This window comes from Homo sapiens, chromosome 6 (assembly GCF_000001405.40).
Source record: "Homo sapiens chromosome 6, GRCh38.p14 Primary Assembly".
NCBI classification, from domain to species: Eukaryota; Metazoa; Chordata; class Mammalia; order Primates; family Hominidae; genus Homo; species Homo sapiens.
In genome coordinates, this window is record NC_000006.12 from 24160368 (window position 1) to 24737083 (window position 576716).

The following is a 576716-nucleotide window of genomic DNA, read 5'->3' on the forward strand; positions in this document are numbered from 1 at the left end:
AAAAAAAAAATACATGCCTGATTGAAACCCTGGCAGTATGGAAAATACAGGAAAGTTCTCAATGTTAACAATTATTTTTAAAATTATATGAAAACTACTGGAATGACATTCTATAAATATGGAAAACCTGATGCCAATTTTTGTAGAATACTTGAGAAAATTCAAAACATGAACAAAATGTAATATGACTCATAAATGTACTGTGTTTATCAATGGCTCATTATTAAAGAGGGTCTCTGGACTATGGATTTTCACTGCTTTTGCAAGAGAACACTGAGGTGGGAATTCTGTACATGAGCAATAGTACAGGAGTTTAACAGGTAGTGTTGTTGTGTTGAATCATTGTGTGAATTTAAATGTACTTCTTTGAGACGAAGTTTTGGTCTTGTTGCCTAGGCTGGAGTGCAATGGCGTGATCTCAGCTCACTGAAACCTCCACCTCCCAAGTTCAAGTGATTATCCTGCCTCAGCCTCCCGAGTAGCTGGGATTACAGGCGCCCACCAGCACGCCCGGCTAATTTTTTGTATTTTTAGTAGAGATGCAGTTTCACCATGTTCGTCAGGCTGTTCTCGAACTCCTGACCTCAGGTGATCCACCCATCTCGGCCTCCCAAAGTGCTGAGATTTCAAACATGAGCCACTGCGCCTGGCCTTAACTGTACTTCTTATATATAGGTAGGTTCAATTTTTATATAGTTAATTGTTCTGTGATTAATAGGCCATTGAAAAAATGAGTCTTTGTTAATTGTTGGGATTTTTTTTACTCACCTTTGTGACAGGTTCTGGATATCCTTACCCATTTTATATATTCCATCTGTTATTATAACAAAAACTTCTCAATTTGGGTGTATAAAACTTTCTTTGCTAATAAAGAGTTGGTGTTGGCCGGGCGCGGTGGCTCACGCCTATAATCCCAGCACTTTGGGAGGCCGAGGTGGGTGGATCACCTGAGGTAAGGAGTTCAAGACCAACCTGGCCAACACGGTGAAACCCCGTCTCTACTAAAAATAAAAATAAATTAAAAATTTTAAAAACTAGCTGGGAGTGGTGGTGAGCGCCTGTAATTCCAGCTACTCAGGAGGCTGAGGCAGAAGAATTACTTGAACTCAGGAGACAGAGGTTGCAGTGAGCCGACATGATGCCACTGCAATCCAGCCTCAGCAACAGAGTGAGACTCCGTCTCAAAATAAAAAATAAAAAAAAAAAGAGTTGGTGTCAATTTTTAAGTACGTAAAGTTTCTCATGAAGTATAGTTTCATGTGAATTATTACTTTCATACGTTGCCCTTTACTCTTTGTCATTATTTCTGGCTGTTATTTGATATTTTACTTTGAATTAAGGACAGAGAACTGTGATAGGAGAATATGTTGTGTCTAACCTGAGGAAGAAAGCATACACTCTCACCATCAAATGTAATACTAGTTGTGGGTTTTTAATAAATACCTTAACACAGGTTTTTTAAAGTGAGAAAAAAAGAATATAAGACCCCTCCCTAACATAGGTTCCCTCATGCAAGTCAGTTTATGAATGGGGAATTAGAAACAGCCTACTCTCCTAGGCTCCTAGAAACAGCATGGAAACAAGACTTCTTGCTATCCACCCTAGCATCTTGCTAGTTACAAAAAAAAAAAATCAATATAAAGTCAAATCCAATTCTATAACATGCAGGTCTCAAACATATACTACCCAAGTAGTTTGGGACTCCAAAATCAAAAGAATAGACATAGTATTGGTCTAAGAACCATGAAAGCTCTAGGACATTGGCAAAACGAAATGTGAAACCTCCCCAGAAAGACTTCTACAACCCAGAGTATAAACGTGTCATGCAAGCAAAGAATCCAAAGATAAGCTCACAATGAAAAATGTGCAGGCCATACAAGGAAAGGAATCCTGATGAGAGAAGCTCAGCAGACACAACAGATGGGAAAATAGGCACTCAAGGGAACAAATATAATTTGCAAAATTGTGGGTATCTATAACTGAATATTTACATATGTTCAAAATTATTAAAATCATAAAAGAAGGCATAGAAAATGTAATGAAAGAACAAGATCTCTGAACAGACAAAAAAGAAAAAGAAAACCAAATTTGAGAAAACCAAATAGAGCTTCTAAAAATGAAAACCATAATCATTAATCTTAAAAACAAAATGAAAGAAAAAAACAGCAGATTGGATGCAGCTAAAGAAAGATTTAAGGAACTGAAGAAAGATCTGAAATTACCCATAACCCAGAATAAAGATATAAATGAATAAAAATATAAAAGAAAGACTGAGACTTGGAAAATGAATTAAATATCCTGTATGTATCTAAAAAGAGAGGAAGGGGAGAAAAATTGAAATAAGATTGAGGTAATACTTGAAATGATAGTATCTGAGAATTTTCCAGAATTAGGAGAGAGAAAATATGAAAAATAGAAATAGCAAAATAGAATGAAGTCAAAATATATGTAAATTGAATTAACTTCCTATATAAAAGACAATGATTCATAGATTAATTTTTTTAAATCCAGTTATTTGCCATTTACAAGAGATACTCTTATAATGGTACAGAAAGGTTGAAAGAGAATGAAAAACGTTATGGCTATTCTCACACTAACTGAAAAGCGCTGTCACAGTAGTAATGATATCCAAAGAAAAAACATAGCCCTTTAGCAAGATCACAAAATTTGTCTAGCCCATTGAAATGCAAACTGCTTCTGATTCTCCTTCCTAACACGAACTGAGAAGAACGCCTATGCCAGATCAATAGCCACATAAAACGAACAGAGGCTGTGTTCCTCTTTTCTAATAAAGATACTGCATCTGACACAAGCTTTTGTAATTGAGGCTACTACTTTGTTAAGTGATGGTAGTACATTATCATCACCATGGTCCATTCAGTTCTTGCTGCAGCCGGACTAGTAAATTAAAAGGGATGTAACAGGGACTACTACCTTTGCATCCTTTAAATATTTGAGGATAGCACTAATACCTCCCATTCCCTCAATATGTAATATTTTATTTTACTGGCCTGGGAGGGGGCATTTCAGGGGCTTCTACTCAGCCTTTTCTGCTGTAATACCTCTTATTCTATGATTCATAGGTCCTTCCAGTAGAAGACAGCTTAAAATTATAAAACAGAATAAAACCTATAGTTCATAGGGACTAATGTGTGAAAAGTCTGTCAACAGCTAAAAATGGTGATTCTGATTATACATTTGGGACTGAAGGTCCCAATGTCACAGACCACTTGTTGGGTCTGTGAATGCAGAGGACCCACTGTGCTATGGCCTTTGGTAAGGACTCTATTTATTACCTCTCATATGTCCTACTGTAATAGAGGAGACCAGGTGTTATTTTGGGTCTTCAATAATCAGTGTCACCTTGGAATCCAACAGTGCTCAAAAAAGCTGTGCATTTCCCTTATGTCAGTGTATAGATTATCCAAGGAATTGGCTTGTAGGTCACTTTGGGGAAGGACACGGGGAATTACTAAACTGCTCATGCCAGGGTGTTTCTGAGTCCTCCTCATGAGGACCCAGCTTCTTCAGCTGATGGGTGCTGACTAAAAAATAGCTCACGATGAAACCCAGCCAAAGGATTTTCACTGTTTATTGGAACAGCTGACCTCAGCCTTCTGCTCAACCATTCTTTACTCCACTTGATAATATATATTAAGCACACCCATAATAGCTGCCCATACATCTTGACTTTAGAAACAACATATCCTGTTGACCATCTTTACAGATCCTGCAAGTCAAGGCCTTCTGGCTGTCATTCCAATATTGCTGCCCATAATAATTCCCACCTTGTTTCTGATGGTTAAGTGCTATTCTGGGACCCCCGTTATCTTTATTGCTGCTAGAGAACCCAGTTTTCCAATGACATCTCCTACTTTCCACCCTTGCCTACAAAAGTATAGCCACCACTGAGCTTCTCTAAAATGCTGGTGTTCACCAGCACACTGATCACCTTGACAAATGTTGTGCCTGCAAGCTCTCCTAACATTCTCTGTTTTATATAGAAGACTCATTCTGGCATGCTCATATCAATGTGCCTTTTGATCCCCTCCTCCATAGTCTGCCATCACAGTCTGGAATCTCTACTTCATGTAATTGGAACCTGTGCTTTTTGCAATCCTCCAAGAGTCATGCCAGCAGCACACGAGATGTCTTTCAGGACCCTTGCTGGGGGTGTTAAATCTTGTGTCACCAGGGCATGGCTCCAAATTTACAAACTCTTCCTCATCCAGTTATATATTCTTCCTCTAATTGATCCAACTGCCTAAGAATTAACTCTAGGCATGCCACCCTGCTTCTTGCAGGAGAGTAAGCATTGTCTAGTAAGTGGGCTCTGCTCCCATTTGAGGCCCCTGCATAGACTTCAGGTAACGAGGGGCCTCTACCTTCCAACAAAGGAGAACGGGTCATTTCCACACATGCAAAGGTTCAGAGGAAACTGGAGGAGGTTCAAAGTTCTCAAGTGCATGTACCCTGATTGTCCCACACCAAGTCCTGAGGTTCTAATCCTTCCCCATTAAGGACTTGACATTGGGGAAACTTGCCTAGGCTGAGAATTCAGTATCTCTTATTAAGTCCTAGTTCTGATCTTCAGCTCTATCTGCTTTTGAATGTGGGAGAAAGGTATTCTTTTAAGTGTTACCAGTGAAGTCCTCTGAATTTCACACTTGGCTTTGAATTGTTGATTAATAGATTTCAGTCTGTCATTTCTTTTTCAATCCTTAAAGTGTGCTTAGTGAAAGCAACCTAATTCCATAATATGCCTTAGAGTTACTATTTCTCCACCTACCTCCTGTGAAAGAAAAATAAAATCTCAGGACCCCAAACTCACTATGCCAAAGGGAAAGTTAAGCTTGGGAACTGAGTCACACCAAAAAAAAAACAAACAACAACAACAAAAAACTGCTTTCCTTTTGTTCCCAGATAGCTGTAATTTCACATGCTTACTTTATGTAAAATATAGATTTACTGAGTGTGAGACAAATGCCTAATTGACTTTTTCCCCTACTCTCTTTTTCATCGCAAGTAAAATGTAGATTCACTGAGTGCTACTCAAAGGCTCACAAGACTATAATCACTTGCCTTATGCTTACCCTCCCTCCCTTTTTTCTTCCCCTCCTGCTTGCTCTTTCCTCTTAAATACCGAAATTTGCAAAATCCTTTATGGAAAAAACACCAGTCACAGTAACTTTTGTTTCTATTCCCAGGCATGTCCCCAACCTTAGCAAAATAAACCTCTAAGCGACTGAGATCTGTCTCAGTCCCTTTTTGGAATACACTCCAAACTCCACAGGCATTGCACTAGCTAGTGCATCCCTTTCAACCTATATACTGTCCCAGTTTGCCACAGATGAAAATCTTCGCAATCACACTGCTACAACCTGCCAGAGACTATCAAAACTCGATTTACCTCCAGTGATGAGATATCCATTGCTGTCAGGCCAGCAAGTTATCCATTCCCAGAATTCCATCCTGAAAATCTATTTCCAAAGCCTAAGCTATTCTGATACCCTTTCTTAGGTTGGGCCCCCTAGATGCAGAACCTGAGATGGGGATTCTTCTATGATTTATTGAAGGATGGTTCATAAGAGGAGTGGGAGAAGCAGGACAGGGTCGAGGGGAAAGTAAAGCAAGATGTGGCCCAAGATGCAGACTGAAAGTATTGCAAGATGTAGTTGAAAAGTACCAGCAGCCTGATCCCACCTTGAGGCAAAGGGATGCAGAGTGTGCAACTCTGATGCACACACTGCATCAGAGTTAGTCCCACCTTGAGGCAAAAGGATGACATCTTTCCTTCCTTTTAGGTCTGTTGTTGACTGCAAGCTATTAATGCAAGAAGGGAACCTCCTGGCCAAGGCAGCTTCTGTTTGACTGCGGGCAATTCTCTGAAGCAAGTAAACAGTCACTCGAGGGTGATGAAAAAGCATCCCTAGGTGTGGTTGTGGCATCTTGGTCACCTATGTGCCACCTGCCAGTGCAAGGATTTGTCATAGTTATAGTGACCGTGCTAAAGTTAAAGAACACCCATAGCATTTGACGGGTGGACACACCAGCCAAGTGAAATGGGATCTGGGTAGAGCACTCACTGCACGCATTTACCTGTGAGTCTACGAACAAACAGAAAATTACAAAACCTATTTAAAGCCAAATGACCATAAAAGAATAATTTACATCAAAATCTGAGGTTATAGCTAATATGATACACACTAGCAAATTTATAGCCTCAAAAGCATGTTAGAAATGAATAAAGCCAAAATGTAATTAGAAAGGCATTCAACTTAAGGAATTATAGAAAACACACAGAAAGCAGAAGAAAGGAAATATTTGTGATAAGAGCAATAAGGAAATAGAAAAAAATAAACAGTACAGAGGATCAAAAATGTATTGCTTTAAAAAACATTAATAAAAACAAATATCTGGCAATATTGAAGAAATAGAAAAGCAGATGTAAACAATATTGGAAATGGAAAAAGAGAACATTATTACATTTAGGCAAAAGTTTTTAAAAGTTCTAAAAATACTATAAATAACTTTTGGCAAATAAATTTGAAAATATGAAAGAAATTAACAATTTTTTAAAGAAATATAGATTGCCAATTCAATAAACAGAAAACCTGAATAGACAGGTAACCAGAAAAGAAATTCAATTTTAAAAAAGAAAAACCACTTTAATCATACACACACACACACACAATACCAAGCTGAGGCAGTTTTATAAGTAATGAAACACTCAAGAAAGAGATGACTCAAACCTACGAATGTTTTAGTGAGTAGGAAAGAATGGAAAGCCCTCTTCCTTATTTTATGAAGCTAACTCAACCTTACTACTATAACCAGAAAAGAGGATGTATGAAAACAATCAAAATAGATCAATTCTATTTACAAACAGGTATAAAAATTCTAAATATTAGCAAATCAAATCCAGAAACATGTAAAAATTATATATATAACCAATTATTGTCTTAAGAATGTGAGAACAGTTTAACATTAGAGAAAAAAGTAATGTAATTTACAACATTTAAAAAACTAAAGGAGAAACATAAGAATCCTAATGGATACAGAGTTTTATAAAATTCATAGTTCATAAACTCCTTCAGAGTTTTCAAATAAAATAACTCTTAGAAAACTAGGAGCAAATTGATATAAGGCATCTACCAGAAACATAAGCAAACATCACACTTAATATTAAATACTAGAAGCATTCCCTTAATGTTAGGACAAAAATATCTGCCATTGCTGCTTCCATCCAATATGTGCTAGTGGTTATAGCTTGTTCAATAGGAAAAAAAGTAGCTATTTTAAGGATTGAAACAGGAAAAAACAAATGTTACTTTTGCAGATAATATTACAGTCTTCATTAAAGTCCTACAGAAACTACAAACCACTTCTAAGAAGTTCAGGGCCGGGCATGGTGGCTCACGCCTGTAATCCCAGCACTTTGGGAGGCTGAGGCGGGCAGATCACAAGGTCAAGAGATCGAGACGATCCTGGCTAACATGGTGTAACCCCGTCTCTACTAAAAATACAAAAATTAGCCAGGCATGGTGGCAGGCGCCTGTAGTCCCAGCTACTCAGGAGGCTGAGGCAGGAGAATTGCTTGAACCTGGGAAGCGGAGGTGGCAGTGAGCCGAGATTGCACCACTGCACTCCACCCTGGTGACAAAGCAAGACTCCAGTACAAAAAAAAAAAAAAAAGTTCAGTAAGGTACCGAATACAAGATTCACTTATAGAAATCAACAACATGTTGAACAGAAATTTTCAAGAGACAAGAACATTTAAGTTGGAAGTAACTACGGGATATACAACTGAGTGCTGTATACATGGATCTGCAGCTCCCAGGGAGAAGCCCGACCGGGAGATGCAGATTTGGAAGTCGAAAGCACATAGGTAGCTGTTAAGATCATGACTGTGAATGAGATTGCTCAGGGAGATCTTAGGGATTGAAAGAATTAAGAGAAGCCACTAAATTAGCAGCCAGAAATTAAAAGAGAACTAGGACAATCCTAATAGTTATCTGTAGCCAAAAAGAATATAGTGTAACCAATGGGAGTTGCTTCATCTAGTTTTGAACTTAATGTATATTTGTCTTTGCATTTTTAAAATGATTCTGTTACTACTAAAGCAATGAATTTGTTAAATCAACCAAAAGTGAAATAAGTGTAGGATATCCTGTATCATTTCTCTTTTTAATGAAGGACTGAATTTGATTATGAGGGCATTTGAGAATCCTATACAAGGCTTTAATAGACTAGAGTCCCACTAGGGGGAGAAAAAACACTTGGAGACCTGCAGGAAAGCTGTTTATTTTCATAAATAAGTATTTTACAACAAAATGCATGCTAGCAATTTTGCAATACCTTGTAGAAATTACATTGTTGGTGGTAGAAAGTTTCTAATGTCAATTAACCACGTAGTCTAAAGAGATTTGACTCTGGCAATTTAGATGCCTCATTTGTTGTGGAGGCTTTTTTTTTTTTTTAACTCATATGGAATAACAAAGATAAACTGATCATGTGCACAAGAAATATATTAATGTACTCTTAGTCATGGGATTCAATCACACATTTGTTATTATATATCAATAAATCAAAATGCTTGTGCTTAACTGTTTTGGTTTCTCAAACATGCATAGAGAAAATAGCAAAACTATTTAATTAAAAATAGAATGAAAGCAGTGAATATCCACAAACTAAAGCAAGATGTTTTTGGAAAATTGTAAATTGATTCCTATAGACATATGTACACAAAATGCATGTAATATGTGTAATCTATTCTGTTTTAAAATATACCTTTATAATAAAAATTCTGCACCTATGTTTCATAAAAGAAATAATGGTGACTTTTGAATATACCTAAAATTTTTATCAAATAAATATCATGCATGTGAAACTGTAAAAAAATTTCTTTACATAATGAAGCTGAATATCCATGCCAAACAGAAACAGACGTATCTTTTAATGTGCTGAATTTCTACATGATTTTAAGTCAAAAATGTTTCTAGTGTTTGTGAAAAAAATGCCATAAAAAGGATTAATACATGAAATATTAGCAACACAACATCCTAAACAAGCAATAAACCATCTAAACACATTTTGATTATATAAAATGTAGGTCTCCTTGCTCAAAAGATAGAGTGAACTTCAGTCATTTTAGAGCGTGCAATGATACAGAAAAACCTAAATGCTCATAATTGATCAAAATACAAATAATTTTCCTTAAAGAGACATTCTTTTTTTTTTTTTTTTTGAGACGGAGTCTCGCTCTGTCGCCCAGGCTGGAGTGCAGTGGCGCGATCTCGGCTCACAGCAAGCTCCGCCTCCTGGCTTCACGCCATTCTCCTGCCTCAGCCTCTTGAGTAGCTGGGACTACAGGCACCCGCCACCACGCCTGGCTAATTTTTTTGTATTTGTAGTAGAGACGGGGTTTCACCATGTTAGCCAGGATGGTCTCGATCTCCTGACCTCGTGATCCACCCGCCTCAGCCTCCCAACGTGCTGGGATTACAGGTGTGAACCACCGTGCTGGCCTTCAATCTAATCTTTACTTACATCAACAATCACCCATTATCATTGTACCCATTAAAGATTTAAGGCACAAGAAAAAACACTGAAGCAAAAGACAAAACAGGCTTTCTCGAAAATTCTCCTAAGAATGACTACAATCATTCCCTCTTTCCATATGTCATTGCATTCGTGACAATAAATGAAACAAACTATATCGTTCAAGCTGATGAAACTACAGAGAATTCATCTGGTCCCATTCTTAGAGTAAAGCTGAAGTCGTTGTTGGCGTTAAGTCAACAGAGCTCCACTGGTTACACCTCCTCATTTTATAAATGCCTTATGGTAATCCAGGCATTTTTAAAAACTGTCCTAACTCCCCATCTCCTACAGGATGTTATGCCTCTTCAAAAAACAGTATCTTTTTCCTTATCAACATAAGGGAACACTCTTGTATTCCCCATTCATGTCACTCAAACTTCATGGGAGGAAATATACAAATTTCATGTAGGGAGAACAAAAATCAGTCCCATCTAAATGTCCCGATATGTTTTAAAGAGGAAAAATCTTGTGGTATTTACAAAAATGATATTTAATGACAAAGAACTGTATGTGTTCATCATCTTAGAGTAACAGACTAACCTTTTAAAAATGGTTTCATTCCTGAAGAATGCCAAAATGCTTCCGCACTGAACCTGAACATTATATAAACTAATGGACCAATAAGTCAGTCTTTCATTCTATTTGTGATACCCCGGCTAACTGGTATGAAAAAGAGTCCTGACACATCTATGTAAATCACACATGCACACACATGGTCACAAACAGTAATAACAGAATCTGTATTGGTATAAAAGAATCTACACCTGAAATGTATCGTGCTTAAGGTTGATGGAAAAGAACCATGCTCTGTAGTTACTTCAGGAAAACAAGATATGTCTTGGTTTCTGTTTTGGTTTATGTGATATATCACATTTTAAAAACCGGATTTGTTTCAACACCTCCCTAGAATACATTTTTCATTGACATGCTGGTTTCTTATTTGGAGAAGAATTTTAAATCTCTTAAAGTCTTAGGAAATCAAGATTTAAAGCACCATAATATATATCATTTCTTAGCATTTCCTCTCACGTTTTAACTCATTGCTTCTCTCAACTTCACCCAAAAGAGCCTTGTTTTATTAATAACGCTGTGCCTCAGGAGGCCTTTTTAATGTTTTAAAGTGTGTGAGTGCATCTGTATAAGTATTTGATACATATCTATGTCTACATGCTATATTTCTCTTCAGATTGGCCACAGTTTCCATGTGATGCTTTCTGTTGATGAATTAATCTACTTTTTAAACTTTGCTTTTGCAAGGTTTGTTGAACAAAAAATGAAAGAAAGCTTCCTGTTGTCTTGCGGCCACTAATTTAAATGCACAGATTTTTTTCTAGGTGAATGAACTTTATCCTTTGTGTATAAGGTAGGTCATTCAATGACAATGTTTAGGATGTTAGTTTATGAGCTATAAATTGGAAGAGTTGGCAGGAATAATACCATATTAATATGGGTTCACAACTGTGAGCCTAGAGATATCTCACTCTGAACCACGTATGTATGGGATAGTTCTGTCTTCACACACCACATAGCAAGAATTCACACCTTTACAATAAAACAGGAGGCATGATAGCATCACACTTTTCCTATGAGTGTGGCAACCTAACATTCCCCCAAAAACATATAGGAAAAATGTCTTAAAAAAATAAAGTCATCCTAAGGTCATAGAGAAGAATAAGAAGTAAAAAGTTATTTTATGGTCATAGTATCGTATTTTATAAGTCAATGGGCACTCAATAGCTATTTTAACAGAAGTTAACCCAGGTAAAACACCCTTAGCCTCAAAATGACTTTTGTCAAAATCTTCTTTATTTGCTCTGTAAAACTCTTAATGCCCCAATTTTACTAACAAACCATTTGTTTACAAGTGTCTTAAAATCCAGATAAGTTTAACAAAGTGGTTTCATAAAACTATAAAAACTATGTATATAGCATCACAAAGAATTAACATATTAAAGCATTATATTGGTTATCACATAAAAGCATCATAAGTTTTTCGTAGCACTCTCTCTAGAAAACAGTACATGAAGCCAAACCAAGATCTTGTCTGTCCACTCACATAAAAGGTCCCAGGTCTGTCAATGAGTTTCATTTAATTTGGAGAGCCAGTCTGCCACGGAGACCACCATTCTCCACAGAGAAAACTGCCACATTTGTGAGGTGAATGAACTTTCAGCATTTATGTTAAAGTCATCTCTGAAGTGACATCCACAATTTTAATTCCAAGTGAATGGTTTTTTCCTTGGCTAGGCACCTTTTTTTAGTAACATGTTTGCAAAGTGTCTTAAAGTGATAAGTCGTTATTCATCCCCTCAAAGTAGGTCACAATTGTATCTTGTCAACAAGTGGTAAAATATGCACACACAAGGGATGAATATGTCCCCATTTTTAAGTTTTTTTGGTACAGTTATTGTGGCTTATTACCCCCTTGAAGTATATTTAAAATACCAAACGTTATTATTCATGTAAAATATCAATGTTGTGCTTCATTAAAATGACGCTTAAGGTGTTTCCTAAAACCTAAGTTTCATAATATAATGAATAAAAGGACAGGAAAAAAAGAAATATTTTTATTAGAGGAGGAAAAGAGAAAGAGAAACTCTCCATTGAAGAAACAAAAGAGAATCACCTTGATAATTAGTTATAATTTCTTACATTTAATCAGTTATTTTTAGAAACTATTTGAAATCATTAACTCCAGACCCAGTAATAGTGCACAAATTTAATATTAAAAGACCAACTGGGACCGGGTGCTGTGGCTCACACCTGTAATCCCAGCATTTTGGGATGCAAAGGCGGGCGGATCACCTGAGGTCAGGAGTTTGAGACCAGCCTGGCCAACATGGTGAAACATCTGTCTCTACAAAAAATACAAAAATTAGCCAGGTGTGGTGGCAGATGCCTGTAATCCCAGCTACTCGGGAGGCTCAGGTGCTTGAACCCAGGAGGCAGAGGTTGCAGTAAGCCAAGATCATGCCACTGCACCCAGCCTGGGCGACAAGAGCAAGACTTCATCTCAAAAAATAATAATAATAATAATAATAATAATAATAAAGATCAATTGGTCTATTTGCCTACCAACCCAAGATTGTTGCTTATAGCCCACAGTGCTTTATATCATCCCATTTGAAAAAGTAACGCTAGTAGAAAGCACAATTTAGATTTTACACCAGAAACATAGTACCCTGTTTCTAATTCATGCTCCCAGATCACTATATCCTTGTGTCATTATCTCTTCCAAATACTGTTACATTATCTCTCTGTTTACACTTCTGATCTGTGGAAAATACCAAAATCATATTAAGAAAAAACACATCTATTTTCTATAGTATTATTAAGTGCTTTATATAACTGCCAACTCTTTATTCCAAATGAAACCTGGAAGAGAAAAAATGTTTTAAACTTGTAATTGTGAATTTTAGAAAAGCACTAGAAGTTAAAATTTCAAGCTTACAACTTCCACATAATTAAAAATATATCCTTTAAGAAAAATATATTATTTCTATATTTATGGAAGAACATCTCTTAAGAATTCATAAAAAGGACGAAATTATGTTTTAATTATGTTTTTATGTTTTCCCCATACATACCTCACAAGGCAACTATAAATCAATTTAGTCAGTCCATGAAGTTGTGATTCAGGAATTGGTTTCATTATAATAACTTCTAAAGTTTTACAATTTCTATCAGATGCCTTCTAATTACAAAGAAATCTGCTTGAAATTCTAACTATATCATGCTAGGAAAAATAAATATTTGCTGATATCCCTAGGGCAAAAACATAGTAAAACAGTCTTAATAGAAATAAGGCAAAAAACAAGTTAAATTGAGCAGTCACAAACTCTTCATATAGTCTACTTTTTTCTTCCTAATACACTTTTATTTTTGTTGAAAACTATTTGAAAATAATTTAATCTTTGGAATAGCCAATATCAGGTTCTCTAATAACATAAGGGAGAAGAGAGAGATACTATTGGTAAAGATAGACTGGATCAGTGAAAATCCACAGGATTTCCATTATCTGCAAACCATACATCCAGGCTTTATAATATAACTGGGTGCTCCTTTACAATTCCTTCCTGAGTGTGCGCCATTGGAGCCACAAGCATGCAAGCCTGAAAGCATTTAAGTGACGGCATGGCGATACTAGTCACTAACACTCTGAACCAATGCTTCCTCCCACCAAAATGAACGCCTTGCTCTGTCTTTGTAGTTCAAAGGTGGATTTTGGCTAAGGAGGAAGAAAGAAAGGCATGTTAACAAGTCATGGACACATTTTGATCTACTGCCATCTCCAAATTATGTCTGAAAGTAAATCGCAATCTGTTCATTCAAGAGTTTATTGCTTTAAGAAAATAGTACATGCTTTCCTATTACCAGTTCTTTAAAATTCTACGCCTTCCTAGAGAAAAATTATTTAGAATAAACTGCCTTCTAAACTTATAATAAAGCGTACAATAAGAGTGATCCTATTTTTCATCCTTTACAAGTGGCAATTGTCTTCCAGTGCAAATTCTCCTCTGTCCGTCTTATTTAATATTTCTATATGACTTTTAAAACACATGCAATAAAAGTAAGTAATTATCCTTTAGTAGCCATTTAAAGTTATCTGGTCTTTCCACTAGGCTTCTAATGTTATAATTCGTAGGTAGTATTCGACCATAGTGTCACATTATATTCAGCAATAACTATGTGCTTATCTTTCAAGTATGATAACCCTTCATTTTTCTTGCGATCCATATACTCTCTTTTTAAAAATGTTCTAAGCCACGGCAGCATAGTCCTTGTTTTGTTGGTTGTTTTCATTTTCTTCTGGACTGGTAATTTTTACTTCTGGCCTTGGTGGTCTTTGAGGGTCTACATCAGCCTAGAAGAAAATAGATCAAAACAAAGGTATTCAGCTGTTTGGTTCACAAAGGTAATGACATTTATAAAGAAAAAATTACTCAAGATTCTATTTAATTATATAAATATTTAACTAAAAAGAGTTCCTGGGGTTCCCTTTGTTTTTTTGTCTATCATTACCCAGTGGACATACTGTTTTCTCAACACTTGTACAAAAGTCCTTTTGGGGTTCATAATCTACTAGTGCTTGAAAGGCCCTGACTCATTTTGTATGCTGCAGGCTTTATTTTTCTCATTTTTTCTTGATTTCTCTTTGAGCTTTTCTTCAATTTAGTTATACTTTTCAGTTTAGCATTTTCAGAGACAAAGGAAGAAAAAATTCAGGGACATTCTCCTAATTTTAGTTTCCTCCTAGAATTCACAAATTCGTTGTGAATATGGTACCAAGTACCATCAAGTAGCAAGTAGATAAGAAAAAGACAGAAAATCAAAATGTGGAGGCAGCATTTCTCCAACAACAACTATTGCTCCTGCCACTTGGGTTTTTCCTGTTAATAATGACATTGTCTCATGTACAACTCACCTTTCCCCGACTACACTGAAAACTGAGTGGGTGAGATTAGAACCAGCAGGTTTGCAAAGTCTGCTCTATGAAATCCTAGAGGCTCCACAGCCCCCACAAGGGCACCCAGTCTGGGGGACAGAGTAGCTCCAGGTTCCCCAAACCACACAGGCCATGACTGATGCTTTGAAGAAATTATATATATATATGACTGGTGCCGTGTCTTATTTCACACTGTTCCTTTGTGAAATGTCTCAAATGGTATCTTGAATATAGTACAAGTTCAATCTCAATAAATGTCAATTGTTTCTTGTAAATTCTCTGTATTTCCTGGTATTTTCCTACAATCATATCTCGCTTTGTACAAGAATTGTTACATGGAACAAAATGTTACACGGTGAACAGAATTTCTAGTCATTTTATTAGTAGACAGTCCTTCTGTAAAAGTTAACTATTCATTTTTAACTTACAATTCACATAAATTTGGTTTCTCATATATTTCGGTATGCTTAAAATATACCTATACTAATATGTTAGGGAGAACAAGATAAAATATATCATTGTTATAAGTAAGAGATGAGTCAAATAAGATTAAATCTCTTTGTGAGTAACTGCTCTGTTACTAATCCCTAATTAGGCCGGGCATGGTGGCACGTGGCTGTAATCTCATCACTTTGAGAGGTCAAGGCAAGAGGATCGCTTGAGTCCAGGAGTTAAAAACCAGCCTGTGCAACACAGGGAGGGAGACTTCCTCCATATTAAAAAATATGTATATATGGCCTGGCATGGTGGCACCTGTGGGCCCAGCTATCACAGGAGGATGAAGTGGGAGGATCACTTGAGCCCGGGAGGTCAAAGCTGCAGTGAGCTGTGATCACGCCACTGAACTCCAGCCTGGGTAGCAGAGTGAGACCTTGTCACAAAAAAAAAGTCCCTAATTAGATGTTGTCTCAAAAAAAAAAATCACAAACTAGGCACTTCCTTATTTGAATTCCCAAGAATTTAGATTCACTCTCATTACATACCACAGGTCAATGCCAAATTACATAACCTTGATCTTGACGGATGCCCAATTCCTATCAAAAGCCTATTTTTCCCCTTTAAAAAAATATTCATTTGTCATAATTGGCAAATAAAAATTGTATGTTTATAGCATACAAAATGATGTTTTGAAATATGTATCCATTGTGAAATGGCTTGAGTTAATTAACATACACCTTACCTCACATACTTATCTTTTGTGGTGAGAACCCTTCAAATCTGCTCTGTTAGTGATTTTCAAGTATACAATACATTGTTATTATACGTTAGACACCTTACTGTACAATAGATCTCTTGAACTTATTCCTCCTTTCTCGCAGAAATTTTGTATCATTTGACCAACATCTCTCCAACCCTGTACTCAGTCCCTGGTAACCACCATTCTACCTTCTACTTCTATGAGTTTAACTGTTTTTAGATTACACATATAAGTGAGATCATATGGTATGTGTCTTTCTTTGGTTGGCTAATTTCACTTAACATAATGTCCTCCAGGTTTATTCATGTCATTGCAAATTACAGGATTATTTTTTAAAGTTATATTTATGGAAGATGGAAGGACAGGCAATCCATTCATTTCTGTAAAATCTATTTATGTGATATGTTGAATTAAGCTAGACCACTGGAAAAAAATCATGTTGGATCTTACTATCTAGTCCCACACAGAATTACACTTTGATTTCATTTTGTAAGCTTTCATCAAAAGCTACTACAACAAAGAGTTGTATGAAACCTACTATTACAGGTGCCATATAAATGACGCTGAGGACTATGTAGAACTAATATGGGGAATTTCTTATAGAATAGGACTATGATTATCTCACCTTGAGAAAAGATAAGAGACATGCTGAGCATTTTCATTTAGATGTTAAGAACATTTTGAATAACTCATATAGTGGATTGCAGATAACTTCGTACTGTTACTGAAACCTGGCCACCAGAACATTTTGCATTTTGCCACCGCTAAACTTGCTTTCCCTAAGCAAGATAAATCAGATGCATCAATAATAAATAATCAAGTAGACCTCAGTGATCATAGTGGGTATTAGGAATGAGTAGTCCAAGGCCCACTTCAGCAGTTACAGCCTTGAGGGAGGTGGACCTTGAACTGACGGATAGACAGGAAGGGATGGGATAAGCAGATGGTGAGAATGTTATGGAGAACATCCTGCCTCTTATGCTGTGAGACTCAACTTGAGCCTGGCAGCAACAGGATCATATTGTCCCGTGGAAGAATGCCAGGACTGATGAGTATCCAACTCCAGGATCAGACATAGAAGAACAGGCTAGGAAAAGAGAGATTTCACCAGATATTACTTTTTCTGTTCTCTTATTTTCACCACATATTTCTTTATCCTCTCTGTATAATAAATAGAACTGTATACTACCCAAGTGCCTAATGTGTTGAATGCTTAATTTGATTAATCTATTTAAAGTAGAAAAAAGCAAACTAACTTCAGTACTTCTAGAGATCAAAGAAATCACTCATAATAGAGAAAGTATTCCTTATTTCATGTCTAGGTCTCACTGGTCTTGATATTCTTTTTTGGTTTCTACCTTCTCTGGTCTTAACTTATTCTTACTTTTTTATATTTCTTTCTTGGATTATGTATGTTCTTAGAAGGCTCTGTACATTTTCTTGTAAAATTAGGCAGGAGGTAAGTAGATGGATGGGTCAATGGCTAAATGTATGAATGGCAGAAGGGCAGACACAAACTGTCAGGTCAATGGCAGTATTGTTAAATGGTTGAAATAACTAGTAAGTAAAGGGATTAAATGGTATTGGATCTTTCCTACTCAACCACAAGTGGTTTCAATACAAGTCCTAAACACTTGATTAATTCTCTGAATGCACGCATGTACACACACACATATTCATGCATTCACATAAGCAAGCAAAAGCAATAGAAATACCTCATCTTGTCCACTGCCAGCTCCTTGAGACTTTCTTTCCTTGTCTAGGACCAGTTGAAGCTCATTATTAACCTGCTGCAGCTCCTCACCATTCTCCTCATCGGTGCCTCCATTTACACGAGCAGGGCGTGCCTGCTGCTCACTGTGATCCAGAATCTCCTCGACTTGCTCAGGGGCATCTGTAGCCTCCCTACCTCCTTCCTCTTCAAGGTCACCATTCATTCCTGAAAAGTCTTCTTTCTGTTCTGCATCCTTGTTTGCCTTCTCTCCATCTTCTTCCTCGTCTACTATTTCTGCTGGCCTCTGATGGATCAAAAGGAATAATGGATAAAAGTAAGAAGCATAACAGAACATTTCCACTGCACATCATAGTAATGTAATACTTATATTACAGTCAAGTAAAACATTCTTACATTTGCATAGTACTTTACAGTATAGAACGCACTTACGTTTACTGAGTACCTACCACATGCCACATGTTACAAGCATTCCCTCATTTAATCCTCACAACAATCCTTTGAAATTGTTATCATTCCCATTTTGCAGATGAGAAAACTAAACAGGTGGAGCCCAAGATCCCACAGAAAGAGCCAGAGTTTGAACTAGGCCTGTGACTCCAGAACCAGTGCTTGTAACCCCCATGGCAGATAGAAAGCCAAACCGCAAGGTCCTTGGCCACTGTCTAGTGAAGCACCTGGCCCAGAGGAAGAGGTTTAAAAAAAAAAAGTCTTTGTGGAAAGATTGTCATCCTCAAGGCTAAGGATGAGGGCAATGGCACCAGGCTGTGAATTCATGTTTTCTGACGTGGAATGTAGACAGCTTTCCCCACAATGCCTAAGGAAGCTGACAGCTTCTCTCTAAACACAATAACTGATTTTCCTGCAGATCTAAGGTCAAGAAACTATATGTCCTCTCTGTAAGAATAATAAATGCTGAGGGCCAGGCACAGTGGTCACACTTGTAATCCTAGCACTTTGGGAGGCCGAGGCGGGCAGATCATGAGGTCAGGAGATCGAGACCATCCTGGCTAACATGGTGAAACCCCATCTCTACTAAAAATACAAAAAAATTAGCTGGGCATGGTGGTGCACACCTGTAGTCCCAGCTACTCGGGAGGCTGAGGCAGGAGAATGGCGTGAACCCAGGAGGCAGAGCTTGCAGTGAGCCGAGATCGCGCCACTGCACTCCAGCCTGGGTGACAGAGCAAGACACCATCTCAAAAAAAAAAAAAAAAAAAAAAAAAAAAAGAATAAATACTAAAGTATTTCATAAACCTTAATCAAGCATTTCACTGTTCTACTGTTATTTTGATACACATAAATCTGCTTCAAGAGGGAACAGGAGGCCAGGCACGGTGGCTTATGCCTGTAATCCCAGCACTTTGGGAGGCCGAGGCGGGCAGATCACGAGGTCAGGAGATTGAGACCATCCTGGCTAACACGGTGAAACCCCATCTCTACTAAAAATACAAAAAATTAGCCAGGCGTGGTGGTGGGCACCTGTGGTCCCAGCTACTCAGGAGGCTGAGGCAGGAGAATTGCATGAACCCGGGAGGCAGAGCTTGCAGTGAGCCCAGATAGTGCTACTGTACTCCAGCCTGGGCGACAGAGCAAGACTCCATCTCAAAAAAAAAAAAAAAAAACAAGGGGTGGGGGAGGGAACAGGAGGCCAGCTTTCAGAGCCAAGACTTTGGAGAAAAACCCAGGTTCAAGTCCTGACCAGGCACTTACTGGCTGTTACCTAACTTTGGTGAGTTTCAGATTCCCCATTTGTAAAATGGGAACGTAACAAAACTTCCATGAAGATTAAAGAAAAGTTATATAAAGTGTCATAGTTTCTGGCACATCACAGATCCTAAAAAACATGGAAATCCCTTCCCATTTGTTACAATACATTCTCTCCTGGAGCCACCATATTTCTTCAATGCTATCAATAAAATAACACGGTTTTTTTGTTGTTTTTTGGTTTTTTTTGAGACAGAGTCTTGCTCTGTCGCCCTGGCTGGAGTGCAGTGGTGCGATCTCTGCTCACTGCAAGCCCCGCTTCCCCGGTTCATGCCATTCTCCTGCCTCAGCCCCCCGAGTAGCTGGGACTACAGGCGCCCGCCACCACGCCCGGCTAAATTTTTTGTGTGTTTTTTAGTGGAGACGGGGTTTCACCATGTTAGCCAGGATGGTCTCGATCTCCTGACCTTGTGATCCACCTGCCTCAGCCTCCCAAAGTGCTGGGATTACAGGCATGAGCCACCATGCCCGGCCCAGGGTTTTTTTTAATGATAGGGTAGAATGATTTATTTGGTGTTAAGATCTCATTATTGCCTCTTTCTAGCTACCTGACATTGGACAGGTCACTTAATTCTCCTTCCCTGTAAAATGAGAGTTTGGAACCCAGTTAGCCCTGACCCCCCTTTCCAACTCTAGAAGCCCATCTCTTCTAACTGACCAAACAACTGACCAAACTTTTTGTCATTACAAAAGTTAACATAATGCTTTCAGTTTTGGAAGTAAGGAAGGAAATGAAGGGGACAAGACTAAAAGTTCAGAAAAAAATTCCACACATTATTTTTAAGAAGAAAGAGTTGGAACTAGTAATAATTCTTATCTTCTGTCAAAAATAAAGTCTCAGATTTAATTACATGATACCAAATGTGTATTTTTTAAATGAAGGAAAAAACTAGTTGTTCTTAGATACTGAAAAAACCACAATGTTTGTCATTATGCAGATTAAAAGACACCGTGAGCCTAGGCTGTTCAAATTTTATTCGGATGCTTAAGGTCAAATAGCGGAGAGTCCTAACTATCCCTCAGCATGTCGTCAGGGTGGGTCCCTCACAAAGGCAGAATGATGGACAGAAACTCAGGTCCAGAGGGGAATGGATCTGCCAGCTGGTGCTAAAAGGCAAAAGATTTATGAACATAACTCACAATGCTTGGTAAGAAGTTTCTGGTGTTTAATGTATGTGACCTAAATGACTGAAAGTGAGAAAAGTCTCCAATCTCTAACAAAGAGAATAACATTTCCAATCTGCCCCACCAGACCCATCTCACCCTCTCCTCAAAGAGAACAAGCTAAGTAAGGCACTGAGATACAGACACTTGAGGTGATAAGGAGAGGAGGGCTTGGCAAGGGAAAGATGGGTGTTGTCATTATAAAAACAGAACGGAGGAGAATACATCACACATGAAAATGAGTTGCATTTCTATACACTAACAATGAACAATCTGGAAGGAGATTACAGAAACAATTTCATTTACAATAGCATCAAAAGGAATAAAACACTTAGGAGTTAGCCAGTGAGGTGAAAGACTTGTGCAATGAAAAATACAAAACATTGCCAAAAGAAAATTTAAAAGACATAAATAAATGGAAATATGTCCCATGTTAATGTATTAGAATACTTAATATCATTAAGAGGTCAATATTATCCAAAGTGATCTACAGATTCAATGCAATCCCTGTTGTTTTTTACGGAAATAGAAAAACCCATCCTATAAGTCATATGGAATCTCAAGGGACCCTGAGTGGCCAAAACAACTTTGAAAAAGGACAAAGATGGAGAATTCCCACTTCTTTATTTCAAAGCTTACTGCAAAGCTACAATAACCAAAACCAGAGTGGTCCTGGAATTAAGACAGATATATAGACCAATGGAATAGAACAGAGAGTCCAGAAATAAACCTTCACATATACGGTCAAATGGTTCTGATAAGGGTGCCAACACCATTCAGTAGGGAAAGGACAGTCTTTCAACAAATTGTGCTGGGAAAATTGGATATCTACATGCAAAAGAATGAAGTTGTATCCTTACCTAACATATGTACAAAAAATAGCTTCAAATGAATGAAAGACCTAAATGTAAAACCTAAAACTATATAACTCTTAGAGGAAAACATAAGGCAAAAGCTTTTTGGCATTGGACTTGGTGGTAATTTCTTACATATGACACTAAAGACACAGGCAACAAAAAAATACATAAATGGGACTTCATAAAAATTTTAAAATTTTGTACATCAAAAGACAATACCAACAGAGTAAAAAGGCAACCCATAGAATGGGAGGCAATATTTGCAAATCATTTATCTGATAAAGGCTTGATATCTAGAATATATAGGGAACACCTAAAACTCAACAACAAAAAGTCTCATTCAAAAATGTGCGAAGTACTTGAATAGACATTTCTGCAAAGAAGATATACAAATGGCCAATAATCACATGAAAAGATTGTCAACTTACTAATAATTAGGGAAATACAAATTAAAACTGCAATAAGATACTACCTAACACCCATTATGATGACAAGAAAAAAAAAAAAAAACAGAAGAAAACAAGCGTTGACAAGGATGTGGAGAAACTGGAACTCCTGGGCATTTTGGGGGATGCAAAATGCTACAGCCACCTGAAAAACAGTATGGTCATTCCTCAAAAAGTTCAAAATAGAATTACCATATGATCTAGCAACTCCACCCTCTGGGTAAATACCCAAAAGAACTGAAAGCAAGGACTTGAAGAGATATTTGTACACCCAAGTTTATAGGAGAATTATTCACAATAGCTTAAAATGTGGAAGCAACCCAAGTGTTCATCAAAAGATGAGTGGATAATCAAAATGCAGTATATCCATACAATGGAGTATCATTCAGCCTTACAAAGAAAGAAAATTCTGATGCAAAATGCATGAAACAGAGATATTATGCTAAGTGAAATAAGCCAGTCACACAAAAAGACAAATACTGTATGATTCTACATGTGAGGTATGTAGTCAGAATCATAGAGCAGAGAGTAGAATGCTGATTGCCAGGTTGAGGGAGGGCGAAATGGGGAGTTCTTGTTTAATGGGTATGGAGTTTCAGTTTTGCAAGACGAAAAGAGGTTTGGACCTGGTTGGTGGTGGTGGTTACACAACATTATGAATGTGTTTCATACCACTGAACTGTATGTACACTTAAAACTGGTTAAGATGGTAAATATGCCATTATGAGTATATTACCACAAAAAGAAATAAAATGGAGCAGAGGAAATGTACTGAGCCAAAGATTACATTCTGCATCGCTGAAGAGCAAGGATTTCTAGGGAGTTCAGGAAAGGAGCCCACACCAGGAAGTCGAGAGTTTTCCTTTACCAAGACACTAAGGCAGAGAGGGGACTTCCAAGGGGGAAGAAGGTATAATAAACCAGCTCAGAGAAAACATGGCGGATGGTTCCCCACGAACAAGTCAGAAGAAGCCAGGAAAAGCCCTGTGGACCCTTGGCCCAGAGACAAGTTTCCTTCCATGGACTCTGCAGAATAACATACATGGTCATTGTGGGACCCTGAGAGACACATAAGGGACTCTCACGCCTTATGACTTCAGTGATTGGGCCAAGGGCACCCATCTGTGTTAAGCAGTACTGAGAGTTCCCGGCATTCGGAGATAAATACCACTGTCTCCGAGATCAAAGAGCGCAGAGCAGAGCACAATAGGCAGGAAAGATGCGTAAACAAATCACATTACAATGTGGAATGAGGCGAGAAGCAGTTAAGGGCATGTGTCGGGAAAGGAGTGGGTTGTTTGGCCATAGAGACTTCTACAACTCTGTGTCTACAGTGTTTGCAGGTAGTGACAGGTGAGAAAGGCGGGGCAAATGGAAGTGCAAAGGCTGAGCACCGCTCTGTGCCAAACATCACACGCAGCATTTCATGCAACTCTCACAATAGCCCTATGAGTTGTTTCTTATACCCATTAGACAAAGAGAGTAAATGAGAAATCGCATCACACTTCCCACATCACAGGGCAAGTGACCAAGTAGGGCTAGGGTGTAAACAAAAGGCAGTCTTGTCCCAAAGTCCTAGTATCTTTCCTTAAATTAATAACCAAACAAGTCGCTACAATAAGGACACTCACGTGTACTTTCAATGGCCAGAACATATGAGATCTGCAGTAGGCAACATTACTTTTACTGTTTAAAGAATTACTGACCTGAGGCTGGGCATGGTGGCTCACGCTTGTAATCCTAGCACTTTGGAGGCTGAGGCAGGAGGATTAACTGAGCTCGGGAGTTCAAGACCACCCTGGGGACAACATGATGAAACCCCGTCTCTACTAAAATACAAAAAATTAGCCGGGCTTGGTGGTGCATATCTGTAATCCCAGCCACTCAGGAGGCTGAGGCAGAATTGCTTGAACCCAGGAGATGGAGGTTGCAGTGAGCTGAGATTGCACCACTGCACTCCAGCCTGGGCCACAGAGAGAGACTCTGTCTCAAAAAATAAAAATAAAAAAAAAAGAATTACTGACCTGAAAACAAAATATTTTGGGAATTTCTATCACTGACTTTTGGTGTGATCTAGGAAAGAAACATTATTATAAGAATTGTCTAGCAGAGTACCTGAAGCAGTATATAACAAAACTCCCGAAATACTGCAGTACTAATGGCCAATAGGAACAGATTTCTTTTTAAATTACCTCTGAAAATTGGATAATTATACATCACTCTCCTAGAAATGGTTTTGATCCTTACTGTGCCTAAACTTGCCCTATTATTCAGAACAACTTTGTTTTAGTTTTAAAGAGAAGTTGTGTAGCATTTAATAAAATAACAAAAAACTCATAATTTACTGTAACTTTTTAGGATTCTGGATATGGTCCTCGCCTCTCTGAGAACATATTACCAGTGCTTGCTGAAGTATGTTAAGACAATCACACCTAAATAAGAAAATGTCTATTTTCCTCTTCTGACATCTGGATTTATACCTAAAAATGGCAAAATAATAACATATTAGTATTTAGTTTTGTATTTCTCAGCCTTACCTCTTTCTTTATCCAGAATTCCCAAACACTTATACATTTTTTTCTCCTTTTAATGCAAACGGCTGGTATATACCCTAATTTCTTTCTAGGAAAGAAGACAACTGGCCCTAAATTCAGGCCCTGTCTCATAGTCATTATTACCACCAGTACTAACAAGCAGTATTATGCTTTCATCCCATTATTTCTATTAGACTTTCCCGGCACAGCTATTTTAGTAGTCATCAAATGAAGCCACATCTGGTTAGTTCAACTTTAAGAAATGCAAGATTATCGTGTTGAAATGCCAATTTGATCAATTTAAATAAGACGGTAACATTAGTTAAAAGGCTTATAAACCTTTAAAATATCCTGAGTCTGGAACAAAATTTATTATTACAACGACACTACAATTCAGGGCAAAAAAATAAAAATGCTGCTATGACAGATCTGTAATGAATAAATGAAAAGCAATGTGCTTTTTGGTGTAATCTCCTTTGAAGCAGACATTAAATTATTAAAGATGTTTCCAGTGTACACATCAATCAAATCATCCCCAGAAGGAACACCGGGTTTTACACCCATCCATACACATACACACACACACACACACACACACACACACACACACACATATACACACAGATAAAATCTATACCATGGTGACAGTCTGCAAAGAAGGAAAAGGGCACTCCCTCTATGTAACTATTCTTTAGGATAAAAAAGAAATACAAGAGGCAAAGGAGGAACAAGTTGCACCCTTCCTCCATCCCCTTCACTCCTCTCTCACTGTGCTGTAGCAAAACTACTGAAGAGGAATCTGGTACCACTCACACAAACTCAGAGCTATCACCAGCCCTGGGAACTTGTAGTCCATTAAGACTGTTGGGTCTGATTCATATGGACTAATCATCCTCACTCTCAGTTATGTTTATTCTTTGCTTCCAAGTTCTTTGGCATCCATTTTTCACAACACATTTACCATCCAATAGCTTTTTGTTGTTTCCAAACTGCTAGCTATTAATACTTGCAGAAGTAATACGAATGTACAAACAAGACATACTAAACAAGGATAATTTCCATAAATTAGTATACGCGCTTAAGCAACAAATGACTCTATCTTCCATTGGAATGACAGGTTGGCAGTAGCCAGTTATGGATGTAATATGTAATGCCAAACATTTAGGTAGCATATTGTGCTTCTTAGAGCACTTTCACATGCAGTTTCTCATTTTATCTTCCCAACCTGTGGGCAGATGTGATTATTATTTCCATTGTATAGAATGGGAAATTGAGCCAGAGACATAAAGCAAGTTGCCAAAGGTTACATGGCCAGTAGATGAAAATATCTTTCATCAGCATCACAAACACACATACCTGCGTGCACATGCGTGCATGTGCGCACACACACACTTCTTATTGAAGAACAGTGGTCCCCTCAGTAGCTGAAAAACTGGTCGCCATGGTAACAAGGCACGTGGCTAAGGCCAACCTCTAATCTATAACCAATGGATAATGAGGCAGAGGGGCTGCTGGGCTGAGCTGGGAGCCATGTCTCTGCTTTTCTCCCCGCTCTACTCATCACTGATCATGTTTCTTACGGACTCAAACTTGAAAAGCTGACTCTACTCCCTGAATATTATCCATCTGTTAAGCAGCATCAAATTAGAGACAAACCCCATCTTCTCACTTTTGGGGGCTGAACTGTACCCTCCCTCACAATTATTATGTCGAAGTCTTAACCCCAGTACCTCATAAAGTGACTGTATTTGGAGGCAATTTAAGTTAAAATTAGGTCATGAGGGTGGCCCTAATCCAATCTGACTCATGTCAAGCCAAGAGAAGCCTGAGAACAAACCAACCCTGCCAACACCTTGATCTCAGACTTTGGGCCTCCAGAGCTGTGAGAAAATAAATGTCTGCTGTTTAAGTCCCCTAGTCTGCAGTGTTTTGTTATGGCAGCCCTAGCAAACTAATATACTAATACCTTCCCTCCCCAGCCCCACACATGCTCATACTAATACTCTTTCACCTCCCTTCCCAACACCCTCACTCTCCCATCCCTCCTCTATTTCCTTAAAAAAATAGGGAAGTTGGGTTCCTCAACAATGGAAAGAGGGATGGCTGGATGTGGCAGGGAAAGAAGGCCAAACCCAGACCTTCCCAGACATAAGTTTGGAGTGGGGAGAGTCCTCTGTGGAAGAAACTGAAAAGAGCCCTGGGCCACGGGCGGTGCCATCCTATTACTCATGCTGTTCCTTATACCTTCATCCAGGATGCCCTTCCTTCCCCATGGGTAGAACCACCTTCTCCAGAAAGCCTTCCTGCTCCCTCAGGTGGCCGTCACTCCTCACCTGTGCCCTCCTAATACTTGCTAAGATACCTCTAGTACATTCTAACCACACTGTGCAGTTATTCTCTATTTATGTGCAAAAAAAATAGTGAACATAAATTGCTATTGAGTAGATACCCCCAAAATATTTGGAATGATTATAGAATAACGGGGAAATATCAGCCCTGGCACTATGGAGGTCTTCTGGAAGTTTCTTGAAGTAAGGGCTTTTTGTTATTCATCTTTGTTCCCAACACCACTGACTCTGGATATTCGTCTTAAATAAGACACAAATGTGCCTCCCACAGATAAAAGTCAGCCTCATATGTGCCTTCAGGAAGGCACTGATGATAAGGCTCACACTTATCCAGAGCTTGCCAGGTACCCAGTGCTATGGCCTAAGCACGTCATATGCATAATCATATTTACACTAACCTCACAACAATTATTTAAGAAAAACACGATGATGATCCTAATTTGCAGATAAGGAAACTGAAGCACAGGGAATTAGGTAAACTTGTCCAAAATTCTCCAAGTAGTGACAAAAGGATTTGAATTCTTTGACCATTGGATTGTAATAACTATTTTCCTAAGATAAAGTACAGAGCAAAGACATATTTATGTTAAATTCAATGTATGTTCAAGAGTTACTTCCAGCCTAGTGGCTCCAAGACCAGTGCCTCACTGTCACCTGGGGACCTTGTCAAATGCAAAGTGTGAGTCATGAGTTCAGAGCCTCTGCATCTCTCTCAGCTCCTGTGATGCTGACAATGCTGGTCCCCAAATGACACTGTGCACAGTAGGGCTGTAAATCACATATAATGCAATATGCTCATGAATATGCCACTTAAAAAATCATTTTGGGTTAACAGTTCTCACTGTAATAGTGCCCTGAAATCATGCCTCTTTAAATGAAGGTGGTGTTTTTATCTTAAAAGTTACCAATTTACTGAAAGTTGGAAGACAATGGAAGGACTGACTGTTGACAAAATGATTTCTGGCCATAAAGACAGTTCTACAAGATTTATTCTAATTACATCACCATGCCACTGTTTAAGAGTCAATGTCATAAAAATAAACCCATCACTGCAAAAGCAATAAATCAGAAAGGTTTTTTTATATTTTATATTTTTATATTTTATGCTCAAAGTCTTCATCTCCCTGACATTTACGTCAATTTTCAGTCAATTTTGTGATGAAAATTTTTAAGAGAACCTGTTTTCAGATAGAAATTGTTTCTCTAAGGAGTACATACATCTTGAAATTTCAGGACTAGCTCATGCCTATGAGTAATTGTGGAATGCTATACTCTTTATAAAGCACAATTCTTCTGTTTCGCCGGAGGCAAAAAAGGGTATTCATTATACTCTATCTTAAATCCCCATTAAACTGATGTACATAATAGTATAAACAATGATCGCAGAAGTCATTTAAACCTAGATGATTCCAGCCTCACAGCCTCTCTGGCACGCATCCAGAATGCAACTAGATTAACGGGCATGTTACACATATTAAAAATATATGTACGATTACAGACAATATGTACCCTTAAACAGAGAGGTTTTTATAAGACAGGACTTCTACCTTTAAAAAACACATTATTAATTATAAGTAATTGCTCGTAATATTTATTATTAGAAAAGCTGTACCAGCTTTTCTCCTCGACACCAGCGTTGGCATTTTGAGTGTATTTTGCCTGAGTTTGCCTCCATGTGTATCTTGCTATTTATTTTGTAACTGACATTCTGAGAAAATGGTTGATTTGTATGGGAAGACAGAAAAGGTCTGGTAGTTGTTTCCTCTGGCTACATCCTAGCAGGGATGGGGCTCAGGGGAAATCGTTAAGTATTCAGGTTTTCTAGAGAATATGCATGCAGTTACTAAGGTTAACTCAGGATTCCTGAGTGGTAAGGGGAAAGAAGATGGAATATGAAAATTATATGGAAATAAGCCACAAAATACTGAAAGCATCAATTACTTGGAAGGTATTTCCACAGGCAGATGGGGCTGCCCAAATGACTTACACTTTAAACTCATATCACACCTCTGACAGTAACAGCAGCAACAAAAATTAAAAACGGGGAAAGCCATCTAAAGAGAGACCACAGCTCATGTCCAGCCCACTTTAGCAGTAAATGTGATATTTCTTATATTTACATCAGAATTCCTGAGGGATATTATTTTAATGTTTAAGGCATATACTATCATAAATAACAGCACAAATTAGAATTTTTTAGTGAAGATATCCTGTCTCACCACCCAACCCTCCTCCTCATTGCCACCCATTAGTTCTCTCTCCCTAAAATAACCTAGACCTAGAAACTGGAGATCAATAAAAATGAAAAAGACTACCTTAGATGTCCATTTTTTCCATGTAACATTTATGAAGTTTCAAATTTGGGAAAGTGTGTGGATTTGTTACAGGTTTTGGGGTAGAAGATATTTCTGTGGATTTTATGGCAGCATTCAGGCATAGATGTTGAAAATACAGAAGTTATCGTACTTGTTTTTATTATTTCTGTTCCCATGGAAACTAAAATCATCTCCTATCCAAGTTGAATGAGGTGTTTTGAAATAATCAGTTTCAATTTTTTATGATGGCAAAGTACCACTTCTTGCTTTCAGCTTTCAGAGGCTTACTTTCACCGAAAAAAAAAAAAAAGGTTTAGATATGATTTGAAGCCACAAAGACCTACAAAAAGGGTGGTTATATTCAGAGACATGACCCTGTAAGTACAGAAGAAGAGTGAAGCTGTGGCCAGTCACCTGGAAGCTGTCTCACCCGGGTCCCTTTAAGCCCCACCAGTTCCTGTGACACCCAAATGAGAATATATGATAAACTGAAAACATACTTAGATGGCATGAATATATTTAATCATCAATAAAAAAAATTCTCATTGTTCAATTCCCACCTATGAGTGAGAACATGCGATGTTTGGTTTTTCGTCCTTGTGGGGTTGGGGGAGAGGGGGAGGGATAGCATTAGGAGATATACCTAATGTAAATGATGAGTTAATGGGTGCAGCACACCAACATGGCACATGTATACGTATGTAACAAACCTGCACGTTGTGCACATGTACCCTAGAACTTAAAGTATAATAAAAATATATTTAAAAAAAGAAAAAAGTTCCCCATTAAATTTTCTCAAGTTAGAAGTAAATGTTGATTTTCTTTCATTTATATCAGAAATCCCTGATGGCTACATTTTAATGTTTAACACCATTTCTATCATTTAAATACAAGTCTACAAACGTGACGCCACAAAAAGCCTTACTGACAATGCATAGATAAATTAAGAACTCTGATCATTCTCATTCTAACCCTTCCAGCCATGAGCAATGTTTGTTAATGCCTAATGTGAATATGATTCAATAAGAGTATATGACTTGAAAATAATGATAAATATACCATTTACACATAATCCCTTTTAGTTCAGAGACAGCAGTGAAGGTTGAGTGGCCCTCAGAATATGTTGCCATTTATGGGCTAATTAGAAGCCCCTCATCTTCTCACTTCTCTTCTTTAAGATGTACAGGGAGAGGACCAAACTGGAAGACAGGACCGCTGTGCTAATTCTACTACCAACGGATCATGTCTCTGAGGGAAAATGGCTTTCTCCACTGTGGGGTTTTGTTTCTTCAATGGCAAAATAAGAAGCTTAGGTCAGGTTCCCTTCTGGTTCTAAATATTTTATAATTGTTTAGTAAATGCATTTCATTGAAGTCGATTTGGGGAACCTGTCACAGAAAACAGCCTCCTTTATCTTTCCGCATATTTTATCGTATATGGAAAAGCAAGACAAGAAGTTCTTCATCTTACTTAACTTTCACAAGAGGAGCTGCAGGTAGCTGCTAATTCTCCATTAGTTGGGGGTAGAGTCAATGATGAGACCAAGTCAGAACATGGAGAATAAAACTAGGGCAACAGGCATATTTGGTTTTTAAACCTATTTCTGGTTACAGCCTCTAAGCTGCAGTTTCTTTAAAATCACATTATATTATGTATGTGTAGACCAATGGTCACAAGTTCAAATGATCCCAGGGACAGGTCAAAAAACATAAATTTATAATTGAAAACAGATGATAGGCATAGGGAGTGCTACAGCCTGTGGAAGTCTGAAGAACACATGGCCTGCTAAAGAGATACAGATGTTGTTAGCCCGGTGCCAGCCAAAGAAGATTCCCTCATAGAAAATCTGCCCACAGGCTACCATCCCTATTGCGGATTCTAGGAAAACAGCTCTGATGGATCATTATGAAAGTGGTTTCTGGTTGAACACAGCAGATTGAATAAATGGGAGTTTTTTCTTAGCTCCCTTCTGATGCTCCTCTGAAGCATCAGTTAAGACAACTTTAAAATGATGAACCCATAAGGACACAGAAGAGTGGAAAGGGAATATCAACCACAAAATTTGGGAGAGTAAAGCAAATGGATGTGGGGCAAATGGATGGATGACAGCAGACCTGAGGAAGCTAAAATGTGAGACTGCAGAAAGGGAAGCCAAGAAGCAAGCCTTTGCGTGCTTAAAAACCTAAAGAAGGCTTGGGGATGGAGGCACCATCTGCCTCTGAAATAAGGGGGATAGATAACTGTGGCTAAAAATAGGTAGATTGGCTCAGAGTCTTTAAAAGAAGCAAATAGATCCCCTGAGATCACCTCCCTTGAGAAATATGGGAGGTTTATTATCTGGAGATGTTGAACCTTAGGGAAACGACTCAAGTATAGCTCAGAACAAGGGGACTATACTGAAACAGAGAATAAATCTCTTGATCCATGCCTCTTTCTCACAGTCAGATCCCAAAATGTTGACAGCTAGGTTCTTATCAACAAGGCAAAAGACTGAAAGATTCCTCTCAAAGGATATAGACCCCAAAAGAGCAATACTTACAGATACTGAAACTTGGAGGAGGCCTGCCAATGAAATGGCCAAAACGAATCACCCTACAGGACACCTCCCCTACCTATGCACACAGTGTGTCCTTAATACCTCACTCTCAAATCTAACCAGACAGCCAAGAAACGACTCTGACATGGATACAGAGATCAAAACATAGAGACAAAGAAAACAAAAAAGAACCTCAGAAGAAAAAAACATAGTGCAGGAAAGGAAAGTGTAAAATAATAGAACATCAATCCTCAGAGAAGAGGGAAGATATCACATTTATAAAACAAGAACAGGATGCTAAAAAAGGAACATTCAGAGAATGTGAAAGAGCTCTTAGATGTTAAAAATAAAATGACTAGGAAATAATCAAAGGAAGATAAAAGTTGAGGCTTTTATTTTTTTTCAGTGAGAAAGTTAAAAATCCACAGAGATGAAAAGTAGGAGAGACAATTAGATAATCACTTGGGGAGGTCCTATATTCAAATACCTGGACTTCTGGAAACAGTAGGGAAAGGAAGAGAAGAAAATTATCAAAGAAACAATTTTTTTCCAAAACTGAAAGCACATATTTTAAGAATTAAAAAGCCCATTGAGTATCCAGTCCAATAAGCAAAAAGGCCCATACCAAGACACATAATTGGAAATTTCCAGAACACCAGGAACAAAGAAAATAGTCTAAAAGCCTTCAGAGAAAGGAAAAAGGGTTACATTTAAAGAAACAGAATGCCAAACTTCTCAACTACCATTCTGAATGGAAAGGAAAATTGAAGAATCCCCTCACAATTCTGAGAGAAATTATATCAAACCTAGAATTGTATACTTCACCATACTTACAGTCAAGTTTGATTAGAGAAAAAAAAAAGATATTTTCAGACATGCAAAGTCTCAGAAAAATGTGTCTCCCATGAAGCTTTTCTCTGAAGGCAACTAGAGGTGAGTTCCACAAAAATTGAAGGTGTAACCAAGATAGAGGAAGACATAGAATCCAAAAAAAGAAGAGAACCATCCACCAAGGAAGCAAAGGAAATTCTCAAAATAATGGTGAAGAAAAATACCAGGATAACTCTGAAAAGCAGATCTAGAGAACAACTTACCAGCTTGAGGCAGCTGACTGGAGGGATTGAGAAAAAAATAAAATGAAGATTTCAGTATCACTGAATGTATGTGAATGTATCAAGAGGACAGTAAGTTCTTGCAGAGTTTGGAGATGGCTTAGTAACAGGTACATATAAAACAAAGCAAGTGAAAAAATAGGTAATTATTAACCTAGGCAACAGGGAAAAAGGGTTACCCAAGAAAGGAAATGTAACTAGAGTACACCTAAATGGTTCAACTAAGAATAACATTTACATAGTAGAAATAATGTATAGATATTAACCAAAAGTATTACAAAATTATAGTGGAAAGAAAAAAGAAAGGGAAAGGTATCTGTATGTGTTTGTATGTATGTGGCCCTATTTTTGATAGGGGGAACGAGTTTGGGAAAAAATCTAAATAATCATCTTCCATAGTAATTACATAAAAAGTTAATAAATCAAGATAAATACAAAGCAAGATAAATCCAGAATGTTAATAAATCAAAACAAAATCAAAATTTATTTTATCAAATTTGAGATACCACCCAATGAAAGGGATCTCCATTCTTTTATGTCATCTAAAATAAAAGAATTTTTTAAATTAAAGTTTAATTAAAATCATTTTTAAAATAATTTTAAATTAAACTATGAGATGCCATCACTTGTAAGAACCAAGCACCTCAGATGTATTAAAATGGGAGAGGGGATTAGGAATATAGCAGTACTCCATGAGAAATAGCTAAACTAGTTCAAATCAGGTAACTGTATGAAACAGGAACTGTGGTGAGGAGGGGTGTGGCAAATGGCTGCTATTTTGTTACAATCTTTGTTGAACTGATTGACTTTTAAAAACTTGTACAATTCTGATTAAAAATAAATTTTAAATAAATAAGAAAATAGTATATATCACAACCTCCAGTTTAAAAAAATTATTTTACTGTTTTAATGTTCATGATGCTGGGTTAAATGCTATTTAATGAAACTACTTAGCATAAAAACATTTTTCAATTCTCATTATTTTATTAGTCAAAATCAACTACAAATAGGAAAAGCAATAAAACAAACCAAAATCACTCCAAAGTTACTATCTCCATCTTCCACTCGGTTCTGTCAAATTAAACAAACTCTAAAAATACAATTGTGTATTTGGTTATTTCATAGTTACTGGTCTGTGTTTCTGAGATGGTGAATTCTCTTGCCTGATCCTTTATTACTAGGGGCAGTTTACTTAATTAAAATGGAGCAGACTCATTTCTTACTTCCTTAGCTTGGAAAAGCACCATCATATAAATGGGGCGTATTGACATAGGGTCATCAGTGCCAGAGCAATCACAGGCATCTGCTAATCAGGCACTTGTTCCACTGCTGACAGCCAACCCCAGATTGACTTGGAACATGCATACACAAAACAGGTTAGTTTTGAAAGAGTATCTTAGGCTTATTAGACCTAAACTCACCTCTGAGAAAACACGTTTGTTCTGGCCTCCCTAAATGCATGCAAGAATGTGAACATTCTTCTGTCTTTCCATGGGTTTGGAAGTACTACCAGGTCCATCATCATTAATTTGTCTGTAACTAATGAAAAGAGTCTGGACCTTGGGGCAGAGCTCAGACTCTTTCTTAGCTGGAATTAGTCCACAATGCGTAACATACACATGCAAATACCCCTGTATGTGCACACACAAACATGCATGCTAGATGGTACCAGGAGAGGCTATCAAGGACTATGGAAGGTCTGAAGCTGCACTCTGCTAGCAAGAGACAAGTTAGCATGCCACAGTTTCATGGGTGCTGGCAGGAAACATGAGACCAATGAGTCAGTGACAAAGGACTTTATTGCTCACGCAATAGCAGTAGCCAAAATAGCATTTGCACCCAAGACCCAATTCCCACAATGAGAAGGGGGCTAGTTATGCACACATTAGTTTGCATTTTAGGAGAAGAACCTCAAGCTTAGGGAACCCAAACTCTTTTTTTCAAATATTGTTATTATAGTAAAATACATATTACATAAAATTTACCATTTTAACCACTCTTAAGTGTACAAATCAATGGGATTAAATCTTTCACAATGGGAAGTAAACTTGCCTGACCTTTGCACCATAGGGAGACATTGTCTTTATCATACTGGACAATAAAGAAACCCAGCCTTTGTCCCAGAACAGAGTTTCCCAATCTCAGCTCTACTGACATTCTGGGCTGCAGAATTTTTTGTTGTGAAGACTGTCATGTGCATTACAAGATAATTAGGAGCAGCCCTGGCCACCACCTTCTAGATGCCCATAGCACTCCCCCAGTTGTTACACCAAAAGTGGTCCCAGAAATCACCATATATCCCTTTGGAGGCAAAATCACCACAAGTTGAGAATGATTGTTCTGGAAGACATCACTCTCTCTGTCTTCCAAGGCCATTCACTATACAAACATACCTAAAGAGATGGTCCAGAACAAAGGCCAGCAGTGCCTCTGCTCACAAGATGGGCAGAATCACAACAGACCCATGGAGAATTGCCTCCCAATGAAAGCAAAGACTTCTAAAACTTAATCTGCTTCTCAAGAATGGATAAATAACTTGGCCAATTTGCACAAGATACTTACATATAGACATATACACACACACAGGCACATACAACTTCCTTCTTCAAGGCCCTCTGACTAAAATTACAACACAGATCATTTAGATGACAGGAAAACAGTCCAAAGACATTAACTAGCTAATGGCCTTAGAGAGAGTGTATTTAAGTATCTTTTCTAGCTAAGACAAGTAGTATACCATGACTATATTTCCTTTCTTAATTAGGATTTTTTTTTTCCTTTCTGGGTTAATAATTGGCTTTTTTTTTTTATGCAATACTCTCTCCTCAGATCACTTGTCTGCCTTTAAGTTGGATAGACAGCATTTAAGTCCCATTTCCTCTAATTAACATGGTACAGCCTTGAGCAAATAATTTCACCTCATGAGCTCACTTCCTTTGTGTATTTATAGATAGGTAGATAGATAAGTAGGTAGATAGAATAAGACTGATAAGACTTATCCAGTTTCTTTTTTGAGACAGAGTCTCGCTGTGTCACCCACACTACAGTGAGGTGGCATGATCTCTGCTCACTGCAACCTCCGCCTCCCAGATTCCAGCAGTTCTCATGCCTCAGCCTCCCGATTATCTGGAATTACAGGTGCCTGTCACCACACCTGGTTAATTTTTTGTATTTTCAGTAGAGACCAGGTTTCACCGTGTTGGCCAGGCTGGTCTCGAACACTCCTGACTTTAGGTGATCCAGACCACCTCAGCCTCCCAGAATGCTGGGATTACAGGCATGAGCTACCACACCCAGCTCCAATAAGACCTATCTGACAGGGTTGTTTTCATAATTAAACGAAAGAAATAAAAATCCTTAGTCCAGTGCCTGGCACTCAGTAGTTACTTAATCAATGGTAGCTATTGTTTAATGCAGATCACCATTGTGGGCTGTTGCAGAGTTGGTCTTACTATAATGAAACTAATGGGCTTTCAACGAATTTCTCCACACTTTTAGTTTTCCATATTTATAATATAGCTGCTTAGGATGTAAACGTCAGCAGACCATAGAGAATGGCTGTAACCTGACTTCATAAGCACCTCGTATCGAACAAATAAACTAGGCAATCCCAATGTTATGACCAAGAGAGTCCAAGAAGAAAGTACCTTTGGTTACCTGGCTTTGGTTTCTTCAAGCACATACCAATTTGTTGATATTGCCCAGCTTTTACCAATCTGTTTCTCAGTATCTCCTGCATACCTGCATTTTGATAAGCTAGCACTCACAAGTTAAATAAGAAATCAAGCCCTGCAGATGCATCCAAGGCTGTTCGAGCATTATCAGAGATCAATTTTCCCTCCCAACTCCCCTTCCTGAGGATCATCGAATGTCAAAGTAAAGAAATATCTCACAGATTTGCAAGTTGTTAAATAAGTGATTAACAGAGAGATTTCTCCTTTGCTAATAAGGCTATGATTTTCTCTTAATATTTGACATTTTGACTTTGGAATATAAATTAGTCTTGGTTTCTGCAGCTATCAGGTGTTGTATATACATGATGATCACTCTTCTTTGTCTTAAAATATACTATTTAATTATGGCTTCACAGAAGACTTAAAGTTTCACTTTCCCTCAGGAAAAAATACCTATAACTGGAGTTTATGAAAAATTATTAGTTATAGCTAATCCTGGATAATAAATTGGATTTTTGAAATCTGCGTGATTTTTACCACGTTAGGCTTTTCATCAGGAAGACGACACTTGCAGAAAATGCCTGTGGAATCATCAAGCAGCAATTTCACTGCTGCACTGTTAAGACAAATACAATTGAGAAGATCATCTATGGAATTTGTCAGATGGTGAAATCTGCTTTTAGAAAAAAAATATCATATAGTAGTCAGAGGACAAGTGGTAGTTCCTAGTGACTTCTCCCCTTTCCTGAGTCTGGGATTATCATTTCCCCCTCCTCACCTAAACTCCAATCCTCCACTTAGAATTGTAAGGAAGCTTGATGTATTATATTAAAAAGCATAGCTGACTTTTATTTCTTCCATCATTTAGAGAAAATTAACACTACTTAGTCCATTCTATAAGCACATGTGAGTACGTATATACTCACACACACACACAACTCCTAGAAGTACAGTGTTCTACTGGCCTAAGAAAGAAAATCAATACACACAAAGCAAATATTTGACTTACATTTATACAGGCAATTCCTTTATGAAAAACAAATTCCAACCAAAACAATCTCAAGGACCCTAAAGGCAAGAATATACTGGCATTTTAAAAAAATGCTTTTCTGAAGATGGCCAAATAGGAACAGCTCTGGTTTGCAGCTCCCAGTGAGATCAACACAGAAGGCCAGTGATTTCTGCATTCCCAACTGAGGTACCCGGCTCATCTCATTGGGACTGGTTAGACAGTGGGTGCAGCCCACAGAAGGCGAGCTGAAGCAGGGTGGGGGGCACTGCCTCACTCAGGAAGCACAAGGGGTTGGGGAACTCACTCCCCTAGCCAAGGGAAGCCCTGAGGGACTGTGTCACGAGGAATGGTGCATTCCAGCCCGGATGCTACATTTTCCCCACAGTCTTTGTGACCCGCAGACCAGGAGATTCCCTCAGGTGCCTACACCACCAAGGCCCTGGGTTTCAAGCACAAAACTGGGCAGCCATTTTGGGCAGACACCAAGCTAGCTACAGTTTTTTTTTTTTCATACCCCAGTGGTGCCTGGAATGCCAGTGAGAATGAACCGTTCACTCCCCTGGAAAGGGGGCTGAAGCCAGGGAGCCAAGTGGTCTAGCTCAGTGGATCCCACCCCCATGGAGCCCCAGCAAGCTAAGATCTACTGGCTTGAAATTCTCACTGCAAGCACAGCAGTCTGAAGTCGACCTGGGACACTCAAGCTTGGTGGGGGGAGGGATGTCTGCCATTACTAAGGCTTGAGTAGGTGGTTTTCCCCTCACAGTGTAAACGAAGCCACGGGGAGCTTCGAACTGGGTGGAGCCCACTGTAGCTCCTCAAAGCCACTGGAGCCAGACTGCCTCTCTAGATTCCTCCTCTCTGGGTAGGGCATCTCAGAAAGAGAGGCAGCAGCTCCAGTCAGGGGCTCATAGATAAAACTCCCATCTCCCTGGGACAGAGCACCTGCGGGAAGCAGCGGCTGTGGGCACAACTTCAGCAGACTTAAACATTCCTGCCTGCTGGCTCTGAAGAGAGCAGTGGATCTCCCAGAACAGCGCTCGAGCTCTGCTAAGGGATGGACTGCCTCCTGAAGTGGGTCCCTGACCCCTGTGCCTCCTGACTGGGAGAAAATTCACAGGATGGGTCAACAGACACCTCATAACAGGAGAGCTCTGGTTGGCATCTGGTGGGTGCCCCTTTGGGACAAAGCTTCCAGAGGAAGGAACAGGCAGCAATCTTTGCTGTTCTGCAGCCTCTGCTGGTGATACCCAGGCAAACAGAGTCTGGGGTGGACCTCCAGCAAACTCCAGCAGACCTGCAGCAGAGGGGCCTGACTGTTACAAGAAAAACTAACAAACAGAAAGGAATAACATCAACACCAACAAAAAGGACATCCACACAAAAACCCCATCAGAAGGTCAGCAACATCAAAGACCAAAGGTAGATAAATCCACAAAGATGACAATAAACCAGTAAAAAAGGCTGAAAATTCCAAAAACCAGAAAGCCTTTTCTCCTCCAAAGGATCACAACTCCTCACCAGCAAGGGAACAAAACTGGATGGAGAATGAGTTTGATGAATTGACAGAAGCAGGCTTCAGAAGGTGGGTAATAACAAACTCCTCCAAGCTAAAGGAGCATGTTCTAACCCAATGCAAGGAAGCTAATAAGCTTGAAAAAAGGTTAGAGGAATTGCTAACTAGAATAGCCAGTTTGGATAAGAACATAAATGACCTGATGGAGCTGAAAAACACAGCAAAAGAACTTCGTGAAACATACGCAAGTATCAATAGCTGAAATGATCAAGTGGAAGAAAGGATATCAGAGATTGAAGGTCAACTTACTGAAATAAAGCGTGAAGACAAGATTAGAGAAAAAATAATGAAAAGGAACAAAGCCTCCAGAAAATATGGGACTATGTGAAAAGACCAAACCTACAACTGATTGGAGTCCCTAAAAGTGATAGGGAGAATGAAACCAAGTTAGAAAACACTCTTCAGGATGTTATCCAGCAGAACCTCCCCAAACTAGCAAGGCAAGCCAACATTCAAATTCAGGAAATACAGAGAACACCACAAAGATGATCCTCAAAAAGAGTAACCCCAAGACACATAATTGTCAGATTCACCAAGGTTGAAATGAAGGAAAAAATGTTAAGGGCAGCCAGAGAGAAAGGTGGGGTGATCCACAACGGGAAGTCCATCAGACCAGCAGTGAATCTCTCTGCAGAAACCCTACAAGCCAGAAGAGTGGGGGCCAATATTCAACATTCTTAAAGAAAAGAATTTTCAACCCAGATTTTCATATCCAGGCAAACTAAGCTTCATAAGCGAAGGAGAAATAAAATCCTTTACAGGCGAGTAAATCCTGAGAGACTTTTGTCACCACCAAGCCTGCCTTACAAGAGGTCCTGAAGGAAGCACTAAATATGGGAAAGAAAAACCAGTACCAGCCACTGAAAAACATACCAAATTGTAAAGACCATCGACACTAAGAAGAAACTAACGGGCAAAATAACCAGCTAGCATCATAATGACAGGATAAAATTCACACATAACAATATTAACCTTAAATGTAAACGGGCTAAACGCCCCAATTAAAAGACACAGACTGCCAATTGGATAAAGAGTCAAGACCCATCGGTGTGCTGTATTCAGGAGACTCATCTCATGTGCAAAGACACACATAGGCTCAAAATAAAGGGATGGAGGAATATTTACCAAGCAAATGGAAAGAAAAAAAGAAAAAAAAAAACCAGGGGTTGCAATCCTAGTCTCTGATAAAATAGACTTTAAGCCAACAAAGAACAAAAAAGACAAAGAAGGCCATTACATAATTGTAAAGGGATCAATTCAACAAGAACAGCTATCCTAAATATATATGAACCCAATACAGGAGCACCAAGATTCATAAAGCAAGTTTTTAGGGACCCACAAAAAGACTTAGACTCCCACACAAAATTAGTGGGAGACTTTAACACCCCGCTATCAATATAAGACAGATCAACGAGACAGAACATTAACAAGGATATTCAGGACTTGAACTCAGCTCAACCAAGCAGACCTAATAGACATCAACAGAATCCACCACCCCAAATCAACAGAATATACATTCTTCTCAGCACCACATCACACTTATTCTAAAATTGACCACTTAATTGGAAGTAAAACACTCCTCAGCAAATGCAAAATAATGGAAATCATAATCAACAGTCTCTCACACCATAGTACAATCAAATTAGAACTCAGAATTAAGGAACTCATGAAAAACCACACAAGTACATGGAAACTGAACAACCTGCTCCTGAATGACTACTGGTACATAACGAAATGAAGGCAGAAATAAATAAGCAATTTGAAACCAATGAGAACAAACACACAATGTACCAGAATCTCTGAGACACAGCTAAAGCAGTGTTTAGAGGGAAATTTGTAGCACTAAATGCCCACAGGAGAAAGCAGAAAAGATCTAAAATCTATATCCTAACATCACAATTAAAAGAACTAGAGAAGCAAGAGCAAACAGATTCAAAAGCTAGCAGAAGACAAGAAATAACTAAGATCCAAGCAGAACTGAAGTAGATAGAGACACGAAAAACCCTTCAAAAAATCAATGCATCCAGGAGCTGGTTTTTTGAAAAGATTAACAAAATAGACCACTAGCCAGACTAATAAGAGAGAAGAATCAAATAGATGCAATAAAAATAGATAAAGGGGAGATCACCACTGATCCCACAGAAATACAAATTACCATCAGAGAATACTATGAACACCTCTATGCAAATAAACTAGAAAATCTAGAAGAAATGGATAAATTCATGGACACATACACCCTCCCAAGACTAAACCAGGAAGCCAAATCCCTGAATAGACCGATGATAAATTCTGAAATTGAGGCAGTAATAGCCTGCCAGCCAAAAAAAAAGCCCAGAACCAGGCAGATTCACAGCTGAATTCTACCAGACATATAAAAAGGAGCTGGTACCATTCCTTCTGAAGCTATTCCAAACAATAGAAAAAGAAGGACTCCTCCCTAATTCATTTTATGAGGCCAGCATCATCCTGATACCAAAACCTGGCAGAGACACAACAGAAGAACATTTCAGGCCAATATACCTGATGAATATTGACACCAAAATCCTCAATAAAATACTGGCAAACCGAATCCAGAAGCACATCAAAAAGCTTATCAGCCACGATCAAGTCGGCTTCATCCCTGGGATGGAAGCCTGGTTCAACATACACAAATCAATAAACGTAATCCATCACATAAACAGAACCAATGACAAAAACCACATGATTATCTCAATAGATGCAGAAAAGGCCTTTGATAAAATTCAACACTCTTTCATGCTAAAAATTCTCAATAAATAAGGTATTGATGGAATATATCTCAAAATAGTAAGAGCTATTTATGACAAACCCACAGCCAATATCATACTGAATGGGCAAAAGCTGGAAGCATTCCCTTTGAAAACTGGCACAGATCAAGGATGCCATCTCTAATCACTCCTATTTAACATAGTATTAGAAGTTCTGGCCAGGGCAATCAGGCAAGAGAAAGAAAGGGTATTCAAATAGAAATAGGAAGAGAGGAAGTCAAATTGTCTGTCTTTGTGGATGACATGATTGTATATCTAGAAAACTCCAAGATCTCAGCCCAAAATCTCCTTAAGCTGATAAGTAACTTCAGCAAAGTCTCAGGATACAAAATCAGTGTGCAAAAATCACAAGCATTCCTATACACCAGTAATAGACAAACAGAGAGCCAAATCATGAGTGAACTCCCATTCACAATTGCTACAAAGAGAATAAAATACCTAGGAATACAACTTACAAGAGATGTGAAGGCCCTCTTCAAGGGGAAGGACAAACCACTGCCCAAGCAAATAAGAGAGGACACAAACAAATGGAAAAACATTCCATTCTTGTGGATAGGAAGAATTGATATTGTGAAAATGGCCATACTGCCCAAAGTAAGGTATAGATTCAATGCTATCCCCATCAAGCTACCATTGACTTTCTTCACAAAATTGGAAAAAACTACTTTAAAGTTCATATGGGACCAAAAAAGAGCCCATATAGCCAAGACAATTCTAAGCAAAAGGAACAAAGCTGGAGGCATCATGCTACCTGACTTCAAACTATACTACAAGGCTACAGTAACCAAAACAGCATGATGCTGGTACCAAAACAGATATATAGACCAACTGAGCAGCACAGAGTTCTCAGAAATAACATCGCACATCTACAACCATCTGATCTTTGACAAACCTGACAAAAACAAGCAATGGGGAAAGGATTCCCTATGTAATAAATGGCGTTGGGAAAACTGGCTAGCCACATGCAGAAAACTGGAACTGGACCCCTTTCTTACATCTTATAGAAAAATTAACTTAAGATGGATTAAAGACTTAAATGTAAGACCTAAAACCATAAAAACCCTAGAAGAAAACCTAGGCAATACCATTCAGGACATAGGCATGGGAAAAGACTTCATATGAATAAAACACCAAAAGCAATGGCAACAAAAGCCGAAATTGACAAATGGGATCTAATTAAACTGAAGAGCTTCTGCACAGCAAAAGAAACTATCATCAGAGTGAACAGGCAACCTACAGAATGGGAGAAGATTTTTGCAATCTATTCATCTGACAGGGCTAATATTCAGAATCTACAAGGAACTTAAAAAAATTTACAAGAAAAAAAACAAACAAACCCATCAAAAAGTGGGCAAAGGATATGAGCAGACACTTCTCAAAAGAAGACACTTATGCAGCCAACAAACATAAGAAAAAACGCTCATCATCACTGGTCATTAGAAAAATGTAAATCAAAACTACAATGCGATACCATCTCATGCCACTTAGAATGGCAATCATTAATAAGTCAGGAGGCAACAGATGCTGGAGAGGATGTGGAGAAATAGCAACACTTTTACACTGTTGGTGGGAGTGTAAATTAGTTCAACATTGTGGAAGACAATGTGGCGATACCTCAAGGATCTAGAGCCAGAAATACCCTTTGACCCAGCAATCTCATTACTGGGTATATACCTGAAGGATAGTAAACCAATCTACTATAAAGACACATGCACACTTATGTGTACTGCAGCGCTATTCACAATAGCAAAGACTTGGAACCAACCCAAATGCCCATCAATGATAGACTGGATAAAGAAAATATGGAACATATACACCACGGAATACTATGCAGCCATAAAAAAGGATGTGTTCGTGTCTTTTGCAGGGACATGAATGAAGCTGGAAACCATCATTCTCAGCAAACTAACACAGGAACAGAAAACCAAACACTACACATTCTCACTCATAAGTGGGAGCTGAACAATGAAAACACATGGACACAGAGAGGTGAACATCATACACTGGGGCCTGTCAGGGTTTGGGGAGCTAGGGGAGGGACAGCATTAGGAGAAATGCCTAATGTAAATGATGGGTTGATGAGTGCAGCAAACCACCATGGCACCTCTGTAACAAACCTGCACGTTCTGCACATGTATGCCAGAACTTAAAGTATAATTTTTTAAAAATGCTTTTCTAAGTGGGTAAGTACTTTTATTCCAGATGAAAATCCCAAACCAATACTCTTTTTTATATCAAACTTTATCACTTTATCTCATACCTAATCCCATCCCATCTTGCTCTTCAATGCTCTTTATTAAGGAAATACCATTTGCTGTTATTTAAAAAGACTTGGTCTAAATGGCTATTCTTCACAGGAATACTAGGAGAAAGAATGGTGTTTTGTTATGTTTTTAAGGTTGATCAGCCACATAGTACCTTAGAGGGTTTAATTCATACAGGTATAGGAACAATTTGTAGGAGATAACACAAAACTTGGAAAAAAAACACTATAATTGTCTTACACATATTTTTTAAGGCATGGAGATTACCTGATCGACTGGAACCTCAACCTGAGTATCTTCATCTTCTTGGACTTCTGCTGCCCCCCGTGTTTCAGACCTCTCTGCTCCAGCTTTGAAAATGCCTTCATCTATTGAGACAAACACACAGTGAAAATCAAAATCCAATTGTGACATCGTGTGGCTGAATGCTGGAATTACAATCAAATGCTTATTTTTAATAGACATTTGGATTCCCTTTTTAGTTGATAGTATTTTTGTGCACCCCCTCCTCCGACCACCACACCACCCCCAGTTGTTCCACATTTTCATTGAGAAAACATTCAGTGGTCAAAACAAGGCTGACCCAGCAGGGTAAAGTTCTGTCGAAGCTCCTGTTCACCCTTTGGCTACTGATTTACTAACATAGCCCTTTGTACAGGCATTGAGATGAGAAGAAATTCACAAGTATCATCCCAGTTCTCCCCTCCTATTCACAAAACAGTGAAAATGCTTGCTGCTTTAAAATACTACTTTTAGAAATTTACCTTTCCCAAGAGAATGCTATGCATTCAATATAACGTATTGGAATAATTCTCTCTATTCAGAGTATTATAAAAAATGTTTTTACTGCAGCCAAATCATAGAGTTGACTTTCCATATCTCACCAAAAAATCAGTATCATTTATTCTGCAGATCTCCACAAGATTTTCACAACCTATGACTTTAAATCCTTAACTATCAAATGTAAACTCAATCTCTGACTTTAGGTTAAGCTCCTTCAACTTGCTTTCCTCTGGAAAGCAATAATAGCTGTTTTTCATATTTGAAGTAGTTTTAATGTCTCCCCTCAGCCTTCTCTTCTTCAGGCCAAGTAATCAAAGAATTGCAGAACCATTTGTCATTCTGTCCATCTACTTGCCTCAAGACAGGTTTAGTGCTTTGGCCATTCTCACAGATGTTTTCTCTGTCCAATTTTTAAGGCTCTCCAGGGATGGCGATTTTACCTCCTTCTCTGGTAATCTATTACAATATTTGATTACCCCTACAGTCTAGAAAATATATTTTTATCTTTTGCCTTAAAACCCCCTTTATTTCTCTAATGGAAGCTTATTTCCCAGAGCATAATTATTTAACCTATTTTATCTAATAATCTTTCGTATTGCTAAAGCTATGAAGTCACTCTTAATTAAATGTAAAATATATTTTTACACTTGTTGAGGACCAATTATATGCAAGGCAGGATGTGAACCCAGGAGACAGCCTAAGATATGAATGAAATGTGGACTGTTCTCTCAAGTTGCTTCCAGTCCAATGAGGAGACAGAGATAAACATACTTCCAATAAGGTGAATGATGAGGAAGGGCAATAGCAGAGTATTATGGAAGCTGAAAATATACAGCCCAGTGAGGAAGGAATGAAGGAAAGAAGGAAGGAAGGAAACAGGAAGGGAGGAAAAGAGTGAAGAAAAATAGGTATGTTTGACATTCATTTCTACCTTCTGAAATTACCTTGAAAAACAACCATCATAGTCAGATGCTAAACTCAGTAGACTACAGTTATGACCTATGCACATGACTTTTTGGATGACATTTTGTGTCCAAATGTTGCACTTGCTTACTAAGAGACTACAAAGGCAGGCCTATAGATACAAAAGGAATACAGTCTTAATACTCACATTCAATGAAATGTTTAACTGTATCCAAGCGGAGCTACGAATGGTTTGCAGATGTGTTTTAGAATAAGCATTTTACCAGAAAAGAAGAATACAATCGATAACAACAAATAAAATAAAATTGAAAGGGCACTGGAATGGAAAATGACAACCATAAGGATATAAACAGCAAAGAGACAAATCAGCAAAGCTCAACGCTGTGCACAGTGACACAAAGAGAATATAAATACTTTTTTTAAATGGTTGCCTCAGGTGTGGAGGGAGGATGTGTTTATCAGTGAACCAAAATGTTTAAGCCATTGCCATTAACAGCACAGAGCAAGAAATGAAGATCAGAAAGGAATTCATAAGAATAAACAGTGATCAAAAAAAGGCAGAACAGCTAGAAAGGCCTTTGTGATAGGCCTACTAGAATTTTCATTTTTACCATAAACATTATATAAAATTAAAGGCAGAATATTAATTTTTCGAGAAAACTATTTTAAATAGTATTTTTGATTATAAATTGTTTATATGCATTTTAGAAAACTTGGAAGGTGAAAAAATAAATATGTTTAATCTCATGACCCAGAGACAGCCATCACTAATATTTTGACAATTCTTTCCTTCCCTCCCTCACTCCATCTATCTTTCTCTCTCTCTCTCTCTCTCTCTCTCTCTCTCAGACACACACACACACACAGACACATGCACTCGTAAAACTGGGATCTTATTGTACATATAATTTTTAAAATCATTTCTTTAAAACCATATCATGAGCATTTCTCATGTCACTAAATGTTACTTGAAAACATAATAAATAGCTGCATGTTGCAGTACCATGCTTTAATTAATGGACAATAATGAATAGTGCAAAATAGGAATTTTTAATGAATAGATACTATTCATCTGATTGATGGGTAAATATGCACTAAGATCTACTGCATAATAGTCACTCTGGAAAATATGAAAGCGCTGCTGGTGAGGGTTTTGTATCCCATGGAGACCATCACAGAGACATGCGATGTTTACTCTTCCACATTCATACCCTGTAGCTCCTTTCCTATCTTAGGAGTTTGTTTTCCAAGAATAAGCATGGTGCACTGCAAAGAGTAAGTCCTCAGTTAATATTTATTAGATGTAAGACAAAAGACAAGCCCCGGTTTAATCTCTTTCTCACACGTTGATTCCCCTCCTGCTGTATACACCCCCTACACCCACGTGTCCTCACCCACCCTGCTCAGTATTAAATTCTCTCTTCCAAAATTATCTCATGGGCATCCTGATTTTGATACAATTAATTCAAAAGAATCCTTGGCCTCTTCTTTGAATGCTTCTTCTACTTCATTTTAAAGGAAATCTAACCAACCCTGTATGTCACCATCTGAGTAACTTCAACACCATGTGATGAGCCACTCTACACCCTTAAATACCCTGACTCTTCAACTCCATTGACATCCCCTCAATTTCACCTTGATTTCGATCATTTTCATCAAATGGAGCGATTTCAGTCACAGCCCATGTGCAGTTAGGACCAAAGAACCTGCAGGTCACGGACCCGCTATGCTTTTTCATGTCTCACCCTATGCCTTCCATGTCTAGTTTGCCACTTCTACCCTGTCCCTGGGTGGTGGCCCAACAGCAGACTTACTCATGGCTCAAATCTTACTCAGCTGTCAATGTTTCATGAAAATCTCCTCTGATCTTATCCTGTAACCCCACAACAAAACAGAACCAACAGCTCCCTCCTCTGTGCTACTTTTTTTTTTTTTTTTTTTTTTTTTGAGATGGAGTCTCACTCTGTTGCCCAGGCTGGAGTGCAGTGGCGCAATCTCCGCTCACCGCAAGCTCCGCCTCCCAGGTTCACACCATTCTCCTGCCTCAGCCTCCCAAGTAGCTGGGATTACAGGCATGTGCCACCACACCTGGCTAATTTTGTATTTTTAGTAGAGACAAGCGTTTCTCCATGGTGGTTAGGCTGGTCTCGAACTCCAACCTCAGGTGATCCACCCTCCTCAGCCTCCCAAAGTGCTGGGATTACAGGCATGAGCCACTGTGCTCAGCCCCTCTGCACTACTTTTTCCTCCCACATACTGCGTTTATTCATGATCACACTTACTTTAATCAATTTCTTTTACCAATTCTGCCCCCTTCCCTGCTAGACCACAAGCTCCTTTAGGCATAGACCACAATTTTTGTCCTGTGCCTAGCACAATGTCAGCCTCCTAACAGGTTTTGACATGTTCTTTAAACTGAACTAACAATACAAAGCATTATATAAACACCAAATTTTTGGCATTGTCTGCAAGTATTATTTGTAATACAATCTGTATTCATATACACTTCATCCAGGGCCAAGATCCGTGGGCCAATGTGAGTGTTCAAAAGTAAATTAGGCCTTAAATTAGAAAATTAAAATCATTTGATGCCAAAGAATTGCCAACAAGGCCAAAATACAATGGAAAAGAATCCGAATGATATAATAAGAATATGTTTCCCCTCTGTCGATGCCATCGTAAAAAGCAACTGAAGACACATTTCATGGACAAAGTCAAAGATAAAACATTGAAAATTTAAAACACCTGCTTGCAAGTATAGATTCCATGAGAAATTTCCAAAAGTATTACCCTTTTTATCAAGGGCAACATTATTTGAGCACTTCAAAACCTTACCATATTCCCTTTATTACTACTAATTTAAACTTGCACAGTAAATTTGTGGATTTAGACCATGACAGCGTTATTATGTGCCATGGTTGTCTAGTTATTGCTACAGCAACATCAGCTATTCTACCACGACTCATGAAGGGTGAGTGACAACTAGGGCTGAGGTGTTTTGTCCCCAATGAGACACAGAAGCAGTTTTAGTGTCACTTGGGATTTTCATAAAAACAGGAACTTAGTGTTACTACATACTAATGTCAACAGGTAAGTGATCCTTTTTGCCACACACTGCCCACCTGTGAACTTTTTAGTGTGCCAATAATAGTTCTGCACACATTCAGGAGTTCTGAGTCCCCTTTTACTGAGCATTAGTATAATTTTCAACTGCTCATGAAACGTCTTGAGTTTTAGCAATTTTGCTTCCTCTAAAACTAATTGGGCACAGCAAGTATAATAACAGAATGCCTGTGTATCATATAAAAGTAACTCTTCTCTAGGTAGTAAAAGTGAGCTCTTGGGAAAAGTAATAATGGGATGGCGCATCATCTCAGAATGCAGAGCACCTGGTGCTTAGCTGTCTAGAGTCACGGTCTCATCCTCACCCCCACACTTTCCCCAGCTCTTTCTAATCTATCTTCTATAACAGCACCCCAGAGAGATTATTCTTGTCAAAATTATCAATGACCATCATTACAATATTTATTATCTCATTTACTTGATCTTTTAGCAGCTTTTAATGCAGCAGTATCAGGGTGTGTGTGTGTGTGTGTGTGTGTGTGTGTGTGTGTCTGTCTGTCTGTCTGTCTGCCTGCCTGCCTGTCTGTCTTCACCCTCCTGGTTTTACCAGAAGTTTCTCCTAAGTCTCCTTGGCCAATCCATCCTCCTCTGTTCAACTTCTAAATATTGGCCCACCTCAGAGCTGCATTGTGGATCAGGTTCTCTATCTACACACTTTCTAGATTAATCTCATTTGAGTACCATCAATGTGCCAGTGATTCTCTAATACGTATATTCAGCCTTGACCTCTTTATAGATCCCAAAACATATATATCTATCTAACTGTCTAACTTGACACTTCACCTTGGATGTCCAATAGGCACCTCAACCTTAACATGGTCAAAACACAACTCTGGTTCCCCACCCTAAACTGCTCATCCCCCAGATTCCCCAACCCAGGAAATGGCACCACTTCTCAATCCCAAAATCTGGGAATTATCTTTATTTCCTCCTGGCCTCAGTTTCTATATCCATTCCATTGTCAATCTTCTCAATTCAATCTCCTTTTAAAATGTATCTCAAATATATTCATTTATTTCTATCTCCACTCCCAACTTGGTCTCATCACCATTATCTGTTGGATGGGCTGTTAAAACAGCTTACAAACTAGTGTCCCTCTTCTTCCACTCTTGCTAGCTCATAATCATCCTCCATACAATAGCCAAGTGCTCTTAATAGATCATTTAAAAAGTGTTTAATTCCACAGCTTAGAAACTCTCCAACATTGTTCCATCACATATACAATCCAAGTTCCTTACTATGGCTTACAGAGATGTGATCTGGCACTTAACTCCTCCTCAAACTGCATTTCGTATCTTTTTCCTTGCACATTAAACTCAAGCTCCACTGACCTTCATTCTGTTTCTCACTAGAAAACTCTCTCCTGCCTCATGGCTTTGTTCTTCACAGAGTCTCTGCCTAAAAAGTTCTTTCCCCATTTTCACACCGTCAGCCAGATCTCAGGAAACCCTCCTTGTTCCAATTCCAGTAGCCACTCATTCATTCATAGTGCCCTGGTTTAATTCTCTGCCTTGCACTTACTGTGTTTGTCAGTTTCCACCAAAGTGTAAGCTCCAAGAGATCAGGCAGTTTGTCCGTATTTTTCACTGTTCCATCCCCAGCACTAAAACATATTTGCTGTATTGAAGTAGAATGTAAGGAGCCAACAACTTAGCCACTAGCCCAGTGCATTAATTCTTCATGTTCTTACAGGGTGTTGCCCCAATCTGGCTACACTTGGCAGTATAGCATTTGGATGGAGGGTAGAGAGGAGAACAAAGGGAACTGACGAGAAAGAAGACAGATTGAGGTACAACCTACAAAGGGATCAACAAATTACGTTATTGGTGGTAGGTAGAATAATGCCCCCCACCCCCAAGATGTCCACATCCTGATCGTAAGAAACTGTGAGCATGTTACATGACATGGCAAAGAGGAATTACGGTTGCAGATGGAATTAAGGTTGCTAAGCAGCTGACCTTGAGATGGGAAGAGAATTGTGGCTTATTCATGTGAACTCAATATAATCACAAGGGTCCTTGTGAGTGAAAAAGAGGAAGGAGGCCCAGAGTGGGACTGATACAGTGCAAACAAGACTTGAGCCACCCTTGCTGGCTTTGAAGATGGAAAGGCCACAAGTCAAGGAATGCAGGCAGCCTGTAGAAACTGGAAAAACCATGGACATGAATCCTTGCCTAGAGCCTCCAGAAGGAACACAGACCTGATGACAGCTTGGTTGTAACCCAGTAAGGCCCATTTTGGAATTCTGACCTCCAGAACTGTAAGATAATAAATCTGTGTTGTTTTAAGGCACCATGTTTGCGGTGATTTGTCACAACAGCCATAGGAAAATGATACAACATGTGTCTAGAAATTATGTGCATGAGGAGGGGTCCCCAACTCCCAGGGCCACGGACTGGAAGTGGTCTGTGGCCTGTTAGGAACTGGGCTGTACAGCAGGAGGTGAGCGGCAGGTGAGTGAGAATTGCCACCTGAGCTCCACCCTCCCATCAGATCAGCAGCAGCATTAGATTCTCATAGGAGCACAAACCGTATTGTGAACTGCACATGCAAGGGATCTAGGGTGCACGCTCCTTACGAGAGTCTAACTAATGTCTCATGATCTGAGGTGGAACAGTTTCATCCTGGAACCATCCCCCGACGCCCCTGAATAAACTGCCTTCCACAAAACTGGTCCCTGGTGCAATAAATGTTGGGAAGCGTTCTTCTGGAAAGAACATCTGCAGTGGCCACCACAGATCCACTTTCTGAGTCCTGCAGATACCTGCTGGGCAAAAACAGGCCTTTCAGATACCCTCTGCTCCTCCTGCCAAAAAGACAGTGGTCAGAAAACCCTCCTTTGAGCCTCCTGCCTTTTGTTTTCTTTCCCTAACTGTAAATACTTCTCTTTCTCATTCTCCTACCAGGTGCAAAACACTACCACCAACCCCAGACACCCACACATCTTCCAGAGGAAAGTGATTCTATTTTTTTAAGTCTTACCCTGCCCTAAAAACCTTTGTAGTAAAAGCCATTTGCTAACAAACTAAAAAGCAAGGATAAATTTGATACACAATACTGCTCTCATTCAATTACTACGTGAAGGATCAAATTCAATGCTTGAATGCACACTACACCCAAATTCAGCTCTCATCTTTTTTTCTTTGAACGTGAACAGACATTTTAGTGTATATTACACGGTAAAGCCATAACAAACACTCTAGTAAAAATAAAAGTGCTCCTCAATTATTTTTCACTTATCCCTTATGAATTTTATTGCTTACAAAATGAAAGCAGAGCTGCTGAGGTAGGGAAGTCATATCACCACTGTACTGTTCATAATAAATAGGAATCTGCTTCCCCTACTGAAACATGAAATAAATGCTTTGTGTGTTTTTAGCTTTTCTGCAACTAGGACAGCTGAAATGAAAGCATTTCCTTGTTTCAATTTATCAGTACTTCAGTTTAACAATATTACAATTATTTAACATTCTCAAATTTTAAAAGTTACCCAATAATTAATGATACTTTCAAGTAAAGATAATCAGAATTTAAGCCTACCATTCTTGCTTTCTCACCAAAATTACTAAAAACTATTCTTAAATGGTATCATAATCCATATTTTAATATATTTAGTGTTTGAAACTGATTGAGATTTATGAGGATGAGTAAGAAGAAAACTAATATCATAATGTCCAGTTCTAAATACTTTATAAAAATCTTAGTTATCTATTAACTAGAAGCTCTTTTACTACGATTTATCACTAAGACTGCCTATCATAATAAAAATGTTGAATGAACTTTAAAACAAAGTGTTAATTTTTAAAAGTAGCTCTTTAAAACCAGCATGGTACTGGCAAAAAATGTGGGGAACAAGGAGTTTATGACATTCAATATATAAAATAATATCCTAAGAAGAAAAAAAAGTCAATCCATTTATAAGGCAATACTCTTTATGTGTCACCTCAGTCACCAGAGGCAAAATTAAAATTAAAATTGGTAAGAAGGTGATATAAAAATAATTTTCATTAGCTTAGTCTGATGTGAACTACATTCACATGTGAAATATATTGAATTTTTATACAACTTTTTACAGATATAGATTGTTGTCATCACAGCATCTTGTTGAAAATTAAAGAAAGCATTTCCAGAAAGGTGACCCAGTAGGATAGGGTCTTTATGAAGCTTAGCAAGTAATGAGGTAGAGAGGAAGGGCAGGTTCACATGTAATAACACTTCCTTATGAAAGGGTATTAGCCAACTCTCCTGGGATCCCTGTCACAACTTATATAATACCCCTCTTTGCATCACCTTTCTGGATTAAATATAAAAAAATCATCATAAGGAAGACTGAAAAACTAATCAAATGAGAGCTAATGTTCTGAGTGCCTCTAATTGAATACAATGATACAACCCAAATGTCCAAATTTTTTTAATCACTAATCTTCTCCACATGTCTTATTATGTCCCATCAGCTCAAATGGAAGCTCTTTACAGAAACAAGAATATCACAAGTCATATTTTTCTCTGGCAATTTTTAATAACACATAAAAATAATTTTATCCGCACATTTATATGGGCTAAGTATTCTTAACTGTAGTTTGAAATATTTGGCTTCTTTCTATTCTCCAACTCCCATTTCAGGGTATTAAATCTCATCTGTTATGCAATTGATGTATACATTTGACTATTAACTGTTTGCATAGAATTGATTTTAATCACCACAGTTATTTAACCTTAACTTTAAATAGGTGTAGCAAAATATTCTAAGTGTAGACAGAAAACAAAAGTAGGATTATTATCATTGATTTCCCAGATCACAGGTAATTTTGTTCTTATTCCTACACTTCTGTTATTTTTAGATACAGATATTTCAGATTCTCATGAAAATCAGAAATATTCAGAGTACAAAGAATAAAGCACATTATTTACAATATGTATAATAATGCTTATTTCCTAACCTATATAAATTATGATACAATTTCTAAAGTCTATATCTGATAAGTGGGACTGAAAATAATTAAGTACCTCTGAGTAGGTTTACCTAAACCAACAAGTGTATATATAGCTTTAATTCTTCATTTCTAATTTTGCATCCTTATAAAAATTACACTGCAAATTAGTTTTAGTTCATCAGAATAATTGAATTGTTCCTTTTTCCACCCCAGTGACTTGCAGTTACTTATTTGGCCTAAAATTGACAATTTCTCTTCTTAATTCTGGTTAGTCCAACTTCCTCCAAATGACCTTGTATCAGAAGAGTTAGCCATACTTCTATACGCTAGATTTATCATCATAACAAATGAAGTATCTGCCTGTAACAAAAACACATAGTACTGTTTTAAATTCCTTTAAAATTCTGTGTTCACTACTTCCTTATTATGCAATGTTTACTGAGCTTCCTCATGCTCCCACATGTGCTAGACACCAGCCACAGAAAGATGAACAAGGCACTGACCTCAGGATACGTATTATCTACCGGGGGGTCACATGGAAAAATCAACTGCACAGAATACGCATAGCATGCAAGTCTATGTAAGCTGTTAAGACAGTGCATAAAGTAGGAAAGAAAAAAAATGGGGAGAGGAGAACAAAGAAGGCTGTGAGAGACGGAAGCTACAAATCAAAAGACAAGACAAATTAGTCATTAAGGAGCAAAGGAAGGCACTCTGGACAGAAGAATCAGCATATGCAAAGGCTTGGAGGCATTGCAGGTTGTATTCCAAGAACTGCAGGCAGATCCGTGTGGCTGCAGCAAGGCTGTAGGGATAAGGAGTGGCTGGGTATAAGGCTGTCTGATGTGACCAAGAATTTGAACTTGATCATGAAGATAATGAAGAGCAACTAAGGGACTTTAAGCATGGAGTGGGGTGCATGGGGCTGAGGGAGCGTCCTGGAAACAGAGTTGCCTGGACAGAAGCAGGTGAAGATTCATGACAGGCTGTGTGGAGGGGGAGATCATGGAAAGTGTTATCACCCACAGCCACCTAGGACTGATATTGCTGAGGTGGAGATATCATGGCAGAGTGAGACCAGGCAAGACTGTAGAAAAGAATGCCTGAAACTGGGTCAGACTGAAGCCACCAAAGGCAATACATATTAAAATTGGAGATCAGTGAGGCTGGTAGCCAGGAGATTTCAAAGCAATGAAATGGGAAACAAAGCATGCCATGATGGGTCAGGACGCTCCGAAGCATAGGAGTCTGCATCAGCACCACTCCCGGCTGAGGGGGCGGCACTGCTTGGTGGAATCTCAGCACTGCTCTGCACACCGCAGGTCCTGGATGAAGGCAATGCCAGGATTAACAGAATGCAACAAGAGACATTGAATACTTGTATTGGCAGGACTCCGTGACTGCCAGGATGTGAGAGTTGAGGGAAACAGAAGAGCTGAAGAAGGACTCTCAGGTTTATGGCTTGGTTGTCTACATCGTTAACAGTGTTATTCATCAAGACTGGCCAGACGACAGAAGGAAGGGGATGGGGGTGGTTAGAAAGGAGGTGATGGGGTCTGATTTTGATATATTGGTTTGGGCCTCCTGTTAAGCATACTGATAGAAATGTCCAGCAAGTGGCTAGAAATGTAAGTCTGTTAATTAGAATAAAGTTCCAAGATAAAGATGTAGACTTGGGAACAGTCAGAATACCATTGATAAAGTCATGGGTTTCAGAACTTGGGGTGAAAATAGAAAATGGTTAGGGACAGAGTTCTAGGAAACAACATTTAAGGGATGGGCAGAAGAGAAACTCACAAAGATCGAAAAGAAATAGTAAAAGGTAACAGGAAAAAAAAAAGAGTAGGCTGTCAAGGAAGATGCGGGAAAGTGGAAGTCAACACCAAAGGAATAATCAGTATTAAAGTGTCCCGCCATTTGGGGATCCCCTTGATCTGGTCACCTAAGTAACAGTAATTATAGTACAGTATGAAAATCAGATTACACGGGGTTGTGGTATAAGAAAAGAGGTGAATTAGTGAAGACAAGCAGTACAGACGACTCTTTCAAGATGATTGGCTGTGAAGTAAAGAGAGACCATAGTCTTGTCAACCTAATTCAGAGGCCTGAGGCCATCAAGACAGTCAGGGATGAAAGGGGATTAAATCCCATCTCTTCTGACTCCTGCCTTTATCACAGATGTCAGCACCATAAAGCTTTTGCTAAACCTCTGTCTCTAATGCACAAGCATGTCTCATGAAATGCAAACATTTGTACAGAAATTTAAACAATTCCCATTCACTCATGGCCAAGTTAAACCGATAGAGATCATCTTCATTTGACAATATCAATGTAACCAGAATTGTACTTCATGAATATACCATTCTTGCTATGCAGATATTTATTAGAGTTTGAACCTTAGCTAAAATACCAAAACAAGTTACAACATAGAAATCCATTGCAGGAGGTCAGGGGCTGCGAGGAAGTAGAAGAAAGTGAGAAACCTGCAGAGCAGCACACATCCAGGCAACAAGATACCTTCTACTTGCACGCCTGAATGAAAGCATTCAATTTACTATAATCACTAACAATCATTTCAGACAGAGACATAAAAAACTCCTTAGCTTCAGAAGGCTTCCTAAAAATTCATACAAAGAATCTTAAAAAAAAAATAGCCAAAGAGAAATCAGGATTGTGAATTTTCTAAATCTATCTTCAGTTGATAAACCTAAGATAGAAGACTGAAATCATTCTCTAAATATTTACTTCCAAATTATATATAAATATATACTTAAAGGATTAAATACCTAGCTCAAATATGAAAATCAAAATGGACTGGATATGTGTTTTCAAAAGTTATTGATCCCAATTATTACCGAGTAACATCTCTAATAATCCAAGGCTCCAACATTCACTTTCAACTACTACCAATAATATGTTTCTACTATAAGTATAAAGCAAGTATCAACCACTTTCAAAGCCAATCTAACTCTCAGACAAGTGCTAGTGATTCTGTAAACTGTGGTTCTCACTCAAGGTAAAGTGGTTTACGGTGTAAATGTGCAAATCAGTGCAAATCAGTCATCCTGAATAAAGGGATTGGATTTTTTTCACCTAATCTAAATTGGCACAGGTAATAGGCCTGAATTGCTCATTAAATCTGAGTGAGGGTGTTTTCAATTTAACTGTTCTAGAATTTTACAGATTAATGTGCTTTGACTTGCTTTAAACAAAGTGAGATCTCTTGAATCTTAGCATTTAAGGTGTTTATATTTGCTCCATAGTAATGTTTGAAGAGGATGATAAATTTTTATCAGAGTCGATACCTTGCTCAAGATATAATAACTTTAACTGGTGGTTAATCTTCCATCTTAACATAAAATAGAAGTTATAATGTACTCAGTTTAGCATATCTGTTCTGACTATGCATAAAGTCTGCAATTCAAGGAACTGCTGCCAATAAAAGGCAGATAAAAACAAATTTTCCGTAAGATACATTTCCCTGCAATATCTATCATGTTCCAAATTTTATTTAAACAGCCTAACATAAGCCCTTTTAAGCAATTCTATTGGACTCCATTTTAAGATGATGACCTAACACAAATATGCCTATATCAGCAATTGACACAAACACAACTTTTGTACTCAGATACAAAATGACTATATGTTAATTTAGTGCCCAATTTGAGAGAATCAAACATGAAATATCAAATCAATGGGAAAAGAGATCTCAGTAGCCTCAATTAATGATAGGAAATATTCAAATGAGCCATAAAATAGTACTATTTATTACAAAATTATCAAGGAAGAAGATTCAAAATAGATCAAAACAAACCAGCCAGCATTTTTTTCACTTGGATTAAGGTTGCTCCAACAACAGATATTGATTGAGCATCCACCAGATTCTGTGTTCTTTTCATGTCATGACTTGTAGATTTGTTCTCTATCTATAATAAAAATGTATGTATGCTGTATTTTAGAAAAGATAAAATACATACCATTTTATCTGTCAGTTTTGTTTTGCTTTTTTTCTGATACAGGGTCTCACTCTGTCACCAGGGCTTGAGTGCAGTGGCACAGTCATAGCTCACTGCAGTCTTGACCTCCTGCCTCCATCCTCCCACCTCAGCCTCCTGAATAGCTGGGACTACGGGCATGCATCATCACACCTGACTAATTTCTTTTGCTTTTTGTAGAGATGAGGTCTCCCTACATTGCCCAGGCTGGTCCTGAACTCCTGGGCTCGAGTAATCTGCTTACCTCAACCTCCCAAAGTGCCGGGATTAAGGCCTGAGCTACTGCATCCGGCCTATTTTAAAAATAAATAAAAATAAACCTTTGGGGAAAAAAAGAAAAGATAGAAAATATTCCTCTCAAGCATTTTAACCTATGATTGGGGTTCATCAAATAATTTCATTTGAAAAGGAATAATTCTGGCTTCTTAAGTTCAACAGATGGTATCTTCCAGATATCCTTGCTTCTTTCTTAACTGATAACTATGAAATACTAATGATCTACTTGTTTTAATCTGGGAGGAGGAACAGAAATAAAAGTAGTCTTTTATTGGATTTCTTATTGAACTATAATTTTTAAAATATTTCCATTGTATTAAGTGCAGTTGAATTAACTTTTATTTTGTTGTTATATTTTATATACTTCCAGACACAAGAAAACGCAGATGTTGGTAAACTTAAGAAAATATCTGTTTTAGGATAAGTGGGAATGCTGATATAGTCAAGAAACATTTTTTTATTCAACATTTACCTACAGCAAGATATAAGTTAATAATGATGATGATGATTAATACTTAGAGGATATTTATTGTATAATGAACACCACTTTAAGCATATTACATGTATTTAATAATTTAGTTCCCATAACAACTTTATGAACTACTAGAACCTGCATTTTACACGAGAAACGGAGATATTTTCAAGTTCACAGGCAGCAAGTGGTAGAAGCAGGACTCTAATACAGCAGCCTGACACACAGTCCATGCGTTTCATGAATTTACCAGTGTTTTCTAATCTGCCAACCATGACCCATTAGTAGATGGTAACATCAGTTTAACGGGGTGCAACTAGTGGGGTTATTTTTAATAAAATAGAAGACAACAGAAAATCAAATGCAGTACCCGGGTTGGCTGTGTGGGTATACGACCTGTGCGGTCACACAGGGCCCTGCTCTGAAGGGCCCTACCCATTGATTTAATGCTCCACTATCACCAACCACGTTAAAATTCTTAATCATTTTATCCTTGAACTTGTGTGCTTTGTAAGTGAAGTTCAATGAAAAACTGGAGCAGGCTCATGAGAAGACATGGGTGCAATATGTGTGTGTTTGTGGTTACCAAGCAAGCGTGTTAGGTCAGCATCTGAACAAGGGGTGAAGGAGTACAGAGGGTGCTCACAGCCCCTAGAGGCCACACTTTCTATCAAAACCAGAACTTGCTTCCGAGGAGGAAAGGAGACAATGGCATTCTAAGAAATAAAGATGACCAAGGATAATTCTGTCCTGTTCTTTCTTAATTATATCAGCCAACCTCTTACACTGAAAATGACAAAAGAGAAGGAAAGTGAAATATAAGGCTACCCATCGCTCCTTTTCTTCAGTCCTTACTCAACAGTAAGCCTAAGGTAAAGAGGGTTGGTAGAATGTATACCTATCAAGAAGTAAAATAAAAACAGTTGAGTTAGCTTTGTACAGTATTTCCATTCTTCTAATAAGAACAAGATGCATATGCAGGTACAAAATAAGAAATACCAATTGTGTAATTTCATTAATTTCATGCTCTTAAGTTTTGCACTTAAAATTGGCATTGCACAATAAAAATAGTAAAATTAGTATTAATAATGGACATTTTTAATTTTTATTTACTCAGAATGACAGTAAGTAGCAAACAAATTAACAACAACAAAAAAACAAATCCATGACAGGTCAAGAAGCGGAGAAGAAATGGAAAAAGACATATGTAACTACTTTTAGCAGCATTCTTCCCTACTTTTTGAACATGAGGTCCTACATCTTCATTTTGCTCTGGACCCCACAAATTATGCAGTCAGCCCTGGAAGGGTAACTGTCATTTCACAAAATTTTTATTTCATGAAACAAATACAGTATATGTGAGTATTCTGGATCAGGATGTAAATTTTTATCATATTATGTATGGGTCACAGTCAGAAAGCTGAAAAACCACTTCACTACTACATTAGTCTGTTTTCATACTGCTATGAAGAACTGCCTGAGACTAGGTAATTTATAAAGAAGAAAAGAGGTTTAATTTACTCAGAGGTCTGCACAGCTGGGGAGGCCTCAGAAAACTTACAATCACGGCAGAAAGCGAAGGGGAAGCAAGTCACATCTTACATGGCGGCAGGAGAGAGACAGAGAGCAAGAGAGCGAGAGCGAGAGAGTGAGCGAGCGAGCGAGAGAGTGAGCGAGCGAGCGAGAGCACATGCAGGGGAAATGGTCACTTTTAAATGATAAGATCTCATTAGAACTCCCTCACTATCATGAGAACAGCATGCAGGAACTGCCCCTATGATCCACTCACCTCGTGGGGATGACAATTTTAGAAGAGATTTGGGTGGGGACACAGAGCCAAGCCATATCATCCACACTGGAGAAAACAAAAGGGGTACAGACCTTCTCTCTTCATCATCCTAAAGGATAATTCACTTAAGAGGGCACCTTGATTACCTGAGTTTTAGCTCCTTGTTATGTTCTGTGTCATAACTAAACTCCTCTGCCCAACTTCTAAGACCGTCAGAATTTGGCCTCACTTCAGCCTTAACAACACGTCCCACAGCTCTGCAACTAGACCCCTCAACCCCAAAGGGACTCGTGATGTCTGCTCACTTGCCTGTCCTCCTCTTCTCTGTCCCCAGAGCTCCTTCTCACCTCTGCACTCATACAATCTCCTCACAGCCATGTTTTTCCCTTCAAGACACAACGTGATGGCCACCTCCCCAGAAGTCTTCCACATCTCTGAAGTTTTTACACTTATTCTCTGTACCCTAACAGTACCACATGACAGACAATTTAGATGTTGCTACAGAGAGGAGACGACACTGTTTCATATCCACTTCCCCCAAAGCTCTTCACACACAACATGGTCAGGTTACATACAGCACTCCATATGGAGCTAGGACAGGGAAAGCAACCTAGTTTTGTTTTTGTTTTTAGGATGTCTACTACGTGCTAAGTCCTTGCCTCACAATTACCTGTGAAGTGGATATTTTTAGCCTACTTTATGGATAAGGAACTTGAAGTTTAAATAACATGCCTAAGGCGGCATAGGCAGGAAGTGTTTGAGCCAGGGGTAAGGCCCAAGTTTCTCCCTCCATGATGCCTTTTATTACACCCATCGTTATCTACAGAACCTTGGAGGAAGCATCACCACTGTTAAGGCACTCAACTGCTAAGTACACCAACTAGACCAAATCTGAACACATGTTTTAAGAGTCATAGGGGAAAGCTATGTTACTTTGAACTTTTAGGCTGCTTCTGAAGTCATGGATGAGAAGAAGCAAATTCGAAAGTTAAAAATGGAAATAGTAGGTCTGGGTGGAGAGATGGCAGGGGCAAATGAGGGTGAGTAACTTTGAGCTCATCTGGGGAAAAGGTGAGAAAAAGACAAGAGAATATTCTTTACAATAAATCACAACTGTAGGGCAGTGTACAAATTAAACTTTGGAGGAACAAGAGAGAAGAGAGCCATTAATTTACAAAGGGAAACTCAGGCATAGAATATAAGGTGTGATGAGTTTGAGTCTAGCGGGCGCCTTGAAGAGACTTTGGAGAAAGAAAAAAGCTTCATGTTTTTTGCTTAATGAAAGAACAGTCAAGAACTTTACCTGTGAGCTTTTCTTTAAAAACTGCAAACTATTATTGAATGTTCTAACCATCTTTTAGGATAATTTTTTTCCAGATGAAGTCAAATTATATTCTTTTTTCCTAACTTAGGGTTTAGCTGTTGGAATCCTTCTGTAAAAGGCATAATTGCCAAAATAACCACAGGTTTAATACCTGATTATATCAGAAATCTCAGTGGAAATAAAAATGTTAATGTGGGATATGGGTATAACATGCACTAATACACAGTATGAGAACATCTGTAACTTTGTTTTTATTCTTAGCTCAAAAGTTAAAAGCAAGGGGTTTAATTTCAGGGTAAAGAAAGTGAAAAACCATCTGTTTTCCTTAGATGTTCCTAAAGCTTATGTATATTATTTCTCGTTAAAAATAAGAACATACTAAAAAGTTGAGCTACAGATATAACAATAGCATATCCATAAGGCAATAGAATACGCTACAATACAAAATAAAAACAAGAATTGAATAACTGTTTAAACAGCGAAGTTACAAAGTTCTATTATTAAAGCCATTATTATTTCCAATCATATTTGCTTATTTGAATATATTTTCCTTTTTTAAGCAGTATATTTCCTTTTTCAGCAAATAGCTGAACTTTTAAGAAAAAAAGACTGATTAAAGTGTATACTCTTATATGGGTATGTGTGTATAAAAAACCTGATTTTCTCCTTTTCAAAAAGTCAGTGGCCAAATGAATTTAGCACACAATAATGAATTCCACAGCTGGGTTTAAATGGAACATGGCAAACCTATATCAGAAAACTTTTGGAAAAAGCTATTAAGATGAAGCTCATAATATCATTGAAACTGTGCCTGCCTGAATTGACTTCATTATGAATACAATTCTAAGAATATTCACACAGTCCAATTTTACATTTAAATGTATGACACATTGTTCTTAAGTACATTTTAAGCTGCACATTTTAGAACTAGATGATGAAACCACGTGCAATTTTATGGTGTGGTCACAAAGGACACCTAGGAGAGGCTGACATTTCTGTACACGAGTGAGTGAGGCTAACTCTACGCAAACATGAAGAGCGCTTTGTGGTTCCTGCTTCAAATGGCATCCAGAAAGTCATATTTTGTGTATCGAGCACTCTCTCTCACTTTCCCAGTTTATCTATTTTGTGAGACTCATGCAGGTTGCAACAATTTTACTTTAACTTTGGAAAGGCCTTTGAATTGCTGGAGGTGGTACACTCTAGCAAATGAATAACTGAATAAATGCATAAATGATAGATAATCCCCAAAAGAAAATTCTACATTAAGTAAACAATCCATGTAAATTTTTTTGCATATCCGACTTACCTCTTTGAATTTCTTAGCTTATCAGAATAAGCCATAAATGGCATTGGATAAGGATCATGCCAACCAGTCTTTATAAATTACCATGTGTCTGAGGATCTGCAGCTAACAACAGTTGCCACTTTGGCCAGTGTAACCACCAAAATGGTACTTACAAAGAAAAGTACAATTGATGCAGAGAGCAGATGTCTATGACCATTACATATCTGAAAGGGCTTAACAGTTCAAACTGTTCTTAAACTTCAGTGTGCCGAGCTTTCCCATCAATGGGAAATAAAAGTGAAAGTTTCTATTTCTAATGACCTTGACCTCATCCTTGGTCTTTCTCTTAACACTGAGGATTGTGACAATCTGGATCAACTGCAGATGCCCACCAGGCGCACAGATTCCCGCCAACCCTCTCAAGACAGAAAAAAAAAAGGAAGATTCAGGAAAGTTTTCTCCCTGACAGTCAGAGGTGGTGTAAAACTGGCATCACCAGAGTTCACCGGGAATGGGCTCTCTATCCAGCTTTGCAGTTTATAAACACTTTCATCAGTTCATTCGTTCATTCATTAATTCATTCATTCATCCATTCATTCATTCAGCTGTTCATTCTCTGAGCACCAACTCTGTACCAACCACTGCCACTGCTTCTTAGACTCTAAAGATACAAAGAACCAGAGCCCTGCGCTTCAAAAGGAAATGGCTATGTATGCAACTGGGCACACTATGTGTTCTCATGGTCTAATAGACATCTGCCAGGGGTACAATGGTGCACAGAGGACAGAGCTGTTAAACACCTAAGATGAAGAGCTTACTAATATGATCTGCTCAGTGCTCTTTAACTGAAGCACTTGGTGAGCGTGTGTGTGCATGTGGTGTGTACATGCATGTATATGTACACACACATATGTGGTGTGCACTGGTGCTCAAAACTCAAAACTGGGGTGGCAGAAGCCGGAAGGTAAAAGGCTTTGTAAGCCCCCTCTCAGGAATGTTGCCCAAGGATGAGAGGGAACCACTATGGAAGATGAGCTCACAATGACCTTCAAGCATTCCTTTCTCCAGGAAGCCCACCCTGGCCTCCCAGTCTGCTCTCAGCTACCAGCTCCCTCTTCTGTGATCCCACAGCATGCTGGATCTGCCTCTATCATAGGTAGCACTTACCACCCAGACTATACAGACTGATTAACTCCTCTACGAATGCCCTGACTCACTTAAATTCTAAATATTACTTTAAAAGAGCCTTAAAGAGGAAGTTTTAAGGGAAGGGACCACGTCTTATTCATCTTTATATCCTTAGCATCTAACAGAGTTATGCAACCAATTAAAAACATAATAAATGTGTGGGTGCGTGTTTCCATCAGATTGGTGCTTTAGAAATACTCCTCTCAGAGCCATGTAAGAGCCAGCATAAAGAGCAATGAGAATGAAGAGGTTTAAGTCTACTCCCAAGTCCCCTCCTCCAATTTGGGGGTCCCTCCCATACCCAGATTTTTATAAGTGGTTGCTAGGTCTAAGTCCCAGAAAAAAAATGTGAAATTGCATAACTGCTGTGGGACTCTGGGTGCTTTTTTTAAATTTCAAGAATGGAACTAAAGGTACCATTTCAGTTAGATATACGATGATAATGAAGCTGTCAGAAGTAACTCCTGAGCACCTGCAACATGTTCAACAATTTGTTAGGTGCAATCCATCTAGGAGAAGCAGTAGACACAAATAAACACATCTTCTCCTGACCAGAAAAACATGCAGTTAAACTTGATACACACACACACACACAAATATGTGTGCATATCTGCATATACATACTGAACGTAGATATGAAGATGGATAGAAAGCTCACAAAAGAACACTAAAAACTGAATATTAGCCTGTGACTATAAATCAGTCAACCATGCTCAATGTACTAACCATCTCCCCTTCCTAAGCAGTCCTCAACACCAGGCAGTCAGATTGTTTTAACTCTTCACTTAAATGGTATGAAATTTCTAATGTCAGCAAGCCTATGATTTACTTACATTTTATATATTACATTAAAACAACTCTTAGAAAGTTTTCACACACACACAGACACACACAAATATAATGTCCTGAGACTATAGCTCTTTGATAGGTCTGAAATTATTTTTTGTTTTTTAATTTGACTACCTAATTCAGCCTAAATGAATTATTCCCAAAAAATCATAGCAACTGATTTATTTTAAAAATCATGTGCTTCCATTAATATCAGAACAGTAAAAACAGTCAGCATATTATAACAAAATCTAATACAGCAATTATTCACTACTACACACCATTGTGAACCATTTACATCTAATATTTTAGCCTACAAGTCTGTCTCCTACCACTTTCTCTTGCTTGCGTCCTTATCAAAAATCAGTCAGCAAATATTTATTCCTTACTATATGTGTGATCAGCATTATGTAAGGATAAAAGATGTCTAAAACATAATACTTGCCCACAGTGGATTTATATTTTAATCGGAAATAAACATCCATTGATTCATAAACTTCCACAGAAACCTATGCCTCAAATCTCCAAGATTCAGGTATTGTGGTAACATTTTGGATGCAAAGATTAACAAAAGACACAGTCCCTGGCCTCAAATAGATCATCTTCCTAATACATAATAATTTACATAATAGATGCCACAATAAAGGTGTGTACAAAGTGCTAATAGTACCATAAGAAAAGAATGATTCTTTCTAAGGGCTCAATGAAGTTTTCCCAGAGAAACTGAAATCTGACCAGGCTCCCACAAGGCTTTCACAAGCTGTGTGGTCACTACTATGGCTGGACCATCCCCTATGTGAGCATGAGGGATGAAAACTGGAGCAGACTATGGCAAGACTTGCATCCAAAAGAGACAGGCTCCACTCTTGTCAACAAGAAGCCACCAAAATTTCTAAGAATGATAGGACTGTGATCCTATCTGTGTTTCAGAACAATAATTTGTGACAGTGTCAAGAATAAATTAAAGGAGAACAAAAGTGGAGGCAGACAACCCCTTAAGCAGGAATGCTCATGGGCAGAGAGAATATGATCTAGGGTAATGGCAGCAGAGTCAAGAGGTGGAAACTGATTCCACAGCTATGTTGGAAATAGACCGAACAGTATCCTGTGGGAGGTAGCAAGGAAGAAACACAAGCCAAAAGGTGACTCCGAGGTTTCTCACTTAGGCATCTGAGTAGAATATACAGGGAAGATATAATTAACAATGATCCACAAAGAATGAATTTGATTTAAAATCTCTTAAGTTTGAAAATCCTGTGACATCAGTTCACATACTCGGGAGGCAGCCAGGATGTCAGAGTAGTGTTCTGGGAGATTTGGAGTGTAGAGATACCGAAGAGAAACTGCTTGTGATATAAATCTTAGAACATGACACAAAGATACACAGAGAAGGGGATTGATCTTTCTTCTCCGACTGAGAAAGAACAAAAAGATGGAAAAGCAGCAGACGGGAGTATGACAAAAACTAAAGGAAGGGCATTTGAGAAGATGGCAGTGTACCCACAAAATATCAGCATCATGTACTGAGTTAATTAGGCATTAAATAACAGAGGTGCCTTTTTGAGAACTTCTGGATGAGATGCCAGTTTTGTGACTCAGTAAGTAAATGTGAAAGGTTAAGATCAGAGAGGGTGAAAATTACAAAGTCTTCCCAGGGAATTTGTACTCCCACTGGGCCCTTCTATGTGGTCTGTAGAAAAGAGAGATGGGAGAACAGGACATTCCAGGTAGGAATTAGAAATAAGAACAAACCACTGAAGAAGCAGGGATTATCAAGAAATCTAACTAAAGAGACCCATCTTCTGAGATGAATGTTGAGGAATGAGAGACGAAGCCAGACCCGTCAAAAGAGTTACACTGTGGAGCACCCTGAGGGTTAATCAGAGACCCTGGACAGATCTGAGACAGGCCATAGCCATGCCCACAGGTCCTATCTGCCAGGTGTTCCCTGCTCCTAGAAATAACCGACCACAGCAGCCCCAAATTATTCCTGGCAACTCTTTCCACACTAGCCCCTGAACTGCTAACTGGCTGGGAATGACAGAATCCACCTGCTGGTTTTGCTAGCAGCACATGATGCAAACAACAACCGTCTGCCCGTTTATCAGCTGACCCTGCCTGACCAATATTCACAATGACTGTCTCCCGATTAATCTGGTAAACAGAAGGGGGCAGGTCAAAGATGTCCAGGGGCTTACCTCTCAGAACATTCCAATTAACCTATCAGGACAGGAAGGAAGAGATTAAAGACCTAACTTTCTCACTGCTTTCAAGTTGCTGGAAGATGGTGATTCTCCTACTTGCTGGTTCTATCTTAAAAGCCTGCCACCTCCTTCCTTCTCTTCTGCAGTTTGTGCAAAATTACTCTTGTTTTAATTCATAGGTGGAAAGTTGGCAAGCTTCAATAATTTTCTTTCACAATTTCTACCAAACACACATAGCAGCAGATGAGGTGTGAATTATCAGTATCTTAAATAACTGAAGCTAATGAACAAAAAGAGTTTAGCTCTTAAACAATTAGGTATAAATCAGCTCTGGCTTCTTTTTGGAATCTGGAAGGCTCTTCTTACTGCAGACAAGAGCAAAAGGTTACAGCAAATTTGTAGAAATGTCTGCACCCAGCTTGCAGAAATTTACTCATTGGTTTTTTAAATGAAGGCACTGTTTACAGCATTAATTGGAGATTTTAAGCAGCAGGTGGTAGGATTTCATTTTATTTTGTAAAGTTAAGTCTAACGGTTGTCAAATGGCCTGGGTCGAAGTGAATTATTTTGAGTTTTTTCTCAAGCTCTCTGAAATGAAGCTTTTACTGCCTGCCAAGTAATGGCCTTCTTTTGCCATGTAAATGTGGGATCAATCTAGTTTTAAACAGAAAGATTTTTCTAATGCATTTTTGGTATTTTTCAAGCTGTGATACAGCTGATAGGAGTTCTGATAAAATGTGAATTACAGGAAATTCATATTTATAAGCATTTCCAAGTCATTTTAGAGCAGTGACTTTTAAACATCTGCTAATGAAGAATCCTGAAAGCAGCACTGTGTACTAACTTCGAATATTTCCTACCTCTGTTTCTTTCCTTAACCCAGGCTCTGATGGAATAATCACATCTTGGGTCTTGCCATCCTGAGTCTGGTTTTGTGAGCTCGTGGTCACTGTCCACAAAGAGGATGTGACTCAGAGTGGAGAGGAGAGGTGGGAGTCATAGGTCATAATCTCTTGAGGGGGCTGGTTGCCTAGTAGTTCTAGTTCTGTTGTGGCCACTGCTAGATTTCACAATCATACACTTCTGAAGTGCTTTCTGGTTCTGTTTTTGGCTTTTAATTTTCCCCCAAAGAATACCAGAAATCATAGCACTGCTAAGTAGATGCGTTGTGAAAACATATAGACAGGTCTCCCCTTGCTCTTTCTGTATTGGTTTCCTACAGCTACTGTTATAAGTTACCACAGACTTGGTGGCTGAAAACAACACACATTTATTGTCTTACAGTTCTGGAGGCCAGAGTCTGAGGCACATCTCACTGGGCTAAAATCAAGGTGTTGGCAGGACTATGTTCCTTCTGGAGGCTCTAGGGCAGAATCTGTGACCTTGTCTTTTCCTGTTGTAGAAGCCATCTTCACTCCTTGGCTCATGGCCCCCATCCATCCTTAGAGCCGGCCATGGCTCGTGGTCGAGTCTTTTTTACATTATCTCTCTGCTTCTAACTCTTCTACCTCCCTGTCTCACATTTAAAGGACCTTATGATTACATTGGACCCACCACAGTAATTCAGGATCATCTCCCTATTCCAAGGTCAGCTGATTAGCAACCTTAATTCCCCCTTGCCGTGTAACATTTATCCACAGATCCTGGTTTGAGTGAGAATCTTTGGGGGCCGTTATTTTGCTTGCCACATTCCCATGAAATCTTTCAGGAAAAAAAATGCAAAAAATTTTCATGGTAGACATTATCAAAGTAAACTAGCCAGTCAAATAGAAAAGCTGATTTCATCTGAGGGAGCTGCCCCTTCAGAATGCTCAAATTCTAATGACTTTTTAAAAATCCTCAACACTTATGATCCTGTCTTCACTGAGCCCATAAATGGAGATACACTGTAAATGTTTATGCTTACATTATTTTATACTCACTTCCTTCAGCACCAAACAACAGGAAGGATGAGTTCCATGTCCACACTTAGATCTGACTGATCTCAGGAGTGTAGAAGTCAGAGGGTGCCTATCCCAAACTCCCACCACTGGCCCCACCACTTCCCCTTTGAGAGACCCATGGTTTGGCCACTGGCTTCCTTCTGACCCACCCAGCCTGCTCTTGGCCACACAGTCCTTCCCCGGACCACAAAATGTCCAGAAATCCTCTTCCAACCTCTAAGTCCCAAAAGTAAACAGCTCTTGCCAGAGTTTTCTAAGGGATTTTACCATTAGGAAAACTTAAAACATAAAGTTTTTAAAAATCTTATTTTAATTCAACAATGTTTACTGAGCATCATGTTAAAGACACTTTTCTAAGCACTGGGAATGCAGAAGTGAACAAAACAAGCCAAAATCACTGGTCTCATATGACTTACATTTGGGAAGGAGGCGGCCAATGGAGAGTGACAAGGAACAGGATTATTATCATGTAAGTGCCATGAAGTGCTAGAAAGAGGGTCTAATTCTCAATACAGTAGTAATTGAAAACAACAACCCTTAAATAAAGACTCGAGAGCCAGGTGTGGTGGCTCAAGCCTATAATCCCAGCATTTTGGGAGGCTGAGGTGGGTGAATCACTTGAGCGCAGGAGTTCAAGACCAGCCTGGGCAACACAGTGAGACCCCGCCACTACAAAAAAATAAATATAATTAGCTGAGTGTGGTGGCGCACACCTCTGGTCCCAGCTACTTGATAGGCTGAGGTGCAAGGATTGCTTGAGCCCGGGAGTTCGAGGCTGCAGTGAGCTAGGATTGTGCCACTGTACTCCAGCCTGGGCAATAAAGCAATACTCTGTCTCAAAACAAAACAAAACAAAACATAACAAAAACTCGAAAAGCTTGAGGATTGGATATCAGAGGGGAGACTGTTCCAGACAGAGGGAATGCCAGTGCAAAGGCCCTGAGGTAGAAGCAAACACAGAAAAATTACTAAGTATTAGGGATTTATAGCTTTTTCACTAAAAGAACTAGTCCTGGAATTCATTTAAATGCAAAAGTACTAGCTCCTTATCCTTTTAAAAATTATCTTCTACCACTATCTTCATTTTCTGTCTTAAGGCTCTACCTAGCCCATTTAAATCACCAAAGAGTCTGCATAGGCCATGCTCCACTCAATAACAATAAGGGACAAAGCAGAGTCCTAAGAGAAACTGGAAAGAGTCACTACTGAAGGGCAAAAATGCACAGAAAAGGAGGCTTATGGAAGGCCCACGTTGTCTGCCCCATGGCCTGCCTTCCATCCAGGCAGAATTCCAAATGCAGAAATGGGAGCGATGAGAAGAGATGTTGCTGGGTGCCAGGTCCCTTTCCTCCCACATTCCCTTCTCAGCATCGCTGTTGTCAGACCTTTCCTTATTTCTGCATCTATGTCCAGGTTTGCTGTGTGTCTCCCTCAGGAGAATGTTCACGCCCTGAGAGCAAAGATCTTGCCTGACCTGCTCACCCCCATCACCAAGAGGACTCTGGCCCCATCTAGGCCCTGGGTACCATTATATGCAGGATGTGCTTTCTGAGACCCAGGCCAGGAGCTCTGGTTGCAGGAGACCCATGAAGAAGGAAAAGGTATCAGGCCAGAAGCTGACTCTTTCTCTGGAAAAATTACTGCACTTTCTACATATAACAAGTTTGCTTTTAAAAGGATATACACCTGTTTCTGGACACAGTCCTTTCCAGCCAGCTCAGACCTGGGTTGTGTTGGGACAAAGAACAATCCTCCCCTCCCCCATCCTCCACCACTATCACCACGTGCCTGCCTTTTGTCAATACTTAGGAAACCTTTATCTGAAGGGAGTGCTATCCTCTCCTCACTCAAAGGGAAAATGGTGAAGAGGGGGAGGGAAGGAATAGCAGGAGACATTAAAAAAAACAGAACTGTAATTATTTATGTGATGAAAAGGTTGTTCTCAGGATGCTGTGCAGAGACACGATGTGATGGAACTATTCCCATCACATTAATAATAATAATAAAAAGGCCTTCACCTCCCATGACAAGAAGCTGCAAATCTAAATAATTTTATCTTCTCCTCTGAATATTTCCCAGGATACAACAGTAGCTCTCAGGCAGAGAGAAATTATTCACTGAGCACATTAAAATACTCCCTTTCAAAAATGACTTCAAGATAATATTTGTTGCATGACTTTAGTAATTTCATATATATATACACACACACACACACACACACACATACACACATACATACATATAACTAAAATGCTCAATTTTGTTGATGGAGTAGTTTAAACTTTATACAGCAATTTAATCGAATATAACAGATATAAAAAGATATATGGTTATGCCATGTCTGAAATATCAGGAATATCCATGCACTCAAGCAATGTTTTTAAAGATTTATTCACATAAAGTGCCATAAAATTGACGTACATCTCAATTAACCAGGCACAGAAATATTTTAACTATAGCATAATAAATACTAGTTCACTAAGTTTTCAAACACCTAAGGAATGAAAGTTTATACATCCCCTACAAACAGAAGGACATTCTCTCGTTTAAATGAGCACACTGCTGTCACTGTGTTTCAGAACTCTGTCTTACTTGCAAGTTCGCAAAGTCAACTCAATCAGCATGTTCAGGCACTAAACAAACTCACCAATACTAAAGTGTAAGCCAGGAGGCCATCAAAATTAATTAGATCATTATATTTTAGAGCCTCAGAGGACTTGAGAAAGTAAATGGTTCAACCCTTTCATTTTACAATTGAGAACAGAATTGTTGAACAATTTGCCCAAGGCATGACTAGACCCATATTTTTCACTTACACCAGCCATGCTCTTTAATTTACAATAGGCTATATCTGGTTGATAGACAAAATATTATTTTGATGGGTTGAACAAGGGAAATCAAATTTATAACATTGCTTTAGTGAACATGGAGCTCTCTATAGCTTGACACAGTGCCTTCCAGAAGGTCAGTGCTCAATAAATAATGGATAAAGGTGAGTGAATGAATTAATGAATGAATGGGGTTCTTGAAAAAAAAAAAATACTTGTTTCATGCTGTACTTCCTTCTGGCCATAGGAAAAGCTAGCCAACTTTCCTTTCCATATCTTCCTAGGAACAACCTGGCAAAAAAAACAACCTGGGTAAAAACATCTTTCCTTTTCTGAAGCATGATAGGCAATGGCCATTTAGGGCAGCACTCAATGGTTTTCCCAAAGCTGAGTTATTTGTTTTCTATGTTTAATATGTTTTCAAGGGGACACAAACTCTGTGAGGTGTCCTATCTGATGACAATGGCGATCAGACTTCATCACAAAGTTCTAATAAAATAGTCTGTCCTCTTCCCAACAATATATAATTTTTAAGTTTAGGTATACTGTTAGGTTCATTTCCAGAATAGTCCTACTGGCTTCACAAATAGCTCAACACAAAATCAAAGGAGGCTCTGTTTCTTGGACTTTTGTCTGATTACAAAATAAATAATCTATACTTCTTACCTGTGGCCTCTATCTATTCATATTATGTGGCGTGGTTACTTTTTATTTGCTTAAATCACTACTGTTTCATCAAAATGCCCAACACTTATCATCTGTACTATTCTTGTTGATACTTTACCCCTTAATGTATTTTAATGTTACCTATTTTGTATACATTATCGTCATCCCCCAATGAGATTATAAATTGCTTAGTGTCAGAAGCAATTTCTTAAAATATCACAGAGTAGTCAATAAATCCATGTTATTTTAACCCAGGTTTAATTGTTTGACGCTACTGGGAAAAAATAGCCATGTAAAAGTGTTCTCCAGTGAGGCAGTTTAATTAGAAATTCACTCTTTTTAAAATTGTCTGTATGCATTTAGGAAAGAACACAGTAATGGAAAGGAGCCAAAAAGAAGTTCAGTTAGAAGCTCTTAATGATGAAATAATTTATATAATTGCTAGTTTGATAGATGAAGAAAACATCAAACATATATAATATTTGCATTTCAACATAATGGCTAGCAGACTCACTAATCTACATATCTTTGTATATAGGATGGTGAAATTTAGTTAGGGAAATGTGATGATTATGTGCATTTAAGTAAGTTCATTCAATGATTATTTTACTCAACAAACATTTACTGAGTATCTACTAAATGCCAGCTTAAATGCAAATTATACCAAAATGAGTGAACTGTGGACCCTGCCTTTAACTAGCTCATGATCTTGTGAGAGATGCACATAAAATGCAGATAGATTATGCACAATGACATAAAGATAAACACTAATAAGCCAGACTTGTAAGGAAGCAGGAGGCCAACTATAGAAGAAGGTTCAAGGAATATCCTAGGGAAAGGTCACACCTAAGCTGACTCTTAAAAACAAGTAAGCTTTGACAAAAAGAAGTTGGTTGGCCGTATGAGGAAGGAGAATTTTAAAGGAGACCATAAAAAAAAAAAAAATCGCACGGGGCACAGAGGAAATTACAAGCCATTGAATGTAGTGAGCGATCAAGCCCAGCTTAGGAAGTGCTGGAAGATGATACAAAAGAGTCAGAACATAAACTTGAGTGCAAAGTTGAAGATAATGGGCTTTGTCCCGTGGGCAACAGGAAGCCAATGGCGGGTTTGCAGCATGTGAACCACACAGTCAGATTTTGTTTGGACAGATAACGTTGGGAACGAGTGCAGAACAAAACTCAGAAGGCAAAGCCCAGAAGAAAGGGCACCTGTTAGGAGGTTATTGCTGCCTGTGGAGAAAAAAAGGAGAACCTAAACAAGGGTGGCGGTAGAGAGGTGGAAATCAGAGAAGTTTCCAAATATTTAGTAAGTAAAATCACAGGACTTGATGAAAAATTGTGAGTATGTACTAAAAGGAAGGGGAACATTAAGATTGTGTCTAGATTTCAGGCATAAGTAGATAATGATATCAAGCGATATAGACAGTTTTAGAGTAGAAGACAGTTTAGTTTTAGGGATGTTGGGTACAAGTCTTTGGACCCCAAAAAATGTACACCACTGTCCAAGTGTCAATTTTAAGAAGGGCCTCTCTCATGGACCCCTATTTATTTCAATAAGCTTATAAAAATAATTAGATACCACATAGATAGCACACTTGCCAAACACCCAGATTATGGGAGGATAGAAATGATAACAAATAAATACTTAATAACAAAATCAAGGCCCAAAATGATCCTGACAAACTGAAATATGGATGAACAAAATTCAATTTAATAGGATAACATGAAAAATTCTGCATTATGGGATAAAAAGATATGATTTGACAGCTGGTCATGCAGAAATAAATGAGAATTTTAGTAGCACTTAATTTAGCTATATTACATCTAAAAACTTGAATTTTACTCATAAGAATGTGTAATACATTTTTAACAACATATCTTTCAGATTGAGGGGGGCCACAGAACACTGAGTTCTCTCAAAATGTTTCAGCAGTCATCACAGTGAATGGGGGAGATAAGACATGGACAGATGGGCCTTATTCCTTGTCCTGCAAACTCCCTGCAAGCAGGAAAGATCCTCTTTTACTTATTATACAAAGTGGACTTTGCATAAAATTTCCTTCAAGGAAAGGGTTCCATAGATGTAAAAGTTCTCAGCAAAATACTAACAAACCAAATCCAGCAGCACATCAAAAGGTTAATTCACCACAATCAAGTAGGCTTTATTCCTGGGATGCAAGTTTGATTCAACATACACAAATCAATAAATATGATGTACCACATAAACAGAATTAAGAACAAAAAACCATATGATCATCTCAATAGATAAAATAAAAGCTTTTGATCAAAATCCAACATCCCTTCATAATAAAAAGTCTCAAAAAACTAGGCATCAAAGAAACATACCTCAAAATAACTAGCGCCATTTATGACAAACCCACAAGCCAACATCATGCTGAACAGACAAAAGCTGGAAGCATTCCCCTTGAGAAATGGAACAAGACAAGCCTGCCCACTCTCACCTCTACAAAAGCACTGTACAAAAATCAGTAGCATTTCTACACACCAATAATGTACAAGCTGAGAGCCAAATCAAGAACATAATCCCATTTACAATAGCCATACGCAAAAATAAAACACCTAAGAATACATATAACCAAGAAGGTGAAAGATTTCTACAAGGAGAACTACACTGCTGAAAGAAATCATAGATGACACAAATGGAAAAACATTCCATGCTCATGAATTAGAAGAGCCAATGTCATTAAAATGGTCACAATGCCCAAAGCAATTTAGACTCAATGCCATTTCTGTCTGACATCATTTTTCATAGAATTAGGAAAAAAAAAATTCTAAAATTCATATGAACCAAAATGGAACCCAAATAGCCAAAGCAATCCTAAGAAAAAGAACAAACCTGAAGGTGTCATACTACCTGACTTCAAACTATACTAAAAGGCTAAAGTAACCCAAACAGCATGGCACTGGTACAAAAACAGACCAATGGAACAGATAGAGAACCCAAAAATAAAGCTGCACACCTATAGCCATCTGATCTTTGACAAAATCAGCAAAAATAAGCAATGGGGAAAGAACTCCCTATTCGACACATGGTGCTGGGAAAGCTGGCTTTTACCATATACAAGAATTAACCCAAAATGATTAAAGATTTAAATGTAAAATCTCAAACTGCAAGAATCCTAGAAGACGACCTAGGAAACAGTATTCTGGACATTGGCCTTGGCAAAGAATTTATGGCTAAATCCTCAAAAGCAATTGAAACATAAACAAAACTTGACAAGTGGGACCTAATTAAACTAAAGAGCTTCTGCACACCAAAGAAACTATCAACAGAGTAAACAGACAAGCTACAGAATAGAATATCTGCAAACTATGCATCCAAATGAAAGCCTAACATCTTGAATTATAAGGAACTTAAATCAACAAGAAAAAAAAACAAACAACCCCATTAAGAAGTGGACAAAAGGCCAAGTGCAGTGGCTCACACCTGTAACCCCAGCACTTTGGGAGGTTGAGGCGGGTGGATCACCTGAGGTCAGGAGTTCAAGACCAGCCTGCCCAATATGGTAAAACCCCATCTCTACTAAAAATATAAAAATTAGCTGGGCATGGTGGCAGGCACCTGTAATCTGGCCACTTGGGGGGCTGAGGCATGAGAATCGCTTGAATCTGGGAGGCGGAGGTTGTAGTGAGCCAAGATTGCACAATTGCACTCCAGCCTGGGCTACAAGAGCAAAGCTCTGACTCAAAAAAAAAAAGAAGAAGTGGACAAAGGACATGAATAGACACTCACCAAAACAAACTATATAAGCAGCCAATATGCATATGAAAAATGCCCATCATCACTAATCATTAGAGAAATGCCATCAAAACCACAATGAGATAACTGTCTCACTCTAGTCAGAATGGCTATCATGAAAAGGTAAAAAAAAAAAATCAGGCCCTAATTGAGAGCAGAGGGTGGAAGGAGGGACAGAATCAGAAAAAAAATACCTGTTGCGTACTATGCTTATTAGCTAGGTGATGAAATAATCTGTACACCAAACCCCCGTGACACTTGGTTTACCTACATAACAAACCTGCACATGTACCCTTAAACCTAAAAGTTATAACTTTAAAAATGCAAAATAAATTGCAAAAACAAAAGTCAAAAAATAACACACGTTGTGAGGTTGTGGAAAAAAGGGAATGTTTATACGCTGTTGGTGGGAATGTAAATTAGTTCAGCAACTTTGGAAAGCAGTTGGGAGATTTCTCAAAGGACTAAAAATAGAACTATAATTGAAACCAGTAATCCCATTACTGGGTAGATAACAAAAGGAAAATAAATCCTTCTATCGAAATGACATATGTACTTGTATGTTCATTGCAGGACTATTCACAATAGCAAAGACATGGAATCAACCTAGGTGTCTATCAATGGTGGATTGGGTAAAGAAAATGTAGTACATATAACCCCTGGAAAACAATGCAGCCATAAAAAAGAATGAAATCATGTCCTCTGCAGCAACATGGATGGAGCTGGAAGCCATTATCCTAAGCAAACTAATACCAAAACAGAAAACCATAAACCACTTATTCTCACATATAAGTGGGAGCTGAACATTGAGTATGCATAGACATAAAGATGGGAACAACAGACACTGAGCACTGTAAGAGAAGAGAAGGAGGGAGGAGAGCAAGGGTTGAAAAACTACCTATTGGGTACTATACTTACTACCCAAGTGATGGTTCAGATGTACCCCAAACCATAGCATCAACACAATATACCCCTGTAATAAACCTGCACATGTGCACCTGAATCTAAAATAAAAGGTTTTTTTTTTTTAAAGAAAGAAGGGAAGGGGAAGGGGAAAGGGAAGGGAGGAAAGGAGGAAGGGATGCAGGGAGGAATGGAGGGAGGAATGGAGGGAGGGAGGGGAGGGGGAGGGGAGGGAGTTCCACTTCTAAAACCACTGATTGTGATCCTGGGGTGTAATCATCCCTGCACAAGTCAAACCACATCTTGGACACTTGTGTTTCATTCCATGCATCTCACATTACTATTATTTTTTGAGATGGAGTCTTGTTCTGTTGCCCAGGCTGGAGTGTGGTGGCACGATCTTGGCTCACTGCAACCTCCGCCTCCCGGGTTCAAGCGATTATCATGCCTCAGCCTCCCAAGTAGCTATAATTACAGGTATGCACCACCATGCCCAGCTAATTTGTATATTTTTAGTAGAGATGGGGTTTCACCATGTTGGCCAGGCTGGTCTCAAACTCCTAACCTCAGGTGATCCGCCCACCTCAGCCTCCCAAAGTGCTGGGATTACAGGTGTGAGCCACTGCACCAGGCCCGAACACCCAAAAGTTTATAGTTAGGCTATAACCAGAAGTCAGGGATCCAGAAATCCTTCTCGCAGAGGAATGACTGAAAGAATCAGGATGTTTTCACTGGAGAAAGACCAAAATGAGCATCAATATCTGTCTTCAAATACCTAAAGGATTATCAGATGGAAGAGACATGTCCTCCACGCAGTTCTGCAGATAGCCCCATCAGGAGCAAAGGGTGAAGATTACAGGGAATAGATTATAGGGCAACACAAGAAGGGGCTGGTTCATTTTCAGAGCAATAGAAAGGGCTGTCCTGTGAGAACATGAGCTGCCTCAAGGTGTGCAAGCAACTCTGCCTACTATAGGAGAGAGTATTAGCTTTAAAAGCTTTGTTGTACAATTCTAGAGTATATGACATGCGTAATCTAACGATATTGTCATTCAGTGCCTTATCTGTGGTAGGTTGCCATACTTCCCAAAATTTATTCATTCAACAAGTGTCAAGCATTCATATCATAACAAGAGTATTTTCAAACATGAATAAGGCATAGTCCTAGCCCTCAAGCACCTCACAGTCCAGTCAGGGAGGCAGATTTGTAACACATTATCAGAGTATGTGTAATAAGTACAATGGAGGCAAAGACAAACTTCGGTATCAACCCAGAGGAAGAACACCAGGAGTGGCATTCCCTTTGGACCAAAAGGAAGAAGGACAGGATACCGTCCTTCTCCTGCTGGACCCAAGGTCCTCATAGAAACACACTTCCTTCTGGCACCATCATCTTATTTTCCATCAAAGGTGGACCACCTAGATCAGAGCCTCTTCTCATTTTACTTTATATATCTGATTCACTCTGTGATAGGCACAAACTGGGATAGTTGACCGGCTCAAAGCCAATTCACTTTCTTCTGGTAACAAGCACTGCCCCTGTAACACCGAGGCAGGCATGTGACCCAGCTAATTAGGAATGATTTCCCTGCCACATTAGGTCCAGGAGTGGGCACATGATATTAAGCTGGATCAGTCAGAATCCTTTCCTGTGATTTTTTTCAATCTAAAGCTAAAAGGGAAAGTTCTCTTTACTCTCATGTTCCCAGGCTAAAAGGAAATAATCCAGGAGCTGCCTACAGCTATGTTCCTCTCAAATGAGGGAAGTTTATATAAATAAAGAAGAATGAAGCCAAGGGTCTAGAAGAATTAGAGCTGGATAATGCAAAAAGAATTTTGTGGGTGTCTGTGTCCCTCATTCGAGTTTTTGACGTCTCTGGCTTTGATCTGGTTTTTGACACTCTTTCTTCAATTCTGTAAATTATCTTTTTCAATATTGAAAATCACTTGGAAGAAAACATACATATAATAATATCATTCTGTAAAACAAAACTTGGAAAATATCACACCAATCCAAGCTGGTGTGAGATGTACAAAGATAAAAGAAATTATATGTTTCCATTTGCTCAACTAAGAGCCAACAAGGAGGCAGGCAATGTAATATAGTTAAAATATATATTAAACTCACATCTAGCATTATCTGTAAGGTTAAAAGTAAATATATTTTGAACACTGAGATTAACCAATTAGAAAATCATAAACAACTAGTGTAGCTACTGACTCTACAATAGGTACCAGCTGAAAATCAGCCCTGATTATTTGTTAGATTAGTTTAATTTACCCTAAAAATTAATTATCATCCTTGAATCCTCGGTGGCTTTAAAGAGGTGCATCAGAAAGGAAGAAGAGGCTGGAGTATTAATTGAACACTGAGTTTATTCCAGTTTTTCTGATTACAAGCATCATGCAATTTATCTCCTGCTAACTGAACTGCAGAGTTTTTCCATGGTGTTTTTAACCTAAAATTGAAATTGGTAGACTATTACAAAACATTTGGTCAACAAGGTAAGAATAGGTCTATTCAGCCATATTGCTTTTCAAAGCTGTTTCCACCAGTTAATTTACTTTATGGGCCTAGGTGGTAGAAAATCATTAATGTTATTATTTTGATTACTAGGCATTTTAGAATACATGATTTACAGACTAGGGGACTAGTCAATTTCAAAATCAAAGTAATACAAAAGGGCTAATCAGTGCTCTGTCATCACAGACTGGATCAATAGTACACATTTAATAGCATCACGCTGTGGTCAGAAACAAGAGGTAGCACACACAGAGAAGTAACAGATAAAGCTGGGTAAGACAGCAAATCAATCCCTTAGATGGCTGAGAGTTTAGGCTATCGTAACACTTCTGCTGCCCAAAAGCAGTGGGGCAACTGCGTTTCAATTAAAAGAATGGGAAGAAAATTGAGTATTATAACAAGATAATGGGCTCCTGGCTTGTGCACAACTATTTGTGTAAAGTCAGAATGTCTGTTCACAAAGTGTCTGATACTGATATCAAGGCAATCAGGAACAATGGAAGTAATTTGTGCAGGCTTCCTCGGGTAAAGTCATTTTTTGTTGGTTGTAGGATTCAAGAATTTGTCATTCCCTGCAGTAGAATACAGGCGGAAGTTTTACCTTTGGCTTATAAAGCCCATGACCTTCAGCCACCTGGGGTTAGATATAGAGCTTCATTACAGCTATGCACAGTGTACTATTAACCTAGGTAAACATGTAAAGGAAAAACAATGGCCTTTGTGTTTTACTCTGTAGTTCTCTACAGGCATTTTCAAAACTGTGACCAAAAAAGCTAGAAAGAATGGTGAGTTTTACACTTTTACATTGCTGCATTTTCTACATGGAGCCTCCAGGAGCACAGGACATTTTACACAAATATATTTCACATAATCACGCACTCCTAAAACATGACTATGTTTCAATATTAGGTCTCTTTTGCATGCCACAGTAAAAGGTCCAATCACTCGTTTTCCTAGTATTGTTACAGGAAGGTTTTAACAAAGAATTAAAAATTAAAATATTTGAAGAGAAAATAAGCAGTGACTCATTTTTTAAATACATATATCCTCTAGAATTTTAAGATCATTTCTAAAGTATTCTCCAACTACACAAAACTCTAGGTTGAAAAAAACCACTATTTTTCCATATTCATGAAAAGTTTACTAGAGAGAATATTCTAATGGCTTTTGGCAGTGTTTTAAAAGACTCACAAAGCATTTAGAGAGTAATCTCAAAAGATCTTATTTAGATAAGCCACCTTCCCCAAAGTCCTTCAAACCTGTGATGGTTTACTGTATGTCTTTCCATATTTTAATTGTTTATCCCTAAAGACAGTAGAATATATGAATAGAATATATGAGTGTACTTCATATTTTACTGGCTTTTCAAATGGAAAATACAATATTCTCAAAAAGAAATCAGGCCAGGTGTCGTGGCTCATGCCTATAATTCCAGCACTTTGGGAGGCTGAGGTGGAAGGATCACTTGAGCCCAGGAATTTGAGACCAGCCTGGGCAACATAGCAAGACCCCATCTCTACCAATTTTTTTTAAAACATTAGCCTGCTGTGGTGGTGCATGCCTGTAGTCCCAGCTACCTAGGAGGCAGAGGCAGGAGAATCACTTGAGCCAGGAAGTTGAGGCTGTCATGAGCTATGATTGCACCACTGCACTCCAGCCTAGGTGACAGAGTAAGACCCTCTCTCAAAAAGTAGTCATAATAAATCATCTAAATAATAAACAATTAATTTACTATTATTTAGTGGCACCTGCATTATCTAAGAAGTAAAATCCAATCTCCCTAGACAGGTCATCAGGGCCCTTTGAGCTCTGTGTTTGGCCCCCTTTGATAGCCTCGTGTTATTTCAGCCCATCGCCTGCACTGACTGGCCAGCCCTCCACTCACCACGCCTGCTCATGCCTCCAGCCTAGGTGCATGTAGGTTCCCTGCCTGAAACATCTTCCCTCTGTCTACCTGGAGAAGGTTTATTTCAGCATTCACTCCACTGGCACCTTCGCTGTGAAGTCTTCCCCCCACCTCTCCGTGTCCTCCCACTCCACCCACCGCCAGCCTCTGTGAGAGTATTTACCACAGCACAGATGCCCATATCTAATTCTTCACAGGAGACTGAGCTTGCCGAGGACAGACTGTCACAGAGCACAGGTATAGGCAGGTAGTCAATAAATGCTGAATGAAGACAGGAAGAAAGATGGTTGGGCATGGTGGCTCACGCCTGTAATTCCAGCACCTTGGGAGGCCAAGACGGGCGGATCACTTCAGGCCAGGAGTTCGAGAACAGCCTGGCCAACATAACAAAACCCCATCTCTACTAGAAATACAAAAATTAGCCAGGCGTGGTGGCATGCACCTGTAATCCCAGCTACATAGGAGGCTGAGGCAGGAGAATTGCTTGAAACCAAGAGGCACAAGTTGCAGTGAGCCGAGATCATGCCGATATGCTCCAGCCTGGGAAACAGAGCAAGATCTCATCTCAAAAAAAAAAAGAAAAGGAAAGAAGACACGAACAAAGGAAAAAAGGAAGGAATATATCCCCCTGAGAAGGCACTGGAGACTGCCAGTCAAGACAGCTTGGGAGTCCACCCTCTGAGGTATTTCATCTGTCCAAACACACCAGTGAGACACAAAACAGAAGAGAAAAATTTAAAGGACACTGCCAGACTCAAACAAGCTAAACCTGTCAGTAATCTAAAGCAGAACAGAGAAACAAAATGGTGATCAGAGCTGAAACCCTGGGCTTACAAACATGTTGTCTGGAAAAGGCAAAGATGCAGGAAACCCCTGACCTGCAGATAACAGAGTCTTACTCTCACATGGGATGGATGCCAAAGTCAGGCTGGACATGAGGTTGCACACCTCTGGACAGTCAGACAGAGCACATTTAATCCAGGCTCTGCCACCTGCTAGCCATGTGATTCTGGGTAAAGTACCACATCTGTCTGTGCCTCATGTGGAAGATGAGGCTAAAAGAGTCTTACCTCATGGGGTCATTAGGACTCAATGATTTAATGTGTTTAAAATGCTCGGAATAACACCTGCCATCTTATGAGTGTTAGCTATTGTTATTATTATTATGGCTCTCATTTTTAATAGAATAACAAAACCCCTCTTACCTATTGCTTCAGGATGGCAGCTTATATGGAGCTGAGAGGCTAGTTTGGAAGGAAGGCCCAGACATGACCTGTGCTCACAAGTTGAATTAAATTGTCCCTGGCTACATGGCTGATTGTGCCAACCTTTGGAAATCCTATAGGGCAGGATCCCCATACTCTGAGCTAAGTGTGGTTCTGGCCTTCAGGATCAGACAAGCAAACAGAGGCAACCCCAAACCACAGGAATGGGAATGGGGGTTGAGTGAACAGGGAAGAGAGATAGGGAGAGAGATGAACAAACATGAGGGTCTACAGATAAAACACATTATGTCTCTTTACCATCTGATCTGCTTCACGATTTTGGTTAATATTTCCTGCTAGTCCCAATGCCTGTTTTTCATTTCAGAATTTAAATCTTCAATGCACATTAATAAGGTTTATTAAGTAGCATCCAGCTAAAGACTACTCACCTCCTAACCAACATACACACTACCACCCAAAAGATCTCTAAACAGACAAGCAGTTTCTGTGTTAGAAGCAAACAGTTGCCATGAACAGAAAATTCTCAATCTAGAAGGTAAAATCCAGAAGACTTCAAAATAAATAGACTATGCAGCGACTCATACTTAAAAATCTACTTCTAAAGGAAAGTTAAGAAATAGTGACCTTCCGGGTTTGCTTCTAACAGTTCAAATGAAAATAGGACTATAAAACGATATGGAACCAAGAAGCCTAATCAAAAGATTTTTCTTCAAAAAAGTATGTGATTCATTTCAAAATACATCAGGGATGGTGGGAAAAGGACAGAAAACGTACCCACTGCAAAATTACCTGAGATGGGTAGAAATCACCCTGACCTTTCAACCACAAGGGAAGCTCACACAGCTGCCTCTGGGGCCTAAGACTCTCCTTCATTTGATCTGGCTGGGTAAATGTCACGGTGTTCAGTGAGAAAAACAAATTCTGCATCTGGAAGGCAAGGGAAGAACTGCCCTTGGGCAAGAACATGCAGTTGGTCTCCACCACCTCCCAGACCTGCTCTCTGTGCTTTCTCCTACTTTTCCTCTCCATTCCCCACCTTAAAGGCCACTGCCCTTTGTCTCCCTCCCCTAGAGCTTGTCAGCTCCCCCGGGGTGCCCAAGCCTGACTTTCCCTGGCAGTGGTCTGTGTTCCACAACATTCTTTCCTCCACGTGAAAACTCTGACAAAATTTCTCAATGCAAATCTTATGTAGCTGAAATGTAAAGTAGCATAATGGATTGAGGTGACACAGACCCTCTCCTGCTACAAATACCCAGAAATGCAAACAAAATGTGAACTCAAGATTTTTATGTGGCTGGACGTGGTGGCTCACATCTGTAATCCCAGCACATTGGGAGGCCGAGGTGGGCACATCACTCAAAGCCAGGAGTTCAAGACCAGCCTGACCAACATGGTGAAACCCTGACTCTCCTAAAAATACAAAAATTAGCTGGGTGTGGTGGTTGCTCCTGTAATCCCAGCTACTCAGGTGGTTGAGGCATGAGAATCACTTGAACCCGGGAGATAGAGGTTGCAGTGAGCTGAGATCATGCCACTGCACTCCAGCCTTGGCGACAGAGGGAAACTCCATCTCAGAAAGTTTTATTCATAGCTGAGCTCAAAAGAAAGGGCAATCTCAGTGCTTCAAGAGGAAATGGACAGAAACTTAGGTTCGAGCGGCTGGGAGCTAGGATTTTAAGGTCCACAAGTGGAGTGTTGGAACCCAGATCCCAGCATAAAACCGGGACCATTCCAGGGGTTCCAAATGCCTGAAAAATGCCAGCTGTCCACTAGACCAGAAAGTAGAAAGAAAGCTTGGCATCTCTCTGGAGTCTTTGAGAAATCAAAACTTCAACCATGTACTGTGAGAAAGGCTGTAAGATCTGTTTATACTAGTCAAGTGGTCAAGAAAACTCCAGCCAAGACATTAACCATAAAACTGGTCCCAAGCCAGAAAGTTCCCATGGCCTCACCTGAAGCAAATGAAAAATACTCTGAAGGGATGTTACCTTACCCTAGACACACAAGACTGTCTTAGCAAAACAAACAAGACTTTCAGTTGAAGATTAGATTTACATATGATGTGCAGACACAACAAAGAGAATTAGCATTTAGAGAACAGTAGAAAGAACAATTTTAAAAGAGATTACTAAAAAGTGCATCAAAATGATTAGAGAGATCAAAGACAACAGAAACAATACTGAAAGAAAACAACAGTATAAACAAAAACTGGCAAATTTGAAAAAGGGTCAACTAGAACTACTAGAAATGAAAAATATTGTCATTGAAATTAAAAATTCAATGGAAGGACTAAATACCAAATGGACAGATTAAATAGCTAATCCCAGCTGTAGAGAATATTATTAGTGATCTGAGAGGATAGATTTTTTATTTATTTTTATTTTTATTTATTTATTTTTTTGAGACAGAGCCTCACTCTGTTGCCCAGGCTGGAGTGCACTGGCACACTGCAACCTCCACCTCCTGGGTTCAAGGGATTACAGGTATAAGCCACCGCGCCCGGCCTGGAGGATACATTTAAGAAAATCACCAAAAGGCAACAGACAAAAGAGATAAAAACAAACAAACAAATAAACATGAGAGATCAAATCCCATCAAGCCGAATTCTGCAAGCTGAATATTTTTCCATAAGATAGGTATAAATCATGAAATGATATACTATGTTTACTCTTCAAGGGTTATTTTTATTTTTAAAAAATGTCTATTATTCCAAATGACTAGATCTTTAGTGGTAAAATTTTAGAGAAAATAAAATAAATTCCCCAATCCATTTAAATTGTACGCCATCTTAGATGGTATTCACTTAATGAACCTCATTGTAAGATCTGTTTTAGATAAAGACAAGTCTTTTTCTTTTTCTTTTTTTTTTTTTTTTTTTTTTTTTGAGATGGAGTCTCGCTCTGTCACCTAGGCTGGAGTTCAGTGGCGTGATCTCAGCTCACTACAACCACTGCCTCCCAGGTTCAAGCGATTCTCCTGCCTCAGCCTCCGGAGTAGCTGGGATTACAGGCGTCAGCCACAACGCCCAGCTACTTTTTGTATTTTTAGTAGAGACAGGGTTTCACCATGTTGGCCAGGTTGGTCTTGAACTCCTGACCTCAGGTGATCTGCCCGCCTCAACCTCCCAAAGTGCTGGGATTACAGGCATGAGCCACCGTGCCTGGCCCTGATAATGACATGTCTTAACTTGGTAAATGGGAAAGACAGAGGGTTGTTGTTTTAATTAACTCTTGTGTTTCTAATATCCACATACGAGCTTCCTCTTGTTTTGCTTCATGAAGCATATATAACTAAGTAAAGAAGAACTGTTGTGAAATGAGTCCCATTTTCTCACTACTTTTCATTGTAAAATCAGAAGTATATACCCACAGAAAAAGGTAACCCCAAAAGAGATGAAAACATCCTGTAAAGCAGTTTGCTAAGACTCAGGCTGGTCTTAACATATATAAAGGGAGACAACTACTGCTATGTTTTGAGGAATCCCCAAAGACCACATGAAAATATCTCCAGCCAGTACCCACCACTTGGAATTCCAGTAAAGTTATCCAATCAAAGGACTGCTTGAGCCCAGGAGTTTGAGGCTGCAGTGTAGCGGTTAAGGTAGTTTGATTTAAGCATCTGGGGACTGAGCTATGATCATGCTACTGCACTTCAGCCTCAGTGATAGAGCAAGACCTTGTTTTCTTGGATATATATATACATATTTAACTATTTTTATATATATATATAAAATCACAGCAAATACCCATAACTTGGGGGAAGACTTAATTAAAAGACATTATTATTTGGAACTTAGTGCAACTGAACTTACTGTAGGCTTTTCAACATGTAATTGTATTGGGAGGGTAAGGAACAAGAAATGGTTTGAGGGCCCTAGTCATCTAGAGATGGAGTACACTGAAGATAGGGTAGGCTAAGAAGGGAAGAACATATTGAGAATAAGAAATACTCCAAACAAACTTTCTGAATAAAACACCATTCAGTCACTCACAGATATATGCCGAGCTCCTTTCAATTCAAATAAGGATTGGTTATATATCTTTATCACGCACATGAAGAAACGTTGAAAGGGGAGCAGTTTGGAATATGGGTATAGCAACAGAGTATGGAGGCAGAGCACTATATTTTGAAACTATGTTTCTTCATAGCTGTGTACTCTTAAAAATGTTCTTGGCCATGTGTGGTGGCTCACGCCTTTAATTCCAGCACTTTGGGAGGCTGAAGCGGGTGGATCACCTGAGGTCAGGAGTTCAAGATCAGCCTGGCCAACATGGTGAAACCCTGTCTCTACTAAAAATACAAAAAATTAGCTGGGTATGGTGGCGGATGCCTGTAATCCCAGCTTCTCAGGAGGCTGAGGCAGGAGAATCACTTGAACACGGGAGGCAGAAGTTGCAGTGAGCCAAGATTGCACCATTGCACTCCAGCCTGGGCAACAAGAACAAAACTCCATCTCAAAAATATTAAAAAACAAAAATAAAAAAAGAATGTTCTAACGTTCTTTAACTGCTCTTCAGCTCAGTTTCTGCATCTGTAGATTGGAATAAAATACCTAAAATTGTTGTGGGCATTAAATGAAAATATGCTGTGAAGTTCTTAGTAGACAGCCACCAACAAATGTAGCCACCATTATTACCACAGGACACCATACGGTGCAGTGCGGGGGAGCAGTTGTTTCAAACACTAACTTCTTCACTTACCAGATCTAGACCTTCACATACAAGTTACATGGTCTGAACCTCTTCAAGCCCCGATTCCTTGTCTGTAAAACTGAGATAGTAGCTGCTTCATGGCACTGTTAAGAAAATTAAATTATACAACATGCACAAAGAACTCAATATACTGCCTGGCACACAGGATGTCCTTAATCAGTGGTAGTATTAGTATTGGTAGTATTAGTATTAGTATCATTAGTATCATTTTGTGGCACAATTTCCTGAAGACCAGTTTTGCTGGCAGGATATACGTGGTTAAGCAAAGGTAAGACCTTTGGAATAGTAAGATACTAAGAGGCGAATTTAATTTGTAATTCCCTCGAGGGCAGAAACATCTGTTTACTACATGCCACGTACTCCACCTGTTAATTGATGACTTACCCAGATGAAAAAATGCACTGACCTACCTCATATAAAACATACAACAAATAAAAATGACTATAAACATTTTCAAAATATTAACTCCTGCATAAATATTAAATTAAAAATGGAGCTCAATAGGGAATCACTAATAAGATGTTTGAAAATATAAAGCATCTGTTTTCACATTATGCCAATTAACCTAATGCCCTTATTCCTTTAAAACCATAACTACCAATTACCAATGCCCCATCCATCCATCCAGTGAGCAGCTTTAGTTTCTTTTTTGCATTTAATAATTTTAGGTATTTGTTTTCTAAATGAAATACCAAGTGTCAGGTGACCATAATTTCCAAGGTTCCTTCTACTTTGATTTCTGTTATTCTTATTTAATATATTAAAACTCTTAAAAATAAGCCGCTCATTCTAAAGTGACTCACTTAATACCTGATGACTCCCTAAACAAAGGAATTAGAGTGAAAGGCTCTGCTTTATAATTCTATTTTAAAAGTTAATGTGAGCTGATTGTTTTTAATACTTCCATAATTAAAAATATACTACAATCATAGCTCTGTGGAGATGGGTTTGACTTGCTGAAACCCATTTAACTAGTATTAATTGCTAAAATTCTATTTGGGAATCTGATAGTTTGAGTCCCATGTAAGAAGACAAGTCTCTATTCACTGATACCTTTTTAAAATTCAATTGAAAAATTCAATACACTTTCTCTTCTAACATTTTAAAATAGCAAAGCCCCAGCTTTGCTCACAGCTGTGCTGCTATGATATACAGTAATGTAGCTTTTGATAATTTCAGAAGTTTCAAGATAAGGCAGCGATGCATTGGTTGCACAAAACGCCTATATTTAGGTTTCTATCTCCTTATACTCTTATGTGTATTTTATCTAAGCCTAATCCAACCGACAGTGTTAAATTAAAAAATAAAAACATTAAGAGATGGGGAGTAAAGACAGATTTAGTTGTAATCATTGTGAATTATTTTGAAAACCACATCTCCTAACAGCATTTCTCAGGAATATCATACCCTCAGCACTGTGTTTGGGGATAGTAGATCCTCTACAAAGCCTTGTCGAGTGAGTGTGGTCCCTCCCTGACTCCATTCCTCTTTATAATAGCCATATTGAAGAAGCAATATTATTTGAGTTGTAAATTTAAAGTTAAAGCTTTTCTTCACTGTTTCAGAAGGGAATCACTGATTGTAGTCTAATAGAATGAAATATATTGCTCACTTTAAGAATGGCTGCCAGGTAGCAATGACTGAACATAGTAATGGACTCATCAATTAGGCACTGACGAGAGCAGTATGAGCTTTCAGCACAATTGCAATTTGAGAGGTTTAATTAGTAGGCTCAAGTCCTTTTTGATTTTTTACCCGGGTCCCGGCAGCCTCCCTCCCCCATCCTCTGATCCTTCTCATCATCTCTCACTGGACTGAGTCAGAGGTAGGCAGTGAGTGGTAGAAGACAATTGGCAAGAGCCTCCAGGCAAGTTGGAATCTATCAAACCAGAGGTGAGTACAAATCGGTAACCTAAAAGCACCAGGCTAAAATCACATGTCAACACCAGGTTGCAGGGCCAAAGGAGAAGAGAATGGGGCCAAAAATAAGCAGAAGGTGGCCTGGGTGCTCCGCCTGTCATAGGCTCTCATCTGTGGCCAGTAATCACGGCTGGCTAAAACAGAGCACTAGGGTGGGCCTGCTGTGCTTAAACGACAAGGATCCTACAGAGGTAAAAATGTTGCAAATGTTATACACTTCTTCCTTATGGCAATGAAAAATATGTTCTGAACATACATATATTCTAAGCATTCAATTTCTAAAAGCATGTTGTCCCTTCTAGTGCTATAAGGCAAAAGTTACTGATGGTAACATTATAATATACACAATCTGCATGCACAAATATATTTATAAAATATGTGAACAATTCTAAAAGACAGACTGCTTTAGAAGAACAGAAATAATACAAATTATTCTGCAAAGTGTCATTTTCCAACTTATATCCTAATCCTTACACCTACCCTATTAATTCAAGAAAAAAAAAACAGAAAATATAAATCATACCCCTAAAGCACTCCTACACCAGGCACCAAAATTACATAGCATGATGATGCAAAATTATGGCACTTTCAAACAGCATTTGAGAGTGTGTCACAAGCGATGAAAAATGTAATTTATTTCTACTGACAGATATTAATTGCTCTGTGTTAGAAAATTTTTGAACCATTACTGATAAGCAAAAATGGTAACATAAACGCCTTGAAAACAACTGCAAGGAAAGAGGTATAGTCTAATCATAAAACCTCCCATAGCATAAGGAAAGGCAATTTCTCAAACAGGACATCTATTATTAAAATTTGTAAATTGTTGCTATGACACAGTAGGAAGAAGCTTAGATGTGAAGTCGCTTCCAGCAGGTCTAAAGTGTTATTAATCTCCAATAGCACTGGCTAATTGGAGTTTAGAATTCTCTCCTGTTTCCTAGCAAATCGCCTTGGTTGAGGCAAAACTGGACAGTTTCAGGGAAACCTTCAAAACAGGAGGATACATGAAGAATAGCTTACTCCTTTAAAAGTGAACCCCAAATGGCGCAAATGAATTTCACTTGCGGTTTGAGAGCTTGCTGTGCTTTTCCTTATTAGTGCCATTATTATTGTTAATCGATTTTGGTCTGTTACTTTAGAGATTATAAGTTTGGACAGCAATGTTAGGTTACCTTGGCTTCCACAGCTGGTATGGCTAGCCCTAATTCCTCACAAACCTCCTGAAATTCTGCTATCTCAGAGAGAACTCTGCGGGAGCCCTTCCATACACCATCTTGACACCTCCTGACACCTGTGCTCTTTTCAGTTGCAAAGTCTGCCTAAGCTAAATCTCACCTCTGCACCATGGCTTCAGCTCTCTGGTCTTGAGCACATTCTGACACCTGTGTCTGAATTCTGCTCTGCCTCCCTGTGTCTCTATTTCTATCCACAGCACTGTTGGTCTCTTAAAAACCTAGGATGGATTTCTTAAGCATTATAAGTAAATCAACTCCCTTCTCCTGATTCTGTATGCATCTGTTATCTTTCTATGCACATTATAATCTCAAATCACATAATTTTTCCAGGATTTTACTGGACTCTTTCCAATTATATTCTGTATACAACCATCAGATAATTTTCCCAAAAATGTTACATTCACCACATCAAATCCCTGTGCACATATTCATCATCTCCAATGCCTTGCCTCTGTAGCTGCAGAATGCTGTCTAAATGTAATAGCTTGGCATTTAAGGCTCCTTATGACCTAGTCCCAGCCTACCTCTATGGACCAGGCCACTACAGCTTTGCACACTAACATCGTCCTCTCCAGCCAAAGTAATTTATGAAATACAAACACAAAGTAGTTAAGCTTTCCTGCCTCTGGATTTTTATTCTGGCAAATTCCCTATTTCCCATCTTTTGATTTCAGACCAAATACCAAGTTCCCTACAAAGCCATTCCAGCCCATAGTGACTGTCCCTTCTTCTACCCTACAACACACATATAGTTCATATTATATACTTCCTTGTACTACTGTTAAATCTGTATATTTAACTATACTATAATTTCCAGCCAGATCACAAGCCCCTTGAGTGAACAATGTCAGGAATTTCTAAAGTCCCACAACATGTGCTAATGAATGCCTGCTGATGGAGCTGATTGGCTCCTTTAACAAATAAGGTCTAAAGGACACAAAGACCATGCTGACCTGCTGAGCAAAGCCACAGAACAAAAGGGAAAAAGGGCGATGATTGAAACCAGAATTTTAAGGGGAAGACAGCCAAATGAAATCATGTGAAAACATGTATGGATCAAAAAGATGCTAGATCAAAAGAGGAAGCTCTGGTAAAAGCAAGCAAGAGGGCAAAGAGATTTAATGAGCAAGAAAGTAGAAAGAGAATGGTGAGGGGAGGATGAGCCTAGAGCCATCTCAAAGCCAAAGTACAAAATCAAAGAAATCTGACCTAATTGACAAATACACTGACACAGCACTCAGCAGTGATAACACAAAAACATTCTTCAAGTACCTCTGGAATTGTTACCAAATTTCACCCTATGCTGAGCCATAATGCAAGTCTCAACAATACAAAGAGACTAAAATTATTTATGTTCACTCACCACAGTGGAATTAAGCTAGAAATCAACAACAAAAGGAACACCAGAAAATGTCAAACTGTTTTGAAATTAAGTAAGGCCATTCTAAATAACCCGGGGTCAAAGAAAAAAATGACATGGGAAATTTCAAAACATTTTACATAAATAATGAAAATAAGACAAATCAAAACATGTTGGATGCAGCTAAAGCTGTGATAAGAGGGAAATTCGTGGGCTTAAATATAATATTAGGAAAAAAACAAGGGCTAAAAATTGATGCTCTATCCATTTCCAGAAGATAGAAAAAGAGTAAGTTAAACTCAAAGAAAGCTGAAGAAAGGAAATAAATATAAGGGTAGAGATTAAATGAAAAATAAAACGAATGTACAATAGAGAAAAATCTAAGTCAAAAGCTAAACTAATTATAAAAAAAGAAAGCATAAAATACTAATGTGAGAATAAAAATAGTACATTATTATAGATCCTACAGGCATTTTCTTTTAAAAGAAGATATAAGGAATACCTTTACACAAATAAATTTTAAAATTTAAGTGAAATGAACTTTACCAACATAATGTATCAAAACTGATGCTGGAAAAAATGTAAATACAGTCATGGATCACTTAACAGGGATCTGATCTGAGAAATGCATTGTTAGGCAACTTCATTGTTGTGTCAATATCACTGAGTGCACTTACACAAACTTAGAAGGAATAGCCTATTACACACCTAGGGTGTGTGCTATAGCCTATTGCTCCTACACTACAAACCTATACAGCATGCTACTATACTGAGTACTGTAGGCAACTATAACACAATGGTAACTACTTGTGCTTCTAAACATAGAAAAAGTACAGTAAAAAAAAATGGTATAAAAGATTTAAAATGGTTATCTATATAGAGCATTTACCATGAATGGAGCTTGCAGGACTAGAAGTTGCTCTGGGTGAGTCAGTGAGTCAGTGGTGAGTGAAGGTGAAGTCCTAGGACATTACTGTAGACTTTATAAATGCTGTATACTTAGGCTACACTAAATTTATTAAAATCACTTGTTTCTTCAATCATAAATTAACCTCAGCTTACTGTAACTTTATATTAAAACTTTTTAATTTTTTAACTTGACTCTTTCATAACAAAGCACAAACACATTGTACAGCTGTACAAAAATCTTTTCTTTATATTCCTATTCTATAAGCTTTTTCTATTTAAGTTTTGTTTAATTTTTAAACCTTTTCGTTAAAAACTAAGACACAAACACACACATTAGCCGAGGCCTACACAAGGGCTGGATCATCAACATCACTGTCCCAGTGGAAGGTCTTCAGAGGCAATAATGCAACTGGAGCTATCATCTCCTATGATAATAATGCCCTCTTTTGGATACCTCCTGAAACACCTACCTGAGACTGTTCTACCTATAACTTTTATAAGTAGGAATACAGTCTAAAATAACAATAAAAATATAGCATAGTAAATAAACAAGTAATAGAGTTATCTATTATAATTTTCAAGTATTAGGTACTATTCTTAATTATTTGTGCTTTTATATGACTGGCAGCACAATAAATTTGTTTATTGTTTATACAATCACCACAAACACATGACTAATGACTAATGCATTGTGCTATGACATTATGATGGCTACAACATCACTAGGCCATAGAAATTTTTCATCTCCATTGTAATCTTATTGGGCCACTGTCATATATGTGATCATTAACCAAAAGATTGTTATGTAGCACATGGCTGCATAGTACATCCCAAACTTAACAATGATTTTATTTATAATTTTTTTACAATGAAGTGAAAGTGACAGGCATTCAGTGCACTCCTCAACTTGATAGGCTAAGTCAGACCTGAAATTAAAACCATCACGTAACAAAAACTCCAGGTCTAAATGGCTACATCAGTCAGATATCAAAAAAATAAAATATCACAGCCAATTTATTCCAGAAATGCAAGGTTAGTTTGATATCCCAAAAATCAATGTAATTCATACTATAAAAAAAAATCATTTTGACAGATACAGAAAGGGCATTAATACTCAATATTTTAAAGATTGATCTATAGATTTAATTCAGTCCCAATCATAATCCCAGCAAGTGTTTTGGAGGAAATTGGGAAATTAGGAAGTTGATTCTAAAATGTATATGAAATAAAAAGGACCAGAATAAAGAAAGAAATCTTAAAGAAGAACTGAATATGCTGAAGGATTTATACCACCTGGTATCAAGACATAAGGATGATAAAGCTAAAATAATTAAGGCAGTGCAGTACAAAGATAGACAACAGACCAAGGGAAAGGTATAGAGAGAACAGAAACTGATTCACATATACATAAATATCTAAGTTAAGACGAAGGTGACACCACAATGCAGAGGGAGTATTGTGGCATTTTCAACAAATTGTACAGCATCAACTAGATATTCACATGGAGAAAAACTAATCTTGACTTCACACCATGCATAAAAACCAATTCCAGACAGATTGTAACTTTAACAGTAGAAGGTAAAATAAGTTTATATCCAAGTCATAGCACTGAAAAAAAAAAAAGGAAAACAAGCTTCCAGAAGAAAACATAGGAAAAACATTAATCCTAAAGGAAAAGTTAATAAATTATACTTTGTTAAGATTAAAGACTTCTGTCCTACACAAAAAAGTCATTCAGAAAGTGATGACAAGCCACAGAATGGAAAAAGATATTTTTGATACATATATTCAATAAAGGAATCACAAATAAAGAACTCTTACAAATCAATATGAAAAAGGCAAACAATACAACAGAAAAATGGACATGAGACTTGAATAGGAGCTTTACTAAAAAGCACCTCGGAATGGCCAAAAGATACATGAAAAAGTATTCAAATTCTCATTATTCATCAGGAAATGGAAATTAAAACCACAGTGAGATGCCACTACTCATCTGCTAGAATGAGTATTGGTGAGGCTGTACAGCAACTTGAATTTTCATACATGGCTTTCAGGAGTGTGAACTAGTATGACCTCTTTGGAACAGTGTTTGTCAGTATCTACTGAAGATGAAATATGCAAATCATGTGGCCCAGCAATTCAACAGAAATACACATGCTGACTAGAGGAAAATCGAAAGAACATTTATAATAGCACTACTCAATCAAGCCCCAAACTGGAAACAAGACAAAACTCCATCAACTGGGGACTGCACAAAGTAGGATACAGTCATACATGGAATCCCATGCTGCTATATAAGAATAACAAACTATTGTTATGGTCAACAAAATAGAAGAATAACTTCCAGTAAAAGAAACCAAGCATAAAAGGTTACAACATAGTATGTGGTTTTATTTTTAAAAGTTTAAAACAAGAAAAACTAGTTTATGAAGATAGAAGTCAGAATCAAGGTTTTCTTCCTGGGGTGATATCTAGACTAAAGATGCAGAGGGAGGGGCTTCTCAGATGCTGGACATTTTTTTTTTTTTTTTTATCTGACTGTTGATTACATTAGGTCTATTTCATCTGTGGACATTCATAAAAATACTTATGATTTAAGCACTCTTTTGTATGTACATTATATATCAACAAAAAGCTCATTTTTATGTTATTTTCTTAAAATTTTTAATTTTTCTAATTTTATTCTTTACAGAGGTAGTCAAGTTAAAAAGCTTATTTTTTAAATGTGCCCCTGTTGCGTGTGTGTGTGTCCGTGTAAACAGCTGGATGCTCAGATGAGAAGACTCTCCAAATGCTGGGTATTTCTGCTAGTTGGAGCCAAACAGAATACAGCACATGAAAAAAATAAACATGTAAAAGAAACATTCATCAGAAAGCTAACAATTGTCCCTTTATAAAAACGTGTTTGGGAGGCCACTATTTAAAGTTATGCCCCATCATATAATGTGAGAAATTAGAAATGTAAATAACCTTTAGTCCAAAGTGGCTTTTAAATCCTCTAATAATGGAAAATCCGATATCATGTAGACAGCACTACACCAAGAATAATTTTACATTATAAATTGAGGAAAATTCATCAACTCAGTTTGCTTTTAATAGCTTCCATTTTTTACTGGCATCTTCCTAAGGCTGTTATCTTGGCAGCACAGTGCACCAGTTCTGGGGCCACTCAACCACGTTGACTTTTTAATAAAATTATAACAAGATTAATTTTTCAGTTTTCTCTACACAGAGCCATATATTGCACCTAAGCTCTAATATTGATTTCTTAAGTCAAATAAATGGTCTTTTCTCTAACCTATTACTTCTCCTTGCATTTAAATAAAATGCCTCTGCTTACACAGATATATATCTACTTTGCCTCAACATTGTGGCAGAGGCCTTGTTAATCTCTGTGCCACTGGAAAATACTTGATTAGCAAATCTGATTTAATCAAGTTAACCTTAAGAAATATCATCATAAATAACTGGAATGCCTAACCTTCAAATAAAAACATGGCAAAAAGTACACAATGTGTGAAAAAATTCAGTCATTCTCTCATCAAGCTCTTCAGAGAGCTTTGTGTTATAAACCAAGCCAGATGATGGGCTCACAAAGATGAAAAAGACAATAATAAGCAGGAGTCCTGGCTCTCAAAGAGTTCACGCACCAGTGGAGAGAAAGGGCATGAAAACAACCTGTTCAATTACAACACCTGCTGTTGTAATACACCTGCTGTAAAGTTGTGTCCCACTAGGAGGCAGAGCAAAGAAAAAGCTCAACTCTGGGAGTCTCAGAACAGATCTTATAGAAGAGATGATGCCACTGTTAGTCTTAAAGAGAATAAAGTTATGGGTATTCTAGACAGCTGCAAAGAGACATACAAAAGACACGCGATCGAGAAACTCTAAAATGTTTTATATGTAGGGAGGCTTGTGGAAGACGCCTGAAGTTGGGGAAAAAAAAAAAAGGCCATGAAAGTGACAAGCTTCTAAAGAAATTTCATCAGAAAAGTTTTGTGTTTTTAGAGCACTCTGGCAGAGCTGTGATGTACAGATAGGGAGGGAGCTTGGAGACCATCTGGAAAAAAGGCTGCAGTAGTCTGCATTAAAAATAAGGAGCTTAAATCAAGGATGGTCAGGAAGGACCAGATTCAAGAGACTCTGAGAAAGTAGAATCAATGAAAATTAGCTCTGATTGAGTGTGAAGAATGAGGCATGGAAAAATCTAGGATGACTCTAAAGTTAACTGGATTAAAGTGGTGTAAGAGGAGACACGGAGGGGATTAGAAAGGAATCAGGCATGGACTGCTAACCTCCTGAAGTAGTGTGTTCAGAGTGGGTTCCTTCGGGTGGGTTCGTGGTCTCGCTGACTTCAAAAATGACGCCACTGACCTTCACAGTGAGTATTACAGCTCCTAAAGGTGGTGCGGACCCAAAGAGGGAGCAGCAGCAAGATTTATTGTGAAGAGCAAAAGAAAAACCCTTCCACAGCGTGCAAGTGGACCCAAGTGGGTTGCTGCTGCTGGCTGGGGGCGGGGGGTGGCCAGCTTTTATTCCCTTATTTGTCCCCGCCCACATCCTGCTGATTGATCCATTTTACAGAGCACTGATTGGTCCACTTTACAAACATCTAGCTAGCCACAGAGAGCTGATTGGTGCACTTTTACAGAGTGCTAATTGGCGCATTTTACAAACCTCTGGCTAGCCACAGAGCACTGATTGGTGCATTTTACAATCCTAGCTACAGAGTGCTGCTGATTGGTGCATTTTGCAATCCTCTTGTAAGACAGAAAAGTTCTCCAAGTCCCCACCCGACCCAGAAGTCCAGCTGGCTTCACCTCTCCGTAGCACCACAATATGGAAACTACTGTCAACAAATGTGAACCTCAGAGAGCCAATCCTTCAAGTTGAATCCTGAGTCACTCACTGGGTCTAAATTTAAAATAGAGCCAAGTAGCCCTTTGCTGACTAGAGGTCACACACATAACTCTGAGCCCTCAGAAAATCCACATTTCTGTTCAACTTTGGGACTCTCAGAGTCACTTGAACCAACCAATCAGAGCTCACCTGCCTCAACCAATCAGGGCTCAGCTGTACCAATCAATAGGAGCTAAGCAAGTTTGAATCCTTCATTTGCATAAATGAACCTGGGCAGGAACTTGTGCTATAAAACCTGAACCCTCCCTTTGTTCTCTAGAACACATCTTCATTGTGCACTAAAGGCTGCAATCTCCTTGGTTTGCAAACTGTTCACAGGAATAGTCTTTCCTCGAAATTCCTTTTCAGAGAACTTTTGTTCATATTATGAACTCCTCTCCTCTTCCCCCTTTCCACTAGCGTGGGTCACACTCAGATTTCTAGCTGGGTGATATCCAAAGATACAAGACATGTGAAAAAAAAACAGCATGTAGGGGGAATCCAAAGCTCGGAGAATTTTTTAATTTGTGCATGTAGGATGTACGTGACAAATCAAGGTAAAAATTTCAAGTAGTCAGAAATATGGGCCTTAATGTAAGAAGAAATTTGTTTCCAGGCTCAGATCTATAAAGAGGCCGTTGAGAATGTGTCAAGGGCCTTTTAGTGAGGGATACATAATTACGAAAAATGAAAGTTTTGTTGTTTACTAAGTGATGGTCTTTAGAGTAAATAGTGATATTCGCAGTCACCATTATGATTTTTAGAAGAGTGCATGGCCACTTTTAAGCTAATGTGAAAAAGTATATGAAAATAACATTATAAGGTTAAACTAGCACGGAAACATCAAAAAGAAAACAAAAACAGCAATTCTCTATTGTCCAAGAAGCAAATTTCTGAACAATCTCTCCCCTTCCCTGTTCATATTAAATTAAATTGTTTTTCCAATTTGAAGGATTAATTAACATTTAACTACTCTTGGTTTAAAATGCATTAGAGATTTAAATGCTGAAACTGGTCCTGGTTTTATTTTCTTCTTTTTTTCAAAATTCTATGCCTAGAACTTTCTCTCTCAAATAAATATCAATTCCCAGTCTCAGCAGTCAGATTTAACCTCTCTCCCCTGTGCTCTCAAAGCCTTGCTTGGTTACTCTATTCTGCTACTTGTAATATCCTACCTTGACTTAGAAACACTTCTGAGTCTCCAACTCAGTAAGTTTCATGAGAAGAAAACAAACCACAGTGTTTTCCCATTTTTATGCCTCTCCTCTCAGTACTCACCATGTTGACAATAAAATTCAGTGGAGCTTAGGAGTAAAGAGAGTAACCTAGAGGCTAACTGGTGTTAAAGAGAATTGATGCTTAAGGTTATTTTTAGTTTTTTAAATTTTTATTAGAATAAGAAATGATTCTGTCTGCCCAACTAACTTTTTTCTTCCCTCTCTCCTTCTACTCCTTTCTAATCCTACTGATCTTCCTTAAACTTTTTCATCATCTTCCAAGAAACTTCAGCTTTTGGCTTCAGACCAGAGTGGCAACTGAGTCTTGGGAGGGGGAGGACACAAAGCTATAAGGGACAGCTAACTAGGAAAGCATGAATTATTAATGGGTTGCCGGTTCCCACCTCTCATCTCTAGGCTCTCTCATTTCTGGTACTAAAGTTCCTCATCTCTGACTTGGAGACCAGTCCAGACTAATTCGTATCTCCTTACATAGATACTGCCTCTTTTGGCACTTTCTACTTTACAAAAGTGTTTTCTCAGTCATAATGTTTCATTATTATAAAAATGCTAAATAACCATCATCATGCTTCTAAATTATAACCTCAGGGTGAATGCAGGAATAAAGTCTAAAGAGAATTTGATTATTCTCCCAACTAATTTCTAAAAATTAAACAGGCAGCTTGCCTCACAGTTGAACAGCTGCCTTATATCCATCTAGCTACTAAAGAAGCTTTATTTCTCTGTCCCTTCTGTCTGAGGCTTGCTCAGAAAATAAAAATTTCTAAGATGTGAACTCATCCATCTAAAAGTTATAGAGTGCTGTACTAATTAGGTCTGGAACTCTGTTTTAACTAGCAAACCTTACCAAATTGAAAATATAATAAATCTCAACCATGCTGGGATAAAAAGTGCCAGAGAAAATATGGAGACCATTTGTCAATGATGGTGCTCAATGGTTCAAGTTTTTGTCCTGGGAGGCTACTCTTCTTGACTCCCAGAACAATGACAGCCCACACTGCTTATTCCAATATTGGATTGAATTATTGAGAACTCTGGTACCAATGTGGGGTAAATGACAGAATTCTTTTATTTAAGAGAAACAGTCATTGTTCCCTTTTGCTCCTAATACATTCTTTGTCTAGTCTGACATGGGAACTGTCTATGCTTTTAATTGAATCTTTTAAACAATTCTGCAGTTACAGAAGAATAGTAATTCATTTTAAGATTGCAAAATTTTCACCTCATACAAAAAGAGCAATTTTAGAATTCTCAGCTAACATCTTCTCCATATCCTTCATTAAGTACATTTTAAATCCATTTTCTTGCTTTTTTTTTTTTTTTGGTGTTCAACTACTCTGCAGAATGTCTCTACCTTTGTTTCTGATCTGAGATGTCAGTGCTTTTTTTTGTTGCTACTAATGTTATGCACATAAGGTTTGTAACTTCTTAGCCCAAGCCAAAGTTCTATGGCAGCTTTGGTGGACAGTTCTCATATGGTTTGAGGTCTTTCTACCTCAAGTTCCTGAGTTTCTCTGCCTGAATCTCTTCTCTGGCCAGAGAAGCATGTTCAGCCTGAGTATGGGATGGGCTGGAGTGCCAGGGAGGTAATTCTCCAAGTAAAACCCTCAAGCAACAAAGGGCAGTAATTGGGAGACAGACATCCCAGTTTCCTTGATCCTGCATGGGACAATTCTAAGGTGTGTTTCATGGGCTCTGAGAGGGTCCCAGCAGGACTGAGTGCAGTTGCCCACAGGAGTAACTTTTTCAATAATATCCTTCCTTATTGACTTTTCTCATCCTTATGTCTTACCTGCCCCTAATTTCCGAGGTCAATTCCCAAATGAATTACTTGCACCCAAGTCCTTTTCTCAGCTCGTCATCTACTAAGCATAGCTTTTGGTGAAACCCAAATTAAGATAAACAGGCATCAGATATCTTAACAGCTGCAATGAACATAAACAATCAATGAAGTAGCCCATTCAAAATTCCAGTTGAAAAGTATCTCCAACCAAAAATTCTATGTCAGGAAATGAGGTGGAGCAAGACGACCAAATAAAACCCTCCAGCAATCACTGTCCACCCCCCAACAGGAATGCCAAATTGAACAGCTATCCACACGAGAAAGCCCCTTCATAAAAAACAAATATCAGGTAAGCAATCACAGTGCCTGGTTTTAACAGCGTATCAAGGAGAAAGGCACTGAAGATGGTAGGAAAGACAGTCTTGAATTGCCTACACCACCCCACCCCCGTCCCCCAGCAGCAGCCTCGTGACACCGAGAGAGAATCTGTGTGCTTAGGGGAGGGAGAGCACAGTAATTGTGAGACTTTGCATTGTAACTCACTGCTGCCTTGTCACAGCAGAAAGCAACATGGGGCAGAATTCAGCCAGTGCCCATGGAGGGAACATTTAGACCAGCCCCAGCCAGAGGGAAACTGTCCCATCCTAGCAGTCAGAACCTGAGTTCAAACTAGCCCCATCACTGAGGGCTAAAGTGCCAGAGCACTTAAATAAACTTGATAAACTTAAATAAACTTGAAAGACAGTCTAGGCCACAAAGAGTGCAACTCCTGGGAAAGCCCTGGTGCTGCGCTGCCCTTGGAGCCAGTGGACTTGGGGTGCACACAAATTAGTGAGACACCAGCCAGGGTGGCTAAGGGAGTGCTTGTGCCACCCCTCCCCCAACCCCAAGCAGTACAGCTCGCAGCTTTGGGAGAGATTCCTTCTTTCTGCTACAGGAGAGGAGGAGGAGGAGTAAAGAAGACTGTCTTGCAACTTGTACACCAGCTCAGCCACAGTAGGATAGGGTGCCAGGCAGAGCCCTGATGCACTCATCCAGGCCCTAGCTCCCAGATGACATTTCCAGACACACCCAGGGCCAGAAGGGAACCCACCTTGGGCCAGCAGGGAGAAAAGCTTATTGCCTTGAAGGGAAGGACATGGGTCTGGCTGGGTTCACCAACTGCTGACTGAACAGCCCCTGGGCCTTGGGTGAACATCAGCAATAGCCAGGCAGTGGTCACTGTGGGCCTTAGGCAAGACCCAGTGTTGCCCTGGCTTTAGGTCTGATCCAGTGCAGTCCCAGTGGTGGTGGCCATATGGGCTCTTGTGTCACCCCTGCCCCAGGATCCAGGGAGCTCAGTATGGAGAGAGACTCCATTTGTTTGCAGGAAGGCAAGAGAAGGGGAAAAGAGTCTCTGCCTGGTAATGCAGGGAATTCTCTTGGATCTTACCCCAGATCACCAAGACAGTGCTTCCACGCATCTGCCAAGAGTCACAGCATTACTCGGCTTGAGGTGCCCCCTAATGCAGATGCAGCTGCAGTAACCAAAGACTTAGATTACAACACACAACACACTTGGAATACCTAGAAAGCCTTCTCAAGAAAGATGGGTACAAACAAGCCAAGACTGTGAAGACCACAACAAATATCTAACCGTTCAATGCTCGGACATCAACAAACATCCAAAGCATCGAGACCATCCCGAGAAACATGACCTCACCAAATAAACTAAATAAGGCACCAGTGACAATCCCAGAGTGATACAGATACTTGACCTTTCAGAGAATTCAAAATACCTGTTTTGAGCAAGCCCAATGAAATTCAAGATAACAGAGGAGGAAGTCAGAATCCTATGAGATAAATTTAACAAGACTGAAATTTTTAAATCAAGCATAAATTCTAGAGCTGAAAACTTCATTTGACATACTGAAGAAGGCATCAAAGTCGCTCAATAGCAGAAATGATCAAGCAGAAAAAAAATAATTAGCTTGAAGACAAGTTATTCGAAAATACACCCTCAGAGGAGACAAACAAAAAAGAATTTAAAAAGAATGAAACAAATTTACAAGAACTAGACAATAGCCGCTAAAGGGCAAATCTAAGAGTTATTGGCCTTAAAGAAGAGGGAGAGAGAGAAACAGGAGTAGAAAGTTTACTCAAAGACTAATAACAGAGAAATTCCCAAACTTAAAGAAAGATATCAATATTCACGTACAAGAGGGTTATAGAACACCAAGCAGATTTAACCCAAATAAGACAACCTCAAGACATTTAATAATCCAACTCCCAAAGGTCAAGGATAAAGAAAATGTCCTAAAAGCAGCAAGAGAAAAGAAACAGCAAATACATACAAAGAAGCTCAAATACATCTGGTAGCAGATTTCTCATTGCCAACCTGACAGACCAAGAGAGAGTGGCATGACATATTTAAAGTGAAGAAAAAAAAACTTTTATCCTAGAAAAGTATATCCAGCAAAAGTATCTTTCAAACATGAAGGAGAAATGCTTTCCCAGACAAACAAAAGCTGAGGGATTTTATCAATACCAGACCTATCTTACAAGAAATGCTAAACGTAGTTCTTCAATCAGAAAGAAAAGGACATTAATAAGCATTAAGCAATCACCTGAAGGTACAAAATTCACTGGTAATAGTAAGTAGGCAAACACAGAATATTATACCACTGTAATTGTGATGTGTAAACTGGTAATATCTTCAGTTGAAATATTAAAATGTGAACCTATTAAAAATAACTACAAAAACTTTTCAAGACAGTATAACAAATTATAAATAGAAATAATATGTTTAAAAGTTGGATGAGGTTAAACTGTAGAGTTTTTATTAATTTTCTCTTTCCTTGTTTGTTTTTGCAATTAGTGCTAAGTTGTCATTTGTTTAAAATAATCGGTTTTATAAGATAGTATTTGCAAGCCTCATGGTAACCTCAAGTCAAAAAAAAACTACAACAGATATACAAAAAAACAAAAAGCAATAAATTAAAACATACCACCAGAGAAAATTGTCTTCACTAAAAGGAAGACAGAAGAGAAGAGAAGATCCAAAACAACCAGAAAACAACAAAATGGCAAGAGTAAGCCCTTACGTATCAATAATAAGATTAAATGTAAACAGATTAAACTCTACTATCAATAGACAAAGAGTGGCCGAATGGATTAAAAAAAAAAAGAGACCTGACAATCTGTTACCTACAAGAAACACACTTCACCTATAAAGACACACACAAACTGAAAATAAAGGGATACAAAAAGATATTCCATGCAGATGGAAACCATAAAAGAGCAAAAATAGCTATACTTATATCAGACAAAATGGAATTCAAGACAAAAACTCTAAAGAGAGGCCAAGTGTGATGGCTCACACCTGTAATCCCAGCACTGTGGGAGACCAAGGTGGGCAGATCACTTGAGCCCAGGAGTTCAAGACCAGCCTGGGCAACATAGTGAAACCTCATCTCTACAACAAAAAAGAAAAAAAGAAAACTATAAAGGGAGACAGAGAAGGTCATTATATAATGATAAAGGGGTTAATTCAGCAAGAGGATGTAAGAATTGAAAATACATACTCATCCAATACTGAAGCACCCAGATATAAAAAGCAAATATTATTAAAGAGAGCAATAGACCCCAATACAGTAATAGCTGAAGACTTCAACACCCCCACTTTCATTATTGGACATATCATCCAGACAGAAAATTAACAAAGAAACACTGGACTTATTATGCACAACAGACTAAATGGACCTAATAGACATATACAGCTTTATCCAACAGCTGCAGAACACACGTTCTTCTCACCACATGGATCATTCTCAAGGATAGATCATATGTTAGATCACAAAACAAGTTTTAAAAAAACTCAAAAAAAATTGAAAACATATCAAGTATCTTCTCTGACACAATGAAATAAAACTAGAAATCAGTAACAAGAACTCTGGAAACTGTACAAGTACATGGAAACTAAATAATATGCTCCTAAATGACCAATGGGTCAATGGGTAAATCAAGAAGAAAATTAAGGAATTTCTGCAAACAAATGAAAATGGAAACATGACATAAAATGTATGGGATATAGCGAAGGCAGTACTAAGAGGAAAGTTGATAGATGTAAGTGCCTACATCAAAAAAGTAAAAAAAAAAAAATTCATATACCATAATGATGTATCTTAACTAGAAAAGCAAGAGCAAACCCAATCCAAAATTAAAAGAAATAACAACAGAGCAGAAATAAATGAAATTGAAACAAAAAATACAAAAGATCAATGAAATAAATAGTGGAAAAAAAAATAAAATTGACAAATTTTTAGCCAGACTAATAAAAAAAGACCAATGCAACAGAACAGAGAACCCAGAAATAAATCCATACACCTACAATAAATTCATTTTTGACAAAGGTGACAAGAACATACACTGGGGAAAGGACAGTCTCTTCAATAAATGGTGCTGGGAAAACTGGATATCCATATGCAAAAGAATGAAATTGGACCCCGATATCTCACCATATACAAAAATAAAATCAAAATGGATTAAAGATTTAAATTTAAAACCTCAAACTATGAAGCCACTACAAGAAAACATTGGGGAAACTCCCAGGACATTGGTCTGGGCAAAGATTTCTTGAGTAATACCCCATAAGCACAAGATTATGGGATCACATAAAGTTAAAAAGCTTCTACACAGCAAAGGAAACAAAGTGAAGAGACAACCCACAGAATAGAAGAAAATATTTGCAAACTACCCATCTGACAAGGAATTAATAATCAGAATATATAAGGAGCTAAAACAACTCAATAGGGAAAAAATCTAATACTCTAATTTAAAAATGGGCAAAACACCTGAATAGACATCTCTCAAAAGATGACACAGAAATAGCAAAAAAGTATATAAAAAGATGCTCAACATTATTGATCATTAGAGAAAAGCAAATGAACACTACAATTGAGACATCATCTCAACCCAGTTATTTTATTCGGAAGACAGACAATAAGGGATGCTGGCAAAGATGTAGAGAAAAGGGAATACTTGTATACTGTTGATGGGAATGTAAATTAGCATAGCAGAACAGTATGGAGGTTCCTCAAAAAACTAAAAATAGAACTACCATATGATCCAGTAATCCCACTGCTAGGGATATACCCAAAAGAAAGGAAATCAGTATATCAAAGAGATATCTGCACTCCATGTTTATTGCAGCACTATTCACAGTAGACATGATTTGGGAGAAAGCTACGTGCTCATCAACAGATGAATGAATAAAGAAAACGTGGTATAGACACACCCAGAGTATTATCAACCCATAAAAAAAGAATGAGATACTGTCATTTCCATCAACATGGATGGAACTGGAGGTCATTATGTTAAGTGAAATAATCCAGGCACAAAGACAAACTTTGCATGTTCTCATTCATTTGTGGAAGCTAAAAAGTAAAACAATTAAACTCACGAAGATACAGAGTAGAATGGTGGTGACCAGAGGCTGGGAAGGGTAGTGAGGGTGAGGAGTGGAGATGGTTAATGGGTACAAAAATATAGTTAGATACAATGAATAAGAGCTTTTGTTTGTCAACAGGGTGATTATAGTAAACAATAATTTATTGTACATTATTAAATAACTAAAAGGGTATAATTGGAGTGTTTGTAACAAAAAGAAATGATAAATGCTTGAGGTTATAGATACCCCATTTACTCTAACGTGATTATTATGAATTATATGCCTGTATCGAAATATCTCATGTATCCCATAAATATATATACCTACTATGTGCCCATGAAAATTAAAAATAAAACAAAACAAAAATTCTATGTCCATCCAAACTGAAAGTTAAATGTAAAAGTATGAAAATATTTTCAGACTTGCTGGGTCTCAAAAAATAATGACCATTTCTCTAGCCATTCTCCAGAAATTACTGGAGGATATGTCCTGCCAAAATGGAGTCAACCAAGAAATAAGTATACAAAAGCCCCTGGAAATGGGATCTCCACAGAAAAGACACAAAAGCAATTTTCATAATGACAGTAAGGGAAAATGCAAGATAACATCTGTGCCACAAGCCAAGAGAACAACCTTTGCAGGCTGGAACCAAAGGTCTGAGGACTCCACAAGGGAACCCTTGCACTGTACACTTAAAGTGCTCAGTCTAGTCCCTGGCACAGAGTAAGCACCCAGAAAATGTCCACTGTCCATGCTAGCTACTGATCTGATCAGAATCACACAAAAAGATGTCTGACTTAATTTTCATCAGAAATTCCCCAAGCCCTACAATGATCAGGTAATGTGTGGAAGCAGTATGCCTATTTGAGTACCCCAACGCTTCTCAAGTTGTGCTCTAAAGAACAATAATCCCACCAGATGCTCCTCAGTAATAGGGATCCAAAGCAAGTAAAAGCGTGGAATACGTCCATACTAAAGGCTCTGAGAAATCCTGTAGCAGAGACAATGACTTAACTTTGTATCATCCAACATTTCCCAAATTTGTAGTTGAACATGAAACTCATTACCAGAAGCATATATTAAAAGTACATGAAATTGGCCAGGCGCGGTGACTCACGCCTGTAATTCCGGCACTTTGGGAGGCTGAGGCAGATGGATCAGCTGAGATCAGAAGTTCGAGACCAGCCTAGCCAACATGGCGAAGTCCCATCTCTACTAAAAATACAAAAATTAGCTGGATGTGGTGGCGCATGCCTGTAATCCCAGCTACTCAGGAAGCTAAGGCACGATAATTGCTTGAACCTGGGAGGCAGAGGTTGCAGTAAGCTGAGATCAGGCCATTGCACTACAGCCTGGGTGACAGAGTCAGACTCTGTCTCAAAAGAAACAAACAAACATACAAAAAGTGCGTGAAACTACTGCTCAATGGAACCCAACTTAGGAAATGACAGTAAACGCCCTGGGTAAGAGCCTTCAGCTTAACACCATCCAGAAGCTCTTGTCGCCCAGGTTGGAATACAGTGGTGCAATCTCAGCTCACTGCAACCCCTGCCTCCTGGGTTCAAGCAATTCTCATGCCTTAGCCTCCCAAGTAGCTGAGACTACAGGCATGCGACACTATGCCCGGCTAATTTTTGTATTTTTAGTAGAGACAGGGTTTCACCATGCTGGCCAGGCTGGTCTTGAACCCCCGACCTCAGGTGATCCACCCATCTCGGCCTCCCAAAGTGCTGGGATTACAGGCATGAGCCACTGTGCCAGGCCACTTTATTATGTAATTTTAAAGGAAATAAAATCTTGCCCAGTTTCAAAGAAACAATTTGGTATTATCATCCAATTGTATAAAATAAGAATAAATGGGTAGCTTTAAACCTACAAAGCTCAAAGGTATTTTACAGATATTTTATCTTTATCTCCACTGTGATAGCACACTGCATGGTGATTTGCAATAAAGGTTATATCTTATTTTGAAAATAACTAGGGCAATAGAGAAGAATAAAAATAGAGTTCATATACAAAATAGGCCACAGACTACAAAGGAGTCCCAGGGTATCACATAAGTGAGGAAATACTCCTTCCCTGTCTCATAGTGCCAAGCAGTATTTAGTAATTGTCCCAGACATTGGACTAAATACATTTAAGTAGAAATGGCCTATGTTCTTTAGTAGTGTGCTGGTACTTTCTATAAGGACAAAATTAATACAGAGGTCTAAGAAATGACTCAATACCCAGAAGGAAAAAATGTCAATGCTTGCAACATAATTTGGCATTTAGGGATAGTGAATAAAGTCTGGTCATTGAAAGGGAAAAGGTAAATTGCATCTACTTAACCAAGGAAAATTTATTGATAAAGATATAATTATGACTATTGGAAGAAAATGTGTAAGTACTGAGCAATTAGAACAAAGAAGAGAAAATGAAATACTCTGGTGATTAGCAAGGGGTGGAGTACATGGTAGGGACTCAATAAATGTTCACTGAAAAATGAAAGTAGTGACCTAGGAAAGGGGATGGGGTTCCTAAGTCTAGAAAGTCATGAAACATGGGGAAGGAAATTCAGACACAGAGAAAGGCTTGGGTTGCAGAGCTTAAGTCCTAGAATGTTTAAGTAACTGTTTTAAAAAAGGGGATTTGATCATTTGATACAGAAACTAGAGGTCAGCCCCCAAAATATCTACCTTCTTCAAGGTCCCTAAACCCTAGAAAAGAGGGTCTAAATGCTGAAGGCAGTCCCCAGCTAAGATGTGTCAAAATAGAGAAGACCCATTATTACATCAGACTGCTAAAGAGAAAAACGGCTTGTTAGTAATGACTAACTCCGACCACCTAGAAAATAGAAGGGATGAAAATCAATCATCCCCATTTAAAAAGTTAATATGAAATAGTGGAGAGTAGAAGAAGAAACAAACAGGAACTCCCCAAAATCTCCCAGCTAAGCTTCAGGGTCTGCTGTGATACATCAACATTTTTATCACTGAAGGAAGACAGGTCAAAACACACACACGAGAGCTTCCCTCACTTGTCCCTCCACCTCCCCTTTCAAACAGTCACACAGGCACATCCACCTCTTAACCAGCAGCTATGTGTCAGTCTGGCAATTTCCAGAAATCACTAACCATTGATAGATCTTTGACTCTGGGCAAACTGGTTTCTCCTCTTTTCCCCCTCATTCACTAAGCTAGGAAAATGCTGTTTATCCATTCTAAGTATTTGTAAATGAAGCTTACAAAATATCAGATTAGAATGCACCATCAAGATGTTCTAAAGCATGGGTATCAGGAGTGTGCCATTACTCAATGCTTACAGTTTGCAGCCTTTAATTTCAATTGTCACCATAATATAGGTATAATTGACCTACATGCACACACACACATATATATCAACAAATACTGACCCTGTGCTGACTACTCTGTGCGGAATGCTCTGAACATTTATCTGTGTCCTTTACATGTGACCTATGGTCCAGGATCTGCTGATATTCTAAAGGACCGGGCCCTTTCCAGGTTTTATATCACCCCAGGCCTGACAAGGAAAACAGGGAGTTGAAGAGGGAGAAAGGGTAATAAACCCTATGGCTACATCTTCCTCCTCCCTCCACCCTGTCACCCTCTATGATAGGCATCTCACCAACATTCATGACATCAGACACCTCCCTAACCAAGCCCCCATGTGGCCCTTCCTCAGATTCCAGGATGAAATGCTCAGAGTGACCCAATTTCAGCTTCTTTCAGAAAAGCAGATAAATCATGCTTCAGTCTTTGGTATGCCAGAAACTCACCACTGGGGCGGATGCATATTTTATCTGTAGTAAGCTACAGAAAGGTTCAGACCTGGCAGGGCACAGTGGCTTACACCTGTAATCCCAGCACATTGGGAGGCCAAGGCAGGCAGATCACTTGAGCTTAGGAGTTTGAGACCAGCCTGGGCAACATGGTGAAACCCCGTCTCTATAAAAATACAAAAATTAGCCTTGTGTGGTGGCACCTGCCTGTAGTCCCAGCTACGTGGGAGGATCACTTGAGCCCAGGAGGTCAAGGCTGCAGTGAGCCAAGATGGTGCCACTGTACTCCAGCCTGGGTGACAGAGTGAGACACTCCCTCAAAAAAAAAAAAAAAAAAGAGAGAGAGAGAGAGAAAGAAAGAAAAAAAAGAAAAAAAGAGAAAGGTTCAACCTGACCTTGCAGGCAGCAGAATTAAGAAAAGGCTGTGAAACTTGTCAGAGCCCCTGGTAAGGCAAGAAGCAAAGAGGCCCTGCTTAGAAGTAATGGGTAGCATCTATGAAAAGGGAGGCAGGCAAGCCAAACTCTGGAGCTGGGGAAGAAATAAAGATGTGACAATCCCAAACTAATCCTCCTGCAGAGGATCACGCTAATAGAAGAACCTCCGCCCACACCTCAGTGTCCCCACCCGAGTAACTCCAGGTCTGGCTCCTCCAGCTCTGCATTCCTCTCAGACCCAAACCCAGATGGATCCCTGACCTGGAGGCTCTGGCCTACACCAGTAATTCAACAGAGGGCAGTTCTGCATCCTACGACAGCAGGGTAACATGAGTTCTTGGCATTCTAAAGTGGAGCTCCTCATTTGTTTTCCCACTGGAAACACCATTGTACACAGTGGGCAACCTACACAGCATCGGCAGCACAATGCAATAATTAAGATGAATTATGGCTTACATAGAATTTTATGGGGCGCTTGTATGGAAAATGTGATCTGAGTATCAAAATACCTATTTAAAATGAATTTCCGGAATGAAATCTTCCAAAGTTTTGAAAATACCTCTGTAATTCAACACCTCACAAATTTTTCCTTTTGAAAACAAAAAGCGTCTTCAAACTCAACCCTGGGCTACATGAAAAAATAACCCCCAAAAGAATTTACTGCAGAAGTCTCAACCCTATATCAGCTATGAAAGAATGCTTCCCTCATGGCTTCTCTCTATATAGTGAACAAAGTGTTTAAGAGGGCAGGATATAAAAAGAATCCTTTTCGAAAAAGGGCTAGTATTTTACTCCACTCAAATTGAGCCATACGTCTTACTAGTATTCAGCCCACTTTTAATTTTTCAGTCTCTCAGTACTAAAGTAGATAGCAAAGTACACATTTTGAAACTAACTTTTATTAATAGAGTTTAAATTCACAATAAACCTCAAGAAAATTACTAAGACCTCTCGCTGTACTAGAAATTTGTGGCACAATATATCATTCCAATAAGTGGATCATGAAGGTGTGAAAAAATGCTGATCTTAAGAATTTTTATCATACTAGTACTTGATGTATAAAATCTGACCCATATATCCCACAGTACACATTGCCATTGAGATGGGAAGTTGTGATCCACCAAGGGATAGAAAACCTGTATTTCCCTGTCATTGATTCCAGAATTTACAAGGAACTCAAAGAATTCAACAACAAAAAATAATGACAGCCCCATTAAAAAGTGGGCAAAGGACATCAATAGACATTTTTCAAAAGAAGACATAAAAATGGCCAACAAGCATTTGAAAAAATGCTCAATGTCACTAATCATCACAGAAATGCAAATTAAAACCACAGTGAGATATCAGCTTACACCAGTCAGAATGGCTGTTCTGAAAAAGTCAAAAAACAACAGATGTTAGCAAGGATGCAGAGAAAGGGCAATACCAATACACTGTGGGTGGGAATGTACATTAGTACAGTCTCCATGGAAAACAGCATGCAGATTCCTCAAAGACTGAAAATAGAATTTTCATTCTATCCAACAATTTCATTACTGGATATCAAAAGAAAACAAATCATTATACCAAAAAGACACCTGCACTTGTATTTTTATCACAGCACTATTCACAACAGCAAAGATATGGAATCAACCTAAGTGTCCATCAATGGATAACTGGAAAAAGAAAATGTGTGTATAAAGACATACACACACACACACACACACACACTTTGTGGGTATGTGTATATAGATGTAGATATACACATACATATAAACACACACAGTAAAATACTATTCAGTCATAAAAATGAAATCATGTCTTTTGCAGCAATGTGGATGGGACTGGAGGCCATTATCCTAACAAATAACTCAGAAATGTAAAGTCAAATGGCACAAGTTCTTACATATTAGTGAGAGCTAAATAATGCGTACACATGAGAGAGGGTAGAATGACAGACACTGGAGACTCGGAAAGGCGGAAGGGTGGGAGCAGGAAGAGGTATGAGAAATTACATCATGGGGACAATTTACATTATTCAAGTTATGGTTACACTAAAAGCCTGGACTTCACCATGACACAATACATCCATGTAACAAAATTGCACTTGTATCCCTTAAATTTACACAAATTAAGAAAAAAAGAAAACCTGTATTTCTGGTATAGGGTGAATGTGGTGGCAAGAGACACCAATGAATCATAAATCTTACCTTAGCTTATTAAACAACACTAGTGTGCCACTTGGTGATGTCACCTTGGTGCCTTCTTACATATTTGCTTCCCAGATTTGATATCCCTTAGGAGGTAACACGTGAGAGAGCACATTTTCCTCATGTGCTTCCGGTTTTGTCTTCAGAGTCTCTTGTTACTGGGAACCATGCAAGTGCCTGGGTTGATTCATGGCTGAACCAAAGAAGCTCAAGTTTCAATGCCTCATAACTCTGAGGATGAATTGCAGTAACGCTTCATGCTTGGGGCGATGCAGGCAAACCATGTGCAGGTTGTAGCTATTAAGAAATTCAAGAGCATGACTGCTCAAGGGCAGTCACCCAACAAGGTCATAATATTCAGACATCCTTCTGCCGGCACCACACCTGCTCCCAATCAGTCATCAGGAGTCTAAAAATCACAAGTTTCATGGAAACTATCACAGAACCACACTGGGAATAAACCAGGATTTGCATCAAGAAGAATACTGGCCCATGTGTGGGCACACAGGCGTGCCCACTCACCCAAAGTGAAAGAGAGCCACATCCATCAAAAGAATACAACTCTTATTTTTGCCTTTTTAATGCTTTGCCTTGAAAACGTACTTACAATTATCAATACAATGTAAGTCAAAGAGACCAGGCCATTTTCTCTGCAGCCCTTTCAATATTCCTACAGAGACCTAAATTCACTATACTTCTTGCGTTCACAAGGGTTCTAAAAGCACTACATTTTTTCATGTACCAAATATTAACAATACCAATTGATATGATCAATCATCCAAAATGCTATTTCAAAACAATCATCGTTACTGTTTTGGTCATAGTGGAGAATATAGCTAGTTGCCAGCCTCTAAAGCATATCTCAAGGCACTGCAACTCAAGTGGAAAGTGTAACAAAAACATGTGCTGGCCAGTTAAGCTGGTATTTAAATGCAACACTAAAAATGCATTTCACACCCAACTTCATCAATCACCAACCAATCCTACTTTGCATCTTGGCTACCAAAAGAAAATGAGATTTGTTTCCCTGAAGAAATATGTCACTGCTCTGCTTGAATTATTAAGCTTTACTATTACAGGGAGAAACAGAGTCAAAAAAAAAAAAAAAAAAAAAAAAGAAGAAAAGAAAAGAAAAAAGGAACAAAATTAGACCCAGGTTGCCATCTACAGACTGATAGAAGCATTGCACATTCATACAGCATTTGGTAACTGAATCAGTAAATATCAGATATTTTTAAAAAATAACGAAAAAATATGTGACTACAATTTTAATTATTAAAAAATCAAGATAACCTATGAAGTCTCTTTTTTTCTAATTCAAATGAAAATACTATATAGGTAAAGAACACTAGATCAAACATTTGCACAAGTTAACATATGCTAGAAAATAATCATAGCTATTCACCCTAACCCTAAAATTTATCACTTTGAAATAAAACTAAATAGCTTATTTAATATCAAATTTAAAATACATTGTAAGTAGAAAAAGCCATGTAAATTTTATCTCTAAAACCAAATTTTTGCATTTTTTTACATTATTATGAGTTCTTACACCCTTCACTTTCATTTTGCTTCAAATTCTTATTGCTTTTACCTTTATGAGGAATAAGAGCCCTCTTGAAACATGAGTATTCAAAAGCACGTACTTGGTTCTAATTACTAAAATATATGACATTAAAGTAAAAAGCAACTTCAATAATAAATGAATATGAAGGCTGAATTAAAGAGAGAAATGGAGAGGGACTTTTGATATTATAATCTGGAAAATTTCTGTAGTCAAAGACATCTGCAGGGAGATCCCATTAAGAACCAAATTGCTCAATTTTCAGTAGTATGGACTTAAGCTAATATGCTTAAAGTTATCAAGTGATGGTTTAATCTAGTGAACTGCACAAAATCCTTTTTCATTTTTCCTGGAAAAAAATTGTCTTTGGAAGCCAAGATTCATTTTCCAGGTTATATGTTCTTTCTATCCAAATGAAAAGATACAAAATGCTTCTAGATCAGTGGTACAAGCCAGTTAGTGAAGGAAAAAAAAATTCATTCCCTAAAACCTTCCTTTAAAAGACACCAGCAGCGTTTCCTGTAACAATGAGATCCAGCAATTTAAAACCTATAATCTGCACATTATAAAACCACATTGGAAAATATAGACTTAAAATGGGCTACTGTCTAAAACAACTGCAAAATTCTCTAAAGAAAAAAATAAAAGAACAGGAAGGCTTATACCTTTTCTTTTCAAAATACTATTTGCTTCAATAATAAACACTTTTTTTTATCTTCATGCCCACCAACACAAATGTTGTTAAAAACTACTGTGAATTTCTACAAAAGCAAAAATGCCAATAATTCAATTTTTTTTTTTTTTTTTTTTTTAGGCAGGGTCTAATTCTGTCACCCAGGCTGGAGTGCAGTGACACGATCATGGCTCACTGCAGCCTCAGCCGCCTGGGCTCAAGTGTTCCTCCCACCTTAGCCTCTCAAGTAGCTAGGACTACAGGTGCATGCCACTGTGCCCCACTAATTTTTTTTATTTGTTTTGTAGAAACGGGTTTTGGCTATGTTGCCCAGGCTGGTCTCAAACTCAAGCAATCCGACTACCCACCTTGGCCTCTCAAAGTGCTGGGATCACAAGCGTGAGCCACTGTACCAGCCAATAATTCAACTTTTTAATGAAGGTTACTTTCCTATGAACAAGGGATATGTTAATACAGCCTCTTGTGTTCTCAAGTTTTTACAAATGAGATAACCTGAAAAGATGATCATTCTCTTTCTTCCAGGTGACAACTACTTAATTTAAAGACTTTTTAAAAATATACTGGAAGTAAGGATTGGGATTTTCATAGGCTAACAAGAACCTCACAGAAAAGAAGCAAATAACATCTTATAAAAGGCTTTTAACAAAAAAAAAAAAATGAAAAGTTTAAGGTGGATCCTGTTTCATGATGGGTATTAAAGTATTACAGAATTAACTATTTTTAAACTTCCATCATTCATTCACTCAACATAATTATTAAGTGCCTCAGACCTGTGCCAGTTGTTGGAAATAAGAAAAAACTAGTAGGACATAGCCCAAGGCTTTGGGGGCCTCACAATCTAGTATCTATTAATTTTTTAAAGCCTCTCTTATTTTTAGTGTTCAAGGTAGGGTATGTTCTTAGGGCTAATTTCTTTTCTTTGATTCTTGTCACACAATAGGCACTCGGTAAATATTTGTTGACTGTATTTCACCCTAGCCTCCTTGTTTGCTACTCACGGGAAAGGACTGTACAAATTTCAAGATAATCAAAACTTTAAAAAGAAATCTTCATAAGAACCCACATTTTTCAGATAGATAATAGAGCTAAAGAAAAAAAAAAAGTTAAATGAGCTGCCCAAGGTCAATGGCAGAGCTGGGACGAGAATCTAGGACTCCTGACTTCCAGCTAGTCTCGATCATTTAGGTCTTTGATGATTTAGACCCCTCCACTTCTCTGTGCAACTGGTTCACCCATTTCGCCTGTTCTTTTAACCTAGCCTCACGTGTCTTTGTTCTGACTCTTTAATCATTTGTGCAGCTTCCTCTAAACTCTCACAGGAGTTCAAACTGTCTCCTCAGCTGTGAAGCTCATATTAGCTCTAATTCTAATGTAACTCTTCATATCGACTTTGAAATAAGCTGGAGCTCCCAGGTGGAAGGTAAGGCTTTGCCCATTAATCTGAAACCTGATCCCATCAGTCCTCTTCCTGGAACCCCTCACAGTCCCACGGGTGGGGTGTGGTGGGGTGGGGTGTGTGAGGGGATCTCAGGGCAAGAGGAGCAGGAGTCATTCCACTGGTCTGCTTCCCAGCCAGCCATTCCCACCCCAGCGTCACTCCACTCTGAGAACACACTGGGAATAAAACCAAAAGTCGCCCCTCTTACAAAACCCTAACATCAAAGTTAACAATTTTCATTACATACTTCCTTAGTCTACCACACTTTTATCTCATACCAGTGAAATCTTGGACTAATGCAATTTTTTATTTTTATTTTATACCATCTCTCACCTGCTAGTGCAAGATGAAACTACATCTAATTTTGCTGAATAGGTTATTGTTTACTGATAAAATGTTATGTCTATTTAGTGTTCTCTTGGTTATCAGTATAATTAACAAAATGACTTTTCAGTAAAGATGATCTTTGACTAATAAATCATAATGAATGTGGGCAAGGGTTACAGACACACAAATAAGAGACCAATATCATAGTAGTTGTAGGTAAAAATATTAATCAAGCAATATCAGTGGGAGCAGAGGATGAAAAAAACATACTTTTAAAATAAGACTACCACAAAATATATTTGATCTCAAAATAAGTGTCCTCATGGCACAACATCTAATTACAAATAAAAACCAAGCATAAAAACAGCAGCATCTCTCATATACAAATACAATTTTCTTTGAAAACTCTCATATATGAAAATAAGGAATATCTTCTGTGGGCCCAGAGAAACAATGGATCTATTTAAGAATTAAAATTGTATCACAGCCTTAAGATAATAATAACACACTTACCACTATTTGGAATGGTTTCTTGTGAATTCTTTAATTTTACATTTTGTTTCAATTTCGTCAGTTTTTCTGAATTCACGTCTTCTTTTTTCCCTTTCCTCTTCAGGGGCTGAGGAGATGAGTTGTCACTGGATCCAACTGTTGACTTAGAGTGGCGATCATTTCCCTAAATGGCAAAGTATTAGACCCTTATTATTAGCTAATGAACTCTCAAAAACATTCCCAGTAAATACATGTCATTAACTACTGGTAAGCAGGGCAGGGGCAGGGAGGTGTATTGTCCTGGTTCTGCAACTGTCTATCTTTATACATTAACTCCAAATGTATCTTCCTGGAGGCAAAAGGGTCTAGGAGAGGAAGGAGGATAAAAATAATAGCTAACAATCATTGGGTTCTTAATATGTACCAGGTATTCTATAAAATTGTATTCACTCAATCCTCATGCTAGCCCTAGTTACTAGCTCACTAGCCTCATGCTAGTGAGATAGACACTACTATTACCACGTCACTGTAGAGATCAGCAAGTGGGGTTTAGAGGATAAATCTTGTGTAAGATCCTGTAGCCAGTCAGGGGCAGAGCAGCTGCCTCCAAAACCACTGTAAATCCACTGCCTTAACAATCCTCTCACTCCTGCACCTTTCTGCAGAACCAGCCAGTGTCTATTGGATGAGAAATGGTGACTTCCCCTACAGTGATCAATTAATCTACAAATACCTTCGTAACAAGTTGTCGCTATGGGTGTATAGATGTCATCCTACAAGCAGCCATACACTCTGCTTGTAGAAATTCTCCAATATTAACGAGTCTGTTGGTGACCACCATGGTCTCTAAGAATCGCAAATCCAGAGCCACACACAGACTCAAGAGGCTCACGACCACATGTCCCCACTTGTTCCTGAGGGAGCTGCGCAGCTGCTTGCCCCTACTCCCACAAGGCAGCCTGGGTGATCACACCTTCCATGGTTATCTCTGGTCCCCATGTGTCTCTCACAATGAAGACCCTGTGGCTGCCAAAAGTGGGCTCCTCCACACAAAAGGGAGGTTGAGTTTCGGTGGCTTTTATCACTGGCCCAGTACAGCTCCTGGGGAGCCACATAGCAGCCACTACATTGGGGGCTACTGCAAGGAACAGCTGTGCTGATACTGAGCCACTGCTACAGCAAGAAACTCCCTCTTGCCAGGCATGGTAGCTCCAGCCTGTAGTCCCAGCTACCTAGGAGGCAGAGGTGGGAGGATCATTTGAGGTCAGGAGTTTGAGGCCAGCCTAAGCATAGTCCCAGCTACCTAGGGGGCAAAGGTGGGAGGATCACTGGAGGTCAGGAGTTTGAGGCCAGACTAAGCAACATAGCAGGACCCTCCATCTCTAAAATTAACAATTAAAAAAATCAGCCTGGCGTGCTGGTACATGCCTGTAGCCCCAGCTACTCAAGAGGCTGACACAGGAGGATCACTTGAACCCATGAGTTTGAGATTGCAGTGTGCTGTGATCACACCACTGTACTCCAGCCTGGGCAACAAAGTGAGACCCCATCTCTAACAAAAAGAAAAAAGAGAAAAAGAACAAGAAACTCCCTTACTAAGGCAGCCTTGGCTCTCAGATGCTCAGGTGCTAAACTTACCTGAGAGTATGTGGTGAGAGGCTGCAGGTAGTGGAAAGAATGCAAGTTTTAGAAACCCCAGATACATGGCTGAGAGCTACTGCTCTGCCACTGAACACAGGGACCATGCCTTAACTAACTCTTAATTTCTCTAAGCCTCAGTTTCCTCATCATTTGAGTGGAGTTAATGTACTTGCCTTTAGGTCTAGCATGAGGATGCAATGATAAGGCTTATGGAGTGACTAGTACAGTGCGTGATGTATGGTGTTTGTTTAATAAGTATTAGAATGCTGTCTTCAAGAGCAGAGAGTTAATATTTTTCTTAAAAATCATATCAAACTCACACCGTATTGAGTGTAATCTTTATGCAACATCTGTACTATGCTTGTGTCTGAAAGTAAATGTAGTAATATTAAATAAACAAATCTGCCTAGAAAACTATTATAACTGTTCATTTTAAGCATTTATATATTCAGTCATCCAGAAGCATTTAAATGGATTTAGCCATCATCCAATTAGGAATGGAAAAATTCACAGCCTTACAAATGAAGTTATTTATGCTATTTTGTCATAGCCTACAAGTAAATGAATTATGCATAGGTTTATTAACAGTATGAAAACTTGTCCAAATCTATAACACTTTTTGTGTAATTTAATTTCCTATTCCAACTGCAATTTAAACATACAGTTTCCATTTAATTATTATGGTCACTGCAACCAGGGGTTTTTTTTTTTTTTCTTTTCTTTGAGGATTCTTTCTTGAGAAACTTAAGCTCTGCCATAAACTGTCTGGCAGAAGAAATATACGATTATAGCAGAAGTTCCAAAAGCATCAGCCAAGTCTCATAGTCCCTTTTATTCTCAATGGAGTCTTTCATCCCAAGATTTTAAAATTTTATTTATTTTTTTTTAGATGGAATCTCACTCTGTCATCCAGGCTGGAGTAAAGTGGTGCAATCTCGGCTCACTGCAACCTCCGCCACCTAGGTTCAAGAGATTCTCCTACCTCAGCCTCCCAAGTAGCTGGGATTATAGGTGCACACCACCACACCCAGGTAAATTTTTTTGAATTTTTAGTAGAGACAGGGTTTCACCATGTTGACCAGGCTGATCTTGAACTCCTGACCTCAGGTGATCCACCCACCTCAGCCTCCCAAAGTGCTGGGATTTACATGTGTGAGCCACTGCACATGGTCGATTTTAAAAATTTAAAAGCTTTAGATGAGAAGATCAACCTTTCACACGCCGTTAGCAAGCTTACTAGAATGTTCTGAGATGCTGTTGAACTTGCAAGGACTGGAATGGAACCCAATGAATGGGAAACCCTGTAGCTCAGCAGGATCATTTTCTGCAGTTCTCTGGGGAAAGCATTACTCACAAAGGGGCACGACAAGGGAGACGCAGAAGCCCCACTCTGGAGTGCGTGTCTTTCTAAGTCACCACTCTTGTTTATGAATAGACAGGAAAGTTCCGATTTATCAAATTTCTGATAAAGACACTCGAAAAAGGGTAATTTTGGAGTATCAAGAAAGACTAATTGATTCAAATCACTACATAATGCATAGATTTTGCAGTTGACACTCATGCATTCAATTATTGAGTAATAACTACTTTCCAGGAACTTTGTGAGTAAAAAGTAAACTAAACTAAGACAGGAAAGAATTGTTTTGTAATTAGAAAATTTAAAATAATTGAAATGCTTTTTTTTTTTTTAAAGATAGGCTCTTGCTATGTTCCCCAGGCTGGCCTCAAATTCCTGGACTCAAGCAATCCTCCTACCTCAGCCTCCTCAATAGCTGGGATTACAAGCATGTGTCACTGCACCCAGCTAAATGCTTTTAAGAAAAAAAAAAAAAAAAAAAAAAGGAGGGTGAAGGGGGAGAAGAGAAAAAAGTTGATTCATCTAAAGTGTTCATGTGAAAATACATAATACACTATATATATAAATTATATACACATATAATTCATATATTTGTTTTACACAATTACATAAATTATACATAGTTAGAGAGGGGAAAGGACAAAGGGAGAGAGGGAGCTTTTTCTTTCTGTAAGGCTTCCACATGTGACTTGTAACTCAAATACATAGATAGTCATTGCTATTGGCAGAGCATAAGAGATAGGGGAGTTTTGCTATCTCATACAGCTATCCCAGAAATAAAACGATATCACTGGGTGTCCCTTACATGCTACATATACATTAACACAAATACTTAACAAATTTATAGATAAGTATTATTATCACCATTTTATAGATAAATAAATTAACTTTCTAAGGGTCTGATTTTTCTACTACACTGAAACTTTCTAATGTCCAAAGCACTAAAAACTCCTATTACATAGTATGGTTCCCTAAAACAGCCATCCCAGAAGTAACAAATTATGGCTTTTTCTCAAAGTGGAAGAAATCAAGAAGCAGCCTAATTTGACAGGGTGTCCTATGCAAAAACTAGACCCCTTGAGATACTCCAACCACTGTCCTGCCCTTTGTCTCACATGCATATCAGTATATCCAAAAGGAATACCAAATCTCTGGCTCAAACAAACAAAAAGCCTAAAACAGCCTCCAATCATCCCTCACTCTACCAAGATTGGGATATTTTTTGTTTTGTTTTTTTTTGAGACTCTCACCCTACTGCCCAGGCTAGAGTGCAGTGGTGCTATCTTGGCTCACTGCAACCTCCGCCTCCCAGGTTCAAGTGATTCTCTTGCCTCAGCCTCCTGATTAGCTGGGATTACAGGCACCCGCCACCACACCTGGCTAATTTTTGTATTTTTAGTAGAGAAGGGGTTTCACCATGTTGGCCAGGCTGCTCTCAAACTCCTGACCTCAAATGATCCTCCCCACTTGGCATCCCAAAGTGCTGGGATTACAGGCGTGAGCCACCACACCTGGCCAAGATTGGGATACTTCTTAAACAGTTCCCTAGGCTCTTTCCAACTAGATCCAACCAACTCAGGTTTTTTTCATTAGCATAAAAACTCATTTCCAGTCCCCATGAAAATGTGCCAAAAACATATAGACCAAAAAACATCAAATTTAAAATAATTTCGTGAGAGGTTTGCCTCAGTGAGCAGCCTTCACGATGTATTTCATGGGTGCACCCAGAGACATTATAAGCTGGGGGTGGGGGGTAGGGACTAGACGGGGACTGCACCTGACATTTCTCTCATCTGCATATCTGGTGATGACAAGAGTAAGAAGCCCTTTTACCTATACCAGCCTCAGTTTCCCCCATGGCAAAATGGAGTTTTGGAGTATAAGGAATTCATCTTAATATGTGTATAACTTGCTTCACAGTGACATTGTGATACTTGAATAATAACGAAATTTTTTTGTCAAAACCGTAGAAATCATAATATTTGATCCTGTAAACTACTGACCATAAGATGTATAAGCCAAATGGTAATAAGGACAACAAAAGATCATTTAGTCGTTGGCTTTCACTTTCAAATACTTTCCTAATTTTTTCGTCTTTTCCGATAGAGGGTGCTATGATTCTACATGGTGTCACCTTGTCACTAGAAAACAGCCTTCTGCAGATGGGTTTATTCTTCAAGCTCAGCGAATTTAAGATAATTTATTTACATCTTCCTTTTGTTTTTAAGGCTAGAATCACAACTTAAAATTTTTCTCAACATGCTAATTTCTGTGACTCCCGCAGCACTGAGGCTATAAAAGGAATGACTTCTGGTCTGTCTTGCTTTGCACAAGGCATTCCCCAGGCTCCCTGACCAACTCAGTTACGCACCAGCAGGGGTCCCTGTGTACACTATGGCAGCTGCTTTCTCTCTTTCTCTCTCAAGCTCTACCAGTCCCTCATCCACACTCCCTTCTATATGCAAAAGAGCAATTCCTAGAAAGCCATGTAGGGAAAAATAAATTTCTAAAACTCTAGTTCTGTGTCCCCTTTGATTTGCATCATGAATTTAGGGTGCTTTCCCCATGGATTTTGCAGTGGTTCCTACAGCCAGAAGCTAAGCTCTCCCCACACAGTCCCCTTCACTCACACCCCTCCTCGCAGTGCCAGGCAGCTAATGATCTATAAAATGCATGCATTCTCCTGGGAACCAATTCATTAAAGGAAAGGAGTAAATTAATCCTGTTAAAAATCGAGCTTGTGACTTTGGATTTACTGGCATAGGAAGTTCTGTGTGGCTCAATGCCAAACATTCACACACTGCCTAAGCCGAGTTTGTGAGAACCTACCAGGCACTGGGCACTGTGCCAGGGGTTATTCTCCTCTACTCAAACGTGACCTCCTGAAAGAGGCCTTTCCAACCACCCAGCTGAAATAGCACCCTCTCTCACTTCCTCTTCCCATGTCTTCATGTATTTTTATTCATGTTTATCCCTGGTGTATATCACACGTATTGTGCATTTGTTTCTGGAATGTAACCTCCGTGCATTTAGTACTTCAGAATCTCTGGGCCCTGAAGCACCAGAACAGTCCCAGGACATCATATGAACTCAATAAATAGTTGTTGGATCAGCGAATCAGTCAATGACAATATACTCAAAGAAGAGTTATAATAGATGTCCGCCCCCACTGCGGCCACCTAGCGGACTCACCTATATCACATACCTGTACGTGTCCCACTGCCTCCTGCTTCTATTCTTGCCCCAAACCATTTCTCTAGAGATACCACAGCCAGAATGAGCACTTAAAAATGTAAAGCAGGCCAGGCGTGGTGGCTCACGCCTCTCATCCCAACACTTTGAGAGGCCGAGGCAGGTGGATCATGAGGTCAGGAGTTCAAGACCAGCCTTGCCAAGATGGTGAAACCCCGTCTCTACTAAAAAAAAAAATACAAAAATTAGCCAGGCATGGTGGCGGGCGCCTGTAATCCCAGCTACTCGGGAGGCTGAGGCAGGGAATTGCTTGAACCCGTGGGGCAGAGGTTGCAGTGAGCCGAGATCATGCCACTGCACTCCAGCCTGGGCAACAGAGTGAGACTCTGTCTCAAAAAAAAAAAAAAAAAAATTTTTTTTGAAGCAAATTATATCACTCCCTCCCTATAACCCTCAAATGGCACCCCATCAAGAAATAAAATCCAAACTCTTTGCATGCCTATATGATTGAGCCCTGCCTGCCTCTCCGATTTCATTCACGGCCTTCTTTCTGCCCTCCTCACATGCCAGGCTCTTTAGCAAGGGCCTGTGTGACTTTGTTTCCTCTGCCTTGGATGCTCTTCTTCCCCGGCCTCATCCCTGGCACAATTGGCTGTGTTAGATATCATTAAGGTCTCAGTTTCAGACAATTTTATATAAATCAATGCCCTGCTACATTTTATTTTCCCCATAGCATTTATCACCATTTGAAACTATTTGTACATTTGTTTACTAGTTGATCGTCTGTCTACTCCCATTCATCCCATCCATACCCTCCCCCCCACACACACATACATGCACACACACACACTAGAATGAAAGCACCATAAATCTAAGTCCTCATCTATCTACCACTATACGCTCAGTGCCTACAGTTCCTGGCACTTAGTAGGAGCTCAGTGAGTATGTTTGGAATGGATGACGGATGGAGTGGATGAATACAGGGTGCTACGGGAACACTGTGGAAAGAGGGACAAACTCTGCTATCATTTTATTTTTCTAAGTCATAGCATGGAACTACGTTTGACAACTTTGCTTTCTATGGGATGCAAATATACCTTATAACTGAGTCTTTGCTTAACGTCACTTCCTCCATGAGGCCTCCCCTGACACACCTATCTAAATGTGTTTTTCTTTTATTGTCTTTCATATTACTGTGCACTTTTCTTTCATTTTTATACTTCATAAGTATCCATTGATTAATGGAATCGCTTGTTTCACTTTTGTCTACTCAAGTAGACCACGAGTATCAGAGAGAGCATCAGATCTTTGCGCTCATTGCTGTATCCCTGGGGCTTACTACTGTGCCATACACCTGGAAAATTCAATCATCAGATGAATTGATGTGATGACATTGATGTATCACAGTATTCACAGCACAGTCTAAAAAACTTACAAATGAGCAAGAAATAAAAATTGCATGTGTGTACCTACACATGCATTTTAAAGCAGGAAATGCTCTACACATTTTTAATTAAAATTTTAGTTTTTCAAATTTCAGAATACTAAACATATCATTCCAAAGTTCAGTCACTGTGAATACAAAGAGTTGGGTCATGACTTTGGTCCTGACATCGACTTTCCCTGTGACTTGGGATCAATTTATTGATCAATTTATTCAATTACAATCGGTCTCTGTAATCATTCCTCTAGCTGCACTGTGAGAATTAATAAGCTAATATCTATACAGTACACAGAAGGGATTCTGCTACAAAGTCCTAAAGAAAAACAAAAAAAGCAAAATACAATTTCCAATCCCTAAATTCATGAGTTTTATTTAGCTTTATAGTTGCTCTGATATTGTTTTCACCTCCTGAAATATTCTTCTCACTCCTCTTTGACCCCGCACCTGTGAAGTTAGGTTGCCTCAAGCCTGGGCCCTCTGTAATTCTCACCGCACCATCTTCCTCTAGGAGCCCCTCATCCATTCTCTCACTTGGCAGCACCAGTGAGACCTGCTCTGTTCAAGCTGTGCTGGGTGATGAAGTACCACAGTGATGCTACGTCTGCTGTTCAACTAGGACCATTACATGGTTGTTCAAATCTACAACTCAGGCCAGGTGCGGTGGCTCACACATGTAATCCTAACACTTTGCGAGGCCAAGGCAGGCCGATCGCTGGAGCCCAGGACTTTGAGAACAGCCTGGGCAACAAGGTGAAACTCTGTCTCCACAAAAAACACAAAAATTAGCCAGGCATGGTGGCACATGCCTGGAGTCCCAGCTACTCAGGAGACTGAGGTGAGAGGATCGCTTGAGCCTGGGAGGTCAAGGCTACAGTAAACCATGATCATGCCACTGTACACCACCCTGGGTGACAGAGTGAGACCCTGTCTCAAAAAAAAAAAAAAAACCACCTGCAACTGCAGCTTCAGTCCTGATGTCCTTGGCAGGCCTCAGCTCTGCCATTTACAACTGCTTGCAGCACACTTTCAACTAAGTTTCCTGATGATACTTCCAACTCAACATGTTTGAAATTACGTAGGTCATTCTTTGCCCTGGCTGCCTTCTTCTTGGCCATAGAACTACCATTTTCTCAAATTCCAAGCTTAAAAACCTCAGTTATCTTTGGCCCCAATTTCTCCATTAACCCCTTGTATCCAATCATCACACAAATCCTTTGTTCCTTGGTTTCTTCCAGAATAATCATCACTTCCTGCTGCCTCTACCACCTCCCCAGTCTAGGCTCCTTTCCCCTCATACCAAGATAGTTGCAACTGCCTTACAACCATCGACTTATCTATGGCTTCTCACCACGTGAAGTCTTCCTCCATGTAAAAGATCTGATGCTCCCAAAATGGACTCAGATTAATATTCTCACCTCTCAGAAGCCCTTGTGGGCTGCCCTCTATTCAAGGACAAACACTAGACTCTTCATTCTGCTATTCAAGGTCATGTAATAACTGTCACCACCTACCATGTCAGGCACATCAGCCCCCACACCAAAAAGGACCATCTGTTCCAGTCAGCCTAAGGGACTCATTGTCCCGGGGCTCGGGAGCAGGAGCTCTGAGCTGGCTGTGTGGATGCAATTCCTCCCCTCCTCCCCTGCCATTTGCTCAGTAGGAGCCTTTGTTTGTATTGTATTGTATTTTATGTTATTTTGTTTCATTTTTTTGAGACAGGGTCTCACTCTGTTGCCCAGGCTGAAGTGCAGTGGGGCAATCTCTGCTCACTGCAACCTCTGCCTTCAATGGGAGCCTTTGAACCTGTCACTTCTACTCTGTGTACTTCCTTTTTTCATTCCTTTTTAAATGTAGATGACAAAGATGCCTGCCTTGTGGGGTGAGGTTAAATAAATCACTACTGTAAAGAGCTTGGCATAGTGTTGAGCCCACAAGGGCCCGGTAAATGTCAGCCAGCGTGACTGCTTCTTCGCATGCCCACGTCTGCCCCAACCATCTCACCCTCCCTTGGATCTGAAGGTCCTCTCCCCTCATCTACCTTTTTCTGAATTTTAAACAGTTTCAAAGGCAGAGCTCAAATTCAACTTCCTCTGTGGACTGCTGCCATTGTACATTCAGTCCTTCCCTCCCTCTCATGGTCACCAATCTCTAGATATTTGATGTTTAGCATTAGCTTGTTTGTTGCCTTTTTAAGCTATCTTCTTTATTTCAAGTAGATTGTAAGTTGCTTGAGGGCAAGAGCTCTATTGATTTTTATTTTATTTTTGTCATAATAGTATAAGAGTCTCAGCTAATGAGTTCTTAATATCTGTTATGCTGAGTTCGGCACTACTTATGTACACAAAATTATTTGTCTTTCTTTCAAGAATTTCACATGATATAACCAAAAAAAAGGAGGGATCTAAATCATTAGGAGACAATATCATTGCCTAGAAATCATTTACTTTACAAAATACCAAAATAAGAATGTTGCTTAATTAATTCAGGGTGTGGGTGGAAGATGTCAAATCAGTTCTGATCACAACTTGTCGGGCAATTCAACCAAAAGGGAAGAAAGAGAAGCCTCAGCCAGGAAGAACTGCCAAGGCAACGCTCTGGCATGACATGGAGCTCACCCCATCAGGGAGCGCAGACTGAAAACACAAGAAGGTTAGGAAATTACCTACTAAATGCTGTCGTTACTCCCACAGAGTAGGTATTTAATAAATGTTTGCTGAATTAACAAACCATGAATAAATGATAAATGGAAAAGATTCAGATGGCAAACTAAATACCTAGAACAATTCTCAATCTTTTCAAGGAATATTAATGAGGATTATACCCCTTTTCTCAGCGAAACTTCCCTTTTAGTCTTCGTTAAAGATAGAAACCAAGACTGGATGATCATTGATGTGACCTACTACAATGGTTCTTACAGTTTAAAGTATTATTGCCAAGATTTTAAGTGCAATATAAATTATGTCAGGTGTATATACAAGGAAAAAATTTTAAAATACATATTCTAAAAAATGTTAGCTCTGTTTAGGACCATAAGTGTAACATTAAAGTTCTAGTGCTGTTTCACATAATTGGTTATACACCACGAAGCGGCTAAGTTTTATCTCTTGGAACTTAATTGAAGCCCAAAGGACAGTCTCTTTGTATCATATAAAAATATAGAACATCAACGAGGAAAGCATCTGATACTTACACTCCCTTTAGACTTTCTGGATCCTACAATAGGAGGTAGTGAAGAAGCTTTCTGACTGTGGAAACAAATTGCAATTTAGAAATCTGAATGTTGTTTACAAATAATGTACAATGCAAGATAATTATCATCCCCACCTGGAAGTCAACTGTTTACTGCTGTGTTTCACAAAAGGTAGATAACATACACTTTAACACATACTTTCCCAATTTCACAAAGATCATAACATTTCCAAATTCCATCCCAAAAGATTTGTAATGTTTTCCTGTATAATATTTTAATCAATGCTTACAAGTAAACTTTTAGTATCACCTGAAATTTGTATAGCATTTTTATCCAGATCCCAAAGTGTCCTATTTGCATTTCAAAAAATCATTTCCAAATGTGAATAATGATTTTTCCAGACTGAGTTAAAAACAAATTTCCTTCGTTTCTATGATGTCTTCTATGTCTACCTCTGATAGGAGAGCAGAGGTAAAACACTGGCATTTGCATTCAGGTAGTTTTTAAACAAGTCGTCCTCACCAAAAAGTTAAAAATTATTTTAGGCTGTAAGAATAAGTTGTTTTGTTGATATCTGTATTATTAGGAAAAGACCCATCTTGAAACCCAACTGAATCTCTCCAAAAATAGAAGGACACATATATAAAAAAAATTCTTATTAATTGTATGAGAAAGGCCAACGTGAGTTACAGTTTTCTTATTACCATCAGGTACACACTGTTGATCACAGCAGGTTAACCTAGGGCTGCTTAGCAAAGATGGCTAAAGATTTGATTTCATGGATGGGTAAGGTTGGTTAGCGATAAGTCAGCTGGTAAATAATTCAAAGGTGCTAGAAAACCATGTGCTCTTGCATAGTTCAAACACCACCCCTGAAATTCCACTTCATCTATTACTTATTTAGAAGCTCTTGGCCAGCCTCTCCATCAAGTTACACAAATTGTGAATTAATTGCAAACACACTGGTGATATTCTGCTCTACTTCTGCGGACGACAACCAAAAAAAATTTTTTTTTGCAATGGCAAGGTGGCCACAGAATCTCTGGGAAAAGCAACAGAGATGGATCCCTGGGCACCATGAGCAAGCCGAGAGATCCTGCAGCATGGGCCAGAGCTCTTCTTTTTTTTTTTTTTTTTTTTTTTTTTTTTTTTTTTTTTTTGAGACGGAGTCTCGCTCTGTCGCCCAGGCTGGAGTGCAGTGGCGGGATCTCAGCTCACTGCAAGCTCCGCCTCCCGGGTTCACGCCATTCTCCTGCCTCAGCCTCCCAAGTAGCTGGGACTACAGGCGCCCGCCACTACGCCCGGCTAATTTTTTGTATTTTTAGTAGAGACGGGGTTTCACCGTTTTAGCCGGGATGGTCTCGATCTCCTGACCTCGTGATCCGCCCGCCTCGGCCTCCCAGAGTGCTGGGATTACAGGCGTGAGCCACCGCGCCCGGCCCAGAGCTCTTCTTGAGTGACTCCGCAGTGTATCTCCTAGGCTGAAATAAAGCATCTTTCACAAATATATGACATTTCATGGAGAAAAACTGTTTACGGTATATTGTAATTAAAAATATAATCCTTAAAATTTTACATGAATTAACTGTACACCCATCCTCTCTATTTGCATAAGTGGGATTATGTTGTTTTTATATTTTACAGTTATTATTAAAACAAGTATAAAATATTATGAGTTTTTTAACACTCTTGGATGTTTCTATCCAAACCAACTGAAAAGTTATTTGGTCTAGCAACTATTAAGACACAAAAACTTCTAATAATGTTTGCTGTAGAGAAGCTCATTGCCCTGTATCTTCTTCACAATAATAAATTTTTGCATTTACTTATAAATTTCATGCATGCTAAAAAAAAACCATGTAGTCTTTCATAACTTCCCAGAAATTATATTTTTGTTCAATAGCTTTCAGTCTCCCATCATGGCAATAAAAACAAAGATCAATGTATACCATATATGCTTTCCATTCTAAGTAATAAATAAGATTATCAATTACATAAAATATAATGGTGGTCAGCAAAAGACCCAATGCTATTTCAAGTGGTAACTAAAGCATGAGGAGTGGTAAGGAGTAAGACTTACCCAAAAGGCCTTCTCATCGTTGACTTGTCAAAAAGTAACTCACTGTAAGGCAGTTTCTTAAACTTATCTCTGCCAACAGCCACATAAAACTGCCCATTCTCCAACTCTGCTCCACTCTCAACAAGTTTTCCTTCTAAAGTATAAAGCCTGTCGAAAATATGAACACCAACAATTAGAATTTTAACCAACATTTAAAGAATTGCTTAAGATTACAAAGTATTCTGGATGTCAAAAAAATTAAAATTACATAGTAAATAAAAACATTCTGTACTTAATTTAGCTCATTTGTTACTATCCTCATTATTGCATTATAGATGCCTCAAAGTTATCAGATTCCACTAAATACTAATGTTATAATGCAGATACAATGACTATCTTGCTGTACAGGGTTTCACCCCAGTGAGTCTGATGATCTGGCATAAGGATCCCTATTGCTGCCATATTAAAATTTTAGAGGAGAAAAATTAACTTGTACAGATCACAGTGCTTTAAATAAAGCTCTGTTTCCATTGAACATTGATTCTTCTATTTATATTTTGTTAATACTTTTTTTTTTTTTTTTTTTTTTTTTTGAGACGGAGTCTCGCTCTGTCGCCCAGGCTGGAGTGCAGTGGCAGGATCTCGGCTCACTGCAAGCTCCGCCTCCCGGGTTCATGCCATTCTCCTGCCTCAGCCTCCCAAGTAGCTGGGACTACAGGCGCCCGCCACTACGCCCGGCTAATTTTTTGTATTTTTAGTAGAGACCGGGTTTCACCGTTTTAGCCGGGATGGTCTCGATCTCCTGACCTCGTGATCCGCCCGCCTCGGCCTCCCAAAGTGCTGGGATTACAGGCATGAGCCACCGCGCCCGGCCTTGTTAATACTTTTAAATTTTATTTTCTTAGCATATTCATCAGGCTGGCAAGCTTCTGACCACATTCTGTGTAAGAACAGCCCTCAACCAAAATATTACATACAAACACACAGAGAACCGGGTCAGGAACAATGGGGTGAGAGGGCAGGAGGTAAAAGAACCCATTGCCAGTGTTAATGATGCAGAACTGCATAGCATTTGTGCTTCTTTCTTTTTTTTTGCCGTCCCTACTAAGCAAAACAAGAGTGAACATTATATCTTCCCAGAATCGAGCAGTTTCACAGTAACCTTCCTTTACTGTAAAACTGCTGCTACGAGCTACAATTAATATGTTACTTATTAAAAGAACAGTCATAATTTTACCAGATGATTTTAAATGTCCACAAAAATTTTTTTAAAGAACAGGAAAATAAGTATTAGAAAACTAAACCAGAAAGACAGTGCATATTTTTTAAGGTTATAAGCAAGAGCTATTAATAAATGGAAGGATTTCAGTATCATCAAAAAGCTTTCTGTCTTCCTATATTACATAATAAGATTAAATGTCATTTACAGACGCAAAAAAAAAAACCCATTGACCTGTCAGCTTGTTTCCTGATGACATAAATGGCCATATCATACAGAACCATGAAATACAATGAAAATAGCCACCAATAGCCACCAACATTCCTGAAATGTATTTGTGTTTTTAGTTAGTATACAGATGGTAAAGTCTCTTTCTTTATAACATTGTACCTCTACTCCTAACAAGTCTAAATATCAACACTTAACCCAGAATTCTATGTTTTTTGCCTTAACTTAAGCTGGACATGGTGGCCTATGCCTATAGTTCCAGCTACTTGGAAGGCTAAGGCAAGAGGATCGCTTGAGCCCAGGAGTTCAAGACCAGCCTGGGCAACATAGTAAGACGCTATCTCAAAAAACACTTGACCAGGGTTTCTGAATACTGGCATTATTGACATTTTGGACCAGATAATTCTTTGCTGGAAAGGTGAGTAGGCTGCCCTGTACATTGTAAGATGTTTATTAGCAGCACCTTTGGCCTCCACCCACTAAACAGTAGCAGTAGCCACCCCATCCCCAGTTGGGACTACCAAAAATGGTTTCAGGCACTGCCAAATGTCCCCAAGGGGCAAAATCATACCTGCTTGAGAGCCAATGGCCTATATCCAAGCACTATTTTTCTACTTTTCTTCAAAATAGTTATATCTCAATCAGTAGTAATTTCATAGCTAGAAATTAAAAACCAGCATAGCTGTGGACTCTGGAAACAGCCAAGATTTGACTTGTTTCCTCTGCAGGTAAGTAAAACGCAGTGAATAAATTCTTTTTGTTAATAGAGACAAGGTTTTGCTATGTTGCCCAGGTTGGTCTCGAACTCCTGGGCTCAAGTGATCCTCCCAAGGTGCTGGGATTACAGACGTGAGCCACCACACCTGGCCCAGCACTGAATAAATTCTAATTCATGATTTTAGCCTTCTTTTATATAACTGTTGTTGCTCTACTTTCTTCTTTTGCTACAAACACAAGAAACATAAAAAGCAAGTTCAGTAAATTTTTATGGGATGCTTTTTATATATGAATATACTGATGCATAGGGAGGGGCCAACCATAAGATTTATTAACGTTAAAGGAAAACGGTCATATCCCAAGAGAGCAGCAACCAAATCTCTCATATCTGCCATTACATTAAGAATTTCACCTATCCTAAATATATACGCACCCAACACAGGAGCACCCAGATTCATAAAGCAAGTTCTTAGAAATCCACAAAGAGACTTAGACTCCCACATAATAGTGGGAAACTTCAACACTCCACTGACAGTATTAGATAGATCATAAAAGCAGAAAATTAGCAAAGATATTCAGGACCTGAACTCAACCTTGGACAAAATGGATGTGATAAACCTCTATGGAACTCTCTATCCCAAAACAGAATATACATTTTTCTTATTGCCACATGGCACATACCCTAAAATTAACCACAAAACCAAACATAAAACAATCCTCAGAAAATGTAAAAGAATCAAAATCATACCAAACACACCCTCAGATCGCAGCACAATAAAAATAGAAACCAAGACTTTAAAAATTGCTCAAAACCATGCAATTACATGGAAATTAAAAAACTTGCTCCTGAGTGACTTTGGGGTAAATAATAAAATTAAGGCAGAAATCAAGAAGTTCTTTGAAACTGAGAACAAAAATACAACATACCAGAATCTCTGAGACATAGCTAAGGCTGTGTTAAGAGGAAAATTTATAGCACTAAATGCCCACATCAAAAAGTTGCCTGGGCATGGTGTCTTATGCCTATAATCCCAGCACTTGGGAGGCTGAGCCGGGCAGATTGTCTGAGCTCAGGAGTTTGAGGCCAGCCTGGGCAACATAGTGAAACCCCGTCTCTACAAAAAATACAAAAAAATTAGCTGGGTATGGTGGCACACTCCTGTAGTTCCAGCTGCTTGGCTGAGGTGGGAGGATCGCTTGAGCCCAGGAGGTTGAGGCTGCAATGAACAGAGATCATGCCACTGCACTTTAGCCTGGGCAACAGAGTGAGACCCTGTCTCCAAAAAAAAAGTTAGAAAGATCTCAAATGAACAACCTAATAACACAACTAAAAGAACTAAAGCAGCAAGAACAAACCAACTCCAGAGCTAGCAGAAGACAAGAAATAACCAAAATCAGAGGTGAACTGAAGGAGATCGAGACATGAAAAACTATTCAAAAGATCAATGGATCCAGGAGTTGGTTTTTAAAAAAAAATTAATAAGATACATAGGCCACCGGCTGAATTAATAAAGGAGAAAAGAGAGAAGATCCAAATGAACACAATTAGGAACGACAAATGGGATGTTACCACTGACCCTACAGAAATAAAAATAACCATCAGAAACTACTATGAACACCTCTATGCACACACTAGAAAACCTGAAAGGGATGGATAAATTCCTGGACACATACACCCTCCCAAGACTGAACCAGGAAGAAATTTATTCCCTGAATAAACCAATAACAAACTCTTAAAATTGAATCCGTAATGAATAGCCTACCGATCAAAAAAAGCCTCGGACCAGACAGATTCACAGTCGAATTCTACCAGATGTACAAAATGTGGTACCATTTCTAGTGAAACTATTCCAAAAAATTGAGGAGGAGGAACTCCTCCTCAACTTGTTCTATGAGGCCAGCATCATCCTGATACCCAAACCTGGCAGAGACACAACAAAAAAGAAAGCTTCACGCCAAGTTTGTTGTCCTTGATGAACATCAATACAAAAGTCCTCAACAAAATACTTGCAAACTGAATCCAGCAGTACCTCAAAAAGCTAATCCACCATGATCAAATAGGCTTTATCCCTGGGATGCAAGGTTCATTCAACATATGCAAATCAATAAACGTGATTCACCACATAAACAGAACTTAAAACAAAAACCATATGATTATCTCAATAGATGCAGAAAAGGCTTTCGATAAAATTCAACATCCCTTCAAGTTAAAAACTCTCAATAAACTAGGTATTGAAGGAACATAAAATAATAAGAGCCATCTATGAGAAACCCACAGCTAACATCACACGGAATGGGCAAAAACTGGAAGCATTCCCCTTGAAAACCAGCAGAAGAAAGAGATGCCTTCTCTCGCCACTCCTATTCAACATAGTATTGGAAGCCCTTCCTAGGGCAGTCATCAGGCAAGACAAAGAATTAAAGGGCATCCAAATAGGAAAAGATGAAGTCCAAACTATCCCTGTTTGCAGATGACATGATTCTATATCTAGAAAATCTCACAGTCTCGGCCCAAAAGCTCTTTCAGCTGAGAAATAACTTCAGAAAAGTTTCAGGATACAAAATCAATGTACAAAAATCAGTAGCATTCCTATACTCCAACAACACCCAAGCTGAGCACCATATCAGGAGCACATTTTCATAATTGGCACAAAAAATAAAATAAAATATCTAGGACTACAGCTAACCAGGCGGGTAAAAGATCTCTACAATGAGAACTACAAAACACTGCCTAAAGAAATCAGAGATGACACAAACAAACAGGAAAAAACAGCCCATGGTCATGGATAGGAAGAATTAGTATCATGAAAATGGCCATATACTGCCCAAAGCAATTTACAGATTCAATATTACTGCTATCAAACTACCATTAACATTCTTCACAGAACTAGAAAAAACTATTTTAAAATTTAAATGGAACCAAAAAAGAACCTAAATAGCCAACACAATCCTAAGCAAAAAGAACAAAGCTGGAGCCATCCTGTTACCCAACTTCAAACTATGTTACATGGATTCAGTAACCAAAACAGCATGGTATTGGGACAAAAACAGACAATGTAGACCAACGGAACCAAATAGAGACCCCAGAAATAACACAGTACACCTACTTCCATCTGTTCTTCGACAAAACTAACAAAAACAAGCAATGGGGAAAGGAGTCCCTATTCAATAAATGGTGCTGGGATAACTGGCTAGCCAGATACAGATGACTGAAATTGAACTCCTTCCTTATACCATACACAAAAATCAACTCAAAATGGATTAAAGACTTAAACATAAAACGCAAAACTATAAAAGCCCTGGAAGACAACCTAGGCAATACCATCCTGGGCAAAGGAACTGGTAAAGATTTCATGACAAAGACACCAAAAGCAATCAAAACAAAAGCAAAAATTTACCAATTGGGAAACTTAAGAGCTTCTGCACATCAAAAGAAACTATCAACAGAGTAAACAGATAAACTACAGAATGGGAGAAACTTTTGCAAACTATGCATCTGACAAAGGTCTAATATCCAGCATCTATAAGGAACTTAAACTTACAAGAAAAAAAACAACCCCATTAAAAAGTGGGCAAAGGACATGAACAGACACTTTTCAAAAGAAGACATACTTGCAGCCAACAAGCATATGAAAAAGAGCTCAATATCACTTATCACTAGAGAAATGCAAACAAAAAGCACAATGATACACCATCTCATGCCAGTCAAAATGGTTATTATTAAAAAGTCAAAAAATAATAGATGCTGGAAAAGCTGCAGAGAAAAGAGAATGCTTATACACTACTGGCAGAGTGTAAACTAGTTCAATCATTGTGGAAAGCAGTGTGGCAATTCCTCAGAGAGCTAAAAACAGAACTACCGTTTGACCCAGCAATCCCATTACTGGGTATACACCCAAAAGAATATAAATCATTCTACCATAAAGACCCATGCACACATATGTTCATTGCAGCACTATTCACAGTAGCAAAGAAAAGGAATTAAACTAAATGTCCATCAGTGGTAGACTGGATAAAGAAAAAGTGGTACATATACACCATGGAATACTATGCAGCCATAAAAAAGGGTCAGATCATGTCCTTTGCAGGAACATGGAAAGAGCTGGAGGCCATCATCCTTTACAAACTAACACAGGAACAGAAAACCTCACACCACATGTCCTCACTTACAAGGGGGAGATAAATGAGGACACATGCGCACAAAGAGAAGAACAACAGGCACTGGGGCCTACTTGAGGGTAGAGGGTGGGAGGAGAGAGAGGAACAGTAAAAGTAACTATTGGGTACTAGGCTTAGTACCTGGGTGACAAAATAATCTGTACAACAAACTACCGTGACACAAGTTTACCTATGCAACTAACCTGCACATGTACCCGTGAACCTAAAATACAAGTTTAAAAAAAAAGAAGTTTCTCTAAGTATTCAAGTGTTTGAGCAACATAACTATACTTTCATTTCTATATTTTTACTTGAATATATTTTATTTCTGTGTGTAAATTTTTTCATATTAATATATGTATGAATAGGTATATCTGGCTGTGAAATTACCTGTATATACCTTTGTGTCCTTTTTATTACTTATAGGGTGGATTTACATTTATGTATATGTCAAATGTCAAAATTATATATGTAAAAAAAATTGTAATTATTGAGATCTGCCTTTACTTATGACACCAAAATAAAATCCAACAAAATCAAAGGTTTAAATAAAATTTTAAAATACAAGGAGAAAACATAGGAGAATATTCTTATAATCTTGGAGTAAGGAAGATCTAAACAAGTCATAAAACGTAGTGATTATAAAGATTGAAAATTAGACTGCATTAAAATTTAAGATATTTGTATGAAAAAAGAAATGTAAAGAAAATGCAAACTGGAAGTGTACTTAAAACATATCAGAAAAGGCCAATTTCCCCAATATGTCTAGAGCAGTGGTCCCCAACTTTTTTAGCACCAGGAACTGGTTTTGCGGAAGATAATTTCTCCACAGACGGAGTGGGGGACGGGATGGTTATGAGATGACATTGTTCCACCTCAAATCATCAGGAATTAGATTCTCATAAGGAACACACAACCTAGATACCTCGCATGCACAGTTCACAATAGGCTTCATGCTCCTATGAGAATCTAATGCTGCTGCTGATCTGACAGGGGGTGGAGTGCAGGCGGTGATGCTCGCCTGCCACTCACCTCCTGCTGTGCAGTCGGGTTCCTAACAGGCCACGGAATGGTACCAGTCCATGGCCTGGGGGTTGGGGAACCCTGGAGAGTGCCTATAAATCAATAAGATAAACGTGCAAAGGCCATGACAGACAGTTCAGATACAATGGATATAAATATGTGGCATTTACTTACAGAGTACCTTGGTCATTTAGAACACAGGCTCTGGAGCCGGAATGCCTACTAGGCTTGAATCCCAGCCCTGCTACTCAGTATCTCCATAACCCTGGGCAAATAATTTTCCTGCTCTATGTCTCACATCTCATGTCTATTAAAAGAGAATAGAAACACTACCTACCTCATAGGGTCGCTCAGTTAATTAAGTCAAAAATATAAAGCACTGAGAATAATGCCTGACACATAAGAAATAGTCAATAGATGATGTTGTATATTAAATAAAAATCCCAAAACAATGAAATACTATTTTCACGCAACATGAGTGAAAAGACTAAATGTTAGTTTTACTAGACAGGTAACAGTATGACAAACAGGCCCGTTCATAGACTTCCGGTGAAAATATAAATTAGAATAAACTCTTTGGAAGGCAATTGGCAGTATCTATCAAAATGTTAAAGGCATTTGAAACTTAATACAACAATTCAACTTCTAGACTTTTATATCCTGATAAACTTTGCTTATACAAAAAGACATGTACATGTAATAGCAAAAGATTAGAAATGACCTAAATATCCATCAAACCCAAAGGAAAATAAATCATTCTACCAAAAAGAAGCATGCACTGGTACGTTCACTGCCGTGCTATTCACAATAGCAAAGATGTGGAATCAGTCTAGGTGCTCCATCAATGGTGGGCTGGATAAAGAAAATATGGTGTATATACACCATGGAATACTACGCAGCCAGGAAAATACTGAAATCCTGTCCTTTGCAGCAATATGGATGCAGCTGGAGGCCATAATCCTAAGCAAATTAATGCAGGAACAGAAAACCAAATACTACTTATTCTCACTAGTAAGTGGGAGCTTAAATATTGGGTACAGATGGACATAAAAATAGGAACAGTAGATACTGTTGACTGCTAGAGAGGGGAGGGAAATAGAGTGAAAAACTACTTATTGGGTACTATGCTCACTTCCTGGGTGACAACATCTGTACCCGAAATCTCAGCATCATGCAATATACCCATGTAACAAACCTGCAAATGTATTCCCTGAACCTAAAATAAACAAATGAAATTATAAAAAAGAGGTAACTGGTCTAAAAAATTAAGTTGGGAACACTCATTCTATTTTATAAAATGAGATGTTGCCCAACTAAAAATTTCTTAATGAAAAAATTAGGATTTGGAATACTTTGTGTTAAAATAGAATACTTTGGGCCAGTCGCAGTGGCTCACACCTGTAATCCTAGCACTTTGGGAGGCCAAGGCGGGTGGATTGCTTGAGGTCAGGAGTTTGAAACTAGCCTGGCCAACATGGTGAAACCCAGTTTCTACGAAAAAAAATTTTTTTTAATTAGATGGGCATGGTGGCAGGCGCCTGTAATCCCAGCTGTTTGAGAGGCTGAGGCAGGAGAATCACTTGAACCCAGGAGGTGGAGGTTGCAGTGAGCCAAGATCCCACCATTGCACTCCAGTCTGGGCAACAAGAGTGAAACTCCATCTCAAAAAAAAATAAAAATAAAAATAAATAAAATACTTTGTAGTCATTAAAAATAATAAAATAGAGGTATCTGTGCTGATAAGAATAATCTCTAAGATTTATTATAGGAAAAAATCAAGGGGGTGTTTGTATACATGTATTTATTTATTTATACATATGTATGCATTTCCATTTAATGTTTTTAAAAAGTGGTCCAGGTACAGTGGCTCACACCTGTAATCCCAGCACTTTGGGAGGCCAAGGCGGGCGGATTGCTTGACCCCAGGAGTTCAAGACCAGCTTGGGCAACATGACAAAATCTAATCTCTACAAAAAAGAAAAAAAAAACAAAAGCTAGACGTTGTGGTGCATGCTACTTGGGAGGTTGAGGTAAGAGTATCAATTGAGTCTGCACAATCGAGGCTGCAGTGAGCTGAGATCACACCATTGCACTCCAGCCTGGGTGACACAGCGAGACCCTGTCTCAAAAAAATGAAATTAAAAATTAAAAATGTATATGCTTGCACATGCATAGAATATTTCCGGGATGATGCTGAAAAGTACTAGGGAGAAGGACTGGACATGCCTAAGATAGGAGAAATGCTCTTTACTTATATCGTATTTGAATTTTTTGCCACATGTAAAGTATTCCTTTCAATTAAAACACCTAATTATATTTAAAATCTCAATGACTATGAGACTGTGGATATTAATATGTGTAAATATACAAACATTAATCTGCATACACATTTACCTGAAAGACGTAATATGCAATCATTTGAGAACTATTTTATCACGTGTGTATGAAAACACAAACACTTGAAACAGTGTACTCTGCTAAAGCAGTATATACATATACATACTTTTAATATGTTGTGCACATGTATATGTTATTTGTAACCCTCCCATCTGACGGAAAATAAATGTCAGCCTCCATCAAGGGATAATTTCATAGGCTTCACAATTTAAATCTATGATGTTAATCTTCACTTAAATGTTGGAACCTGAAAAAAATGCTTTTGACTTCTTACATTTAGACAACCCCACTAAATTATTCTTTCTATGCCTCCTCTTTAAATGCACTAATACTTCCTGATATCTGATTTTTACCCTAGGCAAATAGTTTAAACTATCAAATAATCATAAATGACCCCTTTAAAAAAAAAAAACGGACAATTAAGAGTTAAGAGGCTGGGCCGGGCTTGGTGGCTCAAGCCTGTAATCCCAGGACTTTGGGAGGCCAAGGCGGGCGGATCACGAGGTCAGGAGATCGAGCCCATCCTGGCTAACATGGAGAAACCCCGTCTCTACTAAAAATACAAAAAATTAGCCGGGCGTGGTGGTGGGCGCCTGTGGTCCCAGCTACTCGGGAGGCTGAGGCAGGAGAATGGCGTGAACCCGGGAGGCGGAGCTTGCAGTGAGCTGAGATCGTGCCACTGCACACCAGCCTGGGCGACAGAGCAAGGCTCCATCTCAAAAAAAAAAAAAAAAAAAAAAAGTTAAGGGGCTGGCTCTTTCAAAAAATCCTTCTCAACTAAAGTTATGTTTGCCTAGTCACTCTAAATCAAAGAATAAAAATCGTTAATATTTGTAGATGTGCTACTATGTGCCAATGACTGTTTTAAGCTCTGTATGTGGATTACCTCATTTTAAACAACGCTATGAGGTATATCTCCATTCTACAGATAAAGAAACTGAGGCATACGGGGCCTAACTGGGGAGCCAAAATTCAAATCCACAGACCAGTGACTCCGGAGCCTCCTGAGAATATCTTCAACAATTCAAAAACTCCTCCACTTACAAGATTGTTTTGACATACCTGTGAACAGCCCCGCTCCTCAGAGTGATTTTTTCTGTGACCATTTGTAGTACATGATCCCACTGATTCAAGGTTTTTCTGGGGATAAGGAGGCGAGAAGCTGGGTTTATGAGGTCTCCATTTGCAATCAAGCTGGAAAACAGGGGGCAAACCTTCTGAAACAGTTATGCCTTGAAAACTACAACACAAATTCCAAACCAAAAGGAAACCACCAAGCCAATTTTAACTTGAAGTATAAAGGGTTTCAACTTACAAGATAGTGCACGGCTCCTGAAGCGGTTTTCTAAAGCGAGCTGACACGTTGATCCTGCTATGGATTACTGGTTTTACCTTTAAAAGCAAAGGAAAAAAAATATAAACCACTAAGCTTATATTAGCTTTTTTTTTCCTATGAGGAAAATCTACAGTTTCTAGGGAACTGCCTGAGACTTCCTGTGCCTTTGTTAAAACCTTGCTTTTCTCAGCATTTCTGTAAACTCTGAGCTCACCCTTTAGCAATATTATAAGCCCTTAACAAAGCTCTCAAGAAAAGAAAGGAAAATTTCCCTTAAGCCCTAGGCACACTGCTCATGATCTGTGGAAAAAAAAAAAAAACAGAAATCATTTTCTGTTACGAAAATATTAAGATAATTTTTAAACAATGCATTCTGAAAAACAACAAAATAATCCTATAAAATCTTGAGCTCTGAAGTGCTGTGCCTGCAGCCCAACATACTGTGTTCCATCATCTTTCCTTTCCCATTCCCATGCACCTGCTTTCTGATCCTTGGCCCCCACCAAGTGCCTGACCCCACCCTTTTCTCTTAAGACTGACACAAGCAATTTTTCCCAGGTTTCACTTTCTCCCCTATCCCCCATTGAATCAGGTACACTCACGCCAGCACCCTCAATTCCCGCAGCCCTTGCCACTGGGTAGATGTGATCACCTTTGCCTCTCTTTTTGCTTCCAGGGTCCCAGCTGCTATTAGAGAGAACCACGGGGCCCCATGAGCAGCCCTCACCTGAGACCAGCTTTCAGCATCAAGCCATCACCTGGACCTCAGTATAGCTTGCTCAGCCAGCCCTCCACTCCTCCCACAGTTCTTTTTTCCATTTCCCACAGTGGATAGTCCAAATCCTCACCTCTCATCTCACCTCACCCCTCACCTAACCCTTAAAATCCCACTCCAGGCACACACACTCTCAGCAGGTCATTTCATTCCAAATGTCAAGAAATAGAAGCCAGTAGACACGAAGCCCCTCAACTTTCCTTCCCTCCACAACTCACCTCATCTAGATCCTCACCATTTTTCTCCTTTTCTGCCTGTCTCAGAAGGAACTATATGCCTTTAGGAAGCTAACCCCACATCTTGATTTTGTCCCCGGCTGTCTCTGCTTGTTCATTCATTTAAGACCTCCATCTCTACCTGGTGCCTTTAATTTTCCCCTTGACCTTATGGCCGCTCTCAAGTACAGCTGCCATCTCTCTCTTCATTATTCCTATTCCGACTTCCTCCCTATCCTCTCTTCAGGCTTCTGCCGTCTGGTGTCCACCTTTAATACTGGAAGATAAATCCCGACTTTCAAGCATGGCCTGCAAGAACTCCCAGGGCCAAGTGCCGCTTACTTGGTGCCCTCATCTCCTACCAACACTCCTTCCACACAGACTCCTCGTCACGCACTGTAGTTGAACCAGCCTGCTCCCCTCCATTCCCAAAACATCCCCTGCATCCACACCTTGCCTTTGCCCCTCTGGCTAAAACGCCCTCCTCATTTCTCCACCTACTGGAATTCCATCTGCTCTTCAAGGCCCAGCTCAGTTATCACCAATCATTCCCTGCTCATTCTTCTTGCGCTTTCTGTCTCAAACTGCTACAGCTACTATAGTATTGATTCTTGCACTTTGAGTTTTAGGTGATTTTACCCCATGATTTGAAAGGAAAACTTACAAACAACACTAATTTATAAAAATAGGTAACAGTTGTGCTATATTTCATGGCAAGCACCGTACTAAGTAATTTATATGCATTATATATTTTCTAATCATCAAAACAGTGTCCTGAAGTGGCATTACTATAGTCCCAATTTACTAAAGAAACTGGAGCTTGATTAATTAATTGGCCTAAAATCACACATAATAAGTGGTAGAGTTTTAGTGAACCTATGTCTATGAGCCCCTACTATTTGCTACGCACTTTGCTAGTTATCTTAAAAATCAAATAGTAGCCCTAGATCATTTATGGGACTCCATTCTTGGTAGAATTATGCCATCTCTGAGAGAAACAAGAATGAATATTTTTTCTGTGACTCTCAAGTGCCTAAAACAGTGCTTGGCAATGCCTACGAGTTGCACAATAAATGTTTGTTAAAATGTCATACTCTAGAGTACAATTTTTAAAATTTAATCATAGTAACTTTTTTTCATTTTAAGCACACAGGTTCTTAGCCCTACACTAACACCTAGCATCACATTAAGTGACGCTGACTTTTTAAAAAATGTTTAACAGGGCTGGGTGTGTTGGCTCACGCCTGTAATCCCAACACTTTGGGAGGCTGAGGCAGGTGGATCTCCTAAGGTCAGGAGTTGGAGACCAGCCTGGCCAACATGGTGAAACCCTATCTCTACTGAAAATACAAAACTTAGCTGAGTGTGGTGGTGTGCACCTGTAGTTCCAGCTACTCAGGAGGCTGAAGCATGAGAATTGCTTGAAACCGGGAGGCAGAGGTTGCAATGATCTGAGATGGCACCATTGCACTCCAGCCTGGGCAACAAAGCGAGACTCTGTCTCAAAAGAAAAAATAAAATAAAATGTTTAGCAGGTAATGCACGCACCTGAACAAAATTCAAGTGGTTAAAGGGGGTGTACAGTAAAAAAGAAGTGTCCTTCCCACTCCTATGCCCTAATCACCAAGCTGCAACCAGAGTTAGAAATATTCCTTCAAAGATAGTCTGTACATACACATGCATATTATCTTATGTACATAGCACATACATACAATTTTTAAATGCGCTGATGGCCTGCTTTACCAATTCTTCAGCACCTTGCTTTTTTAATTTAATAATTTATCATGGAGATTGTTTCAAATGGGTACTTACAAGTGAGGGTTATATCATTTTTTTTCCCTTTTAGAGACAGGGTGTTGCTCTGTCACCCAGGCTAGAGTACAGTGGTGCGATCACAGCTCACTGTAACCTCAAATTCCTGGGCTTAAGCATTCCTCCTTAGTGCCTTAGCTAGCAATGCACTAAGCACATACAGAGGATGCTCTGCTGTTATCTCTTCAATATGTGACTCTCTAACCATACCCATTCTTGATGGTTTAAAATCTTGTTGGGTTATTGAATTAAAGGCAAAAGTTAATATGTTATATCAATAAGTAACTTTAAAAATCTTGTTGCATTGTCTAAAACATGCTGTTTTGCTTTAGAGCACAGATAGCTATAAACAATATATTGAAATTCATAAAAATACATGATTGTTGAAATAATTATGTAATTTGATTCTGAGTATGTAAATTATTACTTGAATTCAATCAAACCATCTGTTTTAAATAATAATTGTTTTCCTCATTCGGCATGGCAAAAGTGTTCCCCAAATGTTCATGATTAACCAGTTGAATTGAAAACTAATCTTAAAGTTATATTTCCTTGAGTTACATAATTAAAATAACTAAATTACTGTTTTCAGATACACTAAAAATCTGAAAAACTACTCAAAGTAGTATACCTGAATTGTAAAAGAAACAAAAAGATAATTATAAAAAATGATTCATACTTTTTAAAAACAATACCAGTTTTTATATAAAATGCATTTTTAGCAGGCATTTTAAGTAATAAACAACACACAAAAAAATTAAACCAAATCAACTGGGTATAAGAGGAACTTCTCCAGAGCCCTAATCGGGGATAAAGGGTTGGTCAGTTGGTGGTACTCTAGGGACATGATGGCTTTAGATGATGGGGAACATAATGATAAATTAGAATTTTTAAATCAATTTTCTTATTAGCCCATACACTTCCCCTTGCACTGTAAACATAAATGCCACTTCAGGCCAGGTGCAGTGGCTTACACCTATAATCCCAGCACTTTGGGAGGCCAAGGGGGGGTGGATCACCTGAGGTCAGGAGTTCGAGACCAGCCATGGCCAACATGGTGAAACCCCATCTCTACTAAAAATACAAAAATTATCTGGGCGTGGTGGTATGCACCTGTAATTCCAACTACTTGGAAGCTGAGGGATGAGAATCACTTGAACCCAGAAGGCAGTGGTTGCAGTGAGCCAAGATTGCACCACTGCACTTCAGCCTGGGCAACAAGAGCAAAACTCTGTCTCAAAAAAAAAAGAAAGGAAAGAAAAGAAATGCTACTTGAAATATGAGGGTAATATTAAGTATCAACACTCCTAGTTACAAGGAGATGGACACCTAGAGATGGAGTATGAGGTATTCTCACTCAGAGCCCCGTGTAGCCAGGGATGGAGTTCACTGGTGAGCAGACTGACCAGCGTGTAATCTGTGACTACGAAACCAATCAAATGGTAAGTTATCATTGCAAAATTCAAACTTTCACTTTGTACTTTGACTTTGTCATTTGGTGAAGGAATCAACACCAAGCAAAAGCAGGACACACTGATGACTGACCTCTTGCCTTGATTCTGCACTGGGCTCAACATTGTCTTGAAAAACCAAATTTATTTCAATATTGAGAAGTAGGTTAGCCGAGTGAATTAGAGAGAGGAGTCATTCTGGAGCAGGCTGAAGAGGCTGGCAAAACCCCATTTCAAACCCCTGAGTGGAGATTAGATAGATAGATAGATAGATAGATAGATAGATAGATAGATAGATAGATAGACAGACAGACAGACAGACAGACAGACAGACAAAATATTTCTTGGAAATATTTCCAAAGTCAAAGGTGGCAAAAGTAACTTAACCATTCTTACCCTGCTGGAATGGGATGAGCTAGGAGTCTAGTGCAGAATTTGGATACAAATCACATGCTGTCTCCAATATATCACCCTGTCTCTGACATCTTATTTAGATTAGATTTTATGTCACAGATGACCATACAAAAATAAAATGCTTCATGTGAATCCAGTAAGTTTACATAAGTAATTTAAGTCAAGTTCACAAATTCCATAACAGTAGGTCAATATCACAGCTGGGTCAACATTCAAGTTAAAAGCTGGATGAATCTGTTTGCTATGAAAAATAAAATCAATAAAATCAAAATTGTTCCTTTAAAAACATATATTTGGAATAACAAGATCAAGGTTGATAAACTGAGTAACTGACTAAAGCTCTGGAATTCTGAATTTTGACACTGATTGCCTAAACCTTTTTACATGAGCCAATTCAACACTTCACACTTCAATTTCTAGACCTATAAAAGTAGGAATAATCCTGCTAAACTAGCCCAAAGGGATGCTCCATGAACTAATTAATAAAGTGGAAATATCACTCCCTGGGGCTGTAAACTGAATGCTTCTGAGAATCCCTCTGCCTCAAATCTCAGCACTCACCACGTCTTGAAAACCTGGTCCAAAAAAAAACAAACTCTGTCTAAAGAGGTGAGGAAAGGATGCTGTTAAATGATACTATCACAAAATTGTAATGACCACAAACCTCTTGGAAGAACTGATTATAGAATTTAAAAGCTCAATTTTCAATAACTTTAAAAAATACATATCAGATTTTTGTGACTGTCCATGAGATAGGCATTTTTAAAGAAAAATATGTAGTGAAATTTCTTACTTGCAAAATATAAGCCAACCTACACAAAAAAGCTTCAACTCTATTTTCTTTATCGTATGGATTTAAGGAAAAGTAGGTTCTCAAAATGGTAATTTTAGAGGAAACTGTTACTACTTAGCAAACAGCACACAGCATCAAAGAGAACAAAATCCTTTACAAAATAATGAATCAGTTTTCACCACTTTTTGATAAATGAGAAGGGCCAAAGGCTAGTAAAAGACACCAGACTAGAAAACAATTTATCAAGGAGTCAATACACCAGATACATCCAAATTATAGATTGTTCTGAAAAAGATTTTTTAAAGAATCATTCTTTTTTTTTTTCAGTATCACTATTTTTTAAATGGGAGAAAGACTGGCTAAGATGTCTGATGAGATCTACTAGACTGAACGGGCCCTATTTTTGAGGGGATGTGCCATAACTGATATTGGAAAGTGCCAATGTCACTTTGTTAGGATGCAAAGATGTCTAGATGAACTAAATTCCAGAGAGTGATGAACCCTTTCTAAGGGAGAAGAAATCTTCAGCTGCTTTCATCCCCAGGGGCACAAAAGGCAGAGGAATAAACCTCCATAGACAGTCAGCCTGTGTTAGTCAGCATGACCAAGGAAACCCAGATGCAGAGCAAGTCCACACCACCCATGAATTCTTCCCCATGGGGCCTTCTTCAAGTGCACGGAAGTGTAACAAAAGCCAAGAGCAGGGCAAAAGAGCAGAGAAAGGAATCCCATAGTGTGGAAAGCTGTGTAACAGACAGAATCTCCAGTGGTGGAAATAGCTAATAGCTGGACTAATTGTAGAGACAGATTTCTAAATCTCACCAATATTAACTCCCAAGTCCTGTTGCACAGAAAGCAAGCCCTGATTTCACCCTCAAAGTGTTTGAAACCACTAGTAAACTAAATCTAACTAAAACGGCAGCCCAGCCTGTTCCCAGCTCAACTATGGATTATACTATAAGATCAGCTCCTTTCCCTAGCAGCCCAATAGAAGAAGGGGACATGCTTTTTCCTGGGGATAATTATCACCTACTTTAAATTTCTATAAGTTTTATACAAAATTTCATACAAAATGACTAGTACACAACACAAACTATAAAACATGTAAATAAAGTAGAAAACATGACGACCCGTTATCAAGAGAAATAAAGTCAAACCCAGAGATGATCATGATATTGAAATTAGCAAATAAGGATTTTAATATAAATGTTATAAATACGTTAAAAAATTCAGTAGAAAAGGTGGAAAAATGATAAAATAAGAGGAATTTTAGCCCAGAAATTGAAACTCTAAAGAAACAAAAGAAAATTCTAGAACTAAAAAACAGAATATCTGTAATGAAGAATTCATTCCATGCGCTTTAGCAAATTAGACACAACAGAGAGTGCCCTGAGAAAATATCCTCCAAAAAGGAAGTTGAAACAAAGACCTTTTTTAGACAGATAAAAGCCGAGAGAATTGACTGTTGCCAGACCCATGCTACCAAAAAATCACAAAGGAAGTTCTTCAAACACGGAAAATAATACAAGATACAAACCTGGATCTGCACAGAAGTATAAAAGGACATTGAATGGAAATATGTGAGTAATTTTTAAAACTTAAAAAAATTAATCCACGCCTGTAATCCCAGCACTTGGGGAGGCCAAGGTGGGTGGATCACAAGGTCAGGAGTTCAAGACCAGCCTGGCAACATGGTGAAACCCCATCTCTACTAAAAATACAAAAAATTAGCCAGGCTTGGTGGCGGGCACTTGTAATCCCAGCTACTTGGGAGGCTGAGGCAGGAGAATCACTTGAACTCAGGAGGCAGAGGTTGCAGTGAGACGAGATCACGCCATTGCACTCCAGCCCGGGCGACACAGTGCAAGACTCCATCTCAAAAAAAAAAAAAATTAGTCCTAAAGACTAGTTTAAAACAAAAATAATAATGATGATTCATGAGATTGGTAACATATATAAAACTAAAATATTTAATAGGAACACAAAGGTACCATTAAAGATAAATGGAATTACACTGTTGTACAGAACTGGCATAATATTATTTGAAGGCAAACTAAAATAAGTTAAGGATGTATATTGTGAGCCCTAGAGTACCTACTGAAAACAAAATCCCAAAGAGGCATAGCTAAAAAGCCAATAGAGAGATAAAATGAAATAATTGTTTAAATGTTTGATGAATCTGTTCATAAAAAAGACAAGAAAGAACAAAAACAAATATTAGATGGAACAAAAAAACAAATAACATGATAAACTCGATTCTAATCATGCCAGTAATTCAGTAAATTCAAATGAACTAAAAATTCCAACTAAAGGACAGAGACAGGCAGACTGGAAAAAGGAACAAGATCTCACAATATACTGTTTATAAGAGACACACTTTAAATATAAAGACGTGAGTAGGCCAGGTATGGTGGCCCATGCCCATAATCCCAGCAGTTTGGCAGGCTGAAATGGGAGGACTGCTTGAGCCCAGGAGTTCAGGACCAGCTTGGGCAACATAGTGAGACCCTGTCTATTAAAAAAATAATAATTAAAAAAAAGACAAAAACAAGATATGGGTAGGTTAAAACTATGGAAAAAGATATACCAGATAAATATTAATCAAGTAAATTCAGATGTTTTTGGTCAATGCAAAATTACAAAAGAAACATAATATCCATTTTCTTGATTAATTTTCATAGTAGATTTGTATTAAAGTGTTTTTTAAACAAATATACTTTTTATACTTGGCTATGTCTTAGAGAACATTATATCCCATATAATATCTGATGTGCTAAAATATCTTTTTCTAGTATTGTGCTCTTTTGGATGTAAGAAAATCGAGCTCCAAAAAATTAAGCTCCAGAAAATTAAATAAGTATTGTTAATCTGAAATAGTACAGCTCCCGGGTATTTTGGGTATATAATCTTCTATGGTATCAAAGGAAAATACTAACTGCATAACTGGATACTCCATCACAGTTCAGCAATATGTTGTCTCTGAACCCCATCCTTCTGTGACCATTCTCAGTTTCCTATACCAACAACTCCTCCTCCTTGGCTCACATTAAATGTTGGTATTTCCCCCCAAGAATTCCATCTCTGCCTTCCCGGCTTTTAACCCAAACACTCTCTTGGTCAAATTTATCACATGCCATGTTGTTTATGACCAACATCATTTTGCCAATGACAACCAAATCCCTATCTCTAGTCCAAATTTTTCTCCTGACACCAAATCTGTATACCCAGCTGGATATGTCTAATGCTTTTCATTAAAACTAAGATTTGTAAAAGTCTGTCTATACCTAAACAGTCATCAAGTCAGCAGAGTCACTAAAACATAAGAAATTTGTTTTGCATTATTCAGTTTTCATAAATCACCTGCATTTTTTTTCAAAGCAGTTGCAAGAAAATGTTACCACAGGACACATCGTTACCACTGATGAAATCCCAGAGCTCTCCCCACTCAAAATTATTTTATCTGTCCCCTTCTTACCTGCCCCCACAGCCCAAGGCCAGGTCCTCACAAATCCTCTAGGAGCTGCACCTAGCATGGTCTAACCAGGATTCCTGCCTCTAGCATCTTTCCTCTCTCATCCAACTCTGTGTGAATTCATCTTCCTGAAGCACAGACCCAAACATGTGATGTCTCTCTGCAAACACCTATAAAAGCTGCCACTGGCTTCAGATGATGTCCTCGTGTCTTGGACTGGACTTGATTATTTGGATCATATTTGAGCTGACCCCATCCTACCACACTGTAACCTTATTTCTCCTATTGCCACATTTACCATTCACTTGGCTGGATAATTTCTCTCTTCCAAAATGCAAATCATTTTGTCTGAACTTTTCATGCAATACTTTTTATACAATACTTTTTATAAAGTTAACATATTCCCCAATGGCATCAATATTTATGTAGACTGCATATTTATTTGTTTTCTTAGTAAACAGCCTTATCTATAACCAAAAAACCTATTATTGGTGCTTTGAATACAGAATTTGCTCAGTACATACTTTAATTAAACAACAATTAGGACACCAATTTTTGAGCATATATTATGCCCAGAACTGCATCAAATACTTTCCATATGTTACTTTGACTTTTCACAATATCATTCTAAGGTAGTTATTTTCTAATAAATTTACAGTTGTAAAACACATCAGAATTTACAAAAGGTTTTCATTTATATTCACATTTGTTCCTCAAAATAACCTTATGAGGCTACCATTACTCTAATTGTATAGATGGGAAAAGATGAGCCTCCCCATCTCTCAAGGTCATGCAGTAAGCAAAGAAGCAGTCACATGAATCCACTTCTGACTTCCAAACCAGAGTTCTTCCTACTGTGCCTTGCAGCACATACGTTCTCACGTTCACCCAAGTCTGTCTCCCCTTGACTACTATCAAATATTCTTCACATGAGGCTAACAGTACAATTTATGTACAACCTGATGTCAGGCCTCTGAGCCCAAGCTAAGCCATCATATCCCCTGTGACCTGCACATATGCATTCAGATGGCCTGAAGCAACTGAAGAACCACAAAAGAAGTGAAAATAGCCAGTTCCTGCCTTAACTGATGACATTCCACCATTGTGATTTGTTCCTGCCCCACCCTAACTGACCAATTGACCTTGTGACATTCCTTCTCCTGGACAGTGAGTCTCAGGAGCTCCCCACCGAGCACCTTGTGACCCCCACCCCCGCCTGCAAGAGAACAACTCCCCTTAACTGCAATTTTCCACTACCTACCCAAATCCTGTAAAACTGCCTCACCCCATCTCCCTTTGCTGACTCCTTTTTCGGACTCAGTCTGACTGCACCCAGGTGATTAAAAAGCTTTATTGCTCACACAAAGCCTGTTTGGTGGTCTCTTCACATGGACACGTAACACCTCAGTGGAATGAAAATTAAAATCTGTTAATCCCAGTAACTTCTAGAAATTCCATAATCCAGGGATGGTGGCAAAATCAGGCCAGCCACGGAAATATTTTGGAAAGAATCTCTTTACCGGCATTGTTATATAATAATATTTTTTTTTAAATTCCAATTGCACTAACCAGTGAGAAACTAGTTAGAGAATATGTCTTTAATTATAACGAACAAGCTGTCTGGAACATTCCCAGAAGGGTCCAGTTAGTTTCTATGAGCTGATGAAACCACTCATCTCTACCTGGGTCCTATTGGTCCCCATGTTGCTGTACCCAGTACACAGGCTGATTTCCAAAGGAAAGGTTAGGGCTTATCTGTCAAGTGTGGATTATCATTCCTTATTCAGATGGCTATTTTCCTCCCAATAATGGATACCATAGCATCGGTTTGCATATTTTGCCTTTTGTACTGTGATCTAAATGAATACCTCCATTCACTGAGACAGGAAAACAACTCAAACCAAATTAACAAACAAACAGATGATATGCTATTCAAAACAAAGCAAAGTAAAATATTTCTTTTTTAACCTAAAAATGACCCAGAAGATAAGATACCCATCATAAGTAATACCTTCTTTGGAAAACTCTTCAATGTAAGTATATATTAAGTAAATGTTTATATTCCTAAGTCTTCTCAGGAAATTTTGATGCTTCAAATCAGTTTTCATACCACAAATTTTTAAGCTATTGAAATTCTGGTTTGATTTTTCTCTTTATTGTTTTCTGTGGAATATATCACCACAGAAATATTTCCACAGATGATCCTAAGCATTCTGAATATATAATGTTAAGCCTCAAGTGTACTAACTTATTCTAAAAATAATTATTTGCAATGGGCACTTACAAGAAAATAAATGTTACTTGAATACTTGTTAAGGTATTCACAAGTAAATGCCCATGGGTTTCCCTAATGCTATGCTTAAGAGAATAATATGGCCCCCATAAAGTTAAAAAATAACCAATTAACTCAAGAGAATTCTCAGAAGTCTACAGGAACTGCCACTAAGCAAGCACTGGGGAAAAAAAAAATAAAAGTATTTGGGGATTGTTTGTCTTTTCTTTTGTATTCTTTCTTAACTTACTACACCATACTTAGATTTCACCATTGCCATTTTTTGTTTTTGTTTTATTTTCCCAAATGGGATTTTGGTTATCAAACATATCTAGGCAGTGGAATGTAAATTTTCCACTAGGAATGCAGAGCAGCTGACAGTGTGTACATAACAATGCAAGATAAAAGTGAGCAATGCTGAGTATGCAGCGGGCAGCCCGTGTGGGCGGGTGCAGCTTCCACCTGCAAGGAAATAAGTCATTTAGCCCCCAGGATTCCCACTGGAGAATGTGCCAACTGTACATGATCTACATTCAGTCCTTCAGAAATACTATGAAAGCTGTGAACCCACCAACAGATGGCAAGAAAAGGGAAGCTAACATTTTTGGCAAATATTAGTTTTTCACCCACAATGTGCTGGCTTTATGATCTCTTCAGAGGATTCAGCAGAGGAGGACAGACGGGGTCCCCACTCTCACTGAGCTTACAGGGATGGCAGACAGTAAAGGGGTAAAGGGAAGAATAAGGTGGTGCAGCTTATTCAGGAGCACTGGACTGGGAGTCAGCTCCTAGCCCTAGAAGCGCAGCTCCTCACTGAGTTTCCGGAGGCAGTCACTTCACCAATATGGGTGACTTGCATACTCAGCTACAGGATGAGGGCACTGCATTTCAGCAATCTCTCCAAGTTCTCACATTCTCCAAAAATACTAAAGTGTTATTAAAATACAAGTTATTTCAAACAAAAATAGAGCTTTTAAAATTAAACTATTAAAAATATGAGCCAGGCATGGTGGCTCATGCCTGTAATCCCAGCACCTTGGGAGGCCAAGGCAAGAGAATCACTTGAAGCTCAGAGTTCGAGACCAGTCTGGGCAACATAGTGAGACCTTGTTTCTACAAAAAGGTTTAAAATTAGCTAGGTGCAGTGGCTCATTCCTATAATCCCAGCTACTCAGGAGGCTGAGGTGGGAGGATTGCCTGAGCCTAGGCGTTCCAGGTTGAAATGAGCTATGATCATGCTACTCTATATATTCCAGTCTGGGCAACAGAGCAAGACGTTGTCTCAAAAAAAACAAAAACAAAAACAAAAAAGCACTAAAATTAAAACTAAAAATATGGCCTTACTAACCCTAAATGTCAAACAATTGCTAAGGCAATAGGAACCTCCAAAATGGAACAAATCATCATTATGAACATCAATGGAATCCGATATAGGAATCTTCTCATAACTGTTTAAAAAAATGAACATTGACTAGATCAGCTAGGTTTTTAATATAATAACCTATAAACTTCAGTTTCAATTGCTTACTAGATGCCACATTTCACAAGGCAAACGTGATAGTAATTAAATTTGAATAAGTGTCAGTGTTGGAAAAAAGTCCGGAAGATCAGAAACCCTTCCTAACAGGGTCACAACTGTTCAGCAACAGACCAATGATGCTGCTAACTTGCATTGTTCTAGGTGGTTTCAAGGTAGAGAAACGTGTCCTGTCCTTAACCAAAACTGATATACTAGTGCTAAGTGCTTGAGATCTTTCAAAAGAAATATATTTTTCTTGTAATAGGACTAAAACCTAAATTTAAGAATCTGAGCATGTTTCCCACTCAAATTAATCCTGCCTCAGCAGTTCATGTCCGTTTTCCCCATTGCTATATAATAGCTATACCTCTCTGATAGATATACTAGTGGAATACACTTTGATTTCCAAAAACACACTTTAAGGGCAATGTTCCAGGATGGAAAATGATATTGATCTTTGCTTTTTTTTTTTTTTTAAATAACCAGCCCCATAAATAGTCCCAGATAATGCATGTTTCTGTAGCTCCTTAGCGAAGCACTTACACCTTAAGGAACCTCCTAGAACCAAGTCGTCCACACCAGCCACCAGCCTTTACTGCAGTGGTTGAGGACATCTGAAGAACCCCAATGCAGAGAAGAAAGCCTTCCATACATGATACTCCCCTTCCAAAGGAAGAGACAGGCCCTAAGAGGCACCCCACATTCTGAAATCAGAAGCTGTCTACAGTAAATCGTCTATGTACCTCCTAGTTTATTTACTATCCACAGAGAGGGCTCATTCATTCAATGACATCTATCAGTCATCTACTGTGTGACAGGCACTGGACTAAGTGTTGAGTATTTGTTGGTAAATAAAATAGTCAAGACCCCTGCCTTCATGAAGCCCACAAAATAACAGAGAGGGTTAGTGATACACAAAAAAATAAGAAATCAAACCAAAAAAATACTTTGGGAGCAGAAAGGAGGCTGGAGTAGCTGGAGTGCAGTAGGGAGAAGGAGGAAAGGACAGGCTGGCGGGCACAATGCAGGGCCTCCTACACCAAAGAAAGAAGGCTAAGTTTCAGCCTAAGCATAATTAGACTCCACTGCAGATTTTTATAAACATCACCCCAGCTGCCACATGGAGAAGAGACTGCAGAAAGCAAGAATGGAAGCAAGGAGACCAAAAAGGAGGCTGGTGAGTTATCCAAGTCAGAGATGGTGGTAGCTTTTCCTGGGGGATGACTGAGGAAAAAAAGAAAAGTGGGTGAAGCCTAGATACATGTTTGCAGTAGAAGCTGGAACTTGCTGAAAGAAGTTTGTGGCTAGTAAGCGAAGGAGACCTGGAACAGTCAGGTGGACAGTGATGCTGTCTACTGGGACAGAGAACATTTGCACTTGCTGTGGATCCAGAGTTCAGTCTTGGACATTACATCTGAGATGCCTATGAGACCTCCAGATAGAGGTGCCATTCATGCAGGCAGGCTGGGGCTCCATGAAGTCAGGGCTAGAGACACAGATGTGGGAGTAATCAGCATACTGATCATATTTAAAGCCATGAAAATGAAAGTGTTCAGCAACGAAGAGAGTAGAAAGCAAAGAAAATGGTTCAGGACCAAGCTTTGGGGTTGGGTAATGGAGGAGAAAAAAATTCCAGAGGACTCAGGAGAAAAGTGGACAGGGAGGTAGGAGAGTGCAATGGTAAGGGGTAAACCAAGAGAGCGAACCATTTCAGAAGCTAAGAGAGAAGGATCAGCTGTATGGATGCCACTAATGGAAATATTAAGATAAACGAGTAAGAAACAAATGCCTAAATACTGCCAAATTCAGAGTGCTTTAAGAAAACCTGAAGTTTTACATATTCTACAGGTTATTCAAAAATCATTTATCCAATGCTGAGAAATTTGAGGCAAAACTACCTTACTGATAACATTTTAAATTAATATGTTTTTTCAAAACTCTGTAGAATTAGGTATTCAGAGGCATAAAATGTGTTATATCCTTTGACAGTAAATGTCTGCCTGATTTATCCTGATAAAATAATTAAGATGTGGAAAAAAGCTATATACTTAAAGATGATGACTCAAACAATAGAAATTTTCTAAATACAATTGTATTAAGTAACTTATGACATCAGCTCAATAAAACAGTATATATTGCTATCAAAAATGATGACAAAGACGATGCAAGTATGAAAAATACAAGGAAAACAATATAAGAGAAAAATAATGAAAAAAGCTTTGTATAAAATATTCCATGATTACAACTCTGTATATACATATGTGTATATACATATATATGTAGAGAGAGAGAGAGAGAGACAAATTTGACTTCGTAAAAACAAAAAGCTATTTTTCCATGGCAAAAACACTACATATATGCACACATACATGCATACATCTGTATTTACAGATGTATGTATGGAGAAAAACTGAAAGATAATTTTAAAATATGAAATCCAATTGTTTGAATGTTAGACTCAGGGACAATATATTTTTCATTTTTTAAAAACTATACTTATTCTAAACTACAATTTTGATAATTTTTAAACCATAATTTTAAAAATTAATTTTAGCAGGGTGGTACTTGTGCATAGACAAATAGACCAGAGGAATAGACTAGAAAGCCCAGAAACAGACCAAAGGAAGTACATATGGAAATTTAGTATATGATGAAGTTGGCATTTCAAATCACTGGAGCAAAGATAAACTTTCAATAAATGGCTTTGGGACAGTGGGGTAGCCTAGGCATCTCTGGAAAAAGAGAAAATTCGATCCATATCTTATACTATAGACAAGAATGAACTCCAAATGGAATAGTAATATAAAAGTACAAAATGAAATCATACAAGTACTAAAAGAAAACATGGGTGAATTCCTCTTTAGCCTTGGTAAAGACAAAGACTTTCTAATTATGACTCCATATCCAGAGGCAATAAGCTGGATAAATTTGACTAACATAAAAACAAAAAATCATTTTTCCATGACAAAAAAAGCACCATAAGCAAAGTCATAAGACAATTGACAAACTAGAAGAAAATATTCACAACCTATATCAGAGATAAAGCATAAATATCCTTAATGTAAAAAGAACTCTTTATACAAATAAAAAAAAAACTCTTTATACTCTGATAGAAAAAATGAAAGGACAAGAACAGGCAATTCATGTTTTTAAAAAAAATCTAAAAATTGATCTTTACACATATAAAAAATGTTCGAACTTGTAACTAGAGAAATGCAAATTAGAACAACACCAAGATACCATTTCTCACCTACTAGATGGCAAACAATGAAAAAGTAAGGCAACATATTTGTTTTTTAAGACAGTAGAAACAGACACTCCCATACATTGATGATAGGAACACGAATTGGCACAAAGCTTCCAGAGGGGAATTTAGCAATGTCTAACAAAACTACATATTCCCCCATCTTTTGGCCCAGCAATGCCACTTCTATAAATCTACTCTAAATATATACCTCCAACAAATGAGACAAAAATACATATTCACAGTTTTATTCATTGTAGTATTATTTATAATTCCAAAATATTAGAAACAACCTAAATGTCCATACATAGGAGAGTGCTTAAATATAGCACATCCATACGATGGAGGGCTCTGAAGTTGCAGTAAGGTGTGAGAAAGATCTTTACATACCAATATGGAGAGGTTTCCAAGACATACTGGGTTTTTTGTTGTTGTTGTTAGTTTTTTTAGTTGTTTTTTGTATAAATTTAAGTGGTACAAGTGCATTTTTATTACACGGATATATTGCATAGTGGTGAAGTTTGGACTTTTAGTGTATCCATCACTGGAATAATGTACAATGTATCCACTAAGTAATTTCTCATCATTCATCCCCTTCTGCTCCAGCATCCTTCTGAGTCTCTAATGTCTATCATTCCACATTCTATGTCCATTTGTACACATTATTTAGGTCCCACTTATAAGTGGGAATATGCACTTCCTATGTCTTCCTGTGTCTGAGTAGTTACGCTTAAGATAATGGCTTCCAGTTCCATCCATGTTGCGGCAAAAGACATAATTTCATTCTTTTTAACAGCTGAATAATATTCCGTTTTATATACGTACGTGTGTGTGTGTGTGTGTGTATTATATCACATTTTCTGTATCCAGTTATCTGTTGATGGACACTTAGGTTGAGTCCATATCTCTGCTATTGTGAATAGTGCTGAGATAAACATATGAGTGCAGGTATCTTTTTTGATGTAATGATTTCTTTCCTCTGGGTAGATACCCAGTAGTGGGACTGCCAGACTGAATGGTAGTTCTATTTTTAGTTCTTTGAGAAATCTCCATTATTTTCCACAGCAGTTGTACTAATTTACATTCCCACCAACAGTGTATAAGTATTTCTTTTTCTCTGCATCCTTGCCAACATTTGTTGTTTTTTGACTTTTTAATAATAGCCACTCTGACTGGTATAAGATGATATCTCATTGCATTTTTAATTTGCATTTCTCTGATGATCAGTGACGTTGAGCAGTTTTTCATATGCTTTTTGGCCATTTGTATGCCTTCTTTTGAAAAATGACTATGCATGAATTTTTCCACTTTTTAATGAAATTATTTGTGGGGTTTTTTTTTTTCCTTTTTTGAGTTGTTTGAGTCCTTGTAAATTTGGATATCAGTCCCCTGTGGGATGCATAGTTTGCAAATATTTTCTCCCATTCTGCAGGGTGTCTGTTTACTTTGTTGATTATTTCTTTTGCTGTGTAGAAGTTTTTTAATTTAATTAAGTCCCATTTGTCTACTTTTGTTTTGTTTTGTTTGTCTTTTTCTCTGGTCCTTGATTCAGAATATTTTTGTTTTTCTTGCTTGTGCTTTTGAGGTCTTAGTCACGAATTCTTTGCCTAGACCAATGTCCAGGAGAGATTTTCCCAAGACATTTTGTTAAGTGAAATACAGTAAAGTGCCAAAGACTATCTACAGTATGCTACCCTACATATAGGTAAGAAGGGTATTTTGAAAATGTATACATGTATCTGCTCATTTGTGCAAAAGGACAGGATAAGGACAGGAAGGATAAACCAGAATCTAAGGAGAGTGGTTTCCTACAGAGAATGGACAGGAAATAAGTAGAAGTAATGGGTAGTGTGTGGGTAGGAACTGAGTAGCAGAGATGGAGGGAGAGGAGCAACCCTTCTCTCAGTATATATTTTGTATAGCTTATGACTTTTAGGACCATGGCAAATAATTAAAACCAACCAAAATATAGGAGGAACACAAAATAGAAAGATACAGTAACAAATGAACCTAACTGTGTTACAAATCAATAAATGGACGGTGAAGGAAGAAACTAACCCAAAGAGCTTGGGAAAACGGTATTCTTACTATATACTGAAGTCTAACGACAAAAAGCTGTACACAAATACTGTACTTTAGTCAATCAAATGCTTCTCATAAGAGTATAGGTTAGCAATTCTAAATCTATTTTGAATCTACATTAAAAGTAAACCAATACATAAATGTAATGTGGATGATGAGAGTAGGGTTTCCTACTATTACAGAAAGAAGTTACAAATAAGGAACTGAGGCAGACTAGAATAAACCCCGTGGTGCTGGAGTAGAACTGGAGGTATCAGTACAAACTCAATTTTTTGGTTTTTGTTTGTTTGTTTGTTTTGTGGGGGGTGGGGTTTGAGACAGAGTCTCACTGTCGCCCAGGCTGGAATGCAGTGGTACAATCTTGGCTCACTGCAACCTCTGCCTCCCAGGTTCGAGCAATTCTACTGCCTCAGCTTCCCAAGTAGCTGGGATTACAGGCACCTGCCACCACAACTGGCTAATTTTTGTATTTTTAGTAGAGACAGGGTTTCACCATGTTGGCCAGGCTGGCCTCAAAATCCTGACTTCAAGTGATCCGTCCACCTTGGCATCCCAAAGTGCTGGGATTACAGGCATGAGCCACCACACTCGGCTACAAACTCAGTGTTTAAAATATCTATTTGCATATAGACATGCATAATAGATACAGAATAGATACAGAAATAACTAGATTTGTATGTATGTATAGTTATATATGTACATTTATTTTCTAGTTCTGTCTACTGAGAGGGCCTAAAAGCATTGAAACCTCAATAGCAAGAAGCACCCCTAATGCCCAGATGCTGGTTTCTAAATACCATTCTCCAATAAAAGGGACTAGAGATCCTTGGAGAAACAATTTATTCCAGGGCCAGAGAAAGAAAAATATAAGACAAGCCTGGAACATCTTGTGGTGCTGGAAAGTAATTAAATAAAAAAATTAAAAAAAAAAAAAAAACAGCAGGGCCATACTGGAAAGACACAAAAGCCAACTTGAAAGAGTTCTCAGTGGCCAAATCAAGAATAATTTAAGCAACAAAACGAATGATATTATTAGATTTTAACACCTAAAATAAATATCTAAGAATCCATACTGATGCAAATAAATGATTGAATAAATACATTAAAAAATAAATGAGGGCAATTCTTCCACATAGAAGAATTCCAATTAATATGTAGAAGAAATAATGAAAATAGAAAATCACCTTTTGGTAAACACAATAGTAAGTTACTACAGAAAAGAACCATCAATGGATGCTAAAATTTGTGGGTGAAACTATGAATATTAAGAAACAGTATATTTGCATAGTCTCAAACTATCTCCTCCACAAGACGGTAATTAATTACAAAGGAAAAAATAATGGTAACTTTACAGTGGGGAAACCTGGCAGACATCACCGTAACCAACTGATCAAAGTCAGTCTCACCAGTAATATGACATGTCAGCATCATGTACTGCAAGGACAAATACAAATTAAAAATAAGAGGTTTAATTCTAAAAATAAGAGATCTCCCTCCCTTCCTTTTTATCAGAGCATTTGCTTTAGAATACTAGAGTATAAGTACTTTGTCCTCTCTGTGAAATCTGCATAATTATTTTAAACACTACTTAGGCCTTTTGTCAACTTTATGACCCAGAAATGTCCCACTCAAGGACCTAGCAGTCATCTCTTTGAAATGCAAAAAGCAAAAGCGATATCACTGGTATTTCCCAGTCTCTGTGGGAGGATAGGATCCTAACTTTGCTGGGTAGGAGCCAAACTTCCTGTCATAAAGACATGAGACGTTTGTTTCTCCTTTGGATAAAAACAAATTAGCTAATACAAATGGTCACCCCAAATACCTGGTAAAATTAGGATGAATTAATTACGTGTGACAAATGATGCTGTCAAGCCCTCTTTCTTGAAGACTAGTTTTGTTTATCTTGAAAACATGTATGTAATGGGTAGCCTCTACTTGGCTATCTAAAAGGGTAAGATTTCTTTTTGTCTTTGCAATCGTTTCATGGATTGCCTGTGATGGGTGTCATATTCTGATTTAACGCTTGTGTAATAATAACACTCTTCTTTCTCTACTACCTTTTGTGGAGAGAATTTCTGGATTGGGAAAAGACTTTTTTTTCAATCATGTTTCCTCAGCAGTGTCTTCTAATACAATGCACTGAACAGGGAACATAATTTCCTGGTATTTTTGCTCCCTGAAGATTAAGCTCTGATTTTTTATCTTGCCCAAATTCCTATCTAAGGGGTCTGGGGAGTCATAACCTACAAATCATAAATTCTCATCAGATGGGTTTTATTTGACCTTGCATATCGTGACTTACTTTCCAATCTGATTCTGGCATAACAAGGAAGAAAATAAAAATGTTTTACCCTAAAATATATTTCCTTGCCATACCTTGAAATTGCCCTGCAAAGTCTCTTGTGGGAAAAATCCACATTCTATACGAATCTCCTTTCCCCTTTGTTTTCCTTCCTTTTTTTTTTTTTTCCAGATCCAGGAGATAATCAACTAAGAGCCAGGTACCCTTTTAAGTCCAGTAAGAAATAATTTACAACCTGCTCTCTCTGAAGTCTGCTATCTGAGAGCTTCCTCTGCACAATAAAACTTGGTCCCCACAATCCTTTGTCTTTAACCGGAACATTCTTTTCTATTGATCCCAGGTCTTTGGACAAACTCAACCAATTGTCAACAAGAAAATGTTTAAATTTACCTATAGCCTGGAAGCCCCCACTTTGAGTTGTCCCGCCTTTCTGAACCAAACAAATGTATTTCTTTAAATGTATTTGATTGATGTCTCATGCCTTCCTAAGATATATAAAACCAAGCTGTACCCCGACCACCTTGGGCACAAGTTCTCAAGATCTCCTGAGGGCTGTGTCACAGGCCATGGTCACTCATATTTGGATCAGAATTAACCTCTTAAAATATTTTACAGAGTTTGACTCTTTTTGTTGACATCTCCAAAAATGAATCATTTCAACCCGATCACAAGAAAACACCAGATATGTCCTAAATTAAAGGACCATCTACAAAATAACTGACTTGCCAGATATGGTAGCTCACACCTATAATCCTAACACTTCGGGAGGCCGAGGCAGGAGGATCACTGGAGCCCAGGACACTGAGGCTGTAGTGAGCCAAGATTATGCCACTGCACTCCAGCCTCCAGAGCAAGACTCCACCTCAATTTAAAAATAAAAATAACTGACTTTCAAAATTGTCAAGGTCATGAAAGACTGAGGAACAGTCACAGGGTAGTTGGTAGTTTGGTAGTTTTCTATCAAAACAACCTAGTTTTGGCAGAACCTAAGGAGATAGGAACACCAAACAAGACGTGGGATTTTAGATGGGATCCTGGACCAGGAAAAAAATATCAGTGGGAAAACTGACAAAATTCTAGTAAGATCTGTAGATTAGGTAATTGTATCAATTTTAATGTTCTAGTGTTGATAACTATGCTATGGCTATGTAGGACATTAACAAAGGAACTGGGTGAAGTAAGGTATACAAAGAATTCTCTGTAAGTTCGGCAACTTTTTTCTAAAATCATTTCAAAATGAAAAGTTCAATGAATATAATGCTTAATAGACCTTAATGCAAATAAAAGATCTAATACATAAGAGACCTCTCCCTGTCTTCATCTCTCTCCCTGTCTTCTCCCAATAATCAAGCACAAGTATGTACTTACAGTGTGATAAAAACTACCACCTGAGGCAACCAGCAACAATCTCCATCTGTAACTAGACTACATTTAAGCACTTAAGCATAAACTTCTGTCATTTGCTTACATTGGGTTTTGTTTTAGTTTCAAAGAAATTTGATCCTCTATTACTTTGTGAAGCAAGTTGAAAAGAACAACAAAAAGTACTCAAACTATATTTAACACTAAAGTAATTATTTATCATACCACTAAAACAGAGGAGAAAGTACAGTTAGCCCCTGAAATCACTCATGGGTTTTGTCACTAATATTCAGAGGGAGGTCTTTTTTCACATACCAAGCTTATTAGCTCAGAACAGTGAGAAACAATGGCTTGTAGTTAACCAGTGAACCAAGCTTAATTGGAAAAATATTTGCATTCCCTAAGGGTAGAGCTGGGTCAAAAGAACCTCACTTTCACATCAAAACTGCACCATCCAGGAGGTCAAAGCACCTGATGTAGATACAGAAGAATGCTCAAGGTTCAGTGAGTTTTTTCCTCAAAAAATGTAAGAAGCTCGCAAAAAGTAACAGTTTAAAACTGTCAATGGCCCCAGTGACCACCCCCTTACCTAATCAGCCCACTGTAAGCTAATCTCTATCCTACTAGAATGAAACACATTCACCTAAGAAAGGAAAATGAATGACAGTGAAACTGGTTTAAGAAAAACACATAAAGAAATAAAATCTGTATTTGGTCCATCCAGATTTGCAGAAGCAAAAGCAAAAGTTGTTTATGATACTGAGTGTGTCTCACTTGTTAATATTTGTTAGCAAGAAAATCAAAGTCTGTTCCCTATTTGTCCCATCTTTTTCATATTTTGCCTCGTCTCCCTGGATTGTTTGGGTGAGGGTAGCTCATCAAAGAGCTATGACACTTTGGGGCCAGGCACAGTGGCTCACACCTGTAATCCCAACACTTTGGGAGGCCAAAGCTGAAGGCTGGCTTGAGGATAGGAATTCAAAAACAGCCCGAATAATATAGTAGACCCTATCTCTACAAAAAGTTAAAAATTTAAGCAGGCATGGTGGCTCATGCCTATAGTTCCAGCTACTTGGGAGGGTGAGGTGGGAGGAAAACTTGAACCCAGGTGTTCAAGGCCACAGTAAGCTATGATTGTGCCACTGTATTCCCACATGGCTGACAGAGCAAGAGCTTGTCTAAAAAAAAAAAACAAAGAAAGACAGAAAAGAAAGAAAGAAAAGAGAGAGAGAGAGCTATGACACTTTGGCATCTCAAATAGTTCAACTACATCAAAGACAGCACAAGAAGTAGAAGAAAGGATTTCACATTAAATGCAATGAAGAGTAAGGCCATGTTCGTCTTACTCTCAGCCTGCCTACCACAGAGAATGCCTTGGAATCAGAGGTTCCCTGAAGAGACCCTCTCCTCTTAGAATAATCCAAAACCAGAATCTCCAGAGCCCCGTGGTCAAAACTAAAACGTTCCATCTAGGAGTGAGAGAGCACGATATCTACTTCCTCACACTTCTCCTCGGTTCTCAAATAAAAGCGCTCACTTACATTTGCCATCTTTATTCTGTGATCCGTTTTTATGTTACAGCAAATAAGCAAATTATGAGGTCCTCTGGGCGAAAGGAAAATCAGCATGGAATGTAAGTTATTGTGCCATCTAGAGAAAATGTGAGAGGCTGGAAGCCTCAATCAACTGTCTTCCTTGAAGAATAACCTAGATCTTGGCTCCCACTGGCAAAGATGAGTGGGGGTTATTGTCTTCTCTAAGAAACTAAACGTCCCTCACATGCTTGAAGATGTCGCAAGGGAGACCTGATGGCCCCATTTCTGTGAGGTTGTTCCTCAAAGAAGAATCAAAGATTTCAGTCACATTAGCATCATCATGTTCTCTTAGTCCAGAATTTTTCAGCAAACATATTCCACAAAATTTTCTGCAAGTTCAGGGTACATATAGCAGGTGCAGTGGATTTTTGTTATGTTTTAATATAACATACTAGAGAAAATCCAGAACATTCTTCTCCCTCTCTCTTCTTCATCACATTCACATCTCAGCCTATAGAGCAGAGTTTATTCCTTAGTATAATATCAAGGCCTGTTTTAAAAATATATATATTATACATGTGAATGAGAAATGAGTCACATTTATTTTACCATGTCTCTGGTTTTTAAATAAAATTAAAAGGTTGGGAAACTGTTTTTCAGTGTCACAACCTCTCTGTTCTTACTACCATAATATTTACTTGATATTATTTCAGTTCTTCCTTCCCCACACCCATGTTGAATCCCAGACCACAAACTACTGTAATTTTTCTTTATTATCAACATATGTAGGAATGCAGAATTAAAATTATTGATCAAGTTTCATGCAAAGTTCCAAAACCAAAGAAAGAAAGAAAGGAAGAGAGGAAAAAAGAGAGAAAGACAGGGAGAAAAATAAAAAGAAGGAAAGAGAGGAAGGAAAGAGAGGAAGGAAAGGAAGGAAGGAAGGAAGGAAGGAAGAAAGGAAGGAAGGAAAGAATGAAGGAAGGAAGGAAGGAAGGGAGGGAGGAAATCAGACCTTTTCATTTCATCGGGATACCTACCACCTCTCTTTTTGACTCAAGCTAATGTTAAATGTTAAAAAGAGTCTCCATTTTTAGAATACACCAACCAATAGAAGGACCCCCCCATGCCCTAGAGCTCCCTGGATAGTAGAAAATTAGTCAAAAATTTAAAATTTACTATAGATGATCCATAAAATTAAAAATCATACAAAGCATGTTAAGAGCTGGGTGACATATATATATTAACTATAAAGAGAGCAGATATAGAAAGGAAGCCAACATTTATCTAGCAGAAGAAAAAAACACCATCATTTGTATCAATAAAAAGCATGTATGATGAGCGGGCATGGAGGCTTATGCCTATAACCCAGCACTTTGGGAGGCCGAGGCATGTGGGTCGCTTAAGTCCAAGAGTTCAAGACCAGCCTGGGCAACAATGGCAAAAATCCGTCTCTACTAAAAGTGCAAAAAATTGGCCAGGTGTGGTGGTACATGCCTGTAGTCCCAGCTAGTCAGGTGGCTGAAGCAGAAGGATTCCCTGAGCCTGGGAGATCGAGGCTGAAGTGAGCCTTGATCATGCTACTGCACTCCAGCCTGGGTGACAGAGCGAGACCCTGTCTCAAAAAAAAAAAAAAAATGCATAAAAATGTTCATTTACATCCTCATTTAACCCATACCATACTGTATTCTACTTGCAGTATTTGCTAACTACTCCCCAGATAGATGGGCTCACTTTGAGGCCAAGGATTGTGTTCTACCATAATCTCATTCCTTCAGCACAGCTCAGCACCTGGCAAATTGGAGGCAACAAATGTCTATGGATCCCTCTGTAACCATGAACAAGTCAGTCAGGGTAACTGCACTGTCAAAACTTACAATTAACTGGATAGTATGTATTTGATGAGGGGAACTGAATTACAGGGAAACCTAGGTTAGGCCAAGTGTTGCTTTCGTCACCAATTCACAGTTAAGGAAACTGAGGCCACGGGCCACCCAGCTTAGGACTTTTGACTATAAACCCTGAGATCTCTCTCCCTTACATAAGCATTTTGTTTTCATTGCTGTTGACACTTTGTTAATCTTGCTTACTTAAAACTAATTTCTGCTAATAGCTTCAGGGTCTTTAGCAACTGTCAGCATGTAATGTGTCTGCATTTCATATATATAATTAGTTTTCATGGCAACAGTCCACTTTTAGTCAATCAACATTATAAACTTATTTATTTATTTATTTATTTATTTATTTATTGGCTGATACGGAGTTTTGCTCTTGTTGCCCAGGCTGGAGTACAAGGGCCCAATCTTGGCTCACTGCAACCTCCGCCTCCCGGGTTCAAGCAATTCTCCTGCCTCAGCCTCCTGAGTAGCTGGGATTATAGGTGCCCGCCACCACACCCGGCTAATTTTTGTATTTTCAGTAGAGACGGGGTTTCACCATGGCAGCCAGGCTGGTCTCAAACTCCTCACCTCAGGTGATCCAACTCGCCTCAGCCTCCCAAAGTGCTGGGATTACAAGTGTGAGCCACCGCGCCTGGCAACATTATAAACTTATAATGAATTTATGGAGTGTTACTAGTAAACAAAATGAATATTCTTTAAATAAAAAAAATTTCTAAAAGCCTCTCAAATGTGCTTGTCTTTCTCCTTGCATTTGCTAGTCTCTGCTTAATATATGTTTAGCTTGATGCATTCTTTGATGCCCAACATGTGTTACTCTTTGACAGATGGCAGAGATGGCAAGCACAAAGAAATGAGATTCACGCTATTCCATTTGCATGGATGAAAATACAGACACTTTCTAAGTGAAGTAGAAATTCTCTGACAATTAACAAGAAGAGTTTCTGTGTCCGAGATATCTAATAAATGTTATTTGCTCAAGAACCAAAGAGAAATACTTTCTTCAAGGGCATACATCTCCTCTGTATATACAGGAAACTTGGTAAGCCCTATTGCTCAGGTCACAGAGTAATTCTAAATCCCCTGCCTACTGGCACTGAGTTGTTGACAACTGAGGATTTTAAAGTGGATTCCCTTGTGTAGATTTACATTTACGATTATTAGATCTCTGAGTAATAAGGAGTTTAGATTTCTGTAAAGTACTCTATAAGGAATATCAAACTGGCTGTACTTTGGACATCTGAATATGCAAGGCTTATAAGTTCAACTAATTGAGGCCATAACTTGTATCTGAATATCTTAGGGCACAGGGGGAGTTTGTATAGTTTGAATGTCCCAAGAGTTGAGAATCCCTGCTTTTGGGACTTGTTATAGCCAGAGCCCCCTTCTGCCAAGTTTGAGGGCCAAACCCACGCCCATGGCCAATCATGCCCCAGAGGTATATTGATCAAACTAGTAGCCAACACAGCTGCTAAATTTTATGGTTCTATGTCCCTACTCCTGGCCTTTTAACCCACCCTCAATGGTCCACTGAACTACTGATTTTTCGAAAACCACCTCCTCTCTGAAGTGTCCTTTCCTTGATTCCCTTATCATGCAATATTAATTGCATGCCCCTTGAAATGCTTATCAACATTGGGCTTAGACACTGTGAAGCAATTACTACAGGTTACTACAGTTATTTGTACGCATATCTACGCTTGCTGGACAACAAGCTCTTCCTTGGAAAGCAGGAGCCACATAGTTCTCATTTTTCATCAACATCATGTATCCGATACATGATAGATATTTACTTAATATTTCTTGATAACCACAGCTCTAAGATAAACATTAGTTTTTTCCAGTCTCCACAGAGGAAATTATATTATAGGTCCTAGAATCAGGATTTAAACTTAAGGCTATTTGTTTCCAAAATTCACGTCTTTTCCACCATGCCATGCCATGCCATCTCTCAATGATAAACAACGCAAAACAGAAGCATTTAGGTAAAAAATGATGAGCCCTCCCTACTGACGGAAACACATAAATGAAAGTTTGGAGAGATGATTCAGGCTAAAGAAGCTTAATCACCCAAAATGTAGGCAGTAAATGTAATCAAAGAGGTATGCACACAAAAAAATAGCACAACCGAAGGAGAATATTAACCCTCATTCCCTTTGCACAGAAGCTAGACTTCCTGGACAGACTTTATCATTTGTTTGTTTTCCTGAGTATGTAAGTATCAATATTAAGAAGAAAAACAAGCTGAATTAAATCTCTCTTTTCAACTTAGGTTTATTGAAAGAGTAGTTGAAAAATATACCATTGCTATCCTATTTCATTTCAACTCCTCATTTTCACCCTGCAATCCCAAAATTATAATGGTACGGTAAGAAAGAATGGTAATAACTTGGAACTTAAGATACAATGCAGACAGGCAACTTGGGCAACAACTTAACATTAGCCATCCAATATTCCAAACAGAATGGGGAATTGGAGTTAGAACCAAGCTACCCATTGCCATGATTCATCTAAGTTTTGCAACAAGAGGCCTAGCTTGCTTTGTGCCTTAGTTACATTCAATACAAATAATTCAAGGAATCCATGAGATGACACAAAATCCATCCCACATGAAACATTCTTTCCTGCGCTATCTTCTATCAGCATTTATTTTTATAATACCAAAATGAAGACATGAATGAATAAAAAAGGGGGCAGGCAGGGAGAGGCTTGTGTTCAAATGCCCACACTGTGTTCCTTTCCATTGAATTGTAATACTTGCATGGTATGAAATACTGGAGGAAAAACACATTTATTTAAGAAAGCAAGTCTCTTACACTTTCTTGAATACAAAGAAAAAATTAGCTACTTTACCCCTCAAATGAAAAAAGAATGATACTCCATCCAGTGTTAGTCCCAACTAAAGTCTTCAGTGAACCCATTATCAGGGACTACTGTAGAATTATTATTATTTTTTAAATTCCACTAAATGTGTGTCAGAATTACTGTACCCCAATTAGCAATAACCAAAATGTAGCAGTCAGTTTTGTTTGCAAGGGCTGTCTAGTCAATTCCTGGCTGATCCCTCCTGGTATTACTTTCATTATGAGCACTCAGAAGAATAACTGTTTGGATGGCTTGTTGTGGCAATTACGTTTCCAGGTTACCAACTACCAAACAACCCCGGGCTGAATGTAACTTCTACACGTACTGTTCCAAAGACTCTAAAACCTGCCCTATGTATCAAAAGATAAATTTCAATCTTCACACCGTGGGGAGTACAATAATAAACCAAAGTAAAGGGTCAGGTCACATTGTACAAACATATTGTTTGGGCAACTTTGCTCTAAAAAGTCATTTTGTCTAGCTTCAAAAGGAGAAGGAATTTGGCCTCTAAAACTATCAGAAAACCTTTTAAAATGGACCACCACAAAGAACACTTGAAAGAATTTCTCTCTTGTAAATTTGCTTTGCTAGTGTGCAAGGCAGGCTATCTTTGCCATTCAATACTCTTTCATCTCTTTCAAGATTAGTATGTTCACACAGGATCCCACAGCTCAAGGGGGACAGAGAGAACTTAGAAAGGAAAGAGTGGGCAGCCATAGCAACTGAGGGATGGAGAAACAGGATCCACAGGGAATGATGTTTGAAACTGAAATTATTCTATCTGAATAAGAGAAGTCTAGGTAGGCTGTGGTTTAATCATATTTTTCAATACTGCGATGAACCCTTACGCAGCAGAGTAGTGCCAAAAAGGCTTAAATTGCAGTTTTAGAAACTAGGCATTTTTATCGTTTATAGATGAATTATAACAACTGGGATATTTACTTTAAAACTACAATATTTGAGGAGAAAAAGAATATTGAAATAAAAAGAAGGCAAAAAAATGAAGGCTTCTTCCCTGTTCCTTCCAGGATGATAAAGATATATATTTGCTTTCTTTTGTTTCCAGCTCTTCCTGGCATCTTCCTTCTTTCACTCAAACAGCTAATGAAATATCGCCCCTTCTATAAAATCTTTCCTATCTAACTGGAAGACGGGAAGAGAATTCCCTCTGGTAACAATGTATAATTCCCATAGCTCTCTCTACTCAACCCTTTAAAGTGCATTGAGCCATTGCTTATACAGTGTTAATAAATAAAAGTTAATTCTTAGTTTGAAGTTTTTTAAGTTGTCTATATATACCTTTTTTTTTTTTTAATTCAGAGACAGAGTCTTGCTCTGTCACCCAGGCTAGAGTTCAGTAGCACAATCACAGCTCACTGCAACCTTGATCTCTTGGCCTTAAGCGATCTTCCTGCCTTTGCCTCCTGAGTAGCTAGGACAGGAATAGATGATATGGACTAGAATGGGTCGTATATTATATACAAAATGGTAATATTTTAAATCTAATCCTTTATTTGATATGCGATACTAAAGTACAAAAGTTATTGAATAATTATATTTAGAATTAACCTTTATTATATCTAAATAGATATTTGAATCTCGTCAGAAATATTTGGATATACTCAGCAATATCTAAATGCTTTTAAGTATTTTTTATAATTATATAAAGTAACTTCTTTTAGATTATCTGCATGTGAGTATACAGATTTCTCAGACTAAATTGTACATGTAATAACATATTTCTACTTGATTCTGATGACAGATTATATTTCAGGAGATCAAACTCAGTAGCTTCTTCATATTCTTTTTCCAATATTGGTAATCCTCCACAGGAAAAAATTTCCAAAAGAAAGTGTTGCTTCCTCAGCAACCAGAAAACCAAGAAGGAGAAATTATGTATAGATTGGAATAAACATGTTGCACAACTATTTTTTAAGTGTATTTAATTCTGAAAGCAATTAGGTGAAAAATCAGTTCTTCATTTCAGGAGGCTAAAAAATAAGAGATTTGGAAAGGAAGAGACCCTGTGTGAAATTCACAAAGTAACCATCAAATATACTGACATCTAAAGGCATGCGGTAGCTACATATCTAAATGAATTGTAATTGAAATACATTCCCAGTGTGGGAGACTGTATTTTCCAAAAATGGCCACAGCAATATTTCTGGCTCACATTCTTTTTTATAATTTTGCCACTTCCCATCAAGAGATGGAATCTATTTCCCCTCCCCGAAAACCGGGATATGACTTCGGACTGCCTGGAAGAATAAATGCAATAGGAGTGATGCTGCGTGATGTCCAAGCATCTTTTCCTCGCAGTCTCCCTCTTTTTTCCTGCTCCCAGCTTAGAACTCCACCACCATTCTGTAAGGAAGGAAAATCTAGCCCACAAGAAGAGACCACATGGAAAAGTCAGGTGAAGAGGAGGAACCAGGGCCCAATGACAGCCAACATTAGTCACCACTCATGCATGTGTAACAGCCCTCAGATGGTTCCAGCCTACAGCTTTTAGATCTCCAGCTAAGGCTCCAGACATCGTGAAGCAAAGAAAAGGCATCTCTGCTGCACCCTCCCTGAATTCCTGACACACAGGAATCCAGGTGCAGAATAAGTCATAGTTTTACGGTACTAAGTTTTGGGGTGACTCACTATGTTGTCTTAATAATTGGAACAGTTTGTTTGTTTTTTTTAAACTAAGCAATTTAAAACATAAAAGAACAGTAGTATTTAAAGCAAAAACTCATTACAGCCATTTTCATATATTAGGAAAACAGCATGATTACTATTCATTAAATACACAAACACACACACACATATTTCTGTGCACAAGACACTGTGTTTGATGCTGGGCTGGTATAAAAATGAGTATAAACAGGCATGGTATCTAACCTCTTGGAGTTTACAATCTAGGAGGAGAGTTAGACTTCAGCTATGCAACCCCACAAAGGTAAAATTCAGCTGTAGCAAGTGCTGCAAAGGAGAAAGGCCTGATGTATATCAATAATGGGGAACTGACCTAGTTAGGAAAATCAGACAAGACTTCCCTGAGGAAATGACACTGGTGCTAGGGTAAATATGAGCAAAAAAGGCAAAAAGAAGAATGAGGGAGAATGTTCCAAACTCAAGAGAACAGCCATGTGCAAAGGCCCTGAGATAAGAGGTAGCACAGGTATGCTGTGGACAGAAGAAAGGCCAGAAGTCATGCCATGTCCCTTCCATTGCATTTTATTCTTCCAAGTAGTCCCAAGTTCCATCCAGGTTCCCAGAGAGAAAAAACATACTCCACTTCTTGAAAGACGGTGGCAAGGTCAGAGAAAAGAGAGCAAAAGGAAGTGTTAGACTGTGGATCCTGAAAGGTATGACGACCCCAGAACACACATAGTATCTTTCAGACTTCTATTGACCAGAACTCAAAGTAAGAAATACGTCTTATGTTGCAATCCAATCCAATTCACACACACACACGCAACCAAAATCACAATTTCACAAAACAGTACTTATCTTTGCTATCTCTAGTGCAGCCTGATATGTTCTATTTTATGTTTGTATACATTTGTCACAACTACCTAAATTGATTTTCAACGTACTGAAGATTCATGAACTGAAGTCCAAAAAACATTGATGTAAAGTCTTGCAGGCTAAGTTTAAGGCATTTATCTTTATGCTAAGAGTAACAGGAAGTCACTGATGAGTTTTAAACTCAATGGTAACAGGATCAGATTAGTGTTTCCATATTCTGGATGAAATAAAATATAAAACAGAATGCAAAAGCTGAATGGGTGCAAGGAGACACAGTAGGAGACTACTGAGGCAAATCAGGCAAGGTGTACAGTAGCTTGGGTTATGATGGTAGAGGTGGCAGAAGTGGAGAGAAGAGGGTGAATTTCAGAAACAGGAGTTATAACTGATGGGCATGATTAAGCAGTGAGAATAAGGAAGGTTTATGACTCTCAAAACTGGAATGGATAGTGGGAAGTGAAGAGAGGAGAAGGAACATAGGAGGAAAGTCAGGTATAGAGCAGGGAAGATAGCCCTTGCAAACAAAACCGGCTTCTAGTTTGTAGTTATTGCTAATTGGAGTACAGTAATTCTGAAGCATGATTAGTGGAATTTGTTTTTAAATAATTCCATAGTCCCTGATAATGTCTTCACTGGAAACTAGCTGGAACTAACATTGGACAAAGTATCATTCTCTTCTGAAGGTTGTACATAGAGAGTCAAATGAAAAAAACAAAGGTATTGTTCTTTTATCATGGGTATACTTACTGGAAATGCTGGACACAATATGTTATCTTGGATAGCTCTGAGTTTTTGCTTAGCTAGTTGACGAAAACCAGGACTTGCGGTGGCCCTCATTAAATAAGGTTAAGATGCCAAATTTTCTTCAAGGTAACTCAGAGCAGAGGTTGGCAAACTATGACCTATGGGCCAAATTCTGTCTATCTTCTGATTTCCAATAAAGTTTTATTAGAACACAGACACACCCATTCACTCACAAATCATCAATAGCTGCTTTCATGCTACCACAGCAGAGTTGAGTAGTTACCACAGTGACTATATGGCCTGCAAAGCCTAAGTTATTTACTATCTGTTTACAGTAAACATGTAACTTAGAGAAAGGGATTCAAAGGCTAAAGGAAACAGAAATTGTGGAGTAGCTTTGGCATGAGCACCCCACCCACTAATCTTCTATCTATGTAATTCAAGTGAGGATCCCAAACACACTCCCTTCAACGAGGCCTTGAGAAACACACTGGTGAAGAATGTTGCTCCAGCAACTCTAAAAGTACTCTACTTGTTGTTCTCCCTAGACCAGACATGCTGGTGGAAGATGCTGCATTTGAAACGGGCTTTCTGGTTTCAGTGATGTATCAGGATCCTGGGGTGGCAAAAGGAGAAAAACAGCACTTATTCTCCAGAGACAAAGCAGGCAGAGCAGTCACAAGAGGGCGGCACAGCAAACATGGTAACCACAATCAATGGATTTTATGATGGTGACTAAATGATCACGAGATTCCCAAGATTAAAAGACTTGTACAACCCTCTACTTGATTTGTGTAACAAAAAATAGCTAGATCATGTAAACTGTGGCCTGATGTAAACTATCAGTCATCTCAACCCCACAGTCAATTACCAGACCTGACAGCCCCCAAAATTGAAGGGAAGACCTGGTACTTTGCTGAAGGATCCTACAATAATATCACAAGTAACTGCTTTGAGTCTTCCTCAAAGTCTTTTCAAAGCACACAAAGCCATTCACCAGGCAAATGTGCCCTGTGAGAAGTGAGATAGGATGCGATAACTAAAGAGACTTGAGGTTGCCTCCTCCTGAAGAGGAGGAGTGTATTTTCAAAAGCATTAGAATTAGCGGCATTAATTTTGGCAGAAACAAAAGATATGTGGTTATTCGACCATCAAAGGATGTATAGTAAGTATTTGTCATATTTCAGCTTTCCAGCATCTGAATGCGTTTTCTATTTGAATAGAATTCCAACCATATGTGTCTGGCAGGGAAGCAGATCCCACCACCACCCACAGAAGGTAAAAAGGCCAGATGTTCACTTTGTCAGCCTATTGCAGCCAAGCCCACTGTATTTGTCTGTTTTCATACTGCTATAAAGATACTACCCAAAACTAGGTAATTTGTAAACAAAGGAGGTTTAATTAACTCACAGTTCTGCATGGCTGGGAGGACTCAGGAAACTTACAATCATGGCAGAAGGGGAAGCAGGCAACGACCTTCTTCACGTGGTGGCAGGAGAGTTAGCAAGAGCAAGGAAAACTGCCTTACAAAACCATTAGATCTCGTGAGAACATATTCACTATGAGTAGAACAGCATGGGGGAAACTGCCCCCATGATCCAATCACCTCCTACCTGGTCCCACCCTCCACATGTGAGGATTATGGGGATTACAACGAGATTTGGGTGGGGACACAGAGCCAAACCATATCACCTAGCTTGGCCCAGTAGTCCCACCCAGGCTTTTACGCCAGTACTGATGGACCAACAAAGCAAAGAAGGTATAATCATGCCATCAACAGCAACCAAATCCAGGTTCTAGAGGAAGTATTTACAATATCCACTGTCAAAAGTTGGGGGCAGTAGCCTAAAAATCTGAATGTCTCCACTGTTCAATGGTGGTGGCAGGACTGTCTTTAATGGCTTGGTCCTGGTGACATAGTGTAATCTGGGTTCTGGCTGTCTTGATTTCCTGGCTGCTTATTCTCTCAACGTAGTTCTCCAGCCCCACCAGAGATTTTGAAGGATATTTAACATATTTTCAAAAATTCTTTTTCTGCTAAAATGAAGCAGAGACTTCTTTTTTTTTCCACTTATTGCAAGGAAAACTCTTGGCTAATTCACAGTGTATTTTACTCTCTCTGTATCTCTCAGTCTTTGTGAAATTATGCAAACCCTAAACATGTGAAGAACAATTCCAAGATCCAGTCACACATAGAAGTATATTATGTGCTATTTTATTTGCTGAAATATTTTCCTTTTCATATATTTATATAATAATGATCTCAACTATTTATCAAACATTCACTCTATGATTACTTCTTTTAGAAGTAATGATAAGTATCACATAACATTTGTAGAGGGATTTGTAGCTGACCAAGCATTTACATTTACATTTACATTTAATGTGCATTTGCATTTTCTCCTTTTAGTCACAGCCTGATAAAGCAGCCAATATAATGTCAGTGATCCCTGCCTTTTTTTTTTATTTTTTTTTCCAAATACCCAGTCTTCAAGAAGTAAACCCTGTCTTATTTCACTTATGAGCTATTCAATTAATGTGGCCCTTTGTAACATCAGCAACAACATGGCATAATTTCCATTTACTGAATTCTAAATATGTATTAGGTACAGTGCTAGGAGCTAAACACATACCTATATGTTTCTAATCCTCACAATAATTTTTAAAAGATAGTAGTATTATTTTCACATTTTAGATAAGGAACATGAGGCTCATAAAGATCAAAGAACTGACACCTTGAGATCTTGGGGAGAAAAGTAGCTTGTCTCCAACACATGATGCTCTCCCCTATTATCTTCCTCCCATCCTTCAAGTTGCGTTTTTTGCTTAGTAACTTGGTAAATGTTACTCGAAACATCTGGAAAAAACAGCTAAAGAAACCAAATGGCCCTTTGACAGTAGCACAGTAAAAACTTTTTAAAAATGCATTCAGAACTTAAAGTACAATAAAAATAAATAAATAAAAAATGCATTCAGTGATTCTCAGCTCTATATATCTCTCTGTAATCTCTTCACACTCTGTTGTAAATTTCCATGTAAAAATATTTCTGGTTTCCTATGGGAGCCTTTTTATAAGCAGATATGCCAAAGCCTTTTCAAGCACTGTATTGGAAACATTCAACATAAATATCCTGTCCTATAGGGAATATTTGCAAAGCCAAAAAAAAAAATGTCAATTGAGAATACAACTAAAATAATTCCCGGCAATATTTTGTGACTAATGATGACTTGTTAAAGAAGAGTATTAAGAGCCAGGCACGGTGGCTCACACCTGTAATCCCAGCACTTTGGGAGGCCGAGGTGGGCGGATCGCTTGAGGTCAGGCATTCAAGACCGAGGTGGCCAACATGGTGAAACCCCATCTCTACCAAAAAAATATAAAAAAATTAGCTGGGTGTGGTGATGCGTGCCTGTGATCCCAACTACTTGGGAGGCTGAGGCAGGAGAATCACTTGAACCTGGGAGACGGAGGTTGCAGTGAGCTGAGATGGTGCCACCGTACTCCAGCCTGGGCCATAGAGCAAGACTCCGTCTCAAAAAAAAAAAAAAAGACTATTAAGGAAATTGAAAGAATATTTTATCCCTTTTCTGGATTCACTTCCTAATTCTTTAGTCTTTCTTATATATTTTATCCTTCTTATCATCATTAAATCAAGGTATTAAAAAATTTTAAAACCCTTCACTCCCACAAACATCCTTTCAAGTGCAAAAAGACACTGAATGATCATCTTTTAATTAAATTGCATTAATTCTTAGGAAACGCTTCCTTCTGCATTAACACACAATACATGAACACACAGTCCCTCATCTGTGAGCTCTTGAGAAACATGTTTTCATTATCAATTTCCTCCCATGTAAAATCAGAATAATAACAATCCCTACTTCATAAGGTTGTTGTGAGGATTATATCATCTTTGTAAAGTACTTAGAACAACACTGACTAAACACATATCAAAGAAATACATACACACACATGTGCACATGCACAAACACTCACAGTGAGTTCCAGTTTTGTGCATCTTCTAACATTTAGGCTGGCTCAATATTCAAAAGTTAATGCTTCAAATATCTCTGCCTGTCACCGCCATTAAAAAAAAACAACAACTGTATTCCCTGTCTTCACGAAAGGGAATGCCATCTATCCAGTAGCCCAGGCCAGAAACTCAAAAATCATCCAGCTAATCTTTCTTCATTACCCCACATCCACTCAATCACTAAGCTCTGTTTCTCAAATCTAATCCTTCCACCATCTCAACAGCCTCTCCCATCATGAGTGGCACATTTACCTCCAACACATGGTCGCCTGGCCTCCAACCTTGCTGTAGCAATAAGAGTCATTGTGTCAATTCCCTGATGAAATCCCTTCAATAGCTTTTGGTTGGTTTTATTTATTTAATTTGAGACAGAATTTCACTCCTGTTGCCCAGGCTAGAGTGCAATGGTGTGATCCCAGCTCACTGCAAACCTCTGCTTCCCAGGTTCAAGTGATTCTCCTGACTCAGCCTCCCAAGTAGCTGGGATTACAGGCACACACCACCACGCCCAGCTAATTTTTGTATTTTTAGTAGAGGGGGTTTCACCATGTTGGCCAGGCTGGTCTCAAACTCCTGACCTCAGGTGATCCGCCCACCTCAGCCTCCCAAAGTGCTGGGATTACAAGTGTGAGCCACCATGCCCAGCAGCTTTTGGTTGGTTTTAGGAAAAAGATAAATTACTTTTTAAAACCCCTGATGTTGGTACCTCTCTACCTCCCATGCCTTATCTCTCACATAGTTCCATTCCCAACCTTCTATCCCAACCTCTTCCCGTGATTCAGCCAAACAGCACATGTATGTTTCTCAAATGTACCCTGTGCTCTCTCATCTGCAGACATTCACACATGTCATCTCCTTTGCCTGCAATGCTCTTCCTCCTTCTGCTTGCCTGGTGAACATACTCATTCCCTTTAGGTCACAACGTATATATCATTTCTTCCAGGAAGCTTCTGAGGATTCCCCTGGCTTATGGTAGCCATCCTTCCAGCAGCCTGTGCCGCCTGTATCCTCCCACACAGCACACTTCGGATAGCTTGCGTACGGCCCCATCTTCTCCACTACACAGCCAGCTTCAGGAAAGCTTGCCTTGTCTGATATATTCACCATTGCAAATCCAACTAACATAATGCCTGGCACATAAACTGGTGCTCATATCATTTTTTTGATGAAAGAATTTGTGATGTTAATTTTTTACCACCAAAACGTGAGAGCCATAAATTTGTGACTAGTGTCATTCCCTTGGGGTCCAAACCCTCCCACATGAAAGAAGGCTTAAAATAATAGCAGAGACCATAGATCAATTCATCTGCAGACTCCTCTTCTCCAATTGCTGCCAACAAAACCATCTTTGTAATCCTTTAGGATCACTTTGATGGAGTACTAGGAGAGTGCCATTATGATTTTATAATTCTGTCTGTGTACTCAGAGTAATTACATGGTGCCTGGGACACACAAGCTAAACTAACATTGTTACAGGTTAAAATGTGGACATCTAACCAAGATTGTCTATGAATGGATATATTTATAATAAGTGTTGGATGGGTCTTTTGACACCAAATTTGATGCACACATCAAAATTGATCCACTAACTTGATGCTATAAGATAGAGAGAGCAAAGGGAATTCCTAAAGAGATGGAAAATTATCATTTGAATATGATTATACATAAGGAAATGAATTGGTGAAGCGGTGGAGAGGAATAGAGTTTCGGAATAAATAAGAGTCACTAAGTAAAAATGCTGAAAATTCCCAGTAGACAATCACATTGCTTGGATTGCATTATATACATGTTCATGCAGAGATGAACATGTAGATGAATGTGCCCTGTGCTCTCTCATCTGCAGACGTTCACACATGCCATCTCCTTTGCCTGCAATGCTCTTCCTCCTTCTGTTTGCCTGGTGAACATACTCATTCCCTTTAGGTCACAATGTATACATCATTCCTTCCAGGAAGCTTCTGAGGATTCCCCTGGCTTATGGTAGCCTAATAGGTGAGGAAAGTCAAAGTTAATCAATATTATTGATAAAATTAATTAAAATAGAAATAACACAAGGGAATAGCAATCTGATTAGAAGAAGTACCGGCTAGCGGAAGGGCAATTTAATTCAATTTTCATATACTATTTGACTAAATTAAATATTAGTCAGTTGAGCCTTCATGCAAAACAAGCTATGCATTTGCAAAAGCCATACTAACAGAATGTATTTGCTGTAGTAAAAATATTTTTAATTGACACTTCTTTTTTTAATCCAGCTTTTAAAAACTAGCATGGAAGATCTAAAACTAGCTAATGCAAAATTTGTAATACTGGAAATCTAGTTATCCACTCGTTTCTAAGAAAACAAGCCATGAATATGGAGTTTTATCACTTAGAATATAATTAACAAAATGCAACTTGAATGATATTAGATGACTTATTTTCTAAAAAAAAAATTTTGTTTTTTTGAGACAATGTCTCACTCTGTCGCCCAGACTGGAGTGCAGTGGCAGGATCTTGGCTCACCGCAACCTCCACCTCCCCGGCTCAAGCAATTCTCCTACCTCAGCCTCCCGAGTAGCTGGGACTACAGGCACGTACCACTATGCCTGGCTAATTTTTGCATTTTTGGTAGAGATAGGGTTTCATCATGTTGGCCAGGCTGGTCTCAAACTCCTGACCTCAAACGATCCACCTGCCTTGGCCTCCCAAAGTGCTGGGATGACAGGCGTGAGCCATGGAACCTGGCCATTATCTAAAAATTTCTAAAAGTTGGCAGCCCAGTTACATATGGCTATGTAATTTGAAATAGCAAAGATGGCCATAGAGGTTCACAGATCTTTGAAACACAAACATACTCACTGCTAGAAAGAGGGAAAAAATACAAAGCAGCAGAGATTGCCATTTGAGATTTCCTAGAGAGAACAGTTCCAGGTTAAACATTAGACACTGCAAATATAAAAAGTCAATTTATTTGTCTCTCTCCCACGATCCTTCACCACTTAAAAGTTCTACCCCCAGCTAAGAGGTGGGCTGAAATCAACTTTATTTCAACAAACCAAACATCCAAACTATGTAATCATGGGATGACATCTGAGTTTGATCTGGCTGGCTGCTTATAAAGGAGGCTTTCACAATGATACATGGGAATTTTCATTGTTGACCAAGCTAGACACTAGGGCATACTGCCTGCATATTTCCTGCTGAAATCAGCCAAGTGCAAATAGAGACCTACCTTTTTTTAAAAAAAAAAAATGCCTCCATCCATCTGTTTTGAACTATACTGAAACTTATTTTATTTTACACATAAAGATAGGACTATTAGCCTCCTACTTTCGAGACATGGACCTTTTTAGTTGTTTTCTGAGTTCGGTCATAGATGTAGGCTGAATTACATGTATACTTTCCCACAAACCTTAACCAGTACCACATTTGAGAGGACAGCTGGTTATTTAGGGAACAGTCTGGGGCCAGGGACCTAGTAGATCTAAGAGTGGGATTCAAGCCCAAGTCCTTGGCCTCATTAGCACAGTGTTCTCACCAAACTACCCTTCCAAGAAAAGTCCAAAGATTTATTGCTGCTCTAGATCTTTGAAACAAAGTTTCCCAAAATCCAAAAATACTTCCCCAACAATCAGACATGTAAGAGGGCGCACGCATGTGTGCACGCGTACACACACACACACACACAAACACACAGAGAATTTGTTCTACATTAAAGAGAAATAAAATTTAAAGTGTTTAACCCAATAAGTTTCTATATCCTAATCAAATGTGAAAGCATCCTCACAGATGACTTCATATACTGGTTTCTTATTACTGACTCCTTTGGGCTTTACTTCCCTTATTCCTTTAATGCATCTTTGCTGGACATACAGTTAGTGGGGGAAAACTGAAACATCTCTTTAGGTGGTTGCTATGTCCGTCCAGGGTGCTATGCTACCTTCAGTTCTAAATATGAAAACCATACGGCAAAACAGGAATATTCCTCAAACCCTTTACTTTCACAGTGTTGCTTCAAATTGTGTTACTTTTTTGCTTAAACAATATTGACTGTAAGTCAGAAAATCACAGCATCGCATGTTTATTTGCATGGAAGAACTCTCTGAAACAGGAAATCAAGACAGGAGGTGTCAATACGGACTGCTGCCAGTCACTCCGGCAGTCTTCTTGCACCAGCCACTTCTCCGTGGAGTGTGGCAGCTGGGCAGCGCTCCTTCTGGGCTTCCACAGGAAGGCTCTGACCCCGAAAACCTTAGATTAGAGCGCATTTTGAAATTTAAATAAGCCTCAATTCACCTCTGCCATCTTGGCATACAACCGAAATGTGCAAGTCAGAAGAATGTATTTCTATTTAAAATAGATAGAAAGCAGGTATCACTCTTTCTCCTTCAGTAAGTTTTTAGTAGTCTCCAATTAAAAAAAAAAAAGGGTTTTCTTTCAAACCAACTCAAATTCACCAATCTTCACACAATATCTTAATGTTTTTTACCCCCATTTTGTTACCCAGCTATGATGTAGAGGGCTGATTACCACATTCTTTGTAAGTATTGAAGCCAATTATTAATTGGGTCTAAATAATACTTTTCTTCCCCTGGATTAATAATCTCTGATATTACTTTCCAACATTTTTACTCTTTTCATGTATCTTACCTTTTAAAACTCTTTAGAGAGTCCTCCTACAATTACCTTGTTGTCATTTCTGATTGGCACGTGAGTCTTTTTATATCTGCAGGCCTAGAATGTAGTCCACTGCCTGGCTCTTGGTAAATATTCTTTTTTTTTTTTTTTTTTTGAGACAGAGTCTCTTTCTGTCGCCCATACTGCAGTGGTGTGATCTCAGCTCACTGCAAGCTCCGTCTCCCGGGTTCACACCATTCTCCTGCCTCAGCCTCCGGCGTGGCAGAGATTACAGGCGTCTGCCACCATGCCCAGCTAATTTTTTGTGTTTTTTTTAGTAGAGACGGGTTTCACCGTGTTAGCCAGGATGGTCTCGATCTCCTGACTTCGTGATCCACCCACCTCGGCCTCCCAAAGTGCTGGGATTACAGGCGTCAGCCACCGTGCCCCGCCTAAATATTCTTGAGGAAATGTAAAATCATGCATGAGCAGCATTCAATAAAAAGTTGAATACAATTTATTTGTCTTCCCTGGCTAGACATTACTATTGATTTAGACACATTTTTCTATTATTTATACCATATGGAAATATACTTTCATCAAGACGAGTTCCTCTGATTTCACCAGAAAACTCAATAAGCTCATTCTAATAATTATCCTGAAATATAAATCTAAACATTGATTTTCTCACAAGTGCACAAGTATCTAAACTGCCATCAACCAAAAGCTTGATATACCTTGGCAGAATTTCAGATCATGCACTGTACTACACAGTCCTAAATTTCACCTTCTGTATTTCTGAATCTCATGCAATATAAGAACAAGCTCCTCTCAGTTCAATAGGTGTTGCTGTTCAATTGCCAAAAGGATCTTATTTTGGTCAGAATTTAAAAGAAAATCTGTATTGAGAATAGTTTGATATTTCAACTAAGTGGTATTTTATTTATTTTTAATTGACAAAATTGTATGTATTTATGGAGTACAACATAATTTTTTGATATATGGGCACGCTGTGGGATGATTAAATCAAGCTAGTTAACATATCTATCACCTCACATATTTATCACTTTTTGTAGTAGGAACATTTAAAAACTCATTTAGCAATTTTCAAATATACGGTATTATTAATTATAATCAACATGCTATGCAATAGATCTCCAGAACATATCCCTCCTGTCAAACTGAATCTTTGTACCCTTTCATAAACATCTCCCCATTCCCCACCCTGTCCTCATCCCAAGCGCCAGTAACCACCATTTTTTTTTCTTCTATGAGTTTGACTTTTTAGATTCCACATGTGAGCTTCATTGCTACTCAGCCATAAAAACAAAAGAAATTCTGTCATTTGCAAAAACACAGATGAGCCTGGAGAACATTATGCTAAGTGAAATAAGTCAGGCAGAGAAAAAACAAGTGGTATTTTACACATATTTAGTAATTTAATATTTTATTACTTTTCCTATTTTTTTCTGAAAAGGTTAATAATTCTTTTCTAAACATTTATTAACTTTCTCTTTGCTTAGAACAGCTTATCACTATAAATAAAAAACTATACATGCTCTAATATGCATATCTGCTAATTTCACAGTTATTAAGCTTCCTAACATCATGCCTAAATGCCAAAGAGAGGATGCCAGATATTTGGAACAAATGCCATGATACATGTTCAAAGCTAAAGTAAAATCACCAATCTTTTAGCTTTTGATCAGAGCTGATTGAGAGTTATTGATGAATATTTTTCATTAGACTGATATTTCACTGGTTGACAGATACACTTCTGTCTTTCTTAGTCTTGTTCAAACACACATACACGCATCCATACACATCCATACACACAGTTCAATGCTGACAAAAGGGTAAAACAAGAAAGTGTGAAAGAAAAATGAAATATAGCAGTTGTTCTTTAGCAGAAAACCTTGGTAAGGTCATGAATACTTGGGAGTCACCTTGGTCACTGATGTGAACTGGCTTTCCTTAAAAGAATGCTTCTTAAGTAGCAGTTATATCAGAGTGGTGGGGGAAAAGGTATAAAATAAAAGTTTGGGGAGGGGCTTCAATATTTTTGGAAGAATTTGCAAAAGTGTGTTTTATTTTCTTTGATTCTTTCATAAATTAATAAACCTGACTAACATAATCCGGAAAGTTTTCCTCAAGTTAACATAATCTGGAAAGTTTTCCTCAAGTTAAAGAAAGAAATATTTAGATTACCTCTTCAGTAGTTCGCTCTTTGAAGCCTCTTGGGTCTCAAAATTCCCAAGCTAAAGGTTAGTGAGTTAAACCACATAATCACCATGCCTTCCTGCAATAAGGTTAATAATTAATGCCTGGAATCCCAATTAATATCTAGAATCCATTTAATGTCTAGAATCCCGTTCCCAACCAAAGCCTTTAAGTAGGAAATCCTATAGTATGTTTCATTAGAGATTATGCCTAATGATTAAACTGAAATGTGAAATTTTAATAATGATATTCAAAATCTTAAGGACATTCACCTGAGTAACTGACCTGAAGTACAACCCGGGTTCCCACAAACTTTTCAGCAAGGCAAAGTTTTGCAGTTTCACTCTCTTCCTTTCTCTCTTCCTCTCCTGGTACTTCTAAAATTCTCCACCCCACTAAGAAGAAACAAGGTTGATCCACGTTCTCCCTGAGAGAATATACCTATCTCAATGTATTCAAGAGGATTCAGAAGGATGGCTTATCCAAGAAGAAGGCTGCTACTCTCTGGGAAGATTTTCACTGTGGTCTTACTTTTGAGGCAGCATTTCTCTGAAGTACAGATAGCACACTTATTCACTGATAGATCCCTTTGAATTAGGTGAGCTTGACCTTCTGCTCTCTCTTCTTGCTTATATTTCTCTTGTGACTGGTTATTGAGAGTTATTGATGGATATCAATAGCAGATGAGGAAGAACTGATAAAAGAAGAGGAAACCCAAAACAGACTACTAAATTTTTTAAATATAAATGTGGAAAAGAGAGTAAAAATTATCTTTACTGCAAGACTGGGCATGGTGGCTCACACCTGTAATCCCAGCACTTTGGGAGGCCGAGCAGGTGGATCTCTTGAGGTCAGGAGTTTGAGACCAGCCTGGCCAACATGGTGAAACCCCATCTCAACTAATAATACAAAAATTAGCCAGGCGTGGTGGCACACACTTGTAGTCCCAGCTACTCAGGAGGCTGAGGCATAAGAACTGCTTGAACTTGGGAGGGGAGGTTGCAGTGAACAGAGATTGCTCAAAAGAGACTCTGTCTAAAAAAAAAAAAAAAAAATGTATTTACTGCTGACCCTGAGAACATGGATTTACAGAAACAAAAATGAACTTCCAACTTGTTCTGTATTAGAAATTAATGGAAATGTGGAGTAGGGGTAGTACAGAAAAGAGACAGGAAGAGGGAAAAAAGAAAGAAGTCACCAAGAAGCATGGCCACAGGCTGGAGCCTGAATTGGCATATAAGGCCAAGGTATTTTTAAGAGTGGGGAAGTACAACATCATGTAGAGCTGTCAACACTTCTACGTGACTTAGAATATCCACTCTAGTTCTACAAACCATTGATAAATTTCACCATACACAGTCCGGGCGTGGTGGTTCACGCCTGTACTCCCAGCACTTTGGGAGGCCAAGGTGGGTGGATCACCTGAGGTCAGGAGTTCGAGACCAGCCTAGCCAACATGACAAACCCCCATCTCTACTAAATATATAAATTTAGCCGGGTGTAGTGGCAGGTGTCTGTAGTCCCAGCTACTGGAGGCTAAGGCATGGAGAATCGCTTGAACGCGGGAGGTAGATGTTGCAGTGAGCCGAGATCATACCATTGCACTCCAGCTTGGGTGACAGAGCGAGACTCCATCTCAAAAAAAAAAAAAAAGATTCACCACACATAAACTTGTATGGGTGAGGTATTCTTGTGGACATCAATGAAAGAATTTCATCTCTGGGTTGATGAGGTCTTAAACAGACACAAACTGTAAGAGAACAAGAGAATCCATAACTCAACCAATACTTTAGAAGCAGAAACTCAGAAGAAGAGGTGGGCATGAGATAATAATACCTGTGGAATTCACATGTATCTTGGGAAGAAAAAGGCTAAGCAATGGAGATTCAAGCCTACTTATCCTGATCATAAGAGAGGGACAACCCCAGCTATTATTCAGGTTACAATGAGTAGACTAAGTGTTTATAACTTTAGGAAAATAGAAAAATACTTTCCAGGAATTAGGTGTTTATTACTCTTCAAAAATTAATCCCATTATCCTCTGACTCATTATCAATAATAAAGTTTAAAAGCTATTTAGCCCCCTAAATACAGCTCTTGAATCAAAGAAATCTGCCTTACACCAGATTCTGCAACAAAGACCAACATTGGTAGAGTTAAAAATCAAGAGATACCACACCAGGAAGGCTTAAGATTAGTAAGCTCCATGGACAGAAACCAGGAGCTTGGTTCCCAGCTAACAACCACAACGCCTAGCACATAACAGGCACACAATAAATATAGTCAGCCCTCATATGGATAAGTTCTGCACCCACAGATTCAACCAACCACAGACAAAGAAAGAAAGAAAAAGAAAAAAACTCAACATTTAAAAATGACATAAAAAATACAGTACAACAACTATTTACATAGCATTTACATTGCACTGGGTATTACTAGTAATCTAGAGATGATTTAAAGTATACGGGGGGATGTGCATAGGTTATATGCAAATATGATGACATTTTATATAAAGACTTGAGCGTCCTTGGATTTTGGTGTCCTCAGGGGGTACTGGAAACAATCCCTAGGACTGAGTATACTGAAGGATAACTCTACTTGTTGCATGAATAGCATTCATTCAATATAGCTGCAAATTATCCTACAGGGGCAATAAATGTATCAAACAAAGATTTAACTATAACTAATTTTACCCCTGAAACAAAATCTAAATAGGTGGTGGAAAAAAAGGCTTTTAAATTACTTGAGACGTCCTATCCATCATGCAAAAATCGGAATAACCAGGCATGTGCAAGGCAAATGGACATCTACTTAAATTGGCCCAAAAGGAAGATCAAAACCATGGCAAATTTAAACAATTCCCAGTCTTCAGCGTGGTGGGTACGATACAGGATTAGCAGACCTCCTAGAGACCACAATCTAACAGACAACTCTGATGTATATGTTAAAGCCTAATCAGAAGTCTAACAGGAACAAGCCTGCAGTCTGACAAAATCAGATGTGTGGACTTGGTGTAGCAAGTGCCAGCACTTAAAGAATCCATAAAATGACAGTGACAAAGAGGCAGGAGGGTTTGTAGGTTTGTAGGGTTTGGAATCTCATTGAAGGATTCTGAAGAGCTAAGGGAAACAGAGATCAGTTCTAGATTGGTTTCTGTTTTTAAGGTGAAATTAAAAGAATCAGGGATTAACCAGGGGTTGTATGAGATAAGAGAAGTTTATCCAATAAAGATCTCCGTAAAAGATGGGAATAGCAAAGCAAGTCTGAGAGCATCAGCAGTAAGAAAGCAGTCATCACTCAAAGAAGGGATCCTTGTGGCATTTTACAGCCCTGTGCCACCATGGGAGAAACAATGTTTCCTGTTAATTTTATAGTTGGCTTTAAATGTGTCTATCCTCTAAGCCTGGTTAATAGCAAAGCGACCTTTTCCTCTTTTCCATGCAAGCTGATTTTCACTCTTTCTGCTAGAGACTGATTTTGACTCTTACAGATATAATTATTAAATAATACCCTCTTAATCAAGTTGTAGAAAAAGACTTTCTCAAAACTTTGATCTAAGAGAAGCAGGCTAAAAAACAAAAGGGTCTATTATATTTTAAACCATTTCAAACTGGCTGACCCACAACCCTAATCCAATCTGCACTTCCTCAGTCCTCTGAGCACACCTCTAGCACAGCCACCTGCCACTAGATAATCATAGCTAGTTTACTTCTCTGTCTCTTCTCCTACACGCTGAACTCCCAAAGAGCAAGAGCAGTGAAGTATCCATTTTATGCCTAGTGCCTAGCACAGTTCCCAGCCCATCTAAGTGCTCCAAAGTCAAGCTGCCTGCTCTTCCCCTCTCTATATAACATGTACCAAAGCCCCTTACACAGTAAAACAGATTTGTACTCTAAATATCTATTTAAGAATGTCATTAATTCCACCTTGAATGGTTATGGAAAAAAAAGAATGTCATTATTTGAAGGATGTACTACATGGATGAGACATGAGGTGCAGGAATGAAGAGTGAGATCTACAATGCCAGGTCAAAGCAGAAGGACGCTTCCATTTGAAGGGTCCACAAATGGCTTTGCTGCAACATGATAAAGCCAGAAGCACTTGAACTAAATGGCTCAATGCAAACTATATTTACTAAATCGAATCACTTATGATGTAGTACTAGAGATGCTCATCTGTCTTTTCAGCAAGACTATAAATTCCTGGATGTGAGAGGTCATGCATGTCTTAATCATTTTGCTTACTCTGCCCACTGCATTGTATAGGCATTCAATAACATGGAAGCAGAGAGGACAAGGTAGGAAAACAAGAAGAGAGGAAGCAGAAATCACATTCAGTAAAGCAGAAGGGTAGGGGCAAGAGTAAGTGCTGGTAAAGGCATCACACATGCAGAATCAGAGGTCTCCAACTGCATGAGGACAGAGGACTCCCACAGGCTGCTTAAGGTAAAGAGGAAAGAAAGGAGCTGGTAAATCAACTTAGGACTTAGAAGATATAATGAGATGTGAAACTGGACTGAGAGGTGGGACACGAGGAAGCAAAGAGAGGATTGGGAAGTCATAAATACAAGGAGATGAGTTACCACGGTCAGAAGCTAAGAAAACTGTCTTCATTAAACCACCACTGACACAGGGAAAGTGGGAGGAAAAATGAAAATATAGCTATGCAAAATGACTCAGGAGCACAAAAAGAGTACAAGGGCAATCCAGGAGATCTGTTTATTTAGATATTAGTAAAAGCAGGACCTGGGTGTAGAGAGTCAGGGATAGGCTGCTCTGAGCCCATATGGTGCCCTGACTCTGAGGTGGGTGCAAACAACCACAGAGTCACCTTATTCCTCTTTCTTTTATTCTTCTGTTTCTTTATTCCCCCCCTCCACCCCATTACTTCCTGCTGTGCAAAGTGTTCACCAAATAGGACCCTATGCTTCTTTTGGGTTAGGTCCATTACAGTTCTGCCTTTCCCCAAACCCATCATGAGGCCATAAAGAGGAAGAGGAATAGCATTGGCTGTCCTTAAGTATCTCTTCAAAGATGAGCCTCATGGAACAAGCAAGCAGTGACACAAACCACAAAAGCATTTCCAATGTCAAGGTGACACGCACATTCTAGTTAGCATGACCTGAAGTCAATAAGCAGGTGCCATCTTGTCTAAATTATTAACTACGTAAAAGCAACAAATCGTACCCATGGTCTTGGGTGAGCTGCTCTGGAAAAGGAGAAGGAATAACTCCCAGCACTCACTGAAAGGGTGTCCCAGCCACAGTGGGTAGGACCCAGTGCCACACACTCTGCATGACTCCACTGAAATGCAAAGGTCTTTCCGTATAAAATGTACTCGGAATAATTAGAATTAGTATGTTTTAGGCAACCAGAAAAACTGAATTGTGTATACTGGGGTGGTGGCTTTTATTATGCAGGCCCATCACTGAAAACTCAAAATTACCTTAGATTTGAAGGAAATGCCCCCCATTTTGGTGAGTAAGTTATTTTACTCATCCCTCATAATGACACATTTTTGAATTTTTTTGTGCTACTACGGCACTGAAACTCCCCCTTGAAACAACTCTTAACCCTCCAATTTCATGAAGTATTCATGTTCTAAATCCACTTCAAAAATAATTCTCTATTGATCTCCCTTTATATATCATCATACTCCAAAGAATGCTCATCCTTAATAGCACTTAACAAGATGTGCAATCTTTTCTCAACACATTAATGTTGAAAGGAAATACCCACCTAAGATTTTTAAAGATCTATAATTTTTGTGAAATGCCAGTGTTCTACCAAGTCTGTTCTCAAATTTTGAGCATAGATCATCCTCCAACTTATCAACTTGTTGAACTCCAAAAGTTTGACTATAAATCAGTTGTGGGAAAGAGAAAGGTAGTTTCCCATACTAAAAATCACACAGTATAATTAGGTTCTCAGGGCAGCCTGCAAAACCCTTTTCCACTCGTGCTCTACCTAAAACAGCCGTAAAAATACCATAGAATTCAGAGTCAAAGTGATATTTCCAGAAGAAAAATGCTTTCATAGTTCCCTTTTGAGATGCCAAGAACCCAAAAACCTTTCTTTCTGGCAATGAAAGTAGGGGCTGCCTTTGCTTAAAGCAGACTTCGGAGGGTGAAGGTCATGGTGCGAACTTTGGGGAGGAAGGTATCTCCGGACTGGACATGTGAAGTGAGGGAAGTGAACACACTGCTTGTCCAGACCTGGAGGAAACTTTAGGACAGGAGGGCAGAGTGGGAGAGAGGACTCTAGCGAACAAGTGGGAAAGCTGGGCATGAGTGAGTGGAAGATGCGGGAAAGAGCATGGACAAGCAGTTTCTGAACACCTTTTCCCATCTCCTTTGCATTTCACAATTTCTTCTACTTCTCTCTTTCCATCTCCTTTAGAAGGGTTTATGGGTAAGGACTGAGAAGAAATAAAAGGCCACAGCAGGGCAGCAAGAGGAAAGGAGTAAGTGGGAGGGAGTCACCAGTAGGAAGCAGGATGAAAGAGATGCAGTCTTTCATTTGGAGACAAGGGGTAGGTTTTTCACACGTAAGGTGTGCATCCATAAATAAGGATCTTGTACGTTGGCTCATGTGTAAGTGCAAAATAAAGAGAAACAATGGTTACTGTCCCCAGAGTGGAAGAACAATAAGCAAATTAAATGAACTGGAGTTTCTGTGAATGCTTCTGTTATTAAAAATACTATTTTAAGGCCGGGCTTGGTGGCTCATGCCAGTAATCCCAGCACTTTGGGAGGCCAAGGCGGGCGGATCATGAGGTCAGGAGTTCAAGACCAGCCTGACCAACATGCTGAAACCCCGTCTCTACGAAAAACAAAAAAATTAGCCAGGTGTGGTGGCACGTGCCTGTAATCCCAGCTACTCAGGAGGCTGAGGCAGGAGAATCGCTTGAACCCAGGAGGTGGAGGTTGCAGTGAGCAGAGATCGAGCCACCGCACTCCAGCCTGGGTGACAGAAGGAGACTCTGTCTCAAAAAAAAATTTTTAAGAAAAAAGTATATTCGATAAATCTATTGCACACCTGTTGTCTTTTACTAGGGATAATGTCTTCAGCAAAGACACTGGAATCCAGAGTAAATATACTGTGCTCACATTTTTTGGGAATTCACACATCTCAAATTCTATTGCGGAAGTCCAGGTTTCTTCACCAATTTCATGCAAGGTAGTATACTTTAAACAGGTGTGTATCCTTTCATCAGAATCACATCCAGAACAAATTCACAACACTGCCCTTTATTACTACTCTACTTGAGACAGATATCAACTGGTGGTCATTCTTTAGCTATATCATAAGCACAACCTGAAAATTGTATACCTTTGTCTACTTTAAGCTACAAAGCCTATCACTTTCATGACTAATCAATTTGATGCACTGAAAATACAAGCCAAAATATTAATTATGTTAAATGATGTCTAGGAAGGGTACCTCTTTCTACAGATTATTTGAATAATGAATTTAACCTCATATTCTTCAAATACTGTACAATTAGAATTTTTTTCTTACGCAATATTTTTTCTAGAGGGGCCTATTTGGTCCTATTAGGCACAAACATGATGTGAGAGGAAATGGTGAGTGTTGAGGAGAGTCCCTCTGGGGCTCTGGACTACAAGTGAGAAAAACTACTTTTCCTGTTGGCCATTTCTTCATTGGCAGCACTTACCCATTGGAAGCACTTGTTTATTTGGGGTCTGAATGGGAAGAGTGGCTGTCTGGGCTGGTGAACAGAGGCCTATTCTGGATCTAACTACAATTTTCCCTGTCTCAGGCTGTGGCCCCAACTTTGTTTTTAATCTATTTTTTCATTCACAAACTAAAGAATACATCCTACAGAATACCTAAAACTCCACCAGGGTTTCAGAAGCTACGTGGAATGCGGTATTGTGAATATTTCACAAGCTCCTTTTCCAACCTTCACATAAGCTTTCACGAACTATGCTTAACTCGTACTTCGATAGAAGCTAAAACACAGGTGTTTTCCTGACATCACAAAGTGTCCAACGTGACATCTACTCATCTCCTTTGAAAGCCTCAGGGGCAGTTAGGGTGACCCTGGCTACATCAAACACTGAGTTATCAGAGGCACATTAGGATGAGGATGTAGCTTTGGTAAAGATTTATTTAACAACGCTCAGAATCTTCTCACTTGACAGGGAACCTTCCCATGGATTTCAATCAGAGAACATGTAGCTAGAAAAGAGAAAAATATGTTTTGTCTAATCTTGACATATCCTGCACATCTTAGAACATCTACTCAGTCTTTTCATTTCTGACAATGATTCAAAGAAAGAATTATCTTTGCCTTAAAACATATAATGTTCCATTTCTTTACATTAGAGAACTCATCAAAGTAGAATGCCGTCCAAATCTCTAAGACACACCATAAGAAACAAATGGCACCGTTATTTATTTGAATTTTCAAAATAATATTTGCATTACCTCTGTATTAACAACTTCCATTGGTCTTTTCTTGATTTCTCCTATGTCCAAGTAACTGAGGAAAAAACAAACAAACAATAAGAGTTGCTTTTATAGACTTTAAGTCAGTAATTTATTTTTAAAAATCATAAAAAAATAAAGCAACTCATAGGAAATTCTCAACCTTAAAGCAAAAACAAATAGCTACTAATGAAAAGCAATTACAATAGTAAAAACTGTTTGCAGTGTCACCAACCAGAGCTGACATATGTCTACCCTAAACTTCAAGAGAAGGAAAGTCTTAGAAATACATACATCTATTAGAGAACATTTTTCCCTCTTAATAGTTAGCTGCTTACTATATACACTATATTCTTACAGATTTGATTTTTTAAAAGAGTGGCTTATGTGCAAAGCTGCTTAACTGTTCCATTAAATACAGGCTTTAGGTCAAAGGAAGTACTGATAGCGTGCATTAGGGTAACAACTGGGAAAGGCTGAGAAATTATTGTCTCTATGAGAGCACCTTAATGATACAAAAACACTCACTCATGTGGGATGACTTTGGTAATTGGTTCAGCTAAGAAACAGATGGGTGGACTAGTTAACCTCTGGAGACCCCTATTATTCCATTACTATTTGCTCTAGATACTAACAGTGATCATTCTTTAGCTGTTACATAAGCACAACCTGAAAACTGTATACCTTTGTCAACTTCACGTGTAATATCACTGTGATGTGGTTCCAGTTTTAAATGGTCCCTAAACTGTGCTTCATACATAAAATGTGCTAAATAAACATTTTAATATTAAAAAGTATAAATCTAACATATAATTTATAATGATAGATCAATCCTTTACCCCAACTACTACAATTGCCAACTTGTCCCAAAAAAAGCTTATGTTAGAATTAATTTTGGCTATTGAAATGTTTTTATTGTTGCTGTTTGCCTTTTTGGATAAAATACTTTAGTTAATTCATATCTCTGGAAATTGTCATACAATGCCCCTATATAAAAGTAGTCATATTTTTAAAACAGTGCAAACACTCCGTCTTAGCAATAAAATGGGTCTTTTGTGGACCTGCAGGGGCTGAGTTTTGAAATAATACCAAAATATTCTGTCATGTGCAGGAAAGTGGTTTCAGATCCACAAGATTAATGCTGCAGAGTCAACTTCCAACAATGCACAGGGAAAGTTTTGGGGGAAATACTCTCTAGAATCCTCTGCTGTAAAATAAAGGTTGTGAATGTATGGTCTCACATTTGAAATAAATAAGGGTTTAATAGCTACCTGATGTTTAGTTATCGTTTCAAAAATATTAGAAAAATCTAAGTGAAAGCAATTCAAGCAGCGATTTGATCAGTTCCATTTGAAAAAGATGTTGCTGTCTTTCCCAACATTTAGGGTCTAAATGAAAGCCCACGAATTGTCCTCAATATCGTTTGGGCTTTCTTTTGTTCTGACAGTTTCTCCATTCTTTACATAAACTTATAAGTGCTAAGTTTCAAATATATTCAACATTCAAGTATTCTTGGCTTCTATCATTATAACCGTAGATACTACTTCTTTAACACAAATAAAATAGTCATCTGTCAGCATGGAAACCTAACCATGGACACTGTTATAACAAATTCAGTTTTTTGTGTATGAACTGAAAGCAAAAATAACATGCAAATCTCTTAGAGAGACTTGAGTACACTTTTTTATTTGGTGTGGAACTGTACCTTTTTTTTTTAATCTTGTGAGTTGGTAGGATCAAATAAACAAAAGAACATGAACTATAAAAGTGAGTCTACAATTTTCAGCCGTTCAGAGATTCTGAACCAGACTTTCATTTCCACGAAATTGCTTTAGACGGAAATATTTAATAAAAAATAAAGTATGTAACAAAAGGAACTGGTCATAGAGGTGTCTTATATTTATGTAACACTTTGGTGTTTACAAAACACACATCTATAGCATTTACTTTTTATCACAGCCCTGTGTGGTACAAATGATTATGCACCTTTTCTGTATTAAGAAACTGATTAGCTGAGTCAAGCGACTTGCCCAAGGACACAGAGCTGATGAGCAACTCAGTCTTCAGTCTCCTGGTTTTAAGTTTCCTTTAAGCATGCAATTTCATTTAGCCCTTTTTTACGAAGTTTAACAAAGCATGCTTAAGAAGCTTCAGGGGAGGGAAAAATAAATCCAAATATATCCCTCACTTTCCATGAAAAGAATGTCTGACGTAACAAAAAGTATAATAGAATACCTAGAACTCAATTTAAACAAATATAGGAGAAGAAGGATTACATTCAAGAATTTTAGTGATATTTTGAAAAATATTTCTATGTAGTTATAAGACTTTATTTGAATTTTAATTATTAAGAATCCAATAATGCTTATGAATTCATAAGCTTAGATTTATGGTCAAGGCTTTTTTCTATCCTGGGGCCCAAGATGAATTTCAATTAAAATGTTCTATTAAACTATGGAATACAGAGTTACCATGTGATCCAGCAATTTCACTCTTAGGTATACACCAAAGAGAAATGAAAACTTGTACACAAATATTCATAGATGCATTATTCATAATAGTTAAAATGTGAAACAACCCAAATATACATCAAACTGATAAATGGATAAGCATGGATATAAAAGGTAATATACCCAAATCATGGAATGTTATTCAACAATAAAAAGAATGAAGTATTGATGTATGATACAACATGGATGAACCTTGAAAATGTTACAGTAAGTGAAATAAGCCAGACATAAAGACCATATACCGTATGATTCCATTTATATGATATGTCCAGAATAGACAAATCCATAGATTCAGAAAATAGATTAGTGGTTTCCAGATGACAGGGGACAGAGGAAACTGGGAGGTACAAATGTTTTGGCGGGAGGGGTGGAAATGAACTACAATTAGTTGGTGGTGATGGTTGCACAACTCTGAATACACTGAAAGCCAATGAAATGGTTGGACTTCATGCCATGAGAAATCTATCTCAATAAAGCTGTAAAAAAAAAATGGAATGTAAAATTCTACCTGTCCTATAATGACCACCCCAACCAACTCTCAACTCACAATTCCCACATAACTTTATTTTTCTATGCACATATCCCTTTGTAGCTTGCATTAAAATTGTTAGTGTGCAGGTAGTCCAGTTAGACTGAAAGCTCCTAAAGACAAGGAATCATGCCTTGCTCATCTTTGTTCCCTGAACTGACGGTTTCTTAATTCACTGAACACTCACTATGAGTGAGCTCAAGAGCTGGGAATAAGGACCCCTGCCCTTGAAGGTCTAATCACGTTGCTGGAGACAGACAGTCGACAAATACAGTCAGCCAGTAAACTCTTCCTGCATTATGCTAACAGCATAAACATGCAGGGGGTGGGAGCAGGGTCACAAAAGTGAGTGTTGTCAATTCTACTTGGAATGAAAGGTTGAAATAATTTAAACAGTACGGGAAATGCAGAGCAATTTTCTCCTCTGGTGACAATATAGTGTCCAACACTTGGAAGTGATTTTTAAGAATGTTTATTTAAATTAAAAGGATGGATTTCCAAGGAAAAAAAATAAGGAAAAGGAAAGAAAAAACTGAACAGAAAACGCAAAAGTATCAGTTTGGTCACTAACCTTTGCAAGGATACCTTTTTATTTTCTTTAAGATTCCTGTTGTTTATACACAGATTTTAAGTTTACTCCTACTGCTGACCCAAGTGAAATTCCTTCTCCAGTCACAGTGTCAACCTCTACCCCCCAACTGCAACGAGAGTTTTGAGGGGCATCAATCACACCGAGAAGTCACAGCCCCTCAACCACTGAGGTGTGGGGGGGTAGGGATCTGCATTTCTTCATATCAACCCCACACTATAGGGCACCTAAATGGGTGGGCGGTGGGGGAGACCGACTCACTTGAGTTTCTTGAAGGCTTCCTGGCCTCCAGCCACGTAATTGCCCCCGCTCTGGATCTGGTCTAGCTTCCGGATTCGGTGGCCAGTCCGCGGGGTGTAGATGTTCCTGACGGCCCCAAAGGGTGCCTGAACGCCGCCGGTCACCTCCTTCAGGAAGACTTCGAAGCTGGACACCTTCTTCTCATGGATGACGACGCGGCGCCCCGCGTAGAAGGGGTCCCCGTTGCGGTACACAAGCACGCTCTTCACGACGGGCTGAGACAGGTGGCTGGACCTGGCGCTGCTGCCGCTCATCTTCCCCGCTGGCCGCCGCCTCAGCTCGCTGCTTCGCGTCGGGAGGCACCTCCGCTGTCCCAGCGGCCTCACCGCACCCAGGGCGCGGGATCGCCTCCTGAAACGAACGAGAAACTGACGAATCCACAGGTGAAAGAGAAGTAACGGCCGTGCGCCTAGGCGTCCACCCAGAGGAGACACTAGGAGCTTGCAGGACTCGGAGTAGACGCTCAAGTTTTTCACCGTGGCGTGCACAGCCAATCAGGACCCGCAGTGCGCGCACCACACCAGGTTCACCTGCTACGGGCAGAATCAAGGTGGACAGCTTCTGAGCAGGAGCCGGAAACGCGCGGGGCCTTCAAACAGGCACGCCTAGTGAGGGCAGGAGAGAGGAGGACGCACACACACACACACACACAAATATGGTGAAACCCAATTTCTTACATCATATCTGTGCTACCCTTTCCAAACAGCCTAATTTTTCTTTTCTCTCTTCTTGCACCTTTACCCCTCAATCTCCTGCTTGCTCCCAAATTAAAGCAATTAAGTTCCTGGATGTAGTTGCCCAGGTTTTTCTTTGCTGGAAGATAAATGTGCAAAGCCAGATGCGGTGGCTTACGCCTGCAAATTCCAGTACTTTGAGGGGCCCAGGCGGGAGGGCTGCCTAAGACCAGGAGTTCTAGACCAGCCTGGGAAACACAGGGAAAGCCCCCGTCTCTATAACGCGCCTGTGATCCCCTGAGGCAAGGAGTTTGAGACCAGCCTGACCCGGTCTCTACAATTAAAAAAAAAAAAAAAAAAAAAAAGTAGGTGGGCAGGGTATTCGCCTGTGGACCCAGCTATCTCGGAGGCTGAGGCGGGAGGATTGTTTGAGCCCAGGAGGTCGAGGCTGCAGTAACCTATGATTTTGCCACTGCACTCCAGCCTGGGCGACACAGCAAGACCCTGTCTTAGAAAATAAAATATATATTTTTTTTATATATATATTTTATATATTTTATTTTATATATATTTTATTTATTTATTTATATATTATATATTTTTATATATAATATATAAAATATATATTTTATATATTATATATAAATATATATATTATATTTATATATATATTTATATATTATATATAATATATATAATATATATGTATTATATATATTTATATATATAATATATTATATATTATATATATTATATATTATATATTTTATATATTATATATTATATATTATATATTATATATTTTATACATTATATATTATATATTATATATTTTATATATTATATATTTTATATTTTATATTTTATATATATTATATATTTTATATATCATATATATTATATATCATATATTTTTATATATTATATATTTTATATATTATATATTATATATATTATATATTTTATATATATTATATATTTTATATATTTTATATATTTTATATATATTTTATATATTTTATATATTATATATATTTTATATATTATATATTTTATATATTTTATATATTTTATATATTATATATAATATATATTTTATATTTTATATATATTATATATTTTATATTTTTTATATATATTATATATTTTATATTTTTATATATATTATATATTATATATATTTTATGTATATTATATATTATATATATTTTATATATTATATATTATATATATTTTATATATTATATATTATATATATTTATATATACTATATAGTATATATATTTATATATACTATATAATATATATTTTATATATAATATATTATATATATTTTATATATTATATATATTTTATATATATTTTTTATATATTTTATATATATTATATATTTTTATATATATATTTTATATATATTATATATATTCAGAGAGAGAAAGAGAGAATCCGGGTACCGTGACTCATGCCTGTAACCCCAGCACTTTGGGAAACTGAGGCAGGAGGCTCACTTGAGCCCGGGAGTTTGAGACCAACCTGAGCAGCACAGCAAGACCCCATCCCGGAAGGAGGGAGGGAAGGAAGGAAGGGAAAAATAACATTTAAGTGAATGAATGAATGAATGAGAAACAGAGCGAAGACTCGCGTGTCTAGGACCCCTAACCCCCTCCCCGATGATCAGCGCCGCCTGGCGGCGAAGCTCGGGTGCGCATCACGTGAAGACAGCAGGCAGCGCGCAAGCGGGGCCCTGGTTGGGGAGGCGGGCCCAGGAGGTGCCCTCCGCCGTAGTACCTACCGACACTCGCGTGCTGGAGAGGGGAGGGGAGCTCGGGCGCCGGCCGCGCGGGGGCGGGGCGGTGCGGCTCGGGTGGCACAGTGGTGAACTCTGCGGCGGCTGCGCGCCGCTCACGCTGTTCCTCCAGCTGCTGTTACCTCTGCGGGCCTCTCTCACCCAAGGGGAACGGAGTTGTTATTTCCCGCTGTTTCCATAGCAACCGCAGCCTCGCGCGGGGAGCGAGTCAGTGAACCAGGCCTGGCTTGCGCCTGGCTCCTTGGGATATGCTGGCTGCGTGGGGCAGAGGCGGAAGAACAGGGGTTTGGAGGAAGAGGGAGAAACAGGTGACATGATCATGCGCTCATTCATCATGCGCTCATTCAGTAAATGGACGCCTGCTGTGTGCAAGGCCCTGTGCTAGTTGGGGCCACGGCGGTGAAAAGGAAAACCTACAAAATTTTGAGTGCCTACCCTGTGCCAAGCTTTACGCCAGGGAAAGGATTTTTTCACTGCCGCAAGAAGGCTAAATGTCTGACTGGCTGTCCAAGAGCCCACATCTGTGCTATTTGTGTAGATTGTTAGCTCTGTCTGAGGAATAACAGGGAGAGGAGTTGTGAGAATAGTAACAGCCCCAGTAAAGAGTCGCTTTGTCCAGTCCAGTCTGGGACATACATATTGTGGCACCAGGAAAATGTTTAAAGAGTTGAAATTTTGCAGCTCATCTCTGCCAGTGTTTCCTTCATTCCTCCTAAGACTTTTCTACCATGTGTCATGTCCAAATTACTGGGTGTTCCTAACTCATCATGTACGAATAAAAAGAACTGCCATTAATTGAACACTATAACCATGGACCAGGCATTATGTAAGGCACTTTATGTAGATTATCTAATATTCACAATAACCTTCAGAGGTAAATATTATTCTTTCCTCAGATGAGGAAACTGAAGGGTAGAGAAATCAAAGACATTTACCTCAGGTCACACACACAGGAATTCAAACCCATTCTAAGGATTAGAAAACGAAAGAGAGAGAGAGAGTTCAAACCCAGTTCTGTCTTATTCCACAAGCTCCATAACCAGTCATATCACTGTGAAAGATGAATGTGTGGGACATTGCAATCTGGAGAGAAACTTTTTTTTTCCTTCGAGATTTCTGTTCTGAAGAAATATTTTTATTAAAGCCATGTAATACATTAATGCTTTGAAAGTTAACAGTTTTCAAACGCAGGAACAAAAAACCAAATACCCGCATGTTCTCACATATAAGTAGGAGTTAAATGAGGAGAACTCACGGACACAAAGAAGGGAACAACAGATACTGGGGCCTACTTGAGGGTGGAGCGTGGGAGGAGGGAGAGGAGCAGAAAAAATAACTGTTGAGTATCAGGCTTAGTACCTGGGTGATGAAATAATCTGTACAACAAACCTCCGTGACACGAGTTACCTATATAACAAATCTGCACATGTACCCCTGAACCTAAAATGAAAGTTAAAAAAAAAAAAAGTTAACAAATTTCAAAAGAAGGCCAAAGAGAACAATACAGGGAGGAAATAGACAAGGGAAATTTTGTGAGCTGCTTGTGGAGAATGCACAGGTTGAGGGATGGATGGGGAAAATACCTGTGAAAATGTGCTACCACATAGGTGAGTAAGACAGAATACTTGTTATGTGGAAATGGAAGGCAATCAATTAAGTAGCCCCCTCCCCAAACAACCTAAAATTCCCTATCATCTATATTAGCCCAGTGTAAAATGAAAATGTGGCCTCTTATTCAAAAATTAAGAATTTTATGTTAGCAACAGCAGAGCATTAAACCAATCATGGGGTCCTTCTTGATGTGGGGACCCTGACGCCAGCCCATGAAGCTGCCCGCATCAAGTCTATGCCTCCCACTGCGGTATCTCCAACCCGGATGTGTCTCCTGAGCTTAGATTCATTTATCCAGATGTCTCTTGGATATGATGTGGTGATAAGTGTTTAACTGCTGGCTTTTAGGAGGGAAGAGAAGGCCTTAATTCATAGCATTTGCCAATCTCTGTAGTTTACTCCAAATATGGCCAATTTCCAGATGCCAGTCTAACATCACTGAAGCCATGAAATGTGCAGTAGCAAGTCATTGTATGGTATTTCCACCATGCAGGCACAGCAGACTTGTGTAACTTTAAGAGCACAGATAGTAGTAAAATGTAGATGGAGATGAGTTTTGAGTATTTATTATCTTTGTTTTCAATGTAATTTATTTAATTGTATATTTATACAATTATTTTTTATTTAATTGCATATTTATACAATTTTTATTTAATTGTATATTTATACAATTATTTTTTATTTAATTGTATGTTTATACAATTATTTTTTATTTAATTGTATGTTGATACAATTATTTTTTATTTAATTGTATGTTGATACAATTATTTTTTATTTAATTGTATGTTTATACAATTATTTTTTATTTAATTGTATATTTATACAATTATTTTTTATTTAATTGTATATTTATACAATTATTTTTTATTTAATTGTATATTTATACAATTTTTTTATTTAATTGTATATTTATACAATTATTTTTTATTTAATTGTATATTTATACAATTATTTTTTATTTAATCGTATATTTATAAAATTACTTTTTAACAATGCCCATGTTTACAATTCCTGAGAATTTAACAGTTGCCTCACACGCCAGAACAAGGCAGTTCCAGGCACACAATTCTCCTGACAGCTTCTCTAGACCATCTAAAAGGCAGCCTAGACTCGAAACGTTCACGGGATCTCAAGTTTTCCTCAAAATCACTTTTCCTATGTTTCCTGTCTCCACAAATGGACCCTCATCTACTCATTTGCTCAAAGCTAGAACATATACATTTCTCTTCTTCACAGAACACATTTAACTGTGGCAGAGGAACAACAAAAACAGTCAGATATTTGCAATCTCTCTCCCTGCTCCAGATGCTTGCTGAATTGGTTTTGGAGCTCTTCTCTCTTGTGCAAAGTCCGAACACTGAGCAAAGTGAGAAGGCTTTAAGAAGCCAGAAAGGTTAGATAAACCCTGATCACGAAGAGCTGAGGTAGAATGAGGAGCGGAATGCTAAGGAATGAGGAGCTTCAGATGGATGCAAGGGAATGTTTGAGAACACACATAGGAAAGGAGGGGAGAGTTTTTGTATTTTAGCTTCTTCCTAAGTATATGAAAGGCATTGAGAATGAGAGAGATGGCCAAAGAAGATTCTTAAAGAAGTGTTGCTGTGCATTAAAAATAATACCACCAGCAGGGCACGGTGGCTCAAGCCTGTAATCCCAGCACTTTGAGATGCTGAGGCAGGTGGATTGCTTGAGCCCAGCAGTTTGAGACCAGCCTGGCCAACATGGCAAAACCCCATCTCTAAAAAAACAAAAAACTAAAAAAATTATCAGGGCATAGTGGCATGCTCCTGTAGTCCCAGCTACTCAGGAGACTGAGGTGGGAGAATCATCAGAGCCTGGGAAGTTGAGGCTGCAGTGAGCCATGCTCATGCCGTTACACTGCAGCCTGGGTAACAGAATAAGACCCTGTCTCAAAAAATCAAAAAGAAAAATAATAATACCAACAAGGCATTTGCTGTTTCCTCAAGAGCCTAGATCTCTGAAATGCTTTCAATTATATATTTCTGCTTAAGCAATATTTATTTTGATGTAATACTGTGCTAAAACCAGACCACATTGCACCCTAGGTTTATAAGGGCTCTTCAACTAATCACCAAGTTCTATCAATTCTATCTCTCAAATATTTTTTAAATCCATCCACTTATCTCCAAACCCATTTCCACATTTTGAATTCAAGGCATCATCATCCCCTAAGAGGTAACCCTGTCTCCAGTTTGCTTCCCTATTATCCATTCTCCACAGAACAGTCATCCTGAAAGGTCGCTGAAAACACAGATCTATCCATTTCACTTTCCAGCTTAAAATTCTTCAAATCCTTATCATTTCTCTTACAGTGAAATCCAATATCATCAACTTTGATGACAAAGCCATAAATATACTACTCTTGTTGCTTTAGTTTCCATCTCTTCTCACGCAAATCTTCCTATGGCTCTCCAAAGTGAAGACTTGTACCATCGCTTCCTTTAAAATCCCTTTGGATGTACTTTACAGCCCCTTATCCCCCCATTCCTATTTATTTGGCTCCTTCCAACTCCCTCTATAGATCAAGTTCCAACTTAAATGTCAGTTCCCCAGGAAATCTTCTCTACCCCACTCCCCAGATCAGGATAAACCCCCAACATATTACATATTTTTTCTCTATAGGTTTTATCAATTATAAGTATAAATTTTTAAATGTTTATTTATTTTTAAAAGATGGGATCTCACTATGTTGCCCAGGCTGGAGAGCAGTGGTTACTCAAAGGCATGAGCATAACATACTGCAGCCTTGACCTCATAGGCTCAGGTGATCCTCCCACCTCAGCCTCCCAAGTAGGTAGGACTACAGGTACAAGTCACCATGCCTGGCTACGTAATTACAAATCTTCATATAATTATATGTTTAATTGTAAAGCTTTATATAATTACATGTTTAATCTTTGTAGAGTTAAATGTTTATATGTATAAATTCCCTAAGGAAAAGGATTGTGTTCATTTTATTCATCAATGTCTTACTAGTACCTAGCACAGAGGCTGGAACATAGTAAGTATTAAATAATTATTTCATGAATGCATAAACAAAAGGAAAATATATTAAGTTTAAAAATTAACCTAAAACTTCAAAAACTGGAAAATGCTCCTGTAGAAGGAAACATATTTTCAGATCAGCAAAAAAAAAAAAAGTACAGTCCTTGACAACCGAAGAGATTCTAAGACTAATTGCTTAGCTTCCACAGAAAATGCACAGCCACGTGCAGAGGTGTGCACCTACACAGGAAACCAAGCTCTCTTAGCCAGTATTGAGTTTTAATATCCTTTCAAGGCAACAGAGATATGTATTAAATGTGAGACATATTCTGCTAGTTTTTCCTTAAAAAGTGTCACCTTTACAATTGGTTTTCACATCTTAGCCTCAAAAAGAACAGGAACTTGAGGGCCTTGAGACTGTTTCTTGGACCTACACATGGGTAACGGTGACTCTCTGACAAGCCTCTTGTCAGGTGAATTCAATTAGTTCTGGTAATGGCTAACCTCTCCTTCAAATCCACGTGCTAGGTGGCCTACCCCAGTTGGCTATATTAACTGGCTAACTCATTGGCCAATATTGACTATAAGGGGTATCATCCTTAACTCCTATCCAGAACCAAATCCTGTAGCTTCCATTTGCCTAACATACCTTAATCCTTCCTCTACTGCTCATCCTCATTGCCTCACCTAGGTTTAGAGCTTTGTTTGTTTGTTTTGGAACAGAGATTTGCTCGTCACCCAGGTTGGAGTGCAACGGCATGATCTCGGCTTACTGCAACCTCTGCCTCTCGGGTTCAAGCAGTTCTCCTGCCTCAGCTTCCTGAGTAGCTGGGATTACAGGTGCCTGGCACCATGCCAATCTAATTTTTGTATTTTTAGTAGAGACAGGGTTTCACCATGTTGGCCAAGCTGGTCTCAAACTCCTGACCTCAGGTGATCCACCTGCCTCGGCCTCCCAAAATGCTGGGATTACAGGCGTAAGCCACCACATCCAGCCTAAAAATGCTTGTTCCATACATTGCCATGTAACTAACGAGTTAAGAACAATAAAAAGGCTTGCTTTAGCAGCACATATACTAAAACTGGAATGATACAGATAAGATTAGCATAAGTTCCTGTGTAAGGATGACATGCAAATAAATGAAGCATTCCAAATTTTTTTCCAAAAGAAAAAAAAGAAAAGAATAATAAAAAGTAATAGATTGTTGTTGTTGTTTTTGTTGTTGTTGTTGTTGTTTTGAGACGGAGAGTCTCACTCTGTCACCCAGGCTGGAAAGCAGTGGCGTGATCTCGGCTCACTGCAACCTCCGCCTCCTGGGTTCAAGCAATTCTTCCACCTCAGCCTCCCGAGTAGCTGGGATGACAGGTGCACGCCACCAAGCCTGGCTAATTTTTGTATTTTTAGTAGAGACGGGCTTTCACCATGTTGGCCAGGCTGGTCTCAAACTCCTGACCTCAGGTGATCATCCTGCTTCAGCCTCCCAAAGTGCTTGGATTATAGGTGTAAGCCACTTCTCCCAGCCAGAAGTAATCATTTACTACTTTCTTTATTTCCACTTAGAATGTGAGATGAGTAGAAACAATCTCCTAAAACCAGAAACATTAAACTTTATTTTATATAAAATCATAAGTGGATCCTGAAGAAAACCATAAAGTGAATTCTGAAGAAAACCATAGTTGTTTATCTTCAAATTCTACATAAACCAAATACCGTATTTCTCCAAGTTACAATTTTATTTCTCTGAAAAACATATACAATTTTATGTTGACGGATTTGATAGCAGTGAAAAAACTTTCAGTTTACTAGAATGAGACCTGCAAACCCCTATAAAGTAGCAAGTTTAGAGGCCGAGATGAAGGAAAGTTGGGAAAACTCAAACCAAGAGCTTCTATTTTCTCTGTGCTATAGAAGAAGGTATCTTCCATGGGTCTTCTAGCAGTTAGTATCATGGTAAACATTAAGTGTTTAATAAATGTTTGTTAAATGAATTAATCTGAGCATGAAGGGTGGTGTGGACATGCAGGAAGAAGGGATGCACCTTGAGGAGCGTTGAACAGCTGCTGTGATGTGTCCAGTGTTGTATTAGAAACCATTATGGAGTATATATGCTCATATGTGGTTTCTGCCCTTAGTGCTTTTTAAAGAGAATATTGGTAGACTTTCATTTCTGACAACATGGTGAGCTAAATATCTTGGATCACTCTCCTTCTAAAGCAATCCAAAATGCTGGATCTTTTTTTATAAAATCTAAATCTTTTTTTTTTTCTTTAGAAACAGGGCCTCCCTCTGTCACCCAGGTTGTGGCATGATCATAGCTCACTGCAACTTCTAGGCTTAAGCAATCCTCCTGCCCCAGCCTCCTTAGTAGCTAGGATTACAGGTGTGCACCACTACAACCGGCTAATTTTTTTAAATGTTGTGGAGGGATGGGGGTCTCTCTGTGTTGCCCAGGCTGGTCTTGAACTCCTGGTCTCAAGCAATCCCCCCATCTTGGCCTCTCAAAGTGCTGGAATTACAGCCATGAGACACCATGCCTGGCTAAATGTCTAAACCTTTTTAAATGCATTGCCAATTCGGCAAGAATGAAAAGAATTCAGAAAAGCCAAAACTTGGGTAATAACAGAAATCCTGGGAAGTAAGCAAGCACTAAAATCAGCTTTAAGTATACCTGCCCATGCCCTGGTGACCTGGAACTGTTATTTTGATGGCTACACAGGGACAGAGACACAAGAGATAGGCCTAGGGCCTCCCAAGGTGAAGATTCAGAGAGAAGTTCCCCATGCAAATATGGAACCTCAAAGAGTTAGACCATAAATGTAATGGTGAATAAGAAATTAGCCCTCTTTGCAGAGCAATTACGGCAAGAAGATATGCTTATTTTCCCATTTGTGCTAAAGGCCGAGGTGGGAGGAAGGGATCACAGAATTTCATCCTGATGCTTCATAATTACATCAGTTGACCCCTAGATAGTTATGGAACCTAATTAACTCTGTCTTTGTGATCTACAAAATGTGAGGCAAAGAATTAAATGTAAAGTGATCCTGGATTGGAATTGTTCTCAGATGGCTGACAGAAACCAACACAAATTCTCTCTGGAGGAACACAGCTTCTACTCAATTTACAGATAATCTCCATATATAATGTTCCAAGAAACATGAATATACAGTAAAAAAACCTAAAACTTATAAGAAAACAAATGATAAATGGGAATCTGAAGGAACAAGAGACAGAAGAATCAGACCTACAAAAATTTCAGATACAGGAATTATCACAGGCAGAATGTAAAATAATTATGTTTACTATATTTAAAGAAAAAAAGCGATTGAAAGTATAAGAACAAAAGACTTTTAAAATGACCAAAGGTTTTTTTAAAAAATTGTGAAGCAGAATCTCTAGAATTGAAAAACATAATTAAAATTTAAAACTCAATGAAGACTTTAAATAGCAGATTAGTCACATCCAAAGAGAGAATTATTAAACTAAAACAGTATATTCAGATAAGTTATCCTTGCATCTCATTTCTGGACTTCAGTTAAAAAAAAAGAAAAAAATAACAAATAAGTTATCCAGAAGACAGGACAGAGAGAGAATAGATGAAAAATATGAAAGAAGGGTTAGGAGCTAAAGTAAGACTATTTACTATATCTTTAATCAAAATTCCAGAAGGAGACACAAAGAGAATGAAGCAGAGGCATTAACTAAAGTTTTCTGTAATTATTGAAAGGTTCAAATATTCATATTCAGGGAGTCAAATGAATCTTAAGAAGAAAAAAAAACAAAGAATAACCACCTTAGGATATCGTAGTGATTCTGCGATACAAAATAGGCACATAACAAAAAATCAAAAGAAATTAGTGGGAAAACACGTATTACCCACAAAGAAAAGACAATTCAATTAATGACTGATTTCTCAAAAGGAACATTACAAACCAGAAAACAGTGGACTAAGATCTTCAATGTGTTTTGAAAATAGTTGTCAATATGGAATTTGTGCCTGGCAAAATTATCTTTCTAAAGAATGAGTACAAAATGAGAGCGTTTACCACCAACAGAAGTTCATTAAAGGAAATTTTAAGAACTTGGCTCAGACAGAAAAAAAAAAAATTGACGAATGATAGTCTGAGGGGCAAGAAGGAATGGTGAATGAAGACACTGGTAACTATGTGATAAATATTTTAAATGACTACAGGAAACAATAATGACACTGTCTGATTGTGGAATGTATGATTCATATAGAACTAGAATACTAGAAAATAATAGAATGTAAGCCAGGCGTGGCTGTAATCCCAAGATTTTGGGAGGCTGAGGCGGGCGGATCATTTGAAGTCAAGAGTTCAAGACAAGCTTGGCCAACATGGCGAAACCCCGTCTCTACTAAAAATACAAAAATTAGCTGGGTGCAGTGGCGCGTGCCTGTAATCCCAGCTACTCAGTAGGCTGAGGCAGGAGAATTGCTTGAACCCGGGAGGTGGAGGTTGCAGTGAGCCAAGATCATGCCACTGCACTCCAGCCTGGGAGAAAGAGTAAGACTCTGTCTCAAAAAAAAAAAAAAAAAAAACCAAAAAGAGAATAACAGAAATAAATGGGGAAAAGAGTAATCAAAATGTAAGCATTATAAGCCCCTTTTGTTTGTTTTTGTGGAGTAAGATAAATATAATAACTTGTGATATTGTTATGTATGCATGTTAAAATGTATAGGGTAACCATTGTTTTAAAAAATAGACATTCTGAGCCCGGGCTCAGTGGCTTATGCCTGTAATCCCAGCACTTTGAGAGGCTGAGGCAGGCAGATCACCTGAGGTCAGGAGCTCAAGACCAGCCTGGCCAACATGGTGATACCCCGTCTTTACTAAAAGTACAAAAAATTAGCCATGCATGGTGGTGCACACCTGTAATCCCAGCTACTCAGGAGGCTGAGGCAAGAGAATCGCTTGAACCTGGGAGGTGGAGGTTGCAGTGAGCCGAGATCGCGCCGCTGCACTCAGCCTGGGTGACAGAGCGGGACTCCGTCTCAAAAAAAAAAATAGACATACTGAGTGTAACGGCCAAACTGATAGATCAGGGAAAATGAAATAAAGAAAAAGAGTATTCATCTAAAAGAAAGAGTTTTTAAACAGCATGACACAAAGAAAGCACAAAATTATGTGATAAAAATCTAATTAAGGCTAGGAGCAGTGGCTCATGCCTATATTCCAGCACTTTGGGAGGCTGAGGTGGGAAGATCACTTAAGCTTAGGAGTTTGAGACTAGCCTGGGCAATGTGGCAAGACTCTGTCTCTACCAAAATTACAAAAAAAATAGCCGGGCATGGTGGTGCATGCCTGTGGTCCCAGCTACTCAGGAGGCTGAGGTGGGAGGATCTCTTGAGCAGGGGACTGGGGGAGGCTGCAGTGAGCTGAGATCACACCACTGCCCTGCAGCCTGAGTGGCAGAGCAAGACCCTGTCTCAAAAAGAAAAAAAAAATCTAATTAGGTCATTAATCACAATAAATAAATGGGTTAAATGCATCAAGTGAAAGAAAAAGGTTGTCATACGGAAGGAAAACCCCAGCTCTGTCCTGTTTACAAGGGACACACCAAATACTAATGGATATAGAGGCTACTGTTTCACATCCACTAGGATGGCTATAATAGTTTAAAAGAAAAAAATAAGTCTTGGTGGGAATGTGGAGAAATTTGAACCCTCATACATTACTGGTGGGAATGTAAAATGGCGCAGCCTCTTTGGAAACAGTTGGCAACTCCTCAAAAAGAGATAGGATATCATATACCCAGCTATTCCATTCCTAAGCATATACCCAAGAGAATTAAAAACATATGTTCACATACAGGCCAGGCACAGTGGCTCATGCCTGTAATCCCAGCACTTTGGGAGGCCAAGGCAGGAGGATCACTTGAGGTCAGGAGTCCAAGACCAGCCTGGCCAACATTGTGAAACCCCATCCCTACAAAAAATACAAAAAAATTAGCCAGGTGTGGTGGCACGCACCTGTAGTTCCAGCTACTTGAGGGGCTGAGGCAAGAGGATTGCTCGGGCCTGGGAGATCAAGGCTGTAGCAAGCTGTTTTTATGCAACTGCACTCTAGCCCCTGTGGCAAAGAGAGACCCTGTCTCAAAAAAATAAAAATAAAAACGTAGATTCGCATACAAAAAAACTGTGTATAACATGTTAAAAAACATGTTGACATATGTTATACATGAATGTTCATAGAAGCATTATTCATAATAGCCAAAAAGTAGAAACAACTCATGTGTCCATCAATTGATGAATGGTTAGAGCACAAAATGCGGTAAATCCATGCCATGGAATATTAGTCAGCCATAAATACAGAAGGAAAAAAACCCTACAAACTGGAAGGTGATATTAGCAAACTGTACAACCAATTAAGGACTATTACTGAGGATATATAAAGAACACGCCTGTAATCCCAGCACTATGGGAGGCCGAGGCAGGTGGATCACCTGAGGTCAGGAGTTCAAGACCAGTCTAGCCAACATAGTGAAACCCTGTCTCTACTAAAAATACAAAAAATTAGCTGGGTGTGGCGGTGTGTGCCTGCAATCCCACCTACTCAGGAGGCTGAGGCGGGAGAATCGTGTGAACCCAGGAGGCGGAGGTTGCAGTGAGCCGAGATCGCGCCATTGCACTCCAGCCTGGGCGACAGTGTGACACTCCATCTCAAAAAAAAAAAAAAAAAGAAAAGAAAAGAAAAAAAAGAACTAGGAGGCTGGATGCCGTGGCTCACACCTGTAATCCCAGCACTTTGGGAAGCCAAGGCAGGTGGATTGTTTGAGCTCAGGAATTCAAGAGCAGCCTGGGCAACAAGGTGAAACCCTGTCTCTACAAAAAAATACAGAAAAAATTAGCCGGGTGTGGTGGCACATGCCTGTAGCCTAGGCTACTTGGGAAGCTGAGGTGGGAGGCTCACTTGAGACTGGGAGGCAGAGGTTGCAGTGTGCTGAGACTGCTACTGCACTCCGGCCTGGGTGACAGAGTGAGACCTCATCTGAAAAAAAAATTGACAAATGGGATCTAATTAAACTAAAGAGCTTCTGCACAGCAAAAGATACTACCATCAGAGTGAACAGGCAACCTACAGAATGGGAGAAAATTTTCGCAACCTACTCATCTGACAAAGGGCTAATATCCAGAATCTACAACGAACTCAAACAAATTTACAAGAAAAAAACAAACAACCATCAAAAAGTGGGCGAAGGATATGAACAGACACTTCTCAAAAGAAGACATTTATGCAGCCAAAAGACACATGAAAAAATGCTCATCATCACTGGCCATCAGAGAAACACAAATCAAAACTGCAATGAGATACCATCTCACACCAGTTAGAATTGCGATCATTAAAAAGGAAACAACAGGTGCTGGAGAGGATGTGGAGAAATAGGAACACTTTTACACTGTTGGTGGGACTATAAACTAGTTCAACCATTGTGGAAGTCAGTGTGGCAATTCCTCAGGGATCTAGAACTAGAAATACCATTTGACCCAGCCATCCCATTGCTGGGTATATACCCAAAGGATTATAGGCCGGGCGCGGTGGCTCACGCCTGTAATCCCAGCACTTTGGGAGGCCGAGGCGGGTGGATCACGAGGTCAGGAGATTGAGACCATCCTGGCTAACACGGTGAAACCCCTCTCTACTAAAAACACAAAAAATTAGCCAGGCATGGTGCGGGCGTCTGTAGTCCCAGCTACTCGGGAGGCTGAGGCAGGAGAATGGCGTGAACCCGGGAGGCGGAGCTTGTAGTGAGCCGAGATGGCGCCACTGCACTCCAGCCTCGGAGAGAAAGCAAGTCTCCGTCTCAAAAAAAAAAAAGGTGTAAATCATGCTGCTATAAAGACACATGCACAGGTATGTTTATAGCGGCACTATTCACAATAGCAAAGACTTAGAACCAACCCAAATGTCCAACAATGACAGACTGGATTAAGAAAATGTGGCACATATACACCATGGAATACTGTGCAGCCATAAAAAATGATGAGTTCATGTCCCTTGTAGGGACATGGATGAAGCTGGAAACCATCATTCTCAGCAAACTATCGCAAGGACAAAAAACCAAACACCGCATGTTCTCACTCATAGATGGGAACTGAACAATGAGAACACTTGGACACAGGAAGGGGAACATCACACACCGGGGCCAGTCGTGGGGTGGGGAGAGGGGGGAGGGATAGCATTAGGAGATATACCTAATGTTAAAAGACAAGTTAATGGGTGCAGCACACCAACATGGCACATGTATACATATGTAACAAACCTGCACGTTGTGCACATGTACCCTAAAACTTAAAGTATAATAAAAAAATAAAACAAAAAAAAGAAAAAAACATTTGAATAGGCTCTTAACAAAAGAAGTAATCTAAATAACCAATAAACATATGAAAAGATGTTCACTTCATTAGAAATCAGAGAAATTCAAACTAAAACCTCCAATATTTGCCACAGGATTGACAAAAATTAAGAAATAACAAACCTAGTTCATCAAGAATGCAGAAAAACAGGAACTCTCATCCACCACTGGTGAAACTATAAATAGGGACAACCACATTGGAAATTATTTGGCATGTCCTATAAAGTTGAATATGTGTGCACCCTCAATCCCAACAATTCTTCTACTTTGTACATATCCTAGGGAAACTCCTGCACATGTGCATCAGGAGACATCTACAACAATGTTTGTAGAAGCATTCACATAAATGGAAAAAAACAATCCTGATGTGGCACCACCATAGAACGGATTAATAAATAATGATACACTAATGCAATGGAATACCATGCAGCAGTGAAAATCAACTCAGCAGCATGCGTCAACATGGAAGACTCTTACAAACACAATGTTGAACCAATTAAGCAAGACACAGAAGAGTTCACATACTATAATCCCACTAGTATAAAATTCAAATGCCCACAGAACTAAATAAGTCACTGTTTAAGGATCCAAAGTGGTGAGTAAGGAACAGTTATAGATACGCATTCAGGATAGTGGTGACCCATCGGGATGTAGACTGGGGAATAAAGGGGGTGGGACCTAGCGGGAGCACATGGGGTTACTGCAGGAAAATGGTAATCTCTCATTCTTGAGCCAGGGGGAGTGGTACGTCTTTGTATTATTGTTAATGCTTTATGCTGTTCACATACGTTTACAAATATTCCTGTTACGTATTATTTAGTAACAATTTTTTTCTTCAAAAAGAAGATGAATAAGCTAATTCTCATTTAGAAGGAAGAAAGTGGGAGGGAGGAAAAAAGGAAGGAGAGGAAGGACTGGGCGCGGTGGCTCACGCCTGTAATCCCAGCACTTTGGGAGTCCGATGCGGGCAGATCACAAGGTCAGGAGATCGAGACCATCCTGGCTAACACAGTGAAACCCCGTCTCTACTAAAAATACAAAAAATTAGCCGGGCGTGGTGGCGGGCGCCTGTAGTTCCAGCTACTCGGGAGGCTGAGGCGGGAGAATGGCATGAACCCAGGAGGCGGAGCTTGCAGTGAGCCAAGACTGGGCTACTGAACTCCAGCCTGGGCGACAGAGTGAGACTCCATTTCAAAAAAAAAAAAAAAAAGGAAGGAGAGGAAGAAGGGGAGAAGAGTGCATAAGTTGGAATCTAGATGTTTGTTGGTATCCAGCAAAGAAGAGAGTAATGGGAGCAATAACAACAATTGGAAAGGTAGCCAGGAGAGGTGGCTCACACCTGTAATCCCAGTACTTCGGGAGGCCAAGGCAGGTGGATCAATCACTTGAGGTCAGGAGTTCAAGACCAGCCTGGCCAATATGGCAAAACCCCATCTCTACTAAAAACAAAAATACAAAAATATTAGCCAGGCATGGTGGCTCACATCTGTAATCCCAGCTACTTGGGATGCTGAGGCATGAGAATTGCTTGAACCTGGGAGGTGGAGGTTGCAGTGAACCAGATCAGGCCACTGCACTCCAGCCTGGGAGACACAGCAAGACTCCATCCAAAAAAAAAAAAAAAAAAAAAATGGAAGGGCCCCTCAGAGGAGGTGGGGTCTGGAGCTGGGCCTTAAGAGTTGACTGGATGTGAGAGAGTGATGAGATGAACAGGAAATAAAAGCAGTCCTAGTGAGAGAAAGATGAGCAAAGACAATATGGAGGGATAAGCATGGGAAAATCCAGCAGGCAAATAGCGGGTCTCTGACTGAGACGCAGCTCAGGGACAGTGAGGAGGCCTGTGGTTTCAGGGGGAGCCCAGGGTGAAGGACAGCAACACACAGATCGCTCAGCCCCATCGGGAGAACGCTGAAAGCCAGAATACTCAGTGAGGCTGCCTGCGAGGAGCCCCAGCTTGTGGTGACCAGTGTCCCCTCTGAGGAGTGAGAGGGAGACCCTGACCCCACAGGGGTGCTAGAGCCACCTGAGTTCCTTAGCTGTCTTGGGAATCCAAGTCTCACCTTCCTACTCTATCAGAAATACCCTGTGGTGAAAAGAGAAGGCCCCACTCTTCATCTGCTGCAGCTTAATTCTGTGGAATCTAGACTTCCCTGTGAATAAAGAGAATGCAGGCTTCCTACCACCCTCTCCCCTGCTGTGATTCTGCACCTGCCCTGAGATTTCCCTGGAGCTCCCCTCCCTGTGGAATGAGGTGAAAAACCCTGAAAACCATATGCCCAGAGGCCCCGTTAGAGTGCACAGTGGCTTCGGGATGCGGCTGTGTCCCGAGAGGGATCTCTTGCTGAGAGCCTATGAGGCCGGGTCACTCATATGGGGTGCTGCTCAGGATGGGCCCCAGTGTCACATCTGGGTAAGTGGAACAAGTCAATCATGGTGGGTTCTGTGTAAACTCCCCCCCCCAACCCCGCTTCTTACATATTTAGGGGCAATGAAAGCTTTCAGTGGTAGACTAGGAGATACGTATATATATATAGTCATAAATATTGTTATTCTCTCTGCATAGAAGGCTCAAATGCCAGGTTTTTATATAATTGGGCCCTTCTTGTTATTCAGATCTCAGCTGAACATTTACCTTATGAGAAAGACCTTCCCTCACCACTCCATAGAAATTAGCCTCTGGTCACTGTCTGTCACAGCTCTCTGTTGTAGGTGCTGGTCATAGCACTCATCACTCTACAATGTTCAAGACAGTAGGACATTGTCTATTTTGTCGCTGTTCTATCTGAAGTGATTAGAACAGTGCCTAGCATATAGGTGGTACTTGATGAATACATTAATAATGTGTATGAGTGTAAAAGGAGAGAGATGAAAAGGGAGAGTAAGAGGAAGAAGGAAGGGAGGCAGAGAAGGAGGGAGGGAGAGAAGGAGGGAGGGAGGCATCCTAGCTGGAGTCTCAGCTGTATCTATCACTGGGATTCACAGATATATGAGCATGCCTGACAGACTGTTAGGTGGACCCATCAGAAATGTATTTTTATGAGAAACTAAGGCATCTCCTGGAAAAAAAAAAACAAAAAACAAAAAAACCAGATCCTGAAGTAAAAGGAAGTAGAGAAGTAAAATTGGTCCCAGTCACAAAGCCTAGGTCATGGGAGACGAGCTTAAATGTGATGTAAGCCCAGAATCACATTTGTCAGTTTCGGTCTCCTTGAACTCATGGAGAATGGATGTGGCTACAAGTAAAACCTGAAATACGTATTCAATATAAATTCTATGACGCACTGAACACAAACAGCTCTTCTTTTGTACTGTATGTAAAATGTAACATGGAAGAGGGAGGGGGAGGTGAGAGTCATTCTGGTGCAGGGAGCAGAGTCGTCTTGGCAGGGCTCCCTGGGCCCCTGAGGACTCTAGCATAACCAAGGCAATGGTGCTGGCAAGAGACAGCGTCATCCCATAGCGGTAACAGTGCCCAGGGGCCAGCACTTGGCTGCACGAGCAGTAGAGGCAGAAGCAGGAAATAGCACCAAAGGGTGCTAGAGTGGAGAATGAGGAACATGGAGAAGCAGTACAGACTTAAGAGCTCCTTCCCTGGGACATCCTAGAAATAACTGGGGAAATTTGGACGGAGAAGTCTATGGGATGCACATGTACTTTTCATATGGAAGCAAGAACCTGGCAAGCTATGCTTATTAATTTTTGCCCATTTTACCTCCAGTATGAAAATATAGGGGTTTGAGACATGAAAGTGAGGAAGACAGGTATATGCAAAAAAAAAAAAAAAAAAAAATCCTAATAATGCTAGAAAAAAAAAGAAACAATTTTAAATATCAATGTTGTTTTTTTAATAAAAAAAAAAAAAGAAAGAAACTCCGCATTAGAGAGTTTTACCCAGAAATGCTGAGATGCAACCACATACCTACTTTACAATTTCCTTCACAAACACGCCACCTTGGAGATCCCATTCTGAGGGATCTGAATAATGAGATTCTTCAACCAAAAGCCACTTGTAAACTACAAAAATCCTCGGAGAGATTCACCAATGCCCCAGGCCTTCTGGAGGCATTTAACTAGCCATCTGGAGGATTCTCCTGTCTCTAGACAATTATTTCACAGCAAGGAAGAAAAAATTGCCTGAGGTCTTCAACCACAGCCAAATTCACTGGAGTCAATAAATGTGTCAGATGGACTACGTAGCTGCCACAGTCCGCTGGGAACAAAACTTTACTCTTGAAAGGACTGCACTTTTCCTATGCCAGATAGCATGTAGATGTGAACAAAAATATATATTCCAGAGCCAGAGTTCTTTTTTCAGGACTTTTTTCAGTTTCACCTCTGAAACTGACTTGCTCAATATTTATTGGTAATATTAGACTTTTACTATGAGAGAGAAATTAAGAAAAAAAGCTGACTAGAGATTCATTATATTTCAAAACAAATACACATTCCAACCCATTCATCAAACTATTTAAGCCTTTTAACTAAGTAAACATTTGTATCTATTTCATAAAGATGGTCTCAAAATTGATTTTAAATTGCTTCACCGAAAATGTCATTATACTTCAAAAAAGACTGGTTGTGTTGTTTTATTTTTACGTGATACTCAAAACCTGATTTTGAATCTTGGTTTCATCACTTAAGCTGTATCACCAATAGAAAAGTTACTTAATTTTTGTAAGCCTTAGTGTCCTTATCCATAAAACTGGCATATAGGATTAAAAGAATGTATAGAGCATAGGCCGGGCACAATGACTTACACCTGTAATCCCAGCACTTTGGGAGGCCGAGGGGGGTGGATCACCTGAGGTCAGGAGTTCGAGACCAGCCTGGCCAGTATGGTGAAACCCCGTTTCTCCTAAAAATACAAAAAATCAGCCAGGCATGGTGGCAGGTGCCTGTAATCCCAGCTACTCAGGAGGCTGAGGCAGGAGAATTGCTTGAACCCGGGAGGCGGAGGTTGCAGTGAGCCGAGATCATGCCACAGCACTCTGGCCTGGGTAAAAAGAGCAAAATTCCATCTCAGAAAAAAGGTGTACTGCTTAGAGAAGTGCCCAGCACATTGTATGCACCAAAAAGTGTTATCTCTTATTTTTTAAGGTAAATCTTTCTTCTTTCTTGTCCAAATAGTATGGTAAATTCTAAATATTATGTAAACAGAAATTGACCAGACCCAGTAAAAATACAGCAGAGCAGGAAGAAAAAGGACCCTGCCTGGAGTTTAGTCAGTGCCTCACTACCTGAAATAGGCACTGTGGGTGCTCTGTCCAGATCCACTGGCTTCCATTCGGCACTTGTGTGTGTTTCCCCTCCCGCTTCTGTGTGCCATGCCCGTGACTCTTCTTTGCATACTGTCTTCAGACTACTGGAGCAGCATCATCCAAACTGGCAGAGAGCAGAGAGTGTCTGATGATTTCTCTCCCTCCCCACCACTCTCCCTACCACCACCCCACTCCTACCTCTGTCCCTTCTGCTGGGACCGACTATTGTGAGAGTATGAAAGCCCAGCACCCTTGCTTTAGGTCAGACTAATTTGGAGGCATGATATATACTTCAGAGCTCCCATGTGGAATAAAGTTGAAGCTGCACTCGGTGGGATGTTGCCTTACCTGATGTCCTACCAATTACTCAGGAAACACTTGCAGAATAAATCACTGTGTACAAATCCTTGCCTCAAGATCTGCTTCTGGGAAACTCAACCCAAGACCCACAAGTGAAATTACTCAAAGAAAAGTTTCAATATTACATCTACTTTCAGCTGTCCTGCAGGCATATAAATTCAGCCTAGCAGCTTCTAATTCCTCCCACTGAGGCAGAAATCATTTTAAAAACCAACCTTGCTACAGGGCACAGTGGTGCATTCCTGTAGTCTCAGCTACCTGAAGCTGAGGTGGGAGGATTGCTTGAGCCCAGGAGTTCAAGGCTGCAGTGAGCTATGAGTGTGCCACTGCACTCCAGCCTGGGCAACAAAGGAGACCCTGTCTCATTTGGAAAAAAAAAAAAAAAAAAAAAGGCCAATCTAGCCATATGCAGAAAGCTGAAACTGGATCCCTTCCTTACACCATACACAAAAATTAACTCAAGATGGATTAAAGACTTAAAGGTAAGATCTAAAACCATAAAAACCCTAGAAGAAAACCTAGGCAATACCATTCAGGACATAGGCATGGGCAAAGACTTCATGACTAAAAAACCAAAAGCAATGGCAACAAAAGCCAAAATAGAAATCTAATTCAACTAAAAAGCTTCTGCACAGCAAAAGAAGCTATCATCAGAGTGAACAGGCAACCTACAGAATGCGAGAAAATTTTTGCAATCTATCCATCTGACAAAGGGCTAATATCCAGAATCTACAGAAAACTTAAACAAATTTACAAGAAAAAAAACAAACAACCCCATCAAAAAGTGGGCAAAGGATATGAACAGACACTTCTCAAAAAAAGACATTTATACAGCCAACAGACATATGAAAAAATGCTGATCATCACTGGTCATCAGAGAAATGCAAATCAAAACCACAGTGAGATACCATCTCATGCCAGTTAGAATGGCAATCATTAAAAAGTCAGGAACAACAGATGCTGGAGAGGATGTGGAGAAATAGGAATGCTTTTACACTGTTGGTGGAAGTGTAAATTAGTTCAACCATTGTGGAAGACAGCGTGGTGATTCCTCAAAGATCTAGAACTAGAAATACCATTTGACCCAGCGATCCCATTACTGGGTATATACCCAAAGGATTATAAATCATGTTACTATAAAGACACATGTACACGAATGTTTATTGGGCCACTATTCACAATAGCAAAGACTTGGAACCAACCCAAATGTCCATCAGTGATAGACTGGATAAAGGAAATGTGGCACATATACACCATGGAATACTATGCAGCCATAAAAAATGATGAGTTCATGTCCTTTGCAGAGACATGGATAAAGCTGGAAACCATCATTCTCAGCAAAATATAACAAGGACAAAAAACCAAACACCGCATGTTCTCACTCATAAGTAGGAGTTGAACAACGAGAACACATGGACACAGGGAAGGGACCATCACACACTGGGGCCTGTTGGGGGGTGGGGGGCTGGGGGAGGGATAGCATTAGGAGAAATACCTAATGTAAATGATGGGTTGATGGGTGCAGCAAACCAACATGGCACATGTATACCTATGTAACAAACCTGCACATTGTGCACGTGTATCCTAGAACTTAAAGTATAATAATAATAATAAAAGTCAACCAAGGTTAGGATGTCAACATATGAATGTTGTGGGGAGACACAAATTAGCCTATAATATCCATTATTTGTAATGCCAGAAGTACCATTTCTAACCAATCACCACCCCCCTTTATTTTGCATATTGTTTGTTCTAAAAAGTGCCTGGTTTACATATATTAGTTATGCCCATTTACTTCCTTTCTTTGAAAGTGGATAGACCCACAGGTCTTAAAGTGGACTGAAGATGAAGAAAGCAAGTGGCGAATGAAGAAATGTCTAAACATCAAAGTATCAAGGAAGGAGATTTTACGAGAGAGTTCCGTTGCATGAGCTACCAGAGAAGGATGTGGCAGGAGTTGGCACTACAATGATCATCAACTCATTCACCCTTTGATGTGTTTCAGTGTATCTATTGGCAATATACATAATTTTTATCATAGATTTGTTCTTATACATGCTAGTTTCTGGAAGCTGAAGAATAAAGTAATACACTATAGTTACAGAAAATCAGAACCCCCGGGAGAATTGATCAATTATGAGGAGTGAGGACCAAACCAAAGAGATGGGCTTTGGCTTATTTTTGCCTCAGCTTTATTAAGGTATAATTGACAAATAAAAATTGTAGTCCGAGTGCAGTAGCTCATACCTGTAATCCCAGAACTGTGGGAGGCCCAGGGCTTGAGCCCAGGAATTCAAGACCAGCTTGGACAACACAGTGGGAACCCATCTCTACAAAAATTAAAAAACTAACCAGGTGTGGTGGTGTGGGCCTATAGTCCCAAGCTACTTGGGAGGCTGAGGTGGGAGGATCACTTGAGTCCAAGGTTGAGGCTTTAGCGAGCCATGATCACACCACTGCACTGCAGCCTGGGTGACAGAGTGAAGTCTTGTCTCAAGAAAAAAAAAAAAAAGAATTAGAAAAACACGTTAAAAAATTGTATGCATTTAAGGTATACAACATGATGATATGATATACATATACATTATGAAATAAGCACAATCAAGTTAATTAGCACATCTCTCATTTCACATAATTAGCATTTGTATGTGTGGTGAGAACACTTAATGTCTATTGTCTTAGCAAATTTCAAGTAGTATATCAGATAATATTATTAACCATAGTCACCACAATGTACCTTAGATCCCCAGAACTCACTCATCTGTTAACTGAAAAAGCCAGACACAGTGAGATCAATACTGTAAGATCTCCCTCATATGTAGAATCTTTAAAAAGAGAGAGGAGAGATAGAGAGACAGAGACAGAGACAGAGATTGGTTTTTTAAATGATTTCTGCCTCAGCGGCAGGCTTAAGATGCTGCTAAGCTGGCCTGGCTGCAGAACAGCAGAAGTAGACGCACTATTAAAACTTTTCTTTGAGTAATTCTAATTGCGGCACAATTTACTCTCTTACCAGGAGTTTGTTGTGATTCTTTACACAGATTCTTAGAGTCTTTACACAGAAAATATATTTAAAAGCGGGGTGCCATGGCTCATGCCTGTAATTCCAGCAGTTTGGGAGGCTGAGGCAGGAGCAACACTTCAGCTCAGGAGTTAGAGAGCAGCCTGGGCAACACAATAAGATCTCATCACTATTGGAAAAGAAAGGAAGGAAAGAAAGGAAGGAAGGAAGGAAGGAAGGAAGGAAGGAAGGAAGGAAGGAAGGAAGGAAGGAGAAATAAAAGAAAGAAAGAGATAAAGAAAAAAGAAAGAAAGAAGGAGAAAGAAAAGAGAGAAAGAGAAAGAAAGAAAGAAAGAAGAAGAAGGAAAGAAAGAAGGAAGGAAGGAAGGAAGGAAGGAAGGAAGGAAGGAAGGAAGGAAGGAAGGCAGGCAAGCTATTTAAATAAAGCAATTTCTCCTCCATGGTGATTTCACAGTCCAGCCATGGGGAGAAAAAACTTTCATAAAACTGGGCAAGCTAAGCTCAAAATCCTTTCAATACTCCAGGCAATTTTTCATGTCCTTCACTTACAATTAAATTATTTTTGTCACTCTCAATGGGAGCAAGACCCTCTAAGATTAGGAGTTAATAAAATTGTTGCTCATTTTCTTCTGCTTGACTCTACAGACTCCGGCAAATACCTCAGGAATGATATCAGGTGCTAGTTACTGCATCAAACTAAGTTTTGTTTTTCTGTTTCTCAGCTCTCAATTATTTATATGCATAATCACTAAGTAAACAGGTATAAAAATTTCATGTACATTAGTCAGAAGCAATGTTTAAAAAAATCAATAAAGCCAAAATATATTAGGCAGTCAATGCCTTTTTTCCCCCTAAAGAATTGAAGTCTATGATTTGGCTTGCTGCCCATACAAATTATTATCAGATTTCATTAAAGCAAAAATTTAAGTAGTGTACATCTGAGTTTGCTGGTTTTTTGTTGTTACTTTTGCTAAACTGTGCTAATCCTTCTGTAATTTAAGGTTTGAGCAATAGAACAATGAAATGAAACTGGATTCACCCTGTTTCAAATTTTCCAGGGGCTTCTTTCGTATTTTCACACTACTGACAGGCTAAATTTCTCCTCTGACCTTAATTCTACACAACCTCAGAACAAAGTATTCTTTTCTTTTTTTCTCTTCAAAAGACTCTCACTATCCTTTAATACCAACAATTGTGTTTAGATGGCCAAGTGTCTGACTCCATCTCATCAAAAGGCTGCTGCTGGTATAGTCCAGTTTGGACTATCAGTTTTTTAGTCAGTAACTTTCATGGATTTTTTTTTAGTTCATGGACAGTTACTGAGGTCAAACAGTACTATCTCTTACTACTCAGAGGTTTTTGTTTTATTATAGGGTAAAATGTCTTAAGTCACCGTGAATTATAATAGCAGACTCATGAAAGAAAACTACCCCCTAGGCTGGGCATGGTGGCTCATGCTTGTAATCCCAGCACTTTGGGAGGCCGAGGCAGTGGGATCACCTGAGGTCGGGAGTTGGAGACCAGCCTGACCAACATGGAGAAACCCCGTCTCTACTGAAAATACAAAATTACCTGGGCGTGGTGGCGCATGCCTGTAATTCCAGCTACTCAGGAGGCTAAGGCAGGAGAATTGCTTGAACCTGGAAGGCAGAGGTTGCGGTGAGCCAAGATGGCACCATTGCACTCCAGCCTGGGCAACAAGAGCGAAACTCTGTCTCAAAAAAAAAAAAAAAAAAGTAAGAAAACTACCCCCTGCTGCGAACAACTAAGAGAGAAGTTAACCATTACAAAGTAACAATTGTGCAGGAAATTATGTCACTGATACAGAAGTTACTGGTTAACTGGAGTCCAGTTTCTGGAATTAATGGAAAGGGCTACTTTAATGAACTATGATGTTCTGATGTCAAAGGTTGAAAATTTTAATTAAAAAATTTTGTATCAGTTGATAAGACTGTGAGCAGCAGAGGAGATAATATTATTAAGGATAGACATCCTAATATTTTCTACTCACATATATTGGGTTCCAGCTTACTCAAAAACTACAGAAGATTCAGTAATTGCCCAATATAGCATTTTTCAACCCCTCAGTTTGGGAATCTTTTTGATCATTTCCCAGTGACATTTTCAGATAATACAATGAAACCATACTGCATGTAGATTTTAAAAGCACATTTTGAAGCATCTTTATGAATAAAAAAGTTTTAAGAACATTTAACTTAAAAATGCAGTAAAATGTTACTCAGCACACCCTGAACCCTACCTAAATGTAATTTTTCAACCATGATCAACTCCATTTTAATCTGAGGGAGACAAATGGCAAAACGAATATCAGGAATTTACTTAAACCAGAGGAGGAGAAGAGAAAGGAAGAAACAGGCCGGGCGCAGTGGCTCACGCCTGTAATCCCAGCACTTTGGGAGGCCGAGGTGGGTGGATCACGAGGTCAGGAGATCGAGACCATCCTGGCTAGCACGGTGAAACCCCTTCTCTACTAAAAATACAAAAAATTAGCCGGGAGCGGTGGCGGGCGCCTGTAGTCCCAGCTACTCGGGAGGCTGAGGCGGGAGAATGCCGTGAACCCGGGAGGCGGAGCTTGCAGTGAGCGGAGATCGCGCCACTGCACTCCAGCCTGGGTGACAGAGCGAGACTCCGTCTCAAAAAAAAAAAAAAAAAAAAGAAACAAATCACCACACTTCATTTTTTCCCAGATGCACTTTTTTTTAATTGTTATTATACTTTAAGTTCTGGGGTACACGTGCAGAACATGCAGTTTTATTACATAGGTATGTGCGTCCCATGGTGGTTTGCTGCACCCATCAACCCATCACTTACATTAGGTATTTCTCCTAATGCCATCCCTCCTCTACACTCCCACCCCGACAGGCCCCAGTGTGTGATGTTTCCCTCCCTGTGTCCATGTGTTCTCACTGTTCGACTCCCACTTATAAGTGAAAACACGTGGTGTTTGGTTTTCTGTTCCTGTGTTAGTTTGCTGAGAATGATGGTTTTCAGCTTCATCCATGTCCCTGCAAAGGACATGAACTCATCCTTTTTTATGGCTGCATAGTATTCCATGGTGTATATGTGCCACATTTTCTTTATCCAGTCTATCAATGATGGACATTTGGGTTGGTTCCAAGTCTTTGCTATTGTGAATAGTGCCACAGTAAACATATGTGTGCATGTGTCTTTATAGTAGAATGATTTATAATCCTGTGGATATATATCCAGTAATGAGATTGCTGGGTCAAATGGTATTTCTAGTTCTAGATCCTTGAGAAAACACCACACCATCCTCCACAATGGTTGAACTAATTTACACTCCCACCAACAGTGTAAAAACATTTCTGTTTCTCCACATCCTCTCTAGCACCAAGATGCACATTTTTTTCCACATCTTTAAATCTCTGAAATAAGGATGTGCCTTACAGTCAATGAACTCTTACAAGTAATTGTCCTGGCCAGGTGGTGGTCACGGCATAGGTGATTGCATGAGCAAATCAGAACTTCATCATACTGTTCACATTGTCATCACTTTAGATGAGATGTGTGCATGGTTATTATCTCAGATGTTAAGTTTAACTGACTTTTACAATGATTTTTGATGTTGTTGTTGTTTTGTTTTGTTTTGTTTTTAGCGGTAGCAAAGTTTATTGTGAAGAGCGAAAGGACAAAGCTTCCCCACGGCACAGAAGGGGACCCGAGCAGGTTACCTGATATTTTTTAAGATTACAACACGATTTAGAATTGAAATAAAGTTTTAGAAATGCCTTAACTAAAATTTTGCTTGCATTTCTCTGTTAACGTAAGAGAATGTTATATTATAAAAATATATGTCCAAAAAAGAGAAATAAGAAAAAAATCTATGTATAAGTAAGTCTAAAAGAATACTTGGCCAGGTGCAGTGGTTCATGCCTATAAATCCAGCACTTTGGGGAGGTTGACGTGAGAAGCTTACTTGAGGTCAAGAGTTTGTGGCCAGCCTGAGTAACACATTGAGACCCCTATCTCTACAAAACATTTAAAAATTAGCCAAGCGTGATGCTGTGTACCTGCAGCCCTAGATACTTGAAAGGCTGAGGTGAAAGGATCAATTGAGCCCAGGAGTTCAAAGTTACAGTGAACTATGATTGCACAACTGCACTCCAGCCAGGTTGACAAAGTAAAACCCTGTCTCTTGAAAAAAAAAGAATACTTTCAGTAAGTATAAAATTTTTGAAAATCTATGTCATAAGAAGGCACTGTGTCATCATTTAATCAGAAAATTTTTTCTTTGTTAAGGGTACATTAAAAAATGGCACATCTTGTAATCACAGTTACCTTAGACTATAGGGAGTCATCCCAGGCTGTAGATCGCAAATCTCTCCTACAGAATTACATGTACAACTGGATGCTGCCACCACTTGGCCTTTCCTAAAAAGTCTATGCTCAGCCGGGCTTAGTGCTCATGCTTGTAATCCCAGCCCTTTGAGAGGTCGAGGCGGGCAGATCATTTGAGGGCAGGAGTTCGAGACCAGCCTGGCTAACATGGTGAAACTCCATCTCTACTAAAATAAAAAATTTGCTGGGCAGGGTGGTGCGTGCCTATTATCCCAGCTACTTGGGAGGCTGAGGCAGGAGAATTGCTTAAACCTGGGAGGTGGAGGTTGCAGTGAGCAGAGGTCGCAGTGAGCTGAGATCGTGCCACTGCACTCCAGCCTGGGCAACAGAGCGAGACTCCATCTCAAAAAAAAAGAGTCCAGTTGCCATCAACATTTCTTCACCTTCGAAATCACGAAGTTTCCCAGTAGAGGAAGAAACAAAGCTGGTAGCTGTCTTCTTAGGATCTAGCCATCTTCCTTTACAGATGCTCTTCAATTTACAATGGGGTTTTGTCCTGATAAACTTACTGTAAATGCAAAATATTCTAAGTGAAAATGCACTTAATACACCTAACCTAGCAAACATCACAGCTTAGCCTAGCTTGAACACATTCAGAAGATTTACATTAGTCTACAGTTGGGCAAAATCATCTCACACAAAGCTTATTTATAATAAAGTGTCGAATACCTCATGTAATTTATTGAATACTGTACTGAAAGAGAAAAACAGAATGGTTGTATAGGTACTCTTTTTCTTTTCTTTCCTTTTTTTGAGATGGAGTCTCACTCTGAAGCCCAGGCTGGAGTGCAATGGCGCAATCTCAGCTCACTGCAACTTCTGCCTCCCGGGTTCAAGCGATTCTCCTGCCTCAGCCTCCCGTGCAGCTAGGATTACAGGCACCCACCATCATGCCCAGCTAATTTTTTTATTTCGTAGAGACAGTGTTTCACCATGTATGCCAGGCTGGTCTTGAACACCTGACCTAGGTGATCCCCCTGCCTAGGCCTCCCAAAGTGCTGGGATTGCAGGCATGAGCCACCTTGCCTGGCCGTCCTATGGGTACCCAGAGTATGGTATCTACTGAATGCGTGTTGCCTTTACAGCATCATAAGTCGAATCACTGTAAGCTGGGAACCGTCTGCACTCTCATCAACCACTTCGATTGTAAGATATTATGGAAACTAAAAGTGAGTTTATCTGACATGAGAACTAATTCTAGGGTATTCACCAATAAAAAATTATATTTATAAACATAGCCCAGATCACCAAAGAATCACTATTTACTGTTGCAGAAAAGAATAATACAGTTTAGAAACACTCCCAATCAGAAGGGTTGAAAGAAACATGGGCTTCAGGTTAGCCGATGAACAGTTAGCTAGACTATTCATCAACTAAACCTGAAACCCATGCCCTGCACTTGCTGGCTCCCTGAAGTTCTGCCATCTCGTATCAAAATTTGGATACTTTGAGACCCTCCCTTAGACATAGCATTATATTAAAATGTACATTTAGCAACATCATTTAAAAGAAATTTTTAAAAATTAAAAGGTGCAGATACCTCTCCATCAGTTTTAAAACTTCACTGCCGGCCAGGCACAGTGTCTTACGCCTATAATCCCAGCACTTTAGGAGGCTGCGGCAGGCGGATCACCTGACGTCAAGAGTTCGAGACCAGCCTAGCTAACATAGTGAAACCTTGTCTCTTCTAAAAATACAAAAATTAGCTGGGCATGGCAGCGGGCGCCTGTAATCCCAGCTACTCAGGAGGCTGAGGCAGGAGAATTGCTTGAACCCAGGAGACAGAGGTTGCAGTGAGCCGGGATTATGCCATTGCACTCCGGCCTGAGTGACAGAGCAAGACTCCATCTCAAAACAAAAACAAAAACAAAAACAAAAAACAAACAACAACACACACACACACACACACACACACACTTACTTCACTGCCATGTCTGGTAAACTGGATAAAGTCAGAATCTTTCCCAACCTTCTCAGAAAAGTGAAATCAAATTCTTCTCAAATCATTCTAGATGAGACATGTCTGGGCCTGGCTTCACATTGATCATGTAGGCAGAAGGCAGCAGAAAGTACAGAGGCATATCCTGTAGTGAACCGGGTTTCTAAATAGATAAAATGGTGAAATTTAATAAATGGTACACCATGTCTTACAAAGTTTTACTCTATTTAATTCTAGCTCCCAAAACTAAATTATGTTAAAGTCATTTCTCATGAAATTTGCTATATCATTCTTGGCTGTTATCCAGAGCCAATTCAAGCATATTACAATATGAAGTGTGTGTACATTTATTTTTTAGCACAGAACAAATGTACACTTGTTAAGATCCACTATATTTACAAGCCAGAATCTCAAACATTTTGACAGAAGTTAAATGCTTATAAAAAGAAAAAAATGGGCTGGACATGGTGGCTCATGCCTGTAATCCCGGCACTTTCTGAGGCTGAGGTGGGTGGATCACCTGAGGTCAGGAGCTTAAGGCCAGCCTGGCCAACATGGTGAAAACCCGTCTCTACTAAAAATACAAAAAATTAGCTGGGCATGGTGGTGGGCACCTGTAATCCCAGCTACTCCGCAGGCTGAGGCAGGAGAACTGCTTGAACCTGGGAGGCAGAGGTTGCAGTGAGCCGAGATTGCGCCACTGCACTCCAGCCTGGGTGACAAGAGAGAAACTCCGTTTCAAAAAAAAAAAGAAAAAGAAAAAAATGCTACCTTACATTCAACACCTTCTCAATATACCCATCAATCTCATATAAAGGTAGAGGCTGCACCAATTATCAACTGTCACCATATGCCACGCATTTTCTTCAAAGTAGAGAATGTTAGTTTTAATACTCTTATTCTGAGAAATTATTTTAAAATAGCTATGTGATGCAGCAATCTTTCACCTTGAGGTACTATCTTACAGTACTGATTTCAAAAATGGTAACTAAAAAAAAGAAATTCAGTGTCAGGCAGCATGAGCTTAGATTATAAGAAAGGAGATGTGTTCAGAGTACTGATGTAAAATCTAGTTATATTTCTGATTTCTAGATAGGAATTAACTCTCTCTGACAATCTTATATTAAAATACAAGCACGTATTAAAATAGGTAAGAATAGCCGGGCGCGGTGGCTCACGCCTGTAATCCTAGCACTTTGGGAGGCCGAGGCGGGCGGATCACAAGGTCAGGAGATCGAGACCATCCTGGCTAACACGGTGAAACCCCGTCTCTACTAAAAATACAAAAATTAGCCGGGCGTGGCGGCGCGTGCCTGTAGTCCCAGCTACTCAGGAGGCTGAGGCAGGAGAATGGCGTGAACCCGGGAGGCGGAGCTTGCCGTGAGCTGAGATCGCGCCACTGCACTCCAGCCTGGGTAACAGAGCGACACTCCGTCTCAAAAAAAAAAAAAAAAAAAAAAAAAAAAATAGTTAAGAATAAACAAGCAAGCTTAGGAATAGTGCTCCCTCCTGTGGCCAAACTTCTTGAAAATCATGGGAAAAGGCATCTCCTGGAATCCTCAGATAGGTCATGGACACAGACCTCAGAGAAGCCCACCTGCCATTGTAGGTGCTGTTTTTAAAAAGGAAAATGGGCCAGGGGACTCATGCCTGCAGTCCCAGCACTTTGGGAGGCCTAGGTGAGCGGATCACAAGGTCAGGAGTTCGAGACCAGCCTGGCCAACGTGGTGAAACCCCATCTCTACTAATAATACAAAAATTAGCCAGGCATGGTGGCGGGTACCTGTAATCCCAGCTGCTCAGGAAGCTGAGGCAGGAGAATCACTTGAGCCCGGGAGGTGGAGGTTGCAGTAAGCCGAGATCCCACCATTGCACTCAGGCCTGGGCGACAGAGCAAGACTCCATCTCAAAAAAAAAAAAAAAGCTCACAAAGTTGGGATTTCATTTTGTGGTAATGGACACAATAAAACAGAACACATTTGAAGTCATAAAAGCCTAAAGAAAAATAAATTTAACTTAGTGCTGGAGTCTACTAACCGTTTTACAAATTTTAATATCTACCATATGTGAAGAAGATGTCTATGAACATTTAAAGGGATATAACTTCTAAAACAAAAGAAATGGTTTTGGGGAGGCCAGGTGCAGTGGTTCACGCCTGTAATCCCGGCACTCTGGGGGGCTGAGGTGGGCAGAACATTTGAGGTTAGGGGTTGGAGACCAGCCTGACCAACATGGTGAAACCCCATCTCTACTAAAAATACAAAAAACTAGCCAGGTGTGGTGGCACACATCTGTAATCTCAGCTACTCAGGAGGCTGAGGCACGAGAATCGCTTGAACCCAGGAGGCAGAGGTTGCAGTGAGACGAGATTGCACCACTTCACTCTAGCCTGAGTGGCAGAGTGAGACTCCATCTAAAAATTAAAAAAAGAAAAAGAAAAAAAAAGAAATGGAATGGTCTTGGGGTTTGTAGATCCTACTCCTTATTATAAAACACAGTGGTTCTCAACCAGAACCACTCCGAAGATAATAGCAATGTCTAGACACATTTCTGGTTGTCACAACTCTGGGAAGGGGTGCTACTGGGACCTAGTGAGTAAAGGTCAGAAATATTGTTAAACAACCTGCAATGCACAGATCACCTCTCATCCCCAGAAAGAATTATCTCGACCAAAATGTCAATAGAACTGAGGTTGAGAAATCCTGATATAAGAATATTCTACAATCATTTTCATGTGCAATCTACAAGCCATAAACTTTATAAATAGTATTTATTAAATTCAAAGCCAAATACATTTTCACTAAAACTCCAGCAATAAAATCAGAAATTCAGGAAATATGATTCTCATGAACTCAGTCTCATGTCTGATTACATTCTTTTAGGCTATTTTGTCTTATGATATACTTACAATGTTTAGCCGTTGTCTTTCAAAGTAGAAAATACAGGCCACATGAGGTGGCTCACACCTATAATCCCAGCACTTTGGGAGGCCGAGGTGGATGGATCACCTGAGGTCCGAAGTTCAAGACCAGCCTGACCAACATGGCAAAACCCTGTCTCTACTAAAAACCCCAAAATTAGCCAAGTGTGGTGGCACATGCCTGTAATCCCGGTACTCAGGAGGCTGAGGCAGGAGAATCATTTGAACCCGGGAGGCGTAGGTTGCAGTGAGTGGAGAGTGTGCCATTGCACTCCAGCCTGGGCAACAAGAGTAAAACTCCATCTCAAAAAAAAAAAAAAAAAAGAAAATACATTTCAGTGTTTTGGTCGATAGGAAGCATGAGATATAAATTCATATATGTATTATTGTCCCGTGGAGAAATGCTAAGAGAGTAAAATTGTTTAAATTAACTCCAGGTGGGTCTAAATGTTTTCATTAGAAAATATGCCTGCTAGCAAAAGTGCTTTGAGAGCAGGAGCAAAGAGAGAACAGATTAACAGACACATTGTCATCCCTCCAGCAACCAAGGAAAAGCAATTATTTTAGGACTGAGATCCCCAGCCTGGGATCCTTGTATCCTTAGGCTCGTGAAAATAAGAAGAGTCTGAAAGCTATTTTCACCATGTCAAAAATCATCTGATAACAATGGAACATTTATCTATAATAAAATAGATTAGTCTCACTAAAATGAAAAAATCAGTGTGTAGACACTTACTACATGGAAGTTCATTTCATCTAATGTAACGTGGCCGGAATTTCTATACCCTCTACAAAAAAAAAAAATACAAACAGTTCTTTAGGTTTAAACAAAAGGTTGCAAACTACTGGCCTGAAGAAACCAAGCCTTTAAGGTGAATAAGTGTGGAAAAGTAAAACCATAATACAATATTGCATCGACTTTGTTTCTCCAGTTTGCTACTTGCAATCTTCATACAGTGTTTGGTATATGATTACAAATGCAAATATTCTGGCTTAAGCCAGAACTTTAAAAAGGAGTAGAACCTCCCCCAAGTTCAGAATGGTGGTGATGGCAGTCAGAAAGCCCCAAGGGAAACAGCAGAGGGACTGTGAGACCAGACTTCTAAAACCATGACAGAGAACCATCCTCCCACATCAAAGCTGAGGATCTGCGTTGGTTTTTATGAAGGAGGCCCATGGGTTGTTTCATTATGGAACTTAATGAAAATTAGAGTGATGGTAACTTCTAACCCCTTTATTACAACCAGCCTAACCATCACTACTCCACCAAGAGAGCCAAAAGCATTGTGGTCTTGGGGTAACTTTACTATTTTATTTGGGCTTACCACCAATTAGGTAATACAGATGGTCTCTGACTTATGGTGGTTTGACTGATGATTTTGCAACTTTATGATGCTGCCAAAGTGATACACAACCAGTAGAAACCATCCTTTGGATTTTGAATGTTGGTCTTTTCCTGGGCTTGTGCTATGCTGTACAATATTCTCTCATGAAGGTGGGCAGCAGAAATGAGTAGAGCTCCCAGTCAGCCAGGTGATCACCAGGATAAGCACCCAATACTCTACAGTGTACTGTGTTGTCCAGTGATTGTGCCCAACCCTAGGCTAATGCACGGGTTCTGAGAATGTTTAAGGTAGGCTAGGCTAAGCTATGATGTTTGGTAGATTAGATATATTAAACACATTTTTGACTTATTATGTATATAGATATATCTCTAGTGACCAGGCGCAGTGGCTCACGCCTGTAATCCCAACACTTTGGGAGGCTGAGACAGGTGTATCACCTGAGCTCAGGAGTTTGAAACCAGTCTGGGCAACAGGATGAAACCTTGTCCCTACTAAAAATACAAAAAATTAGCCGGGTGTGGTGGCACATGCCTGTAATCCCAGCTACTTGGGAGGCTGAGGCACAAGAATCACTTGAATCTAGGAGGTGGAGGTTGCAGTGAGCTGAGATCATGCTACTGTACTCCAGCCAGGGTGACACAGTGAGACTTTGTCTCAAAAAAACAAAACAAAAGATACATCTATAGATAGATATAGATATGTAGATATAGCTATAGATAGACATATAGAGATATAGAGATCAATAGACATATCTAAATGTGTGTAAGTGTATCTATCTATCTATCTATCTATCTATCTATCTATCTATACATATATGTACTTTTTTGGGGTTTTTTTTGAGACAGGACCTTGCTCTGTCACCCAGGCTGGAGTGCTGTGGTACAAGCTTGGCTCACTGCATCCTCAGCTTCCTGGCCTCAAGGGATCCTCCCTCCTCAACCTCTTGAGTAGCTGAGACTACAGGCATGCCACCACACTCAGTAAATTTTATTTTTTATTTTTTGAAAAAGGGTCTCACTATGTTGCCCAGGCTGCTCTCAAACTCCTGGTCTCAAGTAATCCTCCCACCTCAGCCTTCCAAAGTTCTGGAATTACAGGAATAAGCCACTATGCCTGGCCAGATATTTTCAATTTACAATGGGTTTGTCTGGATGTAACTCCATCACAAATTGAGGAGCACCTGGACATACTAAGAGGTGACAAAGGGCCTGCCCTCCTCAATCTCCTTTGATGGCTCCTCCTCCACCTCCGCGGTGTTGTTTGGTGTGCCTTGGGGACTGTCCTGGGCCCCGTTCTCCTCTCTTTCCCTAGGGAATCCCCTGCGTTCCCATGGCCTCCCTTATTATCTATATGCCAAAACTCCTACATTTCTATATCTAGCCTAGACTTACTTTCTTCGCAGGTCTAGACCAATGTACCCAACTGTTGTTTTTTTGTTTTGTTTTGCTTTTGTTTTTGTTTTTTGTTTTTAATTTGCTTGTTTGTTTGAGATGGAGTCTTTGTTGCCCAGGCTGGAGTGTAGTGGCATGATCTCAGCTCACTGCAACCTCTGCCTTCCAGGTTCAAGCAATTCTCCTGCCTCAGCCTCCGGAGTAGCTAGGATTGCAGGTGCCTGCCACCATGCCCAGCTAATTTTTGCATTTTTTGTAGAGACAAGGTTTCCCCATGTTGGCCAGACTGGTCTCAAACTGCTGACCTCAACTGATCCACTCGCCTAGGCCTCTCAAAGTGCTAGGATTACAGATGTTAGCCACCATGCCCAGCCCAGCTGTTTATTCTGTTGGATATTTATGTGGCAATGTTGAACTCACCATGCTCAAAATGGAACTCCCAATCTAAACCATCACTTCCTCCAGGGTTCCCCGATTCAGCACACAGCATCATAATTCAGCATCTTGCTCCTGCTAGAATGATATAATAGGTTTCATCTTTATTTTCTGTTATGAACTGAATTGTGTTCTCCTAAAATCCATATGGTGAAACCCTAACCCCCAGTATCTCAGAATGTAACTGAATTTGGAGATAAGGCCTTTAAAGAGGTAAAGGCCTTATCTCCAAATGGGGTTAACTTTATTAGGGTAGGCAAAATGACTCTATTAGGGTGAGCCCTAATCCAATCTAACTGGTGTCCTTAAAAGAAGAGATTAGGACATGAAGAGATACCAGGGATGTATGCACAGAGAAAACCATGTGAGGACACAGAGAGAATATTGACATCTACAAGCCGAGGAGAGAGGTCTCAAAAGAAACCAACCCTTGATTTTTTAACCTTGATCTTGGACTACTAACTCCCAGAGCTGTGAGAAAATTAATTTATGTTGTTTATACCACCCAGTCTGGGATATTTTGTTATGGCAGCCCTAGCAACCTAATACATCTTCCTCTTATTAATCACCAAGTCCTACCCACTCTACTTCCTAAATATCTCTTTAGTCTAACTTCACCATATCCATTGCACCTGCCCTATCCCAAGCGCTGTCAAATATTTTATGGATGCCTGCTACATGCAGCCTTTCAAAGATCTCTCTGCTTTCACTCTCCCCTCTCTACAATCCAGCCTCCAAAAGGAGGCCAGAGCAATCATTTTAAAATGAATGTAGAATCTTTGCCCCTGGTTTAAAACCCTTCAAGAGTTCCCCATGTCTCAAAGAATGAAATCAAATCTCCTTGCCATGGCTGACAAAGCACGAGACCAGCATGACCTAGTCCCTGCCTACCCCTCTGGCCTTATCTAGAATCACTCCAGCTCCTCACCCACCTTGCTCCAGGCACAACTACCTCCAAAAGCACTAGTCTGCCCACACATTTTTCCCCTGGCTGGAAATTTTTCTTAGTTTCTCCTCTTCATCTGGCTCAGTGTGCCTCACACTGTGGATTAGGTTCCCATCCAGAACCGTTTCATCTCAGAAATGTTGCAGTATGAATATCCTACTCTGACCATAGTCTCCTTAAGGCTTTACACCCACGATGATTATATTCTCCCAGCAGACTCCTCCTGGCTGCTCTTCCTTCTCTACGCAATCAAGATTGTGTAACTGATCATCTGAAACCACTATGACTAGGACTTGGAACATGCAGGACTCATGGGGTGTAATCATAGAAGCCACTTTATTTTTGTCACTTGCAGTCTCTTTAATCTTGCTGAGTGGGGCTAGTCCTTCTCCTGCTTCTTGATAACTTGGGCAGGTTCCATGACTTTTCTGGTCCTTCAGTCCTGTGTTCTACTCTAGTAACTAAGTTACTCAACTCACTAACTTAAAACGTCCAGTCCATATGGTAATTTCAATTCAGTAATTTACAATGTAAGACCTAATATACTAATCAACACTTCAATCCTCATTCAAAGAAAGACTTGGCCCCTCTTTCCTTGTTGGGCTTGGAGAAATTTTGGTGTAGATAGAGATCCTGTGCCAGCTCCCCTATCCCTTGCTGCCACCTTTCTTACTCCATGGCTGCTGTTTCTGACTCTGCTGGGGTGGTAAGGCAAAGTAAGATGAACCAGAAGCTTTCATTGGAAGAAGGCATCATGCCCTCCAGGCAGGGCAGATTATTTTATTTTTTTTATTTTGTTTTTTTATTTTATTTTATTTTATTTTATTTTATTTTATTTATTTTATATTATGTTGTTTTTGAGACAGAGTTTCGCTCTTGTCGCCCAGGCTGGAGTACAATGGCACGATCTTGTCTCACTGCAACCTCCACCTCCCGGGTTCAAGCAATTCTCCTGCCTCAGCCTCCCAAGTAGCTGGGATTACAGGCATGCACCACCATACCCAGCTAATTTTGTATTTTTAGTACAGACGGGATTTCACCATGTTGCCCAGGCTGGTCTCGAACTCTAGACCTCAGGTGATACACCCACCTCGGCCTCCCAAAGTGCTGGGATTACAGGCATGAGCCACCGTGCCCAGCTGGGGCAGATTTTAAAGTGGACTCTCCTTGTGCACAGGTTCACATTGTAAGGAGGTTCTCCAGAGGACTTCTCTTCCGCCCCCACCCCAGGCCCATCTGGTTGCCATTCCCTTGATAAGGGCGGTGCCACTTCGGATCACTTTGAGCTCTGCCCCTTCTTGCCTCTAAGGCCAGATTCCTCACTCCCTGATATGCTGCTCTTTGGGGAAGGATTCTTTTTAAAACAATCCCAGGCTGATATTCTTGTCACATCTGCACTTCAGGCTTTATGTACCTTTAGAGAAAACACAGTTACTTTCCTGATGCAAAGCGTCTATTGCTTGCTCAGGTGTGAGTCTATAAACTCTTCAAGCTCCTAGAGTGGGTCTTAAGAAGCTCCTCTCACTGGGCTTGAAGTTAGTGGGCAAGCACCTCCCTCTACACCTTCTTCCTGATAGTGGAGAGTGGGGAAGTGGGGATCAAGAAAGATAGCTTTTTAGCTCAATGTGCCATGAAGCCAAGAAGGTAAGGAAAGAGATTAAGAAATGTTGAGGCTAGATTGTTATTATATAGATGCAGGCGTCTTCTGGGATTCTGCTATGGCTTGGGATAAAAGGGAAGACAGTGATCCAGGTGTGATACCCTGATGGGTTCTTCCTGCCTGCTGCACAGCCATAATCAATTCACTGAGACTGAGGCATTGCAGTAAAACAAGAGTTTAATTGATGCAAGGTCAGCCACACCAGAGATGAGGTTATTACTTGACCCAGTCTCCCTGAAGGCTCAGAGTCTAGGGTTTTTATGGACAATTTGGTGGGCAGGGGGCTAAGGAACAGGTGCTGCTGATTGGTTGGGGATGAAATCACAGGGGCTGGAAAATGGTCCTCATGCACTGAGTTCTCCTCTAGGTGGAACCACAGGACAGGCTGAGTCATAAGTCATGAATTTGAGTGGGGTCAGTCTGAAAAACATCTCAAAGGGCCAATCTTAGGTTCTACAGTGATGATGTTATCTATAGGAGCAATTGAGAAAGCACAAATCTTGTGATCTCTGGCCACACGACTCCTGAACAGTAAGGGATTATAGAACATATGCCCACATTTTAGCAGAACTCAGACTCCTTCCATAATCCTAATCTTGGGCCTTTCACTAGTCTCATGAAGGTGGTTTCAGCCCCGAAACAAGCAGGAAGGGGGTAGTTTTAGGGTAGGACTATTATCCTTGCTTCAAAGTTAAGCTATAAACCAAATTCCTCCATGGTTAGTTTGGCCTATACCTAAGAACAACCAAGGACAGCTTGGAGGTCAGAAGCAAGATGGAGTCAACTACATCAGATATCTCTTACTGTGATAATCTTTGCAAAGTGGTTTCACAGGTCCCTTTTCCTGTTACTCTATTAAAGCTGCTCCTATGAAGATCACCAATAAGTTCCATAGTGTCATGTCCAATATAGACAATTCTCATTTCTTATTTTACCCATCAGAAAATTTTGACATAACTTATCACTTCTTCATTCATGCAACAGTAGGGACCAAGAGAAACTTCCCCTTCAGCCACTGAAAGTTTGCTAAAAAAATCAACCCACAAAAGGCAGATTGATTGGAGACAAGGCAAATTGTATAAATGTGTACACAGGGAGAATCACAGGGTGATTACACAACCTCCAACAGGGTTAAGAAGCTTATATACCACCCTGGCAAAATAGGCTATGGGAGGGAGTAGAAGAGGAATTCTATTGAGGGGATTACTAGGGAGAATGAATGGATCAGGGAACAGAGATGAACATGAACATTACCCTGTCAAAGGGTGTGTTCAAGCATGGTTACATTCTTGGTTTTTCAGGGAGGAGAAGAGACAGTTGTTTCTTTTAATGGGTCTGGATCTTAGGTTAAAAAAAAACGTTAACTTCATCTTTGGAAGACTCAGTTGGCAGGGGGTGGTGCCAGCGAGACCTTGAGGCTTCTTCAGTTTAACATGTCAAAACATATTTTGGGGTAGCAGTTTCTGAACCCCAACTAAATAACTTTCTTTACTTGGCTTCTAGGATTCCACCCTCTGATTCTATTTCTTTCTTTGTCACTCCTCATACTCTTCTGCTGGATCTATCTCATCTTCTTAACAATTCAATATGAGAGGATCTAGAGCTCAATTGTATGATGACTTTTTCTCTGACTCACTTCTTGGGAGACTTTTTTTTTTTTTTGAGATGGAGTTTTGCTTTCCCCCAGGCTGGAGTGAAGTGGGGCAATCTTGGCCCACTGCAACCTCTGCCCCCCGGGTTCAAGCGATTCTCCTGCCTCAGCCTCCCGAGTAGCCAGGATTATAGGCGCCTGCCACCATACCCCAATAATTTTTATATTTTTAGTAGAGACGGGGTTTCGCCACGTTAGCCAGGCTGGTTTCAAACTCCAGACCTCAGGTGATCCACCAGCCTCGGACTCCCAAAGTGCTAGGATTACAGGGGTGAACCACTGTGCTCGGCCTTCTTGGGAGATCTCTTCCAATCTTGTGGCTTTAAATATTCTATACAGTCTCAAATGTAACTATCTATCTCCAACACCTTCCCTGAATTCCAGGCTGCTTACTTGACATCTACACTCAGATATCTGTCTAGGACATCTCTCGAAGTTAACATTCAAAACCAAATGCCATGCCATAGTTTTTGTTGTTCTTGTTTTTGTTGTTGTTCTTGTTGTTGTTGTTGAGACGGGAGTTTCACTCTTGTTGCCCAGGCTGGAGTGCAATAGTGCGATCTTGGCTCACCGCACCCTCCACCTCCGGGTTCAAGTGATTCTCCTGCCTCGGCCCCCTCAGTAGCTGGGATTACAGACATGCACCGCCACAGCCAGCTAATTTCGTATTTTTAGTAGAGATGGGGTTTCTCCACGTTGGTCAGGCTGGTCTCGATCTCCCAACCTCAGGTGATCCGCACACCTTGGCTTCCCAAAGTGCTGGGATTACAGGTTTGAGCCACAGTTTTCAATTAAAAACTTCTCCTTTCTGGCCAGGCATGGTGGCTCACGCCTGTAATCCCAGCACTTTGGGAGGCCAATGCGGGTGGATCACAAGGTCAGGAGATCGAGACCATCCTGGCTAACACGGTGAAACCCCATCTCTGCTAAAAATACAAAAAATTAGCTGGGCGTGGTGTCAGGCGCCTGTAGTCCCAGCTACTTGGGAGGCTGAGGCAGGAGAATGGCGTGAACCCGGGAGGCGGAGCTTGCAGTGAGCAGAGATCACACCACTGCACTCCAGTCTGGGCGACAGAGCGAGACTTCGTCACAAAAAACAAAACAAACAAAAAAAAAACTGCTCCTTTCCAAAATTCCCTATCTCAGTAAATAGCACCAGCAAGGCCCTGCTGTTCGGGATACACATTTTGGAGCAACATCTATGCCTCTCTTTCTCTTATATCCCATCTGCAAATGTTGTCAACTCAGCCTTCAATATATGGTACCAAGCCCAACTCATCTTCCCCTCTCCACCATCCCCACCTTAGCCCAAACCATCATCACCATCTCTCTGCTTCCAATTGCCTCTCTGTAGTCTCTTTCCCACACAGCAAGAGTGACCCATTTAAACATAAATCAGATTGTTACCTCTGCTCATTACCTCTCTGCTCGAAGTCCTCCAATGGTTCCCACCCTTCTCAGAAAAATCTTTGCCACGAATTACGAGGCTGTACGTCTGGACAGGTTCCAGAGTTTTCCTTAGACTTTGCAAAAGTTATCTTAGAGCTGTCTCATTGTGCTGGGTGCAAATTTTGTTTTAAAGAGAAAGTTATCACATATTTTCTCAAAGAAGCATCTCTGAAGGCATGTAATATGTTTGAAATACTTATCTCATCATTAAAGCTTTAGTAAAATGAAAAATCTACCAGCCATGTTCTCTATACTCAGCGATTTTCCAGACTTCAACGCCCTGGAAGCAATGATTAAAGTTTTTCTTTGCCTTCAATTATCTGAAGGGTTGGGCTGCCCCTCCACACCTGTGGGCATTTCTCATCAGGTAGAATGAGAGACTTGGAAAAGAAAGAGACACACAGACAAAGTATAGAGAAAGAAAAATGGGCCCGGGGGACTGGCGCTCAGCATACAGAGGACCCGCGCCGGCACCGGCCTCTGAGTTCCCCTAGTATTTATTGATCATTATCAGGTGTTTCCTGGAGAGGGGGATGTGGCAGGACAATAGGATGATAGTGGAGAGAAGGTCAGCAGGTAAACACGTGAACAAATGTCTCTGCATCATAAACAAGGTAAAGAAAAAAGTGCTGTGCTTTTGATGTGCATATACATAAACATCTCAATGCCTTAAAGAGCAGTATTGCTGCCAGCATGTCCCACCTCCAGCCCTACGGCGGTTTTCCCCTATCTCAGTAGATGGAATATACAATCGGGCTTTACACTGAGACATTCCATTGCCCAGGGACAAGCAGGAGACAGATGCCTTACTCTTATCTCAAATGCAAAGAGGCGTTCCTTCCTCTTTCACTAATCCTCCTCAGCACAGACCCTTTACGGGTGTCGGGCTGGGGGACGGTCAGGTCTTTCCCCTCCCACGAGGCCATATTTCAGACTATCACATGGGGAGAAACCTTGGACAATACCTGGCTTTCCCAGGCAGAGGTCCCTGCGACCTTCTGCAGTGTTTTGTGTCTCTGGGTACTTGAGATTAGGGAGTGGTGATGACTCTTAACAAGCATGCTGCCTTCGAGCATTTGTTTAACAAAGCACATCCTGCACAGCCCTTAATCATTTAACTCTGAGGTGACATAGCACATGTTTCAGGGAGCACAGGGTTGGGGGTAGGGTTACAGATTAACAGCATCTCAAGGCAGAAGAATTGTTCTTAGTACAGAACAAAATGGAGTCTCTTATGTCTACTTCTTTCTACACAGACACAGTAACAATCTGATCTCTCTTTCTTTTCCCCACATTATCAAGTCAAACATCCTCTCTTCTGTGAAGGCTTCTCTTTGTGCACTGCCCTCCTACTCCATCCCCAGTCCCAGTACCCTGCAGAATAAAATGTTTCTATCTCTGTCTCCTTAGCTTTGTGTCCATACATAGATATTGAAAGGAAGTCTGTGGAACTTGTGTCTGCCTTGTATTACTACTGTGGAAGGGACAATAAATTTATTAACTCATATTTTTAAAATATGCATACATACTGTATTTAACCTAAGACTTTTTTCATATTTTAAAGACTGGAATTGAGATATGTCTTTCAATCTACATGTTTAGAAAGCATAACTTATCAGTTTTTTTTTCTTTCTTGGTGGTACATAAAATAATGGTACCTTAAAATTGATGCTATCTTACATTTTATTAAATATGGAATAGAAATCTTATGTGTCTGTGCTCCTCATTCTTTATAGCAAAAGTTTAATACATGACATCATTCCATATGACAGTTGATTATTTTTGCCACTACTGGGGCTCAAACCATAATACCCCAAAATATGATGTTTTGGCATGCTGAGTCTTTGGGGTTTGTTTGTTTTGAGATGGGAGTCTCACTCTGTCGTACAGGCTGGAATGCAGTACAGGCTGGAATGCAATGGCATGATCTGGGCTCGCTGCAACCTCCACCTCCTGGATTCCAGCAATTCTTATGCCTCAGCCTTACAAGTAGCTGGGATTACAGGCACCTGCAACCACACCCGGCTAATTTTTGTATTTTTAGTAGAGACGGGTTTTGCCATGTTGGCCAGGCTGGTCCTGAACTCCTAACCTCAAGTGGTCCACAACATTGGCCTCCCAAAGTGCTTGGCTCCCAAAGTGCTGGATTACAGGCATGAGGCACCACGCCCGGTGGCATGTTGAGTCTTTGAATTAAAGGAAATTAAAAGGGTCTCAGAAAGAAGCCTAAAAATCAAGGCCTCTCTCTCTCACCTTCCCCCTTCCTTTTGTCTCTCTGATACTCTTACTTTTTCCAAGCACCTGAAGGGGCTCTCTTTTCCTGCACAGCCAGATAAGGAATTTCCTTATCTGACAGAGAAAACTCTTTTCCAAAGAAATGCAATTGTCTTAAAACCCGTTCCTTAGGAATCGCATTAAATAATCAGAAGAGATTAATCACCCAGAGAAGAGACAAAAACTGAAAGTCATAGCCACACTGAGACTTTTCATAGATACTTCTGAGGGTAGCTCCAAGAGATTACCTGGGAAACTTTACCTGTATAATAGGACAATTTTTGTTCAGAGTGAAGTTTCACAGCTTGTCCACAAGCGATTGTTTGTACTTCTGTCCCACTGAATGTCCAAGGAGAATCATTTGCAAACCACTGTCTGGCTTTCGGGCCCATTCATACCTATCTCCCTCTACTCAACAAAGAAGGGTATACAAGCATCTGGACCTTAATTGAGTTATTGAGTAATCACTCTTCTGTGATTTTTCCCTATGCACGTTAAGCAAATTTTGTATGCCTTTTTCTCCTGCTAATCTGTCTACTTAGTTCATTCCAGCAACTTTCAGAGGGCAAAAGTAGGAGCTTTCCCTCTTGCTCCCTACACCACGTTAAATTTAAATATAAATTAAATGATGTGGGAATGGGTAACCTGCTCATTTCCAAACTGCAATTTTCATAGGTATGAAAATTCTCCACAAACTACAAAACCATGACACTCCAAGCGCCCAAGAACCTAGGTTGGACAGCTCACTTAGTGCAGGTAAACGTGCTCCACCCATCTCCCAGCCCGCCTGCCCCCTCACTTAGGTACAGGTGCAGGTACAGGTAGGCAAGCAAACGTCTATTGGCTGTGGACTTAACAGGCTCGCCCACAGGTACCTTCCGAGCATGCGTGGGGAAGTAGCACGCAGGCGCGGCACGCCCCGCGCATGCCTGGTGCACAGAGTCTGCAGGTCGGGCGGTAGCGACAGGTCAGAGCTGCGGCCTGAGCAGCCAGCGTCCGGCATGAAGGTCTGGGGTCTGGCTGCTGCCTGCTTCTTGCTCCAGCACCATGGAATGCCTGCGCAGTTTACCCTGCCTCCTGCCCCGCGCGATGAGACTTCCCCGGCGGACGCTGTGTGCCCTGGCCTTGGACGTGACCTCTGTGGGTCCTCCCGTTGCTGCCTGCGGCCGCCGAGCCAACCTGATTGGAAGGAGCCGAGCGGCGCAGCTTTGCGGGCCCGACCGGCTCCGCGTGGCAGGTACTGCCCTTCCCCGGCAACAGCCTTGGGACGCTGGTCTTGCAGTGACCTTAGACTGCTGCCCCAGCCGTCCGGCGCGGCGCGCCTGTTGCTCCGCGCCCTCCGCAGGCCTCGGCCTCCCGCGTGTCCTGTGAGCTTGCACAGGCCCGCGGGCCGAGCTGCGTCCCACTCGCTCAGAATGCGACCTTGCTATGTGCGCTGTGCCCTGCCGGGGTCCCAGCGGCCAACCCTCTGCCTTCTCCTCCACCGCCCTTGCTGCAGATTATGTAACCATAGGAACAACCTAGGAATCGTTTACAGACCGTGATCACGTTAGTTAACACCCGCTTAAGTGCTCTTGTAAGAGGTTTTTTCTGTGTTGTTTTTGAGACAGGGTCTTACTATGTTGCCCAGGCTGGACTCAAACTCCTTGCCTCGAGCCATCCTAACGCATTAGCCTCGCAAAGCGCTGGGATTACAGGCGTGAGCCACCACACCTGGCCGAGAGGTGTTTTTAAACAAGGATTTCATCTGTTCGGAAGTCATAAGTATAAATTAATACTTCCCTGTTTTCTGTTTCTTCGTTATGGACACATTTATACAGTTGTCCAGTTGCACGGAGATTGGGGACGCACCTAGAAGTGAGGCTAAAGACTGAGTTGTTTCTGAGAACGACTTACTTTCAACTACAGTACTCTATAAGTAAACAGCCAGGGAGATCGGATTGAGAAAAAAAAATCTTATTTGCTGTTTATTTTTTCACCAAATGTTGAAGCATGGTGAAAAGTTAAGATTTTCACAAATGTGAGTGCAAATATTTGAGGAATAAAAGGTATTGAAATGAATGACTTTATTAAGAACATAGCAGTGTCCTCAAATATGTTTTCTCAATTGTGCTCTCAAAAGCCTCCCAAAGTAACTCCTCGTCAGCACCTCATTCTCCACTTATTGGAGAGGCTAAGTTGGGTTACATGCTCTGCACCCTCAATTGATAATGCTTGGGAATCCAGTTTCAGCAAGTTGGAGGAAACTTTTAGGACAAGCATTGACGTTCACAATCTCAATCCCGGTTACACTCTAATTTGTGACATTAAAACATTGAAAGGCATTTGTAATCAGCAAATGCCTTTTACCTTTATTCATCTTACCCTTATAGTGATAATTTGTATTTTGTAAAAGGGAAATGAAACTTCAGATACTAACAAATTACAACAATCATTACGTGTATGTAGTAGAAAAAAGATCAGAAATAGGTTTTTTTTTCTACAGTCTCTGGAATCAGTGTAATTACTTTGGAAGCACAAAACAGTGTCCTCTGTCAGTCATTAAATGTACTTGATTATACTTCACCGCTCACTTCGACTCAGTCTAATCACGTTTTAAATAGACAATTTTAAAATAAAGATTTGTCATTTCAGCTCAGTGGGGGTATTTCATAAGTATTCACTATAAAGGATATCTGTAGAAAAGAAGTAAAATCATAGGTTTCATAATTTATGAGCCAGTCAACTGGAATGCTTGAAAGATCAGGTGGTACTTAGGACCTATGTTTTCTAAAATGTATCTACTACCAAATGTGCATGAAGAGTCTTTTAAATTATGCGAAAAGGAAGACCAGACATTTTCTTAAATCTCAGAACACGATGTTGCACATTTGTTCATCCAACTCTGAGATATCAGTAATAATTAGAAAGGTAAAAGGGTGATTGGAATCCATCAGTTATTTTAATGCCTCACCTAAGCCATTAGTTTTAAAAATCATTCCCTGCCAAACCTAAGATAGTCACTAACAGATGTTAAAATTAAGAAGAGTATTTCTTCTTTTCTTATAGGAAAAATATTTAAAAATAATAAAATAGTCTGAAGGCCTCCACATACTTTGAGAGTTGTATTTTAGCTCTATGTGAAAACCAATCATGTGACCACAGGAATTCTCTTAATTTATTCTTCAGGTGAAGTGCACCGGTTTAGAACCTCTGACGTCTCTCAAGCCACTTTAGCCAGTGTAGCCCCAGTATTTACTGTGGTGAGTATGTACAGTACATTGGAAATCGTACAGAAAGTGCTTCCCATACATAAGTTAACTCGTTGGACTGTTGGCCAAGATACTACTTATTTTGAGCTTTATAATCATCATAGCTACATGTCGTGGCTGTTGTGCCTGGCCAGTGACCTAAGTGCCTGCTAGATTTGCTTAACAATGATCTTGAACCTTTGCTAATGACTGCAGCTCCCCTTTTAATACTAGAACAGGTCAATCACAATTCAGAGCCATAAAGAGGCTTGAACCTATGTTCTGCAAGATAATACGCAGGCAGAAGCATTTTGAAGGCAGCAGAGAGTAGTATTTAAAAATGCATGCTTTGAAAGGTCATGATCTCTAACTTTTCTCTGAAATGGTTCGGGGGTGGGGATGAGGGGGGAAATGAATGAATAAGATAATGTATCACACGTATTTTTAGAGAAAGAAGGCTGTTGGGGCAAAATGTTAACAAAGGTGACTCTAGGTGAAAGCTCTATGGGAATTGGTTGTAATATTCTTGCAACTTCTTTGTAGGCTTTTTTTTTTTTTCCAAAAAAAAAAAAAGTCTTGATAAAAAGGTGTGCCGGCCGGGCGTGGTGGCTCACGCCTGTAATTCCAACACTTTGGGAGGCCGAGGTGGGCAGATCATGAGGTCAGGAGATTGAGACCATCCTGGCTAACACAGTGAAACCCCATCTCTACTAAAAATACAAAAAATTAGCCAGGCCTGGTGGTGGGCGCCTGTAGTCCCAGCTACTTGGGAGGCTGAGGCAGGAGAATGGCATGAACCCAGGAGGCGGAGCTTGCAGTGAGCCTGGATCATGCCACTGCACTCCAGCCTGGCAGACAGAGTGAGACTCCATCTCAAAAAAAAAAAAAAAAAGGTGTGCCTATTCTGAGCCAGACTTCCTAAATTCCAATCTCACTCTGCCTCTTATTGACTAGGTGGCCTTGGACAAGTTACAATAACATCTTTGTGCCTTAGTTTTCTCATCTGAAAACTGAGCATAACCTACCATATAGAATTGTTATGAGGATTAAATTAACTCATATATAGAAAGCCCTTAAACTAGTGCCTCACATATAGTAAGCCTCAAATATATTTCATTAGGATTATTTAGGCTTGTTAACATAAGAGCTTTTCTTTATAAACTATATAAAATTAAATAACCCCCAGAATTGCGTTTAAAAGTTACCACTGTTATTCATTGTTCTGGAAGAGTTGGCCAATTTAGTTAAGAATACAAAATCAGGGCCAGGCACGGTGGCTCACGCCTGTAATCCCAACACTTTGGGAGGCTGAGGTGGGCATATCATTTGAGGTCAGGAGTTTTAGACCAGCCTGACCAACATGGTGAAACCCCGTCTCTACTAAAAAACAAAAAAATTAGCCAGGCGTGGTGGTGCACGCCTGTAGTCCCAGCTACTCAGGAGGCTGAGGCAGGAGAATCGCTTGAACCTGGGAGGTGGAGGTTGCAGTGAGCCAAGATTGCACCACTGCACTCCAGCCTGGGCAACAGAGCAAGACTCTGTCTCAAAAAAAGAATACAAAGTCAAACGTGAAATACTGAAAGTTAGTTCTTTGCAGGTGAAATAATTGCAAAGAACACTTAAGAAATTCATAAAGCTATGGAATCTGAGAAAGAAAAATTTAATTTGTGCTGTTTGAAATAGTTTAGAAAGTGAGCTGGTTACAAAGTAAATATTTTTTTCTTTATAATTTGTATGATTTAAAAAATTTTTTTAAGTTCCATTAAAGAAAAAAAGGGTACATATAAATATTGAGATGCAAAAATATTCAGCATATGTTGCTAATTTGGAAGGAGGGAGACTGCAAAGCAGTATGTATAAGTATGTTTTATTAGGAAAATGTTTGGAAGGATATTCAGTGAAATATTGACATGGTTTTCTCTAAAATTTGTCATTTCAGGTGATTAATATAGTTTTATGTTACGTATATTTATTTTCAAATTTTCTGCAGTGGGTTTATGTATTTGTGAAATATAAGGCTGAAAGCTAGACTATTACACAAATATAAAGCTTTCTTTGATATAAATTTTCCTTTAATGTTCTATGGAACTTATATATTCATATTAATTTTATTTTTGCTGATGAGAAGCAAGATAAAATATATATATTGTGAGTTTTTATTGTGTGATTAACACAGCATGTATATTTCCATGGTAGTAACCCAAGACCTATATTGTACTTAAACCTGTATGTTGGAGTGTCTTTCTGAAATGTGTCTGTCGTAGTAAGTAGTACAGCTCAGCACATAGTGATTCATTAAATGTTTCACAGCTTCAAACTTGACTGTGGATAAACATCACTGAAAGATAGTCCCCTACTTTGCAGGAAATAGGTGCATTTTCTGTATCAAATCCTCTCTTCAAACTATCAGAAGGGGTTCTGTAAATCTTTATTGATTCTGCAACACCCACCAAAGAGACTTTGGCCTCATGTAGACATTTAGATTCACAAGGCGGGCCATACTTGGTCCCAGTCTACTCAGAAGGATAAGGGACAGGAGAAACAACAGGGTAGTGTTAGGTGTTTCCTCTTCAAAAGAAGTCTTTGCAGCCATCCAGGGGCTTCTCTGGTCCTCTGAGTGATCGCTCAGTGACAAGGAGATAAGATTCTCAAAGGTGGATGTGAGATTCATCTTGGCTCGAATCCCCATGCCCCGTAGTGACAGTATCCCTTGTAACCATCGCAGGGGCACAGTGTCCAGGATTCTGGCTGGGAACATGGCCACAAGAGCCACCACAATCAGGAAAGGGCAAAGAGAGCTATTGCTTTTCACCTGATAACTGTAATTTGTTCGTCTTCCCAGTCCAGTGCAGTCTACCAGTCAATGGTCATTTTTACCATAAGGATTGTTACCTAGTAACAACACAACTGATACTCCTTTATCAACTTTCTAGAGGAACCAAGATAGAAAGTTAAACCCAGGTCTGATTTTTCCTATCAAAGGAAAAAAGGATTTTAAAAAAACCCTTAACTCATAACTGGATTTAATCTAAAGAAGGTCAGTAATGGTTTATATTTGCATTTCAACATTTTGGGGATATTACTTACAATACCATAAATTCTTAACTAAATTAGCAATACCATAAGTAGCATTCTAATTTGAAAGAAAATCATAATTTGTTTTATTCTCTATTTTCAGACAAAATTTGACAAACAGGGAAACGTTACTTCTTTTGGTGAGTGATTAGCATTCTAAATCATTTTTTAAACATTTAATGAGTGAATCTGATAGAAATCAAGAAATTGTAGTATTTTGAGTAAAATATTCTTTGCATATACAGGTGTGTTGAAAGAGATCTTTCTTCAGCATTTGTCCATCAGTCTTAATTGGAGCTGGCAATACTCAGACTGTGTGTATTCTCCCAGAATTGTTTTCTTCTAGCAGGAGCCACTTTTTGCTCTAACAGGCTATTGAAGGAATATTTGGGAGAGCAGAGGCTGGTGTAGAACTGGAGCCCAGAGACACACTCTTTTTCTCTTTTGTCTCTCTTGTTGGCGTCCCTTTCACTGCCCTCATTCATTCTCCTGAAGCATGTTTAAGGCAGAGTCACATAATACCACTGACATTGCAGTGGGTGACAAAAGATGAACAGGGCCATGTCACTGCATGGCAGCCACATGGAACTCTGCTGCTGATGGCTCTCTGTGGACAGCTACTTTAAAAAGTGAGACTAGGCATTACTTTACAGTGTGACTTCAGATGTGAGTTTCACATCTCCCTTGAGAATGAATCAGTCTCAGGTAATAAATTCAGCTTTTCTCATTTTTGTATTAGTCTAAGAACAAAGAAAATCAAGCTTATCTGTTCACATATATAAAATACTGAAGATGATGTTGTAGTAAAAATAGAAAATATAGTTGTGTACAGTTTATATTTAAGAGAGATAACCTGTCTCTAGAGCTGGACATTTATAGGTTCTAATGATGCATAGTTGTGGTTTCTGTATTAGTCTCAAGGGTCTTCTAAGTAGTGAGAAAGTTATGAGGTATAGATAAGAAAATCATTAGTTTGACTCTATTTAGCCCGAGTATGTTTTCTAGGTAAAAATGGATATTAAAAGACTTAATTTTAGTTTTTGTTTCTGGTAGTAACCAAAAATTGTCTTGATGGTGGTGGGAGGACTGCTCTGATGGAAAAATCTAAGCCATTTAATGTATTTGGTTTAGCCCTCTCTGTTTATTTCTTTTATAGAAAGGAAGAAAACTGAATTATACCAAGAGTTAGGTCTTCAAGCCAGAGATTTGAGATTTCAGCATGTAATGAGTATCACAGTCAGAAACAATAGGATTATCATGAGAATGGAGGTAAAATATTTTATTTTCATCTATGTTTCTCCAATACAATCTTATAAAAGTTACCTTCTAACTATCTTGATTAGTATCTAGGTTAAAAGTAATTTTGGAATAGAAATAGCTACCTGAAACATAGGATGTTTTATAGCTTAATATGCTATTATGAGTAGAACTCATTTTATATGGATTATATGCACATGTTCAATAGGCATAACACTGCTGTGTTTTAAGTTGGAAAAGCTCTGACTGTGGTGTTCATTCTCACTGTTGGGATTTACTCTCTAGTTCTGGAAACTATAAGACAATCCTGATTTATAATAGATATATATCCAATTGTGTACAGTTACATGTAATTATAGTATAACCTGAGCTACCAAAAATGTATTCTGGCTTTCTAAATAGCACAGGAATAGACATTAAATTTTATAGCCTTAATTTTTTTTTTGAGATGGAGTTTTGCTCTTGTTGCCCAGGCTGGCACGATCTTGGCTCACTGCAACCTCCACCTCCCAGGTTCAAGCAATTCTCCTGCCTCAGCCTTCTGAGTAGCTGGGATTACAGGCATAAGCCACCAAACCCAGCTAATTTTGTATTTTTAGTAGACATGGGGTTTCTCCATGTTGGTCAGGCTGCTCTGAAACTCCCGACCTCAGGTGATCCACCTGCCTCTGCCTCCCAAAGTGCTGGGATTACAGGCATGAGCCACCGTGCCTGGCCAGTTTAAATTTTTTTAATGGAAAACTTTCTGAAATATATTGTATTTTCCCTTACCTATTCAGAGCATGCCAAATAATAATTTGACTTTCTTTAGTGATTCAGAGTTAATGTGGGTTTCAGTTATTTTGGTGGGCTAATGTTTAGGTTCAAAAATAGATGAATGGTATTGGCCCTGTAGTGGGTATGAGACTTTCTTCAAAGAGTCTTTGATGGCAGATTTTTGTTCATTTTTCTAGAACTAATCAAAATAATAAAAAATGGGCCAGTATTGGTAGCATGTGCCTTTAGTCCCAGCTACTCAGGAGGCTGAAGTGGGAGGGTCACCAGAGACCAGGAGTTTGTGACCAGCCTAAGCAACATAGCAAGATCCCATCTCTAAAAATAAATAAGTAAATAAAAAATACTTTATCAAAAATGAAGCAGTCTTCTCCCATGTGATTTTCTTCAGAAATATTCTCTACTCTTGGAATCAGTAGCTAGCATTCTTCAAAACAGTGTCTCTTTCATGGAGAGACAGACAGGTATGTGAAAAAGCAAATTCAGCAGAATGATAATTGTGTAATCTAACTGGTGGGTATATGGTGTTCACTGCAATCTTTCAACTTTTCTGTATAAAAATTTTCATGAGGCTAGGTTGTGGTGGCTCACATCTGTAATCCCAGCACTTTGGGAGGCCGAGAGGGGTGGATCACCTGAGGTCAGGAGTTCGAGACCAGCCTGACCAACATGGTGAAACCCCGTCTCTACTAAAAAATACAAAAATTAGCCAGGCATGGTGGCGGGTGCCTGTAATTCCAGCTACTCAGGAGGCTGAGGTAGGAGAATAGCTTGAACCCTGAAGGTGGAGGTTGCAGTGAGCCGAGATTGCCCCACTGCACTCCAGCCTGGGTGACAGAGCAAGACTTCCATCTCAAAAAAAAAAAAGAAAAAAAAATTCATGATAGAATGTTGGAAAAATGTAAAAATAGAAAATTATCTCTAATTTCTATATCACTGATAAAGTGGCTACCTTTATCTACTTTTAACATACAAGATAACCAGTCTTTTTAGAAAAAATTCTAATTTCATATTGTTCTAAATTAGAGTAGTAAGGCTATGTTTCATCTTAATTTCAGATTTTGTTTATATGCTTTAGTGGTGTTTTAAAAAGGAAACTTCCATTTGTGCCAAACTAATTATGATTAAACTAAATCTTTTCTAAAAGTCTGCTCAATACCTGACTTTTAGGAAGACCTTATCTTGTTCCCTTTATTTATTTATTTATTTTTTCCAAAAAAGAAAGACGGAGTCTCGCTCTGTCGCCAGGCTGGAGTGCAGTGGCACAATCTCAGCTCACTGCAAACTCCGCCTCCCAGGTTCAAGCGATTCTCCTGCCTCAGCCTCTGAAGTAGCTGGGACTACAGGTGTGGGCCACCACGCCTAACTGATTTTTGTATTTTTAGTAGAGACGGGGTTTCACCATGTTGGCCAGGATGGTCTCGATCTCTTGACCTCATGATCCACCTTCCTCAGCCTCCAAAAGTGCTGGGATTACAGGCATGAGCCACCATGCCCGGCTTTCTGGGGGTATTTTTTGGTGTTTTTTTTTTTGTTTTTGTTTTTTTTTCATGATTACCCCAGAAGTCTTAGTAAATATATAATTTATGTGAATAATTCCAGTTTTATTGAGAGTGAGTTAGCAGTATCAAGACATATATTTTTTAAGTTTCTTTTCTTTTGAAAAAAAAAACCTTGATTTTTTTGAAAAACAAAAATGAACACTGATTTGGTTTAGTCTTAATCCACAATTAGTAAAGTATTAAACCAAATTTTATGAATGTTCTTTTTTCCTACAGCTCTACAATTTGCATATATATATGTATGTATACATATATATGTATATACATGCATGTGTGTATATACACTCACATATTTATATGTTTTGGTTTTTTTTTTTTTAACAGTATTTGAAAGCTGTGATAACTCCAGAGTGTCTTCTGATATTAGATTATCGTAATTTAAACTTAGAGCAATGGCTGTTCCGGGAACTCCCTTCACAGTTGTCTGGAGAGGGTCAACTCGTTACATACCCTTTACCTTTTGAGTTTAGAGCTATAGAAGCACTCCTGCAATATTGGGTAAGTCTGTTTTTATTTAGCTTCTTGGGTTTATTCTGATTTTGAAATGTCATTGAGTGGGAAGACAAGTTGGGGTATTGTTTCAATGGCATGTCCCCTGACCACATCCTGCCCCGAAACAAGTCGTCTCTAAGGATCCTACATGGAGATATCACTTAATTCTTAAATGTTATGACCCAGTCAAATAGAACTAAAGACTCTATGTATATTATAAAAATGCTTGACATGTGATAATTATTTTATTAAATCATTTCATCAAGTCATTTTTTGATTTGTTTGTACAATCCTTTGTTTGAGCCAGGTAAATGATGCATCTTTTTGAGACCTAGATTGACATAGGAATCACGCACAGTTCTTCCAGTGACTCCTCCTTTAAATTAAGAGTCCTTAGATGTCTGAGACTCCTGTCAGGCTCTAAACAAGGGTGGTTCTCTGCTTCCCTGACCCCACAAATCTTTCATTATCTTTTCTTCCTCCTGTTAAGTCAGGATGGTACTGTTCAGGAACTGGCTACATGCAAGAGTTGGTGCTGGGAGCATACTAACCAGAGTGGGAGGAGGAGAGAGGGTAGAGAGGACATGAGGTGCATTGGGTTGGGTGAACCTGGCACACTTTTCTTTTGTCTGCCTTGCTCTGAAAGAATAGATGGCTACACTTCCTGCTTGGGGTAATTAATGAGCACCAGCTAGCACCAGCCAGTGAGATGATAAGTAGTGGGAGCCCAGTTACCAAGCAGGGGGAAAGCAGAAGAGAGAAAGAAGATGTAAACAGTGGTAAGTCATGGGCTCCACAGGCTGGGTAAGCTCTCAGGAGCTCATGCTGTTAGGAGAAAGACAGGGATCTTAAAGGGAGCAGGAGGGGAAGGAGAGAGGCTAGGCTGGCATGGGTCTCCGGCCTAGAGATTGGCTGTGGGGAGAATAGAGAGGGAGTTCAGGATGTCTGCTGGGATACACATTCTTCTTCCTTTAAATGGGGTCCCAGGAAGATTTCCTTACGAAACAACACTACATAGAAGCAAGACCAGCCACCTCTCAAAAGGGATAAGTTTTCGAACAAGGGAAAGCTCCCCAAACCCACCTAAGGGACCAAGACATACCATGAGTAGATATGCCTCACAAATACCCTATCTGTGACCCTCAGCAGCCTCCCCAACCACTACAAAAGTCCACACCTTGCTGAGCAGAGGGTTTGATATCTCTTAGATTAAAAGATGTGGTCTGCCTATTTGGCTGTCCAGTCTTCCCTCCCACCCAAGGACTTCTTAACCCGGAAGCAGTTCCTCTGGAGACGAAATAAACAACATGTCTGCAGAGGCACTGTGACTCTGGACTTGTTTCCAAATAAAAAAATCTGTTTCACAGTAATTGTGCTTCTGAGATAAAGACTATATGCTGTAATTTACGTCATCAGTTTTACCGCTTGATTTAGTTAGTATATGCTATTTGCCAACTGGCATGGAAGTGTTTCAGTATTTTAACAACTATATAGCAGGATTAGTGCATACCTGCCGAATATCAAATATCAAACCATACTTGTGTTAACCTAAATAGTCTATTTTTGACTTTACTCTGATATGTTTATGTTTTAAAGCTCAAGTTTTTATTTTCAAAGAGCTTTGTAGGAATTTTGAACCATATTCTGTTTACAGAGAACACAGGTATTACTGAAAGCTTGTGTTTTAATAATAGCAGATTTTATTTTACTTGATCCCTCATTACTTCATAATGAATGTCTATAGGAGAAAGACTTTTTTTTTTAAATTTTTTTAGTATTTATTGATCATTCTTGGGTGTTTCTCGGAGAGGGGGATTTGGCAGGGTCATAGGACAATAGTGGAGGGAAGGTCAGCAGATAAACATGTGAACAAGGGTCTCTGGTTTTCCTAGGAAGAGGACCCTGCCGCCTTCCGCAGTGTTTGTGTCCCTGGGTACTTGAGATTAGGGAGTGGTGATGACTCTTAACGAGCATGCTGCCTTCAAGCATCTGTTTAACAAAGCACATCTTGCACCGCCCTTAATCCATTTAACCCTGAGTGGACACAGCACATGTTTCAGAGAGCACAGGGTTGGGGGTAAGGTTATAGATTAACAGCATCCCAAGGCAGAAGAATTTTTCTTAGTACAGAACAAAATGGAGTCTCCTATGTCTACTTCTTTCTACACAGACACAGTAACAATCTGATCTCTCTTTCTTTTCTCCACATTTCCCCCTTTTCTATTCGACAAAACCGCCATCATCATCGTGGCCCGTTCTCAATGAGCTGTTGGGTACACCTCCCAGACGGGGTGGCGGCTGGGCAGAGGGGCTCATCACTTCCCAGACGGGGCGGCCGGGCAGAGGTGCCCCTCACCTCCCGGACGGGGCGGCTGGCCGGGCGGGAGGAGAAAGACTCTTACGAGAGTTAGCTCCTTGTCAACCAAATCTGTGCCTAAAGATAACATCATACATAGTTCTTTGAACCCAGAGGATCTAGTTTTTGAATCATCTGGAATAGGCATTCTAGAATTATCTATGTTCTGAAATGTTACCAGCATTTCAAGCTACTACAGATTTCTGTATTTAATCAGAGGATTCACTGATCCTGAATATTCTAAAAAGATTGTTTTAATTCTTATGAAAGGTCATGTTGTTATCTAGATCAACACCCTTCAGGGGAAACTTAGCATTTTGCAGCCACTGATCCTTGAGACCTTGGATGCTTTGGTGGACCCCAAACATTCTTCTGTAGACAGAAGCAAACTGCACATTTTACTACAGAATGGCAAAAGGTAAATATGGATGATGTATCACATTGGGAGTTGGAGACAAATATCTTAAAATCAATTATTAACATTTTGTTTCATAACTTTTTTTAAAGTATGAAAGTAGCCTAGGTGGGAAGTTGAGCTAAAAGGGGCACACAATCTACTGTTTGTTGAAAAGATACTTTGCATGAAATGTCATGTAAGGCTCTTTTCCGTATGTGATCTCATCTCATCACCCATTCAATAGTTGATATTGTCTTCATTTTGAAGATGAGAAAATTGAGGTTTGAGTAACTTGCCTAAATTTATATGGCTAGTAAATGGCAGATCTAAATCCAAATTCAAAGTCCATGTTGTTCTTTTTCTTTAAAATCATAATGCATTCCAGAATTTAATAACAATATTATATATGTATCATAAATAGAATAAACATGCTCTCAGGAGTTATACTCCCGAAATCCCTTCAAGAATTAACATTTAAAATTCCTGAATCAGTAGTTTCTTATCCAAAAATGTTGGAGTGTTTTTATCAGTTAAGAGTAACTAGTCTGTTCTATATTATCACTGCCATGTTGATTAATAAAATTCCCAAACCAAAAATCTTAAATTCACAAGCGATTTATGTTTCTGAGATAAGTAATGTATGATGAAATTTATATCACTGATAATTTTACCAATTAATTTAGATCTGGTTTGGGTTTTTTGTGGGTGTTTTTGAGACAGGGTTTCACTCCGTTGCCCAGGCTGGAGTGCAGTGGTGCAGTCTCAGCTCACTGCAGCCTTGGTTTGGGTTTTTTGTGGGTGTTTTTGAGACGGGGTTTCACTCCGTTGCCCAGGCTGGAGTGCAGTGGTGCAGTCTCAGCTCACTGCAGCCTTAACCTTCAGCAATCCTCCCACCTCCACCACCCAAGTAGCTGGGACTGCAGGCACATGCCACCATGCCCAGCTAATTTTCTAAATTTTTTTGTAGAGACAAGATCTCACTGTTGTCCAGGAGGGTCTCAAACTCCTGAGCTCAAGCAATCCTCCTGCCTTGGCCTCCTAAAGTGCTAGGATTACAGGCGTGACACCATGCCTGGCCAAATTGATTCTTAATTTGCCTGGTAAATACTCAACTTTTTTTTTTTTTTTAAATAAGTCATTGTTTAGCATGAATGTATAAGATAATATATTTGATAAGATACTCTAAAAACACTATTATGAAATGTTCTTATAAGTTTATTCTATTGATCATTTTTGTGTATCTATTTCTTATAGTCTATCAGAGTTAGAAACAGATATTAAAATTTTCAAAGAGTCAATTTTGGAGATCTTGGATGAGGAAGAGTTGCTAGAAGAGCTCTGTGTATCAAAATGGAGTGACCCACAAGTCTTGTAAGTATATAATTATACTTTGTTATTTATTTCCTTAGAGTAAATCTTTTGCCTTTTCCACTTCAAGGTGATTTTTCATACAGAATGTAACATTTTTCTGGACTACAGAATATAGAGATTTTTCATCCCCAGTTTCCCTTTTTTCCTGTGCAGTATCGTATCTAATTCAATGTAATTCTATGAGTATGCATACTGCATACCCAACACTGCTGACATGTGGTGAATATAAACACACAGTTACCTTTATATTCAAGGGACTGACCACCAGATTGGCATATACATCTACCAAAATAACTTACCTAGGAAGCAGAGTGGGAGAGAAATTTACATGGGGGAGGGAAAAGATGGGGTAAATACACGAGTAACACATTAACATGGATTATGTAAGTTCAGTCTAATGAAAATGTTAATCTTATAAACCTTTTATCTTTTATGAATTTAGAAATTGTTTATGCTTCTTGTGCACACTCCAGCTAAATGTTTACTTTTAAATACCCAAATATTTTGTTATTGTCTTTCTAGAGCAGTATCAGAAATTAATACACCTTTGTAATGAGTTTAGTTTCCACAGTCTGTACAGATTTTCTTACAGCACTTTGAAAAATTGGTTATTTATATCCTGATAAGGAAATAATAAGATAAAGGGGGCTATATAACATTTGGTAGATAGCCGATAGGTATGGTAGCAGAAACTGTTTGCTTTGCTTAGGCCAATCTGTCAATCTGTCTCTAATATGCTTTATGATACAGGTACCTCTTCAGAGTACTTCATTCCCCCTTACCCTTCTTGGTAGGGTAGGGGAGCAAAGTTATTACTGATATCATTCAAAAACATTTTCTTTATATGAAATCACATTATGTACACACCTCAAAAGGAAATGGTCTTGACATTTTTAGTTGTGGATTTTGTTTTACCTGATAGTGGTATTGGCTTTGCACTAATTCATCTGCATTCACATATCTGGATTTTCCTGTAACTGGCAGCATGTATCTGCATAAAAATCTCTTGGATTGGGGCCATGTAATACAGTGACACCAACTGGTCTACATAAGGATGGAACCTCTGTCCTCAACTCATCTGTAAAGTGTTTTGGATCAGTTGACATAGGTACTCACAGATTGGCCACAACAATAGAAAAGACAAAGGCAGCCAGGCGCTGTGGCTCATGCCTGTAATCCCAGCACTTTGGGAAGCCGAGGCAGGCAGATCACAAGGTCAGGAGTTCGAGACCAGCCTGTCCAATATGGTGAAACCCCATCTCTACTAAAAATACAAAAATTAGCTGGGCGTGGTGGCGGGCACCTGTAGTCCCAGCTACTGGGGAGGCTGAAGCAGGAGAACAGCTTGAACCTGGGAGGCAGAGGTTGCAGTGAGCCGAGATCGCGCCACTACACTCCAGCCTGGGAGCAGAGTGAAACTCCATCTCAAAAAAAAAAAAAGACAAGACAAGACAAAGGCTAGCTTTTCCACTGGTAGCTGAATGCTATATACTAATTTAGGAAGTTTTTGTCACTAAGTATATGATACACATGTTGGGAGTATGTTAATTATTTTCTCTTTTAATTGAAGTGAAAAGAGCAGTGCTGGGATTGACCATGCAGAAGAGATGGAGTTGCTGTTGGAAAACTACTACCGATTGGCTGACGATCTCTCCAATGCAGCTCGTGAGCTTAGGGTGCTGATTGATGATTCACAAAGTATTATTTTCATTAATCTGGACAGGTAAGAAAGCATTATATAAAACTAAGTTTTTTTAATAAAATAATTATAAGAAAGTTTTTAAGGAAATATTTTGTGAGGAATTACGCCATCATTATCATCTATACTACATTATTATTATTTTTTTTGTTGTGTAGGTTTCATCCATGTGGTCTGTATAGATTTGATGAATGTGCTGTATATAGTTAGTGGGCCCTTCTAATCTGAATAGGTGTTCTCCTCTCCAGCCACCGAAACGTGATGATGAGGTTGAATCTACAGCTGACCATGGGAACCTTCTCTCTTTCGCTCTTTGGACTAATGGGAGTTGCTTTTGGAATGAATTTGGAATCTTCCCTTGAAGAGGTGAGAATGTATTATTATTTCTAAAACTTGGGGGTTTTGGCCGGGCATGGTGGCTCATGTCAGTAATCCTAGCACTTTAGGAGGCTGAGGCAGGTGGATCACCTGAGGTCAGGAGTTTGAGACCAACCTGGCCAACATGGCGAAACCCTGTCTCTACTAAAAATACAAAAATTAGACAGGCACGGTGGCAGGCACCTGTAATCCCAGCTACTTGGGAGGCTGAGGCAGGAGAATCACTTGAACCCGGGAGGCGGAGGTTGCAGTGAGCTGAGATCGCGCCGTTGCACTCCAGCCTGGGAGACAGAGTGAGACTCTGTCTCCAAAAAAAAAGATTGGGTTTTGAAGATCGATATTTTTAATGGATTTAAAAAATAAAGGCTGGGCACCTTGGCTCAACGCCTGTAATCCCAGCACTTTGGGAGGCTGAGGCAGGTAGATCACGAGGTCAGGAGATCGAGGCCATCCTGGCTAACCCGGTGAAACCCTGTCTCTACTAAAAATACAAAAAATTAGCCGGGCGTGGTGGCAGACGCCTGTAGTCCCAGCTACTCCGGAGGCTGAGGCAGGAGAATGGCATGAACCTGGGAGGCGGAGCTTGCAGTGAGCCAGGATCACACCACTGCACTCCAGCCTGGGCGACAGGACAGAGTGAGACTCTGTCTCAAAAAATAAATAAATAAAAAGTCTAACCTGTAAACTACCATGGTGAAATAAAATATATAATGTAACTCACAATTCAGGCAGTACTGTTGGACCATGTTATAACCTAGATAAATACAGCCTAGGTTACTTTGTTTCCCAAAACATATAATTACAGATGGGAAAGGTGTGATAAAACAGTGTCTCTGTGAAGCAGTGTTAATGAAGAGTTTTTATTTTTTAATTCTTACATGTCTGGCAACGTACCAGGCGGTTTGCATACTTTATTTGGCTCAATCATTGCAACTCTGAAAATAGATATATTATCCCTACTTTGTAGATGAGAAGACTGAGGCTCAGAACATTTAACTTGCCCACAGGCATAGAGCTGGAAAAATAACAGAATTAGGACATGACCCCAAAGACTTGCACTTTCTACTGCTCTGTTGCCTTTCTGTATTAAGATAATACTTAACTCCCAGAGTTTTTCATTTCACTGTGGTTTTGTACAGTCATCCCTCAGTATCCAAGAAGAATTGGTTACAGGATCCCCACAGATACCAAAGTCTGTGGGTATTCAAGTCTCTGATATAAAATGACCCAGTACAGTCAACCTTGCATATCTGCAGATACAGAACCCACTGACTGTGTTTTCACAGAATAGCTTATTGTAAGTTTTCTAGAACTGAACCTGGATGTGCATCTGGCACAGTGTGATGCTGGATTCTGTGTCCTCATTAGTCTAACGAGTCTACTCTGTTGCCCACATCACCTCCCATTAGGACCACTATGCCCTTTTAAAAAGTGGTCTTTATAAGATGTAAGTATTATGACACCCTTCTGCATACAACTATTCAATGGCTTTTGATTAGCCTTAGGATAAAAATCCCGTCCTGCCGCACCGACTTGTCCATCTTGTGGGTAGCCACTTGTTACTACCTCTCTCAGTGTCCTTCCCAGACATGCTGCTTCCACTCCTCTCCCCTCAGATCCCCGTTTTGCTTAGTTACTTCCTCCTCATCTTTCAGGTCTCAAAGTAGTTGTCCCTTCACTGAATGCACCGACAACCTGGCCCAGTAAAGTTACTTTGTCGTCTGCGCCCAAATAATCCTACCCTTCCATCTGCTACATTCCTTAAATCTGCAATCCCTTGTTCAAAGCCTGCAAAAGAGCATGAGCTCCTTGAAGCAAAGACAGTATTAGTCATTTTTAATGTAAAGTATAAAAGAAAAGGAAATACATGTGTTCATTCATCTCACAAATACGTTTTTTTATTGCCTGTTATATACCAAGCACTGCTTTAGGCCCATTTAGCAGTGAGTCTGCCCTTGCGTAGGTTATATTGTAGTGGAGGAGAGAGTTCATAAACAAACAAAGTATGTTAAGTGCTAAGTGCCTCAGAGAAAAATAAAGCCAGAGAAGCGGATAGAGAATGTTAGGCAGTAGGATGTGTGGCATTTTAGAGATAGGGTGGTCAAGGAAGATGTAAGGCGGTAACACCCTGGTGGAGGCAGGAAGATCTGGGGGAGAGTGTTCTAAGTAGAGGGAACCACAGAAGTAAAGATTGAGGCAGGAACGATCTGAGCTTGTTCATGAAATGGCAAGAAGGTTGGAATGGTTAGAAGAGCATGAGTCAGGTGGAAAATGAGGTCCCAGATGCAGATAAGTATGATCATGTCAGTGACGTAGAGCGTGGTAGGGGTTTGGATTTCTAAGTGGGATAGGAACCCACTGGAGGTTTGAACTCAAATCTAGATCATTGGAAAGTTCAGAAGCAAGCAGAATACCTTGTGCAACATAATCCAGCCATTGACATTCTCAAAAGATACATCCAAAGACCTTTACAGATTCCCTAAGTGTGACTACAGGACTTTCTCTACAAGTCCCTGTCTTTTCTCTAAATACATAATCATGTTTATGTATATATACTCAATCTACAAGCTAACTCCATTTTATACTTTGATATTTTTCTCTCACTTAATTGCCAACTTTTCAAAACAATGGAAGATTTTTCAAATTCCTTTCTTATAGTTTTAGTATGTGCAATCCTAGGTACAGCACAGCCCATTTGTAATGAGATAAGAGTGGTAGGTGGTAGTGAGCTACGCTTGCTCAGTAGTAGGCTGAAAAGATTCAAATTAATGTCTTATCAGAATTACAAATTACACATCTTTGTAGGTGTCCTGAAGAATAGTTGAAAACATTAAATCCATGGATGTCAAATGTCTTTATTTCGATATAGTTAAAATTAATATTTGCCATGGTGAATCTGAGATAGGAAAAATATTTTAAGATAATTTCAGACTTCTGGAAAAGTTCCAAGAATAGTCAAAGAATTTCCATTTTCTTAAACCAGATTCCAAATATCAACATTTTATCACATTTGCTTTATCATTTCTTTGCTAGCATACTTTATTCTCTAAATTATTTGAGACTAAGAACAAATGTGATGTTCCTTTACTCCTAAATGTCTTAATACGTATTTCCTAAAACATGGACATCCTCTTACATAACCACAGTGCAGCTATCAAAATCAGGAAGTTAATACTGAAGTTATTTTCCAATCTAAAGACCCTACTCAGATTTTGCCACTTATCTCAGTAGTGCTTTTTATCACAAAGAAAATCTTAGATCACATATTGCATATAGGACTGGGGGTTGTGGTTCACACCTGTAATCCCAGCACTTTGGTAGGCCAAGGTGGGCAGATCACTTTAGGCCAGGAGTTCGAGACCAGCCTGACCAACATGGTGAAACCCCATCTCTACTAAAAATACAAAAATTAGCTGGGCATGGTGCCGCACACCTGTAATCCCAGCTACTCAGGGGGGCCGAGGCACAAGAATCGCTTGAATCAGGTAGACGGAGGTTGCAGTGAGCCAAGATTGAGCCACTGGACTCCATCCTGGGTGAAGAGCAAGACTCCATCTCAACAACAACAAAAAGAGGAGGCAGATTTCTGTTCAATAAGTGACATGCATTTCCATCAGTGATAGCTGATCAGTTGTGTAACAGGCTATCTTTGAGGAAGTGAGCTCTCAATCATTGGAGCCAATGATAACAGCATAGCTATAAATGGGATTCCTTCCTTGTGAGAGATTAAATTTAAATTCTGTGATTCTGTACATTAACTAAAAACAGTGTGCTGCAAAATATTACCACTCTGAAAATGACGGTGAGGAAGAATGTTTTTCTAAGTCTGAGGTTCCCAAACTTCCTTGGATCACGATGCCCTTAGTGTCTTAGTAATTTTTTCACAGTATCGGAAGACAAAAAATTTATTATGTTACAGATTCCTTTATGTTATTTCCCTTGCAACTTTAAAATATTCTGAGGTGCTATCGTGCCCAGCATAGCACCAGACATTCAGCTCACAGTTTGAGAACTGTGGATATAAGCAAAGACCTTAAATTGCGTGTCCTCTGGCATCATGACTTAAGATTTGCACGCATGTAAACAAAGGCTGCAAAGAAACACAAAGTAAAAGCAGTACATTTGGCATATAGATGATTTTAAAATATTTAAAACCTTTTAAATCATGTTCTTCTCCTGCTTTATTCTGTGGGTGCTATCAAGGCCCTTGTTTTTCTTAGTTCCTTTCTACAGGAAAGAGCTGTACAAATAACATAAGGCTTTCAAACTCTGGGGCAGTAACAATTCAAGGAATCTTCTAAGGAACCTGGCGTTTTGCGATGGAAATGAACTGTGTTCTCTTTTAGGACCATAGAATTTTTTGGCTGATTACAGGAATTATGTTCATGGGAAGTGGCCTCATCTGGAGGCGCCTGCTTTCATTCCTTGGACGACAGCTAGAAGCTCCATTGCCTCCTATGGTATGAAGGATATGGTTCACGGCGGTATTGTGGAAGGGTTATGATCATGGGCCCTAAAGTCAGAGCGCCTGGGATTAAGTTGTCACAGGCACTATGGCCCTTGCGAGTTGCTTTCTCAAACTTCCTTCAGTTTCCCTATCTGTCAGTTAAGTCGGTATTACCTGCTTCATAGGGTTATGGGAAGAATTAAACAATATGTGTAAAGCACTTACTAGCACACTGCCTAACACAATAAGTTAGAAATATAATTTGTGTAGAACTCTGACAACATACATTTAAACAGATGTTAGTAATTCTGGTATAAGGTTTGTCATAACCAAATGGAAATGTAGGAAACATTTATAACGTTCTTAAAAGATAGAAAATTCACCTCCATTTTCTTTGTACTTGAAGATGGCACCACTGGAATAAATACTTAAGACACTGATACTGCTTATAGTCCTTTCTTCACTGAGTAGTTACATAATACATCATTTTACTAGTGGCTTTTCTTTTAAAAAAGATACTAAAATTAATACTTCTGCTTTATTTAGATGGCTTCTTTACCTAAAAAGACTCTTCTGGCAGATAGAAGCATGGAATTGAAAAATAGCCTCAGACTGGATGGACTTGGATCAGGAAGGAGCATCCTAACAAACCGTTAGGAACAGCCCCGTGGATACTGAAGTTTTTTTTATGGTAGTTACAGGAAACTTCTGATACTCTTTTTATTATTTTCTTGTATAGAGTCAGACACTTGAAAAAAACTAATGTTTGAAGACAAAAATATTTTGGCAGTCACAATACCAGAACTGGATTGCATTTCCAGAATTCTGAGTTAAAGAAACAAAGTATTTGCTTTGTAAAAGGCCAAAATTCTATTTCCTACAAACTTTAAATGCTGTTTTTATAGATGTGATATGAGGCAACACAAGCACAGACAGTTGCATAGATTTTAATTTATACATATCAAGAAAAGTGCAATTTCATGCTGAATGAAGCGTAGGAACTTGACAAGCCCATAGGTAGCTATAGTTCTTTGTCAGTATAGGGAATTATGTTCATGTGAATTTCCTGATTCTCAGGTGACTAAAAAGCTAGCATTCTATGTATTAACCTTACAACAGACTCTGTAAGTTTGAGCTTTAAAAACCAAACTTTGACATAACCTTATTTCTTGTATTTGCCCCCTTTTTTTTATAAAAGGTGAATAAAAAGAAATAATTTAATATCACCATTGTATGGATTCCTAATCAAGATTTCACGTTCTCAGCCCCTGAGACTAGTTTTCTTTGCTCTCTGTAATTAGAGCCTTTGGAAGCAAAGTTGAAAGGAAGTATTTCCATTCTGTTACTGTTTTGTAGCACTTTGTCCATTTATTGATTTTTAAAGTAGATATTTAGATACCACCCCTGCCCTGCCCCAAAAAGAAAAATGTTTATTGTCCTGCTAATCTATATGCCTACACCTCAGAAGCTGACAGATGAGCTTCCTAAAACATGAGGATGAATAAATGTTAGAACTGTGATATCTTCTCATTTCCACAGAGATTTGGGTTTAAAACAAATGGCTAATATTTGTAAGCCTGAAAGCTGCCATCCTCTTTAACATCCTACCTACCTTTTAAAATATTTTCTGGAGGTTAAGTACAGTTAGGCACTAGAACATTTGTTAAGCCTCCCAAAGTAGTGTGCATGGAAGATTCTAGAGTGTCCAGCTCTTGCACTACAAATGTAATAATAACAGAATAAATACACTTACCCTGATGATATTGAGGGTACATGATTAGCCTAATGTGATGTCATATGAGGAAGTTTAGGAGTCCATTTTTCAGGTGGTTTGGTGATAGGAATAAAAATGTTACTCCCGTCGCTGATTTGGAAGAAAACCGATGAAGTACAAGTAAGGTTTCCCCACTCCTGTGTGTGGTCATGGGAAGCCATTAGAGGGAAGCTGCAGAACAGAATGGAACAGGACAGGCTGGGCTAGACTCGAGCACGCAGTGGCCCCTGTGCCACCACACTGTGGGTCAGGAACACGCGTCATGGTGTTCTTGTCGGAATGTGAACATACAGCACCCTCTAGCATTACGAATCTCTTAGGATTTTTAAGATTGTATTTGATAATACTTATATTTCACAGGGCACACTTTTGGCACACCTCAGAGCACACTGCTGCTATTTTGGGTCGTATCACTGTAAAATACATAATAAGTACTACTTAACTGTGACATGAAGAATTGGAATCCCAGAGGGCAACATTTGATTTGACTAAGATCAGGCATAAGATAGAATTTTTGTCATTTTTCCTTGCAGTTTTATTGACTTAGTTTATGAGCTTGGATAAAATAATTTTTTGATGAATCATGTCAATAAAAGGAAAAATAATGTAACTACCTCATAAGTCTGATAAAAGGAAGTTGCTAGTGTTTTATAGAATTTCTGAAGGTGGTTAAATCAAGTATGATTTCAAAATATCAACTAGTTCCACTTTTGTGATTGCAGGATGCTTCTTATACTAAAGTTCTCATAAATAATAAATCAGCTTATGCCAAAAATATATGAAGTTCCTTGGTTTTAAATTTTGAACTAAAATGGACTGAGCACATTAATTACTGTTTGAAAGTAGGTACCAAACACTGGGTTATGTGAGTGAGTAAGCAATCATATCGCCTGTCAAACACATCAAGTGTCGAACACGTCAAGGTGTGATACTGTCTTTGGAAGGCTCCTAAACAAATGTGAGCACAATTATTAACACCTTATTCTTCATGAACACAGACTGTTAAGCAGCACTAACCAATTTTATATTAAAAAGCTATTTATTTTGGTGAGTTATTCCAAGAGTTGTATACAGCTTTATTTTTTGGAATTGCAATATTAAAGTTGCACGTTGGATTTAACTCTCATGACTTTAGTAATACCTACAGAGGTGAGCTAATGGATGGTACATGGAGTAGGGACTGCAGAGACCCTAGTTTTGTCCCCACTCCATCTTCAAATAATTTTGGTCTCTTAGGTCTGTGATACAAAGGCATAAAACAATTCCTATCTTGAAGCCTTGAGAAAAGCTGTTACATATACGCAGATAGTAGCAAGACAGAAAATGCAAATATGTAAATGTCTTCTGATATCTTGAAATAAAGATAAATTTCAGTTAAACTTGTATAAGTTCAGATTTCTGTTAATGAGAAATTACAACCCTACAAGGTAAGGTCTTTACATTTTAGTTATTAAGCAGAATCAATGCTTAAAACTATAGTTAATACTTAGTGGAAAGAAAATTTAATCCATGTATCAGGATAATATATTAGACTGTCATGCATTAATTTTTTCCTGTATGCCAGGTTTTTTACATACGTGCCATATCAGTTGACCTTTTACAGTAGGAGTATAATTTACATTGTTTTTGACATTGGGGTTAGTATGGTTAAATGTCCTATAAACTTGAAGCTTGCTTCCATTTTTGTGGGTCTTAACCTCCACCTGGTGCTTGCTATTGGGTGTATTCAGGCATTGAGAAAAATATAAATCGTGAGGTAAATAATGGTCATGTTTAAACAGAGGCCTTATCATTTAGTGAAGCATAAAAACTGACACTATATAAATGCATCCGTCTAATGAAAAGACCCAGTACTGAGAAAAACATCCCTTTACTCAAGTGTCAGATGTCAGAGTGCTCTAACTGCTCAACTCATAAGTGAATACAACTAAGTAATTTCTGGTCCCCTAAAAATAACCATCCTTTTAATTAAAAGTAATTCTTCAGATAGGTTGGGCTACCAATAATTGTCCCTAAACAAAACCAAATGGCGCTTCCTTGTGCTTTTGCTGTGCCATAGGTTACTATGCAGCTAGCACATGTACCTCTTCCAGAAAAATGAGGTCATCCTGGGAGTGACCCAGAGATGCTCTCTAGGGATGTACCTCTTGATGTTCTTGTTAACTTTCCACTCTTCAGCTGGATTCCTCTTCCTGTCCCCTTTTCACCAGTCTCTACTCTTGAGAGAAGCTGAGAAGAGAAGGGCTCTTCTCATTTGTTATTTTCTCCTGCTTTTAGTATCATCTCACCCGTGGCAGAAGAAAGAGGTTCTTCCCAATTTAACACAAAATAAACTAGTTACTGTTTACAGATAATGCCCGCTAATGTTTACTGAAACTGAAACCCTATGATACATTCCATTCCCTTAAGTGTGCCACGCTGCAGGACTGACAAATGAAATCCATCCTACGAAAAACAGCCCAGGAACAAGCGAGGCCAAGGCCTGCTTTCCTCTCCGGCCCTTACAGTAGCGTGTGGCTCAGGCCACATCTTTTCCCTCTAGTTCTTTTGGCACAAGTTGTAACCTAATGCGACAAAGGTCCCTCATGAGATGGCTTAAAACTAGCAGTGTCGCTAGGCTCTTTAGGTGTTAGAACAGCCAACTCTACAAAAGTATTGGAGGGCACAGAAGGGTGATAGTCTTGGTTTTTATATTTGTCCTTCACTATATAAACATTGAAAAGGTATTAATCCTCATTAAGAAAGGATTATCGGCCAGGTCCTGTGGCTCACACATGTAATCCCAGCACTTTGGGAGGTCAAGGTGGGTGGATCACCTGAGATCAGGAGTTCGAGACCAGCCTGGCCAACATGGTGAAACCCTGTCTCTACTAAAAATACAAAAATTAGCCGGGCGTAGTATTGTGCACCTGTAGTCCCAGCTGCCTGGGAGGCTGAGACAGGAGAATCACTTGAACCTGGGAGGCGGAGGTTGCAGTGAGCTGAGATCACATCACTGCACTCCAGCCTGGGCAACAGAGCAAGACTCCGTCTCAAAAAAAAAAAAAAAAAAAAAGGACTATCATCCTTAGCAAACTAACACACGACCAGGAACAGAAAACCAAATACCAAGTATAGCATGTTCTCACAAGTGGGTGCTAAGTTAAAAGAACTTATGAACACAAAACAACACACACTGGGGTCTACTTGAGTGGGGAAGGTGGGAGGAACAGAAAAGATAAAACCTTCACATGTACCACTGAACCTAAAATAAAAGTTAAAAAGGACTAAGTCACAAGTGATTTGGAATGTGAGGTTATCCCTCACCCCCATGCTTTACTCTGTACTATTTTTCCTCCCTCAGTTTCTTTTTTTTTTTTTTTTCTGTATACTATGCTTTCTATTATACTTTGATTGGCATGGGCCAATCTGTTATTTTTAAGTTCAACTTTTTTTTAACTTTTAAGTTCAGGGGTACATGCGCAGGAAGTGCTGGTTTGTTACATACATAAAGGTGTGTCATGGGGGTTTGTTACACAGATTATTTCATCACCCTAAGTATCCATTAGTTATTTTTCCTGATCTCTCCCTCCTCCCACCTTCCGCCCTCTCATAGGCCCCAGTGTGTGTTGTTTCCCTCTATGTGTCCACGTGTTCTCATTTAGCTCCCACTTACAAGTGAGAATATGGAGTGTTTGGTTTTCTGTTCCTGCAATAGTTTATGAAGGATAATGGCCTCCAGCTCCATCCATGTCCCTGCAAAGGGCATGATCTTGTTCTTTCTTTATGGCTGAACAATTCTTTTTTTAAAAAAGGATGTTTTTAGGAGGAATTGTGTACAGAGACTGTTCTAACAGATAACCACAGAGGGACCTTTCCAGCCATTGGAAAGACATTCAAGAGGAAGAGGAAATAGGTTGTACAGCAGGTCTGACTACAGGCAATAAGTTGGGAAAGAAGAAAGGTTTAGATGCAAAGGGAGCGAGGAAGTAAACTGTGGAAGGAGACATGAGTAAGCAGAATGTCTGCTATTTCACATATTTCTGGTGCAGTCATATATTTACTGTATCAGATTTCCAGAGGGTGTGGCTGTTAGTGTGTCTCTCTACTCCCAGGAGCCCCATGTCTATCAGGATCTACCACCGCTCCACTGGATGTGCCACTTTGTCCATCAAAATGCTCACCATGGATGTGATTCAGCATGAGAGAGGTGGGCAGAGTGGGGAAATGCAGTGAAATCTTCAATCTGAGCCAAGGCTATAGACGTGAAGTGCCCCGGAGAGTCGGGCTCCCAAAGAACTCCTTCCAGCAGCAATGACGACTTGGTTCTGTAAGGGACACAAGACAGAATTCATGGCTCATTCATAACATCTATTGAGTTCCTATGGTAGTCCAGGCATCATGCTATGCTCTAGAAATATAAAGATGAATAAGACACTGGCCAGATCCCCTGGCTTGAACTCAAATGCCACTTTCCCTTTGTTTACAGACCGCTTTCTCACATCTATAAGTTCTGAAAACCGCAGCTAAGGATGCTCACCCCAATCCCTATTCTGGCACATAAATCATAAAGGAGAAGTAGGGCAGTGCATGCTTAGTTCTGGTACAATGTGGAAAACATATCTTGAATAGTAAGGACTTCCCCTAGAAGCTGGCTTTGTCAATGTGTTTAGCGTACCTCCCACCTACCCTGCTGCTTAAAACATTTTAGGACCCATCTTTCAGAATTGCCTTCAAAACCTGCTGCAAGTTTTTAAAACATTTTCTTCTTTTTTGAAACAGAGTCTTGCCCTGTCACCCAGGCTGGAGTGCAGTGATGTGATCTCAGCTCACTGCAACTTCTGCTTCCTAGTTTCAAGTGATTCTCATGTCTCAGCCTCCCGAGTAGCGGAGATTACAGGCATGTGCCACCACATCTGGCTAATTTTTGTATTTTTAGTAGAGACGAGCTCTCACCATGTTGGCCAGGCTGGTCTCGAACTCCCGACCTCAAGTGATCCACCCGCCTCGGCTTCCCAAAGTGCTGAAATTACAGATGTGAGCCACCATGCCTGGTCTTTAAATATTTTCAGTGGTGGCAAATCTTCATACTCCGAGGTCGGATTTGATTTGTGGAAACTGACAAAAGTTATTCTGAACCAAAGCTGGCACATGAGGTACGGGTGATCAAACTGGCTGACAGTATTTTGGTCAGAGCAGGATATGACAGTTTCTTATTTAATTTTGAAAACTACTGATGAAATCTAGAAATAATAATAATAGCTAAAATTTGTGGAGGTTGTATCATGGGTCAGACACTATGCTTAGCCCTGTGCTTATCTTATCCCTTAATACCCAGTGTCAATTAATAGGGAAAATCTACACTTAAGAAAACAGCATCAAATGGTACTTTATTCTCCCTCTCTTTCCCAATTTATGGAATTACTCATTTACTAAATTTGCCTGGCCTTCGGCTTCACTCTGTTTTGTCAGAGTCTAGTCATCTTTCCAGATGCAGCTCCGGGCCCATGATCTCTGCAGGCCCTTCCCTGACTCCACCAGCAGAGACTTCTGCTGCAGTTGCTGTCTGACCTCGTTTGGCTCTTGGTCATCATACACCAAACTGGATGGTCTTGTGGGCCTGCTGTATTTTCCCACCTAGACTACAAGCACCTGGGGCTGGGACCATGTCTCAGGTTTCTTTGTCTATCTCACAGGTGCTTGATACAACACTGCTCACTATACACTAAGTTACTGCTCTGCTGAGGCTCCTGAGCTGATGGAAGGCAGCCCCATGAGAAGTTTCTGAAATACAGAGACAGTGAGAGCACTACTTACTTAAGTAGACGCCGGATCCTAATTCTAGTTTGTTACGACTAATTTCATTACTGAATGCTCTTATGCCACAGAAAGGAAGGAATCTTCAGAACATAACTTGTACCCAAATCTCAGAAAAAGGCCACTCTGATCATCCTCTGATTGTCAATGCCCATTTTTGAAACATAACATCTGATTTATCTTTACACCCAGAGCGTTCAATGCCCCCAAGCTCAGGTATGTGCTGGAAAAGTGAAGTAATTTTAACACTAACCCAGGTAAACAATAATTAGGAAGGTACATTTGCAGTGTTTTACAAAAAGGAATAAAATATAAGTTACTTTTAGATTATATATACCACTACTCTCAACTGATGTAAGCTATAGTTGATATATGTATAGTTTTATATAATACATGGGTTCTTGACAATGCCTAATTTTTGAAACAAATAAAATTTTAGATATAAGCCAAGCTTGTCATATAAAGGATCCCTGTGATCAGACCTTCCGAGAATCTTCCCATAAAGTTAATAACCATATTTTTGTTATGTGGTTAATCCTACATTTTTAGACCTGCCTGTAAATGGGTCACTTAAATTATTGGCCACTAGAGGGCAGTTTCACCACAATTTTTCCTAATCCTCTTCCTCCTCCCACCTTCCACCCTGGTCCACAGGAACCTGGTCCACAGCACTTAACAAGTCTTACAGACCTGGTTATATATATAAATCTATGAAGGCTTCTGCAGCCCTTCAACCCACTGTAAAGACTTATTCTTCAGACTACTCATTAGCATTTAATCCTATACTAATTTGCATTTTATTTGACTTTCCATGTATATGAATCTTATTTTCAAGAACAGGGACTCTGCCCTCTCTGTTTTTATTTCTTATAGCCTATACAGTGGATGAATGCAATCAGTGGTTTACAGGTATATTTTAAGGTTAAACTTTTTTTTTTTTTTTTTGAGACAGAGTCTTGCTCCATCACCCAGGCTGGAGTACAGTGGCACCATCTAGGCTCACGGCAACCTCCACCTCCCAGGTTCAAGCGATTCTCCTGCCTCAGTCTCCCGAATAGCTGAGACTATAGGCATGCACCACCACGCCGGGCTATTTTTTGTATTTTTAGTAGAGCCGGGGTTTCACCATGTTGACCAGGCTGGTCTTGAACTCCTGACCTCAGGCGATCCACCAACCTCGGCTTCTCAAAGTGCTGGGATTACAGGTGTGACCCACTGCACCCAGCCAAGGTTAAACTTTTTAATCTGCCATATCGAAATTTAAACTGTGTACACTTTTAGATCTAGCAATCCTACTTTTAAGATTCTCACCTGTGGGGATACTTGCTCAATTATAAAAAGCTACACATACGTACAAGAATGCTCACTATGGCCTTGTCTGTAATAGCCAAAAAAAATGGGGGGCCAAGGTGGGTGGATCTCTTGAGCCCAGGAGTTCAAGACCAGCCTGGGCAACATGGTGAAACTCTTGTCTCCTAAAAATACAAAAACTAGCATGGAATGGTGTCACACACCTGTGGTCTCAGCTACTCAGGAGGCTGAGGTTGGAGGATCACTTGAGTCCAGGAGACAGAGGTTGCAGTGAGCCAAGACCACACCATTGCACTCCGGCCTAGGTGACAAGAGCCAGACTCTGTCTTAAAAAAAAAAAAAAAAAAAAAGGTGTGTGTGTGTATCTCTGAAGCCATAGAAAAACAGAAAAACTCTGGGCCGGGTGCAGTGGTGCATGCTTATAATCCCAGCACTTTGGAAGGCAGAGGCAGGCAGATCATTTGAGGCCAGGAGTTTGAGACCAGCCTTGACAACGTGGCAAAACCCCATGTCTACAAAAAGTTTTTGAAAAAATAGCTGGGCCTGGTGGTGGGCACCTGTAATCCCAGCTACTTGGGAGGCTGAGGCAGGAAAATCACTTGAACCTGGGAGGTGGAGGTTGCGGTGAGCCAAATTTGCACCACTGCACTCCAGCATGGGCGACAGAGCAAGGTTCTGTATAAAAAATAATAAAGAAAGAAAAAACTCTGAAAGTCTGGAAGAAAATAGCAAAATACTAATAATGGTTATTTTCTAAGGCAAGGGCCAGCAAACAATTTTGGAGAACAGGCAGATAATAATACTTAGGCTTTGTGGGGCATCAGTCTCCAAAGCAACCAGTCAGTTCTGCCACGGCAGCACGACAGCAGCCACGCGCAGTCCACAGCAGACGAGCCCGGCTATGTTCCACTACAGCTGTGTGGGCGCTGAAACTGCACTGCCGTTTAAACTTCATATGTTACAAAACATTCTGTTTTGATTTCTTTTCAACCATCTCAACATGAGCTGACTTTTTTAGTTCATGGCTTTACAAAATTAGGTGGCAGACGACTTGGCCCCAACCCCTGCTGTAGAGGATAAAATAGGAAGAGTAAAAAGGGAAACTTTCCACCAAGGAAGTGATGAGATTATATGTGAATGTTACTTTCTGTGTGTTCCTCTCCTTTTCAAATAAAAATAAAATCTGAAATAAACCTAACAAGTGAGACCACCAAATCCCACCCGTAGTACTAACATAAACATCAATGAAGTTCAGTCCTTGGGCTCACCTTTGCCTTGGACCTCACGGTGATGAGGGAGCTCCCAAACCTTGAGCTGGCCTGTAAAACATGCCGTCTGTTAATGGGCTTTGAAGAACATAGTGTAATACTTTATCCGTTTAAAATAAACCAAGGGGCATTGTTTTGGTAATTTTTCTTTCTTCAGTCTTTCAAGGGATACTTACTTCAGGAGAAATCAATACATATTGGGCCTGAAGAAAAAAATTGAGGAGAGAGACAATGTTATTACTGTTTGTGTGGCTTTTTAAAATCAATTTTAATTATACCCTTATACCCTCATTTCTACTTTTTTTTTTTTTTTTTTTTTTTTTTGAGAAGGAGTCTTGCTCTGTCGCCCAGGCTGGAGTGCAGTGGCGTGATCTCAGCTCACTGCAACCTCTGCCTCCCAGGTTCAAGCAAGTCTCCCGCTTCAGCCTCGTGAGTTGATGGAATTACAGGCGCCCACCACCACGCCCGGTTAATTTTTTTGTATTTTTAGTAGAGAGGCGGTTTCACCACGTTGGCCAGGCCGGTCTCGAACTCCTCACCTCAGGTGATCCACCCACCTCAGCCTCCCAAAGTGCTGGGATTACAGGCATGAGCCACCACGCCCAGCCTCATTTCTACATTTCTTGATTAGCCTTACAAATGTGCATGCCCTTTGACCCCAGAAATTCTACTTATAGAAATACAGGTCAGAAAAATAACCAGATGTATAAAAACATTTATGTGACTATTTACCATATTATTTAAAACAATGAAAATTGGAAATGGCACAATTGACTAACAATGGTTGCCTGAATAATGGGTAAATAAACTATGGTTTGTCTGTAGATAAAATACTCATCAGCCGGTAAATATCATATTATATAAGAATATCAGATAACATAAGAAAATGTTCTCGGTATATTGTTAGGTAGAAAGAAAAATCAAGTTACGGCCAGGCACAGTGGCTCACACCTATAATCCCAGCACTTTGGGAGGCTGAGGCAGGCGGATCACTGGAGGTCAGGAGTTCGAGACCAGCTTGGCCAACGTGGTGAAACCCCGTCTCTACTAAAAACACAAAAATTAGCCAGGCACGGTGGTGTGCGCCTGTAGTCCCAGCTACTCAGGAAGCTGAGGCAGGAGAATCGCTTGAACCTGGGAGGTGGAGGTTTTACTGAGCCGAGATCATGCCACTGCACTCCAGCCTGGATGACAGAGTGAGACTCCATTAAAAAAAAAAAAGTTACAAAATTATGCACAAATTATGCACAATAGGATCACAATTGTTAACCAAAATATGCACGCACATAGTGTAATACTTAAGGGTAGGCTTTAGAATCAGATCTTGGTTCAAATCTCTGTTGTGCCCTGCCTTCCTGGCAGTGTAACCTTGAATAAACTTCCTCGCTGATCTTTAATTTTTTTATTTTAAGACAGGGTCTTGGGCGGATCACGAGGTCAGGAGATCAAGACCATCGTGGCTAACACGGTGAAACCCCGTTTCTACTAAAAATACAAAAAAATTAGCCAGGCGTGGTAGTGGGCGCCTGTAGCCCCAGCTACTTGGGAGGCTGAGGCAGGAGAATGGCATGAACCTGGGAGGTGGAGGTTGCAGTGAGCCGAGATCACGCCACTGCACTCCAGCCTGGGCGACAGAGCGAGACTCCGTCTCAAAAAAAAAAAAAAAAAAGACAGGGTCTCCCTATGTTGCCCAAGCTGGTGCTGAACTCCTGAGCTCAAGGGATCCTCCTGCCTCAGCCTCCCAAAGTGCTGGGATTACAAGCATAAGCCACCACACTCAGCTGAGATCTTTAATTTTTTTAATCTGTAAATGGGCATAATATTAATTTCTTTTTTTTTTTTTTTGAGACAGAGTCTTGCTGTTGCCCAGGTTGGAGTGCAGTGGCATGATCTCGACTCACTGCAAGCTCCGCCTCCCGGGTTCACGCCATTCTCCTGCCTCAGCCTCCCGAGTAGCTGGGACTACAGGCGCCCGCCACCAAGCCCGGCTAATTTTTTGTATCTTTAGTAGGGACAGGGTTTCACAGTGTTAGCCAGGATGGTCTCGATCTTCTGACCTTGTGATCCGCCCGCCTCAGCCTCCCAAAGTGCTGGGATTACAGGCGTGAGCCACTGCGCCCGGCCAATTTCATAGCTTTTATGGGGATTAAATGATACATAGTTCTTAGCATATGCATACTAAATGCACAATAAATGGTAGTAATTAAATTCATAGGAAAAATACTAGCAGGATCCGCTCTAAAGGTAAGCAGGTATTAGCTCTGCAGAGTGGAATTTTAGGTAGATAATTTTTAATTCTCTTTGTACATTTTTGTATTTTCTAAAATTTCCATAATAAACTTTCACTAATTTTGCAATTTAAAAAATAATTTTAAATTTTTTAAAATAGGTGGGGTACGGTGGCTCATGCCTGTTATCCCAGCACTTTGGGCTGTAATCCCAGCCTGGCCGACATGGTGAAACCCTGTCTCTACTAAAAATACAAAAAATTAGCCAGGCGTGGTGGTGCATGCCTGTAGTCCCAGCTATTCGGGAGGCTGAAGCAGGAAAATGGCTTGAACCTGGGAGGAGGAGGTTGCAGTGAGCCGAGACCGTGCCACTGCACTCCAGCCTGGGCAATAGAGCCAGACGCTGTCTCAAAAAAAAAAAAAAAAAAAAAAAGTTAAATAATGGCCAAATGCTTTAGGCCCAGGAAATGTAACTTAAGGAAACTCACCCAAAAAAGGAATAAACAAAGAAATGAAACAAAAAGCAAAAGAGAGGACGTTTTAATGAAACTCCAGTGGCTGGCCGAGCATGGTGGCTCATGCCTGTAATCCCAGCACTTTGTGAGGCCAGGTAGAAGAACTGCTTGAGCCCAAGAGTTCAATACCAGCCTGGGCAACATAGTGAGGCCCCATCTCTACAAATAATAAAAAGATTAGCCGGGTGTGGTGGCACATGCCTGTAGTCCTAGCTACTCGGGAGGCTGAGACAAGAGAATCACCTGAGCCCAGGAGTTTGAGGCTGCAGTGGGCCATGATCACACCACTGCACTCCAGCCTGGGCAATGGAACAGGAACCCGTCTCTATTTTAAAAAGAGAAACTCCAATGGCCATGGCCTGTTTTCTTTCTTCTGTGCTGTGGGTGCCTAACCAAGCAGTGGCAGGCTGTGTGACCAGGGACCTACATAACACCAAGTCCAGTGGGACTTTAGCTCTGGGCACAAATGTTGCAGAACTGTAAGAACTGCAGGCAGCTGGGGCCCACAAAACATGGACAGATGATGGTGTCCTGACCCTAGGAGGTATGAATTCAGGTAAGCACTTTATAGTGGACATGAGTTAACAAGGAATCAGCAATTAGTGATCCTTTCCCAATAAGTTATAGAATTTTGTAGAACACTTACCTTTTCTTCTGGACATGGAGTTATCCATGATTTGCATTTGCCAGTCATGTCACCAAGGGTGGTCTCTTTGCCATTATATACATATACTCGGCCGTCTTCTCCCCCAATCAGTCCAGAGGTTACATCTGCTATCCTCAGGGGGGCTGCCATGATGATTTCATCTGAAAACAATAAAAACCGACAGAAGGAAGTATTTGACTCCTCACTGTCATCTTTTCCTTGTTCCGCTACTGGATCCTAACCCAACCTCTTACAAATAATATTAGTATCTCCTTTAGTCGGCTGTGATTTCATCCTGGCAAAGGCTTTTGTTTCCTACTTCATTCATCAATAGCAATTACTACAGGTGATTCTCATATTACCAGCTTCAAGAAGTGCAACTCCCTCTCTGGTCTTGCCTCATTCAAGATCTGTCTAAAGGTCCTTGGGCCACTGGGCTGTCAATTATAAGGGCAGAGCCCAGATGACCCAATTAGGGGACCCACCCCCTGGGCAAAGGGACTCAATTCTTGTCAAAGGGTCCTGTTCCTTTCTTACCTAAGCCATCATCATCCAGGTCACTCAAGTGCAGAACGCCACCAAATCGGGAGAAGCGGCGGTCTCCGCTGAAGGTGCTGAGCAGCAGAGGCTGCGCGTCAGATGTGAGTGCGTACATGCGAGTGGCTCCGCCTTGGTGTAGGGTCACGGTCAGGAATGCCACCTTAGACACGTCATCTGAAACGAACCACAGTTCCTGCTGGCCTCACAGAAAGGAAGGCATTACAGAACACGGAATAGCACCCCATCCTCAAGTGACACTGATCACTCGGGATCCTACAGGACAGTCGGTTTCGGAGCTGGTCATCTCCGGCAGTCAGGGAGGTACAACCAGCTTGGGCACCAAGGCACAAACACCAGAGAGCTTCAGTGATTTCCCTCCAGGCAGGTATTCTTTTTTCCAGTCTTATCCCCATAATACAGTCTCCACACAGCCACCTTTTTATTTTCTCGTATCACAAACTAGGTCACCCCCATGACTGACACATCCAAACGCAAGTGGACTCTGGATGGAGTCCAAACTCTTCACAAGGCCTTACAGAATCTGACTCCCACTTGGGGATCTAGCGCCATTAACCTTTTCACCCACACTTCACCAAAATGAACTTAAACCACAGCCCAATCTATGTCTTAAATTTGGGCCTTTGGACATGATGTGCTCTCTGCCTGGAATAGAGGCATATGCTCCGCGTGCTCCCCTGTCCACATCCCTCTGCTGGCTACTCCTGTCACCCTGCAGAATTTGGCTCAGGTGTCCCCTCCTCTGGGAAGCCTTTCCTAATCTCGCTGGTCTAGAGAAGAGGCCGCTTCCCTGTGCTCCCATACATAATAACACCGAGTCCAGTGGGACTTTAGCTCTGGGCACAAACGCTACAGAACTGCAAGAACTGCAGACAGCTGGGGCCCACAAAACATGGGCAAGTGATTGTGTCCTGACCCCAGGACCTCTGAGTTCAGGTAAGCATTTTACAGGGGACATGAGCTGTGCCCAGTGCCTTCTGAATACCCACGGCAGGGCAGCATCGCTCTGCATTCACTTCTGTGTCTCCTGCATCAGGCGCCCATTCCACAAGAAATGCGGTCACGTCTCTGTCTCTCTATCCACTGTACCTAGCATGGTGCTTGGTTCTGTACAAGTATTCAATAAAGTGTTTTTTGAATTAATGAATTTTGAACAAACTCAAAGCTAGTTGTTGGAATTTCGCTGTAAACTTTATTATTTGGAACACAGCTTTGATTTCAGAAATATAAATGGCACCTGTGGGTTGATGGGGCTAGTGGCCCTCTGAGAAGTTTGCCGTATGCTGGCAAAGTGTCAGTGCGTGGATACAATCTCACGTCAGCGTCCACTGAGTTTTGTGTGTAAAACTGAGCTAATCTGACCTGTTTTTTCGGACAAACTTGTGCCTTGTTTATGGGAAACTGTCCACTAGAAGCCACTGAGGGCTCAAAGCAGAGTCGGCAACAACAGTCAGATATAACAGCTAGAAAACAGTAGGAAATAAGAAAGAGTATTTTAAAAGCTCAGCAATCTGGAGCTTTCTGATACAGGGCAAACAACATGACCTAACACAATGTCTCCTAAGAGAACAATGTGCCAGCACAACAGTTAATATTCAGAGTGAAAGCCCAAAATATCAAGAAAAGTTGAAATAAGAGAAAATCTTCATTCCTTTTTCTTTTTTTATTATTGAGATGGAGTCTCACTCTGTCACCCAGGCTGGAGTACAGCGGCGTGATCTCGGCTCACTGCAACCTCCGCTTCCTGGGTTCAAGCGATTCTCCTGCCTCAGCCTCCCGAGTAGCTGGGACTACAGGCACGCGCCACCACGCCTAATTTTTTGTATTTTTAGTAGAGACAGGGTTTCACCGTGTTAGCCAGGATGGTCTTGATCTCCTGACCTCGTGATCTGCCTGCCTCAGTCTCCCAAAAGTGCTGGGATTACAGGTGCAAGCCACCAAGCCCAGCCACATTCCCTTTCTTTTCGTGCCTCCTAAAGGAACCATGAGCTCCCTGGAGCGCCCAGGAATCCAGTAACACTTCCAGCTCTCTGTCTACTCCCTGCTTCAGTCCTTCCATGGCAAGAGGATACCTGAGGCTTCTCCCTCTGGCTCTGCCGCCCACAGGATGAACACTGGCCCCAGTGCATGTGGGAGAATCTCAGAGAAGTCACCCCAAGGTCTAGCTTTCGGAGCAAGAATTAGAAAGCCTGAATAGGGCTGCCCATTGAGACTGTGTTCTCTAATCCAACTATGTCAGCTCTTCAAAAGTACATATTTTGATATCCCTCTGAATGATTCATGAATCTATTTCAGAAATGATTTGAAATGCACAAGGATGAGGAAGAATTGTAATTAATCAATACTCCCAAATCTCTAACACGCATCACAGTCTGTTAAAGAAGAGAAGCATATAATTTAAAATAATTTCATCAAAGTGTTTTTTTAATTCTTCAGAATTAAAACAGAAGAATCTAGACACTTGGAAATTTCAGCCATTCAAAACACCTCACCTTCTCAATCATGCAAATTAAACAATGGATTATCATACACATTTAGACAAGGAGAAAAAACTCAAGGTAATGTTGTAGGCATTTCTATATTATTTCAGTACTGAAAATAATTCTGAAGAACTTTGGCTTTTAAAAGGGCTACATGCAGAGGCCTTTATGAATTCCCAAATTCTAGAATGCTACTATAACACAGAATTCCTTCTGTAATGCTTATACCTTCTAGTTAACATAGAATTCCTTCTGTAATGCTTAAACCCTCTGATTAAGGACCATTATCTTTTAGACCTCCATATTGCCTTAATTTCTGCCACGAGCACTAGTCCCTAGGGTTGTGTTTGGGATGCAGGGGTGGTGGGTATTTTTTAAATACACACACAAGTGTTTTACTTCTCATGTGGAACTTTTCTTCCAGTGGAGGGAGCAGAAAACAAAAGAGCTATTGTGAAACACAGGTGCATCTCACCAACTCTACTCTCTTGAAAACCACAGGAAAGAGGATATCATCTTGTAATGTGGTTCATATTTGTGTCTCAGAAAAACTATAAACTTGCCAGGCATGATGGCTCATGCCTATAATCCCAGCATTTGGGAGGCTGAGGCAGGAGGATCACTTCAGCTCATGAGTTCAAGACCAGCCTGGGAAATGCAGTGAGACCCCATCACTACAAAAAGTAGGGTGTGGTGGCATGTGCCTGTAGTCTGACCTACTCAAGAGGCTTGAGGCGGCAGGATCGCTTGACCTCAGGTGTTCAAGGTAACAGTGAGCTGTGATCACACCATTGAACTCCAGCCTGGGCAACAGAGCAAGACCCTATGGCTTAAAAAGAAAAAGAAAAATTATCAACTGTAAGTTACTTAATGTCACCAGCTTTCAGGATTACTGCAAAAGTCAAAACTATGAAGATGTCAAGAAGATCTTTTATATTTGATCATTATCAAAAGTGTAAAAAATACTCAAAAAAAAAAAAAAAAGAAGCATAATCCAGGTGTTGTGGCACATGCCTGTGGTCCCGGCTACTTGTGAACCTGAGATGGGAGGATCACTTGAGCCCAGAAGTTCATGGCCAGCCTCGGCAACATAGCAAGACTCCAACTATTAAAAAAAAAAAAAAAAGCATAAAGAAGAAAATGTATATACTATATATATTTCTTTCTGGAAAGTGAGATAGGTAGGTAGGTAGGCAGATATCTATAAACACACATTTTAAACAAAATGGAGATTTTGTGGATTATAAAATTTTAAATCTGATTCTTTTCACATTTAGGCTATTTCTAGCTTTTTACTACTATAAACAATACAGCCATCCCTCAGTATCCACGAAGGATTGGTTCCAGGGCCTCTCACAGATACCAAAATCCACGGATGTTCAAGCCCCTGATATAAAATGGTATAGTGACTGGGCGCAGTGGCTCACGCCTGTAATCCCAGCACTGTGGGAGGCCGAGGCGGGCGGATCACCTGACATCGGGAGTTTGAGACCAGCCTGGCCAACATGGTGAAACTCCATCTCTACTAAAAATAAAAAAAAAAATAGCTGGGCATGGTGGTGCGTGCCTGTAGTTCCAGCTACTCAGGAGAATGAAACAGGAGAACTGCATGAACCTGGGAGGCAGAGGCTGCAGTGAGCTTGAGATCACACCACTACATTCCAGCCTGGGCAAGAGAGCGAGACTCTATCTCAAAAAAAAAAAAAAAAGTATATCAAAAATCTCAAATTTAGATTAATCTGTGCCTTATAGCTGTGATTCCCAAACTGCACACTGAAGCGCTTCAGTGAACTGGCAAAGATGCTGTAGATATTTTGACATTTCAAAGATAACAGTGACATCTGACACCACACGAACTACTGGGTGGAGGCCGGTCACAGTTACGACACGAGAGTCCTGCATTCGTTTCAGTGATGCCACATCTTTGCAAAGCTGCATATTCAGGGATGGTTGTGATAAAAAGCAGGCACTAATGAAAAAATTGCTGTGGATTAGGAAATGAGGAAAGTTGTGTCTAACCTGATTCCAAGACTTGAAAAGCTGTACAGTGCCGAGAGAAGCTAAGTGGTTAGGACATAAATGCAGGGCATGTGCCCCTGTGGTCACACAGGCACTGCATTTCGAAAGGACCTATGCCTGTCTTCATGTTGTCCTGTCTCTGACTTGAAATTGTCAACAATGTTTTAACAAGGGGCCCTGCATTTTTATTTGGAACTGGGCCCCGCAAACTGTGTGGGTGAAATACAAGTAAAATACAAGTAATAATGGGAAAATCTGAACAATTTGGGTGAAATATATCAATAACAATAACCTGATGGTGACATTAATTCATATTTATATATAATATATAGTTATATATACATTCATACATTATATATAGACACATACATGTATATATAATATATACATATTATATACATTTATATTATATATTAGTATACTTATACACACTTTATAAATTAGCATATTATATACATACATAAAAGTTATAATTAAACTTATTTTCTATTATTATTTATCTTTTAAAAAATAGGGTCTCACTCTGTTGCCCAGGCTGGAGTGCAGTGGGTGTGATCATAGCTCACTGCAGCCTTGAACTCCTGGGCTCAAGTGATCTTCCCACCTCAGCCTCCTCAGTAGATGGAACTACATGTGCCCATCACTATGCCTACCTTTTTTTCTTTTTCTGTAGAGATGGGGTCTCCCTATATTGTCCAGGCTGGCCTCAAATTCTTGGGCTCAAGCAATCTTCCCACCTTAGTCTGCTGAGTAGCTAGGACCAGAGGTGCATGCCACCACATCTGGCTAATTTTTTTTTTTTTTTTTTTTTTTTTTTTTTTTTTTTTTTTGAGATGGAATTTCACTCTGTCACCCAGGCTGGAGTGCAGTGGCACAATCTCAGCTCACTGCAAGCTCTGGCTCCGGGATTCACGCCATTCTCCTGCCTCAGCCTCCTAAGTAGCTGGGACTACAGGTGCCCACCACCACGCCCAGCTAATTTTTTGTGTTTTTAGTAGAGACAGGGTTTCACTGTGTTAGCCAGGATGGTCTCGATCACCTGACCTCATGATCCACCCACCTCAGCCTCCCAAAGTGCTAAGATTACAGGCATGAGCCACTGCGCCTGGCCCAATTTTTAAAATTTTTTGTAGAGACAGGGTCTCACTGTGTTGCCCAGGCTGGTCTTGAACTCTTGGCCTCCAGTGATCCTCCTGCCTTAGCCTCCCAAAGTGCTGCGATTACAGGCATGACCCACCATGCCTGACCTTCTATTTTATATTGGACTTTATCATAGGAAAAAAAATTATCAAGAGAGTAAGGGCACCAAAACCAAGAAAGTTTGAGAAACTCTAATTCACAACACTTGGGTAGAAAGAGTGGTGAAGAAAATAAAGTTAATAATGTGTGTTGCAAGAGCTTAGAAATCATTCCCTAGACTCTGAAAAGCAAAAATGATTCTGTGGCTGACTGCTATGGTTACTACTTGAGACCGTCATCACAGCAATTACTACTGTTACTGCTTGAGAGCGTCATTACAAGACTGAACGAAGGAGGACGAACGTAGAAATGAAAACTTGAAGCAAAAGAAACTGTTTTAAAGGAAGGGGAACCGAGGAAGAAGAGAGCTCCCGGCTTCTAGTGAGCAAAGGCAGCTAGCTCCCGAGCTTCCACAGCCCTTCCCATTTATTGGTTAGCAAAAGCAGGGAGGAGGAGGTAACGATTGGTCAGCTGCTTAATTGATCACAGGTTCATATTATTATTAACAGGCTTCAGATGTGCCTAATCACAAGAAACACGGCACTTGGGGCGTGACTGCCCTCAGCTTTCCTTCTGGGTGGCAAATGCAGTTTGTCAGTTTGCCAACATTCTGCATTTATGAGAAACAGTTTTGCTGCTTACTCAAATAGCCTCCAGTGGTATACTGAGTTATCACGACCCTCATTCTTTTGGCTTCCAACATGATTCCAAAGCTAAGTCAGCACTTTTTTTTTGTTATAATGCTGTGTCTTCGATTTAATGAAAAATTTAGCCATTCCTTTGCCTAATCCACTTGTTTTTTTGTTTTTTTGTTTTTGAGACTGAGTCTCACTCTGTCACCCAGGCTGGAGTGCAGTGGTGTCATCTTGGCTCAGTGCAACCTCTGCCTCCAGGGTTCAAGCAATTGTTGTGGTTCAGGCTCAGGAGTAGCTGGGATTACAGGAGCGTGCCACTATGCCTGGCTAATTTGTGTATTTTTAGTAGGTTTAGACAGGTTTCACCATGTTGGCCAGGCTGGTCTCTAACTCCTGACCTCAACTGATCCACCCACCTCTGCCTCCCAAAGTGCCAGGATTACAGGCGTGAGCCACTGCACCCCGCCTGTCTGACCCACTTCTGCTTATTATTCAAATCTTTCCCATATTGCAAGAAACAACAATCTTTCTGAAAAATAGTTTGATGATATATAACAAGAGCTTTTAGAAAGATTAGAACCTCTACTCCAGTAATTCCATCTCCAGGAATCTATCCAAAAAACTAATCAGAAAGGCAGTCAAAGACTAGGTACATGAGTGTTCAATAATTACTTATTCACAATAGTGTGAAACTGGAAACGAGCCTACAATTCCAGCAACAGGATGATGTTAGTAAATGCTGGCATTAAAAAAATGCAATGCAGATATCAAAAGTCATGTTTTAGAAGAATATTTACTAACATGAGAATGTGCTTAAGATATAAGTAAAAAAATTAGGCATGACAATATCATATATAGTATAAGCTTCAGTTTTTAAATATCTGGGTAAGGGGTGTTTTTTTTTTCCTTCTATATATTTCCTTGTATTTTCAGAAGTTTCCACAATAAGCATAATTCACCTTTATAATCTGGGAGGAAATGGTTCTTATTTATTTTTTTTTTTAAAGACTATCTTTCCCATAAAGTAAACAAAATAATGGTTTATATAAAGTATGTTTTCAGGGGTGGGTGCAGTGGATCATGCCTGTAATCCCAGCACTTTGGGAGACCAAGGTGGGAGGATTACTTGAGCCCAGGAGTTAGAGACCAGTCTGGCCAACATGTTGAGACCCTCTCGCTACAAAAAATAAAAAATTAGATAATGTGGTGGCTGACTGCCTGTAGTCGCAGCTACTCAGGAGGCTGAGGTGCAAGGTTCACTTTGCCCAGGAGGTCAAGGCTGCCATAAGCCATAATCACACCGCTGCACTCCAGCCTGGGCGACACAGCAAGACTGTCTCAAAAAAGAAAAATAAAAGATAGGTCCTCATAGTGGACCTATTCCTAGTGAACTGACTTATACAATTTTTCTCTGGCTCCAAGTTCCATGGGATAGGGGCTTTAAAAATACACTAAGTTACTTTCATATGTCATTTTCAACAAAGCTTTGAAACACAAATTTTATTTTATCTTATTTTATTTTATTTTTATTTTATTTTTGAGATGAAGTCTTGCTCTGTTGCCCAGGCTGGAGTGCAGTGGCATGATCTTGGCTTACTGCAACTTCTGCCTCCCAGATTCAAGCGATTCTCCTGCCTCAGCCTCCCGAGTAGCTGGGATTACAGGTATGCACCACCACACCTGGCTAATTTTTGTATTTTTAGTAGAGGCAAAGTTTCACCATGTTGCCAGGCTGGTCTCCAACTCCTGACCTCAAGTGATTCTCTCACCTTGGCCTCCCAAAGTGCTGGGATTACAGGTGTGAGCCACCGCACCCGGCCTGAAATAGGTATTTACAATTTCAGTTTTGTAGATGGTGATACAAAAGTTCTGAGAGGTTAAGTAACTTCCCCAAAGTTACACAGAATGTTATTAATGAAAAAAGGAAATATTGAAACCTAGATCTGTTCAGCTCCAGATCTCATCACTTTCCTCCAATACGACATGTACAAGCAGCCACATGACTGAAAGGAAGCACAGTTTCACAGTGTGTGACCTACCGTACGTAGGGGCTCCAACCAGCAGCACTTGTTTCAGAGTCCCATTCATCAGTACGTGGCCACTGGAAAGGGAAGTACCCAGTTTCCCCATTGCCTGTGAGACACAATAAATCAATATTGTATAGGTGAGAAAACTTCCTTGGAGTGTCCACTCTCCTGTGTGGGGAGGGCTTGTCATACCTTGTCTCCAGAAATGGTAAACCAGCTTTGGCCGTTTGGTGGGAAGTAGCCATACACCCTCCCAAGGCTCTTTTTCTCATCTCGGATGTGTAACAAATGGCCCAGCCTAGAATGAAGCACACTGGGCTTAGCTGCCAGGGCACAAGACTGACAGCTGGCCAGGTACTCAGGAGCAAGGAAAGGAAATGCACCTCCCCCCATCCAGGCCTCCCAGCAGGCTCTGTCTCTGCGACCCCAGGCCTGGAAGTGTGGGGACTATTGGAGTTAATCGCAACATCCAGGCTCTCCAGGTGCCACACCCACCATCCTGCCTCCCAACTGACAGGCCTCCCAGCAGACTCTCTGGGATAGAGATATAGGGGTACCTACTGTTATGGGCTCAGTGGTGGTCCCCCCGATCCCTACACTGAAGCCCTAACCCCCAGTATCTCTGAATGTGACTACTTGAAGACAGAGTCTTTAAAGAGGTGATTAAGTTACGATGAGGTCATTTGGGTGGATCCTGATCCAATAGGACTGGTGTCTTTCAAAGAAGAGGAGAGGCAGGAGGATCACTTGAGGCCAGTTTGAGACGAGCCTGGGCAACACTGCAAAAACCCATCCCTATAAAAATGTTTTTAAATTAAAAAAAAAAATTAGCTAGGCATGGGCACACACGACTTGTAGTCCCAGCTATTCAGGAGGCCGAGGCAGGAGGACGAGTTCGAGCCTGCAGTGAGTTACCACTGCCCTCTGCCCTTTGCAACAGAGTGAACCCTCACCCCCTCCTCCCAAAAGAAAAAACAGAAGTGAGGAATGGGGCACAGACACACAGAGAGGGAAGACAGCCATCTGCAAGCCAAGGAGACAGGCCTCAGGAGAAACCAACCCTCTGACCTCAACCTTGATCTTGGACGTCTAGCTTCCAGAACTGTGAGAAAATAATACATTTGTCTATTGTATTTTTAAATTTCTAAGGAGGAGAATTTGCAATCTTGCCCAGAGCCTTGGCTTTTCCTTCAAAAGTCAAGCATTTCCTAGCCCTTTTCCCTCAGCCTCATGCTCAGTGCGCTCCATAGCAGCAGGTACCTGCCCCTGTGTTCATGGTTCCCAGCCCCCAGCATCAGCCTCACCTGCTGGCATTCTTCCAGGTCGGGCTCCCAACCAACAGCAAGGTTCTGTTGTCCACAGTGACACCGTGAAGGGAATATCCAAACCAGGAGAAGTCTTCCTCGCCTCTCACCGTCCAGTTGGCTGCCTCCACGTTCAGTTTTTCTAAAGAAGACAACTCATCCTTTTTACTAATACTTTAAGTGAGAGGACTACTGGGATGAAAAGAAAGGGTCCTTCTCGTAGCCTAATAGAAGTGGGTTCATTTTGCTGAGTTTTTGCCAGAGGTCTTATATGTCCCCATGCTGATCCCAGGACCCCAATGTCATTGAATCTCACTCTTCATACAAGAAATACATTTCTAGAGCTCACTTCTGTGGAGCAGAGGATGCTATTTAAAAAGGCTCTGGGCCAGGTGCGGTGGCTCACACCTGTAATCCCAGCACTTTGGGACGCCGAGGTGGGTGGATCACCAGAGGTCAGGAGTTCAAGACCAGCCTGACCAATATGATGAAACCCCGTCTCTACTAAAAATACAAAAATTAGCCGGGCATGGTGGCATGCGCCTGTAGTCCCCACCTGTAGTCCCAGCTACTCAGGAGGCTGAGACAGAATTGCTTAAACCTGGGAGGTGGAGGTTGTAGTGAGCCAAGATTATGCTACTGCACTCCAGCCTGGGTGACACAGGGAGACTCTGTCTCAAAAAAAAGAAAAAACAACAATAACAACAACAACAACAACAACAGCTATGGACAGTCGAGAGCACCACTGAGATGCCTCCGGTGCAAAGCCTCCTCAGTGTTTCTGTTTTACATGGAGACACTATGGGAATAGTCTATTTGCCCTCTTTGGCTCTCTACCTAGAAACTGTGGGTCACCTTTTGTATTTTCAGTGAATCTATGCACATCACTTGCCAACACATCTTTAAGAGTAACAGACTGTTAGAAAATGTTGGTGAAATGATATGGAATAAGGAAAAAGGATATAAACCCCTATGCAGGATAAGTTGTCGTAGACACACAGAGCAGCCATGGTCTCACCCATTCCCCCTCAGGCACTACCTTTGTCGCTCAGGCTGGGGCCAGAATAAAACGCAGCCACAATTCCCTTCTGCTTCCCTCCACCTGGTGCAAAAGGGGAGCCGATGACCAGATCGGGTTCACTGTCTCCATTCACATCTGCAGCCAAGAGAGTCCAGCCCAAGTTACAGTAGATGTCCTTAAGAAGAAACCAGGAAAGCACATTTTACCCAGCCCTGGTGGCAGTTAGGATACAGCGAGTTCTAGGTTTCTGCACCTGGCTAAAGTGGTAAACATACCTGGCAAGAAATGGTGATGTTAGGGGAAGAAGACATTCCTCCTTGTTTGGAACCAAAGTAGACATACACGGCACCCTAGATAAGGACAAACAGCAGATAGACATGAGGCTCTGGTGGTGACCCAAGAACCTTAAATAACAGAAGATAAAAAGGACTGACTCTGGGTCCAGGTATGGTGGCTGATGTCTATAATCCCAGTGCTTTGGGAGGCCCAAGTGGGAACATTGCTTGAGGCCAGGAGTTCAAGAGCAGCCTCGAAAACACAGTGAGATCCTGTGTCCACGAAAAAAACTTTTAATTAAAGCGAGACCTTGTCAAATTATCACCACCCCCAATGATTGGGAGCTTAATGACAGACAGAAATCCATTCTGCGCATTGCTGCTGGGCTGAAAGGAATTTTTTTAAAGTCTGTCACTTCCATCAGACTATGAGAGTCCACAATGCAGAAATGATGTCATTTATATCTTTGCCTCCCTGATGTCTTACTCAAGATCCTCCACACACAATTGTGCAGTGTGCTTGCAGAATGACTTACTCAACTCCTTGCCCACTTCAAGGACCAGCACAGTTTCAGGCTCTTCCATGAAGCCCCCGGGCCACAGCCTGTTGTACCCATGGCACATCTGAATGCCAACATACCACATCTGTACCACTTACCTGCCTGAGGATACACACTGTGCTATTTTATTCTGTGTTACCAATCAGTTCCTCTTATAACTTGCCTGTCTCCATCCCCATTCATTCTACAAGCACTTCTTTTCCATCATAAGCCAGGTACTAGGTACACAATGACAAATAAGACCAATCTCTTTCCTCCTGAAAGGCTGGCACACAGGTCATTATGACACCCAGGGAAGAAGGGGATATAACAGGTACAAGCACAGGATGCTAAGTGGGGACAAGGAAGTATCAGCCTCGCCCAGGAGTTAGGTAATAGTTTCTGCAAGAAGTGACATGTCACTCCTAAAGAAAGACAGGGGAGAAAAAGCTTTTCAAGCAGAGGAAACTGTACGAGCAAAGGTCGCAAAGTGAGACAGCCTGATGAGTTCAGGACGTGACAGACTGCTGGCATGTCTAGAAATGGAGTGTGAGGAGGAAGGGGCAAGAGTTGAGTCTGCAGAGGGCAGCTGGCAAGGGAGGGCCCTCGACCTCCACAGTCACACATGGTGCCCGGATGCGTGGTCCCTGCTATGGTAGGAAGCATCTGTGGGAAGCAAGCAAGCCCTGTGGGCCAGGGTCCAGGATCTCTAACTCAGTAAGAAAGGAGGCAACAGGCGGGGATCCACCATTTGAGGAGAGGCCCAGGGAAGTCACCTCGCTGTTGTGATAACCAGAAACTACAGATGAGCTGGGATTTCTGTCTCCCTTCACTGGCATTCAGCATGGTGGGGGATGAAAAAAAGGGCTAAGTACCTGGTGGAATTGGGAAACCATAGGGCCAAAATAAGGCCAGGGAGGCAGCAGCAGGTGCTACAAGGTAACTCAAGGTCACGGCAAGAACCCCATAGGGGCCTGAGATTATCTGCTCACAAATGCTCTGTCTCACACACTGGCTGTCTGCTTTGCTCCAGGGGCTCATCCCAGCGTTGGCCTCCCTCAGAGTCCCCTCCCTGCCACCCCATTCTCCTCCAACCCTATCCAGCAGCAGCCTTACTTTGTAGGTGAGCTGCTCGGAGCCCACCGAGGGAGCTCCCACGGCCAGGTCAGGCACGCCGTCCACGTTAAAGTCCAACACAGCCAAGGCCGAGCCAAACCGACCTGAGGGCTGAAGAGGCACAAGTTTACTTCCCCTGGGCTGAGCCACGGCCTCGGAAAGAGCACTCCTGACCCCCAGGGAGTAGAGAGGCCTGGGACAACCCCCGCCCCCCGCCACCCAAAAGCCGAAGGTGCAGTAAGCTATAACATATCTGCAACACATCAGTTAGGTAGCTCTGCCCTAAGTATATTTTCAGCATGTCTGTCTGCCTTGAGGGGAAGCAGAGATGCCAGAAAGTAGAGGGTTGGTTCTTATGAGTTCTAGATTTGTAGAAAATAGCCTCGTGTATGTTCAGACCCACATTAAGCACAAAACTTATCTTCGAAAGTATCTAAAATAGGCCGGGCACGGTGGCTCACACCTGTAATCCCAGCACTTTGGGAGGCCTGAACCTGAGGTCAGGAGTTCAAAACCAGCCTGGCCAACATAGTGAAACCCCATCTGTACTAAAACTACAAGAATTAGCCGGGTGTGGTGGCACATGCCTGTAATCCCAGCTACTCTGGAGACTGAGGCAGGAGAATCCCTTGAATCTGGGAGGCGGAGGTTGCAGTAAGCCAAGATCGTGCCACTGCACTCCAGCCTAGGCAACACAGCGAGACTCCATCTCAAAAAAACAAACAAACAAAAAAGAAAGTATCTAAAATAATAATCATATAACATCAGCAACAATAGCTAACATTTGTTGAATACTCAGGATGTTCTAGAGCCATGCTGACCAAGGTGGTAGCCCCTAGCCAAATAGGGCTGTTACATTTAAATTTAAAGTAATTAACATTAAATAGAATCAAAAATTCAGTTTCTACCCTGGCGCAGTGGCTTATGCCTGTAATCCCAGCACTTTGGGAGGCCGAGGCGAGCAGATCACCTGAGGAGTTTGAGACCAGCCTGGCCAACATGGCCAAACCTCATGTCTACTAAAAATACAAAAATTAGCCAGGTGTGGTGGTGGGCACCTGTAATTCCAGCTACTCAGGAGGCTGAGGCAGGAGAATCGCTTGAACCTGGGAGGCAGAGGTTGCAGTGAGCCGAGATCATGCCACTGCACTCCAGCCTGGGCAACAGAAGTGAAACTCCATCTCAAAACAAACACACAAACAGAATAAATAAATAAATAAATAAAAATTCAGTTTTTCAGTTGCAATAGCCACATTTCAAATGTTCAAAGCCTGTGTTTTATGTCTCCCGCACTGGACAGCACAGCTACGGAACATTCCTATCAGTGCAGAAAGTCCTGTAGGACGGTGTAGATATTGTTCTAAGCACTTTAAATGGATTAAGGTAGGAACTGTTAGCATCCTCACTTTAACAGTGTACAGATGGAAAACTCAATCTCTTCAGACTTTTTTTTTCCAAAGTGGACTTTCTAGATCTTTCTTATCCTACCGTCTGGAATCAGCCTAAACCTGAAAGTAATTCACTGGGTTTTCCAATTCTTTCTCTTTTTTTTGTTTTTGTTTTTTGTTTTTGAGATGGAGTTTCGCTCTTGTTGCCCAGGCTAGAGTGCAATAGTGCTTGGCTCACCGCAACCTCCGCCTCCTGGGTTCAAGCGATTCTCCTGCCTCAGCCTCCCGAGTAGCTGGGATTACAGGCATATGCCACCACATCTGGCTAATTTTGTATTTTTAGTAGAGACGGGGTTTCACCACGTTGATCAGGCTGGTCTTGATCTCTTGACCTCAGGATCTGCCCGCCTTGGCCTCCCAAAGTGCTGGGATTATAGGCATGAGCCACCGCGCCCGGCCAGGTTCTCCAATTCTTTCACAACTTACATAACAACGAATGGCCTTTCACACAGTGGTGCTTGCCACATAACACACATGCTGAAGGACCCACGTCCATTATTTATTAGGTAATCTCTCCACACCCGTGTGCAGTGGCATCTATAAGTGCTGCCCCTTTCTGTAAGGCAGAAACTTGATAAACAAGATAAGGTTGCCTGGGGACACAAAACACGCTAGGGCAGGGTGGGAACCAATAACTCAGGGCTCTGCCAGCTGAGGACTGGTTCATTTTATCACTATCAGCTGCACCATCCGGCCCTCCTACGGGCCAGCCAGTCATTCCGAGAGGAGCACAGAACTTTAAAGCAGGCCAGGCCTTGAGTTTCCTATCATAAACCTTCATTGTATCAATGAGGACACAGAGATGCTCACTGCAGTCAGGGCCTGAGGGCAGGATTTCCATCCTTCGTCCATGCCTTTATCTTGCCATCTTTGAAATGATCAAAGGTCACTAGGGGAGGAGGGCATGGAGCCACTTCCTTTCTCACCCAAGTGGTCTTTGAGAGAGTTTAGCAGCCACAGGAAGCAGGTGCCTCTCTTTATTCCCTGTCTATATGTGCCCAAAGGTTTACACTTTACACAACAGTCTGTCGGGGAAAGGCTTTGTAGAGAAGTAAGAAGCAACAAGATTAGATAAATTTATTTTGGAAATTTTTCATGTGGTGTCAGAAGGCCCTGAAAAATGCTGTCCCTCTGGGACTGTGACCTTACACACTGACCAGTCACCTTATTTGTACATGTTGGATTCAGAGCTCCTTTCATCAGAGCCTAAACTAGATCATAAATCATTGTACTTCTTATTTTTGAAAGCGTGTTCATGGCTGGGCGTGGTGGCTCACACCTACAATCCCGGCACTTTGGGAGGCTGAGGCGGACGGACCACCTGAGGTCAAGAGTTCAAGACCAGCCTTACCAATATGGTGAAACCCCGTCTCTACTAAAAATACAAAAATTAGCCGGGCATGGCGGTGCATGCCTGTAGTCCTAGCTACTTGTGACCTTGAGATGGGAGAATAACTTAAACCCAGAAGGCAGAGGTTGCAGTGAGCCAAGATCATGCCACTGCACTCCAGTCTGGGCAACAGTGAGAGTTTATCTCAAAAAAAAAAAAAAAGCAAGCACGTTCAGGTGTGCCATCTTATTTTCTCTTCACAGGATTCACTTCACAGCGAAAGGGTAAGTGCCTTGCCTGGAACAAGAACCACGACGATCTGACTGGAAGTCTAGGGTTCTCCCCCTAGCACTTGACACTCAGAGAATGCAGTGCCAGGCCAGTATCACCAAAAGCCCCACACTCATTGGTGACTAGTAGCAGAGCTCTGTCTACCCCACCCCCCCACGCTCCTCCTTATTGCTGTTACAAAAACTAAAGCCTCTGATGTTAGAAAAACTTTCCAGGACCCTAGCGCTCTCGGGAGGAATTAATGCTTGGACTCCACGAGGAACGTTTGTAGTCACTGCGGGTTTTTTCAGGTGATGAATAACCACTTAGGACAAAAGAAGGAAATCTAAAGAAAGCCTGGCGTTTAGTTAATAGTGATGTACAGTGTTGTTTTTATTCTTAATTTTTGACAAGTATACCATAATTATGTAAGATGTTAACATAGGGGAAAATGAGTAAACAGTACATGGGAACTCTTTGTACTGTCTTTATACCTTTTCTGTGAATCTAAAATTCTGGACGGATGCAGTGGCTCACGCCTGTAATCCCAGCACTTTGGGAGGCCAAGGTGGGTGGATCACCTAAGGTCAGGAGTTTGAGACCAGACTGGCCAACATGGCAAAACTGCATCTCTACTAAAAATAAAAAAATTAGCCGGGCCTGGTGGTGTGCACCTGTAGTACCAGCTACTCAGGAGGCTGAGGCAGGAGAATTGCTTGAACCCGGGAGGCAGAGGTTGCAGTGAGCAGAGATTGCACCACTGCACTCCAGCCTGGGTGACAGAGCAAGAGACTCCATCTCAAATAAATAAATTAATTAATTAAAATAAAATACTTACAAAGTTTTATAAATACATACATTTCGTGTGTGTGTGTGTGTGTGTGTGTATAAAGAGGTTTTATATTATCAATTATATTATCAAGAAATCACATCCCAACTGGCCACTCAAAGCAGTTCTCAATAGCATGTGTGTTTTTGGAAGGTATTAGACTAATGATAGAATAAAATAAATGATGTAAACATGCTTCTAAAACTAAAAAGTGCTTCACAAATGTACACCACCAGCTGTTTGTTACTGTAATTATTCTTGTTATTAGTTACTCATCCTGGAGAATCTGCCACAAAATGCAAGAGTAGCTACTAACCACTAGAAGAGAAAGGATGAGATGGTGTCTCACCTGGAAGCCTTCAAGGATCCTGTGGGCCTCCTTGTCCAGGTCCAGGTCAACAGGTGGCAGGCCCAGGTCATTGCCGTAGATGAGGTACACGCGCCCGATGTGGATGTGGCCGGGGCGGCTGTAGCCTGGTGCGCCCACCACGAGGTCACCGTGCCCATCCTGGTTGAGGTCAGCTGAGGTCATTGCCCTTAGGGAAGTGAAGGGACCCACCATGGTATGCACTGAGCACTAGGGTTAAAGCTGTCGCCTGCTTCTTTCCTTTCTAGAGCCCAGTCCATTAACTTTCTCTCACTGACTTTTCCACCCTGCGTGACTGTTGTGAATATTCACTTCTCAGGTTGTATTGTTAGTGTGATTCAGTCTCATTCTTCAAGGGGAAAAATAAAATAAAAATGGACAAATCAAGGCCTCTAAGCATTTCTGGACTACATAACCTGAGAGGATGAAAAGTATACTCATGAAGCTTCTTGTCTTATACACAAAACCAGGGCTTGCCTGAGAGTAGAGAGGAAATTCATGTCCAGCCAAGCCCCTCTAGCCAATGGCGCAGGCCACTTTCTGATCTGCTCAATTCGTTTCAATGTGTTATCTGATCAAAGACGAGCTTGTGTGAAATAGACTATGTTTTTACCACAGCCACAAAGGCACCTGGCAGTGGGCCAAATCAAGAGTCCCACATGTTTAGTAGAGGCTCCTAGATGAGATTCCAAGAGCCACCAGTTACAGAGCTGGATAAACCGAGTCAAAGGTTCAAGTGTCACTACAGGGGCTGGAAAGACCAAAAGTCATTTGTTTATTCTAGTGCTTATCATCACATAAAGAACAAATGGCAGGCCGAGCATGGTGGCTCACGCCTGTAATCCCAGCACTTTGGGAGGCCAAGGCAGGTGGATCACCTGAGATCAGGAGTTCGATACCAGCCTGGCCAAGACAGTGAAATGCTGTCTCTACTAAAAATACAAAAATTAGCTGGGTATGGTGGCAGGCGCCTGTAATCCCAGCTACTTTGGAGGCTGAGGCAGGAGAATCACTTGAACCCGGGAGGCAGAGAACCCAGTGAGCCGAAATCAGAACAAACGGCAGAACAAAGGAAAAAGTCAAGAGCAGTTGTTTAAGGCTGTGATACCTGGTGGGAGGGACAGACACTCCAGTGGACCCATTGCTGTTCTCTGCACTTTGGAGGCTCAATGCTGGCCAGTAATGGCCCTAGGGATGCCCCTGTGGCTGGCTGTGCTTATGTAGCTGCCAGCCCAGCAGGAGGCCTTTCGGATCTTTCAGGGAGGTAGCCATACACACAAGTGAACGACCAGTAAAGACAGCATTCACCTCCCCATCTCCTGCACTAGAGCTGAATGCACAGAAGCCCTGAAAGGAAGGACTGTCAGGAAATTGTGCCAAGGAAATGCAATGCCCTTTGGAATTAAGGAGTATGATTTTTTTAAAAAGCCTTCATCCAAACTTCCAGAAAATAGTCACTTTTATATACTTGGGGTTAGTTTTGTATGTTGTTGTTGTTTTGTTTTATTTTTTTATTTATTTTGGGGGCTTAGTTTTGGTTGAATTTTAAAATCAGAGGAATTCCTAACATTCTCTTTATAAAACTGTCATGGTATACCAGCTTTTACCATATGAAGTTACAATATTTAAATCACTATAACAGCTATCTGCTTATATCCTTCTGATGTGACTAGATTACAAAAGAAATCTGTAAGAATTTATCTCCAAGAACATCAGAGCTTTACAAAAATTCCATGAAACAATCCTTTATTGTTGTGATTATTTAGTAAACCGAAAGTTCCTTGTATTTAAACATATTTGACCAAGTGTAAGGAGATCATTTCATTGTTACAATAACTTAACCATTAAATTAATGCTTTTGGCCAGGTGCAGTGGCTCATGCTTGTAATCCCAGCACTTTGGGGGGCTGAGGCAGGTGGATCGCTTGAGCCCAGGAGTTTGAGACCAGCCTGGGCAACATAGCAAGACCCCATCTCTAGTACAGAAAAAAAAATTTTTTTAATCAAATAAATTAATGCTTTTGTTGATGATGAATTCATTGACAAGCAAGGTGCTAACAAGCACCATTTAAAACAGTTGCAGAGGGCTGGGCACAGTGGCTCACACCTGCAATCCCAGGACTTTGGGAGGCCAAGGCGGGAAGATCACTTGAGCCCAGAAGTTCGAGATCAGCCTGGTCAACATGGTGAAACCTTGTCTCTACTAAAAATATAAAAATTAGCCAGGCATGGTGGCGCGCACCTGTAACCCCAGCTACTGGGAAGCTGAGGCAGAGAATCACTTGAACCTGGGAGGCAGAGGTTGCAGTGAGCCAAGATCAAGCCACTGTACTCCAGCCTGGGTGACAAGTGAGACTCTGTCTCAAAAATAAAATAAAATAAAATGAAATAAAAAACAGTTGCAGAATGATTGAATAAAATTAATACTGAAGAAAACATTCACAAGTTAGATAAACTTATACGTACCAGCCAAGCCTCGCATAAGGAAATGACAAGAAGTAAGATGCTAAGGGGCTGGAGACGTGCTTTTGTGACAACTGAGAGCCACCTATGAACATTGTCCTTATGTTCCTTTCCAAAGCCTTGTAGATAAAGGACATGGAATCCTGAAATAAAAGAATCATTATAGACAGTAAAGACACGTAGCATAATCAACAAAGCTACTGTTTCCTGTCCAAAGTATTGGACTTGTGTAAAGGAAATGAGTTTTTAGAAGTGCTAAACAATAAAATAAAACATTAGGTCCTATCAGCAAGTAAGATCACTTAGGACAGGCAATTAGGATAGTGAAATCATACCCCCAAATTATGCTGAGGGATGGCAGAGTTACAGCCCAAGAGGTTGGGACCAGCATGGGTAGAAAGAGTTATCGCTCTGTCACCAGGCTGGAGTGCAGTGGCACGATCTCAACTCACTGCAACCTCCGCCCCCTGGGTTCAAGCAATTCTCCTGCCTTAGCCTCCCTAGTAGCTGGGATTACAGGTGCTCGCCACCACACCCAGCTAATTTTTGTATTTTAGTAGAGATGGGGTCTCACCATGTTGGCCAGGCTGGTCTCGAATTCCTGACCTTAAGCAATCTACCTGCCTCGGCTCCCCCAAAGTGCTGGGATTACAGGCGTAAGCCACCATGCCCAGGGGACTAAAATTTTTTAAAAGACAAGTCTGTCCATGTGCAGTGGCTCACACCTGTAATCCTAGCACTTTAGGAGGCTGAGACAGGAGGATCACTTGAACCCAGGAGTTTGAGACCAGCCTGGGCAACATGGAGAAACCCCATCTCAACAAAAAATACAAAAAATTAGCCGAGTGTGGTGGAGCGTGCCTGTAATCCCTGCTACTTGGGAGGCTGAAATGGGAGGATCACCTGCATCCAAGAGGTTGAGGCTGCAATGAGCTGAGATCTCACCATTGCACTCCAGCCTGAGCAACAGAATGAGACTCTGTCTCAACAACAAGAAAAAGAACAAGTCCTTTCAATGCAGAACTTTAATTGTATTTGTATATGTGTATATATATTAACAAACAAATAAACTGGAACAACAGGATGCCAAAGATATCCTCCAGACCGGCCAGGCGTGGTGGCTCACGCCTATAATCCTAGCACTTTGGGAGGTCAAGGTGGGAGGATCACAAGGTCAGGAGTTCGAGACCAGCCTGGCCAATATAGTAAAACCCCGTCTCTACTAAAAATTAGCTGGGAGTGGTGGCGGGCACCTGTAGTCCCAGCTACTTGGGAGGCTGAGGCAGGAAAATCGCTTGAACCTGGGAGATGGAGGTTGCAGTGAGCTGAGATCGTGCCGCTGCACGCTAGCCTGGGTGACAGAGCAAGACTCCATCTCAAAAAAAAAAAACGATATCCTCCAAACCACACCCAAGCTGAGATGTGGTTGTATTTGCTGCCAGGCAGGCACGAGAGGTCACATGCAGAATGCTAGGAGCCGTACACCACAGAATTTGGGGGACAACAAGCCCCTCAGCTTGGGATGCTGAATCGTTCTTAATGTGGTTACTGCAGAGACAAAAAACACAAACGAGAGTGGCCCTGAACAAGCTGGCCAGATACTAGATCCATCCAAGTTAAGGGGACACAACTCTAAATCTGCCCAAGGGTGACATGAGACCAAACAAGATTTCCTAGGTCTGCTCCAAAGCAGAGCACAGTTGGCTCAGAGCATGAAGGCAGCCCAGATGGCTCAGGCGCTGCAAAAGCACAGGGTCTGAGGATCTTTCAGGCACGAGTATGCCTTCTGCTTTGCCCATTCTAATCTCACTGGCAGGCCATGCATAGATTGCTTCATCCTAAAGCCTAGCTCTGACTTGCTCATTCATCCAGGAAGCAATTAATCAGCTCCTACTATATGCCAGGTACCACAGCAGACACTGGGAACATAAAGTCCCTCCTTAGACAATTCATTTTTTTGCAAAGGAGAAAATCCAAATATGGCAAGACAAAATGACATGTGCTTTGATAGAGGTTCCCCTCCCCGGTCCGGACCAGCTACATAATTTAAGGAGGCCAGGGCAAAATTAAAACATGCAGCCTTTTGTTAAAAAAATTGTTAAAGCCGGGTGTGGTGGCTCACGCCTGTAATCCCAGCACTTTGGGAGGCCCAGGTGGGCGGATTACCTAAGGTCAGGAGTTCAAGACCAGCCTGGCCAACATGGTGAAACCCCATCTCTACTAAAAATACAAAAAGTAGCTGGGCATGGTGGCGGGTGCCTGTAATCCCAGCTACTCAGGAGGCTGAGGCAGGGAATTGCTTGAACCCGGGAGGCAGAGGTTACAGTGAGCTGAGGTGGTACCACTGCACTCTAGCTCAGGTGACAGAGCAAGACTCTGTCTCAAAAAAAAAAAAATTGTTAAGAATTTTAAGGCAGTGACAGCAGTATATTAAACCTAAACTAGGCCCTTCCGCAATTCTCAGAGACCCCATTCACAAAGTTGTCTAAACCCTTCTGACATTAAGAGCCCACTACAATCCAATGCCTACTTAGCTTCCTAAGCCTCTCATAGTAACTCATATTCCTTGTCCTGTGCTCCAGGCAAATACGACTACTCAGATTTCCCAACACCTGAAACTTTCCCAACCCACTAACAGAAATGTACTCTCACTGATGAAATACTATCTACTGTCCAAGACCTAACTTGAATGTCCCCTCCTCCAGGAAGCCTTCTCTGTCTGATAGCCTCCAAGGTGAAGCTTTTCTCCCTGCTATTTTTTTTTTGTTTTGTTTTTTGAGACAGGGTGTCACTCTAGCACCCAGGCTGGAGTGCAGTGGTGCAACCTCAGCTCACTGCAACCTCTGCCTTCCAGGAACAAGTAGTCCTCCCACCTCAGCCTCCCGAATAGCTGGGACTACAAGTGCACACTACCATGCCCAGCTGATTTTTTGTTACTTTTTTGTAGAGACAGGGTCTCATTATGTTACCCAGGCTAGTCTCAAACTCCTGAGCTCAAGCAATCCACCTGCCTCAGCCACTTAAAGTGCTGGGATTACAGGCGTGAGCCACCACGCCCATTCTCCCTACTATCTAATGATGCACTTACCGCACCATGGTATGTGTTGCAGTCTACTCACATAATGGTTATTTTTGTATTTGTCACTCCTTTCAGACTGAAATTTTTTAAGGGTCAGAGTTCATTTGTCTTTCATTTTATATCCCCCAGTAGAGTGTCTTCACTTAACAGCTAACTTCATTGATTAATTTCATACACAATGGGGCTATGCACAGTGAGCCTTCAACATTGTGAACGCCTTTGGGACTAAGTCCAAAGAAGGATTGGCCTGGGTGCCCAGGGTCATCTTGACTTGACAGAGACCACTGAGGTGCAGACTCAGGGCATCTCCAGAACAAACCACATATGGATGCCAAGAGTATTTGCCGGCCTGGCACATGCTTAGACCCAGGCTGGAGTGCACTGGCATGATCATAGCTCACTGTAGCCTTGAACTCCTGGGCTCAAGCAATCCTCCTGCCTTAGCCTCCCAAGTAGCTGTGACAACAGGCACAGCCATCACACCCAGCTAATTTATTTATTTTTTATAGAGACAAGGTCTTGCTATGTTGCCCAGACAGGTCTCAAACTCCTGGACTCAAGGGATCCTCTCAACTCAGCCTCCCAGCCACCACATCCCACCACAGGTAAATTTCAATGGACAAATAAATACCCAGGGACTCAGCGAAACAAGGTATCTCAAGAAGCAGCATTCCTCTTTCTCAACTTAGAGCAGAAAATTCTTACCGGGGTCCAGGAATTTACACTAAAGAACACTCCTCTTTCAGTATAGTTTATATTCCTGTCAACACTTTCAGTTAGGGATGTAGTCAAATTTCTGTGAAAATCATTTTTCTGCATTTTTGAGCTGTTGAAGAGAAAGAGGAATAAACTGGTTACGACTGAGAAAACAACCCCCTGTAAAACTGAGTTGAAGAATATAGTCAAGTTAATCACAGGTTAAAAGACCACAAAATTTTAACGTCAGAAGGCTGAAGGAGCAACACAGAAAGTTTTAGAAAACCTTCATTTCACAAAATCTTTTAGTAAACACATTTCTAAGGCTTAAAAGCCTATCCTTATAAAACATATTTCCTATAATATCAGAGCTCTATGGTAGGAGTAAAAGGCTTCAATTCTTTCCAGATTATGAAAAAATTTAGCAACAGGTATCAGCTGGTGGGGAAACTGCTTTGCAAGCATACTGATTTTTTTTTTTTTTTTTTGAGACGGAGTCTTGCTCTGTCACCTAGGCTGCAGTGCAGTGGCACGATCTCGGCTCATTGCAACCTTCGCCTCCTGGGTTCAAGCAATTCTCCTGTCTCAGCCTCCTGAGTAGCCTGGAACTACAGGCATGCACCACCACACCCAGCTGATTTTTTTGTATTTTTAGTAGAGATGGAGTTTCACTATGTTGGCCAGGCTGGGCTCGAACTCCTGAGCTCAGGTGATCCACCTGCCTCGGTCTCCCAAAGTGCTGGAATTACAGGTGTGAGCCATCACGCCCAGCCAGCATACTGATTTATCTTCAAAGACATGCTAAAATTAATTATACAATAAAAATACATTTTCACATTCAAAGATGTCAACCAGCCAAAAAGCAGATGACTCAGGGAGCCAGAGAGGCTTCAGAAATGACTGAAGTAGGGAGTGGACAACAGCCGTAAGTGACGGGGCCCTGGGCATGACACCAACTAGTGTCAGGGTTCTGGCAACCCCAAGAAAGATTGCAAGCCTAATCAAAAGGTGCTCAATGTGATTAAACAACAACAAAGTATGTTGAAGGAATGGTTTGCTAGGAAAAAAAGAAAAAGAAAAAAAAAAGTTACCCAATTCAAATACAACAATGACGACTTCACTGAACACTTTCTGTGTAATTTTCATTCTTCCAAAGTGCTAAGATCATTCCTCTCAGTACCTTTATCATTGCAATACTCTACTTTTGAGTATATCTCACTCTTGATCATCCTTAAATATCCCGGTTAAGCCATCACTTCTTCAAGGAGAGCTCTTTTGTGCCCAGGGCCAGGACGCTCTGTTGCAAATCCCCAGAACACCCTGCATTTTTAATTCCTGACACTTAAATATCTGTTAAGCCATCACTTCTTCAAGGAGAACCCTCCTGTGCCCAGGCCAGGACGCTTGCAAATCCCCAGAGCACCTTGCATTTTTTCTTCCTAACACTTAACAATGTCCACAATTACTTGTTTAGTGCCCAGCTACCTGCCAGGCCATATACCTGAGAGCAGGAACTGTTTCTGTCTTGTTCACAATGATATCTCTAGTGCCTGAACCAGTTCCTGGCACGTACTGATTAATAAATGATATTTTATTATTTGTGTTATTTTGTTCTATTTTATTAATAAATATACACATATTTGTAATATTAATAACTTATTAAATGAATGCATAAATGACTGTCGGTTGGTACCTGACTCCAGCAGAAAATATCATTTCTTAAAATACAAACCAGGCTTCTGGCCCTTAACATTGAGGGCTTCTCCCAACACTGTCTCATCAATAAATAAATTTTCATGTAAAATCTGGGTGAAGTTTATGAGTAAGACAATAATATTGATAGTTACAATAATACTAACTACATTTCTTCTTTCTTTTTTTGAGACAGGATCTCACTCTGTTGCCTAGACTGGAGTGTACTGGCCTGATCTCAGCTCACTGCAGCCTCGAACTCCTAGGCTCAAGCAATCCTCCCGCCTCAGCCTCCCAAGTAGCTGGGACTACAGGCACACACCACCATACCTGGCTAATTTTGTTCATTTTTTGTAGATATAGGGGTCTCACTATGTTGCTGAGGCTGGTCCTGAACTCCTGGACTTAAGGGATCCTCCTGCCTCAGCCTCCCAGAGTGCTAGGATTACACGTATGAGCCACTGTGCCCAGCCACTAACTACCGTTTAATGAGCAACTCAACATGTGCTAATTGCTTTACATCCACCACTGCATGTCATCCACACCATAATTCTGGGAGTGTTGATGTGCTTTTTCCATTTTGCAAAAGGAGGAAGCTATAGCTCCAAAAATCAAGCAGCTTGTTTAAAAATCACACAGCTGCAAGTGACAAATCTGGAATTTGAACCTACAGCTGTCTCTCAACAGATCCCGTGTTCTCAACCTCTATAGGGCATCTCCTCCAGGTGAGATGTACTTTTTCTATGAACAATTTTGGAATCCACTTACCCCTGGGTGTGGTTTTGCTGGCCGCCACATGCAATGAACAGAGGGTTCTCAGGCAGGTTGCAGTCACTGAGGAAACAGTCAAATGAGTTAGCCATTTATCTACTTCTTCACAAGCATGAATTTTACCGAGAATCGGTAGTGCGCTTCAATCATCTCCCAAAGGCTTAAAGTGTTTATTACCTAGCCATACAGGACTAATTAAGAGCCCATGTTCTCCCAGAGAGGGTGGGTAGGCTGACGGTTGTCACTATCATGGTAATCCAGGAAGGCTCATGCTGCCAGTCACCCCAGACTCAGCCTTCCTCTTCCCTCCCCGCTCCACCTGCTGAGCTGTTCCACGCTAACACGAAACGTCTCAGAATTTGAGAGTGTTATCAACACTGGTTACCAATTATGTCACCTTCTGCCCAATTATACACATTTATGCCTAAATGTGTCTGAATTTCTCAATTTCATTTCTTTAAAAAAAATTCCATAATTTCAATAATTAAATAGCTAATGAAGGATCCCCTTTTACAAGTGAAAAAGCCTCTGAGAACATAAGAGATAAACTCTTCCCAATAGAGGCTTTCCCCCAACACTGAACAGAAGCACTGAGGAAGCAGGTATTAATATAAGAAGAGTATTCTGGAATGAAGACTATCTTAAGATTTGTATGGAGGTCACTGAGGGAGGCTGGGGTAATACAAAAGTAATGTGGAGTGTAGGGGTGAAGAAAATTAGTTGCTGAAAAAGGAATTCCAAAAAGGAGGTGGGAAAAAGCTGAAGGCAGACTCTTCCTACCAAAACATTTCTCTGGCCAGGTTTGAGCTGAGGAAAAGGTTCTCTCTTTGGACCTTTTCTTGTCCACCACAGGACACAAAAGGCAGCCTTACAGCATTAGCACTATACTTTCAAATAGAGTTTGAGGTGAGTAGAGTTCTTGGCAATGTAACTACCACTACTTCATTGCTTTTTTAAGGAAAATATACCAAATAACATAAGTGAGCTTTGGAAGATAACCTGTGTTAGTAAGCTGGGAAATGCCTGTTACTATGAACATATTTATGTTTTCCTTTCTGTTATGAATTTTTTTGTGTTGTCTCTTTTTGGAGACTTCTCTGAATTTCCCATACATTTTCATAAATTCTGATGAATCTTTCTTTGTATATGTATGCAAACAAGCAATCAACTCATGGAATTTTACACCTTGGTAAATTGGGACAGGGATCAAGAGACAAGAAATATGTTCTTTCTCAATTATCTTTTCCTAACGAAAGAATAAGGTCCAGCTATCTTTCCTTAGCTATTTGGAGAACCAAACCAAAATTGAACACCAAAAAATGTTTTCCAGTTTGGATTATATAAAACAAGTAAGTGCAGGTCAATCACTCAAACATGCCCTTATGTTATGAGTCCTTCCAATACAAACTTTGCTTCCTTCTAATAATAATAGTAACCAATACTTAGTAAGTGCTTACTCTATTCTAAACCCTTTACATGACTGATCTAATTTACTCCTCACAAAAATCCTATGGTAAAAATAGTATTGCTGTCCCAATTTTATAGGTGAGGAAATAAGATTTTGGAAGGTTTAGCAACTTGTTCCAGATAACTCAGTAGTGAGTGGCAGATCCCTTAAATTCTGTACAACCACGGCAGTATGCACCTAAAAACCCAGGTCCACGGGAGAGCTTGGGGATTTTAGTTGAGGTTTATTTCACTATTAAAAGTGGCATTCATATGAGATTGCTATCCCTGCCAAATTGTTACTCACCGATTGTTAAAAACAAGTTTATTATGTACCAAGCTAAGGTCGAATTTGTCATCAAAGGGAATTTTGTTTCAAATCAACACAATATATAATTATGGTTAACACTGTTTGGGTACTAGCAAATGTTTATAAGGGTAAAGGAATATCACCCAGTATAATATTCTGGATCTACATTCTGTAGGCCATTCCAACTTATGAACAGCTAACTCTGCTATGATCCTGACCTGGAACAGTCTCCCAGGCACAGGTCCCGCCCAGAGAACCCTCTTTCCCACTGCTGGTGGTACAGCCTAAGCTTCCCGCTCTGCCCTTTCCCCGATTCGGGGGCTGCCCTGTGCTTCCTAGCCACACCCACATCTCAACCCGGTTCAGGTCAGTAGTGGGGAGAGGCTGCATGTCCAACAGCATGATCAGAAATGGGTTCTCTGGGCCAGGCATGGTGGCTCACGCCTGTAATCTCAGCACTTTGGGAGACAGAGGTGGGTGGATCACTTGAGGTCAGGAGATCGAGACCAGCCTGGCCAACCAACATGGCAAAACTCTGTCTCTACAAAAAATACAAAAATTAGCCAGGTGTAGTGGTGAGTACCTGTAGTCATAACTACTCGGGAAGCTGAGGCAGGAGAATTGCTTGAACCCAGGAGGTGGAGGTTGCAGTGAGCCGAGATCGCACCACTGCACTCTAGCCTGGGCAACAGAGCAAGACTCTGTCTCAAAAAAAAAAAAAAAAAGAAAAGAAAAGAAAAGAAAAGAAAAAAAAAGAAATGGGTTTTCCGGCCACGCATGGTGGCTCATGCCTGTAATCCCAGCACTTTGGGAGTCTGAGGCGGGTGGATCACTTGGATCTCAGGAGGTGGAGACCAGCCTGGGCAACATGGTAAAACCCCATCTCTACCAAAAATACAAACAATTAGCCTGGTGCAGTGGTGTGAGCCTGTGGTCCCAGGTACTCGAGACTGAGGCACAAGAATCACTTGAGCCCAGGAGGTGGAGGTTGTAGCGAGCTGAGATAATGCCACTGCCCTCCAGCCTGGGTGACAGAACAAGACCCCATCTCAAAAACAAAAAACAAAAACACATGTGCTCTTAAAAAAAAAAGAAAAAGAAAGAAATGGGTTATCAGAAGGGCCTTGGCTCCCTCTGATCTAGGGGTAGTGTAAGACTCTGTGAGAGTCTAATGATCTACTACAGCTAGAAGTGGGGACAATCACAGTCTACCTTATCTATATTTCGGCTGAGTTTCTGATTAATTCTTGTCCTGAGCATGCTTAGGAGAAGAAAAGGAACTGGAGGTTCAGCAGCTGTCCCATCTGGGCTAGATGTCAAATTTCAACAGAATGTTTTACAAATGCATTTATTTCTCATTTTACGTTGGAGTGTGTGTCGGGGCATGTAGCTATAGCTCTATTTGCTTCTGTTTTTTTAGTATTAGGTGAGGTATCCTTTGACACCCTGAAACCCTGAGAGTGTAGTCAGGGTGGAGAGGTGTGTCACCACAGCAAGAACACAGCCACTCTGGGACCTGTGGAGACCTGGCACTCCAGCCCCCAGCATGGGTTTTCCCAAAAGAAACAGATGGAGGCTGGGTGCAGTGGCTCATGCCTGTAATCCCAGCACTTTGGGAGACCAAGGCAGGTGGATCACTTGAGGCCAGGAGTTTCAGGCCAGCCTGGCCAATATGGCGAAACCTCATCTCTACTAAAAATACAAAAAAATTAGCCAGGGATGGTGGTGCACACCTGTAGTCCCAGCTGATTGGGAGGCTGAGGCACGAGACTCCCTTGAACCCAGGAGGCAGAGGTTGCAGTGAAGCCGAGATCGTGCCACTGTACTCCAGCCTGAGCAACAGAGCAAGACTCTGTCTCAAAATAAAAAGAAAGAAACAAATGGAGCACCACCTGTGGAGGCTGATTCCTGCCTGGCTGAGCCATTTCTCACAGACCCCAAATATTGCAATAACTGTCTCTCTATTTCTAAAACACGAGCAGCATCAACCAAGCCAACTGGATGGGAACCAGTCAAGTTTATAAGATCACTGAGTTTCCATTCTTTCCCTCTTTGAATAGGTTAGAAAAGCACTTCATGAGATTGTTTTGTTTTGTTTTTATGTGATCAGTTGAAAAACCTGAGAGTTATGTTGGGGGATGGGGTAAAAAGGCAGAGAGTGATTGGTAATAGAAATGCAATATGAATTCACCTGGTCCCATTCTCCAACATGAAGCTTGTTAGATGGTAAATATTAGTGGACCAAAATGCCATATCATCCAGTCCTCCAAGAAAATACTCTTGGAATTGTTCCACCAAAAACGGGGACTTTGTAGAGTAAGTGGGATATAACTATGGCAGAGAGAAAGAAAAAATAAAATGAATATGGTACTATTCCTGGTATCTTTATAATCCTTTAAGATTTGGAAGAATGACGCCTTTACCTTGGAAACAGCTAGCATCTCACCATACCTGCAAAATAAACAATAATTTTGGCTGTGAGTTGCAGTTTGTAACAGAGAAATGAAGCAAATAATGAAGAAAAAGTTCCATCCACCCTTTTCCACCGTCATGCAACTGCCTTTGAATAAGCAGAATCCATAAATCCAAAATCCAGTCTCAGGAAACAAAAACATAAAAACTGTGCAAAGGAAGTCACAACAAAATCAGCTGCAAATTGTCCTCTGAGTTACGCTTACATTTCTAAGAACTGGATATGTGAACAATCAACGATTACATTTTCGGTGATGACTTTTCGACCATACAGTTTCTCATAAATTCCCAGTAGATCTTTGACTGGCACATACCTGAAAAATGCAGAATAAAGTAAGAGTTGTTTTGATTCTGAAGCTGAAAATAGTAACAACAGCAGCAGCAGCTACCAGTTATTCCGTGATTATTTTGTGCCAGGCACCATGTAAAAGTCTTTACATGCACCAGTTATTTAATCCTAGCAATGACCTCAGGTGGTTAGTACTATCATATTCCCGTTTTACATAAGAAGAAATGATTAAGGCACAGAAAAGTTAAATAATTGGCCCAATGATGCAGAGCAAACAACTGGTAACTTAAATCAAATATTTATGTAGGTATACTCAGATTGGAAACTAACTATAACGTACAAAAAGAGTGGTTAATTTTGTGAATTCAGAGTTCAAGAAGTAATTTAAAGTATTTTCATGGTTTCAAGTTGAATTGAAAAGAATTATTTTAAAAACACTATTATAAAAATGTCTCCTCACCCTGACATCTTAATTTCAGAGTATATAAAGTATACAAAAAAGTATACCAAAGTATAAAAATATTGTAAAGGAAAATAAATCTCAGAACCCCAAAATCACTAAACTAAAGGGAAAAGTCAAGCTGGGAACCGTGTAGGGCAAACCTGCCTCCCAATCTATTTCTGTGTGGTTTCTGTGTGGTTGTTTTTGTTTTCTGTTTTTTGTTTTTTTTTTGGAGATGGAGCTTCGCTCTTGTTGCCCAGGCTGGAGTGCAATGGTGCAATCTCCGTTCACCGCAACCTCCGCCTCCCGGGTTCAAGCAATTCTCCTGCCTCAGCCTCCCAAGCAGCTGGGATTACAGGCGTGTGCCACCACGCCCGGCTAATTTTATATTTTTGGTAGACATGGGGTTTCTCCATGTTGGTCAGGCTGGTCTCGAACTCCCAACCTCAGGTGATCCACCTGCCTCGGCCTCCCAAAGTGCTGGGATTACAGGCGTGAGCCACCACACCTGGCCCTCCCAATCTATTTCTAAGTGAGATTGCTACAAAGATTAAAAGCTACATACCTCCCTCACAATTTGCCCACAAGGAAATTCATGTGGGCAAAGGACAGATAGAACTCAAATATCATCCCTCTGCTCACCTGAGACAAATGTATATCTGATTGCTTCCTTTGCCTAATTGTTTCACTAAACCAGACTACAGCATAAGTGACACTATTACTGTAAACTGCATTTTCAGTGAAAGGCTAATTGGAAATTCGGAAGGATGTCTCATAGCTACCTATGACCTGGAAGCCTCCTCCTCGCTTCGAGTTGTCCCATCTTTCTGGACTGAACCAATGGACATTTTACTTATTTTTTTATTTTTATTTTTTTTTTGAGATGGAGTCTCACTCTGTCACCCAGGCTGGAGTGCAGTGGTGCGATATCGGTTCACCGCAACCTCCGCCTTCCAAGTTCAAGCAATTCTCCTGCCTCAGCCTCCCAAGCAGCTGAGACTACAGGCATGCGCCACCATGCCTGGCCAAAACAACTGACCTGTAAGGGGACTGAACCTGCGACCCTGGTGTCATTAGCACCACAACTGAGCTAACTGGCCAACAGCCATTTCGCATTTATTGATTGATGTCCCAAGTCTCCCTAAAATGTACAGATAACCAAGATGTGCTCCAACAGCCTTGGGCACATGTTGTCATCCGGACCTCCTGAGGCTGTATCATGGGTGTGTCCTTAATCTTGGCAAAACAAACTTCCTAAATTGATTGAGACTTGTCTCAGATACTTCTTGGTTTACAGTATAAAGCAATGAAAAGAATTCTAAATCAGGCTTTTGGTTCACAAATATTAGTTATTTCCATTGCAAAGAGCAGCATTTAAAAACCAGATTTATACTCAATCATCTTTTAATTTAAAAATCCTCAAAAGTCAGGAAACAACAGGTGCTGGAGAGGATGTGGAGAAATAGGAACACTCTTACACTGTTGGTGGGACTGTAAACTAGTTCAACCATTGTGGAAGTCAGTGTGGCGATTCCTCAGGGATCTAGAACTAGAAATACCATTTGACCCAGCCATCCCATTACTGGGTATATACCCAAATGACTATAAATCATGCTGCTATAAAGACACATGCACACGTATGTTTATTGCGGCATTATTCACAATAGCAAAGACTTGGAACCAACCCCAATGTCCAACAATGATAGACTGGATTAAGAAAATGTGGCACATATACACCATGGAATACTATGCAGCCATAAAAAATGATGAGTTCATGTCCTTTGTAGGGACATGGATGAAATTGGAAACCATCATTCTCAGTAAACTATCGCAAGAACAAAAAACCAAACACCGCATATTCTCACTCATAGGTGGGAATTGAACAATGAGATCACATGGACACAGGAAGGGGAATATCACACTCTGGGGACTGTGGTGGGGTGGGGGGAGGGGGGAGGGATAGCATTGGGAGATATACCTAATGCTAGATGACGAGTTAGTGGGTGCAGCGCACCAGCATGGCACATGTATACATATGTAACTAACCTGCACAATGTGCACATGTACCCTAAAACTTAAAGTATAATAAAAAAAAAATCCTCAGAATAAACAAGATAAAAAATCGCAACCAATAAAATCTAACTTTAGTAGGTTTCTTTTAGTAGGTAAAAGAAAGAAACAATTGAGAGACTCATTTTTTATTTTATAAGAGCACTGGAATGGCATTCCCAATAAAAATAGCTTAAAAAGTCAGACAAAATAACAAAAAATATTTTTTTAAATGAATCACCAAGCTAGCAGGACAGCAGAAATTTTTCAAAGGCCAAAAACAACTAGAAACAAAAAAACCCTGGGAGGTAAGCAAATGGGACAACCAGCTTTTGCCCTGAGAACGTGTGCCACACCCTACACGTTAGGTTTGGAACCTGGACGGTTTTTTTTTTGTTTGTTTTTTTGAGATGGAGTTGGAGTCTCACCCTGTCGCCCAAGCTGGAGCGCAGTGGCATGATCTCGGCAGTTCTTAACTTGAGCCTACTTATTCTAGCACCATGGAATATCACCAAACATGACCAGTATAACTCCAGTCACATCTGATAAAGGAGACTTTAATGCAGCAACTATTATTAGAGATAAAGAGGGATTTTGCCTCACGATAAAAAGCTCAATTCACAAGGTATCCTTTTGAAATTGAATGTACCTAACAATATATCTTCAAAATCTATATAGCAAAGCAAACTCTGACAGAACTACAAGAAATTGAAAAATCTACCCTCATGTGGGAGATCTTTGAAACTAATTTCTCTCTTAATAATCAGTAGATAAACCTGATAAAAAGTAAAGAAATAAATAGTGATGTTATCTTACTTATAACTTACAAATCTTTTTATTTGAATGGTAAATTTTTTTTTCTTTTTTTATTTTTTGAGACGGAGTTTTGCTCTTGTCTCTCAGGCTGAAGTGCAATGGCATGATCTCAGCTCACTGAAACCTCCGCCTCCCAGGTTCAAGTGATTCTCCTGCCTCAGCCTCCCAAGTTGCTGGGATTACAGGCACGTGCCATCGTACCAGGCTAATTTTTGTAGTTTTAGTAGAGACAGGGTTTAACCATGTTGGCCAGGCTGATCTCGAACTCCTGACCTCAGGTGATTCACCTGCCTCACCCTCCCAAAGTGCTGGGATTACAGGCATGAGCCACCGTGCCTGGCCTCAATATTTCAAAATTGTTAATTTTCCAATTCATCTCTAGATTCAATAAACACTTAATCAAAATTCCAGCAAAGTTTTTCTTGGAACATGACAACTTGAGCCTAAATCTTATTTGAAAGAACAAAGGCAAAGAATAGGCAAGGTACTTTTGAAGAAAAAGAAGGACTAGTTATAAGATCTGCCCTAACAGAGCCCAAGACTTATTATAAAGCTACAGCAATTAAAATAATCAATATTGTTCAGGGACCAAAAGGACATATCAGAAAGCCCAGAAACTGACCCATACATATACATAACATTTTAATTTATAACCCAAAGGGGGTGCAGTGGCTCACACCTATAATCCCAACACTTGGGAGGCCAAGGTGGGCGGATCACTTGAGCCCAGGAGTTCGAGACCAGCCTGGGCAACATGGCAAGACCTCATCTCTTACAAAACATTAAAAAATTAGCCAGGTGGAGGCTGAGGTGGGAGGATCATTTGGGCCTGGAAGTTGGAGTTTGCAGTGACCCAAGATCACACACCACTGCACTCCAGCCCGAGCCACAGAGTTAGACTGGCTCAAAAAAAAAGACAGAAAGAAACAGAAAACCAAAACAGAGAAGGTATTGTAGATCAGCAAGGAAAGGGGAGACTATTGATAAATCATTCTGGGACAATCCATTATCTCCAGAGGAAAAAATAAAATTAGATTTACATCTCAGAACATACAAAAAATTAACTCCAGTTAAATCAAAGACATAAAGCTAAGATATAAAACTATAAAAGCTTTAGAAGTCCATGTAAGAGAATAACCATTTGCCCTCAAGGTAGAAAGGTTTTCTTTCTTTTTATTTAAGAGACAGGGTCTCACTGTGTTGCCCAGGCTGGAGTGCAGAGGCGCGATCATAGCTCACTGAAGCCTCAAACTCCTGTGCTCAAGTGATCCTCCCACCTCAGCCTCCTGAGTAGCTGGGACTACAGATGCTGTGCCACCACACCTAGCTAAGAACGGATTTCTTAAATAAGACATCAGAAGTACACATTACAAAGGAAAAACTGATCTATTCAACTACATGAATATTAACAAATCCTGTTTGTCAAGATACACAATAAGTGAAAGGACATACCACAAACTGTGAAAGACATTTGTAATAACTAAGTGACAAACTGACAAGAGAGTAGAAGCCAGAATATATAAATACTCACAAATAAATAAAAAGGATAAACAACCCAACAGAAAAATAGACTGAAAACTGGAAAAAGTTTTCACTTAAAATCAAACACAAATGATCCATAAAATAGAAGAAAAGTGTAACCTCATTAGCAATCTGGGAAATTCAAACTGCAACCTCAATGAGATACCATTACACACAAACAGGCTGGAAATTTTAACAGTTGGACAATACCAAGTATTGGAGAATGCAGAAGAACCAGAATGATTATACAAAGCTAATGGGAGCATAAGTTAAGATGATCATTTTGAAAAAGTAAACTATGACTCAGCAACTCCACTCCATTCAAAATTGAGTGGAATTCAATTTCTCAAAGAATCTAAACTATGCTAATATGCAATTTTACTTTTCAAAATTTACCAGTGCAGAAGACTTCTAATTATATTGTCAGTTATATTTTCTAAGAAAAAAAGTCAAGGCTCTAAATGCCACTTAGATACCACATATTTAGATGTACATTGCTCTTACCAGCGTCGTGCAAGGTAATTAAAATTAAATTCAAACTGGCTCAACACATCTCCTCCTAGGGTATGAGAAAAATATTGACATTTGGTGGATTAGTGACAAACATAGCATGCATCTATTCAACATGAGGTCTGACAAGTTGGATTATTAGTTTTTCACATTATTACATGTTTTTGTTCATTGTTTTAGGTAAAGGCATGCCTTTTTTTTTTTTTAGACGGAGTTTTGCTCTTATTGCCCAGGCTGGAGTGCAATGGCGTGATCTCGGCTCACTGAAACCTCCGCCTCCTGGGTTCAAGCAATTCTCCTGCCTCAGCCTCCCTCGTAGCTGGGATTACAGGCATGCGCCACCACGCCCAGCTAATTTTTGTATTTTTAGTAGAGGTGGGGTTTCACCATGTTGGCCAGGCTGGTCTTGAACTCCTGACCTCAGGTGATCCACCTGCCTTGGCCTCCCAAAGTGCTGGGATTACAGGTGTGAGCCACCACGCCAGGCCGCCTTTTTTTTTTTTTTTTTTTTTAAGAAAAAATTATCTTTTAAAAATCTTAGTTAGTGAAACATATAAATTAAGAAAGAACTGGCCATATAACCAAAGGTGTTTTTTGTTTTACTTTAAGGAAATATCGACCATAAGGGTTTAATAAACACCATTCACCACCTAGTTTAAATATTTAAAAGCAATTTACTACTACAGGCAAAAGGTGGAGTTTACTAGTTTAAAGCTAAAGTATTAGGAAAGTAGGAGACACTAGCTAATGAATTTTAACCCAATGTATAAGTAAAGTTTTTCTAAAATTATGACATGTCAACAACAAAGTGTAGAATTTTTTAACAAAAAAATACATATAGACACAAGTTTTTAGAAATACATCTCTATGTTAAATGAGGTACATCTCTACTCTAAATGAACTGCAACATTAAATAGAAAATACATGCAACCAGCAAAATATTAAAGACACACATATTTAAAGCACAGTAGTGATGTCATTATAAGTGAACTATACCACGAGAAAATTTAGCAAATGTAAATAAACAGTACCAAAATCACCAGCCGAATGAGCCTCTGAATAGGAGCCGTGAAAATCAATCTAAGAAAGAAAGAGAACCATCTGGTGTGTATTACAAATTGTAGCCCCAACTCTTACTTCCACAGTCAAGCAAGTGGTGGGAGATGACAGCTAACTCAATGAACTGCTGAGGACGCATAATAGACTCAATTTTCACACTAACATTTTATTAGTAAAAAAATAATAATAATAAAAAGGCAGGGCGCGGTAGCTCACGCCTGTAATCCCAGCACTTTGGGAGGTTGAGGCGGGTGGATCACCTGAGGTCAGGAGTTCAAGACCAGCCTGGCCAACATAGTGAAACCCCATCTCTACTAAAAATACAAAAAATTGGCCGGGCATGGTGGCGGGTTCTGGTAATCCCAGCTACTTGGGAGGCTGAGGCAGGAGAATCACTTGCACCTGGGAGGCAGAGGTTGCAGTGAGCCGAGATTGCACCACTGAACTCCAACCTGAGCAACAAGAGTGAAACTCCATCTCAAAAACAAACAAACAAAAAAACAACAACAAAAAAAACCACACCCACATACACACACACACACACACACACACACACACACATATATATGCAGCTGAGTTGGATACATATGTCTGGCAATAAAGCTACTACAGACAACTCTGCCTTATAGGATATATATAAAAATCTCTGAGTTGAAGTTGAAACTTCTAACAGAATGTAATTAACATAAATTAAGGACCAGGGGGCCTTCCAGAGGCTAAGTCATCAGGTAAGATCACAATTTTCAGTTTGAGGACATGGCATTTTCATATAGAAAGTTAAAAAGAGAGAGAAAAAGTCCAATAAAGTAGAAGTATTACTTTTAAATAGAACCAAGTGGCAGGTATTCATATCCTTCTTAAGATATACAGCTTGAATAAAGCATAAGATTTATCAATTATTTTTGTGACTAAAACAAAACATCACATCTATGACTGTTTTCAGTACACATTAGCCACTCTGCTCTTGTGGATGAATCTACCCAGTTGGCAAGAAGAATAAAAGGAATGAATTGGACCGGGCGCGGTGGCTTATGCCTGTTATCCCAGCACTTTGGGAGACCAAGGCAGGCAGATCATGAGGTCAGGAGATCAAGACCACCCTGGCCAACATGGTGAGACCCCGTCTCTACTAAAAATATAAAAATTAGCTAAGCATGGTGGCACGTGCCTGTAATCCCAGCTACTCAGGAGGCTGAGGCAGGAGAATCACTTGAACCAGGGAGTTGGAGGTTGCAGTGAGCCAAGATCGCGCCTTCGCACCACTGCATTCCAGCCTGGCAACAGAGTGAGACTCCATCTCAAAAAAAAAAAAAAAAGGAACAAATTGGAAAAGATGGGACTCTAACCAAACACTGCTTTGGGCAGAAGTCTGAATAACCTAACATTTTCCTTTCTTTTAAAACGGTCAGGTTTTGATCTTAGGTGAGACAGTATCACTCCCATAAAGTCATTCCCCATAAAGGGATGTACTCACAGCTCCCATGGTCCTAAGGAATCCTTGTTCAAGGCCCAGACTATGCCAGCTGACATCTGCCGCCATGTGAGAAGTAATTCCAAACAAGAAAGCTACCAGTTTCTCTGTGTCCTGCCAAACAAGCAAATTAGAGTCATGTGTGTTTGGGTGATTTTATAATAACAATCCTATTAAAAGTTTTAATAAATATAAATTCATTTATGTTACTGAGACCTAACAAAAAATTTCAGGCAAGTAAATTGCAGTTTCTAGTTATTAAAAACCACATAAGAGGCCAGGTGCAGTGGCTCTTGCCTGTAATCCCAGCTACTCAGGAGGCTGAGACACAAGAATTGCTTGAACCTGGGAGGCGGAGGTTGCAGTGAGCTGAAATTGCACCACTGCACTCCAGCCTGGGCGACAGAGCAAGACTCTGTCTCAAAAAAAAAAAAAACCACACACAGGCCGGGCGCAGTGGCTCACCCCTGTAATCCCAGCACTTTGGGAGGCCTATGCAGGTGGATCACGAGGTCAGGAAATCGAGACCATCCTGGCTAACATGGTGAAACCCCGTCTCTACTAAAAATACAAAAAAAAAAAAAAAAAAAATTAGCCGGGCGTGGTGGCGGGCGCCTGTAGTCCCAGTTACTTGGGAGGCTGAGGCAGGAGAATGGCATGAACCCGGGAGGTGGAGCTTGCAGTGAGCTAAGATCGCGCCACTGCACTCCAGCCTGGGTGACAGAGCGACACTCTGTCTGAAAAACACAAAAACAGAAACAAAACCACACACACACACACACAAAACCATAAGGACTTTTGGAAACGTTTTACGATGTGTTGGAAGTGCTTTCAGATTAATTACTATTGGAGCAAAATGATGAAGTGATGTATCCCAAACCGTGTTTATAAGTAATTCAAGTATTAGCTAGCCATCTACTATGTCCAAGCAATGTGCATGACACTGAAGGTGGAATGGTGGGCAGCCCTTACAGAGCGGTACAAATGGGGTCAATGCGGGTGCAAACACAGTGCATGGCAGGTTTGGTGCTAAATATTTTAAGGATTGGAGGACCACGCCTACCTTCTCCCAGGGAAGGGGATAGTTCTCTCGGATATAATGAACGCTTGCATTAAGAAACGGAGTCCAGTGAGTGCTCTCAGACACATCATGGAATTTTCCTGACAAAACAAAAGCAGGGCTCTAGATTCTCTCTTAAAAGTTGGAGAGTCTCAATCAAATCTTCCACACCACCCGCTGCGCTGCTGTGTCCCTTCTCCTCCTTCCCTCCATGCCCCTCAGTTTCTTCTGTCGACTTTCAAAAGAAGCCTCTAAAACGGAAGAGCCAGCTGAGATTTTGGAATACGCGTGGTACTGTCTGCCTGATGACTAAAAAGAGCCCTACAGTAAGAGGGACGGAGCCTAAACTGGCTCACGGAATCGCAAGCCCGGCTACCTGGTTAGAATAGAGGCTAGAATTGTTTCCATTTCTGTGCCCTAAAACTAAGGAAACAAGTTGTACTTTGGTTTTGTTTATTTGTTGGGATTTTAAAAAGTATCTTCCTTGTCCCTCACAGTCAGCCTCCTTAAGAGTACAAGAAATAAAAGCAGATATTTCATATGCTTTCAAGCATTTGATTTTATAATAATTATTGCAAAATGGCACAGGCCCCAGTGAGCATTTTATGCAAGTGTCGTTTGAGTGGGCCAGTGCGTGTCCCATGTAGCTCTTTATTCCCACAAGAGGGGTAGGAAAGACAGAACTGGCCTCTGTGCTAAACCTCCAAGAGCCACAAATGCCTCATGGAGTGCCAAATGTTACGAGGGTAACTAAAAGCAAAACTGCCGAGTTCAGATCCCTCAGTTCAATTTTTCTATGCCGTTCCTAAAGTAAAAATTGCCGAACCAGTTTTAAATCATTGGTTTTTTTTCAAAATGATTTTCAAAGGAGTTAGAATCAAGACATTTGATTTGCTCCCACAGTTTTCCTAGAGATAAAGCTTTAAACAATTCTTGTTCTCCAGAATACAGTAAAACTCCAGAATTAAATATGGCAGTAGCTCTTTTGAACAACTTCAACTTAAACAAATTGGCAGATTAACTGAAGCTTTCTGATCCCTCTGTAAATCCAACAGACTGGAAGCAGAAAGTCCCCCAGGACATACTAGATGCTGACAGCTGGCAAGCCACTGCCCAGAGACTTGAACTTACCTGTCTATACCATAGCTCACAAAGGGTCAATCAGACCCACTTCTAATCCTGTTTAAACCAGATGTCCTTGTTACTGTAATTACAAAGGCTAATTCAGTATTAGGTAAACTAATACAAATGAAGAGTTTTGCTGGGTGCAGTAGTGCACGCCTATAATCCCAGCACTTTGGGAGGCTGAAGTGGGAGGACCCCCTGAGGCCAGGAGGTTGAGACTAGCCTGGGCAACATAGCAAGACCACATCTCTACAAAAATTTAAAAATAAAATAAAAAAGTAGCCAGGTATGGTGGTACACACCTATAGTCTCAGCTACTCAGAAGGCTGAGGCAGGAGGGTTGCTTGAGGCCAGGAGTTTGAGGCTGTAATGAGCTGTGATTGCACCACTGCACCCCAGCCTGGGCAACAGAGCAAGACCCTGTCTCTAAAAAATGTAAAAATAACTTTAAAAAAAAGGTGTTTTTTCTTTGGCAATTAAGTATCTAAGAAAGCTAAGTGCTTTGGAAAGATGCAATGAAAGTGAATCATCACCAAATAAGAAAAGGAAAACTACAGTTGAATTAGGTATGTATGAGACAAGGTAAAATGTGGAAAAATGCAAAAAAACCTAAGTGGAATAAGTGGAATTTGTATGCAAATTCCCTGTAACTAGTCATATACCAGTCCCAATCTTTTCATCACACAAGACTATTTATTGCTGCAGAAAAAACTGGAAAATGCTAGGTAAATACTTTACATTCCTTTTCCACTCTCCTCAGAACCTTGATTAGTGTGGGTTTTGTCTGTCTCTAAAAATGGCGTACATTAAGCAATGTTGCTCAAATTGAATGGACAAAAATATCCTTTCTTCTTTCTTTTTTGTAGAAGCTATCAAGGGACAGTAGAGCTCCCATGAATACAGTTTGGGAAGTGCTAAATTAGAAATAATAGGTTAGAAAGGAGAACTATAACATGCAGGCAAAATAATAGGATTGAGAAATGATAGTTAACAGACTAAGAGGGAAACAGAACAAAACTCCTTATAAATATGAGAAATACAAAAGCTAGCTGCCTGGGATTCTAACTGCAGGAGTGATTAGCCCCAGATAGTTCATTTCAGTCCCAAAGACATCACTGAATTAAAGGAATGGGATAATAGCAGATGACCCAAAACCCCAGAAGCAGTTTATACAAGTACCCAGCGTGCTGGGGGCCTCCATTTGTCCTTCCAGACCCACTCCCCATCCTTCTCTACCTTGTAGGGTGACTCTGAGGTCACCTGCTTCAACTAGCTTCGTGGCTCTCTGGCTTTGATTGGGTTGGGTTTGGCCAATAAAGAGAACTGACAGATCAGAGAAAAAGAAGACACAGAAGTTGGGGTATATATTCTCCCAGCTCCCCTTCTGTGGGGTCACAGTGGGCTGGCTGTGCCCCTTAGCTGAAGGTCCAGCTCTCAAGTGGTCCTCTTCATGCAGCTCTCTCTCTCCACGGTTCCAGTAATCTCTCCCTCCCTTGAACTATCTTTTGCAATTCCTCGCCTCCTGTCCATATCTTTGAAAATGGTGCCCTTACTAAGCTCCTCTCCAATTACTCAGTTTGAGTGTGACTTCTGGGTCCTGCTGGGGCTCTGACTGATACGACTCATGAGACAAGTTTACTGATAATGACAGAGCAGAAGCATTGCCATCTTGGACAAGAACTGCCATTTTAAGTTCACCTTGACCAAAAATTGCCTAAATCCAAAGGGCATCAGCCTAATGGGTACAGTCAGCATAACCATAAATCACAGATAACATCTCCAATCAGAAACATTCCAAACCCCTCCCCAACCAGAGACGTGCAAGCCCCAAGATAACCTCCCCTCCAGCCAGAGAGATGTCAACCCCAAGATAACCTCCCCTCCAACTAGAGACATTCCAATCCCACCATAAACTTCTCCCCCACACAGAAACATTCCAAACTCTCTCACCAATAAATACTCTCAGTCTGTAAGAGAGAGAGTGTTCCTGACCGAAATCGGCCAGAAGCCCCTCTCAGGTTTACTTCTCCAAAATAAATCTGTCTTTGACTGTTAAGCTGCTTTTCATGTTTCTTTCCTCTTTCTTTAACTCTTACAAATAATAGTATCTGCGATTTGCATAACACTTGACAAAATACTGTGCATTAATGCCAAGGACAATCCAGTCTAGGCAGGGCAGGCAGGACAATCCAGTCTTTGCCAAGACATGAAAATTGAGATTCTGTGGATAAGTGACTTTTTTAAGATCACATGCTAATATAGAAGGAACACAAACTCAGACCTTTTGATCTCTTGCAAAATGTCTTCTATCATGTCACTTAGGTTTTCACCAAAAAATAGTTTTCAGAATTTCTATGCTTAACTAGGTCAGTTATAGCTAAATGGAAAATGCAACTATGTAAACTAAGTCATTAACCAACAATATTGTTGGGAAACAAATTGTTCTCAACAATAATGGAAAATATACTGTGCAATTAAAAATATATTGTACACACATATATATATATTTTTAAAGTCATAGCTATTCCTATTAACCAAGTAAAAGTGACTTCATTCAGTCTGCAAACTTTCATCTTACCTCCTTTGCAGATGCTAGGGTAAAAACAATCAGGAAACACGATTCCAGCCTGATACGCATCCTGGTGTTCTAGTAACAGCTGCAGAGCAAGAAAATACAGAGATTAAGGGGCAGGAGTCAACAGCCTGGGGAGTATAGGCCCCACCAATTTTCTGTGATGAGATGCTAGAAATATGGGGGTATAGATGGAATGAAAGGGAAAAAGGAAGGAAAGCAGGCATAAAGTAAATAAATGATTAAAATTCACACATAATCCAAGACAAAACACAACAATATATAACTTCAGATTCTTCCCTACCAAACACAGAGAGGCTAATTTAGAAACAGCAGAAAACACTTGTTTAAATTTCATCTTCTTTCATTTTCTCTGTCAATCCAGTAAAGCAGGATTTCCCTGAGGCCTTAAGGTTGTTTTACTGACCCAGAGCTGTTGTTTTTGTTGCTGTTGTTGTTTGTTTGTGTTTTGAGATGGAGTTTTGCTCTTTTCACCCAGGCTGGAGTGCAGTGGCGCAATCTCAGCTCACTGCAACCTCCCAGGTTCAAGCGATTCTCCTGCCTCAGCCTCCCAATGTGCTGGGATTACAGGCATGAGCCACCATACCTGGCCCACAGCTGGTTTTTTATAAAATTTTCAATGATTCACAGTGAAAAGAGAAAAACGGACACACAAACGCACGTACGCACGCACACAAACAAGCACGCACATATGTGCATATCAGTTTATAGTTGCTACCTGTGTTTTAGTGTAAGATGACGTCCTTTGTGTTTTGGGAGGGCTAAAAAAAGTGCTTTCCCTTTTTAAATGATGTGAAAGTAGATGGTAGCGGTTTTCTTCTAAATGTTCTTCCTTGGTCAACTGGCTCACTTCCTTCCATTCCGAGTCCCTTATGGGATGTCTAGCTGCATGCTATAGGCTAGAAAACACAGACTACATTTCCCAGGCTGTCTCAGCTCACAGTCTGATATGGCCCAGCCTCCACCACGGAGCCCTCGGCTAACATGGAAGCATTTGGTTTTTCCACAGCAGAGGTAGCACAGCCCCTCGTGTTGCAGCTCTGGCTTCCCACGTGTTTATGGGCAGAGTACAGGACAACCATATTGTTAGTAAGGCAGGTGCCCGAGGTGGTGATGAGGTCCCAGAACCAATAGGTGAGGTGGTGGCTTCTTATTTTACAAACCGTGTATGAGACCGTTGAATTTGTAGCAAATGGGGCAGTGAATGCCTGTCAATGGCAGGAGTAGCAGCTCCTTGACAGGCCAGTTCTGTGCATTATTTTGGGAGTCCTTTCTGGACACCTGGCCTAGAGCCTGCTCCTGCAGTTCCCACAGTTTGTAAGCAGTGAATTCTCTAATTCCTGGTATTAATCCTTTCCTTGCCTAAACTAGCAGAGGGGTTTCCATTATCTGCAAATGAACTCTGATGGACACACTGGGCAAAGTAAAAGTTTGGCAATATCCCGCCCTTTTTTTTTTTTTTTTAAATAAGAACTTACTAATAATGTGGACCATATATAGGTGCAACAAAGAAGTACTTCAAGAAATTAAAACACAAAGAAAGATAGTATCATCTGGTTTTTGGTTTTGTTTTTCTAACCAGTATCCCATTCTCCTCCTTCTAGAGGCAGAATCACCCTCTCCCGAGGAGAGCCCATTCCACACCGCTCAGGTGGGGCTGACCAGAATGCTGTGGCCAGCATGCCCACCCTCACCACAGAGTTTGGCTCAGAAATGGACCTTTGAGCAAAGCTAGTTCCGTTCACACCTTCCCCAAGACTTCTCCACTAGAGCTCTGGGAAGATGCCCTCTTCCCCTTGTGGCTGCTGAGCTCTGACGCTGAGTGCTAGGCTGTCAGCATTCCCCACGTGGAGAGATATAGAAACCATCTAGAGCTCTGGGCCCAGTTCCACACTGCAGATATCAGTTACATGAACCAATAAAGTCCACTTTTTTCCAAAAGATAGCTTGAGTTGGACTTTTTTCACTTAAAAATAGTAATTAACTTTACTGGCTATTTACTTAACCAGTCACTGTTCTAAGCTCCTTATATGTATTAAGACTTGTTGAATCTGCATCTCCCAGTGAGGTAGGCATGTTATTTAATGTGATAAAATAATCTGAAGTAAATTTTAAAAATTATGCCAAAGAGCAAACTGTTGAGGAAAAAAGAAGAGTACTAACGAAGGATGTATCCTTCAGATATTAAAATGTATTTTTGGATTTTTTTTTTTTTTTTTTTTTGAGATGGAGTCTCACACTGTCACCGGGCTGGAGTGCAGTGGCGTGATCTCAGCTCACTGTAACCTCTGCCTTCCGGGTTCAAGCAATTCTTCCTGCCTCGGCCTTCTGAGTAGCTGGGATTACAGGCACTGGCCTCCACACCTGGCTAATTTTTGTATTTTTTTTCTTTTTTTCTTTTTTGAGACAGAATCTCGCTCTGTCACCCAGGCTAGAGTGCAATGGCATGATCTCGGCTCACTGCAACCTCTACCTCCCAGGTTCAAGTGATTCTCCTGCCTCAGCCTCCTGAGTAGCTGGGATTACAGGCACCGGTCACCACGCCCAGCTAATTTTTGTATTTTTAGTAGAGACAGGGTTTCACCAGGTTGGCCAGGCTGGTCTTAAACTCCTGACCTCAGGTGATCCACCTGCCTTGGCCTTCCAGAGTACTGGATTTACAGACATGAGCCACTGCGCCCAGATAATTTTTGTATTCTTTAGTAGAGACAAGGTTTTGCCATGTTGGCCAGGCTGGTCTTGAACTCCCGACCTCAGGTGATCTGCCAAAAACATATTTTTGGCTGGGCAAGGTGGTGCACACCTGTAATTCCAGCACTTTGGGAGGATGAGGTCAGCGGATCTCTTCAGCCCAGGAGTTCAAGACCAGCCTGGGTGACATGGCAAGACTCTGTTTCTACAAAAAATTTAAAAATTAGCCAAACATGGTGGTGCAGCTACTTGGGAGGCTGAGGTGGGAGGATCAATTGAGTATAGGAGGTTGAGGATGCAGTGAGCCATGATCACACCAGTACACTCCAGCCTGGGTGACACAGTGAGACCCTATCTCAAAAAAAATACATATTTTTAAGCTATAGAAACAAAACAAAAATAGTATGATACTGAAACCAAAAGGAACAGATCAATGAAACAGAATAAAGAATACAGAAAGGCTGCACGCAGCAGCTTATGCCTGTTATCCCAGCACTTTGGGAGGCTGACGCGGGCGGATCACTCGAGGTCAGGAGTTTAAGATCAGCCTAGGAAACATGGTGAAACTTCCACTCTACTGAAAATACAAAAATTAGTGGGGCATGGTGGTGCCTGCCTGTAATCCCAGCTACTCAGGAGGCTGAGTCACAAGAATAATTTGAGCCTGGGAGGTGGAGGTTGCAGTGAGCTGAGATCATGCCACTGCATTCCAGTCTTAAAATATATATATTTTAAGCTACAGAAACAAAAGTACTATGATACTGAAACCAAAAGAAACAGACCAGTGAAATAGAATAAAGAGTACAGAAAGGCCAGGTGCAGTGGCTCACCCCTATTATCCCAGCACGTTGGGAGGCTGCGGCGGGTGGATCACTTGAGGTCAGGAGTTTGAGACCAGCCTGGGAAACATGGTGAAACTGCGACTCTACTGAAAATATAAAAATTAGCCGGGCATGGTGGTGCACGCCTGTATTCCCAGCTACCAGGAGGCTGAGGCAGGAGAATCGCTTGAACCTGGGAGGTGGAGGTGAGATCACACCACTGCACTCCAGCCTGGGTGACAGAGTGAGACTCCATCTCAGCATTAGAGAAAGGAGTTAAAGATATGGACATGGTGAAGGCTAGAGTAAATCTTGCGGTGTCGGATTAGAATTGGTGGTATTTTCATGTGAACTTATGGAGAGTCTCGTTCTGTCACCCAGGCTGGAGTACAGTGGTGTGATCTTGGCTCACTGCAGCCTCTGCTTCCGGGGTTCAAGCGATTCTCCTGCCTCAGCCTTCCAAGTAGCTAGGATTAGAGGCATGCCCCACCACTTTGTTTTGTTTTGTTTTGTTTTGTTTTGAGATGGAGTCTCACTCTGTCTCCCAGGCTGGAATGGAGCGCAGCAGTGCGATCTCCGCTCCCTGCAAGCTCCGCCTCCCGGGTTCACGCCATTCTCCCGCCTCAGCCTCCCAAGTAGCTGGGATTACAGGCGCCCACCACGATGCCCGGCTAATTTTTTGTATTTTTAGTAGAGACGGGGTTTCACCGTGTTAGCCAGGATGGTCTTGATCTCCTGACCTCATGATCTGCCCGCCTTGGCCTCCCAAAGTGCTGGGATTACTGACGTGAGCCACCGTGCCTGGCCCACCATTTGTTTTTTGAGATGAGGCCTTGCTCTGTCACCTAGGCTGGAGTGCAGTGGTGTGATCTCAGCTCACTTCAGCCTCTACCTCCCGGGTTCAAACGATTCCCCGCCTCAGCCTCCCAAGTAGCTAGGACTAGACTATAGGTGTCTGCCACCACGGCCAGCTAATTTTTGTATTTTTAGTGGCGACAAGGTTTCATCATGTTGGCCAGGCTGTTCTCAAACTCCTGACCTCACGTGATCCACCCACCTTGGCCTCCCAAAGTGCTGGGATCACAGGCATGAGCCATCACGCCTGGCCTATTTCTGAGGATGACATTAGTATTTGGATTAGAATGCATCCTGAAAGGGAGCGTCTGTGTCCATTTAACATGTTTTAAATTAATAATACCTCTACTAGAATACCTTGTAGAATACCTCTACTAGAAATCACTCTGCACACACTCTGGATTGATTGTTCATGTGATGAATTAGGCAGATTCTCGTTTCCACTCCTCTTTCCTGCCTACTTGCCGTCAAGGTCAATGAAGATGACTATCAGATATAAATGCTGTTTTTCCTCATTCGGCCTGTTAGGTTGGCAAGTGAGGAAGCTGAATCTTACGACTAAAAGTATTTTGAGGGTACAATAAATTTCAGTTATCTTACCATCCCGCTTCCCAAATGGATTATGAAGACTTAATGTTATTAAATGATCCAATTCTGATGTCAGAAGGGAATGCTAACCACTTATCAAATATAAGTATGAAAGAATTACACCTTCGTCACAAAGTATTATTTAGCCATAGAACAAATAGTGCATATGATCAGAATGTGTTCATTTGAAGATGGGTAAAGGTGAGTCATGAGCTAGTCCTACCAGGATATGGAATATAGCAGGAGTTGGATGAAGAATCTCTGGAGAATCTCAGTGCGTATTTCTTAATAAATACTTCCTTCTCCTCCTGGTGATGCAATTTGTGCTCAACACACAGTAACAAGAAGTGGAAAATAAATGATCTCTCTCAAGTATGACTTTTTAAAATAAAAACAAAAAAGATGGGCCAGGCATAGTGGCTCATGCCTATAATCCCAGTGCTTTGGGAGGCCAAGGTGGAAGGATTGCTTGAGCCCAGGAGTTCAAGACCAGCTTGGGCAACATAGCGAGACCCCCATCTCTACAATAAAAACAAAAAGATGTGTTCTTCTCAGCAGCACATATACTAATATTGGAATGATACAGAGAAGATTAGCACATTTTTAAAAATGTACTGTTTAAAAAATTTCTCAAGTATTTTTTCAAATTATGAGTCATATCATTAAAATCTTTAAATTTTAAGTGTGATATATATAAGATACCTATAAAATGTTCAAGTAGCACTTGGAAGAGACATATACCTTTTAACCATAATATTAATGTCTTATAACATTAATAACATAATATACAACATTATAACATAAAGAAATAAATAATGAGTCTCTTTTTTTTTTTTGAGACGGAGTTTCACTCTTGTTGCCCAGGCTGAAGTGCAGTGGTGCAATCTCAGCTCACCACAACCTCCACCTCCTGGGTTCAAGCCATTCTCCTGCCTCAGCCTCCCGAATAACTGGGATTACGGGCATGCACCACCACGCCCGGCTAATTTTGGATTTTTAGTGGAGATGGGGTTTCTCCATATTAGTCAGGCTGGTCTCGAACTCCTGACCTCAAGTGATCCACCTGCCTCAGCCTCCCAAAGTGCTGGGATTACAGGCATGAGCCACCACGCCCAGCCAAAATGAGTCTTAAAATTACTGTTTAAATATCTGTTAGGATCTTTGTTTGGCACCTATAAAAGAAAACTAATGCACAAAGAAGAAAAGAAAAATCAAGATTTCTACCTCTCTGTAGTTAACACGCCCATTGTGAAGCTGAAGAAACTCCAGAGCTCTGTGTCCTGAGAGAAATAAATACATAAATCAATTAAGTTCAACTATTACTGAAAACATAACTTAGGCGAGATGATTTTAAAAGAAAAATACACAATTTGTGGTTATAACTGTCAAGGACGCAGGAAATGAAATGAGTTTGCACTCACTGGCAATTTTCATTAGGTATAGGCTTGTGCAGTATTTCTATTGTTATAGTACAAAGCAAGTTTAGATGGTGATTTAAAGTTTCTGCTTAACTATTAAATAACTCTATGAGCTTTAGTGCTATTCAACCTCTCTAGACCTCAGTTCCCTCCTATGGAAAAGAGTTTAAAAAATACCCACCGTATAGGTTGGTTGAAATAATAAATGCTAAGTGACAAGCACAGTGGCTGACACTTGGTAGGAGCTCAAGAAAAAGAAACTGCCAGACCACACATGGTGGCTCACACCTGTAATCCAAGAACTTTGGGAGGCCGAGGAGGGCGGATCACCTGAGGTCAGGAATTCAAGACCAGCCTGATCAACATGGAGAAACCCCGTCTCTACTAAAAATACAAAAAATTAGCCAGGCATGGTGGCGCATGCCTGTAATCCCAGCTACTTGGGAGGCTGAGGCAGGGGAATCACTTGAACCCAGGAGGCAGAGGTTGTAGTGAGCCGAGACCACGCCACTGCACTCCAGCCTGGGCAACAGAGCGAGGCTCTGTCTCAAAAAAAAAAAGAAACTGTCATCATATTTTGCTTCAGTACTGAGGCAGACAAACCTAAGTACAAAATACAATATAACACCTAACCTATGGACTGAACCAATGATCCTCAAAAGTTTTTCATCATTGGACCAGAAGGACAAAATCATCTCAGAAAGCTACCAACTACACCCCACACCCACCCACAGCCTGAATCTCCCAAGAATCAATAAGAGGACTAACATTCCCTGGGAAGTGACATTCAAAGGTGATACCTTATTTCTGTTGTGAATCACCTCCAATTTTTAAAATTCATATAACAAAAAACTATTGCCACTACTATAAGCATTAATATCATAAAAGTCACAACCCACAAATACAAATAACCTGTGTACAGGATTCCAGTGATTTACGCTGAATGAAGCCATTTCTAATTAACTCACTCAGATAATGCTGACCTTCCACTCAGGCCCCTTTATAAGAAATGAAAAAGTGAACCAAAATATTTATAAAATCATCTAATTTATTAGTAAATAAATGATGGAGTTTTGGTCTTCTTCTATGTAAAAAAATTCTCAGAATCCGTGCAGATTCTATTTCAGGAGATGCCTTCAATTATGTTCACATAAATATTATTCTTTAAATGTCCATTAGGACCTTTGTTTGGTACTTAATGAAGAAGGGCAAGCAATTATCTGGTTTTATTAAAATTTCAGATGCAATCTGTCTTGTAAATTTTTAAACACTAAGGATTAAAAATGGAGTATTTCCATTTATATTTGTTCCTCATCAGCTTACTCTGTAGTTTTGGCAATTTCAACTTCACAGAACATAGAACTGCAAGACACTTTAGAATTCTTTAAGAAGTTCAACCCCCTCATTTTATAGAATTGAGAGGTAGGTAAAAAGTGAATTGCTCAGAATCACACATCTACTTTACTGGATGGCTGGAACTAGAACCTAAGTCTGATCCTCTTTTCCATTGTTTCCTGACTCCCTTCTAGCAGTACATTTTTAATGGAAAGAACGCCGGACCAGCTGTCAGGACATGTAATTCTAGGCCAGGCCACTGAAAACTTAGCTGTAAAACTGTCTAGTATCAGTTTCTTCATCTGTAAAAGAAGAGAACTGGACTCGGTGACTTCTAGTGTCCTTTCAGATAGTCAAATTCTGTGATAACAGGTTCTTGCCCATCGTAGCTCAGTATATATGTCTATTTTGCACTGATAAATTTTCATTTTTTGCCTATAATCTTATTATTCTTTGAAACTTCTGGAGGTGGTACAACTATAAAATTCTGTTATAATTTTTATCTAAATTAAAGAAAACTCAGGCCAGGCGCGATGGCTCACGCCTGTAATCCCAGCACTTTGGGAGGCCGAGGCAGGCGGATCGCAAGGTCAGGAGATCGAGATCATCCTGGCTAACATGGTGAAACCCCATCTCTACTAAAAAAAAATACAAAAAAATTAGCCAGGCGTGGTGGCGGGCACCTGTAGTCCCAGCTACTCGGGAGGTTGAGGCAGGAGAATGGTGTGAACCCAGGAGGCGGAGCTTGCAGTGAGCCGAGATTGCGCCACTGCACTCCAGCATGGCGGACAGAGCGAGACTCCGTCTCAAAAAAAAAAAAAAGAAAACTCAGAACATCAGGTATATCTGAAATTAATCTGAAAATTGCTGTAGAATGTTATCACAGCTAATTCTATTACAAATTGACTCACGTTTTCCATGCGTTAAAACATGTTACAAATACACTTCATACAAGAACCAAATCCTTTTGCTAAGAAAGATCTTAAGTGTTCTCAGCCCATATGCAAAAAACATGGTAGCTATGTGGGGGGGGCGGATGTGTTAATTAGCTTGATTGTGCTAATCATTTCACAAGGCATACATATATCAACACATCATGTTGTATATCTTAAATTTATACAATTTTTGTCAATTATACATCAATAAAGCTAGAAAAATAAAAATTTTAAATAACTCTTTGTGGTGCCATCTCCCTATATCCAGGATGACTCTGCCCTTGCCCCTAAGGTCGGTGGCACTGGCTTGCTGTACCCTTCTGCTCTCCAACTCCTGCCATCTTCCTGGCACCGTGCATGTGGATAACTAAACTCCCTTACTTTCTTGACCTTCCTGAAGCCAAGCACTTTTACAGCAATTTGACTCAGGGACCCACTCCCATGGCCACATATGGCTCTTTACATATACTTGGAAATGCCTGTCCTTGGACATGTAAAAACAACAAAAGTACATTTCTCACTCCTGCCATATTCCACCCATCTTGTTCCTCTCCCATTCTGTCAGTTCTGCTGCCACGTTGCAACCTCTCGTTCACTGAGCCTCTCACTATTTCCCCACCCAGAGAAACACACAGGGGTCCCATGACCAATGGGGCATCAGCTCTCTTTCTTATTTGCCCCTTAACTGAAGTCATGCTGCCAATCCCTATCCCTGGATGACTGCAATCACCGGCTTCTCCTCCCTGCTGTCAGGCCACTCAGCTCAGTGCCCAGGGGAAACTGTATCAATCCACGAGCGGGATTTTCAGTCTCTTCCTTAATGTCTTTGACAGATGTATTGTCCTCTCAACAACATAACAAGACACCAGTACTTACCTATTTCTACGTGTGTTGAAAGGCCACACGGTGAACCTCTATGGCAGAGAGAACCCAACATGATCAGCAGGCCAGGCCACAACCTGAAAGCAGACATGATCTCATTGCCCACCGGCTTCTCTGGTGACGTGGGAATGCTCAGAGCTGCAGCAGCACTGGGACTCCAAAATCCAGGTGCAGACCCACCGCTTCTCTCTAAGCAGGTCACTGACCGAGGAAACCAAGCCTCATTTCAAAATAATATCGTTTTCCAATGAAGTCAACTGTCCAACTACTGTTTAGCTTCACCAGAACAGCAAACAAACTCTGTGCTCCTGGGGGGTGGGGTTGGGAGGATAAACTGAAATCTGAAAAGCCTTAGGCCAGAAGCACTGCATCTTCTGACCGAGGTTTTTTCTGGATTTCATTTTAACATGAAATTTGTGTAGAGATGCAAGCAAAGTTGTCTCCAGATATTTTTTGCTTTCTATAAAAAGGCTCACCTGTGCAGATAGTCAACATATTAGACCACCTCACCTTACAAGGGTGGATCTCTCATGCATCCTTTCTACACATTTATCAGGCTGTCCTGCTTCCTCCGCCTCCCAAGCCACAAGTGCTGGGAAAGTTTTATGGTAATCAGCTGGAACTGGCTTCCTTTTCAGTATTTGGCAACAGATACTGACACTTGTATGGGATTACACAAGAGCAGCCACTCCTGGTCTCTCTACCTCTGGCTGTTCTAATAGGGCTTATCCAGAGCCTGTTGCAAGGTCAGATTCCTGCAGCTGAAGCAAAGATGTCAATTCCACTTGGGAGGTGGAAGGAAGGGGGCAGATTTAGGGCCAAGAAACAGGGTTTGGAAAATGTTAAGCTCACGATATATTATCAGGTACCCACTTACACTTCATCCATGGGAAAAATTAAGCTCTTCATGAAACTGATGGTAATCTTAAAACACAAATTATGCATATTTTACATTAAAAGCAAGAGATGGGCTCCTAAAAGAGTGGGAGGAAATAGTATTCACTTCAGGTTTGCCAAATGAAAGGATGAATAGAAAGTGGGATGATTTGGCTGGGCGTGGCGGCCCACACCTGTAATCCCAGCACTCTGGGAGGCTGAGGCTGGTGGATCACCTGAGGTCAGGAGTTTGAGACCAGCGTGATCAACATAGTGAAGACCCCGTCTCTACTAAAAATACAAAAATTAGCCAGGTGTGGTGGCACGTGACTGTAGTCCCAGCTACTGGGGAGGCTGAGGTGGGAGGATCTCTTGAACCCAGGAGGTGGAGATTGCGGTGAGCCGAGATTGCACCACTGCACTCTAGCCTGGGTGACAGAGCAAGACCCTGTCTCAAAAAAAAAAAAAGAAAAGAAAAAAAGAAAGTGGAATGATTTGACAACAGTTGTCGCCCCAACAGTTTCCCCTGTAAGCTTAACACAGCCATGTGCACAGCCCCAAGGAAAGAAATCCCGCAGCTACCCCCAGACCTGAGGGGCAGTAGGCCCAGCTACTCCTGATTAGTCCAGAGGCCATATGCCTACGTGTTTTGTTTGGCTAACAGGATGTTTTATAAACTTAAATCAAGTTTATGAACTTTTTCTAAATGAGAAAATTCACGTAGAAATCTAGATTTCTGGCTCTCTTAAAAACAAAAGAACTGGCATCATGAACTGACGCTCCCATGTGACACGACAACCAGCTGCAGCCAAAGAGCCAGCTGCCCCCTGATAGAGCATGTCCTGCTCCTCCAGTCCCCACCATCCATGCAATGTGTGCAGGTTTCCACACCCCTTCTGGCCACCAGAGGCCTTTGAGTTTGCCTCCCTGTCACTCTGGGCCTTCTACAGACTGTGCGTGAGGGAGTCACAATTATTAATTGGGACTTTGGATATTGTCTCTCAGAACATCCAAGAGCAGTCAATCAATGGTTACAGGGGAAAAAAATACTGCTAGAAAAGATATCTAACCATATATAATACAACAAACCCATCCAAAAAGCACCAAAGAAATGGGTTCAGAACAGGTGTGGTGGCTCACGCCTATAATCCCAGCACTTTAGGAGGCCAAGGCGGGCAGATGGCTTGAGGCCAGGAGTTCAAAACCAGCCTGTGCAACATGGCAAAATCCCGTCTCTACCAAGAAAAAAACAAAAACAAAAATTAGCCGGGCATGGTGGCATGCACTTATGGTCCAAGCTACTCAGGAGGCTGAGGCGGGAACATCGCCTGTACCTGGGAAGTGAAGGTTGCAGTGAGCTGAGATCACACCACTGCACTCCAGCCTGGGCAAGACCCCACCTCAAAAAAAAAAAAGGAATGGGTTCAGTTACCAAACAATACTAATCCCAAATGTCTCAATTTCTCATTATGCATTTTTTTGTATTTGAGATTCAGAATGACATAAACGTATAAATGTAATAAAATAAGAGGAAATTATTTGCTTAGTGTGATAGTTATGAATATGGTCTTTATATGACAATATTGCTTGCAGTTTTATGAAGTTTGTATTACTTTGGTAACAATAAAAACATCAAAGATATGACTTTAAAGAAAGTTAAAACGTAGCTCACAATATTACTATCTGACAAATAATAAGCATATGGAAATATTTTTCTTTCTGCCCCACACCCCCCTTTCCTAATATAGGTGGCTTTGTTATAAACAAGACAGCATGATTCTACCATTTAGAACTCTTCTGGAAATAGAGACCCAAGGTGAAAAGTAAACATACAGTTACATTAAGGAGTGAGTAGGGAGAATACAGGTTTGAAAGCCAGAGGGTCTCAAGCTTTATGTGGGCCAGTCTAGAAAATGGGGGAGAAGAGGCTGGGCACAGTGTCTCATGCCTGTAATCCCAGCACTTTGGGAGGCCGAGGTGGGCAGATCACCTGAGGTCAGGAGTTCAAGACCAGCCTGGCCAACATGGTGAAACCCCATCTCTACTAAACAATACAAAAATTAGCCAGGCATGGTGGCGCGCACCTGTACTCCCAGCTACTCTGGAGGCTGAGGCAGGAGAATCACTTGAACCCAGGAGGCAGACGTTGCAATGAGCTGAGATCGTGCCATTGCACTCCAGCCTGGGCGACAGAGTAAGACCCTGACTCAAAAAAAAAAAAAAAAAAAAAAGTGAAAGAAAAAAAAGAAAAAGAAAATGGGGGAGAGGATGAATAAGGGTGGGAACTGGGGAGTGGAGGTTCCCAGGACAAGGGCAGCCAAAGGAGAAAGGAGGGAAGAGGTCCCTCTCACCTGATGGTCTTGTCCTTGTAGGCCCTGGTAAGGACAGACACCCAGCCAGGCGCTAGGGGGCATCAGGACAGGCTGGAAGTAAGACAGGAGCCAGGAGGAAATTGTTTACACTCTGAATGGGGGCTTGAAGAGGGGCACAAAACTGAGGGAAAAGGGGAGGGCCACATTGTGAACTTTCTAAGCTCCAGGCGCTTTTGCCTTTGTGAAGTACTTCCTGTCACAAAAATAAGTAAACAATAAATAGAAATCACATTTTACATCTGCATTGGTGTAAGATTAACATATTAATATGCCACCTAAAACTTCTTTTCTTCAGATTTTAGAATAAATTAAACATTTGTGAGTGCTCCTAAAAGTTTTATGGGCCCTTGGCATCGTACCTACTGTGCGTAATGGATAAGTCATCTGGGAAAGGGAGTGGGTACCGTTTGAAATAGAACCTTAAAAAGGTAAGTGGGCTAGGGTAATTTTTGAACAAGAGAGGCAGCCACAATTAACTTGGCTTTTCTGGGCCTCAGTTGATTGAGGCCTCAATTGAATGATTTCCCCAGGCCAGTAGAAATGAGCCCTGTAATCCCAGCACTTTGGGAGGCCAAGGAGGGCGGATAACTTGAGGTCAGGCATTCAAGACCAGCCTGGCCAACACGGTGAAAACCTGTCTCTACTAAAAATACAAAAATTAGCTGGGCTTGGTGGCACACACCTGTAGCCCCATCTACTCGGGAGGCTGAGGCAGGAGAATCGCTTGAACCCGGGAGGCGGAAGTTGCAGGGAGCTGAAATCGCACCACTGCACTCCACCCTGGGTGACAGAATGAGTCTGTCGGTCTCACAAGAACAAAACAAACAAAAAACAAAAACCACCACCAAAAACAAAACAAAACAAAAACAAAAACTCCCTCCGCAGGCAGGAGATGTAAACACGCCAGCTCCCCAGCCCCACCTGTGATACCTACTGGCCCACATCCCTATTAGGACTCCCTGGTTCTCCCCAGTTCCTGCAATAAAATACAGAGCAAAATAGTGTGAAATTGATTAAACTCTACTGTTATCACTTCTGCCATATGTGACTGGCTCAAAACTCAATGGATCTGACTCAGCAAAAGACAAAGTCAAAATTTAAAGTTACTGCCTCGGCATTTTGCAAATGTCCTAGAAAAAAATTCAACGTCCTAGAAAAAGGTGAAAGCTAGCAAGATACTCTCAACGCTGTAGGAGTTGAGAAAGGGAGATATGTAACCTAAAATCAATGCATAGGGCTGGGCTTCATTTGCACCCACAAATTCCCAGCATACGCCTGCTATTTTTATTTTTATCCTCATTAGGTTTTAAGCTTCCCTGCTGCTTTCAGAGTCTTAAGCCCAAGTCTAATTTTTTAACGGATGAAGAATGCTGTTTAAAGGTGCTCAAATACCTTGGTTGGATAGTATGCTCAATCCTTATACCTTGGTTGATTCAATTTTGACAAATGCTTCCATTTACTAGTTGGTGACCCAACTTTAATCTTACTAGTGGCTTGACTAGGGTAGCTAGTATGACTTTGAACGCTATATTGAATTTAATGTGGCAACTGTAATGAGCATTTTACGTTATCTCACAACAAAATGGGGTAGATATGGTTCTATTTTATAAGTGACTGGACTAAGGTTAACCTGTCGGTCACACAGCTTGTCGGCAACAGACTTGAGTTTGGATCCTAGTCTGTTTATTTCCAAAGCGCTGTTATTTATCGGGAGCAACCCTAGGAGAATGCCTAGACACACACCCAAAAAAGCAGCCAGGCAGCAGAACGCGGGGTCACACTTCGACCCCTCAGAGAACGATCGCTCCCAATCAATACTACGTGCTCAGGAGCTACAACTGAAGAAGCGTGATCACGGCCTTGGCATTTAGGGCAGGCACCAGCGCATCTATGGACCGCGCACAAATTCCGGGGATGCCGAATTTGGGGGATGCTAAGGGGAGAGAGTGGGTCTCTAGCAGCGATTGGGGGCTCAGGAGCAGTTAGTGACAAATGAGCACCCGAAAAGTGAAAAGGTGACAGCAGTCCGCAGGTGCATCTACTGGCGAGCCTTCTCCATCCCCGAACCCAACCCTCCCCCGGGAGAAGGTCGCGCCAGGAGAGAAGCCGCGCGGCGCTTAGGGCAAGGTGCAGAGGGCGGCGCGGCGGTGCAGCGAGAAAGACGCGGAGAGAGGGCGCTGCTCTGTGGCTCTGCAACCTTCCGCCAGCTCCCACGCTTTCCCCGCGCGTCCCCGGCGCCTCCTCGCTCCTCTTGCTTCCCCGCGACCCCTGCGTTCCCGTGCGCGCGCGCCCGCTTGCCTGTTTCCTGTCGCCGTCGTTGCCCGGGCCATGGCGACCTGCATTTGGCTGCGGAGCTGTGGGGCCCGGCGCCTCGGGTCGACGTTTCCAGGCTGCCGCCTCCGCCCCCGCGCCGGCGGCCTGGTCCCTGCCTCCGGGCCTGCGCCCGGCCCGGCCCAGCTCCGCTGCTACGCTGGGCGCCTGGCGGGCCTCTCTGCGGCGCTGCTGCGCACCGACAGCTTCGTGGGCGGCCGCTGGCTCCCGGCCGCCGCCACCTTCCCCGTGCAAGACCCGGCCAGCGGCGCCGCTCTGGGCATGGTAGCCGACTGCGGGGTGCGAGAGGCCCGCGCCGCCGTGCGCGCTGCCTACGAGGCTTTCTGCCGCTGGAGGGAGGTCTCCGCCAAGGTGAGAGAGCCCGGATGCAGGGGGCCAGAGCTGGCCGGGGACACGGCGGGGAGCAGAGGGGGCTTTACCCCAAAGTGACACCAGCCGCGTCGCCTCCCTCCTGTGCTCAGTTCCCCAGGGTATACAAAGTGGAAAGTCAGAGCAACAAGGGAGACGACCGACAAATAAGTTTGGAGCTTCCACTTTGAGCCGGGCACTAGGGACACGACCCCTGCCCTCAAGCCTCATCAAGTTATGCACTGCCCAGTAGGGGAGGCAGAACGTGAGCGCCTAATACAAGCGAGCTGCTTGTTATGGTCAACAAGCCTAACCGTGGAGGGGCGGGGAGAAAGGGGAGGGGTGTCAGGGAAGTGAGAGCACGTGTGGCCCTTCAGAGTAGCTGAAATATCTCCGCAGCTGCAGGGAGCCCACGCAGGAGGCTGCTTCAGCGGCCCTTGAGAAGGCTGGTAGTGAGGGCCCCTGGCCAGAATCATGGGATCGGAAACGGAGAGAACTGTAGAAAGATTTGGGTTTTGTGCAGGGGAAGAGAGAAATCCAGGAGCGTTCTCCAGGTTTTCACCCTAAATGGATAAATGCTGCTATTGGCCATTGCATAGAGAACACTGGAGAATTGGGAGTAAGGGGTGGAGGGCCATTAAATGGGAAGAATAGAGTAAGAAGAAAACTAAGAAAGTAGTTTCTTCCTTCTAATATTATATTATTAAACCTGGAGTCAACGCAGTGAAATTTTTTACCGTGTCCTTCAAAGCTCTCCCTCTGAAGGAATGCATCCAGCGATCCCTACGAGTACAAGAGAGTCTTAGCACTCATTCATCCATCAGCTGTTTACTGAGCACCTGCTGTATGCCCTGCACTGTTGGAGGTGCTTGGGATACCTCAGTTAAACGAAAGAAGGATTCTGCCCTTATGGAGCTCACATGGGGTGGAAGGGGAGCAGAAGAGAGATCAGAACTCTAAACAACAAACATAATATCTAAGCAAATAAGTATGTGAGAGATGCTGAGTGCAATATGGAAAAAAGGTAGAAGCAGGAGAGGATCCGGGCCAGAGGGAAGGGGCAAGATGCAGCATCAACAGTGTGACCAGGCATATTCCTCTGCTAGGGCTGCCATAGCAAAGTACCACAGACTGGGTGGCCTGAACAACAGACATTTCTCATTTTACCGCTCTGGAGGGTAGAAATCCCAGATCGAGGTGTTGTCAGAGTTGGTTTCTTCTAAGGCCTCTCATTGGCTTGCAGAGAGCTCAGCTTTTGTCTTTGTATCTCATCAGACCTCAATTTTAGACTCATGGAGTCTGAGATGTCTGTTCACGCCCAAGTGAGGATGTAAAGTAAGCAGTTGGTTATATGAATGAATCTTCCCTGTGTGTCTCCACATGGTCTTTCCTCTGTGTGTATATGTGTCCTAATCTCTTCTTCTTTTAAAAACAGGAGTCAGATTGGATTGGGGCCCACCAGAATGACCTCATCATAACTTAATTCCCTTTTTAAAGACCCTATTTCCAAATGCACTCACATTCTGAGATACTGGGGGGTTAGGACTTCGACATGTCAATTTTGCCAGGAGCACCATTCAGCCCGTAACATCAGGGTAGGTCTCATTGAGGACATGAGATACAAAGACCAAAGGAGGTAAGTGTGTCCGGAGTTGGTTCCTGCCGGTAGGTTTGTGGCCTCGCTGACTTCAAAAATGGAGCCGCGGACCTTTGCAGTGAGTGTTACAGCTCTTAAAGATGGCATGGACCCAAAGAATGAGTGGTAGCAACATTTATTGTGAAGAGCAAAAGAAGAAAGCTTCCACAGCGCGGAAGGGGACCCGAGTGGGTTGTCGCTGCTGGGTGGGTGGGGCGTGGTGGCCAGCTTTTTATTCCCTTATTTATCCCTTCCAGTGTTCCGTTTCTGTCCCATCAGAATGCCTTTTTTTCAATCCTCCCTGCGATTGGCTACTTTTAGGATCCTGCTGATTGGTGCGTTTTACAGAGCGCTGATTGGTGCATTTTACAGAGCGTTGATTGGTGTATTTTACAATCCTCTTGCTAGCTACAGAGCGCTGATTGGTGTGTTTTTTACAGAGCACTGATTGGTGCATTTTACAATCTCCTTGGTAGCTCCAGATCGCTGATTGGTGCATTTTACAATCCTCTTGCTAGCTACAGGGTGCTGATTGGTGTGTTTTACAGGGCGCTGGTTGGTGCATTTTACAATCCTCTTGTAAGACAGAAAAGTTCTCCAAGTCCCCACTCGACCCAGGAAGTCCAGCTGGCTTCACCTCTCATAAGGACATTCAGCTAGAGCCAAAGTAGAAGCATGGCTGACACATTTGCAGAACAGCAAGGAGGCCCGTGTGGACTGAGCAAAGGGGAAGAGTTGTATCAGAGGAGGTCATAGGGAGAAGGGGAAGAGTGGGTGGAACATGTAGGACCTGTGAGTTATTCTAAGGACTTGGTTTTTACTTTGAGTAAAGAGGGGGCTGTGTCAGGGTTTTAAGCAGAGATATGATCTGATTTACATTTTGAAAGGCCACTCTAACCACAGTGCTGAGAATAGATGAAGAGTGGTGGAAGCAGAGAGACAGGTTAGGAGGTTGTTGCACGGATTTAGGTGGGAGGCCACGGTGGCTTGAACCAGGGTGGTAGCAGTGGACAAGGTGAAGAGTTATCCCATAAAGGATGTATTTTGAAGGTAGAGCCCACTGGATTTTCTGATGGATCATTATATAGAAAGTAGGTGAAGGAGAGGGGTTAGTGATGACTCCAGGGCTTTTGGCCTGAGCAATTGGAAGGATGAGGATAGCTGAATTGAACAGCATTAGGGTGAGATATCAAGAGTTCAGTTTTAGACTTATTGAGTTTGAGATGTCGGTTCACACCCAAGAGAGGATGTAAAGTAAGCAGTTGGGTGTATGAGTCTGAGGTTTGAGAGCGAACCCTAGGCTAGAAATATAAATGTGAAATTCATACCTGTGTGTACTGCATACATACTTACAGCTATGGAAATGGTGAGATCACAGGAAAGGAGTGGACCAGGGCCTGAGCCCTGGTTCCCCTAGCATCATTCTGGAGTCCCACAAGGCCCCACGAAGATCAAGGCTGCCATACAATGGTGTTACACTGCAGGGGTCTGGAAAGCCTTCTAGTCTGTCAGTGATTGTTTGGCAGCTGCAGGGCGGGTGTTGGGACCTCTTGCTGACACTAGCAGCATTATCCTGTGTTCAGATCACACCGCCCATCCTAATGTCTGTGCCCCTTGAACATTACAGTGATGTCAGCTTCCATCTTACAAGGGCTAGGATCTTCTCAGGGAACCTTCCTTTTTGAAAGGAGGGGTTCAGGCTGGGCACGGTGGCTAACGCCTGTAATCCCAGCACTTTGGGAGGCCAAGGCGAGTGGATCACCTGAGGTCAGGAGTTCGAGACCAGCCTGTCCAACATGGTGAAACACTGTCTCTACTAAAAATACAAAAATTGGCCAGACACGGTGGCTCACACTTGTAATCCCAGCACTTTGGGAGGCTAAGGCAGGTGGATCACTTGAGGTCAGGAGTTCAAGTCCAGCCTGGCCAACATGGCGAAACCCCATCTCTACTAAAAAATACAAAAATCAGCTGGGCGTGGTGGTGGGCGCCTGTAATCCCAGCTACTCAGGAGGCTGAGCCAAGGAGAATTGCTTGAACCTGGGAGGCGGAGGTTGCAGTGAGCCGAGATCATGCCAACTGCACTCCAGCCTGGTGGACAGAGCAAGACTCTGTCTCAAAAAAAAAAAAAAAAAAGAAAAAATACAAAAATTAGCCAGGCATTGTGGCATGCACCTGTATGTAATCCCAGCTACTCAAGAGGCTGAGGCATGAGAATTGCTTGAGCCCAGGAGGCGGAGGTTGGTTGCAGTGAGCCGAGATGGCGCCACTGTACTCCAGCCTGGGTGACAGAGCGAGACTGTCTCAAAAAACAAAAATGAAGGTTTTTCTTGGCTTTGAATACACCTGTGCAGATGTGGGAAGCTACAGCCTGAGCAGCGCTCTCTTTAGAGTGCCTTGATGGCAGCCCAGGTGGCCTAGATTCTCTAGGCCTTCCTCATTTTCTTTTTTTAAGTGGTTTTATGTGAATGAATTAATTTTTTTTTTAATAAGCCATTTCTTCCTTTTTTCTTTTCTTTTTTTTCTGAGACAGGGTCTTGCTCCATTGCCTAGGCTGGAGTACAGTGATGCTATCATTGGCTCACTGCAGCCTCAAACTCATAGGCCTAAGCGATTCCCCCACCTCAGCCTTCTGAGTAGCTGGGACCACAAGCATGCACCACCACACCCAGATAATTTCTTTTCTTTTTTTTTTTTTTTTGAGACGGAGTCTCGCTCTGTCACCCGGGCTGGAGTGCAGTGGCGCAGTCTCGGCTCAACTGCAACCTCCGCCTCCTAGGTTCTCCTGCCTCAGCCTCCCGAGTAGCTGGGACTACAGGCGCCTGCCACCATGCCCGGGTAATTTTTTTGTATTTTTAGTAGAGACGGGGTTTCACCGTGTTAGCCAGGATGGTCTGGATCTCATGACCTCATGATCCGCCCGCCTCGGCCTCCCGAAGTGCTGGGATTACAGGCACGAGCCACTGCGCCCAGCCCCACACTCAGATAATTTCTGTGTGTGTGTGTGTAGAGACAGATCTCACCGCATTGCCCAAGCTGGTGTTGAACTCCTGGCCACAAGCAACCCTCCCTCCTTGGCCTTCCAAAGTGTTGTGATTACGGGCATGAGCCGCCACACCTGGTCCCATAATATTGTTAATAATCCAATGTATCCCTTTATCTGTTTTTTGTTCATTGGAATTTTTTAAATTATGGCAAAATATGCATAACATAACATTTACCATTTTAACCATTTTTAAGTGTACATTTCAGTGGTATTAAGTGCATTCATGTTGTTGTGCCTGGGCCCTCTTCTTAAGTGTGTAAAACCCTTTCTTATGCCTCATGCATGCCCCAGTCCATATGTCAGTCTCTGGGACAAATCCAGGTTGCCAGTGAGCCACTATAATAGGGAACAATACTTGAAGACACTATGCTGAGTGAAATAAGCCAGTCACAAAAGGGCAAATGCTGTATGATTCTACTTAATATGAGGTACCTAGAGTTGTCAGATTCATAGAGACAGAAAGTAGAATGGTCCAGGCATGGTGGCTCATGATTGTAATCTCAGCACTTTGGGAGGCCAAGGCAGGAGGATCGCTTAAAGCCAGGAGTCTGAGGTTGCAGTGAGCTATGATTGCGCCACTGCACTCCAGCCTGGGCATCAGATCAAGACCGTATCTAAAATAATAATAATAATAATAATAATAATAATAATAACGTAGGGAACTATATACCTTTGTATGGTAAAATTAAAGTTGTTCTTATTTACCATAAGCAATAATAGCTGTTTCCACAAAACTTATTTTATCTTTTATAATTTATGACGCAGTATACCTCTTTAGATGCAACTTGAAATTGGATCTCTATTACTCATCAAAGAAGGGTCAGTTAGCATGAGCAATATAGTGAGACCTTGTCTGTACAAAAAAAATTTTTTTTTAATTAGCTGAGCATGATCATCCTGTAGATCCTGTTAGCATGAAAAGTCTGTATGGCATGACAACAACGACTTTAAGGGGAAGATAAGATTTCTTTCTACTTCTAAGTGATGCTGTGATACCTTAAGCACTAAGGCAGAGCTAGTAATGCTTTTTTAGTTTCACAGATCAAAGTAATCTTATTTTAACAGATCAAGGTAAAATGCTTATTTTAACAGATCAAGGTAATCGTTGTAAGATGTATATAACATGATGTTAACTTGGTAGTCTAAGTGTTTAGCTATCAAGCCGGATTCCTTAGTAGACCAAATCTTGTTATCGAAGTGTTCTTGAGCTATACCCTTGATGTTTAGAAAAAAAGTATTTGTTACCTCTTGTAGGGTCTGCTTTTTGAACTTTTCTTCCCCTGTAGTTGCCAATTCTGCATGTACTAGTCCTCTAGAAATAGGTTAAACTGAATCAACTTGATGGAAGGAACTCTCCACAGGGCTTGTTTTCCAAAGAAAAGTATAGTTTGGAGAAGCAAAGTTACAAGCCTACCTAAGCATATCATAAAGCTGTTCAGAAATAACTCAGAGCCAGTCTCGTGGATGGAAATGTAGTGCCTGAGTCACATTCTGCTTAAAGTTGTAACAGACACAGAGGAGTTAAAAAAATAGCTGAGCGTGATGATGTGTGCCTGTGGTCCCAGCTACTCAGTAGTAGGCTGAGCTGGGGGGATCACTTGAACCAAGGAAGCAGAGGTTGCAGTGAGGTATGATCACACCACTGCACTTCAGCCTGGGTGACAGAACAAAACCCTGTCTCTTTTTTAAAATTTTTTTAAATTTTTGATTTTTTTTATTTGTGTGCTTTTCATTGTCCAAACCCAGACCCTGTCTCAAAAACAAACAATCAAAAAACACAGAAGTTCAATGTATGTTTCCCCAAGCATCTTACTCAGGGTTGTCCAGAAAAATAGAACCAATGTTTTATATATATATATATATATATGTGTGTGTGTGTGTGTGGGTGTATATATATATGTGTGTGTGTGTATATATATATGTGTATGTGTGTATATATATAATCATAGATATGTAGGAATATAGGAAGAGACTTCTTATAAAGGACTGGCTCATGTGACTGTGGATGCTAAGAAGTCCCACCCTCTGCTGTCTGCAAGCTGGAGACCTAAGAAAGCTGATATGTCCAGTCTGAGTTCCAGACTGGGTCCAAAGTCCTGAGTACCAGGAATGACAATGTCTGGTGTCTGACAACAGGAGGAAATGGATGTCCTAGCTCATGCAGAGAGTGAATTTGCTCTTCCTCTGCCACTTTGTTCTTTTCAGGTTCTCAGCAGATTGGATGATACCCACCTGAATTTTTGAAGGCAAATCTTCTTTATTCAGTCTACTGATTCAAATGCTAATCTCTTCCGAAAACACTCACGGACATACCCAGAAATGATGTTTTACCAGCTATCTGGGTCTCCCAGTCAAATTTACACATAAAATTAACCATTACAACCAAGGAGAATGAGACCATACAGCTAATATTTTAGGATATTGAATTTTATTTAGCATTCTGTCTTACACTTGGCATTTTATTACTTTTCTGCCTTGTTATTTCTTTTGCAGGAGAGGAGTTCATTACTTCGGAAGTGGTACAATTTAATGATACAAAATAAGGATGACCTTGCCAGAATAATCACAGCTGAAAGTGTAAGTTCAGGGTTCTGGCTTGGTGCACTGAGAAATTCTCCAGGAATTTTTACACTAAACTTGGGAAAGCCGCTGACTTCCCTTCACTGCTGGCTGTAGCTGAAGAATATGTGATTCCTTCTCTACTGATCAAATACCAAATCATTATTGTGCCAGGGTACTTAGATTTGCTAAAATAATATTTGTATGTTCTAGTTTATTCTTTAATAGTATCCAAAAATAGATTTTGTTTGCAACTATATGAATAACTGCTGTTTCACCATTCTGATTTTTTTCCATGTTACTGTTTTGGTTGTTTTTTTTTTTAAACTTGTTTTTGTACATTTTTTAATGTACCAATACTTCTTCCATAGATATAATAAATTATTTCATATCGTGGTTACAATACTTAGAAGATATTGAAAGGAGGAAAAAATTAGATGTTTCCTAATTTGTAAACATATTGAGAATGCAATGACTTGTGGTTTAGGGTGATACATTCATCATTGTAATTCTGCTTTTTAAAACTCACACCAAAGTCAGAAATTTTCCCCACTCTATGGGTATCGTTATAGGAGACTTTTCTACTCTTGTTGCATCTTGAAGAATTTAGGAACACAGAGCCATGCTTTTATTATTAGAAGGTAATACGTGGGTTCTTTTCTGATTTAATTTAGGGAAAGCCACTGAAGGAGGCACATGGAGAAATTCTCTATTCCGCCTTTTTCCTAGAGTGGTTCTCTGAGGAAGCCCGCCGTGTTTACGGAGACATTATCCACACCCCGGCAAAGGACAGGCGGGCCCTGGTCCTCAAGCAGCCCATAGGCGTGGCTGCAGTCATCACCCCGGTAGGTGACAGGATCAGCAAGATCCTAGGGTGGGAGATTGGATAGGGAGTTGGGAAACAATTCATTCTTCCTCGTGAGCAGGTGTGCTCATCCTGTTAGTTTTGTCACCTGTTCCTGGTTTCCTGATGCTTTTGCTGGATGTGGAAGTGTGTTTCCTAGTCCTCTGTGATGATGTTAGGTGTGGTGGCAGTGAGTGGAATGATGCATTTCTAATGCCTGCAAAAGTGGGATGAGCCGCAGGAGGACCCAGGGGCTCTTCTGACTTGGCATGGAGGCTTCTTCCTGGCATTGCCTAGCACCTCTGAAAAGATCTTCCAGTATTTATCATTTTTAAAAAGACTTAAGATATGATACATTTTTAAACTTGCCATAGTTTGGAAAAAAGTGTTATGCTTAATTGATGGTTATCATCAATAACAAAGCATTTGTGGACCCACTAGCAGGCACTGGGCCAGGTTCTAGAGGTAAAAAGGCTAAGAAATAAGGTATCACATCTGCCTGGATGGGGCTGCAGTATATTTGTGGAACGCCCAGCTTTCCTTCTGGGTCCTGCCTTCTACTAGGTCCCATATTAACCTCTCTCCTGTATCTGTCAGCTGGTCTCGAGACGTCTGTGTTTTTCCTGCTCAGCATAGTTACAGACAGAATCCCCCTGATTGCCTAGACTGGCTAGGTTTGACTTGAAGGTCACTATTTACTAAATGTGCAACCTTGGCCAAATTACTTAACTGCACTGTCTCCGTTTTCTTGAACTTGCAAATGAGGTTAATATCAACCTCATTGGGTTGTGATAAGGATTTAATTAATTTTAATTTTGAAGTACTTAGAAAAATACCTGATACAGAGTAAGTACTATATAATAGAGTTTTTCAAAATAAAATAAAATACTGTTATTATAGGTATATGTATAGGCATTTATAAATATGTATGTGGAAGGAATAATAAATCATCTGCCATTTTCAAAACCATTGCTAATACTTACTCCCATGGGCCTCAGGCCAAATCCAGCCCACTGCCTATGTTTGTAAATAAAGTTTTATTGGGACACAGCCACACCCATTCATACACCTACTATCTGTGGCTGTTTTCACAATACAGCTGCAGAGTTGAGTAATTGCCATAGAAACCATACATTCTACAAAGCCTAAAAAATTTACGATCTGGCCCTTCACAGAAAAAGTTGGCTGACCCCTGGTCTAACTAATTTTTTACTGTGTTAAATTCTAAAAATATTTCCTGTCTTCAAGAGCCTTTATCTCAGAGTCCCTCAAGTTGGCGGGGGGGTCAGGTGTTCTGAGAGCTCACCTGTGCAGCCAAACGGGTTTGTCAATCAGTTGTGCAATGAAATTTGTTCACTGACTTCCCAACATGCCTTCCTTTGCACTAAGGAGGTGGTCCTTCCTCTCACATACTTCCTCTGCTCTTCTAACCCCAGTGGAATTTCCCCAGTGCCATGATCACCCGGAAGGTGGGGGCCGCCCTGGCAGCCGGCTGTACTGTCGTGGTGAAGCCTGCCGAAGACACGCCCTTCTCCGCCCTGGCCCTGGCTGAGGTGAGCCGCTCTCCCTGTGTTTGTACAAAGCAGACAAAGTTCAAAAATTGATGTTTATCTGGGACAGAAAGAAGCAATTTTGGAGCCTACTTCTTTGCTTACGCCTCCTGATGCATGGTGTTGTGTATTAATCTACTGGTGATTACTTTAAGTCAGCTGTAGCTCTTTTGGGAAAAAAATGGATGAGGGATCTTCTGACATCTGCAGGCCATATGTTTTCAGCCTACTGTAAAATGGTATCTATCCATCATCTTCATAAACTAGGCACTTAAACATGGGTGTTTCTCACATTTAGGAAACTTCTTATTTCCCATTCCCATTCCCAGTTCAATCTGCATTCCATTAGATCTTATTCTTTTGTTTGAAAACCTCAAGTGGCCTCTTGTGTCACTCACTCAGAGTAAAGTCCAGATTCCTTAGTGGCTTTCAAGGTCCTATGTCACTTCCCACCCCCCCAGTATGTCTCTGACTTCGTCCATCACACTGGAACCCCTCACTCTTCATTCATCTGCTTGGACCACTCTGGCCCCTGCCGCTTTCCAGACCCCGCCAGCCTTGCCCTCCACTCAAACTTTATACTTTCCCTCTGTCTGGAGCAGTCTCCCCCAGATACCCCTATAACTTGCTTCTTCACGTCTTCACTCAAATTCCTCTCTCCCAGGGAGGCCTTCCATGGCCACCCTGTCTAAAAATCACAATTTGGCTGGGCGTGGTGGCTCACACTTGTAATCTCAGAACTATGGGAGGCCAAGGTGGGCAAATCACTTGAGGTCAGGAGTTCGAGACCAGCCTGACCAACATGCTGAAACCCTGTCTCTACTAAAAATACAAAATTAGCTGGGCGTGGTGGCATGTGCATGTAATCCCAGCTACTCAAGAGGCTGAGGCAGGAGAATCGCTTGAACCCTGGGGGCGGAGATTGCAGTGAGCCGAGATGGTGTCACTGAACTCCAGCCTGGGCAACAGAGTGAGACTCAGTCTCAAAAAAAAAAATCACAACCTCACACTCTGATCCTCCTGATCCCCTCCTCTGCTTTGCTTTTTCCCCCAGAACACCTAAAACTACCTACCCTATCACTATTTGTAGGCCTTTTCAGTGGGCAGGGCTAGGAGATATACATATATGTGTACACATGTGTACACACACAATAAAATGCTGCAGAAATTCCTATAGAAACTTCGAATTCAAATTCAGTCCTATAGAGTTTTTACTTAATTTATTTTATATTATATCTGCACCTCCTTCTTTCCTGGTTCCTTTTTTTTTTTTTTTTTTTTTTTTTTTTTTGAGACAGTCTCGCTCTGTCACCCAGGCTGGAGTGCAGGGTCGCAATCTTGGCTCACTGCAACCTCTGCCTCCCAGGTTCAAGCAATTTTCTGCCTCAGCCTCCCGAGTAGCTGGGATTACAGATGCCCGTCACCACACCCAGCTAATTTTTGTATTTTTTGGAGAGACTGGGTTTCACCATCTTGGCCAGACTGGTCTTGAACTCCTGACCTCGTGATCCACCCGCCTCGGCCTCCCAAAGTGCTGGGATTACAGGCATGAGCCACCACGCTCGGCCTCTTTCCTGGTTTCTAAAGACTCAGGAAATGACTGAATTAATATTCTGTATGTACTCATTATACAGAACAACAGCTTCTGAATATCAATTTTATTTGTTTTAAATATTAATTTTAATATCACCAATGTGCCTATTGAAAATGGTTTACTTTTTTGGTATTTTCTCTTTCCATTCTCATTTTTAGTAATAAACTTTTATTTTAGAATAGTTTTACATTTACAGAAAAATTGCATAGATGGGCTATTTCCCACATACCCCACATTCAATTTCTCCTATTACTAGCAGCTTACATTAGTATATTTGTTACAATTAATGAATCAATAGTGATACGTTGTTATTAACTAAAGTCCATACTTTAAAATCCATTCTCAGATTTTATTAGTCTGTACCTAGTCTCCTTTTTCTGTTTCAGGATCTGGTCCAGGATATCCCATTACATTTAGTTGCCTTGTCTCCTTAATCCCTCTTGGCTATGAACATTTGTCTGTATTTTAAAATAGTTATACTGTATCTGTGTTGCCAAAACTACAACCATTACATGCTCTACTCTCTCCAGTTTAACCCTCCTTTAGACTTAGTTGAACAAGCAGTTGTATGTTTATGCTTACCACCAGTGCTTATGTTAATGTCTCTCTGGACATTTGGTGATCCGAACCTCAGTCTGTAGTAGATTCCTTAGGAATATTTTCCCTTCTTAAATGTTGACAGTAGTCTGGGCCTATCGTGCTTATAAATCAGTTTTGCTAGGTATAAAATCCTTGGCTCACATTTTTTTTTTTTTACTTGATTATCTTAAATGTATTCTCTATTTTCTTCTGATATAAAGCATTGCTCTTGAAAATTCAGATGGTAACCTAAGTTTCTTGCCCTTATAAGTCAACTTTTTTTTTTACCTAGATACACAAAAGTGTTTGGTTTGGTTTTTTTCCCCCTTTATCTTTAAAGACCAATAATGTCACTAGAATATGTCTTTGTGATGATTGCTTTGAGTCCATACTCTAGGTATGCAGTGTGCTCTTTCAGTATGTAGTTTCCAGACTTTTTGTTTTATATCTCTATAAAGTTTTCAGGATTTGTTCCTCACCATTGGTTTGGTTTTACTCCCTTAGGAACTCCTGATATCCATGAGTTGAATCTTTTTTGTCACTTTCTCTTGTATCTTTTTCATCTTTTCCCTAATTTTTAAAATTATCTTTTATTTCTGGGTGTAAAATGTCTGATTTTATTTTTATTTTTTAATTTTTATTTCCATAGGTTATTGGGGAACAGGTGGTATTTGGTTACATGATTAAGTTCTTTAGTGGTGATTTGTGAGATTTTGGTGCATCCATCACCTGAGCAGTATATACTGCACACAATTTGTAGTCTTTTATCCCTTGCCCCCTTCCTACCCTTTCTCCCTGAGTCCCCAAAGTCCACTGTGTCATTCTTATGCCTTTGCTTCCTCACAGCTTAGCTCCCACTTATGAGTGAGAACATATGATGTTTAGTTTTCCATTCCTGAGTTACTTAACTTAGAATAATACTCTCCAGGCCAGGCGCGGTGGCTCACGCCTGTAATCCCAGCACTTTGAGAGGCTGAGGCGGGCAGATCACAAGCTCAAGAGATTGAGACCATCCTGGCCAACATAGTGAAACCCCGTCTCTACTAAAAATACAAAAATTAGCTGGGCATGGTGGCACGCACCTGTAGTCCCTGCTACTTGGGAGGCTGAGGCAGGAGAATCACTTGGACTGAGAGGCAGAGGTTGCAGTGAGCCAAGATCATGCCACCGTACTCCAGCCAGGTGACAGAGCAAGACTCCATCTCCAAAAAAAAAAAAAAAAAAAAAAAAAAAGATTAATAGTCTCTAATCCTCTAATCTCATCCAGCCCACTGCAAATGCCATTAATTCATTCCTTTTTATGGCTGAGTAGTATTCCATCCTATGTATAAACCACATAGGATACAGTTTATCCACTTGTTGATTGATGGGCATTTGGGTTTGTTCCATGCTTTTGCAATTGTGAATTGTGCTGCTATAAACGTGCATGTGCAAGTATCTTTTCTGTATAATGACTTCTTTTCCTCTGGGTAGATACCCAGTAGTGGGGTTGCTGGATCAAATGGTAGTTCTACTTTTAGTTCTCTAAGGAATCTCCACACTGTTTTCCATAGTGGTTGTACTAGTTTACATTCCCACCAGCAATGTAGAAATGTTCCCTGTTCACCACATCCACACTGACATCTATTATTTTTTAATTTTTTTACTATGACCAACCTTGCAGGAGTAAGGTGGTATTGCATTGTGGTTTTGATTTGCATTTCCTTGATCATTAGTGATGTTGAGCATTTTTTCATATGTTTGTGGGCCATTTGTATATCTTCTTTTGAGAATTGTCTATTATGTTCTTAGCCCACTTTTTGATGGGAGTGTTTTCTTTGTTGTTAATTTGTTTGAGTTTGTTGTAGATTCTGGATATTAGTCCTTTGTCAGATGTATAGATTGTGAAGACTTTCTCCTGCTCTGTGGGTTGTCTGTTTACTCTGCTGACTGTTCCTTTTGCCATGCAAAAGCTCTTTAGTTTATTTAAGTCCCAGCTATTTATCTTTGTTTTAGTTGCATTTGCTTTTGGGTTCTTGGTCATGAAATCCTTGCCTAGGCCAATGGCTAGAAGGGTTTTTCCAATGTTATCTTCTAGAATTTTTATAGTTTCAGGTCTTAGATTTAAGTTCTTGATTCATCTTGAGTTTATTTTGTATAAGGTGAGCGATGAGGATCCAGTTTTATTTTCCCACATGTGGCTTGCCAATTATCCCAGCACCATTTGTTGAGGGAGGATTCCCTCTTTCTCTATCTTGTGGAATAGTGTCAATAGGATTGATACCAATTCTTCTTTGAATGTCTGGTAGAATTCTGCTGTGAATCTGTCTGGTCCTGAACTTTTTTTGGTTGGTAATTATTTTACTACCATTTCAGTCTGTTCGGGATATCTCGTTCTTCCTGATTTAAGCTAGGAGGGCTGTATATTTCCAGGAATTTATCCATCTCCTCTCGGTTTTCTAGTTTATGTGTGTAAAGGTGTTCAGAGTAGCCTTGAATGATCTTTTGTACTTCTGTGGTGTCAGTTGTAATATCTCCCATTTCATTTCTAATTGAGATTATTTGGATTTTCTCTCTTCTCTTCTAATGGTCTATCAATTTTATCTTTTCAAAGAACCAGCTTTTTGTATCATTTATATTTTGTATTTTTGTTTATTTCTATTTCATTTAGTTCTGCTCTGATCTTGGTTATTTCCTTTCTTCTGCTGGGTTTGGGTTTGGTTTGTTCTTGTTTCTCTAGTTCTTTGAGGTGGGACCTTAGATTATTTATTTATGCTCTTTCAGACTTTTTGATGTAAGCATTTAGGGCCATGAACTTGGCTCTTGGCACCACCTTTGCTGTATCCCAGAGGTTTTGATATGTTGTATCACTGTTGTCATTCAGTTCAAATAATTTTTTAATTTCCATCTTGATTCCATTTTTGACCTAATGATCATTCAGGAGCAAGTTATTTAATTTCTATGTATTTGCATGGTTTTGAAGGTTCCTTTTGGAGTTGATTTCCAGCTTTATTCCACTGTGGTCTGAGAGAGTGCTTGATATAATTTCAATTTTCTTAAATTTATTGAGGCTCATTTTGTGGCCTATCATATGGTCTATCTTGGAGAAAGTTCCATGCACTAATAAATAGAATGTATATTCTGCAGCTATTGGATAATGTTCTGTAAATATCTGCTAAGTCCATTTGTTCCAGGGTGTAGTTTAAATCTAGTGTTTCTTTGTTAACTTTCTGTCTTGATGACCTGTCTAGTGCTGTCAATGGAGTATTGAAATCCCCCATTATTATTGTGTTGCTGTCTATCTCATTTCTTAGGTCTAATAGTAATCATTTTAGAAATTTGGGAGCTCCAGTGTTACATGCATATATATTTAGGATTGTGATATTTTCCTGTTGAACGAGGCCTTTTATCAATATATAATGTCCCTCTCTGTCTTTTTTAACTGCTGTTGCTTTAAAGTTTGTTTTGTCTAATATAAGAATAGCTACTCCTGCTCACTTTTGGTGTCCATTTGATTGGAATGCCTTTTTCCACCCCTTTACCTTAAGTTTCTGTGAGTCCTTATGTATTAGGTGGGTCTCTTAAAGGCAACAGAAAGTTGGTTGGTGAACTCTCATCCATTCTGCAATTCTGTATCTTTTAAGTGGAGTATTTAAGGCATTTACATTCAATGTTTGTATTGAGATGTGAGGTACTATTCCAGTCATCATGCTATTTGTTGCCTGAATACTTTTGGGTTTTGTTTTGTTTTGTTTTTTAATTGTATTTTTGTTTTATAGGTCCTGTGAGATTTATGCTTTAAAGAGGTTCTGTTTTGATGTGTTTCCAGGATTTGTTTCAAGATTTGGAGCTCCTTTTATCAGTTCTTGTAGTGTTGGTTTGGTAGTGGCGAATTCTCTCAGCATGTGTTTGTCTGAAAAAGACTGTATCTTTTCTTCATAAATGCAGCTTAGTTTCTCTGGATACAAAATTCTTGGCTGATAATTGCTTTGTTTGAGGAGGCTGAAGATAGGGCCCCAGTCCCTTCTAGTTTGTAGGGTTTCTGCTGAGAAATCTGCTAATCTGATAGGTTTTCCTTTATAGGTTACCTGGTGCTTTTGCCTCACAGCCCTTAAGACTCTTTCCTTCGTCTGAACTTCAGGTAACCTGATGACAGCGTGCCTAGGGGATGATCTTTTTGTGATGAATTTCCCAGGTGTTCTTTGTGCTTCTTGTATTTGGATGTCTAGGTCTCTAGCAAGGCTGGAGAAGTTTTCCTCGATTATTCCCCCAAATATGTTTTCCAAACTTTTAGAATTCTCTTCTTCCTCAGGAACACGTATTATTCTTAGGTTTGGTTGTTTAACATAATCCCAGACTTCTTGGAAGCTTTGTTCATATTTTCTTATGCTTTTTTCTTTGTCTTTGTTGATTGGGTTAATTTGAAAACCTTGTCTTTGAGCTTTGACGTTCTTTCTTCTGCTTGTTCAATTCTATTGCTGAGGCTTTCCAGAACATTTTGCATTTCTATAAGTGCACCCATTGTTTCCTGGAGTTTTGATTGTTTTTTATTTATGCTATCTATTTCATTGAAAACTTCTCCCCTTATTTCTTGTATCTTTTTTTTTTTTTTTGTGACTTCCTTAAATTGGGCTTCGCCTTTCTTTGTTGCCTCCCTGATTAGCTTAATAAATAACTATCTGAATTCTTTTTCAGGTAAATCAGGGATTTCTTCTTGATTTGGATCCATTGTTGGTGAGCTCATGTGATTTTTGGGGGGTGTTAAAGAATCTTGTTTTTTCATATTATCAGAGTTGGCTTTCTGGTTTCTTCTTATTGGGGTAGGCTCTGTCAGAGGGAAGGTCTAGGGCTGAAGGCTGTTGTTCAGATTCTTTTGTCCCACGGGATGTTCCCTTGATGTAGTAGCTCCCCCTTTTCCTAGGGATGTGGCTTCCTGAGAGCCGAGCTGTAGTGATTGTTATCTGTCTTCTGGATCTAGCCACCCAGCAAGTCTACCAGGCTCCAGGCTGCTACTGAGGGTTGTCCGCACAGAGTCCTGTGATGTGAACCATCTGTGGGTCTCTCAGCCGTAGATACCAGCACAGTATTTGGGGTGTCTCCCAGGTCCTGCAGGAGCAATCTGCTTCCTTCACAGGATCTGTATGCTCTCCCAGTTTTCCTGATTTATTCCTGCAGTCGTTCTGGAGCAAAAGTTCACAATGCAAGCCTCCACATGCTGTTTTGTCCATCCGAGTGGGAGCTGCAATCTAGTCCTGCTTCCCATCCACCATGATCTCTAAAATTATCTTTCTTTTCACCTTCGATTTTTCTTGAGGTTATGTGTTGTGTTTGTTCATGCTTGTGTTCCTTCTAATTTGGTTTTCATTTCTGAAATGATTTACTTCTTTCTTCTGATTCTTTCCTATATTCCTTCACCTCATTTCCAAAGTTTTCTAGCCTCAGTTCATGTTGGTTGTTCTTTTGTGTCTTGATGTGATTTTCTTGTCATCTTTTACCTTGTTTTGAAATTGTAAGTTACAGTTTGGGTCTGGTTTTTAATGTTGTTTGTTTTGTTTTGTTTTGTTTTGTTTTTGAGACAGAGTTTCACTCTTGTTGCCCAGGCTGGAGTGAAATGACACAGTCTTGGCTCACTGCAATCTCCGCCTCCCTGGTTCAAGCGATTCTCCTTCCTCAGCCCTCCAAGTAGCTGGAATTGCAGGCACACACCATCATGCCCGTCTATTTTTTGCATTTTTAGTAGAGACGGGGTTTTGCCATGTTGGCCAGGCTGGTCTGGAACTCCTCACCTCAAGTGATCCACCCACCTTGGCCTCCTAAAATGCTGGGATTACAGGTGTGAGCCACCGCACCTGGCCCAGTTTGGGTCTGTTTTGTGGGCATGTCTTTCTGGTATGCTTTTGTTGTCTATAGGGATATTATTCTACTTCTTATTATTTTTTCTATTTTTTTCTTTTTTTTCTTGAGACAGAGGCTGGAGTACTGTGTTGCTATCACGGCTCACTGCAGCCTCGACCTCCCAGGCTCAAGCGTTTCTCCTGCCTCAGCCTCCCAAGTAGCTGGGACTACAGGTGTGCACCACCATACCCAGCTAATTTTGTTTTTTATTTTTTCGTAGAGATAGGGTCTCACTATGTTGCGTAGCCTGGTATAGAACTTCTGGGCTCAAGCAGTCCTCCCACATCAGCCTCCCAAAGTGCTGGGGTTACAAGCATGAGCCACCACACCCAGCCTCTTTTCTTTTAACAACTTTTTATGGGATTTGACCTCAGTGTTCTTGTCAGAATTTTATTTTTATGTGAAGTTAGTTTTCTGAACTTTTGGAAGAAGGCCCAGTTAGGAATATAGCTTCTTTTCCTTCACAGTGTACCTTTTGCTTCCTTGTGTATCGTGTTCAAAGATAAGGTAGCTTGCTTCCTGGCTGGCTCCATCCCCTTCCCCTGTTTTTATCAGGGCCTCCTCATCTTTCATCACACGGCTCCCAGGGGCTGGACTCTCCATGCCCTTCATTCCTTATTGCAGCATCCCATGTACTCACCTACTATTGACATTGCAGCATCCCATGTACTCACCTACTATTGATAGGGCAAGGCCCTCCCACTTACAGCTGCTGTTCTCAGAGGAACAGCTGTGGACTATTTGGGGTTCTCTGTTATTGGGTATACCACACGGCCCGTTGCTGCCCCCTGCTTCCTCTCACACAGGTGCTGATATGACGGTCAGGTCTTGTCAACACAGGTGGTATATTCTTACCCACTTGTAATTTGTGGTTTGTGGAGATACCTTGTTGTAAATGTTTGTTGTAATTGTCTTGTGAATGTCTCTGAGATTTGGGGTTTGCTGTCTAATTGCTGTTTTCATGAGGATATTGAGGGAGACTCACAAACTCATCTTCCCAGAATCTCCAGTCAGATTTATGTAATAAGCTAATTGTTAATGGAATCCAGAAATTAAAATAATTCAGGATATGTCTTATCCAAAGGGAATCTCTATGGAAAGAGCATGAGTGTCCAGATCAGGTAGCTGTGGGTTTGCATGCGGGTTCTGTTACTAGCTGTGGCCTTGGCTGCATTCTTCTCTGCTATGCCTCCCTTTCTTCATCATCCCCCTGGGAAATCACCTATGGAAAGGCTTTGCACTGCTGCCCTGCACCTAGTAGGTGCTCATTAAATGCCCCTTTTCACTTTCCCACCCTTGATTCTACAGGTGAATCAAGTAACTTTTTTCTTGGCATCTCCTTTGATTTTTCTCAGGGCAGAAATTCAGGTTTTTTTATTTGCTTCTTTATTAGTTTGAACAGACCGTGGCATTGAAATGCATGCTCTGGCCAGGCCCGGTGGCTCACAACTGTAATCCAAACACTTTGGGAGGCTGAGGTGGGCGGATCACTTGAGGCCAGGAGTTCGAGACCAGCCTGGCTAACATGGTGAAAACCGTCTCTACTAAAACTACAAAAATTAGCCAGGCACGCACCTGTAATCCCAGCTACTCGGAAGGCTTAGGCAGGAGAATCACTTGAATCTGGGAGACAGAGGTTGCAATGAGTGGAGATTATGCCAATGCACTCCAGCCTGGGTGACAGAGCAAGACTGTCTTAAAAAAAAAAAAGAAAGAAAGAAACTTATACTCTAAGAATTTTGTTTGTTTGTTTGTTTTTTTGAGACAGGGTCTTGTTCTGTTCCCCAGGCTGGAGTGCAGTGGCGCAACCTTGGCTCACTGCAACCTCCACCTCCTGGGCTCAAGTGATCCTCTCAACTCTGCCTCCCAAAGCGCTGAGATTACAGGCATGAGCCACCATGTCCGGTAGAAATTTTATTGTAATGATCTTTAACAACCCATTAATATTAACGTGACTTTAGCACTAATAAGAATTATATTTAAACTTCAAATATATTCTTAGTCTGTCCCCAGTGTCAGCTTAATTTTTCTTCCATTACTTTTTGGGTTAAGTATCTATTTATTTCTCTTTTCTTTTTTTTTTTTTTTTTTTCAGTTTGGTAAATTGTTGGCACATGTTTGCTGTTTCTCTTTATAGCTTGCAAGCCAGGCTGGGATTCCTTCAGGTGTATACAATGTTATTCCCTGTTCTCGAAAGAATGCCAAGGAAGTAGGGGAGGCAATTTGTACTGATCCTCTGGTGTCCAAAATTTCCTTTACTGGTTCAACAACTACAGGAAAGGTATGTGACTCAAGTTTCAAAGAAAACAAATGTCTTTCTAATATTTTATCTTGATAGGTTATAAAAATACTATTTCATCCTGATCACCAATTTTGGAAAGATTTCCAGCAGAGTGTTAAAAGCTCTGTCGCAGGCCAAGCACGGCGGCTCATGCCTGTAATTCCAGCACTTTGGGATGCTGAGGTGGGCAGATCACTTGAGGCCAGGAGTTCGAGACCAGCCTGGCCAACATGATGAAACCCCCTCACAGAAAATACAACAATTAACCAGGCATGGTGGTGCACACCCGTAATCCCAGGTACCCAGGTGACTGAGGCATGAGAATCACTTGAACCCGGGAGGCGAAGGTTGCAGTGAGCCAAGATTGTGCCACTGCACTCCAGACTGGGTGACAGAGCAGACTCTGTTTCAAAAAAAAGGTCTGTTGGTTGAATAAAGTAATATCTGACCATCCTCTGGGGATATTTTGGACAGTTCTTTGTGGCACGACATAGGTTCCTGCTTGACAAAACCAAAGAAATTGGGGCAGCGAGGGTCCCATTATTTTTGCATTATTTGTTGTATATGAAGTGGGTGAAAGTTCTCCACTGTATTTTTTTCAATTCTGGAATGCATCTTTCTTTCAATAATCTAGAGTTAGAGATTCCAGAAACACACAATTAATGTTGAAATGGATGTTTTTGAATTGAACAAAAATGTGTTTAGTCTAAAAGTACTTAGAGAAATGGAAAGGTCTTTTTCTTTGAGTTTTTTTTCCCTTAAATGATGAAATGTTCTTTGCTAAAAACTTAATGTGTATGCCTGTAAGTAGATGTTTATTTATCCTTTTAAATGTCCAAAAGAGGGCCGGGCGCGGTGGCTCACACCTGTAATCCCAACACTTTGGGAGGCCGAGGCAGGCGGATCACAAGGTCAGGAGATCAAGACCATCCTGGCTAACACGGTGAAACCCCAACTCTACTAAAAATACAAAAAATTAGCTGGGCGTGGTGGCGGGCGCCTGTAGTCCCACCTACTTAGGAGGCTGAGGCAGGAGAATGGTGTGAACCCAGGAGGCGGAGCTTGCAGTGAGGTGAGCCGAGATCACACCACTGCACTCCAGCCTGGGCGACAGAGTGAGACTCTGTCTCAAAAAAAAAAAAAAAAAAATTAAAAATTAAAAAAAATAAATAATAAAAAAATGTCCAAAAGAGAAAAAATCAAGGTGGAACAAAATTTTTGTTTATGGTGTTTCTCTTCAGATGGTGTGCTTTTTTCTACTAGTTTATATCTAGATATACACATATATGTATCTGTACTCACATTGTTCATGTCCATAAACACATAACAGATAAAATATATAAATCTGCCCAGGCGTGGTGGCTCACACCTGTAATCCTCACACTTTGAGAGGCCAAGGCAGGAGGATCACTTGAGCCCAACCTAGACAACCTGGTGAAACCCTGTCTCTACAAAAAAAAAAATTAGCTGGGCTTAGTGGCACACACATGTAGTCCCAGCTACTTGGGAGGGTGAGGTGAGAGGATCACCTGAGCCTGGGAGGTTGAGGCTGCAGTGAGTTGTGATCATGTCACTGCACTCTAGCCTGGGCAATAGGTGTGAGACCCTGCCTCAAAAAATAATAAAAATAAAAAAGTCTAATTTCAAAGATTTTGTGCATCTATGGTCATTTTAGAAACCATGAGAAGCAGGAGGGAATAATTTAACTTTTTTTTTTTGAGACAGTTGCCCTGTTGCCCAGGCTGGAGTGCAGTGGCGTGATCTTGGCTAACTGTAACCTCTGCTTCCTGGGTTCAAGTGATTCTCGTGCTCAGATTCTTGAGTAGCTAGGATTACAGGCATGTGCCACTACGCCTGGCTAATTTTTGTATTTTCTGTAGAGATGGGGTTTCGCCATGTTGGCCAGGCTGATCCGGAACTCCTGGCCTCAAGTGATCCTCCCTCCTTGGCCTCCCAAAGTGCTGGGATTATAGGTGTGAGCCAGCGTGCCCAGCTGGAATAATGTACTTTTAATGTCTCCCAACCATAATCACTTTTGTCATGCTATAAACTCATACTCAGGGAGTAGTGCTGTGGAATCCTACCATTCATTCATAATAGAAATAGGAATTTTTAGATCCATAAACTGCTATGCCCCTGATCAGTGGGTCTTACAATGCAAACTTATCCGCAGAAAGATTCAAATGTTACTACGAAGTAGTTAGAAAGAAAGAGGGAAGCCTGGGAGAAAGCGTTGTAAATCCTTCTCATTCAAGCCAGAGAAATTTCCAGGATACTGGGCGAAGGGCAGCAACTCAGTTTTCTCAGCAAACTATCCTCATCTAACAGGGCTCCAGGAAAATATCAGCCATGACCCTGCCAAGTCCAGCTTTGCTCCTCTTGACCCAGGACAGTGATGCACCTCTAGTGACTGAACAGGAAATGTGACAAGTATAGCTGAAGGGATAACTGATGCATAACTAAGCAAGCACCTCTGCTGAGCTGGTCTTCAGAGATTAGGGGCTGAGCTTCTGGTCCTGGGGTGGAGAACCTTGCCTCATAACTGAGGCATACACAGCGAGCCTGTTCTAGGCATGCCTGCCCTGCCCTTGCCACTTTCTAGGGGGGCCACCCCTCCCAGGACCCCGCTGAGAGGACAGCAGCCATGTTGTAAAGCATATGATACCTCATCTCTTCCTCTGTTCAGAAAACTGAATCATGAGTGGTCATTGACTTGAGCGAAACAGAAATTGTGGGCTGGCCAGTGACCTAGGACAAGTAGCCTGGCATAGAAGGGTGGGCTAGGTCAGGGCCTTTTCCTCTAGGAATTCCCCTCTCCTTCACTAGAGAAGAGAGAGAGCTGTTTTGCTTTCTGTTTCTTTCTCTTTCTTTTGCCTATTAAACTTCTGCTCCTAAACTCAAAAAAAGAAAAAGAAAGAAAGGTAGGCTGGGCCAATCACATGCTGTCTTTGGAAGCTGAGGCCCTGAGGAGGTCAGCCCATGGGAACTGGAGCTGGGAAAAGATTCATTAAGACATGACAGGAGTTTACACTATACCCAGTGGCCAGGGCAAGCCGCCTTCCTGGAGAAGCAGAGACTGAGTGGGGAGAGGACACTGTCAGAGGACACAGAGCCAGTGCAGGTGGAGGGACAGACACCAGAGACAGGACCTGTGCTCAAGGCCAGGTGGAGGCAAAATGGAGTGACCCAACAGTGAGAATCATTTTTGCACTGAAGCAAATCCAGGAAAAGTCAATGACGTTTCTTAAAAATTTTTAAATAAAAACATAAAAAAAGTTTAAATAGTTATGTTGCGTCCGATAAAGAAATATGTTTAGTCTTAAAACTTGAACTACTTTGTTGAACAGTAATGTTTCAGAGAAGATTGTTACTACCATTTGATTGCTGGAATATTAACATACAGACACATACACAGTACCCACACAGGCCTAGCTTTCCAGCCATTCTGTGTTTTTACCAAGAACCGTGTCACAAAACTCATGACCTCAGAATGTACAACACTTGGGGGGCAATCCTAGAGCCACCTTGGGCTTGCGAACACCGTCTGTTTCACTCGAACTATCTCAAGTGTGGTCCCATCTTTCCTGCAGCCATGACTAGACAAAGACCTACTATCCTTAATAAAGCATTTAAACATCCCTAAGCAGCTTCTTAGGCTATGAAATCTCTTACTGGATATTTAAACTATAATAGCTATAGGTACCAAAAGCCTTATGATTATACATTGAGCTAGCAATTCTACATGTTCATCCTGACAGAATCATCACAGTGTTTTTGTCTTTTGTTTTGTTTTGTTTTTGAGATGGAGTCTCGCTCTGTAGCCCAGGCTGGAGTGCAGTGGCGCGATCCACAGCGTTTTTTTAATGGCAAGGATGGAAACAACCTAAATGTCCAACAGATGGGGCCTGAATAAATAAATTACAGAAGAGCCATGCAGTGGAATACTATGCAAGCATCTAAAGGAATGTTCTAGGCCGGGCACAGTGGCTCACACCTGTAATCCCAGCACTTTGGGAGGCTGAGGCAGACAGATCACTTGAGGTCAGGAGTTCAAGACCAGCCTGGCCAACATGACGAAACCCCATCTCTACTAAAAATACAAAAATTAGCCAGGTGTGGTGGCACATGTCTGTAATGCCAGCTACTCAAGAGGCTGAGGCTGAAGAATTGCTTGAACCCAGAAGGTGGAGGTTGCAGTAACTGGAGATTGCGCCACTGCACTACAGCCTGGGCAACAGAGCGAGACTCCATCTCAATAATAATAATAAATAAAGTTCTAGAAACATATGTGCTGACACAAGAGGATCTTCACATTAGAGTGTTACATTAAAGGAGCAAGATATAAAGGGTTATGAAAATTTTAAGATAGACGTCCCAAATATGTGATTCATTGGGAAGATAAAGCAGGTTACGAAACGGTATAATTATATAATTATACCATCCTGTTTTTTTTTTTTTAAATGTACATGTACCTGAATCTGCATGGCTACATTCTAAATGGATGTACTTTAAAATGTTATCAGTGTAAGCTGTGGGTTGTGGGATTCTAGGTGATTTTATTTTCTTATCTCTATGATTTTTAAGCCCATCATATAATTGTTTTGAATAGATAAACACTTACTTATATGGTTGAAAAATTAAGACAGTATTAATGTTTACCATGACAAGTCTCACCCTACCCCAACCCTGACTCACTCCCTCTTTCTATAAATAATGACTTTTAGTGTCTTGTCATCCCAGTGTTTATTTTACTAATTTATTTATTTATTTAATTTTTGAAATGGAGTCTCCCTATGCTGCCCAGGCTGGTCTGGAACCCCTGGCCTCAAGTAATCCTCCCACTTCAGCCTCTTAAGGTGCTGGGACTACAGGTGCACACTACCACACCCAGCCTCTTCCCAATGTTTCTTTATCAAATACAAGCAAATGTAAATATATATTCTTATTTCTCCGTTTTCTTATGCAAAGTTATCCCATGTACACCACTGTGCACCTTGCTTTTTTCACCATTTGGTAATTTTTTTAAACAAAGGCTTAACAATCCTGGTAATGGATTTCTGTGCTCACAGCTTTCTCTCCTCTGCTCACAGATCCTGTTGCACCACGCAGCAAACTCTGTGAAAAGGGTCTCTATGGAGCTGGGCGGCCTTGCTCCATTTATAGTATTTGACAGTGCCAACGTGGACCAGGCTGTAGCAGGGGCCATGGCATCTAAATTTAGGAACACTGGACAGGTGAGTCCTGGAGAGTATTTCAGGATGTGTGTTTGCGTGTGCATGTGTGAGTGTGTGTATGTGTGTGTGTGTGATATGTGTGCATGTGAGTGTGTGTGTGTGTGCGTGTGTGTGTGTTACAAAGATCCCACCACCTCTACTGCCTTATATCCCATAAGGAAACTTTTGGGTTCCTTCCATTATTCATTCTTTATTCATTGACTCTTTCAGCAAATATTTAGTATATGCCTTACTTTTTATTACCAGGGTTATACTAGGCTCAGAGGGGCCCCCCCAAAATAAGGTACAGTCCCTGGCTTCAAATAATTTTCTGAACAGCAGATGTCCTTTAGTCAAATTGTTCTCTGTTTTCTTCTTTCCCCTATCCTTTTAATCTGGTTATTTTTATAGTTTTCTTTCATTGATCTTTTTTCTACTGAACGGATATAATCTCCTCAGACACAGAACAGCCTTGAACAATTGGGGTCTCTGAGGCCAAGGGAAAGAAAGTAAGAAAATGTTGAGGAGGGTGGTGGCTGGAATAACTCAAAACCCTGTTGCCTGCTATGACCCAGTGGGGCCTCGCTGTCCCGAGATGGAGGGAGCCTCAGAGGTGCCCTCTACAGGGCACAGGCCCACGCCAGCAGTGTTTTAGAGGAGCATCCAGGCTGTCCTGGGAGACCAGAGGCCTGAGCTCATGTCTTCCTAGGAAATCCTGGAATATTTGATCTGTCAGGGACCTTCACAGTTATCAGCTCTACAAACGTTGCATTTTAGAGATGAGGAAATGAAACTCTAGAAAGAAAAAGTGACTTAGAGATCAGACGTCTTTGGGCCACAGTGTCAAATCTGCTGAGGAGCTGGGACTCTGAGCCAAGGCTCCTGTCTTCCAGTTCTATCCAAGCTGCTGCCAGGGTCCTGCCTTCTTAAATATTCTTAAGCATTCATCTTAAAAGTACCATCAATATGTAATTTTAAATGCATTCTAGAAACAGAGTAAATATCCCTGAAAGGTTATATTGTGAAAAAACTGAAATGTGTGATATTCTCTATCAAATAATTTTCATCCTTGCCTTGGCCTTTGGTAATTAAGTTTTTCCCTTCCACATAACCTAAATAAGCTTGGTTTTGTCTGAAATAAGTATATTTTCCTTCATAAATACAAAATGTCAATATATGTTACCATCAATTACACTGTAAGGCTACAACTTGGGGACAGGTATGGTGGCTCAGAACTGTAATCCCAGCATTTTGGGAGGCCAAAGCAGGAGGATCACTTGAGCCCAGGAGTTGGAGACCAGCCTGGGCAACAGAGTGAGACTCTGTCTCTACAATTTTTTTTTTTTTTTTTTTTTTTTTGTGTGACAGAGTCTCACTCTGTTGCCCAGGCTGAAGTGTAGTGGCATGATGTCAGCTCACTGCAACCTCCACCTCCCGGATTCAAGAGATTCTCCTGCCTCAGCCTCCTGAGTAGCTGGGACTACAGCTAATTTTTCTATTTTTAGTAGAGATGGGTTTCACTATGTTGGCCAGGCTAGTCTCGAACTCCTGACCTTAGGTGATCCACCCACCTCAGCCTCCCAAAGTGCTGGGGTTACAGGCATGAGCCACTGCGCCCAGCCAAAAAAAATTAAAAATTAGCTGGGCATGGTGGCAAGTGCCTATAGTCCCACCTACTTGGGAGGCTGAGGTGGAAGAATCACTTGAGCCCTGGAGGTCAAGGCTGCAGTGAACTCATCACTACTGCACTCCAGCCTGGGCGACAGAGCGAGACCCTGTGTCAGCAAAACAAAAGACTATAAGTTGGTGTTGGACCACATTCCTCTTAGCCTCTGCTGTTGCTGCAGCATCACAGTCTCCTAGGAGAATTGCACTCTTTCCCCACCCCCCAGGGAAACAAAATAAAAGCCATTTGAAAAAAACATGGATTGGGTGGCTTTTTTTTCTTTTCTTTCGTGTGTGTGTGTGTGTGTGTGTGTGTACAGGTGCTTATTGCCAACTAATCACTGATGCATAGCAGCTGTGTAGCATAGCAGCTGTGGAGGGAACTGGAGGGGAACATGCACTGACTCAGTGCTTTTATCTTTGGGGCCAAGCCCACGTGAGGAGGAAAATGGCAGTTTGAGCACATGACAACCACCGAGGGAAGTGTTTTCACAGAGAGGCGGTAGCAGCCACACGTTCACTGGTCAGGTCTGCAGCTTCTGACAGACTGTGTGGGTTTGTTTTTGTCTCCTGTCCAGACTTGTGTTTGCTCAAACCAATTCTTGGTGCAAAGGGGCATCCATGATGCCTTTGTAAAAGCATTCGCCGAGGCCATGAAGAAGAACCTGCGCGTAGGTAATGGATTTGAGGAAGGAACTACTCAGGGCCCATTAATTAATGAAAAAGCGGTAGAAAAGGTAAGTATATTGTATTATTTGTGAAAGTAAATTTCATGGTTTCAATATGAAAAGCTTAATCAGCAAAAAACACTTTGGCTGGAGGGGTGGGGATAGAGAGGGGTGGGTTGACAGAATATTACAGCTAGACAGAAGGAATAAGCTCTGGTGTTCTACAGCACTGTAGAATGACTGTAATTAGCAACAATGTATTGTATATTTTCAAATAGCTATTATTAGAAGAGTAGATTTTGAACGTTCCCAGTATAAAGAAATGATCAATGTTTGAGGCGATAGATGTGCTAACTATCCTGATTAGAGTATAGAGTATGAGAGATCTACATCTATACATGGAATCGAATGGAATTTTCAATGATGTTTTCATACAAAAACCACAAAGGTTAAAATAAGTAAAAAATTAATAATAGCTAAAAAAAATGATGTTAAAAGGCAAAAAAAAAAAATGAAAACAAAAAAGTCATTTTGGTAAAGTGCCCAGCAAGCCTATTTTGTAAACAATGGAGAAACCTGAGAAAAGTGAATTCTGCCTACCAGTTATATGAATCGGGTTGTTGTCTGGTCATGAGCTGCTATAGCCCTGCCATTGCACCAAGTCCCCATGCGGTCTGTCACTGTAGCTCTTTACTGTCCTCCCTAAATTTTGTTATAGTGATGATAATTCTATCCCTCACTGCCTCAGCAATTAGGATCTTGAGACAAAGTTCATTCATCTTTTGGAACACCTATGGAATGGAAGACTGGCTTGGTTTTGAGATGGTTTGCGTTTCGGCTGTAATGCTGATGTTGTCCTGTTCTTTCTTCTCTTGATGACAAAATCCCTGTCTAAAACAGTCCTTCATGAAAGTATCCCAGCCGGGGGTGCAGAATCACAGATGCCGCGTTCAGGATTTAGAGATATTGAGGGGAAACTGCTTTTAGGAAAGATTTGTTTGTTTAAAAAAATGTTATAATCCATACTACTAGCTATATGAGACTTCTCTCCTTATTCTACTGTTTTAAAAAAATCCATTTTGGAGTCACAAGAAAGTTTCTTGTAATATCAAACATCCAGTTTTTTGTGTTTTTTTTTTTTTTTTTTGAGACGGCGTCTCGCTCTGTTGCCCAGGCTAGAGTATAGTGGTGAGTCTTGACTCACTGCAACCTCCGCCCCACTGAGTTCAATTGATTCTCCTGCCTCAGCCTCCCGAGTAGCTGGGGTTACAGGCACCCACCACCACGCCTGGCTACTTTTTGTATTTTTAGTAGTGCTGGGGTTTCACATGTTGGCCAGACTGCTCTCGAACTCCTGACCTCAGGTGATCCACCTGCCTCGGCCTCCCAAAGTGCTGGGATTACAGGCGTGAGCCACCATGCCTACCCAGAAATGGTTTTAACGGAATATTTTAAATCAGGAAGACAGTAGAAGCTGAAGATTGTGTGTGGGAAAGAAGGGAGGAGAGGTGGTCAGAGGGAGACACACAGTGGAGGCACAGCCAGCCCCTGGATGCAACTGAAGAACCAGAAGCAAGTGACAGCCAAGTCAGTACTCATCATGGGAAGCACAGCCCCACCGCTGTTCCTCAACCTCCTCAGAGCCTGAGAACCAAGCCCTGACTCCATGGCTGCCTCCACCCCGTGGGCAGTCAACTCAGCTGAACCCACATCCATTGCCTTGGGAAACCCAGGGAAGCCTCGAGGTTTGACAGAGCTCTGATAAATTTCTAGTTACTGTCTTGGGATTACTCTAGATAAAGAAAATACATTAAAATTTACATTGGAACCACCTGCATTTTAGAGGTGACTTTGGACCTTGGGGACAAGGCAGGGGTATTCACTTGTCTAGTGAAGGCAATTTGGGTCTAGGCCAGCTGTGGTTCAAGTCCTAGAGTGGTGGTCCTTAACTCACACCGTGCCTTTATCGACTACAGTTGCCTGGGACCCATCCAAGAAGACTAGGTGTTAATTTATGTGTAGTCAGCCTAGGCATTGGCATTTTCTAAGTGCCCCAGTATGATGCTAGTTTGCAGCCAGTCTGGGAAACCACTCTGTCTTGAAGATTTTTTTCCCCAAAGGGAAGACGCAGACATTGTCCTCCAGATGGTGCTGTACGCCAGGACTTCAAACAAGCAGACAGCGAGATTTCTTTTTTGCTGGAGAGAAATTTGGTGGAAACCACCTTGTTTAAAAACACTTCATTGTGTTGGCTTTAGTGTACATACTGTCATAGAGTGGGTTCTAGGAAAAAAACACTGCATCTCACATTAATATGACAAGAAAAGGGCAGAGCAGATTATATTTGGGGAGGAAGGGGGTATTTTTGTTAAGTAGAATTATTTTTATAATATAAAATTCATAGAAAGTAAGCCATCCTAGCCGATGGGGATTAGTTGCAGGTGATGCACTATGAGAGCATTGCAGGAGGGGCATGGATTTCAAAAGAGTCAGTCTCAAAGACAGAATGCACTCACACCTATATTTACCTTCCTGAAACCCTATAGAAAATTCAGCTGAGGGCCGGGCACAGTGGCTCACGCCTATAATCCCAGCATTTGGGAAGCTGAGGCGGGTGGGTCACTTGAGGTCAGGAGTTTGAGACCAGCCTGACCAACACAGTGAAACCCTATCTCTAAAAAAAAAAAAAAAGAAAAGAAAAATTAGCCAGGTGTGGTGGCAAGCACCTGTAGTCCCAGCTACTCAGGAGGCGGGGGCAAGAGAATCTCTTGAACCCACGAGGCGGAGGTTGCAGTGAGCAGAGATCGCACCAGTGCACCCCAGCCCAGCCTGAGCAACAAAACAGAAGTCAAAACAGAAGTCAAAATAGATGGGTCTACCCAGGGGAACCCTGCAGAGGAAATTGGTGCCATTTTAAACGACAGAGCCTTTCTAGAATTGGTGGCTACAGAAAGTAGGAATAGGAGGAGGGGAGGAGATGAAGCTGGTTGATTCTACTTCTGCACAATTTTCTGGGTCATTCCCACCATCCCTTCTCACCACGACCACCACCAAGACACATGAGACAGCAGAGGCATTTGTTCTGGGCAGGACAGCTTTTCTGAAGAAATATAGTAGGTATCTAGGCAGACTACAGCTTCAAGAGCGAGGCTAGGTACCTCAGGGTAGGGCTCTCTCGACTTTGCCTTTTGGGGAAGGGAGCTGCCCTTATGTGAAGCCTGCAAGTTAGAATAAACCCAAGCTTAAAACAGCAAAGACCACTCATGCCACACATCCCCAAATTGATCAACCCAGTCCTTGTGTGTGTGTGTGTCCCCCAAACACACTGCTGGAGCTGAGAAGGAGCTGACCAGGTTAGTTTCGACAACTCAGTCCTTCATTCAGAAAGATGAACAACCAAGGATCATGATGGGAAAACCACCAGCACATAAGAGGAAAGGTCAGGAAGAACAAACAGAATAGTCCCTGAAGGAAGCAGATAAATTAGGGAACTGGAAGGAAATTTTCTAAAAATCTCATAGTGTCCTGCAAGAGTTTTGGGAAGATAGTACATCTGTAAACTGTTAATAAGAAGTATGTTCTAGGCTTAAAGTATAATAATAATAAAAAAAGAAGTATGTTCTAGGAAATGAAGCAATGAAAACAAAGAGTCTGTAGAAATTAGACATATGACTGTCACAAGATTCGGTACCTGAAGTAGATGATAAAATTTCGGAGATCTTATGGAGTTTAAAGCAAACTATAGAGAGGCAAAAAATATAATAGAAATGCAAAAAAAAATCAGAACTAATCTGAACTCCTGTTAATACCCGTCCAGTAGTAGGAGTTCTGGAGTGAAATAATTGGGAAAATGGAGGAAGTGACATTACCAAGTAAATAATAGATGGAAACTTCTCAGAGTTAGGGGAAAATAATTATTCTGCAGATTGAAAGATTTCACTGCTTACCAAGTAGGATGAATGAAAAGGGAATATATATATATCTTCTCTATATATATATATTCTATATATATATATCTTCTATATATATATTCTATATATATATCTACTATATATATATTCTATATATATCTACTATATATTCTATATATATATCTAATATATATATATGTGTGTGTGTATATATATATATATATATATATATATATATATAGTATTGCTAAAATTTTAGAATATCAGAGCATAGAAGATCCTAGGAGATTTCAGAGAGGAAAAAGCTATCAAGAAGAAAAAGGGTGAGAACCATTTTTGGCTCAAACTTCCTCAGCAACACCGGAAGTGGAGAAGTGCACTCAAAGTTCTGAAAGTTATTTTGTATCAGAATTCTGTACTCAAGCAAATTATCAATCAGGTGGAGTACAAAACACCAGAAACTTGGTGTATGAAAATTCAGAAACTAGACCACATCCAGTGCATCTTTTTTAAAACAACTACTTGGCCAGGCCTCGTGGCTCACTCCTGTAATCCCAGCACTTTGGGAGGCCAAGGCGGGTGAATCACGAGGTCAGGAGTTCGAGACCAGCCTGGCCAAGATGATGAAACCCTGTCTCTTCTAAAAATACAAAAATTAGCCGGGCGCGGTGGTGGGTGCCTATAATCCTAGCTACTCGGGAGGCTGAGGCAGGAGAATCGCTTGAACCTGGGAGGCAGAGGTTGCAGTGAGCCAAGGTCATGCCACTGCACTCCAGCCTGGGTGACAGAGCGAGATTCCATCTCAAAAACAAATAAATAAATAACAACTACTTGAGATTATGTGTGTCAGAAAGCAACAAAAACTCAGTTCAGGAAATAGGACAACATGGGATCCAAGAAGCTAGAAATAACCGCAGAATGCAATGAAAGCAAATCCAAGCAAACGGCTGAGCCGCAGGCCTAGAAAGAAGCGAATATATATTAGACCATTCAACAAATAGGAAGATCAAACAGCTAGAAGATATCAAAGACCAAGGAGGAAGGTGGCACTCTTGCTTCTGAATCTCTGCAAATGTGGTTCCTTCTACAAAAGGAAACCAGCATGCTTTATTGTTAACCTACTTTTTTTGAAAAAGAAAAAAAAATGGAACTAGTTATAGTTTTCTGCAGTTTAAACATTCTAAAAGATTGTATCATGTGGAAAGCTTTTTTTCTTCCTCATTACACAGGTGGAGAAACAGGTGAATGATGCCGTTTCTAAAGGTGCCACCGTTGTGACAGGTGGAAAACGACACCAACTTGGAAAAAATTTCTTTGAGCCTACCCTGCTGTGCAATGTCACCCAGGACATGCTGTGCACTCATGAAGAGACTTTCGGGCCTCTGGCACCAGTTATCAAGTAAGATCCTCCAGCCAGCGGGGAGATGGGAGGAAGAATAGAAGAGAACATAGGAAACCCTGAAAGAGATTCCTGGGCTGCTTTGAGGTCTGGCCAGGAGGCAGACAGTTGTGTTGAGTCCATTGAAGAGCAGAGTGCAATTTATGGGTTTTTAAAAAAATCATAACTTATTTGGACCATAAAATTTATCAAATTCTATTTTTTTTTTCTTTTTGAGATGGAGTTTCACTGTGTTGCCCAGGCTGCAGTGCAATGGTGCGATCTTGGCTCACTGCAACCTCTGCCTCCTTGGTTAAAGCAATTCTCCTGCCTCAGCCTCCAGAGTAGCTAGGACTACAGGCACCCACCACCATACCAGGCTAATTTTTTGTATTTTTAGTAGAGATGGGGTTTCACCATGTTGGCCAGGCTGGTCTCGAACTCCTGACCTCAGGTAGTCCTGCGTTGGCCTTCCAAAGTGCTGGGATTATGGGAGTGAACCACCATGCCTGGCCTCAAATTCTTTAATTTACTTTTTCTTACTTTCTGCTGAACTCTTTTTTTTTTTTTTCTTGAGATGGAGGATGGAGTCTTGCTCTGTCACCCAGGCTGGAGTGCAGTGGCATGATCTCAGCGATTCTCGTGCTTCAGCCTTCCGAGTAGCTGGGACTACAGGCACGCGCACCATGCCTGGCTAATTTTTTGTAATCTAGTAGAGATGTGGTTTCACCATGTTGGCCAGGCTGTTCTTGAACTCCTGACCTCAAGTGATCCGCCTGCCTCTGCCTCCCAAAGTGCTGAGATCACAGGCATGAACCACCGTGCTCAGACCTGAACTCATTTTCCTTCTTAATGTATTATACCTCAAAGGATTCTTTCATTGGCCTCCATAGGACATGAACTTTCTGTGTCGTTTTGTGGTCTTTTATCTCCCATTCACAAGTAGATAATAATTTACCTGGATAAAATTTTAGGTTCAACCCTTTGGAGATATTACTCCTTTATCCACTTTTTTTTTCTTTTTTTTGTTTTTTGTTTTGATATGGAGTCTAACTCCGTCATCCAGGCTGGAGTGCAGTGGTATGATCTCGGCTCACTGCAACCTCCACCTCCTGGGTTCAAGCGATTCTCTTGCCTCAGCCTCCCGAGTAGCTGGGACTACAGGCATGTGCCACCACACCTGGCTAATTTTTATACTTTTAATAGAGACAGGGTTTCACCATGTTGGCCAGGCTGGCCTCAAACTCCTTACCTCAAGTGATCCAACAGCCTCAGCCTCCCAAAGTGCTGGGATTACAGGTGTGAGTCACCACGCCCGGCCTCTTTATCTACTTTTATCCAGGGTTATTGCCAAGAAATCTGATTCTTGCTTCTTTGAAAGAAATCTATTTTTTCTCTTTGGAAACATTTAGAATTTCTCTTGATCTTTGATGTTCTTAAATTTTACTATCTGGTATGGCACACAGTGAGGTTTTTCAGTTGAGGTCCTAATATCTTTAATACGGTTTTTTTGTTTTGGTTTGGGTTTTTTTTTTTTTTTTTTTTTGATGGAGTCTCGCTCTGTCACCCAAGCTGGAGTGCAGTGTTGCGATCTCAGCTCAGTTTAACCTCTGCCTCTTGGGTTCAAGCGATTCTCCTGACTCAGCCTCCTGAGTAGCTGGGATTACAGGCGCCCGCCACCAGGCCCTGCTAATTTTTGTAGTTTTAGTAGAGACAGGGTTTCGCCATGTTGGCCAGGATGGTCTCGAACTCCTGACCTCAAGTGATCCACCCGCCTCAGCATCCCAAAGGGCTGGGATTACAGGCGTGAGCCACCATGCCCAGCTCATTAATATCTAACAGGTTTGTTTAGTCCTGGAAAATTTTTTGTCATTATTTTTCCAGATATTCTTCTTCCTTTCATTTATGCTTTTCTAGCCTTCCAAGTAGTCTATTATTGTGATACTTCTACTTCTGTGCCCTAGTTCTCTTGTCTCTTCATTCCATCTCTTCATTCCTGATTCATTCCTGATGCCTTCTGCGAGTCCCTCCCCTCATCTGCCAGCATATTAATGCATTCTTCAGATATACTCATTCTGGCTTCCATCCCACCCACCAAGATCTTTATCTCAACAATTGTTTTTCCCATCCCTGATATCTCCAGTGGGTTCTTCCCCATAACTGATTCTTCCTGCTTCATTATTCTCCCCTACTTTGCTGTGGCTATTTTTCCTTTTTAAAAAAAACATTTTTATTCTCTTCCACCATTTCTGTCTCCCGTGGTATAGGTTGTGCTGCTTTATCTTTCTTAGTCTCAGAGCTCCTCAGACATCTTGTAATTTTCCCTGTGAGCTCATCTTTAACCCCTTGCACCGTCGGCAGCCTTGGCTTGTAATATCTCCCATGGGTTGTGGTAAAAAGCTTAGGCCTTGGTTTGTGCTCCTCATACATTTGGAGGGCAAAGGGTTGAGCCTCACTGAGGATGGCTCTAGTGTTAAAATCCAGTCTCAGTGCCACTCCTCCACCCCAAGTATCCTTTCCGCTGGGGTATTTTGCAGTTCCCTCTATTGGAATAGGTTGGGGAGAAGAGGCTGCTGGTGTTGCCATTGCCTACACTTGTTTCCCATGGCTGGTGTACCTGCTGGGCACGAGCACTGGCTCACTGCCCCAAGCCAGCCCTGCTGCTTTTCTACCTGTAGCAATGTCGCATTGATCCAGGGACCCAGGTTTGTAGGCAGGATCACCTGGAACTCACAGGCGTGGTAGGAGACGTGCAGCCCTGCCCTTGCCCTGCCCACTCCTGCATGGGTGGTCTCGAGCTCGCTCTCACGTGAGGCCATCATTCTCCCCCAGGATCCAACCAATTTATTGGCCTCCAGAAATGTCTTGCATTTTTGGTGCTAGTTTCCGATTGAGGTTTTGTTGCTGTTGTTGTTGGTTTTGACTATGATTCTCTTTCTCTGTCCTCTGGCATGTCCAGCATTGGGTTCACAGAGACAGCTGGCAGCTGGTGCTATCTGTACCGTCTTATCCAGGACCAGAAATCTTTCTTATTATGTACTTCACTGGCCTTGTTACATCTTGCTTATGAAGTTTATTTTTATTCCACTGTTGGGGAAATGGACCCTTGAAGAACTTTCATCTTCTTTGTTTTAATAAAAACTTTTTACATAAAATGTGAACTGGACATTTTCACAGGAAACCAACGGAAGGCATTGGTTGAGAATGCAGGCTTTGCAGTTGACTATGATGTAGCTCTAGACTTTGCTACTTCATAACTGTGTACCCTTGGACAAATTGACTTTTCGGAGCTGGCTCTACCCAGTCCCCCTTTGCAAGCCCTGCAGAGAGACAGCTGGTTCCAACTGCTGGTAGATCTCTGAATTTAGAAATTGGGGTGCTTAGAACTTTTTGCCCCAGTTACAATTCTGGAACAACAGAAAAATATCACTGACATCTTATTCCTGAAATAAAATTTTAAAGCTAGAAGAGATGGCCTGGGCTTTGGTGCATTCCTTCATTTCAGAGAGGAGGAGACTCCAAGCATCGTGCCATTGTTAAGCAGTGGTGGAGGACACATTAGAACCTGGCCCCAACCCCTTCTGAACGTTTTCTTTCTGCTACATCAGGCTTGCTTCTAAAGTAGTTGTTATGATTGTTATATATTCCCAGTGGGTACCAAGAATAGTAATCCTTTTTTTTTAAAGGGATTTTGTTTGATATTCTGGATATGCCACAGTTCCCTACATGTTGGTCTGCTTTTTTCTTGTTCTCTTAGGAGAGATGAAGCCAGTATTGATTTGAGCATGCTAGCCTTAATCGCTGAGTTATATCGGGGAATGGTGCTGCTTTCTTCTGCAATCTGCTCTTGGATCTCTTTGCAAAACTCTGATTTACTCCTTGTGATTATTTGGGAAACAAATCAGAAGAAAACAAAACTGGTTTCCTTTCCTCTCCCCCTTACATTTTTTATGACCTATCTTAACTTTGGCAGGTTCGATACAGAGGAGGAGGCTATAGCAATCGCTAACGCAGCTGATGTTGGGTTAGCAGGTAGGTGTTTGTCCTTGTTCAATACCAGTCATAATCATTTTTCTCCAGCTCATGCCAGATTTACCCTTTTAAACATCACCCTGGGTTTTGAGACAGAAACTTCAATGAGGTATGTGTTTTGTTGCTTTCCAAGTGGTGGAATGGATTTGGATTTGTGCAAGTATGTGTACTTTTCCCTTGTCCCCATGATACACATTTGGGAGCTCTCTAATTACAGCTGTGGGAAGAAGAGAAGGTGCACATTATTCTACTTTTCTAGGTGGAGAACTGCACACATCTCAAAGTCCCACATTCTCAGAGGCTTAATCCCCAGAAATTCCAAATGCTTTTTCTTCCCTTTTGCGTGGCTCCTGTAAGCCTGAACAGAAGAGGAAGGGCATCAGCAAGGAGTGTCAGGGACAATGAAAGGAGTGAAGATGGTGTGTGCAGAGGTGCCTCTCTGATGGCTGACATTCCTTTAGTTTGGAGATGGGCCAGGTGGTCACTGCATGTACTCTATAACCCTGAGAAAATTATGTAATAGCATCCACAGCAAATGAAGTACTGCAGAAGATACAAAGACATACAAGATGCCACTATAGCTCTATAGAAGCTTCCCCTCTAGCTGTAAGAGAACTATTTATACCAAGAGGAATGATAAGCATGCTATGAGGTCCCTTAGAGTTATCGTAAAGCTGGAGTAAGATGTGTGCACAAGGACGTTTATAACACTGAGTTCAGCATTTGTCTCTTCCTTCTCGATGGGGTGATGGTGGAGGAAGACGTACCCTGAACTAGGTCATAAATGATGGGCAGAATTCTGGTTGTGCAGAAGCTGGAGGAGAGAGATTCTGGGCAGAGGGCACCAAGGGAGTTGAGAAGCAAAGTAAGAAAGGGTGAGGAGAATTTGGCTGACAGGTTTGGAGAGGATGGTTGGTGATTGGAGTAATGGAAGATGAAGCCAGAAATGTTGATTGAAACTACTTGTGGGGGAGAGGGTGTTGAATACCCACTAATGAATTTAACCTTATTTTATAATCAGGAGTCATCGAAAGGCTTGGGCAAAAATGTCGTGTGGAAATCTAACAGGTGTGCAGGTGGATTGAATAGTAGAAAACAGGAAGAGGGTCTCGATAGGAGATAGTGAGAGTAGAATTGAAGCAAGAGGTGACTTTCAAAGGTTTTGAGATGAAAAAGTGGACAAGACCAACCTGGGACTTTATCTGGGAGCAGGGAAGACTCCAGGCCCAAGTGGCTGGACAAAAAGTCATCAATGGTGCCCTCATCTTTAGGCATGATGTCTTTAATGACTCTTCTAAATGCCATATATGTCCTTTTATCCTGTGACAGGTTATTTTTACTCTCAAGACCCAGCCCAGATCTGGAGAGTGGCAGAGCAGCTGGAAGTGGGCATGGTTGGCGTCAACGAAGGATTAATTTCCTCTGTGGAGTGCCCTTTTGGTGGAGTGAAGCAGTCCGGCCTTGGGCGAGAGGGGTCCAAGTATGGCATTGATGAGTATCTGGAACTCAAGTATGTGTGTTACGGGGGCTTGTAGGATTCTTTGGTTCTTTAAAAAAATTTAAAAGGAGACTTATCTACATATATAGGTACATGCCATCCATTATTTTAAATAAACTAATAGGTTTTCAGAATTATGAATTTTTCAGAACTCATCCAGTCCTTGTAATCTTAAACAGATGCAAATCCTACCCCTGCCCTTAATGTAACTAGGGACCAATATGTGCCACGTGCCTGTGGCTGCAGACTCCCAGAGAACCAGCACTGGGTTTACAGAATGAGGCCCTGGCTCCCCACCACAGCCCCAGCTGCCTCAGAGCAGGCACAGCACAAGGCAGGCCCAGCCCCATGGGCCGTCACAAAGGCTTGATCACTGCCTGGGCAGTGGCACAACCATCCCCCATGTCGCTACAGAACATGGGCCCAGAGCACCTTGAAGGAGACCCTTGACTGTGACTGGCAGGCAGGTGAGGGGCACAGCACCCCTCCCCGGCATCTGCCAGCTCAGCACAGAAGACACCGAATGTGCATCTGGAGGTGTTGCGGCAGAGGTTTGAGTGAACCCTCTTTCAAAGACAATAAATAGCACAGAATTGTCCGTGCTTCTGTGAGGCACGAAGGAGCACCTCTCCCTATTCCTGAACCATATTTTAATTGATGCCTTTATTGTCCCAAATTTACCACTTAAAGAATTCTATTTTCATTTCTGTCCTGTTTGCCACTTCATTTCATTTCCTTGAGTAAATGAGCTGAAGTGTAAAGCAAAGAATAGCAGAAGCAGCTTGGTAGGATGGAAGGCACGCAGTGGCATGGCCTGGCTCCTTCCCTGAGTGGCCTTGTTGCCTTGGGCGTGTGTTCAGCACCTCCCATCCCATGGATACAGTGGAGATTCCATACAGGCCTTACTTAGCTCCTTGCGATACTGTGAGCCAGAGAGAAAGTAAAAGCACTTCACAAAAAAATGAAAATTCTAAGGACATACAAGAGCCATTGTTACGAGCAGCACCGCCCAGCCCTTCCTTGCCTACTGTCAGTGGCTTTGCCAAGATGGGAGGAGGCCAGTGCCCACTTGCCCACCGACCTGAGCCTGAGTAAGTGGCTGTCACCTGAGCCTGTTCTTTCTGTCCTGGTGTGGTGCTGCTCCCTCACCTCCAAAAGAGCAAAAGTACTTTCACCACAGTCAACCCAAAAGGGAAAGAATTTCTGTAATTGCCAACCCACTTTGTAGAAGAGGCATGAGCCCTTGAATTTCAGGCACCTTTTATCTAATGAGAGTTTTTACAGCTCATCATTCAAATAACGCACAAAAAACAAAAGCCGCTATGACCGGCGTTGCCTCTCACTTTGAAAGAAAGACTCCGTAATCTTAAACAGATGCAAATCCAATTAGGCGGCCAAGTAGGTGGAGACGAAGCACCTTCCTTTCCCCATCTCTGTCTGTGTAGACTCCACTTACATCTTGTGGTTATTCTGGGTTGTGGAAGGAAAATGTGAATGAAAGTAGTGCTGGATGCAATTACTCCTGAACCCCACCTAGGATTTAACATCCCTCATTGAGCCACTGGGAAGCTATGGTTGAGTAACTAAAGGTCTGGCAAGACCCTGGGCACACAGGGAGCTGCCTAGCATCTGGCCTGGAGTGTACTAGCCACATTCCCAAGGTCCCAAGGAGAAGGAAGAGCTGAAATTCATCTCCTAGTGACAGTGCCCCGGCCCTGTCAAGAATCACATACTCAGCATTTTGACAGTTAATGTCTTCTCTTTATTTGTGTAGTTTTTAGGTGGTTTTATATAACATTTTAATTACTTGTGATTTAGATGTATCCATCCTTTTTCTATTAAGAATACAAATGCTGGGCTGGGCACAGTGGCTCACGCCTGTAATCCCAACACCTTGGGAGGCCAAGGCAGGCAGATCACGACATCAGGAGATCGAGACCATCCTGGCTAACACGGTGAAACCCCGTCTCTACTAAAAATACAAAAAAAATTAGTCGGATGTGGTGGCAGGTGCCTGTAGTCCCAGCTACTCTGGAGGCTGAGGCAGGAGAATGGCGTGAACCCAGGAGGCGGAGCTTGCAGTGAGCAGAGATCACGCCACTGCACTCCAGCCTGGATGACAGAGCGAGACTCCGCCTCAAAAAAAGAATACAAATGCTCCAACATTATTTTTTATAACTCTGGATTACCGATGCTGAGATGTGTGCAGGAATACTTCCAAATAAATTTTTAACATTGTAAGCCAGTAGATTCTTTGGCTGGGTGGCAAATTTTGAGTCTTCTTGCATATTTGGCTCATGGGTTCATAAATTGAGGCCAGAGACTCATTGTATATCCTTGATCAATTTTCTAATTAAAGGAAATAGCTTATTGTTTAGTAAAATGGCCCTTGGTTGTGGGAAGAAAGAGAATTATTTTTAACTGAACGTTTTTGTTGTTTTTTAAATAAAGTAGCCATATGTAACGGGATTTTAAAAATATATACATTTTACAACATGGACTAGAAAAGGACCATTAGATCAGGGGTTGGCAAACTATGGCCCACGAATCAAACCTGGCCTGCCACCTGTTTTTATACAACCTGTGAGCTAAGAATGGTTTATATGTTTTCAAATGATTGGGCAGAAAATCAAAAGAAGAACAATATTTCATGACACCTGAAAATTCTATGAAATTCAGATTTCAGTGTCCATAAACAAAATGTTATTAGAGCATAGCCACACCCATTCATTTATGGTATTGTCTGGGACTGCTTTCTTGGCAGAGTTGAATAGTTGGGACAGGGACAGTATAGCCTGCAAAGCCTAAAAGATTTACTACTTGTCTCCTTAAAGAAAAAGTTTGCCAGCTCCTGATCTAGACCAAGAGGGAGATATTGACCTTACTTGCATTTATCCGGCATTATTTCAACACCTCCTGTGAAGAAAGTACTTTTCTGGCATAGCTACCGTGAGTTCTCAGCAGGAACTTCCCAGCGATGATAATGTACATGAAATTAGCCACGTAACAAGAGTCTATTTGCCTTGAAAAAACAATTATCCTTGAACTTCCTCCAGCTATGCAGGGATTCTCATTAAAGAGCTGATCTGCATCTGTTTATCCATTTTAGTAGCTTTTAAATATGATTTTATGTGAAGTGCCATTTCTTTATTCTACTAAAGAGAGACAGCAGAAATAAAGATCAGAAGCAAATGTGAGCAAATCTGTTTTACTGTTAACTTCAATTATGAACTTGAAATTGTGCCACATGACTTTTTCCTCTAAAAACTGGATCCTAGTGTTTTAATTACCTGTGTGCAGCTATTTTAAATAGCATTTTACTTGAATAATATGTATGTTGTCATTGTTTCATGCTATACTTTGTGGGATAAAACTTGGGAATGAGTGTGGTAAGAAATTTATAAAGTTTTGCTTTTAAAACGTGGACATAACTCATTTTTCTAGTTTTTGACAATTGTGTGTTTTAGTGTCTAGTCTGCAGAGAGCTGTGTGATTAATAAACGTGGAATTAACAGAATTTCCTCTCCCTGTATTAAGGTGTCTGGTTGTGCTTTTTTCCCCCTACTTGGTGATCTTTTGAGTTTTTATTGGATGATATTAGACCAGTTTGCATTTGTGTAAATAGCACTCCCTCCCCCAGAGAGCCGTAATCAGTGAGTGCCTTGGGGAAGGAGCCAGCATGTGAAATGATGTGCCCTAAAACCCAGAGAAGGGCCTGTCCATGGTGTGCGCTTATAGAATGTTTGCTAAGCTGAACTGAGAATTTACCTGGTTTGCAGAGGTGGCGGTCACAGAAAGGTGTATAGGCCAGCCGTCACAGATTGGCCTATCTCTCTCTCCTACACGCCCCACTGTTATGACTTCCTGGGCTCAAACAAGCCTCTCACCTCTGCCTCCTGAGTAGCTGGGACCACAGGCACCTGCTACCACACTCAGTTAATTTTTCTTTCATTTTTTGAACAGTCAGGGTCTCACTGTGTTGCCCAGACTGGTCTCAAACTCCTGGGTTCAAGCCACCCTCCCGCCTCAGCCTCCCAAAGTGCTGGGATTATGGGAGTGCACCATTGTAGCCAGCCCTCACCATAATTTAGAACACAGACAGCACTGCTGCCCAGTGGTTAGTGGACATTTTTGCAAATGTCGTCTCACATTTTACAATCACGTATTGCTCGACAACAGAGATATATTCTGAGAAATGCGTCATTAGGCAGTTTCGTCCTTGTACGAACACTGTAGAGTACTTACACAAACCTGGATGGTACAGCCTCCTACACAGCTAGGCTATACGGTCTAGCCTATTGCTCCTAGGGCTACAAACCTGCACAGCATGCTACTGTACTAAATACTGTAGGCAGTTGTAAGACAATGGCAAGTATTTATGTATATAAACATAGAAAAGGTACAGTAAAAATCAAGTATAAAAGATTTAAAAATTACACTTGTAAAAGGCACTTACCGTGAATGGAGCTTGCAGAACTGGAAGTTGCTCTGGGTGAGTCAGTGAGTGACAGTGAATGTGAAGGCCTAAGGTATGACTGCACACTACTCTAGACTTTACAAACACTCTACACTTAGGCTACACTACATTTATTAAATAATATTTTTCTTTCTTCAATAATAAATTACCCTTAGCTTACTGTAACTTTTTACTTTATAAATTTTTAAAATTTTTTAACTTTTTGACTCTTTTGTGATCACACTTAGCACTTAAAGCACAAACTAATTGCACAACTGTATAAAAATATATTCTTTTTTTATATCCTTGTTCCACAAGCTTTTTTATATTTTAAATTTTTTTAAACTTTTTTGTTAAAAACTAAGACACAATTACACACATTAGCCTAGGCCTACAAAGGGTCAGATTCATGGATATTTCTATCTCCCACCTCCTCATCTTGCCCCGCTGGAAGGTCTTCAGGGGCAATAACACGCAGGGACAGCTGGGCCCAGTGGCTCACGCCTGTAATCCTAGCACTTCAGGAGTCCAGGGCAGGCGGATCGCTTGAGCCCAGGAATTTAAGACCAGCCTGGGCAACACGGCGAAACCCTGTCTCTACAAAAAATACAAAAATTAGCCAGGTGTGGTGGCACGTGCCTGTCGTCCCAGCTACTCAGGAGGCTGAGGCAGGAGGATCGCTTGAACCCGGGAAGTCAAGGCTGCAGTGAGCCGTGACCGCACCACTGTACTCCAGCCTGGGTGACAAGGTGAGACCCTGACTCAAAAAAGAAAAAAACGTGGAGCTAGGATAACAAGACCTACCTGAGGTTCTTAGGAGATGTCATGCATCAGAAATATGTCCATGGTGGTTTGCTTGCTTTCCTTTTTCATCATAGATTTGCTTGTAAGCAGACAGTGCATAAAGAACATTCCTCTCTGTTAATGAAACCCTTTTGGTGTTGAGGGGCCCATGTTTTCAGAATTTTTAAGGCGCTTACTGAGGTCTGCAAAAACTTCTCAGCTCTTCACTGTGAATTTTCATGGGGATTCTTTTTCTTCTGCAGTTTTTTCTTCCTTGCCTCTTCTTGAGGTATGTGTTCCTGTTCCAGTTCCAACAACTCCTCATTAGTCAGTTCCTCAGGAACCACCTGTAGGAGCTCCTCAATGTCTTCTTCTTCCACCCCCAGGTTAAAATTGTTTGCCATCTCAACCACAGCCTTGTTGGTTTTTGCAACCTCCTTGTCCTTGGCAAATCCTTTGAAATCACGGATGAACCTCTTGAGTGTCTTCTTCCAGATGTCATTTATACGTTCCTTGGTAACATCACCCCAAGCCCAAGCAAGGGTCCTGATGGAGTCGTAGATGTAATCCTTTCAGAATTGCATCAGCGTCTTCTCCGTGTCTTCCTTTGTTGCAGTAATAACCTGAGCAAAGCTGCTCCTCCTCAGGCAGTGGGCCTTAAAAGCTGCTGTAACTCCTTTACCCATTGGTTGGTAATCCTTAATCTCTTGTTTCAAGATCAGTCACTTGATGTGGCCTCTTACTGGCAACAATAGCCGTGGATTTTCTATGACAAAGGGACCGTGATGAACAAAGCAACACGAGATTAATTGAAGCACAAGAGAAAATAATGCAATCAAGAGGCACAGTAAACAAGACACGTTTATACTGCTGGTATAACCCAGTATTTCTTTTGTTTTGTTTTGTTTTGTTTTTGAGACAGGGTCTCACTCTGTAATTTAGGCTGGAGTGCACCGGCACCATCACAGCTCACTGCAGCCTTGACCTCCTGGGCTCAAGAGATCCTCCTACCCCAGCCTCCTGAGTAGCTGAGACTACAGGCATTCGCCACCACACCCAGCTAACTTTTAAACATGTTTTTTATAGAGATGGAGTCTCACCATGTTGTCCAGGCTGGTCTCAAACTCCTGGGCTCAAGCAATCCTCCAGCCTCAGCCTCCCAAAGTGCTGGGGTTACAGGAGTGGGCTACTGCACCCAGCCACATACTGTTTTACAATAAACTGTTTTTAATAAGTAGAAGGAGTACACTGTAAAATAACAATGAAAAGTACAGTATAATAAATACGTAAACCAGTAGCATAGTCACTTATTATATACTGTACATAATTGTATGTGCTATACTCTTATACAACTGAGAATGCAGGTTTGTTTACACCAGCATCACCACAAACATGATTAATGCATTGGGCTGCATTGGACTTTATGATGGCTACGACATCACTAGGTGACAGGAACTTTTCAGCTCCATTATCTCATGGGTCCATAAATCATATATGCAGTCCATCACTGACAGAAATTTCACTATGCCAGGCATGACCGTATAAGCCTATGTGCTCTCTTCCTGCTGCAATAAAGTCTCAGTCCTGCAACTCTGGGTTCATCATCTTTAGGAGAATGGAGGTGATAATACTCTCCATGTAGGCTTCAAATAAAGGAAGCTTTGCTGCTTGCTAATCTCAACTCAACAAGAGAGGCTCTAGGGACCAATTAGTTGGAGAAATGGTGACTTTGTTTCTTTTTTTTTTTTTCCTTTCTTAACTTTGTTCCTGATTTTAATGGAAATGCTTATTTTACTGTTGATATGTGGATCTGGCCTTTCCTTCTCAACATCTTTAAACTTTTAATTTTGAAATAATTATAAATTCATAGGAAGTTGCAAAGATAATGCAGAGTCCCGTGTACCCTTCACCCAGTGGTTCGCTTATTACCTATGTAATACAATTATCAAAACCAGGAAACTGATACCAGTGCAAAACTGTTAATCCAGGCCTTATTCCAATTTCACTCGTTTTTATGTGCACTCATTTGTATGTGAGTGTTTGTACACCTCTACCTAATTTGATCACATCAATAGTTAGATTTGTGTAGGCAGCACCTGAATCAAGATACAGAACTGTTTCATCTCTACCTAGGAAATCCCTGGCAGTACCTCTTCATAAATGACTTTGAAAGTAACTTGGCAAGATTGGTAGCTTTTTTAAACTTTCCTTTCACTATTATATACATGCAAAAAAAAAGGATACATAATTGAATAAGTGAATCGCTCAATGAATTCTCAGAAGACCGAGATCAAGGTGTCGGCAGGTTTGGTTTCTCCTGACGCCTCTCATCTTGGCTTGTAGATGGCCGCCTTCTTGCCATGTCCTCCCATGATCTTTCCTCTGTGCCTGCGTGCCCCAGATGTCTCTCTGCAGGTCCTAATCTCTTCTTCTAATAAGAAAACCAGTCGATTGGATTAGGACCCATCTTAATGGCCTCATTTTACTCATTTTAACTTAATTAATCACATCTCTTTAAAGGCTCTATCTCCAAATACATTTCAGGTACTGGGGGTTAGAGCTTCAACCTATGAATTTTGACATAACACGATTAATTTAGTCAGCTGGGCGCAGTGGCTCACGCCAGTAATCCCAGCACTTTGGTAGGCCGAGGCTGGTGGATCATTTGAGGTCAGCAGTTTGAGACCGGCCTGGCCAACATGGCGAAACTCCATTTCTACTAAAAATACAAAAATTAGCCCGTCATGGTGGTGGGCGCCTGTAATCCTAGCTACCTGGGAGGCTGAGGCAGGAGAATCGCTTGAACTGGGGAGGAAGAGGTTGCAGTGAGCCAAGATCATGCCACTGCACTCCAGCCTGGGTGACAGAGTGAGACTCCATCTCAAAAATAATAATTTAGCCCACAACACTGAAGGAATATTTTTTTAAATGCCTTTATTTTCTGGCTGGTCATGGTGGCCCATGCCTGTAGTCCCAGTACTTTGGGAGGCTGAGGCGGGCGGGTCATTTGAGGCCAGGAGTTCGAGACTAGCCTTGCCAACATGGCGAAACTCCGTCGCTACTAAAAATATAAAAAGTAGCTGAGTGTGGTAACACACATCTGTAATCCCAGCTACTCAGGAGGCTGAGGCACAAGAATCACTTGAACTGCCAGGAGGCAGAGGTTGTAGTAAGCGAGATTGCACCACTGCGCTCCAGCCTGAGCAACAGAGCAAGACTGTCTGAAAAAAAATAAAATAAAAATTCCTTTAGTTTCAGTAATGGAAAGTCATCCTTGTTGAAATTATAAAGATTTTGTTCCTTTACTTAGCCTAGTATTTGCTCTCTCAGTAAATACACAACTCTTACAGGATTGAAGATGATCCAGGAGCCACGTAATTAGTTTAACTACAATACCCCATTCCCATTCTCATACTTCAACAAGCATTTATCTCAACAAAATTATGTGAACAAATATGAACTTGAAAGAGCCAATCCTTTAAGATAAATCCCCATTGGTTAACTAGGCCTAAATTTAAAATAGACCTAAGTGGGACCTGGCACTGTAGCTCACATCAGTAATCCCAGCACTTTGGGAGGCAGAGGGAGGTGGATCACTTGAGCCAGGAATTTTTGAGACCAGCCTGGAGAGCATAGTGAGACTCCCCCATCTCTACAAAAAATTAGTCCACACCTGTAGTCCCACCTACTCAGGAAGCTGAGAGGTGGGAGGATCACTTGAGCCTGGGAGGTCCACACTGCAGTGAGCCGTGATGGTGCCACTGCACTCCAGCCTGAGTGACAGAGCAAGACCCTGTCTCAAACAAACAAAAAACACCTAAGTGAGCATTTGTTAACTAGATGTCACACACATGTACTGAGTTCCCCCCAAAACCCACACCTTTGTTCAGTTTGGGAACTCCAGAGTTCACCTGAACCAGTCAATCAGAGCTCACCTGCCTTAACCAATCAGGACTCAGATGTATCAACCAACCAGGCGTCATCTGTATCAACCAACCCAAACTGAGCTACACTGACCAATCAGAACTATGCAAGTTTCAATCCTTCATTTACATATGGACCTGATTGGAAACCTGGGTAGAATTTTGCTATAAATCCAGAACGCTTGCTTTGTTTTTTGAAACCCATCTTTGTTTTACACAGAAGACCATAACTCTGTGGTTTGGAAACTGTTCACGGCAATAAAGTCTCTTTCCTTCAAATTCCTTTTCAGAGAACTTCTGTTCACAGTTGCTAATGGAGTGAGTTAAAACAGCCTGGAAAGGAAGGAACTACTACCTGTTTGAGGGGAAAGCTCCATACAGTACTACCATATATGAAACTCCAGAAAATTCAAGCTAATCTCTAGTGATTGCCAGGGGAGAGGGGGATTACAAAGAGCCACGAGGAAACTTTTATGGGTAATTATGTTTGTTCAACAGCTTGATTGTGGTCATGGTTTCACAGATGTGCACACATATCAAAGCATCAAATTGTATTATGTGCAGTTTACTGTAAGTGAATTATACCTCAATCTGCATTTTTTTTTCTTTTTTTCTGAGATGGCCTCCTTCTGTGGCCTAGGCTGGAGTGGCCCAGTCTCTGCTCACTGCAACCTCCACCCCCAGGGCAGAAGCAATCCTCCCACCTCAGCCTCCTGAGTAGCTGGGACTACAGGCATGCATCACAATGACCAGCTAAATTTTTGTGTGTGTGTTTTTTGAGACAGGATTTGGCCATGTTGCCTAGGCTGGTCTCGAACTCCTGGACTCAAGTGATCCACCTGCCTTGGCCTTCCAAAGTGCTGGGATTACAGGCATGAGCTACCATGCCCGGCCCTCATTTTAAAAATGGCTTTATTACTGATAAGAGCTAGATTAGAGGATGCAGTGTAAGTATACTCTCTCCAGAATCTAATCACCCTACCATGCTGTGGGCCTTCTGGCACGAGGGACAGACTGCCTGTTAATTGCAGAGAACCACCCACACAGAGGAAGGCGAGCTGACTGAGCATGCTCAGTTCTTCCGGAACACTTGTCTTCCCACAGGGAAGGAGCAGGGGATGTTAGTCCAGCCTTCTGCAAATTTTTTTCTTTCTGTAAAAGGCCAGATAGTAAATAGTTTAGGCTTTGCAGACAGTCCCTGTCAAAACTCCTCAACTTTGTTGTAACATAAGAACAGCCATAGATAATACATAAATCAGTGAATGTGGATATGTTCCAATAAAACTTTATTTATGAACACAAATCTGAATGTCATATAGTTCACATGTTTCAAATTTTTTTATTTATTTTTAACCATTTGAAAACATAAGACCCACTTTTCGGCTCATGGGGCGTGCACACACAGGCTGTAGGCCACAGTTTGCTGACCTATACTCAAGGGAAATCCCTCTACCCTGAAGCATAAAGAAAACAAATTTCCCCCTAAAAATAAGCATTACAGAAAATACAGACACCTTTATTTAGATTAGTGCATATATTTAATAGTGTGATATTAGAAATACCTTGTCAACACATAGGGAAAAATAATATATTTTAAGCAATAAAACCAAGATTAAAATAGTCCATGATAGCTTTGTCACACAAAAAACAATGGTAGTCACTCTCCTCCCCGCGCACAAAAGGTGGCATCACTGGCTTGTTGAGTGGTACATTTTCTTACCTTGCTGCATGTTTTTCAGATAGTTCCTTAGTCATACACATGCTTAGCCTTGTAATGCCATGGGTATGAATCCTCCTTCATTGAATGTAAACCAGCAACTAAAGTGCTTGTTAGCCTGTGAGCCCTACAAACACCCACTCCCATATTCTAGGGCCTGTTTTTCTCTGTCCAGAGCTCTTAGCGTGCTTTATCTCCCAAAGATCCTCAATGATAAGCAGTCCACCATGAAGAATGCTGGTTGGTCATTCCATCTCGTGCTTTGTTCTGATGAGAAATGGGGTGACAAGACAGGACTCACTTTCTGATCACTACTGTGATGTTTGATTTCCCAGAGATTCAAGATCCTTCTGTGATGGAAGGATCAGAGAGGCCAGGCTGAGATGGCCAAGGACAGAAAAGGAGGAGGGGCAGAAGAAGTCCACTGTAAACCTAGAGGGAGGGGTGGCCCGGGTGTGATCCACAGGAGACTATGCAGGCCATCTCTCCCTCTGACCTTGGCTCTCTGGATCCATTAAAAGAAATTCCTCTTAGTCCTGGGAATAGAACTTTCAGGTGGCCCAAAAGTTCCACCAGAATTTGCCCTCCATCCATCAAGGCAGGAGTTCTTTGTTTAGTGGAAAGCAGAACTCTACAGTTTAAAAAATTTGCATTCAGTTCTTGGAGCCACTACTTCTTGGCCATGACCTCTGGGAAGTTATTTAACCTCTCTGGGCCTTCAGAGGGCTATCTGCAACATAAGAATGATAGTATCTCCTCTTCAAGGTTGATTATAAGGATCAAATGAGTATGTAAACTGCATATGTTATGTACATAAAGCGGTAAATGTTCACTCCCTTCTTCCTCATTACGCCCGATGACTTTACATTTGGGCTGCTGTCCCCTATGCCAGAAATTCACATTTGCATGCAAACAACCATAACCCTGGTCACCTGATAAGGCAGATTCTAGGCTTATGAAGCTCAATACTGGTTAAAAAAAAAAATCACATTTTCCTTCTAACACTATAGACAGTATTGAATTGGCTAGTTATACAGAAAGTGTAGGCATAAGCAAAGCAATTATTTTAAAAATAAAATGACACACTTTTTAGTTCTGCCTTTCCCCAGTAAATTACAATAAGTAAAAATAAGATGGTCCCATGAGGATGAATACTGCGGGAGATGACAAAAGCACCTAAAAGCTGAATTTTTTTTAAGAACCCATGGGGAAACATTTTCTCTGGCACTCCTGCCCTGGTGTTTAAATACCTTGCTTCTTCATCAGCAATGCATTCCTAGTTTTCCCATGTGTTAAAAAAGCATTGTGCAACAGGATATTGTTTAGGTGTGCTCACACTTGGTACCACAACACTGGTTCTATCTCTCATTCTAATCTTCCCACAAAAAATGCCAAGGGCACCACCAAGGCCACCAGCCTCAGGACCAAGGGTGGATGGGGAACTACCCTGAACCAGTCAACGTAGCAGGCTACAATTAACTCCAGTTAATTGCTCGGGAGTACTGCTTTGTGGGTGGGAATGTTTTAATTGTCTTTCATGTTTGAAATAAGATTTATTCGGTAGAAAAACTTAAATGTATTTTTAAACATATGAAGTGAATACATCTATGTCAAGTTATTTTGGAAAGTACCTGTCGGGGACCAGAGTATCATAACCACGCCATCCAAGTTAAGACTGACTGTATTTCAGAGTTTTGGAATATATACACAATTGCTGAGTCGTTATCCCTATCTATGGCAGTCCAAACGCACAGCCTACAGAACATAATAAATGCTTAATGAATTAATCACTTCTATTGCATTTAATGTAAACTGGGGATCCGTTTACATTAGAGAACTATACTGCTAAACAACACCGAGAGGAGTCAGTGTAGTTTTTCTTAGAGAAAGAAAAGATAATGTTACAATGCTACCTTCAACCTGCACGGCATTAAGCTCCTCCTCCCCTTTCTATTGCCTCAGTCCTTAGAATACGATTCTTCCTTAGCTCTTGAATGGCCAACAGCTGCTTTCTTGAGAGAGATGAAAACTGCCATTGACATAGCACAGAATTAAAAACCAGGAGGGCTTGGCACTGTGCGAGTGTTGCCGTCAGCACAGAAAGCTTGCTACATGCAAGACTCCGTACCTCCACAGATGGCCCGTGCCTCTTAGACAAGCTATTTTAACATACACAGCCATCTGACTGCAGGTCCTACAAGAGAAACCGTGTTTAGAATGCTGTTCCTTAGAGGCAATCACAGCAGCTAAGACAGAAATCATCCCTTTTTAAAACCTTGTTTCATTCACCTTCTCTAAGGTTCTACAGATAGAAATCGTTGTTCATCTTTAATATGAGATTGTGCCAGCTACAAAAACTCAAAACTCTTTTAAGTATATACCTTAGAGTTTTACCCAGCCTTTATTTCTATTAACAAGCATCTCAGTTAAAAGAGCAAAGTTTTTGTTTTGTGCCTTCAAAAACCGGTCTTTTAGTACGTGGGGATACACATCTAACCCACTGGGGAAGAAGGTCAATGAACTATTCTAAAAGAGTGGGTTTTGTGCTGTAACTCCCACTGACTGGTCTTGGATTCAAGGGGTCCTTCCACTTTACAATGAACTGCGCCATTATCTGTCCTTTGAGCAATAACTGAAGGAAGCTCCATTTCTGATGGAACCATTCATGGAAACCTTTGGATTCCCTCTCTCCATCTTTTCTCGGCTGAAGATTGTGTCCTGGTCACTGTCAAACTCAGACTCGGATACCATCAGGCTGGAGTTGTGCTCTGTGCTTCGGTGCTTGATACCTAGAGAGAAGCACAGAAGCATCTGAGGAGGAACGCCGTGATTCACTTCCAGCTGTCAGTCGTTGTGGTTGCAGGTCCTGTGATGGGCACGGAGTGGTGCTCTCCGCCCCTTGAAAGCAATCACTCAAAACAGCAGGCGGTTTGGGTTTCCTAGCAAGTAACTGCAGGGGCTTTGATGCCTCACCCGAGCTTCTGTCCCAGCTTTGACACTCGCCAGATGCTTGAGCCTGGGCAAGATACCGAACCTCTCTGAGCTTTCAGTCTCCTCCTCTATTCAACTGGAAGATAACAAAGCATCTACCCCATGAGTTTATGCTGAGGATTAAGTGAAATAGTGCATGTAAAGCTCTCTTGGCCCAGCCTTTAGTACATTGTAAGCATCCAACAAACGAAAGCTTCTGTGATTTTACCATTTGGTTAAAATATTTTTGGTAGAATATTTGATTTCAGGGGGTCAACCTAAGATACAGAACAGGTATAAGATTCAATTCCTACTCTCAAAGGATTTATGGTGTCTAGCTAGGGGTTTAAGACATAGACTTGGCTGGGCATGGTGGCTCACGCCTATAATCCCAGCCCTTTGGGAGGCTGAGGTGGGAGGATCACTTGAGGCCAGGAGTTCGAGGGTACAGTGAACTATGATCGTGTTGCTATGCTCTAGCCCAGGTGACAGAGCAAGACCCTGTCTCGGGAAAAAAAACAAAAACAAGACATAAAAGGCATAGACTCATGAGAAGATGGCTCATAACAGGTTAGATGTTTTTTAAATTGTATATGAATTAGGAGATAAGCACATATACTTATGGCAGGGGTTGCTTCAGTAATGTTTCCCATAGGGTGATGTTGCAGAACTTTCTCCTTAGTTCAGCTAAAACCAGGCTCTTGTCACACTACCAGGAAAGATTAGGCTCACGGAAACATAGAGGGGTGAGAAAAATGGAATTTATTGGTCAAAAAGGAAACAAAAACTCTCAGCAAATAGAGAGGGGGTCTTGCCAACAACCTCCTGCCTCACAGATTGAATCCCAGGTTACCACACAGAAACTGAAGAGGCCAGGCTCCTCCCCACTGCAAATGACACGAACTTCCTGTGGCTCCATCCTCTTTCCCCAGTGCGCAGGTGGACATTACTTAGGGAGAATCAGCTGGGAAAGGGCAGGGCCTTCACTGGGGACCAGCAGTCCAGTTTTTCAGCCTTCAGGCTGTTTTAGGCTTGGAGGTGGGGTTTCGCCAGGGACTCTTGGCTGTCTCCTGTCTCTATCAGTGAGATTTGAAGAAGAGATTTTAGACAAGAGGACGGGGAAGGTCATGGAGTATGCAGAAGCATCCGGGAATATTTAGAAAAAAACTGGTTTGTTTGGAGCAAATGATTCATGTAGGAAATAATGAAGGAGAGAGGCCGGAGAAAGGCAGGGACCTCACAGAAAAGCACATGAATACAAAGTAAACCATGAAGTTTGGATTTTATCCTAAAAGCAGAGAAATGACACTATTAAAATGTTGTTCTGAGACATTAATAAAACCACAGTGTGCAGGATGGAAGACGGACAGTAGACATAGAGGTTGCTGTGGTCTGAATGTTTGCACCCCCACAAATTCATGTGTTGAAATCTAATGCCTAAATGGTGGTACTAAGAGGTGGGGCATTTGGGTGGTGATCGAATGGGATTAGTGCTCACATAAAAGAGGCACCAGAGGCCAGGTGTGGTGGCCCACACCTGTAATCTCAGCACTTTGGGAGGCCGAGGCGGGTGGATCACTTGACGTCAGGAGTTCGAGACCAGCCTGGCTGACATGGAGAAACCCTGTCTCTACTAAAAATACAAAAAAGATTAGCTGGGCATGGTGGACAGGTGCCTGTAATCCCAACTACTTGGGAGGCTAAGGCATGAGAATTGCTTGAACCTGGGAGGCAGAGGTTGCAGTGAGCTGAGATTGCACCACTGCATTCCAGTCTGGGGGATAGAGCAAGACTCTGTCTCCAAAAAAAAAAAAAAAAAAAGAGGCACCAGAGGCTGCCTTGCCCTTTGCACCATGTGAGGATGCAGTGAGGAGGCACCAACTATGAGGAAGCGGCCCTGCCCAGATGTTGAATTTGCCTTCCCAGCCTCCAGAACTGTGGGTAATAAATATCTGTTGTTCATAAGCCTCCTCTTCTGTGGCATTTTGTTAGAGCAGCCCAAACAGACCAAGGCAGAGGCAGTGCAACATAGAGGAAGAGCCCAGCCTCCACCCCACCTTCAGCACTCACCAGCTATGTTACTTGGGCAAGTTGCTAAACTTTCCTTTGCCTCAGTTTCCTCATGTGTAAAATGGGGATAATCATTGCACATACCTCGTACCGCTATGGGCAGGATTAGAATTCAATGGGTAAAGTACTTGAGATGTACCTAGTACATATTCAACATTAAATACCTGTTTATTATTACTATTAGTTCACGGGTGAAACTGTAAGGACCTGAACTGGGGTGGTGATGGTAATGACGAGGAAAGAGGGCAAGAGTCTAGCAAGTGCGGGTGTCTGGAGTGGGGGGCGGTGTGTGTGGAGCACCAGCGACTGAGGTTTCAAACTGGGGCAGTGAGAATGGGGGTTCTATGAATAGAAACAGGAATGTCAGAAGGATGAGTGTATTTTAAGACAAAGATGGGTGAGATAATGCAACCTAAAGCACGTTGAGCTCTTAGGTAAACGTCACTATAATACTTCTGATATTATGCAATGCAAATGGTGAGCACTCAATGTATGCCACTATTTGTTCTTCCTGTGAGGCTCTTCCTGCCAAAGCCCTATTAGCTACACTCTCTGTACACGATCAGTCATTCTGACCTGAGTGTTCCTACCCGGCATCGTCCATGCACTGATAGAACTCCTTGCACTCCAGTATAATTACCCTCCCTCAGGCTGTGAGCTCCTGTAAAGGCAGGCTCTGTGCTTCCTCCTCTCCCAGTCTCCAGGGCCTAACCCGGTGCCTGTGCACAAGGTAGGCATTCAACACTCACTGTGAACAATGTTTTGCACCTCACAACTCTGAAAAAGATTATATCTTCCATAAAAATTATCTTAGTCATAAGCCCAGAATTATGGAAAATCTATAGAATCGGTGTTTAGCAGCCTCAGAGGGCCAGAGAAGTTTCATTAAGTATGCAACAGTTAATAAACGAGAATGAAAAAGTTAACCGAGGTGGGCAACAGGTGCTCCTAAGCATAGGGATCAATACACTTTGTGAAGAAAGTCAATTTTCTGTAAAGCCTTTGTGTCCATCTTTATCAATGGCTAATTAGATAACGCAGCTGCTGAAAAATGTTAGGCTTTAAAGTCCAAATGTCCTCTTGCTGCATTTCTGTCCTAGCAGACCTAAAGGGAACAGCGTTCAGAGCTGAGCTGTGGGAGTGTCTTCAACTGCCCCCACCCTCCACCCGCGAGTAGAAAAAAAAGCAGGTGCTGGGGACATCTCTGTTTAAAAAGCAGTCTTTGCCCTGTGGTCATTGGTAGGTGCCCAGCTGATAACATTTCATATCCCTCATCCATTAATGCCTCAAAGTATTACACCAAAATTTCATTAAATTTATAATGAACCCACTGCCTTCTGCCCCCACCCCCGCATTAGCATATCCTCAGGATTGATGAAGGTTATTTTTCTTTTTCTTTCTTGAGACAGAGTCTCAGTCTGTAGCCCAAGCTGTAGTGCAGAGGTGTGATCTCAGCTCACTGCAACCTCCACCTCCCAGTCTCAAGCTATTCTTCTGCCTCAGCCTCCCGAATAGCTGGGACTACAGGCGCACACCACCACGCCCGGCTAATTTTTTTTTTTTTTGTATTTTTTAGTAGAGATGGTGTCACCATGTTGCCCAGGGTGGTCTCGAACTACTGAGCTCAGGCGCCTTGGCCTAAGTGCTAGGATTACAGGCATGAGCCACTGGGCCCGGCCTGAAGGTTGTTTTTCATCACAGAATCCCAGCCTCACTCTTCCTTCCCAATTAAAGTGCTGACTCCAGCAAATCGTTCTCCCTCTATCCAAGTTAGCCCTCAGGCCTACCTAGGTTAAATCATATAAAGGTGCCAGGCAGTCATTCTGCAGACTGTCTTACCATATTTGGGCCTCAGTTCCATTCTTTCCTGTTCATCCATGTTATCCAGGATGGTGTACTTTGTTTTTTTCCTGATTTTAGTCCTTTTTTGTCTGAAAGGAACAATGAAAAGCTCAACTCAGATCTTTAGAAAGGTAACTGAGAGCTAGGATTTAACGCACAGTAAAGACACTAAAGGAAACATTTTGCCTTTATGATGTGATAGTTGGCGTCTTTTATTAAAGAAACATACACAAGGCCAGGTCAGAGCTCAGAGGGCCATTATGCATCTTGGAGAAACACATTTCTGGGTATAAACAGCCACATCACTCTTGCCCACCTATCTACAGGTCTCAGCTAAGCCTCAGGCTGCAGTGCCAATTCTCAACACTTGTGTGTTGGCCCAGGGAGCTCTTCTTCCTGAGTAATTCCTTATTCAGAAAAGCCTGGATGAGCAAATGTTCCCCTGAACCTGTATCACCCTGCTATGTCCAATGCTGCAGTAATGAAAAGGTGTCATGAACTAGCAATCAGAAAAAAATAGCAAAAATTATAATAAATTCCCACAATTAATTAGCAACAGCTGCTCCCCACCTTTTTCTTTTTTTTTTTTCCTCAACACATGAAAATTATGCTGGTCCCATGTGCCTCATCCTATGTACAGAGACTATTTGAAAATACACATCCAAACCATGCCAAGGCACGCAGAGAACAAAATAGTAATTTCATAGTAAAAAAGCAATATTCTGGGAGCATGATGATCAGAAGCATAGGTCTCAATTTAGCACTTGCTAGCTGGTGACTTAGAGAAAATTAATTGAGACTTTTGTGCCTCCATGTCCTCACCTGTAAAATGGGAGTAAGAATAGTCCCTTTCTCACATGGTTGATGAGAGGACTGAATAAGATAATACAAACAAAGCACTTAGCCATTAATCACAATGGCAAATACTTCATAAATGTTCACAGTTATCACTACTAGCATCATCATCTTCTACTTGATAGACATGTCACAAAGCTGCAGATGTTTAATGCCATACACAGTAGGGTCACATATGGCTCTGGGAAAACTTAACGGGATTTAGGCCTCTAAGTGCCTGCACCTGGCTCCCTTTCACCAGTCTTACTTTGGGAACGTAATCACAAATAAAACCAAAATAATCTATAAGTGATTTCTGAAAAATAACTATTAAAATACACTCCTTTTTTTTGAGATGGAGTTTTGCTTTTGTTGCCCTGGCTGGAGTGCAATGGTGCAATCTCAGCTCACTGCAACCTCTTCCTCCCGGGTTCAAGCGATTCTCCCGCCTCAGCCTCCCAAGTAGCTGGGATTACAGGCATGCACCACCACGCCCAGCTAATTTTGTATTTTCAGTAGAGGTGGGGTTTCTCCATGTTGGCCAGGCTGGTCTCCAACTCCTGACCTCAAGTGATCCACCCACCCTGGCCTCCCAAAGTGCTGAGGTTACAGGCATGAGCCACCTAGCCCAGATTAAAATATACGTTTTTTAAAAATCACACCTTTGGAGAGCAGTTACAATGTTTCACATGAAAGAGTGGACCTGATGCTCTCTTCTAAGGACAGAGGGTTGAGCATGGGGTTCTGGAAGATTTGGCCAGTGAGGTAGCTTGAGGCTTCTCAGGGGTCAGCTCCATGGAAAAAGGAAACACCTAAAGCAAAAGTTCTCTTTGGCGGTGTTATTGCCTCGCTTACAGTTTCAAATTTATTAAAAATGATTCAGGTGGATTCGATTATTGCTTTACATAATGAAAATAATCAAAACCTACCATTTGTAACAGTATACTTCCAGAACTCCTTCCTCTATTGAGACCTGTAAGGCCACTTAGGTACTTGTGAGATAGATATATATATATATATATATACACACACACACACACACACACACACACACACACACACACACGCACATATATATATATATATATCTGTATGTATGTTTTCATCACAGTTCCTGGCTAATAACTCCCACGGCCCTTGTTATAATGCTGGGGCACTTTAGGCCTCAGAAAACAGAATCTCCCTCTCTCTCTCTGACCTTCTCCTGCCTTCTTTCACCTGCTTTTTATTCTCCCCAAAGCAAGAAACTTCCCCTGCCTTTCTGTCTCGGAGCTGGCTAGAAAGACATTCTCTGACCTACTTTGTCTGATTATAGGTCATAAAACCCTCATTTCAGAAAGAGTTCTGCCTCCTACGAGGAGAATGGAGTGCTTTACAGAGAGGCTGAGAAGAATCTGGACAGGCCTTGCTGGGCTTCCCCACTCAGCCTGTTAGTATCACATCATACCCTTTTTGTCCAACTACTTTTCTATAACTATCCAATGAAGTCTTCATAAAAGACCCAAGACGACAGGGTTCAGGGAGCTTCTGGACAGCCAAACATGTGGAGGTTCCTGGAGAGTAGCATGCCCAGAGAGGGCATGGAAGCTCTAGGCCCCTTCCCCATATCTCACCCTATGCATCTCTTCATCTGTATCCCTTGTAATATCCTTTGTAATAAATAACCAATGTGTTTCCTTGAGTTCTTTGAGCCACCCTAGCAAAATAACTGAACCCAAAGAGGGAATTGAGGGACCCAATTTAGAGTCAGTCAGAAGCCCAGGTAAAACGACCTGGGGTATGCAACTGGCATCTGAATGGGGTGGGCAGCAGTCTTGGGGACTGAGTCCTTAACCTGTGGGATCTGACGCTATCTCCAGGTAGACAGCGGCAAAAGTGAATTGGAGGACACCCAGCTGGTGTCCACTGCAAAGCTGTTGCTTGACTGGTGTGTGCGAAGAAACTCCCAAACAATGGTCACAGAAGTCTTCTGTATTGATTGTGGTTGAGTGAGAAAACAGTACCACTCTAGTGAATATAATGTAAGACTGATAGAGAATAACATTAGATATGATACAGAATCGTTGACCCTCCTAGAAAACACAAGAGCTGCAATGAGAAAAAGCTGCCTCTAATATTCCATTTATTTAGGCACTTATGCTTTGTGGCAGAAAGTGCATTATTATAATAAACAGCTTAGTGGTTTAACAAGTCCAAGTAAACAATTCCTAAGCTGTCAAAACACACTTAGTGTAGGGTCTCTATTTCCCAGGAATAAGCACTCTAGGTACCTTTTGCAGCAGCAGATGCAAAGCCAAGTGAAACCTCCTGTTAGCACAATAAGAGTAAAAGCCAACACTGTCACATAGAATATACTCCACTCTGAAACACAAGAAAACCAAAGTGGACATAGTTACAGGCTATTTGTAGAACAACTTTATTTTGATGATTCATAACAACTATTTCTGAATCCCTACAAGGAAAGGCCACCTGTGGAGTTGATAACATCAGACTGGTAGCAGAGCAGAGCAAGGTAAAATACAGATAAATCAAGAACTGTAAAACTAAAACTGCCCTGTTTTTATCTATTGGGTTTCAGGGCCTCACGGAGCACATATTTCATGCGAACTTGGGAACAGAATAATCTGAAATAACTAAAATTAGTCAATTACATAGTAATGCCTCTTATATAAACACACATGTATACCACATCAAAATATTCATTCCAGAATGCCAAAAATCACAACCCCTACCCCTGAAAGTTCTGGCTTGGTTTTAATAAAGCATCTATATGGCTGTTTATGGCATGAAGACATTTTTCACGGCCAGAGAGCAATTCAGAAACTACTTGACCCTCATTCCTTCCACATCCTTACAGAAATCTAACGTGAAAAGCTTTCAACAGTAATTCAGAGACAGAGAAGCCCAGTTTAAATCTACTAGGGAGCAAAGTTTAACTCTATTAGGCAGGGTGCGGTGGCTCACGCCTGTAATCCCAACACTCTGGGAGGCCGAACGGGGCAGATGACTTGAGGTCAGGAGTTTGAGACCAGCCTGGCCAACATGGCAAAACCCTGTGTCTACTAAAAATACAAAAATTAGCTGGACATGATGGCACACACCTGTAATACCAGCTACTTGGGAGGCTGAGGCAGGAGAATTGCTTGAACCCAGGAGGCAGAGGTTGCAGTGAGCTGAGATTGCGCTATTGCACTCCAGCCTGGGTGACAGAGCAAGACTCCATCTCAAAAAAAAAAAAAAAAAAAAAAAGGTTTAACTTTATTAAATGTTATATAATTTCATTGGAATAATGATCCAAGGGCTGGCTATTTTCTGATTTTTATATAGTATTAAATGGGAATATACTTTGGCAGTCAGCTCTTACTATCCTTGGTGCCAATTATGTCCATCTGGTTCCCCAAACAACAAATTTACTTAGTAGACTGCCATTAAAATATAGTTTTCTCCCCAGAAGGGGCACCAGCTTGCCCTGCTGTGGCTCCAGTTTTTGGTGCCTGCCTGTGTGAACAGCTGGAAGAGTGGGCCAAATTCTCTTCTTTACCTGATTCTAGAAGATCCATACCAGGGGCCACTTCACCAGAAAATCACACTGAGCCTAAGCCAAGGCAGGTGTAACCTGGAAATGCAGCCCGTGGCCCAAGCAATTCTTTCTTAGAAATGCCAGCAATAGTGAGCCAATTCTGCTCTGCCAAAGGGAATTTTCTCATTAGGAAGTTTTATGTAAAAGCCTAAACACATCCCACAAAGTAGATTGTAAGAAGGGTCTTAACTTACTACCAAGTGAGCTGGTTCACTTGGCTTCAGGTGAGAAAAGCACTGAATGTTTATAACTGCAGAGCTAGGCAGATAGTTCTCTTTTTCTATCTTTTCTCTTTTCTTTCCCTCTTTCCCTCCCTTCCCTCCCCTCCCCTCCTCTGCCCTCCTCTCCCCTCCTTCCTTCCTTTCTTCCATTTTTTTTGAGACAGGGTCTCACTCTGTCCACTCACTGCAGACTCAACTTCCTGGGCTGAAGCAATTGTCCCAGCTCATCCTCCTGAGTAGCTGGGACTACAGGCACACGCAACCACACTCAGTTAATTTTTTAAGAAAGGGTCATACTATGTTGTCCAAGCTGGTTTGGACCTCCTCTCAAGCAATCCTCCCACCTCAGCCTCCTGAGTAGCAGAGACTACAGGCATGCATCACCATGCCTGGCTTATTTTGTTATTTTTTTGTAAAGGTGAAGTCTCACTATGTTGCCCAGGTTGGCCTCGAATATTAGGCAGATATTTCTGATACCTGAGAATGAGCTGCCTTAAGGCTCCTCACCCAAAGCCTCCTCTATACCAGAACTCACCACAGTTGCTCTCTCCATCCCAGATATAACGCTGTATAAGGTTCTCCATCCATAAGTGAGAGCAAATGCAGCGCTTTGTGAGGGGGTCGCAGTGACCATGGCCAGAACACTTCAGAAGGCAACCTGCAAAGAGGTGTGTAGGGCTGAGGGCAGCATGCAGAAAAGGGAATCCCTGGATTCAGCTTCTTTTGTATCTTCAGTAGCATAGGTCCCAAATAAAAGCATCTTGTTGAATTAAGAGCCTCTTACAGTGTGGACAGGGGTTCTGGAGATAGTCTCTCATCACTGACAATCTCATCAGAAAGCAAATGGCAGAAAAAGCCAGTCCACACCACGCAGCAAAAGCCTTAAAAATATTGGGAGGCCGAGGTGGGCAGATCACAAGGTCAGGAGATCCAGACCATCCTGACCAACATGGTGAAACCCCATCTCTACTAAAAATACAAAAATTAGCTGGGCATGGTGGCACATGCCTGTAGTCCCAGCTACTCAGGGGGCTGAAGCAGGAGAATCACTTCAACCAGGGAGTTGGAGGTTGCAGTGAGCCGAGATCGCGCCACTGCACTCCAGCCTGGTGACAGAGCAAGACTTTGTCTCAAAAAAAAAGTTTACTGGCTGGGTGCGGTTGCTCACGCCTGTAATCCCGGCACTTTGGGAAGCCAAGGTGAGTGGATCACTTGAGGCCAGGAGTTTGAGACCAGCCTGGCCAATATAGCGAAACCCCACCTCTACTAAAAATACAATAAATTAGCTGGGCGTGATGGTGTGCGCCTGTAATGCCAGCTACTCAGGTGGCTGAGGCACGAGAATCACTTGAACCCAGGAGGCAGAGGTTGCAGTGAGCCGAGATCACACCGCTGCACTGCAGCCGGGGCAACAGAGGGACAGAGCTAGACTCAAAAAAGTAGCAAAAACATAACATTGTCTGGCCTAAGAAAATAATTCTAAGTATTTATCTGGAGTGCAATGGCAATTATTGAGGACATGCCCAAAGATTTATCTACATTATAGCATTATCTTTAAAACCAACCCTAAAACCCATGGATAAGAAACTGGTTGCATAATTATGGAGCATATCCAGGGTAGAATACTATGTGGCCATAAAAATTTTATTGAAGAGAAATTTTAAAGGATTGGGGAACATAATCATAATATACTTTTTTTTTTTAAGAGACAAGGTCTTGTTGCTATGTTGCTGTGGCTGGTCTCAAACTCCTAGCCTCAAGACATCCTCCCTCCTCAGCCTCTGGAGTAGCTGGGATTACAGGCATGTGCTACTGTTCCTGGCTCATAATATGATTTGAAGTTAAAAATCAGATTAAAAATATATATCATGTCATCCTGATTGTAGAGATGGTGGAACTGGAAAAACATATATCAGAGTATTAATAAAAATTTTCTTTGGATGGTGAGAATTTTGGACCTAGAATTTAGAGAATTATTTTCCTCTTTGTGCCTCTCTGGATATTCTAAATTTTGTACAATAAATAAATATTATTTTTGTAGCTAGAAAAAAAAAGGAGTTATTGGCTGGGCGTGGTGGCTCAGCACTTTGGGAAGCTGAGGTGGGTGGATCACTTGAGGCCAGGAGTTTGAGAACAGCCTGGCCAACATGGCTAAGGCTCTACTAAGCCATGATGGCTAAGGCCATCTCTACTAAAAATACCAAAAAAAAAGAAAAGAAAAAAGGAGTTATTAAAAATTAAGTTACTCCATATTATAATTGAGAAAGTCAATTGTAGATGGATATATATATATCTAGATAGATAGATAGATAGATAGATAGATAGATAGATAGATATCTGAAACAAATTAAATTTTACTGCCCAAACATTATCATTTCCCTTGTAACTCTCATTTCCCTGGAGTCTACTGAAATAACCACTTCAACATAACAAGAGATTCATGTTACTCATGAAATAAAGATAGAAACAATGGGACTATGAATCATTTGAGTACCCTGGAAGGGGTGGTGAGCATGGAGCTAAGAAAAGAGGCACACCTGGAGAAGGCATTTGCAAGCTGTCTTAAATTTTCAAGGAGCTACATGACATTATCATCACAACCTAAGGCATGATGTCCAAGGTAAATAAATTATATAAACATGGCTTTTGCAGCCAGTAACACTTATTTGTCTTTAACACTGTTCTTTCTGCCAATAGCCATTATCTTGTGAGTATAATCTTAACTTTAGGCCCATAATTATTATTGTTTTCCATTTTTCTTCCAAGACCAAGAGTAGTTGGCAAATGCATGCTGCAGGAAACTCTATTGGAGAAATAAATGTAAAACAAGTCCCTGGATGCTAAAGTGAAAATGTTCACATGTCACTCCTCTTCTATGTTTGTCAAACTTATCCATGATTGGCAAGTCTGATTGTTTTAGAATATTCCATAGGAGACCTACCTGCTGTATCAACCCTCAAGACCTTGAAAAGCAAGAAGTCAGCCTTCTCCTTTGAGAGCCGCATGTGCAGATTTCGGGCCACTTCAGCAGCTTTGAGAACCTTGAAAGGCGGCCTGCTCTGTACATAAAACACAATCACGGTGCTGTGGAGGAGACAATGAGAGAGGACAGCCACATGGTCAGATGGTGACTACCATGACACGCCCACCACAGCATCTGACCTGTGAAACTGGGGAGGTAGACGGCTACAGCTCTGTGGCTTGCCAAGGACAGGGGCGTATCTGTGAGCCAAGGAATTGATGTTTCTATTCACAAAGCCTCTTCAGTCTCAACGTACAGCTGATCAAAGACAGACAGATCTTCAGATAAAAGAAGCAATGTGTAAATTATGTATCAGTTTTTGAAAATCCTAACCAAATGGGTCTGGAGAGCTATCAGGTTAGTGAACAAGAATGCATCTATGTGCTGGGATGTATGAAGTGTTACATCCATGGGGATGGAAGCTCCCATGCACAGGACCCTTCTAGATCTTGCCCTATGTACCTTTTCATCTGGCTGTTCATTTGTATCCTTTAATATATTCTTTGCAATAAATCCATAATAGTAAAAAAAAAAAAAGGAGCAATGTATAAATGTGTGCAAAAAGACAAATATACACAAAATAACTTGCAGACATGTCTTTCTTTTTACCTTTTTTTGATTGAGATATAACTTACATATCATAAAATTCACGCTTCTAAAGTGTAAATGGAATGGCTTTTAGTATATTCACAAAGTTGCACAACCATCACCACTATCAAATTTCAAAACATCTTCATCACCCCAGAAAGACAATCCACACTCATTAGCACCTCCTCCCCACAGTCCCGGGCAACCACTAATCTGCTTTTGGTCTCTATGGATTTGCCTCTTCTGGACACTTCAGATAGATGGAATCATACAATATGAGACCTTCTGTGTGTGGCTTCTTTCACTTACCATCATGTTTTCAAAGTTCATCCATGTTGTAGCACACATCAATACTTTATTCCTTTTTATTGCCAAATGATATTCTGTTGTATGAATATATCACATTTTGTATCCACTCATCAGCTGGTGGACACTTGAGTTGCTTCCACATTTTGGCTATTATGAATTTGTGCTATGAACATTCATATACAAGTTTCTGTGTAGACATAAGTTTTTCATTTTTATTGAGTATATACCTAGGAGTGGAATTAATGGGTTATATGGTAGCTGTATGCTTAGCATATTGAGGAACTGCCAAACTGTATTCCACAGTGGCTGTACCATTTTACATCCCCACTAGCAATGTATAAATGTTCCAGTTTCTCCACAGGCTCGCCAGCACTTGCTATGGTCTGTCTTGGATTCTAGCCATCCTAGCAGGTGTGAAGTGATATTTCAACATGGGTTTGGTTGGCATTTTCCTGGTGGCTAATGGTGAGCACCTTTTCATGTGCTTATTGGCCATCTGTATATCTTCTTTGGAGAAATAGCTACTCCAATCTGTATTCATCCCCTAGGGTTGCTGTGAAACACGTCCCACGAAGTGGCTTAAAACAACAGAAACCTCTTCTCACAGTTCTGGAGGCCAGAAGTCCAAAATCAAAGTGTTCTGTTAGCTCTGGTGCTGCCAGCAATCCTTGGTATTCCTTGGCTTGTGGAAGAATCTCTCCAGTCCCTGCCTCGGTCGTTACATGGTGTTCTTCCTGTGTGCCTCTCTCTATGTCTCTTGTCCTCTTCTTAGAAGAACACCAGTCATATTGATTTAAAAGCCCACCCTACTCCAGTATAACTTCTTAACTAATTACATCTGTAATGACCCTATTTCTAAGTAAGGTGACATTCATAGGTACCAGAGGTTAGGGCTTGACTATATTTTGGTGGGGGGCAGGGGGTGGATATAATTCAACCCACGGCAAGTGTTTCATCATGAAAGGGTGTTGGATTTTGTCAAATGCTTTTTCTGTGCCTATTGAGATGATCCTGTGGTTTTGTCCTTTATCCTATTAATGTGGTTTATGACATTTATTGATTTTTATATGCTGAACCACACTTGCATTCCTGGGATAAATCCCACTTGGTTATGGTCTATAAACCTTGTAATAAGTTGCTGGATTCAGTTTGATAGTATTTTGTTGTAGATTTTTGCTTCTATATTCACAAGGGATATTGGTCTGTAGTTCTCATTTCTTGTGATGTCTTTGTCTGATTTTAGTGTCAAGGTAAAACTGGTCTTACTGAATGAGTTGGGAAATGTTCCCTCCTCTTCTATTTTTTGGAAGTTTGTGAAGGACTGTTCATTCTTTAAACATTTTGCAGAATTAATCAGTGAAGCCATCTGGTCTTGAATTTTGTGGAAAGTTTTAACATTACTAATTCAATCTCTTTATTTGTTATAGGTCTATTTAGATTTTTAAGTTCTTCTCAAGTGAGTTTTTGTAATTTATGTCTGTTTAGGAATTTGTCCACTTAATCTAGGTTATCTAATGTGTTGACATACAATGATCCATAATATTCTCTTATAATCCTCCCCCACCCACATTTTTTGGAGACTGGGTCTCATTCTGTTGTCCAGGCTGGAATGCAATGGTGTGAACATGGCTCACAGCAGCCTCAACCTCCCAAGTGATCCTCTCACCTCAGCCTCCTGGGTAGCTGAGACCATGGGCGTGTGCCACCATGCCTGGCTAATTTTTTTTTTTTTTAAGATGGAGTCTCGCTCTGTCACCCAGGCTGAAGTGCAGTGGCGCGATAGCTCACTGCAACCTCTGCCTCCTAGGTTCAAGCAATTATCCTGCCTCAGCCTCTTGAGTAGCTGGAATTACAGGTACCTGCCACCACACCCAGCTAATTTTTGTATTTTTAGTAGAGACGAGGTTTCGCCATGTTGGCCAGGCTGGTCTTGAACTCCTGACCTCAAGTGATCTGCCCACCTCGGCCTCCCAAAGTGCTGGGATTACAGGCGTCAGCCACCGCACCTGGCCACCTGGCAAGTTTTTTGTGGAGATAGCATTTCGCCATTGCCCAGGTTGGTCTCGAACTCCTGGGTTCAAGCTATCTGCCTGCCTTGGCCTCCCAAAGTGTTGGGATTACAGGTATGAGCCACTGCATCCAGCCCTTTTTATTTCTATAAAGTCAGTAGTAATGTGCCTTATTTCATGCCTAATTTTAGTAGTATGAGTCTTCTCTATTTTTTCTTAGTCAATCTAGCTAAGGATTTATCAATTTTGCTGATCTGTCCAAGAAACAACTTTTGGTTTTGTTGATTTTCAGACATGTCTTTGATTCAGTATTTTATATTTTACGAGGGAAATATATGATCCATTTTAGAAAGAGTTCCTTAGAAAATAATTAGAACATGTTTAAATTTGGTGTTTTTCTAAGTGAACTTCAGTTCTCTGGAAAACTAACCAAAGTGGAAGAGCTGACAATAGCTAGGCAAATGGAGTTACTGTGAATAGTGGGTTTTCATTCCCATATTCTTTTTCTCCCTCCTCCCACTCCACCCTGAGCTAGATAAGACTTTAAAAGTAAAATTCAGCCAGGCATGGTTGCTCACACTTATAATCCCAGCACCCTGGGAGGCCTAAGTGGGCGAATCACTTGAGGTCAGGAGTTTGAGACCAGCCTGGTCAACAAGATGAAACCCTGCCTCTACTAAAAATACAGAAATTAGCCGGGTATAGTGGGGGCACCAGTAGTCCCAGCTACTCAGGTGGCTGAGGCAGGAGAATCACTTGAATCTGAAAGGCGGAGGTTACAGTAAGCTGAGACCATGCCACTGCACTTTAGCCTAGGCAACAGAGCGAGACCCTGTCTCAAAAAATAAAAATAAAATAAAATAATAAATAGATTAAATAAATAAAACTCAATTAAATACAAAGATGTCATGAAAAATAAAGGCCAGAGTTTCAGCCTCATATACTCCCAGGAGATGGCAAATGGTAATCAGTGATCCTTTCACATTGAGAGAAGCCTCAGTCCCCATGAACGTGGGGCAGGGATGCAGCCCAGCTGTGAGACATCCTCTTCACATGCTCCAGACCCCTTGCCCAGCTCTGAAGACACCAGAGCTAACAACCGTCTCCCCTGCTGTTCCCCAGCACCTCCTTCACTCAGAACATTCCCAATCAGCAAACATTTACTGAGAATTTTAGGAAGGACCTAGCATGATGTTGGCCATACTACTGCCCTTTGAGAAAAAAAGTATATGAATGGGATAAAAGTGTGTCAAAAATACAAAAGTAGCAGAGGAATGAACAGTTTTCTACTGGACTGGGATGAGGTAAGAGCTGGAATTTTGTACGGCCAAGGCCCCGCCTTGAGTGTGCAGCTCCTACCTGAGATCCGAGTGGGCCCGAATCTTCTGGACCTTAATGTCCGAGTCCAGCACGTTCAGCAGCACAGCCAGCTGCCTCACAAGGGTGTCCTTCCGCTGCTCTGTCAGCTGCCCAACACCAACCTGCAGGGTCAGCTCCACCAGGCCACTCTTCCTAGGGTCTGGGGAAAGAGAAGATACAGGATTTGCACTTGGACATTTGCACAGGCTTTAGAGCATAAGGAGCGAGGTTTCTATAGGAGCTCAAAGTTACTCCTATGCCATTTCTACATTTGAGTTGTAGCACTCAGGTAAATTCTTCTAAACACCGCAAAGGCCACTATCTGGGAGTACTTTCCCTTGTTTTATCACAGTTTGTTGTTTATAATTTTTTTTCCAGAAGATAATCGGGTGTACCTAATTAGCCTCTGGGCTAGCTGAAAATTTCAGCCTCTTCCACATTTTCCCAGGACCAGAAAGAGAATTTTGCTTCCAAGTGCCAATGGGCACTTCCCAGTCCAGTTTATGCTGAGGTCGTTACAGCCACTTCACTGGAGCTGCCTCCCTCTGTGCCCTGGTATGAGGCCCTTGTGTCCACTTCACATTAAGTCTTTGTCTTCTGGCAGGAAAACAAACATGAAAAGAAAATCTAGTTGCCAGATAACATTCTCTTTTAAAGAGTGATGAGGCTGGATCTATCTGGGGATACACAACAAGGTGTAAGAGACATCCTCAAAGTGGGTCCAGCCAAGAGCTGGAGCCAGCCACAGGAGGCCTCCCACACTGGTCACATCTGTCAGCGTAAAGACCCCAAAGGCTGACCAGCCAGAGCCTGCATGGCCAGCTCCAGAGCCCAGGAACTCACCTGGCTGCACTTCCACAGTGGCAGTGTCTGTGTCCGAGGCCCCCTGACTGTCGGTGACTCGCAAGTGGAAAGTGTACACCCCCTCCACCAGATTCGTAAGCTGCAGAGCCACACTGTGGTCAGAGCCATCGATGACATCCTGCGAAAGAACACGGATCACAGGGCAGCTGTCAATCCTCGGGTCCCAATTTCTGGGCTTCTGTTGATCCTAAACCTCAGTGTCCCATCTTTTTAACACAGGCGTGACTTTAAGAGGGAGGCTGCAGGGAATGAGGCTGGCGGGATAGCTAAAGACTGGAGAAATCCTCAGCATCTCTTCCCCAAAAAGCACCAGGGGGCACATCCTCAGACAGTATTTCCTGAACTGAACTAAGTTTACCAAGCACTTTCCAGGAATTACCAAATAATTAATTGTATCCAACAAAGGGAAAGACCATTTGAATTAGGGCAAGGACGCTGAGAACAAAGCACAGGTTTTCTGGGTCTTATTTTCAAACATAGCTTTACAAAACTCTCATCTTGAATTCCCTCATAATGTATCATGTTCACCTGAAATAACCCAAGACCCTGTGTAGCGTCCTCTGTTCTGTGGGCTTCTAAGCTCCAAAGAATGAGAGAAGAACCTCCCAGACTCCTGCTAATAGAAGGGGTGATAACGAATATGTGCTGTGAACAGAGACTCATTGTTATTACATTTAGAGGCTAATCCCCCATCTAGTTGAATAGTGTTAATTCTAGAAGTGCTTAGAAAGTATAAAGCATTTGGCAGGGCATGGTGGCTCACGCCTGTAATCCCACCACTTTGGGAGGCAAAGGCAGGCGGATCACGAGGTCAGGAGATCGAGAACATCCTGGCTAACAAGGTGAAACCCCGTCTCTACTAAAAATACAATACAAAAAAATTAGACAGGCGTGGTGGTGGGCACCTGCAGTCCCAGCTACTCGGGAGGCTGAGGCAGGAGAATGGCTTGAACCTGGGAAGTGGAGCTTGCAGTGAGCCTAGATCGCACCACTAAACTCCAGTCTAGGTGACAGAGCGAGACTCGGACTCAAAAAAAAAAAGTATAAAGCATTTTCAGTTCCTTCCCTGTGACCACTCCTTAGTACATCTCCAAGACTAAATCTGTATCTCTCCAGTCCTTAGAAATGGCAGGAATGAAGACGTACATACATTTATGTCCTAAGAGGCAGAGTGATCTAATGGGGGTAAAATGCCTGCCAGGAGCTAAAAACCTAGGTGTGTCTAGTTTGATTAAAAATGGATTAGTTAAGGCTGGGCGCGGTGGCTCACGCCTGTAATCCCAGTACTTTGGGAGGCCGAAGCGGGTGGATCACAAGGTCAAGAGATCAAGACCATCCTGGCCAACATGGTGAAACCCCATCTCTACTAAAACTACAAAAATTAGCTGGACGTGGTGGCACGTGCCTGTAGTCCCAGCTACGCGGGAGGCTGAGGCAGGAGAATAGCTCGAACTCGGGCAGCGGAGGTTGCAGTGAGCCGAGATTGCGCCACTGCACTACAGCCTGGGCGATAGAGTGAGACTCCATCTCAAAAAAAAAAAAAAAAAAAAAAGAACAAAAGAAATGGATTAGTTAACCTCGGCCAAGTCACTTCTCATCTCTGCATTTCGCCTTCTGCATCTATAAAACGTAAATAGCAATCCGTGATCTATTGACTCATCTGGTACAATATGAGGAACAGAAAAGAATCCACTTGGACCAAAATACGAAGGATGGAAAAGCATCCTGCTGGAAGACTTGACCTCAAAGTGCTTCCAAGCTATGGTTTCCTGCCCCATCCAAAGTCTGTTCAGGAAAAAGTCAGAAAGGATTTCAGCTTTTGGCTAAATCTCAAAGCAGCCTACTGCCTCCAGCCTTCAGAACATTCTAATGTAGAAGCATAAGCACCTTACAGGGAACAGGGAAAGAGAGATGAGGTCATTATAGAGACACTGCCGTGGACCGAACTGTGTCTTTCCCAGACTCCTGTGTTGAAGCCCTAACCCCATATGACTGTATCTAGAAATAGGACCTATAAGGAAGTAGTTAAGGTTAATTGAGGTCATAAGGGTAGGCCCCTGATCCAATAGGATTTACTGTCCTTATAAGAAGAGACACCAGAGTGCTCTCTCTTCCCCTGCTATGGGAGGACATGGTAAGAAGGCAGCTGTCTGCAAGCCAGGAAGAAAGACCTCACTGGAAACTGAATTAGCCAGCAACTTGAGCCTGTCTTCCCAGCCTCCATAATGGAGACAAAATTAAGTTCTGTTGTTTAAGCCTCCTTATACTTATATCCTTTCCTTAGAATATACCGTGATATATTGTTTGCAGCCCAAGCTGACTAATGCAGATGTAATGATAAGTGGTCTAGGAGCAATTCTCTCTCAGTACTCACTCCAGCTGCTGGACTCTGGCCATCCCGGATCCACAGATAGGACACAATTCTTTGGTCATCAGTAGACCTTGAACCATCCAAAGTAATGGAATTATTGGGAAGCACAAGAACATGTCTGCCACCAGCCCGGGCTCTGGGAGGACTATTATTTTCTAAGTCAAATATAGCAAAATGAAAGCAAAGAGATTGATTTAAAACACCAGTGATAGAATAAGTGTGTCATAAAACATCCACAACTCTTCCACCTTGCAGATACAGTATGTAGAATTAAAATATCCAAAAAGGCATTTTTTTCCCCAGATGCATATAAGATACAGACTTCCTTAAAGCTCCATTTGTACTTAGTTAGCTATAATTTGGGATGAAAACGGTAAAGCAGGTGGCAAGCTGTACCTTGGGAATTTTTCTAATATTGTTATACCTTTTCTGTCCTTGAAAAATAGAAACAATGATTTTACCAACATTTAGGGTATTGAAAGTGGCAATATTTTGGTTTACAATATACTTTGGGTCATTTTGTACTGGTCCACACTATCTGGCCAGAAATATTTCCACTTCAAGTACTGCCAAATCTTGACTCTCTAAGACAAAAAAAAAGAAAAAAAAAATTTGAGTAAAAAGTAGGCTGGGTGCAGTGGCTCACACCTGTAATCCCAGCACTTTAGGAGGCCAAAGCAGGAGAATCACTTGAGACCAGGAGTTTGAGACCAGCCGGGGCAACACAACAAGTCTCCATCTCTATGAAAAATTAAAAATTGAAATAATAACAATGATAATTAGGCCCTCACTTCTCTGACTAGGTGTTAAATATAAATGAGGCAATGGCCAGGCATGGTGGCTCATAACTGTAATCCTAACACTTGGGGAGGCTAAGGCAGGATGAGTGCTTGAAGCCAGAAGTTCAAGACCAGCCTGGGTAGCAAGACCCGTCTCCACACACACACAAAATTAAAAATCAGCTGGGCATGGTAACACACACCTGTAGACCCAGCTACTCAGGAAGCTGAGGTGAGAGAATCACTTGAGATCAGGAGTTTGAGGCTGCAATGAGCTATGATCACAGCACAGTACTCCAGTCCGAGCAACAGAGTGAGACCCTGGGTCTATTTTAAAAATAAAAAAATGAGGCAATGTAAAAGCCATTTCTGATGTAATAACTTCAGAAAAGAGGGGCCAGGGAGCACTAACAACACTGGGGTACAGTGGGGAGATCATAATAAGACACAGCCTCAATTTGGAGATGAGGCTGCTGTGAGGCAAATCCTGCTTGTCCAGAAGGGGCTCTGGGACCCAGCCTGATCCCTCCCAATTTCCCCTTAGAAACAAGTCAAGATGCCTGTTCAGACTATTCTCTCTACTTTTATGCATGGTTGAAAATCTCTACAATAAAATCTTTTGAAAAATCCAAATCTATATCACTTTGCTGTTAAAGTTGCTTCAGCCTCTCCCAGCTGCCCAGAGGATAAAGTCCAAACCCCTAAGCATGGCCCGTGGCACATACAACCCTCCATGGCAGAGCCTGTGCCTCAGGCTGCAGCCACTCTCCCAGCGTCCCACACTCTTGCCATTCTACAATGCTTGAACCTTTCCATCCAGCCAGGCTCTTATACTCCTCTGCACTTCAACACGTTGTAATCATCCATTCACTAATTCATTCAACACCTCTGATTTGCCATGAGTCTAGCACTCTGCTATACTGAGGCTATACTGAGGATACAGAGATGTCTGAAGCAAAGACACTCAGGCAGTTCACAGTCAAATGGGAAGACAGACAAGGAGACAAGTACCTAAAGCAGTATTCACTAGTCTAGACCACAGATTTCACACTAAGAAACGATATGGAATTTGAAAACATCTCTTTTCTTGAATTTCCAAGGAATAAAGGAAAAAAAGCATAATGGTGTCATTTGGACGTGGGTCTTTCATTACTAGTAGTCACAGAAGAGTGAAGTCATTAGAAGATATGCTCCACAAACAAAAGGAAATGTCTGCTTGCAGAGGGCGACTGAGAAACAGCTAACATGAATAGAAGAAAGTTGGCTTTTTTTCAGCCAGGCAGGGTTCGGCATCTGCTGCGAACAAATAAGCAAACACCAACATCTCTGAATAGTCATGGCCTGGCTGAGGGTCCTGCAGACTCGAAAGCAGAGCAGGCCCAGCCCTGTCCACCTCAGACCCACTCACCCTTCTTCACAGCCACAGTGAGGGTGGACGTGCTGCTCAGTCCCTGCTGGTCTTTCACTGTCAAACGGAAGTGGTAGGTCCCCACCTGGAGACCAGTCACAGTGGCTATTGCTTTGTCAATATTTTCCATCTCCACTGCACTGGGGCCTCTATAAAACATAGAAGTGGTTAACATAAGGGAGGGGGCATGGGGTTTTGAATATGACAGGCATGCGATTTGTGCTCTTATAAATGTTTTGTTCCAGCTATAATATATACCATTTAGAGAATTCTAAGAAAACTCCATTCATCTGTACTCTCTAGTTCAGTGTAAGAGTCACAAGCTAAAACCTATCTCAGGCAGAGTCTGCTGGATTACTGGGAAGAGAATATTTGTTCTCGATTTTTTTAAGTCAAGCTGCCAGTGAAATGATCTATCCTTGGAAAATGAGCCTTAGAAACGACTCCCATTTCTTCTTTGAATAAAATTAGGTGAAATCCTCATCTATCTTTAGGGAGAGCATGGAAGAGGAGGGAATAAGCCAGATAAGCCCTCTCCTAGGAGAGAGATCACAGTATAGTCACTAAGATCGGGGCTTGTCAAAAATACCTCAGTTTGGGTCCAAGCTCTTTCTCTTACTATCTGGGCAACCTTAGTCTGTGTGGTCTCATTAGTGTCTACAAGCCTCAGTTTCTTCAACTTTAAATAGGAATAATATTCTTATTTATCTCTTACAAACTGATACAGGGTTCTATGAGACAGAGCATGTAAAGCTCAGAAAATGTTAGATGATATGGGTCGCCCCTTACACTGCACTTCTGGTGTCTACAGTCACTGCAGGATGGGTTGAGTGTAGACAGGATCACACACAGGTTTCCCTGAACCTCTTCTGTCATGAGCTCGCCTCACACCAAGACAGCCCTGTTCAACTGCCCCAAGCTCTACCTCCCTCCGCTGTCAATGATGTCCATCCACACTTAATGTACTCTTCAATCAATAACGCCCAGCCACTTCTAGAAACGTGCTTAAATCCCGACTCCTCAAAATGCGCAAGCTGATTGTTTACTACAGATCCTCCAGAGAAGGGATAATATTAGCATTCAGCATGGGCATGAACCTAGCTCAGTGGCGAGACAGACTACCTGACGTGCTCCCAGTGGTAGAAGACAATGCCGTGGTCATCGCTGCTGCTGCTCCCATCCAGGGTAGCACTTTCCACTGGGAAGATCAGCTCTTTATCAGGGCCGGCCACAGCCACTGGAGGTCTATTGTTTTCTGGAATTACAGAAACAGTGTGAAAAAGTATTATCTCTTTGCATTAAGTCTGCAATCCTGTGATTTCTTGATTTAAGTACATTACTCATCTTCAGACCAGGCAGCCACTAGAGTATGCAGCATCCTTTGGAATCCTGGAGTGAAGCACTGCAGCCTCCTAGCTGATCCAGGAGTTGAACAGTCCAAGTTCAAGACTGCTGTTATAGGCAGCCAAGAAACACTGTCTCTAATAGACACATCTTTGGTTTATTTGGTTTAAAAGATCCTCAGTCGGCCGGGCACAGTGGCTCACGCCTGTAATCCAGCACTTTGGGAGAACGAGGCGGGCGGATCACGAGGTCAGGAGATCAAGACCATCCTGGCTAACACGGTGAAACCCCGTCTCTACTAAAAATACAAAAAATTAGCCAGGTGTGGTGGCAGGCGCCTGTAGTCCCAGCCACTCGGGAGGCTGAGGCAGGAGAATGGCATGAACCCGGGAGGCGGAGCTTGCAGTGAGCCAAGATTGTGCCACTGCACTCCAGCCTGGGAGACAGAGCAAGATCCGTCTAAAAAAAAAAATCGTCATAGGGTGAAAGAGAAGGAAAGGAAAGAAGGGTAAAATGAGAGAGGGAAGAAGGGTTGGGGGAGGAAGGAAAGAGAGAGGAAGGAAGGGAGGGAGGAAGAGAGAGAGGGAGGGAGGGGACAAAGGGACATCACAGAGAGGGAGGGAGGGGACGTTGATGTGAAGAGACCTGCTTTATCAGGTAGGGCTTACTTCCTTTTGTCTCTGTAGCCTCAGTGCTAACACAGTGCCTGGTAAACAGTAAATATTCAAAACATTTTAAATTAAATGTTAAACAAAAGTAAAAGATATAAAGTATTGCTGATATTGGCAGGGCGTGGTAGTTCACGCCTGTAATCCCAGCACTTTGGGAGGCCGAGGCAGGGGATCACTTGAGGCCAGGAGTTCAAGACCAGCCTGGCCAACGTGGCGAAACTCTGTGTTTCTATTAAAAATCCAAAAATTAGCCAGGCATGGTGGCACACATCTGTAATCCCAGCTATTCAGGAGGCTGAGGCACTAGAATCATTTGAACCCGGGAGGCAGAGATTGCAGTGAGTCAAGATCATGCCACTGCACTCCAGCCTAGACGACAGAGTGAGACTCTGTCTCGAGGGAAAAAAAAAAAGTATTGCTAATATTGATATAAATAGATAAAATATGTGTAAACCAAAAAAAAGGGCCAGGTGTAGTGGCTTACACCTGTAATCCCAGTACTTTGGGAGGCCAAAGGTGAGAGAACTGCTTGAGTCCAGGAGTTTGAGACCAGCCTGGGCAACAAAGTGAGACCCTGTCTCACAAAAAAAAAAAAAAAAAGAAGTCATGTAGTCAAAAGCTGTGGCAGCCATTACCCAATGTTTGCACCACGCCACAGCCCCCATGATCCTACTCACTACAAAATAGGGGTTTCCCTTTGCCGTAGGATAGAGTACTTGGGTGACCATACATTTACAAAGCCCTTTAGGATGGTGCCCCGGGCTCTCTTGGGGTCATCTATTGTCATTCCAATCCCTGCCCAACCTCCCCACCACCTCCCATTCCCACATCCCTACCTCTTTTTCTCTCTCTCCAATCACAGTAATTCCTTTTAAATCTTCGAATGTACCAGACTCTCTTCTTTGGCGCCCACGCATACTGTTCCCTCTGCCTAAGAACTCTTCCTCTTCTCCTGTGCTGCCCACCCCTCCCATTCTTCACCGACTAACTGTGACTTGTGCTTCAACCTTGAGCTCATGTACGAGCTCTTTGCAGATGCATCTCACCCAGGTGAGTGCTCTTTCTTTGGGGTCCTGTAGCACCCTGCAGTTATTTTAGTAGAGCGCCAATCACAGAGTTTTATGTGAACTTCTCCATAAGCCCTGCAAGGGCAGAGATCAAGTCTATCTTGTTTAATTCCACATCCCAGGGTCTAACTAATAGAACTTTTTATGTATTAGCGGCATAAATAAATAAGTTGTCTATAGGTTGAGTATAATCTCATTGCCAGGAACTGGATAGAGGTTCTTGGACTAACAGAACTCTTCTAGAAAAGTTCTAAGGCAAAGACCATTATCAAACAAAGGTATAGCTACCTTTAAGGTTATTTAACTCAGGAGGTAGGCAGAGCCCTGGGTTTTCATGAAACTATTAATGAACAGTGACACTGAACTGCAACGTGTTCCCCAATGTCTGGCTACATCTGAGTGTCAAGCCACACATAAGAACCAGCCCCTTCAAGATCCCCTGGAGCTCTCCAGAGCAGACTGGGGCACGTGTGGAAGCATCCACAAGGCAAATCGGAGCCCACAAGCAGTGCTGTGGATGGCTCTCATTTCATCCTTCATGCCATAGTTTACAGTCAAGGCAAGATTTAGAACCTTGAAATGAAATTAGTTTTATATGGAGCTTTGGCACCCACAGGCCGGTACCACCAAGTGTGGCATCTCCAAACCCCAGAAGCCCAGCTATCATTTCTGCTTTAATCTCTGAGGCCAAATCTCTTTCTCCTCCACCTACCAGGCTGGACAATCACAGTCACCACAGCAGTAGACTGTTGCCTTGAAGAATCTGTCACCTTCAGCTGAAATGTATAATCTCCTTCCTGCATTGCAGATAAATGAAGGTATGGCGTCTGTACTCCCTAAGTAATAGCAAATACAAAAATAAAAACAAAACAAAACAAAAAAGTAAAGAAGCACAAGTAAATAGTATGACAGAATGAAAAACTAACAATTTTACTTAATACAGAGATCTTGCTCAAAAAAGAAATGTGTTTGGCCAGGCACGGTGGTTCACATCTGTAATCCCAGCACTTTAGGAGGCCAAGGCAGGTGGATCACTTGAGGTCAGGAGTTCGAGACCAGCCTGGCCAACATGGTGGAACCCCGTCTCTACTAAAAATATATTTTAAAAATCAGCTGGGCATGATGGCGGGCACCTGTAATCCCAGCTACTTAAGAGGCTGAGGCACGAGAATCACTTGGAACACGGGAGAGGGAGGTTGCAGTGGGCTGAGACTGCACCACTGCACTGCAGCCTGGTTGACAGAAAAAAGAAAAAAATATGTTGGTCCCCAGGAAAGTGCAACTGAAAGTCTACTGTGCATCCTCATACACTATTGAAGGAGTGTAAACTACCATAGGCTTTTTGGAAGCCAGTATGAAAACAGCTATTAAAATATTAAATAAGCACATACTCCAACCCAGTAATTCGACTTCTTAGTATCTACCCCAGAGAAATGCACAAGGAGACTCGTCCATGGATGCTGACTGAAGAACAGTCTATCACAGCAAAACATGGAAACAATCTACACATCCATCAACAGGAGGATGGTCAAACACACTATGATACACTGTGGAATGCTAGTTTAAAAGAAAGAAGTTTAAAATCATGAGGCAGGTTTATAAGTACTAAAATGGAAAATGTCAAAGAAATATTAAGCAAAAAAAAGAAAGTTGGGTCGCATTCAAAAGCAAACAGTAAAAAAATTTTTAAAGAAATCCACACAAAAAAGAAATTTGTGGAACAATGCATACAATGTGAAAGGTATTGCTACATGTACATACGCACACTTACACAGACACATGGAAAAGATTCTGGAAGTGTACACATTAAACTGATAAAAGTAATTATTTCCAATAAGGACACTTGGATGACAGTGGTGATCAATTTATTTGAACTTATTTTAGCAGAATTTATTTGAGCTTTTTTATTATTATTTTTTTTAACCACAAGAGGCAATTCATGTATTAGTTTTGTAATCAAAAATAATTTTTTGGCTGGGTGCAGTGGCTCATGCCTGTAACCCCAGCACTTTGGGAGGCTACGGCGGGTGGATCATGAAGTCAGGAGTTCAAGACCAGCCTGGCCAAAATGGTGAAACCCCGTCTCTACTAAAAATACAAAAATTATTCGGGCGTGGTGGCAGGCACCTGTAATCCCAGCTACTCAGGAGGCTGAGACAGAAGAATCACTTGAACTCAGGGGGTGGAGGTTGCAGTGAGCCAAGATGGTGCCACTGCACTCCAGCCTGGGCCACAGAGTGAGACTCTGTCTCAAAAAAGAAAAAATTAATAATAATAAAAACAACTTTTTGCCGGGTGTGGTGGCTCATGCCTGTGATCCTAGCACTTAGGGAGGCCAAGGCGAGAAGATTTCTTGAGCCCAGGAGTTAGAGATCAGCCTGGGCAACATGGCAAAATCCCATCTTCACAAAAAAAACCACAAAAATTAGCCAGGTGTAGTGGTGTGTGCCTGTGGTCCTAGCTACTCGGGAGGCTGAGATGGGAGGATCTTTTGAGCCCAGGAGATCAAGGCTACGGTGAGCCATAGTTGCACCACTGCACTCCAGCCTGGGTGACAGAGTGAGACCCTGTTTCATAATAAATAAATAATATAATTTTGTAAAACTCTAAGTCAACCTAAGTTTTTACAAAGTCATTTTTTCAACTGAGTATGCAACAGCTACACTTGGTGACCTCAGGTTAATACCCTTTCTTTTTTGTCGTTGGTAATAATTTCAATTATTGCTTATGTTTGAAGTTCATGGCATCATGAAATGGATTTTTAAGTCTTATTACAATTTATTTACTTTTATAGATCCCAAGATTGTCTATAGATAAATGTTTCTATGTGTATTTTTTAAGGTTTTAATGGAAAATTTAAAAAGAAAATTGTTACAAGATCCATTGTGCTACCAGGGGAACTTCTGAAATTTGAAATGCACCCTTTTAAGAACTTTTGAAAAAAAAATACTTTCCCCTACTTTGACTAAGTAAGGCAAAGCACGTTTCTCTGAAAAGTTCAACAGGGAAAGTATAATTTCCCAGGAGTTGCCTCCAAATTGATCTGGTACGAGAATGCTTCTGCACACAATGGAAGGGAATGTTGTGGCAAATGGGAACTGAGCAGACTACTGTGTCTCACCAATGCCCTCAAGGCGGCCACATGTTTCAGGCAATTGCAAAGGTTTCACTTCCTTCCCAGTAAGAACACAGCCTCAGCAGGCTGCTTGGTACAATTTTCAGACAAATATAAAAGGGTCTGATTCACAGACCTCATTTTGTGATTGCCCCAGTTAATACTCCTTTGGACATCTTAATCAAGCTTAAGGCAATAAGGTTGTTACTGTGGATATTCTTCGGGGAAAGAAGAGAGAGGGTGTCTGGCAACTGGGCTGGTGTGTAGAGGCAAGGCTCACAGTGTGGCCCAGCCCTCAGGAACTTTGGATACACATCCAGTATGCATGGATGGATTTTGGAGTATTAGCTTTGGATGCATAATTCCTAATAATTAAGTAAAAGAAAATTAGGAAGATTTTTTTTAACCGTGAAAATAAAAAATATCCCATCTTCCTGTTTTGTATCCAACCCGCCTCTGAATCAGAATTCTTAACACAACAGAAGCAAACATAGCACTTGCTACAACCCTTAGGTAGAGATGGACACCACCAAGAGGGTTCTCCAAGGATATCCAGACAACTCATGGCTCTTTCAAGTTCCATAAATCTACCTAGTCACTTTTAACTCCTCATAATTGCAAGGCATGTTCCAGGAACACTGGAAAGCAAAGCAGGTAAGTTTCCATGGAATGTCCGATTTTATCTTAAATACTAATGAGAAATGTATCTTGGACTGGTGAGGCAAAATTTGAAGGAGAAAAGGAAGATGGAAATGTAAGGTCCTATCTTTTTTTTTTTTCTCATGAAACTCAAATAATAACATAACTTCAAAAACACCAAGCTGGTTAGCAACAAAAACAAATAGCTTTGCCAATCACAAAAAGAAGAATAAGCAAACAGCTCACACACACAACAGAAGTTTCAAGATTATTATGTTGTTAGACAAATATATTTAAAAGATTTGAACAAATCAAAAGGTAGATACAAACAAGGTCCTAAAAAGCGACCAGTGGATGTAGACAAGATAACATGGAGTTTCTATAAACAGGAGAAACAGAATAACAAAAAAAATTCTGATAATCAGGTTTAGATTAGATTATTTCTAAGGTTTCTCCCAATACGAAAATACTTCTCTAACAGATGTGAGACTTTTCCCAAACCGATCTCAAGATCTAATTTTCAGCACAGAGCCAATTGGTTGCTGTCCTGTGCTTATCTAAGTGGGCGAGGGGAAGGGATGTAAACTTGGAAGATTTGTGAGCTTAGGTCCTTTTCTAATAGTTGTAATAGATCAGATAACTTTACAAAATAAATTATCTAAATTTAACTGCCTACCCCAACCAATAGCACATAGCTAGGTAGACAGACAGACAGACAGACAAAAGTCTGAAGGCAGGATGGAGAACTTGCCTGCATGACCACATGTTTGCCCTCACTCCCAGGACCCAGGGACCACTCATAGAGGACAATCTGGTGATCGTCACTGCTCTGGTTTCCATTCAAAGTGATGGAGTTTTGGGGCAAAGTTATGGTGTGATTTGGTCCTGCATTAGCAACTGGTGGGTAGTCCACAGCATTGTTCACTATTAGGGCTGCAGTTGTAGAGTTAGTGGCTCCGTCCGAGTCTGTAACAGTCAACCTACAAAAAGGAGAAGAAGCCGTAGTTGGAAGAATATGCCAGGCTGGGTGCAGTGACTCACGCCTGTAATCCCAACACTGTGGGAAGCTGAGGTGGGAGGATCGCTTGAGCCCAGGAGTTCTGAGACCAGCTGGGCCATAGAAGGAGACTCTGTCTCTATTTAATTAAAAAAAAAAAAATTAGCCGAGTGTGGTCATGCACACCTGTAGTTCTAGCTACTTGGGAGGCTGAGGTGGGAGGATCATTTGAGCCCGGGAGGTCAAGGCTGCAGTGAGCCGATATTGCTCCACTGCGCTGCAGCTCAGGCAGCAGAGCAACAGACTGTCACAAAAAACAACCAAAAAAAAAAGAAAAAAAGTAGACAAAAAAATAATATGCCAAATCTCAAGGTAAACTTAGGTCAATTTAGTCTGCTCATGGAACAGTTCTCGGAACAGGTAAAAATAGAAATTTAAGGATGAAGCAAAGATAAACACAGACTTGATATTTTTGTTTGCTTTTGCTGCTGTTGGCTATTTTTAGTTTTAGTTCATAACATATTGATGTCAGAGTTTCACCTTTATGGATTTCTGATTAGCTTTTGAGATGCTGGGTGAAGAAACCATCCTCACCCAACACAGATGCCACTCTCTTAACGGAGACTAAAAATGGATCAGGTTTAAGTTCTGCCTGCAGGTTGAGCATGCAGAGACAGCAAATCACTCCTGAATTTTCAGCTACAAAGCTTTTTACTTTTTAATCCTTTTCTAGAGGACTTATAATTATGTTTTCAGGATACTCCTTGCAAAGCAGTGTTAGGATTAAGCACTTTCAAATGCGAACCAATGCTCAACCTCTGCAAACAAAAAAGAGAAGTGCGTTAACTTTCCTGCACTAAACTGATTCCTAATGTGGTCCTGAGGACAGTGAATTCACAAATGGGTCACTTCATCCTTCTACGTTAAAGATGGTGGTGGGAGCAGTGATGAGTGCTAAATAATATCAATAGGCATATGACAATGAAGCTGTGGCAAGAATGCAGGCCTTCCTTGCAGGGAAAAGACATGTAGGGGGCACCTGTGCATTCTGAGCTTCCTTCCACACTATCCCTCATACTCCACACAACCAAGATCCAACTTCTACTTCTGGCTCTGACAGCAAACCAAACATCTAAAGTCCTTCCTTCTCAACCAGGCTGAGTCAGGACACTTTTTGGGCCCGTTAGGAAATTTCTTCATGGGTTAGCAGCAGTAAGCTGCTCCAATAAGATGGTAAAGCGTAATTAAATACAAATGAATTAAATGAATCTCATAAAGTACCTTTCACTATATATAAATTTTACTCCAATAAATAAATAAAGTTCCTATTAATTGATGAGGATATCAGAGTCTCCAGCGGCATGCAACCAAAACCCCCATGAAAGCCAAATCTCTTTTGATCAAAATAAGAAGTGCAGTGTTTTATGTGCGTTAATTTAAAGAAACAGTCAAAATGTAAGTAGCAGGCAGCACAATAAAGGCAGGGACCCACTTGCCTGAAACTATAGTTACCAGGATCAAGGTTAGACAAGCGTAAGACGGGAGAGTCAACTGAAGTCTTCTCTTCTATGAAGGGCCCGTTTATTTCTTCCCAATGATAACTCACTATTTCAGTATCATCTGTACTTTCTACAAGATTAAGAAATAAAGACAAGAATGAAATACAAGAAGAGGAAGACATAAGTTTTATACTTTAATTATTGCATATTTAAATTCATTTTTATAAGAAATTATGTACTTGCCTAGATCTCAATGGATATATACTGTATTAGAAGGAGATTCTTTCCTACTCCCGAAATTATATCACTATTTTTCTCCTGGATTTCCACCAGATTTGAATGAGGCTGTTCCCACTCAGTTGAATATTTAAGAAGCACAGTGACAGATGCTTTTGCTTTTAAAAAACAGGAGTCAACAAAATGCAGCACATGGAAATGCTACTTCTGCTCACCTCAGCTACAGCATACTGATCATTTTAAATAGGCACCTGAGCTGACAGGTTCAAAAAGACTTGAGTTGCCTTTCTACAACTTACAAAACATCTTTTACTACCTTAATTATTAAGGGGTAAATCCAGAGAAAGCTCACAGCCTTACATGAAAATCTTCCATTTCTACTTTAAAAGAGAACAAACATAATGTGCCATGCAGATTCATAGAAATTTAGACCTGGAAAGGGGCTAGTTTCATCTAATTCATTTAAGGAAAGAACAAGTTCATGTGACAGATTAATAATCCTGAACAGTTTCCTGTAAATAAGCCATACTGAATTAGAGGAATCAAAATGTGACCTATTTGGTCATGTAAATATTTCCATTTAAAATATGCTTTATTTTCATGGTGCTAAGATGGAAATATGGATTATTTTTGAGTAGATGCAAATGGTCATGTCAATGTGATCTCTGTAAATTTGCAGGCTTGCAAGATAGGGCAGCTTTAATGGCTAACAAGTATTCTTCTTCCAACAACCAAGGCAACCGTTCTTCCTCTAAAGGATTTGGTATTAACTTTGTGATTAAATGTACATAAAATGCAATTACCTGTTACACTGATAAGGTTGAACCTAGTCAACCACAGGATGTTTTCAACCTATTCTTATTTACATGGACACCTGTAGTTAACACAGGGGCCCCTTCCACATATACTCCCATAGAAGAAACGATCTCTGAATGAATTTTAAAAAACCACCACGCTCCCTCACTGAAGACATCCCTTCTAAGAGTTCTTAAAAGTGATTTTCCCATCTGGTGGGGGGCACCTCCCCTCCCAAGTCAGGTCACGGGAGCTCCTCTATATAAAGATATATATATATATATATATCTTATATATCTCATATATATCTTATATATCTCATATATATATCTTATATATCTCATATATCTTATATATCTCATATATATCTTATATATCTTATATATATATACATATATATATACACAAAGTGATTTTCCAACTGCTAACCATATATACCACACCAGAAGGAGATTCTTCAATAATTGCTCTAATTCCCTATCAAATGGCCAGGCGCTAAAGAACTTTCTAATAGAATAGACGAAAGGTGAAGGGAAAATAAGCACAGGATAGAGGAGCTAAAGGAACTAAAGAAGACATAAAACTAAAGAAGGAGGTGATCGTTTATCAAAGTAACAGCCCATAAGTCCTCCTAGCTTTGATGCAGAGCACTCATTACATTTCGTAGCACGTAGAGAAAAAAAGAAATCCCTAAACTATCTCAGGATACACACGGCTGCCATCAATGAGGGCTGACGTCAAAGGCAAAGTGAGCTCTTGCAGTTGGGGAGAAACAACTGCTACAGGTGGCAGGTTGACTCTTCTGGCTGTAACAAAAAAAAGGACAGTGACTGAGCCCATCTTGTGTAGGCATATGTCATTACCCACATAAAATCATCTACTTTAAAAAATTGATTATACATGTCCTGTCAAGAAGGTGTTTATCCTACAGGCCTCAACTATGGAGAGCACTTTTTAAAGTCTGGAGTCTCTCTATGAATTTCAGGAGCTTGTCTGGACATTTACACTTTTGCATGTAAGCCCAGGCTCAGTGAAGATGTACAATAATAACCAAGGGGCTCATCACAGAATGTGAGCAGTAATTACAGAGCAGGAGCAAGGGATGAAGGGATTACAGTTCCAGCTCCTTGGATTGAGTGGATCTTATATCTCTAACTGAAGGCAACTCCCCCCCCCACCCCCCATAACCATATGCAAAAGATAGAGCTGTCAGGCCCTCAGGGTGGGCTGAAGTGGGTACAAGGGAGGTTCACCTTGATTGGGTCGGTTGTGCCCTCAGCACAGGTGAGGGGTTGGTGGAGGCTGAAAGCCAGCCCATGTTCTACTCACCAAGCCAGGGCTGTGCCCACCCAGCCCAAGAACCACCTGTTTCTAATTCACATGAATGCACTGACCGATGGGCATACATTTTCCCCTGACCTCTTGGTTGCTCAGTTGAATGTATTCAACATGCCCCTGCTTCGAAGGTGAAGCTGAATCACGGAGAGTGGAGGTAGAAGTTAGAGTGGATGGTGTAAATGTCAGATAGAGAGGGCTAAGGTAGATTTGCCACCATTCGAGAGCAGCCAGCAATAACCTTGTCAAGCAAGTACAAAGTGTTATGCGAAAGGTAGAAAAAAAAACCAAAAATATAATCTTTGCGTGTTTTCTCTACAATGGAGCCTAATACAAAATAGGTTTTGTCTCTCTAGGTAGATAGGTAGACAGATATAGAGTCATCCAGGCACCAAAAATTGAGATAAATATGTACAACAGGAGGTCATTCTCTTACACCGGCTTACCAGGCTTAACAGTGACATTGACAAATCCTTCTCCAAAGGCGTTTTCACTAGAAACAGTGACTTTGAAGACATAAAGTCCGACGGACAACTGTAACATAAAGAAAAGTTGTACAGTTCAACATGCAAGACGTGATGGGTCCACTACGTAGAAAAAGCTAAAATGTCCCAGAAGCCGCACTCCTAAAGTCAGCATAGAGAAGGGGCTCAGGAGACAGTCTCATTTGGATCTGTCAAGAGGCTGCCGCATGTTTGAAGCCTGAATTCTGGAGCACTAAAGATCACCTAGACAGGCCTTTAGCTTCGCTGCAGAGGGCTTCAAAGAGGCCTGGGTGAGATGGACCAGCAGAGGGCAGCAGTTCTCAAATGTGTGTATGGAACCATGCATTTTTACCACCTAGCTCTGGTGCATTGGTTGCCGGTGGTCTGGATGCCACACTTTGAGAAACACAGCTCCATGACATGAGGGTGATGCAAGTCTGTGTTGTACCATTAGCTGTGTGGTCCCAGGAGATGAAGTCAACATAATCATCTGGTAGGAGACTAGATCTCTAGTCGCTAAGTCGGTTTATATATCCTCCTAGGCCAGAAAGAGGGCATGTTTCTTGTGAGTGCTTGTATCATAGAACAATATGTGATAGGGCAAATTGTGACCTGGAATGGAATTATTGGCAACTCTAGAGATGTGCCGGACTGAGAACCAGAGATAAGTAGAATGTCCTTAACACTGCAAGGAGAGCAAGAGTTACAACAGGTTTTTAACCTCTCTGCAATGCTTGTGGGACAACCAGGCTCTTTTCCCCAAACTGAGATATACTAAGTAACCCAAATAAAGAAACGCCATCCAAAGCCTCTTAACCATCTGCCTGCCTACTTGCATGCCTGAAACTTTATTCATTCATATCCTACTTTTGATCTTACCATGAGAAAGATGTTTGCAGCTGGGCGTGGTGGCTCATGCCTGTAATCCCAACACTTTGGGAGGCCAAGGAGGGCAGATCACTTGAGGTCAGGAATTCAAAACCAGCCTGGCCAACATGGCGAAACCCCACCTCTACAAAAAATACAAAAAAATTAGCCGGGTGTGGTGACGTGCACCTGTAATCCCAGCTACTCAGGAGGCTGAGGCAGGAGAATCACTTGAACCCGGGAGGCAGAGGTTGCAGTGAGCTGTAATTGCGCTACTGCACTCCAGCCTGGGCAACAGAGCAAGACTCTGTCCCCAAAAAGAAGAAAGACGTTTGGGTTCAGTAGCTAAGAAGGTATTAACTGAGCTCTATGCCGTTACGCTGTGCTGTTAGACACAACCAGTCTCCAGTTACTTACTTGAGAGAGGTTAAGAGTTTGCTTGTGTCCTTGTTTTATTTCACCTTGGTAGTCTGTGGGGTGGCTTATTAAATTCCATTCATAGTTGTAGGTTGTTTCTGAGAGCAAAAAATAAATATGAGTAGTTATAAATTCTGAGAGGACACTAGATAACCTGGGCAGAGGGAAGATGACAGCCTTTAAACCACCAGTGCAGATTACCTTAGATATACTCAACTCAGCTTTCTTTTTTTTTTTTAACTTATATATATATTTTTTGTTTATTTGTTTTTATCCCCTCACTCTTGTTATCATCTTATGAACTTGACTTTCAACTATCAGCCAAGATAACATGTATCTTCTTAATGTAACATTTCTTTTTTTGTTATAAAAACATACGTCTTACAGGAAATTTTTAAAATGTATAAAGTTAAAAAAAAAAAAACCTCCCTAACTTAACCATTAGTATGTGATGAGTTTTTTCCTAGGGGGCTACATCTGACTATCCATATCAGTTTTAACATAGTATAATACATTGTGCTTTTCTCTTTTTAACAAAAGGCAAGGAGATTTCAATTCATTTGATCTGTTGTAGGGGTTTATTTAAGGACACAAAAACAGTATAAACATGTCTATGTTAAGATGAAACTGTCTCCCAGCTGCAGATATTAGTAGTTAAAATATAAGGTACCTCACCTCAAAGGATTAAAATGCAAATGCCAAATATTATCATCTCTGTGTATAAAATTTTGACCAATATGTGGTGGAGAAAAAAATGAATTAAGGAACTAACCTGAATGAGAAATAGTCAAACACCTTAAGAATGAGTTTACCTTAAAAACAATGCATTTGACAGGCCACAGGTCCCAGGTCAAATGCTTACTGAATGGTAGAGCACTGGACAAGTAGAAGAAAGAGCATTTTGAATAAATTTTTTTGAGCAGCTAGTGTGAGGCATCCTGAGAACCTGAGAGCCGTGATTGTCAATGCCACAGTATCTGCAAACAAACCTATGGGTGCACGCCACTTCCCTCTCATCCCGGTGGAATCTTCCCAGGTTCTATGGGTTATTACAGTTCAAGAACTGGTACGTGGCAGCCTCTCCTGATCTGCTTTGCATCATCAGAAATTTATGACTTTCCATCCTGACCAATTAAACGATATATACTGTATTTAATTTCCTAGATTCTTACTCCATTTGAAACTATTTCAACAAATGTTGATGCTTAAGAATAATCAAAGCCTTGTCCTCCACCTTTGTTTGTGACGTCGTGCAATACTGTGAAAAAGAATCGGCGTTGTAAATAGCCTGTAAGGACCTGCTGAAGAAAAACACCCCAGTTCCTAGTGGTCAGGGAGGAAGGTTAAACTCTCACCTACAGGTGGCGCTGGCGCAACAAAGGCCTTCAGTTCAACTTCATTGTCGGGTAAAGTTATAATTAGGTTATCTCCAGCCGATACCGTAAGTTCTTTCACTAAAAGTTAATTAGAAATAATACGTGCAATTATATAATATAATGTGTTACATTACTGCTCTACACTAGATCTGTTTTTGGTATCCATAAATTAAAATAACATATGCTTTTGTAATAGTTCTTCATAAGATTTTAGCTAAGGCACGTTTTTCCTCTGGCTAGAAATTGAACTGTACACTATATTATAGTACAGGGTTTTAAACCACAAATATGAGTTGGCACTGTGACAAAAATAATGATTCAAATTGACTGAGCAACGTATTGAGTGACAAGAGTTGCGTGAAACAGGTTTCATGCAACTGTGAATTGGGTCCATTTTCTCCCTTGCTATCAGCTTTTCTTGACGCCCTGGTGTGAGCTATTTTTAGTTATAAAAAGATTGAGTGTAATCCTAAGTGTTTCTGTCTCATTAGTCACACTCCACTCAGTTCTGATAGTAGCCTCATGAATTACTGCTAATGGCCTTGTACTTGGAACCTTTCCAAGACAAAATCCAGTCACCCTCAATATAAAAAACCTATTTTAACTTAAGCAGCAGGAACATTAACTCTTATCAAAAGTGCTTAGCCACCAAGTAAGCATTCAGAACAATACTTGTTTACTTTCTCTGTAACCAGATTACATTGATATATTCATAAATTCTATCGGTTTGGCTCCATTGGACATTAGTTTCACTTGTAAAATATATTGCGATATGTCCAGATACTACACAGAGAAAAGCAAAGATTTAAAAAAAAAAAAAAAAAAAAAAAAGCTGAGTGCTCCAGAGGGATCAGCTGCAAGGAGATGTCAGACAGGTTGTTCATTTAATCCACTCCCCTCCTCTCAGTCCTCAGTCCCTCGAGTGCCTCCTAGATCAGCTGCAGAGGCTCTCAGTGGCTTTGCTGGCTCCTCTCTTGTCATTTTCACTAACTCTTTATCCTGAAAGTCAGCAACTGTAGACCTAGAAGGGACATTGATCCAAACCTATCATGTTATAGGTGGGGAAATTAAATCCTAGAAAAGCAAAGTTGTCCAAGGCTGTATGGTAATTAGCAATAGGTCCACCAATATTTAATTTAAATGTATTCATTTCAACAAACACTTATATACCGGATTAAACTGTGCCAGGCATTGCCCCAAGGGCTTTAAAATGATCAATTCATTTAATCCTCATTACAACTGTATGCAGTAGGTTCTATTAAAACCCAAAGATCCTGGGCCAAACTCCCAGGCCAGTTTCTTTTTCCGTATACTACACAGCTTCTCTCCCACTATTATCTTTCTCTCTATGGAAGCTCAGGCTCAAAGTAAATACAAAAGTTAGAGAGAGTAATCTCCAAAATACATGGCCCACAGAAAAGCTCAGGAAACATGACCCTTACGTCTAGCATATTCTAATAACTTCCTTATTGGAAAATCTAATGGAAGCTTTGCAATCCTCACCACAGCCTCTGCGACACATGGAGCTTTGATACGTCTTCCCTTTTGGAACTACAGGAGACCAGAACATGCCACCCCAAAATATGATTTGTGAAAGGGAAATAAATCTCGGGACCCCCAAATCACTAAGCCAAAGGGAAAAGTCAAGCTGGGAACTGTGTCAGGCAAACCCGCATCTCATTTTATTCCTAAACGAGATACCTACAAAGATTAAAAAAAAAAAAAGCTACATGCCTTCCTTATAATTTGCCCACAAGAAACTCCTTGTGGGCCTCAAGATCTTTGCCCTAAAACAGTTTTGTTGAATTTCACCCTGGCAATGTAAATCAATAGCTTATCTTCACAGGTGCAGGGGGTGGGGGAAAGAGCTCAGCCATCCCTCTGCTCACCTGAGACAAATGCATATCTAATTGTTTCCTCTGCCCTATTGTTTATGAAAAAATACAGATTCACTGAGCCAGACAAGGCATAAGTGACTATTCCTCTACCCCCTCTGGCAAGTAAATTGTGTATTCAGTGAAAGACTGATCAAAGACTCAAAAGAATGCAATATTTGTCTCTTATATACCTATGACCTGAAAGACCCCCTTCCAGTTGTCATGCCTTTCTGGACCAAACCAATGTACATCTCACACATACTGATTGATGTCTTATGTCTCCCTAAAATGTATAAAACCAAGGTGGCCAGGCACAGTGGCTCACACCTGTAATCCCAGTACTTTGGGAGGCTGAGGCAGGTGGATCACTTGAAGTCAGAAGTTCAAGACCAGGCTGGCCAACACGGAGAAACCCTGTCTCTACTAAAAATACAAAAATTAGCCGGGAATGGTCATGGGTGCCTGTAATCCCAGTTACTCAGGAAGCTGAGGCAGGAGAATCTCTTGAACCTCGGAGGCAGAGGTTGCAGTGAGCCAAGGTCACGCCACTGCACTCCAGCCTGGCCACGAAGCAAGACTCCGTCTCAAAACAAACAAAAAAAAACAAGCTGTACCCTGACCACCTTGGATACATGTCATCAGGACCTCCTGAGGCTGTGTCACTGGTGAGTCCTTAACCTTGGCAAAATAAACTTTCTAAATTGATTGAGACCTGTCTCAGATACTTTTGGTTCACAGACTGTAGGAAACTAGAATATGCCATTGCAACTATAACTCTTTTATACAAGGATTATTTTGAGCTGTGTTTTTTGTTTGTTTGTTTGTTTGTTTTGAAGAAACAGCAGACCAAGAGGAGCTCTGAAAACAGAGTAGAAGTTACTCCTTTGTAAGGGGAATTTATATCTATAAAGGAAATCTCCATTTGTAAGGGTCTCTCTCCTTCTATACCAGGAAGAGAAGGGTGACTACATTCCAAGAGATCCACATCCATAGAGAAGGTCCTGACAAATCTGCATAATGAACCTCACTCTTGCTTACTTCGTTTATTCTGGGCACCTTTGGCCACTTGCCTTCCCCACAATCCTCTTTCCTTGTTTTAGTTCAAGATGCTATATAAGCCAGAGTTCCAGGCTTATATAATATAAGCTTATATAATAAACCTCTCTGAGATTTCCTCATTTCCCTGGGCATCTCCCACGTATAGGTAAGATGTACATGTTATAAACTTGTTTTTTTTTTCTCTCTTGTTAATCTATCTTTTGTTACAGGGGCACTAGCCTAGAACTTAGAAGGGTAGATGGAAACTTATTCTATCCTCCTCCATAGAACTCTCTCCCTCTAGCTTTCCTCTTTATCTCCTACCTCTCTGGCACAACTACCCAATCAGTTTTGCAGGCTCCTTCTGCACTTCCAGCTCCTTATAGAACAATGTCCCCAAAGTTCCAGTCCTCAGGCCTCTCCTCAGCTAACCCCCCTCTCTCCCTGGATGATCTCCTATGTCCCCCGTGTCTGCAACTATCACCTCCACACCGATGACTCGTAATCCTTTATCTTCAGCCCAACTGCTCATCTAATTTTAGTTCTGTATTTTCATATGTCTTAGCGTCCTCTTCCTTCACATCCTTACATTCATTCAATCACTTATCAAATCTTTGTGACTCTGCTCCCTTCCTGTCTCCTAAATCTGGTTCCTTCCCTCCATCTCTGCAACCATTCACCATAGCCTTTTCATGGATCTTGTTGCCTCTAGTCAACTCCACACTATTTTCTTTTTTTTCCTTTTTTTTTGGTTTGAGACGGAATCTCACTCTGTCGCCCAGGCTGGACAGAATGCAGTGGCATGATCTCAGCTCACTGCAAGCTTTGCCTCCCGGGTTCATGCCATTCTCCTGCCTCAGCCTCCCAAGTAGCTGGGACTACAGGCGCCCACCACCACGTCTGGCTAATTTTTTGTATTTTTAGTAGAGATGGGGTTTCACTCTGTTAGCCAGGATGGTCTCGATCTCCTGACCTCATGATCCACCCACCTCGGCCTCCCAAAGTGCTGGGATTACAGGCGTGAGCCACCGTGCCTGGTCCCTTTTTATTCATTTTTTACTTTTTTCAAGACAGTCTTGCTCTGTTGCCCAGGCTGGAGTGCAGTGGAGCGATCTCAGCTAACTGCAACCTCTGCCTCCTGGGTTCAAGCAATTCTCCTGCCTCAACCTCCCAAGTAGCTGGGGTTACAGGTGTGTGCCACCACGCCCAGCTAATTTTTTTTGTATTTTTAGTAGAGATGGGGTTTCACCATGTTGGCCAGGCTGGTCTTGAACTCCTGACCTCATGATCTGCTCGCCTGGGCTTCCCAAAGGGCTGGAATTACAGGCGTGAGCCACCGGGCTCATCCCACACTATTTCTTAATACAAATCTGATCATTTTGCTTTCCTGCTTAAAACCATTCAGGGATTCTCTATACCCATCCAGGAAAGTGCAGAATCTTTAGCACAAAATACATGATCTTTCCAGTTCTTGTCCTGCTTACCACTCCAGTTCCAGCCATACTGAATCCCTTACAGTTCTTCCGAAATGTCCCGTGAGCTCTTGTACTTCTGTTTTCTTGCACAGGCAATGAATGAGAGATGATGGATGGGAAGCACTGAGCATATTGCCTGGCACTCTGTAAGTGCTCAGTAAATACAATGATCACGATTGTTATGAAACATGTTGCTCCCTCCACCTGAACAACAGACCAATGCCATTTTTGCTGGCTCACTCTATCCTAGCATCATCTCCTCTGGAAAGGCATCCCTGGACCCTGTTAGTGGATCAGGGTGCCCCTCTGCTCCCACAGCAGCCTCTCACAGCACTTACCATATTGTATCAGAACCACCTCTTTACCTGCCAGTCTCCTCTCCTGGACTATGGAGTCCCTGAGGGAAAAGACAATGTCTTATTCATCTTTTTATTCCCAGTATGCAGCACCGTTTCTGGCACATGATAGATGCTGAAAAATGTGCCTGGAGGGAATGAGTAAACTTTAAAAGTTGTCACCACCAAATTCTACAGCCTGTCTTCAGTACATTTCTTGAAATTGTATTTTTTAAAAGTTACCTGTCCTGGGAGCAGTGGTAGGAGATATGGGTAGCTCAGATGGGGTGGACTCAGAGGGGGCTGCGCTAGTGGGAGGTGTTGGGATGCTGTGCTCTGTACTCCCCGGGGTGACTGTGAGCACTGGGCTTTTCTCCACGGTGACTGAGCTGAGCTCCAGGCTTGCCGGAGGAAGACTATGGGAAGGCATTAGAACCTACGAGATCAATTACAAGGATAAATTGTTATTAAAAAAAAAACAGTCCAACTCTTCAAGCAACTCAATGTTACCAACCTTTTTCATAAATTAGCTTTGGTAATGTTTGAAAAACCATGAATAATATTGCAAAACTCTGGAACTCTAGACCATCTCTCTCAAGTACTCTCTTTGCTGTCTATTAGAAACATAAGGCAACTGTGGGTTGGACAATTAGTATAGGTGAACTCACACAAACACTCAAAGAATGAGAAAGTAATTATAGTAGCCCCTAAACTGACCAGTTCAATGGACTGAATGTTTCTGCCCCACACCTCCTTCCACCCCAAAAAATTCATTTGTTGAAATCCTAACCCTCAATGTGATAGTATTTGGAGGTAGGGCCTTTGGGAAGTAATTAGGTTATGAGGGTAAAGCCTTCATAAATGGGATTCGTGCCCTTATAAGTAGAGGAGAAAGAGCTAGCTAGCTCTCTTTCTTCCTTGTAAGCACACAGCAAAAAGATGACTACCTATAAATCAAGAAACCCTCGCCAAGAACCCAACCCTGCTGGCATCCTAATCTCAGACCTCCAAACTTCAGTTCTGTGAGATATAAATGTCTGTTGTTTAAGCCACCCAGTTCATGGCTGATATGGCTAGGCTTTGTGCCCCCACCCAAATCTCATCTTGAATTATAATCCCCACGTGTCAAGGGAGAGACCAAATGGAGGTAACTGGATCATGGGACGGTTCCCCCCATGCTGTTCTCGTGATAGTGAGTGAGTTCTCACGAGATCTGGTGGTTTTATAAGCATCTGGCATTTCCCCTGCTTGCTCTCTCACCTGCTGCCATGACTGTAAGTTCCCTGAGGCCTCCCCAGCCATGTGGAACTGTGAGTTACTTAAACCTCTTTCCTTTGTAAATTAACCAGTCTTAGGTATGTCTTTATAGCAATGTAAGAATGGACTACTACAATGGTATTTTGTTACAGCAGCACAAGCTAAGACAATCACTAAAGCAACAATTGAAGACAATCAAATAATTCAATAGTAAACAGGCTTCTAGAGTAAGTCATCTTTATTCATTTTATCCATTATGTATAACCGATAAAGTTACAGAGTTAGCCAAGTTAAAGTTCTTAAACTAAACAGTGTGTGCTGGAGGGAAAAGTCTCATAATATGATAATAAAATATCTTTTGCGACTTTTAGTCAGTAACTGTGTGGGGCCAGGTAAGTAAAACTCTTAGACTAAGAATATAGAAGGCCCACAGGGACCATGTGCAGTGAGAAACTCACAGAAAGAAAAGCTATAATTCAAATGTAAATCAGAGAGGGGGCCATTGGTGCTAATTGAAAAGACAACTACTCTTTTCTACAGTTGAGAAAAGTCCATAAGGATATGGCATACATTTTGTGCTTGGAGGTGTGATCCCTTACATCACTACAAATAGTAACTGAGCCCCTACTGGGTTCCAGATATTTACTAGGCAACTGGTGAAACCTGCAACTAAATTTTCAGAACGAAGGCAAAAAAAAAAAAAAACAAGACGAAATAATGAAATTAAGCTGTATTGATCAAACTAAGGGAAACCAATTGACCAACATTTTAAAAATCAGGTAGTGGGTTTACTATATAATTTTAAGATGTTTGATTTAATTGAATTTTCAGGCATCTGGGTTTGTGAAGTGAGTGCTATAGATTAAGCTGTTCATTGAATCTGTGCTCTCTAAGAATAGCACGAAATTCAAAATTACTGCAAACCAGGGCTGCAGAATAGGTGTCCATAACATTTTATACTGGGGCCTCTGCAAATCCCATAGGATGAATTGAATTTTTTTTTAATCAAGTCCTGAAAAATTATTGCCAAGTTGAAATAAAGAATGAAGGTAGACAGTGGTCAGAGAAATTAAGGCACCTTGGGCCAAGGTCACTAAGCCAGAAATGGCTGAAGGGGAAGAAACCTCTCATCCTGCTCTTCTCTAAAACATTCACTTTTCCACCATGCTGCCTCTCCAGGCTGGAATCACATGCCAATTCTTCCCTTCACTATTCAGTAATCCACCCACAACCTCCACCACAGAACTACTCACTAAGTCATCAGGACACAAGGTCCTCTCTGACAAACCCCTCCAAAGAAAAATCAATCCTCTATGGAAGCCACTGAGCACCAGCATCACCCATTTCAGCCTTCAAGTTAACCTGGGCCTCGTCAGCAAAAGTTTCAAATGGCTCTTGTTTCTATGTTCTCTACTCATTTACTTTAAAACAACTTGTTTTAGGTGATTTCTCTAGTCTTGTCCACAGGAAAACACAGTTGCAAAAAATGTCCTTTATCCTCTACAAGTTTGATCTTGATTTATTTTTCCTAGATACCCTGTTCAATGGCACTATTTTATGCATAGTACTGTTATGAACATTCATGTACAAGTTTCTATATGGACATGTTTTCTTTCTCTTGTGTAAATACCCAGAAGTGGAATTCCTGGGTCATATGGTTAAGTCTGCATTTAACATTTTGAGGAAATGCAAGACTGTCTTCCGAAGCAGCTACACTGGGGCCAGGCATAATTGCTCACACCTGTAATCCCAGCATTTTAGGAGGCCAAAGCAGGAGGATTCTTTAAGCCCAGGAGTTTGAGACCAGGCTGGGCAACAGAGTGAGACTCTATCTCTACAAAAATAAAAATAAAAAAAATTAGCTGGGCACTGTGGTCCCAGCTACTCAAGAGGCTGAGGTGAGAGAATCACTGGAGCCCAGGAGTTTAAGGATGCAGTAAGCCATGCTGCACCGTGGCATTTTGACCTGGGTGTGGAACAAGACCCTGTCTCTCAAAAAACGAAAATCAAAAACAAACCAAAGTGGCTGCAACATCTCACATTCCCACCAGCAGTGTATGAGAGTTCCAATTTCTCTGCATCCTTACTAACACTTATTATCTATTTTTAGATTTTATTCTAGCCATCTAGTAGATGTGAAGTGGTATCTCATTGTGGTTTTGACTTGCATTTCCCTAAAGATTAATGGTGCTGAGCATCTTTTCATGTGCTTCTTGGCTATTCTTCTATGATCTTTGGAGAAAGTCTATTCAGATCCTTTGCCCATGTTTGAGTTGGGTTATTTGTCTTTTAATTATTAAGTTGTAAGAGTTATTTATATATTCAGTATACAATATTTATGGTATATTTATCCCATTTTATGGTATATTTATTCCATCAAGAAAGCTTTACTCTTTTGATGTTGTCATCTGAAATACAAAAGTTTCTACTTTTTATTAATTCAAATTTACCATTTTTCTATTTTATTGCTATGCTTTTGATGTACTAAGAAATAATTGCCTAAGTTTACAAAGATTTATGCTGAGTTTTCTTCCATGTCTCTTATAGTTTTAACTCATATATTGAGAACGTTGGTCCATTTTGAGTTAATTTTTTTAAAATAAGGTATGAGATAGGGGTCTAAATTCATTCTTTTGCATGTAAATATCCAGTTGTCCTAACACCATTTGTTGAAAATACTATTCTTTCCCCATTAAATTTTCTAGATACCTTTACCAAATACAATTGAACTATTTTACATATTTTTTTGGTGAGAGAAAAGATCTTAGTTTCTGTCATCAATTCCAAACTTTGCACTGCATCAGAATGAAATAGTTTCTTTTCTTTCTTTCTTTTTGTTTTAAGAGATGGGGTCTCACTCTGTTGCCCAGGCTGGTCTCTCACCCGTAGCCTCAAGCAGTTCTCCTACCTCCATCTCCCAAGTAGCTGGGATTACAGTTGTGCATCAGTGTATTGGGCTTGAGCAAATGACTTCTTATTATGCTATGCATGTAATTTTTGTGAACACTTATTCAGAGATTGTCTACAAATCTAATGTACTTCAGAGGAAAATTTGCATTTCAATGGAAAGCAGCATGTTATCGGTGGGGCAAGGTGGCTCACATATGTAATCCTAGCATTTTGGGAGGCCAAGGCAGGCAGATCACTTGAGCTCAGGAGTTTGAGACCAACCTGGGCAACATAGCGAAATCCCATCTCTACCAAAAACATAAAAATTAGCCGGGTGTGGTGGCACATGCCTGTAGTCCCAGCTACCTTGTGGGGCTGAGTTGGGAGGACTGCCTGAGCCCAGGAGGTCAAGGCTGCAGTGAGCTGAGATCACGCTGCTCCACTCCAGCCTCGGTGACAAAGTGAGACCCTGTCTCAAAAAATTAAAATAAGATAAAAATAAATAAAAAAAAACATTATCTACTGGATACCTCTCCAGGTTATCTGCCTCTAGTCATTCTTGTATTTGAGCTATTTTTACAACTCTGTAAGTTATAGGTCATAAAAATGATAAAAATGTAAAATAATTCTTGTCTATAGACATGTAAATTCTCCTGTCTGCTAGAGCTTCAACTGAACTCCCTCCTTTCCTCACTGGAAACCCAGTTTTGCCTCTGTTTGCACACTCATTTCAATATATTTTTTAACCTATGAATGTGCCTGTTCTTCAGGTTTTCTTGTAGGATAATTATAATCTAGTTCCTTCAGTGAGTAATGAGTAGAATAAAATCTCTAACACGTGTTCATTTTATATCTAAACAATTCACAATTTCACCTATTTGAATAATTATCTTTTTTTTTTTTTTTTTTTTTTTTGAGATAGAGTCTCGCCCTGTCACCCAGGCTGGAGTGCAGTGGTGCGATCTCGGCTCATTGCAAGCTGCACCTCCCGGGTTCACGCCATTCTCCTGCCTCAGCCTCCCGAGTAGCTGGGAAGCTGGGACTACAGGCACATACCGCCACGCCTGGCTAATTTTTTGTATTTTTTAGTAGAGATGGGGTTTCACCATGTTAGCCAGGATGGTCTCAATTTCCTGACCTCGTGATCCACCCACCTCGGCCTCCCAAAGTGCTGGGATTACAGGCATGAGACACTGCTCCCGGCCCTGAATAATTATCTTTTAACAAAACCAACCTCAAAGAACTAATGAGCCAAAAGATTTTTAATAGAGCTTGATTTCAGAGAGTTCCATCTGTATAAACCAGGAAGTAAATGACTTGGCAACATGAAAGAGAGTAAATTATTTTAATATTTACTGATATGAATAAAGAACATGGTTAATCTCTAATACTTTCAGATTATTTTTAATTGAAAGTTTTTTCAGGCCAGGTGCAGTGGCTCATGCCTGTAATCCCAGCACTTTGGGAGGCCGAGGCAGGTGGATCATGAGGTCAGGAATTCAAAACCAGTCTGACCAATATGGTGAAACCCCATCTCTACTAAAAATACAAAAATTAGCTGGGCGTGGTGGCAGATGCCTGTAATCTCAGCTACTCAGGAGTCTGAGGCAGGAGAATCACTTGAACCTGGGCAGCGGAGGTTGCAGTAAGCCAAGACCATGCCACTGCACTCCAGCCTGGGTGACAGAGTGAGACTCTGTCTCAAAAAAAAAAAAAAAAAAAAAAAAAAAAAAAAAAAAAAAAAAAAAGAAAGTTTTTTCATTTTAATCCAATTATAAGTAAGGAAAAATATAGACACTTCAAAATTCAGAAAAATATAAGCAGAAAAAAACCTTCTGATTCAATCTTGGCTGGGCACGGTGGCTCATGCCTGTAATCCCAACACTTTGGGAGGCCGAGGTGGGGGTATCATTTGAGGTCAGGAGTTCGAAGCCAGCCTGGCCAACATAGTGAAAACCCATCTCTACTAAAAAATACAAAAATTAGCCGGGCATGGTGGTGCACACCTATAGTCCCAGCTACTTGGAAGGCTGAGGCAGGAGAATCGCTTGAACCCAGGAGGCAGAGGTTGCAGTAAGCCGAGATCATGCCACTGTACTCCAGCCTGGGCGACAGAGCAAGACTCTGTCTCACAAAAAAAAAACAACAAAAAAAAAAAACACTTAAAAATGACTTCTAGACATTTTTAAACAATTTTTCATGGTTGAGATTATAATGTATAGTCAATTCAATTCAGCATTCCTCACTTATTCTAACATAAGTACTGGAATCTAAAGAAGGAAAACTTTTCCTTTAAAAAATTCTTGAAGTACTCCAAGCTTTTTTTTTACTTTATTTCCACCTATACTCAGCTTCCTCTGATCAACATGCTCACCACATTCTCAAGTCCTGACCAGTTTCCAAACAAGCAACCTCTGAGCTCTCCAACTACTCTCTCCTCACCACACAGTTCTCATTGTCTGTCTCCCTGACCTCCTGCCATTAACACTTAGGCTTTCCACCTGCTTTTGAAATCGCTCCACTGCAGTGACCCTCATTCTTTTTTCACCTGAGCTTTTTCATGGAACGTTTTATGACGCTTAAGTTCTCTCCTTCATAGCTCTCTCATCCTATCCAATTGTTCATGATGCCATGTTGAGTTTCTAGCAGCCAAAGCACCTGTTGGGTCTTGAAGAAACCTACTAGGGTGGATTTTCAAAGCCCCTGGGTGTATGTGCTGGCCCCAGGGACTTCTATACCATCTCCCGTTGCCTTAAATGTCGCTAGAGTATCCAGGCGCGGTGGCTCACGCCTGTAATCCCAGCACTTTGGGAGGCCAAGGTGGGTGGATCATGAGGTCAGGAGATCTAGACCATCCTGGCTAACATGGTGAAACCCCATCTCTACTAAAAATACAAAAAAATTAGCTGGGCATGGTGATGGGCGCCTATAGTCCCAGCTACTCGGGAGGCTGAGGCAGGAGAATGGCGTGAACCCAGGAGGTGGAGCTTGCAGTGAGCTGAGATCATGCCACTGCACTCCAGCCTGGGCGACAGAGCGAGATTCAATCTCAAAAAAAAAAAAAAAAAAAAAAAACGCTACAGGCATTTCTAGGGAGAAGTGCTAAGTCGTTATGAGCTGGCTGACTCGTGAAGGCAGAACTATTCTTTTTAACAGCCTGGCCATGGAGGCATAGCAAAGGAATGAGATGTTCTGCTTCCTAGAAATCTCTGAGAGACAGTCATCTTTCTTGCCACCACCTGAGACAGGTGCCCTTAGGCGGAACCTCCTTAAGCTCATACAGCCTGAATGAGTGCCCGGCTCCTGAAACTCAGCCCCTCCTACGGTCTGCCCCACTCAGCCCATCCCACCCCCAAGCACATCCTGAACACACTCACCTCTTTTCCAGAGCTGTTGCTGGATTGTTCCTGGAGCTGAGAAGCCTTTTCTTTCTCCAACACCTCTCCTGAAGATGGAGTAGTCGGCAAGGGAAGCAACACACTTCTCTCAGGGAGTTTTGGGGCAGGGGTTGAAGCCGACTCATTCAGGTAATGGAGCTCAGGGTCCTGCTGCGTCTCCGCTGGCACCGCAGGACTGTCTCCAACAGAGGAGTTGAAGGCCCCCTCGCTGCCCGGCAGTAGGCCCCAGTCCGTGTACTCGGCACTCCCTCTGGGCTCCTGCTTGCCACTGGGTTGCAAGAGGTCCTTCTCCAGCTCCCGGTAGTCATCTGAGTACTCAGACATCTCCTCTAGGCCCCAATCTTTGCCTAGAAAGGTCAAGTCCTTTCTGATATCCTCAGGTGAGTCCCCCCAGATCCCCGAGGGGGAGCCCCTGTTCAGCATCATGTCCCCATAGTCCAGCAGCTGTGCAGGCCTCTGAACAGGCCGGAGCACAAAAGTGAGATAAGACCTGATGGGGCCCATCTTCTTGGGCTCACAGTTCTCTTTGTGGGGGCAGCTCACCAGGTAGCAGCGGCCCTCGAACCACCAGGCCAGGTCACAGCTGGACAGGTCACAGCAAGCGGCCGTGCAGTCTACGACAGGGAAGGTGTGAGACACCCGCATGATTCTGGTGGTTTCCAAGTTAGGTGAAATGACTGCATTGGAATATGTCCTCCCCTCGCTGCACTGCTTACGGGCACAACCTTTAAACAAAGTAGTTTCTAATGAGGGAGAGAGGCATATCACAGGGAAGCACCTCCAGCTTAAGAAACCAGGAAAAGGGAGTCTTCTCAATCCCTGGCCAGTCTGGCAAGCAAATAAACAATCAGCATTTCACACAGAAAGATCACAGCAATCCATCAAACCATCCAGCCATATATTCATCCTCCTACCTTCCCACCCACTCATTCATCTTCCATCTACTCATCCTTTCATTCATCCACCCGTCTTTCCTCCTATCTTTCCACCTTTCTACCCATCCATCTATCCATCCTTTCACCCACATACTCATCCATCTACCCTTCTACTTTTCCATCCATCCATCCATCCATCCATCCACCCTCCCATCCATCCATCCATCTTTCTATTCTTCTACCTTTCCACTCATCCATCCATCACTCCATCCCTCCACCCATCCACCCACTCATCCATCCAGAGATTCTTACACCTATCCATGCACCCTTCCTTCCATTTGTTATTTTTTCATATAGTTTCACTCCATTTACTTAACAGGAACATTCTTCTACATTGTATTTATACTATTTATAATACTTTGTTCCTCACATAAAATTCAATTATACAGGTTTACTTTACAAAATAGCATCATGTCTCTGTTTTATCGTTAATTGATTTTAAGTCTCACAGGCTATTTTAATGGTGGATAAATTGACAGGGAAGCAAACTGTCACAAGGAGGCAAGGAGACCTTTGTAAGGCAGAAGCCTCCAACTCAAAGCTTAGGGCAGTTTTCAGTGTGGCTGGAGGTGGTGGATTCCTTGGGACACCTCTGGAGTGCACCGTTCCTTTGTTCTGCAAAAAATCACCTGAATGGGGGCTGTTTAGATATACATACCTTAAAAGCAAAGATCTTAATGCTAAATAAAGAAGTTTGAGAAGGTGGGGCTCCCAACAACTAAATCATTCTTCATTTGGTCCAAGTTGCCATAATTACTTCAGAATCTATTAGAGACACTCTAGAAAGCTCTTCTATCAAACTGGAGACCAGGGAACCTGTCGCCTATGTTTGTATGCTCTATGAATCCTAGCCCAATCTGTGGGAATACTAGTTACTTGATGATTCTTGACAAGTTAATAAAATCACTGGTTAGCCTTTACAAAGGTAAAAAAGATAAAGAAGGCTGAGTGTGATGGTTCACACCTGTAATCCCAGCACTTTGGGAGGCCAACATGGGAGGATTGCTTAAGCCCAGGAGGTTGAGGCTGTAGTGAGCCATGATGGCACCACTGCACTCCAGCCTGGGTGACAGAGCAAGACCCTATCTCAAAAAAAAAAAAAAAAAAAAAAAAAAAAAAAAACCACCTAGAAGCATCTGCACCGTCTTGAATCTCCACCTGGTTCAGCCCTCCTGCCTCCACCATATCCATCAAGGTGACCCATAAGTCCTACAAGGTGTCTACCTCTGGCCCCTGGGCCTTCAGCAGCCACTCCTACACAAGCTGGCCTGGTGCCAGCATCAGCTCCTTGAGCTTCTCTCGAGTGGGCAGCAGCAGCAGCTTCCAAGGTGGCCTGGGCACCAGTATGGGTCTGGGTGGAGGCTATGGCGGGACCAGTGGTATGGAGGGCATCACAGCCATCACAGTCAACTAGAGCCTGCTGAGCCCCCTTAAGCTGGAGGTGGACCCCAACATCCAGGCCATGTGCACCCAGGAGAAGGAGCAGATCAAGACCATCAACAACAAGTTTACCTCCTTTATCAACAAGGTATGGTTCCTGGAGCAGCAGAACAAGGTGCTGGAGACCAACTGGAGCCTCCTGCAGCAGCAGAAGACAGTTTGGATGAATGTGGACTGCATGTTCAAGAGCTACATCAACCTATGGCAGCAGCTGGACATGCTGGGCCAGGAAAAGCTGAAGCTGGAGGCCGAGTTTGGCAACACACCAGGGCTGGTGGAGGACTTCAAGAACAAGTACAAGGACAAGATCAATAATTTTACAGAAGGGTGGGTGCGGTGGCTCACATCTGTAATCCCAACACTTTGGGAGGCCGAGGTGGGTGGATCACCTGAGGATAGGAGTTCAAGACCAGCCTGACCAACATGGTGAAACCCTGTCTCTACTAAAAATACAAAAATTAACTGAGCATAGTGGTGGGTGCCTGTAATTCCAGCTACTCGGGAGGCTGAGGCAGGAGAATTCCTTGAACCCAGGAGGCAGAGGTTGCAGTGAGCCGAGATCATGCCCCTGCACTCCAGCCTGGGTGACAGAGTGAGAAGACTGCATTTAAAAAAAAAATAAAAAGTAAAAAAATAATTTTAGCGATGGAGAATGAATTTGTCCTCATCAAGAGGGATGTGGATGAAGCTTACATGAACAAGGTAAAGCTGGAGGAGTCTCGCCTGGAAGGGCTGAATAACGAGATCAACTTCCTCAGGCAGCTGTATGAAGAGGAGATCCAGGAGCTGCAGTCCCAGATCTGGGACACATCTGTGGTGCTGTCCATGGACAACAGCTGGTCCCTGGACATGGACAGCATCATTGCTGAGGTCAAGGCCCAGTACAAGGAGATCACCAACTGTAGCCAGGCCGGGGCTGACAGCCTGTACCAGGTCAAGTATGAGGAGCTGCAGGCACTGGCTGGGAAGCACAGGGATGACCTGTGTTATACAAAGATGGAGATCTCTGAGATGAATCAGAACATCAGCCGGCTCCAGACTGAGACTGAGGGCCTCAAAGGCTAGAGGGCTTCCCTAGAGGCCACCATTGTGGATGCGGAGAAGCGTGGGGAGCTGGCCATTAAGGATGCCAATGCCAAGCTGTCCAAGCTGGAGGCCACCCTGCAGTGGGCCATGCAGGACATGGCATGGCAGCTGCATGAGTACCAGGAGCTGATGATCATCAAGCCAACCCTGGACATCGAGATTGTCACCTACAGGAAGGTGCTGGAGGGCGAGGAGAGCTGGCTGGAGTCTGGGATGCAGAACATGAATATCCATACAAAGACCACCAGTGGCTACTCAGGTGAGCTGAGCTCAGCCTATGGGGGCCTCAGCTACAGCCTGGGCTCCAGCTTTGGCTCTGGCGGGTGCTCCAGCTCCTTCAGCAGCACCAACTCCTTCAGGGCCATGGTTGTGAAGAAGATCGAGATTTGTGATAGGAAACTGGTGTCTGAGTCCTCTGATGTTCTGCCCAAGTGAATGGCCACAGCAGCCCCTCCCAGCCTACCCCCTCCTGTGACTGCCCCAGAGCCTGTGGGGGAGGCCACTGTGCAGGGGAGCATAGGGAACAGGAGACCCACCTGAGGCTCAGCGCTCGCCCTCAGCCGACCCGCGGGAGAGTTCACTGCCTGGGGTATCCCCCTTTGCCCATGCCTCCAGCTACAAAACAATTCAATTGGTTTTTTTCCAAAATAAACCCTCAGCTAGTTCTGCCAACTGCCCAAAAAAAAAAAAAGGAAGATGAGCAAATTGCAAATAACATTTATTGGGATGCAATAACTCAGGAATTGATATTTTGAATTAAGGGAGAATACCTCATAAGAAAAGGGCAAAAAGGAATGAAAAAGTAGAGATTTGCAAAGGAAAAAATATGGGTCTCTAAACATTAATGACATCATCTAAAACATTAATGAAGGTATTTTCTAGAGTATATTAAAGATGAAATAAGGGGACATTTTTTCTTACACACTAAGCAGGAATGAGTTTAATAAGATGGATGGATGGAGGGGAGTAAGTGATCTACAAGTCATGATGGGCTTTTCCAATGGCAATACTTTCTGGAGTGGCCCTCACATCATATAAAATGGTGCTGCCCAAAATTTGGGTGCTTCTGAATCATCTCCAGGTGCTGCTGAAAACCCAGATCCCAGAGCCACATCCCTAGGAGGTCTGGAGTGTGGCATGAGAAACTGCATTTTAACAAGGGTCTCGCTAAGGTTATCTTCATTATGGCTGTGTTACATTTGGACAAACTGTACATAACAGTTTTTCTAGTCATATCACCACCCTCAATCCTTGGTATACTCACATGGGCTCGGCCAGCCCAGTCTAGTCATGGGTCTTCTTAAATGATGCTCACCAGTGATTTTTTTGCCATGAGTGCATCCACCATAAGCAAACTGAGTATAATGAAAATAAAGATTTCTGATAAAAGGAAGTCTGGCCTTTCCAGCCAGATCTAGTATGCAATTCTTTTCAATATATAAACATAAAGTTTTCCTAGTATATATGAAATGTGATTTTATTTTCCCATGGAATAGTCATGATAAAAATAAACTTAAATTCCTGTTTACGGAAAACCACTCATGCATGAGGTCTGCCTTTCATGCTTTCACCTGTAAAATAATTCTATTGAAAAGCAAACCAACAGCGTCTTCACCTCAGGTTGATCTGAGTTGCTTACACTAGTCAAGAAACTCAAGTCCAACACGGGTATCTCCAGGGTAGTAGTTCCCTACCTGCAATTGTCACCAGCAGCAGCAATGAAGAGAGCACACCTGTGGGGGGCGCCATTGTGCACCACACAGTGGGTGATGGCAGGCTTCTGAGGCGGCCCTGAAGAGAGTTTGGTGCAAGCTTCCTTTGATGTTTTTTAGGAGCCAGATTTGGCCTCAAGAACTTCAAAGGAAAAACATAAAAGAGGAAGGAAGAAAAGAATAGGTAAATGTAGAAACATCCAAAATTATTTCTATCATTCATTCATGTCAGTGGGAAGCCTGTCCTGGTCACATCACAGAGCCACAACCCAGGCAAACATCCACCTAGAGCGTTTGTTCAAATAGCCAGTATAGTTCCTAAGAAGAGCCAAAGAATTTCATGCTTACTCTCCTTACAAGCTGTGGAAATAAACGAGGACCAGTCAAATGAGAAAAGCAAAGGCTATTTATTCAGAGCTTGTTATAGAAAGGCAGTCAGCCACCATCACTTGTTTTTGGCAGAGACTCAAAGACAGGCAGAGGAGTGGGAAAACTTTATAGCAGAAAAAGAGAAAGCCTCAGGTGTGCTCTAATTGGAGGCTGTTGCAGTGGGAAGCTGCAGGCAGCTCGCTAGAAGTGGGGCATCCTACGTGACTGGTTAGGAGGCATGTTTGGCTTTCTCTGACTGGTCCAAAGTTGGAAGAAGGGATAAAAATTAAGGAAGCCATTAGTTATTAATCAAGTCCTGGTCATTCGAGGCTGATTGTTACAGAAGTTACTGTTTAGCTTCCAGGATTGTTTATAGAGATAGCAATCTGGCTTCCTACAAGTCTGACTTATAGCAGGCTGGCTTCCTAGGCTGCTTATTGTAGACAAGGGACTGGTTTCCCGGGCTGTGGATTGTCGGTCAAAGTTCTATTTTATATTTCATCTGGCCATTGTCTGCTTTTATATCCAGGCTCTCAAAGCTAAAACTATGAAATAATGATGGAATAAATCACACTACTGTATTTCTTTTTTTTTTTTTTTGAGACAGAGTCTTGCACTGTCATCCAGGTTGCAGTGCAGTGGCACAATGTTGGCTCACTGCAAACTCCGCCTCCTGGGTTCAAGTGATTCTTGTGCCTCAGCCTCCAAGTAGGTGGGATTACAGGCGCACACTACCACACCCGGCTAATTTTTGTATTTTTAGTAGAGACGGGGTTTTGCCATGTTGGCCAGGCTGGTCTCGAACTCCTGGCCTCAAGTGATCTGCCCGTCTTGGCCTCTCAACGATTACAGGCGTGAGCCATCATGCCCAGCCTATATTTCATGAATTCTAACACATAAATATTTTCACATTTTACCATTTCTGATATCAGGATGTCCTACAGTTGCAGATGGCCACATGCCAGGCCGGAAGTGGATGGCATTGTTTATGCATGCACATCAGCTATGCAGAACCGGGGTCAGAGGCTTGGAAGAGCATCCCAAACACAACATAAAGCACTCTCTTAAGAAATGCTGCATCCTGGCCGGGTGCGGTGGCTCACGCCTGTAATCCCAGCACTTTGGGAGGCCAAGGCGGGTGGATCACGAGGTCAGGAGATCGAGACCATCCTGGCTAACACGGTGAAACCCCGTCTCTACTAAAAATACAAAAAAATTAGCTGGGCGTGGTGGCGGGCGCCTGTAGTCCCAGCTACTCGGGAGGCTGAGGCAGGAGAATGGCGTGAATCCGGGAGGCGGAGCTTGCAGTGAGCCGAGATCACGCCACTGCACTCCAGCCTGGGCTACACAGCGAGACCCCGTCTCAAAAAAAACAAAAAAAGAAAAGAAAAAAAGAAATGCTTCATCCCCCAAAGCTCATGATGGCACGCAGGTAATATGTGGAAAACCAACGGGTATCAATAACTGCATTGACAAGTTATTGGGCAGGAAGAAAATTTAGGAATACCTTCATGTGTCAGTTATATGTTCCTTTTTACATATGCACAAGAATGATTTATGATAAAAATTTGTCTAAATAAGCACCCCCCTCAATCTCTTTCAATTTGTTTAAACATTCTAAGTGAGAAGAAAGTGGTAAATCTTGGCTTAATTGACAGCATTCTTTTCCTTAGTGGTATTTAAAATAATCATGCATTTTATTAAATACAGTCATTAGTATCTTACATTTCATTGAATTTAGTTAATATAAGCACTTTATTTTTGCCTGGTACTTTCTCAGTGTGATCTTCACCACAACCCAGACATATTATTATCTCTGCATTAGGTGATAGAATTGAGGTTCAAAAAAGTGAACTGGTTTGCCCAAAGTAGAAGAACCAGTACAAGGCAGTCTGGACTTGGATCTGTACTCCAAGTGCTTATTATTTCAAATACATAACAAAGGCTCCCAGGAGGAAACACACAAGTTCATGTTCAAAAAACCTAGATAAGGTTTCCTAATGTGGTGTCAGAATCCCACTGTGAGTTGCAAGATGGTATGTTGTAATAAACTAGATTTTAGTTCCAGTTCACACCAGTCTCTTCCACCCACTCCTTCATTCCTCCTCCCTCCACGCAGAGGATGTGTGGATAAAACCTTATAGGAGGACAACACTCTTCCGCACCCCTGTTTCCAGAAGCACTGCAGTACTTTTAGAAATGTGTAAGTGTTGTAGGGATGAAAAAGAGAGGGAAACACCCCGACAGATGTCTCCAGTCAGTTATTTAAGAACTCTGTGGCAGCCTAATGGGGGCAGGAAATAACCAGAAAGGACAAGGAGCCTGCAAACAAAATCAAACACATAACATTCTCTTAAGATGGTGTCTGGAAGTTCTAGGCCTTGTTTTTGAGTTTAATCGAGAACCAACTCAAATCACGAGAGTGCCGCCCGTTGAAATGCACATAGGGGACTGCCGTCGACCACACCGAGCACAGCTGCTGCCTAGCCTAACACCATCACTGGCCATGCTCTGGGTAGGTGAAAAGGGCCTTTAAGGTCCAGAGATGGGCTGAGTTAGACCAAGGGACAGGAAGGAACCAGACTAAAGGTGAGCTAAGGTAAGGTCAGGAGGTGGGTGTAACACCTCTGTGTCAGTACAACGGACCTGAGGCCATCAGAACACCTGCTTTGATAAGGTAAAATGGAGAAAGAAAACAGTAAGCATTTCATAACATTCATGCCTAAAACCCTAGAGGAAGAATACCTGGTTCTGCAAAGTTTGCCACCAATAACTCCCTTTGCTTCCAGTGAGGAAAGTATGTTAGAGATGGGAGGTGGAAGGGAAGACTGGCCATCTTCCATCTGCAGCCATTGACTACCCCCTAACCAAAGGGCAAGAGAAGAGCAACTGGCCTCCCAGAAATGACATTTATTCAACTGCCCAAGGTGCTGGGGCCCAGAATAGCAACACTGCTATCAGCCAGGGACCACTGGTCAAGAATCCCATGGATACAGATTGGGCCTCCACCATACCATATGGTACCTTCAGGCAAATTAAGAAAAGGCAGCTCTAAGAGAAGATACTGCTCTGAAGGAACACAGTTTGGCAAATGGACTATAAGCCAAATTCCCAATCCCATGCCCCTTTGGTGAATGCCTTTGGTTGTGCAAGGTACAACTTTCACAACCATATTGTACCTGGAAAGCAATTTATTGTCATTATCTCAGTGCAAACATTACAGGTGCTCAGCATAAAAAGCATTTCCTCTTCTCAATACCATATTTAAGGTTCTTTCTTTGGGGGTACTTTAATGTAAGAAGACAATGTGTCTCCATTTCCTCAACATTAAAAGGCATATGGACTAGATGTTATCAAAAATTCCTTCAGTTCTAATAGCTTATAAGTGTTGCTCTTTTGTTTTTGTTTTCGTTTTTTATTTTGGGACAGAGTTTCGCTCTTGTCACCCAGGCTGGAGTGCAATGGTATGATCTTGGCTCACAGCAACCTCTTCCTCCCGGGTTCAAGCGATTCTCCTGCTTCAGTCTCCCAAGTAGCTAGGATTACAGGCGCCAACCACCATGCCCAGCTAATTTTTGTATTTTTAGTAGAGATGGGGTTTCACCATGTTGGCCAGGCTGGTCTCGATCTCCTGACCTCAGGTGATCCACCCGCCTTGGCCTCCCAAAGTGCTGGGATTATAGGCATGAGCCACCATGCCCGGCCAAGTGTTGCTGTTTAAATACATAGTTAGTACTTTATGGATTAAATAATCCTTCACCTATATTATCTTATTTGATCTACTTGTAGGAACTGTTTCTGAGTTAGGAGTTCTCATTCCCATTTTACAGGAAAAGATGCTGCTGAGTTTCAGAGTCAGTCTTTATACTCAAGACCTCAAGCTTTCACTGTGGCACCCCCACCCTCTTTGATAGTTCTGTGAAGTTCATCCATTCCACTGTGGATTACTTAAGACTTTCCTTACTTATTATTCAGTCTCCGAATGACCCAGTTCTCTTGCTGGACCCATGCTCTCTCCTGCTGCTTGCCTTTTGCCCACCTCACTGTAGTTTTCTGTCTTCATTAAAAGGGAAGAAAATATTTAAAGAATTTACATAGAAAGCCTGTCAAGCTCTTTAACAATTTTGATCAAAGGTAAAGTTTAATCGAGTGACAAAATAGAACTTTTAAAATAAGCCTTCACAAGTTCAAAATGTTATAAATAGTACAAGCCCATATATCCTTCCATAAACTCTGCATGGATCAATTGTATACATGTAAAGATCTGAAAGGAAATGTCCCCCCATGGTGAAAACTGGTGAGAATAATATATGCTTTTTTTCTTTTCCTTTTTTGCTTCTTTTCTGATCTGTATTTTCTATTTTTTTCTAAACTGAACACATCTTACCTTTGTATTAATAAAATACACTTATAGATTTCATTTTTATAGAAGACAGTTATTTTAACATGGTCATTCTGACATAGGTTTTTAAACAAAATTACTGAGAGATGTTGGAATGGATGTTTCTTTTTTTTTTTGAGACAGAGTCTCACTCTATCACCAGGCTGAAGTGGAGTGGTGCAATCTCGGCTCACTGCAACCTCCGCCTCCCGGGGTTCAAGCGATTTCCTGCCTCAGCCTCCCAAGTAGCTGGGACGACAGGTGCCTGCCACCATGCCTGGCTAACTTTTGTACTTTTTTAGTAGAGACAGGATTTCACCATGTTGACCAGGGTGGCCTCAAACTCCTGACCTCAAGTGATCTGCCCACCTTGGCCTCCCAAAGTGTTGGGATTATAGGCGTGAGTTACTGCGCCTGGCCGGAATGGGTATTTCTGACTCCTCATATTTCTGGCCATATCCTGTTCCTCAATCTCATTCCTTCTCTAGGCTTCCGATCATGCATGACCCCTAGGCCATCTGAGAAGCCTCACCCCAGCTGAATTCTTTCCCTTCTTTGGGTGACGGTGATGACATCACTGATTCAGAGATGGGGTAAGGCTCGGGACTGGTGTCAGAGAATGAATGAGATGTGGGAATGAGGTGAGCCCAGAGATGGGGCCAGAAATGGGCAAAGCACAGAAGGGTATTCAACAAGTACTGATGGATCACTTCCTGTGCCAGGACATGGACAAGGGAGGGATGAAGGTCTAGGATGCAGAGAATGAGGCTCAAGGATAAGATGAAGGTGACTGTGGCAAAGATTGCCTGTTCAGTGAACATTCTCCATTTATTCCTTAGTAATAAAACTCACATAATTATCTGGGGCCCCAGAATACCCAGCTAACAGACTACATTTCCCAACCTCCCCTCACCCTTTGCAGCTTAGTGTGGTCATGTGATTATACACTGGTCAAAGAGACAGAAAAGGAACTATTGAATAAAACTTCTGAGGGAAGCTCTTTTTGTCCTCCTCATCTTTTCTTCTTCCTGCTGCCTAGAACAGAAAACAAGGTCTGCTGCCACAGCAGCCATCTAGGACTACACAGAGGCCTTGAGAAAGCAAGCCAGTGCTGGGAAGATGGAAGGAGCTGGGTCCTTGAAGACATGGGACTGCCTACCAGCCCTGGACAGCCAACCTTTGAATTCTTGAGGAAAAAATAAACTTTTCTCTCATTTAAGCCACTGCTTCTCTTGAACATTTGTTTCTAAGAAGCCAGGCCAGGTGCGGTGGCTCATGCCTGTAATCCCAGCACTTTGGGAGGCCGAGGCAGGTGGATCACCTGAGGTCAGGAATTTGAGACCAGCCTGACCAACATGGTGAAACCCTATCTCTACTCAAAATACAAAAATTAGCTGGGCATGGTGGCACATGCCTGTAATCCCAGCTACTTGAGAGGCTGAGGTGGGAGAATCACTTGAATCCGGGAGGTGGAGGTTGCAGTGAGCCGAGATCGTGCCATTGCACTCCAGCCTGGGCAACAAAAGCTAGACTCCATCTCAAAAAAAGAAAAGAAAAAGAAAAGAAAGAAAGCCAGACCTAATTTTATCTGATAAGTGACACTATTTGTTTTTCGGTTTTTTTTTTTCCAGTTTATGGGTTATAAAATACTTTGGTTCAGGTAAGATCAAAGCAGACACCTACAGTGAGTAATGGCTGCTTTATGGACAATGCAAATACTATAAAGCCAAATGACAGTCTAATAATTTTTAAAATGGCAGATATACCCTTGTATTCTGGAATCACTTATATGGTAACTAACATATGCTTCCTTATAGAAGCAATTAATTTTTTAGGTTTATGTATATTTTCTCTTCAACTAAATTGTAAACTTCCTGAGGAAAGCGACTAATTTAAAACATAAGCTGATACATTTATACTTCCAGGTTTTACTTATTTCTCATCTACTAATAGTAACAATTTTAGTTAAAAAATGAATGCTTAAGTATGCATTTTAAATAAAAATATGTTCCTTTAGTTAAAAACATTTTTTAAAATGCCATGATTTCAAAATTGCTGCTCTCCATGCCAAATAACTTTGCAGTCCCCAACTGTGAACGAACTAATTGGCAGCATACTAGAAAAAAGATGCTTAAATGCCAATTTAAGTCTCAAGGAGAAAACAATTTAAAAAATAAACAGAAGATTAAATTATATCCACATCGCTTCAAATTCTAACAATTAACAACAACTAGGTAGAAGATGTAACAGAAGACTATAGCAATAAAAAATACAGAAAACATAATAGAGGACTATAGCAACAGCAACAGACAAAAAATAGAAGACCTAAGGCTGACTTTAACAAGGTATTTGCACATCTATTTTAAGACAACTTTAAAATGCTACTGAGGAAAAAATAAATAAATAAATAAATAAAATGCTACTGAGGAACACAAAAAAACCTTAAATAGATGGAGAAAAATCTTAAATAAATGGAGGAAACCATGAATAAATGTTCTTGGACAAATAGTCTCAATATCATAAATATATCAGTGTTTCCTAAATTAATTAAAATGGTGCTGGCAGAATTTTTATTTGGGTGAATGAAAAACTAGAAAAAATGAATTTTAAAGTGCACATGGGAAAATTAACAAGAAAAAAGGCCAAAATTTTTTGAAAAATGAGATAATTGAGGGAAAACTGGTCCTACCATATAATGAAATATATTATTTTTAAAAATCATTAAAAGAGGATGGTACAGGTGCAAAAATGGATCACTGAATGGTACAGATATTCAATAAATGGATCCAAATACTTCCAAGACCAAAAGACATGATTAAAAATCGCATGTCAGGCCAGGCGCGGTGGCTCACGCCTGTAATCCCAGCACTTTGGGAGGCCGAGGCGGGCGGATCACGAGGTCAGGAGATCGAGACCATCCTGGCTAACACGGTGAAACCCCGTCTCTACTAAAAATACAAAAAAATTAGTCGGGCATGGTGGCAGGCACCTGTAGTCCCAGCTACTTGGGAGGCTGAGGCAGGAGAATGGCGTGAACCCGGGAGGCAGAGCTTGCAATGAGCCAAGATCATGTCACTGCACTCCAGCCTGGGCGACAGAGGGAGACTCCGTCTCAAAAAAAAAAAAAAAAAAAAAAAAAAAGGCATGTCAAATCAGTGGAGAAGGCCAGGTGCAGGGGCTCACGCCTGTGAGCCAACCGCTCACAGTTTGGGAGGCTGAGGCAGGTGGATTGCTTGAGCTCAGGAGTTAGAAACCAGCTTGGGCAATATTTCAAAACCCCGTCTCTACTAAAACTACAAAAATTAGCTGAGTGTGGTGACAGCCACCAATAATCCCAGCTACTCAGGAGGCTGAGGCACGAGAATTGCTTGAACTTGGAAGGTAGAGGGTGCAGTGAGCCGAGATTATGCCATTGCACTCCAGCCTGGGTGACAGAGCCAGACCCTGTCTCAAAAACAAAAAAAAAAAAAAAAGAAAAAAAAAAAAAGAAAGTCCGGGCGCAGTGGAATCCCAGCACTTTGGGAGCCCGAGGCAGGCAGATCACGAGGTCAGGAGATTGAGACCATCCTGGCCAACATGATGAAACCCCGTCTGTACTAAAAATACAAAAATTAGCCAGGCATGGTGGCACATGCCTGTAATCCCAGCTAATCAGGAGGCTGAGGCAGAAGAATTGCTTGAACCCGGGAGAGGAGGTTGCAGTGACCCAAGATCACGCCACTGCACTCCAGCCTGGGCAACCAGAGCGAGATTCTGTCTCAAAACCAACAAACAAACAAACAAACAAAAATCAGTGGAGAAAAGGTAGGTTATTAAATAAATTGTATTGGAGAAACAGGTAGCAACTGAAAAAAATGCTAAGCTGTATCCCTGAACCAGATAAATTTATCTTTTTTTTTTTAGCTTTTACTTTTACAAGTGTTGAAATAAATTTCTGATGAAAAGCACAGGCCCATAAAAGCACTACAAGAAACTATGAGCCTGACTTTTGACAAGGGTTCCAGGACAATTCAATGGGGAAAGAATAGTCTTTTCAACAAATGATGCCACAACAAACAGATACCAACATGCAAAAGAATAAAATTTTACCCCTACCACACAACATATACAAAAATCAACTCAAAATGGATCGAGACCCAAATATCAGAGCCAAAACTACAAAACTATTAGAAGAAAACATGGGTGTAAATCTTCATGAACTTTGATTATGCAATGGTTTCTTAAATATGACACCAAAAGGACAAATGATAAAAGAAAAAATAGATAAAATAGACATCACCAAAATGAAAAACTTTTGTGCTTTTAAGGACACCATCAAGAAAGTGAAAAGACAGCCCACAGAATGGGATGAAATTTTTGCAAATCAAAAATCTAATAAGGGATTTGTATCTAAAATATACAAATAAGTATTATAATTCAATAATAAAAAGACAAATCATTTTAAATATGAACAAGAACCTGAATAGACAGTTCTCCAAAAAAAGATACATAAATTGCTAATAAGCTCATGAAAATATGCTCAATATCATTAGCAATCAGGGAAATGCAAGTCAGAGAGACAATGAGATACCACCTCATACCCACTAGCATGGCTATAATAAAAAAGACAATTAAAAACGTTGTCAAGCATGTGAGAAATTGGAATCCTCATACATTGTTGGTGTGAATGTAAAATTGTGCAGCCACTTAGAAAATAATTTGGTAGCTCTTCAAACAGTTAAACAGAGTTACTATATAACCCAGCAATTCTACTCCTATGTATATACTCAAGAGAAATGAAAACATATAGCCACAAAACAATGTGTACATGATAAGGGAGTTAGGCCTGGCAGGGTGGCTCATTCCTGTAATCCCAGCACTTTGGGAGGCTGAGCGGGGAGGATCGCTTGAGCCCACGAGTTTGTGACAAGCCTGGGCAACATAGGCTGAGCCTATGGTTTTTTTGAGCCAAGCCTCCCTCAAAACAAAAAAAAAATTGTACATGAATGTTCATAATAGCCAAAAAGTAGAAACAACCCAAACATTCATCAACTGAAAAACGGATAAAAATAATGTGGTATATCCATGTAAAGGCATAGTAATAGGCAATATAAAGGAATGAAGTACTAATACATGCTAGAGCATGATAAACTTTGAAAATATACTAACAAACAAACAAACAAACAAAAAAACCCAAAACATTATGCTAAGTGAAAGAAGCCAGAAGCCAGTCAGGAAGAACCACATATTATTTGATTCCATTTATATGAAATATGCAGGATGGTCAACTCCACATAGACAAAAAGTAGATTAGTAGTTGTTCAGGGTTGGGAGATTGGAAGAAAATGGGGAGTAAATTATAAGATGTACAGTTTTTGCTTTTTTTTTTTTTTTGAAGTAATGAAAACATTCTAGGCCAGGGGCAGTGGCTCACGCCTGTAATCCCAGCACCCAGCACTTTGGGAGGCCAAGGTGGGCAGATCACCTGAGGTCAGGAGTTCAAGACCAGCCTGGCCAACAGGCTGAAACCCTGTCTGTACTAAAAATACAAAAATTAGACAGGCATAGTGGCGGGCGCCTGTAGTCCCAGCTACTCAGGAGGCTGAGGGATGAGAATCGCCTGAATCCGGGAGGTGGAGGTTGCAGTAAGCTGAGATCGTGCCACTGCACTCTAGCCCGGGCGACAGAGAAAGACTCTGTCTCAAAAAAAGAAAAGAAAAATATGGCTAAATTGTATCCACTAATAAAATATATGGTTGTCTTAAATGTTCATGGAAAATCACCATAAGCACAGTAGAAGTGTCAACAACAAATTGGGAAAATATTTGCAACTCACATTGCAGACAAAGGATAATTTCCCTAATACATAAGAGAACTTTCAAATTAATAAAAATTCAATAGAAAAAGTCTGTCAACAGACAGAACATAGAAAAGAAAATATAAGCGCATTTGAAATACATTAAAAGATGTTCAGGCCCGGGGGCACAGTTGCTCACCCCTGTAATCCCAGCACTTTGGGAGGCTGAGGCAGGTGGATCACTTGAGCCTAGCATTTCAAGACCAGCCTGGACAACACAGGGAGAACCTATCCCTTAAAAAAAAATAATTAGTGTGGCATAGTGATATGGACCTGTAGTCCCAGCTACTCAGAAGGCTGAGGCAAGAGGATCACTTGAGCCCAGGAAGCAGAGGTTGCAGAAAGCTGAGATCACACTGCACTCCAGCCTGGGTGATAGAGTGAGACTTTGTTTCAAAAAAAAAAAAAAGAAAAGAAGAAAAAGATGCTCAAATTTACTCACAAAAAGAAAAATGCAAATTAAAACAGTGAGATGCCATTTTTTACCTAAGAGATTGTCACATATGGAAAAAGTCTGGGCCAGGCATGGTGGCTCACACCTGTCATCCCAATACTCTCAGAGGCCCAGGCGGGAGGATCACTTGAGTCCAGGAGTTCGAGGCAGGCCTGGAAAACACAGCGAGACCTCATCTCCACAAAAAATAAAAGAATTAGCCAAGCATAGTGGCACCACCTGTAATGCCAGCTACTCGGGAGGCTGAGGTAAGAGACTCACTTGAGCCTGGGAGGTCAAGGCTGCAGTGTGCCCAGATTGTGCCACTGCACTCCAGCCTGGGTGACAGAGTGAGACCCTGTCTACAAAATAAAGAAAAAGAAAAGATGGAAAAAAGAAAGAAAAACTAGAAACAACCAAATGTGTGTCAGCAGAAAACCAATTAAATAAACTATGGTCTGGTCATAAAATGAAATACTTTGCATTAGTAAAGAAGCTCTTCATGTACTGTTATATACCAGCACCTTTTGTTAAGTGAAGAAAGAAAGTGCAGAATGGTATATACAGTACTCACCTCTTGTGGGAAAGCGAATGGGGTGGGAAAAATATAAATATAAATTTGCTAGAAAATGTATAAAATATCTCTGGAAGAATTCACAAAAAATTTTTAACATCTGTGCTGATGAGGGGAGAGAGGGCTCAGGGAGAATTTTTTTGTTGTTGTTGTTTTTGAGACTGAGTCTCACTCTGTCGCCCAGGCTGGAGTGCAGTGGCACGATCTCCGCTCAATGCAAGCTCCGCCTCCCCGGTTCACGCCATTCTCCTGCCTCAGCCTCCCAAGTAGCTGGGACTACAGGCGCCCGCCACCACGCCCGACTAATTTTTTTGTATTTTTAGTAGAGACGGGGTTTCACCACGTTAGCCAGGATGGTCTCGATCTCCTGACCTGGTGATCCGCCCGCCTCGGCTGAGAATTTTTTTTAAAAACAAATCGCCTTTTGTATTTTGTGAATTATGTGAATGTTTTTAATATTTAAAAAAATAAATTTAACATTCCTGCCTTTACTTTTGGTCGCTGAGAGCTTACATCTACTCGGCATTAAGAGCTTCGAGTGAGTAACACCAGAGAGCAGTAAGAAAAGACCTGGGTTAAATGCAGGAAGGGAATCTGCGCGTAACACAGAGAGGGGTGGAGGATGAACAGGGTGGGCAGACTTAGCAAATGAAAATACAGTGCAGGATTCCCAGGTAATAATTGAATTTCAGGTGAATAATTTTTTTTTTATTCTGCAATATTTGGGACATTATTATAGTGTTTTGTCTGGCAACTCTAACTATGAGAAAATGCCCATGTGCCCTGGGCAGCCCATTTAGAACTACAGCTCATGTATTTCTCTCCCCAGAAGATCTACAAACACAACACTATGAAGAGAAAGAGCTGACATTTACACTTCACTCCTAGAAGCAAAAGCTCAACCCAGATTTCAGTCCATATCCTGAATCCCCACTGATTTCTGAAATCACTTAATGTAAGCACAAACAACTGGTTAACAAGAGAAAGAACACAAGGAGGAACAGGCAGATCATTTGAGGGAAAAAAAAAAAACAAAATGAGGGAAAGACCTAGAAAACAAACCACTGAACAAAAGGAATGGATTTTAATTTTAATTTTCAATTTTTTTGCATTGAGCAACCTTTATTTCAAAGAGATGGAATTACCATGCTGCTCTGAGACAAATTATTTTTCAGAGCCGGCTAACAGCTTTCATCTCAGCTGGGGCTGAGTGTATGAAAAAAAATCCTGTATGTGACAGCCAGGATTCAACATATCCAGAATCTGATATTTATTTCTTAACTGCCTTGTTTTTTTGGTAAGGCTTGCCCAAAACTATCCTGTGGATAATAGGAGGAAATATATTATTCATAGATTTCTCTTTCCATTTCACCGCAGTTGAGTTTGCTTTTGATTTCAGAAAAGTAGCTGTGACCAATAAACGCAGGTCAACTAAAAACAACCCCAAGATACCCCGTGGCAGGTTTCCTAAGACTGTGATGAATTGCGAGCATGTTTCACAGATTGATTCAAATGTTGGAAGGAGCCAGCCTTAGCAATTCCTGACATATGCCAGGACAGACGCCTTGGGAGAGGAAGCAAATGCTCCCAACTGTGTCTCCATGCCCTTCTCTTCGCCTCCCGGTCTTCTTTCTATCACCTCCCAGTCGCCCAGTGCTCTCTCCCATACCCTGGAAATATCCAGCTCAAAAGCCAGTTATCTATGCAGCCTTCCTCAGCTTCTCAAACACAGCCTCCAAGCTGAGGTCATTGTTCCCTCCTCTAGACAAGTCCCAAGGCTAGATTATCACCACAAGTGCAACTATGTATAAAAATTGTAATTCACATTTGTAAAAACTACCATTCATTCCATAATGTTCCTGGCATTTTACGTCCATTAGTTTTAATCCTTCGGGAAAAAAAAACAATTAAATATTACTGTCCCCACTTTATAGATGATGAAACTGAAGCTCAGAAAGGCTAAGGTATCCAAGAATTAGATCCAATCTGGGTATGTCTGACATCATAGAATATGTTCTTTCCCTATGCTATGCTGCATATGTGTCTCTCTCCTTCACTTAAAAAAAATCAATTGGGTTTTCTTCTAATTTACAAAAGCAATAAATATTTATTATAGAGAATCCAAGCAGTTAGGTGTAGCAGAGTGAATGGCATTGTTTTACCAGCCAGCCCCTCGCTGTCATTATCCTCTCTGCCAAGTGACCTCACTATGTCATCATCACTCAGCATCTCGTTGCCTGGTTCCCATACATCCCATTGTAAGCCACAGGGCAGGGGCTCTGTCTGGTTGCAACTATATCCCCAGGAACTATAGGAGGGGTTGGTACATAGTAAGAGCTCAAAATTTATTCAATAAATGTATGAATGAATAAATGATTGATAAATCTCCTGAATAATTAAAAGTGAACTGTAATATACAGTATTTAGAGTTAATTGTAATGAATTTTTAAACAATTACATTAATTTACATTATACAGCTTTTTTACTTTGGTCTTTACTTATTTGCATCCATCTGAAGTTACAAATGTACATTATAGCATTATGAATAATAATAAAAGACTGGAAACAACCTAACGTCAATTGACAGGAGACTGCTTTAACAAATTATGATATAGCCAGGTAATGAAATTCTATGCAGCTCTATATACACATTGGTATTATTGAAATCTCTAGATATTAAGTAAAAAATGCAAGGAAAGTCAGTGACTATAGTAAGCTACCTTTATGAAGAAGAAAGGAGGATATTTATTTCTGTATATCCTATTTGCTTGTATTTGCAAAAAAAAAAATACAGAAGAATATAAAACAAACTAAGAGAAGTGATTATGTGTGGAGGGGAAGAAAAGGGAAATTAGTCAGGTGAGACACAAGGGTGGGAAAGAGACCTCCCACAGAGTATGTTTTTACTCTAGATAATGTGATATGCCCTATAAATATTTTAAGTTAATCACTTTTAAAGGCAAACAGTGTTACAAAACAGCAGTTCCATGCCTATTCTCTCCAGCCCCAAGACCTACTCTGAAGATATAACCACCTTTAACACTTACAGCTCTTCTTTCTGTTACTTGCCTCCACCTTTTAAAAAATAATTTATATCACTATTTCTTGAGCTTTCCATTTCAAACATTCTCTTTTGCATCTTACTATGAAAGATGAAGACTTAGTCACCTCCTACCATGCTGCACACAGACACATACACACATCACCCCTTCTCTACTTCTCTCTCACGGTTCTATTATTGTTTAATTCCATCTATAGTCAGTATATCAAAGAGGGAGTCCCTCTTAAGAAAAAATATTATCAGAAATATGAGTTTCTCTGGTAAGCAAGATGAACATCTATCTTTTAAACAAGGCAGTGCTTTCTAGAACTGAAAGTCCAATAAGACAATTGTCAAAGTGAATAATTTTTCCAGACCCTTCCACAGAAGACATTGTTTGTAGGTATTAAAGACTCTGTTGTATGTTGTTTTAATACTCCTTGGAAATATTGCTTAAATACAAGGCTTTACAAAAATTACTGGTATGAAAATTGAGGATATTTTTAAAACCCAATTAATAATGTAAAACATCCAGTATGATCCTCTTGAGGTATCCTTAAAATTCATATATTCAAATACCATACAAGTCTAATTTATCTTGATGTTCTTAAGATGAGTAATTTACTTAAGTTTCTTACTGGAGTATGATTTTTAATAAGGTTATTATATATTTTTTTGAGACGGAGTCTCGCTCTGTTGCCAGGCTGGAGTGCAGTGGCGCCATCTCGGCTCACTGAAACCTCCGCCTCCCGGGTTCAAGCGATTCTCCTGCCTCAGCCTCCCGAGTGGCTGGGACCATGCACGACACCACACCCAGCTAATTTTTGTATTTTTAGTAGAGACGGGGTTTCACCATGTTGGCCAGGATGGTCTCGATTTCTTGACCTCGTGATCTGCCCACCTCGGTCTCCCAAAGTGCTGGGATTACAGGCATGAGCCACCGTGCTCGGCCTGGTTATTTTTGACAGCTTATTTTCTAAAAACCCATATGAATGCAGTATAGACTTTTAAAACAACTTTTATTTTCTACAGGGTTTACTTTATTATAACTATGTGAATATTCTCACTAATGAACCACATATCTATCTTTCTCTTAAAAACTTTTGTCTTACCTCTAGTTAATAAATTTCTCATTTGGTTGCTTTCTTAGTTTTCTATATATCTATCACTATTCTTTTCCAAATATAACAATAAAACTATAAAATGTTTTTCAGTAAGTCAAACTCATCGCTCATATTATAAAGAAATAATGATGTTGAATTAAATTAATAATAAAATGCTGAATTCAAAAAGGACTTTAAAAATTGGGGGATGTTAAAGGGATGGTCAAGTAAAGATATTTAAGCAAATTTAAAAACCTTACTACCAATATTTCATTTAAAAGTTGATATTTAATATCATAAAAGTAGGAAGGATATAATCTCATAATAAGGAACAACCATTTACATTTAATAAATGTAGTCATAATAACTAAAAAAATACTAATAATAATAAAATGGAACCTCAAATGTCCAATATTAGGATATGATTAAACATTATTGAATTACAATGAAGGCATTTAAGTGATCTAGTAGCAGAGCACTTAATGGTAGGATACAATGTCTATGATACAGTATTATATGAAAAATACAGCTTATAAACAGAAAACACAGTATTATCCATGAGTGGAAAAAGTCTGGATTTCTGTATCTAGTAAAACAGCAATGCGGCAAAATCTTGAGATTGCTGGGGAAAATATAATAAATATGCTTTTAAATACCTAGCTGTACTCACAAGAGAATAAAGGATATCCCCAAAGGCCCAAAACAAAGAGGGAGCTAGAAAGCAGAGCGGAAAGCTGATGGTGAAGCTGAAGCTGCCAGATACAGCACTGATTTATACAATAGAGAGATGTGAGTTTCATGGATGCACAGAGGACAGAAGTCAGAGCCTTGAGCTCACTCAAGGTGGGGAGTAGGAGCAAAAATGCCTCATAAAGCCAGGAACCCTAAAGAAGTAGAACCTTGGCGGGGCGTGGTGGCTCATGCCTATAATCCCAGCACTTTGGGAGGCTGATGCGGGTGGATCACCTGAGGTCAGGAGTTCAAGACCAGCCTGGCCAACATGCTGAAATCCCATCTCTACTAAAAATACAAAAATTAGCCAGATGTGGTGGCGCACACCTATAATCTCAGCTACTTGGATGGCTGAGGCAGGAGAATCTCTTGAACCCAGGAGGCGGAGGTTGCAGTGAGCCGAGATTGCGCCATTGCACTCCAGCCTGGGTGACAGAGTGAGACTCTGTCTCAAAGGAAAATGAAAATAAAAATAATAAAAATAAATATAAGAAATAGAACCTCGTTCATGAAGGGTAGACCAGAAAAAAAATTTGGCCACTGGGCTCTGTATGCAGATAAACTTCTCCTTCAAGAATTGGCAACCATAGGTTTGCTTAACATAAGTTTGGGCTTGGCTTTTCATTACTAGTTTGGCTTAATAAACCCCAGGGGGAGAAATTAACTTAAAGTTGTCCTGAGTTGTCAGTGCCACAGGTACTTGGCAGAGGCAATTATAAATTCCTTCTGGAAGAAGTTTTCTCAACCCCAGAGAGAACCTAGACAAACCAGAACGTACAATTCAAAATTACAGGCCAAGTAGAATGACTCACAGTTATAACCCCAACACTTTGGGAGGCCAAGGGAAGAGGACTGCTTGAGCCCAGGAGTTTGAGACCAGCCTAGGCAACATAGTGAGATGTCATCTCTATTAAAACTTAAAAAAAAAAATTAGCCAGGCATGGTGGTGTGCACTTGTAGTCCCTGCTACTCAGGAGGCTGAGGTGGGAGAGTTGCCTGAGTTGAGGCTGCAATGAGCCATGATCACACCACTGCACTCCAGCCTGGGCAACAGAGCAAGACCCTGTCTCAAAAGAACAAAACACCCCCAAACAACAACAACAACAAAAACACACAAAAAGTACAAAACACACAGGCAACACAAAGAAAAGCAACAGAAAAGAAAGACAAGAGTATTAGGTCCCAAAGATTTCAGATAATGGAATTCTGGCATATAAATATAAAATGAAATGTTTAAAAAAAAAAAGTAGTAGCAAGGTACAAGACTAAAAGAAAAAAAAAGATCCTGGCAGATTTGAAAAATAACCAAGCACAACTTCTAAAAACAAAAAGATTTTTGCTATTAAAAGCTCAATGGATGGGCTAAATAGCAGATTAGACACTGCTGAAGAGAGAATTTTTGAACTTAGAAGGTCACATTTGAGCAAAGACTTAGGAGAGATGAGGGAGTGAATCATGTGGACAGCTGAGAGGAAAGAGTTCCCAGGCAGAGGGAAAAAGAAACACAAAGGCTTGAGGCGGGGAATGTGCCTGTGTATTGCAGGAACAGCAAGAGGGTCAGCATCGCTAGAAAAGGGAAAGCACTAGAAGGTCAGGGTGGGGGACAATGGGAGGCTGTATTATAGGTTAGTATGAAGGATCTTTGGCTTTCACCATGAAACTGGAAATGTTTCAGGATTAGCTCCCTCGGGCTTCTGCGTTGAAAAGAGAGTATAGCAATCAAAGGCAGAAATGGAGAGACAAGTTAGCAGCTTCGGCAATAATCCAGGTGAGAGGACGGTGTCTTGCACCAAGGTGATAGTAGTGAAGGCCCTGAGGAGTCAGAGCCTTGATTTATTTTAAGGTAGAGCATATAGGATTTGCTGATGGATAAGATGTAAGGTGTGACACAAAAACAAGAGTCCTAGATGACTCTGAGCAACTGGAAGAATGGGGTTGTCATTCTCCAAATGCAAGAGATATCTAAGTGGAGCTGCTGAATAGGCCACAGGATAAATACGTCCAGGGTTCATGGGAGAGAGGGCTGGAGACATACACTGGGAGGCATCATTGTGTAGCTGGTATTCAAAGCCACAAGACTGGTTAACACCACCAAGAGAGTGAGTGACAATGGAAAAGGAATGTTCATGCTTGAGGGATGAACTTGAGTAGAAAGAGTGAAAATGCACGAGGGGGGAAATGGCCTATTTTCAAAATATTCCATGAATATGTCTCACCTAGTCACATGCATCTGCAGAGAGACCTTAAGGTGCAAGGGGGAGAAACTTAAAATAAAACAGTGCCTTCTGATCTTGAGAGTGCCATATTTTGCTGCAGCAGGCGTGCAAATCACACTATAGCAATTCCCTCGCTGCTTCAGCCAGAGCAAACCAAATATAGTTCCAGCCTGACTAAAAAGTGCCGACCATCTGAAATGACAATCACATGGATCCCATTCGCTGTTCATTCTAACACTGCTGGATTAATTGGCCTAAAATCCTGTTTTGTGTTTCCTTGGTCAATAATATGCTACTGAAAATAAGTTAGCAATTTATTTTCAATATATTTTGCCAATATTGGTCGGGAGTAGTGGAGTCAAGCTTCCTGAACTTGATATTCAGACATGAAAAAAGTATGCAAAACTGCTTCACAAATTTTTTTAAAAATCATTTTTGTCACCTGGACTGTGGCACTCCAGAACTTGGTTTTAATCTTAGCTAAGAAGATCCCAAACATGAGGCCTCTTCAATTTTTATATATAAAAAAAGGAAATGCTGACTATCCCTAGTTGTGTTTTTGTTTTTTGAGACGGAGTCTCACTCTGTCGCCCAGGCTGAAGTGCAGTGGCATGATCTCAGCTCACTGCAACCTCCACCTCCTGGATTCATGCAATTCTTCTGCCTCAGCCTCCCAACTAGCTGAGATTACAGGTATACACCACCACGTCCGGCTAATTTTTATATTTTTAGTAGAGACGGGGTTTCACCATGTTGGCCAGGCTGGTCTTGAACTCCTGACCTCAGGTGATTTGCCTGCCCCGGCCTCCCAAAATGCTGGGATTACAGGCATAAGCCACTGCTCCCGGCCCCATACTTGTGTTTTTGCTTTTTTTCTATCTTCAATCTTTCCCTAAAGACAACTGTATTAGTCTGCTCAAGCTTCCATAAAAAGAAAAAAGTACTATAGAGTCGGTGGCTTAAATAACGGAATTTATTTTCTCAAAGCTCTGGAGGCTTGAAGGGAGTATGCTAATTCTATTGGATAAAGGCCCCACCCTTATGACCTCATTTAAATTTAATTACCTCCAATAAAGTCTTTACCTCCAAATATAGTCACAGGGGTTGGAGCTTTTAACATATGAATTTTGGGAGACACAAACATTCATTCTATAATAGCACCTATGCGTATGCCTAGGAATGCAGCTGACTTCCTACTGCCAATTCAAAATAAGAAACAGAAACTATGTGGTATCAGCCAGGGTGGGCATGGAAGAAAACTGAGAAGCATACAGTCACACCTACTTCCCTTTTAGGGAGTCCCTGTCACATCCTGCTCATCCTCCCATCATCTCCCTTCCATTATGTTTCCACAAACCCAAGCTTCCAAATGAAGGTGTTGGCTGATATTACTTATTTAAGCCTCAAGGTCTTATTCTTTCTTAGGACGTTAGCATTTTCATCTGGAGATTCCTGAAGACAAAAAGGTATTTCAGGTACCTTTGACAGATGATGGTATGGGAGATATTTGGGAGATGGGCGAGTATCTTATGGTTCTCTACTCATAGTTCCTTAACACACTCACTTTATTATTGAAGCTTGAGAGAAGCAGGGTGTTGCAGCAACAGACCAAGCCCCCAAGTGTTCATTAAAAAGAGAATTGAGCTCTCTAAAGAGGCAGATCATGGAGACAAGAACCACCATTATTCCAGGGGACATCCAGAGACACAGCCCACACAAAAAATATATTCATATTAATCTATCTGGGAGGAAATTGGCATCATTAAGAAAATCTTGGAAAGCTCAAAATAAAAAAGAAAACTTTCTAGTTCAATATGGCAGATAGATGTATATCCAGCTCTCCTCTTTCCTGTGCATGGTCTTACTGGGGGGAAAAACTGTGAGGGGAGGCAAACAGGACATAAGAACAGACAAAAGAAAATAAACCATAACAACACAGGAAAATAAGAATGGACATCATTAATAGACCAATCATTTCAAAGAATTCCTGGAAGATAGAAAGCAGATGGCATGGCTCTGACTGGAAAGGAAGAGAGGAAACTCATTTCCTAGAAAAAGGAAGAACAGCACTTTTGGTGACAGCACTGGAGAAGCTCCAAGCCCTGAGCCAATGGATGCAAAGAGACAGAACCGGCCAAGGCACAATCGTTGGGGTGATCACCAAACGAAAAACAGATCTCAAGCTAAAGCCAGAGAACTGCTCTCTCAAGAGACGGAGATCTACCTCCATGGGGCCCTGGTGGCAGCACTGGGCCTGGGAGAAAAGGAGAGTCAACAGAGTCTGCGAATGCACAGCTCTGCCCTGGAATGAAATCTACTTTATTCTGAAGCACCACACCTCTAGGCAGAGCTCTCCTTCCAGTGGCTGCCTGGGGAGTGCTCACCCGTACACCCCAGAGGGAAACCTGACCAGACACCTCCCACTCATGCACTCAGATGCCACAGCAAGCCTCACATGAATCAATGAGTGGACAGCTACGTCAGAAAGCAGCCAAGTATCCTGATCAGTGGAGCCCCTCACAGATCAAAAGGAACAGGCAACCAAGGACTGCTAGACATTTGAGAAATTAAAAAAAAAAAAAAAAAAGAACATGAAAAAGAAAGGCTATGATAAACAAATAGAAGATTAAAGGAACAAAGAAAAACTTTAAACCACAATTAATATCAATAATTAAAATAGTAATTAGTATCTTTGGAAAAATTTGAAAGGATATTGCCTCCATAAAACAAAAATAGGCTGCTACAAATGAGGGGCAAAAATCAGAGAACAAGAAAAATTATTGGAAATTCAAAATAGGATTGTTAAAATTAAAACCTCAGTGAACAAGTGGAATAACTGTTGATAATGCTAGCAGCTAATATATATTAAGTACCTCCTATGTGTTAGGCCCAGGATCTGTTCTTCGCATTTTAAACATCCTAACATACCTAATAATCAAACTAACCCAGTGAGGCAGGTACTATTATTCTCCCCATCTCACAGGTGAGGAAACAGAGTTAAAGAGATTAATGGCTGGGCACGGTGGTTCACACCTGTAATTTTAGCACTCTGGGAGGCCGAGGCGAGAGGATCACTTGAGATCAGGAGTTCGAGACCAGCCTGGCCAACGAAACCCTGTCTCTACTAAAAATACAAAAATTAGTCGGACATGGTGGCAGGTGCCTGTAATCCCAGCTACTCGGGAGGCTGAGGCAGAAAAATTACTTGAACCCAGGAGATGGAGGTTGCAGTGAACAGAGATTGTGCCACTGCACTCTAGCCTGGGCAACAGAGTGAGGCTCCATCTCATTAAAAGAAAAAAAAAAGAGAGAGAGAGAGAGATTAAGTCACTTGCTCAGACAGCTAAAAATTAGCTAAGTCAGAATTCAAAGTCAAGCTATCTGGCTCCAGAACACCTGTTCTACGTGGCTGAAGGCAAGTTACAGATTTGAAAGGTAGATGTGAGGACATTCCCCTAGTGTGCACATGAACACAAACACACACATACACGCACACACACAAAGACAAAGGAAAAGAAAATATGGGGCAATGTTAGAAGGCATAGGGGAGAGTCCAGAATTTTCATCATCTAGCTAAGAGGCATTATAGGAAGAAAGAACAGAGACAATAGAGGGGAAGAAGTGAAGAAATAATAGAACAAAATTTCCTTTAAATGAAGAAAACCAGTCTTCAAATTAAAAGGGCCTACATAGTACAAGCAGGCAAGCAGGATATATGGCCTAGACATCTTGATAAAAGTTAAGAACTCCAAAAGTTCTTAAGGACATACCCTAAAATCTTCCAAAGAGAAAAAAAATAGGTTACCTTCAAAAGAACCAGAATCACAGAGCAGCATCATATTTCTCATAGGCATTAGTGGAACAACGAGGGCAATGGAGGAATTCAAAATTCTAAGGGGGATGAAGAGGATTGGTGAATGGGTACAAAATACAGTTAGAAGGAATAAGTTCCAGCGTTTGATAGCAAAGTAGGGTGACTATAGTTAACAATAATTTATTGTGCATTTCAAAATAGCTAAAAGAGAAGATCTGGAATGTTCCCAACATAAAGAAATGATAAATATTTGAGGTGAGAGGTGATGATATCCCAGTTATCCAAATTGATCATTATACATTGTATGCTTGTGTCAAAACATCACATGTACCCCATAAATGTGCACAATGATTATGTATCCACAAAAATCCATAAAAGTTAAAAACTTTAATATATACAATATAATACATCTTTAAATTCTAAAGAAAAATAATTTTGAATTTCTTTGTTTTCTTTTTTTTTTTTTTTTTTTTTTTTTTAGACAAGGTCTCACTCTATCACGCAGGCTGGAGTGCAGTGGTGCAATCTTGGCTCACTGCAGCCTCTGCCTCCTGGGTTCAAGCAATCCTTCCACCTCAGCCTCCTGAGTAACTGGGACAACAGGTGTACACCACCACACCTAGCTAATTTTTGGGGTTGTTTTTTTTTTTTTTTTTTTGTAGAGACAGGGTTTCATCATATTGCCCAGGCTGGTCTAGAACTTCTGGGCCCAAATGACCATCTACCTCGGCCTCCCAAAGTTTGGGATTACAGTTGTGAGCCGCCATGCCAGGCCTTGAATTTCTTTATTGCACAAACTATCTATCAAACATGTAAACAAAATCAACATATTTTTGAACATTTGAAAACTCAGAATATTATCACCTGCATACAAATAAAAATTTTTTTGGAGGAGGTATTCCAGCAAAATGAAAAATGAATCCAAGAAAGAATGATGAAATACATGATATATAAGAAACAATAGCAGCTAAGTGTAATGCAGAAGAAGGAAAACATTGAGGAAAAAATAGAAAATGATCTATTAGAAGATAATTGGAAGAACCTTGTGCTGGGACCTTGACACTCAGAATTCATCTGCACAGCTTCATATAGCCCCTACCCTCATCTCCTCTAGGGAAGGGGATGGAAAGGTGAAAATTACATTTCTCAACATCCCTGTACCTAAGGATCTGAATGTTATTCAGGTTCTGCCAATGAAATGCATTCAAGTGAGATTTGGAAGTCGGACGTGAAGCCCTGACTCCCATATTTCCTTCTACATGCAATGTAATGTGGGCTGAACAATGGAACCTGGAGTGCGGTGCCACATGATCCTGTCCTATTCAAGATTTCTGCCCAGCCTTAAGAGTTGTACAATATGGTTAGGCTCTTCAGCCTGTAATCCCACCTACTCAGGAGGCTGAGGGAGGAAGATGGCTTGAGTCCAGGAGTTCAAGGCTACAGTGAGCTATAGCTGCACCACTGCATGCCAGCATGGGCAACAGAATGAGCTCCCCTCTCTAAAAAACAGAAACAATAAATAAAAGAATTGTATAATACAGTACCCCATAACTTCTGTTTTTTTTATTTCTATAAAATTGTCTGCCAAATAGAACAAGAATAAAACTGGTGTTAGGAAAATTGCTTTTCAGATAAATGACAAAATTAGAATCCCAACTTCATACCATATACAGTATAAATTTACATGAATTAAAGGCCTAAATGTGAAATGCAAAGCTTTAAAACTATTAAAAGTAAATGTAGCAGAAATATCTTTCTAACCACTGATTAGGGATGGATTTATTAACAAGACCCAAAAAGCAAACATTATAAAGAATATATTTAAATATATATATGTGTATTCATTCTCAAATATTTATTGATACAACTTGATAAACAGAGTCTATGGAAATCCATAGCTAACATCATATATAATTGTGAAAGCCTGAAAAGCTTTGCCCCTAAGATCAGGAAGAAGACAAGGATTTTGCTCTCACCACTTCTATCCAACATTGTACTGGAGGTTCTAGCCAGGCCAATTAGGAGAGAAAGCAAATAAAAGCATCCAGATTGGAAAGGAATGTGTAAAACTATGTCTATTCACAGATAACATGATCTTATATACAGAAAATCCTAAGGAGTCCACAAAAATATGACTAGAGTTCAGCAAGGATGATATGAAAACAACATACTAAAGTCAATTGTATTTCTACACATTAGGAATGAATGAGCTGAAAACAAAATTAAGAAAAGAATTCTGTATACTAACATACTAACAGCATCACAAAGAGTAAGTACTTAGGAATAAATTTAACAAAAGAAGTATAAGTCTTGTACAGTGGAGACTGTAAAACATCATCAAAAGAAGTAAAGACAACCTAAATGAATGGAAATAACTCAAATGCCCATAGGCTTAAAATGGATAAACATATCATGGTATTATATATCTATCCGGTGGAATATTATTTGGCAATAAAAAAGGAACGGCATATCTACTACATCATGGATAAACCTTGACACCATTATGCTAAGTGAAAGAAATCAGACACAAGGACCACATTTTGTACCATTCTATTTACATGAAATGTCCAGAATACGCAAATCCATAGAGATAGAATGCAAATCAGTGGCTGCCAGTGGTGGGAAGGAATGGCATGTGACAGACTGTTTAAGCATCTGAGGATTTTTTAGAAGTGGTGAAAATGGGGCCGGGCTTGGTGGCTTGTGCCTGTCATCCCACAACTTTGGGAGGTCGAGATGAGAGAATCACTTGAGGGCAGGATTTTGAGACCAGCCTGGTCAACATAGCAAAATCCCGTCTCTACTAAAAATACAAAAATTAGCTGAGTGTGGTGGCACACACCTGTAATCCCAGCTACTCAGGAGGCTGAGGCACGAGAATCGCTTGAACCTGGCAGGTGAAGGTTGCAGTGAGCAGAGATCGTGCCACTGCACTCCAGCCTGGGCAACAGAGCAAGACTCGCTCTCAAAAAAAAAGGGGGTGAAACTGTTTTGAAATTGATGGTTGGATAACTGTGAATATACTAAAAGCTACTGAATTTTATACTTTACATGGGTAAATGTTCTGATATGGGAAATATATCTCAATGAAGCTAACATTTTAAAAAGAAAATGTATTGAACACCTATGTTTGCAGGGCACTATTCTAGTTTGTGAGGATATAGCAGTGAATAAAAAGGTTCCCTTTGGGAGTTTCCATTCCAGTGGAAGGGCCACATAAATTGTCCCAAGATACCCAAGGAATTTTGAGGTTTTATTGTGCAATTAGTTTTGGTAAACTGTGCAGAATAATGATGAAAAAGAGAATTTCCAGAAGCTAGGCGGCTTCTGGAACAAAAGTTCCAATTTGCAGGAAGGTAATAAGGTTATTTACAGAAATGGCAAGTTAAGACCTAGGTGCCAAACTCCAGCAACATTCTAGAGTGAGTTATTGAACAGATAATTCATGAGCACTTCACAAAGACATTAGTGACCAATTTATAAGTGCGGTCTTAAAAAAAGCAGGGCAGGCCAGCAGAACTCAATTGTTTTTCTTTCTACTTTTCTATATTTTCCAAATTTTCCATAATGATAACATGTAATATATCTTAGTAACAAAAGGGGACTTCACATACTTTTTAGATGGCTGTTGTTCCCATGTTGTTAGATCAACAGAATGCTGTAAGAATTATGGGCTGGCAGGCTCTCCCAAGACATCCTTATGTGTACAGTGCAGAAATGCGCTGGGGATGATGTTACAATTAGAGATCACTGTCAACAGGTGGTAATGTGCTACCTGATAACCTCCTGGTCAAAATTTCTGCTGAGGACTTAGTGCTCAGTCATAGCCATGGAAAGAATGAATTGGGAGGGAAGGTGATTAGGTCTTAGTGAGCATTTTCCCTCCCTCCCTTCCTTCTTTCCTTTTTTTCCTCCCTCCTTCCCTCCTTTCCTCTCTCCCTTCCTTCCTTGTTTTCTTCTGAAAGACATGATTATGGTCTGATAAACAGAGGTCAGAATTAGGGAACAAATGATACAGTGAGGAATTCACAGCAAGGGCCTACCTAGGTCATGAGCTGTGGCCCTAGCAGAATAAAGAAATGAACACGATGTGTAGCCTGAAAACTGGAATTTACCTCAAGCACCAAAGTAACCTTTCCTACTCCGTAAATGGGAAAAGAGGCCAGGACTTCCAGCAATCTTCTTACTGGTTTCAGTTCAGGGACTAACATTATGGTCTTAAAAGTACAGATAATTATCTAATGAACTGTTAATTAATCCACAGAAGACAATCTAGAAGAGGAATATTTGTGTGCATCATTTATAGTCACTATTCAAAAATTATTAAACTACTCAAATAACAGCATAAATGTTCACCAGAAGAATGCTGAAGACATGTCCTGAATGTAGGAGCCTCCTTCCAAATACTGCTTATTCTAGGGCAAAATGAACTGAGTAATTGTGCTAATGAAAAGTTAGACATTATTCATCATTGCTTCCAGGTTTTATATTATTTCAAGCACACGTAGTGCTGGAAAGCATGTCCTAATAATTACAGAACATGGGCAATAAAAACATCCTATAATGGCATTTAGCTTCCTAAATCACCATATTTTTAAAAATCTAAACTTCCTAAATAAGTAAATTTGTGGACTGTTGCTTTTATAGACCTTGTTTTAGAGTAAGTACTGGTTAGAAATGTCAGGTATTGTAATTTTCCCACCTTTTTAAGAATTTTTTTGCTTTCCGTTCAATAATTTTTCTAAGGAACCTTATGTTTTTCTGTTTTCTAGCCTGTAAGTTCTCTTTAAAGTGTTTTTATTTTAATATGTCACATTTGATTCTGAAAGAATTCATGAGACACACTTGTAAGTTTTAAAGTGCAACTGCCCTGTGGGTTTTTAAAAGATCTGACCAGGTCCAGAACACCTGTCCATTTCCGTTCCCCCATCAGGTTCTCACTGCAGTGCTTTTTTCTTTCTTTCTTTTTTTTTTTTAATACAACCCTTGCATTTACCATCTGAATTAGTTTCCTAGGGCTACTGTAACAAAGTACAGCAAACTAAGCACCGGAAAACAACAGAAATGTTTTGTAGTCTCCCACAGTTCTGGAAGCTGGAAGTTGGAAATCAACGCATCAGCTGGGCCATGTCCCTCTGAGAGTCTGATCAGAATCCTTCTTTGTCCCTTCCTAGCTTCTGATGGTGGCCGTCAATCCTCGGCGTTCCTTTGCTTGCAGCTGCATCCCTCCAATCTGTCCCTCTATTGTCACATGGAGCTCTCCTTGTGTGCCTCTGGGTCAAAATTTTCCTCTTATAAGGGCACCAGTCGCAGTGGATAAAGGGCCCTCTCATAACCTCTTCTTGATACCATCCGCAGAAACCTTATTTTTACGTAAGGTCACATTCACAGGTATTGGGGGTTAGGACTGAAAGCATCTTTTGTGGGGACACCACGCAACCCATAACACCATTGTTTGTACTTTTCAAAAGAAAAGCTTCCTGAAATTTGCCTGTCCTGTCCCATTAGCGACTGCATGAAGTACCTAGAGCAGACAGTATTTTCTAAGTTTAAGGTGAAAAACGCCATCTACCTTATAGTGAGACAAAATAACAACTCGAGCCTTTACACACTAGGGGTTTTCTTTCATCTCTGACCAAAGGAAGTCAGCCAATGATGGAATCAATGACAGTCCAGCGTGGTGGCTCACGCCTGTAACCCCAGCACTTTGGGATGCCAAGGAGGGAGGATCACGAGGTCAGGAGATTGAGACCATCCTGGCTAACACGGTGAAACCCCATCTCTACTAAAAATACAAAAAATTAGCCAGGTGCGGTGGCAGGCGCCTGCAGTCCCAGCTACTTGGGAGGCTGAGGCAGGAGAATGGCATGAACCCGGGAAGCAGAGCTTGCAATGAGCCGAGATCGTGCCACTGCACTCCAGCCTGGGCAACAGAGTGAGACTCTGTCTCAAAAAAAAAAAAAAAAAGAAAGAAAACTCAGAATACATGAAACACTTATCCCAGCATAAGGTACTGTACAGCTAAAAGTGATGGGTGTGGAATGGTAAGGCTTTCTCATGGCTGCTACCTTTTTTAAAAATAAAAAGACAAAATGAGTTATGAAACAAACCTTGTGACTGAAACGTTGCTGTCCCCGTGGCTGCTGCTTTAGATCTGAGATAAAATTTTTAATGAAGGAGATTAGTGTGATTTTCAAAATTATATGTTACAGAACCTTGGAGAGGTACACCCCAGGAGAAATGTGCTTTTATTGGCTGCATCTCTCTGCCTGGGCTCTAGCACACTGTCTGAATGGAGGCTGAGTGAATGAAATAAATCCTTCTTTAAATAGCATGACAAGGCCGGGCCTGGTGGCTCATGCCTGTAATCTCAATACTTTAGGAGGCTGAGGTGGGAGGCTCACCTGAGGTCAGGACCAGCCTGGCCAACATGCCGAAACCCCATCTCTACTAAAAATACAAAAATTAGCCGGGCATGGTGGCGCATGCCTGTGATCCCAGCTACTCGGGAGGCTGAAGCAGGAGAATTGCTTGAACCTGGGAGGTGGAGGTTGCCGTGAGAAGAGATTGTACCACTGCACTCTAGCCTGGGTGACAGAGTGAGACTCTGTCTAAAAAAATAAAAATAATAATAGCGTGACAAAAACTTACATTAAAAAAATTGCTGGGTGCAGTGGCTCACACCTGTAATCCCAGCACTTTGGGAGGCTGAGGTGGGCAGATCACTTAAGGTCAGGAGTTCGAGGCCAGTCTGGCCAATATGGTGAAACCCTTTCTCTATTAAAAATAAAAAAATTAGCCAGGTATGGTGACATGCGCCTGTAATCCCAGCTACTTGGGAGGCTGAGGCAGGAGAATTGCTTGAACCCGGGAGGCGGAGGTTGCAGTGAGCTGAGATTGCACCACTGTACTCCAGTCTGGGTGACAGAGCAAGATTCTGTCTCAAAAAAAAAAAAAAAAAAAAAAAGAAAGAACGAAAGAAAAAAGAAAAAAATTACATTAAAAAATTAGTCATTATAAATTGTACATTCCTAGAAAAAAATTATAAATCGTGCCAACAAATGGCTGCTTTTCTTCTTTTAGATTCTCGTTCCATTTATTCAATTGTGTGTATATGTGTATATATATATATATATATACACATATACACACAAACTTTAGTACAGCTATCATCTTAGAGTTGTATAATACTTTCATTCAATATTTTATCACAAAAATTATCCTTCATTGTTATATTTTTTATAATTTGTTTGCAACATTCCATTGATTATTACAATTTACTTCATCATTTCTTTGTTTCCAACTTGGGATGTTTATAAATAATGCTGGAGTGAAATGCTTCTGCAGGCTCAGAAAAGGGCAAGCTGCAGCTTTTGTATCTGAAGGGAATGGAAACAGCCCAAAGAGGGCCTCTTTCAGAGATCCAAACAGATTGTCTGCATAGCATTGTCCTACAGGCTGTTAAGAACGAGCTGTATTTATAGGTTGTCCCATTTATGGTTTACTGAGTGAGGAAACTAAGCTGGCAAAGCCCTGCTTTTTAGAGCCAGTGAACTCACAAAAGATGCAGCCATAATATATTCCTAGTTCAATTTAGCCAGTGGGGCAGCTAGGGAAGTTCTCCTCTTTTATGATTCCTCTTTCCTTGCCGTATCAGCCACTACTTTGACAAAACCTGTCTTCGCCAAGGCAGCCTTCAGCTTCAGCGGTGAATGCAGGCCATGGGTCTACCTCCTGAGCACCTCTCCAGGAGTCACAGAAACAGTGCTAGAAAGGAAGGAGGGGATTTCCCACTCATTGGGAGGGTCAACTTGATAAAACAGATAAGAGAACAATTGAAAGGAGCAATAGGTGGCATGTAGTGAAGGAGTATACGTTGGGAGAAAGAAATGGTAAGAAACAAATATGCACCAATTGCTATGGTAAATTTTACCATCTTTTCCACAGTCTTAGATTAATGCACTGTCTTACAGCCCTTGTATTACAACATAACACCACAGTTTTTTACTCCTGGAAACACTGTCCCTACATTAGGAAAAACAATTTTAGAAGGTGAAACCTTGAGTGTACACCATGTGGCTTTAAATATTCTCCCTAATTATGGAAACAACTTAGCTTTCAAATGGCTCAGCACTTTTATTTCTCCCTAAATTCAATTCTTATCTAACGGGGTCACCACTGCTATCTAAGTAGGTGCTTTGCCTTGTGCTATAGTAAGTAAATTATCACCTTTAGAAAACATGCCCCAAGGAAGGCTAGAGAAAGTGCAGACACCCCCGCCAACGACTATGCAGCCCGCCCAGCCAGGGCTCCGTCCTCTCCAGGCCCAGAGGCTGGATGCTTTCTATGTCAGTGAAAATAAATCTGCTTTGTGCCAAATTCTGAAGACAGCTGGTGATTACTAACCTTTAGTATCAGGCAACTGTTCATAAACCTGAGATTGTCCCATCTTTCAATTCTTATCAGCAGACCTATGATCAGCTAGTAAAAAGTTTTCCTTTAGAATTTAACTTTCAGGCATTAAGTAAATAATTGTTTGCTTTTTCCCTATGAAGGAAGAGGAGCAAAATGGAAAGAAGGTAGAATATTGTCAATTAACAATCCATCCTATTAATAATCAGGAAATAAGTGGTTTATAATATTCATCATCGCCATTATCAAAATAATAGTCATTTATAATAGTTCTTTGTATCACAAGGCAATTTTACATATATCGCATTAGTTGAGCATCCCAATACCGCCAGAGGTAAGACAAATATTGTTATCTCCAACAGGTATATAGAATATTCTAGCTGAATCGGTTGAAGCTCTGTGGCTCACCATTCAGAAGTTAAGTTTCCAGTTTCTCCAAAACAATTTTCTAAGTATCAATGAGTAAGGAATATAAAAGATGAAAATGAGTCTGGTCTTTCTTAATTTCAGCACTTTCTCTCGCCAAAGCAGTTGATAAATCATTCATGAGGCACACTTCTCCACTCCTTACTGCCTGGGCCTGGGGAGTGGTACAGAAAAGAAAGCAGTTCTAAAAGTAACCTGCAGAGATGACTTGCCTAGCTGCTCCTGCACCTACAAAACGGTCTCAAACTGCAAAATCCTCATCAACAAAGAAAGAGATAGAGTGAAGGAAATAAGACAGCACATGCAGCTAGAGGCCAAGTCAACAAAGTAAAACTCTGGCAGTTTTTCAGTACTATTAGTCTATGCTCTGACTTTCTCCACTGAAAGTGGATAAACCTGTGCCAATCAACACAGAGGATTACTGATAAATATGCTGGCAACAGAGATAATGCTTTACAATTGTGGGATAAAATGACTCCCTATTAGGAGATCAAGTAGAATTAAGGGAAACATAATCCAGCATTGGTTTTTAAACACAAGAAGGGCATTCTTGAGGAACAGGGAGGAAGCAGATTCTGTGGGGCTCTAAAGGGAGGGCCAGGGACCAGCTGGGAGAAAATACAGGCAAGGAAGATATTCCAAACCCTCCTTTTTCAACTTCCTAGGAGTCAGATTATTGGGGAGCTGCTGGAAAGATAATACAAGATTTTTTTCATACTCAAACTCATCAAACTAATAAAAAAATCAGCATTGCAGTAACACTGTGAGGCTGGTGAAGGGTTAGCAAAGTTCTCAGAAGCAACAGTATCTCTGCATATGCAGACAAATATACAGGTAGAAGGTGCACTAATCAGGGAGATCCCATTCCCAGGCAGGACCAAAAGCATTCCCAATATGCAAGAGGACTTATGGCATGACAGAGAAGCTCTTTTTAAACATAATCATAAAACTGTACTGGGAAAGATAATTAAAGATATGAATAAAGGGAATGTGAAACCTCATTCAACTTGGGAGGACAATACATATTAAAGATAACAATATGTTACGTTAACAGAGAAACAAAGAGTGAATTAAGGGCCAGGCTCAGTGGCTCATGCCTGGAATCCCAGCACTTTGAGAGGCCAAGGCAGGAGGATCACTTGAGGCCAGGAGTTTGGGATCAGCCTGGCCAACATAGTGAGATGCTATTTCTATATTTAAAAAAAAAAATTAGAAGAATGAATTAAAACTCAACAGAATGCTTTAAAATACTTAATGAAATTTATTTGAAAACATAAACCAGCAAAAATATAAAAGGATATTTGGGAAATGAGAATAAAAGGTAATGATAAATTTAATACTTATTAGAACAAAAAATTATTAGATCAAAAAAATCTTCTAAAATGTAAAACCCCAAATGACTTTTTATTCGGACTTATTCTACAACAAACTAGGAATAATAAAACTACAGGATGAGAATTACTACTTAACAAATGCTGTCATGACAACTGTATACTACCACTAGAAAGAAAATTTACTTGGATGCTCAAAAGACAAACAAAAAATTAATGTGAATAGTAAAGAAAAAAGAGGGAGAAGGAGGGAAATACAATATTAGTTTCAAACACAGGAACAAAATTATTTTGGATCAATTAAGGAATTAGATATTATCAAAGGCAAGATAAATAAACACAAAAAAATAGTCAAGTTCCACAGAGTAAAAAGTAGCATTCTCCAAATAGCATTTATTTAACACCTGTCATGAAGGACTGAAAGCGCTAAATGTTAGGAATACAGAGATGAATAAAGCAGGTTTGACAGAACTTCTACCAGCCTGGCAGACTAACATATGGAGCCACCTTTCAACAAACACATGGCCAGGCAGAATAAAATACAAGCACACCTCGAAACACACACTACCTTGATTCAAGTGAGTTCTACAACATGTCTTATTTAATCTACTGTAGTCTCTTTTTCTGTCATGTATTCTATGTACTAGAGAAAAGTTTGACCCATAATGGGTGACAAAAGATGTACAAGTAATATTTCCAGATCTATCAAAACCAGAGAAAGAGCATCACAATGAATATTAAAATGTAAGTTTTAATGTGGCTCAAAGTGTGTATTTTCATGGGAAATAGTCAAGAAGCAAACAGTAAATATCAGCTGATATAAGAGGCAGAATTCCAAAATGGCCCCACAATTCTGACACCGTGTTAGTCCCATGATTACATTATAGTAGATAGCAAAAGGGATTTTGCAGATATAATTAAGGTTACTAAACAGTTGGCTTAAAGATAGGGAGATTGTCCAAATAGTCCTAACCGGTCATATGAGCTGTAAACCAAAAGGTATCTAATACAGGTCTCAATCAATTTAAAAGTTTATTTTGCCAAGGTTAAGGATATGCCTGGAAGAAAAAAGAACAAAATCACAGAAATAGTCTGTGGTCTGTGCCTTTCTCCGAAGATGATTTTGAGAGCTTCAATATTTAAAGGGGAAAACCTGGCTAGAGGGGAAAGAGGGAGGATATGGTAATCCACATGTTCCAAGGGAAAAGAAACATGTAAGGGAACAGTCAATTATGTATTTCTCTCAAGCTCTGCAAATCAGCACTTTACATAAGATAAGGTGAGCTTAGAGCAGCTACCTGTGGAGCTATTTAATTTTTTATCTGTAGCTATCTGCTTAGGAACAAAAGGAAAGGCAGTTTATTTTCTTTCTTTCTTTTTTTTTTTTTTGAAATGGAGTTTCACTATTGTTGCCCAGGCTAGAGTTCAATGGTGTGATCTTAGCTCACTGCAACCTCCACCTCCTGGGTTCACCTCCACCTCCGCCTCAGCCTCCTGAGTAGCTGGGATTAGAGGTGCACGCCACCACACCCAACTAATTTTTGTATTTTTAGTAGAGATGGGGTTTCACCATGTTGGAAGGCTGGTCTCAAGCTCCTGACCTCAGGTGACCCAATCGCCTTGGCCTCCCAAAGTGCTGGGATTACAGACATGAGCCACCACACCTGGCCAGGAAAGGCAGTTTCTTGTAGGACTCAGCTTTTGGCTTAATTTTTTTTTTATTTCAGCATAGTGAATTTCTGTCCTCAGTTTTTGTTTTCCTTTCAGAGAATGCTTTAAAAGCAGAGTGTTTTCTCCAGTTGATAATACAAGGAGAAGTCAGAGAGAAGATATTCAATATGAGAGAAATCTTCCATTCCTGGCTTTGAAGATGGAGGGGTCCATGTGGAAAGAACCCAAAAGCAGCTTACAGGAGCTGAGAGTAACCCTCAGTGGATATTCAGCAATAAATGGGGACATCAGTCCTACAACCCCAAGGAACTGGATTCTGCCAACAACCAAAATGAGCTTGGACACAGATTCCTCCCCAGAGCCTCCAGAGGAGACTGCTTTCAACTGAAAACTTGATTTGGCTCTAGTGAGACACAAATAAATGCTAATAAATGGGTGTTTTAAGCAACTAAGTTTGTGGCAAGTTGTTCCGTAGCAATAGCAAACTAATGCAACAGGCAAGTGGGTAGGCATCTTCTGACATTATGAAATATTATGAAAGAATAACAAACACCACTGCAGCCTAGAACGACTAATGAATCACGTAAATAAGGGCTAAAAGAAACCAGAGGCATGTCAATGAGAGACTAAAAACAAAGGGAAGAAAGATTGCCAAGATATGCCTCTTTATGGGGACTTTGCTTTAACAACCTGTGGAGTATTAATTTACAGCTTCCATTTCCAGGATAAATGGAACATATATACATGCAACCACAAAACACTTTGAATACATACCTACGCCCCAAAGAAAGGGAATCTCTAGGTGTCAGAGATCCAAGAAAAACCAAAGCCAAAACAGGTATCAACAGATGACATTGTGGGTTTCCCACAGGATTTTAGGATCTGAACATAGGCCCTAGCAGCAAGCACTGGGCATTCAATGACCACTTTGGAACGGGATATACAAGGGGTCTTCACAAAGTTCATGGAAAATGCAAATTATGAAAAAACTATGAAGAGATTTCAATTTTTTTGCACCAAAATAAACTTGTACTAGCTTGTTATAACTTGTTTGAACAGGATCTAGTTTGAGGCACTAAGAAGAATAAGACATCACTTTTAAAACAGCTCCTATTAGAGCAACATGAATTCTGTGAAAACTGAAGGAAGAACAAACATCAAATTTATGATGAAGCTTGAGTAGAAGAATAGTAAAATCACTGATACTTTACAAAAAAACTGTATGAGGACAATGACCCAAAGAAATCAACAGTTTACAAATGAATAACTCATTTTAAAAATGGATGAGATGATATTGAAGAAGCAGCCCACAGCAGCAGATCATCCACATCAATCTGCAAGGGAAAAGTTCATCTTGTTTATGCTCTTATTTATTTTCCTTTTTTAAAAATTTTTTTTCTTTTTTTTTTCTCAGAGATTATTGTTCTGATCATGCCCTAGTTGAAGAGAACAGATAATAAACAGCAGAAAAAATAGCTGACACCATACATTTCAACTGGTCCAGCTTATACATTTCTAACAGAAAAATTAAAGTTGAGCAAACTATCTACTCCATGGGTACCAAAACCAGAGTGCCCAGATAAGCTGCAGACAAAAGCAGAGCTTTCAATGGAAATTTTAAACAAGTAGGATCAACTTCCTGAAGCATTTCTTCAAAGCTTTGTAACAGAAGATGAAACATGGTTTTACCAGTATGGTCCTGAAGATGAAGCACAATCAAAGCAATGGCTACCAAGAGGTGGCAGTGGTCCAGTCAAAGCAAAAGCAGAGTGGTCAAAAGCAAAGGTCATGGCAACAGTTTTTTGAGATGCTCAAGGCACTTTTCCTATTGACTTTCTGGAGGACCAAAGATAACATCTGCTTATTATGAGAGTGTTTTGAGAAAGTTAGCCAAAGCTTTAGCAGAAAAATGCCTGGAAAAGCTTCACCCGAGAGCTCTGCTCATTCCTCTCAAAAAACAAGGGCGACTTTTCAAGAGTTTCAATGGTAAGTCATTAGGCATCCACCTTACAGTCCTGATGTAGATCCCTCTGTCTTCTTTTTGTTTTAGTCTTAAGTAATCTTTAAAGGGCACTCATTTTTCTTTAGTAATGTAAAAACAACTGCATTGATGTAGTAAATTTCTAGGACCCTCAGTTCTTTGGGGATGGACTAAGTGGCTGTTATCATCAGTTACAAAAGTGTCTTGAACTTAATGGAGCTTATGTTGAGAAATAAAGTTTATATTCGTAATGTTTTTTATTTCCATTTTTCTATGAACTTTCTGAAGTGCCCTCTTATGGCCTTAGGACACAGGGGCAGAAGAGTGGGACTGAGTTCAACTGATGAAGGTAAGAGCCTTGAAGAATTGGTCCAAGAAGGATCCCGCCTATCAGCTAAGAAAGGAAGGATGTTTGCCATTTATGCAGATCCTTCAGTTAAAAAAAAAAAAAATCTCTCAAGGGAAATCAGAACCCCAGGTCTGCTTGGTAGAATCCAAAGTCTACCTTCATAATGTGGGAGCACAGCTGAAGAAACTAATGAAAAAACTGGCTGAGCCCTAGGTAGAAGCATTGCAAAATCTGTCTAGAGGGATACTTCCCAACACAGAGCACATAGAACTCCACCAGAAAAGCAACTCCCACTGAAGACAAGTCACCTTTAAAATATGTAATACATACTAGGGAGCAAACCAATATAAAGGAGAGGTGGCAGATGAAACAAACAGAAGCAAGAACTGAAAGTAAAAGAGTATCAAAGAGACAGTAAAAAATAAGTATGTTTGAAGTGGTAAAAGAAATTAAAGTAGGGAGAGGAGACAAAAATCATAATAAAATAACAAGATAGTAAGATTTTTTAAGGGTATAGTTTAAAATACCTATATCAAAAGTTGTGTGATTAGAAATAAAGCTATTGAATTTTAAAATCCAGTGAACTCAAATGGGAGCAATATCTGTGGAAATAACCCAAAATGCAATTCAAGGAAATAAAAAATTGGAAAATGCAAACAAATAAGAGTTGTAAAGTAATAAATGGTCCAACAGACATCTCCTGATGGCTTCAAAAGGAAATAATAAAAAGAATTAGAAAGAGGCAGCCGGGCGTGGTGGCTCCAGCCTGTAATCCCAGCACTTTGGGAGGCTGAGGTGGGCAGATCACAAGGTCAGGAGATCGAGACCATCCTGGCTAACATGGTGAAAACCTGTCTCTACTAAAAATACAAAAAATTAACCAGGCGTGGTAGCGGGTGCCTGTAGTCCCAGCTACTCGGGAGGCTGAGACAGGAGAATGGTGTGAACCTGGGAGGCGGAGCTTGCAGTGAGCTGAGATTGCGCCACGGCACTCCAGCCTGGGCAACAGTGCCAGACTCCGTCTCAAAAAAAAAAAAAAGAATTAGAAAGAGGCAAGATGTGAAGGGATCAGTTGTAAGATGAATACATACTAGGGATCTAAGGTACAGCATGGTAATTATAGTTAACAATCCTGTATTGTATACTTGAAATTTGTTAAGAGAGTAGATCTTAAATATTCCTATCAAACACAAACAAACAAAGAAACAGTCAATAAATAAATAAATGAGGTGATGGATAGGTTCATTACCTGGTTTGTGGTAGTCATTTCACAATGTACACAAATATCAAAACATCACATCTTTCCTGGTAAATACAGCCAATTTTTATTTGTCAATTATACCTTCGTAAAGCTAGAGGGAAAAAATATGTAAAGAGATAATGGCAAACAATTTTCTAGAATTGATGAAAGAAAAAAAAATCCTTATATCCAGAGAGTACAAGAAGTTCTGAGCCGGATTAAAGTAAATCTATTCCTATGTTCACTGAAATCAAACTGTAGAACAACAAAGACAAAGAGTAGATCCTATAAGGAGCCAGAGACGAAAGACAGATAATCTTAAAAGGAACAATCATCAGACTGACAGCAATATTTTCATTGGTAAGAATAGATGCTAGGAAATAATGGAAATAAAATCTAGAAAGTATAGAGGAACAAAAACTGCCAATCTAGAACTTTATACTCACTGTTAGCACTCAAGAGTAATAATAAAATAAAGGTTCTTTTAAGATAAAGACTGAGTTTACTATGCATATATTCTTACTAAAAGAGTTACTATATGACATTTGGGGCTGGATGAAACTTTTAAAAAAAGAGTTATTATAAGAAAAGCTGGCTGGACGCGGTGGCTCACGCCTGTAATCCTAACACTTTGGGAGGCCAAGGCGGGCAGATCACGAGGTCAGGAGTTTCAAACCAGCCTGGCCAACATAGTGAAACCCCATTTCTACTAAAAATACAAAAATTAGCCAGGTGTGGTGGCACGTGCCTATAGTCCCAGCTACTCGGGAGGCTGAGGCAGGAGAATCGCTTAAACCTGGGAGGCGGAGTTGCAGTGAGCCGAGACCACACCATTTCACTCCAGTCTGGGTGACAGAGTGAGACTCCATCTTAAAAAAAAAAAAAAAAGTGCTGAACAGCAAGGATGAAAGAAGCATTGGTAAGTAAGAAACTGGCTAGCATGTTGGTAAATAATAATAAAATATTATTCAAACTAAAATGTCAAATAATAATGAAGTGAAAGATGACAGAGAGGGAAACTGACATTAAAGTATAGTAAGGTCATATACTTTTAGAGAACAAAAACATTTATTTAGATTTTTGTGAGGAGAAAGGCTGCAATTTTTTTTTATTGATACATAATAGTTGTATATATTTTGAGGGTATTTTGGTACATGCATACAATGTGTAATGTTACTAACTTTCAATTTTTTAAAGTAAATATGCATGTTAAAAATAAAACAGTCCCTTCTCTATAGAGGCTTCTACTATCCAGGAACAGGATAAGTGATGTTAAAAGGCATGCACAGTGAGCAAGAATGCCATCAGGGAAATAGAGATGAGATGAGGGCATTAGGGAAGCCTTCAACAACATGATGTTTAAGCTCTATCCTTAGAAATTAGCCATTTGTTGAAAAAATGCAATCCAGTCTGTGGGGACTGACTGTACATAAAAGGCATGGACTCTTGGAAGAGTTGGCATATTTTGAGTGGTTCCATATGGGTGTAATGTAGAATAGGTGTGGGTTATGATGAGATAAGAAGATGAAAAAAGGTAGACCAAGAAGAAATGTTAAAGAACTATATAGGTGACATTAAGAGATCTGCGCTTTATTTAGTAGGTGGTGGGGGCATATCGAAGATATTTTTTAAATTTTTTCATTGTGGTAAAATATATATAACATAACATTTACCATTTTAACCATTTTTATTTTTTGAGACAGGGTCTTGTTCTGTTGCCCAGGCTGGAATGCAGTGGTGCAATCATGGTTCACTGCAGCCTCAACCTCCTGGGCTCAAATGATCCTCCCACCTCAGCCTCCCGAATAGCTGGGATGACAGGCACATACCACCAAGCCCAGCTAATTTTTGTATTTTTTTGTGGAGACGAGGTTTCACCATGTTGCCCAGGCTGATCTCAACCTCCTGGGCTCAAGTCATCTGCCCGCCTCAGCCTCCCAAACCGCCGCAATTACAGGCATGAGACACTGCACCTGGCCCATTTTAACCATTTTTAAATATACAATTTAGCAGCAACCATCATCACTATCTATCTCCACAACTTTTTCATCATCTCAAACTGAAACTTTGTACCCATTAAACAATAACACCCCATTCCCACCTACTCCCAGTTCCTGGTAACCCTTATTCTTGTTTCTACGAATTTGACTACACTGAATAGTTCATGTAAGTAGGATCATACAATGTTGTTTGTGTCCAGCTTATTTCACTTAGCGTAATGCCTTCAAGGTTCATCCATGTTGCAGCATGTATCAAAATTTCCTTCCTTTTTAAGGCTGAGTAACATTCTATTGTGTATATTTAACATATTTTGTTTATCCACATATCCATCAATGGACATAACATTTAAAATTTATAACCAGGGGAGTAATGTGTTCATGTAACTGCTTTAGAAAGGTAACCCTAGAAGGAGATTAAAGGATACCACTTGCGAACCAAAAGATGAACCTGTTTCCAGAAAGTGCAAATGGTCAAACAGGTGGAAGAAGTCTAGTAAAATGAAGTCAGAAATGTCTCTAAGTTTGGGAAAAGCAGTTGTAGTATAGTAGGGGATAGGAAACATTGAAGACTAGTTAACCTAGTTAGCATGCTCAGAAACACATATCTGCATGGGAAGACCTTTCCTATACTACAATAAATTTTGAACATTTGGCACCTATGTTTAAGACAAAGAGGTTGAAGACACCAAATTAACAAAATATTTTAGCCTCTTAAGCAATACAAATATACTGAGAGAGATGGTAAAAACAGTTTTCTTGAAAATGAGACATCTTAGGCCTTGTATGGTGGCTGATGACTGTAATCCCAGCACTTTGGGAGGCGGAGGTGAGCAGGTCACTTGCGCCCAGGAGTTCAAAACCAGTCGGGGCAACATGGCAAGATCTTGTCTCTATAAAAACTATAACAATTAGTTGGGCTTGGTGGTATGCGCCTGTAGTCTCAGTTACTCAGGAGGCTGAGGTGGGAGGAGGCAGAGGCTGCAGTGAGCCAAGATCGTGGCACTGTACTTCAGCCTGGGTGACAGAGCAAGACCGTGTCAGAAAGAGAAGGGGAGGGGAGGGGAGAGAAAGGAAGGGGAGGGGAGGGGAGGGGAGGAAGGAGAGAGAGAAAGAAGAAAGGAAGGGAAGGGAAGGGAAAGAAGGAAGGAAGGAGTAGGGAGGGGAAGGGGAGGGAAGGAGGGAGGGAGGGAGGGAAGTAAGGGAAAGAAAGAAAGAGAGAAAGAAAGAGAAAGAAGGAAAGGAAGGAAGGAAAGAAAGAGAAAGAAAAAAAGAAAAGAAAGAAAGGGAAGGAAGGAAGGAGAGAGAGAAAGAAAGAAAGAAGAAAAGAAAAGAAAGACATTTTAAAGGGTTATTTTGAAAAAATTTTGAAGGTAACTCTGTTACAATGATTACAAGACAGTGCAGCTACACATCATGTACTTCATCTTAATGATGAAAACAAAAGATGGTAAGGTATGCTGACATAATCACAATCTTAGAATAACAGAACAGGATTGTGATCCTGGGAAGGGACAGCCCATACTTCCCCATCATCACATGAATAAACATCCTATCAACTGTAATGCTTAAAATGTATGGGTGTTATGGGTGGCAACGCTGGAGTTAATTTACCCTCCATGCTTATATTCTGATGCTTAATAGCATGGAATGACCCCAACTTTGAAAATTCATTTTTAGGCCTGAATTATCCTCTTATTCAAGCTACATTGCTTAAATTAAATAGATGCTTACTATAATCCTTTGCTGCATTTTTTTTTTTTTTGAATTAGAGTCTTGCTCTGTGGCCCAGGCTGGAGTGCAGTGAGGCAATCTGGGCTCACCGCAACCTCCGCCTCCCGGAGTTCAAGTGATTCGCCTGCCTCAGCTGGGATTACAGGCGCCCACCACTATGCCTGGCTAATTTTTGTATTTTTAGTAGAGATGGGGTTTCACCATGTTGGCCAGGCTGGTCTCGAACTCCTGACCTCAGGTGATCCGTCCATTTCGGACTCCCAAAGTGCTGGGATTATAGGCATGAGCCACCGCGTTCCCAGCCTCCTTTGCTTTTTTGAACTTAAGGAAAAGAATGACCAGCAAGTTGGCAGGCAGGATAATTCTACAATATTATTTAGAAGGAAAAATAACTAAAACTTGAACACTATTATCTTTACCTACTGGTGTCATTTAAGCAGCTCTACTTTAAAACTTAAACACCTACTGTTAAAAGACCCTGCAAAATGATGATGCCAGATGTTACTCTGGCTCAACCATTTTTATTGTTTAATACAAATAAATGAGAAAATATTTTCTTATTATTGAATTCACATGAATAGTGTCTAAAGGTACAGATTTTTAAAGACAAATAGAAAAATAACCTACACTATTCGGGTAATGGGTACACTAAAAGCCCAGACTTTGACACTACACAATATATCCACATAACAAAACTGCACTTGTACACTCTAAATCTATAAAAAAAATTTTAAAAACAAATAGAAAAATAACCTACCAATTATTCTAGGCCTACTAAAGCAAAGCTCCTTCCTTGGGGGTATTAAGCTACCAGAATATTAAATTGACATGATTTTATGATTTTGATTATTATATTTATTATTGTTGCTGTTATAAAGGTGCTGCAAGGAAAAATTTATGCATTTTATGATGATTTGATATCATAAATCAGAACAAGCTTTGGACATGTCAAAATAAATCTATTTTTTAGTACCAAATTATTTTTAAGGTATGAAAAATATTTCCTGAAAAAGAACACATCTCAAAAATAACAACACTTATTGAAGCGTTACTATTAAAACATGCCAGGCAATGAGCAAAGATCTCTTAAACATATTATTGTATTTAATTCTTACAGGAATTTCGTTAAGTAGGTCCCATTGTTATCTCTATTTTACAGGTGAGGAAACTGAGCCTTAGAGGGTTTAGAGAATTTGCCAAATGTGAGACAGCCACTAAGTGGCAGAGCCACGCCCAAACCCACACCCTCTGACCTGGCAATCTGCAGCACTCCGTTCCAGAAACGGGCATACCTGGCTCTACATACAGCAGTGCCTCAATAACATAGTTTCATTCAACGTTGGTGACAAAAAAATTCCTGGCCAGGGCCACTGTCTATGTGGAGTCTGCTCATTCTCCTCATGTCTGCGTGGGTTTTCTCTGGGCTTCGGTTTCCTTCACATCCCAAAGCTGTGCATATGTCTACATGGTCCCCGTCTGAGTGAGTGGGTGTGTCTGTGAAAGTGCACCCTGTGATGGGATAGCTTCCTGGACAGGGGAGAGGGGGGGGTTCCCACTCTGAACCAGGGAGACTCTGGCTACCCATGACCTTGAACTGTAATAATTGGGTAAATAATGATCTTGTTTTTACTAATCCTTCTTAACTGTATGTATAGATCCCATTTATTTCTATGTTTAATATTAGAAGTGTTGTGGTCTTTATTTAGAAGTTTGGTGATTTTTTTATGACCAGAAATATGCTGTAGGAACTTAACTCTTGTTTATATCAATTAGCCTGTGGTAAAATTGGTTTCCTTATACCTCGTTGTGCTTAAAGGTTCACAGTTTCCAAGAACGTATCAAGAATGTTAAGTGAGGACTTACTGTATTTATTTAAAGAGAATGCTTCCTATCTATTGGCTAGGGAAAAAAAAAAAGTCAAGAAAATTTAACAGCAACTCTATTCTTTTACATTCATACATTACCAAAGCTCTCTTTTGGCTATTTTTAATTCATAAAGATTTTGGCTGAATTATTTTCATTATTTCGAAACAAAAATTAAGTTCTTGCCTCGGCATTTTGCATTACAAATGCAAATGCATTACAAATGGTTAATACAAATAAATCAGAGTACTTAGGTAATATGTTTACATTTCCCTTTTTCAAATTACAGAGGAATTCACCTTTCTCTGTGACTCCTACGTCTATAACTGAACTGACACCTCCAGTTTTCCTCATCTGAATTAAAAATAATACTAAAAAAAGCACAAAATAAAAGTTTAGATTTGGCATAACTTTAGTAGTCTCTACAATTGTGGTCTTCTTATAATAAATTGAAGCATTTGGAAAGTGAGCATGTATTTCAGGAATAAAGAAATAAATACCAACATTTACTTCCAAAATTCTTGTGTGTGGGGGGGAACATTGTCTACAATTTATTTTTTCTGTTACTATCAAAAACATCATTCAACTTTTCAATTCAAGCAGTGGAAAAAATACTAACATTTCACCGACAAACAAAAATGTTTTGATGAACAAACCAGCAATAAAAGTGCACATGAGTATGTATATCATATTTTTCCTCCTTGTATTTAATTAACAAATGACCTTAAGATGATAACTCTCAAAATTTCAGGTTTATCCTCCCGATTAATTTGTGACATTCCTTGGAGGGAATTCAAAGGGAAGAAGAGAAAGATTTTAAGCTTCAGGTTATGGTAAGGAACAGAGACAAAATGCATTTAGCAAATAATAGGAAAGATCACATAAATAGTTCTGAATGAAGTTTAAAGAAAACGATTCCTTACTTCTAAAAAAATGCAATTCGTGAGGTTGGGAAAAGACACTCAAATTTCCCCGACTCCACCCTACTAGTCAACAATCAGTGCAGCAATCAAAAAATGCCCTTTCCTGAATGCCCAGAAGAATCTTAAGAAACTCACCTTCTGAACTCAGGGCGTCTCGATTCTACTTTTGTTGGGTATTGGCCTGCCTACTGGCTGCCCTCTTTCCTATTTCTCGGCCAGGCGCTCTGGGAAGTAGATACCGTACCTGTGGTCACTGCTGGCGACACTGAAGCTCGCCCCATGCGTTGCTGCTGGCCCTGAGCATCACTCGCCGTCCCACTTGTTCCTCCTCGTCGTCATCGCAGGTCTTACACACACACACACACACACACACACACACACACACACACACACACACGTTCACACCCTCGCGCGCGCACCTGCTGTTAAGAGGTACAGCCCCACCCCAGCAAAATCCTCGCTTCCTCTTCCCCGGGACGTAGCCCCAGAGGAGCGAATCTGGACCAAGCCCAAGACAGGCTGAAGCTACTGCTGCGCTCTCACCTCCGGCAGTGACAGCGAGCGCCGCCGCCGCTCTGCGCGGGGCCAGCCAGGCCCGCCGAGGGCAGCACAGGTGGAGCAAGGTTGCACCCCCGGGGGATCCCCGCCCACCGCCCGCGGCAGCTTCTGCAGGCTCGGGGAAAGCGCGCGCCAGTGATTCAGCGCCTTTCCGCCGCCGCGGTTACCACGGCGACGCGCGCGCACGCGCACACACGCCCTCAGGGATGTGGGGCGCGGCAGCCGCCCCTGCCCAGCTCCCCTGCTCAGCTCCCCTGCTCAGCTCCCCGGTTGCGCTCTAAGTACCCGCACCGGGGCGACACACTCCCACCCCGCAGGGGACCAAGCAAAAGTCTTTCGTGAACCTGAGCGGCCTTCATACCCTACCTGCTTTCCTTCACCAAGCCCTTCCCTGTCACCGTGGCCCTAAACAGTCTGGGGGATGAACACTCCTTCCAAATAAACACCCGGGCCAGGGTGGCTCAAGGGAGCCGTGGGTGCACTGCCTGGGTCAAACACCCTTCGCGAATGTGTCCCCCAGCTTGTCCCCAGCTTGTGTCACCCCAGCTACACAAGTTCCATTCTTCCAGTGGGAGTCTCTTTGGCCCCTACTCTGTAATTATCTTTCTATTTTGAGCAGGTGCTTTCTGACTGAGACTGGGAACCTGTGCTAGGAGGGGCTCCCATCACCTCCAGGCCTTGCAGGTTAACTGGATGCCCAGTATAGTTTGACATTTGCATCTTGAGGAACGTGATAATCTAAACCACAGAAAACTTGGGTGGAAGACTCTTGCATTTTTACTGTTTTAATAAAGATGCGAAAGCATCTAGGGATAATATCATGAGCAGAAAAGGTAGCCAGGGCATTCCTCGCACATCTCATTACTAGGAGGTATAAGTGCAGTGCTTAGGGCTGAGTCACACACTGTTGATGAATAAGCTTCTTGGCTACTCGTATTTACCGAAGAGCCTCAGACAAGTTACCTAATCTAGATAAACCTGTTTCCTCAATTATAAAATGAAGATAATAGCATTCATATAGGATGATTCTGGGAATCAAATAAGATAATGCACATTTAAAGAGTAAAAACCAGCTGGGTGCGGTGGCTCACGCCTGTAATCCTAGCACTTTGGCAGGCCGAGGCGGGCGGATCACGAGGTCAGGAGATCGAGACCATTCTGGCTAACACGGTGAAACCCCCGTCTCTACTAAAAATACAAAAAATTAACCGGGAGTGGTGGCCCGCGCCTGTAGTTCCAGCTACTTGAGAGGCTGAGGCAGGAGAATCGCTTGAATCCAGGAGGCGGAGGTTGCAGTGAGCCGAGATCGTGCCACTGCACTCCAGCCTGGGCGACAGAGCAAGACTCCGTCTCAAAATAAATAAATAAATAAATAAATAAATAAATAAATAAATAAATAAATAAATAAAAACTAAAGAGTAAAAACCTGTCCAGGACTCAAAGAGTGAAAATCAGCTTGGACTTGGAAAAGTTAGTACTGCCAATGATCAATGATCAGGCTGAGAGGACAAAGTCAGAAGCAAAATTAACAGGCAATGTTGTTTCCTCTGAAGTCACGCAGCAGGTACAAAACAACACAACTCCTTGTGTTCCATTTTTGAATGACTACTACTTTCTACCTTTGCTTTACTATTCCCATCCATAACTGGGGATACCCAATTGCTAAACTCCCTTCACCTCCTGACAGCACCCAATCCCTCATTAATCCCCCTTTCTCTCAATCTGCCTCAGAAACAGCAACCAACTGGATCCCAGCTCTGATTCCAAGACTCTCCCTGGAATCCTTTAATAGGAAGCCAAATCTTTACAAAAGACACTTCCTCCTTTCTGTGCTCACATGGCATTCCACAGGTACTCTTTCAATGCATCAAGCCAATGAATCTGATTTTGTCCCCAACGATCCTTGGCTGATTAGCCTTTAAAGAAACATATTTTTAGCACATACACACACACACAGGCTTAGCCCAGAATGTTTAACTATACCATCTTTTTAACTCAGAGACACTGTAATGAATATCTATTTTCATTTTTAATGAATATATCTATTTTGGTATTGTATGAAAATGTTAGTCTCCTTCTTTAGGACACAGATGTGAGGCTACTACCTTTCACTTCTTTTCAGCATTCAGTGGACATCCATTGAGCTCCTACTATATGCCAGACACTGCAAGAGGTAGTAAGGATAAAATGATGTATCCTTAGTATAATTAACTTTGTCTGCTCTTGCTTATGCTTTTGGTTGGGACATTTGTACAATAAAAGATAACTTATTTTGAGGGTGGGTAAAACTGAGGTTTAGGAAGGTTAAAGTACATTCCACATCAGTGGTAAAAATGGTGCTTAGCGTAATGACAGTGCTGCCTCATTGAAATACAAGACTTTAGGCCACGTACAGTGGCTCATGCCTATAATCCCAGCACTTTGTGGGCGAGGCAGGAGGATTGAGTGAGCCCCGGAGTTCGAGGCCAGCCTGGGCAACATAGCAAGATCCTCTCTGTACAAAAAACAAAAACAAATAAAAAGTAGCTGGGTGTGTGGTGCACACCTGTAATCCCAGCTACCCAAGAGTCTGAGGCTAGAGGATCACTTGTGCCCAGGAGGTTGAGACTGAAAAAAAAAAAAAAAAAAACCCAGAAGATTCTATGTTGGAATTTCACTAAGCAGGAAGGTAAGGCAAGCAAAGCTACTACACTGGAAAAACTTTGAAAAATTCCAAGTAAAAAACTCAAGATATAGCAAATTAGTAGGTTAATTCATTGATAACTATTGCTCATGAAAGCAGACTAAAAGTGGTTTTTTTTGAGACAGTCTTGCTCTGTCGCCCAGGCTGGAGTGCAGTGGCACGATCTCGGCTTACTGCAACCTCCGCCTCCCAGGGTCAAGTGATTCTCCTGCCTCAGCCTCCTGAGTAGCTTGGATTACAGGCACGTGTCACCACGCCTGGCTAATTTTTGTATTTTTAGTAGAGATGGGGTTTCACCATGTTGGCTAGACGAGTCTTGAACTTCTGACCTCAGGTGATCCACCTGCCTCGGCCTCCCAAAGTGCTGGGATTACAGGCATGAGCCACTGCACCCAGCCGATAATCCTTTATTTAATCTAGTATACTACACTGTATTTTTTTTTTAAGAATTTAGACTTTCACCCATCTATGTTTTGCAATGTGATCTGAAGTTCTAACTTAGCTCTTCTAAATGAAAGCAATTTATGCCAGAATAACCCTTTTCCCACAGAAATGTACTATTGTATTACCTCTATGATGTATGCTACTCTACTATTAACATCTATTCTCATTTTTTATTTTATTTTTGAGATGGAGTCTCACTCTGTTGCCCAGGCTGGAGTGCAGTGGCACGATCTTGGCTCACTGCAAGTTCTGCTTCCTGGGTTCGTGCCATTCTCCTGCCTCAGCCTCCTGAGTAGCTGGGACTACAAGCACTCGCCATCACGTCCGGCTAATTTTTTGTATTTTTAGTAGAGACAGGGTTTCACCGTGTTAGCCAGGATGGTCTCGATCTCCTGACCTCGTGATCCACCCGCCTCAGCCTCCCAAAGTGCTGGGATTACAGGTGTGAGCCACTGCACCCGGCCCTCATTTTTTATTTTTAATGATTAAAATTATGATTAACATTTAAACTTTTTCGTTGTCACTACAAAGGGAATATTATATATAAATATCTTTTTTTAGGTGTTTAAATTTTGGCACTCCTGATATAAATAAGATTCTATTACTTCTAATTATTCTCGCTGGCTTTTTTTCAGACAAAGGAAGCAGATATATTCTTGGTAATTCTTGGTGGAGTGAGAAGCAAATGGAAATCTGTTTTCTTCTACACAAAGAGGAAGAAGCAGCAGTAGAGCCAGAAGCAGGAAGCAGATAAAAAATTTAATCTCATCATGGACACAAAAACATACTAAAACAAACCATAAACAAATAAAATTCTTTATTTAAATTTCTCTTGTGGGGAAAATATTTTTCTTTAAAGCACACTTAAAAGTAATTTGCATTTACTTCCTGTAAAGCATTTCCATTTCACAATTAGCAAAACTAAAAGGCTATGTCTCTTCATGCATTTATTTTTGTTAGAAAAATGTCCCATGGTGCTATCAAACCGATTTTAACCATCATCAAGCTTAACTTTGCCTCTGTTGACAACATGACTACAAACATGAATCAAAAAGGAGTTAAGGAATTTTAAGCCATAAGGTTTCAATTATAGCTTACCAATTATGTAATTAGCTGACAAAAATCAAGTCTGATGTAGAATAGCTGTCATCTACTTAACTGCAGATAATCATGGCATTTTCATTTAAGATGATCTGAACTTATGAAATAAAGGATCCAGTCCCAAGAACTCAATAATCTCTTATGTTTTCTTTTGAAGACTTATTTCAAATATTAACTATTTCGGTGCCTGAATGGAAAAATATAAACATTAGCTCAGAGACAATGTGGTACCTGTTTGGAATCCAGCTGGCAGCTATAAGCACCGTTGAAAACTCTGACAGGCTTTGTGCCCTTTTTATTAAATGGCCTCACATCCTGAATGCAGGAATGTGTTCGTTTAAATAAACATTAATCTTTAATGTTGAATTCTGAAAACACAACCATAAATCATAGTTGGTTTTTCTGTGACAATGATCTAGTACATTATTTCCTCCACAGCAAACCTACCTTTCCAGAAGGTGGAAATTGTATTTGCAACAATCAGGGCAAAACCCACACTTGAAAAGCATTTTACAATATTATATCTAAGTTGCACAGAAGACCCCAGTGATCACTAGGAAATCTACCACAGTCCAGTTTTTCTAATCCAAGAAGGTCCAAACTTCGGGGAATAATGTGTCCCTCTTCTGCTGCTGCTCTGAAAAATATTCGATCAAAACGAAGTTTACAAGCAGCAGTTATTCCAAGATTAGAGTTCATTTGTGTATCCCATGTATACTGGCAATGTTTAGGTTTGCCCAAAAACTCCCAGACATCCACAATGTTGTTGGGTAAACCACCACATCTGGTAACCTGAAAAGAAGAAGAATACTCTCTAAGATACACATAGCCTTTTGCCCACTAACTTAAAAAAAAAAAAAAAAAGGTGTTTTTGCTATTACCGTGCAAGAAATTATTAATGCAGAAATGCAAAACAATGAGATACATTATAAAAAGTACTATGCTGCATAGTGGTATGTAATATAAAAATATCAAGACAGCCAGAGGGGTTTGGAATTTGCCCCTTCTCTTCTGCCATAAATAGGTTCCTAACTTTGGGTTTCAGATAAAACTTAGAAGGCTGAATATACATGGCCTGTTACTGCTGTTATCTGTTTTCAAAAACTGAACTCAAGTGAAAAGAAGGCAGAACTGCCACTCTACTTTAGTCTACAACTTCAGAAGTATAGCATTCATATGATCCAAAAATTTCAACTGCCTTCAGTTTTATTTGAAGTTTATTAATAATATTAATTCTGTTTGCTCATTCACACTCCAGGATTTAAAAAAATTGTTTGCGGTAAAATATACACAATACAAGATTTATCATTTTAACAATTTTTTTTTTTTTTGAGGTGGGAGTCTCACTCTGTTGCCCAGGATGGAGTGGTGCAATCTCGGTTCACTGCAACTTCCACCTCCCAGGTTCAAGCAATTCTAGTGCCTCAGCCTTCTGCATAGCTGGGATCACAGGCATGTGCCACAATGCCCGGCTAATTTCTGTATTTTTAGTAGAGATGGGGTTTCACCGTGCCGGCCAGGCTGGTCTCGAACTCCTGGCCTCAAGTGATCTGCCCACCTCGGCCTCCCAAAGTGCTGGGATTACAGGCATGAGCCACTGTGCCCAGCCATTTTAACAATTTTTAAGTGTACAGTGATGTAGCATTAAGTATATTCACATAGTTGTGCAACCATGACTACCATCCATCTCCAGAACCTTTTAATCTTCCCCAACTGAAACTCTGTACCCATTAAACACCAATTCACCATTCCCTTATACCCCCAGTCCCTGGCAAACACCATTCTACTTTCTGTCTCTATGAATTTGACCAGTTTAGGAAATTCATAAGAGGAATCATATAGTATCTTTTCCTTTTTGGATTGGCTTCATTCACTCAGCATAATGTCTTTAAGATTCGCCCATATTGTAGCATGTGTCAAAGTTTCTTCATTTTAAGGGTGAATAATATTCCACTGTATACATATAGCACATTTTGTTTATTCATCTGTCAGTGATATTTGGGCTGCTTCCACCTTTTAGCTACTGTGAATAACACAGCTGTGAACATCCATGGGTAGACAAAATACATTCAAATCCCTGCTTTCACTTCTTTTGGGTATTTACACCTAGAAGTGTAATTGATGCATCACATTAGTAATTCCATGTTTAATTTTTTAAGGTCCTGAAAAATCCCACTGTGTCTCAACTGAGCTATAGGCAGGGAGAAAGAGACTTTGTTTCAGACCTGGAGATCTGGACATGGTGGTGGCAGGAAAAGTGGGTAAAAAAGGCTAATAAAAGCCAAAAAAGAAAAAAGAAAAGGAAACCTCAGAAAAAAAGAGAGTCAGGAACAATTATCACGGTCCAATCTTTCCATTGTTCTCATATTGCACCTAGGAATACTGCAAAGAAACAACCTTTTCTAAACTCTTCTACAATCATTTTCTCTACCTTTCTTTCTAATCCTATATATATATATATACACACACACATATAGTTTAGTGTTGTCTATTTCTCATGCACATTTTTATTTTCCTCCAAAAAGAGCCCCTTCTTCCCCTAGGCATACAGCATAGGCTAAACAAATATTCGCTGAATTGCAAGGTCACTTAAGACATTTTGAGTGACTAAAGGTCCTAGTTTTAACAGCTTTGGTCAAAGGAACCTAAATTAGTCTCCATAGCAATAATCTGTCCTCAAACATCAAACTGACTTTGTCACTCACCTCTCGATCCCTTAGATTTGTATCTCCTGCAAATATAACTGTAGCTGACTCTGGAGCCTCTTGCATTTTCTTTAAAACCATTTTTAACTGATTCATTCGTTCCGCAGCATGCCCTCTGGTGCTCTCCAAATGGGATGTCATAAGGCAAAGCTCATTTCCTGACACGTTCACCTGCAGCAGGACAAACAGTCATTAAAACTGTCCACTGACTATTAATACTGAACTTTAATAATAAAATCAGCAGATTGTTCTGTCAAATGGTATATATTTACTAAACTGAAACTGTAAAATCAGCACTATGCCTATCCCTCCGGATCAAAAGAAGTATTAAAGCAGTAACCCTGTCCCCAAAGACGACGGTTTAGCAAGCACGACCTACCCCCAGATGTCACCTCCACTGTGAACCTTTCCCCAGTGTCCCCAGGCCATCAGCGGCTCCCTCCTCAATACACCAAAGGCATGCTGAACAGACTGTTTCAAAGCCCCCTAGGCTAAATTAAAAGGACAATTATTTCCCTCCTACAAAGCCATAAGTCATTTGCAAAGCAGAGATGATTCTTATTTATTGCTGTATTATTAAGGGCCTGGCATACAGGTATTCCAAAAAAGTCAGTTAACTGAATGAATGAGAATCATTTACCATTTGCAATTAAGACACCAACAATGTACAATCTATCATTATACTAAGTGTCTGCAGAATCAAGTCTAATTCTTTCATATTGGTCATTCATGCTCTTCTATAATCAGGAGCCTACCTACTTCTCAACCTGTCACATTTGCCTCTCCATGGCCCCTACACTCAACTGAATAGAATGCTCATTCATACTCATACATGTACACCTCTTGCAACTTGCAAAAGTTTGCTCATGGTGGTTTCTCTACTTGGACTCTTTTTAATATGTATGTCTTACATATTTTTCAGGGTTCATTTCAAATACCATCTCCTCTATAAAACTCTCACTAAACAATCTGGCTAAAAGTCATCTCTCCTTTCTCTAAACTTCCACACATCATTTATACCTCTCCTGTGGCACTTATGCCTTTCTTATGTTTTAGTTACTATATACACACTCTCCCTTACTAATCTATATACTATATCAGAGCAAGATCTATTTTTCATTTTTGTAAGTCTCATAGAGTAAAATATAGCAGCATGTATAGAGTAGAAAGTAAAAACATTACTTTAGGAAGCAAATGTGGAATGTCAGCAAACTCAAATATTCTTAAGAAAACAATAGACTGAGAATTCTATCTGCATTTAAAATTTATGTAAAAAATTAATTTTAGAGAGTGTTAAAGACTATCTAAAAGAATCTACATGTGTGAAGCAAATTTTTCTCTAAAGGCAATGGTTTTAAAAAGAATAATAACACAAAACTATGAAAAAATCTTTTTTTTATAAAACACTCAATTTTTAAAAATTACTCACATGCACACATAAAAGGTTTCTCATCATTTTGGTACTTGGAAAAGGAATAATCTCTTGGCTTTTTAATTTCACTCTTGATTTCTTCAACATTATAGCTGTGAAATATCCTTCTTCATGACCTACAAATGTTTGTGGAAAAGAATTTAGGCTGAGAAGGTGAGAGTTATTTTCAGTTTACCACAAGTTTGCCTATTGAAGAATTTTATAGCAAACAGGTAACAGATATTTACATGGATCTAAATCTTTAAACTATTATTTCAAAATAGTTCATCATGGCCAAACAAGTCTACCTCCTCCCTCCCAAATTTTAGCTAGAAGCTTAGAAGAAATAAAATAAAATAAAAAAAGACCAGGCACAGTGGCTCATGCCTGTAATCCCAGCACTTTGGGAGGTCGAGGTGGGCGGATCACCTGAGGTCAGGAGTTTGAGACCAACCTGACCAAAATGGAGAAACCCTGCCTCTACAAAACACAAAATTAGTCGGGCGTGGTGGCACATGCCTGTAATCCCAGCTACTCGGGAGGCTGAATTAGGCAAATCACTTGAACCTGGGAGGCAGAGGTTGCGGTGAGCTGAGATCGTGCCATCGCACTCTAGCTTAGGCAACAATAGTGAAATTCCGTCTCAAAATAAATGAATAAATAAAAATGAAAAAAAATGTAAACAAGTGCCAAAAAATAATGCTGCCAATATCAGATGAGAAAATTTGAGAAATTTCTGAAAGACACAGAGTAGATGAGATGAACTGTGGCCAGCTGATAGCCACTTACTACTTCTCATACTAGAAGTTTCAGAAAAATTATAGTAAATGAATAAAAATCTAGAAAGATATAAACCTGCAAGAACAGAAAATAGGAGTAGAGGCCATGAATGAAAGCTTCCAACAGTTTTTCAGAAAACAGAAAACAGATGGAGAAGTGGTAACCGGTTTATCAGAAGAGAAGGAAACCACTTGAGTGACTGTAGCAGAGAACCATAGACAGGAAGCAAGCAGATTTGTTCCACCAAAATCTGGAAACACTTAGTGCTTGAACATAAAGGTACCACAAAAGGTAAGGTGCTGAGCTAAGAAGAGGAGGGCCAGTTCAAGGTCTGGATATGGGGTTAAACAACCCCCAGGTTTCCTCAACTCCTTAGAGCTAAGTGACTGTCCCTCTATTAACAGGAGACTACAGTTTTACATAGAACTAAATTTTAGAGGCTCCAGAGTCACCAGCCACAGGGAGGGGCATGCATGTTAGCCCACGGCTGATAGGTGAATAGGTTGAACACTGATTAAGTAAAGTGTGCCTACTCAGCTCCCTTCCCCTCACCTGCTTCCAGAAGGTAGGCAAAACAAGCACACCACCCCAGTCCCAACACCCAGAAGGCAGAAAGCTAAATAACTCTTTTTTGGAGAAACAAAATGGTCTCAGATTAAAGGCCTGTATATACCAACACACTGACAATTGTGGGTCTCCCTCAAATGAATAAGCAGTTTGCTCTACAATCAATCCCTCACCCCTGTCCAGTAAGGTAAACTACTTAGCCTTGCTCAGGCATACTAAACTGTAATCAACATTTTAGTGTTTGGTGTTTAAATGTGAACCAAAAGCCAAGGATCCCTACATATTTAAGGAACAGGTCTAACATGACATGATGGATACTGACATAACATAATCAAAATAAACAAAAAGAAGGAAATAAAAACAATGCAGGGAAAGAGATTAAAACCTAAAACAAACAAAAAACTAACAAAAAAGATACTGTATCCATAAACCAAGAAAAGTGTGCCATAAAAAAGATATTCAGTGAATAGGAGGCCTAGGAAATTAAAATAATGCTATCTAAAAGTCAAGATAGTTGCCAAGAAAGTAGAACAGTCAATAGAGATAGGAGAATAAGAGAAAGTTAAGAAAATTCAAGGATCAACCCAGGAGATCCACCGTTTAACAGAGGGAATTCAGAAAAATGGGAGAGTAAAAAAACTTAAGGGAGGAAAGAAGAGACAGGGAGAAAAGGAAAGAGAAATAACAAAGATAATGAAAGGAGAGGCGAGGGGAATGGTGGGAGGGAGGGAGAGGGAAAAGGATTTTCCAACTAAGGTTTTCCACATATTAAAATTCCACAGAATAAAAGTTCCCACCAAGCATTCAGTACAATAGATTTTAAAAAGACCCAAAGAACACGAGGGTTAAAAAGAAGACCCTCAAAGCTTCCAGAGAGTAGGGAAAAAGAAAAGAATAAAAATTAGAATGGCATCAGCCTTATCACCCATCATCAATAATGGAAACTAGAAGACATTGAAGAATGCCTTCAGAATTCTGAAGGAAAACATCTATTTACCCAGATACCTATCTTCAGCCAAACTATCAAGAACTACAAAGCTACGACACAGACATTTTCAAATATGCTGGGATTCAAAAACTTCACTATCCATGCACTATTTCCTAGAAATTAATTAGAGAAGGTGCTCCAATAAAATAAGGAAGTAAACCAAGAAGGAAGCATGGGAATCAGAAATCCTAAAAGAATCCCCAAGAGAATACAAAATAGTTCCATAAAGAGAGACACACACAGACTGAGAGAGAACCCTCTCCTTAGAAATTCTCGATTAAGGAGTCGATTGAAACTAAAAATCACATACTATATAAAAATGAAAGTCAAAGAAAGCACTATACAGTTGACACTTGAACAACACAAGTGAACTTCAAGGTCCACTTATACAGATATTTTTTCAGTAAATACGGTTGGTCCTCTGTATCTGCATCCACAACCAAATGCAGGTTGAAAATACAGTCTTCCCAGGACATGAAACCTGCAGAAATGGAGTGCGCACATATAGATGGGTTCTGCAGAGCACACTGAGGAAACTGAGTATGTGCGAATTTTGGTATCCATTGAGGAACCCTAGAACCAATCCTCTGAGAATACCAAGGAAAGACTGTATATGAAAATCACGAGATGTGGCCAAAGTAGTATTTTAAATATATTTAGCAAAAACAAATTAGATGGAAAATTTAAAAACTAAATTACTCAGGGCAAAAAAAGTACAAAAAGAACAACAAAATAAATAAGGAATTATAAAATAAAGACTTTTTGAAAAAGCATAATAACCACAATGTGATTATTTCAGTTAAAACTTTTAACAACTGAATTTCACCAAAAAGGTGTTGTTTCTCAAATTTTAGTAATTTATATTTTCCTGAAAAATCATCCATTTCCTTTTCACACTATTAATATTAAGTTGTATAAAATATTCTCCTATAATTCTTGTAGTATTCTGTGTCTTGCTTATTTTTCTCAAACTTATTTATTTGTGCTTTTTCCTCTCTATGTCCCAATAGACCAACTTTGATTTATCTCTTTCACTGATCTGTTTTTCAAAGAAAAGACAAGTTGAATAACAAAAATTGTTACCTGTAATAATCTCATAATTACTTGATCTCTTCTTTAGGTAGCTATAATATGGGGGAATAACTTCCTGTAGAAATATCACATCTGGGCTGTACCTAATGAAAAACATCAATTTATGACAAATACCAAGTATACCATTTCATTTTCAGCTACCTAAATGAAGGAAATCCCACAACATACCAAAAACAAAAAACCCTCTAGGGCACCTAATATTGAGTGTTTATGCTGATCTTTGATAACTATAAAATGAGAAAGATGTGTGCTATTTATTAATGTAGTACTGTAACAAATATATCAAAAAGAACTAGAAAAACTGACAATAGAAACCGCCATATTGAGAGACTTCAATGGTCCTACACACTAAGAGATGCTTTCAATGTTTCTTTCAATCCTCTTGAAGCAGTTATTAACCACAATGAAGAAAACTGTCCAGAGAACTTAAGTGATTTGGCCAAGGTCACAGAGCCAGCATGGGGCACAAATAGATCTTTTTGGTAGTTTTAATTTCACGTAGTTACGATAAACAAAGTTGAAGAAGAAAACAGTACTAAAAGGCTTCTAACGAAAATTAGTGTTCCCTCTTTGCTGCAGCCTGCAATCCTGCTCTCAGAGGCAATCATCTTAATTCTTCAGATGTTTCTTCTCAGAGCTGGACATTGAACTTAGGTTTAATTCTAAAGCCCACAACCTTGAACTGTTACTTTGTATATACATAAGACACATTACTATTAAATAGAAGTGATAATACTTACAAAGCTAAGTAGGAACACACCCCTCGAGCCCTCTCTGACAGATTGTTTAGATCTAATCCATCAATATTCCAGGTAATGAGAGAGAACATGCTGCCATTTTCTTGCTGAGTATCTTCAGATGGGCTGATTTTAGAAGTGGTGGAATCAGTTGTTTCTTCATTGGTTAGGTCAACACTGGCAAGATCAGAATAAAACATGGCTTTGCAAATAATCTATAAATTGATTAAGAATTATTTTGTATTTGTAGCCCTCATTTTACAGACAAATTTTAAAAGAGCCCTAAAAGTGACACTGTCCTTACAGGGTTAACAAGAATTGCATGCCAGGTTCTAGACAGAAATATAATTGAGCATTAATCACGCTGCACTTTGGCCCACTTCTTTGTACGGAAAGTCATCCCATAGCCCTATATACTGATGACTTGCATCCCCATTGCTCCTATGGGTAGGATCTCTGACATCAGAATCATAAGGCTTTTGTTTAAGCATTGCTTAAGATGTTTTTCAGACGCTGAATTCCAGCAGAAAGCTGACACCAACCAGTTTGAAGACACCCCGACAGGAACCGAATCAGCATGAGAATGCAGTTTCTTCATCTCTAGATCCCATGACTTCATCATTGCACTCTGACCAATCAACAATCCTCACACCTTGGTCCACTCCAAACCTCTTTAAGTCTCAAGCTCCAAACTTCTCAAGGAGAATCTGAAGTTTCCTCCAGTCCCCTGGTTTGGCGGCCTTACAATTAAAATTTTTTTTCTGCTGCAACCTTTGGTGTCTCAGGGTATTGACTTGCAAGCTGTACCTCAACAACCTAGGGCACATGTCCACAAGGTAGTCAGGACTTCCTGAGGGTGTGTCATGGGTGCGTCCTTAACCTTGGCAAAATAAACCTTCTAAATTGATTTAGACCTGACTCAGATACTTTTGGGTTCGTAGATAGATTCTTACTGTACTGTCCAAATGTTTGCTCACTTAGGCAGTTATAAACAACTTAATATCCTTCAATGACATGTGTCACTAGAATAATTGTATAAACTATGATCCCAAATTAGACTCAGAAACGTAGGATTTCTAAATCTTTTTGGAATTTTTTAAAATCATATGTTAAATAAGATCTCATTGTGGCAGATAAATAGGAACTGCAAATTCTTTGCTACTCCCCTTTGAATGATGAAACCTAATGCCCCTCCCCTTTGAATCCAGACCTTAGTAGCTTGCTTACTACAGGGAAAGAATATTCTGGGACTTTTGAGGTTTGGCCTTAAGATAATCTGCCACTTCCATTCAAGGCTTTTGGAACACTCCCTCCAGGAACCCTGGAACTGCCATGTAAAAAGTCCAACCACCCTGAGACTGCCATGCTGGAAAGGACATATGTATGTGTTCCAGTCCATAGTCTTGACTCCACCATCTGCTCCCCCAACCAATACCCCAGACATATGAGTGGAGGGACAAACTTTATTAAAAGGTTAACTCCTAAGCATTTATAAACTATTCATGAATTTTAAAAATAGGTGTCTGAATTTATAATTTTAATGCCAACATTTTAACTTTTCTCCTATACACCATTCACCCAGGTTCCTCAAATATTAACATTTTACTTAACATTTACTTGCTTTATTCTTTTTATTCTGAACCATTTGTTTAAATATTTTTGTATTATTTCCTAAACACGAAGACATGCTTACATATACAGTTATGCACCACATTTGGAGAAGCGTGTCATTAGGTGATTTCATCATTATGCAAACATCATAGAGAGAATTTACACAAACCTAGATGGTACAACAGCCTCCTACACACCTAGGCTATATGGTCTAGCCTACTGCTCCTAGGCTACAAACCTGTACAGCATGCTACTATACTGGATACTGTAGGCAACTGTAACACAATGGCACTTACTTGTGTTCTAAAAATACCTAATATAGAAAAGGTATAGCAAAAATACAGTAATATAATCTTATGGGATCATCTTCATTTATGCAGTTTGTTGTCAATAGAGATGTGGTTATGTGGTGCATAACAGTATACTCTAGTATGATCAACAAGTCAGAAGATTATCATTGATATAAGTTTTTCTTTTTCTTATTGCCTCCTATGGCTAGATTTAATATCTAAAGACCTAGACCAATCTTGCCAATTGTGCTACTAGTGTCCTAATCTAGGATCACATGTTATATTTAGATGGCATGTCTCTTTTAATTTTCTTCAATCCAGAAAAGTTTTTCAGTCTTTGTCTCTCATGACTCTGACATTTTTGAAGAGTACAGGCCATTTATCTTACAGAATGTCCTTCAGATTGGGCTTATGTTTTCCTATTATTTGATTCAGATTATGCATTTTTTGGCAGGAATGTCACAGAAGTGATAGTATGTCCTCCGCAATGCACCATATCAAGCATCTGATATGGAGCTTTCCCATTCCTGGTGATGTTAGCTTTGATCACTTGGTTAAAGTGTTGTTAACCAGATTTCTCTAGTACGAAGTTATAATTTTCCCCATCATAGTAAGTATTTTGTGGGAAAGTACTTTGTGATTATGTAAATATGCTGTTGTTCACTGAACTTTCCTACTAGTTTTAGTATCTGTTGATATCTACCTGAAATAATTATCAATACGGCAGTTCCCAAATGAAGATTTTTTTCTAATTCCTCATGTCTTCCACATTTAATAGATGGAGTTCTACTGTAAGGAAAAATGTTCCCTTCTCTCTTGGACAATGGTATTTATATCAGTATGGGTTCTTTTTTTATGGATTGTAATCTATTCCTACCAAGCATCCTGTTGCTTGGGTTATACCAGATTTCACGGGGAAAGGGTAGGCAGCTTTTAAGCTAGGTCTTGTGCCCTTCTGGCATGTCCCCAACATTTTCTGGGCACCTCCTTACTTTCTAACACCACAGATACCATTGGCTCATCTTGTACTTTTTTTGCCCCTGCTCTGGAATCAGTCATTTCTTTTTAACTTCTTTTTTAATTTTTACATTAAGCCCCTTTCATTCTATGAAATCAGTCATTTCTGAAAAGCCCTTGTTCCTTTCAGTGAAGAATTGTATTTAAAGGCCATGATCTGGGTGCTAGATGAACTTAATGTCAATTTTGTAGCATAAAATATTTTGAATTGTCTCCCTTTTACATAAAAATAACCTTCAAGAGCATAAAAAAAAAGTGCAAAACTTTCTTTTGTGAATTTCATCCTACCCAAAAGTTCTCTTATTCAACAATGAGCTATTAGACTTTTTTTCAACGTCTTACTGTGGGGGAAAGAGAGATCAGACTGTTACTGTGTCTATGTAGAAAGAGGAAGACATAAGAAACTCCATTTTGATCTGTACTAAGAAAAATTCTTCTGCCTTGAGGTGCTGTTAATCTGTAACTCTAGCCTCAACCCTGTGCTCGCAGAAACATGTGCTGTATTGACTCAAGGTTTAATGGATTTAGGGCTGTGCAGGATGTGCTTTGTTAAAATTGTGTTTGCAAGCAGTATGCTTGGTAAAAGTCATCGCCATTCTCCAGTCTCGAGTACCCAGGGACACAATGCACTGCGGAAGGCCACATGGACCTCTGCCCAAGAAAGCCTGGGTATTGTCCAAGGATTCCCCCCACTGAGACAGCCTGAGATAATGGCCTCATGAGAAGAGAAAGATCTGACCGTCCCCCAGCCCGACACCCAAAAAGGGTCTGTGTTGAGGAGGATTAGTGAAAGAAGGCCTCTTTGCAGTTGAGAAAAGAGGAAGGCATCTGTCTCCTGCTCGTCCCTGGGAATGGAATGTCTCGGTATAAAACCCGATCGTACATTCTATTTACTTGGATGGGAGAAAACCGCCTTATAGCTGGAGGTGAGACATGCTGGCGGCAATACTACTCTTTATTGCACTGAGATGTTTGTGTAAAGTCAAACATAAACCTGGCCTACGTGCATATCCAGACATAGCACCTTTCCTTAAACTTATTTATGACACAGAGTCCTTTGCTCACGTTTTCCTGCTGACTCCACCATTACCCTCTAGTCCTGTCGCATCCCCCTCACCGAGATGGGGATAGTGATCAATAAATACTGAGGGAACTCAGAGACCAGTGCCCATGCAGATCCTCCGTATGCTAAGCGCCGGTCCCCTGGGCCCACTTTTCTTCCTCTATACTTTGTCTCTCCGTCTTATTTATTTTCTCAGTCTCTCGTCCCACCTGAAGAGAAATACCCACAGGTGTGGAGGGGCTGGCCCCCTTCATCTTACCACCAGAGAGAAAAAGCCAAGTGATTCCATGCCTGATCAAAGATGTTATTTCCTTTTTATGAAAAGCATTAAAACCAGAAAGGAGAAATTATTAGCTCTTTATTTCTGTCAAATCTTCTGTTTCATAGCTGAATTTAAAAATATATATACTATCATAGACAAAGGTGTTTGCTCATCACATCAGGCCCCTTACCTATCCGGCACACACACCTTTTTTTCCAAGTTTAAAGATATCCAACTATAACTCAATCTACCTCATAAAACTGTAAACACAACCCCTACTTTCCTCAACAGGTGGACTGTCATGGGTGATGTATGGGGAGAGCATGATGGTGTCATTAATCATAGCTTATACTTACTGAGCTCTATATGCCAGGCACAATTCCAAGTGTTTTACATCTATTAGCTCACTTAATCCTTACAACAACCCCATGAGGAAGGGGTTGCACAGATAAAGAAACTGAGGCAGAGAGAGGTTACACAGTTACTAAATAGCACAGGTAGACTCAGAACCATATTACTATCCCCACTGCACAAAGAAATTGAGGCAGAGAGAAGTTACACAGTTACTAAATAGCACAGGTGGACTTATAACCTTTGCATTTTGGCTCCAGAGTCCATGCTCTTATTCACTATGCCATCCTTTCCTCCTCTGTTTCATTGTAATCCAATTCCATATTGATATAGTTTGGATGTTTGTCCCCTCCAAATCTCATGTTGAGATATAATCCGTAATGTTGGTAGTGGGGTCCAGTGGGAGGTGTTTGGGTCATGGAGGCAGATCCCTCATTAATGTCTTGGTGCTATCTTCACGATACTGAGTTCTTCTTGCAAGATCTGGTTGTTTAAAAGTATGTGGCACCACCCCACCCCCTTGCTCCTGCGCTCTCCATGTGATACCTGGGCTCCCCTTTCCCTTCTGCCATGATTGAAATCTTCCTGAGGCCCAGCAGAGGCTGGGGCCATGCTTCCAGTAGAGCCTGCAGAACTGTTAGCCAATTAAATCTCTTTTCTTTATAAATTACCCAGTCTCAGGTATTTATAGCAACACAAGAACCTAATACAAATATCTCTGCAATTTATGCAACACCCACAATATTTAATATTTAATGCAGCAAGAAAAACCAGGCAACTGTATTAAAAATTTCCTTTTGGAAAAATGAAAAGGGAAATAAACTCTAAAACGTTGCTGTACAGAAATACTAAGGGAACAGAAAGGGACTGGCAAACTTTAGGGGCATGATTTGTTGACTTCATTCCTAAGCAGAGGAGGAAGTGCTTTTGTCAGTATATCTGGTGTCTTAGGTTTTATGTGTTAGGCCAGTGCTCCTCAATTTTAAATCACCTGGAGATCTTGTCAAAATACAGATTCTGATTCAGTAGGTCTGGGTGAGACCTAAGATTCTGCATGTCTAACAAATTCCCGAGTAGCAGTGGCACGCTGCTGGTCCAGAGTCCACACTCTAAATAACAAGGCTCTGGGACACGGGCTTTCAATGCTGGCTCTGCATTAGAATTACCTGCACAGCTAATAAAAAAAAAAAAAAAAGCCAATAAGGAATAATGGGCCCCACTCAAGACTAATGAAATTAGAATCTCTGGTTTTTTTTTTAAATTCCCCAGATAATTCCAATATGCAGCTAAGATTCAGCATAGCTGTTTTAAGAGGATTTCCCTTGTCTCTCATCAGAGACACTGAAGATAGATTCTAATGTAGGGGACTAAATCACTTTAGTGTTCAATTTCAATTTTTGTTGATATCCCAGGAATTCACTCCAGAATTGAGATTCCTGCGCCATTCATTTAAGACAGCCAATGCCCTTGCTCAGCAGGGTTGAGTTTTTCTGGTCATAAAATCTTCCAATCAATTTTTTTTTCCCTTTCATTTTTGCTAAAGCCAACATCAAAAATCTAATCAGGTCACAGGCCTTAGAAACACGCTGAAGTTTGCCCCTTCCCCATTTTTCTCTCTTGAGCAAACTAAACTTTAAAACCTCACTCTCATTCATACTTGACCTGAGTTCTGAGAGACAAGAGACCACAGCCTAATCAACACCTTTGCTTGTTTTTGCCAATTTACCATTCCGGGGTAAGAGAATCCTAATAGCCATGACACCATTGATCAGCTTGATCCGCATCTTTTCTGAGGGCCTATTACAGGAAATCCACTTATTTTGTTACTATTTATTGGTTACAATATAGTCTGTTGCAACCAACAGACATTAACTCAGGTTGGTTTGACCAAAACAGGAGAATTTATAAGGAAACAAACATGTCACAGAGCCTGGTACAGAAATACAGCCATGTTTAAGGAAGGGCAGTTAAGGGCTTTCTCTCAATCCTACACTTCAACTTCCCTCTGCTTCATTGTCTCTCTGCAGACCTCTGTTCTCAGCTTCTCTGTACACAAAAAAAGATATGTATGAATCCTCACAGGTGCTAAGTTAACATGTTACAGTTCCAGCTCCATAGGAAGACTCAGACTTGACTCTCTTGGTCCTAATTCTGAAACCAAGGAGAGGATCTGACTGGCCAGTTTGAGCTAGGCAAACACCTCCTAGTCCAACTTGCTCTGGTTAGTAAAACGGGAGCCAGAGACAAATCACTGTGGGTGAGTAAACAATTCCCCAACAAGAGGCAAGACAGAGAAAGGAACCTAAAGAAAATATCTTATCACATCTGTAAGCCAGTGTAGCTGAAAAGACCAAAGGGAAAATAAAGTCTCCACTATGAACAGTCAATTTTACAGGTTGTACATATAGCTGGGAGAATTTTATACATTCAGTAAATATTTATTGGGAGCTTATTATGTGTCAAATGTTGTGTCAGACTTTGGGAAATTAACAATGTACAAAACAGATACTCCTTACTAGATGTGCAGTCTAGTAGGAGACATAAAATAATGAACAGCAATTATAATACGGACTAAGGTATTGTAACAGGGGTCATGCAGGATGCTATAAGAGTACCTAAAAGGGGACTCTTACCCAGACTTAGGACATCAGGAAAAGCTTCCTAGAGATAAATCATGTCTCAGCTTGGGGCTTTAAGACAAATATTAGCAAGGAAGGGAAAAGAAAAAAATTCCAGGCACAGGTAATAAAGATCTTTACGAAGTTTCAAAGACAGGAGAAAATGACCCGTTGGAAAAAAGTAAAAGTTTGATAGGCCTGGAACCTGGAAAGGCAGGTTCTAAGTTATGGAGCCAAATAGTAGAGGGCCTTGTAAGGCAGCTACACTTTTTAAGTGCAGGAACTGGAGAGGGGCACTGAAATAACAGGAGTAGGTGTGCATTAAAAAAAAATAACAACAACAACAAACCTGTTATTCTGGCCGGTCAGCCTAGGGCCTAGAATAAATAAACAATACAGGAAGCAAGGAGACTTCCAAGTTGCCATTTTTCGATAGAAGGTTTAGCCTTCGTTCATTTGTTTCAAACCTCTCGCTTACTTATTTCCTTTCATTTGAGTTAAACATTACATTTCCATCTTTTCCTCCCTGGACCCCAAATCACGTTCGAAGCGACAGTCTGGTGCAGTGTTAGATCCGCTGCTGGGGCGCAACTCCGCGCAGCAGCAGCAACGCAAGCCCTGCTCCTCTGGCTACGCAGCTTGGAGATCTGCCTCAGCATCGTCCGCCCAGCTCCACGGCAGGTCCCAGGACGCGCAGGGCTACCTGGTATCAAACTGCCTCCGTGCGGACTGGCTCCCGCTCCCCTCATCACTTACTAGGTCTTGGGCTCAGAGATGGTTTCAGGTCGGCGTTCCAAGGCGCTCTCCTCCACCGGAGGCTCGAAGTAGGAGTTCAGAGCCCTCTGAAAAACAAAGGCACAAGGGATGAGGTTTGTGCGCTCCACCGACCTAGGTAATGGAGCCGGAAGCGAGGACAGCGAAAGCGTACTTCCATCTCCCAGTCGTTCTCGGCCAGGAAGCACTGAGCCACTGCGGCATCGCAGCTTGCGACCGAGGCAAACTCCACACACAGAAGTCGCCGCTTTTTCACCTCAGGCTCGCCCTCTTCCTCCGCCGCCTCCCTCCCGCCCTCCAGGCAACTCCCCAACTCCATCTTCCTGCCGCCTCTGCACCGCCCCTTTAAGCGGAACAGGAGGCCAACGCGCGGCTCTGCGCAGGCGCCTGTGTCATGGCGCTCCCGCATCAACCGCCCGGCGGGGAAATGCGCTGCTCTCGGAAAACTGGTGCAGCTGCGCCGCAAGGGAGCCGCCGGGGCGGTGGGTGCGAAGCGCGCATGCGCGCTTCGTCACAAGGGTGCGAGGAAAGTCAGTGAGCAAATCGCGGACCACCGGGGCTGCCAGCTCGCCTGACTCCCGGCCTCTTGCGCTCCTAGGGGCGGAGAAGGGTGCGGGCTCTTCGCCCTTTGTGTCCTCCTTCTTTCACTAACTTCTGGACTTTCCAGCTCTTCCGAAGTTCGTTCTTGCGCAAAGCCCAAAGGCTGGAAAACCGTCCACGATGACCAGCATGACTCAGTCTCTGCGGGAGGTGATAAAGGCCATGACCAAGGCTCGCAATTTTGAGAGAGTTTTGGGAAAGGTATGGGAAAGGTAGGGGAGAAGCCGTGGCTTCTAATGAAGGAAAAGAAAGCACCGTGCTTGGTGCCGTTGTGAGCTTTGAATAATTATCTCTTGTTAGGTTGTGTTCTAGTACGCCTGTAAATTCACCTTAGTAATAATGATTATTACTTTAATGGAGCCCCTAAATATGCTGGGTCGAACGCGTAAGTTCTCTATCTAAACATAGATAAGTATGGTTATGACTCGTGGAGACAGTTCCAAGGCTGGGAGGGACTTTGGAGTTTGATCCTTCAACCAACAAACGTCTGCATTGCTCCAGAGAAGAGTAAGAGAAACCTCTGCATTTAAGGCACATTACAGTCTAATTCTCTAGGCTCTAGAAGATTAGAAGATAAATAATTGCAATAAGGTACAAAAGCCAAGTGCTTGGTAGAGTGGTGAACGAAGGGAGAAGTTGTTCCTCTGTAGTGGTTTGGGAAATTTCTCAAAGGCACCCAACTCCTGAAGAAGTAAGTTAGCCCTTGGAGGAAGACTGAGTGCTTTTCTGAGACCAGCACTCACAAAGCCCGAAGGTGTTTGTTTGTTTTTGTTTTTTTAGGATGAGGTTTCGCCCTTGTTGCCTAGGCTGGAGTGCAATGGCGCGATCTCGGCTCACTGCAACCTCCACCTCCCTGGTTCAAACAATTCTCCTGCCTCACTCAGCCTCCCGAGTGGCTGGGATTACAGGCATGCGCCACCATGCCCAGCTAATATTGTACTTTTAGTAGAGACAGGGTTTCTCCATGTTGGTCAGGCTGCTCTCGAACTCCCGACCTCAGGTGAAACGCCTGCCTCCGCCTCCCAAAGTGCTGGGATTACTGGTGTGAGCCGCCACGCCAGACCTTGAAGGTGTTTGTTGTTGTTGTTGTTTTGAGATGGAGTCTTGCTCTGTTGCCCATGCGGGAGTGCAGTGACACGATCTCGGCTCACTGCAACCTCCGCCTCCTGGGTTCAAGTGATTCTCATGCCTCAGCCTTCCAAGTAGCTGGGATGATTACAGGCATGCGCCACCAAGCCTGGCTAATTCTTTATTTTTATTAGAGACAGGGTTTCATCATGTTGGTCAGGCTGGTCTCAAACTGCTGACCTCAGGTGATCCACCTGCCTTGGCCTCCCGAAGTGCTGGGATTACAGGCATGAGCCACCATGCCCCGCCAAAAGCAGGGATTTACTGAAAATGAAAGGACACTCCTGTGTTTGGGGTGTGGAGCAGCAGCTCAGGGGCCCTAATACCCCATTGAAGTCTCCTATTGGCCACTTGGTACTCATCTCATGTAAATGAAGTGGTGACCCACAATTGGCTGTGAAAAGCAACCAATGAAAGGCTAAAGTGAAGTTACAAAGTTGCCCTTATATGCAAACGAAGACGTGGCGTGCAATCAGATGGTGAAGTTACATAGTTACACTCCTATGGGAAGATCTGATTGGTTGCAGAAAGAATAATTTTTTTTAAGGGATAACTTACTTCTTAGCGTAATTTTGCTTTTTGCAACCAATCAGAGGTACTTTCAATTTCCCATCTGCCACACAGAAAAGGTGGGGGTTTGGAAAGGGAGAAGCCTCTGGTTCTTTTGTTACTTGGTGTGGGAAGTTAGGGTTTTACTTTCAATTTAGTTCTAGGAAGTCAGCGTGAAACAGCCCTAGGTTCCCTGCCTCCAGATCCGATTCTCCTGCCTCGCTTGTAAGAAAATCATGCTCCATAAGAAGCATTTATAACTAAACCTTGTGAACCCCAAAAATTTGAGACAGGTATCAGTTAATTTAGAAAGTTTATTTTGCCAAGGTTGAGGATGCGCACGCAGTGACACAGCCTCAGGAGGTCCTGACAACATGTGCCCAAGGTGGTCAGAGCACAGCTTGGTTTTATGCGTTTTAGGGACATATAAGACATCAATCAATATATGTAAAATGAACACTGGTTGGGTTCGGAAAGGCGGGACAACTTGAAGCGGGAAGGGGGCTTCCAGGTCACGGGTAGGTGGGAGACAAATGGTTGCATTCTTTTGAGTTTCTGATTTACCTTTCCTAAGGAGGCAGTCAGATACACATTTATCTCAATGAGCAGAGGGATGACTTTGAATAGAATGGGAGGCAAGTTTGTCTTAAGTAGTTCCTAGCTTGAATTTTCCTTTTAACTTAGTGATTTGGGGGCCCAAGATATTTTCCTTTACATTTGCCCCCTTTTCTTTTTTTTAAAAAAAATTTTTTTTTGGAGAAAGCATTTTAGAAGAAAAATGAGTCTTTGGTCCCAGATTTCATCTGATCGCTCATGCTAGGATGGTTTATTCCTAGACAGGTAAGTCCCAAGTTATTAGGAAAGCTAATTTTTAGAAGGCTGTGAACTCCCATGTCTTGTGAAGAGAAAATAGGGGGAGGAAGGGTGAAAAACAACAAACAAAAGAACAATCCTGGAAAATATACATAGGCCACGTTATTCTGAAGTCCATACATCAGTAGGCAGGTATGAAAGTGGCTTATGCGTGTAAATAGGTTGCTGTTATTTTCTTCTGAAGTTTAAGTTGTCTAGCTTCAGTTTGCAGGGCTTTACAAAAGCACAGCTGTTTTCAGTGACTCCTAATTAGGAAAAAAAAGGAAAAGAAAAGAAAAAAATTAAAAATATTATTTTGGAGACTTGTAGCCAGGAAAAATTAGAATTCAGCCTAAACTGTAGAAAATAATAAAAATTGAAAAAATTAGGCAAGACTAGTATCTAACAACAAGTGGACTGTAAGTTTTGAAACAATTTTTCTCTCTCCAGTTTTCCATTTTTACTAAAGACAAATCATGGTAGGACTGATTTGCTTTATTATATTTGACCAGATTATTTATATAAAGTGTAGCAAGAATAATTATTTTTCACATAGGCTTTTTAAAATTGGCTTTGAAGGAACTTTGTTCCATAGAAGGAATCTCAGATAAGATTCTTTTTAAAGCCAAGCTCAGCCATGGATTTGTACCATCAAATACCTATGAGTAGGGTGAATTTCCTCTTTTTGATGTTCCATGATAAACCAGGGGCTCCTGGACCTGTCAGAAAATGACATTCTTTACTTAGCACATATCAGAAACCCTGTACAGGGACTTTGTAAAGTGTGAGGCCAGTTTTCCCAAGGGCTTTTATTGGCTCCATAAGTCAGGTTTGATTACTTAAAGGAAAGTACACCTTTCCACTCAAAGCCTTGGTAAAATAATCAGTTTCTCCAACTGTGTCCTGTTACAAATGAAAACAGATTCTTACTGCACTTATGCAAATAACTGTATTGGCACAAGTTAAGAATACTCACAAATAGTTTACAAATTCTGGAGAAATCAGGTAGAGAGAAACAAATATGCTCCAAATTTTGTTGATTGGAGTATACTAAATTGTTAAAAGCTGTCAATAGCTCAAAAGAAAAGTTTCAAGGCTCTGAAAAACAAAGCAAAAGATCAGCAATGTTTAAGCAAAAAGTCAAAAAGATTAGTTCAGTCCCCTTAGTTAATTCCTATTCTGCTTGATATTCATGAGCATTTTAGCTCTCCATGAGTTCTGAAAGTTTTTCCTCTATTCTCATGTAACAATCTCCAAAGTTAATGGAGACCTGCATTCAAGAGGAAACAACAGGTGCTGGAGAGGATGTGGAGGAATAGTTACGTTTTTACACTGTTGGTGGGAGTGTAAACTAGGTCAACCATTGTGGAAGACACTGTGGTGATTCCTCAAGGATCTAGAACTAGAAATACCATTTGACCCAGCCATCCCATTACTGGGTATATACCCAAAGGATTATAAATCATGCTACGATAAAGACACATGCACATGTATGTTTATTGCAGCACTATTCACCATAGCAAAGACTTGGAACCAACCCAAATGTCCATCAATGATAGACTGGATTAAGAAAAAATGACACATATACACGATGGAATACTATGCAGCCATAAAAAAGGATGAGTTCATGTCCTTTGTAGGGACATGGATGAAGCTGGAAACCATCATTCTCAGCAAACTATCACAAGGACAGAAAACCAAATACCGCATGTTCTCACTCATAGTTGGGAATTGAACAATGAGAACATTTGGACACAGGGCAGGGAACATCACACACTGGGGCCTGTCGTGGGGTGGGGGGATGGGGGAGGGATAGCACTAGGAGAAATACCTAATGTAAATGACGAATTAATGGGTGCAGCAAACCAACATGGCACATGTATACATATGTAACAAAACTGCACGTTGTGCACATGTACCCTAGAACTTAAAGTATAATTTAAAAAAACAAATTTAACAAAGAAAACATTATCAAGAATAAATAATGAATCTCAAAAAACAACAACAGCAACAACAAAAAAAAACACTTTCTAAAGAGGACCAAAACAACACAACAATTGTGCGTGGATGACTAAAAGTTTTAGGGCAGCCATAGGCAAAGACACAATTGACAAGGAAATTTGATACCTCTCCTCTGTAGCACACAATAATTTTAACGTAACAATTATGATTATTACTGATAATGTACACTAGGTCATATCAGAATTACAGGAATTTCCCATAATTTTGGAACACATACCAATAACATATTTATACAAATACATCTCAAAGAAAGCCAAACACTGTTGCATATTTGACAATGCTTCCTGTGTAATTTTTGTACCAAATAAGCCAAATTATGCCATTTTTGGACTTCAGGGAATCTAATATCTTAAAGGACTAATTAGGTCAGAAAAAGACATAATTTATAATTTGATTTTGGAAAGTTTGTCAAATATCAAATGTTTAAAACACCTGATATCACAAAAATAGGATCACAGGTCATTATAAAATAAATCATTCATTTAACCAAAGTGATAACTCAAGGATTTCATAAAAAGGTGAAAACCTTCATTCTTTGAGAGAGGGGACTTAACTTTCCAAACAATAAGCCCTAATAAAAACAGCATGAAGCTAATTAAATTTGTTTTCAAAATTTTATAAACAATCTATAAAATTTTAAACTTGACCATAAGATATAATTTCTAACTGGGCGTGGTGGCTCACGCCTATAATCCCAGCACTTTGGGAGGCCGAGGTGGGCAGATCAGGAGGTCAGGAGATCAAGACCATCCTGGCCAACATGGTGAAACCCCTTCTCTACTAAAAATACAAAAATTAGCTGAGTGTGGTGGCACGCGTCTGTAGTCCCAGCTACTCGGGAGGCTGAGGCAGGAGAATCGCTTGAAGCCAGGAGGCGGAGGTTACAGTGAGCTGAGATTGAGCCACTGCAGTTCCAGCCTGGGTGACAGGGCGAGACTCCATCTCAAAAAAAGAAAAGAAAACAAAAGATATAACTTCCATAAGCCTTTATAACCTTTATTAAGGAGTCAGTTAATGTGTCAAGAAAACCTTGTTAATCTGATTACAGGGGCCCATAAGCTGATCTTGCATCATTGTGCCTTTGACGTTAATCATTAATTTATAGAGAAACTGAACTTATTTTATCTTTCAAATTTGGACCTTACAGTCTTACCTGCCCACCTCTTCTTCGATAGTCTCTGGGCCTTGAGGAGTTGAATGCCTTTAATTTCTGGCCGTGTATCTCAGGAATGCAGTTTATTTTGATTGGCGTCTTCTACGGGGCCTGAAGATGACAGCTTCAATTGCTGTCAGTGTTTAAGATTTAGTAGGACTTGGTGTCCTTTTTAGACCCAGGAGTCAAAGCCCTGTAACCTAAGGTCACAAGGACTTTAAAAGCACATACAGGAAAATACCCAGTTGTAATCATGTTAATTAAAAAATCTTTTTTTAATCTCAGTTTTTTCCTAAACATAGGAATTATTTCAACAAAATGTAAACTCTGTTAGGTCAGTTACCAAAAAGCAAAAGAAAAGACCTTCTGCAATGCACAGAACATGATGTTGGAAGAAAACACTTCCTTTAGACCTTTAAGACAGTGTGCCTTTTTAAAGGGGAGAGAAAGCTGAAAAAAAATGGCAAGATGCAATAAAAATTGAACTTTCAGTTTTAAAAAAAAATTAAATTCTCTTATAATTTTTTTTTTGAAATAGAGTCTCGCACTGTTGCCCAGTTTGGAGTGCACTGGTGCAATCTTGGCTCACTGCAGCCTCTGCCTCTTGGGTTCAAGCAATTCTTGTGCCTCAGCCTGCCAAGTAGCTGGGACTACAGGCACATGCCACCAGGCCTGGCTAATTTTTGTATTTTTGTTAGAGACGAGGTGTCACTACGTTGGCCGGGCTAGTCTACAACTCCTGACCTCAAGTGATCCACCTGTCTTGGCCTCCCAAAGTGCTGGGATTACAGGCAGAAGCCACCATTCGTAGGCAAATTCTCTTATAATTTATTAAGAGTAAGTTAACCCCTTAAGAAAAGTTTATTTTTCTAACCAATAATTTCGTGTATATGTGTCTTTTTTAACATGAAGCCCAGTCTCTAGAAAGAGCATTATAATTTCCTTTTAATTGTAAACATGATCATATACAATTTTTTTAAAACAAATCCTCTTATTGTGACATACACAGACCATTCATGACATGCTTGAACTTTTATCTTAGGACTAAATTTACCATACAGTATTCTTTCTCATGTAAAATTATTTCTAAGCTTTCTTACCACATACAAAAAAAATTTGTTTTATAACTTCCTTTACAACATCTCTCTTATTTCCTGATTCCTTTACCTTGTTGTATACATAACCTTTAAATAAGTTTTGTGGGGTTTTTTTTGTTTGTTTGTTTTTTATCTGAGACAGAGTCTTGCTCTGGCACCCAGGCTGGAAGGCAATGGCCCGATCTTGGCTCACTGCAACCTCCACCTCCTGGGTTCAAGTGATTCTCCTGCCTCAGCCTCTCGAGTCGCTGGGATTACACGTGCACCACAATGCCCAACTAATTTTATATTTATAGTAGGGACAGGGTTTCACCATGTTGATCAAGCTGGTCTTGAACTGACTTCAAGTGATCTGCATGCCACGGCCTCCCAAAGTGCTGGGATTGCAGGCATGAGCCGCTGCCCCTGGCCTAAATAAGCTTTGAATTAGACAAAACTTGTTCACCGTTTTTGGGGGGTTTTGTTTGTTTTTTTGTTTTTTTGAGATAGAGTCTCATTCTGTCACCCAGGCTGGAGTGCAGTTGCGTGATTTCAGCTGAGTGCAGCGTCTGCTTCCTGTGTTCAAGTTATTCTCCTGCGTCAGCCTCCTGAGTAGGTGGGATTACAGGCGCCTGCCACCACGCCTGGCTAATTTTCATTTTTTGTATATTTAGTAGAGACAGGGTTTCACCATGTTGGCCAAGCTAGTCTCAAACTCCTGACCTCAAGTGATCTGACTGCCTTGGCCTCCCAAAATGCTGGGATTACAGGCATGAGTCAGTGCACCCAGCCCTAGAGTTCAACTGTTTTTTTATTTTCTTATTATACTTTAAGTTCTAGGGTACATGTGTGCAACGTGCAGGTTTGTTACATATGTATACATGTGCCATGTTGGTGTGCTGCACCCATTAACTCATCATTTACATTAGGTATATCTCCTAATGCTATCCCTCCCCCCTCCCCCCACCCCACGACAGGCCCCGGTGTGTGATGTTCCCCACCCTGTGTCCAAGTGTTCTCATTGTTCAGTTCCCATCTATGAGTGAGAACATGTGGTGTTTGGTTTTCTTTCCTTGAAATAGTTTGCTGAGAATGATGGTTTCCAGCTTCATCCGTGTCCCTACAAAGGACATGAACTCATCCTTTTTTATGGCTGCATAGTATTCCATGGTATATATGTGCCACATTTTCTTATTCCAGTCTATCATTCATGGACATTTGTGTTGGTTCCAAGTCTTTGCTATGGTGAATAGTGCTGCAGTAAACATACATGTGCATGTGTCTTTACAGCAGCATGATTTATAATCCTTTGGGTATATACCCAGTAATGGGATGGCTGGGTCAAATGGTATTTCTAGGTGTAGATCCTTGAGGAATTGCCAGTGTCTTCTACAATGGTTGAACTAGTTTACAGTCCCACCAACAGTGTAAAAGTGTTCCTATTTCTCCACATCCTGTCCAGCACCTGTTGTTTCCTGACTTTTTAATGATCACCATTCTAACTGGTGTGAGATGGTATCTCATTGTGGTTTTGATTTGCATTTCTCTGATGGCCAGTGATGAAGAGCATTTTTTCATGTATCTGTTGGCTGCATAAATGTCTTATTTTGAGAAGTGTCTGTTCATATCCTTTGCCCACTTTTCGATGGGGTTGTTTGATTTTTTCTTGTAAATTTGTTTAAGTTCTTTGTAGATTCTGGATATTAGCCCTTTGTCAGTTGGGTAGATTGTAAAAATTTTCTCCCATCCTGTAGGTTGCCTGTTCACTCTAATGGTAGTTTCTTTTGCTGTGCAGAAGCTCTTTAGTTTAATTAGCTCCCATTTGTCAATTTTGGCTTTTGTTGCCATTGCTTTTGGTGTTTTAGACATGAAGTCTTTGCCTATGCCCTGAATGGTATTGTCTAGGTTTTCTTCTAGGGTTTTTATGGTTTTAAGCCTAACATTTAAGTCTTTAATCCATCTTGAATTAAGTTTTGTGTAAGGTGTAAGGAAGGGATCCAGTTTCAGCTTTCTACATATGGCTAACCTGTTTTCCCAGCACCATTTATTAAAAGGGAATCCTTTCCCCATTTCTTGTTTTTGTCAGGTTTGTCAAAGATGAGATGGTTGTAGATGTGTGGTATTATTTCTGAGGGCTCTGTTCTGTTCCATTGGTCTATATCTCTGTTTTGGTACCAGTACCATGCTGTTTTGGTTACTGTAGCCTTGTAGTATAGTTTGAAGTCAGGTAGCGTGATGCCTCTCCAGCTTTGTTCTTTTGGCTTAGGATTGTCTTGGCAATGCAGGCTCTTTTTTGGTTCCATATGAACTTTAAAGTAGTTTTTTCCAATTCTGTGAAGAAAGTCATTGGTAGCTTGATGGGGATGGCATTGAATCTATAAATTACCTTGGGCAGTATGGCCATTTTCACGATATTGATTCTTCCTATCCATGAGCATGGAATGTTCTTCCATTTGTTTGTGTCCTCTTTTATTTCGTTGAGCAGTGGTTTGTAGTTCTCCTTGAAGAGGTCCTTCACATCCCTTGTAAGTTGGATTCCTAGGTATTTTATTCTCTTTGAAGCAATTGTGAATGGGAGTTCACTCATGATTTGGCTGTTTGTCTGTTATTGGTGTATAGGAATGCTTGTGATTTTTGCACATTGATTTTGTATCCTGAGACTTTGCTGAAGTTGCTTATCCGCTTAAGGAGATTTTGGGCTGAGATGATGGGGTTTTCTAAATATACAATCATGTCATCTACAAACAGGGACAATTATAGAAGGACTGGGGGTCCTTCTATAAGCATTTCTAATAGAGGGTCCTGCCTTGCCGCTCTTTTGGCTTCAATATCCGCTTGGCAGTTCCTTTCTGTTTCCCTTTCCTTTCTGGTGACTCTGGCAGTGTAAGACTGCCACCTCTTTAGGTTTCTGTACAGCCAATAGTAATCTCCTAATGGCTTCCTGATGTTTGATAGGTGTTCCCTCGGAAGTTAGGAATTCCCCTCTCTCCATATTGCTGCATGGGCATGGAGGACTAGGTAAGCGTACTTAGAGTCTGTATATATATTTACCCTTTTCCCTTCTCCTAATTCTAGTGCCCGAGTGAGGGCTATTAGTTCTGCATGCTGAGCACTAGTTCCTGGAGTGAGGGGATTAGTTTCAAGTATTCCATTATCACTGACCACTGCATACCCCGCTTTTCAAAGTCCTTTTTCTGCAAAGGAACTTCCATCAGTATACAAGTTGAGGTTGGGATCAGTCAAGGGAACCCCTAAAAGGTCCCCTTGAGCAGCATTAGGTTTGAGCAATCACATGTTGGCATTTATGTTCTATCTTTTCTTCATTGTCTGGAAGAAATGTGGCTGTGTTAAGAGTTGCACAAGTGCGCAGTCACACCACTGGCCCATCAAGTAATAGAGCCTGATATTTAAGTAAACGGTTGTCTGACAGCCACAAGTCTCCTTTAGCAGTGAGTATGCCATTCACATCATGAGATGTTCACACAGTAAGATCTCTTCCCTGTATTACTTTAACTGCTTCAGATACTAAGACTGCTACTGTTGCCACTACCCGTAAACAATGAGGCCAACCCTTTGCCAGTACATCAATTTCCTTACTCAGGTATGCCACAGGTTGCAAGCTGGTCCCTCGGACCTGTATAAGGACTCCTAGAGCTATTCCTGTTTCTTTTGCGACATATAAAGAAAAGTCTTGCCCCATTGGCAAGCTTACCACTGGGGCTTGGGTTAGGGCCTTCTTTAGGGCCTGAAAAGCCACTTCTGCTTCAGGTGTCCATCTTACTAAATGGGTATTGGCTTTCTGAGTTTCCTTAGTGTGTATAATGGCCTGACTATTTCGCTGTACCTGGGAATCCATATTCGGCAGAAGCTTGTTATGCCAAGGAACCCTCTTAGTTGCTTTAGGGTTTTGGGATGAGGATAAGCCAGTATAGGCTGGATACGTTCCTCACTGAGGGCCCTTGTGCCTTTGGATAATTTTAGCCCTAAGTTTTTAACCTGCTGTGAGCAGAGCTGAGCATTTTGTTTGGAAACCTTGTAGCCACAGGTAGCAAGGAAATTTAAGAGTGCTTGGGTGGCTTGATGGCACCAGGTTTCTGATCGGGTGGCTAAAATTAAATCATCCCCGTACTGAAGGACAAGAGTGTCCAGGTATGAGAATTGGCTCAAGTCTTGGGCTAATGCCTGGCCAAATAGATGGGCGCTATGCTTGAACCCTTGGGGTAAAACAGTCCAGGTGAGTTGAGACATTGGGTTCAAAGGATCTTCAAAGGCAAACAAGAATTGAGAGTCAGGGTGTACAGGGATGCAGAAAAAGGCATCCTTAAGGTCCAGGACTGTAAACCACTCTGCTTTCTGTGGTTTTTGGGAAAGCAGAGTACAAGGGTTAGGTATAGCAGGGTATAGAGGAAGAACAGCCTCATTGATAATCCTGAGATCTTGCACTAACCTCCACTGTCCATTAGGTTTCTGTACTCCTAAAACTGGAGTATTGCAGGGGCTATTGCATGGTTTTACTAGGCCTTGGGCTTTTAAGTCCTTAACAATCTTTTGGAGTCCTTGTTGGGCCTCAGGTCTAAGGGTACTGCCTTTGGTAGGGAAAGGAGGTAGAATCCTTTAATTTAACTTGAATAGGACAGGCATTCTTTGCTCATCCATATTGTCCTTCTGTTGCCCAGACGTCAGGATTAATTCCTTCCTCAAGCAGGGGAAAACAAACAGGTGTTCCTTCTCCTATGTTCAGATATATAATGGCCCCTGCTTTTGCTAGAATGTCTCCCCCTAACAAGGGAGTGGGGCTTTCAGGCATAATTAGAAAAGCATGTGAAAAGAGTAAAGTTCCCCAGTCACAACTTAGTGGCTGTCCTAGGACCCCTCGGATAGTGACAGATCTGGAGGACAGTTGTCTGGGACAGGAGAGTAAGACTGAGAAGGCCATGCCAGTGTCCAGGAGACAGTTAACCTCCTGGCCTTCAATGTTCAAGCATACCCGGGGCCCTGTGAGGGTGATGGCATGGGCTGGTGCTTGCCCCGGGCACCCTCAGTCCTGCTGCTGGATCATCTGGTTAGTGGCTTCTGACTCAGAGGACCTTCGTCCCCTGGGGCAATGGGCCTTCCAGTGATTCCCTTGACATAAGGGGCATGGACGAGGGGGCAGCTTACTTCTACTTGGACAATCTTTTTTAAAGTGTCCTTGTAGACCACACTGGAAGCAAGCCATATTAGGCATTCGATTTGCCCAGCTTTTCCCTTTTCCAGAGACTCCAAAGTCCGCTTGCCTGAGGGCCATGACTAAAGCAGTGGCCTTTTTTTTTATCCCGTTTGTCCCATTCCGCCTGCTTCTCCTGATCTGTATTATAAAAAACCGAGGTTGCCAAGTTCAATAGGGTCTAAGTTTTGCTCTGGGCCTAAGGCGGACTTTTGAAGTTTTTTTCTAATGTCTGCAGTTGACTGAGTGATAAACTTATCCTTTAAGATTAGTTGGCCTTCAATAGAGTCAGGTGACAGAGAGGTATGCTTCCTCAATGCCTCCCTTAGTCTCACCAGAAAGGCAGTAGGATTTTCTTCCTTTCCCTGTGTTATAGTGGACATCATTGCATAATTCATAGGCTTCTTCCTAGTTTTCCTTAGTCCTAGCACACAAGTTAGCAAATGTCTGCGGCACCAATTTCCATGTTCTGATTCTGTGTCCCAATGAGGGTCTACACTGGGAACTGCCTGCTGGCCTGTGGGGAATTGTTCTCTTTCCTCTGTTGTCATCCTATCATTGACCTGACTGAGATACCAGAGATCACCAAACTCTTCGGGCTGCAGTTATGGCGACACTTCTCTCATTTGGGGTTAGTGTCTGATTTAGCAGTAACATTATATCTCTCCACATCAGATCAAAAGATTGTCCTAACCCTTATAAAACTTCAGTATAGCCATCAGGGTTATCTGAGAATTTACCTAGGTCTATTTTAATTTGCTTTAAGTCTGAGAGAGAAAAAGGTACATGCACTCTGGCTGGGCCGAATTCTGCTCCTCACATTGCTTGGAGGGGGCATAATCGGGGAATATTGGCACTGTTTGGTTCATTGTTTATCCCTTTGTCTATCTTCTTTGGACCTTTGGGTAAAAGGGGGGTCCCTTATTAGTTGCAGAAGGAGTCGGGGGGATGCTGAGATAGGGAGGCAGACTCTGAGGGCTTCCTGTAGGGCATAAACCACACTTTTTACATAATTGCGAGTTGTCTCTTAATGAAAAGGAAGTTTGCACATATGGCACTTCACTCCATTTGCCCTCCTTTCTACAGAAGAGGTCAAGCTGTAAGATGGTGTTATAATTTATACTTCCCTCAAGAGGCCAGGTTTCTCCCCCTTGAAGAGGATATCATGGCCAGGCAGTACTGCAGAAGAATATAAGTCATTTCTTTCTTAGCGTCTGAGGGTCAAATTGGTCCTTATTCTCCAGAATACATCTTAAGGGCGTTTTTGCCTTGGGGTGTGGGGAACGTTTCCGATCTGAAAAAAGAACATAGGGATGCCAGCACCCCTAGTCATTTTCCGATGAGCATTAGTCCTAAAGCATCCTCTAAGGGCCTAATGCTTATTCTTTTCCAGGGTGCGTAACCACCCATGGACCTCTGCTTATCGGATTAGTTACGCTCACCAATGTAGCAGTCCTGCACCTATTTTTCCACCTCTCTTGACCACAAAGAAAGGGGTCTGGGCTGCTGGATTCTAGTGGTCCTTTACCAGCGTGCCCGACATTGCTTTTGCGCTCAGGGGTGAGTCCTAGAGCTGGGCTGGGTTCCTGGGTATTTCATAACAACCCAGCTGCCCCATCAAGATGCATTCCCATAAACAACACTCTTATGCAAATTCGTTTCAGAGAGGTGTAGCGAACCTTTTGAGTCAGGATTGAAATAGTCTTTTGATTATGTAAGTATGGGCTTGGCTGAGTGCAAACAGCTCGCACGTTTGAGGAGACCAATTATTAGGCAATTTTTCTAACTCTGCTTCCACAGAGTCTCTGTATTAATTACTGAATACCTATTGTGGTTTTTTCCCTCAATCACCTGGGAGGAACCATCTATCGTCCTGTCCTGAAGGGAGTTCCTCCTAGGTCTGGTCGGACCTTTGTATGGTAATTAAGATTTAAATCCTTTGTTAGGAAATCTGCTGGGTTAAGTGAATTATCAGTGGTTGGAGTTACATTACCCTTTTCTAACATAATAGCCCCATACTTTAAGATTTTTGATTTAGTAAGCTACCTTTTTGCTTTTTTTTTAACTTAGAATAATGTAACTGGTGAGGTGTGCTCACAAGAAGGTTTCCTCTAAAAGTTACTTTTCTACTTTTAGCAAAGCAGTTGCCGCTACCGACTGAATGCATTTGGCCCATCCGCGGGTTACTGGGTTAAGGATTTTTTATAGGAAAGCTACAGGTTGCCAGTGGCCTCAGTGCTTTTGGGCTACGCCCTTATTTACATTGACAACAGTGGTATTGGAGTATTATAGAGTCATAGAGAAGACCTTCAATTATCAATTACAGGTTTTAAATTTACGCTGGCTTTTAAAGGAATAGGGCACACTTTTTTTTTTTATTCTATCTTTTTCTTTCTTTTTCTCTTTGACTCTGTCTTTGTCTCTCTCTCCGTCTCTCCCTCTCTCTCCGTCTCTCTCTCTCTCAGCCATTACAAACTTGGGGCCCTGGCAAGGGTAGTGGGGAACGGGTCCCACATAACTGCCCATGTCGAGAGCTGCATACCTGAATCAGGAGGGACACCAGGGATAAGACTCCCTGGGTTACAGCCCAGGTGCCTAAGGACACAACGCAGAGCCTCCCTAGATCCCTTTGGAGATACAACTTGCTAGAGGAAATGAAAGTGTGAACCATTAGTACCTAGGAGGCAGGGATCAGAGGAAGTAGATTCAAAGGTAAGGAGAATTTTGGGGCTACACTTTCAAGAAAGTCGTGGTCAGGACCCATGAGGTATGGGTCAGAAGGAAAGGTAGGGGCGCACCCATGGGCGACTGTTGAGTAGAGACTTCTGGCTGCGCCATGATCTCAACAGGCTAATGCCGGGAGTTCTGGACGACAGCTTTCTGCCTCTAGTCAGCCCTCGGATTCCCCAAGAAAATTGAAAGTGGAAGCTGGCTCCAAGCAGACCAACGTCCCCAACCCAGAAGGGTTGGGGGTTGTTAGAAAGCCCTTCCGCAGATAGCGTAACACCTGAGTCTTAAGTCCGGCGGCCACGCTAATCGTTTTTAACTGGCTGACAGGTGCCCAGTATTTTCCTCCAATTCTAAGGAAGGATAGGACAGAATAACAAGCGAAAGTGGTCCAATATTACTCACCGCTTTGGATGTCCCTTCGTGGTCACCAAAATGTTACCGGGGGTCCTTGCTTCCAGAGCTCCCAAGATGGTTGTGGGCCACTTCCACAATGGTGGCAGGCCACTTCCAAGATGGTGGCAAGCCTCGTGTTCTCTTACCTGGGGTTCTTGGCCTCACGGATTCCAAGGAATGGAATCTTGGGCCATGCGGTGAGTGTTATAGCTCTATTAGAAGACATGGGTCACGGAAGAGAACCGTGGAACCCAGTGACTAGTGTTCAGCTTGATTAGGATGAACCCAGGCACTTAGCTGTGCAGGAACAATGGCAAGCCTTTAGCCTGATTGGGAGTGGCAATGGACACCTCGCTGGATCAGGAGCACAGCGGACACCCTGCTGGATCCGGAGGGATGGGAGTCAGTGGTGGGTCTGCAGTGGCAGGTCTGCGGTGGCGGGTCTGCGATGGCGGCAAACAGCAGTGGTGGATGGCGAGCGAAAGCTCAGCTCGAGCCATAACAAACATGGACCAGAAGAGTGCAGTTACAAGATTTAATAGAGTGAAATAGAGTGAAAACAGAGCTCCCACACAAAGAGAGGGGACCCAAAGAGGGTTGCTGTTGCCAGCTTGAACGCCTGGGTTTGTATCCCGATCCTTGTCCCTCCCACTGTGCTCTCAGGCAATAGATGATTGGCTATTTCTTTGCCTCCTGTTTTTGCCTAATTAGCATTTTAGTGAGCTCTCTGATTGGTTGGGTGTGAGCTAAGTTGCAAGCCCCGTGTTTAAAGGTGGATGCGGTCACCTTCCCAGCTAGGCTTAGGGATTCTTAGTTGGCCTAGGAAATCCAGCTAGTCCTGTCTGTCAGTTTGAGCCATAAAGTTAGCTCATGCTGGTACCAAGCACTGATAGGAGATTTGTCAAAGGTCAGGGGCACCTCCACTCAGATCCCTTTATGGTTACCAAATGTGAACCCCAAAAATTTGAGACAGGTCTCAGTTAATTTAGAAAGTTTATTTTGCAGTTGGGCCCGGTGGCTCACGCCTGTAATCCCAGCACTTTGGGAGGCCAAGGCAGGCAGATCATCTGAGGTCAGGAGTTCAAGACCAGCCTGGCCAACATGGTGAAACCCTGTCTCTACCAAAATACAAAAATTAGCCAGGTGTGGTGGCAAATGCCTGTAATCCCAGCTACTCAGGAGGCTGAAACATGAAAATCGCTTGCACCAAGAGGCGGAGTTTGCAGTGAGCCGAGATTGTGCTGCTGCGCTCCAGCCTGGGTGGACAGAGTGAGACTGTCTCTCTCAAAAAAAAAATTAAGTTTATTTTGCCAAGGTTGGTTCTGATGACGTGCCCAAGGTGGTCAGATCACAGCTTGGTTTTATACATTTTAGGAGACATGAAACATCAGTCAATATATATAAAATGAACATTGGTTCGGTCTGGAAAGGTAGGACAACTCGAAGTAGGGAGGGGGCTTCCAGGTCACAGGTAGGTGGGAGACCAACTGCTGCATTCTTTTGAGTTTCTAATTAGCCTTTCTAAAGGAAGCAATCAGATACGCGTTTATCTCAGTGAGCAGAGGGATGACTTTGAATAGAATGGGAGGCAGGTTTGCCCTAAGCAGTTCCCAGCTTGAATTTTCCTTGTAGCTTAGTGATTTTGGGGCCCAAGATATTTTCTTTCACAGCGTGAAAAACAAAAGCCCTTGGTATTGTCAGCTTCTTGAGTTAGTTAACCTAAGAACGTTTAGGGGGTTTCATAAATGTTTTAATGCATGCATGTCTGTTTTTCTGATTAAGATAGAATACTGGGAAATTTGGAAGTGGAGTTTAAACACAGAATCAGCTGCAGTCATGTATAGGTCCCCTCCTGAAACACAACTCTCAGGCTGTGTTGTAACAACGTATATAATAACTGTCCCTAACTATCTCTCAGGGCTTTTGTGAAAAATAGAGGAAATAATACTTAGACAAATACATTTAATGTTTTCAAATGGCAAATGGCATAAAATCCAAGGGCATACTATTTGATAGTAACTCTTTGAAAGATAAGTTATCCAGAAAAGGATGTATTGGCCTAAGGGGATCTTTGAATTCCTTAAAAATCTGTAGTCATTTTCCTTGGTAAGCTTTCAACAACTTCATGAGTGTGTATCTTCTTGTGATAATCTTGCCATGGGTTGGATTGCCTTTGAGTATCCGGTTAAAATCCTCATACCTTGAACAGACACACTGGAATAGTCATAAACTACATCCTTGCCTAAGTTGGCAGTGATGGTAACTTGCCTTCCAAGAAGACTGATATGCCCGTTGAACCAGAAGTTGCAGTACGGCTGAAGTGTCCAGATTAGTGCTAACTGGTGGAAATACAATGTAAGCTACAATGTGAGTGATATCTGTAGTTATAAATTGTAAAATAGCCACGTTTTAAAAAGTGAAAAGAAATAGGTGAAATTAATTTTAGTAATACAGGTAACAGTATATAAAAAGTGTTAATCAGGCAGACATGGTCTCATGCCTATAATCCCAGTGCTTTGGGAGGCCCAGGTGGGAAGGTTACTTGAGGCTAGGAGTTTGAGACTAGCCTGGGCAACATAGCAAGACCCCTTCTCTACAAAAAATTAAAAATTTTCCAGGCATGATAGTGCGTAGATGTGGTCTCCTCTTCTCTGAAGGCTGAGGCAAGAGGATCCCTTGAGCCCAGGATTTCAAGGCTGCAGTGAGCTATGATTGTACCACTGCACTCCAGCCTGGTGACAAAGTGAGACCCTGTCTCTAAAAAAAATTTTTTTTTAATTTTTTTGAGTCTTAAATCTTTCCATACTTAATTTTTGAAATCCAGTGTGAATTTTATACTTACAGTACGTCTGAGTTCAGACTAGCCACATTGCAAGTGCTCAGTACTGACGTGGCTACTGGCTGTTGAACTGTACAGATTGATACCATTGTAGGTACTTTGTATTTGCTAATTTGATCTAAAAGAGGTTTTGTGGCTGTTTATGTTTTGTATAGGCAGAGTTGCTAGGGATAAAGTATGTATTTATGCATAGTAATTCATAAATCTAGTTGTAGACATGGTCTCTTTCCTTTTACTGTACTTTTTTTTTTTTTTTTTTTTTTTTTTTTTTTTGATACAGAGTCTTGCTCTGTTGCCCAGGCTGGAGTGCAGTGGTGCAATCTCGGCTCACTGCAAGCTCCGCCTCCCGGGTTCACACCATTCTCCTGCCTCAGCCTCCCGAGTAGCTGGGACTACAGGCGCCTGCCACCACGCCCGGCTAATTTTTTGTATTTTTAGTAGAGACAGGGTTTCACCATGTTAGCCAGGATGGTCTCGATCTCCTGACCTCATGATCCACACGCCTCAGCCTCCCAAAGTGCTGGGATTACAGGCGTAAGCCACCGCGCCCGGCCCTTTTACTGTACTTTTTAAGGTAATATTAACTACACAAGCTGTTCTCAGTTGGAGGTGATTTTGCTCCCCGAGGGACATTGGCAAAGTCTGGAGACATTTTTGAGGGACACTACTGGCATCTAATGGATAGAGACCAGAAGTGGTGCTAAATATCTTACAGTGTACAAATCTGTGCCCTATTCCCCCACAACAAAAAAGTATGCAGTCCAAATGTTCATAGTGCTAAAGTGAAAAGCATTGACTTAGAACAAAGATTAACAGTCAGGCTGAGTACCATAGCGCACACTTGTAATCCCAGCACTTTGGGAGGCCTAGGTGGGAGAATTGCTTGAGGGCAGGAGTTCAAGACCACCCTGGCTAACATAGGGTGTTAGACTCAATCTCAATTTAAAAAAAGGAAAAAAAAAAAGGTTAACCGTCAGACTAAATGTCCTGCTCTTGATATAAAGATCACTTTTAAATTTGTCAACAAACTAAGTACTGTGGGACTATAAAGAAATACTAACCATAGTTCTTGGCCTCTAGGAATTTATAACCTAGGAATGGAAAGTGTATTGCAAGGAAGAGTCCCATCAGAGGTACTGTTTAGAAAAGGAGTTTCATGAGTAAGTTCAGGAAACACTGATGTATCCTTTTTTAAAAATTTTGGTAAAATACACATAACATAAAATTTAATACCTGTGTTAGTCCATTTGCGTTGCTATAAAGGAATACCTGAGACTGGGTAATTTATAAAGAAAAGAGGATTATTTTGACTCACAGTTCTGCAGGCTGTACAAGAAGTGGGGTGCTTGCTTCTGGTGAGGGCTCAGGAAGCTTACAATCATGTCTGAAAGCAAAGTGCAAGCAGGTGCGTCAAATGGCAAGAGAGAGGGAGTGCCACACTCTTTTTTTTCTTTTCTTTTCTATTTTATTTTATTCTATTCTTTTTTCTTTTCTTTCCTTCCTTCCTTTCTTTCTTTTCTTCCTCTCCTTTCTTTCTCTTTCACTCTTTCTCTCTTTCTTCTCTCTCTTTCTCTCTCTCTCTTTTCTGTCTTCTCTTCTCTTCTTCTTTTCTTTTCTTTTCTTTTTTCTTACAGGATCTTACCCTGTCACCCAGGCTAGAGTACAGTGGCACATTCACAGCTCACTGCAGCCTCAACCTCCTGGGCTCAAGCAATCCTCCTTGTCTCAGCCTCCCATGTAGCTGGGACCACAGGGGCGTGCCACCATCTCCAGCTAATTTTTAAAATTTTTTGTAAAAACAGGCCTCACTTTGTTGCCTAGGCTGCTACACTCTTTTAAACAATCAGATCTTGCATGAGCAAGAGGGGCACCAAACCATTCGTGAGAAATCTATCCCCATTACCCAAACACCTCTCACTAGGCCCTACCTCAGCATTAGGGATCACATTTCAACAGGAGATTCGGAGGAGACACACACCATCTTAACCATTTCTAAGTGTACAGTTTTGTAATATTAATTACATCCTCATTGTTTTGCAATGATTACCACTATCCATCTACGGAAGTCTTTCCATCTTGCAAAACTGGAACTACGACCCATTAAACAATAACTCTCCATTTCTCCTTGCCCCCAGCTCTGGCTACCACCATTCTACTTTCTGTCTCTATGAACTGACTACTCTAGGTACTTCATATAAGTGGATATGTTGTATCCCTTTTACATATTAAAACTTTTGAGTAGTTCTGCAGTAAATAAATATGCTTAACATTATCGTGTTTAAGTTAGTTGCCATTGAAACTTTTCTCCCACAGTAACACGTGGAGGAACATACGTTGGGAATATCAACTGACACGCACTGTGCTAGGATCTAGAAATACCATGTGGACTCCAACACACATAGAAATAAGGAAGTGGAATTCCAAAGGAAGGCAAAGTGTAAAGTCATCTTTATGGAAATGAGTGATGAAGGTGAATACCTGAATGAGATGTCAAGAGGAGGAACACACTGGAGAGAAGCAGTAAAGATTTAGGACTGAACCTTAAAGACATACAGGCTTGAGAGAAAGAAAGCATGTAAAGAAGACAGAAATGGTTAGAAAGGTAAGAATAGAATTTTTTTTTTTTTTTTTTTTTTTGAGACAGAGTCTCACTTTATTGCCCAGGCTGGAGTACAATGGTACGATCTTGGCTCAACTGCAACCTCTGCCTCCCAGGTTCAAGTATTTCTCCTGCTTCAGCCTCCAGAGCAGCTGGGATTACAGGCACGCGCCACCATGCCTGGCTAATTTGTGTATTTTTAGCAGAGATGGGGGTTTCACCGTATTGGCGAGGCTGGTCTCAAACTCCTGACCTCAAGTGATCCTCCTGCCTCAGCCTCCCAAAGTGCTAGGATTACAGGTGTGAGCCACCGCACCCAGCCAGAAGAATAGATCTTATACTTACTATTAATAGAAAAACTTATAGATTTTGGACTGACTACAAAAGGGCAGTGATATTCAAAATTGATCAACATGATACACAAATAGATATTTTCAAGTTCATTGGTCATTAAAACTGTCTTATGTATAAGCAATACACAAGACAAAATAAGGCATTTTTTTTTCAAAGATCTATGCACAAAAAAATTTGTTGCAGCATTATTTGTGATATCAAAAGTGGGAAATAGCTGGGCATGGTGGCTCATGCCTGTAATCCCAACACTTTAGGAGGTGAAGGCAGTAGGATAGCTTGAGCCCAGGAGTTTGAGACCAGCCTAGGCAACAAAATGAGATCCCATCTCTACAAAAAAATAAAAAAATTAACCAGGTGTGGTGGTGTGTGCCTGTGGCCCCAGCTGTGCAGGAGGCTAAGGTGAGAGGAACCCTTGAGCCCAGGAGGTCGAGGCTGCAGTGAGCTATGATCATGCCACTGCACTCCAGCCTGGACAACAAAGTGAGACCCTGTCTCAAAAAAAAAAAAAAAAAAAATTGTGTGAGGGGAAATAACCTAAATGTCCAACCATGGGAGAATTAGTAAAAGAAATCACAGCAACTGCATGTGACTGAGTCCTGTGTTACTATAAGTCACATCTTAAAAATGACTTACTAACAGGAGCATGTCATTAAATGATGTGCACCTTAAAAACTTAGAAATTTCAATTGTTTATTTTTAAAAACATCTACATAGCACTATGTGTCAGGCACTATGCACTTTGTTCATCTGAACTCATCTTTTTATGGCGAGAGATACAATAAAAGTCAAAATACAACGGTCTGGAATTTCACCATATGAATTGGTGTTAAAATCTGATAGGTAAAAAGAACTGTAGAGACAGACTGTAATAGGTAAGTAGGCACAAAAGACATAAATAGGCTGTTCACAGAAAAAAGGCAATAAACATTAAAGGATGCTTAAAAGCACTGTGAGTCTGGCTAATGCAAATTAAAACCATGAGATACTATGTTTTGCTTGTCAGAGTGTAAAAATTAAGGTAATATGCATCTTTGAACCTAGGAGGTGGAGGCTACAGTGAGCTGAGATTGTGCCACTGCACTCCAGCCTGGGCAACGAGAAAAAGACTCCGTCTCAAAAAAAAAACAAACTTTAAAATATATACTCTTAATACCCAGCTATCTAATTTTGTCAGTCTGTCATATACAAATAAAGCATCTTTGTGATGGTAAAAAAAATATAGAAATAACACATTTTAAGAAATAGTTTGATAAATTGTAGTATATTCATAGTAGGGAATACCACACAGCTATTGAAAGAGATCTATATACATTGGGCTGGAGGCTGCGCATGGTGGCGTGCCTTCTCCTTTTGGGTCACTTAAGCCCAGGAGTTTGAGTCCAGCCTGGGCAAAATAGAGAGACCCCATCTCTAAAAAAATTAAAAATAAATAAATTGAGCTAGAGAAATGACTGTGATACATTGGGAAGAGAAAAATGAAAGCTGCCAAGTAATGTATATAATATGATCCCATTTTTGTAATTGAATAAAAGGCAAGAAAAACACCCTTTAAGAAAATTTTGTATACCCTGTGTATATATGAGTAAGCCTAGGGAATGGTATAGAATGATATTCAGCACCGAAAGAGTAGTAGGTAGGAAATTGTACTTCTATGCTGCTTTATATATGTAAAATGAATGTTTTTATTTTTATAATTAAAAATCTAATAAAAACAGTAAGTTAGATGGCGCAGAGATAGGATTGAAGGAATCAGCATACAATTAGTGAAGTAATGAACTCAAGAGTTATTCATATTTTAGAGGAAAGGAATGTGGCATAAACTCACAGCAAATATAAGTATTTTATAAAATTAATTAATTTTAGCAGTAGTGAATGGATGACCAATTTCAAGAGAAATGATGAATACATTTTCTCTGCCATGGAACATAGTCAAGATTTAGTTCTTTCTATGTAGATCCTCTGAGCTACTGCTGAATTAAAAACAGCACTAAGAAAAAACTGTAGTTTTTACTTGGCCATCCTAGGAGTTCCAGGACTTTGTAGCATACAAAGTGAACAGAGATGATTTAAACTTCTTTGTGCCTGTTTTGTTTTGTATGACTAATGGGCTGTTCCCCTGGCCTTGATTTGCCAGATTTGCATTCCTTCAGAGCATCATCCCCTCCTGGGAACTACCGTACTAGATTCCAAACTGAAGCTCAATTGCAAAAATTCTACACAATTTGCGCTTTCCCTCTTTAAAGGAGAACTGGAAGTGTGAACAAGCATTTCCCAAATCCTCAATCTATGGAAGACAGGATAAGAAAGGCTCCTTCCCTGTCAGCCCCCTTTTCCCAGGTTCAAGGCAGTAGAGAACCTGTGTATCAGAGAAGTCTTGCCAATAAGATCCATGTGATAGAGGCCTTCAGAGCACCCACCTTTATAGGCATTCCAGAATGATTCAATAAAATCTGCCACTTACCAGCCTTTGGGGAAGAAAAATATAGTGATTTCTTTTTTAATCATTAAACTTTGTTTTAGTGGGATAGTAATTGTTTTTATTCTTTTGTAGCATATCTGTCACCACCACCACTATCTCAGTGAACAAAAAGAGTGTTACTTAAGCTTAGCTAACTAACCTTCAGGGAATATTTAATTTAATTCCTGTTTGCTCTTCCCTAGGGCTTTGTTTTGCTTCCCATGGCATTAGTTTGCCAACTCTTGTTATTTTTGGCCTTCTCTTATAACCCTTGCTGTTTTGTACACTCCCTGAGGATTAGGGCAACATCGTACTCACCTTTGGATCCTCTACCCTTGCCCCATTTGCCTGCCATTTTCACTTATCCTTCAAAGTCCTTTGCAGGTGACACCTGCTATCTCTGAGAAGGCTTCCCTGGCAGCCCCAAATGTCTTCCTCTGATCTACTTCTACACCTTGACTAACTTTTGTTATAGAACTTTCTGTATATTATTGAAAATATCTGCTGATTTGTTTGTCTTCCCTCTATACTTTTTCCTTGGGAGCCAAGTCCATATGCTTAATAACCATTTGTCAAAGGGAACTTTAGTGCCTAGTGGAAGGTGCCCAGTTGAATGCCTTTTACATAGAAGATTCTCCCCATAGTTTGTTCAGTTAGTTGCTGAAGCCACTAAATATTGGGCATATTGTTATAGAATGCTCCTTGTTGACCTTCAGGTTTCAGTGTATTCATTCACTCAACAAATATTTGAGTGCCTACTATGTGCCTACACCCTTACTGAGCCAGAGACATACATTCCTTTAGGAATGTATTTAGCTACTAAAACATTCCTAGTCTAGGTACTGGAGATACATCAGTGAACACAACTGACAAAAACGCCTGCACGCAATGGAAGTTCTATTTTAGTGGAGCAAATCAAACACTAAACAAAATAGGTAAAGAGAATATATAGTATGTTAGATGGTGATAATTGCTATAAAGGAAAATAAAGGTGGAAGATAGAGAGTATTGGTGCAGGAGAACTTAAATCCACCCCCCACCCTGCCCCAAGATGTGTATTCCTGTAAGTTCTTTTTTTAAGAATTCAATTTTAAATCTTATCTGGAAAGATATCACTGAAACAGTGACGTTTCAATAAAGACCTGAGAAAGTCATGAATACTGAAGGAGGAGAGTGTTCCAGGAAGGGGAACAGAAGGTGTAAAGGCCCTCAGACTTTCCATTGCTGTGCTTTCCATTGTTTGAGGGCCCCATTAGAGAGGGTTTTAAGCAGATGAGTAACATAATTTGACTTCTACAGCTGCTCTTTGACTTACGATGAGGTCGCATTGGGATAAGCCCATCATAAATTGAGATACTTTCAACTTAACAATAGTTTCATCTGAACATAAAGTCAAGGATCATGCTGAAGGCATATCACTTTTGCACTGTTGTTTTCTGTCAAGCAGTCTATATTTTCAAAGGAGCATTCTTGTAGCTACTATTGAGACTAAACATGGGGATGGTGGCAAGGGCAGAAATAGGGAGATAAATTGGAAGTCAGTTGCAACAGCTCAGGAGAGAAATATATCCTATATCCTTCTGAGTGAGTCCAGTATCAAGTCTGGTCTTTGAACGACTAGTTAACTCTAAGACTTAAGAGCCAGCAAAGGAGACTGGGGAGTGGCTGGGAGAGTAGGAGGAAAACCAGGAGGAGGTGGTGTCATGGGAGTTAAGGGAAGGCTAGGAAAAGTTCACGACGTCACCAAATGCTGAGAGGTCACTTAAGGGAAAGAGAGGCTGCCAAGGGTCCTTTGAGTTTTGTAGTTAGGTCATAGTTGACCTCGGCAATAGAAATAATTTTAAGAAAATTCATGCCAAACTATACAAACCAAAGTTTCTGTTTGATAATAGTTTTTATAATAAGGATGCAAATTAAAGTGGTGTTGTTTTGGGGACAGGGTCTCACTCTGTCAGCCAAGCTGTAGTGCAGTGGCACGATCACAGCTTACTGTAACCTTGACCTCTTGGGCTCAAGCGATCCTCCCCACCCCAGCTTCCCTCGGAGCTGGGACTGCAGGCACATGCCACCATGCCTGGCTAATTTTAAAAAATTTTTCTAGAGTTGGGGTCTTGCTGTGTTGCCCAGGCTGGTCTCAAACTCCTGGGCTCAAGCAATCCTCCCACCTCAGTCTCCCAAAATTAAAATGTTTTGATCACCTGTGATATACCAGGCCTTGTCCTAATTTGAATTTTAATCTTAATTTTTACAAAACCCTATAAGGGCAGTACAGTACATTATCTCTATCAATGGGGAAACCTCAGTTCAGGGTCTTGCCTAAGTCTGCTTCCAGAGCCAGTACTCTCAACCATTAAGCGGAAGCCACCTGTGTAATGAAGCTACTGAAACATACATTATAAAGCAGAAATGCTGGACTGATAACAGCAATATGGTTGAACCATGGTACTTTTATAGCATCTACCTTTCTAGAGCCCCTTGAACATAAATGTCATCTGTGTTTGTTGCTGTTGCTACCCCATCACACTGCCACATCCTGTCTTTTTACCTCCTTTCCTGCTTATATGAAGGTGCATTCATACACTGTCCTTAGACACACCTCCTGTCATCTGCAGTGTCACACACAAAGTTAGCAACATCCATGGTCAGGGAAAATTGCTTGAAAACAGCCTTATTCACAAATATACACATACAAAATTGTCATCCATTAAGATTGTCTGTTTTTCTTTGTGCTTCTGTAGACAGTCTTCTTTTGGGGGTGGCTCACGTGTTTATGTACACAGATTTTCTCATACCATATGTCACACTCCTGTGCTTGAGGCCCATTACAGACACCCTTACTGAGCCAGAGACATACATTCCTTTATCTGTTTAGCAGAGGCAGTGGAGGCAGTGGTGGTGAGCTGCATAGCAGCCAGCAGCAGTTACAGTGATGGCAGTGGCTTGTTTATCCCACTGCTCAGCAGAATGCAACCCTTTTAAAAAAAGACCAGAATGATCTGAGATGCCAAGGCTTAAAGAGAATTCTTGGTTCTCAGCTTCATAAAGGACCATCTCAGTGATGAATAACAGCATCTTCACTGCTGTTATTAGGCAGCCCTTCTCCCTATCTATCTTTGCTGAAAAAGTGAGGAAAGGAGAGACTCTGTGTCATGTGGAGTGTCTCTTTGTGATGAATTGTATCTCAGATGGGAGAGGGAGGGTGAGGGGCTATGGCAACCTGAGTCTTTTTTTTTTTTTTTGAGACGGAGTCTCACTCTGTCGCCTAGGCTGGAGTGCAGTGGTGCGAACTCGGCTAACCTCCACTTCCACCTCCCAGGCTCAAGGGATTCTCCTGCCTCAGCCTCCCAAGTAGTTGGGATTATACGTGTGCCCCATCATGCTTGGCTGATTTTTGTATTTTTAGTAGATACAGGGTTTCACCATGTTGGCCAGGCTGGTCTTGAACTACTGACCTCAAGTGATCTGCCTGCCTCGGCCTCCCAAAGTGCTGGGATTACACAGACGAAGTTGCATAAACTCATATGAATGCATGAAGTGCAAGGAAGAGACAGCACGATATAAGGCCATATATAAAAGGGACAGATTATTGTATATGTGTGTGTACATGTAAGAATTGTTATGATATACTGAGGAGCCCATTGTGGCAAATAGTGCTGAGCCATAAAAGTTCTTGCCAACCTACTGCAATTGTCCAACCTGCAGGATCCTGGGACTGAACACATCTGGACAGTTCTCTGTATTGTTAGGCCATGGCAGGTAAATTTTTGACCCCTTGACATCATAAAAGCCTCCATACCATCTTCACCAAGACACCTAAGGAATCAGAACCCAGTTGTCTGTAGCAGTCCAGGTGATATTTGAGGGTAGGCTGTTTTGCATAATGGTTAAACCTGAGACATCCTAGTTAAACTTTTCGACAGTTTCTCATCTGTAAAATGGAGACAATAGTATTCACTTCAAACATTGGCAGCACTGAGACAGCACATGTCAAATTGCTCAGCATGGTCTCTAACATGGAGTTAGCTATGTTGATATAACTGAATAAACAAGTGTGTGCCCTACAGCCCATCTTTACCAAGGCTGAGATGTTTTTTTCACAAGGTTCTCTCCCTACTCCCCTTCCTCATCAGAAAGAAGTTAGCTTTGCATTGGCCTCTTCCCCAGCAAGACTACTTATTAGCTCTGGGAGGGTGGGCAGGACATTCCTTCATCATCTTCCGTTGGTTTAATTCTCTTATTTGACCTGAGGAGACAAGAATTGAGAACATATAAAGGCATTTATATTGCCATATCAGGCTGCCCAGTAAAAAATTCTCTCTATTCCAATGTAAATTTTAAAACAATTTTATTAGTATGTCCTTTGGCCTTTCAAGTTGGGGGGAAAAATCAAAACCAGTATTCTGTACTAGAAAAATCTAACTGACATTTGTCTTACATTTTGTCATCCCAGCCAAAGTTAGGTAATCAAATGGAACTTTAAGAACTAAGCTTTACTGAACAAACTGTGCCTTAAAATACACTTAAACTGAGGCGCGGTGGCTCATGCCTGTAATCCCAGCATTTTGGGAGGCCGAGGTGGGTGGATCACCTGAGGTCAAGAGTTCAAGACCAACCTGGCTAACATGGCAAAACCCCATCTCTACTAAAAATACAAAAATTAGCCAGGCATGGTGGCACGCACCTGTAGTCCCATCTACTCAGGAGGCTGAGGCAGGAGAATCACTTGAACCTGGGATGCAGAGGTCGCAGTGAGCCGAGATTACACCACTGCACTCCAGCCTGGGTGACAGAGCGAGACTCTGTCTCAAAAAACAAAAACAAAAACAACACATTAAAACTACCTTTGCTGTCTACAAGCCGCTCGTATTTAGTTCTATTTCTTCAACTGCCTGGCTTTTTCCCTTATCTTCACCTGGATAACTCCTGCCTGTTCTTCAAGACTCAGATGTCGTTCTCCAGGAAGCCTTTCCTAATGTCTTTTCCCTGGAAATATACATTTTTAAAAGTTAGATATCTTTACTCCAAGAAACCTGTATTTATTCTGTCTACAACAGTTTCTTCCTCTGCAGTTTTTGTACTTGTCTCTTCCTTTAGACACTGAACCCGCTAAGAGCAGGGATTAAACTTCATTCATTTTTTACATTGCCAATGCCTGCTATAAAGAATCACATAAATGTGTGAATGAGGTTAAGTTTACACCTTATTCCTGCTCGGTGTGTATTATTTAGTTTATGAGGACATCTTGTGGCTAGATCATTTATTGCTATAAACAGACGATCATAGGCCAGGCGCGGTGGCTCACGACTCTAATCCCAGCACTTTGGGAGGCCAAGGTGGGTGGATCACCTGAGGTCAGGAGTTCGAGACCAGCATGGTGAAACCTCATCTCTCCTAAAAATACAAAAATTAGCTGGGTGTGGTGGCATGTGCCTGTAATCCCAGCTACTTGGGAGGCTGAGGCGGGAGGATTGCTTGAACCTGGAGGGCAGAGGTTGCAGTGAGCCGAGATCAAGCCACTGCACTCCAGCCTCAGCAACAGAAAAGGACTTCATCTCAAAACAAAAAACAAACAAAAAAACAAAAAACAAAAAACCCAACAACAAAAATCCTGTTCTAAAATTTATTTTTGACATTGATTTACCTGTTTTGCAAAACATGACATAATATTGTTTAGGATGTTTTATATCGCGTGGTTCTGTTTTCCTTCAGGGCCTTCAACAATAAAACCACTAAATAGGTGGTTTGTGAAACTCTCAAATGTCTTCCTGGTGGGAGTCATACCTAGAGGTTACTCATATATAGTTAGTGATTGGGAGATGTGAAGGTGGAAAGACCTACATCTACATCTCAGTTTCCATCACATCTTGGGTGATCTTGAAAATAAATCACTCTGAATTTAAGTTCTCTGCAAAATGGATGTTGTCTCTTCCTTACTATATAGTATATGTAAAGTGCTTGGCACAGTGCCTAGCATATCAAAGTGCCTAATAAATGGTACTTATCTAGAATATAACCAACCATTTAATGCTTGAGACATCCCCCTACTCCCAAACACAACAGACACACCAAATACTCATCCATATTCTTCCTGAACACCTCTAGTGAGGGTGGAAATTACTGTTTTGGATGCAGCACATTCCACTCACAGCTCAGCTCTAACTTATACCATGATATTATACCCTGATGGTTTTTCCTAGTAATTTAAACACAAATATATAAGAAAACTTACCTTTCCATAAGTTGCCTTTTTAAAGATGTTTGATATAAAAATCATAAATTCTTTTTTTTTTTGAGACTGAGTCTCCCTCTGTCATCCAGGCTGGAGTGTAATGGCATGATCTCAGCTCACTGCAACCTCCACCTCCCGGGTTCAAGCGATTCTCCTGCCTCAGCCTCCTGAGTAGCTGAGATTACAAGGGCACGCCACCACACCCGGCTAATTTTTGTATTTTTAGTAGAGACTGGGTTTCACCATGTTGGTAAGGCTGGTCTCAAACTCCTGATCTCGTGATCCACCTGCCTCAGCCTCCCAAAATGCTGGGATTACAGGCGTGAGCCACCGTGCCCAGCCAAAAATCATAAAATTTTAAATGCATTGTTGCATATGTTTATCTTTCATGTAATACTTTTTCCTTATACTTACTATAAATGGGCCAAAACCTTAAAAGCAGTAACTTACTTTGCTGGATTTTATTGTTACATTTACACTTTATACTAACATGGGTTTATAGTATAAAAGTTTTTTTTAAATGCTAGTAACTCAATGACTGAATTTGTCTTTTAAGTTGAACTGTTCATTAAGTGACTTAAAATGTTATTATTCTGCTTGTACAAAACTAGGAAACAACAAATTAAACCTATAATGAGTTAACAGATCTCAGCTGGGTGGCTTTGTTGGCGTCAAAGTTCCAATGAGATAAATGCTAGTAACTCAATGACTGAATTTGTCTTTTAAATTGAACTGTTCATTAAGTGACTTAAAATGTTATTATTATTCTGCTTGTACAAAACTAGGAAACAACAAATCAAACCTATAATGAGTTAACAGATCTCAGCTGGGTGGCTTTGTTGGCGTCGAAGTTCCAATGAGACATTAAAAAATGCCAGGCGTCATACATATGACTGAAAAGCTCAGACTGAATGTTTAATTTCTGCAGAGGAGTGAAGATCAGCAAAAACTACTATTTTTTCACTAAACACTCCTTTTTCTTTAAAAATAACTTGCATAAGGGTTAATTTCTATCAGAGATTGGCAATTTACTTGAATTTCTGAGTCAACTTTTTTCAGAAGATTCAGTTCAATCCATTGTTCTTCATGGGCTTTTTTGGCTTTTCTAATTCTACAGAATTAATGTTCAGGATTCTTTTTTTTACACTTAGATTACTCTTGTCTCTGCTGCTCCTGGGAAAGTGATTTGTGAAATGAAAGTAGAAGAAGAGCATACCAATGCAATAGGCACTCTCCACGGCGGTTTGACAGCCACGTTAGTAGATAACATATCAACAATGGCTCTGCTATGCACGGAAAGGGGAGCACCCGGAGTCAGTGTCGATATGAACATAACGTATGTATCCAAACTGTATTCCAAATCCCTTCTGTGTGATAACTGTCTAAACAACTGAGACTAAACACATTTATATTATTAGTAACGCATGAGATTCAATTAGCTGCTTATCTCCTTAACTGCACCTATAGATTTTGTCCTAAAATATTCCAGCCTTAAAATCTAGAACTAGAGCAGTTAATTTGCAAGTACAGTGTGTATCAATAGTAAAAAGGGAATGATCCCAAACATTCAAAAGAGCAACATTCAGCTTTTAATGTGTATACTGATGCAGGGGGAAAAATCACAAACTGATGGCTCATAACTGTTTCATACAGTCCTTAAAAGTGCCATTCAGGGCCAGACGCAGTGGCTCACGCCTATAATCCCAGCACTTTGGGAGGCCGAGGCAAGAGGATTGCTTGAAGCCTGGAGTTCAAGACCCCCATCTCTACAAAAAATAAATATTATTTAATTTTAAAAATACCACTTATAACACTATGAGGATTGTATTGAGTACATACAATTCAAAGTAAAGTTAGAGTTCATATACACATTATAATCTTACTCTAACAAACTGAACACCATTGCTGGGGTTTTTTTTTTTTTTTGGACACGGAGTCTCCCCATCACCCAGGCTGGAGTGCAGCGGCACAATCTGGCTCACTTCAGCCTCCGCCTCTGGGGCTCAAGTAATTCTCCTGCCTCAGCCTCCCTAGTAGCTGGGATTACAGGTGTGCGCCACCATGCTGGGCTAATTTTTGTGTTTTTAGTAAAGACGGGGTTTCACCATGTTGGCCAGGCTGGTCTTGAACTCCTGACCTCCAGTGTCCACCCACCTCAGCCTCCCAAAGTGTTGAGTTTTAAGAATGGGCAGCAATCCTGGATCTCTCCCTGTGACTACACAGACATGTTCTGTGAGTTAAACTACATGATCAGGGAACAGTGCCCCTCAGGGTCAAACTTCCAAAATGTAAGAAACTCAATTCCAACATAAACTGGTACTACTGCAGCCCCATTCAATAAAGAAAGAGCTGGGCACAGGGATTTAGTTTCAAGACAACTGCTTTTTCCACCTAAGCAACAAAAATGTAACTAACTGAGAGGTCAGGTTGAGAGAGCCATTGTGAGTAGATATGAGGGTAATGGAAATAATGTAGGCTTTTTTTTTTTTTTTTTTTGAGACGGAGTCTCGCTTTGTGGCCCAGGCTGGAGTGCAGTGGTGCAGTCTCGGCTCACTGCAAGCTCCGCCTCCCGGGTTCACACCATTCTCCTGCCTCAGCCTCCCGAGTAGCTGGGACTACAGGCGCCTGCCACCATGCCCGACTAATTTGTTTGTATTTTTAGTAGAGATGGGGTTTCACCGTGTTAGCCAGGCTGGTCTCGATCTCCTCACCTTGTGATCTGCCCGCCTTGGCCTCCCAAAGTGCTGGGATTACAGGCGTGAGCCACCGCGCCCAGCCAATGTAGGCTTTTAAGGAATCTAAATATTTTATCAAGTTTACTTAAGAAACATTCAGTCCCTCTTCATGGGAATAACTTAAATTGAGGGTACAATAAGCAAATTACAAGATGCAGCCAAATGCTCTTTTTGAAATTAAGATGTACAGAAAAGAAAGGCTCTGCTTATGTTACTGGTGTGCATATTCAGCAGTCCTTATTTCATGTGGTAAGAGGTGAGATCAGTAGATGACTTGATTTTCCCTAAAAGTCTCTATTAAGAGCAGAGAGATCTTCAAACCTAGCACTGCATTTCATGATCTACTAAGGTACTTTTGCCTTTAGAACCCTAAGGAATTTTCAGTAAGTCAAACATAGTTTTGGCCTTTCAAATATGTGTTGCCAAAAGCATTGGCCATCAAGAGCTGCCTACGCTTCAAAAACTGATTCACTTCAACAAAAACTAGGACATGGTCTTTCAAAAGTTAGAGATATTTCAAAAGTAAATGAATAATGTTTCAGTCAGTTAACACTTCATGATTCACTCTTTGATTTACTTGACATGGTACCAAATTTACTCCACCCCTGCACATCAAGTCCTATATTATACAGACTGAGGATGCCTGTTAGACTGTGACTTAGGTTAAAAACAAGCGAGGTTCCAAAACAACAAAAGGGGAAATTTTAGAGTATTACTGACAAAATGTCAATCTCCAAATTCCCCGGACTTAATGTTTACTCATCTGTAGCACAAAGGGTTCCTTATCTTCCCTCAGTTTAAGTTAATGGCTGTTAGCCAAAATTCTTGATTTCTAAGACAAAATTTAGGGAAATAATAAAAACTGGCCAAACTACTACTAAACATACTATTTTTCATTTCTTTACATTGAGGTATGTGAATTAAAGACAAGCCTGTTCTTTCCAGCAATAAGATCCACCTTTTTTTTTTTTTTTTTTTTTTTTTTGTGAGATGGAATCTTGCTCTGTTGCCCAGGCTGGAGTCCAGTGGCGCGATCTCGGCTCACTGCAACCTCTGCCTCCTGGGTTCCTGCCATTCTTCTGCCTCAGCCTCAAAAGTAGCTGAGATTACAGGTGCCCACCACCATGCCTAGCTAACTTCTGTATTTTTAGTTGAGACGGGGTTTCACCACGTTGGCCGGGCTGGTCTCGAACTCCTGCCCTCAGGTGATCTGCCCACCTCGGCCTCCCAAAGTGCTGGGATTACAGGCTTGAGCCATCGTGCCCGGCCAGATCCACCTTTCTTATACCTCCTAGCCATAAATACTGAAGTCTTATTTTGAATATGGCAAAAATACATATCCTTTTTAAAGGTTTCTTTCTAAAAAGCAGAAACATAAAAATAAACTGTAAGGAAATTATTTCCCTTTAAAACATTAACATTTGTTTTAAACAATCCTCATCTCCCCAATTTTTTTTTTAATTAGCTGGAGCCAGCTGAGTTAAAGACAACTTATGATTACAAGTGACTAGGATGTACATCTCTTAAAAATATAGACAGTCCATCATCAAGATTGTAAGGACATCATATCAATTCCTTATAGTTGTTATATTGTCATTTTAGAGTCAAATAAATTGTAAATATGGATAGGACAATATACAGACACCAAGTGATATTTCATCTAAGAAGTTAAGGAGATTAAATGAAAGCTGGAGGAAATCTTTCACCAGCCCCAAATAAATGTGAAGTGGGAAATGTAAAGGGAAAAAAGGGGAGGCAAGAAAACCTCTTCTCACATATTTGGGAAAAGAAACTTGTGTGGGTAAGGAATGGGTAAAATAGAACCTGGTTAGGACCAGCCATTCACATTTGATAGTACAGAAAGCTTACCAATACTACCGTTAAAACTATTTTTAGGAGTAAAATAAGTTACATAGGAACACTGTTGTGAGATGCACACAACTTTCCCTTTGAAAAATTATCTGCTGTTAACTATATTCATTTTCTTTCAAGGTACATGTCACCTGCAAAATTAGGAGAAGATATAGTGATTACAGCACATGTTCTGAAGCAAGGAAAAACACTTGCATTTACCTCTGTGGATCTGACCAACAAGGCCACAGGAAAATTAATAGCACAAGGAAGACACACAAAACACCTGGGAAACTGAGAGAACAGCAGAATGACCTAAAGAAACCCAACAATGAATATCAAGTATAGATTTGACTCAAACAATTGTAATTTTTGAAATAAACTAGCAAAACCAGAAGCAGCTAGAAATATTCTTGGAGGAAAAGGACCTGGATATCAAGTAGGGTAAAGGTGGGGGTGTCTTTTTTCACTTTAAGCATCTTGTTTTCTAATCATGTGTGATAATTGGGTGAAAAATTCTTAGCTCAAAGTGTTTTAAAAACAGGTAAAGCAAAGAAACTAGCAGGACCACTCTCAGTTAAGATTAAAACTAAAGTCCAGTGTTAAGCTAAAGGAGAAATAGAAATTAATGGTTCTAATTCTGTTTGGGCTGCTAGGAACAACAGAAATTTTTCATGGTTCTAGAAGCTGGAAAGTCCTGGGTCAAGGCCCAGCAGATCCTGTTAGGTGAGGGCCCGCTTCCTGGCTCATAGATGGTGCCTTCTCACTGTGTGGTGGAAGGGGCAAGTGAGCCCTCTGGGTTCTCGTTTTTGAAATGGAGTCTCGCTCTGTTGCCCAGGCTGGAGTACAGCAGCACGATCTCGGCTCACTGCAATCTCTGCCCCCTGGGTTCAAGTGATTCTCCTGCCTCAGCCTCCCAAGTAGCTGGGACTATAGGCATGTGCCATCACACCTAGCTAATTTTTGTAGTTTTTTGTAGAAACAGGGTTCACCATGTTGGCCAGGCTGGTCTCGAACTCGTGACCTCAGGTGATCCGCCTGCCTTGGCCCCCCAAAGTGCTGGGATTACAGGTGTGAGCCAATGTGCCCAGCCTGGGTTCTCTTTTGTAAGGGCACTTACTCCAATCTTGAGGGTTCTGCCCTCGTGATCTAATAACTTCCCAAAGACCCCCACCTGCTAATATCACCTTGGGGGTTGGGATTTTAACATACAAATTTAGGGGAAACACATGGAGACCACAGCAATGGCCAATCCTTAGCGAATCTTAGGTCCTTCCCAGATCTAAAATGCCAAGCTACACTTGCATTTCCTTTTTTTAAGATTATGAAACTTCAAAATATATGAACTACAGCCCATATTGAAAAATAAAATAGATTGAGCCATATGCCTAAAAAAGACCTCAAGAAAAGTTTGAGGCTAAGCATGTTAGTGTTACAGGAAATGGTCCAATAGAGGGGGAAGAAAAAAAGCATGCTACTAGCCCCTTTTCTTGTACCGAGAATAAAACCATGCAGATCTCAAACCTCCAAGTCTATAGTATTGAAAAGACCAAGTTCACTTCTCAGAAGTCTCCAAGTTCAGTTGACTGTGGCACTCTGAGACAGCTTCTGTCACTCAGGCTGGAGTGATACAATCACAGCTTCCCATAGCCTCAAAATCCCAGGCTCAAGACATTCTTCCACCTCAGTCTCCTGAGTAGCTGGAACTACAGGCGTGTGCCACCACGCCTAATTTTATTTTTGTAGAAACAAGGTCTCACTGTTGCCCAGCCTCGTCTCAAACTCCTAGGCTCAAGCAATCCTCCTGCCTTGGCCCCCCAAGTACTGGACTTACAGGTGTGAACCACTGCACCCAGCTGACTCTTACTTGATTTCTGTCAGGGAATCTTAATGAACATTTCATGACTAAAGACTAAAAAGGATGCAGCTTTAAGTAAATTTAAGTCAAGTTAACAGTTAAAGACAAATCCTTTCCCTACATTAGATCGCCTGCTGATCTGTCCACTGTGAAAGGGCAGAAGACTCCACAGTAGCAATAGCAGCAGTGAGCATACAGGAGTCCCAGATGTTTACTTCTAGTATTTCCCACTAAAAGGAAGCTGGGCTCCTTGGAGAAACAGCTGACTCCAGGGCTTGAGGCTGGGACAGAAAGGTTACAGTATCTTATGCATGAAAGGAGATGCTCAAAATAATAAAGGCATGCAAATTATGATTTGGAGGGAAAAAATATGAGGCCATAGTGTTTAGGTAGATAATAAATGGCAGAGATAGAACACTCTCTTACAACAAATGCTGTAAATGGACAAAGCATTAGATTTGGAAAATCACTATTTTGTAACCATCATAGTTAAAGACTGGTTTGGGTTTTAGTCTGGAAAGAATCGCCAAGGGAGCTCCTGATAAAGGAACAGGGTATTTGCACATTGCTTCCCAGAGATTGCTAGTAGTAAGTACCACACATAGGGCAAAACCAGGACACCTTGACCAGGCGCTCAAAAGTAACATCAATGAAGAGCAGATGGAGAGTATACTTGAGAAGGGCGTTAAGCATGAATAAACAATTCAAATGCAAAATGAGTAACAATTTACAAGAAAAATTGCCCTGTACTCCAAAAAACATAGAGGTCATGGAACACATAAAGGCTAAGGAACTGTTCCACATTAAAGACAACTGAGAACAACTAAATTCAATGATCCTGTACTCTAGAGGGGGGGATCTAAAACAAGCTACCAAGGATACTGGGACAACAAAACGAATATGGATGATAAAGAGTATCAACATTCCCTGAGTTTGGTAATTTTACTCTAGTTATATGAAATATTCTTGTACTTGGAACATATGCCGAAGTACTAAGGAAGGGGTAAGGAAGCACAAAGTGTGCAACAAACTCAAATAGCTCACAGGTATAAGTGTACAGAGAAAATGAAAAAAATGTGGCAAAATAATAAAAATGAGGGTAAAGATTACACAACAGCTTTCATATTACTCTGGTAACTTTTCTAAATTATTCCAAAATAAAAACGTAAACAATGGCTGCCAAAATGCCTAACTTGGTGAACATAAGTGTAATTCAATATGGTAAATTAATTCAACATGGTAAATTAAGAGCATAGGCCTTAAGAGCCAGCCAGCCTGGTTTTAAATCCTCCACTACTTATGATCTGAGCTTGAGCAAGTTACTTAACCTCTGCATCTATTTCCACCAAAGGTTGAGAGGTTAAGACAAGAGCTTAGAAGAGTACCTGGTTATAATAAACATTCAAAATGTTATTTCAAATAGATTCTAATTTTTAAATAAGAGGACACATGAAAGCATTTTGAAATTTAAGAATGGCCCTTTCCCATGAAGCAAGGCATAAGGCCAGGTTGCTAACTGTTGAAAGCTGACAGTATGTTCTTGATTCCTGTTCTTGTTGAAGTTACACACTCAATTGCCAGGTATTTTTCTTCTGAATTTACTATTTAGCCACAGACTATGAAATAATTCTCTAAGGTGACCAGTAACATCAGTGAAATGGAAAGAAAAAGTTAACACTTCAAACTTTGTGTATTCACCTGAATAGTCAGGGAACTTTCACCTATTTTATTTAGGTTTTCTTTTTCTTTTTTTCTTTTTTTTTCAAATTCCAACCAGAAGCTAAATACAATTGGAAACTGGTAAGCACTAGTTTTACTCCAAAGGAGTAGGATCATTCAGATTTACTCCAATAAAAGTATGCAACCCTTAAGCAAAGCTTTTCTTCATTTAAAAGGAGAAAAAAAAAAAAACCTATACAGTAGTCTTTCCTTATGTTCATTGCACAAAATGAGTTCTGCTTTTAGAACTTTGACACTCAATGGTTAATTTTACAATTTAAGATTCCAACTTTATAACCTTTTTTCTACTCCAAAACACCCTTGTAAAGTTTTTCTTTAGGATGGTGTAAAAACCAGCATTTCTGCACAATTCACTGGAATTTTTTTCTTTGTAATAAAAATCTCTTCTCTGTAAAACCAAAAACAAAACAAAACAAAACAAAACAAAACCAAAAGAAAAGTCCTCTACCTATCATGGTTTCTGCAGCTATGCATGTATTTCTGTTTTATAGCTGCTTTATAGCTACTTCAGACTCCAGATCTGCTTTAATGTGTATAACTGCATCCACACGCAGCAGAATACTCTTACAATAGCAACTTGGGGAAAGAGATCTGGAAAAAAAAAATACATGAGTACCAGGAAACAAACATGGCCCAGTAAAATATGAGGCAAAAATGCCTACAATGAGATGCGTTTTTCATTTAAGATTTCTTTCCCATGGTTGTATTTTCTTTTTTTAAACCAGTTCTGGTCATTAGAATGTATCTGACAGTGCTCTGGAACAACTGTGATTATAGCAAAGTTATTGTTTTTAAAAATGTTATTTATACCTGTTACATTCACTTCTCACCCTCTAAATACTGATGACAGATGTCAAAGAGGCAAAAACCAGCACAAATGGGAAGACCATAAAAATGAGTATCACCTTGTGCTTTCAGATACATTTAAGCATTTCAGTGTACAATAGTCCTTTCATTTCACATTTTTAGTAAGATACTGATGCAGTGCAGCAAATATGCAAAGCATCTTCTTTCACACAGTCCGTGCACGACATCTAATTTTTGTTTAAGTTCTGAGATAAAAATGATTTAAAAAAATCCAGGATGAACAAGTTTCAAAATGCATAGTGTTCTGTGCATGAGTCCATTTTCTTTAAACTCTGAAAGAATAAAGTGGTAAGAAAACAAGAAAAAAAACTGCTGCTGCATTCTCTGATCTTCTCCATTTTGCTGGTCAGTACTCTACTCTGGCATATAAGGACGGAGGTGATCCTCTATGGTGCCAACTGCCCAGTGGGTGAGCTGTTCCTGTGGCAGGTAGAGGCAGATGCTGCATAACTTGAAGATTGTAGCTTTGTTTTTTGGAGTCTGGAAGGGGAAAACATTTTAATATTTTTTAAAAATAAGACTTTAGCGTAACTGTCACATGAAGTCCATTTCCCACAATTTATTAAACATCTTAACATACAGAGTAAGGGACAAATTGTAGTCCCTATCCATATTCTAGACAGACAAAATCTTGCCATATAAGATAAAGGAAAAATTTATGCAGAATTAGAAGATAAAAAGTTAGGGAAGTAAACCAGAGACTACTTGCTAGAAGAAATTAAAGCTAAAGGCATTTCATGGGGACAGATTTTGAGAAGTTTGAAGTCATTTTTATATAGAGGAAGATAAAGCAGATGTGGTAAGAATAGAAGCTAGTGAGAGGATGAAGGAATAGGTAAAAATTTAAGGCTGGGTGTGGTGGCTCAGACCTGTAATCCCAGCACTTTGGGAGGCTGAGTCAGGAGGATTGCTTGAGCCCAAGAGTTCAAGACCATTCTGGGCAACATGACGAAAACCCATCTCTACAAAAAATATAAAAATTAGCTGGATGTGGTGGCACACGCCTGTAGTCCAGCCACTCGGGAAGCTGAGGTGGATAACCTGCGCCCAGGAGGTCAAGGCTGCGGTGAGCCATGATCCATATGCCAGTGTACTCCAGCGTGGTGACAGAGTTGAGACCTTGTCTCAAAAAATAAATAAAAGATTTAAGCATATCCTGGGGTAAGGGACTAGAAAAAAGCCAAAGTATTACCAGTTAAATCAAAACCCTTATTTTTAAAAAGTAGTTACCATTTGAACATCCAACTTAATTACAAAGTTCATCTTTTCTTCACTATCTAGCACCTCTAAAAGGCAAAATAAGGACTCTGACTTTGAAGATGTCTGAAGTAGCCTACAAATGTAAATAAACCTATACATATGTAATATACTTTACTTGTATTAGTTAATTTTAAATGTAACAACCTTACGTTAAATTTAACAACCTTAGGATTATCATTTGTTCAATTTCACAGAAGCAACATGCTCACAGCAGTTACCTGTCCAAGATCATACAGCCAGCAAGTGGCTGCATCTAAAAACTAAATTGCAATACTTGGATTGCTGCTTAACTGGGAAGTGGTTATTTGTTGTTGGCGGTGTTTTTTTTTTTTTTGAGATGGGGTCTCGCTGCATTACTCAGGCAGGAGTGTGTTGGTGCCATGGCTCACTGCAACTCTAAACTCCTGGGCTCAAGTGATTCTCCCCTGCCTCAGCCTCCAGAGTAGCTAGGACCACAGGAACACGCCACAATGTCCGGCTAATTTCTTTGATTTTTTGTAGAGATGTCGTCTCACTCTGTTGCCCAGGCTGGTCTTGGACTCAAGCAATCCTCCCCCATCGGCTTCCCAAAATGCTAGGATTACAAGTGTGAGACACTGTGCCCAAATGGAAGTGCTTATTTGAAATAAATGTGGATCTTTTAAATATATGTCCCTCATCCTTTTAGATTTAAAAAGTCAGCCGGTTGCGGTGGCTCACGCCTGTAATCCCAGCACTTTGGTAGGCCAAGGCAGGCAGATCATGAGGTCAGGAGATTGAGACCATCCTGGCTAACATGGTGAAACCCTGTCTCTACTAAAATACAAAAAAAAAAAAAAATTAGCTGGGCGTGGTGGCGGGCACCTGTAGTCCCAGCTACTCGGGAGGCTGAGGCAGGAGAATGGCGTGAACCCGGAAGGTGGAGCTTGCAGCGAACTGAGATTGCGCCACGGCACTCCAGCCTGGGCGACAGAGACTCCCTCTCAAGAAAAAAAAAAACGTCCAGGTCAGTGCTTCTGGAAACAAAGTGTGTTTCAAATCACCTGAGGGTTCTGTTTAAAGTGCAGACTCTGATTAGTAGAGCCTGAGAGTCTATATTTTTAACAAGTTCTCAAGTGATGTTCATCCATTGCCCACACATCTGGTAGACACGCTTTAGGGCAATAGTTCTCACTACTGTTCACTAGAATCATGACTTTTAAAAGCTTCGAAGGAGGTGGGTTTTTTCCCGTTTAAAAAAAAAAAAAAGGCTTGCCAGGTTGCTGTAACATGCAGCAAAATTTGGGAACCATTGTTCTACAGTGAGGCCTGGGAAATACTTTTTTAAAAATTCATTTTATTTTTTGAGACAGGGTCTCGTTCTGTCATTCAAGCTGGAGTGCAGTGACAAGATCTCACTGTAGCCTCCTAAGCTCAAGCAATCCTCCCCCTTCAGCCTCCCCAGTAGCTGGGACTACAGGCACACGCCACCATGCCTGGCTAGTTTTTATATTTTCTGTAGAGATGGGGTTTCGTCATGTTGCCCAGGCTGGTCTGGAATTCCTGAGCTCAAGCAATATGCCCGCCTCGGCTTTCCAAAGTGCTGGGATTACAGGCATGAGCCACCATGCCCAGCCTATTTTTTGCTTTTTAAATAACTTCAAAAATAATGCAGTGTTTGGGGGACACAACAATTAAGTAACTTGTATATAAAACGTTTACTAACCAATAAGTTTTTGAATGAGCCTGTAAGTGGTTTTCAAAAAAGCTGCTTACCTGCAAGTGCTGTCTGTCAATGAAGAGAAACACTGACTGGTTAGGATTGTTGACAACGATTCCAGTCTTGTCCTTGCGGCTCAGTACATGCAGAAACTGTTTTTCATAGTCACCATGATGAAACTCAAATTTGGCCTAATTACAAAATACAACATTTATATTAAACTACAAACAAGTTATACTACCTATCTGCATCTATATGCTAGCTGTGCTGTCCAATAAAGCAGCCAACAGTCCGTTATCTTTTCCTCTTTAAAAAAACAAATTTTGGCAAACCCACAGCCAATAATATCACAGGCAAAATTTAGATTAAAAGCAATTTACAATTCCATTCTTCAGTAGCACTAGCCACATTTCAAATGCTCAACGGTCACATGACTACTGGCCACCATTAAGAACAATCTCTTGAGATACAGAACATTTCCTTAATTGTAGAGAATTCTATTGGACAGTACACTCCACAACAGCAGTTGATCAGGAAATGCTCTGCATCAAAATGACTAAATCCTAGTACTCCACGATCATAAAATTGTATTTTCAAACCTACTCAGTCCAAGACTCCCACCATAGTACTTTAAGCCCCAAGGACATCTCTTTTCTTTTGATTAGGAGTCACATTGTTAATTGCTGTTTCTAAGAAAAAAAAAAAATAAATCTGTTTATTCTAACCCTAGCTGCACAACTCACTAGTTACGTGACCGTATGCAAATCCCTTAAACTTCAGCTTCCTCATCTATAAAATAAGGCTGTAACCCATTTCACAGGACAGTTAAGAGGGTTAAATGAAATGTAAAGCCCACAACTGAAATATAGTTTTGCTCCTCATAGATAGGCTATGTTTTTATGTGAATTTTTCCCACAGTTAGCCTTGGGTCATTCTCAAAAATTTGTGAAGTTATGAAAGACTGTTATCAATTAAGTCAGAACACTCCCTTCAATCTTTTAACATGAGGAAGATCAACTCCATCCTCCCACAAAATATCTGTTGGGCATGGTGAGACACCAAATGCTACATGACATGACCAGGCTTGATGGAGAATTCAAGAAACCTAGATTTAACAATATGATATTTAGACAATACTGAGTTGTACAAATAATTGTTAGTCCATTTTGGTTCAAACAAATTTTATTGCCGTTACGTCAAAAACAGTAGGAAATAATAACATTGAAAAACCAAGTTCCTGCTATGTAGCATTTTATACCTAGGAGCTTTTCTTATAAACCGTAACATAAAATATGATACAGCATCACAATATACCATATGTAAAATGATACTGAATTGTACTTCCATACAATTCAAATATTAAATTATTAGTATGATCATAAGCATATCAAAAGCATGCTATTAGCTACTAAACAATAGGAATAAGGTTACTTCAGCCTTAAGGGGCTTATTATACTGCTGAAGAGGACAAGTACAGCCAAATATAAAACCCAACTTGCTTCAAATCCTTTCCCAGAATAAGATGTGGTTATCTGTAAAACTCCAATTTTTTTTTTTTTTTTGAGACGGAATTTCGCTCTTGTTGCCCAGGCTGGAGTGCAATGGCGCGATCTCGGCTCACTGCAACCTCCGCCTCCTGGGTTCAAGCGATTCTTCTGCCTCAGCCTCCCAAGTAGCTGGAATACAGGCATGCACCACCACGCCCAGCTAATTTTGTGTTTTTAGTAGAGATAGGACTTCTTTATGTTGGTCAGGATGGTCTCAAACTCCCGACCTCAGGTGATCCATCTGGCTTAGCCTCCCAAAGTGTTGGGATTACAGGCGTGAGCAACCGCGCCCGGCCCAAATTGGGTTCTTATCATCAAACCACTATAGGAGAAAAAAAAAAAAGTAACAGTAAGTAACACGGGAACATTATGATTTTGGATTGCGCCTTTAAAGATTAAGAGGATTTCCCCAGGACAAAGTAGTAATGGTAAGTAATCTGATAAACGCTGACTGGGCATGGTGGCTCAGACCTATAATCCCAGCACTTTGGGAGTCCAAAGCGGGAGGATCACTAGAGGCCAGGAGTTTGAGACCAGCCCGGGCAACACAGTGAGATCCTATCTCTACAAAAATAATTAGTTGGGCATGGGGTGCACACCTGTGGTCCCAGCTACTCATGAGGTTGAGGTGGGAGGATCACTTGGGCCTGGGAGTTCAAGGCTGCAGTGAGCCATGACTATGCCACTGCACTCCAGCCTGGATGACAGAGTAATACCCCATCTCACCATCTCAAAACAAAACAAAAAAAACAGCCATACTAGGAAACAGAACCAACACAAAAACAAATGTGTTAAAAACTGAAATACTATTCAAGTAACAAAGCTGCAATATGGTAAGCAACCAGGGTGGGTGCAAGAACCGGTAACCACACTGAAAAAAGGTTTGAGTGAGACTGAAAAAGGCCTTCCTTATAGTTCTTTAGCATTTCAATTCTATCATATTGAATATCCACTTATCTGAAAAGAAATGGTACACACACACACACACAAACACACACACACAACTTCTCATAAGCAGCATGAAAGAAGTAATTCCCACAGAAGTAACGAAATATTCTAACAGTCAGGGGAGGAGCTAACCTTGGCAGTAGCATTAATAATGAAGAGAAAAGAAGAGATACATTTTAGTAGTACCTCCCAGCACTTCACAGTACACTGAAGAACTCAGTATTTAAAAACAATCCTTATTCTGGTTCCGATTATATCCTCACTACCCATATATTCAGGTTTTACAGTGCTTCAAAAGGCCAGGCACGGTGACTCACACCTGTAATCTCAGCACTTTGGGAGGCTGAGGCAAGAGGATCACTTGAACCTAGGAGTTCAAGACCAGCCTGGGCAACAAAGTGAGACCCCATCTCTACAAAAAATTAATTAAATTTTAAAAATAAGTAAAGTGCTTTAAGAGTCAAAAAACAAAAAACAAAAAAAAGAGGCCTGCAAGTTAACATTTACCATTCCTTTTCTCATTTTCTTTGAGAAAGAACTGAGTGAGTTATATTTAAGGCCCCTCATATAGGATATTCACACATTTTAAATTACTTCAGAAAAGCAAATTAGTTCTTACAATATTAACCTACTTACTGCAGTTGAATTCTAAAGTCATTACCTACATCATACTGCTTACACTCAGTCCAGAATTTTAAGATTCTATAATTAATATAGGTAAATTTTCACAGTACAGGGTAGTGAGTTAAAAGCACAGTCAGTCCAGGCTTTTATCCTATTTAACTGCCTTGGGCCTTATTTACCTAATTTCTGTCTCAGTTTCTTCCTATCTACCCAGTTATTTTAAGGACTGAGATTAAATATATATAAAGTAAGAGAAAGTCTAAGGCCAAGTGTGGTGGCTCATACCCGTAATCCCACCACTTTGGGAGGCCAAGCCAGGCAGATCACTTGAGGTCAAGGACACCACCCTGGCCAACATAGCAAAACTCCGTCTCTACAAAAAAAATACAAAAATTAGCTGGGTGTCATAGCATGCGCCTATAATCCCAGCTACTCAAGAGGCTGAGGCACAAGAACGGCTCAAACCTGGGAGGCAGAGGTTGCAGTGAGCCAAGATCACGCCACCACACTCCAGCTTGGGCGACAGAGCAAGACCCTGTCTCAAAAAAAGGACGGGCATGGTGGCTCATACCTGTAATCCCAGCACTTTGGGAGGCCGAGGCGGGTGAATCACGAGGTCAAGAGATCGAGACCATCCCGGCCAACATGGTGAAAACCCGTCTCTACTAAAAATACAAAAATTAGCTGGGCGTGGTGGCATGTCCCTGTAGACCCAGCTACTCGGGAGGCTAAGGCAGGAGAATCATTTGAACCAGGGAGGCGGAGGCAGAGGTTGCAAGGAGGAGGAGGTTGCAGTGAGCCAAGATCACACTACTGCACTCCAATCTGGCAACAGAGTGAGACTCTGTCTCAAAAAAAAAAAAAAAAAAAAGCTGAAACTAGTACAGTCAACTCTCAATAAACATCAGCCATGACTTCAAAGAGTACTATTTGACACAAGACTAAAGTTAACTCAACTATTTCAAATAAGGTCCCAGTGGGAAAGGCAGGGTATTAGAAATTTGAAAACATACTGTAATAAGCAGACCTACATTTTTCCAGTGGGAAATCCTTAACTAAAAAACAACAAAATCCTAACACCACCTCCAGAGAGCAGCTAGAGTTATCAGCCCTGCGCTGAGAACTTTAAACATGCCTTTTCTATTCCTGTTTTCATGCCTTTTATATTCATTTTCTCCCTTCAGTCAGATATCATCCATTAAATGACCGAAATACAGATGCTCCACGACTTGTGATGTTACATCCTGATAAACCCAGTGTAAGTTACACGTATTTTAAATCAAAAAGTGACTTTTGAACTTACAACAATTCCAATTTACAATGACTTCACCTGGATGTAGTCCCATCATAAATCGAGGAGCACAATGAATTCATATGGCTTTCACATCATGGTAAAGTTGAAAAAATCTTAAGTCGAACCATTATAAGTCAGGGGAATCTGTATACAGTACTTTCTTATGTATGTAACCAATGGATTATTTTTAAAACTTAGTTGAATTAATCTTAAAACATTAAAAATGATAATTATTAGAGCTTATGTGTAGCAACATTACCATGGGGCGGGAGAGTATATCAATTTATACAGTCTGTGAAAAACATAAGCACCACAAAGATACTTCAGGGTAATAAGTAGAAGCAAAAGTTTTAAATGACAAATAATCCTCACAATTAGCTTAAAATAAAGAAGCCTTCTAATATTTGATTTAGTGTACTTAAAATGAGTCCTTAATATCATTTTTCTGATTATAAAAGTATACTTAAGAAAATCGTGGCAATCTATGCCATAAATTATAAAGGAAACACAAATGTAAATATATATATTAAAAAAGGAAAGTTAGCTATACCTGACCTACAACTAAGCATAATTAACACTTTGGTGGACCTCCATCTTCTATGCATACAAATATACTGTAAATAAAACTAGGTTCAACATGAGTAAATGCCCTTAACACTAGAGGGGGGATTCACTTGAGCAATGTCTAGTATACCATGACAAACAGTCAAAAGTCAGCAAGATTTTAAGGTTAAGAATGACTACTAAATTTACTTCTTTCTTCTATAATTTTATATACAGATCAACTTCTACAAAATGATTTCTTCACCCATTTCAGATCACATTCCTTTGGGAAGCAGCAGTTAAATATACGGTTTTAGAAGGATGTGTGGTGAAGGCTTCAAGAGTTACAGATCTCAGAAGCTCATCTGTGGGCCCCTCTATAAATCAGTAAATGTCCACTTTAAAAGATTTTCTCTAGTCATAATTTCAAAGCCACACTGGGCAGGTGGAACCACCACACTGTCAAGAGATTCTATAATCCAAACGCTTTCTTCTCTTGCATCACAATATTCTAAATAGGGGAGACTCGTGAAATAAAACTATCAGAAACCATTTTCCCAAAGAATTTCTCAAGTTAGACCCTATTATATTCTAGTAGTTTTCACATATTGAAATACTCATCACACTTTAGACCAAAATACCTGAACAGGCCTAAAAGGCTCATCAGATTCTTTCCACCTAGAAAACAGGAGACAGACGATTTTTTCAATATCATTCCGAGGCCAAAGAATGAAATCCATCTCCTGAGTACAGCCAATTACATCCTATAAAATGATTAAAAAAAAAAAAGTTTACTTTTAAAGAAACAGCTACATCAAGCCATGTCACAAATTATAGGGTTCCCCTATAAAAACATTTTATAAGTACAAAAGATCTACCATATATCATTTTATATCTTAGGAAGTAAACATAATAGTTTATAATCTGAATAGCTCATGATGTAATTTTTTATTTTTGGAGACAGAGTCCCTCTCTGTGGCCCACACTGGAGTGCAATGGTGCAATCTCCGCTTACTGCAAATTCCGCCTACCAGGTTCAAGCGATTCTCGTGACTTAGCCTCCCGAATGGCTGGGATTACAAGTGTGTGCCACCATGCCCCGCTAATATTTTTTGTATTTTTAATAGAGACGGGGTTTCACCACGTCAGCCAGGCTGGTCTCGAACTCCTGACCTCAGGTGATCCACCCACCTCAGCCTCCCGAAGTGCTGGGATTACAGGCTAAGTCACTGTGCCTGGCTCTAATTTTAATTTTTATCTTACAGAGAGTCACATACACTCAGTCCAATGCTCCTAACACCAAGACCTAGACTTATCAGTGCATGGTGAAAACTCCAACAAAATCTCTGATATCTGTTGTATTGTCAGACCCTGAACCTTTATTTCCACCTTTAAAAATCAATCTATTTAAAAAGATGTCTTAGAACTCCTAATATGAATCACTATCCTATTATAGCTGAAATGCTATTTTTATTTTGATAGAAAACTACTTTTCTCCATTCCTGACTTCTGCTTCATTATTGTAGCCAGCATATTAATTTTTGAAGGTCCATAATTTCTTCCAGACCAGTATCTGGTTATCTCCAGCATTCTCCCCAAGTAACTGTGGGGATCTCTTGGTTCAGGTATGCCCAGATTAACTTTTAACATGTTGCAGAAGTTTACAAAGCTGGAAGCACTTCCTTATATTCATATTCCCCCCAAAAAAGGAAATACAATAAACGGAGACATAAGACATTTATCCACAATAATAATACACAATATTATGAGCCTAATACAACAAAGTTGTCCATGTTTTACTCAAGGTCAAGTTTTCAAAAACAAACCTACTTCAAAAATTTTTAAACTTTCTGCATAACACTTAAATTATTAAAAACAGTTGGCTACTGGCAGGGTGCAGTGGCTCACACCTGTAATCTCAGCACTTTGGGAGGCCAAGGCAGGAGGATCACTTGAGGTCAGGAGTTCCAGACCAGCCTAGCCAACATGGCAAAACCCCATCTCTACTAAAAACACAAAAAATTAGCCAGGCATGGTGGCGCACAACTGTAGTCCCAGCTACTCGGGAGGCTAAGGCAGGAGAATCATTTGAATGCGCGAGGGCAGAGGTTGCAGTGAGCCAAGATCATGCCACTGCACTCTAGCCTCAGCGAAAGAGCAAGACTTTGTCTCAAAAAAAAAAAAAAAAAAAAAAGTCCGAGATCATCAACACCTAACACAGATTAAAGAAATCCCTTTATATACTTCATCCACATAAGAATGGTCTGGCGTAAAAAAACGTGTTTTTCTAATCCTATAAACACAATGCTTTAAAGTCATGATCCCAGTTATCAACATGGCACAAAGACAAATTTACCTGAAGAGACTGGTCACTATCATAACTATCCACTTTAAGGGGGGTTCGGGGGGCGGGGAAATGCAAGGTTAATCCACAGAAACTTTATCAAGTCAAGACTTAAGGCAGAACTTACCCTTCTCATAGACTGATATCGAGGAGCATGGAGCTGTACCACATCCTTCTGTAAAAGCTCTAGGGAACTTTCCAAGGAATAGCTGGAATCTCGCACACCTTTCAGGATATTTTCTTCATAATTATTTGTCATGACTGGTATAACCTCAGACACTTCAAAAAGTGCTGACTTTTTCTTCTAGAAGAAAAGAAAATGGTGTATTAACCCACAGGGAGCACAGCCTTTTAACACTCAGTTCATATTACAATGTCATGTAACATTAACTCCACAAAATTCTTAACTGTCTGCAGTAACTTATACACTGAAAACACATTTTCAGATAGGTAATTCCTTCTGTTCTTCCCCTACCTCCCCCTCCAACCATACATGTACAAACTGTCATTAGAATGTTTAATGCTTGAGTTTTATAGCATAATGGTATCCATAGCACTATTTTGGACAATACTTCTTAAAATTAAAAATCTCACCAGTTTTAAAACAACGCTATTCAGACAAATGAATAGTTTTATTCCTTATATGGGCCAATTTCCATTACTTTCTCAATATTACATTATCAAAACCATCAATATTTCTGGTTTTTCTTTTTTTTTTTTGAGATGGAGTCTCACTGTGTTGCCCAGGCTAGAGGGCAGTGGCACCATCTTGGCTCACTTGCAACCTCTGCCTCCTGGGTTCGAGGGGATCTCCTGCCTCAGCCTCTCGAGTAGCTGGGATTACAGGCCTGCGCCACCACACCTGGCTAATTTTTGTATTTTCAGTAGAGACAGGGTTTCACCATTTGGCCAGGCTGGCCTTGAACTCCTGACCTCAAGTGATCCGCCTGCCTCAGCCTCCCAAAGTGCTGGGATTACAGCCGTGAGCCACTGCACCCAGCCAAAACCATCAATATTTGAAAGACTAAAAAGAAGCACACCAAGTTCTCTTTTAATACTACTCAAGACCAAGTACGCATCACTAAACTACTTTTTAAAATTCTGTACTATTAAGTATATATCATGAATTATTCAGGGCAACTGCATGGACACTGTCCATTCACAGAATAAAACCAGATTATCGTTGGTGTTAAAGAATTAAGATGGTGCAATTTGGGGCAATATATAGATTAAATACAAAGATATGGTCTCACTACTTATTATCTTGGATTTATTTAAAGAGCATACACTGTATCATCTTCAACTAAAATCCAATCTCATCAATTTTGAGTCAGCTTGTCAACAAAACAAAAGTGGAGATGTAAGTCCTTGATACCACCCAATCTTGGGACAGTCACTTCAAAAATTACTTAAAAATCACTTCACAATGCTATACTTCAGCAGCTAAGAATGTTCTTAAATACAAATAACCTTTTAGGAGTTAAGAGTTGGGGCTGTGCGTGGCAGCTCCTGCCTGTAATCCCAGCACTTTAAAATGCCATGACAGGAGGATCACTTTAGCCCAGGAGTTCAAGACTAGCCTGGGCAATACAGTGAGGCCTGTCTCAGCAACAAAAATAATAAGAGTTAAACAGTAGGGGGAAACCTGGAAAACTTCCAGATACTTAATAGATACCACACTAAGATTGTATTTCTGATCTGAAATTAGCTAACAATTTAAGCACCAAAATCCAAGTAGCACTTCCTTACATTCATAACCTCATCTTTGGTCAAATAAGCCTTGCTGATAATTTAAGAAAATGTTCATTTTAAGTTGCAAAAAATACTGCTCTTATCATCCCATCCTTGACTACTCACAACTTACTGTTTGCTATTTAACTGCGGAACTAATTCTGATTAAGACCTCCACCGCCCCTAAAAATGAAACTTCCTCTAGGTCATTTTGAGTTTTTAAAAACTGTACTTCTATACAAGGCAAAATGAACTCTAAGTAAAAAAGAAAATCACACTTCTAAACACAAATTAACCATTTCAGTATTTAATTGCTCCTAAAAGGTGTATTCTACTTCATTAAATGTAAGAGAAAAGGTTACCTACATTACGCAGTTTAAGAAACAGGATAAACTTTAGCATATAAACAGTCTGATTACAATTTCACACTTTCAACCATCTTATTTATACTCTACATTAGATAATCTTTAAATTCCATCATAAGGTTTCCCATGTTAACTCCATATAAAATTTTGTAATCTTGCCCACCCCATGTCAACTCAGTGTATACTACTACTAAGCTTCAGACTCAAATTTATTTCCAAACCAAAGAACGCTCAAGGGTCTTTTCGCATGCTGCAACTGCTCAATTCACAGAATCACCCCTAAGGGTGAAAAAACAGAGCATACAAAGCAGACTTTTTTTCAACCACTCTTTAACCTAATATTCATAATAATTTAAGAGTAACAAATAATATACACTTACAAAAATTACTTGTGCTAATTCACCATTAAGAACTTTAAATTACCTTCTCCTTGAATACAAAGGCAATATACATCTTGAAGTCAAACTGGTCAGCTAGAGATTCTTTTTTCTTTCTAAGCTGAGCACGTAGTCTGTTCAGAGCTTGTTTCTTCCGGGAGTTTGGGTCCCCCATTTTGAAATACAGGTGGTACTAAAGCCTTTGGAAATTGTCACTAAACTATGGGCACTTTTTCTTAAGACTCAAGTACAACAGAAACAAGTCATTTTTTTTCCTGCTAATATGATTGATTAGCGAAAATCACGACTATAACCCAAAAACTGCACCTTCTGTCAATATTAGCAGACTGTCATATTACAGGGTCAAGAAACAAAAGCTGCTGTCCAGTCATGTTTGGACAATAACGTTTGGGGTCAGACGGGAAAAAGGGAGGAAAGAAAGGAAAGAAAGAGGAGAAAATAACTAACTTTCTGGAAAACACATTTGGCTTAACTGCCAAAATAAAGGCTTTGCGGAGAAATGAAAAGCCTATAATCAGGATTTAGGTGTGCAATAAAACACAGCTGACACCAGACCAATCCCTAAAATCCATCCGGATTTTCCCCCCTTTTTAGAAAAGGGATTAAGGAACAGGGAGGGGGAAGTGTGATCCTTGCTTTCCAAAAAAAAAAAAAAAAAAAACTCACCAAAACCAAAACCAAAACCAAACACCAAAACAGGGTAGGTGAATGAAACTGAAATATCCAATTAGATTTTACCCAGCCAGCTCCATGGCTGTAGTACCTAATTCTTAGTTATTTCAGATTTCACTATTGCTATGTATTGTCAGTGCTTGTTATTGATTACACTTGGTGGTGAGCATAGAGAAAAGTGCAAAATCGGTAGAGAAGGAAAGGGAGAGGTACAGGGTTTCCCTGCAATCAACTACAGTGTATACCGGGGGCGGGCAGCTGTGGCCCAAAGGAGCCATGAGAAAAAACAGCGGAGTCATTACCAACTTCCCCATCACCCACATTTTCACCCTCAGGCGGCTGCTAACGCTGCTGCCAAGGAGAATCATGACGGCAGAAGGAAAAGGGGTATATAATACGGTATTAATTATTCCGGCTCTGTGGTTAGACCTGATTAATGCCCGGGTTCCCAACACCCCCAGCCTGCAACTAGTCCTACATTCCCCAAGGGAGACTTCCCTGTGGATCTGCCCCCGTTCAAAATGGTGGGGAGTGCGATTTATCTTCTTGTGAGCATTGCCGAGGCAAAGGTGGCGGGTTCTTCTCCCAAATCCCAGGCGGTGCCCGGAGACCACCTGCCTTCCACCCCCGCAGGTCCCACCCCCACCCCTTGCCTTCAGCGGCAGCGACTCACTCGCACCACGGGAGACACAGGATCACTCAGGTTTTCACTCATTTCATCGTGGAAACAATTCCCGCCCGGGTGGAGTGGGCGGGAGAGGGTAAATGGGAAGGTTCAGTGGGGGAAAAAAAGAAAATAATTGTGTTAATATTACTTCTAAAGTAAGCCCACCCACCCTCCCCCCAAAAAATTAAGTTCCCGGATTAGCTCTCTCTCACGTTGAACAGACCATGTTTCCAGAGTTTGGATTGTTTAGGGTGGGGTCGTTAGTTGTTTCCCGAGGGGCAGGGGGTGGAATTGAGGCAGCTAGGGCGGGGTGGGTGACGGGGAAATCCCCTCCCTGTCCCCGCGGAGCCCGGGACTCACGGACCGACTCTAGGGCGGGGTTTGGGCCCTCTAGCCGCAGCCTGCGGGCGGAGCGGTGGCGGCGGCGGAAGAGGCGGCGGCGGCGGGGGCGCTGCTGGTAGCACGGGCAGGAGCCATGTCAAGAGAAAACCACCAGCCAACTGAGCCCCTCCATCCCCGCTGCAGTGCGCACCGTGACTGGACCGCCCGCGCTGCTGCCGCCGCTCAGCCCCCACCTGGGACCCATAGTCTGGCTCGGCGCCCTGGGCGGCAACGGAGGGGAAGGACGCGGAGACAGCGGCAACAGGGAGAGAAAAAGAAAAAGAGGAAAAACAAAGAGAAAGATGGGGAGTTGGATTGGTACTGGCGGCGGAGGGGGAAGGGAAAGGAAGCCCTGCGCTAAGGGTCAGCAAAGTAACCCCCCAAAATAAAGTTATTTCAGTTCAAGCATCTGCTCTTGAGTCTTTCTTCCCCCTACAGTCGGATTCCGGCTCTCAGGAAAGGTCGAGGAGACCCGGAGGGGGGAAAAGCCGAAGCGGTTGGTGAGCGTCCGCGGCAGTACTGCCTCGTTCCCCCCCCCGCCGGTGGCTGCAGAAGCGGCGAAGGCCTCGGGCGCCTCGCGGGTCCGGGGCAGAGTCGCGTTTGAGAAAAGAAGCGAGAACAAACAACTTAAAATGGCAGCGACGGCCGCTGCGTCACCCGCCTCTCACCGGCACCGCCCCGGTGTGACTGCGACTGCGCGCCCTGCGGGACCCCACCATTTGCGCAGAATCAAAGGGGGAGAAAGGATTGGAGGTGGGAAAGTTTTCAAGGTTACCGAAAAAGAGGAAAACAGATCAAGAGTACGGAATAGGGACAGGTCTTTTAAAAGTGGAGCCTTTGAATTTAACCTCTCCATTTCAGTAATCGCCCCTCAAAAGGGGAGTTTGAGAGTTGAGACTCCTCTCTCCTCCAGTATGGAGTATCCAAGGGGCGTGGAAAGGGGGGGGCTCCCCGCCACTCCTTCCGCCCCCCTTCTTCAGGAAGTCCCAGTCTCCTGAGTTGGCTCTTCGCCCCGCCCCGATGTCGTCATAAAAGCACGCCCTCAACCATCCTCAACAAAACACCCGGATGGAGTCGCACTTCCCGAGTCTCGTCAGCCTCTCAGAGTCAGGCTGGGCGCGTGACAGAGCCGAACTAGCGACCTGGGCGGGCCAAAACTGCGGAAGTCGGCGGAGAGTGGGCGAGGGTAGGGGCGGAGCAAAGAAGGAAAAGGAAAGTGTGTGTTGGAGATTGGAAGATTCTTATTTCGATTCTTATAATTAGTTAGTCCTGGGGGTCGGCCCCGCGGTATCCTGCGGCAACAAACCTAGAACTCAATTCGACACCTGGAATTTAAACGGCGTGCGGGAGCAGATGTCTCATGTTAGTGCTACTTGCCTCTGTCCCCACCCCGCCACGTGCGCAGGCAGGGAGGGCGGTCCTCAAGCTTCGAACAAGGTCAAAGACGTTGTTCAGACGTTGCTGCTGTGGCTTAGGAGAGGAGCAGCCCAGTCTGACTCGTGGATTTTTACCCACTGCTGTCAGAACACACTTTCTGTTAGAATCCCCCAAGACCTCAGACCTACAGCCTGCCCCTTAGGTGGTTCACTGTCTTCATCGAAACGTTTGCCGCCGAGTCGCACGTCCTTGGCACCAAAAAGCGTTGAGTCCATTTTTCAAAGCTCTAATGTGCTCTTTAAAACACAGTTATGTAAGTACTTAGCAAAGGTCAATACTCCACATAAGCAATGCTTATATACTCATTGGCTACTCTGAGATTTTAGAAGTCCATTGGGACCCCAATTACTACTTTTCACTTCGTGAAGTCAAAACAGATCAGCTGTAATAACATTATTTCAGCCATGAGCCAAAAGAATAACTGGTACCCACCCTTCAATATAAATTGTCCAGAACCAAAGGATGAGTCCTGAGATTTCCAAATAACTTCTAATCTCGGAAGATACAGCTTGCATTTTGCTAGTGCTTTGCTGATTTGTTTTCAAAATCATGTAACTATGGAAAGCTCACAGAGATAAAACAGAAAATGTCACGTAGTTTAGAGCATTGGTTTAAAAAAGAAAGATTTTTAAAAGTAAGCCGAGCATGGTGGCTCACGCCTGTAATGCCAGCACTTTGGGAGACCGAGGCAGGCGGATCACCTAAGGTCAGGAGTTCGAGACCAGCCTGGCCAACATGGTGAAACCTCGTCTCTACTGAAAATACTAAAATCAGCCTGGCTTGGTGGCAGGCGCCTGCAGTCCCAGCTACTCGAGAGGCTGAGGCAGGAGAATCGCTTGAACCCGGGAGGCGGAGATTGCAGTGAGCCGAGATCGCACCATTGCACTCCAGCCTGGGCAACAGAGTGAGACTCCGTCGGAAAAAAAAAAAAAAACAAACAAACATATGAGACATACAAGCCAGTATGATCTTCAGGTGATCCGCCTGCCTCAACCTCCCAAAGTGTTGGGATTACAGGCATGAGCCACCATTCCCAGCCGGCTTATATGTTCTTGACCTGGCCTTGACTTGTATCCATGATCAACTTCATGGAAGAATTTTTAAAATAACAGCTTTATTGAAATATAATTCACATACCGTATTTATCTACTTGAAGTGTACAATCCAATGGTTTTTAATATATTCAGTGTTGTGCAGCCATTACATTACCCCAAAAAGAAACCCTGTACCTATTAGCAGTCACTTCTCTTCTTTCTAGTTTATGTTCTGTCTATAGATTTGCCGTTTCTGAAATTTCATATAAATGAAATCATTTAATATGTGGTCTTTTGTGACTGGCTTCTTCACTTAGCATAATGTTTTCAAGGTTCATCCATGTTGTAGCATGTATCAGTACTTAATTCCTTTTTATTGTGGAATAATATGTATTGTATGAAATTCTATATTCATTCATCAGTTGATGGACATTTGAGTTGTCTCTGCCTTTTGGCTGTTATAAATAATGCTGCTATGAACATTTACTTAAAAGCTTTTGTATAGACGTATGTTTTTAATTCTCTTGGGCATATACTTAAGAGTGGAATTACTGGGATATATGTTAACTCTATCTTTAACCATGTGAGAAACTGCCAGATGTTTTCCAAGTCTGTTGCATCATTTTACATTTCCTCCAGCAGTGTATTCCAATTTCTCCACATTCTTGTTATTATGTCTTTTTTAGTATAACCATCCTAGTGGGTATGATGTATGTCATGGTGGTTTTGATTTTCCTTTCCCCAACGATTAATGATGTTGAGCATCTTTTCATGTGCTTATTGGCTGTTCTAATATCTTCTTTGGAGAAATGTCTATTCAGAACTTTTGCCCATTTTTATTTATCTACTTGTTTATTTATTTATTTTTTGAGACAGAGTCTCGCTATGTTGCCCAGGCTGAAGTGCAGTGGCATTATCTCAGCTCACTGCAACCTCCGCTTCCTGGGTTCAAGCAGTTCTTCTGCCTCAGCCCCGAGTAGCTGGGCCCACAGGCCCCCACCACCATGCCCGGATGATTTTTGTATTTTTAGTAGAGACGGAGTTTCACCATGTTGGCCAGGCTCGTCTCAGACTCCTGACCTCAAGTGATCCACCCACCTCGGCCTCCCAAAGTGTTGGGATTACAGGTGTGAGCCACCAAGCTCGGCCTTTTACCCATTTTTAATTTAAAAAATTGTTTTTTTAATTATTAAGGTGTAGAAGTTTTTTATTCTAGATACAAGTTCCCTGTCAAATATATACTTTACAAATACGCTCCCCTATTCTGTGGGCTGTCCTTTCACTTTCTTGGTGATATCCTTCGCAGCACGGAAGTCTTTAATTTTAATAAAGTCCAACTTATCTATGTTTTTCATTTGTCCCTTGTGCTTTTGTTGTTTTATCTAATACACCATTGAAGAATTTTTTCACTACTATAATAATCCTGAAAAAAACAGTATGGAGCAGATGTTGAGGAAAAAATGAAGTTTTTAGTTTCAGCTACTGTGAAACAGAATTGGAGACACCTGGTCACAGCTGAGCACATCCTATGAAACTGTGTTATGGGACTGTGCTAGGTCTTAATGAGATGAGCCAAGAAATAGCAGCAATGTCCCCTGGAGGACGAAAACACTGCTAGCTCAATTTTCTCTGTAACTTGAAAGGGCTATAAAATAAGAAGGTAGTCGAAGGAATTAAAATTTTTAAAAGCCGTGACCAAACGTTTCTCAATGAAATTCAGATAAAAGTCAGAGAGCATTCACTTAAGATTTAGCTTCTTTAACTGTGGAGAAATGCATTTCATTGTGTTAGAAATGGCTTACTTAGGGTTAGGCTGCTTCAAACACAATAGGATTTGTGGAGTGATGATTTGATGGTGGCACCTTGGCTAAAAATATCTGCTTAACTTCCCTTTTGGAGTTTTAAATTATACCACTAGATACATTGAAATTTCCCTGGTTGAAATGCAGATATCACTGCAAAGGTTACATTTTAATGAAATAACACCTTATAGAGATTCTGTGCGAGCCTCCTTTCTGAAGAAACACAATGCAGGCCAGCTTGGGCGGGCTCCTGTGTTAACTTCCAATCTTTAAAGAAGGACAACCTCGGATAATCCCAGTCTCTGACATTTATAGCAAGTTAGGAAATGATTTCTCAAACCTGTGCTTGTGTAGCCTAAATAAATGACAATAAGATAAACAATAAAGTATTTAACAATTGGCCTTCACTTTTCTAAAAAGAGCCAGCCTTTTCTTTTACCTTTAAAACATACATTGTCTGTACACACATGCTCTTCTTTTACAGAAATCTAGTTTTCTCAACATGCTCAAGCATATTAGACTTCTCAGGGTTCTCAAACATCTTGTCCCTTCATTAGTGCTATGAAATTTGTCAGACATGGGCCTTGAATTTTGGCCATATTTATGATTAACAGTTCAATAAGCATGATAAACGTCTACAGCAGAACAAGTTTATGGTTAGACTCTACAGGTCTTGAGAACAAGTTCTATTGCTCTACAGTTTGATCCTGAAAGCAGCCACACCAAGGATCTTGTCTCCAGATTTCAACTCTACAGATTTATCATCTAAGATAATTATGATATTATGTGTTAATAAAATTTCATAATCCAATGGGGATTTTCACAATATGTACTCTAGCACATACAGACCTCGCATCTACAGCAGAGCTGCATGGTTATGAAACCAAAAGGGTATTAAGAGGAGAAACTATGTTTGTTTTGAGAGCTATTCTTACCCTTTTTAGGAGGATCAGGGGATAGCTTGGTAGTTTCTTCTTTAGTCTCACCCTTATTTCATGTTAGCCCAAACTATAGAGGTCAGTGCTTATTTGCAGGCTGATCGTTGAATATTTATTGAAGGCCTAAAACAAGTTGTAGGCTTGAAAAATGAGATTTGAGCCGGGTGCAGTGTCTCTAGCCTGTAATCCCAGCACTTTGGGAGACTGAGGCGGGTGGATCACCTGAGGTCAGGCATTCCAGACCAGCCTGGACAACATGGTGAAACCCTGCCTCTTTTAAAAATACAAAATTAGCCAGGTGTGATGGTGGACTCCTGTAATCCCAGCTACTCGGGGGCCTGAGGCAGGAGAATCTCTTGAACCCAGGAGGCGGAGGTTGCAGTGAGCCGAGATCGAGCCATTGCCCTCCAGCCTGGGCAACAAGAGCAAAACTCCGTCTCAAAATAAAAAAAAAGAAAGAAAAAGAAAAAAGAAAAATAAGATTTGGCCAGGTAGCAGCCATTGTCCTGGAGCTTGGGACAGGGTTAAGAACCAGAGGCATTTTCAAGTGAGTACGTCTATCCCACCATGTATTTTCTTTATTTATTAACTTCTTCTTTCCCCTGTTCCTTTTTTTTCTCTCGCCTGCCTTTCTTTTTTTCTTTTCCACTTCTCATGCTTTATGCCCACCAGCATTATCAGAAAATACTAATTAGACACCTTTTGTTTACACTTTGGGTTAAAGCTATACAGATTGCTGTCCAAACAAATCTGCTGGTACCATTTAATAAGGAATATTTTTTACCCATTATCTTTGCCTGTTAGTCTCAATTTGTTATCAAACACACTTCTATTTAGTTTTCCTTAACCCCGGGCTCTCACTGACTTTTGCTTCTTGACTACTTCCTAATTTCATTTCAAATATTTTTCTAGATTCCAGATGTCACTCCCACAATTCAAAATGCTCTTACTATTCCATTTAACGTGTCTAGGAAGGTTATAGTAGATAAATTGAAAAAGCAACCTTCTGACACTTTTGTTAGAACTCCATCATCATCCTTAGAAAGAAAATGTTAAAATATTATAGAGTTCGTGCCACTCTTCTTACCCTATTCCCACATACAAAGAAGGCAAATTTGAGCAATTAACATATGAAGGAAAGTTTAAATGTTTTAGAATTTTTTTCCTCCCTTCCCAGAACACATTCCATTCTCTATTCCACAAAGATTAGGTGTTGGAAAGGAATGGGAAAGATATATACATGTATAACAATTTTTTCCACAGGTAAGGTAATTCCACTTATCTAAAATCATGTAAGTATACTATAATTATGGACGTCCATTAATTCTTTGTCCAGTAATAAGACATGTTAGTATATATATAAGCCTATGTGCAAATATATACATATATAAGCATACACAGTACCAGTACACTTTTCGTTTGAACACTGCATGTTATCTGTTTGTAACAAATTGCCCTAAAATTTTGCAGCTTAAAATACCAAACATTTATTATCTCATATTAATTGTGGATCAGGAATTCGGGAGCAGCTTTACTGGGCAATTTGTCGTCAGAGTTCTTCATGAGGTTGCAGTCAGGATTTTGGCCAAGGCACCAGTCATCTGAAGGCTTGACTCAAATGACTGTTGGCAGGAGGCCTCAGTTTCTCACCATGTGGGCTTCACAACATAGTAGCTGGCTTCCCTCAAAGTAAGTGATCTTGGAGAGAGGGAGATAGAAGCCATAATGTCTTTGATGACCTGGGCAAAGAAGCAATATTCCGTTGTTTCCATATTGGTTATACAAGTCAGCTCTACTCAGTGTAAGAAGAGACTGCACAAGAGTGTGAGTATCAAGAGGCAGGGATCACTAGAGCCATCTTAGATACTGGCTACTATAAACATCTTTTATGTTATGTACAAAATAAAAAGTAGCCATCTAAAGGTTTTTACCAGAGACCTCTAGGTCTATCATAGTCAGCACAGATCAGGTTAGAGGTCAGCAAACTTTCTTAAATGGTAAAAGTAAATATTTTAGGCTTGCAGCCCATACAATCTCTGTTTCAACTACTTACCTGGGTGGCAGCATGGAAGTAGCCATAGATAATACATAAACAAATACATGTGCCTGTGTTCCAACAAAACTGTATAAAAACAGGCAGCTTGCCTGCAGGTTGCAGGTTGCCCTGGACTAAATTATACTGAAATAAAACCCCCAAAATCTCAGCGGCTTAAACTACAAAGCTTTGTTATTCACTCACGATGAGTGAGTTATAGGCTTTCAGGAATTCAGAATTATGGAGAATCACATGTTTCCACGATCCCTGAAGCAGAAAACAGAGACGAGACAAATCCCACACTGGCTTTTAAAGCTTCCACCTGGAAGTGATATCAATCTCACTCTAATTTCTTTGGCCAAAGCAAGTTACATGACTACCCCTAACTTCATGAGATCAAGGAAATACAAATACAAGCCTACCAAGTGCCCAAAGAGGTGGTGAAGCAGATATATTTGGTGATATGAACACTAGAAGCATACTATTTACCATTCTTTTGCTCTTGGTTTACCTTTAAACCTTTAGTTGAAGCTGACACTGTTAGCAACGTTAGGAGAACTCACTCACTATGGAAACGCCAGACTATAAAGTCTATTTTTAGTCACATTTTGCTTTTGCTTTTCCCCAAACCACTCTTGTCCTACCTGCTTCAACTCTTCTGGATGTATCTATTGTCATTGCTTTCAGCAGACAATGTTTATGCTATAAAACTTAAGTTTTTGCTTAATGTAGAATAATTAGCAATTTTTTTTTTCTGCCTGAAATGGAGCTTCACTACTCAGCTTCCAATTCAAAGACAGCCTTCCTAATGTTTCCAGAAAAAAGAAATATAAGCAGTTAGTTATCTACCTCCTCTTCTACAACAGTAGAGAAGTTAATCAATTACAAATATTTGTTGAATACCTACTATATAATCACACTGTGCTGTGTGTTTTGAAGGCTACAGAAAAATAAACACTTGTTCCCAAAGAGTTTTAGGTAGTTACCAAAATAATAATAAACATCTAAAAAGAGTGAGTAATACTAGACTGTATAATTAAGAACTGAAATGTGATTGACAGGCATTGAGCAGGATAACAGTAAGATAAGTAGGAGGTCAATGAAAGCTGAGTTAGATGAGATTCACAAAGGAAGCGTACTCAAGTTTTGAAAGTTGGTAAGAATTTTGCTGGATTTAAGTGGAAGAAGAGAGGGAAGAGAAGAATGAAATTTCTGAAAAGGAAACATAATAATTGAGGGCATGAAGGTGGATTTTAGCCTGGTATATCCATGAGACAGTGAAGATATCAATCTAAATACAATGGAAGATGCACATTTAGAAAGAGCAGAAAATGCTTGAGAAAAGATAGAATGAAGCTCTGGTTCAAGATGGCAGCCTGAACACACACTCTTTGGTCTCTCTCTCTTGCAATACACAATTAAAAACAGTAATAAATAATTTTCAAGTGAACAAAGCCAGAACACCTAAGAGAATGGGAGGAGGGCAATTAGTAGACAATAGTTTTTAACTAAATGCTCATAAACTGATGCTGGTGTTGACACCCCAGTTAAAGCCCTCTTTCTTGGCTCCCTGACACTTTTTCCTGAAGGGAAGCCTTTCTGTTTAGCACTCTCTACTTGACTGATTAGAACTTCCTGTCATGCCAGGCTTGGTGGCTCATGCCTGCAATCCCAGCATTTTGGGAGGCTGAGGCAGGTGGATCACCTGAGGTCAGGAGTTCAAGACCAGCCTGGCCAAACTGGCAAAACCTCATCTCAACTAAAAATACAAAAATTAGCCAGGCGTGGTGGCGGGCACCTGTAATCCCAGCTACTCAGGAGGCTGAGGCAGAAGAATCACTTGAACCCGGCAGGTGGAGGTTGCAGTGAGCTGAGATTGTACCACTGCATTCCAGCCTGGGCAGCAGAGCGAGACTCCATCTCAAAAAAAAAAAAAAAAAAAAAAAAAAAAAACACCAAACTGAACTTCCTGTCAGCCTCTTCTATTTTCTGGACAATTAACTAGCAGGAAAACAGCTCTGTATAAAATAATAAAGGAAACACACAGGAAAATCAGCTAATTTCCTCTTCTTCTTTTTAACATAAAAAAGTATCCCTAAATCACTGGACACATGAAGAAAATCAGCTACAAGCAATTCGAAAACTGGAAGAAGCAAAAATAAAGGCTGACTACACAAGAAACAATTTGGGGAACAGAAAAATAGCTTTTTAAGCGTCTAGTTAGTATTCTCAGAGGTAGTTTAGAAAATTAATACATGAAATCACAATGAGATGCTACAAATAAAGCACAATTAGAGAACATGAAAGAGCACTTGGAAGTTAATAATAAACTTGTCACATTTCAAAATTGGTCAAAATATGACATTAGAAAAAAGGAGAAAGAAAAAAACTAGAAAACATAAAACTCCTAGAGGTCTAATCCCAGTTCAAGCTCTAACCAATAGGAATTCCAGAAAGAAAACCTAGGGAAAAATGCAAGAATAGAAGTTACTGCAGAAAATATGCCAAAGCTGAGATACCCATGAATCTTCAGATTGAAAGGGCATACTGAAAGACAAGCAAGATAATAGTAGATGAAATAAGGAAAAAGATAAGATTCAAAAGGCATCCAGAACAGAGACAAATAGGTCACCTACATGGGAATGAAAATCAGACTGACAACAGGCTAAATATCTAGAATTATCAGATATCAGAAAACAATAGTGTCTTTTCAACGGATAGTGCTAGAACAACTGGGTATACATATTAGCAGGGGGAGGGTCTTAACCACTACATCAAACCATGCGCAAAGACTGTGATGACTCTTGGACCTAAATGCAGTAGCTAAAGCAAAAATATAGAAAACACAGGAAAATATTTTCATGACTTAAGGGTGGGCAAAGTTTTTTAGATAAGACACTAAAAGCAAAACCTTGGTAGAAACAATTGACAAATCAAAATCACCAATTTTTAAAACATTTGTTTATCAAAAACATTGTTAAGAAAATAAATAGACAAGTCACAACCTGGGAAAAAATTCTGCAAAACATATATTTGACAAAGGATTAGAATTCAGAATGTGTAAAGAATCCATACAACTTATTAATAAAAAGATAAACAATCAATTTTTAAACATGAGTTAAAGATTGAATCAGACACCCCCTGATATGGTTTGCCTGTGTCCCCACCCAAATCTCATTTTGAATTGTAGCTCCCACAATTCCCATGCATCATGGGAGGGACCCAGTCAGAGGTAATTGAATCATGGGGCCAGGTCTTTCCTGTGCTCTTCTCATGATAGTGACTAAGTCTCAAGAGATCTGATGGTTTTATAAAGAGGAGTCCCCCTGCACAAGTTCTCTCTCTTTGCTTGCTGCCATCCATGTAAGACGTGACTTGCTCCTCCTTGCCTTTGCCATGATTCTGAAGCCCCCCCAGCCATTTGGAACAATGAGTCCATTAAACCTCTTTCCTTTATAAATTAACCAGTCTCAGTTATGTCTTTATTGCAGCATGAAAATGGACAAATACAGTAAATTGGTACCAGTAGAGTGGGGTGCTGCTGTAAAGATACCCGAAGTAATGGAATCGACTTTGGAAATGGGTAACAGGGAGAGGTTGGAACAGTTTGGAGGGCTCAGGAGAAGACAGGAAAATGTGGGAAAGTTTGGAACTTCCTAGAGACTTGTTGAATAGCTTTGACCAAAATGCTGATAATGATATGGACAATGAAATCCAGGCCAAAGTGGTCTCAGATGGAGATGAGGAACTTGTTGGGAACTGAAGTGAAGGTGACTCTTGCTAAGTTTTAGCAAAGAGACTAGTGGCATTTTGCCCCTGCCCTAGAGACTTGTGGAACTTTTAACTTGAGGGAGATGATTTAGGGTATCTGGTAGAATAAATTTCTAAGCAGCAAAGCATTCAAGAGGTGACTTGGGTGCTATTAAAAGTATTCAGTTTTAAAAGGGAAACAGAGCATAAAAGTTCAGAAAATTGGAAGCCTGACGATGCGTTAGAAAAGAAAATCCCATTTTCTGAGGAGAAATTCAAGCCAGCTGCCCGAATTTGCATAAGTAACAAGGAGCCAAATGTTAATTGCCAAGACAGTGGGGAATATGTTTCCAGGGCATGTCAGAGATCTTCATGGCAGCCCCATCCATCACAGGCCTGTAGGCCTAGGAGGAAAAAATGGTTTTGTGGGCTGGGTCCAAGGCCCCCCTGTTCTGTGCAGCCTAGCAACTTGGTGCCCTGTGTCCCAGCCACCCCAGTCACGGCTAAAAGGGGCCAAGATATAGCTCAGGTGGTTGCTTCAGAGGTTACAAGCCCCAAGCCTTGGCAACTTCCACATGGTGTTGAGCCTGCAGGCGCATGGAAGTCAAGAATTGAGGTTTGGGAACCTCTGCCTAGATTTCAGAGGATGTATGGAAACACTTAGATGTCCAGGCAGAAGTTTGCTGCAGGGGTGGGGCCCTCATAAAGAACCTATGCTAGGGCAGTGTGGAAGGGAAATGTGGGGTCAGAGCCCCCACATAGAGTCCCTACTGGGGCACTGCCTAGTGGAGCTGTGAGAAGAGGGGCACCATCCTCCAGACCCCATAATGATATTCACTTACAGCTTGCAATGTGCACCTGGAAAAGCCACAGAAACTCATTGCCAACCTGTGAAAGTAGCCGGGTGGGGAGCTACACCCTGTAAAGCCACAGGGGCAGAGCTGCCCAAGGCCTTGGGAGCCTACCTCTTGCATCAGCGTGACCCGATGTGATATGAGACATGGAGTCAAAGGAGATCATTTTGGAGGTTTAAGTTTCGACTGCCCTGCTGAATTTCAGACATGCATGGGTTCTTTAGCCCCTTCATTTTGGCCAATTTCTCCCATTTGGAATGGGTGTATTTACCCAATGCCTGTCCCCCCATTGTATCTTGGAAGTAACTAACTTGCTTTTGATTTTACCAGATCATAGGCAGAAGGGACTTGCCTTGTCTCAGATGGGACTTTGGATTGTGGACTTTAGAGTTAATGCTGAAATGAGTTAACACTTTGGGGGATGTTGGGAAGACATGATTGGTTTTGAAATGTGAGGACATGAGATTTGGGAGGGGCCAAACTCATCACTCACATTATAAAGAAATAATGAGGTTGAATTAAATTAATAATAAAATGCTGAATTCAAAAAGGACTTTAAAAATTGGGGGATGTTAAAAGGATGGTCAAGTAAAGATATTTAAGCAAATTTAAAAACCTTATTACCAATATTTCATTTAAAAGTTGATGTTTAATATCATAAAAGTAGGAAGGATATAATCTCATAATAAGGAACAACAACTTACATTTAATACATGTAGTCGTAATAACTAAAAAAAAACTACTAATAATAAAATGGAACCTCAAATGTCCAATATTAGGATATGATTAAATATTATTGTATATCCCTACGATGAATTACAATGAAGGCATTTAAATTATCTAGTAGCAGAGCACTTAATGGTATGAAACAATGTCTATGATACAGTATTATATGAAAAATACAGCTTATAAACAGAAAACAAAGTATTATCAATGAGTGGAAAAATTCTGGATTTCTGTATATGGTAAAACAGCAATGTGGCAAAATCTTGAGATGGCAGGGGAAAATATAATAAATATGCTTTTAAATACCTAGCTGTACTCACAAGAGAATAAAGGATATCCCCAAAGGCCCAAAACAAAGAGGAAGATAGAAAGCAGAGCAGAAAGCTGATGGTGAAGCTGCAGCTGCCAGACACAGCTGCCAGATACAGCACTGATTTGTGCAACAGAGAGATGTGAGTTTCATGGATGCACAGAGGACAGAAGTCAGAGCCTTGAGCTCACTCAAGGTGGGGAGTAGGAGCAAAAGTGCTTCATAAAGCCAGGAACCCTAAAGAAGTAGAACCTTGGTAGGGCGTGGTGGCTCAGCCTGTAATCTCAGCACTTTGAGAGGCCAAGGCAGGTGGATCACCTGAGGTCACGAGTTCGAGACCAGCCTGGCCAACATGCTGAAACCCCGTCTCTACTAAAAATACAAAAATTAGCCAGATGTGGTGATGCATGCCTATAATCCCAGCTACTTGGATGGCTGAGGCAGGAGAATCACTTGAACGTGGGAGGCGGAGGTTGCAGTGAGCTGAGATCGCGCCATTGCACTCCAGCCTGGGTGACAGAGCGAGACTCTATCTCAAAGGAAAATGAAAATAAAAATAATAAAAGTGAATAAAACAAGTAGAACCTCGTTCGTGAAGGGTAGACCAGAAAAAAAAATTTGGCCACTGGGCTCTGTATGCAGATAAACTTCTCCTTCAAGAATTGGCAGCTATAGGTTTGCTTCACATAAGTTTGGGCTTGGCTTTTCATTACTAGTTTGGTTTAATAAACCCCAGGGGGAGAAATGAACTTAAAGTTGTCCTGAGTTGTCAGTGCCACAGGTACGTAGCAGAGACAATTATAAATTCCTTCTGGAAGAACTTTTCTCAACCCCAGAGAGAACCTAGACAAACCAGAACTTACTATTTAAAATTACAGGCTAAGTGGAATGGCTCACAGCTACAATCCCAACACTTTGGGAGGCCGAGGGAAGAGGATTGCTTGAGCCCAAGAGTTTGAGACCAGCCTAGGCAACATAGTGAGATGTCATCTCTACTAAAACTTAAAAAAAAAATTAGCCAGGCATGGTGGTGTGCACCTGTAGTCCCTGCTACTCAGGAGGCTGAGGTGGGAGAGTTGCCTGAGTTGAGGCTGCAGTGAGCCATGATCACACCACTGCACTCCAGCCTTGGTGATGAAGCAAGACTCTTTCTCAAACAAAATAAATAAAATGGTACAGCCACATGGAAAAAGATCTGGAAGTTCCTTATGAAATGAAATCTACCCCTACCCTGTAGACTCAGGAACTTCATGCCTAGGTATTTATTCAAGAGAAATGAAAGCTGTGTCTACAAAAAGATGTGTACAAGAATGTTTATAGCAGCTTTACTCATAATAGCTGAAAATTGGAAACAGCCCATGTGTCCGTCAGTGAGAGAATGGATAAATAACCTGTGGTATAGTCATACAGTGAAATAGATGAAGACTACAACATGGATGAATCTCAAAAGAGTGCTGAATAAAAGAATGATATAGAAAAGAATGAATGCTTGGGAGGCCAAGGCAAGAAGATCACTTGAGGTCAGGAGTTCGAGACCAGCCTGGCCAACATGTGAAACTCCGTCTCTACCAAAAATACAAAAATTAGCTGAGTGTGGTGGCAGGTGCCTGTAATCCCAGCTACTCAGGAGGCTGAGGCACAAGAATCGCTTGAACCCAGGAGATGGAGGTTGCAATGAGCCAAGATCATGCCACTGCACTCTAGCCTGGGTGATAGAGCGAGACCCTGTCTCAGAAAGAAAGAAAGAAAGAAAGAAAGAGAGAAAGGAAGGAAGGAAGGAAGGAGAAGACAAGAGAAGAGAAGAGAAAAGAAAAGAAAAGAAAAGAAAAGAAAAGAAAAGAAAAGAAAAGGAAAGGAAATGCTATACGAATTCATCCTCATGAAGTCACACCGTGGAGGGATTTACTGGAAAGAAACATAAGGGAACATCTAATGTTCTGTATCTTGATATGGATTTGGGTTGCAGTGTCAGAACTCATTGAATGGTACACTTAATATTTGTGTATTTTGTGTACAGATTTTACCTCAAATGAAAACAATTATAAACAAATATTGAACTCTAAGTAATGATATGCATGCTGAAGTGTTTGAGAGTAAAGTATAGTGATGACTGCAATTTATTTTGAAATGCATAAAAAAGATGGGTCAACAGCTGAACAGAGGGATAGATGGATGGATGTTTGGTAAAACAAACATATTATAATGTTATTTGTAAACCTAGGTTGTATGTATATAGGTATTCACTATAAATTCTTTAAACTTTTACTTTGAAATTTTTCATGATAAAATTTTAAGAAGAAATAAAACAATGAAATATTGCTTTCAACATTTTAAAAGAGAATTATCATAAATCTAGATTTTACGTTCAGCTAAACTATCAACCAAGTGTTAGAGCAACATGAAGCTATTTTCTAGTTTTTCAAGGAATAATGAACATGTGTTTTTTGCCTCCCAAGAATCTCTTAGGGCTCCATCCCTACCCTATGCTTAGTTCCTGTGCTTCAGGTGGGATATTCCCACCTCTCAACATTATGGTTAGGCTTATAGCTCAGGTTTGGCCAAGTAAGTTATTTCATGGCCCTGGCCACAGTGGTTGATTCAGAAATGAGTCAAGCAAGTTCTATCAGGCAGTCCACGGGTATTTTGCTGGAACTGTCAGGAGAGTTGTTTTTATTTTTGCTAGAATCACAATCTTTGAAGAAGAGATGAGCCTAGAAGGATGCTGATACCTCTATTCGCCAGTACAGGAAGTGACCTTGCTTGAGAATAAAGCCAATACAAAGGAAAACAAAACCAGAATATGGAGAGAAAGAAACATTGCAGTGATTACATTGCGGGAGCTCCTGGATTAATCTTTGGACTTTTTAGTTATCTGCCCTGTAAGTTCCCTTTTTCTTTGCATTACTTAGAGTAAGGGAGATATTAACCACATAGTGAGCAAGTCATATTTTTCTTCTTGTAGTGGGATGAATAGTATATACCCAAAACTCATGTCTACCTGAAACCTCAGAATGTGATATTATTTGGAGATAGGGTCTTTGCAGATGTAATTAATTAAGGATCTCAAGATGTAATCATCCTGGATTTAGGGTAGTCCCTAAATCCAATGACTGGGTTACATATAAGAAGATGATAAGACACAGAGATACACAGAGAAGAAGGTCATGTGAAGATGGAGGCAGAGATCGGAGTGCTGACGCTACAAGCCAAAAAATGCCAAAGACTGCTGGGAGCCACCAGAAGCTAGGAAGAGCCTTCTTCCCTTCATTCCTGAAAAGGGAAATAAAAGAAAAAAGAAAGAGAGAAATAAAAGAAAAAGAAAGAAAGAAAGAAAGAAAAGAAAAGAAAAGAAAAGAAAAGAAAGATTCCTCCTTAGAACTCCAAGAGAGCATGGCTCTGCTGACTTTCAGCTTCCAGGACTATGAGAGAATAAATTTCTGTTGTTTTAAGCCACCTACTTTCCAGTAATTTGTTACGGCAGCCCTAAGAAACTAATATACCTCTAAATAAAGAAAGATAACAATTAGAAACACAGGCTGCCTATAAGCCCAGCATTTTGGGAGGCCCAGGTGGGTGGGTCTCTTGAGCCCAGGAGTTTGAGACCAGCCTGGGCAACATAGTGAGATCTTGTGTTTACAAATATTACAAAAATTAGCCGGGTGTGGTGGCACATGCCTGTAGTCCCAGGTACTCCGGAGGCTGAGGTGGGAGAATTGCTTGAGCCCAGGAGGTCCAGGCTGCAATGAGCCATGATCACACCACTGCACTCCAGTCTGAGTGAGAGTGAGACTCTGTCTCAAAAAAAAGAAAAAAAAATTTAAAAATGCTGAGAAAAAATGTCCAAATATGAAGCAAGCTAAAAATGTGGCATGATTTTTGAGCAACTGAATGAAAAGACAGTCTATTTGATGGATGTTAAGAACACTTTATTGTGGGCGGGGTGCAGTGGCTCATGCCCGTAAT

General features: G+C 40.7%; 8 protein-coding genes, 4 long non-coding RNA genes, 1 other non-coding gene and 2 pseudogenes across 49 annotated transcripts, besides 35 other annotated features; 7 read left to right on the forward strand and 8 right to left on the reverse strand.

The window, feature by feature from the left end:
• The first annotated feature begins 5905 nt into the window (after positions 1–5905).
• On the forward strand, positions 5906–6007 carry LOC124900220 (small nucleolar RNA SNORD46). Its single transcript, XR_007059946.1, has one exon. It is a non-coding gene; the product is annotated as a small nucleolar RNA SNORD46 (small nucleolar RNA).
• Positions 11388–222925, reverse strand: DCDC2 (doublecortin domain containing 2). 2 transcript variants are annotated; one of them, NM_001195610.2, is made up of 11 exons: positions 222814–222925; positions 197091–197480; positions 193202–193256; positions 141601–141677; positions 141348–141479; positions 130565–130711; positions 128485–128539; positions 117682–117844; positions 44635–44735; positions 17963–18265; positions 11388–14467 (listed from the first exon to the last, which is right to left on the reverse strand). In NM_001195610.2, exons 2-11 carry the CDS (start codon positions 197381–197383, stop codon positions 14363–14365), a joined length of 1431 nt encoding a protein of 476 aa, NP_001182539.1. In that variant the 5' UTR covers positions 197384–197480; positions 222814–222925; the 3' UTR covers positions 11388–14362. The 2 variants fall into 2 exon arrangements, with proteins under 2 accessions (NP_001182539.1, NP_057440.2); NM_016356.5 differs by lacking the exon at positions 222814–222925 and having other exon boundaries at positions 197091–197692.
• Positions 163361–164058: an enhancer, noted in NCBI's record as "NANOG-H3K27ac hESC enhancer chr6:24323956-24324653 (GRCh37/hg19 assembly coordinates)". NCBI's record gives its function as "activates a minimal SCP1, AML or CMV promoter by ChIP-STARR-seq in naive H9 embryonic stem cells {active_cell/tissue: H9 hESC(naive)}" and the evidence as "EXISTENCE:reporter gene assay evidence [ECO:0000049][PMID:30033119]".
• Positions 196536–197918, forward strand: KAAG1 (kidney associated DCDC2 antisense RNA 1). Its single transcript, NR_174942.1, has one exon. It is a non-coding gene; the product is annotated as a kidney associated DCDC2 antisense RNA 1 (long non-coding RNA).
• Positions 199417–200005: an enhancer, noted in NCBI's record as "H3K27ac-H3K4me1 hESC enhancer chr6:24360012-24360600 (GRCh37/hg19 assembly coordinates)". NCBI's record gives its function as "activates a minimal SCP1, AML or CMV promoter by ChIP-STARR-seq in naive H9 embryonic stem cells {active_cell/tissue: H9 hESC(naive)}" and the evidence as "EXISTENCE:reporter gene assay evidence [ECO:0000049][PMID:30033119]".
• Positions 199549–199698: a silencer, noted in NCBI's record as "silent region_16988". NCBI's record gives its function as "represses an Ori minimal core promoter by ATAC-STARR-seq in GM12878 lymphoblastoid cells {active_cell/tissue: GM12878}" and the evidence as "EXISTENCE:reporter gene assay evidence [ECO:0000049][PMID:35858748]".
• Positions 199839–199928: an enhancer, noted in NCBI's record as "active region_24151". NCBI's record gives its function as "activates an Ori minimal core promoter by ATAC-STARR-seq in GM12878 lymphoblastoid cells {active_cell/tissue: GM12878}" and the evidence as "EXISTENCE:reporter gene assay evidence [ECO:0000049][PMID:35858748]".
• RNU6-391P (RNA, U6 small nuclear 391, pseudogene) lies at positions 205284–205387 on the forward strand (annotated as a pseudogene).
• Positions 239526–240261: an enhancer, noted in NCBI's record as "OCT4-NANOG-H3K27ac-H3K4me1 hESC enhancer chr6:24400121-24400856 (GRCh37/hg19 assembly coordinates)". NCBI's record gives its function as "activates a minimal SCP1, AML or CMV promoter by ChIP-STARR-seq in primed H9 embryonic stem cells {active_cell/tissue: H9 hESC(primed)}" and the evidence as "EXISTENCE:reporter gene assay evidence [ECO:0000049][PMID:30033119]".
• Positions 239526–240268: a biological region, named in NCBI's record as "OCT4-NANOG-H3K27ac-H3K4me1 hESC enhancer GRCh37_chr6:24400121-24400856".
• Positions 239974–240268: a silencer, noted in NCBI's record as "tiled region #571; K562 Repressive non-DNase unmatched - State 5:Enh". NCBI's record gives its function as "represses a minimal TATA promoter and a strong SV40 promoter by Sharpr-MPRA in K562 cells {active_cell/tissue: K562}" and the evidence as "EXISTENCE:reporter gene assay evidence [ECO:0000049][PMID:27701403]".
• Positions 240262–240997: an enhancer, noted in NCBI's record as "OCT4-NANOG-H3K27ac-H3K4me1 hESC enhancer chr6:24400857-24401592 (GRCh37/hg19 assembly coordinates)". NCBI's record gives its function as "activates a minimal SCP1, AML or CMV promoter by ChIP-STARR-seq in naive and primed H9 embryonic stem cells {active_cell/tissue: H9 hESC(naive and primed)}" and the evidence as "EXISTENCE:reporter gene assay evidence [ECO:0000049][PMID:30033119]".
• Positions 241154–241448: a silencer, noted in NCBI's record as "tiled region #326; HepG2 Repressive non-DNase unmatched - State 3:PromF, and K562 Repressive non-DNase unmatched - State 7:EnhWF". NCBI's record gives its function as "represses a minimal TATA promoter and a strong SV40 promoter by Sharpr-MPRA in HepG2 and K562 cells {active_cell/tissue: HepG2 | K562}" and the evidence as "EXISTENCE:reporter gene assay evidence [ECO:0000049][PMID:27701403]".
• Positions 242569–265823, forward strand: MRS2 (magnesium transporter MRS2). Of its 6 annotated transcripts, NM_001286264.2 has the most exons (12): positions 242569–242869; positions 244801–244874; positions 248041–248077; positions 249094–249206; positions 250360–250432; positions 251919–252028; positions 254666–254796; positions 256030–256146; positions 257717–257869; positions 258094–258211; positions 262570–262683; positions 263217–265823. In NM_001286264.2, the coding sequence occupies exons 1-12, from the start codon at positions 242680–242682 to the stop codon at positions 263325–263327; spliced, it is 1341 nt and encodes a 446-aa protein (NP_001273193.1). In that variant the 5' UTR covers positions 242569–242679; the 3' UTR covers positions 263328–265823. The 6 variants fall into 6 exon arrangements, 5 of the variants coding, with proteins under 5 accessions (NP_001273193.1, NP_065713.1, XP_005249299.1 ...); NM_020662.4 differs by lacking the exon at positions 250360–250432 and having other exon boundaries at positions 251855–252028; NR_104423.2 differs by lacking the exons at positions 244801–244874; positions 250360–250432 and having other exon boundaries at positions 251855–252028; positions 254649–254796.
• Positions 243206–243940: an enhancer, noted in NCBI's record as "NANOG-H3K27ac-H3K4me1 hESC enhancer chr6:24403801-24404535 (GRCh37/hg19 assembly coordinates)". NCBI's record gives its function as "activates a minimal SCP1, AML or CMV promoter by ChIP-STARR-seq in primed H9 embryonic stem cells {active_cell/tissue: H9 hESC(primed)}" and the evidence as "EXISTENCE:reporter gene assay evidence [ECO:0000049][PMID:30033119]".
• On the reverse strand, positions 263602–334920 carry GPLD1 (glycosylphosphatidylinositol specific phospholipase D1). 5 transcript variants are annotated; one of them, XR_007059240.1, is made up of 27 exons: positions 334600–334920; positions 329048–329130; positions 325708–325763; positions 319514–319592; positions 315814–315911; positions 314754–314864; positions 313252–313300; positions 312215–312269; positions 306800–306907; positions 306545–306572; positions 306313–306452; positions 302363–302428; positions 299912–300032; positions 296131–296270; positions 293648–293834; positions 289422–289532; positions 287767–287841; positions 287510–287666; positions 286471–286612; positions 285359–285464; positions 285179–285272; positions 276746–276922; positions 276209–276369; positions 272996–273022; positions 272820–272870; positions 268608–268751; positions 263602–264615 (listed from the first exon to the last, which is right to left on the reverse strand). XR_007059240.1 is itself a non-coding variant. In XM_017010753.3 (26 exons), the coding sequence occupies exons 1-26, from the start codon at positions 334641–334643 to the stop codon at positions 268665–268667; spliced, it is 2553 nt and encodes an 850-aa protein (XP_016866242.1). In that variant the 5' UTR covers positions 334644–334920; the 3' UTR covers positions 265465–268664. The 5 variants fall into 5 exon arrangements, 4 of the variants coding, with proteins under 4 accessions (XP_016866242.1, NP_001494.2, XP_047274613.1 ...); XM_017010753.3 differs by lacking the exon at positions 263602–264615 and having other exon boundaries at positions 265465–268751; NM_001503.4 differs by lacking the exons at positions 263602–264615; positions 334600–334920 and having other exon boundaries at positions 265465–268751; positions 329048–329211.
• Positions 302505–302705: a silencer, noted in NCBI's record as "peak5733 fragment used in MPRA reporter construct". NCBI's record gives its function as "represses an SCP1 promoter by STARR-seq MPRAs in K562 erythroleukemia cells {active_cell/tissue: K562}" and the evidence as "EXISTENCE:reporter gene assay evidence [ECO:0000049][PMID:32103011]".
• Positions 334602–376840, forward strand: ALDH5A1 (aldehyde dehydrogenase 5 family member A1). Of its 3 annotated transcripts, NM_170740.1 has the most exons (11): positions 334602–334983; positions 342156–342239; positions 342896–343066; positions 344502–344618; positions 351463–351501; positions 354800–354943; positions 360034–360177; positions 362400–362558; positions 367630–367799; positions 371752–371810; positions 373140–376840. In NM_170740.1, exons 1-11 carry the CDS (start codon positions 334630–334632, stop codon positions 373343–373345), a joined length of 1647 nt encoding a protein of 548 aa, NP_733936.1. In that variant the 5' UTR covers positions 334602–334629; the 3' UTR covers positions 373346–376840. The 3 variants fall into 3 exon arrangements, with proteins under 3 accessions (NP_733936.1, NP_001071.1, NP_001355883.1); NM_001080.3 differs by lacking the exon at positions 351463–351501; NM_001368954.1 differs by lacking the exons at positions 351463–351501; positions 354800–354943.
• Positions 334608–334997: a silencer, noted in NCBI's record as "silent region_16989". NCBI's record gives its function as "represses an Ori minimal core promoter by ATAC-STARR-seq in GM12878 lymphoblastoid cells {active_cell/tissue: GM12878}" and the evidence as "EXISTENCE:reporter gene assay evidence [ECO:0000049][PMID:35858748]".
• Positions 353375–353464: a silencer, noted in NCBI's record as "silent region_16990". NCBI's record gives its function as "represses an Ori minimal core promoter by ATAC-STARR-seq in GM12878 lymphoblastoid cells {active_cell/tissue: GM12878}" and the evidence as "EXISTENCE:reporter gene assay evidence [ECO:0000049][PMID:35858748]".
• Positions 357110–357159: an enhancer, noted in NCBI's record as "active region_24152". NCBI's record gives its function as "activates an Ori minimal core promoter by ATAC-STARR-seq in GM12878 lymphoblastoid cells {active_cell/tissue: GM12878}" and the evidence as "EXISTENCE:reporter gene assay evidence [ECO:0000049][PMID:35858748]".
• Positions 357670–357869: an enhancer, noted in NCBI's record as "active region_24153". NCBI's record gives its function as "activates an Ori minimal core promoter by ATAC-STARR-seq in GM12878 lymphoblastoid cells {active_cell/tissue: GM12878}" and the evidence as "EXISTENCE:reporter gene assay evidence [ECO:0000049][PMID:35858748]".
• Positions 360668–360717: a silencer, noted in NCBI's record as "silent region_16991". NCBI's record gives its function as "represses an Ori minimal core promoter by ATAC-STARR-seq in GM12878 lymphoblastoid cells {active_cell/tissue: GM12878}" and the evidence as "EXISTENCE:reporter gene assay evidence [ECO:0000049][PMID:35858748]".
• Positions 362087–362136: a silencer, noted in NCBI's record as "silent region_16992". NCBI's record gives its function as "represses an Ori minimal core promoter by ATAC-STARR-seq in GM12878 lymphoblastoid cells {active_cell/tissue: GM12878}" and the evidence as "EXISTENCE:reporter gene assay evidence [ECO:0000049][PMID:35858748]".
• LOC124901277 (uncharacterized) lies at positions 375048–379685 on the reverse strand. The gene is made up of 2 exons (XR_007059507.1): positions 379648–379685; positions 375048–379313 (listed from the first exon to the last, which is right to left on the reverse strand). It is a non-coding gene; the product is annotated as an uncharacterized LOC124901277 (long non-coding RNA).
• Positions 378200–379399: an enhancer, noted in NCBI's record as "BRD4-independent group 4 enhancer chr6:24538795-24539994 (GRCh37/hg19 assembly coordinates)". NCBI's record gives its function as "activates an origin of replication core promoter dependent on BRD2, P300/CBP, MED14 and CDK7 cofactors, and independent of BRD4, by STARR-seq in HCT116 cells {active_cell/tissue: HCT116}" and the evidence as "EXISTENCE:reporter gene assay evidence [ECO:0000049][PMID:35650434]".
• KIAA0319 lies at positions 379774–485824 on the reverse strand. 21 transcript variants are annotated; one of them, NM_001350409.2, is made up of 22 exons: positions 485668–485824; positions 440682–440841; positions 436070–436251; positions 435506–435873; positions 428226–428418; positions 423237–423335; positions 421882–421979; positions 420559–420646; positions 419491–419583; positions 417743–417875; positions 416001–416229; positions 412208–412331; positions 409536–409668; positions 408414–408562; positions 406230–406381; positions 403835–403973; positions 402992–403151; positions 398646–398788; positions 396240–396362; positions 394174–394264; positions 391067–391158; positions 383740–386976 (listed from the first exon to the last, which is right to left on the reverse strand). In NM_001350409.2, exons 4-22 carry the CDS (start codon positions 435848–435850, stop codon positions 386798–386800), a joined length of 2763 nt encoding a protein of 920 aa, NP_001337338.1. In that variant the 5' UTR covers positions 435851–435873; positions 436070–436251; positions 440682–440841; positions 485668–485824; the 3' UTR covers positions 383740–386797. The 21 variants fall into 21 exon arrangements, with proteins under 21 accessions (XP_016867035.1, XP_047275558.1, XP_016867039.1 ...); NM_001350410.2 differs by having other exon boundaries at positions 485369–485824; NM_001168374.2 differs by adding an exon at positions 440252–440342 and having other exon boundaries at positions 435506–436251; positions 485369–485824.
• Positions 386864–387386: an enhancer, noted in NCBI's record as "NANOG hESC enhancer chr6:24547459-24547981 (GRCh37/hg19 assembly coordinates)". NCBI's record gives its function as "activates a minimal SCP1, AML or CMV promoter by ChIP-STARR-seq in naive H9 embryonic stem cells {active_cell/tissue: H9 hESC(naive)}" and the evidence as "EXISTENCE:reporter gene assay evidence [ECO:0000049][PMID:30033119]".
• Positions 429121–429321: a silencer, noted in NCBI's record as "peak5735 fragment used in MPRA reporter construct". NCBI's record gives its function as "represses an SCP1 promoter by STARR-seq MPRAs in K562 erythroleukemia cells {active_cell/tissue: K562}" and the evidence as "EXISTENCE:reporter gene assay evidence [ECO:0000049][PMID:32103011]".
• Positions 437585–439619, forward strand: KRT8P43 (keratin 8 pseudogene 43; annotated as a pseudogene).
• Positions 485669–485878: a silencer, noted in NCBI's record as "silent region_16993". NCBI's record gives its function as "represses an Ori minimal core promoter by ATAC-STARR-seq in GM12878 lymphoblastoid cells {active_cell/tissue: GM12878}" and the evidence as "EXISTENCE:reporter gene assay evidence [ECO:0000049][PMID:35858748]".
• Positions 489612–506532, reverse strand: TDP2 (tyrosyl-DNA phosphodiesterase 2). The gene is made up of 7 exons (NM_016614.3): positions 506331–506532; positions 506159–506244; positions 498194–498367; positions 497445–497536; positions 494045–494163; positions 492616–492786; positions 489612–490702 (listed from the first exon to the last, which is right to left on the reverse strand). Exons 1-7 carry the CDS (start codon positions 506493–506495, stop codon positions 490421–490423), a joined length of 1089 nt encoding a protein of 362 aa, NP_057698.2. The 5' UTR covers positions 506496–506532; the 3' UTR covers positions 489612–490420.
• Positions 505578–506250: an enhancer, noted in NCBI's record as "H3K27ac hESC enhancer chr6:24666173-24666845 (GRCh37/hg19 assembly coordinates)". NCBI's record gives its function as "activates a minimal SCP1, AML or CMV promoter by ChIP-STARR-seq in primed H9 embryonic stem cells {active_cell/tissue: H9 hESC(primed)}" and the evidence as "EXISTENCE:reporter gene assay evidence [ECO:0000049][PMID:30033119]".
• Positions 506251–506922: an enhancer, noted in NCBI's record as "H3K27ac hESC enhancer chr6:24666846-24667517 (GRCh37/hg19 assembly coordinates)". NCBI's record gives its function as "activates a minimal SCP1, AML or CMV promoter by ChIP-STARR-seq in primed H9 embryonic stem cells {active_cell/tissue: H9 hESC(primed)}" and the evidence as "EXISTENCE:reporter gene assay evidence [ECO:0000049][PMID:30033119]".
• Positions 506454–506748: an enhancer, noted in NCBI's record as "tiled region #5933; HepG2 Activating DNase unmatched - State 1:Tss, and K562 Activating DNase unmatched - State 1:Tss". NCBI's record gives its function as "activates a minimal TATA promoter and a strong SV40 promoter by Sharpr-MPRA in HepG2 and K562 cells {active_cell/tissue: HepG2 | K562}" and the evidence as "EXISTENCE:reporter gene assay evidence [ECO:0000049][PMID:27701403]".
• On the forward strand, positions 506710–544679 carry ACOT13 (acyl-CoA thioesterase 13). 2 transcript variants are annotated; one of them, NM_001160094.2, is made up of 4 exons: positions 506710–506977; positions 527038–527326; positions 537516–537700; positions 541092–544679. In NM_001160094.2, exons 2-4 carry the CDS (start codon positions 527315–527317, stop codon positions 541246–541248), a joined length of 354 nt encoding a protein of 117 aa, NP_001153566.1. In that variant the 5' UTR covers positions 506710–506977; positions 527038–527314; the 3' UTR covers positions 541249–544679. The 2 variants fall into 2 exon arrangements, with proteins under 2 accessions (NP_001153566.1, NP_060943.1); NM_018473.4 differs by lacking the exon at positions 527038–527326.
• On the reverse strand, positions 508750–522908 carry LOC124901279 (uncharacterized). The gene is made up of 2 exons (XR_007059509.1): positions 510282–522908; positions 508750–509571 (listed from the first exon to the last, which is right to left on the reverse strand). It is a non-coding gene; the product is annotated as an uncharacterized LOC124901279 (long non-coding RNA).
• Positions 521565–522332: an enhancer, noted in NCBI's record as "H3K27ac-H3K4me1 hESC enhancer chr6:24682160-24682927 (GRCh37/hg19 assembly coordinates)". NCBI's record gives its function as "activates a minimal SCP1, AML or CMV promoter by ChIP-STARR-seq in naive H9 embryonic stem cells {active_cell/tissue: H9 hESC(naive)}" and the evidence as "EXISTENCE:reporter gene assay evidence [ECO:0000049][PMID:30033119]".
• Positions 522333–523101: an enhancer, noted in NCBI's record as "NANOG-H3K27ac-H3K4me1 hESC enhancer chr6:24682928-24683696 (GRCh37/hg19 assembly coordinates)". NCBI's record gives its function as "activates a minimal SCP1, AML or CMV promoter by ChIP-STARR-seq in primed H9 embryonic stem cells {active_cell/tissue: H9 hESC(primed)}" and the evidence as "EXISTENCE:reporter gene assay evidence [ECO:0000049][PMID:30033119]".
• Positions 523102–523868: an enhancer, noted in NCBI's record as "OCT4-NANOG-H3K4me1 hESC enhancer chr6:24683697-24684463 (GRCh37/hg19 assembly coordinates)". NCBI's record gives its function as "activates a minimal SCP1, AML or CMV promoter by ChIP-STARR-seq in primed H9 embryonic stem cells {active_cell/tissue: H9 hESC(primed)}" and the evidence as "EXISTENCE:reporter gene assay evidence [ECO:0000049][PMID:30033119]".
• On the reverse strand, positions 529340–535404 carry LOC124901278 (uncharacterized). Its single transcript, XR_007059508.1, has 2 exons — positions 534977–535404; positions 529340–534378 (listed from the first exon to the last, which is right to left on the reverse strand). It is a non-coding gene; the product is annotated as an uncharacterized LOC124901278 (long non-coding RNA).
• Positions 538930–539094: a silencer, noted in NCBI's record as "fragment chr6:24699525-24699689 (GRCh37/hg19 assembly coordinates)". NCBI's record gives its function as "represses an EF-1alpha promoter that drives an FKBP-Casp9 reporter gene in an ReSE screen in HepG2 liver carcinoma cells {active_cell/tissue: HepG2}" and the evidence as "EXISTENCE:reporter gene assay evidence [ECO:0000049][PMID:32094911]".
• On the reverse strand, positions 544494–560469 carry C6orf62 (chromosome 6 open reading frame 62). 4 transcript variants are annotated; one of them, NM_001410835.1, is made up of 5 exons: positions 559493–560469; positions 555781–555957; positions 553951–554073; positions 548410–548544; positions 544494–545895 (listed from the first exon to the last, which is right to left on the reverse strand). In NM_001410835.1, the coding sequence occupies exons 1-5, from the start codon at positions 559532–559534 to the stop codon at positions 545770–545772; spliced, it is 603 nt and encodes a 200-aa protein (NP_001397764.1). In that variant the 5' UTR covers positions 559535–560469; the 3' UTR covers positions 544494–545769. The 4 variants fall into 4 exon arrangements, with proteins under 4 accessions (NP_001397764.1, NP_112201.1, XP_047275340.1 ...); NM_030939.5 differs by lacking the exon at positions 559493–560469 and adding an exon at positions 558173–558787; XM_047419384.1 differs by lacking the exons at positions 544494–545895; positions 548410–548544 and adding an exon at positions 549518–550222.
• Positions 559468–560261: an enhancer, noted in NCBI's record as "NANOG-H3K27ac-H3K4me1 hESC enhancer chr6:24720063-24720856 (GRCh37/hg19 assembly coordinates)". NCBI's record gives its function as "activates a minimal SCP1, AML or CMV promoter by ChIP-STARR-seq in primed H9 embryonic stem cells {active_cell/tissue: H9 hESC(primed)}" and the evidence as "EXISTENCE:reporter gene assay evidence [ECO:0000049][PMID:30033119]".
• Positions 559831–560000: a silencer, noted in NCBI's record as "silent region_16994". NCBI's record gives its function as "represses an Ori minimal core promoter by ATAC-STARR-seq in GM12878 lymphoblastoid cells {active_cell/tissue: GM12878}" and the evidence as "EXISTENCE:reporter gene assay evidence [ECO:0000049][PMID:35858748]".
• Positions 560561–561310: an enhancer, noted in NCBI's record as "active region_24154". NCBI's record gives its function as "activates an Ori minimal core promoter by ATAC-STARR-seq in GM12878 lymphoblastoid cells {active_cell/tissue: GM12878}" and the evidence as "EXISTENCE:reporter gene assay evidence [ECO:0000049][PMID:35858748]".
• Positions 560561–561849: a biological region, named in NCBI's record as "NANOG-H3K27ac-H3K4me1 hESC enhancer GRCh37_chr6:24721651-24722444".
• Positions 561056–561849: an enhancer, noted in NCBI's record as "NANOG-H3K27ac-H3K4me1 hESC enhancer chr6:24721651-24722444 (GRCh37/hg19 assembly coordinates)". NCBI's record gives its function as "activates a minimal SCP1, AML or CMV promoter by ChIP-STARR-seq in naive H9 embryonic stem cells {active_cell/tissue: H9 hESC(naive)}" and the evidence as "EXISTENCE:reporter gene assay evidence [ECO:0000049][PMID:30033119]".
• Positions 561441–561490: an enhancer, noted in NCBI's record as "active region_24155". NCBI's record gives its function as "activates an Ori minimal core promoter by ATAC-STARR-seq in GM12878 lymphoblastoid cells {active_cell/tissue: GM12878}" and the evidence as "EXISTENCE:reporter gene assay evidence [ECO:0000049][PMID:35858748]".
• Positions 561541–561630: an enhancer, noted in NCBI's record as "active region_24156". NCBI's record gives its function as "activates an Ori minimal core promoter by ATAC-STARR-seq in GM12878 lymphoblastoid cells {active_cell/tissue: GM12878}" and the evidence as "EXISTENCE:reporter gene assay evidence [ECO:0000049][PMID:35858748]".

Bases quoted from the DNA above. Each gene is read 5' to 3' on its own strand.
- TDP2 (NM_016614.3), bottom strand. From the start codon at position 506,495: ATGGAGTTGGGGAGTTGCCTGGAGGGCGGGAGGGAGGCGGCGGAGGAA. The intron at 498,368-506,158 runs GTAAGTGATGAG...TGATCTTGCCAG, and splicing joins ATCTCTGAGCCCAAGACCTA to TGTTGACCTAACCAATGAAG. The intron at 494,164-497,444 runs GTAACAATTTTT...AAACATTTGTAG, and splicing joins TAATTATGAGATTATTACAG to GTCATGAAGAAGGATATTTC.
- ALDH5A1 (NM_170740.1), top strand. From the start codon at position 334,630: ATGGCGACCTGCATTTGGCTGCGGAGCTGTGGGGCCCGGCGCCTCGGG. The intron at 343,067-344,501 runs GTAGGTGACAGG...TTCTAACCCCAG, and splicing joins TGGCTGCAGTCATCACCCCG to TGGAATTTCCCCAGTGCCAT. The intron at 360,178-362,399 runs GTGAGTCCTGGA...TCTCCTGTCCAG, and splicing joins AATTTAGGAACACTGGACAG to ACTTGTGTTTGCTCAAACCA.
- MRS2 (NM_001286264.2), top strand. From the start codon at position 242,680: ATGGAATGCCTGCGCAGTTTACCCTGCCTCCTGCCCCGCGCGATGAGA. The intron at 250,433-251,918 runs GTATGTGAAAAA...ATTTAAACTTAG, and splicing joins TTTCATGGAGAGACAGACAG to AGCAATGGCTGTTCCGGGAA. The intron at 258,212-262,569 runs GTGAGAATGTAT...GTTCTCTTTTAG, and splicing joins TGGAATCTTCCCTTGAAGAG to GACCATAGAATTTTTTGGCT.
- ACOT13 (NM_018473.4), top strand. From the start codon at position 506,897: ATGACCAGCATGACTCAGTCTCTGCGGGAGGTGATAAAGGCCATGACC. The intron at 506,978-537,515 runs GTATGGGAAAGG...TTTTACACTTAG, and splicing joins TTGAGAGAGTTTTGGGAAAG to ATTACTCTTGTCTCTGCTGC. The intron at 537,701-541,091 runs GTATGTATCCAA...TTTTCTTTCAAG, and splicing joins AGTGTCGATATGAACATAAC to GTACATGTCACCTGCAAAAT.
- GPLD1 (XM_017010753.3), bottom strand. From the start codon at position 334,643: ATGCAGGTCGCCATGGCCCGGGCAACGACGGCGACAGGAAACAG. The intron at 313,301-314,753 runs GTGAGTACATCC...TTTCTTTCTTAG, and splicing joins TCCTTAGGACCATGGGAGCT to ATTGATTTTCACGGCTCCTA. The intron at 285,273-285,358 runs GTATGACAAGCC...TGTGTCTCACAG, and splicing joins TTACCATTTCTGGAGACAAG to GCAATGGGGAAACTGGGTAC.
- DCDC2 (NM_001195610.2), bottom strand. From the start codon at position 197,383: ATGAGCGGCAGCAGCGCCAGGTCCAGCCACCTGTCTCAGCCCGTCGTG. The intron at 130,712-141,347 runs GTATGTCAAAAC...TATTTTCGACAG, and splicing joins AGGAGCGGGGCTGTTCACAG to GCTTTATACTTTAGAAGGAA. The intron at 14,468-17,962 runs GTATTTCTATTG...ATTTTCTTCTAG, and splicing joins CTGGCAGTGGACAAGATGAG to GCTGATGTAGACCCTCAAAG.
- KIAA0319 (NM_001350403.2), bottom strand. From the start codon at position 440,736: ATGGCGCCCCCCACAGGTGTGCTCTCTTCATTGCTGCTGCTGGTGACA. The intron at 428,419-435,505 runs GTGAGTGTGTTC...TTGATCTCGTAG, and splicing joins GCAACAGCTCTGGAAAAGAG to GTTCTAATGCCTTCCCATAG. The intron at 396,363-398,645 runs GTAGGTCTCCTA...ACCTCTTTGCAG, and splicing joins CTTGAGGGTTGATACAGCAG to GTTGCCTTCTGAAGTGTTCT.
- C6orf62 (NM_030939.5), bottom strand. From the start codon at position 558,301: ATGGGGGACCCAAACTCCCGGAAGAAACAAGCTCTGAACAGACTACGT. The intron at 555,958-558,172 runs GTAATTTAAAGT...CTTTTCTTCTAG, and splicing joins CCTTTGTATTCAAGGAGAAG to AAGAAAAAGTCAGCACTTTT. The intron at 554,074-555,780 runs GTAAGTTCTGCC...ATCATTTTATAG, and splicing joins GATATCAGTCTATGAGAAGG to GATGTAATTGGCTGTACTCA.